At 39.1% G+C, this 576,716-nt stretch overlaps 4 protein-coding genes, 2 long non-coding RNA genes and 2 pseudogenes across 11 annotated transcripts in view; 4 read left to right on the forward strand and 4 right to left on the reverse strand.

Annotated features, from left to right (window-relative positions):
• Window positions 1-16,257: 16,257 nt before the first annotated feature.
• LOC121499052 lies at window positions 16,258-29,835 on the reverse strand. The gene is made up of 3 exons (XR_005989991.1): window positions 29,402-29,835; window positions 21,921-22,046; window positions 16,258-16,739 (listed from the first exon to the last, which is right to left on the reverse strand). It is a non-coding gene; the product is annotated as an uncharacterized LOC121499052 (long non-coding RNA).
• Window positions 29,836-36,535: 6,700 nt separating this feature from the next.
• TOX (thymocyte selection associated high mobility group box) lies at window positions 36,536-335,191 on the forward strand. Of its 3 annotated transcripts, XM_041769529.1 has the most exons (10): window positions 36,536-36,657; window positions 36,894-37,029; window positions 186,730-186,795; window positions 205,545-205,787; window positions 288,682-288,963; window positions 302,009-302,239; window positions 313,482-313,562; window positions 325,739-326,125; window positions 333,484-333,635; window positions 334,044-335,191. In XM_041769529.1, the coding sequence occupies exons 2-10, from the start codon at window positions 36,928-36,930 to the stop codon at window positions 334,078-334,080; spliced, it is 1,581 nt and encodes a 526-aa protein (XP_041625463.1). In that variant the 5' UTR covers window positions 36,536-36,657; window positions 36,894-36,927; the 3' UTR covers window positions 334,081-335,191. The 3 variants fall into 3 exon arrangements, with proteins under 3 accessions (XP_041625463.1, XP_041625464.1, XP_041625462.1); XM_041769528.1 differs by having other exon boundaries at window positions 36,553-37,029; XM_041769530.1 differs by lacking the exon at window positions 186,730-186,795 and having other exon boundaries at window positions 36,550-37,029.
• LOC121498974 lies at window positions 277,024-277,584 on the forward strand (annotated as a pseudogene).
• A 104,813-nt stretch (window positions 335,192-440,004) lies between the features above and the next one.
• Window positions 440,005-443,671, reverse strand: LOC121498750. The gene is made up of 3 exons (XR_005989878.1): window positions 443,415-443,671; window positions 441,943-442,284; window positions 440,005-441,810 (listed from the first exon to the last, which is right to left on the reverse strand). It is a non-coding gene; the product is annotated as an uncharacterized LOC121498750 (long non-coding RNA).
• Window positions 442,120-499,694, forward strand: NSMAF (neutral sphingomyelinase activation associated factor). Of its 3 annotated transcripts, none has more exons than XM_041768857.1 (31): window positions 442,120-442,217; window positions 459,940-460,029; window positions 462,977-463,055; window positions 463,153-463,220; window positions 463,301-463,337; window positions 467,171-467,221; window positions 469,758-469,829; window positions 470,142-470,189; window positions 470,282-470,334; window positions 477,616-477,745; window positions 479,403-479,474; window positions 479,699-479,807; window positions 481,750-481,926; window positions 483,417-483,496; window positions 484,064-484,154; window positions 484,238-484,301; window positions 485,257-485,308; window positions 485,412-485,532; window positions 485,920-486,051; window positions 487,028-487,070; window positions 487,412-487,575; window positions 488,930-489,029; window positions 490,384-490,442; window positions 492,878-492,945; window positions 493,741-493,808; window positions 494,254-494,377; window positions 495,861-495,944; window positions 497,099-497,249; window positions 497,651-497,753; window positions 497,901-498,010; window positions 499,004-499,694. In XM_041768857.1, exons 1-31 carry the CDS (start codon window positions 442,213-442,215, stop codon window positions 499,096-499,098), a joined length of 2,700 nt encoding a protein of 899 aa, XP_041624791.1. In that variant the 5' UTR covers window positions 442,120-442,212; the 3' UTR covers window positions 499,099-499,694. The 3 variants fall into 3 exon arrangements, with proteins under 3 accessions (XP_041624791.1, XP_041624790.1, XP_041624792.1); XM_041768856.1 differs by lacking the exon at window positions 442,120-442,217 and adding an exon at window positions 442,657-442,850; XM_041768858.1 differs by lacking the exons at window positions 442,120-442,217; window positions 497,099-497,249; window positions 497,651-497,753; window positions 497,901-498,010; window positions 499,004-499,694 and adding exons at window positions 442,657-442,850; window positions 496,572-496,801.
• A 655-nt stretch (window positions 499,695-500,349) lies between these two features.
• LOC121498749 (syndecan binding protein) lies at window positions 500,350-537,582 on the reverse strand. Of its 2 annotated transcripts, none has more exons than XM_041768860.1 (9): window positions 537,444-537,582; window positions 518,893-518,958; window positions 513,638-513,716; window positions 512,398-512,507; window positions 507,086-507,244; window positions 504,329-504,504; window positions 503,428-503,599; window positions 502,566-502,657; window positions 500,350-501,544 (listed from the first exon to the last, which is right to left on the reverse strand). In XM_041768860.1, the coding sequence occupies exons 2-9, from the start codon at window positions 518,941-518,943 to the stop codon at window positions 501,490-501,492; spliced, it is 894 nt and encodes a 297-aa protein (XP_041624794.1). In that variant the 5' UTR covers window positions 518,944-518,958; window positions 537,444-537,582; the 3' UTR covers window positions 500,350-501,489. The 2 variants fall into 2 exon arrangements, with proteins under 2 accessions (XP_041624794.1, XP_041624793.1); XM_041768859.1 differs by having other exon boundaries at window positions 507,086-507,247.
• Window positions 537,583-563,066: 25,484 nt separating this feature from the next.
• LOC121498552 lies at window positions 563,067-563,378 on the reverse strand (annotated as a pseudogene).
• A 10,204-nt stretch (window positions 563,379-573,582) lies between these two features.
• Window positions 573,583-576,716, forward strand: part of LOC121498511 (cytochrome P450 7A1) — a 10,268-nt gene continuing 7,134 nt past the window's right edge. Inside the window, exons 1-2 of the mRNA XM_041768488.1 lie at window positions 573,583-573,736; window positions 575,906-576,146. Coding sequence (XP_041624422.1) covers window positions 573,657-573,736; window positions 575,906-576,146 — 321 coding nt within the window. The 5' untranslated portion in view covers window positions 573,583-573,656. The remainder of the gene's footprint in view (window positions 573,737-575,905; window positions 576,147-576,716) is intronic.

The raw sequence follows: 576,716 nt of genomic DNA on the forward strand, positions 1-576,716 counted from the left end.
ACAACTCAGGAAACAGATGTTGGCAAGGATGCATAGGAAGGGGAACCCTCTTGCACTGTTAGCGGGAGTGCAAACTGGTGCAGCTACTCTGGAAGACAGTAAGGAGATTCCTCAAAAAGTTAAAAATAGAACTTCCCTATGACCCAGCAATTGCACTATTAGGCATTTACCCAAAGGATATATAGTGATTTGAAGGGGCAGCAGCGCTCCCATGTTTATAGCAGCAATGTCCACAATAGCCAAACTACGGAAAGAGCCCAGATGTTCATCAACAGATGAGTGGATAAACAAGATGTGATGTGGTGTATACACATAGTGGAATACTACTCAGCCATAAAAAAGAATGAAATCTTGCCATTTGCAACAATGTGGATAGAGCTAGAGGGTATTATGCTAAGCGAAATAAGTCATCAGAGATAGACAAATATCATATGATTTCACTCATATGTGGAATTTAAGAAACAAAGCAGACGAACATAGGGGAAGGGAAGGAAAAATAAAATAAGATGAAAATAGGGACGGAGGCAAACCATAAGAGATGCTGAACTCTAGGAAAAAAGCTGTGGGTTGCTGGAGGGGAGGGGAGGGGATGGGGTTTCTAAGTGATGGACATCAAGGAGGGCACTTGATGTCATGAGCACAGGGTGCTATATGCAAATGATGAATCACTAAATTCTACCGCTGCAAATAATAATACACTATATGTTAACTAACTTGAATTTAAATTTAGAAAAAAAAACTATTGAATTGTGGGATGCCTAGGTGGCTCAGAGGTTAAGCATCTCCATTAGGTTCAGGTTGTGATCCCAGGGTCCTGGGATCGAGTCCTACATTTGGCTCCCCCTGTAGGGAGCCTGCTACTCCCTCTGCCTTTAAAGGGTTGTTGCAACAAAGGTGGTAGTAATTTGGGCATGGATTTTTAGCTGTGGAAGTAGAGAGAATTGGATAGATTCAAATATATTTTGACAGGTGATACAACTTTTTACCTCAAAAATTAAAAATTTAGACTCAAGAATTCTAAGTCTTTGCTTCTCTCTGTGTGTCTCTCATGAATAAATAAATAAAATCTTTTTTTAAGAAAACTTTGAATTGTACACTTTAAGTGAATGAATTTAATGGCATATGAATTATATCTTAATAAAGCTGGTACCAAAAAAAGCAGGAATGGCAATGCTAATATCTAATAAAGTCAGTTTCAGAAGGAAGAGAATTCACTCTACTTTCAGCTACTGATAGACTTCTTAGATAGAAAATTAGTGAGGATATAGAATATCGGAACTATGCAATCAGCCAACAGCATCTAATTGAAATATATAGACCCCTTCACCAAACAATAGCAGAATACATATTTTTTCAAGCCCATGGAACATCTGCCAAAATAAAACATATCCTGGACCGTAAAAGGAACCCTAAGTTTAAATAAATCAAAATCACACAAGGTCTGTTCTCTATCACAGTAGAATAAATATGGAAATCAATAACTAGAAAGACAACAGGAAAATTCCTCAATAAGGAAATTAAAGACACACTGCCCAATATTCCATATTGGAAGATGTCTCAAAATAAATGTAAAACACATTAAATGGGATTAAAATGATAACAAAATTATCAAATTGTATGGGGTACAATTTGAGCAGGACTGAGGCACAAATGTATAGCAATAGGTGTTATATGAAAAAAAGGAAAGGTATCATCTATAACCTAAGTTCCTACTAACAAAGTAGAAAAAGGAGAGAAAAATAAGCCCAAAGAAAGTAGGAGGAAAAAATACAGATAAGAGCAGAAGCCAATGACATTGAAAATGGGAATATAATAGAGAAAATCAATGCAACAGAAAGCTGGTTCTTCCAAAAAATCAATAAAAAACAAAGTCTCTAGCAAGACTGCAAGACTAAACATAGAGAAGACACAAATCCCCAGTATTAGGGATTAAATAGGCACTCTTACTACAGACCTTGCAGCCTTTAAAAGGTGAATAAGGGAAGGCTATGACCCTGTGCTTATGGAGTTCATTCTGTAATATGTGTGTTACACAGTAAACAAGCAAACAGGTTTAAGAAGCAAGAAATAAATCAGTTAGCAACACAACTATGATAAAAATATCTCAAGGTGATACAAAAAAAGTGACCAAATAGTGACTTTAGGTGGAGAAGCCAGGAGAAGCCTCTGCAGTGTTTATGTTTAAGCTAAGAGATAAATGGAGTAAAAGAAACCATCCTGAACATCTCTGGGTGGAAGGACAGCCTTACAGGCAGTGGTGACAGCTCGTGCAAAGGCCCTGGGGCATGGAAGAGTTTGGTTATGTTTTAGGATTAGAAGAAGGTAACTGTGACTGGCATGTGTTGAGCAGAAATAAAAAAGGTCACCAGAGGTCAGATCAGATGAGATTTTCTAGGCCAGGAACAAGGATTTGGGTTTGTTATCTGTTGTGAAGGGGACATTTGGGGGAGTTTTAAGCAAGAAAGTGACTTGGTCCAAACCACGTTTTTAAAAAAATCGGTATGGTTGTTTCTGGAGAATGGAAGGAGAAGAGACAAAAGTGGAGGGAGAGATAGGTTAAAAGGTTGTTGCCACAGAGGTGGTGGTAATTTGGGCATGGCTTTTTAGCTGTGGAAGTGGAGAGAATTGGATAGATTCAAATATATTTTGACAGATGATATAACTTTTTATCTCAAAAATTAAAAATTCAGACTAAGGAATTCTACTAGTATTTTTTTTTCTCAGTGCAGACTTGTTAACAATCTAGTAAATTTTTCCTGTTTTCCTGTCTACAATTATGTATTTTCTTCACTTCATCATGATTCATACTGATACAGTGTCAAAAGAGAAGTAATGTAATAGGTACCACATTTATTATTCCAAAAGAAAAAGTTCTAAAATGCTTGAAAGAACATTTCGATACCAATCTCAGCACTCAATTTAAGCTGAAAAATGCTTGTTTTTACTAAATTTATAAGTTTTTCCAAACATCTGCTTCCTCGCAATTGGATTCTTTGGTTTCCATCTCAATTCTCAGATAGCATGTTACCTAGTGAGACTGGCATGACAATCAATAGAGTGTTTTTTATATCAAAAACCGTTTTTGGTTCTACCATTACCGTTGTCAACTAAGACTCATTTCAGGTTCATCTGTGTGGCATGACCACCTGCATAAATAAAAAGAATAAATGGGACTTAATGGAAAGTATCAAAACTACATGTTTTTTTCTAAGCAGACTCGCAGTTAATTTTAGTTATGCCAAAAAGAACACTCTAAACCTTTTCAAGACAGTCATCAGCAGAATATTTTTGTTTTGACAGCATATGATTTTGTAAGGGATCTGGCTAAAGGCAGAAGTGCTAAAATTCTACAAGCATCACCTTGTCGCACAATAATGTAAGTGTTTCTTAATGGTTCAGTCATGTAACTCTTAGGTCAAGAGTGGAGATTATCTTTACTTCTTTCGGTGTCACATTCAGGCAGGAGAGAGCTGAGAAGATAACAGAGGGCTGAGTATTTATAGCTACATTATCATCTCCTATCTCCTCAAAGTACTAGATACTGTATTGGATGAAGCAACTGGTCTTCCCCAAAGCATGACACAGACTTTTTTATGCTCATAAATCCTGTCAGTTTCTGCCTTTTCATCCATGAAGACAGAGAATGACTTCCCTGGGCTGCGTATCAGAGCCAAAAGCTTAATAAACTACCAAGTGACATTCTTATTATGTTGTAAGTGCTTCCCTTACGTTTCCTAATTCAATCATTCTAAACAGGGAAAAATTACTTCCTTAGATGGAAGTTTTAATTATTAGTCAGACCAAAACAAAACTTAGATTTTTTTTTTTACAGTTTCACAAAGGAAAGTCTTGAAATTGGTAGAATTCTGGTTTGCAGATTTTCACTATCACTAAAGAAATTATTCTTGAGAAGTATCTCAGCAATGAGGCTTCATGTTCCACTGACACTGACAAGACATGTCAGGATGGAAAGAAACATTTGTCTGTGTTGTATATACATATTGGCAATCTGGAACCACGTCGCTAAATTAAAGAAAAATCTCTATTTTATTTTATTTTATTTTATTTTATTTTATTTTATTTTATTTATTTTATTTTATTTTATTTTATTTTATTTTATTATTTTATTTTATGATTTTTTTAATCTCCATTTTAAAAAGTGATGTTAACTCTTATATTCCCAGTTCATTAGGAATAAGAAAAATCGGAGACCCTCGGTATTATCATTCTTTTATTTCTTAATTTGATGCATCTATATTTGTCAAAATATTCGTGTGTCAGGCACAGGTCTGGGTACTGGGCATACAGCCACTGCCAAGTTCTAGGAATTCTAGCCCTGGCTGCCTCAATGACCTGCTCTCCTGGCATTTTGCCTCTAGAGCCAGCTCCAGCACACTTCCCCAGCTCTCTCCAAACCATGGCTTTGCTTTGACTACTTTCTCTCAGATCCCCCCACAGCTGGCTCCTTTTTGTTACCCAAATCTCAAATCAAATATCACATCTTCACAGAGAGCTTCCTTGATCACATTATTAAAATGTGTGAAATGGATGAAGGGGAGTGGAGGTACAGGCTTCCAGTTTTGGAATGAATAAGTCACGGGGATAAAAGGTACAGCATGGGGAATAGAGTCAGTGGTACTGTAATGGTGTTGTGTGGTGACAGATGGTAGCTACACTTGTGGTGAGCGTAGCATAAAATATAGAGTTGTCCAGTCACTATGTTGTGCGCCTGAAACTAACGTTGTGTGTCAACTTATACTTCAATTAAAAGTAAATTTTTGGGGAGCCTAGGTGGCTCAGTGGTTGAGCATCTGCCTTCAGCTCAGGGCGTGAACCCCGGGATCCTGGGATGGAGTCCCGTATTAGGCTCCCCACAGGGAGTCTGCTTCTCCCTCTGCTTATGTCTCTGCCTCTCTCCAGTGTGACTCTCATGAATAAATAAATAAAAAATCTTAAAAAATAAATTTATTTTAAAAAATAAATAAAAATAAGAAGGAATTCCCCAAACTAAAGATGGGTAAAATGTGCCCCCTTTCACATCACATTTTCAAGTTATTTATTTATTAATTGAAATTGCTGTGTGTCATTATTACTTGATTACCATATATGACTTCCAGACTAAATGCAAGCTCTGTAACAGAAGGGACCTTGTCTGTCTTGTTCACTATAGCATCCCCAGCACCTGGAATAGTGACTGAGATAATAGGCACTCTGTACATAGTTATTAAATGAGTGAAATGAATATTATTGCTACTGTACATTTCTTTTGCCCAGGCTGGCCCCTTGGAGTGCTCTTTCTCAATATACGTGTGATTCTTACATCATTCCAGAAAAACAAAATTGGAAAGAATCACACGTATTGAAGAGGAAAGACTTGCATTGCTTGGATCCGGTCACCATAAGACGAAGATCTTCTTCAATTCTCCTTCTAAACTTTGTATACATTACCAAACATTTGTCCTGAAAATTTTAATTCAAATATTATGCTACATGGAAGTTTTCATTTTCCTAGGCAGAATTATACATTTCCTGTTAGATACCCTATAGCATGCCATATCTACCCGCAGAGCAAAGCCTATGTGATGGTGACAATGAAGTGAGAAAATGGTAAATTTCTAATTTACTACTTTGAAGGAGATGTGCTTACTAGAAGGAGTCATTAAACTATACAGCAGGAAGACTGTTTTCAGATCTGTCACCGAAAGTAAGTGACTGTTTCCATCAAAGAGAATCAGAAGTTCCATCACTTTTAACATAAAGTGCAGATCGCTTAGCCCAAAGAGGAAATACTGTAAGAATATTTAAGTTAAAAAGATAGAGTCATGGCATCATTTCTAGAGTTTAAAAGCGACACTGGCTAGATATGATGCCAAAAAGCATGAGAACCAAAAAAAAAAAAAAAAAGGATAAATTTGGCTTCATCAAAATTTAAAACTTTGTTAGTCAAAGGAAGTTGCCAAGAAAGTTTAAAATCAACTTACGGAATGGGAGAAGGAATTTATGAATCATATCTGATAAGGGTCTAGTATCCAGAATATATAAAGAACTCTTGCAACTCAACAACAAAAAGACAGACAACCTAAATCATAAAATGGGCAAATGACCAGAATGGAAGTTTCTCCAAAGAAGCTATACAAATGGCCAATAAGCATACAAAAAGATGCTCAACATCATTAGTCACTAGGAAAATGCAAATCAAAACCACAATGAGGAGCCACTTCACACCTACTAGGGTGTCTTATAAATTTTTTAATGGAAAATAAATGTTGGCAAGGATGTAGAAAAACTGGAACCCTTATGCATTGCCGGTAGAAATATAAAATATTGCAGTCATGGTGGAAAACAGTTTTACAATTCTTCAAAAGTTAAACTTGGAATTAACAATTGTTCTCCTAACCATAAATGTATATATGTATATACCTTCAAAAGAATCAAAAGCAGGGACTCAAACTAATACTTATATACTCATGTTCATAGCAGCACTATTCATAATAGCTAAAAGATGGAAATAGCCTAAATGTCCATCAATGGATGAGTGAATAAACAGATTATGATACAAACATGTAATTGAATATTATCCATCCATAAAAGAATGAAGTTCTATACATGCTAAAATAACCCTTGAACCTCCAAGACATCATGCTAAGGAAAAGAAGTCAGACACAAATGATCACACACTGTATGATTTATTTATATGAAATCTCAAAAAAAAATCTACAGATCAAAATGTGGCTTGGTAGTTGCAAGCAGCATGGAGAAATAAAGAACAGAGAAACCAGCTAATCAGGAAGGGTCTTACTTTGGGTCGGTGGACATGCTTTAGAACCAGATTGAGGTGGTGACTGCTACAAGATGAATGTACTAAATGCCTCTGAAATGTTCACTTTAAAATGGTTAATTTTAAATTATGTGAATTTTGCCTCATCTTTTAAGAAAGACACAGGCAACCAGCATTTAGAATATATGAGTGAGACTAAGTAGAAATCAGTTGGTTCAAACTCATTACTTAAGACCTGTACATCAAGATTTTAATGTTAAAATGGCTCTTCTCTCGGTGGCATAGAGACCAATGTCCAAACCAAACCTAAATTGGGCGAAAAAAATATTGACCTTACAGTAATCCCAAACCCCAAATTGGGCAAAGAAATTACTGGTCTTACATTCCTTACCAACACCACCCTTCCCAGCTTTCTGATTTGTTAAAAGACCGCAGGGAAGAGGAAACATTTCAGAAATATTAAGGCAGGAGGAACCCAGATTGAAAGTATGTCACTCTTCTAGAGGGAGCACTTCCACAGGTGAAGAGCTATAGTCTGAGGTCAGTAAAGAAAGAGCCCTGGTGATGAGCATCTCATACTTCATGGGCTCAGAAAGGCAGAAAGCCAAATAGAAACAGGCTGAGAAGTTTCTTTTATAATCCATAAATATTATATAGAATATAAAAATATTATATTTATATATAATATGAATTATATAATATAAATATATAAAATTATGTAGTGTATCTATATGTAAAGTATGTAGTATATATACTACACATATATATATACTATGCATAAGTTTTTTATGCATAAGGTTTTTATGTCCTATATATATATATATTTGACTAAGTTCATAAGTATCATGATGTCATTATGAGGGAGGAGCACTTAGTCTTCAGGACATCTGATGTGCTGCGATGTCCATTATTGCTTCTATCTTAGAGCACTGTGGTTAAGTTCCTGTCTCCTATTTACATGACAACTTTAGGTCTGGTGGCGTTCTCCTGCCATTGTTCCGAGCCTAAAGATCCAGGAATTGATCTTCTGTATTTGGCACAGTAATAAGACAAAGGAAACCCTATGGAGCCATCTGTGGCCCACCTGCATGAACACTTCACTTAGCCATTTTTTCCCTGGGATCTTGCCAAGTTTACAAGATGCTAATTAAGAATACACACTCCCCTACTTCCCTTCTTTTCCTTTTTCCTTACCTCTTTTTTATTTCCCATCCTGTAGATATAATTGCATTACAAAAATTCAAATAACAAAATAGGAAACTACATTAGATATAGAAGCTATAATCAGAGATGTAATTGAAGAAAATGCACCAGATAAAAATGCAGTGGCAAATCTTCAAGGAACTTTTATCTCAAGTCCTCATCCCTTGGCCTCATCTGGGTTACTTATTTTTAATTCCAAAGATTAAAAAAAAAAAAAAAAAGATGGTCTAGTAATCATGGGAAAAAAGGTAAAAAGAAAGGGAATAAAATAATTCTTATTTTTCTTATATTTCTCAGTGCAAGACTAAGTGCCAGATCATAAAAGGTTCGTAGAATTTTCAGAAAACAGGCTGAGAACTAAGAATTTTAAATAACCAATTTATTTTTTTATTTTTTATTTAATCTATTTAAGCTAAAAGAAAAAGACCCCAATTCACCCATTTTTCCCACCCTCTACCCTTCATGTCTGGCAACCACCTATCTTTTCTCTGTATCTATGAGCTTGGTTTATTGTTGTTGTTGATTTTTGACATATAAGAGAGATCATACAATATTCGTCTTTCTCTGACTTAGAGCGTTCAGCATAATGCCCTCAAGGTCCACTATGTTGTTGCAAATGGCAAGATTTCATTCTTACGTAAGGCTGAATAACATTCTCCTATATACATATAATATATATATGCATGTGTGTATACATATATGTATATGTGTGTGTGTACATATATAATGGCTTTATTCATCCATCAGTGGTCACTTAGGTTGTTCTTATGTTTTGGCCATTTTAAAAAGGCTGCTATGAACACAGGGGTGAATATATATCTTTTTGAGTTAATGTTGTTGTTTTTTTAGTTAATGTTTTCTATAAGAAAACACTTATTTTCTTCATATAAATGCCCATAAGTAGTATTGCTGGATCATAGGGTAGTTCTACTTTTCATTCTTTGAGGACCCACCATACTGTTTTCCATAGTGACTGCAACAATTTACATTCTCACCAACAGTGCATGGGGCTTCCTTTTCTCCACATCCTTATCAATACTGATTTCGTGTCTTTTTAATAACAGCAATTGTAACAGGTGTAAGGTGATATCTTATTGTGGTTTTGATTTGCTTTTCACTGATAATTGACAATGTGGAGAATCTTTTCATGTATCCGGTGGCCATCTCTATGTCTTCTTTGGAAAAAGGTCTACTCAGAACTTCTGCAGGTTTTTTTAAATTGGATTGTTTGCCTTTTTTTGTTTTTGCTATCGAATTAAATGAGTTCTTTATATATTTTGGATATTAGTCCTTCATCAGATATATGACTTACAATTATTTTCTCCCACTCAGTTAATTGCCTTTTTATTTTGTTGATGGTTTTGTTTGCAGTGCAGAATTCTTTTAGTTTGATGTAATCTCACTTATTATTTCTAATTTCGCTGCTTTTGCTTGGCCTCAAATTTAAAAATTCATTACCAGGTCCTATGTCAAGGATCTCATCTTTTGTATTTTCTTCTAGTTTTATGGTTTCAGGTCTTATATGTAAGTCTCTAACCTATTTTGAGTTAATTTTTGTGTATGGTGTAAGATAACTGGTTCATTCTTTGGTATCTGGTTGTCCAATTTTCCCAACACCATTTATTGAAGAGACTGTCTTTTTCCCCATCCTTTGCTCTTTTGACTTGGATTAGTTTAATATATATATATATATATATACATACATACACATATATATTTTTTATTGCTTCTAGGCTCTCCATTCCATTCTATTGATCTGTGTGTCTGCTTTTATGCCAATACTACACAGTCTTGATTATTATAACTTTGTAATATAGTTTGATATCAAGGCATATGATGCCTCCAGCTTTGTTCTTTCTCAAGATTGCTTTGGCTATTGCAGTCTTTTGTGGTTTATCCAAATTTCATTATTCAATCTATTTCTTTGAAAAATACCATTGAAACTTTGATAGGAATTACATAGAATCTGTATATTGCCTTGACTAGTATGGACATTTTAACAATCTTAATTATTAGTTAATATTAATCTTTAATTCAGAAGTACAGAATATCTCTCCAATTATTTGTGTCTTTATCAATTTCTTTCATTAATGCCTTATAGTTTTCAATATGCAGGTTTTTCACCTCCTTGCTTGACTTTATACCTAGGGTTTTTTTATTCTTTTTGCTGCAATTATAAACGGAATTGTTTTTGTAATTTCCATTTCTGATCATTTGTTATTAGTGTATAAAAACACAAGAGATTTTTTTTTCACAATAGATTTTGAGTATTGATTTGTATGCTGCAACTTTACTGATTTATTAGTCTTAATAGTTTTTTTTGGTGGAGTTTTTAAGGTTTCCTATTATATAGATATGTATATTATATATATAACTATAATTATATAACATGTCATCTGCAAACACTTTTTTTTTACTTCTTCCTTTTTGATTCTGCCAGTTTTACTTCTTTCTTTTCAATTTGGATGGTTTTTATTTCTCTTTCTTTTTTTTTTCCCCTAATTGCTTTGACTAGGACTTCCAATACTGTATTCAACAAAAGTAGTAAGAGTGCACATCATTCTGTTGGTATTTATTTTAAAGGGAGAGCTTTCAGCTATTCACTGTTGAGTGTGATGTTTATCTTGGACTTGTTATATATGGCCTTTATTATATTGGGATACATTTCCTCTACAGTAGTTTTATTGAAAAATGGGGATGCCTGGGTGGCTCATCGGTTGAGCATCTGCCTTTGGCTCAGGGCGTGATCCCAGAGTCCCAGGATCCAGTACCACATCAGGCTTCCTGCATGGAGCCTGCTTCTCCCTCTGCCTGTGTCTCTGCCTCTCTCTCTCATTCTCTCTCTGTGTCTCTCACGAATAAATAAATAAAATCTTTTAAAAAGTTTTTTTTTATCATAAATGGGTGTTAAATTTTATCAAATGCTTTTTCTGCATTGATTGAAACGATTGTATAATTGTTACTTGTCTTTTCGTTAATGTGGTGTTGTCACATTGATTGACAGATGTTGAATAATCCTTGCATCCCTGGAAAAATCCTACTTTACGGTATATGATCTTTTTAATGTATAGTTGAATTTGGTTTGCTGAAATTTTGTTGAGGATTTTCACATCTATGTCATCAGATTATGCTAACCTCATAAAATGTGTTTGGAAGAGGCCCCTCCTCTTGTATTTTTGGAAGAGTTTGAGAAGGAGTGGTATTAATTCTTTTTTGAATGTTTAGGAAAATTCACCAATAAAGCCATCTGGTCCTGACCTGCTATTTGTTGGAAGATTTCAATTACTGATTAAATCTTCTTGCTAATAGTTGGTCTGTTTAGATGTTCTATCATTTTGATTCAGTTTTAGAAGATTATATATTTCTAGGAATTTATTCATTTCTTCTAGGTTGTCCAGTTTGTTGGCATATAGTTTATAGTAGTCTCTTATTTATGGTCCTTCATATTTCTTTTTATTAAGATTTTATTTATTTGAGACAGAGAGAGAGAGAGCAGGAGGAGAGGAGAGAGAAGCAGAGTCCCCACTGAACAGGAACAGAGATGCTGAGGATTCCATGACCCTGGGATTGTAACCTGAGCTAAAGGCAGATACTTAACTGACTGAGCCACCCAGGCACCGCAGCCCTTTATATTTCAGTGGTATTAGTTGTAACATCTCCTTTTTCATTTTTTTATTTATTTGAGTCCTCTCTATTTTTTCTTGGTAATTCTAGCTAAATGTTTGTCAATTTTGTTTATCTTTTCAAAGAACCAGATCCTTGTTTCCTTGATCTTCACAATTATCTGTTTAATCTCAGTTTTATTTCTGATCTAATCTTTGTTATTTCCTTTTAAATTTGGGCTGTGTTCTTCTTATTCTAGTTCCTTGAAGTGTAGAGTTAGATTTTCTTTCTTTGAGATTACTCTGATTTTTTTGCAGTAGGCACTTATCACTACATACTTCCCTCTAAGAACTGTTTTGTTGTATCTCATAAATTTTAGTATGTTACATTTTCATTTTCATTTGATTCAAGGTGTTTTTTGATTAAAAAAAACCATTTTCATTTTTCATTTGATTCAAGAAGTCTTTTGACTTCTTCTTTAACCCATTGGTTGTTCAATAACATCTTATTTAATTTTTACATATTTGTGAATTTTCCAGTTTTCTTCCCTCTAGCCTTATACCCTTGTCATTGGAAATGATTCTTGGTATGATTTCAATCTTCTTATATTTATTGAGACTTGTTTTGTGAACTAATGTGATCTGTCCTGGAGAATGTTCCACATGTATTTGAAAAGAATGTATATTTTACTCTTTTTGGAGAAAATGTTCTGTATGTATCTTTGAATTCCATTTAGTTTAATGTGTCATAAATCCAGTTTTTTCATATTGATTTTTTATCTGGATGATCTCTCTAGTGATGTAAAAGGGGTATTGAAGTCACCTACTACTATTATATTGCTGTTAATTTCTCCCTTTAGATCTATTAGTATTGCTTTATTTAATTAGATGCTTTTATGTTGGGTACATAAATATTTATAGATCTCATATCCTCTTATTGAATTGACTCCTTATCATTATTTAAGATGCTTCTTTGTTCCCTATTACAGTCTTTGTTTTAAAATCTGTTTTGTCTGATATAGGAATAGCTACTCCAGCTTCCTTTTGGTTTCCATTTGCATGAACATCTTTTTCCATCCTTTCATTTCTAAAAGTTAAAGTGACTACTTTATGTGCAACCTACCATCTAAAGTGTGTCTTTTATACGCAGCATTTGGATGAATCTTGTTTTTTTTTTTTTTTTTTGAATCTTGTTTTTTACATTCAGCCACTCTATGTCTTTTGAGTCAAGAAAGAAGCCAGTTCTCTGTTTAATCAACTTTTCTTCGTAAGTTATCTGGCTTTTCCCTCTGATTGTTTTTAAGATCGCATTGCTTTTGGTGTTTTGTTTTGTCATTATGATGTACTTACTTGAGCATCTCTTCGAAAGGCGGTATCGTATAGTGGCTAAGAGCATGAACTCAGGACCCAAATTGCTCTTATAAATTCCCCATTATGAAAACTTGGGCATTTTATTTAAGGTTTCTGTGCCTCAATTAGCTCGTATGTTGTGAGGATAAAGAATTATATATATATATATATATATATATATATATATATATATATATATATACACACACACACACACACACACACACACACATATTGTTTAGAATTCTGTCTGGCTTGTGTTGAACACTTTTTGTTTGTTTTAATCCTTTTTTTCTTGCTTATGACTTATTAAATTCCCTGGATCAGAGATTCACTTAGGAAATGTGTCTTTCCACATTTATACATTCAAATATTTCTGCTTCCTCGTTCTTTCTGTTATATCCTGCAACATTGACTAGACATTCTATCATACAAGTCTCTTCATGTCTTATTTTTTTCAGATAGTTTTTCCAGGTTGCTAATTTTTTTCTACTACTATTTCTAATTCACTGATTAGCTCTTTCAGTTTCTTACTTTCTTTCTTTTCTCTCTCTTTTTTTTTTAGAAAACGATTTTACCCACTTATTCATGAGAGACATAGAGAGAGAGAGAAGCACAGACACAGGCAGAGGGAGAAGCAGGCTCCATGCAGGGAGCCCAATGTGGGACTCAATCCCAGGTCTCCAGGATCACACCCTGGACTGAAAGCAGCGCTAAACCGCTGAGCCACCCGGGCTGCCCGCTCTTTCAGTTTCTAATTTCATTTCTAGGGTCTCTGTTACTTTACCTACCTAATCCCTAGGATTCTGGTAATTTCTCTTTTTAGTCATACTTTTATACTATCTTTTTTAAAAGACATGTTAAACATATTACTTTATTTTTTTCAGCTAATTCTAACATCTGGCGATTAAATATCTGATCCTATGGATTTTTCTTTAATATGACTTTCACTCAGATAGCTTGGATTCTCCTATGTCTAGAGATACTTCCTAGAATGTCATCTATGGGAATTCCCTGTGATTGGTTAACTGCATTTCTCCAGAGAGGATTTACTTTTGCTTCCTTTGGGTTTGGTTAAGGCCTGAGATTAAGATTCATTATTAAGTGCTGCCTTGACATCTGAAACCTGGAGGGCCTCAAATGGCCTAAGCACAACTCTCCTTCCCTACTCTACTCCTTTGGGTAAGGCCTTCCCGCCAAACAACCTTACTTATCATGGAGACCGCGCACAGTGCCTGTTTATCTCTGAATAGCAAGTTTTAGTTTCTTGCCAGGTTACATAATTATGCAAACAGGCCAATCACATCCTCCCTCAGGAATCAGAAGTCACTCTAGCCTCTTAATACTACAGAGATTGACACTCACAGCCCTTGTTTTCCACTCTGTTTGCAAGTGCAACAGTGTGACCTGGTATGACACAGTATCCACCTTCCCCTAGGCTGGGAGTGTATATGATTAATAAATTGCCATCCCTCTTCTCTGTCCAGCGTTGAGTGGCCATATTCAGCCATACTCATGTCCCTAGAGCAGGAAACTCTCCCTCACCAATAGGATGAAGAGAAGGCATGAAAACATAGAGCTCTGAGGTCATTACCAACATATTACACTTCAACTCAGTTTCTATCTTGATAGTTTGGATACCCAATTATAATGTAAATTCAGGCCTTAACCCCAAGTAAGTGCAAAGCACAGTTTATACCCTTCTCTAAGTAGTTTTTTTTTTCTCATTCATTCTTTTTCTTCTTTACCCAGAGTCGAAGACAAGAAACATACCCACCATCTCTCTAGAGAGTGTTTTTGCTTTCTATGGGGCTGTGGGGCTGGAGAGTCCTTTAGCAATTCTCTGTAGGTGAACTTCTCCAATTTGACTTTTAGCCCTGTTCAGTCCTGTGGTTTATTTCCTACCCCTACACATAAATCCACTCAAGCCACCCTCAAATGAAACACTAATGCTTCTGCTCATTTACTATGTAGTTTCTCCCTCTCTTATCCTTTCTACAGAATTTAATTTTTCTGTAATTTTATTATTTTTAAATTTTGATTGCACTATAGCAAAATTTAATTCTTGCTCCATCATTTATTAAAAATCTGCTTATGGAGTACCTGGGTGGCTCAGTCAGTTAAACATCAGACTCCTGGTTTCAGCTCAGGTCATGATCTCACAGGGTCCTGAGACTGCACTCGGCATTAGGCTCTGCAATCAACAGAGAGTCTGATGGAATTCTCTCTTTCCCTCTCTCTCTGCCCTTTCTCCCACTCACTCACACACACACACACACTCTCTCTCTCTCTCATAAATAAGTAAACATAGCTTTAGAAAATTAACTTTAAAAAATATTTTTGCTCATATATATATTATACAGATGCACTCTTTTTTTGATTATACAAGAGGTTTTCTAAACATTACTCTCTCTCTCTCCCTCTTCCCTATTTCCTTTCTCCCTCCCCTACTTCTCTCTCTTTCTCAATCTTTTTCTCTCTCACACACATGCATGCACACACACACACACACACACACACAATATAAAACTTGAACTTCTCTGCATGCCATTATGTGTTCCTCAAGCATGTGATTATATTGGCTTCACAGCATTTAATCATAGAAATGTAGATAATTTAGCTAATTTCTATTTTCAGACATTAAGATTTCACAAATCTTACTGTTTTTACAGTTCTAAACAATGCCACAACTAATATCCTTGTATAAGAAAATCTTTGTATCTTTGATTATTTCCTTAGAATAGATTCTTGGATGTGTTATTATCCTGACAAAGGGTATGAACTCTTTTAGGGCTCTTGATGGATTTTGCCAAATTGCTTTCTAGAAAGGTTGTAGCAATTTGCAATTCACTGCAGTATGTGATAGGTGAAAAGTGCTGTCTGTTCGGTGATTTAATGTGCGCTTCCTGATTACTCATGAGGTTAGACACTAACTGGATGTACTATATGTTTAACCAATTCCCTTGTAAGCATATCAGGTGATTTTAATTATCCTGTTTGAAGCTTTGTTCTTTACTCAAAATATTGGTGAATCTTCCTCTAAGCATAACACTGTGTTAGAACTAAGGATTAGCTCAACAGCCCAACATACTTCAATACCCATGGAATAACTGGCATACAAGGGAACAATTATGTAATGATGCAAGGAAATGTAGCGGCAAATGAAGGCTTCTGCTCAGCAAACCCACTGCTGTATAAAAGCAAAGATCCTTATTTCACTGTTTTGAATAATCAAAATGAGGCTTAATATAATTTCATGCTTTCTATTGAGAAGGAAAATACCATATTGAAATCTGACTTTAAATGATTTTTAATTTGGCTATTTTACAGCTAATATTGTTCTTCCACCCCAGGGGTATTTTGAAACCATTCAACATGTCTATTTTCTGTACCAACATCTTGCTCAAACCCACTGCTTGTTTCCATTATCTCTGGGAAGAGATCTGCTAATTGTCACCTAAAGGAATTCTGAGATATTATTTAACAAACTATTACAATTTAATATAATGATACTAAAACCATTGGCTTTTCTCTTAGTTTTATAAATCACATTCTTATGAAATTAACTCTTTCCTTCTAAAAATATTATTTTCACGTGAAACATCCCTTGGAACAGTCATTTGTCTTGTTCTTATATTATTATCCATAACAATTTCTCATCTTAATAAGGGCCACTCATGTGGATATCTCAATGAAATTCTGTGAAACCTCCACGAAGATGTTTTTTTTTAAATCCCAGATAAAAAAGCTTTACATCTCTTCATTCCCTTGATATCCAGAGACAGAGGGTCAGTTGACCATGGATGCTGCGGGCGAGAATAAAAACATGTGTATGCATCTCATTTGCACCAGGGGACAAAAGGGAAATATATATTTTTTCCATTTGAAATAATACAACTAGGTAAAATCTAATGCAGGGGAAAAGTAGACTGTGTATCAAGCAGCTCTTTTATTGAGAGAATAATTTTTATTATGAAAATTTTTACACTATTTTCTAGGTGCATGGGCTTCATGAAGGGTCTCTTAGCATTGTAGGTTGCCAGAACTAAGAAGTGTTTTGTACAATCTACGTTGCTGCAGGCCTAATCCTGGTAGATGAGATGGGCTATTGAGGACATCATTTTGGAAATTTTAAAGAAAGATGTATCTTTATTGAAAAGGGGAGAGAGGGGTGCCTGGGTGGCTCAATTGAATAAGTGTCTGACTCTTAATTTTGGCTCAGGTCATGATCTCAGAGTCGTGAGATTGAGCCCCATGTTGGGCTCTGTGCTAGGTGTGGAACCTGCCAAAGATTCTCTCTCTCCCTCTCCCTCTGGCCCTCCCCCTCTCAAATAAATAAATCTTTTTTACAAAAAAGAAAAAAAAAGAGAAGAAAGAGAGGGAGGGAAAGAAAGAAAGAAGGGAGAAATCACAGAGTGGCGAGGCAATGAACTGTTTTCAACTAGGTTTTTCTGTCCATCTGTAGTCAGCTTTGCTGATCTTGACTGGTCTCCTCCAGCATGCTAGCTTGAGCTTGCTCTCATGGTAAGAGCACAGCTCAAGAGGAAGAAGGAGGAGGAGGAGGAGGAGGAGGAGGAGGAGGAGGAGGATAGGTATATGCAAACCTCTCAAGTCCTAAGCTTGAAACTAGCATGCTGGAGTCTCTGCCGTTTTCTAGTGTCCAAGCAAATTCCATTATTCATCCAGACTTAAGAAATAGGGAGAGGGACTCCACCTCCTGATGGGAAAACTTGCAAAGTTGTGTTTCAAAGGGGATGGATAACAGAAAAATAAAGAATTAGGGCCATTTTTGAAATTCATCTACCAAAATGATAACAATTGTCTACTATAAAGTTGCATACATTATACCTACCAATTTTACCTTAAGTTTATCATCTCCTACAATGTAATTTTAATAATAATAAATTATGCTATATTTACCTCCAAGTCTATTACATAAATAACTTTATTGATAAGGATCTTCTGGGTCATATATACAGCTAGATCATTCCCTTAATTTCTATATAAGGTTTAATAAATCAATGCATCATTACTTCAGCATTTCCCTATTGATGAAAATGGCCAAGGCTTGGAGTGTCTTATTTCCTTCCACTGATACTCCTTTGGCCAAAACTCTGTCATATAGCCTCGATCAAAGTACAAGGGAAGCTGGGAAATGTAGTTTTCTTATGTGCTCGGGACTAGGAACAATGCTGATGAACATTTACTTAGCTTGTGTTTCTGATGATATATTTTTCTGTATGTGATTTTTCTATTATTATTTGAAAATGCTGTAAGATTCAAAAGGGAACAAATCTTGCATAATGCCAGATCTTTTAAAATTGTAAAAATAAGCAAATGCTCCCTTCCTATCCCATCCCAACCTTAGAGGTAAACAGTGTTAACAATTTAGAGCTTATCCTAGTTTGTTTGTGAAACACACATCTATTTGTCAAGTATCTATCTGTTTATCTATGTCAGTTACACATATACATGTTAGGGGCAGTGTTGTGTTCCTCCCCCCCTCCAAATTCATATGTTGAAATCCTAAAGCAGTCTCAAAATGTGGCTGTTTTTGGAGATAGAGTCCTATGTCTATCTCCAATTAAAGTGAAATGAGGTCATTCGAGTAGGCCCTAATGCAATATGATTGGCGCCCTTATGAGGAGGAGAATTTGGCCAAAGACATGCACAGAAGGAATGCCACGTGCAGACACAGGGAGAAGGAGGCATTTATAAGCCAAGGAGAGAGGCCGCAGAAGAAGCCAATCCTGCTGACACCTTGATTTCAGATTCTTAGTCTCCAGAACTGGGAGAAAATAAACTTCTGCTGTTTAAGCCCTCCAGGCTGTGGTACTTTGTTATGGCAGCCCTAGGAGACAAATACACTCTACATAATTGCACATAAATTATATGCTTTCAAACTCCTTCACATTCCCCATTGTACATAAACCTCCCCCCATTCCACTTTTTTTTTTTTTGGCTGCAAATAAATCTTTTTAAGTTTTTGCCTATATTTTTTTTAAAAGCAGTGATTTTTCATTTACATTTTCTCAGTTTCAAGTGAAGAATATAGAATTTTTTTTCACATGTTACTATTTGCTTATTTGCATTTTTCCTTCTGTAAGTTCACTATTTGTGCCATTTATCTATCTTTAAAATCATCTTGTTCCCTTTATTTCTAATGTGAAGGAATCTGCGTGTTATGGATAACGACACTCTGTTGTGTAAGTTGCAAAGATTTTTCTCCCGAGCTATCATTTGTATTTTGACTTGGTTTATGGGAACACTTTGATTTATAGATGCTTTAAATTTTTCTCTTTCTTTGTGAGCTTCCATTCACTATGCTGATTGTTGCAGGATAGAGCATGATAAGCAAGTCAGAATCTCTTGTCCTCAGGAAGATTATAGTCTCTTGGTTAGTTGAGGCAGGTACATAAACATGCAGAATACAAGCAGCATATGAAGACATCATGAAAGAACAAAGACTCAAGCTGGGACAAGAAGGAGAAGAAAGAGTTTACAAAGAGAGCATTCATGGAGCATCTTGAAACATGAGGTGAACCAAAAAAGCATGTCTACCTAGTCCATGAGACCTGTTTATGAAAGCCTCCCGCCCACAGTTTCTGAAATAGCAATCTTACAAGTATTCCTTTCTTTGTTTGACTGTTGATGTTTAAGAGTAGCAGGTGGGGGTGAGGTGTGGAAATAGTAGGCAAGAGAGAGATGGAAAGAAAATTAATCTTTCCTTAAGGCTCCGAGGAAAAGCTCAGAGCAGAGCAGGTTCAGCAAGGTGGCAGGGCCCCTGACATCTGGGCTGGCATCTGGGCTCCATCTCCTCCCCAGGCAAGTGATGAACTGTCAGCTGTTGCCAATTCTTTTTTTTTAATTAATTAATTAATTAATTTATTTATTTATTTATTTATTCATGAGAGACACACACAGAGAGAAGCAGAAACATTGGCAGAGGGAGAAGCAGGCTCCGTGCAGGGAGCCCGATGTGGAACTTGATCCCAGGAACCCAGGATCACGCCCTGGGCTGAAGGCAGACACCCAACCACTGAGCCTCCTGGGTGTCCCTCACCAATTCAGAATGACACCCTGGGCCTTGTGGCACAGCTCAGGACCAGCCAGGGTATTAAGTGTTCACATGTCCATGTGCTCTGAAGACACCGAGAGTCATATTTGGCCATGCCTATGAGAAAGCAGCTTCCCATATTGAGGAGGGTGCGTGTGCAGAGGCGCCCTACCTGTGCAGGAATCCTGGCTAGCACTTTCCTACGCTGGGGCTTCCCTACTTGGTGACTTTACCTCTCTTCTCTGATGAATTGAGATTAATAATACAGCCTACCTCGTGGGGTAAGAAGTTAAGTGGGATAATATATATAAGGAGTTTCAATCAGTGCCTATGCTAAGGGCTCAATATACACCAGAACTATTATCTTACAAACTTTGTCAATCTCCCCACCAAAAAGTGTATTTGTATTTTTATTAGCATCCTTGTTGTACAGATAGGGAAATAGAGTGTCAAAAGACGGACCTGCCCCCCCCGCCCCGAAGCTTGGCCGATAGCACAACTTGTGTGTAGATCAAGGATGGCAGATCCCAGAACAAGGGTTCATAATCCCCACACTGTGGTCTCCCCCACCAGAAAGCACATACCAGCCAAGATGTCTAGAAGCATTTTTTTCTACTCCCTTGGCAGAAATTGTTGCTTGCATTGGGGTAGTTTCAAGGTAAGGAGAGCAAAGCCAAACAGCGTCATCTAAAGAAGAAGGGGCAAAAGAACTTTTCTCTAGTATATTCCTCCAGGCTCATTTAATTATCCAGATAAACGAAACCTTAGACCTACCTTTATTTGGGGCCCATAGACCAAATCTAAGGGCAAACTTCCTTGCTGAAGTTGTCTCGATGTGATCTTTCTTGGCCTGCAGCAGGAGACCAACATTCCTCCAAATGGCCACGGAGCAAGCACTGATGCCCGTTGGAACTGGACCCCTCAGAAGGCAGCCAACAAAGAAGCAGCCAACAAGGTCGACAGTTTTCCTCTCTGTACAATTCTTTTCCTGTCTGATCACTTGGCAATGGGAATCATTTAATCTGATTTGTAGTCTCTACATCCTGCCAGGACCTCACATTCTCAAAATATTTTAGAAAGGAAATTTAAAACACTGCCTATAAAGTAGAATACCTACTTAAGATATTCTTAAAAAAGAAAAAAAGGTTGTATTTATTTATTTGACAGAGAGCAAAAGAGAGAACAAGCAGGAGGAGGGGCAGAGGGAGAGGGAGAAGCAGACTCCTCACTGAGGAGGGAGTGCAACATGGGGGTTGATCCAAGGACCCTGGGATCGTGACCTGGACCCTGGGATCATGACCTGGACCCTGGGATCATGACCTGAGACAAAGGCAGACGCTTAACTGACTGAGCCACCCAGGCACCCCTACTTAAGATATTCTTAACAGAAGAGCTGCTGTACTAAAAGGGAGTTCTCAGCCAAGATGGTGGAGAGCTGCACATGGCCTTGAAACTCCCATGGCAAGAGTCAACTCAACTTCAAAGAAGGAAGAATCGTAGGCAGCTCAGGAGACTTTGACACAGCCATCAAGAGACATTGCAGAAAGAGACTATCTGCCATTCCCATTCTCCTTCCAAAAAAAAAAAAAAAAAGCCCAGCTATGAAGGAAAAAGATTTCAAATGTATCCCCAAATGCAGAAGGACATTCAATGCCGCGCCATCGCTTCAGCCAACTCTTCCTCACATTCTAAAATTGAATACAACAGGGCTTTCAATTAGAACAAGTGGTTACTTTATGTGGGGACATTTTAAGTTAGTGTTATTTTTTAGACTCCCTTGTTGGATTTTCAAGTCCCAACACTGAGATGAAAAAGATATTTTGCAGTTCCTTTACTTCTTCCAACTTCTTGAAGCCCAAAGATCCTGAATAAACCACTGAGCATGAAGCCAGGTCTATTACAAATGCCACATCCTTGGCTTTAAACACACCTTTGCCACCTTGGAGCCGTTGTTCAGTGCTCAGGAGTCTAGGTCTTCAAATCAGGGCTGCTCTGTCCAACAGTGTACAGTAAATGTCATTACATCTATGTGTCTCCACATCTGCATCTATAGATCCTGAAAAAAAAATTCAGATGGACAACAGATGATGAAATCATAATATATTTATTAAAGGAATGCTCTTAATAGGCATGTTTCCACTCTTTCAAACTAATGTCATAGAAAGAATAAAATCTGTCCCCTCGCCCCCAAACACACACACACACTGTTAAGGAGAAATTTTCAGTCTTACTAGGACAATTTTTAGGTTTTAGTAATTAGAGCTGAACTATACAACTGGACCAATAGCCTTGCAGTGCATACTCTGTTTACTGGAGAGGCAACAAAAGACTGAGACGTAAAGTGCAGGAAACTGCCCTGTTCAAATCCTGGCTCTGCCGCTTCCTGTGATTATGAACTTGTTAGAATTATTTTGTCAACACACAGTGAAGAGAAAGCTGTTTAGATTTATTTGAACTCAATTCAACTAAACAAATAATTACCGAGTGCTTGTTATGTTTCAGAAATTGTGCTTGGCATGGCAAAGCCTCAGAGATGAACAGGCCATGGTAGTACTGCCCCAACAGCTTATTGAGAAGGGAGGATAAGAGGATAATGTATATATAATTGTAGCACGAGGTAAAATGTGAGAAGTCCCATGAAAGAATCACCAATAATTGTTTGGGGAAGGAGAGCGGAGAAAGCCCAGATCGGGCAGGAAGGAGCAGGAGCAGTTTCAGGAAGAAAGAGGGTAGTGATGGTGGCAGGAGGAAGTAGAAGGCAGAGCAGGGCGTTGCCTAGGAACAAACACATAGACGCTAGAAAAAGGGCGTGCTCAAAGAATATGAAGTCATCTGCTCTGGTAGATACACAAACATTGAGAGAAATAAGACTAGAAATCAAAGCAGGATCTGGAATGCTGGGTGTGGAGTCCTTACTTAACTCCAAAAGCAATAAAAGCAGCAACATTCGCTGATATGCACCAAGTGCCTCTGGAAGCTTCCAGAAAGAGATGAAATACTGGCTTAAACTCTAGATGCAAAGATACTAAATCAATAGGAAGCAACATTATGAGTTTTCTTGTGTGAAAATAGCAGATTAAACTTTGAATGGAAATTTATAAATTAATTTACAATTTTTAAGAATGTGTTGGAACTTTATCACATTTTACCAAGAGGCAGCCTCTCTGAAAGGCCTTTTTTGCAGGAATTGAAATAATTAAATTGAAGATTCAGTGTACCTTTTCAATCATTTTATTAAAAAACTCATTTTGGTTTTCTCTCAGGGAGAGATAAACCACTGCTTAAGGAAGTGGCTAAATCTTTTTTTAAAAAACTACTGTATTCACCATAAAATATATGACACTCTTCCCGAATACCATCTAATAGAAGCTGGTCACATCAAAATCAGAAAAAATTTGCCCTTTCAAAACGAGCTTTTTGTACTCGTCTTTAAACCAGATGTTACAAGTACAAAGGTGATTGAGATATAATCTAGAATAGGAGAAGAAGAGCTTATAAACAAATCATTACAGCACAGTAATGAAGGAATACACAGTGTGCCTGTGGTGGGGAAGGAGGGCTTAGCACAGCTTTACTGAATATTTGATTTGAGTCTTGAACGTAACAGGAGCTACATGTGCTTATGGGGTAGTGAGCATGTTCTTTCTAGACTGAGGGAACAGTAGGTGCAAACGCTTGAAATTAAGACAAGCACAAGTAGCTAATTGCTGGAGAGCAAATGGTTTGATGTGTCTGGGTATCAGAAAAGCTGCGGGTGGTGTTCAAGCAGGGGCAATGGTGTGCTCCTAGTCTGCTAGGTTGACAGCATGGTGGGTGTGTAGATGCTGAATTGTAGGTAAGGAGGATGCGTAAGAGATCCGGTAAGAGCAATAGTCCAGATGAGAAATGACAAAGGATGAGAACTACTGTTAACCATGGGATTGAGTATAACTGAGATATGTATTCCAGGAGAAAGCTATTTATATGTGCATGCATTTATCAAGATTTATGTGTATATTCTTTTAAAGATTTTATTTATTTGTCTGAGAGAGAAAAATAGCAAGAGGGAGCATGAGCTGAGGGTGGGAGAGGGATAAGGGAGAAGGAGAGGGAGAGGGAGAAGCAGACTGAGGGAGAGGAAGAAGCAGACTCCGCACTGAGCATGGAGCCTGATGCAGGGCTCGGTCCCAAGACACTGGGGTCATGACCTGAGCTGAAGGCAGACACTGAACTGAGTGAGCCACCCAGGTGCCCTGAGACTTATGTATTATGAGTTTGGGTGACTGATACATCCAGATAGAGCTGGTAGAGAGTTGGAAATGGACACCTGGGAGTGAGAAAATAGGAAAGGGACCTGTATTTGACAGAAATTAGAAGAAAAGTTGTATTAGGAGCTATGGAAGGAGATAATCATCCAGAAGAGGGTGTAGCAAATCATTTATGGGCTTGGAATCCAGCACTGTGTCTGGCAGATAGTGAGCACTCAAGTAGTATTTGTTGCATGGATGATGGATTGAATGAGAAATGAATATCTACCATTCCCTTCTGGAACATTCATTCCCTGGAATGTAGGACTCCTCCATGTTCCCTTGGTTTCTCTTATGTCTCTGTTTCTTATCATGCTGCTTTGTCTACCTGTTTGTTCTCTTCATACGGATGTTCCCCCCTTAGTCTATCCACAAAGACAAAAGGCAGGATCCCTTCACTTAAAGACTTCACAATCTACCAAGGAGCCAATTTTTCAAGCCTCAAGAAAGTCAAGAAATGTGAGAAATAAAGTGTCCAGTGAAATGGACAAATGCACATTCAATGGGAGTCTTGGAATTGTTTCAGTAAAAAATATTTCAGAAACATAAATCCAGGTTGCTGTGGGTTGAAGAATAAATGAAAAGGTGAAGAAGAAGAGATAGGGAATCATTTTAAGTTTAGTAACAATAGGGTGGAAAGAGATAAAGCTGTATCTGGAAGTGGGGGCAATGTCAAAAGTTGTTTTGTTTAGAGAAAAGGGGTTCAGGACATGGAAAAAGTTGACCAAGAACCCAACAAAACCTAACAAATATTGTCTTTGACCTCAAGGAGCTAATTATTTATTATAGAAAACAGACACGTAAATTTACTGGGAAGGTAGAGTGTAATAGATATTATGACCAGCCTGGAATGTGCCAGCTGGAGAGTCTGCAATGCCATCCTGAAGAGAATATGACCCAATGCCTGATCTGAATCTAAAAGAGATATAGAAGCTCTGCCTGCAGATACCAAGGAGACGGGGATGCTGGGTAGAGAGAATAGTGGGAACAAAGCAGACGAATATTAAAAACATAAGGATCACAAGTCATTTGTCATTTTCTCTCAGCCTGTGGAATGCATTTTCATTTCATTAGCAATTTCTTCTGAAATGCAAGATTTTAATTTTTCTAAAATTCAATCTATCAAATTGCATCTTGTGTCCTAAAAGAAGCTTTGTGTAATTCAAGTCATGATTATATCCTATATTTTCTTGTATTATTTTTATAGTTTTAGTGGTTAAAATTCAGGTCTATGCTCTGTTTAGAGTTAACTTCTGTATATGATGTGAAATAAGAGTCTTTTTCTGCATTAGGGTATCTAATGGTTCCAGCAGAATTTGTTGAAAAATAATCATTTTCCCATTGAATTACCTTGTCACTTTTGTTGAAAACCAATTAACTATGTATTTATGGATCTATTTCCAGACTTCTGTTTTGTTCAATTGATTTATATGCCTATTCTTATGCCAATATCATGTGGTCTTCACTATTGTAGCTTTACCGTCTTAAAATTAAGTGGTATGATTTTTTCCAACTGTATTCTTACCCAAAATTGTTTTGGTCCTGTGAATTTCCATAAAAATGTTAAAGTAAGCCTCTTACTTTCAACAACAACAAAAAAGCCTAAAAATTTTATTGGGATTTCACTGAATCTATAGATTATTTCAAGCAAAATGATACCTTAATAATATTAAGGCCTTTGTACCCTGAACATGGTATAGCTTTCTATTTCTTTAGGGCTGCTTTAATGTCACTCAGCACTGTTTTTGCAATTTTTAGTGCACAGGTTTTATATATTTTGTGGGATTTATGCCTAAGAATTTCATATTTTTGATGTTATTATAAATAACTTTTTAAATGTCCCACTGTTGGGGTACCTGGGTGGCTCAGTTGGCTAAGCGTCTGACTTCAGTCAGGTCGTGATCTCAGGATCCTGGGATGGAGCCCTATATTGGCTCTCCACTCACCAGGGACTCTGCTTGTCCCTCTCTCTCTGCCTGCCCCCATGCTCTGTCTCTTTCTCAAATAAATAAATAAAACCTTTCTTAAAAATGTCCAATTGTTTGCTGGTTGCATAGAGAAATAGAATTTCTTTCATCTGACCTGGTATCCTACAACCTTTCTAAACTTACTTACTACTTTTTTTATAGACTCTGATAAAGGACTTATATCCAGACTAGATAAAGAACGTATAAACTCAGTAGTAAGTGGACAAACAACCTGATCTTACAAAGGCAAAAGCTTTCAGCAGACTCTTATCAAAGAAGATATACTAGTGGCAAATGTATGAAAAGATCATTAGTCATTAGCAAAATATAAATTTAAAAAATTTATATATAATTACGAACTACTGGAATGAGTAACCTTAAAAAGAGTGACAATGCAGGATTCCTGGGTGGCTCAGCAGTTGAGCGTCTGCCTTTGACTCAGGGTGTGATCTCCCGGGGTTCCAAGATCGAGTCCCATACGGGGTTCCTTGCAGGAAGCCTGCTTCTCCCTCTGCCTATGTCTCTGCTTCTCTCTGTGTGTCTCTCACGAATAAATAAATAAAATCTTTAGAAAAAAAAAAAAAAAAGATTGACAACGCCAAGTGTTGACAGGGATTTGGGGCACTCAAACCTTTTATACCTTATTAGTAGGAATGAAATAGGGTACAATCACTTCTGAAATCAGTTTGGCAATTTCTTATAAATCGAAATATGCATTTGGTATGCAAACTAACTTTCACATTCCTAGATATCTACCCAAAGAAAATAAAAACATACATTTATACGAGTATCTGTACTTGGAGTTTTGTAGCAGCTCTATTCATTGTAGTTAAAACTAGAAGGAAGCCACATGTCCATCGTGTGGGTAAACAAAACTGTCACATTCACAATGGAATTATTCACTTAGTAATAAAAAGAAGCAAGATACTAATAGACTTAACAATGTGGATGAATTTAATACACATTATGCTCAGAGAAAGACATCAGACATAAAAGACCCCATAGTCAAAGATTCCATTTGTATATTTTGGAAAAATAAAACTACTGTGACAAAAATCAGGTCAAGGGTCTCTGGGGCCTGGGGGTTGGGGGAAAGAACTGACTACAAAGGGCCACAAGAGAACTTTCTGAACTGATGGAGATGTTCTGTATGTGATTGTGGTAGTGGTTCTCATCAAAGTCATCAAATTATGAATTTCAGTTGGGTGGATTTTATCATAGATAAATTGTTCCTTGATGGATTGTTTCAAAAGAAATCTGGTGAGTTAAGTTACTAAGAGTGCTTCATTATCTGAGACCCTATGGGCAAAAATGTGTGTGTGTGTGTGTGTGTGTGTGTGTGTGTGTGTTAAATGTGTTTAGAATTATACAATCTTTGAAAGTTTATATAGTGTATAACCTATCTATTTATCTGCTTATCTGTATTACCTATGTGTATATGCACTTATATTGTATTGGGTAGCACCCCATAATCAAACATAGTTCTATTTCTGCAGCAAAATATGTGCATTTTCAGTGAGTAAATCAATACATTCTATAAAGAGCCTCTTGTCAGTTTGGATTAGATGTTGCCTCTAGATTTTGCTGCTAGATGTATAATGAAACAACTTCGACTTTTCAGAGCCTTTGGAATTTTGGAGTTGAGACTGAGGGGCTGTGGTCTTGCCCAAGCAGTTTGGTATTTGCTGTAATTTAAGATGGAGAGGTTAGGTCTGAAAGGTTAGATATTCTCAGGTTGAGAAAACATGAGGCTGGAGAGAGAGAGAGAGAGAGAGACAGAGAGAGAGACAGAGAGTGAGAGGTAGATCATAGAGGATCTCATTGTGCAGTTTAATATTTTCCTGGGTATATTTCTATATTATAGCCACTAAGAGGGCAGATTAATAACTCAGACAAAGGAGGATCTGGTCTCTCCTTTAGTAACAAACTCTTATGGTTACTTATGAAAACCTTACTGTATTGGAAATAGTACCTGAAAATCTCATTGTAGGGGCATCTGGGTGGCTCAGTGGTTGAGCATCTACCTTCAGCTCAGGTTGTGATCTCGAGGGTCCTGAGATTGAGTCCCACATTACGCTCCCTGCAAAAAGCCTGCTTCTCCTTCTGCCTATGTCTCTGCCCCTCTCTTTGTGTCTCTCACGAATAAATAAATAAAATCTTAAAAAAAAAAGGAAAATCTCATTGTCCATAAAATATTATAACACAAAGGTATCAAAGTCAAGTCCTATATCAAAGCCTTTCAAGACTCTTCCACCTACCTCTTCAAGATAAAGTTGCAGCTCTCAGATAGTTTTGGTGATCTAAACTTGATCTCTATGTCTCCTCACTGTCCCTCCATCCTTCCCCTACCCTCACCTTGGCTTCTCAAAAACTAACACCAAATACCCAATTGCTTGTCCTGGTTGTTCTCAAACTTTTCTTTGTCTTTAAAAGCCTCTTTGACTTTGTTAATACTCTTCCCTCTGATTAAATGCTATTCTCTCCATTCATTCCCTGATAAATTCTTGTTCTGGAAGTTATAAATGCATATAGAGGCCACACGGAAAACATAAATGAGTAAAGCAGCCAAGGGAGTAGGGGCGGAGGAGCAACAACAACCAGCATATATTGTTATGTAAGACACCGAATATAGAGAGGGCCTTTAATAATGGTGTCCTTAATTAAAAATGATATTTGACCATAATAATACAGCTGAGGCACATAGAGAATGCAATACTACTGTAACTCTTCCCAACCTGTCACAGTGAAGTGCAAGTGTTTACATACTATGATATCTTGAATTTTTACCAGTAGCTTCCTAAATTAACTCCTTCTGAGACCATGAAAAAATATGCCAAGTTAATTTGTCTTCTTGCAAAGAGGACTGTTTAAGGAATTGATGCTATTTGGGGCCATCAGTCCTCTTCAGAGAGATGCCATCTCTTCCCTCTAGGAGCTTCTAATCAGCATCAAATACATTAATACAGACAGGCATATTGGAGCCCCATTAGGAACAAAATGGAAACATTAAAGTAATCCATGGATAGTCAGGTAATTGCATTATGTAAAGGTCAAGCCTAAGTGGATTTGTAGTGGAAGAAGCAGTGAGTCCCTAATCAGGACAGAGATCAGGAACTGTGTGTGGAAACTGGGCAGGGCGAGGTTCAAAAATCACTTACCTAATCAGCCCTGGAAGATTTCATGGGATGAGTGGGAACTCAGTAGCAACCATCAGCCTGAGTGGGAGCTCAAGAGTCTCTTGCTGTCTTCAAAATGTTTGATTTTTGAATTAGTGAATTGAAGGCTACATATTAAAAACATACTATTATAAAGCAGGGAGGATTCCTTCTCTTTCATCTTCGGCTCTGAGATCATCCTATGAGGCCATCTTTATCAAGTGAGAGTACCTTTTCACAAAAGTAACATTCTAAGAATGTGTTAAATATTTTAACTCCAAGTTAGCTCTGAGTTTCAATGTTTAGTATTTAATTTTAAAACATAATTTTAAAATTAGTTTTAACAACATCTTAAATTTTGCTGGCAAAATCAGACATTTGCTGTTTTTCTTTGGAACCAAAGTTCTTGAAAATATTCAGGAACATGTCTAATGTAAAATAAAGCTTTTTTTTTTTTTTTTTTTTTTTTTGACTTTTTAAAGAACTGCACGAGATGCCTTGGTTCCCTATCTGGATGAACATTTTATGCCATGCTAAGTGTACGAACACAGAAATCCTTTAGATAATTAGAGCTAAGTTCAAAACCTCTGCCCACCTGACAGTACAGAAGGAAGGCATATTTCAAGAAGAGGGGTGTCACTGGGTGCTCTGGTGACCTGATAAACTTTCACTGGGTGTAGAGATTTTACAGTCAGTCCTATGGAGGGCCCGCTCTCTCCTTTGGTGATACATTCAAGATCCCTGGGGAAAATTCTTTCCCTGTGTGACTAAGTCCTCAATGCTCTAGAATTACATCCAATTTCTTATGTCGTATCCTCAGTGAAGGTGTTCTCTCTCCTTGTTTGTAAAAGAACTCTTGAGATACATAATTTGAAGATAGTACATCACCCCCTCTCTGTATGCCCCCTTCGGTTCAGGTCCTTTAATCTTTCTTAAAGGTCTTATTTTCCCAATCCTTTAATCATCTCTGTGGTGAAAAACTAAGTTCTCATCCCTTTCTATCTTACTCTGGATGAGGTACTGACTGGCCTAAGTCCTGTGGGTTCTATTTATGTTTCTACCCAAGTGATACCTTCCCTCTTTAAATTGAAGTGTTCCTGTTGACTCATCGTGTCTTTTTGAAAACCAACAATAACAAAACGCAGCTATGAACACAGTTCAAAATAAGGCACAGGGTGTACAAGAAAACCAGTATTATCTTTCCTTTGTATTACTCTGGGCCCCTTTCAGGGCCCCACTTCATGGGAAAGTGTGAGCCTGGATTGTCCATTTTCACCAAAATAGCATTTACTAAGGCAGGAATATTAACTCAGGTAAAGTGACAGGACTGTTCCTTTCATCTCATCAATTCCACACCTACTTACCTTCCAAGTGACTTTTTATAGAATATTAGTTTGCATTTAAAAAATCCATTTAATTGCATTGGAGAAACACTTCACCGCCACGCTCCAGGCCGATCCCATGTTGCAGCTGCTCCTACTTAAGGGATAATTGTGGCCTCACTCTTTTCCAAGGAACTAATTCTGATTTTGAAAGGATTTGTCCTCACAGTTTATCCTGATGAGAGAGGACTGGATTATTGCTGTGTAAAATAGCTGAAGAGTCCTATTATAGCTATTATGCCGCAAATGTTGTATATTGTTAAAGATCACAGTACTGTCCCATACTCAACGATAAGATGTACAAGCATGGCACACTTCCCATATTATGTAAAAAATACTGCATTTTATGAGTCATTTAGTACCATGTGAGGTATCTGTGGACCCTATATCATTTCCTTCAAACTTTCCTCATCATTCTGAAATCCTTTATTTTCTGGTTGAAAGACTTACAATCTAGTCATTTCTCACTAGTCTCCCCAGGAAATAAACTTCAGAACTCTGTGTTCTCCCACTGCATTATATTATGGATTGCATATCATTCTATTTTACATTTAAATTACTTTAGAAAACTATTTAAAGAAAAAAAAATAAAACCTCTGGACAACAGTAAATTCTAACCGGTAAATTGAGAAAATGTAAATGTTTCCTATCAAAACCATTGATGATATTTACAGAACCTTTTAAGACATGTAGGACTCAACGTTGGTTAAGTTGTAAGGAAGTAGAGCAGCTGGTAATCTCGTCAGGAAGGTAAACCTGTAAACACATGCATAACAAGATGGTTTATAATACACAGTGGCTCATACCAGGTGTTCAAATGAGTGGTATTTTAAAAGAATGAGGTTTTCTTCTACAAGAGAGACTGAGGTGTCAGCTATTGCTGGAAAGCTCACCCTTAAACATTAAGAGGAGGATTTAATTTTGTTATAAAATATAGCATGCTTTGATTTTAGTTGCAATATTTGGCATTTCAAAATAAATCCCTCTATAAGATCTTTCATCCTCATTGTCAATATATAGATGGCTATTATCCTTAAAAAAAAAAAAAAAAAAAAAAACCTAACTCCAAAGGCTAACGAAAAATACCCCTCAAGAAGTGCCATTTTGTTGTTGGCATTGTTGAATGATTTTTATGAGATGCTCATAAATCACGGATAGGACTGACTGTCTAGAGGATATTTTCCCTAATGCAAAACAGTCTGTGTGCAGTTTGGAGACATTGCTACAAGATTTAGGACTTATGTCCACAGTGCAAAGAATCAGTAAACATAAAACGTGGTCAATGGAAACAAGCGCAAATTTGAAAACATAACAATTATGAAACTGTAATTAAAATGAAGATGCGTGGTGTTGAGGGAACAAAATGAGATGCTAAGTGTGCTTTGTAATTAGTGGTTAGGGTTTCCAATGTAACTTGTAATACTAAATAAGAAAGTGAAATGAAATTATGTAAAGAAATCATGACTAGGTCCAGGATGTAATAGGCATTCCAGAAAGTGTGGCTATCGACTTTATTACATCAATACTAGTAAGGAAATGTTTTGTTCATGGACACACATTTTTTTTTTTTTTTTTTTTTTGGTAATGAGAATTCCTAGTTCAGACGACTAAATTGTAATTTGGGTCTCTAAGGGCAATTCGTTCCTGCTTAGCTAGAATAACTGAGTCAATCACCACACTCAGTCTCCGTAAGGGCAACGTGGATGACGGGGACCTAGAGCGGTGATCCTCTATGTCCCCCTTCTGAGAGCCAACACAAAATAACAACCTAGCCCAGAAATTCACTCATGAAAATTTTTGTGCTTTTAACATTCCTTTGTGGCATGTTATCTTTCCTCCTGGACCAGTGTTCTCAATCTTTCCTGAAATTGAAAGCCATTGGATGGACGGCTTTTAAAAACTCCTATGCCCAGGCCCTACTCTAAATGGATTGAATCAAATTCTATGGGGAGGAGTCCAGGCATGAGTATTTTTCAAAGCTTCTAGGGTGACTCCACTGACTAGGCAAAGTCAGAAATACTGCTTTAGAAGACTACAACACATCTAAAACAGAAACGATTTTGAGTAATTTGTTCTTACATGTCAACCTATACACAATACATAGCACAGAGCTTTACTCTGCTTATATGTCTTTGTTGAATAATATACAAGTGAATGGATGGACAAATAAATTAGTAAACTTAGCCATGATATACAGCTGAATGTCCTAGAAATTGAAAAATAATATAACGCCTCTCTACCATTTTTATCTCCCAAATTAATAAGATTTCCTCATTGCTTTAGCTATTCAACTTCCTCCAAGTTTTTCTTGGGAAGACTGTTCCCATTCCATATGTGATAGGCCTTGGATGGAGCACTATAAAGAGAATTTTTTTTTTTTTTCAGATCACAAACACTGAGATGATCTGCATGGTCTATTCTTAAAGTATGAGTGATTGGGGTTAAGAGTTTTTTTTTTTTTTTGAACCAACAGTTCACATTCCTATCTGAGGTAGGAAAAACTCAAGCAATTCTATCACACCAGGTGGGTGTCCTACAATCTAACCCAATTCCAACAGTATCTACCTGGAGATGGCATCAGATCCTGCAGGCTAAGGCACTGCCCCAACCACCTGAGATGCCAACTGCAAGTTCAGGGTGTTAACTGTGCTTTTGACTGGTCAGTTATCAATCAGAAGTTCCCATGATCCCCTCCTTGGGTTTGATGAATTTAGTAGAAGGGCTCACAAGACTCAGGAAAATAGTTTACTTACTGTTTACCTATTTATTATAAAAGGATATGATGAAAGATACAGATGAAGATCCAGATGGAAGGGAAACATAGGGTAAGGTATGTGGGAAAAGGCGTAGAGCTTCCATGCTCTCTCCAGTCACTCTCTGTGGACCTCCACATGGTCACCAGCCCAGAAGCTGTCTGAATCCTGAACTTTGGGGATCTCTATAGAGACTTCATTCTGTAGGCATGATTGATCATTAACTCCATTTTCATTACCACCCCCAGCCCCCATGAAGTTGACTTTCATGGTCTACTCTCCATGTATGAGTAATTGGAGTCAAGAGCTTTATTTTATTATTTTATTTTATTTTATTTTTAGATTTTACTTATTTATTCATGAGAGACACACAGAGAGAGGCAGTGACATAGACAGAGGGAAAAGCAGGCTCCCTCTGGGGAGCCCAGTGCAGGACTAGATCCCCGGACCCCAGGATCATGACCTGAGCCAAAGGCAGATGCTCAACCACTGAGCCACCCAGGTTCCCCAAGAGCTTTTTAAATCAAAACCTCACATTCCCACCCCTGATACCAGGTCATGCTCAAACATATCACTTTGACTCTACTGATTGCACATGGAAGAAACCAGGCCCAAATTAAATGGAAGGTCACACACTTGCCATGCTTTTGGGTTTTTCCTCGAGACAGAGAAAACAGTATAGTAGGTCTATGGAACACAGTATGGACATCACTGTCTTCCCTAGGTGTCAAGATGTTGATAATGAATGATATTGTTCCTGTCCTGATACTTTTCATCTTCTTGATGTTCCCGGAGCCATCAAACAGGACTTCAATTACAGATTCTTTTTTTTTTTTTTAAGTTTTATTTATTTATTCATGAGAGACACAGAGAGAGGCAGAGACATAGGCAGAGGGAGGAGAAGCAGGCTCCATACGGGACTTGATGGGAACTCTGGGATCACGTCCTGAGCTGAAGGCAGATGCTCAACTGCTGAGCCACCCAGGCGCCCCTCAATTACAGATTCTAAGGAAGTTTTTAGAACTGAATTTTGAACTGATGTAATATGTTAGTAATAAGTGCTGAATGGATGATAGAAATTTAAGCTTGGAAATATTTAAGTTAAATTCAAAAGGTATTTCTTTTTTTTTTTAATTGTGGAGTACATACCACTACATTTAGCATCTGCCATTGAATTTTGAACAATGACACTACAAAACACAATGCATTTAAATTTTACTATAGAGACCTTTATTAAGAGGGAAAAAAATTTTCTGTTTCTTATTTTATTTTATGCCTTGAAGGACCTATAAATATGGAGGTTCTTCTGAATCCAGGGGAGAGGAATTCTTATTTTCTCACTGCTCTCTCTCCCTACACAATTTCCACCATGTCAATCTTGAGATGGGGGGAAAGGGCTAGATTTTTGCTACTCGTAAAAATGATGAAGGGAAGAAAGAAAACAATGGCTCAGAGGAAAAGGATGCAAAGAGTACAAAGCAATGCTTGCTAAAGGGTTCCTAAAAAGCCATGGAAAGACATCCAATGATATTATCATTTCTTTTACTTTCTTCATAGATTTTCTTCCAGACCCCTCTGATTGTACCTGACAGGTGCTCTGGTTGCAGAAGAAACAACATCACTGTGAGAAAGTTGTACAGCGCGGTTGGCAATCAGCACGCACTGTAAAGTTGCGGAGGGTGCCAAAATGTCATTAGCACCCTCCTTCACACCACAAACAAGTGGAATGGATGAAGTTACTTCCAGGCTCCTTTGCAGGGTCTTGGGCCCTCCTGTGTGGGGCTGCTTCCTCCTGGGAAGGTAACTATCACCCACTCCTGCCTGGACTTCCCACCAAGGACAGAGCCTCAGGGATAAATCTCTTGGACTACAGCCAAGATATGCGGATTTTTTTTCTTCCCCCAGCCATCCGGAAAAAAAAAAAAAAAAAAGTTGCAAGTGCCTTGGGTTTCAGAGGTAAGGCGGGAAAACAGGATCGGCGCGATCTCCTCCTCCCAGGGACTCGGGGAGGCGGATTCCGGGTCTCCCGAGCCTCTCCAAGGGCGTCCAATTACAACAAGACAAGGATCCCCTCGGGGGCAGCTGCGGAGGGCTGCTTCCCTATTTACACCTTGACTTCCCCCCGTGGTCTTTGTGGAGTCTCCCGGGCTGCCTTAGCTTGGCAAACCCTCCAGTGGGTCACAGATCCCTGCGAGGTGCGGGCTGCAGGCGAGAGCGCGCCACAGAACGGGGGAGCCTCGGGGGCTCCTCCGCGCCCCGCAGCCCTTTCGGGCCCTGGGCCAGGGAGCCCGGGCAGCCCGCTACGGCGCACGGATGATCCGCGCTCCCTGCGGGCCCCCGGCCCCCGGGACCGGCGCCGCGTGGCGCAGTCACCTCCACGGGGGCTGGGAGGAAGGGCGGGGACGCGGCGGCGCGAGAGGGCAGAGGCACGATCCGGGAGGGGGCGGCGGGCGCGGGTGGGGCCGGGGCGGGCCCGGGGCGGGGCCGCGGGGCTGCGGGGCGGGGTGCGCCACAGCGCCCCCTGGCTGCGCGCTCCCCGCCGTGCCCCGGGGCGGCGGGCGGCCGGGGCTCCGCGGCCCCTTTGTGTGCGACGCGCCGGCCCGGAGGAGCGCGGCTCGGACACGGCGGAGGCTCCGCGGGCTCCCGCCGCCCCGGCCCGGCCCGGCCCGGCCGCGCTCTCCTCCTCCTCCTCCCCCTCCGCTCCTCCCTCCTCCGGCCCCGGCCCCCAGACCCGAGCTGCAGCCATTGGGCCGCGAGCAGCCCCGCGTCCCGCCGCGCACCCTACCCCGCCCGGCCCGGGGCGTCCACCCCCCACCCCCGCCCTGTCCCCCTCTCCATCCCTCATTCCTCCCCCCATCCCAGGCCTCCAAGGTGGAGAAAATAAACTAAAAGCAGAGCAACTCAGAGACTCCCATAAAACGCCCAGGACCTGGAGCCCGAGCGCGAGCGCGTGTGCCGGGCGGCGCGGGGCGCGGGAGGCGGGGATGGGGGGGCGGGCGGGGGGACAATGAGCGCATGAAGTTACCTGCCCGGCGGCGGCGGCGGCGGCGGCGGCGGCGGCGGCGGCGGCGGCGGCGGGGCCGGGAGGCGGCGGCGGAGCAGGCTGCGCGCTCGGCGCCGACGGGTGCGCGCCGCGGCTTGGGGGAGAGTTGAGCGCTTTTCCCCCCTCTTTTTTTTTTTTTTTCTTTCTTTCTTTTTTTTTTTTTTTTTCTCCTCTTCTTCTTAAACAAACCACAAACGGATGTGAGGGAAGGAAGGTGTTTCTTTTACTCCTGAGTCCAGACACCTCTCTCTGTTCCGTCTGAGCTTGTTTTGCTGAACACTTTTTTTTTTTTTTTTTTTTGGAAAAAAAAAAAAAAGGAAAAGAAAAGGAGTTGCTTGATGTGAGAGTGCAATGGACGTAAGATTCTATCCGCCTCCAGCCCAGCCCGCCGCCGCGCCCGACGCTCCCTGTCTGGGACCTTCTCCCTGCCTGGACCCCTACTATTGCAACAAGGTGAACCTCTGCTTTTGTTTCCACCGTGTTCTGGCTGCTGGATCCCGGGAGGGGGGCGGCGGCGGCGGGCTGGGCTGCCGGGGCCGCTCGGCGGAGGCCGGTCCCGGGCGCGCTCGGCTCGCAGCCTGCAGCCCTGCGCGCGCTTGGGCCGTGGACACGGTGCAGCAGCCCCGGGGGTCTGCCGGGCGCCGCGATCGTGCGGAAAGTGACACGATCTGCCCGGACCCTTCCCTCCCTGCTGTTCGCCACCGAGGCTCCCTGCCCGGGTGTGCTCCCTGCCCGGGGGGCGTTAAAAAAGGGAAGAATTAAGAGAGACCCACGGAGCGCCTCGGGGGTGTGTCTGGGGTCCGGGAACCCGAAGTCAGCTTCAGCGTGTTCTCCAGGCTCCCCTCGGCCTCCCGCCCGCTCCCGGGCTGCGGGGACCCGCGGCGCCGCTTCCCCGCGCGGGGTCAGTTGCCAGGGGAGCCGCCGGGAGTCGGGGTGCAGGGGCCGGGCTCGCCCCCCGCGGGAAGGCTGCTGCTCGCGTCTTTTGTTTCCCATCCCCGCGGGCCGGGGTGCAGCGCGGAGCCGGCCGGGGACAGCCCCCGCTCGGGGTGCGCGCCGGCAACGCAAGTTTGCTAGAAGCCGGACGGGCGCGTCGAGGTCACGTCCGGGGCTCCAGCCTCCCGCGGGGCCGGTGCGCACCCCCGGCCGGGTGACCCCAGGGGCCAGGCCCGCGGGGCACCGGGGCGCGGGGCGGGGGGCCCCGGGGGGGCGGGGGCGGGGGCGGGGACCCGACCGGGGCGGCTGCGGGGCTCCGCTGGCCCCGTGGACCAGGGTCCGGGACTGCGAAGGGAGGGGCTGGCCCCCGCGCCCCTCCAGCTGCGGGCCCCGGGGGCCGCGCTCGCCGGGGCTTGTTGGACGTGCGCGGCTGCGGGGCGAGGGGTCGGGACGCCCAGCTCGCGCTCAACCTGCCTGAGCCTCCAGCCCCTGCGAGCGGTTCGGGGCCAGCCCCGCCGCGAACTCCGCTGGATAAGTCGCTGGGACTCCTCACATTTGCCTGGCGGCGAGGCATCCTCAAACAGCTTTTTTACGCGGTACAGAGGTGCTGAGCGCGCTGCATCCCAGCCCCCGGGCTCCGCACCACGCCGCCGCCTCGCAGCCCCGGCCTCGGCCAGTCGGGACACACACACACACACACACACACACACACACACACACTGTGAGTTAAGTGAGCCACAGCTCCAACTCCGTGCAGAAGCTCCTTGATGTGGTGCACAGTGCAGAGCTCTGTAAAAGGGATGTGCTGGATGCCTGTGACCGACAGGCAGGTCTGAGACGGAGGACACGCAGGCTTCTGCAAGGCAGAAAGGCTTTTTATCATGCAGGGAGCTCTTGAGCCAGAAACAGGTTGGAAAGCTCCGGCAACTTTGGCAAGAGAAGTTTGTGCGATGAAGTTTCATTATTTGCTAGTAGCATTAGTTCTTTCATTCCAAGATCTGTTTTGCTTTTCTGAGCGAGTTATTTTGTGCCTGTGACGTTCTATTTGGCTCATGTAACACCGTTACCAATACCAATACGAATGATAAAGCAGCAGACCTATCGTGCATAGTAAACACATCCTCCATCGTACTGACCGGTACCAAAAAGTCAGAACCATTTTGGCAGCGAAACTGGACAAATCTTATTAAATTTATCGGTGATTTTAGGCTCCAAAAAGAAGGTAATGACTTGGATACACAGTTCACTTGTCATTCTTGTGATAGTAGGGTCAGATTTAATTTAAGAGTTAAATGCTTTGGAAAATCAAGAATTACTTCAATATATTAAATCATTTTCCAATTAAGTGCCTTAAATAATTTTCGTGGGTTGTGCTGTGAATTGAATAAATTAATTTAGAAAGTCTTCAGAATTTCTTGACTAGCTCATTGAAGTTCCTTTTAAGTCCCCCCGTGTATGAGGAGCAAACTGTTCTTTTTAAATGCAAATTAGCCACCCTTTCTATAGACTAGTTGCAAGTCTTCTATTTAACTTATCCAGGGAATAATGGATTTTTAAAGATGCAAAGTCATGATATACTTCTAATAGTAGGAAGAGACTTCATGGAAGTGCTTCAGGAAGATCGCCTTCCCCTGCCTTTCTCTGTATAGCAGTCTATCAAATATATTTGTCACTGATCCCAGATTATATTAAATACACTGAGTGGGTTTGGTAGGCCCCAGGAAACCCAGACACTAGTTTTTTCTAATCCATCATGACCAGCACTGGCACACAATTTCTGTCCAGCTTGACTATTTTAGTTGCTTAGAATGTAGTCAACTAGCCTTCATTTTTGCAGTGACCCAAGTGGATTTACAGGGATAGGGAAGATGAGCAGAAGTTTGGAAGATGTGAAATGAGAAACCTCTGGCTACATTTAGTAAAAATAAGTTGGATCGGACTTCCCTAAAGGAGCCAAGACAGCAAAGTAAACCTTGCGTCTTTGAGAGGTGTCATGAATATGTGGTTTATTACAAGAAACAGTCACTTTGTCAGGTTATTTGTTTTTAATAGGGTGATAAGATCATACGTTAATAATTAGCTTTACTTTAAATCTGTCAACACTTTTATACTTAAAGTTGGTCTGCCAAATCCCAGTGGAACCGATATCTTTATGTGCTTCAGGATCATGCAGTTGTGACTGTAGTTTTCCCACTGATGTTTTTTTTTTTTTTTTTCCAATGTTGGAAGAGACCCTAATCCACAAAATGAGTAGCCTCTTCCCCGAAGCTTTCCTGAACTAAAAGGAGGTTGTGTCACCCTGCTGACACTCTCTGGCTCTAAACGCTACTTGCATTTTTCAGTCAATAAACTCAGGAGGAGGAATTTTTTTTTTTTTTTTGGAAACCGTTTAATCCACTGTTGCTCTATTGTAAGGGCGCATTATGTTTTGAACACATCACTATGCAAACTGGCCTCCATTTTCGCATAGCCCATTGCGGGAGAAAAGTGAGAACAATGCGGATGATGTTGGTTATGGCAACGGTGCGAGGCATCTCTTGTACAAACAGCCAGAACGGATGGCAGGCTGCTGGATATAGGTCAGCCTTTGAAACAGCAGCGCAGCTCTGAGACTGGACAGATGCATGCAGGCTGAAAGTAGCAGCCTTCACCTCCTGGAACTTAAAGCATGGTCACATTCCAGACACTGAGGGCCCTACCGTAGTCAGTTTCATCTAATTGAGACTATTTTAAGTAACGTTGTATCCCTTAAGTGAAATTACATTTAAGGAGCCCATAACTGGAGTGCAGTAGGAGACTCGAGTCCTATTTTTTTGTTCTAGTGGAAGATGTCAGAGCATCAGTTTTTAAATCTATACCTACGGAGTAATAACAGTTCCTTTCAGTTTCTTAGTGCAGTGTCATTTGTAAAGATTGTTTTCACTGATTTTATGCTAAATTGGGACAAAGAAGTGGCACTTTTTCATTTTTACAATGATGTGATGTGTTCAGTTATTGCTCAGTATCTGCCCACATGAGGAGCAGTAATACAATGATGTTATGACATGGCTAATCACAGGGATGCTGACCTCTGCCAGCAGTGGGAGAGGAAATAATGGTCTGCACTGTTCTCAGTGGTTGCTTTTGTCGAATCAGGTCCCGAATCTTTCTTTGGTTGGTTTAGACATAGGGAAGTCCAAGACACAAACCCATGCTTAATACATAGTTATATACAGAGTAAAGAATAATGGCCGTTTGGGATGTTGGGCTTTTGTCATTGAAATGAAGAAGGACAGTGTATAATCTTTTCCTATAAACATCGGAAGAAGGACCTATTTGTGATGAACTCAGCATTGAAATGTCAGGGCTAAACACTCAATAACTTTTGAGAAAAACGAGATCCATTGTTATCTCTGCTAAATCTCCTTTGAGCTTATTTTCCTATTTAGTTAGAGCATTATGTCTCATAGCTAAATGTGCCAAAACTTATCACATCTAAAATACAGGATGTGCAAGTACATTAAGGTGGAGTCATTATTCCTACTTTAATTAATAAGTGTAAGAAAAAAAGAGGAGGGGATAGGGAAAAGAGGAGGAGGAGGAAGGGGAGGGTTATAAGCAATCTAGAGCATCATGCTTGATTAGTTCTCTATCCACCTCCATAACTTCTAGGACTTCAGTAAATTCATATTTGATACTTGGAACATCATTAGTATGATTAAAACTCCACTGGGAGCTTCACTGGCTGGATCTTCCTTAAGTTTTGAGGTCCTCAAAATGTGGCTTAACTAGAATTTTTATAGGCAAGAAAGAGCATGAAACAAGCAATCATATGGTTTTGACCGCTAAATCAGATATTCTACAAAAACCTCAAATGTAGCTATCTTGACTTTGTGGGATATTTCGCTGTCACAAATTCCAATTTTAAGTGTCTATGCAAAAATTATAGTTAGGGGTTTTAGAGAGATCAAATGCTACTTATAACATGGGTTATGGGGTTTAGTATTCTCACAGTTTATCATATATCTTTACAGTTCCTGAATGATGATAGTAAGCAGCGTTTTAATGTTTTGCTTACTTAGAAAAACCAAACTGACAATGAAATATTATCTTAATATACTGCTTATTGTAGATCTTTTTAAAAAGACACGATCACAAGGGATGTAAGAACAGGAAAGAAGTAAGGCACTTGAACCTGGAAGACGACACAGGATAGTTCCAAGTTTAACAGTGGCTTCCTTGGGATTGAACCTATTGGTTTCAGCGTATGGAACTATTTTTGTGGTCATACTTTTTTTGTGATGGGTTCAGTTCAAGAGAGGGTAACATAGAGAATTGGAGGAAAGTTTTATTTAGCTACAAAGGATGATTTATTCTAGCATTTTCCAACATTTTGCCAGGATACTAGAAAGTTGAAGATACCCTGGAGGTATTTCTCTACTGCTGGTGATCCTTCCTGTCCTGATTCAAAGCCCGCCCTCAGCAGCTGGTCTGTCTTGTGTGCCTCCGCCTCACCCCTCGTTCCCCCACCCCCCTTCGCAAGCACCTCCAATCCAGCCTGTCGCCCTGGCTTCTCCCCGCCCAGATCTTAAATTGAACCTGGGAGGTCTGTCCCTTCTAATGGGAACTCTCCACTTTCTCCTCAGGAATGTGACTCAGCATTGTGATTATCTTGGAGAGCATGCTCCCTTTCCTGGTTGTCATCACTGTTACCATCATCATGTTGACATATCCATTCTTCCTCCAGTACCTGACCTTATTTTCTGGTTAAGGAAATTGGAATCTGCAAGTCTTTGGGCTCATGCCCACTTTTTTAAAATCCCAAATTAGGCTGTTCTTCTTTTCCCTACTTCCCCTTCTGAATGAATGACATAAGATCAAGAAAAAAATAGATAGGATGCTGTGCGGGGAAGTAACCATGGTGGTCATTTCTAAGCTCTCATAGTTTCCTCCTTCCCCCCACATTTTAAGCACAGTGTATTTAGAGCTTGGAAACAACCCCTGGAACATCCCTTTGAGTAGGAAATCTTTATTTAGATTGTAAACTAGTAGGAAAGTGGGACTGTGGTCTCCCGATCCTTAGTTGGCCTACGGTAAGTTAGGTGACTTATGCTTACAGAAAGTAAAAGGGTTAACAGACTAAAGTGTCCTCATCAGAATATGCATGGAGAACGGAATGACATGGGTAGAGTTGGACGCACAGAACTTACTTAACTAATCAATGTAGATAACTTATCCTACACTTTAGCTATCTGAGCATGAATCTCAAGGTTCCTGGGAAGTCGTGACATAGAATATTCATCTCGTACCTCAATAAAAAGGAAATGTAATGATCATGACTTGATTTCATGGTGTTAACAATTACGTTTTAAAAATATTATCCGTTGTTTAAGATGAAACTTACATTGTATACAACCAAATCCAAGAATCTAAAATTGATAACCATAGGGGAAAACAAGATTGTGGTAAACCGTAGTTAATAAGTGCTGTGGCCCCAACTGTAATTCTTGCCTGCAAGAGGCTTCCCTACGAAGCATCTAAATGCTTCAGTGCCACCTTGTTTGCTTAAATTGAATTTAAGCAAAATTCAAACACAGGAATATTTTACTTTTACCAATTTTTAAGATACTTTCTTGCCTTTTCTTTTACTTCCACATTGGTGTTATTGATATATTCTTCAATTACTGTTTTCCTTCAAAGGTGCGCTTCTCAGAGTCAGAGAGCCTGTGGTCTCCATTGGTTGACAGGACCCGCAGTCGATAGTGAACCGTGTTAAATGGACTGTCCGTTAGGAAGCTGGAGTGCCAAGGCGATACAGCTTGCATCTGCCCTAATGAATTTGAAAATTTTTTGTTTTAAACCATGCATGCCAGGATTCATCCCGAAGAGCAATTTCTCATTAAAAACAGTTGAGTTATAAACTGCTTAGAAATGTAGTTTATAATGGAAGTGCCAACAGACTGTTAATTATAGCTGTTCTTCCATAATACTTTGAGACATGGAATTCACATTAACCTGAATGAGCTTTTCCTGGTTATAACATGTTTCTCCCTATAGCGTTCATTTTGAAAATGGGAACATTATATTGCTCTGTGCTTGGATGTTGATGGTGCAGCAGAAAAGACCAGAAGGAAGATAATGCCAGAAAGAAACCCCCTGCTCTTTCATGACAGGAGGTACCAATATTTTTCCAGACCTCTGTAGTTTGGTCTTTGGCGAGTTTGCATTATTCGATGAGTAATTTTAAAGCCAACTTTTAAAAAGCTATCTTCAGATTTCCATTTTACTCATGAAAAATCATCATTTATACATATTTATAATACCAAAGTTCATGAAACCAATGTTACTAGTAATGCTTTTCTGTTTGTCCATCTTGAGCTTTGGAGTTTTAGATGGCTTCCGCTTTAACCAAGTATTTATTGGTTTTCATTCCTGAGTTATGCGCTTTTATGAAACTATCCTGAAAGGACTCCTAATTAAACTAAGGCTAAGGTTGGTTGATAAGAAGCTTTGCCAGTGGCCAAGAAAATATAAAGTATTTTGAGTTACTCGGTAGACCTACAAGTTACATGTATCTGATCCACACCAGTGACAATGACAGCTTCTACATAGAAATCCATTGAAATCTTGAAGCAACTTTCTGGGGGTTAGCTAGTCAGAGAAATTGGTGTTGGGGGGGGGATGGGTGGGTGGGTGAGTGTGTGTTTTCATGTATTCCTCATGTCCTGGATACATTTCTGGCCATGAATGCATGAGAATTTATCATAAATGGCAGAGTCTATCAATGTGTACCACAACAACAAGGGAAATCACGCTAGCTAGTAGGAATGCCTCATTACCATTCCATTTTAAGAAACTTAGCCATATGTCACAGGAGAAGATGCTTTCCAATGTGAGGGCTTTCATTGGGCATATCATAACTTGGTAAGATTAAAGAACTAGAGCTTTTTGAGGAAAACCATAGGCCTCTCTGAAGAAAAGACTCCCTTTTGTTCAAGAGTTGAGATGAAGACTGAGGGCCCTTAAACCTGTGTTGACTTACTCCCTAGGTAAAATAAATATAACCACGCAAAGGACACAATCCCTCCCGCTCAGTTTTCCATCCTCTTTAGAAGCCTGACTTCGTTGTGTCTGGTAGAAGTTCTGACGCTAAACCTTTAATCCACCTGTGTGCCACCAGTCTGCCAGGTAGCCACTAGAGAAAATAATTTATATGTGTCACCGGGAAGTCTTACAAGAATTAAGGAGTCAACAGAGGCAGATTATTTTGAAATCCTGTGGTGAAAGACATTCAAAAATTCAAACCACGGTTGACCTTAGAAAAATACCATATTGCCGGCCCACTCCTTGTATTTCCACTCCTCTAGGGGCATAAACGTATCTTCCGAAGTTGGACACCAGTGATTCTTTCAGCCTGGGAGTGACAAGGGTAACCTTTTGTAGAGGGTCACAGGTGAACTGGGGAAAGCGCGGCCTGTGCGGGTAAGTCTGTAGTCCCCTCCCCTTTCATAGGTCCATAAGCTCCTCCCCCCAAGGGCCTCTTGCTCTGTCTCCATGTGGAGAACCAAGGCTGCCCCTCCTGAGAGAGGCTTCTGGTGGGAGTTGTTGCCTGTTGTGCAATGTAGGAAGGTGAGCTAAAAGCTGAGTGTAGCTGCTGCAGGGGGGATGCCTTCTTAGAGTTCCTGACTTCAGGGAAGCAAGCCTGCCCCCTCTGTACCTCCCCATCTGATGGATGGGGCAGAGATGCAAAATACAGCGTGCAAGATTAATTACCGAATGTGTCGACTGGGTCTAAAGATAGTCCAATTACACTGAAAGCGTGTCTGTGCACCACCTGATTTTCTTAAGTCTTTTAACTCAATTAAATGGTTAATTTAAAAAAATGATGGGTAAAGTGTAAGATTCACTGGCGTCTCCATACATTGTAAGAACCGGTTCTTCCTTTCTAAGCCAATAGGCCTCGGCCCAAAATGCCAGCAACAATTGTATAAAGAGAAATGTTAATAATAAAGAATCAGGATAACCTTTCAACAAAAAGTATATTTTATCATTTGGCAGATGCAGCCATGAACATTAATCATAGAAACCTGCAGATAGTAGAAGCTTAATATCAAAGCTAATGATTTATTTTATGTTAATGACTTTCTGCCAGGGCATAAAAGACTGTTCATAATGGACTCTCCGCGCTATGTTCAGTTACTAAGGCTAATGGGATAATCTTTTCTCTCCCAAAATTAAGCTTTTTGAAATAAATTATGCTGTTACTTTTCAAGGTAACTCTCAAAAATTTACTGCAAAACTAATCTTTTAAGAACTGCTTAAAGAAATAAAGAGGAAGAAAAATCCCAAAGCAGCTTTTCTAGTTCATGAGCAGTCTTACTTAATTAGAGAAAGTTTGCATGTATGCTAATATCCCTGAACTTGTAATGCCAAATGGTTGTAAAGTCAGCCTTCAGTGTCCCACCATATCTGCCTTGTGAGAGTCAGCCCCTGCGGGTACGCCCCACAATGGAACACATTTTTGTCGACTACCAGCCAATAATGAGGGGAATGGTAGTAAAACATGGGTTGTTCACTGGGAAGTTTTAAAAATCATGTTTACAATTAGTTATAACCAACATTATATTTCAATAAGAGATAATTTGCCTACTAAAGTTCACATAATGTGCTAATCATGTCTAGTGGTTAATAAAGGCCTCCTACCTCACTCCCCTGATGGCTATAAAAGGCTATTATATTCATGGCAGGAGTTCAGGTACAGCTGCTGTGTGTTAATAATGCATCATTGTCCCACTAATCAACACACCAAAGGTCAGCACCCCTAAGCACCTAAACCACCTATTCTCTTTCCAAAATATTTATTAACACCTTAAAAGCGTATCTGTTCATTTTCCTCAGCCCGGAGTCCGTTAATTCCACTCCAGGCTACTTGTGTGATAAAGGTTTTGTAACCTGAGCTAGGTCACAGAGGAGATGAATATACATTCACACTAATTTTCTCCCATAAACATGTTTCCCACTTCCACAGTCAATGACTGAATTAGTGTAGGGCTGTTACAGCCATGAGCCCCTTTATAATTAAGTAGGTGTGCTTCCAACATGAGAATGTTTTCAGATTGTGTATGTTATTTAAGGAGACGTTTGGGGAGAAAAACAACTTTTCAGTAACCAGAAAATCACGCGAAGTCAACGGAGCCAGTCGGCAAATGGGAAGGGATATTTATAATCTAAACAGACAGGAGTCGGTGTTAGTTTTATAAACCCGAGACAGTGGTGAAGTATTATTTGCTTAATTGTTCTCCTGGCATAGGAGAGCAATACTAGTAAAAGCTTCTTAAACCATATTTTCTGCACACAAAGAACACATCCACGTGGGATTTCCATTTTGCTAGAAAATCGTGCAAATCAATAGGCTAGCGCTTATCTGCATTAAAATTAGGTAGACAACAATTTATAGGCACCGTGATAGTGTCGTTCTCTTGATACCCTCGGTTAGTGTTTAAGATAATCCTTGCTTTTGTGTCCTCAGAGAGAAGCCAAAATGTTAAGTGAACAAGATCTCGTTTTTCCATCTTGTATTATTGTCTCTGGTTTCTCTTACTCATTTTGATAACCCTGCGTGTGTGTGTGTGTGTGTGCGCGCGTGTGCGTGCTTGCGTGTGTGCGTCTTCTGCCTTTATGATTTGAGAACCTTAACTGTTTTAAGAGTGGGGGGGGGTGAAAGAAATGAAACTGAACTATGTTTCCATCATCAAGAGAAATGCAAAAGGCAAACCAGGGGGAGGAGCTTGCATTTGTGCAGCACATAACGTACAATGGTACATTTGTCATGCTTTAAATATATAATGCCTACAATAAAATATGTACAGGCGCAGTTGTGATCTATGAAGTCCCTGGCTCCAGTGCCATTGTTTGTAGTCTCTACGGTTGTCATACATTGTTCTTTGCACATCATACCCTTACAGCAGAATTTGACACAATTTCTAGCTTTCAGCCTGCACCATTTTCATTGCACAATATACATGAGTTTGACAGGGTGTGTTGAGGAAAACTCTGGCAAGCAATTGATATTTTGAAGTGGCAAGCGTTTCAGCAGCTGCCTGCTTGTGAAAAAGGAATGATAAGATATACTGTATTGTTAGTTTCAGGGAAAGCATTAAGGTTTAAGCTCTGTAAAAATGTACACATTATTCGTCAGTGGCGAAGCAAGTCTTTTATGTTTTTTAGAGCTTAGCTCGCTGGCTGATGTGAACTAGAATGACATTGGTCAGTAAATGAATAGGAGTACTTTGAATTTGAACTGCTGCCAATTTTGCACCAACAAAGGAACTGACAAAAGAAAGATTTTATGTGAAATGCAAAGCACACCCAATGTTTTGGGGGTGGGGAAAGGGAAGGGGAGAGAGAGAGAGAGAGAGAGAAAGAGAGAGAGAGAGAGAGAGAGAGAGAGAGAGAGAGAGAAACCCACAGAGGAGAATAGTCTTTCACATGTACTTGCGAGGATACCAAATAGTTAAAACACATCCATTTTTCATGGCTCATCAGCTCCAACCTGAGCTGTTTTATCTAATGTTCTTTAAAAACCTGTTGTAGACACATAGGCTTTTAGAATTTGTTCACATGGAATTTAGAGCGTTGTTCTAAATATCACACTGTGCCCTGGAGGCCTGTTGGCAGACTCTCAGAGTTGCCCACTGCTGGAGTCACCAACTCTCTCTCTGGTAGTGGGAAATTATAGTTTAATCAGTTATGGCACTTTCAGCGTGTGACGTTCATTAGCGAGGCAATTTGTCATGACTGCTAATGGTCAGAATGCATCTGCTCTCTCAGTTACAGAGCGCGATAAGGAAGAAGACAAATATTTCAATATCTGATACTATTAACTTGTTTCAAATTTGTAATCCAAGGTTAGTTGCTCCAAACAGACACAGCAGCAGATTAACAAGCATTCTCTATTCAATTTCACTGGGCCCTGTTTTTAGGGATTTATGACTGTAAAGCACACTAATGTGCTCTTATGAAGGGCACAGCCGATGATTAGATGTTCAACAGAAAGTAAGTTACGAGCCGAGTACCTTCTGGGTTCATCTGGAAAGAATTTATGTGTATAATATTTTCTATAGAGCTCCGTAAATTGAAAGGTTTGATGCATGCAGTATTTCTGACATGCTAAAGATTCCTCTGATGATTTTTTAAAAAGTCACTTTCCCATTGGTTTATAAACCGGCCAGTCACTTTTCCAGTGAGATTAGCGTCCCGATCTATTAGAAAAGTTGTAAAATTCTAGTGGAAAACTTCAGAGTGAATTAGTAACGTCACGTTCCCCCCCACCCCAACCCCGGCTGCCCCCCACCCCAGCACACTGCTTTTTAAGATCATTGTTCATTGTTCTACATGGGAAAAGTTAAAAAAGATTCCGCCAGCTGAAAAGGCTGGAATTTTTTTTTTAATGTATATCTCATATTTTCTGGATATTACATCACATAGCTTGCCAGACAAAATCTTTTTGACACATTTTCATTTTTAATGAAAGGCCCTGAAATTCGGAGCATAATGATTTCTTAGAAACTGAACCCAATCTTGGTTAAAAAAAAATTCGTTCTTGCTAGTAACAAAAGCTGTTACTGTTTAAGTTCCTGTTGAGCGGTTAGTTGGTACGCTTCGCTGAATGTTGTCAAAAAGGCTTTCCTCATGATTGACAACCCGGCAGGAATGTGAATGGAGATTTTAATTGCGTATCATGTGTGCATATCAGAGCGAGCGAATTCATGACTCTGCTTAGCTCCATATCTCTGCAGGTCAGCCGTGCCAAAAAATGCTCTTTTATGTGCAGTTTTTCCAAAAAAAGAGAAAGGTGTGTGTGTGTGTGTGTGTGTACTGAAGTCATCCGTTATTCATTTCTAAAGTGAAACACTTGTGTTCCCCTAGCCTCAGAGTTTGAAAGTGGAACAAAAATCCATTTTGAGATTTCTTTCTTTTACTCTTTGCACTCACACTTGGATGATGTAAATTCTTTTGAGTTACAAGTTGGGAAAAGTCTGCCAGAACATATTTTTCTTATGGCACTTGTTATATGAAGTGTGTTTATCTTTCTTTTTTTTTTCCTTTTTTCCCTAAAGAGTGCTTTGAAAAGAAAGAAAAAAATGTAAGCCAGCGGAAAAAAGTTACTGAGGTCAATTGCCTTTCTATCACTTGCAATCTTTAGAAAAGGTGGGTGGAGAGGCAGAGAGATATTTCTGAGAGGTGGTAGGTGCATAGAGTTGCATCCTAATTTTGGCTAAATATAGCAAGAATGCAGCGCTGATGGTAAAATGACATTAATAAGTGCATGAATGTTCATTTCTTAGAAAAATAACTCCTCTGCCGAAAACGTAAACGTCAAAGTTTCATTTCTGCCGTCACTTCTTTGCCCAGATGCAGTGGTGGTGATGTACCGTTTATCCTATTGAGATGTGTCACCCCAACACACGTGAGATCTTCAAAGTGGGGTAAAGCTTACTTTGTACAGAGACTCTGGCGACACCGACCCCCGACCGCTCAAGACCTTATTAATGTGAAAACAAAACAAAACAAAATGTGTGATGAATATGCTTATATGATTTTTCATTGGTGTGATGTGAGAACTTGGCATGTGGGTTGTAAATTTACTGCAGAGCTACTTTTCTGTGTCATTTTGAATAGGTGAGAAAAAGATTAGTGCCAGGGTCATTTTAAGTAGAACCAGAAGAATAAGTAGGGGAATGTTGAAAAGATGGTGACTTTATAGCCTTAGGATATCCCATGGGACTTAACTTTGTTCTGGGCTCTAATATGTTATCTCAACACATTTTAGGACATATCGAATTGCAGGCTGGCCATTCAGCCCTTCCTACAGCATGCGGTGCAGGGGGATTGCTGTATGAAGGCGCTGCTGTACCTTTAAAACGCCGAAGAAGAAAAATCGATTTTATTTTAAAAATCTAGCTTTATGTATGGGTGACATTTTTCTAATGTTATGGAAGACTATTTTGTACTTTATACGGAGAGCTCAGGCAAGGAAAAATCTATTTACAAAATGAAAAAAAGTGCTCAGCTGAATGCATTTCACTTTTAAAGATGATATTCTGGTAATGAACTTTATCAAGCAGAGAACATTTCAGTAAAAGTATGAAAGTAGTTCCTATTTCGGTTGCCTCACTTAAAGGCTGTGTCACGGTTTCCATTATAACTTCTTATTTTCAGGTAGCTCTAATGCAGTCCCCATACAAATATTTGCACAGGGATGAGATGAGAATATTTGAGCCTGAGAAGTAGACTTTTTTATTTAGAATGCACTTCTAAAGAAGCGTGGGGCTTTGTTAATGAGGCACATTTAATTCCTTCTTAGAGGTTGCAGAGCATTCACTGGACACCACCTGCGTGCAGAGCTTTATGCTGAGTTTCAGGCGTGAGATGAGGAGGCCGTGGTCCTTGCCTTGGTACCGTCAGTTGAGGGAGGAATGCAAAGAACCAGGGCAGAGCTGTGCATAAAATGATGTGATACAAAGTCGGTGCTGACAGTGCTGGAGGTACGGGAGGCGAAGTGATGGATTCAAGTTGGGGGAATCCAAGCTGCTTCCTGGAGGAGGTGGCAATTCAGTTGGCCTTAAGAATTGGGCCTCGAGGGGGAGGAGAATCACTCCTGCTTTTGTGTTATTTCTTATATTTCTACCTCTTTTCAAAATGACTTGAAGCAACTGAAAATTAAGAAGCAATGCGGACAAAAAGACTATTAATAGCAACCGCAGAACCTTGTAGCCCGGGAAACGGAGACACAAGCAAACTTCTTAGCTTAGGTATTATCACTATAACTAAACATTAAATTTGGCCCTTGCTCTCTCATAGAGTAAAAACAGAAACATACTGAGTGACAGAATTTGGATTACCTGAGAGACATGTGAACACCACTTCGTTGTGGGTACAAAGTTCTTCTCTAATAAAAGGCTGCAAAGGATGGAAAACGAAACACGTGGAGGTGACACATCATGGCTAATGTAAGGGTGATCTGTTGTGGCACCTTGGTTGAGACTGAGGGATCTGTCTCGAGACATAGGGCATGATGGACAAGGAGGGGCTCCCCGGAATGAGAGCGCAGAAAGAACCATGGACAACTTTGGATGGAGGAGGATGGAGACAGGCCTGTGTTTTGGGAAGCTAAATGTTGTCAATATAGAGAATGGGTGGAGAATGTCCAGTGGAATTCAAATGGCTGTTGTTAGTGGGCTCAAGCCCTAAAAATGTCCCAGAGGAGATTGATGACCTGGGAGGAAATTACCCGATAAGCTGAAGAATCAAGTATTGATTTGTTTTCAATGACTTTTGGAATCAGAGATGAATGATAAGCTTTTAGAAGTTTTACACTTCAGTTCAAAAGTTGAAGTCTCTTAAAATCTAACTTTTTTAAAGATTTTATTTATTTATTTGAGAGAGAGAGAGAATGTGTGTGAGAGAACATGAGGGAGAGGGAGAAGTGCACCCCAAGTTGAGCAGGGAGCCCGAGGTGGGGCTCAATCCCAGGACCCTGAGATCATGACCTGAGCCGAAGTCAGACGCTTAACCCACTGAACCACCCAGGCACTCCTCACTTCTAACTTCATCAAGAGCACAGAACATTGTCTTCCACCTGCAAATTCTTTTGTTAATCAGCCAAATTGTTAACAGTGAATATTAATGCTGTGTATATAGTCTTAGAAATATACCTGCTGACCTTCCTTCCAGAGTTACTAGTGATTGCTTTCCTGAAATTCCATGTTCAGTGATAAATATGCATACAGTTATCTGTAAATTTTGGAAAGAAAAGTGTCCAAGCATAGTCAGAATCATCTGTCAGCAGTTTTGAAGGTACCCATGCCCTTCACGTATCCATAGAGCAAAGTCCTCAAAGTTTTTGTGGAAGTGTCCTGATGAGTTTACACCCCGAGGGGCTGGAGGACAAATCCAGAAAAGCCTCTAGTGTCTACATAGGTCTGAGAAGACTGATGTTCCGTCTTGAAGAAATACATGGGTTTTGTATTATATCCCATAACACACCCATGTCTATTTAAATATCAATATGATACTGTAAATCACTTACCTTTGTGCCTACTCTATGTTCCAGGAAGACAGTCTATGCTATTCTATAGTTCTACTTGGCATATTACTCTGCTCCCAGGGGAATGAGTTTGAGAAGCATGAAAATAATGTAATGGTCTTTTGTCCTTAGTATTAAGAAATAGTTTGGAGGCTTTGTAGAAGTCTACCTTGTTTGGTCATCTCTCCCACAGAAAATGGAACTTTTGGCCCATGCTTACTCTTTCCTTGACTCTCACTAATGTTCTATTTTTTTTAATGTTCTATTTTTTTTATTAAAAAAAACTTAACAAAGTACTTGATGTCAGTCTAAAATGGAAGAATATTTAGCTAGGACTCAATCATTGCTGGTGCAGAGGACATAGTGATGTTCCGAACGAAGGGAAGAATGGAAGGAGGTCAGATATCCAGTGTGTGGATGGAAGAGAGAAATCCTGTAGTTATAGCCAAACCAGATGGTGCTCAGTGATGGAAGGAGGCAGTCAAGAGTGGGATTATATTTTTCGGCATTACTGTATAACCTAACCTGAAAATAATTTGAAAACTCCAAGAAAAGGAAAAGTTGAATGATTGTGGTGACGGTCGGAGGTGGGGGTGGGTAGAGGCAGGTGTATAGGGGTCAGAGCAAGACTTCTAACAAGTGGATGAGCCTTGGATCCCTCCCTTCCTCTCTAAGTCCTTCACTCTCACCCTTTCGCCCTCCTTCGCTCCTTCCCTCCCTTCCCTTCCCCACAGGCAGACATAATTTGTAAGACGATTGACATTATTTTCAAGATTCCTTTAAGCCTATTTCTTAGATGACATTTTACTAGTGCCTTCCTACCTACATCCTCAACTGCCTGCAATGGGCTTCTATTTTGGGGCAGCCCTTTCTTTTACCTTCTCCATCATCAGTGGAGTTCAGTCCAGTGGGCTGAACTGTCTTGAAAAAAAATAGTTCTAATTATGCAGGACAGAATGGATAGATTTTTTTTTTTTTTGATGTGCGTATGCAAGATTTCCTAAACAAATGCCAATCTACTAGATACCCATAGCACCTGACAAATCAGAGTTGGCTGGTTTGGTTTTTTCCCCTTACTTCATTTAAGCCTTAACCTGTTTTTGAAATGAGTTCTGTAGCAACAGCCAGGCATGTGTAAATAATGGATATTCCCTTTGGGGACAAAAATTTGCCTTTTCTTCTAGAAACTCCATTTAGGCAGATGAAGCCTCTTAGATTCTTCCTTTACTCAAATCAAGGAGCTTTTCCCATACTGAACATCTTTTGAGGTTTCATCTGAAATGGCAGGCTGGGGGAATGAATGCTGTGTATGTCTGTAGCTTATATACATTCATTTACAAGATCCCATAAAAATGGAACAAAAAATTAATGAAAAAGAGAAGTAGATTCCTTATATTTGATTCTTAGCCTATTTCTTTATGGGTTCTGGAGCGCATGCTCCAGGGTCGCTATAGATCTAGCTCCCAGCAGCATGACATTTGCTAATATTGGTTAATTTATTCATTAAGTATTTTCTGAGTGGTTGCTGTGCATCAGGAACTGTGCTAAGTGGTAGAGATAGAAAAAGCAAAAAAAAAAAAAATGTGTGCACTTACAGAGATAGTAACCTTAGATGTGCTATAAATACTTGCATTTATGGAATATGGATGAATGAGAATCTAGTGGACAACTTTAATATTTGATCTAAAACTCTAAAAACTACTGATATTAAGGTCTGAATACCCCTATGTTCATTTATGCATTCACCTCTTCTCGCTCTCTTGCTTGCTTGCTTTTCTTTCTTTGTTTTTCTTCCTCTTTTCTCCTTTCTTTTTTTTTCTCTTTCTCTCTTTCTTTCTTCCACAGTCTAGATGATCTGGCTGAGAGTAGAACCAGCATTCCTTGCCCCATTTCTTGCTAGGAGAGCAACTGATAACCTATGGGATACGGTAACTTGGTAACTTAAGCCAGTAGTGATTGTTTTATGAAGTAGCCAAAGGAATGAATTTTTTAAAATTGAAATTCTAATCATGCAAATATTTAAATCTTTGGAAATTTGAACTCTGGATATCATTCAGAGATAAAGAATGGGGTTTGTGCTCAATACTTGTTAAAAATGCTTTCATGGACTAAAGTCAGTTGCTTAGCATTATTTAATACCACTTTTACATTTGAAGTTATTTCCAAGTTCAGGATACTTTTAAAATGTTAAAATAACAAGTGTTTATTTTGTTCAGGTTTATCACAGTGGAGTTCCAAAGGTAAACACCACCGTGCGTTTTAAAATTATTTTTCTGACAAATACTGCATATTCTGGGAGACCGTCACTGCAGAAATTGCTTACAAAATAATTCTGTGAATCTCATATTTTCTTACGATCCCATTCCTTCCCCTAATATGGTATGGAACCAGACTGCAATTACACTTTCACAATTACTTTATTATATGGCTTGAAATATACTCCTGAAGCTCTTATTACCTTTTCCATACACCATTTGCACAGACCTGCTGATGGCTGTCAGCAGTGCTTCTGCGGGACAATCAGCCATTCTTAGCGGGTTGTGTTTAAATTCAGAGCACCACAAATAGAAAGCACCTCTCTCTCTTTGCTGATGAATTTTTAATGTTTAAGTATTTGTAATAATTCCAAGGACTTTATTATAACAGCCTTCAGAATTAGGCATGTGTGTTTTAGGATGTTGGATATTTATTTGTGATCTTTGTCAAAGAGGAGAAAAATGAAAACAACACAATATTAATAGTGTGTGTCTGTAGCGACCTGAGCATTATGTCACCCAGGGTTAGAACTCCTTTTCCCTCAGAGAGGTTGTTTAAGATTTTCTACTTCAAATAATTCACTCAAAAGCTCTTTTCTCCATAATTGCATTTTATCTGGGGGAAAAAAAAGACTCCACTCCACTCCATGGCTTTAAGTGGAAACTGGAATGCCATATATTCAAATATGGAATATATTTACATTTAATAACAAAATCAAGAACCTTTCGTTTACATTACAAAGAGAAATAGTCTTCTTTCTTAAAAATCCTGTTCTTAGGGTCTTTGAGAGTCTTCTAAATAGAGATTTGGTTGACTTTGAGAGCCATACTATAAAGTCTATGATCCTCTTTAATGAATTTGTCTTTACCACTTTATTTTATTCCCAAATTGTACTTACTTTAGAACAGCTATGTATTAGACCATCCCTTATAAAGTTATGACATTTAAAAATATCTATTATAAAAAATAGTTGAAATATAATGACCTATGTGTATCTTGCTGTCAAGTGCCACTATAGAGTGATTGTTTTCCCCTTTGAAAAATTAGACAGACTTGAGCCCAACACTAATACCTTATGAGTATGTACTGTATTCATGTAAGTCTATGTCAAATGTTCAGAAATATTCAGATAATTGATTGCATACCTCGATTGCATTCGGTGCTTGAATTTATCAACATACTTTTTGAAATAATTGTCATTTGGTATCTGTCTTCCAGGTAACCTCTTTCCTATTTCTAATGATTGGCAATGATAATAAAATCAATCCATCAAATGATCCTATTTGTAAAACTTAGCATGATAGAAAGAGGAGGAGATGAAGGACTCCAGTGCTAAATTATAGAATTAACCACATGATGTGGGATGAGTTACTTCTCATCTTTTCTCTAAGACAAGAGGCTCAATCATCTCTAAGATTCTTTCTTGCCCAAAGAGTCAGGAATATCCATTGATTTGTTAAATAGTCAATTCCATAATATCAAGGGCTTGAGAATAAAAGCAATCAGAGAGCCATTTCTATTACGGATACCAAAGTTAAAAACCTAAGGGTGTTGTCATTTATTACGTATCATAGGACTCATCATAACTCCATCAGTTTTGTGACTAAAAGGCACACCAAAGTAGGTTTTCAAGGAACAAAACTTTGAGCAGACATTTAACAAGGCTCTAACCAGTTCCACTTTACCATCTAATAGAAAACAGTCACTTCTTTAAAATTGAGGTAGACCTGAGCCATTTTGATTACTTGGCAACCAGTGTTTATGAAAGTGGTGAACGATAAAATGTTTCTCCAATGTTTCATTGTACTAGTAGGGCAATTAATGTACCATAAGTTAGGAAAGGAGTTTGAGAATCAGAAATTAAGGAGGATGCTCTAAGTGGATGGGCATTGGAGGTTCCAATGGGTGGTGCAGAACATGGGGATTTAGCTCAGCCTGAAGGAGCCGGCCAAACATCCATATCCAGGTGTCCTGATGAACTGAAACAGCTTCCTGCCCTCACTCAGAAGTTCATTATTGGGGAATCCCTGGATGGCTCAGCAGTTTAGCGCCTGCCTTTGGCCTAGGGTGTGATCCTGGAGTCCTGGGATCAGGTCCCACATCGGGCTCCCTGCGTGGGGCTTGCTTCTCCCTCTGCTTGTGTCTGTCTGTCTGTCTGTATTTCTCTCTCTATGTCTGTCATGAATAAATAAATGAAATCTTAAAAAAAAAAAAGAAGTTCATTATCATCATTATTAGAATTCTTACATTGCTGTGACAAATCTTAGCACTGTTATTTCAGGCAACTCGAAAGGCCTTATTTTAAGTCAAGAGTGTCCAGGCTTTTAAAATGGGCCTGCCCAGGGGCGCCTGGGTGGCTCAGTGATTGAGAGTCTGCCTTTGGCTCAGAGCATGATCTGGGATCCTGGGATCGCGTCCCACGTCAGGCTCCCTGCAGTGAGCTTGCTTCTCCCTCTGCCTATGTCTCTGCCTCTCTCTGTGTGTCTCTCATGAATAAATAAATAAAATCTTTAAAAATTTTTTAAAAAATAAAATGGGCCTGCCTACTATCAACTTGCTACATCTCTCACAAATATTAATATTAGTAGGGTGCAAAAGGAGGCCGAGCTCCTGACTTAAAGTTGTTTTTGGTTTAGAAAAAAAGGAGTTTGTACTTGAAACTGAAAAAAAAAATTAGAATAGTGTGAGAGAGGAAATATATTCTTAGTGCTAGATTTTCAGTGAGTTTTTCTTAGCCATTTTGTTCACATGCACAAGCGAATATTCTAGAATTTCTGACACTGCACTTGGAGGAATTAATGGGCCAATGCCTTCCAAACTAAGCTTCAGAAAGTTGAAAAAGGAATTTCCCATAGCTGTCCTACCATTTCCTAGCTCCTCCAGTGCGATTGAACCTGGCCGGGGAACAGTCTCTCAGGGATACATGAGGTCATGTTTTGGGACGGCCAGTAGCTGCCCCCTCATTTTTTGACATTGCTCTTACCCCTCTGCATTAGCTGCCAGAAGATCCACTGCACCTGTGCTGGCTGCCTCATGTGATGTGTTCCCATTAGTGTTCCCCCGGTCCAGATAGAGCCGTAGTAATTTATCTCAGCAAAGGCAGCGATAAATTTTACTCTTTGATCAAAATTTAGAGGCCCATTGTGAAGGAATTGAGAAACAACAATGTGCATTGACAGACTTGTCTGGGGACCACCAGTTGAAGCAGCATGGAATATAACGTTTATGTTTATGAGACACATGGAAGCGAACTGTTAAAATCAGTTGTTCATAAAATATCATGTTTGCATATATATTCTAAAACTTTGTCATTCGTTTATTTTCAATTCCTCAAGAAAGCGCTGGAGCCTTTGCAGCCCAACCAGTCCCACTAATCTACTCGGGCCACCACAGAGATTGGGTGCTAACTATCGAGTTATTTGAATTACATGGGTGGATTTTTGAGCCACTCTGGTGTAAAATGTACCCAGAAAAGTCCTCGCAGGGGAGCTTTGTGGAGCACCAGAGAACACTATGGGCAAGTTTTACTTCTCTGCACCTCCGTTTCCTCATCTGCAAAAAGGAAAGAATGAAACTCTTTCCTGTATGGGGTTTATGGTGAGGATTAAATGGTAGAAATTGCGTAAAGCTCCACCGAGCTGCCTGCACAGAACAGGTCAGTGACCACTAGCCGTGTTAGTGCTGAGGAGCTCACTCGGGCTGCATGAATGCGGCCAGAGGACTGCATGCTGTGTGTGAGCTCCAAAACTTCTGAAGCTCATTCAGGAGCCCCCCCTCCCCCTCCGTGGAGTCCTCCAAGCTGGTGGCATTGCTGTGATCACACCAGCACACTTGCGAACCTGTTAAGATTGTCATCTTGCTTCAGTGGTCAGAACCTTCCCAGAGATGATGTAACTTTAGGGACCCTTGACCAGCAGGCCTCTTGAGCCTCCAGTGATCCCCCACATATGGCTCTGGGTATCTGCGGTCATAGTCCTAGAACCGAATTGGACACACCAGCTGCAGTTGGCCACAGTAAAATGTATGTCTCACCTGGGATTGTCTTCTAAATTTGCTCCCATGATTCTCTTGCTTAGATTAATTGATCACCTTAATAAACTGACACTTTGGTTTCCAAGAGATGTTGGATAAAGAAGTGTCAATCCAAGATGCCTCTAGACTTGTGTACAGGACACATCACTTGGGCACAGAAGGGAGGGTGGGGCGGTTATCAGGGAATAGATAATGCCAAGGAAATGAGCAAATGCACTTTACCTGGTTATTTTTTTTTAATAAGAATTTATTTATTCATGAGAGGCACAGAGGAAGAGAGGGAGAGACACAACTCAGGCAGAGGGAGAAGCAGGCTCCGTGCAGGGAGCCAGACGTGGGACTCAATCCCAGGTCTCTAGGATCAGGCCCTGGGCTGAAGGCAGCGCTAAACCACTGAGCCACCCCGGCTGTCCACTTTACCTGGTTCTTAAGCTGTGTTTTCCTTGCACTTGCCCCGGCAGTGGTCACAAATCCACCACGAGAGTCAACAGAAGGTCTCTTTCTATGAAGCTCAGTGCCTCTAGCATTATTTTTATTTTCTCTAAAATTATTGGAAATTATAGGGGCATCTGGCTGGCTCAGTCTGTAGAGCATGAAGCTCTTGATCTTTGGATTGTGAGTCCAAGCTCTGATTACTATTTTTTTTTTTTTAGATTTTATTCATTTCTTCATGAGAGACACACAGAGAGGGGCAGAGATATAGGAAAAAGGAAAAGCAGCCTCCATATGGGAAACCTAATGTGGGACCTGATCCCAGGGCCCTGGGATCACACCTTGAGCCAAAGGCAGATGCTCAACCCCTGAGCCACCCAGATGCCTGAAGTTCTGATTACTTTTTAAAAAATTAAAATTACTGGGGTAATTGCCTGGGTGGTTCAGTCAGTTAAGGGGCTGCCTTGGGCTTAGGTCATGGTATTGGGGTCCTGCAATGGAGCCCTGCCTCGGGCTCCCTGCTTATCAGGGAGTCTGCTTCTCCCTCTGCCCCTACCCCTGCTTGTGCTTGCACTCTCCCTCTCTCTATCTCTTTTAAATAAATAAAATCTTTTTAAAAATACTAAAACTACTGGAAATTATATTATGACCATTGCTTATGAAGCAGGAGCCAAATTATCTTTGTTATAAATCTGGGTAGAGTTTTAATCTTTCAACTAAAATGTGGATTCATATTTGTGAGGGGTGTGTGTGTGTGTGTGTGTGTGTGTGTGTGTGTCACAGAGTTTGAAGACCTCTCACTACAGGGCAATCCAGATGTCACTGAACACAGTTTGAGTATTATGTACTCCATGAAAGGTGAGACGTACTCTCTGTTAAGAGCTTTTACATGAGTTTGAAGCTAGTAAAAAGAATCGACAAAGCGCAGAGAAGTTTAGATGGTTTAGTAATTCCCTGCATATTAGTGAGTGAATGAAAGTCCTTCCAACTGCTAATTTAGGGGTGCTAATGGGTGTTAGAAAATGAAACTAATTAAAGTCATTTTTAAAACCATGTTAGTCCATTTTACCAGGTGATAATAAGAGTGTGAAAGAGACATTACCATTCATTTATACTTTTATAGTAATTTGATAACAAGCAATTATCTTTTAATTGGTATTGCCTCTTATCATTTTTTGAGGCGTTTATACAGACATTTGAAATGTATTAACAACACTTTGGGGTAGGGGGAGTGGGATATTTGGATCTCCATTTTACAGTAAAGGAAACTGAGGTTCAGAACATTTAAGTGAATTATTTAAGATCATGTGGCTAGTAAATGACAGAATGAGGATGTGCTAAATGAGTGACCTGATATAAATACATCTCCACATATCTACTCCACAATCTGTCAGTTCTGCTGAATTCTTGAAGCAAGGAGATCCCCAGCATGCATGCCTAAATATTCAAATGATTGGCTCACTGAGAATACCCAAGGAAAGCTAATTTCTTTTACATTGTAGAAGTCTTATTTTTAAAGAACGTGCCAGACTCTACTTCTCTTTTGTTATTTTTAATTTGGCTTTTCTTGCAGGGTTCTCTTGAGAGAACTAACTAAACGCACATAAAGTCAACATTGACAATGCAGGAACACTCTTTGAAGTGAATATTACAAATCTTAAGTGTAATTTTTTTTTTAATGTGGGCAGAACATATCTCTGAAGTTTCTATGGAGAGCCAGAAAGAGAGAGAGAGACAAAGACTTTTAAAGCAAATATTTTCTTGTTTGTATCAAAATGTGTCCTAAAATGAGTGACTTCAATTCCTTAATTCAATTGAAATTAACAAAGCCATGGAAAATACAAAATAATTAGATATAATTCCTCCCCTCAGGTGCTTAAAACATTATGGGCTATATGAGACATTTGTGTCCTGACGATAGAAGTAAGTTTTGATGGGGTTGTGAAAGAAATGCAAATGTTAGTAAATTTTGAATGGTAGTATCCAAATATTAGGACGAGAAATTATTATCTAGTCTTCTTTGTACCATTGCATTGGGATACAGTGTAGCAATGGGCTTTTTTTGTGCTACTACCAGATATAATGACATCAGTAAGACAGAAAGGCTCTTTGAATGTCCTTTCTTTAGAAACCAGAAGGAAAGGTTTTTAAAATATGTGTTTCCTTTATAGAGTTGTCCCTGAAAATGTATCCCTCCTTGGGGACTTAGATAACTTTGAGGAATACTGCTCATTCTTCAGGAATGTCAAATCTGTTAAAAGTGCAGCCTGTGTATTTACTTCCAGATCCTTCACTGCTTCAGAAATCCTTCTACACTGTGACTCAGGCCCATTATTGATTTGTCTTTTAAAAAAAATTTTTAATTACAGAGTTCCTCAAACCTAATTATCATTTTCACTTATAATAATTAAAAATCCTATTATTATAAATCCTTCAAACCCAATAATTATGTAATAAGTACAATAGCTATCATTGCATTTATTATATTTTAAGTTGTACAGACATAAACAAAATTCAAGTCAAAACATTCCCACTTGCCCTCCAATTCCCCTTTGAGAAATAACCTTTGCTGCTGAAATAGTGTATCTTCTCATCGTTTTTATTATTTTTATTTAACTGTAAATAGTTAAATTATTAGAGATCTATTTAGTATCTATGGAGTATTACAGATCTGTAAAACATAGAATTTTTGCCCAAATTGGAATCGTGTTCTGTTGTATTATATTTTATAGTAATTTTCAGTAAATAATAATTTATCATTGCTCTTTTGATATTTGATATTTAACATGACAGGCCGATAAGTAAATGCAACTTTCTAGAGAAGACTTTGTTTTTGGCACTTGACAACAGACTATTAAAGGTTGATTGAGTCTATACATTTGACCTTGGAAACCATGCGGGAGTTAGGAGCACTGACCCCTGTGCAGCTGAAAACAATGTATAACTTTTTTTTTTTCATGTATAACTTTTGACTCAAAACTTAACTTCATATAGCCTACTGTTGACCAAAAGCCAGTTCGCTGACATATACTTTGTATGTTATATGTAATATACACTGTACCCTCACAATTAAGTCAGTCAGAGAAAAGAAAATGTTATTATGAAAATCATCAGGCAGAGAAAGTGTATTTATAGTACTGTGCTGTATTTTTAAAAAATCATCCCATTTAAGTATACCCATGCAGCTTAAACCCATGTTGTTCAAGGGTCAACTGTAATTGATTGCTGGTGAGTTACTTTAAAAATGTTGAATCATTAGAGAAAAAAAATAAGATTTGTAGCTAGGGCACTAAGATTACCAAATAAGTCTGCTCTTTAATTAAGACCACGTATATCAGTAGTGAGAATATATCTTCAAGCCAATAGGTCCCAGCAGCAAGTGAAAGTCAGCAGAGAAGTTTATACCTTAACAACAGAAAGAAAAGACTTCGTGTACATTTTCTAGACAGGTATTCCCGCATTACGAAGGTGTGGAGAGATAGCTGTAAATATTTAATTATTTTACCAGGCTTAAAGGAGACATTTATTGAAGTAGCAACACACATAAGAGTTGGTTCAAAAGCATTTCAAGCAACTGAAATATTTCAAATAGAAGTAATGTACTAAGCACTTAGGTTATGTCTAGATATAACAAAGTATGTAATAGTCATTTCAGTGGATCTTAACCTAGCACTTTCTGTCTTTGCTTGGTTCTACTGGGAATTAAAATAAAAATAAGAAAGAGATTATTCAAGGACTCTACAGTTCTATAAATGCTTTCACCTACATTATTTCTTAGCAACTCTGATGGAGAGTGGGCACTGGAAGAGATGAAGCTCAAGTATAATAAATAGCTCCCAGCCAACAAGTGATAAAACCAGAAATCAGTAAAAGGCTGTCACCCCAGAGCCTGCATAGGAAGGACAGAAAGGTCTCAGTGGTTGCAGGTCTACCATGACTCTTTCCTGTGGCCATGAAGAAAGTCCTAAAAGATTTTCATACCCTTCTTGCTCTGCCTAGATCTAGCCTCAGAGTCTGCTTCTAGGTGCAGTGCTCACTTGTTGGTTTTGGTATCCAACTGATCACCCGTTGCCAGTCCTGTCCAGTGTTCTCTCCACTACACCTTATTGCTTTCCAAGAACACACAGTTTCCATCAAAGCAACAAACATTTCTAGTATACTTATCCTGTTCTCGGCATGGGGAGTCAAAGGTAATTTGGCTATCATTACTGTCCTCCAAAGCTCACAATCTAATAGGGCAGAGAGACTCATAAATGGGTGATTACAACATATTGTGGCATGGGCCTCAAGTAGAACAATGCATACAGAGACCAAAGGGAGGCCTTGCTCCGGCTAGACTTCATAGAAGACTTTTGTGAGGAGATGATGGGAATCGAAGAATCAGCAAGAATTAGCCAGCTGACATAGAAAGAGACCAACATGGGTCAAGGTGTGGGCTTGAATCATCCCGAGCCTTTGGGGGGCTCCCTACAGGTTGTTTTTTTAAGACAAGGGATAAAGACTCTGACCTCATGGTTGATGTTAAAGAACTTGGCACTTATTTGCTGGTATTTAGAAGAAGCCATTTAAAGATTTTATTGAGGAGGTGACCTATCAGTTGCAGGTTTTAAAGAGATGACTCTGACTTCAGTGTAATGAATGGATTTGTAAAGACAGAGAGGAAGATGGGAATGCCAGTTAGGGATCTATCAAATTGCTAGGTTCCCTACTGTTTTTATAATAGCAAAAATGTTCTTTAAAAAAGTCTTACACTGAAATTTAACAAATATAGGATGTAGAAAAAGAAGAAATCCTAGGGCCTCTTGGAACAGTTTTGAAAAACATTGATCTAGATAAAGATGAAGGGAGAAGGAAGTAGCAGCACTGATCTATCGTGGCTGGGATCAATGGAAAGATTTGTGAATGTATACAGGAGGGAAAATCAGATGTGGATGATTGCTTGGATGCCAGTCACTGAGAAAGAAAATCCTTTCTGACTTGATAACAGCATTTATTGGTACCATTTACATGTCATATGTGAAGCCCTGTGCTGAGGACTCTACATGATTTCTGTCATTCTTATAACAACCCCATAAAAGAGGTATGATTATTGACCCCCTCTTACAGATGAGGAAATGGGCTTAGGGAATTAAGCTCCAAAATAACTTAGGATTGGAACCCAAATCTGTTTCCGTTATCCCAGAAGTGTGGATTCACCATGAAGAGTAAAACACCGAGAATAGACTCATAGGGTACCTAAGTTTTAAGTGGTGAATAGAGGAAGAGATTTTCAAAAAGAAAGACGGAGAACTATCAGGGACTCTAGGGAGTGTGTCCTCAATAGTAAATACTATAATGAGCGAAAGATGGAAAAATAGATCCATAGAAGAGACATAATTGACAACTTGATGAAAGTAGTTTTCGTGGAGCGTGGAGGCTTGTTGAAGTCAGAGATAGACTAGGGATTGAAACTGGAAGCCAGGAGCATGGATTGCTCTTCAATACATTCACCTGAGAAGGGAGAGACAGAGAAAGGGAGCAGTATCTGGAGGAGGCAGAGCCAGAGTGGCTGTTTTTGGATAGGAGAGACCTGGGGAGATTCATATGGAAGAGGACAGTTCTGTTGGAGGAGAGAGTGGGGAACCCCAGTGGAACCACAACTGTTACAGACAAGCTCAGGACCCACTGAGGCTGGCACTGGGCTGTCTTCGGTGGAAGAGAGGACACTTATGCTTAGCAACTGCAAGGAAGCAGGTAAGGACAAATGCAGAAGGTCAGAGATTTGTATTATGGATCTCAAATTCGAGGAAGCTCCCACTAATGTTTTTGATTGCTCAGTGCAGTAGAAGATGGACTCAAATGATCTGAGTGATGAGATGGGGTTGGTTAGCAGCCATGAAGAGATGAGCGAAGTTTGGGAACAGATGCTGGGAGGTGAGGGAGGAGCCAACCAAGAAAGAACAAGGATTTGTGAGCAATGCTGAGGACCCAGCTAAGAGCAGCGATTTGGGGATACCTGAATTTCTTCTCTGGGAAGCTCATGACCTGGGGAAGGTTGTATTAAACTCTCCCCAGCATCCTGGATCCTTCTTTTCTTTGGAGATGCTTCTGTTAACATCCAGTGCTGCTGGCATTCTCTGATTTGCCTTTTCCTTCTAAATTTCATGAGAAAGACACCAAGGATACAAAGTCCATCTCTTGACGTTAGATGATGGCCAGTCATACCTGCATTGGAAGCATGTGGTGGGTACTACCAAAGAGCTCTTAGTTCTAGGTAAAACTTAAAAAATTACAGAACCATTCGTATGCCGATAATTTTATCACAGTTACCTATAGCAGGACTTTCCAGACTACTTGCTGGCAATATGAGTGTCTTGTGAAATTTTTAATAAGTGCTTATGAGAACAAAGATTTCCTAAGTCAAAAAATTAAAATATCATCACATACATCTCCTTCTTAGAGACTTATTACATGTTAGCTTACAAAAGGCTCTTAAAGAAAAAAACATAGGCTCTTAGAAGTCTTCCTGGATTGTCATTTGTTTAACTTTGTGTAACTCAGTAAACACTGCTGGGGAAAAACTGATTTTTGTATTTGTCATAGTGCATTGAAAGCATCTGACCACACTGATGGCCAGCAAGTTTAGTCTGTTGGGGACTTCAGTCTGATGGGCCGGCACTGGAGAATGCTGGTCACAAAGCCTCACATCCCCCGAGTGGATGGTGGTAATAGCCCACGGAATTTATGGTTAGTGCTTTGAATTAAGTAAGGCTGGTCTTGCTTCCCCGAGGCTTACATGCCAGCAAGGAGCGAATGGAATCCCATGGTAGCCCCTGAAACGGAGGAGTCCCTTTCAACAGGCACTGCTTTTAAATAAAATAGGAGCTCCTTGAGGGATGAGCAGGAGCTCCCATTCATGTACCCACAGATCACTGAAGAGCCAAAAGAGGTCACTATGGTGGTCCCACAACCAGCTGAGCTCAGGACATGATCCGAAAGTGAGAAAACACACAGCGAGAAGTGATTGAAAGATAATGACTGTATCGTGCAATCCTGATTGGGCGTGTGCAGTCCTGAGCACACACACTCTGTCTGCTGTCACCCTCAGACCCTCGGAAAGGCTTTTTGCAAAGTGAGTCCAAAGAGGTGAAGCTGAATTTCCAATTTATCACGGAATACCATTATAGTTCTTTTTAGATCTATACTTATTTTATCTTAAACTTGGCGCTGACGCATTTTGTAGTCCCATTTCTGTTAAAGTAGTCTGGTTCACTAACAATACTACTGAAATCAGCATTATTTTTAGCTAATAGGAGGCTATTAGCGCCATCCATAACTTGTGGCTAATAAGTACCTGCTAAAACCTGTAGTCCTGTCACTGTGCAAGGGTACCCAGATGTCATCAGTTTGTTTTGATTTGCAAGCCGTGATGCACTGTCTGTGAATGCTCCAGCTTTTCCTACACCGCAGCTACCTCATTTGCCAAATATGGGAATGATCCTTTGTTCATGTTAATTGAAAATGACATCCTTATTCATCATATGCAATTTTTTTAGTCATTAAAATTCTGTCCAAAGCCTATCCAACTGAGGGGAACGGCTGAGTAATACCCTGGGCTTGTTAATCTATTGTTATCAGCCTTCTGTTTTATCCTCCTGACATGAACAGAAACGGGAACTCTGATGTCCAAACTTTGCCTTTGATTCTGCACCCCAAATGTAATCCTGGAGCAATTACGCTTGTGATCGGGAAACATATTTCTGGCCTGACTTATGCAGACAATGTCCAGAGTCTTTCATTTCACTTGAAGGTTCAAAGACTTAGGCCTGATTATATTCCCAGTGGAAATATACATTCTTACGATAAATTTTCCCTTACATTGTTACCTACGCCTGCGTGAGCACACAGTTGAACAGCTATCTAGCACAATCGATTAAGATAGTGAACTGAAATGAAACTTGAAAGGAAAAAAAAAAAAAACACCTCCAACGATAACTCTGGATCTAAATTATACTGCTAATCATCACCCGAATTAAGATATAGCCATAGGCTGTATCTGTTTAATGTCTTATTCTTTCTTTGTGACCTTCTGAAAAGTAGTAAAAAACACATTAAAATAATTTATATGAGATGTCAAAAATGTGTTTTATTTTTTTTGTAATAAAGGTTTCCATCCCTTTGATTAAATTTATGTTTATATTTGACACGTTCTTGAGGTCCGTAAATTCTCATGACAGCAAAAGTCCACACGCTCACAGTACCCAGGGCCAGGTTGAGTTGAATTTGGACACATGACATAAATAAAAGTGGTTTTATGTTTCACCTTCATCTGGTAGGTGAGCACTCCACCTTTTCTTGTGAAACATAATCGGTTGTGACATGGCAAAATTAGATCCTGGCTATTTATTATCTTCTGAAATCAAACCCCATAACTGGGAAAGCATGTGGTAGGTCTGCTGGGGCAGCTTGCATGCAGAGAGGAAGGTGGGGGGGCTTTCCAGTTTTATAAGCTCAAGGTGATTTTCTCCAACATCTCGAGCATTTTAATTAATTACCCTGAAAGATTGAGTAAATTATTATTTGAATACTTTATGGCATTACATGTTAACATTTCAAGGACAAAGTGCTGTACTTTGCTTTTCAACAATGCCTCATCTGTCAGAATATATCTTTGAAATTTATGTAGTTTGCTGCAGAGTAAAGGGGGGACAGACCCGGAGTCCTGTGAATTATTATGAGACACCAGAGTCAAATGTGATCTATCCCACAACAAAAGGAGTATTTATCGATACCTGATTTCAGGTTAGAAATTAACAAAATGGACGGTGAAATCGATTAGCTGCATTTTCTCAGAACATGTTAAATGAAATTGGCTTTCTTGGATGAAGTTCTTCTGATTTTTTTTTTTTTTTTGAACCCTTGGCAAAGCTGAAAGGCTAAGCAAATGCTTTCAAATCAGACCAAAACAAATTTTGCAAAAATGGTTTTGGGCATGTCAGTTGCACCCTGGGTGCCACGCTTCACAAAGTATGCCGTGGGAGCTGTGTTCTTCTGTTTATGCTGAGAGATAAAAGATGTTTCCGCTAGGATATCAAAATCTGTAAAGATATATATGAAAAAGCATTCTTTAGCCTGCAGAAAGTCTTTGATGCTGAATTTGACAAAGTCTGTTTAAATGTAGAGGCTGCATAATATGTCATAGGCTGTTCAGTTGATCTCTGTGACCAATAACAAGCTTCCCTTTGCAGATATAATCTTTCTTTCTCCATAAGGGCACTCAACCTTTTACTAACTTCATCCTACCATCAGTAGATTAGATTAAATCCCCATTTACTGCATCATATTAATATTTTCAATGGCACACTAATCCAAGAAATAAATGTGTCAGTTTCTATGGCTACATTGTAATGGGCATAGCCATCAGAGAGTGCCTTAAGGCCACATAAAAGACTTAATGTACAGATTGAATAGAAGCACATTATTTATTACGAAGCTATCAAGCCGAGAAATTTAGCAATCTCATTTTTTAGATTTGCTCATTTGACCTGGGCCAATTTGCCCGACTGATAATATTGAATATTTAGTATCACAATGTTTTTGCAGTTTTAAGGATAAAGTGTTCAGACTAATTTGATTCAGAGCAGTTTATTGAATTGAATGATTTTATGTCCCTGAACTGTTTATTGATACTTCTTTTTTAGTTTAAGTGACTTAATATTTTAAGTGGGACTAAGGCCTAGGCCCCTTTATAATGCTGATGAGGGGAGTGCGTTTAGCAAAAACAGTAAGAGAGAGACTATTTGGCTTGATTCTGTCCTCTGGACAGGAACAGGTGAGGAAAGATGAGAACAGGGATGGAGATGAGCAGTGAGAGAATGTGCTCCCCACAATCCCCCCATTCCAAGAGTCAAACAAGGTTTTTAGTCTCTGTGAGCTTTGGTGAGACAGTTTGATCCAACTAGAAAATTTGTAAAGGGGAATTCGGAGGAAGGAAGGGTTGTAAAGAAAAACCTCTCTCATTCTCTCCCAAACCTCATACTCTCTTTGCTTTCCGCAATTAGAGAAATGCTAGGACCAGTTGGTAACATGGAAGAGACCCTCTCCCAACACAAAGCCTGCTGGCTCCCTTCCGCATATCGACATTTGAGCCAAAAGCAAAATTGCGAGCGACAATTCCAAATTGGTTATTTGGCATCATATAATTTTAAAAAGTCAAACATGTTTAATGGATTCCATTTTTCTTAAACGTGAATGTGGACAAACTAATTTAGAAGTTGAATGCAGCCTTTGGTTGCTGGTTGCTAAAAATTATAGAATTGTAATAGAACTAGTTATTGTCAGTTGATTCATTCATTCATTGAACTGTGCACAGAAAAATCTGGGGGATGGCTTTTCTTACAGTTTGCCTGTAGAATATGTTTCTGATCAGAGGCTGTTTTGGTCAGTGCTGTAGTGTAGTATCTGGAGGATTCTGAAAATTTGGGGGCAGATGTGTAGGGCCATTGCTGACTGTCCACTTCATGCATTTCTTTGCTTGGTTTGCTCCTTTATTATTTCCCATGATTTATCACTTAAACAGACAAGAATATGGAATTACTACTACAGAGTATTCATCGGCCTATCTGATTACATTTGTAGTAGGCGTTGCATTTAGAGAACTGTATGTTAGTTTGGGATTTGGATAGAGGATGTTTGAAATTTGTGGATATTTTACTGTGTTCTAAAAATCTGTTCAAATAATTTTTTTCAAATATTCATATACACTTTCTTTTTTTTTAAGATTTTATTTATTTATTCATAGAGACACAGAGAGAGAGAGAGGCAGAGACACAGGCAGAGGGAGAAGCGGGCTCCACGCAGGGACCCCAACGTGGGACTCGATCCCAGGTCTCTGGGATCACACCCCAGGCTGCAGGCGGCACTAAACCACTGCACCACGGGGGCTGCCCTCCTGTACACTTTCTAAGCGAGCTACTATGAACAGTGTACCATTACTAACAGTTATTTTACCTTTGACAAAGCTGACATTTCTAGAATTTCACATGTCAGTCAAATAGTACAAGGAGCCAGTGGGAAGACAGGAGAGACTTAGCAGAGCATATTAGTGGCTTGAACGGAGCCCTCCCAATCTATTGGAGTTCTCAACTTTATGTTCTGGAAAAGTCCATTTTCAGTAAGTCAGAATAACCCCCCTGACAACATTTCATCAGCATCAAATGCTAAAGAGAAGTAGCTGATAATAATATAGACCACGTAAAATTGAGAACAGACAGGATGTTGTCATCTACAAATCGGTTTGAAATAGAACATCCGTGTGAATTGATGTATTTTAATCTTATTAGAGAATGTTACCTGTCCCTCCTTAAAAAGGTGGCTCCTACAGCCTTTTTGTGGCTATTTTCCAGCACAGTATTAACACACTCATCCTCTCATTTTTCTCAGACGTGATTAAAGGGTTCTTTGTTCTTAAAGAAGCATGTATTTCTTCTTCATCTCTATAACATTTGGTTTGTATTTTGACCATAAAAGCATAATATTTGAAGACTTCTTTCAGAATTCAAGCACAAAATATGTGAAAATCTCAATTTAAAATGAATGTACACTTTTATAAACCTAGGGAATGGAATAAGTATTTTAGTAAGGACATTCTGCGGGCTAGTCCTACGGAAAGTTATGTAAGCCTGTGAGTAAAAAAGATGTTTCCTACCATAAAATTCTTTATGGCCTAAACTTTAAAAGGATTAAATGTATTGTATACTGAAAACACTGAGTATATATTGTATTGCTGTCATAAAATCCTTCTTAGAGCAACAAGTGTCTTCTATAGTAACAGTACTTTTCAGCTGAAGTTAAAAACGTGAGGGTCTTTCTTTTTCTTTTTTTCCCCCTGCTCTTCCACTGGGGTTTGTTTGGGAATTTAGAAAGGATCAATGCAAATATTCTTGCAGCAGAAAACGTGAAAGGAAATTTCTATAGCGTTTTGCCTCCCTGGTTCCTAAAAGAGTGAGTTATCGTTTCTTTCTCCCAGAGTCATTAATAATGACAGATGTACACGGTGCAGAGTTCACCTACATTATTGTCAGTAACAGGGCTGGCAAGAGAATATTTATTACAAGAAGAGGAGGGACAGAGAGACATGATGTTGAAACACAAGACAAGACCAGAGTTCAATTGTTTTCTCTATTGAAATAAAATATAATCATTCCCTAAGCTTTCTTAATAGCAGTTCTTTCAAAGCACTCTTATTGCGAATATATTTCATCTCCATAAATGTTCCTTATAGTGTTGACTTAAAAACCGAAAACCATCAGGCACTCATTTTTATTTTATTTTTCCAGTAAACCTGTCTAATAACCAAATATATTAGAATGACTCTCAAAATATTATTTGAATTATTGATAGGAGGACCGTTTGATTGCTAAGGTCTCCTTCTCCCCTGTGATACCCACAACTGCAGAAGATTTACAATAAGGACAGCTAGCATTTAAATACTGATTTGAAATTTTACCTAAATACATATAATAACAATAAAGACAGTTCAGAGATGAAGACTTGACGGAAGATGTTTCTGTACCCTTCTTGCTCCTCTTTCTCTTCCTTTCCTTTTCTTCTTTCCTCTGTCCTAACCCCTGCCCCCCTTCTAATTTTAGCCTATTAAGACAACTATACTTGGAATTCCTTTCCTGAGTCAGTGTGTTGATTGTCCATTGAGGTACAAAGGAACGCCTGTCCTGGGAGTCAGGTTTTCTCTGCCTAACCCCGCCGGCCCACCCCCATCTACAGCAGTACAAGTCCAAGTCCAGAAATAGCCTTTCGGTGGAAATCTCTGACTTACTGTGAACTCTTTAAAAAAGAGGGGGCGGGGTAGGGAGGAATGAAATTGAATCAAGCGACGTCCTTTTAACCTCCCCAATTTCGAAATAAAGGAAGGAAAGGGATGGGGAACCTAGCGCCGTCACACAAATTCACAAAAGTGGAGATACACAGATATATTAAAAGAAATCTTACAAGCCACTTTATCACTTAGCTGGCATAAGTCCTATAACTGCTCAGCATTATTCTGGAGAACGATTATAGTTGTGACAAAGGTGCCGTGTAGGGTATGGCACATGGTAAGTGTCTCCTAAATTTTAACTTTCCTTTCCTTTTTTAAAAAAGATTTTATTTATACATGAGAGTCTCAGAGAGCGAGGCTGAGACATAGGCAGAGGGAGAAGCAGGCTCCCTGCAAGGAACCCAATGTGGGACTCGATCCCAGGACCCCAGGATTATGACCTGAGCCAAAGGCAGATCCTCAACCACTGAGCCACTCAGGTGCCCCACTTTCCTTTCCTTTAAGGGCACAATCTATTACCTTGTTCATTTTTCTATCCTGTTAACAATGAGCATTGTGCACACACCCAGAAGTCATTAAATAAATATGTATTTAATGTATGTAGGACAGTGTACAGATATTTGGCATTAATCAATTCAATAAAATGCATATCCATAAATGTATTTTTTTAAAGGGAGAGAGAGACCATGAGTGGGCAGGGGAAGAGGGGCAGAGGGAGATGAGAGGGAGAATCTCAAGCTGACTCCCTGCTGAGCACAGAGCTTGATGCAGGGTCCATCTCACCACTCTGAGATTATGACCTGAGCTGAAATCAAGAGTCGGATGTTCAAACACCTGAGCCACCCAGGCGCCCCTCCATAAAGATATTCTAAGATGGTTATAGCTGTGCAGGCTACTGTTTGTTAGCAAGCCTCCAGTAGTGGCCCCAAGTGGGTTTCACAAATCTGCTTGACAAGAGGAGACTTCCCATCTCATGGCCTCCAAGCCTCATGGGGTAGACCAAGCAGACCCATTGGAAAGAGAGGCTTTCAATTTCCCAATTCTCTGTTTAAGATTTTTCTTAAAAGCAGACTTTTAAGTCATTAGTGGTTCTCTTCTAATTTGAAAAAAAAAAAAAAAAAGAATGTAAGCCTTTTCAAAGTTAAAACCAAGACCCACCAGTACAAAGTTTTATGAAATAAACTTATACTATGGTAAAATCACGGGTTATGGACTATCAGATGGTATTAACGAGAGTAGGGCAAAATCAGAACTGAACTAAAATGTTGTTTCAAAAAGCTACCCTCAGATAGAATGAATTGAATCCCTGCTTATTTGACTGGAAACGTTCAGATCAGAAACCCAAATTAAGACAGATCTTTTTGATGATAAGGCTCAAGGTAAAAGATTTTTATCGTTTCCCCCCTTTATAAATATTTAACCATACCATTTGAATTATGGGGAAGTGGAAAGAAATACATTTTTTTTAATAAAGGTCTAGTATAACAGTAGCCATGGAACAGAAGCCAACAGTAGTCATAGAGGATTGGCTTGTTTTAAAGAACTCTTACTGTCAGTTATCTATGGCTTTTTAAAACAAGATGGGGTTACCAGGTTATTCCTTTGCCTCAATTTTATCCACGTCTTCCCCGTTGCTTGGAACATGATGCCAAGAGAACCTCGTGCTTTATCCTCCCCGACAAGTTCCAGTTATTAGACCATTTCCAAGTTACATGATCAGTACCTTCAGAGGTGTTTTATTCTATTCTGCTTTACTTAGATGTCACGTAAAGACATTTTTTTTTCCAGCTCAGCTTTCCAGGGATACTGAATGGTGCTCTGAACACGCAATCAAAGTGAAATGAATGCCACCATCCACCGATGGAGTGGGTCTTCTGTTGCAGGATAACAAATATATATATATTTAAACTTAAGCAAATGAGTATGCATTGCTTAGGGAGTTGCAAGCATCTTCTGTAGAAGCCAGACCTAAATTTTTGCTCTCAATTCATTTGTGCTGGGATCCTGAATTTACCTGAATCCACCCCTTGATACACCAGAATCAGATTCCTCCCCTTTTAAAACCCTTTTGCATTCACTGTCAGATAGAGTATGTAAAGATTTATAATTTCCACCGACTTGCAGGTGAACTCTGACCGGTGGGTAGGCGCTGCCGTCCCAGGCTCTGTGGGGGACACTGGTGATTGGCAGAGGTTCCTAAAGGACCGCAGAGATCGTGGCCCATCAAGCCACTCACTTGCCATCTCTGCTCCATCACAAGATTCATAGACTGGTCCACAAAACTCTGCTGTCCCTGAGCCGGGGATATAACACCACTAGCTAGGCTTTATGATCCTCGGTGACGGTACTAATATTTTTCACGACGTTGTTGTTGGCATGGATAATACTTTTGGCTCCATGTCCTTTTGTTTTTTATTTTCTTTTTCCCCCTAAGTCGATTCATTTTCTTCCTGCCACAGTGCATGCATTCCTAAGTGCGACCAAGGCTGCACTAGAAGCAACGAGTTGCCACTTACTATGTTTAGCATTTGTCTTACCGTGAGTCGAGGGGCCAAAATGATCGTTCCATATATAGGGTTGCCAGGCTTTCAATTGCTTCTATTCTTTATAGTCCAATAAATAAATTTTCCTTTTTTAATAGCACATTTTCTACATCATAGCCCTTAGCAAACAAGCAAGAATCAATAAGTATTGAACTTCATTCAGCATCAACTGTGTAAATAAAATGTCAATTGTTCAGGCTCTTAGTCTGGAAGAGTCTTAGTCTTTCATCAAGGCTATCTGGAACCTTCCGACTCTCACCAGGAGGGAATCGGTGCAGGAACAATTCTCTGGGTCAGGGTAATAGCAAGTGTTTGCTATTACATAGATCCCGTGTGCTTTAGGGAGCTCAGTAAGAGGAACATCAGAGAGCCAGGGGTCAATGCAATGAGACACACATTCCTGGGGACCAGGCATCGTGCCTCTTCTGGTCCTGTGCCATCGTAGAAGTGTAGAGCCTCCCACGGGGGCTTTCTGATTCAGAACTGAAGAAGACACTTTAAACTTAGTGTATTCCTGAGAATAGGTAAAATGCTTCTGTACAAGCTCACAAGGGAAGGAGGGAGCCAGAGTCACAGCATAGACCTTTGGCAACTGCAAGCATGCTGGGGGCTCCTGGGTGGCTCAGTGTTTGAGCATCTGCCTTAGGTTCAGGTATTGATCCTGGGGTCCTGGGATTGAGTCCCACCTCGGGCTCCCCGTGAGGAGTCTGCTTTGCCCTCTGCCTATGTCTCTGCCTCTCTCTGTCTCTCATGAAAAAATAAATATAATCTTTAAAAAAAAAAAGAAAAGAAAGAAAAAATAGTGTGCTCGCCAGAAGAAGAGAGAAGACTTACTCTCGTGGCTATGGTTTAAATTACAGAGGGGAACAGTCATGATTTCAGGAAAAGTTGTCATCTGCGATTGCAGTGGAGTTCCTCAGGAGTTCATCCCAGGCCACAGCTGCCTGGTGGGCAGTGGGGTTCTGACACCACGGGACAGAAACACAGGTCCTACAGGAGCTGTGTGACCTGACCCAGCCTTGCTCTCTCTGCCTTTGATTTGCTAGGTAAAATGCGAAAATCCTACTGGTTTTTGGCGTTCTTGTGAGGATGAAATTATGAGGTAATATATATGAAATTGTTTTTTTAAAGATTTAATTATTTATTCATGAGAGATACAGAGGGAGGGAGAGACAGAGACATAGGCAGAGGGAGAAGCAGGCTCCCTTCAGCGAGCCCCATGTGAGACTCGATCCCAGAACCCTGGGACTGTGACCTGAGATGAAGGCAGATGCCCAACTGGCTGAGCCACCCACACACCCCTGAAATTGCATTATAAAGTTCAATTCAAATGATATTCTAGTACAGCTACTGGTAGTGTCATAGTTTTTTTTTTTTAATTGGACTGTGTCTTCCCTGAATTTAAGGACTTAGAGAGACCATATATGATGCAAGTAGAGAACTTGTATAAAAAAGAATAAAAAAAAAAAAAAAAAGAATATAATAGGGCAGCCCTGGTGGTGCAGCGGTTTGGCGCAGCCTGCAGCCTGGGGTGTGATCCTGGAGACCCGGGATCGAGTCCCACATCGGGCTCCCTGCATGGAGCCTGCTTCTCCCTCTGTCTGTGTCTCTGCCTCTCTCTCTGTGTCTATGAATAAATAAATAAAATCTTAAAAAAAAATATATATATATATATAAAAGAGTATAATAAAATGGGCTGGCATTTTGGATGCTAAAGAGATCTAACATAAGATATCTCCCAGTATCTTTTTGACTAGAGAAACTGTTTTCACTTAAAATATACATGAGGGACAGTTTCTATATAACAGCAATTAACTAATCGTAAAAAATCACCAGCATGAAAAATAAGCATTATATTAAACACATTGTATATTTTTACCTCTCTAGGAAATAGATATTTCCAAGTAAGAGGAGGCAAAAAGCATATATGTTTAGTTTATTTTTTTTTTTTTTTATGTTTAGTTTAAATGACATTAAAGCTATCTATTTGACATTAATGAGAATTCTTTTTAAAAAAATAAGTGGTTTTGTTTGGTTTGTCTCTAATTTTAGCAGCATGAAAATTCATATTCAGCACTAGGCAACGCTAGAATTAAGCATCATTTAAAGACCTTCCCTATTCTCTTTCTTGTCTCTCTCATATTTCTTTTTCTTTTTTTTAAAGATTTTATTTATTTATTCATGAGAGACACACAGAGAGAGAGAGAGAGAGAGGCAGAGACACAGGCAGAGGGAGAAGCAGGCTCCATGCAGGGAGCCTGATGCGGGACTCGATCCAGGGTCTCCAGGATCAGGCCGTGGGCTGAAGGCAGCGCTAAACCGCTGAGCCACCCAGGCTGCCCTCTCATATTTCTATATTCAATTGTCTCTCCCTCCATTTACAATGGGATTCCAATAAACCCATCAAAGGTTGAAAACGGAAGTCAAAACTACATGTAATATACTTTACCTATGGGACATCACGGCTCAGCCTGGCCTACCTGAAATATGCCTGGAAGACTTACATTAGCCTACAGTTAGGCAAAATCATCCAACACAAAGTTTATTTCATAATAAAATGTTGACTCTCATGTAATATAATGAATACTGTACTACAATTGAGAAACAGAAAGGTTATAAGTGTATCAGTGGTTGAGCCTTGTGATCAAAGGGTTGATTGGGAGCTGTAGCCAGCTGTCCCTGCCCAGCATCAGGAGAGGGTATTGTACCCCATACCACTAGCCTGGGAATAGATTAAATTCAAAATTCGAAGTACAGTTTCTACTGTGTGCATTATGCTTTTACACCATTGTCAAGTCAAGAAATCTTAAATCAAACTATGTTAAGTCGGGGATCGTCTGCAGTTAAGAGGCTCCTTATATCACTGGATGTAGTTTATCTGTTTGCTTTGTTGAATGGCTGTGATTGTCACTTCCTGAATAGCCTTTCCTTGGCAACCCCTTGCAGTATGACTTTTACTTCCACTCCCTCGCTAGCATGCTTTCTCAGAGACAAACATCGAATTCTTCTAGCCAAGTCATTTGTACCATTGCTGGCTTCTCTTAGATGTGTATTGTACATGGCGGTCCCTCTCCTTGAGAGACTCTTCTCACTTGTTATATGGCACCTTACTCTTTCTTGGCCCTTCTGAGCCTTCTCTCTCTCGTCGCATGGACCCTTCATGACTCCTCCATGGCGGGCAAGCTGTTTCACCTGACTCTGGGTAAAGAAAAAAATTATCTTGACATTTGTTAAAATGGTAAGGAAGTCTTTGAGACTATTGCGACAGGTGGTGTCAAGACTATCACAATAAAGAAGAGAGAATAGGATCAATTCTAAATATGGTGAGAATAAGGGGGGGGGGGGTTAGTCAAGAAGCTAGTCTGAGGTAAATACAGGTTGGTGGATAGAAAATTAATAAGGGTGATTACAAAGAGTAGGAAAAATTCTTGCTAAAGGTCCCAAGAGGATTCTTGCTGCAGGCAGACCAGGGTGATCAGATTTTAAGCCCGGGATGATAAAGGATGGGGAGACTGATGGGGGCAGGGCAAGGGGGGAAGGTTCTCTCAAAACTGGCTTAGCAGGATTCTTGCTAAAAGTGGACACTGTAAGGACAGACATTGAAGCCCATGGTTGAGGCACAGTTGAGAAGGGAGATCCGAGGAACATGATTAACATTTGGTCAAGGAGAGAGCTTGTGTTTTTTTTTTTTTAAGATTTTATTTATTTATTCATGAGAGACACAGAAAGAGAGAGAGAGAGAGAGGCAGAGACACAGGCAGAGGGAGAAGCAGGCTCCATGCAGGGAGCGCAACATGGGACTCGATCCCGGGACCCCAGGATCATGCCCTGGGCTGAAGGCAGCATTAAACCGCTGAGCCACCCGGGCTGCCCAAGAAGAGAGCTTTATCTAATTTCCACTGCTGCCTTTCCATCTTTGCCCTGGCTTCTTGAGTGGGCACATCGATTGGCCTGGTTTTAGCTAGGATTCTGTGATGCTGCCCAAGAAACTCACCTAGCTAGACTTCTACTGCATTTTAGTACTTAATATTACACTGTGTTTTGTACTATATTTCATTGTCACTTCATCATTTTTCGTGAATCATGTCTCTACAAGTAGGTTCAGCTTCAGGGGCCAGACATTTTTCATCTAGATCCATCTGGATATCTTACAGTAGGACACGTGGTAGATAAACGTTAATTCAGTACTTACTGCTTGATCTATTGATGATCAGTTTTCTTACCAGGAACATGTTTAATTCCTCACCTGCTGCTTTCTCTCTGTTCTACAAATAATCAACATTTTGTTAAGAAATGCAAATGTCGGAAGCTCATTTCCTGGTTAGTTATCGATATATTTCTTAGGCACTCTGCCTGTGAACACTTGGGTAGCAATATCAGCAGAGCACACAGTCATTTGCCTCTCTTCAACTGAAGTTTGATAGATAGTTGTTCAGAGAACTGAAATACACCAGGTTTGCAGGCAGACTTATTGCTGGAAAAATCAAGAATGGTGAAGTGACTTGTCCAAGGACTGAGGTGGAGAATTAAAATTATCTGTACAATACAAGCTTTAAAAAAAAATCAAAATATATAAATATCAATGACAGTGGGAAAAATAGGAGAACATTGTATGAACTTTGAAAATTAATGCTTTATCTTTGCATAATAATATGTGCAAGCCACACCTGACCCATGTGATTTAGGTGAGGGTCTTGGAGGGTTTGCCCGGTCACAACTCAGGGGGGTTTTGTGGGCTTCTTTGAAGGACAGAAGGGTGAATGGAGCATAGTATGTTATGTCATTTCTAGATGGAAACACTTAATATTGTTTAAGTCAGGTCTTCCAAATCTGTCCAAGAGAAGACTCTCAATTTCTATTAAGTAGATTTATGGAGGCCATGAACATTGTTCTGTAGCTCAGGGATTTGTGTTTAATTTTCTGGGATACCGTCCAATGATAATGTCTTGAAGAATTGAATTTCTGTGATAGAAAAACTGAGATTAAAAAATATTCTACCATCCATGCTGGCCACAAAATAAATTGGACTCTGATTATGAGAGCCAAGATCCCTACACCCCCACCAACCCTAATAACTGTTTGGTTTCAAACAACGTACTTTAGTGTGGTTGTGCTCAATACAGTTTTGGATATTTGTCATTGCTGTTGTTGCTTTTATTCATTTTTTGAGGTTTTCCTGATGGTTTTTAGAGCAGAGCAAAGAGTATTTAACAAAGTGCAGTGATTATAATGACTGTGGAGTCTAACAAAGTTCATCCAACGCTGAAATGTTTCTAACATCTTCTGAGATGATACGTAGAGGTATAGACACAGCTCTGCATGTTTCCAGGTGGCGATTTGTTATATGGACTTCTTGTTGGCATTTGAAGCCTTAGTTGAGAAATTAAACTCACTGTATCATTGCGTAGGTTTAAGAGATCCGTAAAAAAATGTGCATGGGTGGCGCCTTAACTTTTTATTTCACCTTACACTTTTTAACCATTCTGAAGAGAGCCAAAATGTGGGGAAATCATTTATTTGTAAAATTATTTGTAAGCAGCTGCCCTGTCATGTATTTAACTGTATTAGTAATTCAGTTAATTACTTTTAGCCAGGATGATAAATACAAGTATTTGAGTCCCACTGCAATTTTAAATAATGCCATGCAGAATGAAAAAAAAATATTTTCCACATTTTAATGAAAATATGAAGCGAGAATGAAACTAGCACCACTCCTATGTTGTAAATAATAGATTCTGCTCTATTTAGATATATTATTAAACCTGGGTCACTTGAAATAGCTGTAACTCATAATGGAAGAATTCAAAATACTCTCCCCAGTAAGTGACATGCATGCTTAGTCAAGTTTCTCAGTGGAAGACCTTAGAACTGAAAAACATAATGTCATGGTCTACAAAAGCCTTTGCAGTTTCAAATTCTGTGATTTGCTGCCATGTGGCTGTATTCAGAGCAAGATACCAAACAACTAATCCTTTAATTCATTACTATGTAACTTGCCAAATATTAGCATGTTTTATTTTCTTAAAAAATAGCAATTAAAAAAATGTCCTCTGTATAAAGCAGTTTTCTCAGGTCTTCTTGAATAGCAATCCTTCCGGTATCACTGAGATATGATGATGTTACTGATCCACTGCAGTCCAGCAGTGGCAAAATACCAGCAATAAGAAAAGAAAATGGAATTCAGCTATTTCTACCTATAGATCAATATACTTAGGGACGTTATTACAAAAATATCTTTTTTTCTTTTCTTTTTTTTTTAATGTCTACGTCACAACGCCTTGATGATCAAGGAAGGATATAGTTGAAACTGGTATTCATATATTGATTAGAAAAGCATACGTCTTCCTTTTTGATTAGCAAGCTGATCTATTTGTTTACATAGTCACAAATTAAAAAAAAAATTGAACTACAGTGGGTTTCAACTCATTCAACATTTATTCCAACACCTGTTCTGTGTAATCTGCTGTTCTTTAGGGAGGTAGAGGGAAAGGCAGGGAGAATAAACAAAATCAGAGGAAGTACAGAACTTTTAAGATTTTTAAAGGTGATCTCCTTGCTATAACTTTAACTTGACATTTATTCCTTTATATTCATTTTTGGAGCAAGTGATAAAATTGTAAGAATATTCTATAACACTCTGTCCAAAGGGAAAATATGAGGATTTTTTAAAAAAGCATAACAGAAAACTTAGAACAATTTGAAATTTCTTTTAAATTACTGATTTCTCTAGGTTTGACCTCTTGGGCCACAGCTCTAAGTAGCTGGAACTCAGCACCACAAAGCCAATATTTTGGGCTATTCAGTGAGTAGATATGGATTAACATCCAATTGAATGTCCATGCTGTAAATCCTCATAGCCACCCTCAGTCAAAACCTACTTAAAATTTGTGCAGACAATTATTCAGGTTTCCTTTCAGACTCAATCATAACAACACTTCGGGGCATTGTAACCAAAATAAGGTGTATGCAAGTGTGGCTGTCTCATAATTCTAAAATTAGTGCATTTTAATCTTTCTTCAATTCTTTTTTTTTTCCTTTCTTCAATTCTTTTCCCAGAAATTCATTGTTATCTTTTCCTTTTAAATATGCTACTCTTGGGATCCCTGGGTGGTGCAGTGGTTTAGCACCTGCCTTTGGCCACGGGCGTGATCCTGGAGACCCAGGATCGAATCCCACGTCGGGCTCCCTGCATGGAGCCTGCTTCTCCCTCTGCCTGTGTCTCTGCCTCTCTGTCTCTCTCTCTCTCTCTCTCTGTGTGTGTGTGTGTGTGTGTGTGTGACTATCATGAATAAATACATAAAATCTTAAAAAAAAATAAAATAAATGTGCTACTCTTTAAAATTAATGCATAGCTATGGCAAGCTGTGGCTAGAATTTGATGATTGAGCAGTTTATTAAGGAAAGAGTGTTTTCTTTTCTGGAGGTTAAAATCAGTCTCTGAGTGGAGAGCATTCCATATGAAGCTTAGCTTTGTAAACCTGTCCAGTTCCTAAGACCTAATCAGGTAGCTGGTGCTTTGCAGCATGTACAAAGAATGGCCAATGTATCAACACAAGTGTGAATCAAGTGTTGATGTTCTGAGACACTACTTCTGCTCCAAAGCCACCCCAACTCTCCAACCCCTGGGCTTCCTCATTTCCCCCTTCCTTTTCAGTGGACTCTGGGCTAATCAGATACTAAACCTAGCTTACCCTTGATCCCTCCCCATGTCCAGGGACTTTTCATGATTATTGCAGAAGCATGGATACAAGTGAAAAAAGATTTCCACCAAATTGTAATGTATTATATAGCTAGTGATCACTGTCTTCTGTAGGTGCGATCCCTAATTGAAAAATTGGAAACACCATTTTCTCTTTTTTTTTAATTTAATTTAATTTTTTTTGAAACACCATTTTCTTATTTTAAAAGATATTTCTAATTTTATCTGTGATTAATATTCTCCATCTTACAGGGTTTTCTTTTTTTTAAGTACTTTTTGTTTAGGAGGCAATCATGCGGTAGCATCAGTCAGTTGCTTCTCCAATCCCTGCCAAAGATAATTGCAGACTTTTACCTCTTTTTCTTGCTATCCCACTGATCTCATCATTTTCACAGGATGACCTTGAAACATCCTTTGAAAGAAAAGAGAGGTTACTGTGCGCACAAATATTTCCTTGTAGCTATAAAGGAAAAACCTTTAGAGTTTTTTAGTGCACCCACTATTCACATTTTCCTGATGTTCTTTCTCCATCCATCTCTCTCTCCCTTGTCTTTGATCTTGATGCTCCCTGTGTTCTGAACATGCTCAGGCCTCTTCCATCTTGAAATGCAAATGCTTAAACCCAAGTTGCTCATAAGCTTTTGATCCTGACTTCTTCTATTCACAACCAAGATGTTTGAAAGGTCAGTCTACTCATGTTTCATACTGTCTTCACCTGTTCTGACCCTATACCTTCACAGGCCCTTATCAGTTTTAAAGGTCAACAGAGATCTCCATGTTGCCAAATCCACCGGCCACTGTCCTTTGTGAAATTTGTCCTTACAGCATCTGACTTGTTGTAAAATATATCCTATTTTTTTCTTGTGCCTTTCTGTCTCTTTCTCCCTGTGTTCCTTTTCTTCCGTGGACCTCTTAGGTTGATGCGCCAATGCTTTCTAATTCACTGAAAATTGTGTTGTTTTGGAGATGTCTGGTTGCACTGTGATGAACTTGTGTACATAACTGCTAGCATTCCCCAGGGCTCATTTTGAACCCCATTCTAAAAACATGGTTTTCCAGGGTGATCGATCCCGAACAAATGGCTTCAACCACTACCCATAAATCGAGGCCTCTGAAATGATATCTTCAATGGATTTATAGTCTTATTTCTAAACCTCTACATTCAATTGCTGTTTTGGCATCTGTAATTAAATATCTTGCATTTCTGGGGTGCCAGGGTGGCTCAATTGGTTAAGTGTCCCACTCTTGATTTTAGCTCAGGTTATGATCGCAGAGTGGTGAGACCGAGCCCCATGTTGGGCTCCACTCTGGGCATGGAATCTGCTGAAGATTCTCTATCCCTCTCCCTTGCACCTTCTCTTTCCTTCTCTCTCTCTCTCTCTCTCACTCTCAAAAAAAAAAAAAAAGATAAATATCTTTCATTCCAAATTAGAAGATTCCAATCTAACACTGTTCCTCCCCATCTTGCTGGTTTCTTTGCTATAAGTGAGGGAGGAATTCTAGATTATTTCCTCCTTTCCAGATTATTTCCTTCTACATCCAATGGGTTGCTAATGCCTCTCTGTTCTTGAACTAAGTATCTTTGCTATTCACCACCATCCTTTGCAATTTCCTCTCCCTGTGGTTAGCCCTCATCACTCCTCATCAGATCATTTGAAGATCCATCCTTCTTACTGTCAACTTCTTTGTGTGGCACATAGACCCTCCTAGCTGGACCCCTGGCTTCCTCCCAGGTATCTGCTCTCAGCATTTCTTTATGTCCACTATGTCCCTGATTCTGCCAGCACCTTGCTGCTTCAAGCCACCATGAAATCGCATAGCCTGCTCTCCCTAGCTCAAACACCCCCTTTCCTCCTTCACCTGGCTGACTCCTGTAAACTCTCCATATCATTCCTTCCAGGAGACCCAGCTCCAGTTCTGTGTGCTTCCCCTGAGCCCATAGTTGTCTCTGTATACCTTATCTCAATCTGAGGATAGTAGGTAAGGGTATAACTTCAGTGGAGTGGGTATGGATATAGGCCTCACAATCGGGTTGGGTGGGAGTGTGGCTAGACTCTAGCACTCACATCATGGTGCTACAGCAACTTACCCACCTGTCTGTGCCTCAGTGTCCTGATCTCTAAACTGGAGATCATGTTATCAAGTGCACTGTGTAGTAAAGATTAAGTGAAAAAAATATGTAAAACACTTAGAATGCCTGGTACCCAAGAGTAAGTCTTAATAAAAGTTTCTTTTTTCTTTTTCCTTTTATTCTTTTTCTTTTTTTCCCTTCCTTCTCCTCGTTCTTCTCTACATCATCTTCCTTTTCTTCCATTTTCTCTCCTCCTCTTTCCTTTCTTTGTTTTCTTCTTCATTCTCCACCTCCTCCTCCTTTATTATTCCTTCCCCCCACTAGACCCCTGTAGAGGCTCTGTGGCTACTGGGACTATATATTACTGTATTCAGTTCCACAACCCATAACGTGCAACAGAGAATGCTATTTCTATTTTTGAGATTTATATATTTATTTTAGAGAGAGAGTGCATGTGTGCACATGAGCAGGGGAAGGGGCAGAGGGAGAGAGAATGAGAATCTCAAGCCAGCTTTGCACTGAGCATGGAGCTAGGCAGGGGCTCCATCTCACCGTTCTGAGATAACAACCTGAGCCAAAATCAAGAGTTGGATACTTAATGACTCCACCACCTAGGCACCCCCAGAGAATGTTATTTCTTACTGGACATTGGGAAAAAAAATTTTTATCTATTTTACCTACCTTTAAAAAAATCATTATTTTCACAACTCATAGTTAGTGAATATGTTTCATTGAATTAATGATCAAATACATAAGCCTTCAGGAAACCTGTGTGAATGCTAAATATGAAAGGATGAGGGCTTATACAAATGTAAGGTAAGTGTAATAATAATGTCATACACATATATATCACTTTTTATGTGTCAGACATGATTAAATAAAACATTGCTTTTATAAAGTCAGGCCATCATTGTCCTCATTTATAAGGTGTGATATTCACGAGGTTTCTTTCCAATTCACAGTTAGATTACTAATTTTATCCATAATAATTGTATACAATAATCATTATACCTTTTCAAGCTAGGAATGAAATGACATATAATTTTATATTTTGGAAAAGTCAAGGAAAGAAATGTCATTTTCCATCAGAGAAAGATGGAGGAAAACTCTTTAGTGTATAAGACATATAAATTAGTAGGGAAAATAAAGTCTTTATTTTTAAGATTTGTGTCCACAATTCTGATCAAGAATGGAGATTTCTGTAGGAGTTAATCCCTGCTTTTTTGGAGTGGAAGGACCCTGATCTTTGGGGTAAATTTCTATCTCCTCCATTTACAAAGAGTAGCTTTGGGCCAGCCAACCTTAAGCTTCAGTTTCTCACGGTACATTTGGAAGGGAGGAATTTGTTTAGAAATAGTGTGTTATGTTTGTTATTATTATGGTTTTAAATTGGAACATGAGCTAAGCTATATCCTTAAGATAGCTTTTTTTTTTTCTTTTCCACAAATGAAGAAGGATCCTTGGAAATTTGGTTTCCTGTGCTTAAATAAGTTCAGAAAATGATAGCAAATCAACCCTTCTTCTTTAGGGTTTTCGGTGACACTAAGAGATACTCAGAGAGTCTGTAGGAAAAGTATTTTATTCAAGTTGATTTAAATACGTATTTCTTGAGACCCTCTCCTCCTTCACCCCAATATTTGTTAATATCTCTGGGCACAATAGTGATCTGTGCAGTGCAGTTTGTGTGTTTGCCGATTTGGGTTCAACCCTGTGAAAGTAATACATTATTTTTATTAACATTAAGTTTTGTTGCATTTTAGTCATAATGAGTGTTTGGTCAAAATGAGTTTGACCTGGAAGCTTGTAAGTTGAGAATAACTGATAGAGAACAAGGAAATTAATTTGCAAATTAGACTCTCAGGGATAATTTTTGTTGTTGTTTTTTTCCTAATAGAAGTAGTTGGGGCCTCTGAGTGGTGCTATGATCCAATTCAGCATGACCAGAGCAGAAAAAATAATAAATGTTGCTGAAAGAATTTGGAGGAAGTTTTGCAACACAAAGAATCTGTGGGATTATTGATCTGAGTTGTGAGACAAATAATTTGAGGGGGGATGGCAGACAGTCCATAATTAGTAAAGAAGAGGAGCTCTTTTTCCTAAGTCATTGTGACAAATATTTACTATTATGAGATTCAACTTGTATTTGTTATTCGATTTTTGCACTTAAGTTAGTGAAGGTTATAAGCATTTGATGGGTTCTTGCTCTGTTCTCAAAAGACAACTCATTTGTATTTTGGTTTGACCCAATTACAGAGAAGGATGCTAATGAAAGCTCATTGGTGTTACTTTTGTACAAATGTTAACAAACTTCCTACTTGCCTAGGCTTTCATTGCGATGTATTTGCTCATAAATTATCCAGCAGCACATGTATGAAACTATTGTAAGTCCTTTTCTGACTGGTTGAAATTTCTTTGGGCACTGCAGCACCATATATACTGCTTCTTACTCTTCACAAGACCAGCATTCAGCAGTATCCAAGAAGGAAAAGGGTGGTTCTGTGTCTCCCATGGTTTTGGTATATTTTCTCTCTTCGTTAAAATGTTCCCTCTTTTCCCCTGTGTGACTTCTATAACTGAGGTTGATGACTTGACCCATTTGGCCATCTTTTGCCTATTTGGAAGAATTCAGCAATCAAAATTGTTTCATGGAGAAGTTTGCTCTTCCTTAAGCTGTCATTGGTAAGTCATGGAAACATATTATCCACTCGTTGGTTTTGCCAATATGTGCGACTTCACCTGATTATTTGACAATTTTCGTTCCCTGCGGAACATGAACTTTGGTTCTCATCTGAACTTTTCTAAGACCTGAGCCAGTAGTGAACGAGACTGAGCCTTCCCTTGGAATGGAATTTTGTTTCTCCCTTAGTCCACATAGATGGTGTGTCATTTTTTCCCCTTCCTCTCCTCTAGGAAGGTATGAATGCTTGGCTCTGGGACAAATCTGTTGAGTGGAAAGCCTCTGAGTTCCAGACTTGGTCTTTTTAACTAGTTGAATGGTTAGGAAGGAGTCATTTAACTTTTCTGGACTCAGTTTCCTTATTTGGGAAAAGAAGAGGTCAGATTATAGTATCTTTAGTGTGATCTAGACTACTGCTCTAGGAGTCCAATGTGCAAGTAATAAAAATATAGTGAGATCTGAAACTTGTGCTAAATTCCTTCCTCTAAAAAAAAAATCATTAATAACAAAACTTGCTAGCTTCTTTGTATTAACTTTACAGGACAACAGAGGATAATAATGCCTTCTGAATCTCCGAAAACTAGCGAACTAATACACAGTTGTAATCCAAATTAGTCTCATTTATTCTAACTATCGTTTTACTCCTTTGCCCATTTGAAGTTCCTGTGATTATTTTTTGCTAGCTCTTTGGGAGAAATGGGTTATTTTTTTTTAATTATGAAAATGTTATTTCAGTAAATGTAATTTAATTAAAATCAGAATCTCTGCCAACTGTTTTTAAATAAATACAGTATTCTTTTGCTCGTATGAAAGGAGTTACTATTTGCTGTCTCATTTCCTCACTAATATGCTGGCGTGTTTCGTTCGAACCTGAGCTTGTGGAAGTTTATTCTTAACCAAAGCAGTTCCTTTTTCATGTAAGTAGGTTAAATGTGAATTGGGCAGCCTCAGGGTGCTTTTTTGTTCACTTTTAAAAAGCCCCCTTAAGAGGGGCCCTTTTAGAAAACCTAGAATCATATGTTTGGAAGATTGATCCAAATTAACATCAGAATGGTCCTTTTATTTTAAAAAAATTATACAGACTATCTAAAATATGCTAAACTGACATAGATTGAAATAAAACTGAATAAGAGAAGTAAGATTTCTTGTTTGATTCTACCTTTGCGGTGAAAGAACTGAAATCAGAGAAAAAAAATGTCGAGTCTGTTAAGGTACAATTTCTACTCCTAAAATACAGGAGGAAATGTATTTGTTCAAAAGGTCCAAATTAATGTCATTCATTTTCCTGTGACTTTATGTGCCCTAGAATGGTGCACACAGATCGGGAGTTTATATATGTTTTGACTTTTGAGAAGCTTGTTTATTTATTTTTAAAGAAATATTACATTAATAAATTCCTAGAATTGCATTTTTAAATCATCTCGTTGATAGAAGCACTGGCACTCAGTAAAGTATATTCACATGTCTTCTCTTTTTGTCACTTGAACAGCAATTCTTTTCCAGACAATGCAAACATTTTAATTTGCTGGAAAAGACTGAAATGTTAAATATCAGTAAAATTGCTTAAACTGATTTTTTTTAAAAAAAACGTGGAAAACCAGAGGACTACAAATTATGCGTTGGCTATAATTCAGGACTATACAATAACCCAGGTCCCTAAAGGTCTGAAAAGAATGACAGAGAAGCCATGATTTTCAGACATGTGCATTATATATGCTAATAGCTTTGCAGTGAGAAAGGTTTATATCCTCGTTCGTAATAGAGGAAACATTCATTTTTAGCATTTTAGACCGTGGGGAACATAGTAATTACAACAGGGCACTAATATCTGTCTCCTTTCCATCCTTGCTTTCCCCCCACCCTCCCCTTCCATGCACTTGAATAATCTCAGTGGAATTAGTCAAAGGACTTTAAACCTATGTCATTTCTAAGGTCTTTTATTCTCTCTGTAGTACGTTTAGTTCAAGATTGGCCTTCAAGGAACGTATTGCATAGCTCAGGTATATAGATCATCCTAGCAAAAGAAATTAAGCATGTTTTTCTTTACTTAAATATGTCTATAGACATTTCCATTTATGTGATTTACAGTGATGATTTTCAGAAGCACAAAACTGGAATACTCTTTCATAGTTGAGATTAAGTCCAAAAGCTGGGCTCTCAGTAAAAAAATCAATGTCTTTGCCAACCAATCCCACCGTTACCTAGAACCATCTGGCTAATGTTCAACCTTTTGGAGCAAAATACATTTGTAAATTCTTTTTTGCCAGTTGAAGAATGTGAAAACAAGAAGCTATTGGCACTAACCTGTAGTGTTTGAGCTTTGCCTCATTGACCTGCAAGAGCCGGTTAGCAAGCAAATCCCCCCATCGGAGCCCAACATCAGGTGCAGTGTTAGTAGTTGCCGTGTTTGATGAAGATTCATAATTCTTAATTATTGAATAGTTCTATTGAGGGATAGATAGGCTTTCAGTAGCTAGCACCTCATGTTTTATTTTTTTTATTTTTTATTTTTTTTCCGTACTTTATATCAACTACAAAAAAATGCCTTTTCTGAAGAATTTTTGCAAACTGACTTTTACTCATAACAGGCAAAAATAATAATACAGAAGAAACTGGTGGACTTTTTCCCCCATCTACTATGAAGGGGTCATAGGGCTTTATTTCCTTGTGATAAGTATTAAATTAAATCATTTAGAGAAGTTACCTGTTGTATCAGGAATAAAGCTAATATCACAACAGACTTAAAGCTTGATGATAGATCTGATTTCCTTTTGTTCTGTCATTTTAACTGTCTCTCTCTCTCTATCTTTCTCACAGACACATGCAGCACACAAACACACACACACTGAACTGTTAAATAGTTCACCCTATTTAAATAGTTAAATAGTTCATAGGGTGTCAAGAGACACCCTATGTCTCTTGCAAATAGCCATCATAGACTATATTGTTGGAGGAATTACGGCCTACTTGGACTTGAAGTCACCAGTAAAGAGTAAAGGCTTGAGGAATTCTACGGTTGTTTCAGCCCCTGTCCCTGGGCAGCAAGCATAAAACAACTCTTGTTCTTGAGTTCCTTTTTTCACATGGAGAAGACAACCCATTTGCAATATCCCTTTACGCTGTCTTCTCAGAACAGGTAGTCATGCCCATCCAAAAGTGCCATTCTGGTAAAGCACACTGGTATAAAAGCTTTAAGTAGACACTGTCTCCTCCCTTACTCCCATGCTGCCTCCAAACTCAATGTATATTTCATTGTCTAGTCAGATTTTCCATATTTGTAAAATTATTGAGCTTTCTTGAGTAATCACCCTCCTCCCCCTCGAGCTGTTCTTTGCTCTAAAAGCAAATAATTATTTGGACCTGTTCTTTACCTGGCAGGACTGTACTCACTCTTTCAGTCCTCTTTAAGGGTTGACTCCCAGGAAGGCCCCCCCCAATCTCTGGGGGAGTGAGGACCTCCTTCCTTTCCACTGCTACCACCTTCTCCCCGCACGAGCACTACAGTACTCATCACCGTGCTTTGTAGCTGTTTGTCAATTTGTAAGTCTTATTTACTTGCCTTGAATTCTTAAAGCTGGACAAACTTGTCCTATTCATCCATGGTTCCTCAGCTCTGGGAAGGTGCTTGGTGAGTGGTAAGTACTCAAATATTTATGGAAGCCTGAAGAAAGGATGTGTGCTGGTTTGAGTTGAGAGAGAGAGAGAGAGACAGAGAAAGAGAAAGTGAGAAAAGAGGGAGGGAAGGCAAATGAACACTCCAGGAGGCATTGCTATGAAGGTGGTGGGTATTATTTCTGTATTTTTTTTAGCTCCTACTAGCTTTCGACTTCACTTTTAGGTTTGGGTTTTGTTTGTTTGTTTGTTTGTTGTTGTTAAAGATTTTATTTATTTATTCATGAGAGAGGCAGAGACATAGGCAGAGGGAAGCAGTGGGCTCCCTGGAGGGGACCAGATGTGTAGGACCCTGGGATCATGACCTGAGCCAAAGGCAGAAGCTCATCCAGTGAGACCCAGGCGTCCCTTAGATTTGGGTTTTAACAAAAAACCCTGTGGTTATGTTAAAGAAGGATCATATGGGGAGCTTTGGCGGCTTTTTTCTGGGGTTGGGGACACAGTAGAGGTCCCAAAATGCTGTCCTAGGGCTTCTTTTAGTTGTGTTTAGTTGGGGAAAAGAGAATATTCCTGAAACCAAGATTTTGAGCTCGTAAAATTTGGATGAAAATAAATTAACGACATTCTTAGAAGAAAAAAAAACCTCTGAACAAGAGAAGAGTTCTGAACAAGAGCTGAGAAGGCTGCTGGGCCAGTGATAACTGATCTGCTCTGCCACTGCCCGTCTGGACCCCCTGGCTCAGCAGAAGGCTCATTCCTGCTTTCCTCCAGCCCTGCTTTCTTCCTGCACCATGATGTCCAAGAGGACTGAAATTCATACCTTTTGGGCCTCCTGTTAACTAGATCTCTTTATGTAAGAAAGTGTTTCCTGGTGCAGTGACCAAGAGTAGAGGAATGGGTTTTACTCCAGGACTTGCTGGTCCTCTTACCAGGTCACTAACTATGAAACTGGTTAAGCATGTTGAAGACCAAGTGGAAGTTTTGCTCATAGTGAAGGACTATGGGGAAGGGGAAAAGAGGGGATTTTTGCCAGATAAACATTAAAAAATATATATTTAAAAATTGTGGTAGAGGAAATTACAGAAACAGAGACCATCAAAGAGAGGAAATGCCAGGTAATTACTAAACCTTCACTGAATGTTATCTTTTAGAGATACGAGGCTGTATCTCTATTCTCAGGGGGTGAGATGGTTCACAGCATTTACTTTGCATCACATTTTTTTTTTAAATCATTGAATAATGATATTGTCTTGCCTTTTCTTGGATGGTACCCATTACTCTGGTTGCATTTGTTGTTGATTATTTAGAAGCTGAAGCCCTGCCATTCATCCTACCCTGATCCAGTCATTTATGACTTAGTTTGATCACATGCAAACTCAAACGCAGACTTGGTTTGCAATTTTGAAAGAAAATCTCTTTTCATCTTCTATTTTGAATTGTCTTACAGTCTATCATGTTTACTGTACAATCTCTTCATAATCTCCTGTAATCCTTGCTGACTCATTTCTCAGTAAATCGAAGAAGATGGAGCTTTACCGGTAGATTTTGTGTCGGGAGTGACAAAAGGAAAGAACATGTAGCATGAAAAATTTCATTGTGCTTTTCGATTAAGGTTTTTTTTTTTTTTTTTTGCCTCATGGTAGAGCTGTTCTGCAGCTAGGTTCAGTTGGTGAGGAATGGCTTGATCTCTCATCGTAAACACAAAACATGAAGGGAACCAGACCACGAGGTGCAGTTGGTCTTCATAACGGACTGGTTAGCACTGTGCGTCAGAAATAGATGTCCTGTACCCAGCCATTAAGAGCCTTGCAAGGATGGCAAGTCATAGTCAGCGCCTCTGTAGTCCTGGCTTCCTCATTTATAACGTGAACAACACTAGTATCTAATTTAGGATGCTACTGAGAGAGGTGAATAGCCTAGCACGCAAAGATGGCATCAAAAAAAGGTACTGGACCTCAACAAATATTTGTTGTTATTATTATTATTATTATTATTATTATTGTCAAAAATGATAAGACCAAGACAAAGGGACGAAGGAAGATAAGAAAAATCTGTTGGGATGGATTTGGCTAATCCACAGGCAAAGACCTAGAGATACACGAGGATGCAAAATTTTGCCTTGACAACATTCAACACTACTATCAATTATCCTAAAAGGAGTGGTGCTGCCTCTTGAAGCAAAGCCAAATGAGAAGATAACAGCCGTCCGATAAAATGGGAAATAGTTACACAATATTAGAATTTTATCACAGAATGCTTATTTTTGTTTATCTCTAATTATGAAAAGAATAACTGTGGTTGGTCAAGGGAAAAAGGCAAACAGAGGCTAAGCCAGTACCTATTTACTACCGAGATCTTTTTTTTTTTTTTTTTTGACTACCTAACATAAAGGGTGGAAACAAGACTTCAATCACTTCCCAACACTGTAACGTGAATGTTTTCTAGATGTTCCCTACTCATTTCTGGCTACAATAATGAGAGTTCTTTTGAAACAATGCCACAGAGCAGCACTAAACATGTGCTCTCCCACACACTGCGCATAAGGGAAATCAAGAAGGGAAAAAATTCACTAAGTATTTGCCAAGGTCAACTTTTCTGTTTTTCAAAGAGTAATGTGTTTTCCTTGACAAATAATGTAATCCGTTCTGCATTGAAATATGGGCCTCCTGATAGGGAATTCCATCTTGAATGATAATATAAATCCCTGCTTTCTGATTTGACAGTAGACCACTGGATGGACATTGAAGAAACAATATTAGTACTAATTTGTTTGAAGGAAATACCTTTATTGCTGGTTCTTGTGCATTTCTCCTTTTCTACTCTTGTATCTTTGCTAACTAGGTAATAGTCCTTCATAAAATAATTTATAAAACAGCAAAAGACTCCTTCTTTTTACTTTCCAGTTAAATTGCTTCGCTTCATACTCGGGATGGACTCCTGGGGGGAGTCACCTGTTCTTCTTCAGGTGACCCTCAAAGATTGTTTCACTTTCTCAGGCTTTTAGAAAGGAAACCTGTATGTGAAAGCACTTGATTTTATTTTATTTTCGGTGACATAGGGGAAGGGGAGTAATAAGGTATCATGCTTTTGCAGTTCTCTCCTTCTCATACTCTAGAAAACAATTGCTAACAGCAAACTCTCTCTAATTTCCCTGCTTACCCATACTTATCTGTTTAAAATACTACTACCTCCTCCGCTCTACAAATAGGCGAACTGCCAGTGCACCAGTGCTGAGACGCATTCAAATCCTCTTTGGCCAGATTCCTCTTGCTACTCTTAAGAGTGCTTTACCTTCTTGCCTCATATGTTCTAGAAAAGCCCAGCCTTCTCCTCACCATGTTCAGAAGTTGGCCATCAGGGTGTGCTTGTTGAGCTGGACTGAAGACCTGAGCTTGGTGTCAGGGTGTCCCTCTAGATACCCTGAGCTCTCTGCTAAATTTCTGTCCTGGGAAACTCTAATCTTTTTAACTGACATTTTAAAAACAACCCGTTTAATTACAAACAGACAAACAGCTCTGGGGGTAGGAAGCTCTTGCTAGATAGTGGTATTAGGAAAAGAGTTACAGGTGCGAAGTGGCACCAGGGAGCCTGCTGACTCCTCTTCGGAGACTGGGGAGTGGGCTTTCTGACTCTGAAAACTTGAGATTGAAGGATTCATGGCAATGCTTTTGCATCCAGGAACCCCTAGACCTTGCACATCAGTAGCTGAGGCTATCACTTGATTTTGAGAGGGAGGCTGGCTTTCTTCCTAAACTCAGTTATCTCGGAGAAGAAAAAGGGAGAAAGGAAACTGTCCAGGTGCCTCCTTCCAGTGGCTGGGCATGTGGGTCCAGCTCGTCTTGCTGCATGGCCAGGTCTGACCTCGGCTCCCTTGTGCAGATCATGCCCCCTCCCCGGGGCCCAGCTTGCTCGCTCTGGGCCACTCAGTGTGACCCGAGCACACCATTTTCATTCCCACTTCTATGTCATCTTAAGAACATACTCCTGAAAATTCTACTTAGTTCTTCCTCTGTAAAGCCAAGCTCTTTGCCAAACCATCATCGATTTAGGGGTGGCGGGCAGCTTGCCTTCCAGTTACAAGTTCACTCTTTGTCGCTCCTGGAAACTGGTCCTTCTTGGCAAATTATGTAGGTAGTCCTCAGTTAAAATGAGATGATATGCATGCTTAGGTGCTTAATTTGTTTCTTTTCAAGTCTCCAAATAATATGTTAACCAGTGCCTAAAGAAAAGACTTTTAAGACGGGATACTCACCTCCCATCTCTGGAGTATGACTCACCGCACCCCAGAGCAGGGACTGACCTGTCTGTGGTTCACATTCTAGGGTGCCCTCTGGATGTTTCTGAATAATATTAAATGTGATTATTCTGCTGCCCAACCTTCAGGAATCAGGAGCATTTGGAGTAGTGGGACATGAACTTTCTGTACCTACTAGGGTGCCTGTTAGCACTTAAAAAAAATAACTTGCTATAATAATCACTATTACTAGAAAAGAATCTTTACAGATCTTGATGGCAAATAATAGGAGGCACTCCAAACTTCTTAATGTTTTCTTGATTTAAGTTTTTCAAAGATCTTTTTAAAGTAGCTGATTACTAAGGGAATGCGTGTGACTTGTAGAAAAACGGAAAAGACAGCCCTAAAAATATGGAATTCCACCCCCTTGGCATGCATTTTCTTCCAGCATTTATATGTGTTATATATAAATACATGTCTTTCAAATACAAATTGTATGAAGCCTGCATGGCGAAAGAGAGAGAGAGAGAGAAAGAGAGAGAGAGAGAGAGAGGAAGAGAGAGAGATATATATATGAGAGGGAGTGAGAGGGAGAGGAAGAGAGGAGAGAATATAGCACTTATTTATATTCAGGGCAAGTACAGTTATAAGCATAGGGCTCAGGACCAAGAGTGTGTCACTTTAGGCTGGTTGTGTAATATTTCTAGGGCTTGGATGTTTGTTGAGAGAATTAAGTGAAATACTATGAAGTAATATTTATTGAACGTATCTGAAGTCCCAGACACTGTTCTAAACATTTTCCAATAATGACTCTTTTTTAATTTTCACGACAAACCAATGAAGTTTGTACCGTGACACTTGGCCTTTTGCTGTGTGTAAATCATACTTGTGAAGGGCTTAGTGTAGCGTCACAGGTATATTAAATGCTGTTCTTTGTACATGATTTTTTTTACAGAACTATAAGTAGATAGCTAGCAAAAGTATGTTTTACAACATACTTTTCATTTTATGTTTAAACACTTGCCCTGAATGATATTTTTATTTAAATATAAATTTACTGGCACATGTCTTCAAATATAAATCAAAGGACATTATTCATACTCTTCCTTCCAGGGAAAGCATTCAAATTCGTACCTTGGCAAAGACCAGGACTAGCTTTCTGTATATTAGCTGTTGTTCAAAATCAGTGTACAGTTTTTGTAGACGTATATCACTACCTTATCAATTCTTCCCAAGAGGTTGGTTAAAATGGAGAGATTCAACTTGTTGCAAAAACTCACTGCTTTTGCCTTTTCCTGGTTGCACCTCACGTGAGACTAGGACATGCACAGTTGGTTACTTTATCAGAAACTTCCTAAACAGGTGGAATGCAGCTTTGCAGTTAATCTAACATGCAGTGGCAATTTCTGCATCGATGTCCATTTCTTTCTTTTAATGAATGACACATGACTGCAAGCAATTTTTCTTGGGCCTCCATAAGATAAAATTTAGTTCTTTAATCAGAAAAGAATACCAGTGTTCACACATTGTTTTTTGTTTTTTTTCACATCAGAAATTGGAGTTGAGGATAATTATAACTGGAGCCCTAGGGACATTATAAAGGACACTTAACAATTTTAGTTGCAACCATTTTCCTAAGGGGCCATCTTACAAGTTTCATTGTAGTGATAGCTGTACGATTCTTGGAGCTTGTGGTTTGGAAATATTTCCAGCCAAAACTTTGAAAACTATTTTTTTATGGGATGCTTAGCACAATGTTTAGATCTCTTTGGCAAAAGAAATATTTATGAATAGTGTTCTTATATCATTGTGTCCCCTGGCAGTTACTTAATGTAAAATTACTTTAGGACTTCTAAAGAGTAACTTAAACTTTTATAATTTATTGCCAATGTCTTTCCAGATGGTGTCCAGAGAGATGTCTTCCCCTGCAGTCTGCTTAAAGTTGCAGGTTGGGACAGACAAAACTTGGAGATTGGATAGTCCTGGTAAAGTAAGCAAGTGGTAGGAATGTAGATCTAGTTGTGAGTTGGGGAAATTCAGACTTTTAGAGGTTTTTTTTTTTTTTTTTTTTATCAGACCTCAAAAGGCCTGCTTCACTTTGAAATTGAAGTAGTTTCTCCTTTTTTTCTTCCTTTAATATATTGGACCTCAGGACATCTGGGTGGCTCAGGGGTTGAATGTTTGCCTTCAGCTCAGGGCGTGATCCCCAGGTCCTGGGATCAAATCCCATGCAAGGTTCTCTGCTCCATGGGAGCCTGCTTCTCCCTCTGCCTGTATCTCTGCCTCTCTCTGTGTGCCTCTCATGAATAAATAAATAAAATCTTTAAAAAATAATAAAATAAGATATTGGATCCTCTAATGATTTGGTTTTGACTAAAGTATGAGGAAGTGATCTAACGTTTTTCCCAAACGGCCTCTTTATCGTGTATTCTATTTGCCAGATGTAAGTGGCATTGGCTTCTGACCTTTTTCTTTGGTTCAATTCCTGTAGAATCAAATTCATTTAGCCTGTGGTGGTTACCCTGGAATCCTCATTTCCTAGCCCTGGTGCCCTGGCTATGGCCTTTCTTGTTCCCAGGAACTCTGTAGGAGACCAATGCGAACAGGTTAAGCAGAGGGGCAGGACATATTTGGGTCCTTGTTCTTCCTTCACAAAATGGCATGCTTGAGGGAAATAGGTAGAGAAAGGCCTCCCTGGATCTGCCTCTAGCTGAGTAATAAGCTCATCTGGTCCCTGCATGCTACCGTTGATCCAAGGGTAAGGCCCCTATTGGTTTACAACGGAGCTTGTCCTCTGGGGCCTGTTTGCAGCTGATTTGAGCACAGCTCCCCCTTTGAGATCACAGCAAGCCTAGTGTTGAAACAACTCTGGTAGTATACAAAGCAAATCAGCAAACTGGTCATCACATCAGCTCAGTGGGCATGTCTGCAGTCTGAGAAATGTCCCGGGAAAACTGTGAGCTCTTACAAAGAAACCAAATAGTTTTTCTTTTTTTTCCCTCCTCCCTGTCTATGAGTTTGTGGTGACTGGTAGTACATGAGAGGGAACATCTGTAATTTATGAGACAGTGTACATTTAGAGGAATGCATTTGGTTTGTGGTGAGGAAACTTCCTTTTTCAAGTTATACCGGGCTAGTCTTTAATATAATTCTCAGAACTATGTTGGGTTTTTTTTTTTTTGTTTATTGTTATTGTTCCTGGAAAAGTTGCTAAACGTATTTCTAAAACAATGTATTTGTCTCTGTCAAACTTTTAGTACCAAACCCCAAACCTTTCTTCCCTTTTAATTATTGACAATTTTAAATTATATGATCATATCATAGAAGCCCTTTCCAGTGAACACAACTGTAAGCATAGATTGGCAGCATAAAGGTAAATAGTTTCTGATCTCTGATGTTTGGTCTGATCTCTTGACATTGCATAAGGTCTTAAAATTGTCACATAGTTAAAAACGTTCTCTTGTTTTCTTTCTGCCAGAGGAAAGAGAGAGTACACAAAGATCAGAACAATTCCTGGATTATAATGACTTCTGCATTCATGCCTATTCATGAGCTGTTTATAATAGAGTTAATCATAGCTTAAATTATTTATGGGTATTATGATGTAAGCATTTGATTAATAATTAAAATAAGTTGCTATTATGCTTACGTAGCTTGAAAGTGCTGGAGAGTTTTGTTAGATCATTTTGGCCAATCATTTTCACACATTGAGCCATGAACACTAAATAGGAGATTAACTTTTGAGTTAGTTCAAGTGGTTGAACTAACTGTTCCTTCACCATTCTCTGTCTGATATTATTTCGGATATGAGTAAAATTAGTCCTAGACTCCAGATGCAAAGTTGGAAAATGTTCAATAAAAGTACTTAAGATTTTTTGGAATCTACATACCCACATACATACATATGTATGTATATACACATTTCTTTAAAACTGAGGGAAAATTTTTCACTTTCTGTAAAAAAGGCACAGATATTGCATCCTCTTGAATGACTATCATTCTAAGAAAAGTGATATTAAAATATTGTTAGAGAATTTTCTTTTAATTTTCTTTTTAAGTGGAAATAGATTTTGGTATTTGAATATCTCCAGGCCAATGGTAAGGCCTAAATCCACAAACACTGTCCATGTGTTCTCAATAGCACTTGCACATTGATCCAAATTCCCTGGATTCCATAAGGGAAGCAGTGACTTTTGAGCAATAACTCTTCCCCTAAAGCTGTTTGAAATATATGACACTTAAAGAAAAATGGTATAAAAATGTCAGTACAGAACAGAACATGTTATAAAGACTGCGTTTCTGGACATAAGACAACTGAATTATTAGTCTTATAAAAGAAATGAAACAACAGTCAAGATTATGTTTTATGTTTTTTCTAGTTGAGGCAGACCAATATATTTCCCAGACAAACCCGCTGAGGTGCTAGAGGTGGGGCAGCAGGAGAGGGATTGCTCGAGAATGTGGGCAAACACAAGCCATGTGTGCTGTTGATCTTTCCATGAGGGTTCTGACATCCATTTTGGTTTATGAAGAATAACATTTTTTCGTTGTAACGTTTTAAGAGATAGAACGAAGGCATTTCTGCAATTTGGGAGGTCAATATAGTGGGCATGACGATGTTTGTGTTTGGATCCTGAGTGGCTTGGTCAGTGAGAGTGTGTGTTTGGACACTAAGCAAAACACTTGAACAAAATTGTTATCATGAAACCAAACAATGATTGGGTTGGTAGTATAGATGATATTTCTTCATCCAAGAAATGTCAAAGGCATCCTCTGAAAGTCAGTCAGTGTCAGGTTTATTGTGTTTTGAGTTCAAAGACATTTTAGACCTATTAGTCTTGAATGATTTCTAACTGTATTCTTCACTCTTTAGGCTTAGATTTTATCCTATGTAATTGATAAGAAAGTAGCGCCCACTTAAAAAATGTTATTTTAGGGGCATCTGGGTGGCTCAGTCAGTTAAGCATCTGCCTTTGGCTCAAGTCATGATCCTAGAGTCCAGTCGGGGATTGGGGCTCTAGCCCCTTGTTGGGCTCTGTGCTCAGCAGAGAGTTTCTGAGTCTGCCTCCCACCCCCAACTTGTGTGCATGCTCTCTCTCTGTCTCTCTCACTGCCTCAAACAAATAAATAAAATTCTTTAAATTTTTTTTAAGAATTTATTTTAGAGCCTCTACATGTCAGGCCTTTTTCTAAGAACTAGGCAAATCTTAACTCATTTAAGCCAATTAGCACCTTTGTGAGATGTATTACGAATATTCTGAGGGATGCCATACCATGTCAACCCTGTGAAACATGTTCTCATATTATCAGAAGAAACTTGGGAACAGAGATATCAAGTAACTTGCACAGTGTCTCTCAGCTGGTGAGCAGCAGTTTCAAATCTAGAAGGACTATGCTCCCTCTAGTAGAAGTATAACAGCATGTATGAATATTCAACCCAAAAGAGACCATTGTTACAGGCTTCTGGTAAGTGGGAAATTGAGATTTTTGTTTTAAGAATAGTCAGTGAAAATCCATGTTTGAATTCACTCTGAAAATTAAATTTCTAAATTACTGTTACTGTACCATGTCAGAGGTTGGCTACCACTTTAAAATTCAGTAGAGAAGGTAAAGGTTTATTTTTTCTTTAAAATAAATAAACAGGAATAATGTGTTGTATCTCTACATTACATGCGACATTTGATTTTATTAAAATGATCTATTCCATAGTCTAGGATCTCACCGTATGCTTTGCGAATGCACTAAATATTCATCAGAAAATGACTCAGTAAATTGCAAGTTAATATTTGAGGATGCGCTGTTGTCATGGTTATAAGTTTAATTGTAAGAAAGCATTTATACATATAAAATAATGTTGTAATGATACTTTTGAGTATTTCCACTACATATTTAAAATATAGCATCCTCTCATCTATATTAAAGTATGTAGTATAAAAGCATCATGAGATGGTTCATCTTAAACTCAGATTTTCACTCCAAATAGTTTTCTTTACAGGTTTAAGATTATATTAGATTAATATCCCTTAGTTTTATTTTTTCTTCACCTCTAAATTCTTAGTGAGGCTAATATTCTAAAGGAAAGACAAAATAGCAAAACAAATTTTGGCAAACATGCCTGCTAGTAATAAAAAGGATATGAGATTGTTCAGATATGCTCCTGATACTGACTCATTAAATAGAGCTGACCACCTTCTCTGTTTAATTTTGCAATCCAGGCAAACCTGAAGTCAATGTATATAATGCTGGTGTTTAAATATAAATACAACTTCTTCCATCACCTGTATCATTTTATGACTTCAATGAGAGATCTCAACACTCAATGCCCAACAGATGTTTTTTTTTTTTTTTCCAACAGATGGTTTTTGAAGCTACTACTGGAGGCCCACATTACTTACAGAAGTTTTTAAAATTCAAAATAGATTTTCTTGATTTGTTTGATAAGACTGAGGTTGAATAGAGACACTTGTGATTTCATAAGAAAAAGTGGTATGATTAGTGGTAACTAAAAAGCAAATTGTGTTTGTTTTAAAGATATATGTTCTATTTGTAACCTGAATATACTACAACCTCTATAACTATTTGAGATATCCGATGTAATCCCCAGTGTTTTTGTGGATTGTTTTCATCATACTGACTATTTTCTTAAACCCATCTACTCTTTTCTTACACATCAATTGAAGGAAACTGCATCCTAATTAGACAGGGGGAAATCTGTTTCTTTGCAAAAGGGACCAACTCTGTCTCATTGTCTTCAGTTCAATACTCCTACATGAAGAATTATTCTGTAGATTATAAATGCCATGTTGATGTTGAATGTTTAAGATGTCATCAACAACCCTTCTTTCATTCTTGAAGTCACCTAAAATTATCCTGACTCTGCTGACAATTTTATGCCATAAGCCAATAACCGATGAATGCGTGTATATATATTTACACACATATGCGTGTATATATATATATATTTTTAATAATCCAATAGCATTAACTTTTATTCATTCATGTTAAGTAACCTGAAATGATATCTGTTGCATTTAAATGCTCATTAATGTAAATGGCTGAACAAATCCATTTCAATGGATATTCAATATCCCACATAGGTAAGTCACTTCAACACAGCCTCATGACAACTCCCACACCAAAACAGTACTTTATTTTGTAAATTTTGACCCATTATTACTCCCATGTTATGGTTTTCTCAGCTGTCAAGTGTACAAGGTGAAGAAAGAATTTAATAAGATGGGGGTTGCACCTGGTAAATAAATTTATATACACGCATTCATCCTAATCTTTGTATAACCAGTTTCTAGTATGGTGCCTCTCATATAATAGACTTCCAAAAATACTTGATGATGAGTGATTCATCTTTAAAGCAAGGAATGATTTAGTACCTTTATCAGGAATAATGTGAAGATTTCCACATAGGTGAAATATTGTGAAATACAACCTGCAGAATTCCACTGAACCTTTTCCATTTTGTTCCCACAGATATTTCACAGCAAAAACAAAAACAATTCAAACTGTCAAAGTGGAGGTCTTAAAGATAAAAAATACTTTTCGTGCTCCAAATGCTAGGCGATGCAAATATAAAATCCAGAAGGTCAACTTGAGCTTCTTGCCAGATACACAGAGGTTTAGAACATACTCAGTTTTTTATATTAATACAAGGTATTAGGGTGAAGTGAGAGCATAGGCTTTTCCTCTTTATATGACTGCTTTAAAATCTACAGGAGTGTTAAACTGGCATTAACGTTATGGTCGGCAGACACCTCAAGTAAAGATGACGTAATTCTGACTTAATTCATTAATCTGATGGTTCCTTAAGTCCTGAATCAAGGAAATAATCTATTGAGAGGATGACGAATGTAGGTGTTTCACTTTCTGACGTATACTTTCTAGTATTTGGGTAGTCTTGTGTTGTTCATGAGACACTTTCACAAACATGGCTGGTAGGGAGACTAACACCTAACCTGATGTTCTGAGTCCAGGTCTAAAGCCCCTGTCAACACTGAGCTGTAGTTTTATTACATCTGCTTCTCTGATGCATCAACTCTGACTGTAGATCAACTTTAAAACTGGATAAAAGTTACAAGAAATTGTCACAAAACACAAAATTCCAAGCCCTCCTGTATTTAGCACAAGGCTTAGTGGAGTGCAGTGGTAGGAAATGCACAAGGGGATGGGTTCCTGCAAAGCAACCTCACTTGAAAAGAATCTGGGGATCAATACCAGGCTTATGAAACTGTTCATGTCAAGCATCCCCTGGATGTGTTTTATTGCTTTTATTAGTGTGACTATTTAATACAAGAACATATACTTCTTGGCTTTTAATTTTCAAAGCCTTCTTAGTATAGAAACCCCCACCACTCCACTCTGCTCTCTTCTTTGACTACATTCCACAAGAGAGGCGAACTTTCTAAATACTCATATTTCAAACAGATTCACTTTCTTTTGGGAAACTATAAAGCGCTCTGTGATCCATAGAAGTGGTTTAACTCAGGAGTTCATAAAGGTATCAGTAGCCAGCAGAAATGTTCTTCTACCTGAGTGTTTGAAAACCATTGTTTGAAATCCTATTGAAATCTTTTTACAAGGGATTTAAAATAATTTATAGATTAGTTTCACCACACTGGTGTTTTCATTCGGCTGAATAATTGCTTAGCTGTTGGTCTGCTTTGGTTATCTTACTCAGTGAAGGATTTTTGCCCCTGAAATCTAGCTTCTAATGCTTAATACGTTGTTATATTGTAGATATGATCATTAACACTTGGATTTAATCTCTATTAAAAAGTTGAAAAAGATATTGAAGTTCTAGGTCTTTTCAGCCTAATAGGCTGATAAAAATGTATATTTTCTCTAGTTTATTTAGAAGAACAAGAGATAAAACTTGGGAGTCTTTGTTAGCCATTGAAAAGGAGAGCTCATTGATCAGCTCCTTAATTGCCTTTGATTCTCTGAGTGACCACATAATTGCCAAGTGAAGCCTGAGTAACACTTGTTAGCAGTTGAGTGATTAATTAACTGTTCTCTGGTTCCTAAGTTGAAAGAGCAAACTGACTTATAATATGGATTTAAATACAGTTAAGATAGGTAAAGCATGTATGTCCTTGTATCACCGGGTGCTTTTCTTTTCTCATTTTATTACCTGATCAAGTAATAATTAATAAATAAGTTAATTTGCTTATATTACCATTTCTATCATATAGAAAATGAGTGGATGGAATAGATTCCAAATTAGCTTAAAAGAGCTTATGACTAATTTTACGTCCTTGAACAAATGAAAACATTTTTCAAAATGTTTTTCTTTGAAATTACTATACTCCCTACATTAATGTCTCTATTATGCTTATATGTACTTATGGTAGCATCAATAGTAGTATGTTATGTGATAAAAATACAAATTATTTTTAATAGAAGATGTTACTTAAATGTTTAAATAATGTCTCTAGGGGCAAGTCTGCAATAAGTTCCATTTTTTTTCTTCTTTGGCCCAATTTATTCATGCTAGCATAAAAAATGAGGACCGTTCCAAGAAAGTTCCTTTCTTTGCCTTCCCTTTGAGCAAAGATACATTAACTTGAAGTCAGAAGACCAAAACTTTTGCTCTCCTGTTTATAAGTTCTTTGGGGGGGGGGGTGATGATTTCCCCCACTTCCTCAGTAAACCAGGAATATATCTACAGTGTTCAAATGATGAGCTTGCCTGGAACTGACTGGGGGTATAGGCTCGGGAGGGTGACTGAAGATACAGAGGGGGCAGGGGTGATGGCTAAAGGGAGCCCAACAGGTGGGTTAGTTCATCTGCTTCCGGGCTATTGCTGCTGCTGATGGCCAAGAACAGAGTTTGCTAGTTACCCTTCAAACTATGATCTGCCAGCCTCTAAAGGGACTTACATTGGGCTGAAGGAGAAGACTCTAGAATGCAGGCTGATTTTGAGAACTCTTTGTTAATTGTGATGAGTATCTGCGGTGGTGGTGAGTATCTGTGATTGCAGCCTCTGGGACATTGTTCACTTGACCTTTGCAGACAGGAGGGAATAGAATTCATTTACTCTGAGGAAAATAGTGATTATTTTCTGTAAAGACTTACTTCAGATTTTACCCTGAAGTTCCATTACTATAATAACAATTAATGGCAGTTCATAATTACACACTATTGAATCCATTTGTCTTCAGAGTATCATTCCAAATTGGTCTGGGTTTGTAAAATCTGTGAGACGTTGTATTGCGAAAACTCCATTAGACGTAATATTCTCTTTTTATTCATAATACAAAGATGGGAATTCTGAAGAAAACATTGTCATTAAATTACTATACTTACTTTTCTGGTAATTGAATTAACAGTTTATTATTGTATCCTGTGATGTGTTGAAATTAGTTTATAGATGGTATTTTTTAGGCCCTTTCTTTCTTTAAAATTCTCTGAACTGTCTCTAGAGGTTTTGCTTGCAATGCAATTCTCGGTTTTGTCCTAGGTTAATCGTGGAGTTATTCAATCTAAACTAACCTGTTGTTAAAAGACTGCGTTTAATTAATTTGCACAGGGAGTGCATGGTTGTTTTGTTGTTGGCAGTGAGCAGAAATAGGCAAAAGCTGGAACCTCTTTCCTTCCTCTCTGTTTTTTCCCCCATGCATACATTTCTCCTCTGGCCTGGCCTCTGCCATGAGCTAGGGAATTCTTACCAGTGAGTAGCCACAAAATATGTCCTGTGCCATGTACAATTTTAAAAACATGACATTGAGGTATGGAACGATGACCCAGTTTGCTTCCACTCAGGCTTACACTATTATTTTCCAACAGGAAGATGCTGTTTGTTCCTTCAGAGCCTCAATTGCTCCCTGTTTGTAAATTATGAACCTTTGCCAATCCTGAGCTTCATTAACACCTAGGTGATTATTTAGTTTCTGAAATCGCAGGATTGGAAGTGTTGATGCAAGCGTGGGCACCAGGAGAATTTGGTTGTCTTGAAATACATAATGAATGGCGGGGGTTTTACAAATCTTCGTCTAATATTTAATTTATAAAAAGCTTCTACACTGCCATTGATTCTTAGTTGAATAGCTAACCCTTTTTCTATCGTATGTATTGAATGTGAAATGGCCTGGCATATGGCTGGCTCCCCATACATACGAGATTGATGTTATTATTGTTTGCGTTGTTATTCTCAGCTGGATGATTGAGTGAACTCATGCAGCATGGAGGATAAAAATCAACACAGTAGCAAGTTTTTGTAACTATTCTATTTTCCTAAAACTCGGTATTCACAGACCATATGCAGAAGCCTTTCAGCCCAGATAATGACAATCGCTTTTGGGTACAAACATGGGCATGAGCTGGAATTTCCAAGCAAGGGCAGGATGCACCAACTCCACCCAGAATACACTATGACTTTGTTGGTAGTACAGCGATAGCCCTGTTTTACTTCCCACTTTTTGGTAAGATCTCTCTGGAGTCAAGGGCAAAAGAAGCCCTTTAAATATTTTGGCCTCATTCCATGGTAGCCACAGGTACTTTGCCAGCACATATTTTTTTGAGTCCTATAAAAGTCCGCTTCTACTAAATCATGACTTAATCCTTTCCTAAGTTAGAAGAGTTCAGTGGTGCTTTGTTTTGTTTTGTTTTTCCTTAGGCTGGAGAGAAGTAGAATAGAGCACAAGATCCCAGGGTTTTGCTTATCTGATTTGGATGTTTTTTGAGCACTCATTGTGTCTCGCCTCACATGGGAAAACCGATCGGGACTCATTTTAACTTGAGCGACTGTTGGAAAAACCAAGAGCTCTCTACAATTCATAGTGACCTTGCTGTATTCTGCAGACTTAACTACTATGCATCTAGACTGTGTCATTATTCAAATAGCAACCATGAGTAGGAAATAGAATCCTGGCTATTAAACATCAAACATGATTCCTTTGCATCGGAGCAGCAGAATTATTTTTTGCACCAGTTATAAGCCTTGCCTATGAATTATTTAAAAAATAAAATCTTGAGCTCTGAGGCATTTTTGAAAAATCTTTTATTACCACCATCACATAAACATAGAAAGGAACAGATGTGTACTATCAAAGGTGAAACTCTTTTTCATATTTTAAAAGAAACACAGTGCATTTGCTTCTAAATATAGCTCATTTAAATAATAACAGGAAAAAATGATGTGTCTGCAGGTGATTAAGGAAGTAAAAATTAAGAAGGAGCCTCTGGTGAAAGTAGCAAAGAAAAATGTAAATAATTGAAAAGAGTATGAAACTGTGTATGAAAAGAAATTAGCCTGATTTTCACACACGAAAAAGGCTGAAAAATAGTAAAAATCCCATTACTTTATCATTTTAAGAAAATTCTGTGCAAAGGGGAATCCATTGTGTACATGGAATCCATTTTTGCTTAGAGGAGTGTTTTATGTGTGGGGTTAAAGGGACTGATGACCCAACTTTTTAAGCCATTCTGCAACTATTATTTAAAGTTAAAATGTATTTTTTTTTATTTTGTTTTAAAGATTTTATTTATTTATTCATGAGAGACACAGAGAGAGAGGCAGAGACACAGGCAGAGGGAGGAGCAGGCTCCATGCAGGGAGCCCGACGTGGGACTCATCCTGGGTCTCCTGGATCAGGCCCTGGGCTGAAGGCGGCGCTAAACCGCTGAGCCTAAACCCGGGCTGCCCTAAAATGCATTTTTGAAAGCAACACATGTCACTACCCAAATTATTCATATATAGTATTAAGGTGTTAGTTTTACATCTTATGCTTTTTTGTGTGTTTGATAAGGAGTCAGGGTAAAAAAATTTTTTTTTTCTCCCCTGCAGAGGGAAGTGAGTGACAACACTCATTCCTAAAATACATACTCCAACTTCTATCCAGTCGTTATGCACGTGTGAGGAGGAAGCATGTTGTGTTTTGAAAGAGTCCTCATGTGGAATTTTAAAGCAGTTTATTATGATGCAATAGAAAGAGAAATATCGATATTTTTCCTCATCTCTTCTAGGTGAAAGGATATATATACCTGGAAAAATAAGCTAACTTATTTTAAATCATAAAAAATTCTCTTAAAGAAAATTCTCTGAAACCCTAAGTATGACATGTTATAAATATCCTGTTATGATCACCAGGGTTTTAGATGCGCTGTTGCAGCCTGTGGAAGGGGAGTGGGCTCTGCAGTCAGGCATGGGCCTGTGGGAAATCGTGCCTTTGGAGGACTACACTTGTAGTGGCAAGTTACCACAGTCAACTTTCACCTCTGCCAAATGTGTGATTGGCTTAAGCTACTTATATTTTCGAATCTGTTAATTATTCACAGTTTTGGCAGAGCCGTTGCTTCACACAGTGCTGGTGGCTGTCGTCCACCTTTTTTTTTTTTCTTTTTCTGATGAGTTCCATGAAAGGGAAATTGGAATCATTTTTTTCCCCTTCTGAGGCTTTTAATGATCCCCCTGTAGTTTTTCTGAATTTGAAACAATTTTACAGTTTAGTTATGGAATGGGTGCTAACCTCCCAGCATAATTCTGTGGTTTTAAAATGTTACACCAAAACTGGCTCAGGGAAATGGCTATGTATGGAGGAGTTGATGGGTTCCAAAAGAGAAAAAGGAACAGAAAAAAGGAAGAGTAGATCTTGTGGTTGCGAGACATAGGGTGTAGGGGATCCCATGGGGTTCAGTGCTGCTGAAAGGGAGGAAGTATCCATTCATAAGTCTTGGTCCCTTTCTACTGTATTTGGTATCATAATTTAAATGAATTCAGGGCTGAATGCCAGCATCAATCAGTTCCACATGTTTGATCAAATTTCCATTCTTGCCTACATAGAAGCATACTTTAGTAGAGGGATGATAGAACTACTTCAGGGATACACATCAATCCACCAGTCCTGGCTAGTGGAGGGAAGTCATAAAATTGACTCCGTGCTCTATAATGAATAAAATTCCAAAAATGTGCAGATCCAAGTAAGTGATACCCCTTTAACACTACACAGTTAATCCAGAAGTACTGTCATTGTTTGAAACGCATTGGGAATGCCCCTTGTATACCTTTGTATGGAAAAAGAATTTATGAGCTGTGTTATACATATCATAGGTGTGAAAATTAGCTTAATTATTTAGTTTACATTAGTTTACAGGGTCATTCTGTTTCCCAACAGACTACCCATTTTAGTCATGAAGGTTAGCTCTGATTTTTTTTCCTCTACAGTTCATTGTGAAAATCCAAACATACAGCGAAGTTGAAAGATTTTAACACAAAGCTAGATTGTACCCTGATGCTTTGCTACGTTCACTCCAACACACAGCTGAATGACTTTTGGTAGTTCTTCCAAATTTATTTCACCCTAAAATAAAGTTTACCCATTAACAAACACACACATGGACACACATGGACACACACACATATACACACAACACACACACACACACACACAGAGGAAGGCAGCTAATTCCAAAACAGGAGTTTCCAGATAAAGATGGATCCAGTTAGATTATCATCAAGATAACATCAGTACTTTAAAAAGCAGTCATTAATATCTTAGGTTAAGTTCTGGCATATTTACTTAAAAATTAGTCATATTATTTAGAGTCACACCTCATTTATGGCTTCAGCCATATGATAACTTTACTGTAAGATTAGGTCTGGACATCTATAAAGCACATGAAGTACTAAAGCTACATAATAAAAACTAGGTATATGGACTTGGCAATCGATAAAGATGAATTTATTTGTAAGTGTTATGTGATACTTTTGATTCCTCGTACTTCCTATTGTAATAAAGAAATGTAGAGTTCCTATAGGGAAGTATATTGTCTTGTTCTTCCCTTGTTGCATTATGGATTAATATTTAAAGGTGGTGTCTGACATAAACAGAGAATATTTATCTTAAAACTGGCTTGAACATTCTTTGATTCCATAAGCTCTGAAATGTCTTTATGACGCTACTACCAAATATTCATATTTGAAGGACATTAATGTAGGTGTGAACGATAAGAAATGATATTTGGCTGACCAACTTCTAAACGTTGGCAGGTAATATTTTGGGCTTCCTAACATGTGAAAAATGCTCATAAACGTCAAATTCCTATAATCCTGGATTTCTTGGGCTCCTAACCCCTTGCCATTCACTATCAGAATCCTTTAACACTTGGACATGATTTGGATATTATTGGAAATCCCTTTGACATGTGTTCCCATCTGAAGGACTCATACTATGGAGGAATGAAAAGTAGGGGGAGTTTTTCTTTCAGTAGCATTTGATCTGACAATGTGTTAAAGAATCCTATGGGCACATTGATGCAAGCAACATTTACATTAAGTGCTCGGAAGGGTTATAAATAAACAGACTAAGAAAATTTGAGAATTGTAAACATAGAAGAGACCTCAGAGAGACTATTCAGTTCAATCCCTCATTTTACACATAAGGTGATGATGGATTGCTCAGTAGGTTCAACAGTTAGTGTTGATTTCATTGACTTGCCTAGATTCACTCATGTAATAAAAAGCAGAACCAAGACAAGAACACAAGACTCTTACCTTCCACTCTTGTTTTCTGACAACACGTCAAGTATTCCTAAAATAGGGTTTTATTTTTTTAAAGATTTTATTTTTTTATTCATGAGAGACACACAGAGAGAGAGGCAGAGACACAGGCAGAGAGAGAAGCAGGCTCCCTGTGGGGAGCCTAATGCAGGACTCGATCCCAGGACACCAGGATCACGCCCTGAGCTGAAGGCAGACGCTTGACCACTGAGCCAACCAGGTGTCCCTAAAATTGGGTTTTAAACCATGTTTTACAGCTAAAGATACTGGGCCATTGAAATTGAGTAACTTGTTTGAGTCTACATAGTGAGTAGGTGGCTGAGCTGGGATTTGATTCAGACTGGCTCGTTGTCACATTCACGCTTCTAATCACAAAGTAGAATTGCATCCAGTGAGGAAGTGAATCTGTGAAGGAATGAAGGAATGAGTATGGTAGGCAAAGGGGAGCTGTGACTTATTGGAGTTTGGGAAACACATGAGGGTGATATTAAATAAAGAGTATATACTTTCAAGGAGAGAAAGGGTAAAGGGTGTTATAGGTACAAAATACACACTCCTGGAAGTGCCTGGTCAGTTTGGGAACTAAAATGGGGGTGCATGTTGGGGAGTAGAAAGAAGCAGAATTTGGCTCAGATGATGAGGGCTGAGTGCGCTGTATTATGAAATTTGAAATCAATCCGGGATGCCTGGGTGACTCAGCAGATGAGCATCTGCCTTTAGCTCAGGTCATTATCCCGGGGTCCTGGGATCGAGGCTCACATCGGGCTCTCAGGGAGCCTGCTTCTCCCTCTGCCTGTGTCTCTGCCTCTCTCTGTGTGTCTCTCATGGAAAAATAAATAAAATCTTTTTTTTTAAGGAAATCAACCAGCAATCATATACAGAAAGGGAGAAAAAATAATGTGCACCTAATACCTACTGGCTGCCAAATGAAAACATTTGCTTTACACAAACACACACACACACACACACACACACACACACACACATGCTCTGTGTCCCTCTTATGAGTCACTCCCTGCCGATGGCCAAAGGCCTCATTGCCAGCAAGTGGTTAGACCTCAGGATTGTGATTCCTCTGATGCTATAGTTTGACTCCCATTTGATTGCAAGGGGCCAATGGAAGTTTCAAAGCAAGAGTGTGGCCTAATCACATGCCTTTGGTTTTCTGGCAGTAAGAGAAGAGCCAGGGAGGATGGACCAGTGAGGGGAGAGGTCGGGATCAGGGAGCCCTGAGAGAGCAATCCCAGACCCGGATGTACCAAAAGCTTTTCCTAAGGCAGTGGCCTTGGGGCTACAAAGACAGTTCTTACATAAAACTTCAAACTGCCTTTATACTTCATAGAGAATTCTATGTCCATGCTTTGCTAACATGGCCCTTGTGGCTTAGCAGGGGTGGATGACTGAGTCTAGAGCACTTCAGTAGTTGGCTAGGGCCTGATGTTCATCCTTACAGGAGCAAATTTTGGTCATGTTGACAGTGGTACACTCAAATGGTTTGTTTTCACAACTAACGATTAGTGCCTCTCCCACGGAATATTAGCCCTCCAGTTAGGGTTTGTTGAGCTTGATGAGATGCCCATCACTGGCAGGTAGGGGTTACAGGTGTTCCTAATCTGACAGACCTCAAACTTCAGTTGCTGCTGATGGTTCAAGATGGCAGAGGACCTCCGATTCTCTAAAATAGAAGGAAACTGATGCTTAGAGGCCAGTTGTGACTAAATTATTTTTCCCCATGTAAATTTCTGCTACCTCAAAGAGCATCCAATTATAATAATTTTAGGAGTTTTTTTACTGTTTCATTTTTTTTCTCAGTGGTTATAAAGCTGTGTGAGTAAATCAGAGTAAAGTGTTAATTTAATAAATAATATCTTGTTTCTTCTTTGAGAATACATTTTTTTTTTGCATTTGAATTGTATCTGTTAGTTTTTGCATTAGTTTTGTATTGAAACGTATTTAAATTAGTTCTCCTCTGTCCAAAACCAGAAGGTCAATACATGAAGGCTTTATGAGTTATTGCTGAGTATTTTTCTGAAGGGAAAAAAAACCACTTTTCAGCAATTTACAGAAATGTTTTAGATTCTTTCATTTTTAGCCTAAAGGGAAAATTAGTGGGATGCCAGAATGAGGTAGTTAGGGTAATGATAAGAGAGAAATGAGGAAAAATGGACAAGGGAAAGACATTATCCTGTTAGAAGGATAATGAGAGGGAAGAAGTAATAAAGAAAGGAGAGGAGCATCCATGAAAATGAGCAAGGAAATGCATTGTACATAGGGAAATAATGAGGATATAAACAAAAATCCTATAACCTTTTCTCGATCAGCTGTATGTTTATTCTTCACTGTATAGGGAAATATGGAGCACTCCCGAATGGTAAGCCACTCAAAGCAACCGTGGTAAGAAAACAAAAGAAAGGAAAAAAGTATAACAATAGTTCTTTCGACTATATCAACAGTCTTTTAGATTCATTAGAAGACAACTTGGAAAATATTTGATAATTGTTGCTTTCAGCCATAACAGGGATGTGAACAATACACTTTCTATTCATATCAAATCCGTTTGATTAAGGTTGGTTGAGTTTGACATTCTTTGCTTAATCAAGCTTGCTCCTACTTTTTTAGATATGTCCCACTAATGAATGATTGATGTGAATTGATATAATGTAGGATTACCAGGGCACAGTTCTTGAGTGACTTCAGTGGATTTAGGGAATATTGTTTTAATTCTAAAGCAGGGAAGGGAGGTCAGAGGTCATTTAGCCCAACTGTCATTTCATAAATGAAGAAAATAAAATCCTAGAGAAGCTAAGTGGCTTTGCCTTAGGCCCGAAGCTGGTTAGAAACAGCCAAAGAATTATTCACATACCCCCAGTCCAGTGAGATTTCATCACACCACGCTGCTCTGGATCTCAGGGCAATAGTGGAAAAATACATGCAGATTCAGAAAAAAACAAAACAAAACAAAAACTTTTTCCCTTTTTGTTACCATTTTATCAGGCAGCTTGCTATTGGCTTGAAAATGGAGCAAACCCAAGAGAAAACAAGTAAACATTTTTAAAAAGAACAAATCAAATATGCCCATGAAGAGAGAGGTGTGCAGTGAGGGAGAATGAGCACCAGTGTAAGAGCCAAGAGTCCAGTCTCAAGGGTCCCTGCTAATTACTAAGTTTGGCCAGATAGCAAATAGCTTCACTTTGGGGGTGAGGGGGGAGCAGGTTCCGCAGGTTCTAAGAGGCAGAGGCTGAATCTGATGAAACCAGAGGTTTCTTCCGGCTTTAAAATTCTAATGTAATATTATGGGTGCCAATGATAACCTTAACTTCTAAGGACACTGGTGGTTTATGCCTTATCAAAATGAGGGAAAATAAGTAGTGTTATCTCTCTGAAAAAGCTACTGTTGTTGTTGAGAAATGATACTATTGGCTAAAAATCTCAGATGGAATGTGAGAAAAATGTTGATAACTCAGCCTCACCAAAGGGAGGAGATAGCACCTTCAAAGAACAAATTTTTGATTGTAAAACACACACAAAAAAACTGACCTTGTTTTCATTCTTGAACTATCATCTACCTTCTTGGTCTTGTACAGACATCTATCTGGCTCACAGGGAAGTTTAAAAAATCCCACCCCAACACAGCACCAGAGATTTGTGAAGAGAACTTAAATAGTTGCCTTTCCTTAGAGCAAAATATGTTATCCATTATGCCAGAATGAAACTTAATATTTGAAAAGTTTTTGTTAAAATAAATTACCTGAATTCACCATTAGAGCTTTGGTATATGTGTAAAACAGGCACACCTAAAAAACACCAGGCAATTAATATAGGATATTAATTATTGGATATTATCCAATATTAATATTGGATATTAAATCCTAATTCAGGATTTAATTGGAATCATGGTGGTCTAAGCAAATTTTCCAGTGGAGAAGTCTTTACATTGCAAAATCATAGGCCAGTACGTGCTCTCTAAACCTGTCCTGGAGCCCCCAGGTTTTATAATTGTCCTGAGTCGTGTTATTATGTTATGATCCTTTTTCAACATTAAGACAGAATAGTTGAAAAAAAAAAAAAAGACAGAATAGTTGAATATACAAATTTGACGTGTCTTTGGGATCTGAAGGAAGAAGAAGTAGCATATTACGATAATAAAGAAGAAAATAATTTAGGGGCACCTGGGTGGCTCAGCGGTTGAACATCTGCCTTTAGCTTAGGTCATGATCCCAGGGTCCTGGGATCGAGTCCTACACTGGGCTCCTTGCAGGAAGCCTGCTTCTCCCTCTTCCTCTGTCTCTCTCTGTGTCTGTCATGAATAAATAAATAAAATCTAAAAAAAAGTAATTTAATGGGAACTTTTTAACAGAGAGCATAAAGAAACATTTAGAGCCAAAGAAGGGGGAGAAGCAACTTTATTTTCACTGTTTTAAGCACAGAATTATGAGTCCAGTAACACAGCTGTAACAATTTGTAGGAAGGAAGCGCAAGTCAGTAGACAGTCCATTTGAGTCTACACTGCATTTAACCGAGAACTTGAAAAAGGATAGAAGCTTGAAAGGAAGCACTTTGTTGAAACAAAATTAAAAATAAAGTGAGAAATACTATACGTTCATGAAAAAGAGGAAAAGGAATACATGAATATCCAATAATATGTGAAAACACATGTGCTGATAGAATCAAACAGAGAGGGCTGAGTTGTAGGCATACTGTTGATGTGAAAATGTTGGAGCTTCTGGTGGTAGCGCCTTAACTATTAGCACGAAGATTATATATGATAGGTAATCTGAGTCACACTGGAGGATGGTTCTGGTAGGAGGGAAATGACTCAAAAAGCCTGCCCAGCCTAACCACGGATACCTCTTGATATAGATCCTTGGCTATGTAAGAGATTGCCAGATATTATTTTAGCAGGATCCTTGTTTTTGAGGAAAAGGAGAGACACACGAAGACTCAGAAAGGACATACAAAGGGTCTGTGTGTTTTAAAGGATAGAAAGATGGTCCAGGCAAAAAAATAAAGCAGTCACTTTAACTTCAACCTTGTCAGAATAAATAACATCAAACATCTGCAAAGTAATGTGCACACCTACACACCCACCAAATTTATGAAGAAAAATTTATACCAATTTTAATAGCACTAGTGAATAAAGCAATTTCATCCCATAAATGGGATAAATATTGTAAATACTGATAACCAGCATAGAAAAGAAGGGTCAGTTACCTGATACAGCTGAATGTAACTTCATTTCACAGATCGATGTATATGGTAAGTAGTTTCATTCATAATTTAGAAAAGAGCCTCACTACTGCACATAGATGAACCGCTGGGGTAGAGGGCCTGGATAGAAGATGTTTTAAGGATGTCCAAAATTTGTACTTTCCACGGAGACCAATGTGGTCCTGAAATTATTAAAAATTCAAATGGCAATTTTCTGTAAGAGGCAGGATGAGGCTGAGTAAAAACAACAAAGTATCCCAGTGTGGACAGGATAAGAGCCTGTGCACAGTGAGACACCTAACTCTGAGCTTCTCTCTCTGTTCCTCGAAGTGCCATCTCAGTCCTCATGTGGCAAATGATGTAGTTTCCAAGAGGGATCAGCTGTTTCTGGACTCAATCCCTTTAGATACTGTGTTCCCTTCCCACGCCACATCCCCCTCATCTGTTTGCCTTATCCACACTTAAACACTCAACTCAAAGACCACCTCCTTCTGGCAGCTTTCCTAAGGACACTTCTCCTACCACCACATCCGACTTGCATTCTTTTTGCTGTTTCTGGAATATTCTGACCAGACTTCTGTGGGCACAATATCACGTGATGTTTTGGGGCAAAGACTAGCACTAATGGCTGGGCTGGGAGGCCAGTTGGACCAAGGGGAGTTGTGTTACTGGGTGTTTAGCTCTCTGGGCCATTTCTTCTGTAAAATGTGGATAAAAGCAATAGGCTTCTGGGGTTGTTACCATGCTAAAGTGAGTACATTTACACATTTGTAAAGCCATGGGAACAGTAAAGGCTGGTGCACAGCAAAGCCTGTCAGTGTGGCCTCTCATCAGCATCCTTGCTCACATCAATATTTTTCATCATCATCATTATGATGATGACTTGTTGCTCACACCCTGCTATATGTGGTTGATCTCAGAAAAGAGGTCTCCTGTCATACCATTTTAGGCTTTGTATCCTCAGGATTGGGTACACTTGGTACACAATATTTTTCACTAAAGGTTTCGTGGAATAAGTGAATAAATGATGGAAGAGAGTGGGCATTTATTGACTCTTGAGAGATTATATGTCAGCACTGGAATTTGTTTTTCTTAAGCAAACATAATGCAAGAATAGTAGTTAGACGTAATCTGGGGATGACTGGTTTACTGGAGTCATCATAACTGTTACGAAGTTATTGGTTCTAGTTTTCGACTATGTACACATTCATGTTGCTCGGCAATAGGATCCATTAAATTAAATTATTAAATTAAATATATGGGCTTATCTATTTATGGACAGAACTAACTTGTTAGTACTACAGAGGACAGAACAAGACATGGGTTCAGGTAGTAGCAGGTAGAGAATGTGTAATAACTGTTCATAACTGTGAGCCAGAGGACACACCCAAAAATGTCTACGGTGGTCACCTGTCTAGGAGGCCCAGGGTAGGAGGAATGTGGTCTTTGACTGGGTTACCTTTAACTATCATCTGACGGGTGCAACATACTCATCTATTACTTTTTCAATTAAAATCCAGTTAGGCAGGTGAGTATTCAGTACTAGAATAGGCTGGCAGTACGGGAGGGTGCATGAAAATGGTACTGAGGACAGCTTGGGTGGTGGGAGGGTACTGCCGCTAGTGAGGACATGCCACTATCTCCCTCAGTGGGAAATTCTTACGCGTTGTTCCTTCTCCTGCTCCCTGCTCACCACCCTCCCTCCCCTCTTCTCTACTACTTACTAATTGTGAGACTCTGAGCTGGCTCATCCCCCCTTTGTGTCTAAGTGCGCCCATCTATAACACTGTTCCTACTTCCTAGCGTTGGGCAGGTAAGTGAGTTCGTATTCGGAAGCCCTTTGGGTGGTGAGTGGCACATAATCAGTGCCACATAGGGATTTGTTATTACAACTCTTACCAGCTTTTTTCCCTCTAGTTTGCTGTTTTCTTCTCCTGCTCTATAAAAATCCAAATGCAAGATGCGATGGCGGTGGATTGATGGAGTGGGAGTGGGCCGCTGGTTAAAAATAAATCTTTAGATTTACTCAGATCAAGGGTGCAGGGGGCCTCTTCAGTTGGGCTTCCCCATGTTTTCTGCACTAAACACGGGGCCCATCATCCCCTTAGAGGACAAGTGTCACACCAACCAACAGAACCAAGCCATTCTGTTCTTAGTTTTAAGGGGACCGGACGCTGTGTAAAGCATCAGTTTTGTGTTTAATACACGTCAAGCGTTATTTGTGGCTGGCGGTGGGGGGCGGGGTGGGTGAGTGTTGGGGCTGGGAAGGGCACCCAGGTGAGGCCGTGCACACCTGTCGAGCTGCGCGTGGATGCGCAACCACATCGCCTCGCCCCCACATCAGAGTCTGCGTCTTGGCAGCACTTTGTGTAGTAATTATAGGAGAGATTACTTTAAAATAGGACTGGCATAGATTTCAATCTTATCTGGTAACAGTTAACTTATTAATGATCGTTTTGGCCTGTTGGCAGCCGTTCTGTCTTTAAACTGGGAGACAGATAGGATCTCTCGAGCTGCGAGGGATAAGTAATTGGATGGGAGTCCCTGAAGAACTCCTGGGCCTTGCGGGACGTACTTGCAAGAATTCGGCCTCGGCAGGTCAGACTGGAGCAGCAGTGCTGGCAGCCGGAGGTAAGGTCCCTCTGGGGACGGTACACGTGCAAGTCAAAATCTTGGGTACTCAAGAGTTTTATTTGGGTACATTTTCTTTCAATTTGAATCCCTGATTCCAGGGATTTTTGCAGCCACTAGGAAATTACTGTGGAAACAATTTGAGGTGGCCTAACCAACGGCCATCATAAGAGCCGTTCCCCCTTGTTCTCCTTCTTTCTGGAAAATACATTCCCTGGGACAAATATTTCAAGGGGCTAGGCAATCTTCTTTGAGTGCGGTCTTTCCGTACATCCCAGCGCTGGCTCTGCCTTGAGTGATTTTCTCCCACTGACGTGGTGGTGCGGTTGCACCTGTAATTATGACTTGCCCCAATGCTGTAATACCATCCTTCCTCTACAGTAGATTCTCCTTCTAACGCAAGCTCGGCAGACTTGTCCGTTCACATCTGGGATAAATTCCAGTAGACCCCTTCTCTCTTGCAGTAGTGGCGACTGAGCAGAGTTTAGTTTTTAAATTGTGGTAAAAATACACATAAGATGAAATTTACCATTTGGACTATTTTTCAGTGTATAGTTCAGTGGCATTAAGTGCATTCATATTCTTGTGCAACCTAATGGTTACCACCATCCTTTTCCAGAACATTCTCATCATCCCAAACTGAATCTCTGACCCCATTAAATAATGATTTGTCCCTACTCCCAGCCACTTGTAACCCCTGTGGAGAGTTCGTTTTTAGCAAGTGTTTTTGTTTTTGTTTTTGTTTGCTAGATGTGATCTCTGCACTCAAGGACCTCATAGGAGGAGAGTCCAACAATCTGAGGGCCATGTTTCATATCCCCTACAGACTCACAATGGGACATGCCCAGCACACAGAGAGAAAGGGCCTCACTGTCCTTTATGATCAGGACATGCTTCTTGGAACAGACATCCAAAATTGATTCTTAACTTCTCTTAGCCTTGGTTTCTTATATAAAATTGGAAAACCATTTACCGTGTGGGGTTTTGGGGGAGATTTTAAAAGAAATAATGTCATTTAAGCACCCAGTAGAGTGCCTGGCACTGACTAAGCAATCATTAAGTGTTAGCTTTTGTTATTACTGAGGAAAAGTGTAGAAATTAACTAAGGGGAGAGACATCGAGAAGAGAGATGCATGCAGAGCTGATGGCACATGCAAAGGTTCAGAGGCATCACACTGCAAATGCTGAAAAGAATATCCGTAGAGTTACTAATAATAGTGATTTATGTATTATTTTGATGATTTCGTTTTACTGTGTTACAGCTCCACTTACAAAATTAAAGAAACCGTACCCTCCCCCCCAAATTAAACTAAAGCGACGGTAAAAGAACTCTAGATTTTTCCCTAATATCTCGGAAAGAGATGCTGAATGGCTTACGGCAACACCGTCAAAGTCATCTCTGATCCCACACTTTCTCTCCTTCCCCCAAATCTGCATCTCTTCCTCGGCCCCTCTGAAAACCTCACTCGGGCCATCACGTCCATGAGAACAGCCCACCTGGATTGCTGCAGAAGCTTCCTAACTGGCCCCCTTGCTTTCCCATGGACTCCTCTCCATCCCTTGTCCACCTAGAACATGAGAAAGAAATCACAAATCAGAGTCTGTCACTGTTTTGCATACAACCTTCCAGATCCTTCCTATTACACTCAGCAGGGAAAATACAATTTCATCTCATGAAATGCAAGGCCATGCATTTTCCTGCCCTCGCTCATCTCTCCAACCTCATTTTGTATTTTTCTCTGGTGTCTTTATTTATTTTTAATGTTCCTCGTACCAGCCAAGCATATTCCGACCTCACAGCTTCCCCCATCCTGCTCTCTCAGGCTGGCATGATCTTCCTTAAAGCTGGCTCCTTGTCATTCAGTTCTTACACTAAGTGTCACCTCCTCAGAGTGGCCCATCTTGACCATCCAGTTGAAAAGGTCCCCGCACTTGAGCCTCTATCCTTAACCCCTAGCTTGGCATTCTTCATAGATACGTACGCTTGGAAATTTTCGAGTTGGTTTGTTTATCTTTGGAAATGTCTCTCTCTGCCCACTAGATCTTGAACTCCTTGAGAACAGGGACATGCCTTATCTTTTTGTTCACTAATTTATACTCAGTGATTAAACAGTGCACGGAACATTGTATGTGCTCAGCAGGCAGTTGCCAAATAATCACACGAATCTTATTCAAATCAATAAACAGTTGACTGGTTCCCAGTGTGCGTAAAGCATGGAGCTGCAGTGGGCGCCAGGGTGAGAAGTTTCTAGATCTTGTCCTAGAAGTCGAACCCAACAGAGTAACAAAAAGTAAGCTATTTCCATGTGCTGTTCATTTAATCTGGTGAAATATCAGAACTTGAGCTCTTTTCCATAATGCCTCAATCTAATCGCCTTTTTCCTGTCTAGTTAATCTCTCTCTCTCTCTCTCTCTCTCTCTCTCTTTTTTTAATACAACCATGGATGGCCTGTCTTGCTCTTCGTCTCATGTCTGACTGGAGTGCGTTTCCCACTCTTGGTTGGCCCCGTAAGACATATAGGAATTGCCTGTACTTCTTTGTACCCCCCAATAATGTCTTCTTTGCCTATATGGTAAACACATCTTAGGCACTGAGGTGATACTTTTATTGATTGAAACAATACGAATGTGATATTTCACATCAGATGCTCCGTTTTGTCTTTACAAATGAAAACTCTGCCCTTTATTGCCTCTGCCGTAGTGATCCAGGGCGTGGGGTTGCTTCTAAAGAAAATGAGGGGAGCTTCTGCTTCCTTTTAAAACCTGCGCAGGTAAATGCCTCCTTTTTTCAAAAGGTAACAGAGGAAATCCTTGTGGCCGCAGTGTAAACATTGTAAATAAGCAATCTGTCATCAATCATGTTTTATTACCACTGGAACATGTTGAGTGCTTTGATAATGACCTCGGGAGCCAATAGCCTCTTGGTCACCTAGATGTAACCAAGGAACTCTAGAACAGCTCAAAGCCTAAAATGTTGACCTTCAACCTGCCTGGAAGCAGATGGAACACTGCGCACACCTGGCCGTGTGTAAATGTTAAGCTGTTTACTCTGTGACGTTCGAAGCAGCAAACCAACAGCGTCTGCTGATGTTTTTCCATTTCGCGGGGCTTCGGTGGCTTTTGTTAGGAAAAGTTCTTCAAATATGAAGCAAAAGGCTGTGAAGTAGGAGGTTCATTAGAAATGTAAAAACTTCCTACCGTGGCTCTAACGGCAACTGCGCAGCGCGCTGGGAAAAAGTAACATTGACAAACATTACTTATTTCTGTGGTTGTCAACATTTAATTAAACAGGGCCCCCACGTCTTCAGATGTCACTGTATTGTGCACGTGCAATAAAAGGTTCAAATTAAAATACTGTACAATTAGTTTGCATAGAAAAATGACTTTTGCAGACCTCTACAATAGACAGTTTAGAGAAATAAGCATTTTGTGTTTAAATTGTGCTCCTTAGTATTTTAAACAGATGGCAATGGCTTTCCTCTTGATTATAACTTTGAGGCATGCTTTACTAAATGGAATCAGCGGGGTTCATTAAGGTCCCATTTGATGTATCAGTATTATAAAAATACCATGTTAATTATCCTCAAACGTTGCAAGTTACCTCCATTTTCCTGCAATCAGAAGATGAGAGAAACCCTGTGAAGCAAATTAGTCCTAATTGAAAGAGGACTGATTAATATTTAAATAAGGCATTGTGTGAGGGATTCTGCCGTGAGAAAAATAGGCTGAACATCTGAATTAATTGCATAGCAGGTTAAATTAAATTTCATATAATGGGTTGGAAGATGAGTTGGCACAGTGCTTTAGCAGGGAGTACAATGGCTGAAATACCAGGCTTTTCTTTCACTCTTGGCTGAATTCCATCGAGGTCCTTGTAGCCATTACCTCTTTGTTGTCTCTCTTTCAATGCAAACAAAGGTACTAACAGAAAATTGCTACCACATTTTAAAAAATGTTAATCCTTTTTGGGAGACAGCACCTGTCTACATTTTCTCCATTTCTCTTCCACCTTGGCTGTAAAATTGGGAAACATTAGTATCTTTTTCCTTGCCAGGTTTAATGAGGATTGATGTCATAAAATGCTAATGGCTGGAATATAGTTAGAATTGTGCTATTAGTGGGTTATCACTGTCTGACATTTTGCCTGCACTGGAGCATGCATGTGGAGCCTGTTTAAAGTGATTGGGTTACTTAAGGGTCCCTGTTAGGGATATTTAATCCAACATAAATTACTTATGCACTTTGTTAGTGTTCAAAGGAAGAGTGTCACGTTGTACATGCTGGCAGTTTTCCAGTCAAGAGCTGTTAATTACTGTACAGCGAGTGAATACATTTTGCGGCGGTGCAAGTCGTGGGGGTGGCGGGGTGGGGACTATCTGGATATTCCATCGAACTACCAGTGAAAGAGACGAGAGTGTATAGGAAAAGAAATAGACTGAAGTCATTTTTGCCCTTAGGAAACATAGTGCCATTTGTTTTCGTTTGGAAAATAAAAACAAATGACAGTATGATTCCCTTGGGGACAGAGTACTTGAGTTCTAAAGCGTTCCTGCCCCCAAACAAGCAATTATCTATTTGGATGCTGTGAGCAAGCAAATAAATTTTCCAGAGCCCCAGTTCAGAGTTGTACGCCGTGAACCCCAAAGTTTGGGAAGATGTCGTTTGCTGATCGAGCCAAGAACTGCAGCAACGGTAGAAACAATTCAGAGACGTGTTTCGGTTAGCCTCATGTTTCCAAAGTTGTCTTTTTTTTTTTTTTTTAAGCAACTTTGGTAGATCGGACTCTGAAGGGTCACGCGGACTCTGTTTATATCAAAAGCAGTTTTGAAATCTGCTATTGTTAAAAAACCCCAAGCATGGAAAAAGAAAAGTTCTTTCAAAAGATCTAACTTTTCGCCTTGACTGCCATTACTGACCAGTTAAGGAGCCGACCCGATCCACATTTCTGGGTTTGTACCCCTGGTATTAATTAGAAAAGTATTCGTATATAACCTATATACATGTATATACTAGATGTCCCCACTACCATCCATTTGCTGAAACAGCCAGAAGCATATATCATGAATTTTTTCTGCAAACAATCCATTTTCTGTGTCTAAGAAGATAGAAAAATATATAGTTTCTAAGCCTTTGTAAAATAAGCCATCTTTCTGAATTATGGCTCTGAACAAAGAACATTTCATTTTTGTAGTTCTTATTATAGTCATCAGTTTTAAATTAAGAGCTGGAAATACGTGCCTAGCATATTTATAAATTTCCTTTTAAAAAGGGGGGAAACCCTCGTTTTCTTACTGACAAATGGTAAGTTAAGCACAAATGGGCCAGACATGTGCTCCTGTTTTAATTATGGAAATAAAAATATTTTGATTAGCAGTATTAAAGAGACTTTCTTATGAAGGAGTGCCCATTGCTATTTCATACAAATTCATGGTAATAGATACAAATCCATACAGTTAATTCTAATGCTTAGTATATCATCTATTAATGAAGTCATGCTTCGAAGGATTTCAAAGCTGTTTCTGCTTTGAACACTGTTGTAAGACCTGATGATGGGGAGTCGAAGCCTAATCATTCACATGGGATAGCTGTGAAATATGAAGCCCTCCTATATTTAACTGGCTAACAAGCACGTGACAAAGAGCAGTAGGTCAAAGTTATGCAAGGAGGGATCTATTACCCTGTTCAAATATATAGAAGTCTGTATCCATCTCTTGATGAGGATCATATGTATATGGGTAACTCCTCCTAAGGCTAATGGGAGTTCACCAGAAATATCCTTTCTGCGCTTCTGGGCAATGGACCAATCTCCTGAGTGTATTGTGAGTGATGAGACTATTTCAATGAAGTCCATAAAAAATCAGATTGAGCAAAGGTAATAATTCCTTCATAATTGGCTTAATGATGAGAGGGAACATGAAAAGATATAAATCTGCGCAGCAAATCAAGAATGTTTTAGAAAGGTACTTAGACTCAAACCAGTTGGTACTGTCAAGCAGGGTGGTTTTAAAAAGAAACCATTTCCCATTTTGAATTATCTTTAAATCATTGAAAAATTAAAACAAACGTGTTGTATATAAAGACACATTTCATGTGATTAACACCAACACAAAGATAATAAACTGCAAAACCGTCTGCAAATCTCCAAGATCCCATTTTTTGATTCCAAGTCCAATTGAAAGATTGTTTCATGGTCTGTAATTCTAACATCTCTTAGATACAGAGATACATCTGTGTCCTGGAAATGTTTTATACATATGTGAAATATATATCACATATTATAGAGAAATAATCTATGCTTTACATATATACCTACCTGAGAGATAGCTTTATATATTATATATGAAATTTTGACCTCAGTTACCTAGTGTTTTACTTACTGGTTATGTCCCAGAGCCTAGGACGGCACAGCCTGGACACAACTTTAACACTGAACCGAAACCCAGAAGTGTTTCCTTTGTGGATCATAACCAGTCTGTTCCTTTAATAGGTTGTTGCTTTCATGGTGAGACCACAAATGGAGGGGTGCAAACGTCCAAACAGGGAACTAGCCAGCGGGATCATGGTAATCACAAGGCCTTCAGCAGATCCCCCCTACCTCCCAACCCCTTCTCCATGCTTCCCCTATGACTTCTGACCTAATCACAGGGACACTGTTTTTTGTTTGTGTGTATTGTACTGTGTTTTTATAGCAATTCTGTAGCTGTATTGAATTGCTTCTTGTTTTCATGTCAATGTTGCACCCAAATATTGGGTGGTCTTAGAGCAAGAGAGGCAGAAGACTAGCATTTGATACATATTGGAACTTAAGTGAAACATTTCTTTCTGGCAACTTGAAACTTGAAGAAGGGAAACGATAGAATCACTCTATCCAGTACATGGTACCTGAATGTCACTCAAATGGCAAGTGCTGTTAATCGCATTTCTCAGTGTCCAAGGGTTACAGGCTTATAGGACTGACAATAATAGTGGGTTCCAGATCTTGTAAGCTTTCTTATCCAAACCCGTATTGCTAAAGGAAAATAGCTCATTTATCAGAGTGAAAGAGGACCTTGAAGAATCTATAGCCTGATGCTGCGCAGTGCATACACCTTGTAGGCTGGAAAAGGGACCAGTTGAACTTCCACCCCCGCATCGTTATTTTGTTGCTGTTGAAAAATAATCAGGTAGTCTCATTCATGACTTTCTCTTCTGTTGCTTTCCTTACACATACCTCAGTCTTTCCTGTTGGCTCAATGACTGCTGGTCACTAAAATCATGCCCTTCAGATACCAAGAGCACTGTGAAGTAAACTGTTACAATGACATAGAACTGTGGACTATGGTAAAAAAAAAAATAGGTTGAAAGTATAGGCAGATATTTTTCAGTATTGACTTGTGGTTGAATGAATGAGTGAATAAATAAAATTAAGTGAAACGAATCTAAAACTCATAGATGGCTTTGCATGAGTGAAGATCTTGTGCATAAATCTTTTGTCTCGTATTGGGTTCACTCTTGAAACTTACACCTTGATAGAGCTATAGCCTTGAACGTCTGTACCACTCATTCAGCACATCTGTCATTATCAGTTCAATTTTATTCAGTCAGCGTTTTTGAGCACCTACTCATTCACAGAACTACACTAGTCTTAGAGGTAAAATTGGAGCAAGGGAAGGACTCTGTCCTTGAAGAGTCTTCTTACTGGAGGGAGGTAGTTGTATGAACACAGATGCCACTACAGACAAGTCAATAAGAATGGTGGGTACGAGGTGGGAGGGTCACACGTAAAGTCCTGCCTGGGCAAAGAGCTGGTGTGCTGCTGAGAAGATGATGTCTTGAGTGGGACCTTGAGGAAGGAGGCCACCAGGCAGACTGAGAGATGCAGACAAGACACAGGGGACTGCATGAGCAGAGGCGTGGGGAAACGTAGTAGATATTCTCTGGCAGGAGTGATTGAGTTGGTATGTTTGGAATGCAACACTTAGAGAGTTAGAATGGCTATAGAGGAGGCTACAAAGGTAGGCTAAAATTGCATCATGAAGGCTTTGTGTGCCTGGCTAAGACATAAACTTTGCTGCCTTATTTGTATATGAGTATTACCTCCCTGGCTGAGCAATGGTGAGCCTCTGGGGAGCAGGGATTGGGCTTCAGTTTCATACAGGTATACAATCAGTGCTTAATGAATAGCCAGTGAATTAAATTAAATAAATAACTAGTGAATTGACAGGATAGTCTCATCATTTCTTTTTCTTTTCCTTTTTCTTTATCTTTTTTTCTTTTGTATTTACCGCCGCCTCCACACGCACATGTGCACGCGCACACACATACATACTGTAATGAAGTCTACAGATTCCAGAGAATCAGGGAGATTCATCCTGGGAGGGAATTTTAAGGTCAGCTGGCCAAAATGCAAATTTTACAAATCTATACTGAGTTACTGCCCCAAACTGCAATAGTAAGGCCCATCAGGGCAGGGTCCTGAGTCTTCTGAGTCCAAGTCAAGAATATTTTCTTCTCCATCATGTACTTATTCATTTCTTTCTGAAATATCAACTAAGAACCATACTGCTTAAACTTTTTTCCACCAGGAGTATATTTTTCTATCAAAGGAGATGAAGGTAAAATGCAATCCCTGTTTCTGTGGAATTTCAGAATGAGGTGCTAGGCTGCTGACAGAACTTTTTTAAAACTATAAAGGAATTTCAATGGTACTATCATTTTCTGTTAATAGTTGATATGAAAAAAACACTTTAATATTACCTTTAATAGTTTCATTAATTGGCAGATTTGTGAAATTTCACTCTTTTGGGAATTTTATGCACTTTAATATATTTACTTTTAGAAAAAATGGATCTTTGGACAACGTCACTCTAAATTGCATGGCATTGTCATACCCTCATTTTTCTAGAGCTTAGACTTTTTTTTTTTCTTTTGGAGGGAGAAATAAAGCCAAACACACAGAGCTTAAAAAGTAGCAGCCAAAAGAGATAGAATCCACATTATCTGAAACTCATGTTCTCTGTATGCACAATCTAGCTGAGTTCGTGATAAGGTTTCCTAGAGCACTGTGTTTAGAAGCAACTGATTATGATGAGGGTTGGTTGTTGGTTACTAGTGTCAGACCTATAGCTGACCACAAAAACATGACAGCCTGATAGGTATGTAGGATCCTGAAAAACTATTTTAAGCATAATCACTTCTAAGAACTTTCAAAGCATAAAGGCCTATAGCCATTTATACAACACCAAGAAAATACTTAGTAGCCCCTGAGAATATCATTCTTTTATGGCAGATTATAGTAATTTATGTTCCAATAAAACATTCTGGTTTATCAAGAAGAAAAAAACTGTGCTAAGTAGGGTTTTTAAGAAAGTGATGATTGTGTAGTACCATTTTAGAAATACTTATGGTTAAAATGCTTCTAAAGGTAGATTGTTTCTGAGCTACAGGTAAAGGACAGCTATCCAGACAACTTCTCTCGCCATACTTACTAAATGCTTCTTATATGTCAGACATTATTAAATAGCAGGAAATTACAAAGATTAGGTAAGGGATGAAACTTGCCTTCAAAAAGTTTACAGTCTATTGGAAGAGACCTAATGTGTAAGGTAGTAAGCTCAAAGACAGGAAGAAAGACCAATATCTAGTGATCCAGAGGACTTTCCCCAGAAAGTTTCAAACAGTTCTTGTCTTGTCTTGTCTTCTCTTTTTCCTTTCCTTTTTTCTTTTCCCTTTTCATTAGTATGCCTTATTCTTTTCAATAACTCTACTGATTAAATATAGTTTTGGTTAGAGCAAAAACTACAAACTCTTCTCTGTCATACACACAATTTGAAATTCTCTCCAGTTTTCCTTGTAACTTAGATGAAAGTAAGAAGTTTAATGAGTTCAAACATGCTTCATTCATTGTTTGTTTCAAACCCAAGCTCTTGTGACCAACAGAATGGTTATTGTCACTTTGGGATGTGACACTTTATTGGAAGGCAAGCAACACATGTATTTAGTGCAACAACAACAAAAATTCCATCTTTGATTCAATGTTATTATTCCCATTTTATAAATGAGGAAAGCATGATTCAGAGAAGCGAATAGGTTGGGTTGGTATTTAGCAATAGTCTCTAAGCCCAGAAAATAAATCTTAGTGACCTCACATGACATTATGATAGTCAAAACTTCTTGGCTACGGGGAAATAATAGGGCCTTTTATTTGGAATATAGTGGAAAGAGCCATTCACTGGATTGGTTTTTTACTAAGTGGTAGTGAGACTTTGAACAAATCCCTTAACCTCCCTGGGTGGGTTTCTCCAACTGTAAAATTAAAGGATTGACTAGATGAAACACAGAAGAATTTTTTTTATCCATTACGTGATTCTCAAATATTGAAAACCAGAGTCATAGAGCACCTTTTCAATGGTTTTTAATAAAAGCAGCCTATGTAGGTAGTTTCTCACTTTGTGAGAGCCTGAAGGATCCATGCAACGCTGTTATTAAGATTGTGGGTTATCACAGTAATAGGTATAGGTAGGACATTAACTGTGTACTAAACCGGATTTATAAATTATTCTTAAAAAGATATAAATGCATTAAATACATGTACGCTAAGCTCTATGGGCTCGAGGGTTTTCTCAAAGGCCTTCCATTTCTCAGCAAGATGGGATCTCAAAGCAGGTTTGCTGAACATCATTAGTATAGAACTTCAAAAATCGCAGAGTGGAAGTCATACACCACTGAGATTTTCATAATTTAAACATAGCTGTCAGTGAAAGGAGTTTGAGTTCATAATGATGGCTGGTTTTCAGCCACTTGGGAATGGTGGGGGTGCTTTTTCATAGATGCTTTTCGCCTTTCCCCTCTGTCTAGAGTAGTCCAGGTCTCAATTCTGAACCGGCTGGGCTTTGCCGCCATTCCTCAAGCTAGTGTCCCTCTCAGCACACTGAACCACCAGCCGAGGCCACTGCATGCAGTATTTGGATCTGCTAACCTTTTACACCTAACCCTGGTATCTCACCTGTTTAGTTTTACTTGGTGAAGCATCTGTCATCATCTTTAAATCCCATGCTGGTGGGCTGCTTCCACCTAGACATCTCATGTGACAACTTCACTTGCCACAAGTTTACCAGTTGCTGTGCTTCAAGAGGCAGAGATAGATTAAGAAAAAGCATCTCAATTGCCATGCACCCTAAAAGATAAAATACAAATTGGAAACAGGTGCAATGCTATAGTACACAGCCTTTGTTGAGGTAAACAGAAGAGGAAAGGATTGTAGAGATGGACGCATGTGGGCTTGAATGAATCCTGAGTTTGCTGTTGTGTGATATTACGGAGGATACAGAACCTCCCTCACTTTTTTTATTTGTAAATGGGGTCTAGAAAGCCAACCTCGTAGGGTTGTTGTGTGGAGTAAATGACTGTGTGTTAAGCCCTAGTGTTGGACATGGCTTCAAGACTTCGGTTGGATTCTCTACATGAATCCTTCCCCTCCGTTAGTGAGATCATAGTGGACATGAGTTAATGACTGAGAACATACCAATGAAATTAGCAAATCTAAACTGATAAAATTATTTTTCATAAACACCTTCTCCATTTCATCGGGGGCACAACTTAAGTTTCTTAATTTAAAATGGTAAAAATTCAAAGGTGGCAAGTGAAAAATAACTTCTGTCATAATCTCTTCTTAGAAAATATGTTATTTGGTAACAGAAGATAACATGATACATATAAGACTTAAAATCCCTTCCATGTGGACCGACTAGATGATGATTTTGGTGATTTTTTTCTTTCTCTTCTATTATGGATCCACAGGGAATATTGTCACATTTATCACCTGATAAAATTTAATGGAAATTTTAGGAAAAGTTAAGAAAAATATAGTCTTAACCCAGGTATAATGATTGGAATTTTAGCCATAATTTTGGCTCTCTGTATATTTGAAAGAAATTAAAATAATATAGATCAGTATATGGTAATTAGTAAGAGCTGCCTGCGAGAGTCACCTTGTTTTAGAGAATCATTTCACTATTTGAGAAAACCAATCTATTTTTGTACTTTGGACATCTTCCAAATTACAGTTCCCATAGAGACTTTTCTCCCTGTAGGACCTGGCTCAGCTAAGAAACAGTCTCATATTTTTTTTTTTTTTCTGTGATTGTAGAAAACCTATTGCCTGGCAAAATTTCAGAAGTGACCTTTCTTTTCTGACAACAGATGGCAGTGTTTCCAGGGACAATAGCCCTGTATTTATTAGCTACCAAGGAATCTTACTACATTTCTCTCTCAAACCACCACCCCCTCCATCGGGAGCTGGTACATACAGGAGCACTTTGATTTCAAATAATGCTTTTTTAAACAGGGGGGAAATAAGGTTGCAATGAACTGTTCCTTTGTTAGAAAGTTTTAGATACATTTTCTGCTGTTATATTTATTTAGAGAAATTAAATTTTATAACTCTACCCTTTTAATAAAAGGGAAAACTTCCTCTGTATATAGGAATAGTTAATATTACCTAAACTATATCCTACAGGTACCTCTTTATATAAAGTTTAATACTTTAAGTTGATAATTATCAAAAGTTTATAGCTTGTCATAAACTACTATGCTTATTTTATGAAGATCTGATAACACTTTCATATGAAACTTAAAAAGAAATCCTAAGATGTCTGATGATATAACCAGCTAATGCTTTTTCATGGAAGTGCTTGGCATTTTAGGGCTGTGACAGAAACTGTATCTTAAATACTCTATTGTATTCATTTAACACATATTTATGCATTGTAGCTGTGAACTTGGTGCAGACATTATGTGGAAATATTGACTGGAAACTGAACCTAAAAACTGCACGTCAGCTTAGACAGGTAGAGAGGATAAAGAAATGCATTCTCTGCAGGAAGGAACAACACATCCCCATCAGGATGGGACAGATAGTTTGGTGGGTCCCAAGTGAAAGATAAGGAAAAAAGATTGGAAAATGAGATGGCACTCAATGGTCGAGGCCCTTGAATGACTCTGAGGGCCAGTGGTTTTCACATTAAAAATGAAAACTGTGTGCCTTATCCTGTAAATGAGATTTTGAGTGGAAGCCCAGTACAGTTTATGAAACAAAGCAGTAGCTTTTGAAGGCTATTCCTTGAAGCACATCCACGAAACTCTTAGTGCTATCTTCTCAATGAAAAACACCATTGTAGAAATGACTTATAGGCAAGATTGCATGCACTCATTTATTCATGAAGTCATTTTACAAACCGAGCACCTATTATGTGTTATGCAGTTATTTTATAAGGGCATTTTGTCTAATACTTGCAGAAAAACTGTGATTCATTACAGAGATAGATAGAGAGAGAGAGAGAGAGAGAGAGAGAGTGAGCGCCAAAGTTGACTGGGAGTTTTTGCATAGCAAATCAATTTATATGTACTATATAGCCATATTATAGGACATTGAATACACTGACCGCTGACTAAAATAATCTCTAATGATTCCAAAGCGAGAAAAACAGACATTATGAGTACCCACATTCCATGTTATGGGGTCAGATAGAAATATCATATATGCATATATACACACACGTATATGTACACGAGTATGTGTCGGCTGATCTAAGCAATTACGTATCTATGTGAAAAGAGTAACCAAATTATAATTTCTTTTTATTTTACATAAATACGTTTTCTTAATATTTTGTCAATTGAGACACCAATTAGAAATTTTATTTTCGGTTCAGCAATCATTTTTTGTATTCTCTTCAACTTTCGACAGTAGTTTGTGTCTGCTGTGTAAAAAGTAGAACAACTGTCCTACTTCTGTCTGTTTTCATTATGCTACTCTTTCTCTGCTGCATTTCTTTTTCTCTCTGTGCCTGGTAGGACATTAAAAGTTTTATAATTATTTCGATAAGATCAGGGTTGTAGATATTTTTGGTTTCACTTAGCTGTTTGCTAATAATTTGGCTTCAGTGCTGAAGCCCAACATGTATCTTATTTAACAATGCATGTTTAAAACCATATGCCCTGAAGAATACTGCAATTATTCAACTATTTTATATCTTCTTTCTAGATTATATAGTTATCTCTCAATTTTAGGCAACATGCTATAATGTTTAGACTTAAATATTTAAGAAAGCAAATGAATTCTGAATATTAAGGAAGGCATGTAATGTTACCCTGGTGAGAAAATTTATCAGGATTTACCTAAAAACAGTATTATAAGTCAAGGATTATTGGTCAGTATAAAGCCCCATCTTAAGAAGTTAAAACAAGATAACAGTAGTGATTACCTGGACCACAAGGTTTAACAATATAACCAGAGGTCTCAGAAGTCTATAGAACTGTCTTGGTGAGTTAAATCATCTAGAATCAACATGAGACAGGCCAACCAGAATAATCTGTGTTGTCCTTTTTTTTTTTTTTTTTTTAATCTGTTCTCAGTCCTGAGTAATCATAGTTGTATTGATGGTTGCAAGCCCAACAATTGGTTTGTTTTGTCTCATTTTATTTCAGCAAGAAGGGCATCAACTGTAAGCATGTTATTAAAATCAAGGGGAAAGAGCCAGAACATTCTGGTCTACAGTTACTCACTCACCCTGGGGAGTCCAGTGACCCTCAATTTCCTCTAGCTTCTGGAGCCCCTCAGCAGGAGTGAAGCAATCCAGGGACATCTTAGAGAGAAAATACGTGAGAAAAGCACGTGAAATATATGGACTTAGAGTCTTCTTGCATGATTCAAAACCCTTGGGAAATCTTGGCATAAAGAAGCTCATTGACCTCTGCTTAACCTGGTATGTCCCAACTCACTTAGCCCAGTTAAGTATAACCTACCCTCGTATTGTGGAACCCACTTTGGGAACTGCTGTTCTAGAATCTTCCTGATCCTAAAATTAAATACCAGGGCTCTTCCGAGTCGTTAAACTCAAACACCAGGGCCATTGGTGGAGGGGAAAGATGGAGGAGTTACTCCCCAGAACCTTCCTAGTTTCCCTGTTCCTGTTGCATACCTACTTCGAGGCCACAAGATGAGCCCTTGTCCACAGAAACATCAACTCTTCCTCTTGGAGGAGCTACTGTGAAACTACCATAAGATGACATCCGATATAAAATAACCCAGTCAATTTCCTTAAGACTTGGTCATTTTAATGGTTGAAAATACATTTTTGAGTAGTGTGACATTACAGATCCACTTAGTCTGCTGGAAACACATGAGCCTAAATTAAAATAAAATTACATTTTTCATAATTTTGGAAAAATAGAGACTTGATACCAACAGGGAGCACAAAACAATGCTTTGGTATTTATTGTCTGCCATTGTGGTGGTTGGTATAATGGAGAACATACACTCTCTCTTTCTCTTTTTGACTTGAACACATCAAGGTAAGCAGTTGAGGGACACAGAAACCAACTGTTTTTTCCATTCACCTTATTATTGAGCTGTGGTTACAGAACTTCCGTTTTGTTATCAAAAGATCTTAACTAAAGTTTCGGTTAAGCAGAAAGAAAGAGTTAACATTTAAAAGGGTAGGAAAATAGCTCTAGACACCTGTTCTCAGTTTGTATTATATTATTTAGAATAATATTACCTGGTAAATTACAGTTTAAAGCTGGTGTGAGAAACATGTCTTATTATAGTGTCCCTCACGTATCTGATGTCATTGCTCTTGTTTATTCGTTTTACTTGGTTTTAAAGAACGTGTGTCCCTCTTCTCAGAGATCCACAGCCTAACAGGTGTCTAATAATGGAACATCTCTGAAAACTATCTCGAAGGTGTCCTCAGCAAAGGACAAACAAGTCATTAACTACTAGTTTAAAGCAGACCTCCAAGCTGTACAATTAACCAACAAGGCACACTTGTTATGCTGTCACCTTTCAGGGGATGATATGTTGCCCTGGGTAGCATTTTGAAAGATACCAGAGAAGGCTAAAATAAAGAAGTTCATGAAAATCCCTCTGGTGCATAAGGCTGTTTCAAGAAAGACTAGAGGGAGGAAAAAAAGGAAAAGAAAAAAAGAAAAAAAGGCAGAATTTACATAGGCATGGCCTCTCCATATTTCATTTAAACATGGAATTCCTAAGCAATATGACAATGCCAAGCAGCATATGTTTATTACAGCCGACGGAGGGTTTGCTTGCAGAATGGAATAATACCAGGCTCGTAATTGCTTGGTGAACGCCAGGCGCTCTGTGGGTAGCAGCCTGGTGGAGGCATCATGCCTCCCAGAGGTGAAATGTGGACGCTTCAAGGAGGAAAAACGCCTTCCGAGCCTGTGGAAGTGTCCATGGCTCTGAACTGTAGAGAAGTGATATAGACATCTTCAGCCAGGAGTTATTAACCTTCATGCTAGAGGAGGTGATAGATAATATTTGGATTGGGAGAATGAACCAAAGCTCTGCCAGACTCACTCTCTACAAAGCTATAAAAGTCATAGGTAGAAATATTTTATTGAAAACTCAGAATCTTAGACAGGTAAAGCAAATGGAAAGGAATCGTACAGTAAAAAATAATTTATTCATACATACATAGCTTATTTTGTCACATAAGCTTAAATAGCCTTTTCCTCTGCAGCTAGTTTGGATCCAATTGAATACAATAAATGTCTTGTGACAGTGCTTGCGTTTGCTTTATGATTGTGAGCAAATGCAGAAAGCTAGCCGATGCATTCCTGGTGTAGAAATATGATCTCTGGTGATTGAGTTGACATGATAAATAGCAGTCTTACATGTTAATATTTATTTAAAGATACTATTGCATCTATTATGAGCGTAAGTGCTTATAGCCATTTATTGACATTCATTTCTTCCTGGAGCCATCGTTATCATCAGTGGTCTCTCTGTAAATAGACATTTGACACTTGACTTATATTTAATACAATGTATACTAATTGTGTTTGCCCGTATTTATGAGTCGCAATTTTAAATGGGAAAAAAATAAATTGATATCTTTAAAAAATGGACCATCGTAGTTTTGGGGGAAGAGTGAGCTATGTAAATAAAGTTACTGCATAAAATGAATGGTTTATTTTGCCCTATTACCAAAAAAACTGACTGTATTATTTCTAACTAGCAATAATTGAACTCAGCGTTGCTGTCTTTGAATTCTTATGTATATGCTGGTGTCCAATACAGTTCGTGGCACACAGTAGGCACTTACATATTGATTAGAAGAAGCAATATATTTCAAGAAGAGGAGATCGGTGTAGTGACTGAATTCCTCTAAACATTGAAGACTTATAAATATGGATTTCTTTAAACTAATTTGTTATTTGGGTCATCAATATTAAACAGTCTGAGAATGGCCTGATAGAGATTATCTTTTAAGAGCATAAAACTGAAAGCTGAAAAAAAAAAAAAAAGATTAGTAGTACCCAAGTATTTTCTGTATTATCTTTAATGCTAACATTTAAAGAATGGCAGCAATAGAAAAATCTCAAATGACTAAACCATAAAGCTTAGCCTCACCATGACAAAATTTGCATGTCCTGATACTTCCCTGAGCCACATAATCACTGTATGTGTTACGTTAAAAGAGTTGAGTTTTTATTGTCTTCCTAGCTTTCATTTCACATTTTTGCAATCATTTTTATACTGTTTGTTTTTATTTCAGGGTTAGTCAGCTATTTATTTCATTAGTATCGAGCAAAGCAAACCAAGAGATAAAGAACTGTCTTTTTTTTATCTCTGTCTTTTATCACCATTTCTTTTTTAAGTAATAAATTTACATTTTATAATCATAATCATGAAATTGCAAATGAAATCAGTTCTAGAAAGATTAATTCAGTCGTGCTCACAGCTGTGAAGATTGTGGAAATAAATATCATTTTGCAATAATGTATTCTTGACAAAGGGCATAACAAAAGAATGATTTCTATTCAGAGATAGTGGGTATATTTATTTTGCATGTTGGGGGAGGGGCACTCAGCTCTAGCTTTTCGACCCTGACCTAGTTTCCTAGCTGCTTATTATTCAGCTATATGTTTGAGAAATCTCTGTAATTTAATTTGGCATCCTCTTCTGCATGTCTGCACCTAGCAGTAGGGACTCATGATATTATCAGTGTCCCATGCTGAATCATATTTATTTTAAAATATCCTAACGCACTCATAACTCAGAAAGAAAGTGTTAATTGTTACCAGGGAACTGCCTGATTACAGACTTGCTGTCCCGTCCAGGGCCTTGCCATAATTAGTAACCACTGTTGACATTTAGATTTAAATTGAATTTTCTTCTAATTAAACCCAGAGGGGGTTGATCCTCTCAGATGTACAGGTTAATAAAATTAGTCAGAAACTGTTAAACAGTAAGCTGAATTCTCCAGGAGAGCTGTCCCAATGTATTGTTAAGAATTCTGTAATTAATATTAAAGGCATTCATTAAATTTGAATTGTCTTTTTCTGGTTTGAGTTGCATATGGTTTTGTAGCAGTTATTTCTTTAATTAGGCCTGTTTCCTTTGATAACTATAGTATTACTAATTTCTCTCGTGTTTGTAAATTTGGAATTATAAATACCATTCCCCCATTCCGTTCTGCTATGCATAATTCACACCACCATTATTCTAGGAGTATCCAATGAATAATAATAAATGCTAAAAATAAATACAGTAGTGGAATGAAATTTGGGTACTCCAGATGACTCTCAACTGCTCTCTATTTGTCACTGTCCTTGCAACAAAGATATTTAAGCTTTGAGCAGATCATCAGCACTTCTTTTCCCCCAGTATATTTTTCTTATCTGCTCCTCACAAGTTTTGACGTAACAGTGGCTTGATTTGGGATTGCTTTGTCTGGTGATAGGAAGTGTTTCCAGTTTCAGCTACTGTGTATATTCTACATATCAACACGGGCTTTGATTCCTCCTCCCTTCCAGAGACTAGGGGAAAATTAAAAAGCTCAACACTCAGTATGAAAATAGATGACAGGAAAATTTCAAATGATCAGTGACAAGAGATGAAGCGGATTTGGTAATTTTAGGGGGAACGGTCCAATATTAACCTTTTGAGAGCGTCTGCATTTACAGGGAACTTTGACAAAGCCAAGCTTTAGCTACTCCTATCGTTTTATTTCAGGGCGCATTTATTAATTCCTTATGTACTCCACAGAATAATAACACATTGTCAACTTCCCCATTATCCCCAAAGTCTTGTTTTCTATATACCGATAAGAGTTTTATAGGTTAACACTTAACAAATAGCACTCTGTAAATACGCTAGATGATTACGGTTTCTTTTTAACATCATTCATTTCTAAAACAATTCCTGTTTCCTTCCTTTCCCTCCTACCCCCCTACTATAAGATCATGTAGTCCATGGTACCAGTCACTTTGGGGTAATGGATTTTAGAAAAAGATTCCTATGGGATCTGGCAACATGTTTTCGTGTCGTATTTATTCCTCAAAAGGGAGACATGGCTATTTTATAAAATGCTTCCTAATTTTCTAATCAAAATAAACAGAGGGAAACATCATGACTTCATTTTTCCTGCTCAACCTACTTAACTAAACTGAGTTAAGTAAAAATGTTTCTAGTCCCAGTTAAGCTCAGATGGGGAAGATTGGAGGCAGAGTAGGTTCAGCACATGAACTCATACCTCATACAACACTGAGAGTCAGAAGTTAAAAGCTACAGAGTTTGAAATTATGGAATGATTTCTTTAACATAATCTGAAACCTCATACTTACGACCACATGGCTAGGAGGGAGCCTTGTGTGACCAAATCCAAAATAGGATGTCGTCTAAGAGTCTATTAGACTCCGAAACCCGGGCCTGCTGTAAGGTCCTGGGAGCAAAGGGTGTAATATCCAGATAAACAATAGCAAGTCTATTATATGGAATAATCACACCCGTTGGCCTGCCGGAAATCCTAGAATTAAGAACATACTGCTCTACCCACAGTAACACAAGGGATATGTAAACATGGCCTGATAGTTGTAGGCTACAAGCACCAACAGGAATAGAATTGCCAGCATATCACAAAAGACTATATATCAGGGTATTAACCACAAGTTTAATTTATTCGTGACTAGTGTTTCCTGAATCAGTTTGTTTCAGGGTATTTTTTAAAACTGTGGGAACAGACGTGCGTGCAGCATGGGTCCGCTGCCTGGGAATGAGAGGTTGCTGCTGGTTTCTACCAGCTGAGCACCCTTGGACCAGTCATTTCACGATCTGTGACTCCGTTTCCCTCTGGGTAAAGTTGAGACAGTAAGCTCCCTTACCTCCCTGTGTGTCTATATATATTTTTTAAGATTTTATTTATTTATTCGAGAGAAAGAGAGAGAGAGAGAGGCAGAGACACAGGCAGAGGGAGAACAGGCTTCATGCAGGGAGCCCGACGTGGGACTTGATCTCGGGTCTCCAGGATCACGACCCGGGCTGAAGGCAGCGCTAAACCGCTGTGCCACCCGGGCTGCCCAGAGTCTATATATTTTGAAGCCAAAGAAAAAGTCAGGTGTTTGCAAAAAGGTGATCCTTTTAAAAATTGGCTATGATCATGATTGCTATTCTACTAATGAAAGATAAAGTTATAAGGAATAATATGAATTAATTTCCTAGTTATTATTCATTAGTTAGTTACTCCAGAAACCTTTCCTAGAGTGAAAATGATACCTGGATTCTTTTAGATTTAATATTAATCCCCCCCGCCCCTCAGTGTGATTTTACGTGAGGACTATGGTTGAGGCTTGAAGCCTCTGCCAGGGTAGGTCTGATTCTCTGTGGACACACATCCATTCCCATGTGGGTCAGGGTAGGGGTCGGGGGTAGGGGGTCAGTTGGTAGCAAAGTTTCTTGAGTCGTGATCCCCAAATATCCCACTACCTCAGGCCTCCTTTGCCCAGTTGCTCGTCCCTAACACCCTCTCCCAATATTCCTGATGTGCCTTGGACTTATGGTGGAAACATACATTCCTGACTTACTCCATCCCCCACCAAATATGGGATTGGACTCTTGTTCTGTATAACCAAAGTTCCTACCATAGCCATTAACCCAAATGTCAGATTGGCTATTGGTCAACTTCACCATTAAATTCCTAGTTTTTAGAATAAGACATATTTATTCTGTGGCCATATAGGGAAACAAAAGGTTGACTGCATTTTGCTGAGAAGAGGTGAGGGTGACCGGAAGGAGGAGGAGGGAGCAACAGGCATCAGGGTGGTCTCTGTCAACCCAGGAATGATGTAAACATAAAATATCAGATCAGACCACTTCGGAATCAAGTTCCTTCCCTCTTAGATAAGTGTGTTGAGCCTCACCTTGACCCTTAATGGATTCCTCCCTGTGGCACGTCTGTCCTCACCATGTGCAGAGGATGGGTTCCTTTAAGGAGCAGCTCTGTTACAGAGTGATACCAGGGTCACATGTCCAACCATGGTTTGCAGGTAATGCGAGCAGGTATCGTAGGCCAAAGAACAGAGGTGAGAGAAGAGAACATGTTTGAGTTATTACTGTGTACGAGAAATAGAATTGGAACTTGTGTACATATCATCTTACCTGATATCCATGCAAACCCACCCAAAAGAGAGGTGGTGTTAATAATATTACTATTATTATTCTCCTCTTGTCAATTCAGAAACTGAGAGGAAGAGGGGAAAAGTTAAATATCTTGATCAAAGTTTTAGACAATTCATGACTGGACTACTTCCCCTGCAGTCCAGGTTAACCTAGTTGGTAAAGAAAGACATGATGAACAAATACAGATCTTAGTGATGGGATTTCAGGATACGAGAAGGGATTTGTGGAGTTTTACTAACCCATGCTGCCAGGTCCAGAGAGGTAGGCTGTCGTAGAAATGAACACACAAACAAAAATCCTTTCCTCCTCAGGTGGTAGCTACACTTATGGTCTAGACCTGTTGAGTCACTGTGTTGGACACCTGAAGCTAATGTGACATTGAGTGTCAACTATACTTCAGTTGAAACAAAACGATCCTTGCTTTCTCCCTTCCCAGAGCTTTTCAGGTGGAGAGAGAGCCCGGGTGGTTGGTAATTTCTGCTGGTGAATCAGGGGTGTTTTCAGCAGATTTTCTTGGGTGGGGCTGCTTCTGCAGGGTGTGGGGGGGGGTAGGGATTCTTCTACACGGTAAAGCTGCTCATTGTGCTTAGAAGATAGAATAGAAATAAATAGGATTTTCCTCCAAGAGAAAGAGTTTTTGATGGATTGAAATCACATTGGTGGCAGGCTAATCCTTGGTCTCTTTGTTACCTTGGCTTTTGTTAAATAATGTCCAGTCACTACCTGTATCTTTATGTTCTTTAGATAAATTATGTGTAATTGTCAACCCTGACATGTTCCGGGAGTCAAGTGAAAAGGGATCTAAAATACAATATATCTGAAATTAGCTTCATGGTTTTTCCATGAGTTCTTCCTTTATCCAGGCAAACTTCTTCCCCCAGAGGACTGGCTTTTTTTTTTGTTTTTTTCCATTTCAGTAAGCAACACCCTTTATGTGCTATCATGACAGTGATGATTGCAATTCAGCTCTGCAATATGCAAATGGGCACACATACTGGCCACCTGGACTTTATCAGGAAGGCCACTGGAGGGGACGTACACAATGATCTTTTGTCAAAAACCCTGCCAGGCTTTTCATTGCACTCTGATTTGTTTTTAACAGGAGTTGTGACTATAGGGGAAATAGACTTGTGTTCCCTTAGTCAGTGAATGGGGATAATAGCACTTGGCTCATTATAAAGCAGTCAGATACATTATTATAGGTGATCTTCACAATAACGCTATGTGGTAGGTGTTATTATCCTAGTGTTGAAGAGGGTTGTGAGGACCAAGACGCAGAAAGGTTAAATGGCTTTCATAATCTCGTGCGGCTATCGGGTGATACAGCTGGGATCACAATCCCATCAAAACCCATTGCACTGTGATGGAATCCAGCATGATTATGACAGGCAAAGACATAAATAAACCCATTGCGGATTTTACATTTCAATTTTGGTTGGCCTCTTCATTCTTAAAATTATAATGTGATGTTTTAATATTATCTTTTCAGCGGCTCCCACCTAAAATACTTCAGTACCTTTTGCGGCTTTTTAAATTCTGCCCTGGTGGTCTTTCTGAAACATAGGAATGATAGATAATGGTGATAGGAATTGCTCACATATTTGTGACCTGCTTTCTGAGTGTAAAGCAACCCACTAAGCACTTTATTTGCACAGTTTCTTTTAGTTTTTGCAGTCATCTTTTCCTTAAGTAGTCTTTGTATCCTTATTATATTAGTGAGAAAACTCAGGCTTCCAGATTTTAAGTAACCAGCCCAAAGTTTCATGGCTACTTCAGTGAAAGAACTAGAAAGTGAACCTAGATTTTTGTTTCTTAAACATGACCTTGGAAGGTCATCTTCGAAGTCAAGAGTGTTAATTCCGATAGAAACTCTCTAGGGGATCCCTGGGTGGCGCAGCGGTTTGGCGCCTGCCTTTGGCCCAGGGCGCAATCCTGGAGTCCCGGGATCGAATCCCACATCAGGCTCCCGGTGCATGGAGCCTGCTTCTCCCTCCGCCTGTGTCTCTGCCTCTCTCTCTCTCTCTGTGACTATCATAAATAAATAAAAAAAAATTAAAAAAAAATTTTAAAAAAAAGAAACTCTCTAGATCCTCAATCTTCCAATTCACACAGACCCTCTGGATTTAAAGAAGTCATCCCATTCTCCTTCCATGTTGATTCCACGTCTGCATTACAAATTACTTACAGCTGGTCAGATTTTTAAGTACATTTCTTATTTGCATATTTCTTGCTTGTTTCATACCTCCCTTTGCTGGAGCAGTGTGGTAGGTGAGATAAGTGGCAGCAGAAGGTGCAAAACTGGGAATCGCTCACTTTTGCTTGATTCCTCTGAAGTAGTGCCCTAAGCTTGTAGTGGAAAAGGAAGGGATCTAATGGAGAATCCTCTACTTCAAGGGGAGTAAAGAGAAGGAAAAAGGTAGAATGTGGAAGGAAGAAAGGGGGTGGAAAGGAAAAGAAAGATGGAGGAGCCCTCGGAGTACAAGATGGGAGATGAGAATGGCATGAACTCATTAAAACAGAAAAAAGGAGGAAAAGAAGGAAGGGAAGAATGCATTAAGAAAAGATGGAGGGGGATCCCTGGGTGGCGCAGCGGTTTGGTGCCTGCCTTTGGCCCAGGGCACGATCCTGGAGACCCGGGATTGAGTCCCACGTCGGGCTCCCGGTGCATGGAGCCTGCTTCTCCCTCTGCCTGTGTCTCTGCCTCTCTCTCTCTCTCTCTGTGACTATCATAAATAAATAAAAAAAAAATTAAAAAAAAAAAGAAAAGATGGAGGGAAGGGAAAAAGAGAGGAAAGATGGAAGGAAAGGAGGCGAGGGAGTGATGGATGGAAGGAAGGAAAGAAGAAAGGATGGAAGAACGGGAGAGAGGGAGGGAGGAAAAACTAAATAAAATTTCAGCCAAAAGAGAGACCTGTAGTGTAAGATCTGCTGAAGTCTTCCAGGCCCCATTCCTCCCTTCATGCTCCCTAAGAAGAAGCAATATTTATAGCCTGAAACCAAGCTAACTAGATTTTTGTAATGTGCCAAATTCTGTTAAGAAATTAACTTTCTGATGGCCATATTTGAGGCCATCTTGATAGCCTGACAGTGTGATTTGCCAATGCATTTTTCAAGGGAAAATGTCACAAGAGAGCCACCATGAGAAATTGTGCTGCCACTGAGGGAGCCACCACATTGAGAGACTTCTTGGAATGTGTCATTCCCATTGAACTCTGCAGGACTTATGACTGGCCATTAAGTTTCATGTAATTCTAGAGCAATAACACTTAGGGAGAAATGAGTTTCAGTATGGAAGGATCCACCTTCAGGCAAAGAAGGAGCAATCGAGAGGTAGCCTGCCCCATGGACCGCCTGTCCGTTCAAGGCCAAGGGGAGGCCTGGCAGATAAGAACAAGCGGCTCTGCAGCTTCTCTGATAGGACATGATTTCAGTGAGCACAGATTTTTTTCCCCTTATTAAAAGATAGATACACTCATTGGGACTCCCGCTGTTTCTTATTTATCCATTTATCCATTAATAATCTTGTCACACATGCAGCAATTTAAAGCTGTACAATTTCTTTCAGATATTTCCCTCTACCACTACACTAGCCTCGAAATGTGGATAATTAAGATACCATGTAAATCTGGATATAACATGGTTCTCACCTTCAAACAAATGCACAGGTAATTTAACCAGTCTTTTACCAATTGACCTGAGGAAAATGGAAATCACTCCAATTAAAGCTGTTTTCATTTGACAAAAGAAACTGATAAGAGTAAAAAGAAATAATTTTAATCTTTAAAAAGAAAAAAGAGAAACCTACATAGAGAGAGGGATGCCTTGGTGGCTCAGTGGGTTGAGTGTCGGACTCTTGATCTCTGCTCAGGTCTTGATCTCACCATTGTGAGTTTGAGTCCCACTTTGGGCTCCACACTGGGCTTGGAGCCTAGTTTAAAAAAACAAAGAGCTATATAGAAAACTTTCTCTATTTTGAAAGTTCAAACAACTGTGAGTTCAATTTTAAATTTACTGGAAATGAAATAGAGGCATGGAAGTACATACTAAATTTAAAAGTGACTGGGGTCTCCTTAAGAAAAAAAAATATATTTTCCTTATTAGGTTATCAGTGCCACATCAGAGAACCTTCCAGCGTCTTAGGCAAACTTCCCCCAAATGTATTATCCTATACGTCAGCATTGCTGTCATCCATGTTCTTTAATATCTTTAGAAAATATTTAAATAACGTCAGCCTGTGATATAACTTCATGGACAGAATGATTAAGCAAGTTTGCCAAAAAATACCAACACAACTTTTATTTATTTATGTGTTTGTTTTTTGATATTACCCCACAGTATTTCAGAAAGAATTGGAGGAGGTTCTATTATTGAACAATAAATTTCCTTCCTTCTGAAATTGTGGTTTGGTAGTAAGCAAGATAACATTAATCAGATATCTTCACTCGGATTTAGTTCATTGATCTCTCTCCCCAACCGAACATTTCAGATTCCTTCAGATTTTCTCTGAACATAGGTCATTGGTTTACACTTCTAGATGTACTGTTCTTACATTTTAGTAACTACTTGACAGGCCCCATGTACTTCGTAAAGTTACCCCTATTGTCTTCTTATGAAAAGTTTGCACCCTACTGTTTTTAAGCGCTATTTCTCTGTTTTTCCTACCAATTTGAGACACATTCCCAGTAGGTTAAATTAATTTTTCAAGAAAAAAGAATTTCATAAAAATTCTTTCATAGAAACTGTGTCAAATGACAGAGAATAATAATAATAACAATAATGAAGTTTACATAATTGAAAACAAATTACAACTCCATACTTTCCAGCAGAGCAAGGGTGATTACTGACAGCCCTGAGAACACCTGAGAAGTAGTGGTTTGTTTTGTGGACCTGGAGAGAAAGCAAGAGACCAGCAAATGCACTATTGTCAGGCCCAGGGTGGGAGGCTAAGGGACTTCTTTCTAGCTTCTCTGAAACTCTGTGTGTTAGGATTTTGCTGCCCAATTTCAACATGATTCAATCCATCATCAAGCGTGGAGTAAGCCATGCCTGTAGTCACCATTATTCCTAAGGGAAGTTAAGAAAAGAGAATTTATGCATTCTAGAGTTCAAAAGGAGTCTTCTTGGAAGAACTAGAACTTAAGCATTAGAAGACCATAACTCAAATACCCGCATTTAAATGAGTTTTCTTTTATCCACGAGTTATTGTTTGCTTATTTTATGCACAAAAAGATCCCACTTGTCATAAATTTTGGTTACCTTATTACAGCCAGCTCTACAGAGTTAGTACAAGTGACCCTTGAGCAACACAAGGTTGAACTGTGCAGGTCCACTTATACACAGATTTTTTTCAATAAATACAGTACAGTACTGGGAGTGTGCTTTCTGTTCCTTATGATTTACTTAATATTTTCTTTTCTCTAGCTTACTTTATGATAAGAATACAGTATATCATACATATTATATACAAAATATGTGTTAATCCACTATTTGTTATCAGTGAGGCTTCCAAATGGGGCACCTAGGTGGCTCAGTTGGTTAAGCATCTACCTTTGGCTCAGGTCATGATCCCAGTGTCCTGGGATGGAGTCCTGGGCAAGTTGTGCTCCCTGCTCAGTCTGCTGGACTGAGTCTGCTGGAGGGAATCTGTTTCACCCTCGACCTCTGCCCCTCCCCCTGCTCGTGCTCTCTCAAGTAAATAAATAGGTCTTTTTTTTTTTAAGTAAGGCTTCCAGTCAACAGTAGGCTGTTAGTAGTTAAATTTTGGAGGAGTCAAATGTATTTATGGGGTTTTGACTGTATGGGGAATGGGCGCCCCAATCTCCTCCTTGTTCAAGCATCAACTGTATCTTGAGAATTCAAGGCCAGTAGTGTACCTAGGGCCAAAGTAAAATACTGTGCTTAAAGGAAGGTTGTTGGCTTTAAGTCAATATGGTATGAAGTCAGTATTCAATGGATGTTACCAGAAGGTGAAATACACATTAGGTGCTTTGGAAGAAATATGAAATATAAAAAAGAGTTGATGCCTGTCCTTGATAAGCTTGTGATCTAGCAGCCCTTGACAATGACAATAGAATTATAGGACTCAGATGAGAAAGATGTAAGCACATATCTAATTAGAACTTGTTTTCTTCCCTACACCCCCTTCCTTCTCTCAGTAAAAACATCCATCACAATAGAGGGCACTTCCTTTTCTATAGAGGGACATAAAGGCAGCAGGACATAGGATTCCTTTAAAAGCCAGTGGTAGGATGGAGTGAACTAGTGAAACAGCACTTCAGTTTTTCTAAAATGATTCCCTTTGTCCTTACTCAAGAATCTCACATATGTGGGCAAGGACCTGAAGCTTAGGAGTTCTACATAAAATGTTTTCTTTCACTAAATAAAAGCAGCACAGCACGGACCCAGTGAATCTAAACTGTGCATGTTCAGAGAACATTTGTTTTCTGACAAAAAGTGAATTGCATTACTGTGCTTATTTGAACATTAGAAGATCCGGAATCCATGCAAAACATCTCTGTAAGCAAGAGCATATGACAGGGAGCACTTTAGACAGTAAGTGTACACGCATTTGGCAAACTGAGGCATGGAGAGCAGCCAAAGGCTGTGCCTCTAATGGTCTGACAAGTAAAGACCCTGGGGTGTGCTGCTTTACTAATAAAAAGATTTCAGAGAGAAAATGCATCAGAACTGCTAATCTAATAGCTTTAAATCCACCAAGGACAGCTATTCTCTTTCAACATCAGCCAAGGGGCTGGTGGATACCAGGAGATTGGGCTTTGAGCTTCACTGCAGCACCGTGGAGAAAAATAAAAGACACTGTGTTTCAATTCCAAAAAGACTGTCAATGAACAAGTCTGTCATTCTAGAAACCAACTCGATTAGCAGGTCCTGCCTCATTGTTTCGCTCTCATTAAAAAAAAAAAAAAAAAAAAAAAAGAGGATAGAAATGTGGTGATTAATGGCTGTTTATATAGCAAATCCTACTGGAAAACTAGTTATATTTTATTGTGATAATTCTTACTTTTTCAAGTTGTTAATATGGTATTATTTAACAAATGCAAAAATGTGATAAAGTCCTTATTAACATGTATAGGATCCCATTTGCCAGCGATTGTTATTGGTTTATAGAAAATAGCACCTTTCTTTTAGCTTTGTGCCATATGTTGAAAGAAAAGATACCTACTTTGTAAAACTTGGTGCGATCGTTTCGATTGTGGAATTTTTAACAACCACTTACAATAGTGATATTTTAAGATTACACGAAATAAATTTCTAAAAATATTTAAATATTAGCATTGTTTGCAAAATGAAATAAAAATACAACCACACATGTTCCAGGTTATGAGCTACCATGTTCAATTTCTTTTGAGGTTGGAATAAGTGGACCAGCATTGCTATTTACAACGGCCACAAAAAAAATGTTCTATTTTATTGTACCATAATATTAATAAAAAATAACCCAACATCAAATAACAATAATAGTCACTATTTACTATGTCCTCTAGAGTATATGTCAAGCACTGTATTAAAGTACTGACGTTATCTCATTTAATCTTTAAAATTGCCCCGAAAGATAGGAATTTTTTCCTACCCAATTTTTCAGATGAGTTCCCATAGAGGTGAAATGATTTGCTTGAATTTTCATAGTTAAAAAAGTGGCAGGACTGGGAATCTCACACAGAGGCCATACTCTTGCAAGTCATATTTTAAGTCTTATAAAAGCTGCTTTTTCCAGTGGAATGCAGGTCTTTAATTATTACAAGGCATCCAAGTGTTAATGTCTACTTATACTGTAAGTTTCCTGTGTGGATTAGTGCCATGTATTAGCCCTTAGAATGATGGTTAAAAGCGGGGCATACTTAAGCAACCACAAAAATTGAGATAGTGTGCTGTGGATATTACTGAAAGTCACCTCCATGGGGGAAAAGATAAAGCTATTGAAAATTGCAGTTGGCTGGAATCAAACTACACTAGTTGCTCACAATTGATTGTGTGTTATTCAACCACAAAGATAAATTAGAACATGGACTTCTGCAATAGAAAAGTGGTTTAGATGTCACAGAGACAGTGTGACTATTTTTATCTCTCCGTTGTAAACCATAGCTTACAGTGGCTGAAATGACATTGAACTGTTTTTCTCTTTGATGATTTACAGCCTGTATAGTGCATTTGTAAGAGCAGATGTCACATTTTATGTATTTGAAAGTGTCAACTCCGCTGACTTATGTCTGAAGATTCTGTTCTTGAATCAATAGAATGTAGTGATTTCCATTTCTTAAAAGTGATTTCCTCAACATCATAAAAAACATATAGCAACTATTGGTCATTATAATGCTGCAGTTAAACTCTTATTCTTGGTCTTGTATTTTACATACATCATACTGTTGATCATTATTTGGAGAATTCTGACTTGAATGAACAAGGAAGCTTCTAGTGAGCTGACCGTGTTTGTGCTTAAACAAATTAAAAAATGTTTGCATTTCATCTCAGACATAGCTGTCCAAAGTCTAAGATGGATTGAGCAAAGGAAAATGCATCAGGGTTTTCATAATAAAAAATTATTCCCAGAAAGTCCACATATACTTTATTCATCCCATATTTCAAATTGATTTTCATTTTACCATTTAGGGTGCAGTTACTGGTAGTCCCATCTTTTAAAAAGTCAAATTTGCATTTAAATAGAAACTGTTTCAATCATTTAACATCCGAAAACCCGAACATTTTATTCATTCATTTTTTTCTATCTCTTTTCTGCCTTTCACTGTTGAAAAAAGCTTGTGTTGTACTGTTCCATAATCATCATGAATTCTGAACTTAACCAAAGACTGTGTGTAAACTTCCTCTTCCTTATGTTACTCATTAAAATCCCATTGCTAATCGGTCTTGGGAATAGGCCAAGTGCAGGTGAAGCTAAAGTAGAGTAGAAGGAATATTCTAGCTAACAAGTCATGGTAGCACAATATATTCGATTAGATCTGGAATAGAAAACATTTCGATGAATATAACTTATCAATAAATATAATAATAAAATAGGAAGAAAGGCATTGAAAATAATTCTCATGCAAGTTGTTATTTTTTTAAAAAATTGGAATGATAATTTCTGCTACCTCCTAACTAAATAACTATTTTTATGAAAAAGTGTAAAAATATTTTGAAGGTTGGTCTGATTTTTGTTTATTTAAAATGAATCAAGCCATTTATTTATTCTTGGAAGCAGATAAAACCAAAGGTCAGTTTTATAAAAAATTTAGTAATTAGCTCCAAGCTTTCAAGTTAAAAATTTGAAAACACAACGAAACACTGGCTTATTAACTGTGAGGAAATGGAATTTTCTGGTTGGCATTTGTAGACATCTGTGTATCCCCTTCCATTCATTTAGGACATCATTTTCAACAACTCCAGAACATCAAGAAATGGCTTTCGTTGACTTGAATTAGTAGTGTATTTATCCTGCCACAAAACTGCTAAATATTAATGACTGATTTATTCCTAGTAAGACAGACTATTTAAGATATTTATGTTTTTTGCCTGTTTATTCTCTTTGTACTCCTAAAACAAACAACAAAAAAAGGCCTTATAAATCTCATTCAACTGGTAATATCATACAGATATTAAAAGGTTAGAAGACATTTTAAAATATTAGTTTCCTTTGATTATGTGCCTGTGTTTTTAAATAAGATATATGAGTTTTGTAAATTGTACTGTTGTCAAGGTGCTCCTTGATAATGGACAGGTAGTTTCATCGATGAAAGGAAAGTTGCTGTAGGCCACTAATTCATAAGACATGATAACTCTGCTATGAGTACTATATCACTTATTTTTCCTGATTTCTTTTGATTAGGGGGCATATGTGTACATGTGTGCATGTGTGTGTGTGTGTGTGTGTTTGCAACTAACAGTGCTACACGCATCACTTTGTTGTCTGATTGACCTTATAGCTCTTCCTTACTTTTGGAATAATGATAAAAATTTCAAAATAAGTAGGCCTAAGTTGCTCAAAAAATAGTACTTTTTAAATCCTTGTTTGTGTTTTATTGTATGAATGGATCCCTATCTCTAGAGGTCCTTATTTTTATCTTTAAACTCAAGGCTATCATTAAAACTCAAACTGCAACTTATTTGCATCCTTATATGTTCACATAACTAAGTAAGGCACAAAATGTCATGTTTTCAATTTTGCTCAGTCCTTTAATTCAAGTGTCATAAAAAATGATGATTGATTGCAGTGAATTGGCTGGAGTCACTTTTCTATCATGACTGCCAGTTTTTAGGGTGGGGCTGGATGTATGTGTTAGGTACCAGTGAGAGAGATTGAAACACAAATATTTAGCATTAATTGAATCAAGAAAACTTTTTGTATAGAAATAGAAGAAAGAAACACCTGCCAGGTGGCTCTTGCTGTTTCTTTGATATATGAGTATCATAGTCTACATTTGAAAGGCTATAACCTTGAAAGTCAGTCTAAACACAAGGAACCCAGGAAAGTCCTTTATGTCACAGTGGAAGTGAATAAATTGAGGCAGATCAAGAGTGGTCTTAGTTCATGCAGCAGTTTAGCCAACTCACTTCTGCTTGGAGACTGTTCTAGAGATTGCTATTATGGCAGAGAGTATAATAACTAGCAATTGCACTAAGTTTGCTATCATAATTCTACTACCAGTCCATATTCTCTCTATTTTAGAGAATCTAGATTGATTAGTGGGAAGATAGACACATCCAAATGAAGAAAGCACTTTTAAATTTCATAATTGAATCACATGGTTTGAATTTAATTTCTTGAATTATTTCAGTATTTTTTCAGTGTCCTGAGTTTTTTACAGTGAGAGTCATGATATGCGACAAAAAGAAAATTTCCTTTGTAGTAGAGTTTTGATCTGTTTAATGAGTGTGTCTGTATTTCTGATTACTGATGTAATATTGCTACACATATGTCAAGCATTACAGACTTTTTAAACTCTCAACTGCTGTAAGTAGCTATATAAAGAGCCCAGACAGTCCTGATCTAGAGCAAGTTACCTATTAAGTAACAATGCTGAATAATTTGAATCGAAGATACAGACCAGTAGTGGAATTGAAAGATTTCCAGTGAACTAAGTATGTCTAAACAAAAAAGTTCTGCTGCTCTTGGGTTGATCTAAAAGATATTTATAATGAAAAACTTTATAAATCAGTGATAAATCCAAAGGATAGTACAATACCTAATTGCATTTTCCTATAGCATCCAGCTCATTTTTTTTCCCAATGAACTTTAAATAATATTCATGTAGCCTCTAGCACCTCCTTTGTACATAGTGGGTATTCCCATAGTGTCTTCCCTATAATTACTTTATTATTTCTAGAGTGTATCACCATAGACATATTCCTTTCTTATCACTTTCTCTTTAATATCACTTCTCCCTTGCTGCCAATCAATTTGATTTAGCTTTATTTTATAACCCCCTCAGCTATTATCTGTAAGAACTGAATATACACATCCATTCTTTTCATTTCCTCCAAAGGATTTCCTGCTCTTTTACTCTGTATATGGCAGATCTTTTCAGATCAAATTCTTCCTCCTGTAAAGACATATTTTAAAAGGGCTGTGTGTGTGTGAAACCTATATGTATATACACACAATTGACATATATATATAAATATCCAGATTCCTAATTTCCCTTGGTCATCCAATTTGATTTCTGAGATTGCAGAATTCCAAAGGAAAAAAAATGCATTTACGTTATTCTAAGTTTTAAATTTGAATTTTAAAGCCAAATCCCGGCCCTCTTGTGACTCCTGTGTAAGTTCTCATGTTGACCACACAAAATGGCTCTGCTAGTCATGACATGATAGAAACTCATTCAAGTTAATAAATCTAATTTTCTCTAGAAATCCCCAAGAGTCACACTGTGAACCTGACTCGATAGTTCCCCACACCTCTTTCTAAAACAGTGTATCACCATGCCATTGAGTCTGTGGTGCCATCCCCTAGCCATTTGCTGTGCCTGTCTTTGTTACAGGTAGACAGGAATAGTCCTGCTATAGACTCTCATGAATCTACCTCGTTCAGATGTGTCCTCTCTATCAGCATTCTTACCTCAAAGTGATCAAATCCCAATACGTTTATTTAATAGTTTATATCAGAGCGTGTCCTAGGTGGTCACCAACCCCAAATTCCACGCCTTCTTTCCTTTCCCTTCAGAGCCTACAGAATTCCCACAATAGTCTTGTCAACCATTTCTATTACTGTTTTTTAGTTTTCAGAAATTTTGTTGACTTTACCTCTTAGTTTTTTTTCTTTCTTCTCTTTGTCTTGCTTTACACCATTCAGGGCTTTCATTTCCTTTCTCTGGTCTTACTGCTTTAACTTCTTATCTCTTCCTGAAATTATTTACTGATGTTTCAAAGATCAAGTAATTCATCTTTCTTTTGTGTTTGGACTTCACTAAGTTTATTTTTTAAAACTTTTCTTCTTCTTCTTCTTCTTCTTCTTATTATTATTATTATTATTATTATTTTGAGGAAGTGGGGAGATGGGCAGAGGGGCAGGGAGAGAGAGAGAATCTTAAGGATGCTCCATGCTCAGTGTGGAGCCAGACGTGAGGCTCAATCTCCTGACCCTGAGACCGTGACCTGAGCCAAAATCAAGAGTAGGTTGCTTAACCGACTGAGCCACCCAGGCGCCCATCAAGTTCATTTTTAATAAACTGATCACTTACGTTGTCTTTAAGTTAATTATGTCCAATCAGGTCTCTAACATCAAAAGCAAAATTATTATGTTTCCCTTTATGCTGGTCTGGTCACCAGTGAGAGTTGTAGAAATTAGAAATTCTCTGTTAACAGTTTGTACTTACTTTTGTTTCATCTATTAGGAGGGTTCAGCTGCTCTAGGAAATTCATGTCACCAAAACAAATGTTTTAATTTTAAAGCAAACATTTTGATTATAAACATGATGCCAAAGGAAACATTTGGTAGCTCTAGGAAGCAACAGATTGAACTGAATTAATAAAATAAATTAGTAACTGGCAGTTTTGGAGTGTGCTCTGATGGAAAGATTCAGAGGATTTAGGACACTCACCTACATTTTGCACTCAAACTACCCTACTGTTTGAGATCAAATTCAGCTTTTGGACAACCATGCAAAATGGCAAACCTCTGTGAATTAATTGTTCAGTTAACAGAATCTCTGTAGGCAGAGAATTTTGATTATATGTTCCTAATTGTTGTTGGGGGACCAGATCTATCTGTTAGGAGGCTGATTAATAACTAAAAGATTTTTCAAATCTTACCACATATTTTAATGGAGTCAGGGCTAATCCTCTTCCTTATATGTAATTAATGATTTTGTACCTACTAATTTGTACTCATCACTGATTAATATGACCAAAATATTATATCTGATACTGTAGTCTGAGCACTTTTATAATACTAATGGCCTAGGACTAAGCAATCTCCCAATTTATAATACTATTAGAAATACTATTATGTATATCTTAACTGTGTACTCTATGCAAGTCAGAAGTTAAATTACCAGTAAAATATGACTTTGATGATCTGTTGCCTGTGACTTTGAACCTTTATTCTGAAGACACCACATGCTCTGTGAGATTTTGCCCAATACTGATCTGCAGACACAATACTGAAGTGAAACAGAAGAATGACCAGCTCCTTGACCCTGACGTCCTTCAGCACTTGGCAGGCTGATGAATATAGTTGTTCCAGTTGGATGGCACAGGAATCTGTGACTCTGAGTCCGTGGGGCCTAGCAAAGATCTTCAGAAGGAAAAGACTCCTCAAAGTGCTAGTCTGCAGGCACAAATACACTTAAGTTGGGTTCAGAGATTGGTTCTACAGAGCTGTTGGTTCGGTTCATGTCTAAATCCACTGGTCTTCTCCTGGGTGTCGTCTTGCTTGCTTCTACCTTGTCTTTAAGATGTTCTCATTTCAACAATAACTTTCAAAGCAGCTCTCCAAATTCTCTCCTGTTTAGAGTTTTCAGCACATCTGCTTGTGAGAACTTACCTCTTTTCATGGGGTCCTGCAGCTTTCAGATTTCAGGCTGCGAACGTTTCGGGGCAAGGCCACGTCTCCCTTCGCCTTGTTTTGCGTTGGAGATGGCCTTACCTTTGTATTTTTATAGGGCTTTTTTCAGAGTGTACTGACAGAGAGGGATCAGTCAGTCTGGTTCCGGTTACTCATCTGAAGATGTATGCTTCATATAGTGGTGCATTTCTAAAAATACTTAGGTAGAAAGTCAACTACCACAGCTGTGTGAATCTGAAAGATACTTCCAGAGGCTGGTCTTCATGCCCAAGGGTGAAATGGGGGCACTGATCAAAGATAGCCATAGTGATTGCGTGATGGGCTAACCCTTCAGCTAAATCCAGCAAATCCAAACCGAAACTCAACTATCATGGCCTTTTCAAAAGAAATTGGTATGACTATTTCATCATCATTGTTGTTTTAGTAAACAAAGGATAGTTTTCTACTGAGGATAAGTGGAACTGTGATTTTCCTATAGCAGTAAATATTTTTCTACATCATGTTTTTCTCAAGTATAGCTCACTCCTATAATTTGGTACAAAAAGAATCAAAAATATCAAGATCGAGGAGGAGGACACTGTCCTGTGTGAAAGGATACAAAGCAGTCAGCTAAAGTTATAGGAAAGGGACATTGACCTAATTTATTTTTCCTTCATTATTAACTTATTTGGCTTCTTATTTGCATCTTTGTTATACCCCCACCTCTTTGGAGAAAGGGCTTAAAACAGAGGCATAATCTCATCCGGGTATAGGACCGCAACTTTGATGATCCTGAGCTAAGGGCCTGATGCTCCTCAGAAATGAGATGCTTTGGCCTAGAAGGAAGACCCTTTGCCATTGGACTTGGTCCCAGACATGCCCCAGTCACTCCACGCTCTCCATCTCTGCCTTCCTACCAAGGGAGAACATTGCGAGGCCTCTGTTGTAAAGACTAATTAAACAATACATGTAGAAAATTTAGACACGGAAACATGTTTTACACATGCAGAGCATTTTCAGGGAAGAGTGCATTTCTTCACATTCTCCAGGACTGAAGGGAGAGAGGAAATATGCTTGTCAGAAAGAGTAAAACTGCTATAAAAATTACAATGTTCAAACTGGACGAGGAATAGATTTCCATATTTATTGAGTAAGGGGAGAACAGCCCTAGTAACGGAGGGAATACCAACTAGATGAAATGTGGCATCTGGGACAAGTAAATTAAAATGATTCCCAGCCCCAGGAAAAACCCACTAAAAACAACTGCTTTTTACTCTGTCTCATTACTGAGTAAGTCACCTCGGTTTTGAAATGGCACCAAGTAATCGAAATGATATTTTACCTGTTGGTAAGGATTCATTCGAGCAAGTACATCACTGAGGCACAAAATGCTAAAGTATATTTTTCATGATGGAAAAGATGACCAGCGTATGAAGAGATGGGTCTAATCTCTTTCCTCCAATTCACCATATTTTTACAACATAAAAAGAACACATTTATTTTTCCATTTTGGCGGTAGTCCCTTTTGAATGTATTTCTGGCTTTATTGTTCAAATCACACCTTCTCCAGTCATATGTGTTATCCACAGGAGTAGAGAGATTTTGATAAACAGTACCTGTGTATGCTGTGTAGTATCAGCTCCACTTGATATAAATAATAAGTAATATTCATTATGACATTAAAATGAAACAAGGTGATTTTTTTTGCAATCTTTATTTTGCTTTTTAGCGCACTGTAGTTGGAGCATTGGCAGTTCACTCCCTTTAACGGGAGAGTCAGAAGAAATTTGGGACTCGTAAGCAGAAATTCAGAAAACTCATTTTGTCTTTGGGAAATTGAAATTGAAATAGAAATTTTCTCTTTGGAGACTAAATCCCTAGCCTCTCTATTATGAAGGAGCTACTTGTTGGTATTTAGTTGATGAAATACAAAGAAAATCATATGAGGGGATAAACTGGGATTTGCGATAAATGCTGTACTCTTAAAGATGTATCTCCATTATCATAGCAATTATTCCTCAAATGAATTGAAATAAAAGTTAGTGGCAGATGATATTGATGGTGATGGTACTGGTGATGAAAGATTTAAAAATTTAAATAAGCTTTGTTTATTAAATTGAAAATACATAGATAAAGGTGTATTCTCTGCCACTGAGGAGCTCATTCATAATCTAGGAGGACAGACAGTTGTATAAATAATTTGTTGATGTGATGTACACAAAGATGTCAGCTCAGACAGCATGTGGAAGGGACAGTGACATCAAAGAGGGAGGAATTATGAGAAGACTTGCCTGAAGTGACCAGAAAGTGTTAAGGAGCTGTCCGTCTTGTAGGCTTCAGGGCATTGGGCTGCACCCCACCCCTGGACAGGTTGGCTGCCCCTCCAGTGGTTTTGTTACCTGGCTGGAAATGAAAACCAGATCAATAGGGGAAAGAATCCAATGACTAGATTTCAGGTCATGTCTGAAAGATTAGGAAGCATTTAGCACTTTTGTTTGGTTGAGTATATATTTGAAGTTGGCTGGCCTTGCTTTTATGGATATGCACCCTCTTACCTCTATAACACAGTCCTACCACAGAACTACTTCTGTGGGGTGTAGTTAGAGGGGTAGGGAATTAGCAGTCATGCCAGAAAAACAATTCAGCATTCCAGACAATAGGACTATTCTACTAGACAGACTTAGAGTTCCTAAGATAACTGGGGATTTCATTTTTTTCTAACACCACCACCACCACAACTTTTTGGGTTTTTTTTTGAAAGCTATAGTCTAACATAGATCTATGACTTTACTGATGTTTTTTTCCTTCATGGAAATGTGTGGGGTGTGTGTGTTCTAGTCATTCATTCATTATGCAAATTTGAACAGATTCATCTGAACACATGCTCATCACAACACTAAGCGATTATTTCTCTGAGTCTTTCTCCTCTCGGGCACTGCCACACACCTCAATTGAGCACCTACCAAAAACACAGATTTCTCTATACTAAAGTCTCTATATTACTGAAAAAGTTCACATGGATCTCCACGGAAGGACTGAAAAAGAAGGAAGGTCATTTCCTGCTATCTATTGTCTTGCTTTCTGGCTGTTCTACACTTGGCTCAAGTGTCTAGAAATCTCTGATAAATAATAACAAGAAAATATTGTGGATCTAGGCTATAATAGGCTGTGTTCTGTTTGGAGAAACCTTTTCCATAGGTAGAACCCTTCATAAAGTCTATACCTTGACCACATATTACTATACTACCGTGGCACGTGATCACACAGCCCAAGTAGGGAATGCTGATCTCTATTCCAATATGTGGTAAGATGCCTATCGCCTTAGGTCATCACAGAAGATTCTAGAATTTCTCAGAGGGACTATCGCGAGTACACTGAGGATGCAAATTATATGAAAGGACAAAATTAATGCCTCAAGAGTAAAGGTCTGTGATTTTAGATTTAGAGGAGTATCTTCAGGCTAGCCTTCCCGTCTTGCCCTTAACTCTCTAGAGGCATGAGCATTGAATGGTGTGACTGAAACGAAATGCTCGGTCAGCCCAGAAGCTCATCTTGGTCTGATCCTTGGCTGTTATCACTATAGTATTTTCATTTCCTCTTGGAAGAAACTCCGTCCTCCACTTGGCTTATATGCATTTGTTATCTCTCCATGGAAAGTTTTGATGTTTCTGCACCTACAAATAAGCGAGATATTTTCCCATCTGTCCCAGTGATTCCCAGCCTGGGTTTTGGGATATCCCATGATTACTTGACAGGTTCCTCCTTCTGTCATTCCTAGTGGAACTTCCTTAGTATTCATCAAAGTCAGTGGAGTTCTTGAAGATGCTGTAAACCATAAATATCCCAAGGCCAAGTACCCCTCCTTCCATGAATGAAATCTCAACCCAATTAAAACTGTATATTTGCCATGAAGCTTTAAGGCAAGGACCCTAGATCTTTCATATATAGGAATTCTGGAGTCTTCCTTTTAGGAAGTCCTTCACGTTCCTTCAACCCCTAGAGCAAGAGAGGTGACTCTCCCTCGTCCAGGTTCCAGACTGTTGGAATTCAGCCAGCAGAGATGCCAGGCTGAGCCTGGTGACTGACAGGACCTTTGCTGACAAGGGTTGCACATTCTCCTGCTCTCCCTTGTTCCCTCACTTCTCCCCTGATTGCCATTGTCAGAATCTTTCCAGATGAAAATATCCTACGTATGCAACAATAAAGTTAGCAAATAGACACAGTCCCAGATACAGAAAGACAACTTCTTTATATTTCTCTTGCTTTCATCTTCAAACTTTAATTTGTAAGTAAAGTAGAGAATCGAGGTGAAAAGTGCTGAGCCAGTTTCACGGTATATTTACTTGCATATTTATTTGGCTTAACAAAAAAAAAAAGTGGAGGAATGCCTAATTCTAAAAATGCTTTTGCTTGGCAAAGAGTCCTGTGTCACATCAATAAGCATGATCCTTTGGGGTGTGGATGTTTTCTTTCTTTCTTTCCTCCACTCTTCTTTCTAGAAGGTTCATGTTAAAGATTCTTCTGTTAAGTTCAGGAGATGACAGAGTATAAATCTGGCCATGAATCCATGCAGGAGAAAGGACTTTACTACCTAAAGCAAAAAATAAGGTCGGGCACCGAAGATTTGCAACATTCACTCTGGATGATCTGGATATGAATAGTGCGTATCCTGCCGAAGCAGACAGACATCCTGTGCCAATATAAGGAAGAGAAAAAAAAATCTGTACCATATTCTGGTATTTCCTTTTTTTTTTTTTTTTTTTTGGATTTCCATTTTTGAAAACACCGATACAGTCTAGAGAACCTTCGTGTCCATTGACCCAACCAAGGCAAAAAGGAAACACTGGTGCGGCCTCCTCTGGGCTGTCAGTCAACCCATCGGGATTCTTTTAGGGCTTCTTGGGCATCTGTTTTAACTTCTTTCTCAGCTGCATCCTAGGCTTGCCACCCCTTCGCCTTGCTTGCATGCCAGTTCAGAAAACAATTATTTTTTACATAAACTACAAAGTCCAGCCGCAGAGCCAGCTCGCCGGCGGCTGCCCAGGGACGTCTCGTTTGATCTGGGAGCAGACCCAGCTCTGCCCGCCGGTGCAGGGGGCCTAACAGGCGGGATTCCGGGACTCGGGGCCCCGCTGATCGCAGCCTGAAAGAGCACTAGGCCTCCGTAGGCCCCGAGATACACTTTATCCGCAAGCGTGTGTCTGTCACATCCGTGTGCTCCCGGGGCTTTGGACACATTAATATACTGCGAGAGGGACAAGTCCCAACGCAGGGCAGTGCCGAAGCGTCTGATCGCTGTCTGGCAGGTCGCTCTGGGACAGTATTGAAAGTCACAAGTCCCGTTGGTGTCTCCTCCTCTCAGCGCGGAGAGCAAGAGCCTGCTGGAGAGGACACACTCCAAGGAGAAGAGATGCCTTTTTATTGTTCTTGTCTTCATTTTGGACAGCCACGACCTAGGGGTGACCCCCCCTGATGAGGGCGGAAGGAAGTGACATGAAAGCACGTGGCTTTCCTGATATTTGGCTCTTCCAACAGCACCAGGCCCACACGGGACCTCTTGCCTCTGACCCCAAGATGCACTTTTTAACTAGACATGGGTGGTCCAGAAAGAGTACTGAGGGTGGAAATGACCAGGTCCCCAGAAGCCATCAGGATAACACCCTGAGTATCAATCCGTCCCACCCCCGTTGAGCTTACTGTGCTTCTTAAATTTAATTCATCTACTATATACATTTTGGGTTTGCATAGGCATTGTGGGGTTTTCCTGGATAGTGCCGTCACTTTGGAAAATTGGACTTCCTCTAAGTCTTCAAGAACAATGTGATGCGATGTCTTTTCTAGCTTAAAGACCAATACTTAATTTTCTTGTTGATCATCTCCTAAATGAACAGTTCTCTTCAGCTTCATTACGTAGGGTAATTTGGATGGCGCAGTTATAAGCCATTTTTGGCAGACTCAAAATTTCTGTTTGTCGGCCCGTTTTCGTGGTGGTCTTTGCCCATCATGGTATGGGACAGCAGGGTAATGTCTTCTTACCCAACCAGCAGTGTGTTGATGTCAGCTCTGGGACTCGACACCTGAGCCAGAGCCTAGCTGCTCACTGACTTTCTGCCTCAGTGTCCCTGTGCCCGGGCAGGTGAGCACCAGCCTCCGTCTGCTCAGTCACAGCACACCTGCTGAACGGTACAGCGATGCTGTCAACAAGGGAGCTGTGAAAAGGCGTAGCTTCAATGGCTGGCAGCCAGGGCTTGCATGCCCCCTGTCCCAGCCCCCTGCCCCATCACTGCTCTCTTCCTCTCTTCCACATTCCTTCTGCTTTGCAGAATTGTGGCATTGACCCTGAAAACTAACAGTGACTTTGCGATCCTCCAAAAGAAGTTTGTAGAGGAAACCTCGGGGAAATAAAAGCAGAGCGCTTCCTCCTCTACTTAGGCTGATTTTGCTTTCAAGTGGCAGAAACTGATTCTGAGTAGCTTAAGCAAAAGTGAAGGTTTAGTAAGGTCCTGGACTACTTCATGGAATCTAGGAATTGAAAAACCAAGTCGCAGGGTGGTGAAAAGCATGGTCTTGGACCCAAACCCTGTCTGAGTTGACAGCTCTTCAGTTTGTTAGCTCTGTGATTATAGACCAGTTCTTTTTCCTGCTCTGGACCTCAGTTTCTCCATCTGAAAAATGAAGATAGTAATTAAAAGAGGTAGTATCTGAAAAGGCTTGGACCGTGGACACAGTAAGAACGGCACGAGGGCTGGTTAAGTCAGGGCCTTGGGCCCTTGTGGATGCTGTCCCCTCCCCCAGGGGAGCTCTGCTTTTGCTGGGACTCAGCTCTGAGCACAGGGTGGGTCGGCAGCAAATCTGATCGGCCCAGCCTGTGTCTGAGCACAATTTTGGAGCAAGTCGGTGTGATTGTCGGTGTGATTGCCTGATCCAAGCAAGAAGTTTGGATCAGGCTCCCATGCGTCAACCTGTCTCCTTGGGCTAGAGTCAAAGGGGATGGTGTCTGGAGTCCGGGCGTTGGTTAGGAGCCCACTGGCCTGGATATGCTTTGCACCCTCCTGAGTTCAAAAGAATGAGTGGGCAGGGAACATTCCATTTGAAAAGAGTTTGCATTACAGTAGTCCCGGCTTATCCACAGTTTTGCTTTCAATGGTTCCTCCTTCTGTCCAATTGTCAGAAGGTGAACCTCAGCCTAACACTACGCCACGATGCCTACGTCACTCACGTCACTTCCTCTCGTGGCCTGGACTTTCTGTCATGTCCCATCATCACAGCAAGGAGAAGGGTGAGTACAGGACAGTAAGCTATGTGGAGAGAGAGAAGGAGACCACATTCACATCATTTAAATTACAGCATATCGGTGTAGTTGTTCTATTTTATTATTACTTGTTGCTGTTAATCTCCTACTGTGCCTCATTTATAAATTAAACTTCCATCATAGTGTGTCTGTATAGGAAAAATGAAGTAATATAGAGGGCTGGGCACTATCCGTGGTTTCAGGCATCCACTGGGGGGCTTGGAATGAAATCCTCCGGGGATGGGGCAGTGGGAGAATTGTAAGGATTAACACATTGCCAAGTACGGCTAATGAGAATACGCTTCATTTTTTTTCTGCAGAAATACCAAGTCTCCTACAACTCTAATATTTGAAGAGCTTAATGAGATGCAAGTGAAATAGCATATGTTCTTTTGTTAACACCAAAGGAGAAACAATTACTCAAGCAGACATTTAGCTCATAGTTAATGGGAACAAAACACTGGAGGCAAAATGTGTAAAGTTGCCAATACGCACGCACACGCGCACATGCACACACACACACACACACACACAGATACTGGGCACCTCCTCGCACAGAGGGCTGCTCCCTTCCCTCCCGGATACTCAGCATCTCAGTATCCACTTGGTCTCTTAGGAGGCACTGGTTTATGCGGAGAAGGGCACTTTATATCACCATCCATTAGACTTAGCTAAAAAGAATTTGTATTTTCTAAGGCTTTGGAATATTGAGTTGATCTCTCCTAGGCTCTCGGAGGAGAATAATTTATTTCTGTCTGAAGAATCTGGTGAGCCAGTGAGGAAATAACTGACTTCCTCCTGGTCTTGGTGGCATGTGACGATCAGCTCCCACTACTCCCTGGCCCCTAGATGCCTGCAAGTGCCCCACTTGCCCTGGTCCTCAGATGATAACGGGCATCGGGAACACTGGCGGGGGGCTGAGTTGCTTGCTGCTTGAACACTCCATGTCATAAACTTGAGGGCAACATTGTGGATTTTCTTTTTTTTTTTTTTTTAAATCATAGTTTTATTTTTTTTTATTTTTTTAAATATATATTTTTAATTTTTATTTATTTATGACAGTCACACAGAGAGAGAGAGAGAGGCAGAGACATAGGCAGAGGGAGAAGCAGGCTCCATGCACTGGGAGCCCGATGTGGGATTCGATCCCGGGTCTCCAGGATCGCGCCCTGGGCCAAAGGCAGGCGCCAAACCGCTGCGCCACCCAGGGATCCCAACATTGTGGATTTTCTAAGGTCATTTATACCCTGTTTCTGCCTTAGGCACTCTCTTGAGAACCTAAGCCCCACAAGACACAAAATTCTTCTGGACTCTCAGCCCGTCTACGGTTTCTCCAAAACTTGCGCAGATCTACTGATGCCAAGCTGTAGGCTGCTTGCAAAAGCAATGGAATTTGAAGTGGAGGCTCCTCACGTGGGCCTCATTCACTTTTCCATGTTAACACCCAGGCCTTTATTTCATAGCAGGATGAGTTAGGAATGAAGCCCAAAGGCTGGAGGGGAGGTTAGGCAGCGTGCTTGACTGCTTCTCTCTTATTTATTCAGCCCTTTTTCTGCCTTCAGATGTCTTTTCTTTCTGTACTCAAGGCAGCTAGTGAGTGTATCATTTATCGGCTAATAAGTCGTCTGACAAGATAGTCACTTTGTACCTAATTGTTCAGTTTATTTATGTATTATTGATGAGCTCGGACTTGAACTCTGCCTCCCTTGGAGGCTGCTTGATAAATCTCTTGGCTCGTCCTAAAACACTGAATTACCTGCTAGAGAATAGTACATGACATTGCTTATACTTTGTGTTCCTATAAAGCTCTGGATATACATTTCAATATCTGTGTTGAACAGTAAGAAATAAAATAGAATACATAATTCAGATTGTTCTTTGAGCTTTAAAAAAAACAATAAAATCTGTTCATTAAATCACTTTCTGATTCTTGAGGCTTATATGATTTTCATTGCTTAAAATTATCTTGAACTGCATGAATGAAATGCCAAACTATAATCTCCCTTGCGTTTCCGTGGTTTGCGTTGCAACCAATGGTACTGCGTTGCAGTAACTGCGATCGAGCACTGGGAATCTGTATTCTAGTTCTAAATCCTGTTAGTTTTTGCTTGATACCACCGTTGAGAGCCCGGCCCCGAAACCACAAAGAATTTCCTGCTCTTTTACAATGCATCCTCTGATTAGCAGAACTCTGAGTACTTCCGTTAAGTGTCCTCTCTGTCCTGTGTTTCTCCATCAGTAAATTTAAGTGACGAGACTTAAGTACTATGTTTAAGAGGAGGAATGAGTATTTTTCAATGAGCTTATTGAAGTGCATAAAAACTAGACCATGCCATTGATTATTATAGAGATTAGTATTTGAACCATAATCAGAGCACTTAAATTATAGATCAACAGTGGGAATTTTTTTTGTCCCTTGTAAGATTTATAACTATTGCTGAATCATTAGATGATCTTTATGTTCTCAGATTCCTCCACACTCACAATTTGAAGAAATGAAAGCTTTTCTTTCTTTATTTAAGATTGATTGATTGATTTATCTGAAGCATGAGCAAGGGGGAGGGGTGGAGGGAGAGGGAGAGAGGGACTCTCAAGCAAGCTCTGTGATGTGCATGGAGCCCAATGGGGCTCATTCCTCATGGCCCTGAGATCATGATCTGAATTGAAATTGAGAGTCGGAACTTGAACGGACTGAGCCTTGCAGGTGCCCCAAGAAATGGAAGTTTTACAAATGAGAGACTCCTTGCAAACTTCAAATAGGTCTGTTCTGATAAAACATGAAGGGTGGAGAATCATTTCACAAGGCACTAGGATACCCTGTACCAATTCATGACAAACAACAAGAAAAGATTGTATGGTCTGTTGCTCTCCTAACTACAGAACCAGACAACTTCACACAAATTTATACTAGTCCTGTCTTTATGAAGCATTGCAATACTTTGTTCATTGTGGATTTTTTTTTCAGTTGTGGTAGGACACACATAACAGGAAATTTACCATCCTAATTACTTTCAGATGTGCAGTTTCATCATCTTAAGTACATTGACTTTGTTGCCCAGCTAATCTCCAAAACTTTTCATCTTCCTAAACTGAAACCCTGTACCTCTTAAACACCTCCTACTCCTTCCCATGTTCCCCACCTCCCAGGCCCTGGCAACCACCATTCTACTTTATGTTTCTATGAGTTTGATTACTTTGGATGGTACCACATGTAAGTGGAATCATGCAGTAGTTGTTTCTTTGTGATGGGCATATTTCACTTAGCATAATGTCTCCAGGCTTCATCCATGTTGTCGCATGTCTCAGAATTTCTTTCATTTTTAAGGTTAATGAATATTCTACTGTATGCATCTACCACATTTTGTTTACGCATTCATCCGCTGATGAGATTTGGGCTGCTTCCACCTTTTGGCCGTTGTGAATATTGCTGTTATTAACATGAGTATACAGATATCTATCTGAGTCCCGCTTTCAGTTATTTGGGTGTGTACAGAAGTGGAATTGCTAGATCATATGTTCATTTTATGTTCCACTTTTTGAGTTGCCTCTATACCATTTTCCAGGGTAGCTGTACCATTTTACATTCTCACCAACAATGCACAAGAGCTATAATATTTCCACGTTCTTGCCAACACTTGTTCCTTCCTTTTCTTTTCTCTAGTTTAGTAGCCATCCAAATGTGTGTGAAGTGGCATCTCCTTGTAGTTTTGATTTCCATTTCTCTCGTGATTAGTGATGGTAAGTATCTTTTCTTGTGCTTATTGGTCATTTTTCTGACTTCTTTGAGTAAAAATGTCTACTCAAGTCCTTTGCCTATTTTGAACAAGGTTGTTTCTTTTATTCTTTTTTTTTTTAGAGTTGTTGGAGTTCTGTTCTAGATATTAAGCTCTTATCAGATATATGATTTACAAATATTTTCTTTCATTCTGTGGGTTGGCTCTCATTCCGGTGATTATGTCCTTGAATTCAGGGAAGTTTCTAATTTTGATATGGTCCAACTTATATATATATATATTTTTGTTGTCCATTCTTTTGGTGTCATTCCCAAGAAATCACTGCCAAATCCAATGTCATAAAGCTGTTCCTGACCACCATGGGTGTTTTGCATTACTGTTTATGGTACAAAAATACATTGTGTTCAAATACCATTTGTCTTGACTACTCAGTTCATTAGCACTCCCTCAAGTTTTTGTCCTGAGGCAAAGTGACCTCCCCATAATACCAGCCCTGAATCTCAGGTACACATAGGGAATGAGCCAAGTCATTCATTTTCAGTGAAGAGAATTTTTCAACCAATGGGCCAAATTGCTTCCATGTGCACCTGGCATGCAGACCCAAGGGGAGACTTTCTGAAATATATTTACTGCATTTGATGTCGAATGTAGCATTGGGTTTTTTCATCACGTTTTACAGCTGAATCTCTACAGGAGAAAAGGAAAGTGATTATCTAACTGGAGAATAAGCTCAAAAGCCTACACTAAAGTAAAAAGAAAGGTGGCACTGAGAAAAATATTACCAGAATAGATTTGGCTTTCTGAGGTGGCTTGCTTAACTCTTTTTATCCATTTGACATTTATTTGTATATGGTGCTCTACAAATTTTGGTGATTGGTTTTTGACTGCCTTCCTTCATGTATGCAGGCTAGTAGTATCACAATTTCACTTTTACACAAGGGACTGGAGGCTCAGAGCGATTGTCTATTTACTCAAAGTTTTGTGGCATTTGAGAGGCAGAAAATAGATTTGAGCCTAGAAGCCTTCGCTCTGTCTGGGCAAATGGTTCTTAGGTTGTGGTTCCTGGACCAGCAGTAGCAGCATCACCTGAGAATCTGTCAGACATGCAAACTCCTCTTTCCGTGACTTGATGACTCAAAACCTTGGCAGGTTGGGGGGGGGGCGGTGCGGGGCAGGGGCGGGGCAATAGTCTGTGTTTTAACAAGTTCTATAGGGAGTTCTTTTCGTGACATATTTGGGAACCCCCCACTCTATGTTATGGTGTGTGTAGAGTCAGCGAACTAGACTCAAATCCACAGCCTCTGCTCCCCAAGAGCTTGCAAGCTAGTAGATAAAAGAGGACACATGCACATATGTTTCAGTGGGACTGAGGTTGATGTAAAAGAAATACTAATGGAGAGCCTGCTGATTCAGAAGAGGGATAAGTATTACTCTGGCTTAAGGATCAGGGAAGGCTATAAAAGAAGGGTGGTCAAATCTGGCTATTTGATGAGGAAGGAAGACATTCCGAACAGAGGAAACATGTGAATAAATGCAGCTCGGAGGGGAACGGTGAGCTCAGAGGTCCCATGGAGCAGCTTGGTTTGGCAGTGGTTCCAGCTTCGCTGAGCTGAGAGCAGATGGTAGAAGGCTTTGGATATCAGAATAAGAAGACTTCATTTTATTCAATTGGCAGTGAGAAGCCAGGGCATATTTTGAGCAGGGGAGTGAACCATGTTTAAAGCTGCAATTTAAGAAATTATTCTCAGAATTATATTGGATGGGTTGCAGTAAGAGAAGCCTGGGTAATAGAAGGCCAGTTAGAAGATTGTGGCAACAGTCTGGACAAGAGGTGACAGAGCAGGGATGAGGATTGAAGTGGTGGGAATGCATATTTCAGATCTGTAATCTGTGGGATTTGTTGGTATGAAAGGGAGAGAGAAGTATCCGCAAGATATGTAAATTGAGGTTCAGTGACTAAGGAGCATGAGCTGTGACATTAATAAAAATAGAGGCACAGCTTTAGAAGGCAGAAGAGTTGAGCCTTGAAGACAGTCAATGCGGGCTTCTGATGGGTTTCTTGGATGAAGATGGCCAGCAGGAGTACAAATGAAAAGGTGGACATAGGCAGAGGGGTCATTCCGGAAAAGTTCTGAGACTCGGTAGATCCTGTGTCAAAGAGAGCTCGTTCCTGAGAAAAGGATTCAGAGAGCCATTCTCCTTGGTGGCACTTGGGAGTAATGAAAATGGATGGGGCCAGGGAAGGGGCTTTGGGGGAGATTAGCGTAAAAAATCAAAGACCGAGATACCCAAGAGGGATGAACTGGTTGTCAGTTCTGAATGAGAGAAAGAATATGAGAAACAGTGTCAGGAGTGAAGACGCCAGCACAAGAATTCCAGGGGTCAGGAGACAAGTGAGTAAGTGGTTAGAAAAGGCATGCAGCAAGCATACCAGGTTATTTTGAGACATTTTGTTGATAATGGAAAGGAGAGAGATAAATTAGTTACTTGAGGGAGTAGCTGAGAGTAGAGAAGAATCCTTGGTTGGTTGTTTGGGTTTTGTTTAGTGTGCGTGTGTGAGAAAAGAAGAATCTGGCCCATTTCTAGGCAGAGGGCTGATAAAAGATAAGAAATTACTGTCTAGACAAATTGCAAGAGGAGGATCTCATTGAAAGTCCAAGGGGAGGGTTCTCTCTGAGAAGAAAGAAAAATATACCTCTGAAACCCAAAAGGGAAAAAGGAAGAATTTGGTTTCAAACAAAAGAGTGGAGATGGAGAGGAGGAGAAGTAGGCAGCTTCGTCAGGTAGATTTTTCTGTACAGTAAGAGGCAAGGTCATCATCAGGGAGAGGTCATCAGGGGTTGAGTATCTGAGGATCAGGTAAAAGCTTAGATCAGGCAAGGTGGGGAATGGGATGGGAACTCAGAGTTTCCGCCTGCCTTCGCCTTTTCATTTTTACTCCCTGCTGGCTGTCTTCATCAAAGAAACCTCATGCCCCTTCATCACTCAATCTCTTAACTTAATTATCTTGTGGCTACTTCTCTCTCCTTTGCATACCAAGTCCTGCAGATTATAGATCTGAAATGCCCATTCAGTTCTAATCTTTGCCCTATCAGATCTTTTCCAGACTTTTGTCATAGTCTTCCCCCCCCCCCTTTGGAGATTTATTTCTTTATTTTAGAGGAAAGGGAGGGGCAAAAGAAGAAGGAGAGAGAAACTCAAACAGGCTTCATGCTCAGCCCAACATGGGGCTCGATCTCATGACCCTGAGATCAGACCTGAGCCAAAACCAAGAGTCGGGTGCTTAACAGACTGTGCCTCTCAGGCATGGCCCATGTTGCCATCGTCTTCTAACCAGTCTTTTGTCACCGGGGAGTCTCCTAATGCAACTCATCCAGTATAAAGCTGAGAGTAATTTCTTTTTTTTTTTTTTCTGAGAGTAATTTCTTAAATCACAGCTTTGAACATGGTTCTCCACAGCCCCAAAGCGGCTGAGCTAGTAAGCACCTTGGTAAAGGTTGGAAAACTCAACTGCTCAGTGGCATACATCAGTTCAACATCATGACAATCTCTAGGAACATCATGTGGCTTTGAAGTGGGCAGTAAGAAAGCAACATGGTGGGATTTCCCCAGGATTTTAAGAAGTGTAAGACAGGTATGGGGAGAAAAGACAAACATATCAAAAGAAATAGCATAATCGAAAGAGCTTCCTTGACGTGACCAGCCCTGAAGTGCAACCTACATCTTCTTGGAGTCAGTGGCCCAAAGACTGGGGAGAAGTGGGTAATTAAAGGTCATTAAAGAGCAGATAGAAGACCTTACAAGTTAAGAAATGGAAGAAGTGGAAGGGAAGGAAGTTCCAGTCAGAGCAAGGCATTAACAATAGCCACAGAGGTCCACTGTGTACAATGACAAGTGCACATTACTCCTGGCGCCTAATGGGAAGTTGAAATGTAGTCAGTTACAACTGCAGTGACAACAACAGAAAGTTGAAGGTAGTTTTGAAAAGATCAGCAACAGGGATATTGAAACCAGGAAGGGCAATAACTAGGAAGAGAAGGAAAGCAGGATCCTAGAAACGAAATGACAACAGTTAAGACAGAAAAATATGGGATGAGCAGCCAATGTGGACTCCAGAAGAGAAGTTGCCAAAGACAGTGGAGGGATGATCTAGAAGGAACCAGGTCTAAGCTCTACCTCTTGACCCGTGAGATGAGAGAGTAGGAAGCCCATTGGAAAGGGGGAAGGAGCCTCAAAAGATTTTTTTTTTTTTAGATTTTATTTATGTATTCATGATCATGAGAGGCACAGAGATAAAGGCAGAGAAATAAGCAGAGGGAAAAGCCAGCTCCCTGTCTGATGCGGGGCTTGATCCCAGGACCCCGGGATCACAACCTCAGCCAAAGGCAGACACACAACCGCTGAACCACCCTAGTGCCCCCCTTTTTAATTAAGGAACAGTCAGTAGACTTAAAAAGGGACTTATTCAGACAGACAGAGCCACATTAGGAGCTACGAAATGCTTGAGGGCAGGGAACATATTATCTTGGCCTTCCCTCCCCACCTCTACTTTCTGGAAATGTGCCTGGAGCATAGGGGCGGTAGTATAATAAATGTTGAATTAATGAGTGAATCAATAAAAAAAATGCAAATCATCAATGAGGTAAGAGAAAGTCATACCTAGAGTATTGTTAAAGTGTACTCAATTTTAAGACACAGAGTTGCAGGAAACAGAAGGTTTAAGTGTAAGCTCGAGACACACTACAAATAGAAAAGTAATTTTTAGGCTTTTTCAAAATTCCCCTCCCATTGCTGGGCAGATGATTAATAGTGACTTGTGGGTGCTCAGAGGACAGGAGAAAAAACAGCTCAAAGGAGACAGCAAATGAGATGCTCTCCTCCTGTACTGAGAAGCCATTCATCCAATAGGACAGAAGAGAGGGGACAGGCTCTAGGACCATCGAGCCCTCTCCTTCCTTCCCTCATGCTTCTCAGGTCTTACTCTCAGACTTTACGGTCAGGAGCCTAATGCTGTAGAATTAATAAGGCTATATACACTTCTTTTTTTTAAAAAAAAAAGCAGCTTTATTGTGGTATCATTACTTACCATGAAATTTCCCTGTGCTAAATGGACAATTAAACGATTTTTATTACATTTACAGAGTTGTGCAAAATCCTGTTTTAGGACATTGTTATCCTCTCTAAAAGATCCTTCATGGGTTTGACCGATCTTAGTGATGAATTCAGTAAAAGGATAATAGTTATATTATTTAGTGCTTACTATGATCTGAGCTCTGTTTTAAGCAGTTTATAGGTACCAGCTCATTTAATCTTCACAGCGACCCAAGAGTTAGGCACTACTGTTTCCCCATTTTATAGATAGAAAAACTGAGGCAGTGGCTTATATATACTAAAAGGCAGAGCCAGCGTTGAACTCAAGCATGTTAGCTTCAAAGCTGTTGATCTTAGCCACCATGTCATATTGCTTTTTAATGTATACTGGCCATTTGAGAAGCCAGACAAAAATAGCAATAACTATCTATGTTCTTTCTTTGTTTCATTTTACATCATCAGTATGGAGTGAGAAATAGAGCCTTAATGCAAAAATATCCATACATTTACATACATTTCCCTTAAGTAGCTGATACTGGAACTATGAAAAATTATGAATAATTTTATATGGAACAGAATGATGTTGGAGTCTTGGCAGTTATCTGGTTAACAAATTAGATCATTGAGACAAAAAAAAATTCTGTTTGGTGGTTTAAAATATCTGGTGTAGCTGTCCACATTCATCAAATTAATAGGATAATTGCCAATTCTCTACTCTATTTTGTTCTGTATCAACATAGCCTGAAACACAAAGGGAAGTTTTTGCCCAAATGATATAAATTTAGTCACTTGCAAACATTCCTGGTCACTAACCTAGAAAGGCTGTTGGGGATACTTGGAAATGTTCCCAGAAATTCAGTTTGAGGATGGAACAGCACAAGAAATATAATTGTGGTATTGCCTCTTTATGAAATCAACTACTGACATTTTAATCCATGTAAAAGCCTGTATCTACTTACAGATATTTCTGGAAAGATATCATGTCAAATGAGCAGAGCATTAAACAGGCATGTCATTTTCCATTAACCCTTCCCAAATGTTAATTTAAGAAAAATCCAATTAATACTCAGTGTGGTAAGGACTGCAAGTAGGAGCTTAGACTAGAGGCTTTATTTTTAGCAACAGCACTTTTTTGGAAGTAGAGGCAGTCCTGGCTGAAAAAGAATCCTCTTAACTCTGTGTAGACCAAAAAAAAAAAAAATTAAACGCCCCCAATATAGTTCTTTTCCTATGATACTGTAATGGTGGTTATCTGGCACTAGGCATTTGCCAAAACCTGTGGAATGTACACTACCAGGAGTGAGCCCTAATGTAAACTCTGGACTTTGAGCAGTAGCCTTGGTCTTTGTAGGTTCATCGATTATAATAAATGTAATGCTGTGGTGTGGGATGTCAATCGCTAGGGGAGATCCTGTACTCCTGGGGATGGGAAGTATATGAGGACTCTGTGGTTTGCACTCAATTTTTCCATGAACTTAAAACTAATTTAAAAAATAAAGTTTATAAACTTAAAAAATATGCTATTAAAAAAAACCCAAGTCTATTAGTACATACTTTTCTAATTAGGAACGAGTAGTGTTTAAATGCTTAAAAACATCAGGTAGTTTATTTCCTTTAAGATTATTAGAGGATTTTTGCGACCAGATTTCTTGCCTTATTCATTAAAATTACTTAACCAGTTTGAGAGGTGGGCCCCAGCAGCACAGAGTGTTGTTTACCATTTTCAAGGTGTGGAAGAGAACCCAGGCTAACTTTTCTCAGAGTTCTGCCTTATGTAGATTCTGTTTTCACTGAACACTTCTAATTTTCTGTGTCTTCTGATTTCACTAAAATTGAAGTTCCCCCGGGCTCCACTTGGCCACTTCCAGGTATCCACTGAGAAGGGCATCTATTTTGTGAATTGCCTGAGGTCATATAAAATCCTATAGTCTTCCCTTAGCAAACCCATACGTTCTTGAGACACTCCCCTTCATGTCCAACTACCACATTCTAAGTGAATGAAAGTCATAATGTTATTAAACCAAGGCACTATTGGGGTGATAAACATACTGCCTAAAAAATAGGGGATACATTCCAAATTCAGAGGACTTTTATTAATTAATTTCAGATTAGTTGCTCTTGCTATTATAGAAGATAATTTGGTCACAGACTCCCCTTCCTTAGAAAAATTGAAGACATGACTTTATATTTGTTTCATATTTAATTTATATTTGTCTTAAAATATAAAAATTTGGTGGGGGAGATAGGGTTTTGTAAGTAGTGCATAGCCCAATATTATATATACGTATTACATATTTATCTTTCAGAGAATAATATATATATGCCTTCTTGATATCCAGAAAGATATTTCGAAAAAAATAGTGGGCACTGTGAATTAGATATATCTACTTTTTGTGTCTATGAAGAATTGTTCTTTTTAGACAGATTGGTATCATGTGGAAATACTCATTGTGTTATGAACTGCACAAAAAAACAGTGATGAAATTCCAATTTCACTTATAAAATTAATACTGCCATCTACTCAGAATACTAATCGTTTTAATGAAGACACAGCATCTTGCAAACAAATAATTAGTTTTGTGCATGAAAAGATAAATAGAATCCCAATTAACAAATTGCTGATTTTTCGTAGAGCTCTCGGGTTTCAACCATGACAAGTAGCAGTTTTTATGTGTAGTTTGAAGAATTAATTTGGCTTTCTTGTGGTTGCCCAGAGTAATTGTAACTCCAAAGGATGTAAACATACAGTGTGTGTTTATTTCAAATTAATGGAGTTGTAAGCTTGGGATGATGTTCTTTAATTCTTGTTTTGAACACCATACCCAAAGCACCTGGAATAGTGCTTTCAGACCTATAACAGTTTGGTGATTTCATTGCATTGAACAAACTACTTAGGCCATTTAAAGTATTTGATTTAACTGAGCTACCTTTATTACTTGAGGGAGTCATTTCATAGTTGATATCATCCCTCATCTCACAGTTTCTCATGAAGATGACCCAAATTTCAAACTAAACACATTTCATACACCAGGGTTTCTCTGCAGCAACCCTGTTCACATCAGGGCTGGATAATTCTTTTTAAGGGGGCTCTCCTGTGCTATGTAGGGTGTACAGAAGTGTCCTGTCTCTACCCACTAGATGCCAGTAGCACCCCTTCAGTCATAACCATCAAAGTGGGGGTGGAATCACCCCCAGCTGAGAACCACTTCCTTTTTTAAAAGATTTTATTTATTTATTTATTTATTTATTCATGAGAGACACAGGCAGAGGGAGCCTGATTTGGGACTCGATCCCGGGAGTCCAGGATCATGCCCTGAGACGAAGGCAGGCGCCAAACCACGGAGCCACCCAGGCACCTCTGAGAACCACTTCCATAGAAGACGTGGGTTGCATTGTATATCTATCATGATATCTTTTTTTTAGGATTTTATTTATTTATTTATTCATTCATGAGAGACACAAAGAGAGGCAGAGACATAGGCAGAGGGCACAGGCTCCTGGGGGGAGCCCGATGTGGGACCCCGGGATCACGCCCTGATGGCAGATGCTCAACCACTGAGCCACCCAGGCGCCCCTATCATGATATTATTAAATAGAATAAGCAAAGCTTAGGGCCAAGCAATCGAAAAACAATAACAAAACAGAACTGGAATCCAAAAAGATCCAAGGAAGTGCTAATGACTGTCTAAATAATGGAATTGCTTCAACTCTATGGTCAATGTGGTTGACATTACAGAATCCCTTCGTTGAATCAGCTTCACAACTTAACGTTGTACTGAAAATAGTCTTCAGTGACTGCTAATGGATGAAACAGAAAGAAGAGTTATGGGGAAAATAGCAGATATTTGAGCCTCATAAGCTTTCCTAAAACTACATATCCACAAGCCCTTTCCTTTTCAACAATCAGACAGTGTAAAAATGCACTGTTTTAGAACGTACAGCCTACGGTCTGCATAAAGGTAGGAATGCACATGTGTTGAGAAACTACATTAGCTTTTGGAACCACTAATACAAATGTGTTATTACAAATGCAGTTTCATTGCTTCAAAGTGGGCTGCAGTGGGGGGTCTGAAACTCTAGGATTTTATATAGCAGATGCAGGATATTTTCCTGTCCTGTGTCCAAAGAGCTTTGTTGCCTGTATTATATGCACTGGGCACATAGGCACTACTATACAGCTTCCCAAGGAAGGTCCTATTAGCTCTGAAGAAAAGGCAACACCGTTCTGCTTTTAAAATAAGAATCCCTTGAGGATAATTTGATCTTGCTCTAATGTTTGGTTTCCATTCTATTCTGACTTCAGTACGTGCTTAAATTATTTGTTTCAAGTTGAATATCTTAAGCAACATTGAAGGATTTCTTAGTGACAAGACTCATTAGATGTATTTAAAATATGTACATTTTGCTCAGCACTATTCAGAAGGCGTTTCAAACAGAAAAATCCTGAAACCATTTAATCTAACATTAATATTAATTTACTTAATGGCTATAAAAAATGTATTATTCCAGAATTTTTCATAGCAAATAGGAAGTGTGCGAAAGGTATTTATAATGTAGGGTTTCTTACAGAAAGTGAAATAATAGATTACAGAGCAGTAGAGATTACATAATTTCTTTGATGTGAGCATTATACATTGATTTTTGAAACAGCCTAAGTATCTAGCGGAGTTATGCAATTGGTGAACCAGAACAGAAATTGTTATATAGCTCCAGAAAATACAATGAGTGATCATTATCTTATGGATAATTTAATGCTTAGAGCTAATAAGCAATGAAAAATCAAATGCTATAGGAGACCTATATCATTCTGTATCTTACTACTATATCTTTAAGTATAACATTGCATTTTTTTAATGCCAAAACTGTCTGAAATCTTCATTGTGTGACAATAAATTCACCTGAAGCAAGCTAAGTGAATGTGATATATTGTAGTTCACTAGGACTGGGCGATAGTTGCTCTGTAAATTAAGGGAAGCATTCAGGTGTGCTTTGCACTTTCAGGCAACTTCTCCTGCAATTTTATGTGGCAGTTTTTATTGCTCCTCTATACGATCTCAAATAATGTAATGAAAGCCAATTAAAGAACATTTCCGGAGAAAAATATTTTGCACACACACAGTAAATAAATATGCACATATTTAAAGAACATGTGCGTGTACACATGTTTATGTGCACATAGATACACACATGATGCTCTATAAAGTTTTCACTTATTTGGTGCTTACTCTACCATTTTCTTTTGTCCACTCATTGCTTTTCTCTTATCTAATTTTTAAGGTAGGACTGTGCACTTACAAGTATAGCGATTAAAAAAATCATGTCTACGTATCACTTTCTCTATTAGAGACCTCTTCACAGGCGAATTCAGGGCATATTGAGCCCGATTTTGCACTACTTTCTGCCTATCGATCTTTCCAACAAATGACGGAAACAGTCCAATAAACTTACCATAAGGCGGAAGTACCATAGTTTCCAGAATGTTGCACAGTGTTTATATGTTTAGTGCTCTGTAGCTACAAATGCTTTGGTATATCTTGTTTGAATCTGAAATAATTGCATGAAGAACATATAATTCTTACTCTCATTCCCAAGATCAGTCTGCTAAGAAGTGTCTAAATCGGGACTCCTATCAGGATCTTCTTAGTTCCACCCCACTCCATGATGGAATCTCCCCCAAATTCTGTCCTATTCCGCTGTGCCTACCAGGGAAAGAGAGGCCCCGAATTACTCACGAACCACATGGGGAAAGGGAAGAATGACTTGCATTCTGTGTGCCAATCCAGTCGGTTTTTCATTAGCATGCTGGTATAGATTTGGAGATGATTCAGAGAGCAAAATGTTCACCAGCAGCTTGACGTCAGTGTGAAAAAATAAACTAGCTTGATCTGGAGCTGCATGGGCACAATCTGCTTACTGGAACTGGTCTTGCCTACTTGGTACCATGAAGATGTTAGCTATTATCTAAGATCTCATAAAACGAACTTCTTTTCAAATTATTCAAACTCGAGCAAGTGAAGACAATCTGGTCCCTGGAGGACAGGAAGGAAGGGAAAGCTAGAGTGTGATCTGGTTTGCAGAAGACTGCAATGCCTCCGGGGAGCAGTTATTTTCATGGGTAGAAATTGATTTGGAAGTGAAAACACATGGAATAAATACTACTGTGGAATCATAGAATGGCGAACTATCTGGAACAATGTTAGTTCTCGCGATATTGCACTGAATTTATTTGATCGTTCATCAATGTCTTTTTGGAAATACCATGTGCTTGGCATATGCTCAGTGCTGGGGATAGAAAAATAAATAGGAAGGTCCCCGCCCTCAAAGAGTTCATAGTCCAATGTCAGAGAGGAGTCAAGAAACAGTGGCCGTACAATGACATGGAGGCTACAGGAAAGCACTAGATGCCATGGAGAACTACAACTTAGGCTGGCGCAGAGAAGAGACCCTACATCATCAGCGATTTTAAGGAGGCCTTACCTTCTGCTGGCAAGATACTCCTTGGCTAGGAGAGTCCAAGCTTATGACTTTTGTTCAGTCATAATTGTTCAATCTCTCCTTTCACACCCAGAATTGTTCCAGGTTGGTTGCTCAACTCCCTGATCATCTTACTCCTGCCAGGAAAACAGGGAGTGAAATAACAGGAAGTGGGATGGGGAAAGGTATTCCAAGCAGAGGAGGGGAGGGAAAGAAGTAGCGGCAGGGATTTCTGGGCCATATGTAAATTAGAAGAAGTGATGAACTAGAGAAGTCACATAAGATGCAGACAGGAGTGAGGTCAACAATATTTGACACTTGGCATGGCACATGCCCTGGCCTTAATGTGGCCATAACAAGTGGTGTAGTTGTTTTCATCATGCAGGGCCTGGTGTTTGAAACTAAGGAAGTTGAAATTTGCCTGAAAGCTTGAGAGAGTAGTGAAGAGTTTTAGGCAGTGTTGGAGAAGGAAGACAGCGTAATGCACTGGCCTGGCGTAGGCTAGGCTATCGTGCAGTAGAGAGAGAGGTAAGGGACTCACTTTGAGTATCTGTTAGACTTGAGCATTGTGCTGGGTGCTTCCAGATGTGGGTCTGGCCTTTATGACAGTCCCATGACGGGGCCACTGACGCTCATCCCAAATTCACAGTCACTGAGTGGCAGAGAGGACTCCATCCTGGGTTATTTGACTCTGTGGTTTCTTTCTTTTTTTTTTTTTTAATATATAAAGAACTATTTTTTTAAGATTTTATTTTTTATTTATTCATGATAGACATAGAGAGAGAGAGAGGCAGAGACACAAGCAGAGGGAGAAGCAGACTTCATGCAGGGAGCCTGACACGGGACTTAATCCCGGGACTCCAGGATTGCGCTCTGGGCCAAAGGCAGGCGCTAAACCGCTGAGCCACCCAGGGATCCCCCTGACTCTGTGGTTTCTTTAACACACATTCTGCCTCTGCTCACTGCTCTGGTTCATGTACTTATAGGAAATACCCATTGTCAGTCAGTGGGTACTGTCACAAAACAATAAAGTCTGCTGGCCTGATAGTCATTGAGCTGGTTATGGTATTCATTAATCCTACATTTCTGTTGGGATACCTAAAACTTGCATGTTCATTAAGCCTTTTCTTTTGCAAGGGGTTTGTTTCCCTTGAGCTGACTTCTCCTGTTAGATACTTTTCTGCCATCAGACAGACTAGAATTGAGGCTCTGCTCTATGTCCTCTAACTTACTCAATTCCTGAAGGCTCATTGTCTTTATTGATAAGGAACATGAATACTGCCTGCCTCGCGGGGTTATTGTAAGGATTAAATGAGTAAATACACGTGTGCACCTGGCACACAAGAAGCAGAAAATTATTGTCAGCAGCTATCTCCAAGACAGGGGCCTTGGCACCTAGTAGATGCAACATGATCATTTGTTGAATTAATGAATGAATATCACATTTTTTTTCTGGGAGCATGTCAATACCATGGAATTTTAATGGACTGGTGAGATCAGGCTGGATGGTTTACCCCTGATAGTCCCATGTGGTGATAGTTTCTTCTCTCAATTTTTGAACAAAAGAGCATCATATGGTGCCATTCCAGAGAATAAAACAAAGGAGACCAATCACTTCTCACTGTGCAGTATAAATAAGGCTTTGAGTAGAGGTGCACATGCTGTTTCAAGCAACAACACTTCTAGTTTCAGCTCTGACATGTTTCTGGCAACATATCATGTTATAAAAAAAAAAAAAAAAGGACGTGGTTAAAAGGGGAGATAAAGTACTGGAGAGAATGCTACCAAAAAAAAAAAAAAAGTCAAATGAGAGTGCAGGGTGATCTAAGGGGAGTAGTTTAAACTACTATAAACATGAAGACAATAAGAGAAACTTTGGAACTGAAACTCTGTAAACACGTATAATGCATATGCCCTGCGAGGGGGACATCTGCATGAAGCCTTAAGCTAACGCAGGGGAAATTATGCCATAAGCTTCAGAAAAATGTGGATAAGTCGGTAGGGAAAGTCACATGAGATCACGGATTAAATATCAAAGGAGGTTATGCAAAAATAGCTATAACTAAATAGTATTTGAAGATGTTAAGGAAAATTTAAAAATTACACTCCTTTTGATATAACGAATGGATTGAGTGACTTCCCAATTTCCTTAAAACGGCAGATATACGCCACATTAGAGCTTTGCTTCCCTTCACAGTGGACAGATTCATACTCAATAACCTGAAGGATTTAATCCAGTTTCTTAAAATGTCATTATGTATCTATTTGGAAAACAGAAACTCTCAGGAACTTGAAGAAAACAAATGCCAAATACGATCTCAAAAAAGACAAGTGGAGTGGATATGAACTGAACTTCTTGTATTTCTAATTGGTCAAGTCTGCTCTGAACCTACCAAACTATATTTCAACACCTGTCCTACCATTAGGAGATTTTAATTACCATAAATCTATTCCTGTAACATCATAGTTATATTTAGCCACAATGTTATTTTCTGAGTAATAATAATAGGGAAGTGAGAATCTCCATCTTAATAACTCTGTACCTTCCTATTTATATTTTTATTTGGTACTACCACTTTTAATTTCAAAATTATTCAATAATTGTTTGTCCTTGCATCTTTTTAAAAAGTTTACAGCCTACTCAGTTGTCCCCAAACCAGCCTATAAGTTCTCCGCTAATCTGTTTTATAAATCTGTCATACAAGTCTCATAACACTATCAATGCTCTGAACTTCCCTTAGTCTCTTACCTTCTTCTTGTTTCGAGGTTCCCCGAACAGAGCGTGCCCTTCCAGACCAGACAGGTGTAGAAAGATACTCTCACTTTTTTTCTGTGCCTGTCAGATTGTGAAAAATGCTCACCGTGCTTGAGAAGGAATACCAGCAATAAAAGAGCCAGCCCCCCAAAAGTCATGACTTTCATACTTTTCATTCCACATCTATGCAGGATTAGGGATTGTGGTAAATGAGGTGAGAGCTGAGATCATGTGGAAATAGTGAGCTTAGGTGAGGATGGCCAGCAAGTTTGAATGTACTTCTCAAATTGTTCCCTTACTGCATGGAATCAGAGAAATTTGTCTAAAACATGACAAGTTAAAAGGAATGTTCTGAACCAATCACTTGAAACTACCCTCGTTTCAAGCATACGGTATAGTTTTACAGCTTTATGCTTTAGAGACTCAGAAATTACTTGGGAATTTATTTCAAAAACAATGTTCCTACCTGGAATCAGAAATCATTGCTCCTGATTTTCTAATATCACCACACTTTCCGGAGGGAAGCCTTTTGGCAAAAACCATGCATGTTTTCAATTGGTTAAACTGATTGCCATTAGACTCACCAGAATGGAGGTGGATTGATAGTTAAGCTTTTATCCCACACATTCTTTGCTGTCTTAAATAATGCATAATGGAAATGTATTGCCTGTGTTGGAAGTTTGGGGTTAATGAACGTTTCTAGAAACCTGCATTTTTTTTTTCCTTTCAAATGGAGCAATGTTTTTGTGATACAGGAAAATCTTTGTTCTTCTATTTATTACTATTTCATAAGTTTGTTTCTGTCTTGGCACAGGAATTGAAAATAGAATTAATGACTCTTAAATAAAATATAATGGAAGTGGAACAAAGATGGGATCAGATTAGAGCAGCATGGCCCCTACAAGCACGGTCACTGAACAGTGTACTACTGGGCCCTGTCCTAGTGTCCAGAAAGCTCATGCGTTAGTGCTGGGAGGGAATGTGCAGGGAAACTAGAGAGAGGAAGCAAGACAGGGAGACAAGGAGACAGGGAGACACATATTCCAAGTGTCATAGCTTTGTAACAAATCAAACCAGCTTTGCTGGTTGCCGGGCTTGAGGGGCTTCTCTAAAGGGTCCACAGGGGATGCTGCGGGTCAGTCCTCTCCACTGGATCCCATCTCTGCCACACTCTCAGCATGTTACTTGGCCCTTTTGCACAGACTTGGGGGAAAAGCAGAACTCACCAGGCTCCAGTGCAGGTGCAGAGCCTCTTGATATAAGTTAGTGCCAGGCTTGGGGCACCTTCGTCTGTAGCTGTGGTGGCAGCAGAAGTGGTATGTTGGGGGGCTTTGTGACTATGGGCACAGTGTCAGCCAGTCCCGGAAGCAAAGTCCAGTGGCCAAGGCCTAAGGTCAGGCAGGCTGAGAAGACCTGGGCTGGGACCCATGTGATGGAATCCATCACAGCCAAGTGGCTTAACTTGTTTGTGCCTCAGTTTTGTCATCTGTAAAATGGGAGTGATAATAGTCACCATATTGCAAGGTAATCAGAACAATTAAAGGACTCAATACACCTAATGTGATTGGAAAGTGCCTGCAAAGGTCAAAAAATTGGCTTGAGCCGTGATGGCATCATATGGAGCCTATACCTAACAGAAGATACAGGTGTTCGTTTGAGTTGTAAGTTTATGGGGAGCGTCGTCATTATTGAAAATTTCAGTTGTTGAAACTAACAAAGGCATCGCAATATTACACGTCTCCCCACCAACCCCTGTCCCATCAAATCTATCACTAGGACAAAAACGAGATATAAAATCAGTTCCCCCAAAAAAAGAAAAAAAAAAAAAAAAACAAGGCCAGATTCTAAGTTCTGGGCACGGTATTTTAGTTGTGGGTCTGGGCTTCTCTCTCGCCTCCAGGGGCCCAGCCTGCTGCCCAGATCCCATTTCCAGCCCACAGAGTATTGACCGCTCAGGTTCAAGGGGCCACGTGCCGGCCGGGTCCCGTCCCAGCTCGGGGTGCGCCCAGCTGTGAGGCGCTTCCATTCAAAGCACCAGCCCAGTGACTGTTTCATTCCACGGGGCATTGATGGGCTGTGCTCTGCTCCCCTTTCCTTGCAGTGGGAGCAGCTTTTCGGGCCCTCGTGTCCAGTACCAGTCGCCTTCAGCCTGGCCCCTCGCAAGGCCTGTTACTTTAGACTACCTTGCATCAACCCAGTGGGCCTTGAAGCTGGCAGATCAACACAGGTTCCCTCTCCTGAGTCTCCTGAACTTAACCCTTGAGAGTGGGAGGATAGGGAGCACGTGTCGGAGTTTGCCTGGCTCTGTTTTTGTTGGCTACGTGGTTCCCATGCTTGGCAGCAGCAGAGACCTAGGTGCTCCCGGACCCGTGATCCCCCTTTGCGTTGGCTCTCAAAATGCTTTGCTTCATTCAGTGAAACAACAAAAGGCTTTGGCTTCACTACCCCAAACTTAGGTTATTTCTTCCATTATTTAAAAAAAAAAAAAGGAAGGGGTGGGGAGGGATGACTTATAATCTTGTATTGAGCCAAGCAACACAAAAATAGATATTTTATTTTGAGGCTATTACCCTCTCTTCTGATTTATTATAATGCATCTTCTCAGTAATGTCAAATTAACTCTCTGCCATAAATATTTCTACTTTTAGCTCTTTAAAAAAATTTCAAAGTATCAACTATTCCTTCAGAAAACACCCAGAAATGTAAGATTTTCCCTTTTCTAGGCCATACAATGTGGCACTGTTTCATGGATTCCATGAGGTTCTCCGCCACCCCTACCCAAGAGCAGTTTTCTCGGTTTCCTCTAATGGTTTCCCTAAAAAGATTCCATTTCCTGTACCAATGCCAGTGATTGATTTATAGTTCACATTCTACCTTTGATTTTTCTGGTTTTAGTGGTTTGGGTTGCCTAATATTGCCCATTTTTGCTCATCATTCACTGTGTTCAGACAGTGTTAGATGTCTGCTTTCAGTTTTTAAATAGAAGATATAATAACTACCTAGTTTGAAAAGCTCTTTGGGATTATGGGTTTGGTTAATATCCTCTAAAAACAATTTCAAAAAACTGTAGTAGAAGATTATAAATGACTTTTTATGTGATTGCATCCCCTGGTGCTTTGAAATAAAAACACAATAAAGAATATAAAAGCACTTGGTCAGAAAGGCTAATCCTGAGTTGATGCCATTTACATTTAGATTTAAATAAGCCAGCCTATTTATTCTTTCAAACTTTGCTTCAGGTTTTAAATTGAGAGTACATGGAAATTAAAAGTCCTAGTATGTTTGGATATGTTTTGAAAAGTTATAATGCCTGAATTCAGTTGACTTCTAAGAATAATAACTATGATAAACATAAGGGGTAGGGAAATGTAATTAGTTATTTTTAATAAAACAATTTTATTGCAACAGTTATTAATAATGTTCCTCTAATATGTGGTCCAGATAAAGCAAAGCAGGATCATTAATGTAATACTGCAAATACTGTGCCTTCAAGACTGTGGGGTATGCACATAAGCCATATACAAATACGAGTAGTCATAGAGGCTGTTCCCCCATTTTTGTGAATGATGGAGTAGAAAGCAGAGGCATGTTCTAGTGGCCAAGTCTTCCGCTAAGAATTCAGACCTTGATTTTAGTCCCAGATGGACCATGTGACCAATAAAAAAGTCTGTTTTTCCAATCGTAGCATGAGAGGTTCAGATATGAAGCCTTTGGGGATCTTTCTAAGACCAGAGTTCTAGAGCTCTATGCACTATAATTCCACATGTCCAAGTGGACATGTGCCCACTACACATGGTGCACTCTAAGAACGGTGCGTCTGCACAAGGCCTGCTGAGATCCCTGGAACCAGCTCCTGGAAAGGGTATGGTTGAGTGGAGCTGTGAACAGTATACCGATGGCTTTCACCTGATGGGGTATGTGTGGAGAGGGGATAGGGTCAGGGGTCTGGGATCCTGGGCTCATGTGTTGATCAAGCCACAAGGACTGACTACACCTGTTGTGACATCCAGCTGGATTTTTGTTTGGCATCTCAAAATTCTTCTGAAAGAGGCCTACACTCATTTACAGGCAGGTCTCTTGATTCTGGGCCCATCTCTCTGTTTTTCAATTATATAAAAATCTTAGGAAGAACTACATCTAGCATTTGAGTAATGGTGTTAGCTCTTTCTGTACATTTTTTAAAGGGCTTCTGCTCCAATTTTACTCCACCGTAAAACATTAAGCCGACCCCTTTCCAAAGCCTTCAAACCATTCTCTAAAAATTGAATCTTATTTATCTTCTCAAGTGATCACCCTCTCTAGGAAAATAATCTATTTAGTCGATCATGTATTATAGACATTTCCTGAGGACCAACCTTGTGCTGGTCCTAAGCTATTGAGGTGCTAGAGATAACTAAGATGCACAGTGTATCCTCCATAGCTCCCTCAGTGAAGATCGTCCCTAATAAAAAAAAACCCCACTGGAACCAGGGGGCTCCTTGAGGGAGCCCAGAACTGGAGAGAGCCCTAAGAAAAGGGTGTAAGCCCTAGGGGTGTAAGAAAATACCAAGGGGCATGAGAAACATTTCAGCAAATAGAAGGGAAGAAAGGCATTCTGGACAAAGAGGTGTGAAGGTGTGTGGGAGGTACGGGACTAAGTGAGGCCAGAGACTATCCTAGCAATATCAACATGGCTTCCATTGCCCTAGGAAGCAAGCATAGCATGGAACAGTTGTCATCCCTTCCTGGGTTTCTACATAGAAGGTCCTCCAGAAATAAGATTCCAGAGCATTTTAGTTAGGGTTCACCACAGAAAAAGATCCATCAGGGTGTGTGATCAATTGTACAAAATTGTCTCATTTGATTGTGGAGGCTGAGAAATCCAAAACTATAGTTGAGAAGCTGGAAAGGAGAGCCAGTAGTATAGTTTCAGTCCAAAAGCTGGCCGGCTTAAGACCCAAGAAGAGCTGATGTTTCAAGTCTGATGGCAGGAAAAGACTGTTGTTCCAATTCACTGGATCAGGTAGGGGGAGTTCCCTCTTACTCTCAGGGGGAGTCAGCCTTTTTGTGCCATGTAAGCTTTCAACTGATTAGATGAGCCCCCCCCCCCCCCCCACGGTAGGCAGGGTGATCTTCTTTACTTATTTTACCAATTCTTACATTAATTTCATCCAAAAATAACCTCACGTGACATACACAGAATAGAATTTGGCCAAATATCTTGGCACCCTGGGGCCCAGTCAGGTTGACATAAAACAAACCATCATCCTACCTCCTCTCAAAACATTAAGGCTTAATTATAAATATATGGAGACATTCTGCCCACCTGATTACTAAATTGGCAGCTCACTATGAATCTTAGTCTTTTGAAAGTCTCACAATGCCACAGAGGTTCGGGACAGTATCTCAGGGTTGAGGTAGTGCCAACACTCTGCCTTGATCATTTATTGACACTGTTTTCAGAATTGGTAGCTAACTCACCATGATCATTCAGAATCTACTTATATGTTCTGGTGGGTGAGTGCACGTGCTGGAAAGACAGGCTGCCTGTCTTAAGAGCTCTGTGACCTTGAGCATCTAACTTCTCTGTGCCTTTGCATCTTCCTTTATCAAATGCATGTAATAATAGTACCTAACTCGCGGTTGTTGTGAAGATTGAATCAGTTAATACATGCCAGTTAGTACATATAAAGCTAGCTACAGGCGGGTGATGGGGACATGGAATGTACTCCAAAAAATAGTTATTCCCATAGTCACATACCTTTTATTGTAAAATGCTGTTTCAGCCTTGGCTCTCTGGTAGTTAAGCATTGGTTCTTTTTGAGCAGAGTCCTCATCAAGAGCAGTAACATTGAATATACTCAATTAGCATACACTTTGGATAGACTAAAACCAAAACTTCAAAGCCTTAGTTGGCTTGAGAACGACACCAGATTTAGAAAACGAGTTAGAGAAGATGAAATAGAAAGTAACACATTTATAGAATATGCATAGGCCGTGGAGTATTTGATCCACTTCACTACTTCTGTTCAGTTTAGTTTGCTATAGTCAGAGAAACTGTCCATATTTTAAATGATTCTTTGGCATCTTAACATTAGAAACATTTGCAAACAAACCAACAGGGGGTGGGGGTGGAGAAATGCTGAATGATGCTTTTTGTCAGGTTTTGAGCTGTTAGCCGTAGCAGGTGGATTGACTGGGGCTAGCCTATCTTTGGGTGGAAGGCGTTCACCTGACTGATGGAAAAGCAACTTTGGGTAAGTCACTTGGACTCAGGGCTCCTGAGCCAGATGACAAAGCAACCAAATGTCTAGCTAGTCTTTTCTAAGTGTGCTATTTATGACTTGTCCTAACAACCACATCATTCAATAAGTGATTTCATATCTGTTTAGATAAGTAAGTTTGTTCATATCAAGTGAAATACATTTGCAGGGTGATGTGTGTGGAAACCCTTTGGATCCTTGAACTTAACCTTGTGAGTGCTTCAGTGTCCTTACGAGGGTCTTCCCGTGTCTGTGTGAATCTCCAGGGCACACACCCGCTGTACGTTCCAGTTCAGAGACCTTGGGGGTATCCCAGGGTTTGTACGACCCTCTCATGTGAGCAGCTCATAGTTGGTGGAATGTGATGTCTGTAACACGGTTTTCTCTTTTTTGATGGTATATAGAATATGTCCGTATTGTTGTGCACTTGCGCCTCCATCAATAACACTGTTCTGTCTTGAAAAGCAATTTTTCAGATTTTCGAGTTCCCACATCTGAAATTAGTCTGGCAGTGAAAGTATAGGGATGCTTTGCCCATTGATCAAATGACTAAAGATAGCCGGGGATTAAGTCTGAATGGAGTGATTACTGCTTTTGAAAACCCAAATAATGAAAAGTATGTTGTTGTTATGTCCCTGTTGCTTGGACTATCCGACGGTTCTGCACTTGTACCACCCCACGAATCTCCTCCTCCCTTCTTGTCCCTACCTTGTACATTTGTGTATGAATCTCTGTGCATCTGTAATACCAACATTCATTCTAGACCTTTGAGAAACTTTGGACAGGAGTGTTTAATCGTGGAGCTTGTAGATTCTTCCCGGTATTCATTGGCATTATCGTTCTTAGCCACAGTTGTAATGCCACATGCTCTTTTCAAGGATTATTATAAAGTTAAAACTGTTCATCATAAGGCTATTGCAATGAAGCCAGTGTTAGTCTATTATAACAACTCTGCACTTCTTCACCTTTGAGAGCTAAACTCAGAGTGCACTGAGCTGTGCCTTGGTGTATTTGTATAGCATACAGTGCCATTCATTTAATACTTCATTACAACTGAACTGCAGTATGTATACATGGTATGCAAAATGAGCCATTTTTGTTTTAAAACAGATTGCAGATGAAAGGAAACCATTCATTTCTTGCTTGCTTGCTGTAATTACTAGAGCACTAATTACTCCAAATCACTGACATCCAGGGTCAGGAAAGATGACAACAGAAACATCAGAGAAAAGATGTGGCTCACTTGCTATGACAGATTTTCTGTACTCCCAACCACAGTATTTTTTTTTTTTTATGGCTACTGTTTTCCAGTTTGATGGTGAAAACAGCAACAACAAACATGCACACAGTCAAGATTGCTGAATGTTTACTATTATTTCATTCGCAGTTTGACGGTGAGAACATGTATATGAGCATGACAGAGCCGAGCCAGGACTATGTGCCAGCCAGCCAGGTGGGTTAATTAATCTTCTCTGCCTTGTTTCAAATTGTAATTAAACAAATTCAAAGAGTTGCATTGCAAATGAGTAGCACTATCAGTAACTGCCGCAATCAGGAATAATCATAATTTATAAACAAAGCATTTAAGCCTTGTTTCCAGTTAATGAGATAGAGCTGATAAAACACCGGAGTTGGCATTTGTTGAAAGATACTACCTTGTTTCCTCTCCAGAATGGCAAGCAGCTGTTTTGCCAGCATGATCTTTCCTAAACAGTTGTTTTACCTTTAGGAAATAAAGTCTTTACAGGTGCAGGTTATTTGTGCTTCTGACGATAGACGAGTTAATCATTATAAGCTACACATGTCACAAGTAGCTTTAATTATCAACTATTGGGGCAGTTTGCAATACAACGTTGCATTTATAACCGAAAGCACGTGGCCGGTGGGCGCTGTATGGCTGCTTTCAGGATCTGCCTGGTGGGTAGCTTTGGAGCCCAAGTGCATGCTGTGATTGAGACTTTCAAGAGCATGTTTGTAGCCCTTTCACTGGGAATGGTTGACGAGGTAGTTCATCATGAGAAGTGACAACAAAAATCCAATGAAAATGTAAATGGTTACATTTATAAAAGTAAATTCTGGGCTATTTATTTTTAGGTACTTAAGACCAGGCCCTTTAATCTGGTGAGGGCATTTAAAGCAAAATTATAACCGCCCCACGGTGCCAGCATAAAGTAATCTGTAAGGACACTGTGAGCAAAAATAAATAAATGGATAAGTACAAGCGAGGGAGAGTTCATAGGAGCATTTTGTAGATTTGATTTTTTTTTTTTTTCTGGAATAGCCAAACCATGGCTGTTTGAAGTTTCATGTATCGGTAACTATGGCATAAACTCTAACATAGGAGTTTTTTAATGCCTCCAGAGCCGCCCAAAGAGATTTGATAGCTGGGATGGGTGAGGGCCTAGAGAACAAAAATAAAACTTCTATTTTTTTTTTCATGGTGGTTGTCAGTGAATTAATCTAATGTATATGTTAAGGGCGCACTTTGTGAAGCTTTGAAATTTCTCTAAGAACAAAATGTCTTGTGCTTAACTCAAAACAGAGGCGAGCCTGCCTCTCCATGAACTTTGCATTTCGAAGTCATTACGATCACTGCCTTCTCTGGCAGACATTCTGGAAGCTACACTATATTGTCCAGACGAGAAGGTCATCATTCAGTTCAAAGATCTGGACTCCTTTTCCTTCCATTCAACCGAGTTGATCACTTTCAGAATACCTTTGCAAGGCTGAGCTTGGATTTACAATTCTTACTTCACTGAATTCATTCGGCTAAGTAGCCTCAGAGATCCATAGGTAGTTGTGAATAGGACTGTTTGATTAAAAAATGAAAAATGTTACTATTAATTTTCTTCTAACCATCAATCCCCAAACTGTACTGACAAGTTTAGTATTACTATTAGATTAAAGCAACCCAGTATCATCTCTTTGGTGCCTTTAGGGTTTTGAAGTGTAAGGGCTAATTGAATTTGTTTGAAACAGTAGAAACACAAACTCAATAAATGATTGCTGTTATAAAGCAGCTGCTCCCTTTCAGAGAATCATTATGTCCGTCTTAAAGACTTTTGGATAAAGGATTGGAAATTCAAAGCATATACATCATAACAACTTGGCTCCTTAGATTTTTAAATTCAAATACAATGGCTACTATTAAGCCCTGACTAAAATCAAACAACTAACATTATTTCTTTTAATATTTCAATCAGGAGTTACTAAGAATGTTTTAAATATCAGTGATAATTAATGAAAGAGTAAAGAGCCCCAAATACTTTTGGGGCCTTGTAAAGACAGGGCAGGTTTGTGTGCCAGAAGCAAACTATTTTTTAATAATGTAGCACATATGAAAATTTTTTTGAATGTGCTACTTTAAAAATTAGACTAATGCAAGATAATACATACTCTGGGGGGAATAAACTTTGCAAATTACATAAGTTGAATGGCCTTAGCTAAATTTTACACTTAACATTCCTTTTGTTTACTGTAATATGGTGTGTTCAAAAATTCATTACCTGGTATTCTTTTAGGGAATTTTAATCAATTTACCCCTTTCGGCAACATAAGTAGGATTTTAGTCATCTTACAGGAAAAAAAAAATAGTTTTATTCCTTTTCCTACATAACATCAAACATCTGCATAGTTTAGTAATCCAAGACAACTTGCCTCATAGCATCACTCAACAATTATAATTCCTGTTCAATTTTCAAATCAGTACATGCTTTGGGACTTACAGACTAAGTTGCTAAGTAGCAACATATGGTACAGTACTGTGCCTGTGATGTTGCTGCGAGCAAATAGCATAATTCTAAACTTGAAATGATTTTTATAGAAAGCCAATGCTGGAATGGTTCCAGAAATGGAAGTACACTGTAAAAATTAATGATATTCTTTTAGACGGTCCCAAAGGCCTCTTTGGCACTATCTACTGCAGGCATTCTATACCTCTTAAGCTAGTGTATACAAATCCTTAAATTTTTTTGCATACAGTTTTGTAATTGATAGGCAGCTTTTAAATTGAGTATACTACCTTATAATAAGCCTGACAAATATGCAATAAAAACCCATGACATTTCCACTTCTCCCTGGCCCCATTCTTGGAATATTGACTCTTTTCTTCTCTAATAACTAGTTATAAGTGTGCTGGCCACTCAGTACTTGATTTTATTTTTGAGAGAGTGTGCAGCTGGGGCTGAGGGAGGGGCAGAAGGAGAGGAAGAGTGAGAATCTCCAGCAGGTTCTACGCCCAGCACGGAGCCTGATCTCACAACTCTGAGATCATGACCTGAGCCAAAATCAAGAGTTGGAAGCTTAACTGAGTGAGCTATCCAGGTGCCCCATTCAGTACTTTAATATAAACACCATTTAATTTTTTTTTTTACTCTGCATAGAATTAGAAGCATGTGATACAAGATTTTTTAGTGTGTTCCCAGACCCTGGCTAAGGGGGCCCATGTTGCTTAATTCCTCATGAGATTGCAGATTCCCCCCACACACACCCAAGTAGTTTGTGGGAATATGTGAGCATGCTAAAGAAAGGAAAGCCAGACATGAAGAGTGGCCAACAGTCCTTCATAAACTCCCATCTTTCTCATTCTTAACCTGTCACGTCTGATTGACCAAAATGGCAGAGCACACAACAGCAAGGCAGGAAGGGATTGGGCTTCCCAACTTAGCTCTGAATCTTCTCTAGAATCTTCTGAGCCCACTCAGACTCACGCTGTCAGGCCTTTCTCTTTCCCTGAAAAGACTCAAGCCCCTTTCTCTAGCCCCTAGAATTATTGTACCTTTGGTAGCTCCTCATATGTGATTCTACTCAAGATGTAAGTGTTCATTTGAATTAACTACATCAAAGGAAACAGAAGAGGAGTCTGATTCTCTTGGTTGAAACTTTTTATGGCACGAAGGTTATTTATTTATGTTTAGTTTTGAGTATGTGCCATTACTTTTTCTCATTCTCTCTTCTATGAAAGTGTCCAGAATATCATCTTCCATAGCTACCTGTTCATTCTGAGCTTTCCACCCAAACTGGCAACATGTTCCCCCGCTCACCTTCTCTGGATGCAGAAACATTCTCATCCATTCCTCAGTTGGGGTAATGTGTGAAAAAGGTAGCAAAGGACTGACGTTTTTTATACAAGAAATAATCACTTGATGGGGGAATCAGAAGATTTTTCTAGTGTCAGGTCTTAGAGAAGCTAAATTCTTAAGAAGACTACCTAATTGAACCATATTTTCAATCAATCACTTCTTCCTTGACCTTGGCTTCACGCTGCTAAACCAGTTCCTTCTCTTTGGTTTCCATCACTATCCCCTGGCTTCCTAACCCTTTCCTCCCATCCTCCTTTCTTCTTACTCTCCTCCTCTCCTTCCTCCTTATCTCCAAGAATAGTTATCCTTTAAGCTTGAACTAATTTTTATTGTTAATTCTGAGCATCATCCTAAACCCTAAATATTAAGTGTCCTGATGTGAGATCTGATTTTAGATTATTTCAGGTGGTGATCAGATTTCACTCTGCTTCTTTTCTCTTCACTCCACTGAAGTCCTCTCTCTTACCTGGCCCTCAGATCTCGAGATTTTCATCTCATTTTATCATGACAATGATAAAATAGAAGCAGTTTTCCCCTAGAATCTTAAAACTAAGCATTTAACTTACATTTCATATCACATATTTTGAATAGAAAAGTTGAAGGGCATCCATATATTTAGGGCAGTCCTCTCATGTGAGTTTCAGGTGTGATTTCTAACACCACTGGGCATCTGTTTCTGACTGCAGCTCAAACTCTTCTTCTTCTTCTTCTTTTTCTATTGCCTGTAGTCCTAAGGCTTAACACCATCTACTCAGTCATCAAGACAGAGATTTTAAGAGTCTCCCTTATCACTAGTTAGTGTTGATTCTACTTTTTGGCATAACTTTTGAATCTGTCTCCTCTTCCCTTCTACATAATTATTGCTTAGGCCCCAGGCTCACAGTTTCTCCTTAACTTCTCTCATCTTTCCTCACTTTCACCTTTCCATTTCCCTGCTCTCTGTTGCCAAATGATCCATGTCTCTTTCCTCCTCACACACCTCCTTGCCTCTCCAGTGTATAGTCGGAGGTACCGAAGTACATATTTGCCCCTCCATGGCATGTAGTGTACTAGAATTGGCACCCATTTCCTTGCCTTTCCCATGTGATTATGAGCTCTTGAGGACAGGACTGGCCCCTGCTTCTCCCTGGATCTCCTGGGCCTAGTGTGTCTGACATCAGAAATATGCGCTATTATTTGTTGGAAGATGAATAAGCAATTAAAATATTTTATGTACCTTAAAAATCACATTAACTTTTTAGGTCTTCTAACTCTTTGTGATGATTTTCAGTCCTGCACAGCAGCCATTTAGTAAATCTGGACCTGCCCGTTGCATTCCAGTAGCTTCTCTCCACCTGGGTCACTGATACCTCGCCATGTTAACAAAAGGCACCACCCCTCCCATCTCCTAAGGCAATCATTTCAAGTACAAGACTCAAAGAATTAATGTGATAATAAACCAGATGGTAATAGGCAGTTATTCCTACAATAATTATTGTACTGCTATTTGTCATAAGCAATACAATGGCAGTGGAACCAATAAGGACTCTCCAAGCTCCTCTGTACGTTAATTTCTTTAATCTACTGTTAGAATCACAGTGTCTTGAGATCTACAAACGTATTGAAAGCTATATATTTTTAATTACATGTTTTTCTAGTAAGAAAAAAACTCCAGGTTCAAGTGTAAATGAGGTATGAAAAAAGGGCCTAGAAGGTATACTATTTTAAAGAGCATTTTTTGAAAAAAAAAAAAAATCTCTTGACTATGGGTCATAAAATGTCCATGATTGTGACATAAATTTGAACTATAAATTAGACCAATTATTTTTAGATTGGTTCCTTTTGGCAGAAATTTCAGGAGTAAAGTCAACTTGACTTTTTGACCATTGACCCAATAAAATGGCAAAGCCGCCATGCTTTGAGTCATCTAGTTAGTCCAACAAAGTCTGGCATCTTAACAAGCCCAAACTAGTTACTCAAACCAGTCTTCAGCATAACACTCAAATGATTACTCTGCGCAGTCCCGGAGGTATTCATTACAGACAAAATTGCTCTTGTTGCCTTGCATACAAGCTGAGTTTTCAATGGGAAATGAAAGGATGCCTGGAAAAATAGGCCACCTAATTAAGTTAAACTACTCTAGCATTTGGCTTGACATCTTCATTACTCAAAATTAAAAAGATGCTTCACTTGAGCACACAAGTTACTATTGTTTATGTTGTTTTCTTCCTAAATTGGCTTCTTACATGGAAGTCTGTTTTTCAGAATTATATCTTGAAATAGCTCACATATTTCTTACAGTTTATAAAAATGTCTTAATAGCTGTATGGATTCTGAACACGGGCGCCATACAAATATATATCTTAGGGCTCTTGGTAGTCAAACACACATCAGTCTCCCTGAGTATTTTCTTGATCATTTACATATTGGTACGACTGAAATTTAGATGACTTTTTATCTAGCCAGTTTTTATCATTATTATCATCATTATTATCATTAGAGGGGTATTGACTCCATTAGCTATAAATGATCAGTTACAGAAGAAACATGGATTCCTCAAAAAAAGTTTAAGTAGACCATAAGATTTAAACTGAAATTCATTTGTCCAGTTGAAGTGTTTTATATCAACCTCTCAGGCAGAGCTATTTTGGGAACATTTTAAAACATAAACACATGTAGAGCACACCATCTACTGATTGCCAGTTCCCACTCATTGATACTAATGAGGCAGCTGACAGGTTAAATGTTGTGTATCATATACATTTCCAAGCTGTGGGATTTGTGAATATAAGACTCATTTTTTATTTCACAAAATGAATGTTTGTTGCTGAGTATGCTTGAGAATTTTATGATAATTGTCTAATAGTATATTTTTTCAAGCATTAGGAAAATGCATTTCAGTGATAAAAACGATGAAAATGTCTGAGTGTTATAGCATTGGTGGTATAAATCAGATTCTCAAAAAACAGCGAGCTTCATCTGGAGGACGGTTTGTTTGGTGGGCAACTGTCAAGTGACACCAAGACATTTTGGCACTGGGAAGGGGTGCTGTGACTCCAGGACACCACCTCACCAGTTCTGCAGTGGCACTGACTACATTTTGAGAGCAGCCCATTGGCTTGTAAGAAATTGTACTTTGTAGATTTTTTTTCTTTAGCATATGAACAATTATGAAAAGCTAAATGATCCTTCCTGTGAAGTTTTGCAATATATAACATGCTAGATTTTTTTGTCTGGCACTTATTATAGCAAACCTGTCACTAAAGAATGTCTAAAAAATAGGTATGGTATTTCAAGTTAAGAATAGAGATATGTTGAATGATGTCATCTGTCTATGCCAACTCCATTTCCAAGACACAGATTGTTCTAAACAAACACTAAAATTTTATTATGCCAATATGTCAAGTAGAAACGATTTTGCCCATTTTTAGCATAAGAACACTGAGGCTTGGAAAAGCTGAGGTTTCTTCCACCCACCCGTATCTCTCCTGAGACCTCCTTCTTCATATCCTCAGCTGCCACCTAAACACCTTTAAAAAAAAGTGTCAAGTTTCCCTTTGCAGTTTCAGTTCCTCGGTTTGGGAGCAGACTTAGCTAGACTTCCCAGAAACACACGGTTTCAGTTTAATCTTTATGTCTATCCGTGTTTTTTTTCTTTCTCCTGTGTTTTTTCTGATCTGTGTTATTTCACAGTTTCGATATAAAAATTTATAACTATAACCCTGATGGTTTGAAATTAATTGATGACTGTCTTGGAAAATTGTCTCCATACATTCCTCGCTACTTATTTGTACACTGTGATCATTGTTGCTGTTGCAAGCAGAGTCAAACAAATGACTCCTCAGTCCTGTCATTAAATTATTCAAATGGAATGGGCTGATCTGAAACCCATTGATGGTCACTATTTGAGACCAGGAATGAAGGCTTCCCTGTATGCAACTGGATCTCCTTGCATTTCAGAAGGCTCTCCTTCAGGAAGAGCTAAAAACCTACCGTGAGTTGCTATTTTCTGAATGCCCAAAGCAGAGTGGCCTTGAAGGAATGGGTTCAGGGCCTGGTCCTGGGACTGCAGGGGTGGGGCAGGGCTGGCAGCCCCAGATGGAAGTTGCCTTCAGGGAAGCCTGGATTCCTCTGTTCTGTGACCCCTGAGCTTTTTTTCTTATGCTGACTCCATTTAAAGTTCTTACTTGTCAAGACAATGGTAAGTATTAGTCGGAAGCTTCTGCTTGGCTAGAAGTTTAGGTTAGCATTCCTCTATCCCCAAGGTAATGAATGAATTAGATTCCATAATAGTAATAAAAGCTGTCAGTTGGCAGCTCCCAGTGTCTGGCAAGGAACTAAGCAAAAGCTTTGCATACATTATCTCATTTAATCCTTAACAACAGTTCGGTGAGGATGACAGAGGTAAAATGATTGGCCAAACGGCACAAAGCTAGTAAATATCAGAGCTAAGATGTTGGCCTAGCAAGGCCTAATGCCCAAATCAAATTCCATCCTTGCTCAGCGAGGCTTCATTTTATTTTAGAACTTTAAGGTCAAGATGTTGACGGGCTAACCTCAACCACCTTGGTTGATATAACTGCTCAGCACTGTTATGTGTGTGGGAATATTCTGGAAGATATTAGGTGGAACTAAATTAAATTGCATAAGTTTGACTATCGGTGACCAATCAAAGCAGCAATTTCATATTCCAGTTTTGGTCTCACATTTCATACTTGTTTGAACACACATACAAGCTGCACAAAGGTGAGGTGTTTTCCGCAGTGCCTGGTTCTTTTATTTATGAAGTGATTATTCCTTCCTCCCAGTCTTTTCCAGCCTTCCCCACCCATTTGCCACCACTGAATTCTCACTACTCTTATGTAGGTCCAGTACGCTTTTCCCATCCTTCACACTTTTTCCTTTTCTCCTCCAAGAGGTAAACAAAGTATAAGAGGTCTCCCCATAGAAGACCCCTCCCACCGCTCTTCCCCAAGATCCCACTTCTGGGTAACTGAAGACCAGAGTTTAATCTTCATTAAACTGAAGGAATTATCTCCAACTGTTCAACTTCTGTTTTTTTTTTTTTTTTTTTCCCTCTTCCATTCCCCTATCTTCAGCTCCACTTCAGTTTAAGCTTTCTTTCTAGCAAAGACTTTAGGAAGTGCGAAAAGCCTCAAATATCCAGGGGTCCACTTGGAATTGCTTCCCAGTTTAAGGTCCAAAAAGTAGGAATTGCCTATGACTAGGAACAGGAGCCTCTCTTTCCTTTTCCTGGCCCCTTTGATTGAGGGAGGAATAAACTAAAAACTTAGACCATCTGTTTAGTTCTCTCTGCTGATCTTTAGGAAGAATGTGAGTCTACATACCCAACATTTTACTGATTTCTACGCAACGGGCAAAAATGAAAAGAATGGCCATAAACACATACAATATGTTTTTTATATATACATATATATAAAATAAAATATGTATATATAATAATAGGCCAGCACTGAAGGCTCAACTCCATCCTGGATGTCTGCACATAATTTAGCAAATAGAAGTTGACCATAAGCAAAAATCACCTTAACACAGATTTTTTTTTTAAAGAAAATGTATTAAAGCTTAAAGGCTATAAATGTTTTAAGATGGTATATTAAAACCCAATGCATTTTATTTAGTTATTATATGAATAAAAAAATAAATCCGTAATTATACTCTGGGTCTCCTCTCTGCCCAACTGGTTTTCTAAATACAAGCAAATCTTTGAACTTCTTTGGACCTCATTTTACGTATCTGCAGAGTGGAGGCATAGTCTTCAAGGTCTTCTCCTGAGTGAGCATTCTGTGTGATTCCATTTGAGCATAAACATAGAACTCCAGAACATTATTCCAAGAAAAAATGCATAAGGCTATTCATCGGAATGTGGTTCATAACAGAAAAATCAGAAACACCCTAAATGTGTGGTAATTGGGAACTAATAGAATAAATTCTAGAACATGCACACCACAATATAATGTACAGCCATTTAAACAATAATGTAAAAGATATTAATGGGCATGGGAAATTCTTCATGATTCATTTTCAGTGATCAGATTAAATTATATGGTGGGATAATGACAATAATAAAAAATGATAATGTAGCTAACATGTATTGATTGCTCTCATGAGCCAGTAATATTACTCAGATTATTTATATTACCTCATTTAATCCTGATTACCTTTAAAAAATTGAATACAATTGTCATCCCCATTTTACAGATGTGGAAACCAAGGCTTAGAGGAAGTAGGGACTTATACCTACTAAGCAATCAGCTGAGATTTGGATATAGCATTTCTAGCTTCATAATCAGAGCTCTGTGATCTGACTTTTAAAATAAAAACCTGAAACAAACTAACAAATATGAAATATAAAGAATCTTGCAAGATGCACATGTTTTAATAGTGGGGTATTATTCTGAGTGGGTGGACTAAGAGTGACTTCTTTTCATTAACAAATAATTTATAAAATAAAGCAAAAATGTGTAAGCTGAATCTCAGAATATATGAACTCAGTAAGAGTTGAAAACCTCTGAAAACTAAAAAAATCATAGCTGCCTTTGTACATAAAATTGTATGTAAACAATAAAATTTAAGTGTTTTAAACACCCAATATGGAATGATACCTGTTATCGGAAGAACATCCTTGGGCCCCCACTAGGGTTTCAGAAGTATCCTGTGCACCTTGATCTGTTCTTCCTAATCATTCGTGTGTGGATTGTGGCTTATGGGGGGAGTACTTTATTTATTTCCCAGAAATTTGCTTTTTGTGTTTGTGTTTTGTTTGTTTGTTTACCCAAAGGGAAGGCCCATATGACAACAGCACACAACACTTGGTTTTAAAGTGTCCTCTAAAAGTGCAGCTTGGAGAGGCACCTGGGTGGCTAAGTGGGTTAAGCCTCCGATTCCTGATTTCAGCTCAGGTCATGATCTCAGGAGGGATAGAACCCCAGGTCTGGCTCAGTGGGGAGTCTGCTTGACATTCTCTCCTTCTCCCTCTGCCCCTCTTTCCTCTTGCCCTCTCTCTCTCTCTTTCTCAATCTCTCTCTCTCTCTCTCAAATCTTTTTTTTTTTTTTTAATGCAGCTTGGAGACCCATATAGGCCTCCAAACAATACTGAGAGGAAATAAATCTTCCCCACTTCAGTATCATAATGAAGTATGGCAGGAGAAACACCCATATGTAAATGCTAAGGACTTTTCTGGAAGTCTTTGGAGAGGTGGCCCTAGCATCAGCCCTGATGCACCGAAGTATTAGACTACCTTGCCCCACCAACCCCTGATCTTAGGGTGCCTGGCTCACTGCCCCAGGACCCTGAATCCTCAAAGCTTCAGTCTCTATTAATGGAGCCGAAGCTCAACCAATCCTGGTCCTAAGAAGAGCTAATGTCAGACATTCACTGGGGCGGCCTCAAGTCAACACAGTTTTCTGGTTTCATTCAGCCTTTACACATTGGGTTTTCAATTATAAAAAACAAAACAAAACAAAACAAAACAAAAAACCCCACAATCCAGTAAAAACCAGTCTCAATAGAGGACTGAATTGGGCTCCACACACCAAAGTCTGTTTTGGTCAGTGGGACCAGTCTTGCTCTTGAAGTGTTTTTAGAAGACCTGACCTTGCTGTTGAAACTTCTTGGCACACTGTCCAAACTTGCTCATTTGTTGGTTTTGTGATCCTCCTTGATCACATATTGCATTTCGGCAGAAGTGTCTAATATTCAGGCCTGGTTATCAGGGTAAATCTGCTTGTAACAATCCCTTCATCATCCCAGCTTCAAGTGATTCCATTGTTGTTTATACTTGACACTTTCAACACGCTTTTTATTGGGAACCTCAGTTTTTATGTATCTTCTAATTCACTTGCTTTATAATAAACTGCATCTTATAGTTCTTTGTATCTCAAGTCATGCTTTGCAGGGTGCCTTACACATAGTAGGTACACAGAAAATGCTTCGATGGCTGATGAGGTGCCCATTGTCTTTTATTTAACACAGGGTACAAAAAAATTAATGAGCACAAGTGAAATAAATATTGTACTTTCTACCAAAAAAATTGCATTTTGATAACTGTTGCTTGAAAAATTAGTACATTGTGTGTTTTTAAATGAAGATGATTTATTGCTATTGTCTAACATGTGAAGAAAGACAAAAAAATTGTTTGCAGGATCATTGGCTTGAGCACATCAATGGCACTGTTGGACAATTCTTGCTGAGTGTTAAGATGATTTATGTAACAGACCGAAGCTTTGCACAGTAATACATTATAGTCTCAAGCTATCAACCCTTGTTCATGCAGAGACAAAAGAATCTGAAAAATACCTACTTCTGAAGGTCTTCTCAAAAGAAATTGGAGATAATGTTGATGCTGTTTAAACTCTTTTGAGAGAAATCACCATTACATGCAATGTCTTAACTTCTGAAAACAGATAGAGGAAGCTTATCATTTTTCTTTTTTTAATCACTTTTCTAATCATTAATCATTTAATCACTCTGCGGTTGACTCTGCTTTCCATTTAGTTATTTGAATCAGGCAATGTGAATTTTCAGTAAAAGATGAAACACATTTAAACAGTGGTATTTTTGTATCTTGAAATTTCAGGAATTATGTTACAGATTAAAAATTAAGGAATTCCATATACACGTGATGGCAGTGCTATTTATTTATCTTTCAAATAAAGATCTATATGAGAAACATATTTTACAACGTTATAACCATAGCCATATTTTCAGTGTATGCATGATTGCATGAAGCCATCACATAATTTAAAGATATGTACAAGATGATATCTTTTGAATTCTTCTGAGTTATGGGACTTCTTGTCACCAAAGATCGAGTGCTCTGTATAATGATTGCAATATGTGGACGGAGACCCACAAAGACAAGGCCCCTCTGGTAGAGAAACCAGATTTTAAAAAGAGAAGAAAAGGCGAAGTCCAGAAGAGAGTTCCCATTATTCGTTCCTGGTCAGCATATATTAACACTCTATCTAGACGGTATGAGGACATGAATTCTCTGTAGTCAAAAGTAAGCTCATCCTAATTAACATCCCACTTCCAGATGCAATAATGTCGAATAAGAATAAAAAATAAGAACAGGCTGTAGCAAAAGGAAATGTGAACTGCAGAAAGAGAAAATAATGTAAACAGGATACCCAGGTCATGGAATATGTTAAGCAATATGATTAAGAAGGAATGTGAGTATGTAATTAAACAGATGGGGGGTGGGGGGATGACATCTTCCAGAAACCAGGTGAGGCATTTCCTTTCCTTTGTCACTAAAATAGGGATCCTGGACAGGTTTTAACTGGAGCTTCAGTCAAAGGGCTGGAAAAGCCTCCAAGGAGATCAAACCAAAAGAGACTGGAAGGATCCTCTATTCCTTTCCTATAACCCAGTCTCTTGATTCAAACTCAAATACAATCCATCTGATTGGCAATTTTGCCTTCTTGCCAAAACTTCCAGGGAAGGCGGCCTTTCTACAGCGTAAGGCAGTGTGTTAGGAAGTATATAGCTCTTGTTGCAGATTTAGCCACTGAAATTTTGATTCATGAGTTCATCAGCCTTTTCCTAAGGCCAGTAGGAGTGGATCTGCCAGAAGGCCCCCAGTCAAGGTTGCCAGTCCCTCTGCACGGCTCCCTGACAAAGCAGAGCTATGGCCCTTGGCTCATTTAGTCATCGTCTTCCAAGCTCTTCAGCAACCCTTGTCTGTTTACTGTTGCCCACTCTCTCATTTCTTCTTTCATTTCGAAAGTGCAATTTAATTCCATTAAAATAAAGGCAAAACTTGATCTTAGCTATTTATGGGGGGCAATTAAATAAACACATTATGTCTGAGTGGGGCTACGCTCCGTTTCAATATGTGTTCTCATCAATGGTAAGTACACTGAAATGCCTTCATAACGATGTAGTATCTGTAGTTGTTTGTTTTCTTGGCCATGACCCAATCCATGGGATGTATAAATGTATTTAATATTAACCAGAGCTATGCTAAAGCTATTATTTATCAAGAAATTTCAATGTCGCAGAGGTAGGTTATTAGGCTTTTTACCAATCTTTTTTTTTTTTTTTTTTTTTTTTGCTTTGAATGCTCAAAAGCATCCCTTGAAGCATGTTTTGAAACTGAGTAAGAAGATTGCCTCAGAACCCACACCTAGATGCAGAGCACCTAGATGCAGTTCCTGTCTACTGGAGTCCAAAGTCTCCATTCCTTCCAATATGCTCTTGGCCATTCTTATTAGTCCCTGGAAAAATCAAATGAGTATTCTCAACCAATCCAAAAATCCATCCCTTCCTCATCACAGAAAGATGTAGCACTTTATAAGCTAAACGTGCAAATGCTGATGATGAGGTTTTAAGACAATGACTTGAAACAGCCATTGAATTTACTATTTAGAACCATGAAAATACTCTCTTGAGGATGATAATATTTTGAAGTTACTACTTTATGCTTCTAACAGTCCCGTTGTGGCCTTGAAAAGTTCATCTGTATTACAGAGTTAGCCAAGCCTTGTGATAGTACAGCCCACCCAACCCACATGTTCCATGACTCTTGGCTTCTGTTCCCTGGTCACACAAGGATGCACAGCACCTCCTGCACTAAAGTAGAGCTGCCCTATGGTGTATCCCAGCACCAACGATAGTAGCAGTACTACTCTCCTGCATCTAGGACCAGTGAGTAGCTGAAGACCAGGGAGAGTCTGGTTAAGTAGCAATAATTTTGAGTTCTTTGAATCACTTAGATCATGCAGCCTGGCTACTGTTGAGAGAAAATCACCTTGCATGCTTCTTTGTTTCCAATTTACCTTTCATTAACCTAGAGAAGATCCAAGATAAAACTAAAAGTACGGGCTAGAACTTCATGCTACTATCCCTAAACACTTTTTCTCTATTTGTGTAGATCGTCACCATTGACTTTTATCCTTCCTTGGGGAGAAGGCAAGCTGTATGACTCAGGCTGCTGATAAGATTCTCATCTCTGTGTTGGGAGGGGTAAAAGGCACTCTAAAGGGTGGTAAGGAATATGATACCACCTTGCAAGTCCATACCTGTTCTCCAGAATTCTACTCTGGAACCTCACCCCTAAAGGTCCTCAGAGGACCTGCAATTGACTCACTGGTCTCTAATTGAGGCTTAGGGGAAAAAAGAAAGAAAGGAAGGAAGGAAAAAAAAAAAGCGTAGTCTTGTATCTCATGGGATAGGCAAGGTCTTAAAAAGGATCATTGGTCCTGAGACAGCTGTGGAGTGAAAAAATACTTGAAACTCCTAGCCTTCCTGAGACTCACAGGAAGAAAATAAGCCCAAGCCAGAAAAGGCCCCTCAGTCAGTAGACAAGTGTATTAGGTCCACTGTGTCACCCCGGGATGGCCTTAGCCTTGACTTGGTAGTCGTCCTTCTTCCTGTGCTCAGAATACCTTCCCATCCCCTCTATTCTCCCTTGGATTATTAGGTCCTTGCTGCTGGCCAGGCTTGGGGCATCGCACCTGCTATTCCCAGGGGATCCTGATGTGAAGCTGAGGCTTCTATGAGGTCCTTAACTGATGTTCTACCTGCAGTGGGGACTAGGTTCCGACAACTTCTGAGAACCCAGGGACCCCAAAGTCACCTTTACAAATCCTCTGGGACCTCTGTGTCCCTATAGAATGGCAATTCAAGCCATTTCAAAGGGACAGATCAGCAGCCAGAGAGGGACACCAAACTACCCTGCCCCAGCCTTCCTCAGGCTGCTTAAGCCTTTATATCTCTAACAGGATGTGTCTGGCTTCCTGACACGCTGAGAGATTAGCATTATATGCCATGTTGTCAGCTGGCCAGTGCAAAGTCTTGGGAATACAGCATATGTATTCAAACCCTTGGAATAACAGCGCTATATTCACAAATTTCATGCCTTTGAAAAGTCATCTTAGCACTCATTGATTCATCTGTGCATTCTTTCAGGGATTCATTTGTTAATTCATTCAACATCGAATACTGGTTCTACCCAGGCAGCTTCATGGGGAATGAGGAAAACACTAGATCATATCCTACTGTAATAGGTTTCTCCCCAAACTCTGATTTTCCCTAAGATATAAATTACTATTGTTAAGTCAAACTTATTCCTATTAAGTTTTTCAAAATTAAAATAAAGATGTCATGCCGTAGAAATCAACACTGAGGAATTAGCTAATTCACTTCCACATTAAAAAATTAATTTGTAATTGGTCTGGCATTGAAGTTTTTGTAAGTTTTGTGACATTTTGACATTTATACAATTATTATGATACTTTTTTTATGGCATCAATTACACTGTAATAGGCTCATGGCAAACAACCAGATCATGATTTCTAATGTGAGAGGACAGAAACTACTAAGTAACCTGATGTTAAAATTCCTGATCCACATAACTACCGGTTACCAGTTAACCTGTGGAATCTGTGGTTTAGGTAAATAAATGCGTAGATTAAATAGCATTAACATGTGATTACATGAAAATAAACCATGTAGCTTTGTTAAATTGCAGTACAATTGTTATCACTGAATGTAAAGTGATACCAATTAAACCTTCCTTTAAAACACCACAAATTAAGATTTAACTACTAAAGAGATGCTGGCATGTAAAGTTATGGTATACCATGGATAGAATAACCCTGAGTGTTTTCAGAGGCTTAATAGCATTTATAAAATTAAAAACATCTTTCTCCTTTATCCCTGGCATTAACTGTACCTTATTTAAAGAAGGTTTCAAACAGACATCATTAACTTCTTAAAAGAGATGTATCAACAAGTTCAGCCTTTGAAATGTTAACACAAAGACAAACTATGCATCCTTGTGCTCATATTTAGAGTAAATATTTTAGTGGCATAGGCATTGGGATGGAATCTGGAATAAGAAAAGACTTGATTAGCTAATAAGCTACTGTTAACTTTTAAATTATGAAATTTTGTTGATATTGACAACTTTGGATCATTCAACCTAATAAAACAGTAGCAATTAAACTGTTTATATGTCACAGCATGTATCCACCCTCATATATACCGAGCTGATCGTTTACCAGTTGAGTCAAAGTTACTTAAATTCTGATTTTCAATTTTCTCTCCAGGAAAATGGGATAATGATAGCCCCACACAGGATTATTGTTGACGATTAAGTGAAGACAACATAGTCGAAGGACCTGATATAGCGCTTTTTACAAAACCAGCGTCAGTAAACGTGCTTCCTCTCCCTCCTACCTGCCCACTGAGAATCTTTTATGCTTCTCAAATTAGGGCTTGTACCAGGAACTGACGGTTTACATCTATAGACTCAAGGTCTAAAATATACCAAGCAAATGAGAATTTAATCAAACTTATCATTTGGATAGCGACCACAAATATATTTTTCAGACAAGAGATCTAAACTATAAACAGGAAAATTTGTTACCTGATGACTGAACTTTTAGAGCTGGTGATTTTTTTTTTAGCAAAACTTCAGATAGTTAAGAACAATTATCTGCTAAGATGAATCTGGTGTTTTCCTTCACCTACCCCCCATCTCTAACCCACAAGGGCCTCTACGTGAGCAAGTCCCAATTCCAGATGTTCCCAGTAGCGTTTCATTTCATCATGTCTTCTGACAGCCCCTAAACAAATATATCAAAACTTGTACAACATTTAGCAAGTGCAACTTGAAGATTTTCTTTCTGTTAGACAAATAGACGCCATCTGGAAAAAATAACCCCAGGCACTTGGATGCAGGAGCATGAAGCTTATTGGCTGAACACCCAATGAATACCTTATACTACTTTCTTTGGCTCCTACCCTCTGCCTGTTCATTTCAAATCTTGCACACTTCAGCAGGCTCTGTGCTGTTAGACAAGCAAGTCCTGTTACCCATGCACTCAAACTTTATAAAGACAACGTTTAATTTGAAAGATAGGCTTGCAAGAATGTTCTGGACACAAATTGTTTCCTTTTTATTTTAACGCCTGCTCTATACAGGGCTGCTAAATATCGCTATGCCTTGCTATTAATTGGGACCACTGTTGTATTAGCCAGTCCCTCCCCATATTTCCAATGTTTACTACATTGCTGGGTTTTTTTTTTAAGATTTTATTTATTTATTCACGAGAGAGACAGAGAGGGAGAGAGAGAGAGGCAGAGACACAGGCAGAGGGAGAAGCAGGCTCCATGCAGGGAGCCTGATGTGGGACTCGATCCCGGGTCTCCAGGATCACGCCCTGGGCGGAAGGCAGGCTCTAAATCGCTGAGCCACCCAGGGATCCCCTACATTCTGTTTTAAACAGGAGTGTCCTTGTCTAATCTTTACTTCCTTTTTTTTTTGTCTCCTCCCCACCTCTTTTATCTAAAGCCACTATCCAAAAAGAAAAGCCCCACATATGTTGTTCTTTATTTTACTCATTGACTTTTATTCCCAAATTAGTAGTATAACATTGTCAATGTAATTTTGCCTTTCAAATTAGCTAACTGAATCTAAATGACTGCAATATTATGTATTAGCTTTTAGAGGAAAATCAAATAGACGTGAATAGTCGGAAACCAAGAAAACAATCTTCATTTTATTTTGATGGTGTAATCTTCACAATAAAAATATCTTTTAATGTTTTTTTTCCATATATCAAACTTTCTGTGCAGCCACACTTAATGCAACATGCTTAAGTCACTTCTTTACTAATTATATTTCTTTTGTCAGTTGTGAGCATGCAGCTTTTCAAAACTCAAAAGCAATTGCCCCCAGAACTCCTGGAATTCGTTTCATTACGTCTCATGATCTGAGCAGTAGGGAGTCCTATGAAACATGTTTGATTAAACATTAATTTTATAAATTGCCTTCCTTCCTCACAATTCCCATGAAAAAAGGTATTCAGCAAGATTAAAACTCTGGAAAATTTTAATGGGACCTTTGAAATCTGTTTGAGTTCAGTTTCTTGGAAAAATACAACTGCCTCATGGAAGTACTCTTTATACAAGAAGTAGATATGCCTTTGAGGCAATTTTCCTCCATGCATAATATAGTGAAATGACAGCAGGACAATTTACGTGTTTGAAATGCCTTTGCCAGATCTATAATGCTGCTTGTAATAATAATCTGAAGGGGTCATGTGTATTTGTTCATGGGGATGGGGAAGAAGGGAGAATGATCATTTGCAATATTACTTGTCTTTTCAGTCTTACCCTGGTCCAAGCCTGGAAAGTGAAGACTTCAACATTCCACCAATCACTCCTCCTTCCCTCCCCGACCACTCACTGGTGCACGTGAATGAAGTCGAACCTGGTTACCACTCTCTGTGTCACCCAATGAACCACAATGGCCTGCTACCATTTCATCCACAAAACATGGACCTACCTGAAATCACCGTCTCCAATTTGCTGGGACAGGATGGAGCACTGCTTACTAACTCCATTTCTGTGGTAAGAATCTGTTTACTAGTTTGTGGTGGGGAGCGAGGGACATAACAAGGGTAAGGTCAGCTTTGATGGGAGAAGCTTTAAATTGTAGCAATGCTGGATTCTGAAATGAGGCATAAGGTTTTAGCTATAGAAAATGTTCTCCGTAAGTTCCTGAAGTACTTTTCTATGATATATTTAATTCAGGGCAAAATCTATTAATTACATGTTTGATCACTCATACGTATAACCCAGAGTTCTAAACACTGTTTGACGCTGAATGCCCTGTCATAAAGTTGAACTGTCTTACTAGCTTTCCCATAAAAAGTTATCTTAAAAGCTGCCACCTCTCATTGAGTGCTAGATTTCTCACTACGAGTGAGAGCCTCACATCTTCAACTGGATTTCTCCCTTATTTCCCACAGATTCACAGGATAGGCAAGCTTGAAAACAATTTTCACTTTTATTTTGGAGGCACAATTCTAGTGATCAAACTGTATCTCCATTAAAGTGTCTCAGTCTATTGGATCCATTGTCCCCATGAATCTTTGAGTGTTCGGTACTTTCCAAAGTTGGTGGGAATGTGTTCGTCCGGAAAACCAGCAAAAATTTAATTTCCAGCCTCTACCCAGAAGTCCAGGGGTCTGTATTTTTAACAAGCATTCCGTGTTTGAGAAACACTGACTTCTCCTAAAATCTTTTCTTCTGATTTGTGTGTCATCTAAAACCTTAATAATTTCCCTGTCTATGTCTCAAGTAGTGAAATGCATTTTCAGGAGCATATGGGTGAGGACAAAACTCTTTACCATGTCATAAAGCTCGTCTTGAGGTTAACAGTGACTTTTAATTAGCACTCCTTAGTTTCTGTTGTTCAGTCACTTGACAGTACATGGAACATAGTTGTCATTTTGGGAAGTCACTGAACACTGCTCACAGTGAAAAATGGATTAACTTGCTTATATTATATGGCTTCTGATAGGCGGCATTCACATTATGCCTAATTGAAATCATTTGACGGTGTATGTCTAATTTGAGTGACTTCAGGAGAAGGTGTTCCTGTTAATCGTGAATATAAAGGGTGAGGGTTGGGGAGGGAGAGTCAAAAGAAACCCTGAAGTCACTTTTCGAGAATGCAGCCCAGAGCCTAATGCTATGGTAATGTCCAGAGTCTCCGGAGAATCGGCAGCTAGCCTGGTGGCCAGAAGAGGAGAACTTGTTCACAGCACTCACAGTGGCAGAAAACTGCTGCCTTGAGTTTTTATCCTACCTTAGATTTGTCCAGGGCTATGAACTATGGCTTAATAAAGTAGAAAGTGGGTTTTTACATGAGTATGCCAAATTTGTAAATCTGAATGATGTTGTCCTTCAAAGTAGTCACTTGAAAAGTCAAGTGTCTATTCCTCTTTGGGGCTAGGCGGTTGTGAGACAATGAGGCATCCAGGTGATGCCTTTATAGGTACCACCTGTTCACTAAGGAGAGGAAGTACACATACAGTGTACACAATACCAACTCGGTCCTCTAAGCTTTCTCATAGTGTGAATGGAGCAGGGCCATAGAAGAGATGATGAGATACTCAGTTATGTAACTTAAGTCTCAAAACTCTTTTTCCTTTACATAATTTGCCTTATTAGCATTTCTGGAACTGTCTCTATATACCATTCACTTATTAAGAGTTGCTTCTTCAGTGTATATGTGTACACATACATTGTGTGCAACTTCAATATATATGCATCAGAGATTTCCCCAGAGTTACCAAAATGGCAGTCACTCCATTCTTAAATGGCATTCTCAGAACTGGACCTAGTCACAGCATGAATTGTACCACCTTCTAGGCCTTTCCTCCACTGTGCTTTCCTCTTGTTCTATCAAGAGCTTCTCCTCATCTGAAGTTCTTTATGTTTTCCCCACACAACACAATGTAAAAAACTGGACTTTAGGTATTTTCCCTTCAATGTGCTATTTCCTTTGGAACTTTTAACATTGTGCAAGGCAGAGGGGCCCCATCTGGCCTAAACTAAGGAGGTGTAGCTCTGATTTGCCATGCTCCTTCTTGGCAAGTGTGTCCAGCAGGATTTTTTTTTTCATAGGATGGTGAGCCTTCCCCCATCTCCCAGACCCCATTCTGAGGTGGACATCCACTTTGTCCACTCCCAGTACTGGCTGTACCATTTTATGCTGTTATGTAAAAAGCTACTCCAACAAATAATCCAAGTCTTAGTGAGGCTTTGGATGGGCTTTAGCACAGTCCAATAGAACTTTCTGTGATAATGGATTTTCTGTTAGCCATGCTATCCAATAGCAATATTCATTGTTACTTAGCACTTTAATGTGGCTGGAGTGACTGAAGAACTAATTTTTATTTTTATTATATTTGAATTATTTGACATTTAAAATAGCTACATGTTCCTAGTGGCCTTTATATTGGATAGCATAGGTCTAGCTAATGCTGATTCTAACCTTAAATCTATATTAAACCCATTTTTTAAGCCACTGTGGTCTTGGAGAAAGTAGATTTGGAGATTAAATTTATTGTAAGAATCCTCTTTCAAGGCTTGAATTTCTGGCTGGAGTCCAAGAAGCAGAGTTTGATTTGCTGTAAAGTTGCAATAGAAATCTAATAAAGTTGGAAGTGCTAACTTTATAGGAGTCTACTAATTCCTTTGAGAAACAAGGAGCCTCCTCAATTCTTATTTTGAAATATCATATGTCTAGAATGCCATTCATCAGTGTGTATGTTTTCAATGCTTACTGTGATCTAAATGTTTGAAAGTGCTCAAATGATTGGTAAGACATGGTCACTGTCCTTCAGAAGCTTATTAATTACAGAGAAAACAAAATAAATAAATAAGTTTGAAACAGAGTAAGATAGGAAGCAGTTAGAGACCAGGAGAAATACTAAACTCAATTTTACTGGCCATGAATCCGGTAGGAATTCCTAGTTGATATTAAACCATATTAGATTAATATGGTTTGGCTAGCCTGTAAAACTTAATGGAAATGTAGGGCTTCAGTTGGGGCCTGAAAGATGGTTTTGATATGAACAAATAGAAGGGAAAGAAAAGGCATATTGGAAAGCATTTGAAAGGTAGGTTGGATATTTTAAGTTAGAAGATTTGACCCAAGGCTTCCGAAACCAATGAAAGGACTATGGTTTGATATGATAGATTCAAAGAAACCATTGGCTGTTTTCACTCAAGGAAAAAGCATTCTGAAAGCAGTATTAGACGAAAATCCTTCTGCCATCTTCCTGGATGGATAGCAGGGGTAAGAAACTGGAGTCATGGAAAGTCTGTGCAGCCAGTTGTCGTAACTCAGGCAAGAGGTGTTGAGGAGATACACAGGGCAGTGACAGTGAGAACAGAAAGATGGGCTACTCAGCTGTTTTCACATCATTCCCAGATACAAATGGATCTAAGGACAAACAACCCTTCAGACAGACATCTTTTATGTTTAAAAAGCACTAAGGGGTTTCTTCTCTTTCAAAGGAACTTTAAGGCTATAGGATATTTCCTTCATATACATTTTTTAAAGATTTTATTTACTTATTCATGAGAGACACAGAGAGAGAGGCAGAGACATAGGCAGAGGGAGAGGCAGGCTCCCTGCAGGGAGCCCAATATGGGACTCAATCCCAGAACCCCAGGATCATGACCTGAGCCGAAGGCAGACATTCAACCACTGAGCCACACAGGTGCCCCTCCTTCATATTTCTTTTTGTAAAAATAGACTAAAACTGTTCCTTAAAAGCTTAACTCATGCCTAATGTGATCTCAAAGTTTAATAACCAAACTCTTGGTCAGTTTGCCAGTTGTTGAAATACATTTATGAAGAGTGCACAATTCAGGTCATCAGTGCTCATATAGACAAGGAAGGAACGACTACAAAATCCAGATGTAAAAGCTGCTCTCCTAGAAATTAGCAGTGCTCTTTCCAAGTCCTTCTTTCAAGGTCACCTACAATAATAAAAGCTAACACTTATAGATTTGAAATAATAAACCTGCTGTAAATTTTACAATCCTATGAGTATAAACCACCCTGGGCAGATTTATGTATAGGATCAATTCTCTCCAGTTATATTTTCCAAAAGCTTTTCACTGTTATTAAAGCTGAACCTTTGCTGTTAATGTGGTGCTCACATCTTAGTGTTACTATCTTCATGTGTTGGAATTTTAGAATTTGAATGAATCAACAAGATGGAAATATTTTAGTTCTCATAAGTATTATATGTATTTCAGAGGTTGTTGTCATGCTTAATAATATATGTATTACTATATGTCACATGTGTTACTTTTTATAGAAGTTATTTTATAAAATATAATCAGTTTTGATATTTCATTTTAAAGATAAGTTTTCTTGTATCTGCTTGTTCTTATCCCTAAGGGCAACATAAGTGATAACAATTTTACTGATTATAAGCATTTCCTACAAATGTCTAATATACTAAGCATAAAAAAGTTAGTTATCATTAGAAATCAGTGTCTGAACGAGTATTATTATCCCAATTTCACAATAGGAAAATGGAGGTTCAGAGTGGTTAAGTGACTTTCTCAGTGGCTCAGCCTGTAAATACCCCAGCTTTCTTATCTGAAAAACAAGGATAAAAATAGTCCTTACCCCATGGGGTTAAATGAATATTAAAGAATTGTTTACGGATCCTTGGGTGGCTCAGCGGTTTAGCGCCTGCCTTTGGCCCAGGGCCTGATCCTGGAGTCCTGGGATCGAGTCCAACGTCGGGCTCCCTGCATGGAGCCTGCTTCTCCCTCTGCCTGTGTCTCTACCTCTCTCCCTCTCTCTCTCTCTCTGTGTGTGTATCTCATGAATAAATAAATAAAATCTTAAAAAAAAAAAAAAAGAATTGCTTAGACCAGTCATTGACACATAGGAAGCATTATGCAAGTTTGTTAAATGAATGGGAAAAGTGGGGCTCCTGGGTGGCCCAGTCAGTTAAGCATCCAGTTCTTGGTTTCTGCTCAGGTCATGGGCTCATGGGTGGGGAGATTGAGTGATTGAGCCCAAGTCAGCTCTGGGCTCAGTGGGGAGCCTGCTTGAGAGTCTTCTTCGCCCTCTCCCTCTGCTCCTCCCCACTCCCTCGTGCTCTTTCTCCCTCTCTCATTCTTTCTCTCTCTCAAATTAATTAATTTTTTAATTTTAATTTTGTTTTGTTTTGTTTTGTTTTTAAATGTTTTATTACAAAGCTTCTTTTAAAAAATGCTCAGCACGTTAACTCAAACTGGAATGACAAATGTTAGATGGCAGTTTGGGGCAAAGGCTGTGCCTTGTTATTTAAAAAAAATGGGTACATCAATGCTCATTTTAACAACTGGCATAAAATCCCACTAATCGGCTAATAAAAACAGATACAAATACAGAACATTTAAAGTAATAACAATTCAAGTGCTGGGCTTTTTACAACAAGGGGGTGAAAAAGGAAAGAAATGAAAATTCACTGCAAACCGGCCTGCTGAAAGTATGGGTTAAGGTTTACCATTTAATTAATTAATAAGGGCACCTGAGTGGCTCTGTCAAGCATCCAAACTCTTGATTTTGGGCTAGTTCATGATCTCAGGGTCCTGGGATCAAGCCCCACATCAGGCTTTGTGCTCAGTGTAGAGTTGGCTTGTCCCTTCTGCTCCTCTGCCTATTCTCTCCCCCATCAAAATAAATAAACCCCGCTCTCTCTAAATTAAATTAATATAATCTTTTAAACTAAAATAAATAAATCTTTTTAAAAATGGGAAAAGCAATCCTTTTCTTGACTTTTTTTGGAGGATTTAAAATGCATGAGAGAGAAGATTTCCCCAGAGTTATTTATACTTTGATCCTTAATCTTCTTCACATATGTAGAAGAAAAAAAAAAGACAACAGTAACAGTAAGCCTGGTATTCACCAAAAAGGGCTTTACTTTTTACTGAATGTCATTAATATACCATTATCATTTAGACCAACATCTTGGGGCCAGGCTACCTCAGTTCTGATCCTAGCACTGCCACTTCCCAGCTGTGTGACACAGAGCAACTTATATAATTCCACTGGCCTCAGTTTTCCTATCTCTAAAATGGGTACAATAAGATTTTTACTCCTTTAATGTCAACAGAAGTTACTTTTGGTGAAGTATTGCCTGTCACACAGTCGGTGGGAATCCCTTTCTGATAAAAAGGTCGCCAGGGTAGAATGTCTAGATTGCTTTCTGAAATTCATCATAAACTTATATAGAGAGTGAAGCGTGTGTAGGATGTAATTTCTTCTTCCCCAAGTTCCTCAGCACTTCTTCTTTGTATATTCTTGCAGTGCCACCTTCTCTCTCAGTAGTCGGTTGGGACTCCCAAAAGAGGTTCGATTCCTGGCACTTCAAAAAAAGGTCCCATTTTCTAAGCCCAGCCTATAAATCAGGGTAGAATTTCTAGTAGTATATACTGTAAAACGAGTGCCAATTACTTCTGATACTCTAGGTCCAAGTGAAACAGCTCTCCGTGACCCAATATGCAAGAGTTCCATTTTTCTCGTAATTCCCTGGAGTTATTTTGATAGCGCGTGATTGATTAGCCTGAGCTTTCCGGAGAGTGGAATCTGGTTAGAAGAGCACTGGAACAAGAGTCTGAAGGCCAGGGCCTGCCTTGGATAAGCATGGGCAATTCACCGCACCCCATCTGTAACCAGTGGGATTGGGCTAGGTGGGGAAGGGGAGGGGTGACCAAATTAAGTTCTTTGGAGCCAGAGGAAGGCAGGAATCAGCCAGAATGGTGTTGCTGCTGTTGTCTCACTTGTTCACATTTCCTCTCAAAGTTCCCCTGCACAGGTGATTCCCCCTGCACCCTCCCCCCCCCCCCACCACCACCAAGAAGATGGAAAGCCACAGAATTATTTGATCGCCGAGACCCTGTCCAGGGCTAGCATTTTCCTATGATTCATTCTCTGTTGACCACACAACTGTGATCCAGACTCACGACTCCCCCAACTTTTCACTTCGGTCATTTAGTAATTTTTCCTACCATCACTTTGGCTTTCTCAGTGTTTTACCTGTCCCTCCCCCCCTCCACCCCCCCACCCACTGGGCCTAACCGGTTATTAAGACATTTGAATCTATTGAACAGAACGTTTCTTTGAGTGGAAAGTGGTTTTCTGCCATTAAGAAGAAAGTGAGGTTGCTTTGTGAGACTGGACAGTGTTTCACGTTGTTAAAAAGAAATTACAGAACTATTTTGGGAGCAAGGTAGAGTAGGAAAATATCTGTATTAGGTATTCACGCTTTGAGAAAAATCCTTGGTTCCCACAAACTGAAATCAAGAGCCTCTTCTTTTTCTCTCTGCTCTGGCACGTTCACTGCTGGGCCTAATCATGGATTGGCAGAGGGGAGAATGCAACCTTGTATAAAGTCATCCCAGTCTCACTGCCTGGCCTACGTGTGGCCATTGCCCGTTCTTTGTGGCAGCCAACAGAAGCTCTTTCATACAAAGGAAAACCGTGCAAAGTTTTAGAATGGCCTTGCAGAAAGGAGTCATTTAGACCTGAGCTTTTTGTGGAGTGTGGTTCCTAATGACACATTTTAGAAAATTTACAATGAAAAAAAAAAAAAAGCAACAAAGGAGATTTCAATTTCTTTGAATGCTTCAAATTTCCAGTTCTGGAGTTTAAAATGGAAAAAGATGTTAAAAGGCAATGAAATAGGGGGGGTGGGGCGGGGGGGTGGTTATTTCCCAAATGCCTTATTTTTCCAGGCAACAAAAGCAAACATCATGTATATACTCAGATTTATTGTCACTTTCAGCATTCAGCCCGGCCACACTTTGCATTCCGAGGCCACTGTACAACTGTTTTGACAACCATCACTTCAGAAGGTTCTGTGCAGGACACACGAACTAAAGCCAGGGTGTTCCTCTGGGTCTATAGGGAGTGCTGTACATCAAGGAAGTCAGATGTATTAGAGCAGCATGAATTTCTAATATGTTGCCATTACGGAAAGGACCACTGGCATATTGAATAATGTAGCTTTCAAAGCCAAGCAGAAAATGTGATTACAGACAATTTGATTGCTGTTTTTAAAATAAATATTTTTGAAATCTTGAGATATTTTATTTCATGTAATGCATCAAGTATGTAACAGTGGACCAGAGCTAAATATCTTTCAGGACACGAAGGAGCTGATGATGTCAGCCCCATTTAGATATGAAATAATAGAAGCATTAGTTTAAAATGGAATGGATGTCACAGTGGTTTGTTTCTTTAAAAAACAGGGGGGGGGGAAGCGATAAAAAGAAATGATTTTGCCCATTTTGACAGAAGAAAAAGGTATGAAGAATAGTTATTTAGCATTTTGCCACAGTTCACAAAATGTTTTGCAATTACAGCCTGGTTTTGGTTAGCCCCCCCACACACACACACACAAATTATCCTTTTTTGAATATTGCAGCACATGAGAACAACGTATTAAACCACTTTAATGCTGTGAAGAAATGGGCTGGTTTTGTTCTTATTTTTTACCATATATAATAAAAGTGTGTGGTTTCGGGTTTTTTTATGTCAAATTCCTAATAAGGCCAAAAATAAGTTGTTTGTGGTTAGTTGTTAAGCTCTACTTCAGCCCTTTCTTCGCTCAGAACAGACTACTTTGAATGTGGTATTGATAAATAGTTCAATGGACTCAGTATGTTAATGATTTGGGACTATCTTTTAGTGCTACAATAAAACATTATTCCAAACTGGAGTTCTCCTTAATAGTGTTCAGGAAAGGAGCCAATTTAAAAATAACACTTTTCCTTTCTTCTGCCAAGTAAGAAAACTCAGGATTGACTTTGTACATAGGGCTTGTTGTACTTTTTTTTCAGCCCCTTGAGTTCATATGGATGTGTGCCTCACCCATGCACGGAAGAAGTTAAAAAGCTATAAAACCAGTTATATAATATACAAACTCTGAGAGTCATTCAATCCAGCCTCTTAATTCCAGGCAGGGGTAAACCTACACCATTTCAGATATGCGGTTTTCTATCTGAGAGCCAAGATTCCACAATTTTCCTTGGTAGCCTGTTTGTGTTTAATTAACCTTGTAACATTAAGTTAAATTGCAGTGAGAGATTTAGATTCCTTCCAGGAAGTTCCTTATTAAAGTTAAACGAAAATCTCTTACTACAATTTTAGTCTACTTTGTCCACTTCAGACGTCTGAATGCTTGGAGAACAGTTGATTTTAAGCAGTTGACATTTACTGAGTCAGGTTAGTAGTTGTGTTATACCTGGCCCAAACAACCCCAATTCCTGTAACCTTTCCTCAAAGGTCATATTTTTCAACTTTAAAATCGAATTAACTTCCTTTTTTTTTTTTTTTCTTTTTTTTAACATTTGTGATCTTAAGGAATGCTGACCACAATGGGAGGCATAGCTCCAGACAGGGCCTGAGATTATAGATTAATTTCTGAATTTTTCAAATAATTCTCTGCCCCCACGTGGACATTTTATGATAGGCTCTTGAATAGCATCGCTGATTGCTGACATATTTAATTTTTGGCCCATCCATCACTCCCATGGTGCGTTCCTTCCAATGTTGGGGTCTAGCCAGCAATTCCCCATCTTGTTTCTGTGTAACTCATTTCACATCCTCAAGGCAAACATCTGGAAAGGCCATGATGGTGCTGCTCATCAAGTCATCTTTTTTTTTTTTTTTTTTTTTTTTTTTCTGGCTGGGTATCCATTATTTAAGGAGTCCTTAGCAAACAAAAAGAGGGAAGAAAAATACAGTTATGCACTCATCAGTGTCCTCAGATCAACAGATTCTAAGTAGGACCATGAATAAGACTCCCCGGGCCCCGGCATGAGGTTTTGGCCACCAGCTACAACCTCCAAGGTGTTAATAAAATGTTCGCTACAGTGTTGAGGGGGGAGTTTGGAGAAAGGAGCGGAGAACCTGGATGACTGAGAGGTGGGAGCAGGGAGGATGAACAGCGAGTGGGGCCTGTCTGCAGGGATCATGTAGCTGAGGGCCACAACCCAGCGTGTAATTCCTGTTTGCATCCCTCCTCCTGCCCTTTCCTATCATTGGCGCCTCCTCATTTCTGGTCCGGCAAATGTTCCATTTCCATCCTCAGCCATGTACCCTACATAGTAATGATAACACGTCATGTCTCAAGTCCTCACTATAAATCAGGCCCTAAGCTGAGCACTTCACATATGTCCTTCTTGCTCTCTTTCCTGCCCTTGCCATTCTCCAACAATGCTCAGGACATGCCCTCCCCCATGGACAGGAAGATTTCTCATTCCCTCCTGCGCCACCTGGCAAGCTCTCTCCAGATAAGAAGACCTAGATACCCTGAGAGCTTACTTGGTTTCATTCCCTCACATGGACATTATTGATAACAATATTGTAAGTTGTGCACTGCACTTAGACCTTGGTAACTCTTTCTGATCAAATGAATGAACTCATTTGTCCCCACTGGAGCCCTTAATATTTTCCCCAGACAGGTGCAGGATCATTATTGCTTTCTCATGCTGACACTTCTAAGCCACTGTTTCATCTTCAAAAATGATACAAATATTCCAGTTTCTTGAAAAAGTATAATGATACGTGTCATGGGGTTTAAATGTGTCTTGCCTACTATAATACTTTCAATATAGCTCAATGAATTTGAGCCCTAAATTTGCATCCAATCTTGTAGTCTTAATACTTGAATCAATTTATTTCCAATTGTTCCTAACCTGTACCACTATTAAATTGATATATTTGACAATCAATTACACTGTGTTACTTGATCTCCCTTTTTAGGTGAATACTTTTATTTTCTGAGTAGAGCTATTTTATGGAGAAAAATTATCAGTAAACTTATGAGACTTCTAAAGAAATATATTTCTGCCTCCTCCCCAAAATCTAGGAGGCAGAAGAAGCAATGTGAACAATTAATGTCTATTAAAGATTGGCCCATATGACCAGTGGTTTTTATTATCATTACAAAATGATTCACTCTTTGACTTGCCATTTGATTTGTGCAAGTAGATTATTAACATTAAAGTGTTGCATTATGAACACATTTAGTCGTGGAGTCATAGGAGAATGAGTCTAAAATGCTTTTCAGGAGAACAATGAACCAGCTTCATTTCAAGACACCACTTCCTTCATTATTCATTAACCATTCTTATCTAGAGCATAAGGGAACATTTTAAGAGCAGGTTTTGGGTTTTTTTTTTTTCCATTTCAGTTTTTTTTTTTTTTCCAGTTTGAACGTTCCGAGTTCTCTGATGCGGACAAGCATTACCTATAGGAACATAATATTTGTCTTTTTATGTTAGCCATTTGTATACTTTGCCAGAAGCAACACACACTCCATTGGAGAAAAGGTACAAGGTGCTACAGGATCTTCGACCATTTGGTACAGTCATTAAAATCTGAGATTCGACTTTCCTTCTTTGGACCATGTAAAATATCACAAATGCCATAATCACCCAGAGAACAGATCTTTTTTTTCCTTCACCTAACGAATATTATTTAGCATTCTGATTAGTGTATAATAACAAAATTGATAGTTAAACATCTTTGAATTTAATGGCATGTACAAATTCCCCAGGGAAATCTAAGTACCATTTAACAGAGGGAGGATTTAACTCCTTTTTGTAATTCAAGATAGCAATTCTATTTTTGACAGGCATGAAACTTTCTCAAAATTGTTACATTTGGAAAGTATTATTCTTTAGCATTTAAGTTTTGTTTTCTTAGATCAAGATCTTGATTGTCTTTAATAAGAAATCACTCAACCCCCAAAACACATTATACTATTAAAACTTTTCATATTTTTGCATGCATTGCATATTTAATCACACTCTCTACCAGCCTGCAGACATAAATAATGGCTTACCAAATGGAGACAGGACCATACTTCATACATTGTCAAACTGGAAAATGTGTTGAATGACAAATAAGTCCCTCTTTGCTTCTTTAGACAGTAGATTCATAAAGATTATTGCTAAAAACATTTTATGATGAAGACTACCAAAAGACGAACAAAACCCTTAACATTTGAAAACATTTTCTTCTGTATGACTCTGAGGTTATACATTATATACATTATACATTATATATCTCATAGTGCTTGGACGATTAACAGGAGACAGAGAAGAATCGGGCCCAGCCATGTAACCAGTATCCACACACATGGGAAAAGTGTACTATTTGCATTTGTATTTATGTATGTCTCTGGATCCCTGCATAAATCTATACAGTTACACACATTCATGTGTTGATTGTGTTTGAGCATCTGGGACCGATCCCCACTGTGAGGGGATCAGTGGCCTGCAAAGGCTATTCCCCCACTGGGCTGATACAAATTGGGACCTCCCATTAACAATACTGTTACCTGGGATATTTTCTTATTCTTGGGTTGTTACGGCTTTCCCCAAAGCAGCCTCATTTCTAACGGTAGCAGCATGTGAGGCGAGCCCATGTTTCCCAGCAAATAACAGACACCGCATTTTCTGAAGCTGTGCTTTGCTGTTGCATTGCATCCCACTCATCACACTTGTTTGGGGGGTTCTTCATTATGTCTCGGACCTGTAGGTGCTATGTATGATGACTGTTAGGATCTAGGGGCTGACAGTTCACTTGGGAGGATGAGGGCTACCTGTTATGACACACGTGGAAAATTGGAGACCATGTAAATTGTCCAGGGAGTGTGGTGTGGCCTCCTGCAGAAACCAACCAATGGCTTTGGAAATGTGTGAATACTTGGTACACTGGCTGGTTCTGGGGTGAGACAACCTGGACTTGCCCCTGCCTGGCCCCTCGCTGGTTGCATGTGACTGGGGAAGTGACTTCACCTGTCTTCTTCACGCTCATCTGGTGCTGATGATTGAATGGGTCAATGCATCTGAAGGCCTCCAGCTGTAGCAGGCAGACAGCGAGCCTCCTCTCAGCCAAGTTTCCTTATCCTCCTCCTCTGAAGTCCCATAGCTGCTTGTCTGGGTTTTCCTTACACTATCTCTGTTTCCACTTCTAGTTACTGGCATCCATGTTCTATGTGACATTCTAAGAACTACTGTGCCAACATTTACTGAGCCCCAATTAATGCCAGGTCCCAGGCAAGGTGTTTTACACAGCTTCCTCCTTAATCCCCACAGTCACACCAGGAAGTGGTGGTGGGATCCTTATTTGACCTAGGAAGGCCTGAGGACACAGAAGCAGGTCACACGGTGTGGACAGATGGTAGGTAGTGAGGCAGACAGGTTAAGGGATTGTCACCTCTGCATTTTCGGGTGAGTCAGGGGCTCAGTAACTTTGCACTGAAAGCCTTAATTGAGTCTTTTGTCTTCTCAGTCCCCCTATGGATTGTGTTCTCATAAACCCTGACAAGCCATTACTGTTCACACTAGCCTTGCCGATTCAGAGAACATTCTCAATTCTCCTCTCTCTTTTTTTTTAAACAAAATAAAGTCACTTTATTTCTACATTACTGAAATAATCATAATAGAGAGGGTGAGTAGAGGAAAAGAGAGATCATATAGTCCAGTGGAAAGAGGAGAGCCTTGGCATTCTGGCTGGGTGATTTTGATAAATCACTTGACCTCTCAGACTCTCCATTTTCTTAACTGTAAAGAGAAAAAAAAAGGGACGACAACAATAATATTTACATTACCATATAGTTGTGGGGACTAAGTAAGATACAAGGTGAACATTGCTCATGCCTAACAGTCTAAGTACATTCTCTGGTCATCACGTTGAATAGAATTCCAGCTAATGAAAAATGTTAGCTATTTGACAAAACCCCAGTAACTTAAAGTTTAAACTCTTCTGCAAGGAAAACAGTGTAGCCTCCTCAGGTAGTAGAAGGCTCTGCTAATAGGCCAGGATTCATGTAGTGCCGCCTCATGACCATGAGTTGGGTTATCTGCCATTTGCTACAAATGTGTTATCAACCAGCCTCAAGATATTCCTTCCCCTCCACCATTAATGTACAAAATTTACTTTTAAAAGTACAAAGATATTTAAATTATTTTATAAATAAAAGGAGGAAAAAGTCTGGGCAGCTTGCCAAAGATAGCAGATCTGAAATTAGCTAGAAATGTTTCCTTCTCTTTATTAAATTCCTACTCTATTTTTCTGACGTGTTCATATCAACTTGTCTCTTCATAAAAATTTGAATATTCTGTATGACAGAGGATTGATAAAAGCCAAAGAAATATAAGGAATCATGAATAAACTTCAACCAAGTTTTCTTCATTCCTGTCTGATAAGGATAAATTACTGCAGCCAGAGTTACAAAAGCATTTTGACAGGCTAAGTCCCAAATGAGCAGTGTGCTCAGATTCCCCCCATGAGCTCAGGCCCTCCCCGGTGTACCCAGGTTGCAAGTTGACAGTGCTGGCCCAAGAAGGAAAATGGAGCCAGAGTGTAAATTCCAAAGCTCTCCCCGTCAATGGCCTCCTTCTCTTAACCCAGCCTATGGAATGTTCCTGAGAGCAGTGCTATGAAGAGCCTCTCATGGGGTCAGAATCCAGCTACATGCATGTTACTTACTCTGTGCTTAGTTATCTTGGAGGAGGAGGTGTAGTGTTTGAATGTGTCAGCACTTAGTGAAATGTTCATAGTAATTAATAATCTGAGTTAATTCAACTGCCTGCTTAGGGTCTCTCAAACAGAGTTGAATCTAAGATGCATCCAACTACTAGGGTAGTTAAACGGACCAAGGTGCTTTTATGCACAGGACAACCAACCTTTGGAGCAATGGGGAAGGAATGCACTATCATTGCCAATTTAAAAGAGTCCATGCACAGTAAAATGGCACATCAGTGTTAGGCAGTTAGGGTCTATATCGTGTTTATAACCTTAAAAGTGGTACAACAAAATGCTGCCTCTCAGAGCACAAGGTAATTTCAAAGATAAAGTTAAAAATACCAGTGCATCTTATTGGCACAATGAAAAGAATATGAAATCAGGGCTGCGTAAGGGCAAAAACAACCTCATTGGATTCAAAGTTCCCATTATCCTGCAATGGGGTTACCAAGATGGGCACATCTGAGCTGCAGGACCTGGTACAGGGTACTGGAGCTCTTTCTTCCTTCATGAAATGGTGGTGCTGGTTGGTATGTTGTGTTTCTTCTTGTAGGGCTAAATAAGATAGTACAAGTAAGGCAATCATAGGTTCTTATGTAAAATAAATTATAAACAGATTATAAGTGCCTGTTTCTCTTGGATGCACCTTATTATTGAACTTCCCTCACTCTCCTGTGAGGGTTTATAAAACAATAAAATTTTTATACTGTATGTATCTGATATAACCTGCAGGTAACACTTTTTTATCAGTGGTCATTGAAATCTTTGGCCTTTTTATTTTGTTTCAAAGATTCTATTTATTGATTCATGAGAAGCACACAGAGAGAGACTGAGACCTAGGCAGAGGGAGAAACCCAATGTAGGACTCGATCTCACGACCCTGGGATCATGATCTGAGTCAAAGGTAGACGCTCAACCACTGAGCCACCCAGTTGCCCCTTCACCTCCTTAAATTAAAAAACGTATTAATAAATTCTAATTCTCTGAGGCTTAAAAGCGTGATTTCTAAATGTAGAGCTTGGGTGAATCCTAAGTTCTGGTCTAAGTTGCCATTGAGAGCTTTGGCATGAAGGGTGGAAGGGATCCAACTGGGCTGAGGGACATGGTGGTGACTGTGAATGAGGGAAGGCCACATGTGAAGTCTGGAGGATGCTTCTTGCCAGTAATGGGCTCTGTGGCAAAGAAGAGAGGGCTGCTACCATGCCTCACATGTCTTCACATTATTCTGTAATCCTATGATACAAAATAGAAAAAGGTAACAATATTCAAAAAAAGCCACAAGCGAAGTACACAGAAAGGAAATGACTACAATAGACAGCTTCTTGCGGAGGTGAGGAAAAGAAGACATAAGGAATAAAATCCCAAAAAAAAAAAAAAAAAAAGAAAAAAAAAAGAATAATATCTCCCTGGGCAGTCTATCCAAATGTTGAGAAAAATAGGTTACTGATGAGAAAATATTAAATATCAATTGGAAGGCAAGTACATGTTACTCTGAATTGTGGATCACCAAAGGGTTTCCTCAGGCTCCTCGATGACAACTTTATGATGCATAAAATAGTGGATTCTCCTTGTTGTAGTTTATTGGATGAATGCCTCCATGAATATAGGGCTACACCCCACCTGGGAAGGATGAATCTTGCCCAACGGGCTCTTGGTCCAAGTTGTGAAGAAATGCCACGTAGGCATAACATATATGAGATGAGAGAGTGATGAGGGATATGTCCACATGAGGGCAAACAAATGTCTTGACGAGGAATAAACCTGGTTGTGGGTCCTTCACCTTGAGAATGTTGAAAGGGTGTTGAAGACAGCAATCCTGTTGATGGTTATCAGGGAGTTTCATTTCAAACCCTCCCTACTTCTGCATCATATAGAAGTACAGAGGTGAGAACAACTCTCACACATACTGTATAATTTGGAAATCCCTCCTTCTTACATCTTTTGCGACTTCATGTGTCAGTGGAAATATCACAGAATAACAATACCAAAAATACATATTTTCCTAAAACAGCAAGATGTTTGAGACACAAAAGTCTTCAAATACCCGCAACTTGTCGTTCTGCATTCCATTTTCCTATTTGTAGACAAATCTCGAATTTCTGCAGTCCTAAGTGTCATTGCTTTTTTGGTTGTATTCTTTATCAGATGATTCTTATCTTGGAGCTTCATGGAATCAGAATCAGACTCCAAGTTTTCCTCTTTGTGTTACATTCCTATCTACAGGCCTTGAGTCTTAGAACAATTAGACAGTATCAGGCATCTACTCTCTGTAGGATTATCATATAATCTATCATTCAAACCAACCAGTTTTGAAAGTGAAGCTGTTAACTAACTATCATTAGGCCTAAAACAAGGACAGTCCTGAGGAAACTGAAATTTAGATTCCCAGATCTCTATGTGAGACACGTGCATGATAATGGTGAGGATGCAACAATTATACGGGAATAGTTCCTGCCCTCAAGTGTCTAGTAAAACAAATGAGGTACAGACTCACAGAGTCATGCAACACTTTAAAGCCTGGCACTAACTATAATGGACATGTTTATTTTATTTTTTTTATTTGTGAGAGACACAGAATGAGAGGCAGAGACACGGGCAAAGGGAGAAGCAGGCTTTCAACAGGGATCCTTGATGCAGGACTCGATCCCAGGACCCTGAGATCATGCCCTGAGTGGAAGGCAGATACTCAAGCACTGAGCCACCCAGGTGTCCCTATAATGGACTTATAAAATGACATGAAGAACCAAGTAAATTACCCAACAGAGGTAGTGTTAAACAAGATCTCAGGAAATGATTCATTATTGGGAGGGAGGGGTGGGGAGGATGTTTTTGGAGTGAAGGAGTTTCATGGAGTGTGTATTAATTTGAACTGAATCACTACCATCCACTCTGGATGCTCAACCCCAAAACCTGGGATTCATCTTGGTTCATCTTTCCCCCTCACTCCAAACATCCATTATGAACAAGTCTTAACTGAATTGCCTCGAAAAGATATTCCTATCCCTCTCACATAGTTTCTTTCTTCGGTGCTCTGCACCATGGTCCACAGTGCTGTCTTCTATTTGGATTAGAGTCATGGTATCAGAGTTAGTGTCTTCTCCTGATTCTCATCCCTCCATAATACACTCAACACACAATGTAGAGTCAATATGGTCTTTCTGGCATGCATTAGGTCAGCCACATCTCAGGGACTCCCCACTGCACCCAGGGTAAAAAAGAAAATGAGTTCCATATTTCTTAACATGGTATTCAGGGCTCTTGTGTGACTGCTGACCTGGCTTCATGCTATTCTGACCCTAACTGGGCTAAGTCACATTGGTTTTCTGTTACCCATCTCTCACCCAGTAACCTTCGCACCACTGGGGACACCCTTCCCACAGGTCCTCACATTCAGTTCTCAGCTCAAATGTCACTTCTTCCCTGAAACGCTGGTCTAAAGTGGCACTGCCCCCGCCACTTGCTCCTCATCACATTGCCAGTTTTTATCAAATGAGTTAACGCTGTAAAATGTACATGGTAAGAGATGAATAAAACAGTAGCATCATTACTGTCTGAAATTTTTAGGTTACTTAACTCGTTGATTATTTGCCTCCCATGGCCTTTCACTCCATGAGAGGTAGAGATTTTGGCCTGTGTAATAGCTGCCATATCCCACACATCTAGAAGCGATGTCACAGGAGGTGCTCACTTGGTAGTTGTTGAGTGAATACATATGTTTTCAGTTAAAGAAGTTCTCAAGAAATTGAAGACTCTTATCTTAGTATAACAGGGATTCCACAGAAGCAGGTAGAAGAGTTTTGTATGTGTACACGTACATGTCTAGAGACACGCACCCACATGCTTATTAATAAACACCCTAACTGTATAAATATGCTAATCATTATTAGCATCATGTTAAATATATTTTATATTTTATCTTGGCCTTTCTCTCTTGCCCCTTCCTCCCTACCTTCAGTCCTGGGAACCTCAAATTAGTAAAGCACTGAGTCAGGACCATCCCAAGAGAGCATGTAGAAATGCTTGAGACACCAGGGAGACTGATGTATAAGCCATATTAAGTATTCTATTATTAATTTGCATTTATGTAGCTCCTTCACTTAAGAGGAGCATAAACTAAGAACATGTTTTGTTCCTAGCTCAGATGCCTTAGATGGTGTCAGGCCATAGCATGCACTAATCCAGCAGACAGGAAAAATTAGGAACCAAGGGAGTGACATAGAATTATTGTTCTGGGGAACCTGGGTAGCTTAGTTGGTTAAATGTCCAACTCCTGATTTTAGCTCAATTCATGATCTTGGGGCTGTGAGATCGAGCACTGTTTCAGACATCACATTGGGCATGGAGTCTGCTTAAGATTCCCTCTCTTAAAAAAAAAAAAAAAAAGATTCCCTCTCTTTCCCTCTCTCTCTCCCTGCCTCTACTCCCCTGCTCACACTCTAAATAAATAAATAAATAAATAAATAAATAAATAAATAAATAATAAATATTCCTCCCACCCCAAGGTATCTGATTATATTACCCAAAATGATAAAATCTGGGAATGTATAGATAATATAATATCATTAAAATGAAAGCTATGTGTTTGATTGGACTTACAACATACTTTTGAAGTTATAAACATAAAAATAAAAGTTTATCTAGTAAAATGGCTTTGAAAACCAAAAGTGTAACTCCTTTCAGATATTTAAATAGTCCAAGAGGTGTTTAGGAAATACTTTAAATGACCTAATTTTGAAAAAATGACTATAAAAACTTCAGGTTAAAAAGTTTTGATGCAATGGGATGCCTGGCTAATTGGCTCAGCCAATTAGGTATCTGACTCTTGGTCATGAGTTCAAGTTCCGCTACAAAATGAATAGAAAAGGTCAAAAAGACTTTGGAAACTTTTCTTTTTCTTTCCCATTTCTGCCTCCAGAAATCCAGTTAGGAAAGAATGCTTGTTGTGGAGTGAAATTAGCCCTCATTCTGGGGTAATTAGAAATACCTAAGGTATAACTGAAAGAGTCTGGCAAATCACTGAGCTTATCTGGGCTTGACACCAAATGTATTCTTATGTTCTTTTTGGTTATAACATCCTGCAACCATAGTAACAATTTGGAAAATTATCGTATGGATTTATATCTTACAGAATTGTTTATAAAATTTGGATCCCATCTATTCCTATCTAAGGATAGGAATATCCTATTTGAGGTTGTTTATGGACTTTCTGTTAACTTGGTTCTTATTTCATTCTTAATGTCCATGGATTAGTAATTAAATATCCAAAATAACTACTTAATATCATTTCATTCAATTTAGAAGTTGAACATAGCTTGCATATCTTAAAGAGATGCTGGGAAATCAGCTCCCAGGCTGAATTTCTTTTAACATTCTGCATGATATGACCTTAATGAGTGGCACTCCATGATTCTTGTTCCCATTTTTGACTCTTTGTCTCCACACAAAGCTGGATATGTCCTAATAAATGACTGGACACTTAATGTAACAAAGCAGCTCATGTGTCACGCATCATGAGTCATAGATACATTTTTGGAGGGATATTCACAATCTTATCTCAAAGGGATGGTTAAGGAGTTGGGAATATCAAATACTTTATATATATAATATACTATATAAAGTATATTAAAACATATATTTATATTTAGTTCTAATGAGCAAATATTGAGGTTTTGTTCCTTGCCCAGAACTATTATAAATGCTAAGGAATTAACTTCTCATAGATGAGTTATTACCTAGCTAACTAGATCTAGATCAGATCTTCTTGACTTTAGTGCTTTGGACATTTCGAGCTGAATGAATCTTTGTTGGGGAAGAGGGTACTGTCCTTTGCATTGTAGAATGTTATTATCAGCCCTGACCTTGACTCACTAGATGCCAGTAGAACCCTAACCCTTCTAGTCATAGCAACTAAAAAAATCTCCAAGACATTGCCAAATGTCTCCTGAAGGGAAAACACTTCTGAGAACCATACTGTAAGTACGTAACTTCTGTAAATGTGGAATGGTCAGGGAATAGGGATTGCATAGGCTCTCTCTTAATAGGATACTGGAGAAGCAAACGGGGATTCTAATTTATTTGTAGCATTGTTCCTTATGGAACAATCATAGAAGTGAAGATTTGAGCTGGAAATTCTGTGTATCACTAGACAAAATCCTTCATTTTGCAACTCAATGGTCATTCTCAGAGATTTTTCAGGATTGCGTATGTTTATAGAGCTACCAAAGGCAGGACTAGACCAACCTCTCTTGTCTCTTTGGGTTCTTCCCATCAGATTTCATTGCTTCTGGATAAAGGAGGCATTGATATTGACAGCACAGTGTTAAGAACTATGACCTTCACCGTTTTCCTTGGGTAACCATTTTGACAAACACCACTTATGCCAGTTTCCATGATATAGTCAACTGCAGAATGAGGCCAGGTGGACTGCCTGTCATGTATAATTCTCTCTACCCCACTGAGCACACTTTCAGCTCACTCTTCTCTATTTCTTGTCATTCCAATAACCAGGGCATGATTTATATTTTTCTCAACAAATGGCTGAGTGAAAGCCAACTTTGAGCAACATTCAATGATACTTAAATAAATCCAAATTATCCCTCTTTGGCAAGCCTCTAAAAACCCAACAATAAATATGTTCACACTTTTGAATGTATCTTTGTCAAACATCTTCATAATTTTAAATACTGGTAATAGTAGCAGTAGCAGTGAACATTTTTATTAAGCATCTACTAGCTTCAAGGCAGAATGCTACCCTTCTATAAAAAAAAGTGTGGGAATCAATGAGACACATACTAAAGAGACAATACATACATAAATCAAACTAAGGCAATAGTGAGAAGGTGACCTTACCATGATACTGTCAGTAGAGCACTAAGAATGTGGAAAAGAGAAGAAGAAATGAAAAGCAAGCATTAATCAAGAGAGCACTATACACAAGGCATCATGCTAGGTCTGATACGAACACTGTAGTGTAGTCCTGTAATCTGAAATGGGCATTTATAAGAAATTGTAGAGGGAACTATGCAAGCAAAGGCACATATGAAGGGAAGCAAAAATAAACAAATGAAACTATTCAATGTCATCACATCATAAAATGAGTTAAGGGGGGGAAGTGCCACCTAAGGTGGAGGTACCTCGGACAATTCCTGGCAAAGACTCAAATCTCGCTAAACATCACTTGAGTGGATATAGATGAAAGATGGAATGTTAGGCTGAGGCCAGTTCATAGAGACCCTTGAATATGAAGCAAGGCATTTGAGCTTGATTTGTTCATCTGTGAGAATAGATGGGGGATTTGTAACCAGAGGAGATGTGGATGTGTAACCAAAGGAGTCACACAGTTTGCCATTATTCTCCTGAGTCACTCTGTGGATTTCAGATGTGGATGGGGAGTTATGCCATAAAATTAAAGCATGAATGAGGTACACTGGGAAGGCCCAAGGTGGGCACAAGCATCACCCTCACGCAGAGAAAGGAGAGGGTATGTTTACTTGGTACAAAGAGTATCATGGTGGGAAAGAAGAAGAGAGGGTATGTGTTCCCATGTTGTATGCTCCACTGGGTCTAGAAAGAGAGGTTCATTCTTGAGCCATGGTCTGTCTCAGAGTGAAGCTCACAGATGGACAGCATCAGCATCACCTGAGAATTTGTTAAAAAGGTAGAGTCTTGGGCCCCACTCCGTACTTTCTGAAACTCTATTCTGCTAGACCCAAGTATTTATCTGTCTTTTAATAGGACCTCCAGATGATTCTGTTGCATACTCAAGGTTGAGAACCACTGTTCTAGAGTAACTTAATTTGAAAGAAAGAAAGACTCTTCCTTCTCCCTATATGGACAAAAAGAAAATTTAGGCCTCCCACCCTTAGAAAAAGAGGGTTTGGGGGAATCATTGCCTTAAAAACATATACAAGGAATTATCAGAGAATTCAAACTAGTAGTTTAAGATACAAACTGATGATAGCTAGTAAAACGAATTAATTCCACTCTTCCCTAGGCCTGTGAGAAGACAAAATAGTCTATTTGGAAACCTTATTTAAATCCATAAAAAAGAATAAATTAAAATTGATTTCAAAATATGAATTCATTAAACTTGAGAAAATTTATGATAGGGTCTGTGGAGACAAACAGTTAGGATAAAGTTTTATAACCAGAAGGAATTATAGCAAAACCAAAGTCCAGTTCAAAGATACCGTCTGGAACACCAAAATCCCATTATCATTGTAGCTCAAGCCTGTGACTTCAGCTGGAGTGGTAGCAGGGGAGTTAAATTGAAAAGTAATTGAACGTGGATATTATATATTCTCCTTTTTTTTCTGCTCGAAGATGACTTGATCATCTTCCATTGTAGTTTAGAATGATCAGCTTCGGCTCAGCCGTGTCAGCATTTAATCAGTGCTGAACAATACATAACTTCCAATGAAGGCTCATCTGTAGCATAATACTTTATGTAATTGTGCATTTTATGAATTCGGTCCTTAAATTATTAAACTAGAGTAAAAAAAAATAAACTAGAGTAAATTTAATGAGAAAAAACCCACATATTCTCAATGTGTGAGAATTCTCAATTCTCAATATTTACAGGTATATATATGTGTGTGTGTGCGCACATATATATCTACAGTAGGAAAAATAGTATAAAATTAAAGTATAATTTACAGTAGAACTAGATATTTCTGATTTTATTTATATATTCCCATTCTGCTGCAAGTATTGCCATTGAAGTATCTGGATATTTCTAATGATCCCTCCAGCTACATGTCCAAGATATTAAAGTAAATAACTACCCTTGTCCCAAACTGAGAGTGACCCATTTAAAACAGTCACTGTTCAACACTTTCAAAGGAACTGCTTAAAATGGGCCATCCTGTATTAAACCATGAAATAAACTTCCAAGGGAATTTGGAAGACATCCAAGAGGTTGTGTAATTTGACAGTGAAAAGGAAAAAAGACTACAAAATACATTATAGGGAATAATGCTTCTCTGAAGAAAAAAATGAAAACTGGGAAATATTTTACAAAGCAATTAAATATAGAAATATTTTTCGGAAAAGAAGTGTCTCATTGTCCAAGATGCATGCTCTGTTGGTCCTCAGATCTCTGTCATCATTTGATCGTGATTGTGTTTATTTTCAATGATTCTTTGGATCTCCTTGATAAACACCAACAATAGCTTCGAACTGGAGCTAGGACCCATGGTAGAGGACACATACTGCAAAAGCAGAGGAATACAAATAAGTCTCTACAAGGCCTATTTCTTTGTGCCTTGGAAAGAAATTCACAGGACTATGCTACTAAGGAAACAGGCCCTTTAAAAGGCATTTGTAAACTCAGTTTTGATAAATCAAGTCATGTTTTTCAATTAACTTACTTTATAATATCAAAATTGTCTACCAGGATTAAGAAATAAGTTTCCCAAGTAATCTAATTCATATTGTCACATCTTCCAGTGAAATGTGGGCCATCTCTTAGACGTGGGAAAGTATCCACTGGGTAAAGTGTCAGTTGGATGTTGAAATCTCTTACCATATCTGTCCACACAGCGTCCAGTACATTTCCCTCTCTTTGACAGGTTGCCCTTAAAATGTTAACCCTCATAGTTCCCAAACATTTTACATTTTAATTTCCAAAATTCACCAAGTTCCTCCAACCTTATAATAGTTTCATTTATGAATAAAATAATGAATAAAAATAATAATAATGAAATAAAAATAATAATGAAATAAAAATAATAATGAAAAAAATGAATAAAAAATGAATAATAGATTCATTTATGAATAAAATACATAAGATCCAAAGGATTTGGTAATGCTGCTTACATTAATGTGTGTTTTCTGAATCTGAACAGCATCTGCTTGGACTTGGAAAACATTTGTCAAATGCATCTATAGATTTATATGTTTTGCATATGGACTTCTAGACTGTTATAGAAACTCCAGAAGGCCCTAATTCCAATGTGGGTTTTACTGCCTCTGTGTGTGGGACAGTGAGGGCTATTTAACATGATGCCAAAACAGTCTCGGAGGCTGGGGTCACATTCTTCCACCTCCCCTACCATATTACCTCCCTGATGGACATTGTGGAGACTTGAAATCCAGAAGAGATTAAGAGACATAGCCAGTGCTTCTCAAACCTTATTGTGTGTGCAAATCATCGAGAGCTTGTTCAGATGTAGATTCTGATTCAGCACATCTGGAGTGGAGTTGGAGAGGCGAGGCCTCTGCTCCTCGTTTAGAGTGCACAATTTGAAGAGCAAGAAGACCTATATTGTCAAGCCAAAGTGCTGCTCAGCGAGCAAAAATGCATTGGGCGGGGGCCCAAGATGAGCATGTTTCAAACCCCCCCCCCCAGGTGATTTTAGTGTGCAGCCACGGTTGAAAACCACAAAGCTACAGTTTTTGTGTGTTCCCTGAAAGGTGACAATCGCCAAACCTGCAAGTTCTTAAGAGAAGACACCCAAATATCATCCCATGAGTGAGAAACTCTAGAGGACAACATAATGAAAAAGGAGAAAACTCTATAGACAGTTTTCAACTTTATATATTAAAAAAGTGCTTTGTGTAAAGTAGAACTGTCTATGCCTCAAAGAGGCTGGTTTAGGTTAAAGTGATTTTTTTGTCCCCAAGAAACAGTTTGAGGCAAGAGGACTGTTCACCAGAAAAGGATAAACAAGATGCTTGGATTAATTCATTCAGCAAACGTGTATTTGGTGTTTCCGGCACTATATTAGGCATGGGCCCTGCAATGATATCTTGGCCCTTGCCTCTTGTATCAGATAGAGGCGTACAATTATGACCATTGCCTTGAAGGAAGATGAATCGCATAAAGAACATAGGATGGGTTGCTTATGCGCCTGCTGGCAGTATTCAGGAATGATTTTCAAGACACTTTCAAAGCTGAGGTTTGCAGTATTTGAGGGAATGAAACCCAGATGAATAAGCAGGGTAGGCTTTTGAGGCAGGGGGAACAGCATGATCAAAGAAAGGTACAGAGGTCGGAGTGGCATGTTTAGGAAACAGGTGAAGAGTGTAAAAATTTAAAGTGCCCAAGGGAAGATAAGGCCAGCCATATGGGTGGGAATCCCATCCTAAATACCTGTGTGCCATGTTCAGACCATATATGTGCATTATGTGTAAAAAATGGGAAGCGATCACCTCCAGATTCCCCACCAATGCAATCACTATCCAGTACCACCATGAGGGTTTTTTTTTAAGGTCATGTAATCATCTCATGTTGACAAATTATGCTTCCCCTTCCCAATTTATAAGTTCGTATCTTTCTGTGGATGTGGAGATACTGGGCCTAGCTGAGACCCAGTGAACTGGATTCATATTACCTCTACAAGCTTCCCATGTGAAAAACTGAGAATCTAGCTTGTGCCCTCCAGAAATTGTGTCTGTTTTATTCTAAGGTGTTATTGATTACACTAACCTGAAGTAGTCCAATGGTCTATTCAAGAATATCATTGAAGCTGGGGAAGGGGTTAGAGCATGAGGAGGGTCCAATTTGGTCTCTTGTCCTCAACTTTCTTCTGTGAAACCTTTGCGCCTAAAAACCACATTCGCGACATTCTTTTAATGAATTCACTGCCTCATTTATGACATTTTAGTTGAAGCCCATAATTACGAATTCTATAATGGGGCGAATATTAAGCATTATCACCCACGAACACCTCAGGATAAATATATAGACCAAATTAGCAAGTCTTTAAACTGAGAAGGCCCTAGAAGACCACGAGGTCAAACATGTATGATTTGATATATATTCAGTATTTAGGACATTTCCGCAGGGACCATGGCAAAGTGGAAGACCTCAGCAAGAATGAAGCCATTGAGTTTCTGGGAAGTAGATGGGCAGAGGAAATACCAGGGAATTTCCTGGGGTTGGGTATCTGAGATGCAAAGAGGTCTGTGGAGAAATCAGAGGAAAGACATCTCGGTTGACCAGTCTCTCCCCTCTTGGGTTCCAGCAGCTTATTCCTAATTGCCTCCGTAAAGGATCTATAGGCCTTGAACATCGGAATATGATTATAGAAAGAGACTTTGGTTTTCATTGCTGCAGACTGAAAGAATTTCATGATATCTAAGACAATCACAAACAGTGTCTCCAGAACAGCCAAAAACTGTGGGGGTTTTTTCCATAATCTCATGCCAGGAGAGAAAGGGACATAAGCAAATATTTTTATATTTTGAAAGGGATGTTTTATTTTATACCATCTTGAAGGAAAGAAAGCAAACAAGCCTGGCTAATGCCTTTTAAAAAGAGAGAATATGTTTTTCCTTGCTAACGACAAAGATCTCACTGAGATGGAGAGAGGAAAAAAATGTAGCGTTTATAAAAATGTTGATGTAGATATAATTAGATCCATTTTAGGACCAAAAGTTTTATGCAGAAACTGACAGAAGGATACACAATAATTATAGTTTCCTGACAAGCTGAATAGAGTTTTCTTTTTTTATCTTATGGTTTTAGAAAACCAAACTGTAAATAAATATGTAGTTTGACAGATTGTAATTGCTATCAGCAAGGCGTCTTTTCATTTAATCAGATGGTGTTATTAAAATGGGGTTACAATTAAACATTTTATAATGTGACGTAGAACTCCATTAAAATTCTTCGGCAAACAGCAATTTACATCTGATGCTTAAGCATCCCTTCTATTTGCAGAAATGTTATTGGCTGTGACCTTCCACGGGATGGGTCTCTGTTGCTATTCTCTGTGTTTTCTTCTTACTTTGATAAATGATATTGAGCAGCCGCTTGCTTTTCCTCCTTGCACAACGAAGGTATTGGCTTTGCATCTTCTTCTTGGATTGCCGTGACCCCTTCCAGTTCACGTGGTGGACCAAACAGAAGGTTTGAAAAAGCATGTTTACTTGTCAGGAAATTTCATTTTCTCTGTTTATATAAAAGTCATCCCCATCAACTTCAAATTAACATTGAACTTACAGTTAAATTTGTTTCGGGGAGAGATTAATAGGAAGCTTTTGCAAAGGGTAAATATCAGTTAATATTTTCGATTCCCCAGAAAAGTACATCCTTAAACAAAGAAAGAAAAGGTGTGAAATTGAATTTGACAGTAATTAAAAGGAAAATGGCCTCAAAATGCTGGCAGGGCAAAATTGTGAGGGATGCTTTACTGTTCCTGCTCAGAGGCTTTGGCATGATTGTGACAAAACATCGCCCAACCTTCATAAAGAACATTCAGAAATGTGACTAAACATTGCCATAGGATCAAAATCGGATGATTGGATAATGGAACATAATGGAAAGGGGAATCCAAATTGTAACTCCACATTTCTGACAGTACGAAGGGATAATGCAAGCTGTGGTACATGTCGTGAACTTGTACCGAGCAGTCACTGAACATCTGTCCCCACATAAAGCAGGGACGATTCGTGGGTTGATTTAGAGAACTAGTAGCAAACTCAGCGAAGCCTGTAGGAGACCTTCTTGGCCAAATAAATGTTGACTGGAAAACAACCCCACCTGGACATCTTACCCAGCCAAGAAGACAGAGTTTACTGATAATGACCATTGTCACTGTGTGCAGCACAGTGTTGGAGGTATTTTGCATTTCCAAAAAGAACAAGAAAAAAAAATCAAACTATCTCTAGTAAACTGCAGGTGACTGAGTCGGTTGGGTCTGTCCTCAGCTCAGGTCATGATCGCAGGGTCCTGGGATCAAGCCCTTCATGAGGCTCCTTGCTCAGTGGAGAGTCTACTTCTCCCTCTCCTGCTACCTGCTCCTCCCCTTGTTTGTTCTCTCTCTCTCTCTCTCCCTCTCTCTCTCTCTCTCTATCTCTCTCCTCTCCATCAAATAAATAAAATTTTTTTAAAAAAACTTTTTTTTTTTCCCAAAGGAGGACATCTTTCAAATTTACAAAAGTTTCAAATGGGAAACCTTGCCTATGTAAGTGAGATCTTAAAAGTAGAAAACTTTTCAGAAAAGTAGTCATTTGACTAATAAATATAATTGTTCCCCTGGGGGAGTGAAATAAAATAATTTCAAATTACTCAATGACTGATGATCTTTGAGGGTAATATAGACATTTGATCTCTCTTCTGCTGCCTGACTTCTAGCCACTTGATTGGCTTACTGTTTATCACTAGGCACCAGTTTAACAGGGGGAGAAGGATCTGAAAGTCTCACCTGTCAATTCTCTTTGAGCTGTGAAGGGGCTCTCCAGTCAACTCCTCCCTCATTGTGCAGATGGGGAAGCCCCAGTTCTGGCGGGGGTTACATGGTTGTACAATTAATACATGGAAAACCAAGAATAAGGACCAGAGGCTGACTCTGAGCCTTGCTCACTTCCCTAGTGTTCCCCAGTGTTCTCTCTGTTCATTCAGATTTGGTCATTTTCTTTTTCTTCACTCATCAATAAATATTTCTTGAGCTTCAAAATGGCGGCAGGTGTGTTGAAATCATAATGAACTTGTGGAAATTCTCAGTATAAGTCATGATCTCCCAATGCAGTGTGGGGACAGAAAAAGTAACTGGTAGTGTCATTACCATGGTTAGGCTACTGCTGCCACTGCCTAGCCTAAGAGTTTAAGAAAAAAGGAAGGGATCCTTGGTTGGAGTGTAGCTATGATCTATGAGCCTGCCAGGAATCCCTGTGGTAGAGCGGATCCTTCCATTTCACTAGAATGCCAGCAAATGTTTTCCAGGGATTGCCAGAGCTCAACCACGGGTGGAAATGGTCCTCCCATCCCTGATCGGCTGTGGAAATCGAGTGAAATAATAAACGTAAAAGTGCTGGAAAACCTCTAAATAATCTTACATCAAATATTTATCATGCCCCCTACTTAGAACCAGGCTCTGAGCTTTAGCGGCACATACTTCAATAAACAAAATATGTGTACATATATATGTATATATATAGTCTCTACAATCATGAGGTTTACAATCTAACAGGACAGTTATGAAGTACACATACCAAAAAATTCATACATTTGACAAGGTAAAAGCAGTTTGTAAGTTGTTGTGTAGAATTTTATGCATCCAGGATTTGAGCATCTTTCTTAGCATCATTCAAATTGGTGTTTGGGGGTATTTTTCTCGCTGGGACACACCATACATCCCTTTATAAAACATGCCCTGAGCCGTGTTTCCTAAATATATAAGCTTCCTTAAATTACTAAAATAAAGTTTTGGTATTACTTGTCTGGTACCTTTTTATACTGGTTGCTTACCCCACCTCTCTAAGCAAAACTAAGAAAATCCCATTTTTATTAGAAATATATATAGCGGCATCTGGGTGGCTCAGTGGTTAAGCGTCTACCTTTGGCTCAGGTCGTGATCCTCCGGGTCCTGGGATCGAGTCCCATCGGGCTCCCCACAGGGAGCCTGCTTCTCCCTCTGCCTATGTCTCTGCCTATCTCTCTGTGTCTCTCGTGAATAAATAAATAAATTCTTAAAATATATATATATATATACATATATACATATATATGTATACATATATATACATACATATATATATATACATACATATATACATACATCCTGTTCATCCTGAACCTGCCAACCTTCAGTGTTCGAATCATTGACAAAAATGGCATCCATGACCTGGACAACATTTCCTTCCCTAAACAGGGCTCCTAACCATATGCTGTCCCTCCCACTTGCCAGGGAACTTTTTTTTTTGATTGGCTTCTTCATCTTTTTCTACTCTTTTGACATGTATCCTTGATAGATGGTTAATTCAGAATAAAGCTGAATCTGGATAAATTAAAAAAAAAAAAAAAAAAAACATACATATATACATACATATATATATATGTATACATACATACATATATATATACATACATATATATACATACATATATATATATACATATATATATTCTTTTTTTTTAAAGGATTAACTTAAATGTATTAAAGCCAAGGGGAAGGAAGAGAACAGTTCCTGACCCTCCAGCTGTATCCACAGTTCGGCCAGGAACAGGCTCTGCCAGAGGCGAGGGCCAGCGCTACATAGTCTGTGGTTAATGGAGGGGTTTAGGGAGGGGTGAGGACATCAGCTGCTCTAGTCTCCTTTCCTTCCCCAGAAATGAGGAAGTGGTCATGTAGTATTTTAGGAGTTCCCCCTGCCCACCCAATCCTCTCAAATTTGGAAGCAATCAGGTACGAATTTTCTTTTTCCTTTTCACCTCCTGGAGTCCTGGGTGTCCCCACATCTCCCCCTGCCCCTCCCACTTTTCCATAGTCCAAGGGCCAGAGTAATTGAAAATACAGCAGCCACCCATATATATATATACATATATAATATATATATTCGTACAAATATATATACATATATATATATATATAAATGTATATATATATAAAACATAGCAACATAGTGAACAAGAGCCCTTGGTAATCGGGCCAGAGTCCAGAGTTACGAGTGGAGATGGATCTGATATCATATATTTGTGTGACTTTGGACCACCCATTAATCAAATATCTAAAGTCCACACAGTAGGCCCTGCATCTATTGTAGCTCATTAGCAATTCAATTTTCTCCCATGAAGGAAGGATGCAAGACTGGGTGATCCCTGAGGTAGCATCCTGCTCAGAAATTCTGCAGTTACCCCATACCCCAATTTAGTGAGACTTTTAGAAATGTAAATATTAGCCAATATTCAAAAAGATCCCTTATTAAACTTGGAAAGCAAAGATGAATATTCCTGGAATTGATGGAAAACCCATCTGAGTCCAATTCTAAATACCATTGGGGGCTAAGATGCAGCAGCTGTTTAGCAGTGCGTAGAAAAGCTATATCTGAATTTTGGATTAGAAGTGAAAAATACCTTATCCAGTTGAAACTACACAGGGAATTTAGATAGGATGTAATTACGCAGTTGGAATTTGTCCAGGAGCTTTTGACTAACTTGCTTCCTTCTACAGAAGTACATGTACCATGGGATCTTTAATGATGGCATATGATCAAGACCCTCCATTTTAACACCCTATCTAAAACGAGAGTCCACTACACATTTGTAATATAGAAAGTTCCCCTAGCACCCATCTTGGCACATTGGCTTAATCCTACGATGCAACAGTACCAGTTCCTACAAAATCATGTCTTCCCTTGGGGTCTCTAGCCTCACCTAACTCTGTAGTCCTTTATTTCTGTGATCAGTGCCTGGATAGACCATAGAGTTCTCTCTGCGCAGGCCGTGCTTTCCAAGAGAGGTTAAGCTTCATTTCAGAGACATATTTTTTTCAAAAGGTAAACAGAATTTTTTTTTTTAATTGAGGACAGCTACTTCCATCTCCGAGCTTCAGGCTGGGCCTTCCACCAGCACTTAGTGAGAGCAGAGGGTGGTACAAAGTCGTTTTAAAGCTTTGTCACAGGGGTGACACTCAACAAAAACTAGGAGACCTGGCAGTTTTCTAAGCAAGGGCACTCTGAGTAGAGTTCTTGAAAAGATGGTTGGGGTTTCAAACACTAACAAAGGATATTCCGCATTATTTGGGGGACATCAAGATGGAATGAGGAAGAAACAAAGAGCCACATTTCACCATGAGGTGGTAGATGTAATTCACGCAGCTATTGAGAGAAAAAGGATTTAAGTAATCCAGATGATCAAAGGACAGAAAGATTTATAACCCCTTTTTGACAAAATAGCCTGTTCAACTAGCATATCTTTCCAGACAAGTTCCCTAATGCAAAAGGAAACCTAAAGTGATACCCAGCCTCTAGATGTGGGGAAGCCTCCAGACTAGACGTTGTCTTCTCGGTCCCAAACTCGGTGCTTCTCCCACCAAACACGCATTTTGCAGAGACTCTGATTTACTAAGTCTGGGTGAGCAAACCGATTCTCTTGCAGAAAACCCTTACCAAAACCTCTTACTAGGTAAGAACCACTGGTTTGGATCAACATGTAGATGATAGATTAAATTATTCTTTTTTCATTCATGCATGAAGACAGAGGAATGGTTGTTCTTTTTCAGTCCAGATATTGATGGTGACCAGTAAGTAAGAGCAATAAGGAAGAGCTAGAAGTGGAATCTGTCAGAAAAAGGCTGTTATTTTTACATGGAAAGGAATATATCCCCCATGTGAAGGAAAAAAGAGGGGGAAAAAAGCACACTGATTCTGTTGATTATTGCCCTGACTTTAGACTCAAGATCTGTTTTTTTAAATGCAATAAGATGAATCTATTATAAAAATATGGAGATGAGTTACCAGTACTGAAAACAATAATATCATGATTAGAAAATAGTGTTCTGTACAATAAATATAACTACATTAATATATAACACCTTTTCCATTTGACAGTGCAAAAAATGTCCATGGTATACTCTCAATCCTGTTCAATCACCCTTGGTCACATGAATAATGCTAGCATATGTATACCTGTTTATCAGGTTGGCCTGGATTGTTTTAAAGCTTGCAGTGTATTCTATCTATTATATTTTTACATTTCAACTTGTTTGTACCACATATTTATAAACCACTCTGATCAAGCTCGAACCAGCTTGATTACTTTTGATTTGTGCTGTAAGATTTCCTCATTCTTACTGGAAATTTCAAGACATTTTACTCTAAACCTATTCTTTCTTTCTTTAGATTTATTTACTACCTTTAGAAGTAGAAAAGTCCAATTTCAATCATGTTTGAAATAACTCATTTTAGACAAGTACGTGCTGCTCTGCTTACAAAACATATATGAGTGGAATATGCAATTACTACAACTCAGTTTCCTGCCACAGAAACATTTTAGCATTATAGCATTACAGAAATAGAATGACATGCATAATGAAAGATTTCAAGATTCACCCAAGGCATTTATTCTCTTCACCTTAATGTTCTCAGCAGTAGCAGAGTATCCATTAAAAGGTACTATGAATTATGGTTGCCTAGCAACTGGAAGGAGCTTGTAACAGCACCAAAGAATGAAATGGCTGGTTGATAAAATGAATTTTCTCTGAGCATTAGCCTGTTGAAACTGCCTTTTCTTGTGGAACATAAAGTGCATTTATTTGTCTCATGCATTTTTTATTAGAAAATTATTTGAGTTCCAGGGACTTGAATCGTTTTGCTACAGGAGATATTTGATTTTAATGTGTTGTACTAAAATAAGTAATAAAAGACACTTTCTTCAAAGCAAAGTCACCAAACAATCCTATGTGGATTTTTGAAGGAAGAAATAAAATATTTGATAAGCTGTTCCATTACTGGTTTCTAATTAAGAATGGCCGTAGATAGAACTCAAAATTCTACTGATGCTGTGAAAGATATAAGGTTAAAATAGTGGATTCTTCAGTATACGAACTGTAGATTTTTCTGTTGACAGTGAAATGCAAGAGAAGAATGGATATTTTAAATCTTACTCTTGGCTATTTCTTTATAAAAATGGATTTCAGTAAAGGCCTAAATATTTACCCAAAACTCTACCAAGTACACATTATCTTTGATTTAAATTAATTTTACTGTTTTGAACATCTTCATCCGAGTGTACTGTCCTTTTGGAGAAATACATATATTTCACTGTCATTGCTGGCTTTCCTCATTTATAACGATTAAATTATGGTCTATGTAGTCTTGCCTTGTAGATCTCTTGCCCCAAGAAATACACTCAGATGACATGAATAGATGCTGTCAGTAGCGACTAAAGGTATATATTTAAAATTGTTACATTGTGTGAACATTTTTTCAATGTAAAGTAAGTCAAATCTTCTGTATAGGTTCGTTGAAACTGTAAACAACCAAAAATTGAGAAATCAGTTATAGACAGCTTAATGCAAAAATTAGTAAAATGAGAGTTCATCTACTCAATTTTTATTTTCTTCTGGCTACTCATTTTTTACATTTCTATATGATCATTGTGTATAGATCTAGAATAATTCATATACCATATTTGTCTTACTGAGCAAAATACAGTATCAAGTCTTCATCTACTCATGTATGTATGGAAATTATATCACTAAATGCCAAGCATTACATTTTTAATAGCCATTTTGTATGATATATTGCTTCTGACTGTTCAGTACATTATTCATTTTTATGATAACGTAATCTCTGGTTGAAAAAAGAGTCATGTTGGGCCAATGTTTATTCCACTGGGTGAATAGTAGAATACTTCTTTGTCCTTAAGTATCTATTCAATTCAAGCCTGGCCCAGAGCAAGATAGTTCCAAGAGGGAGGGTCAAATGGAAATGTTATTGATCACTGTAAATGGAAAGAATTTTATACAGAATAATTACCCATATAGTTAGCAACAAAAGGACCATCTCTAAAAATGACCGTCTTGGCACCATCTTTACAGTCCAGCTAAAAAAGATCATTGGAAATATATTTGTTGAAACCTATCAGTGTAAGCAAAGGAGTTTGTAATTTTGGTCAATAGTACTCACTGACTCTTTTCTCCCGAGCCTGAGTTTTCCAAGTGAGACCTTGAGATCTTGACTTCAGAATGAGTGTTTAGCGTGTCTTTTATTATACTTTTAGCTAAAATTAGGATAGTAGTATTTTCTCTTTGTGAATTCTGTAAGTGACCCAGTTTTCCCATTTTCAAGATGGAGGAGTTGGCATTGGGCACTCTTATCACAATTGTGGGTGGGACTCAGGTACCGTGCCGCCTGAACAAGTCTCAAAACACTTATCAAGAGATTGAATTTTTATCTTTTTAAAAGACGGGTGTCTAAAACCCAGATTCTGGCCAAAAAAAAAAAAAAAAAAGAAAGAAAGAAAGAAAAGAAAGAGTGTCTACCTACATTGATCATTTAGTGGTTTTCCTAAAATGATTGTGTGGAAGGACTGGTTTTCCCTGGTTGAGAACGAGAAGCTTGTACTCTTGTTAACCAATTGGTGGGAGGTAGGAAAATGGAGGTGAGAAATGATGGTGTTAGCCTGTCCCTTACAACTCTTTACCACTCACAAAGAACGTTCCTTCCCATGATCTCGTTAGATTCTCACACAGCCCCTGTGATACCAGCAGGACAGGAGCTACATTAGAAAAGGCAGAGTCTACTGCAAACCAGACCTGGAGTGACAAGACCAGTGTTTAGGTCAGGGCTGCCCCCTGACAATGTCTCATGAGCCACACGACACTGGGTCTTTCAGAGCCTTGCTTTGCTTGAAAGAGAGTGATGCTGCCTTCCTCAGAGTTAAATGTGTGAAAGCACCTAGCGTGTAATAAATACTAAATAAATGAGAATAGAACCTGAATCTCAATAAGCAACTTGCAACACACAAGATGCAACTGACTTCCCAAGGTTAACCAGCTACAGAGACAGGGATTGGGGTTGAACATCTCTGAGCTTTGCTGGCTGGGCTAGCGGGTTCCACCCCTATGGCTTCCACTGTAAGAGAATCACATGAAAAAGCTGGCTTGGGAGGGTAAAGGACGACCTGGACCCAAGCAAAAGTGTGAGCACCCATGATTCTGTCATCACTGGCATGAGCCCAAAAAACACCTTTATTCCCCTGTACCAGAAGCCTTTCTCTTGGGCCACCACTTGCACCTCCTGAAAATTGTTGGCATGATGCTCAGCTACTAGATGGAAAGAATTCACACTTAGAAATGATGTATGAGCTGCTTTCCAAAATCAGAAGTTTGGAAAGCAATAAATTTTGCTCTGAATTTTAATAAATTAATAGCTGTACTACCAGAGTTAATTATAACTTATTAGGACTAAAATACATGTTTTTCAGTAAAGCTAAGGATAAAAGAATACAGCATTAGGAGGTGAGAGCCTCACTTGAAGGGTGTACATGAAGAATCAAACATATGAATAAATCAGATATTAATCACTGCTAATATTTTGCAAAGGTGTAAATTAAAATTCCGGAGAAAGCTTGGCTGATTTGACTAACAATGAGTTCAATACAGCAGAATCCCACTTGAACATAAAACTATTACACTCATAATAATCCTATGTAGTTATTGAGAGAGCCAAATTGAAACTCTTTCTGGTATTTACATAGAATTATGAGGTACAGTCTGTATGTGTTTACCATGTGCTTACTAGCTACAGGACTTCTAGTGGAGAAAGGTACCTGAAAATATTTTTACGTCTGCATCAGATCCATCCTCAAAATGCTGTGATACTGCTGTAGGTTAGGACCCTATATTAGGTTATCTTGCGAGTATGAGAAATAAATATTAAATTCAAAATAAATGTTTGAACACAAAATCTTTAATTCAAAAATGTCTCCTCCGTCGAAGCAATCGGGAGCTAGCCAATCTTTTGACGGATTGCCAAGCCACTGGTAGAATTAAAAAAAAAAAAACTGTAGAAATATCCAGGGTAAGAGGGCAAACAGGACTTATCATTCATGAAAATTGCATTCATGGTTCAACCACGATTGTTACTGACTCATGTATGTAGGATGTGTTAAAAAAAAAAAAAAAGACTTCTATTTAAATGAAATCCCACTTCTACAGCCATCTATGAAAAAGTGGCAGCATCTAACATTTTAGTCTTGGAATGACTATAGCCTCATGAATATTCCATCACTGACAGTTGCCAGGATCTTCAAATAAGCAACAACAGAAGGTCAAAAAGAAGCAGAGCACATATTACTGAGTTTTAGTTGACGTTACAGTCTGATTTCAAGTGATGGATTTTTCCATACAATGGGTTCTTCTCATGCCTGTGGCTGACGTGCATTCCTGCTATACAGCTTACGCCCTTTGGAGTGTTTCCTAAAGCCACTGTCCACACAGAGTATCGTTTCCCTGACATGCTAATTAATTCTATGGTGTCCAGGAATTCTACTCCCTGATTCCTGAACTCTGCCACCCAGATAGAAACGTCACAGCAAGGATAAGTTCGAATGTCCATTCAAAATAAACACGTCTACAAGAGTGTGATATAAGTGATGATTAGTGAAAATGGTGATTACAATCTAGGAGAAGCAGGACGACTTCATGTAGTTGAATCTCGCTTCTAGAACGTTCTGTCTCCAGAAAGATGTTTTATAACCTCGGATATAAATGCCCTGACTTTGCAATCCCTCAGTGATACTAGAAGACTGCTAACAATTATTAGGAATATGTTTTATAAATATCTCCAGGGTATAAGAATCACAAAATTGCAATTATAGTGTAGGGAGGGAAATGTAACAATCTGATAAATAAAAGGCCAAATATCTTATTTCCCTTTTTGCTACTTGAGACAATACAAGTCCCATTCGTAATTCAGCAGTGTGAATTGCAGTAATAAATCCCAGCGTTTCTTTGTGTGTGATGCAGAAGAGTGAGTAAGCAAATAATGGGTTTCTTGCCTATTCTTACACAAGTTGTCAAGCCAATAGTCTGGGCTTAATATTACTAAGCCCAGACTATTATGTAGACAGAAGTACAGAAATGGCAGGAGTAAAGGTTAAAAAGGATTTTTTTTTTAATGTTGGGATAAGAGGATATAATGAAGGCCAGCTCAAAGAACGTGATGCCCATTACCAGAGGCTCAGCTACAGAGCCACCAACCCCATGGTTGCCATGTTGTGTCCCACTAGCCCCTGAGCCTACTTATGAGCAGGCCATGGCCTGACTGGTCCTCCTGTATCGTGCCAGAAAGGTTCTTCCCAACATTTGACATAACCAAATACAGGAAGCAAAGACATTTAGTGAATCAAACTTAGATAAATTTCAGAATTCTTAGAATCTCACTAATAATGTCCCCTCTCAAAAAAAAAAAGGAATAAAAAAGAAGGAATAGAAAAATCTAACACTTATTGAATGCTCCTTCCAATCCCTTTTGAGGATAATCTAGATATACAACAAATCACTCTTTACCAGTCACCTCCTATGGGCCGAGTTCTGCACTGGAAGCTTTTATAGATGCATTATGGTACTTCATCTTTACGGCATCCGTTTTGAGGTAGATACTGTAATGCTTATTTCTGAAGACAGAGAAACTAGGCTCAAAGGACTTAAGTAAAGCAAGGATTTAAAACCGATCTGCCTCTCCGGTGGTCTTTCCAGAACAATCCCAACCATAACAACTTGCTGTGTTATGAAGAAAAAGTGAAATTGTGACCTCTTCCTATCCCCAATGATTGCCTGTGACTGGCCCACGGAGTGAAGTGGATTCCCATCATTTTCAAGTTGGGTATAATTCAGTCAAATCAGGTTTTGGTTTCAAGTAGACACACAAAGAACCCAAGGCTTTAACTGCTAGGCTGCATAGCCAGGCTTGATAGGAGCCGAACGCTAAGGACTACTTACTGAATCTCTAGTGGACTGTGGGACTTCAACCTCTCCCAGGTTCTTTCCTAGTCTTCTGTAACTTTCTGCATGCTTGATTTTGGTATTCTTTTTAATATTTATACAAAAATATACAGCATAATGTTTCATATACTTACACATCTATTTATGCAAAAATAAGCATATGCATAAAGAACTATATGATCTTTTTGTTTATGGAGATAAACTCTCTGACTCTTTTTTTAAGTTTCCAACGATCAATCATATTTTTAAAATAGAAGGAAGATTCATCAACTAGAATTGAATAAGATTGCAAGTAATTGGAGCCTGGAAATAATGAAAATTGTTAACAATAAACTTATTAGGAAAGATAAATGATTAGTAAATCAGCCAATATTACTTATTCTTTTAAGAATGCATCACTATATAAAAACTGTTGTTCCTTTAGGTCATTCTTTTACTCTTTGAATTAATATCAATAAAAAGGGATACACCCCAGATGTGAAGCAGAACACCTATGTTTAAAGTTCGGCTCAACTTCTTTCTCCCCTTAGATGATACTTACCTTCACACAACTTTTATTTACTAATCTGCAAAGTGGGAATAATAGAACCTCCTCACTGAGCTGTTTTGAGAACTAAATTCCACAATGTGTCTAAAGTACTTGCACAGATGACTATGGTACTATGTAGCATCGTGAAGGTTCCCTGAATCCATATGTGACTGATTGGCTTGTCGTATAGTAAAGTTCTCGGCTATCAAAGAAATTTTGAATTATGATCATCGTACTACTCTTTCAAAGCACGTAAATGCAATTTTGTAAGGTTTTTAACACAACTAAAAACAAAGGAGGCATTCTGGCAAATTGAGTTTTCAATAAAGCTAAAAGAGCAATCCATTTTACTCTAGCAAAGATGATTTTTCTAGCTAAAAAGTGATCTTTATTCTTATCTTACATAAAAATAGTGCATCTAGTTTGTAAAAGGAAAGTGAATGTTTTCCCATCTGCTAACTAGGATAGCCCTCATTTTTACCTGTTGACTAAGAAGCAGGACATATTTTGAATTTGCTGCTTCATGCATTCATACTAAAAAAAAAAATTTAAGTATAAATTCCTATAACTTTTACATTTTCACTTTAAACAATTTTAAGATAGAGTCCAATGTTCAGTTGTCTCTTGAAGTGTTTGAAAGCTTTTGTTACTTTCTGCCAAGTAAAACAGACTTAGTCTTATGAAGATAATAATTGCATTGGATGTGTGGCAAATTAAAGAAGGAATTTATATAAACATGCACTAAAAATATTATGTGGTGGATTTTAAAATTATATTTTCTGTTTTGAAAAGATCTTGAAAAGGCTATTTCTAGGAAGGATGATGCATTTCTTAAGCACCACTGCAATAGTGAATGGGCAATATTGACAATGGGCTCTAATTTCAGGAGATAGATCAAGATAGATAATATGAGGGGTGTCTGGGTGGCTCAGGTCATGATCCTAGAATCCTGGTTTTGAGCTGTGTCAGGATCTACCCTCTCCCACTGCTCTACCCCACTCGCACTCTTTTTTCTCTCAAATAAGTAAATAAATTAAAAAAAAAAAAGAAAGGTAATGCCTTTGGAGGGAAAAAAGAAACATTTTCTTCTAGCCAGCCTAGATGAGAATGAAATTGTTGAGAACTCAGTTTTTCCCAGCTGTGTGTGTCTGTGTGTGTGTGTCTGTGTACACGCGCGCGCGTGTAATTTGAGCCAATTTGAAGGATAAGTCATGATTCCTACGTAAAATTATAACTTTACAAAATTACCATAGACACAAAGCAGTTAGATTTCTGGGTTAAGTAGCAATCGGAACAAAATAAAGCAATATAGTAGAGTAATATAATGACAATTTATTTGCACTTATAATTTTATTTGACCTGAAACATATGGTGTTGGACCAACAAATTCATCTGCTTCTAGTTATCTCTAAGACTAGGTAATCACATAGTTTTGTAACATTTCATATTATTGTTGATTACATCTTTGCTATTGTGACCTTTAGTCCCACTGTCCTGAGCAACAGGGAGCCTCATTTTATAGCTAAGTCAATCGGGACTGGGAGATGAGGTGACTTGCCCAAGGTCATACAGAATTAATGCAGAAATGAGGCTAAAAACTACAAGAAGCTGATTCCCAGTACAGTACTTCTCCCAAGAGAGAAGGAGCAAAACAGTCCATACATTTAGCCAGAAACTGACATGTGCAGCCTGCATCCGAATCAAATTCAATTGGCATATTTTGCATATCTCCCCATTAGCTCAGTACTTTAAATCCTGCAAAGCACAGTTCTTGTGGCCATGTGATGCCTTTACGGGAGCCCAAAGCCAAATGCATTCCTTTTTCATCTGTTTTAGATACAGTATAGGTAACATCCTTCATGCAACTCTAATCCAAATGGATTTCAATCTACTATTAGGGCAGTTGAAGTTTATGTTTGTTCATTTTAACCATTCAATGCCCACTAGAAAAATCCAGCAGACTAAGAGCCACCAGGAAAAGCAGTTTCATTTTAAGAGCAAAGGAATGTCTCATGTTAATCTCTCTCTCTCTCTCTCTCTCTCTCTCTCTCTCTCTCTCTCTCTCTCTCTCCCATCTCCTTACATCTGCATCATCCAGAACTTTACACATCCTGGGACTGAATCCATCATTGTGTAGATGCCTTTGTGCTAAGGCATTTCCTAAAATGTAGACACTGAACTCCAGAATGTTAGACCGCATGATGGCTTTCAGCAAGGTGCACCTCTGATATGTAGAAAGTGGAACAAAGCAATTATAACAACAGTAAATTGTGGAAATCTCTGAAAAGCTTGTTCAGTAGGCTCTTTAGAAACATTACCCACCCAGGAATGGTGCTGCTTTTCTCCCTCGCTGCACCTTACCTGTCCCATTGTCTGATTCTTTCTATGGCCCGCTGTGAATATGAATGCTTTGGAATTGGTCCTGGGTGGCAGGAACTGGGCGATCGCATGAAAGGATCACATGAGTGGATACAGATGATAGATAGCTGCAGCTCTCTGTGGAACACTCTTTGCCAAAAGCACAGAGCCTAGACCCTTCGTGTGGCCAAGTCTGCTGGAGCAGGAGAGCACAAGGGAAATCTCACAGGCAGAAAGTCAAGCTGCTCCTGTAGTTAAAATTCAGGCCCTCAAGACTGTAAGGTCCCAGCTTCTCACTTCAGTTCAACAGTGGAGCTTCACTTCATGAAGTCATCATCACTAAGAAAAACTCTTCCAACTTCCCTCTTTCCTGTTGTTCCTGTCATCTGGTGGACTCTGTTTTTACTATTCCCTTTCCTATGTGGGCAGTAGGGTGGAGTGATCAGGACTGAGGGTAGCAGACTACTTGGGCGGGAACCCCCTCACCTGCCGCCACTGTGCAAGGCGGGCAAGTTTCCACAGCTCCCCTTGCCTCGGTTTTCTCAAAATTACTACTACTCAGGAGGCATCTGGGTGGCTCAGTGGTGGAGCATCTGCCTTTGGCTCAGAGTGTGATCCCGGGATTCTGGGATCGAGTCCCCCATTGGGCTCTCAGCATGGAGCCTGCTTCTCCCTCTGCGTGTCTCTGCCTCTGTGTGTGTGTTTCTCATGAATAAATAAATAAAATCCAAAAAAAAAAAAATTACTAATACTCAGGACTGAATGTAAAGAGTATGCAGCCTGACATCTTATTCCTCTTATCCTTCCATTTGGCTTCTGAGGAAGAAGCCTCTCTCTCTTGACTTACTTCCTTTTTTTAAGATTAATTTCTAAATGTCAGTTTCATTTCTATATGTCAGTTACATCTCAGGAAAGCCAGTGGGAAAAACAGAGTGTCTAACTGTATGCTCATCCCTCCAGTAATCCTCTTTGTTTTTAAGTATTGAATCTCTCACTTGGAGGGCTGACCTTCTTCTACCTACAAACGCATCTCCCATTTTCTTGAAAGTCGATTAATGACTTTTCCGAAAGATTGCTGTTTACTCAAGTATTTGCCCCATCGCTCCCCTCATTCTTCACCATCCTATTGTCTCAAAGGTGCTCCGTACTTCTCCTTCTGTGAACCACTAGAGACCTTTGATCTCATTTGTCTCCAGTCCTGACCTCGGTTTCCTTGCCAGGAAAATGCAAGGAAGGGAAAAGTGGAAGGGTTCCTTCAAGAGAACAAACACATTGATCTCTTAGGTCTTGTCGAGTTTGGCTGTGATTCTGTGACTCGCTGAGTTGCCAGTCCCGTCTCCCTTGCTAGTTAGTCTTAAGTGTGAACGCCCCCCAAGGTCTGTCTGCATTCCTGTGATCTCAACCAGCCCCACAGTTTCCACACAATCTTATTTAGGGGACTGACACATCTGTGTCTCCCACGCGACTCTCATTTTCAACCTCTAATTCCATGACTTCAGATGCCTTGTGAATGCCCCTCTAGGGTTTTCTGCTAGCACCTCAAGTTTACCAATTTTCTCACTACACCTAGCTCCTCCTCCTAACTTCGTTCTTCTCTTGGTTACTGAGATTGGAAACCTTGCTATCATCATTTTCCTCCTCACAGGTGTGCAAAGCCCATTTCTATCTCTGCAGTTTCTCTCACATTATTACCTCCTGCAAATTCCAAGTACCAGCACCCCCAATGTAGGGCACTTAGAACTATTCCAGGCAAGAGAAAGTGAGAGTCTCTTGTTTGAGGTAATTCTTTTAAAAAAAATATTTATTTCTTCATGAGAGACACAGAGAAAGGCAGAGACATAGGCAGAGGGAGAAGCAGTCTCCCTGTGGGGATCCCGATTCGGGACTTGATCCCGGGACTGCAGGATCACATTTTGAGACAAAGGCAGACACTCAGCCACTGAGCCATGCAGGTGCCCTGTTTGGAGTAATTTTTAAAGTAATTCTTAAGGTCTTCAAGGTAGATCTTCTCCTTCCATTCCTTATGATCAAATTAACAGAATAATTCTTTTAAGACATAGTTTTATTGTTTCATTTCAATGCTCAGAAATCTTTGATGGATTCCCCATTAAATAAAAGACACACTCCTTGGGCAGAGCTGCCATTACATGGTATGTACTTTTTATAGCATGGTGGCCCTATACTCCCTACAGTTATGTGAATGGTGGCCCTGTCTTCCCTGTGGTCCTATATCAACCCACTCCCTATTATTTCTCAGCTTGTTCCCTATGTATCCAAAAAATCCAACACTGCTCCTTTATGAATATTTTCCTTACTTTTCTGCCCACCTGAAATTAATTTTACTTGGGATGTTCAACTTTCTTGAACTCTGCTTGCTAAAATTCTATTCATACTTCAAAATTCAGTTCAAAATGCTCTCACATGAACGTTGTCTATTTCCTACTTCTATATTCTCGTAACATAGTGGACCCCTAAGATGGCTTTCTACTTAATTGTTAATGTGCGTCTTAGAATCTCTACTATTATGTACAAGCTCTGTGAATATGACTAGATTCCTCTTTGAATTTTTCCCAGTGTAGGGTGTCAACCATATTTTGTACTCCATACAGGAAAACTTTGCAAACCACATCTTTGTACGTGATAGTTCTCTTATATATTGAACAAACTGGTGTATTATCAAATATATCTTATTTTAAATAAAGTCCCCCAAAATTATTATCAAAATTATGGACATAAAATGTTTTATAAAATGTACAAGATAATTATACCTCACTTCTCTGATTTTCTACTAACATAATTTTTTAAAAATATTTTTCTATTTTCACACCCAACCTTTGGTGAATAATACATATCCATCTGGGAAAGTGTGAGTCATATGTCATAACATATATAGCCTCCAAGCTTTTTAAATTGGAAGACTTGTTTTTTTTTTTTTTAATGTTGTTAAGAGATCATTTTAGTCATAGTTTGAATTTTGAACTCTTGGCAACTAATAAGTACCTTTAGTTGATTTGGAAAAACACGCTTAACAATATTAATTAAAGTGAACATAAGACATCCAAGCATTGACATTTTCCTGTGACAGTTCTTTTGAATACAGCAATTCACTTCTTATCCATGACTGCCATTAGATAAGCTCCCTCTTAAAGAGTAAAATCTTATTTCAAAATATCTACAAGACATCTTCTGTCACTGAAAGATTTTTTTTCATAGTATAAATTGTCTCTCTTTTTTTATTGCTGTTAACTTTCTTTTAAATGTAATTCTTTGAATTAGTAATACAGTCACATGATTTAATACGGGGAAGTATCCCCTTCTTATCCTTCGGCTTCCCATTTCTGCCCTACCACCAAAACAGGTAATTACTGACTTTGTTTTTCTGTTCTCCTCCTTCAGAGCTTATAGATTCTTATTCTCTCTACTTCTTTTTTCTCATTACAAAAGAGGACTCTGCTCTCTTATCACTTGGAGATCTTCCATATGAGTACTTCATTCTTTTGTATCTTGGCATAATGTTCCATTGTGTAGATGCTTCATAATTCAATTAACAAATCTGTGGAAAGGTATTTTGTTTCCTTTTTTTGCAACTGCAAGCAATGTTGCAGGAAAGAGCCTTGCATGAGTACTTTGTATGAATGTAAGTGTACTGGAATTTCTGGATTTAAAAAAATGGATGTGTATGTGTCATTTTCATAAATATGCCAAATTGTGTTTTATATGTGTTGTACCAATTTACATCCATTTTCTAGATATGGAAGTATGTACATCCCTTTGTTTTATCAAGGTTTTGTATTTCAGTCAATCTGATTAAATGAAAAAAAAAGTATATTTTTTCACATAATTAAATGCCATTCATATTTCCTTTTTTGTGTTAGGATTTATCCTGATGTGGGCTAGGAGGAGGTGTGGATACAATTTAGTTTTCTTAAATTGGCTCACCAGTTATTTCAACATCATATATTGATTGAACAACTCATCTTTAATTCAGTGGCTTGAGATGCCCCTCCTATTACCCAGTATATGTGTGGAGTTGAGTCAATTTCCAGAGTTTCTATTAAAGTCTTTCTCATCTTGCACTAATAGTCTATTGTGATTTTTCAAGTGTTTTAATATAATTTAGTATCTATTACTGTTCATCTTTGTCATTGTTCTTCCTTGCTATTTCTGTTAATTTTTCTAATTCGTACTATAGGGTAAGTTGTTCTATCCCATAAAACAAAAAATTCCTAATAGTCTTTTATTAATCACTATATTTAGAAACTAACTTATAGAAACGAGAGTCCTTTTCTTTGAGAACATTGCATGTATTTCCATTTCTTCAAGTCTTCTTTTGTGACCTGTACTAGTGTTTTAAAGTTTTACTCTTATATATCTTGCACATTTCTTACTAAACTTACTACTATTACCAGGTATATTTCATGCTGCTACTGTGAGTAGGAGGTTTCTTCTACTGTCTATCTGATTGGATACTTTTCTAAAACAAAATATCAGAACCTATGAAATACAGCTAATGCTGTGTTCATAGGAAAATTCTTAGCCATAAATACTTAAATAGTAAGTACATAAAATGTGTTAAAATGAAATAAATAAGTTAGATTTAACATATAGGTAGATTAGAAAAGGAAAAACAAAATGAATCTTTAGAAAGCAAAAGAAAGGTGTTTATAAAGAGAAAAAATAGCAAGTTAGGAAACAAAAAGAATAGAACTGGGAAATAAAATAAAAATCTCAGCTTTTGAAAAGATAATAAAACAGACTAGTTCAAGAAAAGAGTAGAGCACAAAATATGTAATAAACACAGAATCCTATAGAGGATTGAGAGAATCATTAAGACATTGCTTTGTTCATTTCTTTGTAAATAAGTCAGAAAAATCGGGAAAAATATAATTTATGAAAAACTGATCACAGGAAAAGATAGAAAATCAAAATAGATTGATATCAAAAGAAGAAAATGAGAAAGTTGCCCTCTTCCCCAATAAAAATAGCAATAGGACTAAGTGATTTTAGAGGAGAATTCTAACCAATATTTAAAGCTATTAAAATCTATTCCAAAGCATCAAGGGAGACAAGGGACAATTGCAACTCTTTTTGTATGAAGTGATTACAATATTGATAACAAAACCTGACAAAAATTGCACATACACACATGCACAAAACAAAACAGAATTAGAGACCAATCTCACTAATAAATATCAAGACAAAAGTATAACTAAAATATTAAACAGAAATCAGGACTATGAATGTATCTGACCAAGTGAGGTTTATTCCAGGAATGGAAGAGTGACACAATATTAGCAAATGCATTAATTTCACATAAGTTACATGATAAGTCCATAGCAGTATTTTACAAAATTCAACACCCAGTCTTGATTTTTACTACTTGATAAAATAGGACTTGATGGATACTTTCCTATTGAGATGGGAGGCATTTATCTCAGGATAAAAATCATGCTCATGTTAATAGGGGAGACACCAGAATCAGTTCCATTACAGTAAAAAAATGAGATAAGGTCATCCCCATAACAACTACTTTTAACACATTGAAAAGTACTAACCAATATGACTGAACAAAAGGCATATTAAAGACATAAACTGAGGCACCTGGGTGGCTCAGTGGTTGAGCGTCTGCCTTTAGCTCAGATCATGATCCCAGGATCCTGGGATAGAGTCCCGCACCAGGTTCCCTACTTCTCCCTCTGCCTATATCTCTGTCTCTCTTTCTGTGTCTCTCATGAATAAATGAATAAAATCTTAAAAAAAAAAAAAAGACATAAACTTTGGAGAAAAACAAGATAAAACTGCCCTCGCTTGCAGATGATTTCATTGTATACTTGGGAAACCCAAGAAAATCTCTTTTAAACCTACAACAAACAGTAGGGGGATTCAAATACAAATGTAATGTAAATAAATTCTTTTCCTTATGTCAATAATTGTCACTCTTAACATTTATCTGAAAAATGTTTTTATTGTCCTGTCAGTAGAGTATCAAAACTAATTACTTTTAACTGCCAAATTTGGGGATCTTTATTTGACCACAGGGGGATTTCTGGATCTCTTTGTCATTAATCTTGACTTCCTACTTTTCATCTAGGAAGAAGGCCACTTCAGACACATATATGCACAGTCCACATGTAGTCCTGATTGCATTTTCCCTATGTGGCTGTGGTGTCAATACTTTCAATTACTGTCATTTACGGCAGAATATAGATTTAGGAAACAGTTTGATAAAATAACTAGAATTAGTTGTGTTTTTAAATTAAACTAATGGCACTCATGTCTGCCATAGCTTTCCTTAATACCTGGTACTTTTGTGAATGAGAGTGTTAAGGACATGAGCTGTGTGTGGGTGACAGGCTAGGGATTCCAGCATCACATTCATTGAAGGCTTTGGAGTCCATTTGAGAATATCCAGATGAAAGCATACCCGGGCAAGAAGGTTGCTCTCTCCTGGACTCTCATAGGGTCCATCTCTATTTCAGCCTTGGCAATAGCAAATAATCTGTAGGATGAAGTTTGGGACAGTCATCACAGATAAATGGTGATGCATATACCAGTGTGTGAAAACACTGAAACCTGATAACACAGTTATATTTAAGGTCTCCATCTCAAGAGTATGTTGTAGATAAAGTCATGATTTAATATCCCGAAAAAAAAAAATACAGATTTTTACGAATGTTCTATTCTAGATCATCACTTTCATTGAAGTTTTAGGATATATGTGCATTAATGTAGTAGCAGCCAAACCGTACCAGGTCTATATTAGAAGGTCTCATTGAACCATAGACCTTGGGGATTAAATGCTGGAATTAACTTCTGAAAATCCACACAGCAAATGCACCAGATTATCCTGTAGTACTTCAGGGCAGGATGGCTCTCAGTAACCATGGACTTGAGCTGTCTTTGTCATAAAGTTACAATAAGTCCTGGAAACAGCCAAGGACAGGTGATAAATGAATCTGAATTGAAAATCATTTGGGGGTGATATTTGTCATTTTTTTCACTAACACAATAAAACTCTTTAGGTAGCCAAATAAATTGTTATTCCCATATGAACAGCCTCATTTGGTGAGAACAAGTTCAATAGCCACAGTGACTAGAGACAGCTGATACAGCAAGAGGTGGAATTTCACAGTTTGTTTGCAAATAAACACACTTGTATCAGTTGTTCAGCAGAAGGAGCAACAGGTAGGTTCCAATACGACTACTGTAATCAAAGAAAATGATTTAAGTGACTTGTTTAAAGTGGGTAGTCATAGCCATGCAATTACTCTCTTCGCTGTTTCTCAATAAACGTAGGAGCAATAGAGGATATACTAACTTATTTCATTAAGTCTACACATAAGCTGAACAAATAGGCATCATCCAGAACCCATTTCTCATGTTGAAGTACCTTTACTATCAGAAAGCCCATCCTAATTTTCTGAAGAAAGATTAATAGTGTTTTAACTTGAGTTTATTCCTCATCTTTATCTGGAGAACAGATAGTATGTGCAATTACGGCCAACTCTTTTGACATCGTTATAGGAATATTAAAGACACGTTGTTACACATGGTTGGAAATAAACATTTCAGCCCGTGCTCAACTTTGAACCACTTCCTTACATGTTAGTTTATAATGTTAAATGTTTGAGAATGTGTTTACTGTGCATGTTAGTATGCATGCCAATAATCTTAAGGGAGTAATTGCAACTGGAAGTGCGCTAAGCATTATTTGGCCAAGCTAAAAGAAACTTAATTAGCAAGGGTCACGATGGAACTTTGTCAAATAAATGAAGAAAAAAAATGTTTTAAGCTTTGTAAGACAGTAATAATTCAAGGCAGGACTAAGGCTCTACTGAATTAAAAGTTGGTTTTTAAACAAACATGAAACAGCCATAGTTAGAGTGGGTTTTATGGTGTTGTGTTGGTGTCTAATTACTCTAAGCCATCATGATTTCACTGGAAGCACCAGCAAGCCTTCTAGTGCCTAGGAAGTTCTTTGACAGTCCATTGTAATGCATTTCAACCAACTTATAAATCATTTTGCAGAGACTAATGATTTATTACTGCTGTAATGAACTTCACAGGCATCAATACATTAGTATCCACTTTGAAAAGAAACTTGTCAGGTCCCATTGGAATGATGATCAGTTTACTATTGTTATTAATGACCTTGATCAGCTCTTTGGATCTATGAATAACCTTTATAGATGACAGAGGTCTTCCATTTGGGGAGAAAATCGATGCATATGTAAAATAAAAGTATATGCTGTTCTTTTTCCAATCCCTTTATCAATGCCAGGGATTGTTAGGTTTAAGCTTCAAAATTATTTTAAAATCTACCTAATTCAATCCCATTAAAATGCTGGTGAATACATCCTTAAAGGACATTGTCATTCCAATTGCTTGTCTCTATGTTGCTAAATTACAGTGTTTTCTTTCTTTCTGCTTGAAGCCTCAGCTGGACCCCAGTGGTTTGACTAAAATAGAAATTACCATGTTAGAGCCTTTTTTTTTTTTTAATGTTCAGTGATGTCAGACATTTGACCTGTGAGGCTTTTAAAACTGACCTATTGCTTCTTTCCATTCATTAAACTATAACCTTTGCTCCCTTGTCATAAAAGATAAATGAAGATTCACACAATCTTTGTTTAAGAGAAGATTTATTGTTTACATTAATGTAGATTAAGTGGAAAGATACCAATTATTTTTCAAGTCAATCAGATGTCTTCTTTGAGGTTTCAATTTATGGCCTGTTTCTCATTATTATAATTTCCATATACTCGTTGGAAGTTTTTTGAAAAGTAACATACAAACAAGCAATTTTCATGGAATCCCACAGTCCGTACTTTGTCTTAAGCAGATAAGCAAGTTTTCAGATGTTTTCTGATAAGTGATTAAAATTGGGTTTTAAAATGGTAATTTTCATCCTATGAGGTTGTCACAATGATTAATTTCCATATAGGATTAAAGCTTTGGAGAAAATTTTGAAAGCAGGGTGATTATTTGTCCATTGAGTAGAGAATGGTTTTAAGAAGAGAAGCAATATGAAGTTTCAGTACAGTAAAACTTCTAACTATTTTAATCATTGGCCACACAAAAGATACAATAATGAAGTAAGTTGCTTTTGGTGTAAAAATTTTTAAGGTTTAATGGGCCACACAAAGAGAATAGAGAGGCATAAGATAGAATTTTTGTAATGGTTTGATCTAAAAGGAAACACGAAGTCCTTTATTTTATTGGTGAGAAAACTGAGGCCAGAGGATGACTTCCTGTCAGAAGATTGCAGTCCCCTGGTGACAAGGAGCCTGTCAACCAGCCTATGGGGACTTCAGATGGCAACCTTAAACTCTCAGATTGTTGTAACCCTGGAGCCTAGCACTTTGCCTGGCTCAGCATAGGCTTGCTTTGAAAACCTAATTAAAAAAATAAAGAACAGACCAGGTGGGTTCCCACATATGACCTTAAAGCCTCTTCTGCTTCTTTGTCTCATTTAAATGTCTTACCTTTATCCTTGGATTTACCTATATGATGACTTTATTCAGAAATGGATTTTTGTGCACCTTAAATAAAGCTTGCATGGGACACTGAAAAATCTTAGGGTTGGTGGGGACATCGTCCAGTTAGCCCTCTCCCTCTTGCAACAATAAATCCTGTATCTCCTTCCTGTGTTTATCCAGTTTGTATCTTAAAGCTTTCAGTGACAGAAGCTGATCTCTTTGTGTGGCAGCCCATTCCAATACCACATGGTCTGTTTGTTAAAAGGTCTTTTTTTGTGTTGAGCGTGAACTAGCCCTTCAAATTTTTTTCAAAAAACAGTGACGTTGGCTGAGTGTTCCTAGAGGAAATGGGTCAGTTTCTAGTGAAATCGGTCTGATTGCATAAACATAGGTGTCCTCAAAGACCTAGAGCGTTGCAGAGCAAAGCTGGAGCCTGCCTCAATTGAACTTGTTTGGTCAAGGTACACAGATCCACCTGTCATTTTTCCTGAACTAGTCTGTGAACTCTTAACTTACAAGTTGGTGGTTCTCCAGTGTCTGTGCAAAGATGGGTGCTAGTGAGCCTTCAGGTTCTTACTGCTCCTCACAAAATATGGAAAATATATGAAATGTGTGTCATGAAGCAAAATTTATTCTCTTCAGAGGAAAACCCTTTATTCAGAGATGTCCTTCCAATTTTATTAATGTTAAAATGTCCTTTCTTTTACGAAGGATCGATAGCAAGATAGTAATTGTATTTGCAATGTATTCATTAAACAAGCATTAAAAGCTAGTAAATCTCGGTGATTTCCATCACTTTGAAGACACTTTGTTGGTGGTGACATCATATGGTTTGGGGATCTGTGTTCTCCATCTTTATGGCTCAGCTCCCCTGCCCCCGAGGCTCTAGCCCAATGCCTTCTGTGTAGGAGGCCACAATAATTATTCGTTGAATAGATCGATTGGCAATGCCTTTCTTTTAGAGAATAGCTGGTGTAGTCACATTTTAGGGTAGTTGCTCACGGATACCTTCAATATGTGCAACTGAATTGAGGAAAAGTAACTCTCAATACACCCAGTAGATCCGGTTGCTTCTTGGCAAGGAAGGCCGCATCAAAGCATAAATAACTTAGATGAATAGCATGGAAATTCTATTTGTAATAAGATTCAAGGCCAATCTTAGGTACACACAAGGACACTTTCAACTCGTGGTTTGCTATGTGCTTTCTCACCATCCCAGGCACATTCACAGCCTTATTTCTCTCATTTTGCTTTGGCATGTCTTGCTTTTAGAGTCTTATTCTAGCAGAGAAAAAGAATGCCGGCATTTTCTGTTATTTAATAACCCATCCAGAAAAAATAATCATCATAACCCACCCCAGATCCACTAAGAGGATATTCCTTAGAGGTCGCCCTTTTGGTCTGTTCTCATGAGTATTCCCTCCAGGTACAAAAATAAAGTCTTGAGTGCATTAAAACTCTCTCCAGCTAATAGCTGGGACAAAAGTCTCCTCCCTTGGTTGACACACTGTTGAATTCTCACAGCTCTGTGAGGTTGGGGGTTCTTAGGCACCATTTTACATTTGAGTCACTCGAGCTTGGAGATGTGAAATAACCTGCCTGTATCTTTTCCTCTCTGTCCTTTCTTCCTCTGCAATGCCATCAGTGATCTTGCTCCCTCCGACACTGACTTGACTTCTGTGCAGATGGAAGCAACTGGCACACTTCTGTCTTTCCTGCTCTCTTCAGGGCAGTATCCACCTGCCTTTACACGCCTGCAGGCCCCGAGAATAATATCTTATTCTAGACCAGTTGCTGTGTAAGCTGCTCTAGTCCTCTTCAGAAGTGAATTTCCTGAAAGACCAGTCTTTCTTTTTCAATGTTTCAAGATAGATATGAACAGTTTTAAAGGACACTGGAGATAATAAAATATAAATTTATTCAGTGCTGTTTCTTAAAAGAAAAAGAACTTAAAAAGAGAGAGAGAGGTGTGTCAGAAATAGGTTGCCCCAGTGCCTAGATGACATACATTGTGTAGGTGTACTAGAGAAAAAAAAGTTTTTTTAATTCTGAGCAATCAAAAACCTAAAATATGTCACCTGAGATTTGTCATAAAAAGTTGATCCAATAAAGCCTAATTTGTTTTGTAATTTGGTCAGCTACAAGCCTATGGTTTTGTGTGGTCTTGTTTTATTTTGTTTTTAAGAAACACTTTGTTTGGTATAAGCCAGTCCCTTGATTTTGCCGGGAACATAATGTGGCATTTCCTGAAGTACTAATCAACCACAATAAAGAATTTATTAGACAGCTAGATTACATGGTTGATCACTCTTGGGGCATATAATTTTTTTTTCATTTATACTAAAGTATATTTGTTTCATGTAAAAACTATGACTAAAACTATGTTGTTTCACATAATCTCCCGTTCATAAAATTAGGTAATTCCTTTTTGTCTTTAAGTGAAAATTAGAAAGATTTCCTTGAAATGTGGTAATGCTCGTTTGGAGAAAATTAATTTTTATTCTGTTGGGAGAACATCTGACTTTTACTTAAAATTCTGGAAGACTGGAGTGCAATTTCTAAATTATATGCACTAATTGACATTTCATTTTAGCCATGATGGCAAAACTATCTAAAATAAATTACCATAGAAACACAGAAATTCTTAGTTATCGTGCCAATATTCTAGTATGATTTCTGTACCAAATATCAAAGCATCATAGATTCTATAGAATTCTAATTGGAGGCCTTTGCACATGAATGTAGCTCTTAATGGAAATGAGATTTTATTCATTTTCCTTCTGTTGCATTTACCCAAACACAATTCTTATGTGAGGATCTGTCTACTGGCAAAGAATATAATATTCTCAACAAATGCCTTTACAAAGGCTTATTTCCTTTTCAGCCTTGAAAGCTGGAAGCTATAGAAGGGCACCAGGAATGTTACAAGACTCAAAAAATGGACAGGAAAATAGAATTTTTATCAAAGACAAACCAAGCTGTGTCAGGCCAAAAACACACATCTGGTGTCACTGCTGTGAAATAGAATTTAATTGATGATTTCTCTATTTTAAAATGACACAGTTTATCCCAACATTCATCTAAGGATTACGTAACTCTTTCAGAGCAAATTTTAAGAGAAATATGGGTACACCCACCGATCGCAAGCATGATTGTGAAGAAAGATGATAGAGATCTAAAATGCTAAGAATTTCTTTGACTTGAAAAAGATTGTATTTGGGATTTTAAGAAAGAATGTTATAGAGTATCTTCTCTGAAGAACATTGATTGGCCTTGGCCATCTGTGGTTCTCCCCATTCTTCTGACACTAGTATGAACCTAGGGAGGTCAAAGGAAATCCTATTGTTCTCTTTTCCTCTAAGAACATTTCACATTTCTCACGACCTCTTCACATTTCCTCTAAGAACACCTCACTTTAAGACACTGCCTGTTTCCACCTTCCTATAAAGAGGGGGAAAGAACTGTTGATCTAGATGGTAGAAAACTAAAAGTTGATTGCACTGCTGGTGGTGAATTGCAGATCTGAATTCTTCTCAAATCTGTCTGCACTGTGGTTGCTGGCAACCTTTGGATGGACATCTGACACGTCCGCGTTGTATATTCTCAAACACCCCCCGCTCACCTCAGATATAATCAGGATAGCCCATGGTAGGACCTTTGCTCTCCTCATTACCCTGAGCAATCAAAACAAAATATCTAGAGCAAGCAAAATCAAGTGGAGAGTTTTCCAGCTTTTTTTTTTTTACACATGTAGGCTTTCCCCCCAGAATATCCATCTACTTCTGCAATGAAGCAGGCTGTTAACGAGGATTAAGAAGTGTTTGATAGGCCTGCACATTTTAGTACACTGCACGACTTCATATTTGCTTTGGATGACAGACATATGTTTTCTTTCTGCCTGAAGAGACTGTTTGTTTTGTGAAGTACAAGTTAAGAGAGACTGAATCTAACCTAGAGGATGTTCCCTCAGATCCTTGATTACATACATCTTTGGTGGTGTAAGCTTTATTGGATTATGTGCAGTGCTGTGATCCCACTAACCGTGTGTGCAAACAGCAGGCAGAGTTGAAGTTATTAAAAAGACTCGTTGGCGCTCTGTTTCCCAAGATTGGGAAAGGGAATATATTTGCTATAATCAGGGGGTACCAGTGCAGAATTAATAAAGTTTAGAGATAGGTAGCTGTGGCTACACATTCTCTCCAGCGCGGCTGTAACTAGCTACACCGGTGCTTTTCTTCTCTTGTCTGATGCATTTTGTCATGTTAAACTCCATTGCTGTTTTTAATGTATAAAGACCACATGAAGATCTCCTCTATGTTTACAGAGGAACTATTTGAAAATAATAAATAATGCTGCTGGAGACCATCTACACTCATTGTTGTAATAATTAATAAAAGGAAAGGACACATGGAAAACGTTTTTCGAAATGACAAACACGGTTGTGAAATTTGGTTTCAGCTTTGACTTCTTTTGTAAACTGAGACCTCAGAAACTAGGGCATAAATCATTCTCTAAATGCAATCCTTTAGTCAAAATACAGTCTCCATAAATATTTCAGCAGCATTTGTGATGCTTTTAATTCTACATCATTTCACTTTAGTTCACTTCAAAGCTAAATTATTAATGTGCCTCTTCCTAAAAGTTCAAAATATAATATACTGAAGAGACTTTACCAATTGGAATTCAGAACATTCTCTGCATGTCTGAAAGTATATTGTTCATGTTTATTTGCATTTCCAGGAGAAAAATAGGACTGTCTGGGCAAAGTTCTAACTATTTCCTTCTACCCAGCAGTATTGGGCACGAATTGTTCTGGAATGAAAATTGTCAAACATGAGTTTTTATTCCAGCCTTTCAAGTGTCCTTCTTTTCTACCCCTTAAACACTAGACCCCTCATGCTGCCAGCTAGCCACACATAGCTGGGCATCTGTGTCTTTTTTTGTCCCACAGAAAAGGATCCCTGTCATCTAGAAGATGCATCTAGAAATTGCATTTGCTCAGTGAAACCGATCCCATAAACTCTGAGAGGAAAGTAATCAGATTAAAGAAATTCAAACAGAGATACAGATGATCATGGCTAGCTTCATGTATTTACAGTTGCCGCATTTCCATCCCCCTGCTCCATTTGAAAAAAGAAAAATACTGATGCAAACTAGTTATTGCTTAAAGATGCATTTACCAAAGGTACCTTGAGTCTGAGGAGCCTATACGGGCCACCTCAAATCACAATGTATTCTGTTCTGCTGGTCAATATCCAATATTGGCCTGTTTAATAACCTTATTCTCATGAATTTCAGACTGATATATGTGTGTACACACACACACACACACACACACAATTTCTATCATATATTGTTAAATAAATATCTATATTTTCATTTGGGAATACTTAGCTTCCCCTTAATACATCAGCAGCAGAATCTTTTCTTTAAAAAAACAAACAAACAAACACATAGGGATGCCTGGGTGGCTGAGCGGTTGAGCTCAGGTCGTGATCCCAGAGTCTGGGATTGAGTCCTGCATCAGACTCCTTGCATAGAGCCTGCTTCTCCCTCTGCTTCTGTTGCTGCCTCTCTCTCTGTGTCTCTCATGAATAAATAAATAAAATATTTAATAAATAAATAAATAATTTTTAAAAACACATAAAAACAAACTGTACATTACCATGTGTATTTTGTGGAGATGTTTCAGTGTGTGAAATACCTATCTTTTTAACTAGTTTATTAATCAGATGCTATGACCTGACAGAAAAATGAGGTGTTCTTGGCAAATTTATTAGATATTTTAGATTTAGCATACAAAGAAAATTATAACCTAGCAGAATATGAGAGCTAGGTCTGTCTGTCTTAAGCACAAATGACAACCTTGATGAAGCTAACTTAAAGCTGTTCGTTCATTCTTTTGTAATTCACGCAACATATATATATGGTGAACTACAGTACCCAGAAAGGAAACCTCAGGAATCATCTAGAGAACAAAAACTGAAGCTTAGAGACAGTTTGTGTTTGCCAACTGTGGCTAACCCAGAGCAGAATCCAGAACTTCTGACCCTTCCAGAATTCTCACCAGAGCATGAGCCACTCTCTCTGCTCTTGCCTTTTTCTCTCCTTGGAAACAAAACCAATTGCCAAAGAATGTCAACAAAAATATTTAAGAGATTTAACCAGAAGAATTTGGATTTAAAATATTCTTTAGAAAAAAAAGATTTTATTTATTTATTCATGAGAGACAGAGAAAGAGAGAGAGAGAGAGAGAGAGAGGCAGACACAGACAGAGGGAGAAGCAGGCTCCATGCAGGGAGCCCGATGTGGGACCCAATCCCAGGACTCCAGGATCACACCCTGGGCCAAAGGCAGGCGCTAAACCACTGAGTCACCCAGGGATCCCAGATTTAAAATATTTTAATGCACATCCATGAGGTTATAAATTTTGGACTTTTAAAAAATTGTTTAAGAGAGCGAGAGCATGCACGTGCATATGGGGAAGAGAAAGCAGGGACAGAGGGAAAGAGAATCTCAAGCAGACTCCCCGCTGAGCATGGAGCCCAACATGGGGCTCGATCTCACAACCCCGGGATCATGGCCTGAGCCAAAATCAAGAGTTGGGCACTTAACCAACTGAGCCACCCAGGCACCCCAGATTGTGGACTTTTAAATTTATTAGTGCTTACTCTTTTGTTTGACTTACTATTCTATATTATTTTTTTAATTTTTTTTTTTAATTTTTATTTATTTATGAGACACAGGCAGAGGGAGAAGCAGGCTCCATGCACCTGGGAGCCCGATGTGGGACTCGATCCCAAGTCTCCAGGATCGCGCCCTGGGCCAAAGGCAGGCGCTAAACCGCTGCGCCATCCAGGGATCCCCTTGACTTACTATTCTAAAAGAAAACCACTTTTCTGAATCTACACTATCATGGAGACTGCCCTGGGGGGGAAAAAATCACTGAACCCGGAACATCATCTTTGAGAAACTTAATGGCAGAGAGAGTGTGCAACATATTGAGTTACTCTGTGCTAATACATTCCTCTCTTAGTAGACAACCCACATAATATCTTCATCCCCAAGGTCTTCAAGTGACTTAAGAAGAGTTTCTAAGGAAGATACATTTTTGACTCCGCAGACTCTATAACGTGCATGCTTGTTCACAGTGTTAGGAAACACTATCTCTATTTAAAATAAATAAATAAATAAGTAAAAAATAAAAGAATGCCTCCCTAGTAGGCTTTCCATGCACGATGCAGAAGCAGTGACAGAAGTCACCACCAGAAAGGTCTTGTACTTAGTCCCAAATACTAACAGGTACTTTTGAAAGGGACTATAAACGGTGATCTACAAAGTTTTTAGTGATAGCAGAGATTCCAGCCTTCCACTGTTGGGCACCCTGCATATTTTTGTATCCTTTGCAACTTTTTCTGCTCCTAAACATTTTTAATGGCATAATATCTGTGTTGTAAATACAAGTAAATAAAAATTAATTTTGCCTTCAACATTTTGCAATATCTTTTGCAATTTTTAGACCTCTTTCTTTGGGAATGGAGTCTAATACAAATAGACTTTTTTCTCTCAATAAATAGTACACGATTCTCATTCTTGGCTCTGGCTTTCTCATCTTGGCTCAGAAATGCCTCAAGTAGGTGATTCCAGAAGCTAGCACTACCTTAGCGCTCACAAAGTCTTAGGAAGCCAAAATGTTCCTGGGAACACATATATTCCCTCCGCCGTCTACCCACACACACTCAAAACATCCTTCACACTTTCCTTCTCCAAAACAAAATAAAAATTCCATCATTCTGAAAAGGCACTCCTGTATTCCTGTGGAAACTAAAAAATTTCCCTGAAGAAAATTTTAATAGCAAAGTTTTAAAAATCAACCAGGGAAAACAAAAACATGGATGGACTCATTAATACACTTCCAGCACTTAGAAAACCCATAGAACCCATCTATGCCAGGCATAGATGGATGAAGTCCCTCACAGCAGACTCACTAGTCAGGTAAAAAGAGCACTCTTGAAGTTATGTTTACCTTCAGTGTGATTAATGATAGGGCCCACATCCTGTAACACTTGGCCAACAATAGGTCTTCATCTATCATGGTGAGAAAAGCTTCCTGGCATTCATGTTATGTATTCTTTTCAGAAGTGACAAGTCACTCAGGAAATTTCTGGTTTCTGCCCTTAAACAGATTGTGGAGGAGAAATATCCAGTATTCATGGAATCTCTGGGAAGCTAGACAGCTCAATAGAGTCTCTCTCAAAAGCAAAAAACAAAACAAAACAAAAACCAGCAGTGCTTGAGTGGCTCAGTCAGTTAAGCATCTGCTCAGGTCATGATCCAGCCAGGGTCCTGGGATTCAGCCTCATATCAGGCAACCTGCTGAGCTGGGAGTCTGTTTCTCTCTCCCTCTGCCCCCTCCCCCGCTCGTGGTCTCCCTTGCTATCTATGTCTCTGAAATAAATAAATAAAATCTTTTTTAAAAAGCAAAGAACAAATGTAGTCAGATACTCTACTGGTATAAACACGGTCCCCAATTTACAATGGTGTAAAAATTAAGATTTTTCTACTAGATGATGGTACAAAAGCAATATACATTCAGTAGAAATTGTACTTGCCATTTTGAGTTTGAATTATTTCCCAGGCTAGTGATATGCAGTACAATCCTCTCTCATGATGCTGGGCAGGGGCAGTAGCCACAGCCACATGATCATGAGGGTCAACCACTGAAGGACTTACAACCATTCTGTACGCATACAACCATTCTGTTTTTCACTATCAGTATAGAATTCAGTAAGTTACATAAGATATTCATACTCTTTATTATGAAATAGGCCTTGTGTTAGATGCTTTTGCCCAATGGTGGGGTAATGTGTTTGGAGCACTTTTAAGGTAGGTTCTGCTAAGCTATGATGTTTGGTAGGTTGGGAGATTACATGCATTTTTGACTTATGGTTTATTGGGATATAACCCATGGTAAGTCAAAGAGCATCTGTACTAGGATGCAGTATATTATTTATATTTTCCATGGATGTTTAGTAGAAGTTTAACACCTTATTTTTGAACACTTCCATCAAATGCCAGTACAGTGAGCAATTGGTGGGTGAGGAGGTTGACAAAACTCCAGTGCTAACATTTTCAGCCTCACTGTGATTCATGCATGTGAGATTGTAATCTTCAGAGAACTTCTTTCTACATCCAAGATATTTTAGAAGGTAGTTGAAAGATCATGACACAATAGTTACTAGGTCAAAAGAGCAGGTGAGCAAATAAATATCTAGGCCTTTTTGAGGGAGAACCGGTGTTCTCAGCATTTGGGCCTCTGATCGCCGCCTTGTGTGCAATTTGTAGTTAACAACAGCCATAAAACTCTGTCTACGAATATTTTCTCTTTAAATTTCTTTAAAACCGTGCAAGAAGTTAAAGATTCTTATGAGACAACATGAAGGAAGATTCTTTATACAGTCTTGCAATATTTTTTGTAATCTTTAACAGTATCATCATGTCATAATTAGGCATTAAGTTTTTAAATAGCATATCTTTATTCAGTCTTTCCAGAGCATTAAATTTGATTTATACAGCAACAATTCGCTTTGCATGCATGCAGATTTAATCAGTTTGTATGTTATTTGAATAAATGTTGCAATTGCATTAATAAGTATGATGACATAAACAGGTTTGGGAACTAATATACCTGATTCTTGGTTAGCTTTTAGCTCAGCTACTAGGAGTAAAACTGGGCCAGTTTAAAATCTGTTTTTTTTTTTATTCTAGAGAAGTCTTAAATTACTAAGTTATTGTGAAGATAGCCTACATGCCCCAGACCTACTTTCCCCTATTATTTACATCTTCTGTGAATATGATACATTTATCACATATAATGAAATGATATTGATACATGATTCTTATCTGAAGTCCATTCTTTAATTAGATATCCTCAGCTTTTCCCTAATATCTCCTTTCTGTCTCAGGGTAGCACATTACTTTTCATTGTCATATCTCCTCCTTAGGCTCTCTTGGGCTGTGGCAGTGTCTCAGATTTTCCTTTTTCTTGATAAATTTGACAGTTTTAAGAAGTACTATCAGGTATTTTGTAAAATGTCCCTTGATCAGAATTCATCTGATTTTTTTTTCATGATTACATTGGAATAAAGTGGTTTCAGAAGGAAAACCTTAAGGTACCATTCTCATCAGATCATACAAAGGGTTCATATTATCAAGATGACATCACAGTTGACGGTAACCTTGATCACGGGTCTGAAGTAGTGTTTGTCAGGTCTCTGCACTGTACAGTTACTGGTGTTGTTGTTTTTTTTTTTTTAATTCTCCCTTACTGTATTGCATTTTTGGCAAGAAAGTCATTATACGTAGCCCACATTTGAGGAGTGGGGAGTTATGATGCTCAGTCTGGAAGGTGAGTATCTACATAAACTATTGGAAATTCTTCTACATTGGAGACTTGTCTATTCTCTCCCATTTATTTATGCCTTTGTTTATCTGTTCATTTGCTTTTTTCATTATGGACTCATGGGTATTTATTTTTATACTTTGGATTATAATCTAATACTATTTTATATATCTGTTTATCTATCTATCTATCTATCTATCTATCTATCTATCTATCATCTATCTTATCACAAATTGTTCCAGCTTAACTATTGGCTATTGGGAGCTCATTTCAGTTGGCTTCTGTAGCCCTATAACAAAACATCCATGACTGTGTCTGTATGTTTGTGTCTGTATGTTTTGTTGTTTGTTTTTGTGTTTTGATCACTTTTTTATTTTCTGTCAGTTCAAAATACTCCAGGTTCATCTTATATATTTTCTGTTCCTGTACTAGAACCAGCCCTTCCTCCAAGGAGCCCTTGTTCCTTTTATTAGATAACGGTGTCAGAAACTCAGGTCTGGACATCAGTAGGCTCACTTCTACTGGGGTTTCATTGTTTCCAGGACCTCTCAGCTGCCAGAGCAGGGGGCTGTAAGCATGAATATTAGCCTGTATTTATACACACATCTATAAAGATTTGTTTATGTAGCCATCTGTGTCTATATTACACTAAATAGTACTTCATAGTGGGGTCTTCAGCTCCAATCCATTGCCATGAAGTCTTCTGGTCTTGCTTATCGGTAATATCCTGCAACAACAGTGAGAAACCTAGCTCCGCTGTCAACTCTCCATTTACTTTATTGTCTCATCCCAGGAACCATGTACAGCAGTAGTAGAATTGGTAACCCATAGTTCAATGGGAAACAACTTTATCAACCAGGATACAGTGTTTATGCACAGTTCCTTTTGCCCTTTGGTAGACTACTCATGTCCAAAGTTACTTAGGTCAACAACTTCTTACCTATCTCCTTTAAGGAGATTGTTTCATATATTTGCAATACATGAAGTTTTTTTTTTTTTTTGTCATATTCTTCATTCCATTCCAGGATTCCCCAACCTCCTAAATATTTTTTTTAATTTGCATACGTTAAGATTTACTTTGTATGCTATAAAGTTCTATAGGTATTGACAAAGCTTACTGTCTTATATCCACCATTACAGTATCATACAGGATAGTTTCATTACCCTAAGAAATTCCCTTTGTTTTACCTACTTAACCACCATTTCTTCCTGAATACCCAACCATCAGTGTTTATCATCTATCTAGATTTGCCTTTTCCAGAATGTTATGTAATTGAATTACACAGTTTATAACTTTACACAAAGTATACAGCTTTATCTAACTGGCTTCTTTCACTTAGCAATATACATTTAAGATTCATTCATGTTTTTTCATGGCTTGATAGCTCATTTATTTTTATCATTGAATAATATTCCATTTTATGGATATACTGCAATTTATTTGTCCATTCACCTATTGAAGGATGTTTTGATGATTATGAATAAATCTACTACAAACATTTGTGTGCATGTTCTTGGGGGGACATAAGTTTTAATATCAATCAGGTAATTACCTAGGAATGTGATCTCTAAATTGTTTGGTAAAACTATGCTAATTTTGTAAGAAATTGTCAAAATGTCTTCGAAAGTAGCTGTACCATTTTCCATTCCCTCTAGTACTGAATTAAACATCTTCTACATTTTTTTCTTTTGCATATGAATGTCTAAAAAGTTCCAGCATCATTTGTTGAAAAGACTTTATTCCTCCATTGAATTGCCTTTGCTCTTTTGCCAAAGATCAGTGACTATATTTATATGGATCTATTTCTGGACTATCTGTCCTATTCCATTGATCCATGTGTCTACTCTTTTGCCAATACCATTCTATCTCCATTACTGTAGCTCGATAGTAAGTTTTGGAATCAGGCAGCAAGAGTCCTCCAACTTTGTTCTTCTTCAGTATTCTGTTGGCTACTCTATGTCCTTTGTTTTCTATGTAAACTTCAGAACCACTGTTCCTATGTCTATGAAATGACTTGCTGAGATTTGACTGGGATTCTGTTGGATCTTGGATGAGGTTGAGAATGGGACGCTTGGGTGGTTCAGTGGTTGAACATCTGCCTTCAGAGCTCAAGGTGTGATCCTGGGGTCCTGGGATCAAGTCTTGCATCAGGCCCCACACAGGAGGAGCCTGCTTCTCCCTCTGCCTATGTCTCTGCCTCTCTGTGTGTCTCTCGTGAATAAACAGATAAAATCTTTTTTTTTTAATTGAGAACTGACACCCTAAAAATGTTGAGTCTTTCAAACATTGAACATAGAATCTCCATTTATTTATTATTATTTATTATTATTATTTATCCTCATTGATTTTTTTCTTCAATGTTCATAGTTTTCTGTATGTAGATCCTGTATAGGTTTTGATACATTTATGCCTAAATATCTTATTTTTGTAATGCCATTTTAAGTAACTGTTTTTAAGTTTCAAATTCCAATTTTTCACTGCTAGTATATAGAAAAGCATCAAATCCTTCATCCTTACTTTACCTGCTTATTACTTCTAAGAGGATTATTGTTGTTGTTGAATCTTTGGGATTTTCTTCACAGTTGTGTTACCTGAAAATTGAGATGGCTTTCTTTCTTTCTTTCCAAGCTATATCTTCCTTTTTTCCCTTTTATTGTCTTATTGCACTATCTAGGGCTTTCAGTATAACATTAAATGAGAGTGCTGGAAAGGGACATCCTTGCCTCGTTTCCAATTTTAAGTGGAAAATATCCAGTTTTTCACCATTAAGTATGATGTAAGCTGAAAGATCTTCATAGATTTTTAAAATGAAATTAAGTTTCTTCCTATCCCTAGTTTGCTAAAGGTTTTTATCATTAATGGGTTTAGATTTGGTCACATGCTTTTTCTGCATCTGTTGATATGTTCATCTGATTTTTCTTTTTTAGCCTGTTTTTTTAATTGAATATGTTTGACATATAGCATAGTGTAAATTTAAGGTATGCAATGTGTTATTTTAATACATTATATATTACAATACGATTGCCACTGTAGTGATATTTATCACATCACATAATTATAGTACAGTATTGCCTATTTTCATTATACTGTGCATTCGATCACTGTGGCTTATTTACATTTGATACAGGTTTCTACCTTTAAATCAAATTATCCTCCCACCTCTCCTTCTTTAGCCTGGTGATGCGTTGTTGGATTACACTGATAGATTTTCTGATGTTGAGCTAGCTTTGAATACTTGGAGTACATTCTACTTGTTTGTGGTATGTGATTTTTGTTATACATCATTAGATTCAGCTTGTAAATATTTTACTTTTCAGCAAAATATTTTTGCATTTATCTTCATGAGAGTTATTGGTCTGTAGGTTTCTTGTAGTGTTCTTAATCTATAGTGATATTAGGAAATGTTGGGTCTTTTAACATGGGTTAGGGAATGTTTCCTCTGTTTCTGGAGATATTATGGAGATTTCTTCCAAAAATGCTTATTAAAAGCTATGTGGACCTGGTGTGTCTTTTTGGAAGGTTGTTAAATTATTGGTTAATCTATTTAATAGATACAGGATTCTTTGGGTTATCTATTTTTCCTTGTATGAGTTTTGGTAGTTTTTGAAACTCAGTTGTTCCATTTCATTTAAATTGTTAAATTTGTGAGCCTAGAGTTTTCATATCATTCTTTTATCTTTTTAATGTGCTTTGGCATCAGGAGGGATGACTCCTTTTCCATATCTGATATTGGTAATTAGTGTCCTTTCATTTTTTTTGTTAGTTAGCCTGTCTAGTGGTTTATCAGTTTTACTGATTTCTCAAAGAACCAGCTTTTGGCTTTGTTGATTTTTTTTTATTGTTTTTCTGTTGTCAATTTTATTGATTTCTAGTTTTTCTAAAACTAAAGCCTTCTCTTCTAGGTTTACGCTCAAACTGCTCTTCCTTCTCTGGTTTCTTAAGATAAAACGCTTAGGTTATTAATTTTAGAATTTTCTTCTTTTCTAATATATGCATTTAGCAATTTAAGTTTCTGTCTACACACTGCTTTTGCTGCATTTCACAAATTTTATTGCTGTCCTTTTATTTTTATTTAGTTCTTTCTTAAGTTTTTGGTATGTTGAGAAATTATAAATATTAATCTTAATAATTATCTTAGAAGGATTTTACCCTAGAATTTCAAAATCTTTGAAGACCTTGCATCATAGTTTTATTCTCACTTTACCCAAAGAGTTCTGTCATGTTTGATGGATGGAGCTCCCCCCATTCTTGCTCCCCTATTAATTAATAATCACCTGGAATTTATAAGAAATAACTTGCTCATCAATCTACCCACAGAAAGTCTGGTCAACATGGCCCATTGTCAGTTGGTAATTCTGTACCATAATTTCCTGACATGGAAAGTAGCAAGAGAATCCACAAACCATAGCCAAAACTCTCTGGGAGAGCTTGGAGCTTTACCAAGTGGTTCAGTGTTCAGCTGCTACTGCATCATTCTCCTCTCAGAGCCTGATTCTTCGGTGTACCTGAGTTTGACCCTGAGAACAGAGCAGTAAAAAAACACAGGCAAGAGACCCTGCCCTCAGAATTTGGATTCTGATCAGAGGAATTAAATAATCCTGAAACATTGCGTATGGCACACTGGCACCACCTGAGGGCTGTTAGAAATGCTGAATCCCAAACCCTTCCCAAGATTCCCTGAATCAGAGTCACATGTTATGTGATTCCAGGGGAGTCGAGTGCAGGTAAATGTTTGCAGAACCCCATCCTAGATAATAATAAATGGTGGACATGCTGTGAAAAAGATGCCTGGATTGGGAAGGATGGATATACTCTTGTAGGCTTGCCAGGGCAAATCTCTCTGAGGAGTTTGCCCTTGAGACACTGAGGGTAGAGTCTTGTTAAACGAGACCCCTTCCATTTTAGTTCCTCTAGCATCCCCCCACACAACCTCCTCTTTTGTTCCTCCTGCCCTCCACACCCTCCCCCCAAATCCAGGCTGGCACCTGCATTTGTGTCACACGTAGTGAGCACCCAATGAAAGTTCTGATGGGGGAAGGCAAGAACCATAAGCCCCCAAAAGCTATCTCCCTGTTTCCTTTAAAAAGGCAAACATTAAAATATAAATATTTATAGTTTTCAACTAATATATGCCTGGCCTATGAAAGGGGAAATAACATATAATACATTTTTTTAAAGGTTCTGACTTCTGTCTTTTCCAAGAGCACTTTTTTCTTTAGAAAATCAATTGTAACTAAAAAATTCTATTAGCTTCCATAAATGTAGATGCAGAAAAATGATCAGATGGTTTTAAATTTAAAAACTGCAGGGTAGATATTCTTTCGTGTTTCCTTGTAATAGGCTCTAAACTTTAATGATGTGAGTTTTTCTCTTTTCCTTCAGTTGATCAATGTAATTGAGATTTTTCCCATTTATTGGAGCTGTCATCATGTGGTCATATAATTATGCTAGAGATATTAAATATTTTTAGACACAAAATTGTAAATACAATATAGAAGAACCATGAACTTATTTCCATATCATTAAACTACATTTTACCCATGAGCAAAGTGCATTTTTCACAACTTACAAGAAATATCCTGCCTTGCAGTGACACGTATATTTAACATTCTTAACAGCCACTTGCTTTGACATTATTATTTGGGTTATTTTGTTATCAGGGAATAAAGACAGCAGAGTTGCAAGTATCAATATATATAACTGAGCAACTCGTAAGATTCTAATTATATTCAAAACTGCCATTCTGCCAATTAATACTTTTTCAAGATGCAGGGTATCATTTTGGAAAAAAAATGCACCTAAGTTAAGCTTCTCCCATGGCACTGCATAAGAAAAGAATAGAAAGAATAAAAGTTTACATGTACAAGATTAAATTGTAATACAACTGTTCTTATCAATTACTTTGTTGCAATAAGTTCTCACACTAAATAATTTTTATTCTGGTGGTATTGAAATGTTTTGGGTTCATCAGCTTAGTGATTAAGCAAATCCTACAGAAATTCATTTTTTCCATGCCCAGAATGTTGCTCCTATTGGGCTTTCCTTTTGAACCAATGCTTGATGAGTATGTCAGTTAGTGTGGCATCTCATCCAACAATGTCTATATAACTATATACATGTAAAAACTTTTACAGTGTAGGATTTCATTGTTTAAATAGTTCTGTTAACATATGGATTTAGCCTCACAATAGACTTTTAGGCTTTATCTGAGATGTTGGTAGTTCTTTTTTCTTGTTAAAATATGTCAATGCTATTACTAAAACAGGAAATAATAAAATAACAAATTGAGTATACTCCTAATTTTAAAATATATCCCCCTGGCAGTTTAAAGTATTTATTAATAAGAGTTCAACTGAGTAAACTTCTCAGCTCTTACTTTATTTTATTTTACTTTTCTTTTTGCACAGAGCACTTTAAAGATCAGAAATGCATTCACTTAGGGGTGCTTGAGTGGTATAGTCCATTAAGCCTTTGACTCTTGATTTCTGCTCAGGTCATGATCTCAAGGTGGTGAGATCGAGCCCCACCTCGGGCTCCATGATCAGTGGGGAGTCTGCTTAAGATTGTCTCTCCCTCTCCCTCTGCCCCTCCTGGTCATGATCTCACTCTCAAATAAATAAATCTTTACCCCACAAAAAAGAGAGATAAAGAAAGAAGAAGGGAAGAAAAAGAAAGAAAGGCAGAAAAAAGAGAAAGAGAAAGAAAGAAAGAAAGAAAGAAAGAAAGAAAGAAAGAAAGAAAGAAAAGAATCATCACCTAGAAAAGGCATGTCCACAGATCAGCAAACAATAAGTCCATATTCCGCAGCTACAAAATGATTATTAAGTTTTTTTTTAAGATTTTATTTATTTATTCATGGGGGGGGGGGGGCGGGCAGAGACACAGGCAGAGGGAGAAGCAGGCTCCATGCCAGAAGCCCAATGTAGTACTTGATCCTGGGACTCCAGGATCACGCCCTGGGCCAAAGGCAGGTGCTGAACCACTGAGCCACCCCTGGGATCCCAACAAAATGATTATTGAGAGAAAAATTCACACTCTTCAAATCCTTCAAAATCATGATAAAAAGAATATTTATTCCATCTTACTTAGTATCGAGTGTTTAACTGGGGCAGGAAAGGGCGGGGGGAAGCATTCTAGATGTTTTCAGCAGGAATTAAAAGAAAAACTACCAAGACACTAAGTTAAATTTAAATTTAAAAGGACATTGCTTTCCTGGGACTTTTTAGACATTTTACTGAAATTATGTTACCCAGATTATGGGCATGAATATTAAGAGCTACTGCTAACTTAATCGAATTCTTATTCAAGCCTCCCTTGTCAGGGCAGAACCCACATTAGAATTGTTATAATCTAACGTGGATTCATCACCCTCATGTGGACAAACCCTTTGTAGATCATGCCTGAGAGGTCGCCCCTGCTGTGCTGGAAGGCCAATGGCTCCCCAGAGTACCAACCATCCACCTCTTCAGGTTTTCCTCTTCAGGGAAAACAAGTGGGAGAGACATCACTTAAGAGTGAAGCAGGTGGAAAAAGTGGTCTTCATCAAAAATTGAATGTAATATGCAGAAAGATCTTCTTTTCTGTTTAAAGTCCCTAATACCAGCCCTCATAAACCCATCAAGCATCCATTTAGTCTTTTATGATTTAGGGGGAAAAGAAACTTTTTTTAAAGATTTTATTTATTTATTCATGAGAGACACAGAGAGAGAGAGAGAGAGGCAGAGACACAGGCAGAGGGAGAAGCAGGCTCCATGCCGGGAGCCGGATGTGGGACTCGATCCTGGGTCTCCAGGATCACGCCCTGGGCTGAAGCTGGCGCCAAACCGCTGAGCTCCCTGGGCTGCCCAAGAAACGCATTTTTAAGCAAATGATGTCCACTCAGTACTCCTTCCCCACAGTGAATCTGTTTTCTATTTTTTGTACTTTTCCTGTTTGTCTCAGAGAGCTGTGAAGCACCCACATAAATTAATCCAGGAGCTCAGCCTGGACCAAAGAAAGACTTGTGCCTTCTCGCCTTCCTTGCAGAATGGGTTTTTTTTTTTCCTTCTAGATAACATACATCACTAACAAGTGAATGGCACTGATTGACAAGTGGGGCAAATATAAAGAGAAGTTTTGATCAAAGTGTTTGAGTCATTGTTCTACGTGAGCATAATTTATGTGGTAACATTCGTAGCTAACGAAAGGAGCATAGCAGAGATGCTCATCAAAATGACTGTCAGTGTGCCCATAAATGTTTTCTCAGGACCCGGTGTAGAAACCCAAGTTATTTTTGAAACCTTAGGCCAATAGTTAGGGTCTGACAAAATGGCCTCTCTGCTAAGGTAGTATCACATGTCAGTGTGTTTTATGAGCTTCTTTCAGTTAGAACAACTTGATACTTCAGAACATTTTGACAGATGGTCCTGAAACTACAGAGTCTCTAGCAAACCTAAAACTTAGAAGATAAAACATTGGACAACCAAATTGCTAATTCCCAAGCAGAAATCAAACTATCAGATTATTCTCAGTTACAGTTCTTTAAAAATATGATTTCATTGTGTACTTAATTGTTAAGGTTTGCTTGAGGGGAAAAGCCACACCATTAGTTTATTTTTCTTCAGTCTTTTCCACAGTATCTTAGACAAATCATCACTTTTATGAAACTGTAGCGAGCATAGTGGACCGTCCAATGATCAAATGATGTATCTTAGTGTCCATGATATTGCTTTTGGAGTTAAATTCCCACTTATTTCCACTTTGCAGATGTCTTCTTATTTAAAAAGCATTTTTTAATTGAAGACGATGTCATGTTGACAGACAATGTCATGTTAGCTTCAGGTGTATGACATAATGATTGGACAAGTCTATCCATTATGCTGTGCTCACCATGAGTGTAGCTGACGTCGGTCACCATGCAACACCAAAACAGTACTACTGAGTGTATTCCCTGTGCTGGGCTTTTCACCTCCCCTACCGAGTTATTCATTGCATAACTGGAAGCCTGTATCTGCACCCTCCTTTCACCGTTCACCGTTTTGCTCATCTGCTCCACCTCTGGCAACCGTCCACTTGTTCTCTGTTTTTATCAGTCTGTTTCTGCTTTTGTTTGCATGTTTTATTCAAAAGGCATCCTTAGTTCTCAGTGATGCTCACGACAGTTTCAGTCATTGTAGACAGACCTGTTGTTGCGACATCATTGCACATTTCACTCCCCTCAGAAATCACACTTCTTCCCCTGCAAGTCGATAGTGTGTTTTTGGTTACGGCAATTAATCCCCCCTTGCATGACAGTATGTCTCCCCACACCATGGGCTCTTCAATCACAAGGACAGTCTCATCTGCCTTTATTTCCCCTATGACTTATCATAGTACCAGGCACAGAGCAAGTGTTCAGTAAAATATTTCCCACTGAATCACCTACTGGAAACATCAGCGCTTTAAAGTTGGTCTCATTCTAGGTTCTAGCTGCATCTTCCCCAGCAAGCCCTTCCAACTATCCTTTGTTAAAAAAGAACATCTAAAAACTATCAGTTCACATACTGGATCAGTAGCAGACGTGCCATAGTTATGAACCAGGCTTTGAGGTCAGGCAGCTTGTGACAAATTCCAGCTGGTTCACTTACTGAATAGCTGAAGGATCCCCTTTCTGAGTCTTTGGTCCTTCGTGGTTGTGATGGTCTCACCTGGTTATCATGAGGGTTAAACAAGGCTGTGGGCTTAGTGTATGAAGCAGGACCAGTAAGTAGTAGATAGTATTAATAAAAGAACTTAAGACCATGATTACCAGAAACAGGAGTGTAGCATGAATAGGGAAGCAAAAGAAAGCAAGTAAGTACTTGACCATGAAGCAAATGCTTAGTCCCTTAGATCAGAAGCTTAAAGAGAAGGATAGAGTGAAATCCAAAAAGAAAGACCCTAGTGCACTCAAGCAAAAAGAAGTCTCCCAACATCCTCCCTGCTTATTTTTCCCATATCACACACAGCTGGGCCCACCTGACCTCATCCTAGTTGATACAAATTTTATCAACTTTTCCATTAAAGTCAAACTTGACTTAGTACAGTCAATGATGGGCCATCTGTATGCCAGGTGTATCCCTTCTATAACTGACTATAATGGCTGAATATGAGAAATTGGGGCAAAAGTATTGAGTGGCTTTAAGGATTGCCAAAGGTCCAAGATTTGAACGATTACCATGCACACACAAAGGAACCTATGCAGATGACTGCTTAATGTAGGGAGTAAGTGTTGCATTGTGGCCACCGTTGACTGGAACCAGAAGATCCCCAGAGTTCCCATCTCATACATTTCTAACTATAGGTACAACATGGGGTGGATGCCAGATGATTCTGCAGCCCCTGATTCTAATTCTTAAAAGATAGAGTTTCTCTATCTTCCCTTACCAACTTTTTTGTTGCCAGTTTATGAGCAATGTGCTATGGCATGCATCATTCTATTTACCCATTCACTCTGCTGTGAGCTGAGTGTGATTAAGTCCACTCACTTTTTTTGTAAAGATTGTATTTATTTATTTATTTATTTATTTATTTATTTATTTATTTAAGAGAGAGTGCATGCACGAGAAAAAGAGCGTACAAGCAGGAGGAGCAAGAATGGTAGAGGGAGAAGCAGGTTCCCCACTGAGCAGGGAGCTCAATGTGGGGCTTGATCCCAGGACCCTAGGATGGTGACCCGAGCCGAAGGCAGATGCTTAGCCAACTGAGCCACCCAGGTGCCCCAGTACACTCACTTTTTTAAAAGATTTTATTTATTCATTCATGAGAGACACACAGAGAGAGGCAGAGACATAGGCAGAGGGAGAAGCAGACTCTCTGCAAGGAGCCCAATCCAGGACTCAATCTTGGGACTTCGGGATCAAGAGCCAAAGGCAGATGTTCAACCACTGAGCCACCCAGGTGTCCCTACACTCACTTTTTGATGTTGTTTTGGAACTGATATTTTGTATCATTTTAAATATCATTGCATTTTTTAATAAATCCGATGACTGCTCACGTAAAAAAAAAAAAATTACAACCCACGATTACCAAAGGCTACCACTGACCAGTTGAGACTGATATGTGTTGTGGACAGTTACCTGCTTGTCAGGCATAGACCAGTTCAAATCAGTTGTACTAAGTATAGTTTCCTGGAGAAAAATATTTATAATGTGGAAGGTATATTTGCTATATTTTATAATTTATACCTAAATTTATACCATCATCACACAGGGTTATAATTATGCAGAATTATGATCCATTTTAACTCTTTATACCATAGTTATCTAATTTCAACATATATTTTGTAGATGTTAAACCTGTAAATGAGAGATAATTCAAACTGTTAACATTAGTGCTTTAAAATTAGTCACTATTAAAACCTAATTATTAGTTGAGTGGGTCTGTGTTAGTGGACATGGAAAGATAAAAAAATGAAGATATTTGTTCAAATTAAAATTAGAACATGTAGCTCATATGTTCTAAATGAACATGTTTGCTTCACCAATAATAATTTCATTATCACCAAGTTACAGGATAGAGTTTTAATTGTGACCTTTATATCAGCAGAAGCCATGTATTTGGGATTAAAAACCTACTGCTTTAACTAGTCTAGTTAAAGACTGTAGCTTGATACATTCTGGGCTCCAACTTTTATAAAAACCAGAGAACACTTCTAATAACACTTTTCTAATTTCATGGTTCAATGCACAGTCAGTAAAGATTTAAATAATTCAGAAAGAAAGCCTATTCTCTTTCTTTATTAGAAGTTTGAGTCAGGCAAATTCTTTGACATTTAATAGGTTTTTAACCCTTTTAATAACTTTTTATAATGAAATTTATTGGCAGTTGTTTTAGAGAAAGGGTTATTATATTAGCATGAATAGCAGTCACTAGTTTTTATGATTAGTTTTGAGACCTTGACCTTATATAACTCAAAGTGTATAAAAGCATAAATGAGTAATGTTAATATTAACTAAATTAAGTATACTCAGAAATATATAGAGACTATATATAACAATATTCATCTCATTATCTAACATGCTATAAAATTTTGGCAGGCAAATATTTGAATTTTTTAATTGTTTTAAAGGAGCTTAAGGTCACTTACAGAGTCAGACACTTTAAAGGAACGGAAAGACATTGTAATTTTCCTAGACTGATTTTACCAAATTATTAATATTATGCTCAATAGGAAAGGATTTCCAGCCTTTTCCTATCTTGGTTTCATGCTATTTTAATGTTTTATAATACATTATTAAAGGGATTATTGAAAGATTTCCATAATAAAATACTAATTTAAAATTGTACTTTTCTTGAAGTCTCCAGTAACTTGAGAACATATAAATATTCTGCATAGGAAAGCTATTGGGCCCAAGCAGAATATAAGGTTTTAATTTTGCTTCTTGAGATGTACTTTTAAGTGAATGTCATGTGTATCTAATGATTTAAGAGCCTCTAAATGAACTCAAATGTCACTTTCTGAACTAATGTTAAGAAGTCAATATTCCACTTGACATCTCCATTTTTACTAGCATCCCATTAACATTGCAGTGGGAAGTATGAAATTCAGCTAAATTTTCAGGTTTAAATATAGTATAAGGGACCATTTCAGCTGGCTCGTGATGCTATAAATATACAGAGCTAGTTCTCATAGATAAACCACAACTCCCATAGGGCATGTCTCATAGCATTTCCCAATTTTCTTATCACCTATCTTTCCAATCCATTCTTTTTGTCTCAATGCACACTCCTTTGAAAGTATTCTGATAACAAGGCCATTATTCACCCGTTCTTTGGGCACATCAAAGCAGAGATGTGAGCAGACATTAGCATGTTTGAGTATACTCAAATATAAGATTATAGTCTGATGAACAAAGCACTGCCTACACTTTGTAGTGCAGATGCAAAAGGCACGATCTGTACAAATCAAGGGTTTCACTGACTCTAATCCTAAGTAGACCCAAAGCGGACTCATAGACTCCTATTACCAGAGGTGTACAGTTTTGAAAGAACTCTAATTCAGGTATTTGGGGAACCAGGGGGTTGACCTGATGGTCTCCTACACCCTTTCAGATAAGACAGTCTGCCTTCATATTCTGCCTTTAATTGGAATTATGAGAGATGCTCTCTGCCAATCAAGAGTCAAGCTTGTCTGTTGTAGATTTGTGTGTGTGTGTGTGTGTGTGTGTGTGTGTGTGTGTGTGTTTTGTTGGAGCTGGGCAGAGGAGTCCTATCAATGGCACACTGGAGCACAAGTTCAGCTGGGTAATCCTGATGTTGACAGTTGAACAATAACAGTAGGAGACAAATCGTGTTGGCACAGAGCAATCAGAAATAGATGCCTCAATTTGAGTGGAAAACATCTTTCCAACTGTGTATCATTCACTAGACACCATAACCTTCTGGCCATTGTTGGGATCCAAAGGAGGGGTTATGTGAGCAGAGTTTACAGGAGAGGATAGTGTACTGTGAACCAGAATACCTTTTTATGTATTTAAATTTTTTTGAACTTTGTATCTACCAGTTAGCCTATTAGCTGTGATCAGGGAGCCATTAACATCCGGGTTATAAGTTCAGCCTTTATGTGCGCTACTGACTTGCTCACAGCGAAACCCTGTGCTCTATGACACAAGCTGCCCGGCTTCTTCCAGAGAAGGTCTCTACAGAAGCAAGCTTTTGGCTTCCCAGAATGCTTGGTCACAACAATGTTAGTGGCTCACCAAGAACTAGAACTAGTCAAGGAAAGTGACTCCAGATGGTAACAAAAGATAAACATCCACATCTCCCACAAAATGTGACCCAGGTGACCAAAAACCACAAAAATAACTTTACATTTGCCAGAATATGTTCACAGTCTTTATCTTCATCCATCCATGCTGAAGCAAGCATTTAAGGTCAGTACACCTGTCTCATTTTTGTCTCCTTAAAATGTATCACTATCAAACAAACTACATCTAATATTTATCCTCTTGTCTTATCCCCTTCACCCCCCTCGAAAGTGAGCTGTGTAAGGACAGAGATCTCATCCAGTGTGATGAGATCACATCCAGTTCCTGTGGGAATTAGCATTTGTTTTGTGAGATGGTTTTAATCTTTCCCAAGGATGGTGGTTTTAGAGAGTGTGATGTCTTTCCATTTGGCAAATACCTAATGAGTTGTGCCCCAGAGTTCTTGCTTTCCTGTGATAATTAGTTTTATAATTACTATTTATCCTAACTAAACTACAAATAACCTATTTTAATGTATTGTGAAGAAATCCAAGCCCTATTTATTCGCATTGCCTTTGGAAAGCAATCAAGTTATTCTTACCCAATATTGAAGATAAAAATACATTTTCATAAAAGTGCCCAATCTTTCTTTTGAACCTCACTTTTTCCTAATCTTTGAAAATACTACATGTGCTTTGCATATATATTTTTTCCAGATTTCCCCTCTTTTGATATTAATTATCTATCTTCAGTGTCGGAAGTCTAACAGCAAAAATGTTAAAGTTTATTTAAAATGCACACATTTAAATAATGAATAGAACACAAGAGGAGACCACCTAGAAACGATTTATTTAATTTGTTTGGACAACAAATAATTTAGCTCTCTCTTGGAAATGCACTTAGGAAAATAATAAATGAAATTTGATTATTAACTTTACCCACGCATTCGTTCTGGTGTATACATTTACATATTAATTGAATCCCTGGCAAAAATACGCAATCAAATGGGGGACTTAAATAATATCAACATTTACATTCTTCTCATAGACTCTTAGAGTGCATATTCCTAAGAAAAATGAGAACTGCCTCGTCTTCTTCCTGGCCTGATTAATCACATAAGGGCTGGATGGGCTACTGAGAACAGGCTCAGAAGTTTCTCTTTAGATGCTAAAGGACGGTACATGTTTGGTAGTGTGTATAAAGGGGACGGAGAGTCAACACTTGTCACAGCCTGAGCCAGCAGGGTCCCCTCACAGCCCTGGGGAAAGAGCTCCACAGCCAAGGGTGTCAAATGCCAACAGACAGGGGTAAATGGAAGAGCTTCATAGATTCCTCACGTCCTCTTGTTCCTGCTGCAACTGGCAGGCATCCAGGCCTTGCCAGCAAAGACCACAGAAGACAGCAGCTGGTAAAGCCACATTAGCAAATAAGGCCTCGGGGTTTCCCATGTTTCAGGCTCTGTTCACCAACTGCTATTCACTCAAACAGCTGGATCAGAGCAGAGAGAGCCAAGACGTCGTTAGGGTTTTATGTGTACAACTGTTTTGATATGGATTGTCTGCTAGAGGCAGAGATAATGATAGCTTTCCAGGCTCACGCGTTGGACGGGGAAGTGATGCTGACATCTGAAAGGAGAAAACAGACTCTGGAAGGATCGTGAAACACACAGCTTTAAGCACTGGAACGCGGGCCTTCATTTGTTCTGGGGCCGCTCGAGTGTGCGATTCGAGTGCCATTTCATCACTAAGGCAACTAATGTTGTGCCGAGTGTTCTGTTCTGGGGTTTTGGTAGTTGGGTTCTACCAAAATGTTACTATTTTTTTAAAAAGAATCCACGATGAGCTACCTGAGTTTTTGGTTTGGGTTGTTATTTTTTTTCTTTTTTCCTTTTTAAAGAAAAGCCAAGAAGCAGCAAGTGCAAACACACGCTGGAATGGGTAACAAGTAGTATACCTGAGGGTTCCCACTCGGGCCCTGTCCTTACCCCGGGGCTCTTAATGCCATAGGCAGTTGGGCAAGGAGAGGAACGACTGTGCTACGAGCGTCAAGCCGTGGATTACAAGCAAGGTCATGAGGGAGAATACATGATATCTGTTTTGGTTTCCTAATTGATTTTAACTGAGTTCTTGCCTCCCATTGATGGAAAAAGATTTTGAAGGAATGTGATGGAAATCTTCTCTTCATCATGGCAATCTTCCTCCGTTTCTTTCATTGACATTTTTCAGCTCCTGTCACCATAAAACAGTATCAGTCCTCAGTAGCAAATAGTAAAATTTAAGGAAACTGCTCTGATTTTCAAAACAGCAAAATCAAGCACCCGTTTTCAATGGAGTCCGTTTCCCCAATGGGAAGATACATATTAAGAGCCATTCAAGGGCAGCCTGGCTGGCTCAGCAGTTTAGCGCCACCTTAGGCCCAGGGCCTGATCCTGGAGACCTGGGATCGAGTCCCACATCGGGCTCCCCGCATGGAGCCTGCTTCTCCCTCTGCCTGTGTCTCTGCCTCTCTCTCTCTGTCTCTCTAAAATAAATAAATAAATAAATAAATAAGTAAATAAATAAGCCTTTCAAAACTAAAATGCCAACAACACCAAGGACTTTTAGCCAAGAAAAAATGAAGTTCACTGGGTTTGAAATAAACAAAATGAGAAATAAACACATTAGAAAGTCCCTTTGAGACACTTGAATCCTGAGAATTTGGCAAATGTAGCTCCCAAAAGATCAAGGATTTATAATCCTGTTTATGTGAAGCCAGCATCCTGAATCCTCATTGTACCTGGCCTAAACATCTCTTCAGTGTAACCCAAGAAAGACATGTTGATGTGCGGGTGATGTGCCATGATCTGTGCTAGATACTAGGGCTAACTGGTAAACAAAAGAGATTCTGTCCCTGTCTTTTTGAGTTTATAATCTATTAGGGTTAAGACTGGGTTTAACTGTGCTAAAAGAAAGCTAAAAATGAGAGTGACTCTAAAAAAAGATAGTTATTTCCTTTCACGTTAAAGACTCCCACGGTAAGTAGATTGCCCAGGGTCTGGTAGCTTTGTAATAACCACTCCAGCACCTTTTTCTTAGATCTCCAATGTCCTAACTGGAGTGTCTCCAATGCGTCTGGTTCAAGACATTTTCCCAAGCTCTCGTGATCACACCCACACTTTCTCCAACAGGAAAGAACAATGGGCAGTAAGCCTTTCCCTTTAAGGGGATTTCTTGGAAGTACCACACACTTTGTTACATTTCAGCAGCCAAAACACGGTCACGTGGCCTGACAGAGCTGCAAAGGAAGGTGGGTAGTGCTCTTTGTTGGCTAGAGTCTTGGCTAGACAGCTTAATACTGGAGGCCTGTCCCTTAGGACAAAAGTAGTGTGTCGGAGGGTACAGCCTGAGGTTTCCACCACAAGAGAGACAGACATTATTCAAATTTCCTTTTCCTCTTATGACCACTATTAGATGAAGTTCACTGGAAAAAAGAAAACTCCTCAAACTGGTTAGTTGGTTTACACTGGTAGTATTCATTTCTTCACTTATATACTGACTCTGCAAATATGTTTTGAATACTTGAAATGCCTAATTTAATTAAAAAGAGAACTGAGGAGGGATTGCAAAATGCGTTAGTCATACTAATGAAGATTACTGTCTGGAAGGTATAGACAGACTAAGAAATTTACAAGTGGTGACCAATAAAGAAAGTACAGACAAATGCTTTAGCAGTTCAGAATAAGAAGATTCTGCAAGCTTTGTAGATTAGATGATTTTTGAACTTGACTTTAAAATGTATTTAGGTTTGGGACCCCTGGGTAGCTCAGCAGTTGAGCGCCTGTCTTTGGCTCAGGGCATGATCCTGGGGTTCTGGGATCGAGTCCCACATCGGGCTCCCGACAGGAAGCCTGCTTCTCCCTCTGCCTATGTCTCTTGTCTCTGTCTCTCATGAATAAATAAATAAAATCTTTAAAAATAAATAAATAAAATGTATTTGGTGTTTAGATACATGAATATGGTAATAGCATTATGGAATTGTGAAAAGGGCACAAATGTGTAGAGCACATATCATTTCGGCTTTGATCTTTGTTGGTGGAGAGATCTGAGATCACTTAAGCTCCCCATCCTCAATAAACATGTACAAAACAGACATCTCTATAGGGCTGCCTCAAAGGGGAATAATAAGGCTCACTAGATAAAATTACCGAACAAATCACAAATCACTGTGCAAAGTTTGTTTTTTTTTAACTCTCCTTGAAATCTGTCTGACAGCAAATGCTTAAAGAGCAACATAGCCAAAGACACTTATTCAAGGGAAAGAGACAGAGGCAAGGAATAGCAATTAATCGTGTTTGGCTGAGGAATAATGGTGTGAAGGACAAATCTGGGGAATAAGGCTTATTTGGAACCTTTCGTGGCATGCTGAAGAGTTTGGATTTCATTTGGTAGGCAGATATCACTGGAAAGGTTTTGAACCTGTGGCTTAGAAGATCAATCCTGCAGGACTCTTCAGGGTGAATGTGAAGAGATTCTTTTATTTAAGTAGTCATTGCAAGCCAAGAGGCAATGAAGGCTTGAAATATGTGAACGAGTGTGGAAATGAAAAGAAGGGCTGGTGGAAGAGTTATTTTAGGGTAGACTCAGCGGAACTCACAAGAGTTTGGTAGGAAAGAATAAAAAATTACTAGAACATTTTGAGTAGAAGTGACAGGGCGGATGAAGGTGTCATCAACAGAAACGGGCCACACAGTACATAACAAGTTTGAAAAAGGAAACTTCGAGATGCAAGAAATGTGACGTAAGGAGAAATGTTAGGAAATAATTTAGGGGTGGAAAGTTGTAGGAAGAAGAGAAGCCACTGAAAAGTCCAGAAGAATCAAAGAGAAGAACAGTTGTTGTTAAGAATGCCCTAGGCGAATTATTCACAATAAGTTAAAAATATTGGAAGTTAACAGCAAATAATATTTCACAAGTTGAAGTTTTGTATTTGGCATTAAGACTTTTGTCCATCAGTATCTTTCTAGAAGGAAATCGGTAGTCAAAACATTTGCTTACCTTCATGAGCTAACCAATTAATCTTATTTTTCAGTAATCAGACTTCATAGAGTTTAATTTCCCCCATATTATGCATTAGGCAGTGATTAATACCGAACTGACGTCTATGAAAGCAAGGTAAAATGGAAATACTCCTAATTTGGAAATGGATGTTAATATCTGACAGTCCTGCGTGCATCCAAGTGCTGAAGAGATGCTTGTCACCCTCCACACAGGAAAATTATTCTTTGATTCAGAGTTAAAGCTGCTGTCTGCTTTGCCAAATATCATGGTGTCATGATATTTTCGAACTAATGACGAGTATGTTGAGAAAGAGGTAGCCTGTTGAGTATTTCATTGTCCTTACCCAGATACTTTACCCCACTTTGGTGATGCCCATCTTCTTCTACCAATAAAACAAAGGTTAGAATACAAGTTTTAGTAGTCAGAGTGCTAATTAACGTGACTTCAGGATATTAGAAATTAGGCTTGAAAAGTCACTCACTTAATGCCTCTTCTGCGTACTTTCAAAAGTTGGTCCTGATTTTTATGATATCCTCTGTCAATGGCACAATTTTATGGGGAGCTGCTAAATCTAGTATTACTTCATAAGGATGATCAGATTGTAGAAGTTACGTGAACACCTGAGAAGGGAAAAAAACTATTTTAGTATATGTGAGCGGAAACCACATGAATGGGCTACGTAAAAATCAGTTTGGGTAGACAACGTTTGATAAGGTGGTTTTGATTAGCTTTAAGTATAAATCTCTCCCTGGGACATGTAAAATGTCAAATTGGCTGCCAATACGTAGGAAGCTTCAAAGTGTGGAGTTGAGAGATGCAGATTTTAACTCCCACTCTGTGGTTTAGGGAAGTCGTTTAACCTCTCTGGGCTTTATTCATTCACTTACTTATTTATAATCATTTCTGTATTTATTCAACAGACAGGCAACAGGCTTGTAGTGTGGCTTGCCCCTAAGGTTCCTCTTCTATACACTGAGAAGGGATCACTAAATGGCCTCGCAGCTCTAATGTGTATCAATGAATACACATTAGTATCAGAACTACTTTTGGAGCGTTGGAGGAATACAGTTTGAATTATGGGAAAAGGTGTTGATTTGCACACGGAAAGCAGCAGATACAGAACCACAGGCTGGCCTAAGCCTTCACGGAGAAGAGTTAGAGTCTAGGATGATGCATGGAACGAAGTCAGAGGGTGAAGGGCAAGAGCCGGAAAGGTCGAAAGGATGATGCTGACTAATAGGAAAGACCTCATGGTAGAGACAGTAAACCTAACCCAGGAAACACAGGCAGACATCTCTTCCGTCCCACCTCCAGTTTCACACAGATCGAAGTAGGTTGGTAAAATGACTAGGCAGCAATGGTAGAAAATGATTTTATTACCAAAAGAAAAAAAAGAGCCTATGACTAAGTAACTTGATTGACCTTTACAGTATTTCTATGTCGTGGGAACATTTGCAGACAGGCAATTATGGGGCATTCTGACACCATGTGGGATGTTTTTTCTTTGAAATAGAGAAAGATAACACTATTAATTTTTTTGACTAACCATACACCTCTTCACTGCCCTTATTTTTTCCATGTTTTTCTTTTGTCTCCTGTTTTATAAGCCTCTACCTGCATGAACTCCCCAACTCTCCTCAGAGTGAAAGAACTGAACCACTTCTACGAGCACCGCGAAATACTCATTAGTTTAAGTTTGCAAATGCCAGAGAAACATTAAGTGAAATCCACTATACTCCTCTTATACAACACATTTGACCTCTAGATACGTTAAGAGCTTCATCCTCCAATGCTTTTAATTCTAATCCTTGCAGAGACAAAATTCATTGCTTGAATTACAAGAATGAGTCTCATTAAGGCTAAAAAGCAGTGACCCAGATAGCATAATGGATTAATATGGTGACCTTGCAACTTTGCAGCTTTACTTTCAAATCTGACTGTGCAGTCAAATCATTTCAATAGTCAATTAATCAATTGGTTAATACCAGCTGGTAGTGCTCTGAGTCTGGAAGTTAGTAGATCATTTTAGCCAATACTAGCCTACACGGAATTAAACTAAGAATCATAGCACATTTAATTCACAAAACCTTTCTTAAGTGATCAGAATAAAAGAAACAGGGTTTCATGAATTGCCATAATGCTGTAATGACTAACAATTACATAATTTTGACACTCTAATAAGCATCAGTGTTTTGAAACCTTTGCCATCGGGCACACCGGGTGGCTCAGGGGTTTAGCACCACCTTCGGCCCAGGGTGTGATCCTGGAGACCTGGGATCGAGTCCCATGTCAGGCTCCCTGCATGGAGCTTGCTTCTTCCTCTGCCTGTGTCTCTGTCTCTGTCTCTCTCTCTCTCTCTCTCTGTGTGTGTATCTCATGAATAAATAAATAAATAATCTTAAAAAAAGGAATTTGAAACCTATGCCATCAATATCTAATACTATATATGTTTGCATTCCATTCATAAAGAAAGACTGTAAATATAATTAGTCAGGTCTTGACTAATGAAATGTGATGTCGAATGAATTCTCAATTTCTATTCTTTTAGTACCTCTAGAGTGATTAATATACCATTGGGGTTATTCTATTTTAGGGAGAGGTTTGGGGTTGAGGTGGATACAGGTAAAGTTTACCAGGACACGCTACAGAATTTTCAAAGTCTAAGGAATTAAAAAAAATTTTTTTCCAGAAATATTTTTGTGAAAACTATTCCTGTCTTTGTTTTTGGTAGATGCAAGATATACGGAATCCGGAAGGAACTCAGTATGGCTCCCATCCCCAGATGGCAGCCATGAGACCAAGGGGTCAGCCTGCAGACATCAGGCAGCAGCCAGGAATGATGCAGCATGGCCAGCTGACCACCATCAACCAGTCCCAGCTCAGTGCTCAGCTTGGCTTGAATATGGGAGGAAACAGTGTCCCTCACAACTCGCCATCTCCACCCGGAAGCAAGTCCGCAACTCCTTCCCCATCTAGTTCAGTGCATGAAGACGAAGGTGATGATACCGCTAAGGTATGATTGGATTATTTTCAGGGCCTATAGGAAATGCTTGTTGCCCAAAAGGAGTATTCTTTAGCACATTCCTTGAGCCGTTTCTATCATCCAACTGAGAAACATTGGTGGGGGGCATACTTTTTTTTAATGAGGTTACAGAATGAATAGATTAAATCACTTGCTTTTCCGGTTACATTTTCAAGTCCCTAGTAAATCATTTAAATATAGATGTATTAAGCATGAAAGTAGATGTCACCCACAAAATATAGGGTCTGCATAGTGAGTATGGAGAGTAAGTCTTGTAGGACTCAACATCCAAAATTAAGCTTAATTCATCATTCATTCCAAAAATAATCTATTTCAGCTTCACAATTTTATTTTAAAAATGAAACATCTCAGGGATATAGTGGTGGCTGTGTGTGTCTCTGTGTATCTGTGTGTGTGTGTGTGTGAGAGAGAGAGAGAGAGAGAGAGAGAGAGAGAGAGAGAGAGAGATGGTCAGATGAAACCTTTGAGATTATCTGACCCAACCATTTCATACGGAGAATGCGGAAGGTAAGGACCAGGGATATTCTATGACTCCCTTCCATAAGCAAAAGCCTGATGTTTCCTTGCTTACTTTTTGTTAACTCCTTGCCAACATGACTGGCTGGCTCTGTGGCACATTAAGTTATCTACATAGGAAGATGGGCCTTGAGTATCCTTAGATTGGGAAATTAGCAACTGTAGTTCTTTGAAGGCTTTAGTTCTTTAAGATATTTTAGCTTTTTTAAATGCACCAAAATCAAGTACATTTCTGCTCAAAAACACCAAAATAATCTTTCCATTGCCTTAATTGTCAGTCAAGTGTCTTCCAAATTTGTCCCAGTGAGAAAGGACACATGTGCCCATTTACCAGGAAAACCACTCACAGCTACAGTACTTCCTATTCCTTCCCTTTGTTCCTTTAATCTAACGATTTGTCCCTTGTGGCAGCCCTTGGTTTTCTTTTGGCTTTTGCAAGAATATTGTTTTGGGGAAATTAATCTGCCAACATGCCACTGAAAGCCACCCAAGTGGGAATCTGACCTATATGGTTAACTTTCCAGTAGCTACACTATTTTTTCAAAGTTACAAATAAATAGTGACTCGGGTTTCTTGAGCCTGATGACAAAGACAAGTCTGCATTGACTATATTTTATTCTTCTCAGTATTAACACTCTGGCGCTTGGGGCCTTGATCCTTAAAAAGAAAAGAAAAGAAAAGAAAAAAAACCCTACTCCTCCCAAGGCTAGTTAATTCCAAGAGATAGAGTATGACTCCCCTGCGAGCACACTTTTGATAAATAAACCAACCAGTCCAGAGCCCACTGCCTCTAAGTCCCCGCAGGACCAGGTACCGGACAACTAGGAACCACCTCCGTAGCCCAAGGCCCACTGAAATTGTTCAAACTATATCCGATCCTTAACTTATTCAGCATACCTGGTCCACCTCATGCATTCGTTCCCACAGAAACCCCAGTAAAGGCTCTGGGCCATGCCGTCATGCTTTGCCCCCCCCCCCCGTCTTCCTCCTAAGCCTTCCTGAATGGTATGCTGTGCCTTCCATTTCTAGGTATCTGTGAATATGAACTGTTCCTTCATGACAGTCATTTCTATGTCTGCTATCTTACCACCTCTGATTAGAACAAATCCTAAGCCCATTTTAGAGCAACTGCATAACTAAATGTCATCCTTTCCACCTTAAAAAGCTTTTCCTTGTTGGTCAATGAACCAGTCTCTCATGAAATAAGGTAAGAAGGCAGGAGACTAATTGATATTACATAAGTAATTTATTGGGCTAGTGATGATCTGACCTTTAGCTGACCATTAGAGGGCAAAATGGGTATTATTCTAATGGAACCTAAGAGTTGATGAGTACCTGGACCTAAATGTGGATACCAAGAATTTGTTGGTGGCTGGCAATTCTGATATTGAGTTATGCCTGGGTAATTCAGGTTAATTTCCTAAATATAAATGATAACTACTGTATTACAAGGGAAAAAAATTCATGGTCTGCCTATAGTAAATATCAATTTGTGCATCTGGATTATTTTTTTTATCAGTATTCATTGCTGACATTTCGGGAAATTAATGCAAAATTAGCATCTTCTGACAGCAAATTCTATGCAGGATTATCTTACTTACAATAACATTTTGCACTCTTCAACTTACATGAGTAGAAGACTGAGTAGAAACCAGAAATTCATAGAATTAACATTTGCAGATTCTGCTATTTCCCATTTTCCCATGAGATCCATATAGTGTAATTTTGCTGGGGGATAAATTTGTATATGAGGAGGTTCCAGGCTGGTGTGAAACTTTACTGGTGCTTATCCTTCCAATCGTTCAACATCCACATCGTGAAATAATTTATGGCTCATCATTAATGATGGTACAAGTGCTGTATAGTAGAACTTATATGCTGTAGTGTTATATTTTTAAAGTAGCCACATGTAAAGGCTTAGGGTTAGATTTCTCAAGAATGTCCTCGTTAAGATGGCTTTTTGTCTCCACAGATATTTTCAAGTCCATCTTTAGTTTAAGTGTATTTTCCATCTCAAGAAAATCTACCTTCCCGTTCCTGCTCTACACATATTCTTCACCTTCTCTCTAATCCAAAATCTTCCTACCCATTTTTTTCAACTTATGTTTATTAAATGGGGAAAAAAAAAACCCTGCTCAGAGTTTTTCGAAAATGCTCAGCATTCTTCATCACAGTAAAAGATTAAACTGGAATTTTTTTCCTTTATATGTGAGCAGGATTTATGTGGAATGTTGTACTGCTGCAGCTCGAGCTAAACGTGAAAGAGCATAAAGTCAAAAAGATCACTTAAATCATTTCTAACAAGAGAACTAAAAAAGGAATATTTAGTCTCATACCAGAAAAAAAAAAAAGCTTACAAATCTTCCCTCTTCACACTTTGAGTTCTTGTAAGCAATTACATATTGAATCCAGTTTATCTAATTGAACAATTAAAAGAAATAAGTTTGTTTTGACAGAGAGAAATATTGTAAATACATCAGTAAAGTAAATTATCACCTTATAAACACTACCCATGGTTCTGATTGCTATGGAGCTGTGTTGACAGCCTAAAGTCATAAACTAGACATACAGTAAAACATCAAAGAAATATAAACTTGGGTAGCTTGTGGTTCTAAGCCTATAATCCAGGACTTGTAATACAACAGACGCTATAAGACACTTAAAGTATCTGGCATTAGAAGTGTATTTTTAGCACAGTTTTCCCTTTTCGGGAAATTATGGGCTGAGAATCACAGTATATCTTTTTCCATCCTTTTACTTTCAACCTTTCTGCTGGAAATATCCTTAAGTTTTATATAGGTTCCTTGTAAATGGCATATAGTTAGACAGTTCTTACTTTTAAATGAAACCGGCTCTATTTATATTCATATAATTACTAAAATATTTGGGTTTATTTCTCCACTTAAATATGTTGCTTTCTCTTTGCCCCACATGTTCTATGATTCTTTTTCTCCTTCTTACATTCCTTAAGATTATTCTTGTTTTTCTCATTCCATAATTTTCCATGGTAAGATTGGAAATTGTGTCCTTTCTCTTCATTTAGTATCTACCGCTGATGCACAAATGTGTAAAATTCTAACATTGATTGATATCTTTACTCTTCTTATAATATTTAACTCCCAACATCCCTCAACACCATGGAGTAGTTATTGCTGTTGTTTTAATCATAATTTAATTAAATCATGTCATTTAATAATCTCCATGACACATGATTTTGGTTATTTTTACAGCCTTTTTTTTCTTTAGATTTTTTTTTACATATTTAGTATTTTCTTTCATCTGACATCATTATCCCATAATGCCTTTAAATTTCTCTTTCATGAGCATTTACTGGGAACATGATTGCCTTAAAAAGTACTTCCACTCTGTGTGGAATCTTAGACTAATACTGATTCTCTTCTATCCCATCGAAGACATTCTATTACTCTATGACATTTTGATTTTCACTATCGCTTTTGAGAATTCTACTGCTTCATTGTCTTTTCTTTGAAAGTGATCTGTCCTTTCTCTGACTAGTTTTAAGATCTTCTTTTGCCTTTTGAACCCTGCAGCTTCACCGTGGGTCTTTAAATTTACTGTGAACCTAACACTTCCGCTCTACATCAGTTCCCGGAAATTTTCAGCCATTCATGTTTTTGGAATATTGACTTTCCCCCATCCTCCCTTGCAATTCTGTAATTCTGATAAGATATACACTAGACTTTCATATTTTCTGTTTTTCTGCCCCTTTGTATTACAATTCTGCTTAATTTATTGGTGTTAATTTCCCACTTCATAATTCTCTTTTCAGCTGGATGTGATCTGAAATTAAAGCTGATCTCTTGAGGTTTTCATTACAATTATTATATTTCTAGTTTTATTTGGTTTTTCTCACATCTGTCTGGGCTGCCTTTTGAGTTGCTTGTTCTTTCTCCATATATCTCATTCTTTTGTTCTTTTGACAGTTCCTGCTAATTCCAACACATTAAGTCTTTCGAGGTCTGTTTCTATTGTCTGTAGTTGATGCTGGCTCTTGGTTTTGATGCCATGTTCCATTTTGCTTTTTGGCTTTTAGCTTAAGAGCTGGTGCTCATTAAAACTTTATGAGGATTCTATCAGACCTGGTCCAAGGGAAGATTCCTCTAAGGATGATTTGTGTTTGCTTCTCCAAGCATCTCAGGCCATTAGGATCTAGAACCACTCCTGGCTTTTTTCAGGTCACCCAAAGTAGTATGTATTTAGGGTATCCATCCTTAACAAATGCTGTTTCTGTTGGTAAATTGCCACAAAAGGTATTTTCCATTCTCCATTCAGTATTTTCTTTGCAGGTTCTGAGAGGGTGCATTCAGGGGAAGTTGTTTTATCCCAGAATGGCATTGAGAGTCTAATTCTTCTCTGTCCTGACTTTGATAGCAACCCTCCTGTTAAGCACCCCACTCTTGGTCAGCTCTGGGCTTTGTCTTCTATCTACTGTGCATTTGACTCAATTTTACCAGGCTCAGCAACTATCTTCAAGATGAAAGCTGCCTTCAGTACTCTGCTTACTCCTTTGAGTTCCTGCTTTCGCTTACTTTTTGCTTTTAAGAGTTTCTTACTAAGCTGCAAGTTCATCAATGCATGTGCTTTGCCACGCTGGACAGAAAAAGAGATTTTTTTTTCTCAAAGCAAATAGGATAAGTCACTAGAGCAACAATTAAATAAGCTCTTTAAAAAGTGCTTTTTATTTACCACCGTTCTGAAGGCAAGAAGATTCGTGAATAAAGAAAAAATGATAAGCAGACAGGTTTCTGCAAACACTAAGTGAAATCAAGCAATGTTAGAACCAAGTGTCAAGTCACATTATCTAGCAATAGGACAGCAAATTGGCACTGCAAAGTCTATTATTTTCCACATTGTGCTGTATTTATAATGCAATTGTTCAACACTTCTTATGATGTAAGATCTATGATTCTTCTAAAGAATTCCTTAGACCCTAGCACATGAAAAAAAATATATTCCTCATTTATCAAAAATAAAGTATCCCATTGGTTAAGGCTGAGTTTAGCAAACTAGTTCTGGGGAAAAATAATAAAATTCAGTCAGACAGTTAGTACCTGATTCGAAATAGCTATTCGAAAAATCCATTTAAGTAATTAAATTTTACTAGGATAAATTATTTTCAAGGTATATATGTTCTTAGATGATTCATGCCCTCGGTAATCGAACACACTTCACTAATTCATGGAATAAAAATAAAGTGAAGTTAAACATAGGCACCTGGCATTTTATTCCACAGGACCCTATGCCAGCATTCTTGTGCTTTCTATGTATGGCAGAAAGAATATTTTAGATTCTTTCGATCCAAAAGAATAAGAAATAAATGTATTGCCCTAGACAGGCAAATTTGGAAAAGACCAAGTGAATTCAACAAAATCGATGAATATAACTACTAGGTATATATAATTATAATCAACTCTTTTCCTCACCTGAAAGTAATTTTTCTGGACAGTAGCCTGAATTTCTTATCCTTACATAAGGCCACTAAATTATCTTTGCTAAGCTCATCCTAAAACAATAGTTAGCTATGTTTTGCAGATCGGGGATCCTTAAAAATGAATTTGCTTTATAAGCTATGATACAGATTCGTGCTTCTGAATCATTTCAAAAGTAAGGCATTTCATAAACTTTTTTTTATAATTGATGTTTTGAGTCATTGAATGTACTGTTATTATTAATGATAATAATAAACCTGATTGCAAAATGAAAGAAGTATTACAGCCTTGCTGATTTCACAGTAACTAGATGACTTACTTTCCATGCTTATATGAATTTATTCTCATAAGGGGATTTTAGATGGCATAGTTTAGAAAGGAAAGAGAGAATGAATTTAAGTAGCAAAATTTTTCACTTACAGCAACAGTACCATCACAAAAAAGTGCTGTGATATGCCCTGTTTCTATGGCGAAGATTTTATAATATTTACTTTATATGATAAGAGTTATAAGTGGAGTTCTGTGTTGTTTGTTCAGCCTATTATGCAGATGGTGCTTGATTAAAATCTATTTTAAACTACAGCGATTACTGCAAGATAGTGTGCATTAAACAGCTCTCCCAGCTCCATTAAAGGCTTTGGGACCGCGGCAGTTTATTTTAAATATGCTTATAGACGTTTCTAACTTCTCCAGGGACATTTCAATATCAATGATTCTCTTTCCTTGAGAGTCTTAATTCCTGTACTTTGTATTCTTAAGAAGTATTATCTAAGCAACACCGTTAACACACACTTTTTTTTTTAAGTGAAAAATGTTGTTTTCTTGTGATAAATAAGTTAAATACATCACTATAATTAAGCAACAAGACATGGCAGGAGTGGACTATCAGAAGCCTAAGGACACCTCTAGGGATTTTAGAAATAAATCTGTGTCTACAAGTAAGTGACATGAAGCACACGCATCTGTGTAAAGCTTATGTGAGAGTAATATTTATCTATGCACTTTTGTATGCATTTATTTATTCACTAGTGCTTTAATTGTTGTGAAATAAACCTGTAGTTGATCAGAATTACACGTAGGGCCTCAACCCAGCCATGATATTATTTGTTATGATTTTCATACAACTTTTGTAGGTGTTTCAAAGGTCTTTGTCTTGTCACTCTGAGCCTTTGCTCACTGCTGTAGGTAACAGAGTGGACATGTGTGGTGATCCCCTGCGTGCAGGACCCCACGCTGAGGCTGAGGGGAAAGCAAGATAAACAGCACCTGGTCCTTACTTTCAATGCTCTTGTCATCATGGAGAGTTTCTATTTTTGCGTTAGATGGTTTCTTCTCTATTCTAAAGACTATGATGTTGGGAATCACTTTAACTCTCCAGTCTCAGAACCCTAGTGATTCCAGAAATATTTACTCTAAAACAATGCTCAGGGGCGTCTCAGTGGCCAAGGCCGTGATCCCAGGACCCTGAGATCGAGTCCCACATGAGGCTACCCCACAGGGAGCCTGCTTCTCCCTCTGCCTGCGTCTCTGCTTCTCTCTCTGTGTGTCTTTCATGAATAAATAAATAAAATCTTTTTTAAAAAAATAAAATAAAATAAAACAATGCCCACTACACAGTGCTGCACTGTTCACACACTCATCATGTGTGACTGTGTACATTTAAATTTAACTAACTAAAAATTAAGAAAATAAAAAAATACACTCTGTCAGTTGTGGCTCTATAACCACATGTGGCTAGTGGCACCCCTTTAGACCCCTTTTAGACAGCACAGAGAATATTCCCATCATTCCAGAAACGTCTAGGAGATAATGCTGCTCTGGACTTTAGAAGTCAGGGCCTCTTAGAAAATTAGGATGTAGAATTATAAGCTTTCATCCACCTAAGTAGGAATTCAGGATCTAGACAATCCTCAAAATTAAGGTTTAGAGACCTATTACAAATCCATTTAGCTATGTTTCTACCACAGTTATTCATCATCGTGTTCATCCCAAATAGTTGGTGGTCAAAAGAGCCAGGTATTTTTCAAAATGCAGTCTGTTACTGGCATGTAAGTGAATCCAAATTATAACCACATATTTTTTCTTCAAGGAGGCTTTGCATAGTGTTTTTTGAATATGTGATGAAACTACCTCCAGAAAGCAGGCCTTAAAAATCCCCATTTGATTACACAGAATCCAAGATAACTGCCCATTTCTTCACCCTCAGAAACACAAGAAAAATGCAAAATGAAAAGTAAGACCCCCACACACCAGGAAGTTCAAGTGGTGGACACCCTTAAACTTCACATAGCACTGCCCAACTACTCAGATGCATGAGGTAACAAACCACAACATGGAATTTTCATTCCACTGTATCTCATCCTAAAAGCAAAGATGATGTGCATACTCAGTAGGTCTTTATACAAAGAACACTGAACAATATAATAAATGATTCCCTTCAAAGCACATTTTATTATTTTTTTAAATGGAGATCTTTCATACATAGTTTTTGCTTTTGCTGTTTCCTCTCCTGTCAACTGTGGTGAAAGTCAAGGCACTAGTTTAAATCGCAGTTGAGTTCCGTGGGGGCAATTCTATAAATGTTCATAATATTATGACCCAAGAATATAGCTTTAGTGGTCTCCTTTAATATACTGAAGGAAAGGCAGGGAATCTTGATACATTACTATTTTGTGTGTATCCTTTAGCTTGGTCCTCTCAGGTGCCAGTTTTCTTAAGCAGCAGATAACTGAGGTTAACATGAGTATTTAAAAGGAAGGCATACCAATATGATCTTCCTTGGAGACAGATTGAAGACAAAGCAGATGCAATGCTATGAGGCTGGCTGGTAGACTGGCCTTGAGGGGAGACCACACCCCACCTTCCCAGTGTAGTGCCTGTCAGCTACTCAATCAGATAAACAGTTGTAGCCACTGACTTACACTCCATAATGCATAAATGACGTCTCCCGTGTTTGAAAATGGGAAGAAGAACTCATGAAATGCTTGCTTCTGCTAAACAAAACACTGAGATTGAGCAAGATTACATCTGGCTAACCCTACAGGACAAGCCAGGAAAGAGGGAAAGCTTCCAGACAACAAACAAAATGGACTAGTTGCAGAGAATTGTTTAGAGTTTCCAATAGGCTTGTTAATACATTACTTTGACATGATAGTTTGTGGTTTTGATACCCTTCGCAGAACTTCCTACTGGCATTTACAGGTTATCCTGCTTCCTTGGGTCATCCCTAGACAGTAGAGCCATGTAGAGCCAGATACAAGAGCATAACTCTCCTTTCCATTACAGCACAGCATCACACATTAGGCAGATCTAAAACCTGTATCCTATCATCCAGATAACAATTTAAAAAGGAAAGCAGCATGAAGATCAGTGATTCAAAAACAATGTTGGATGGTGGAGGAGGGAAATTATTTAAATAGTTTGGGAAAATCTTTTAATAAGTACATTTACATTGCATCATGGGATATTTACTATTGTGAGCGACATATGATTATTTTCCAAAAAGATTGATAATCAAAGAGGTTTTGATATGTTAGCTTGCTAATTTTTTAATTGAAATTTGAAAGGAGTCCAGGTAATATTCCATATGGGAAAGTGTTCATTTTCCTACACTTTGTTACCTATTTTTAAATATTTCCAATCCGTGATGCAATATGATCTCTAATATCATGTTCCTTCTACTTTTACTATTATTCTTGGTAGACTTTGTTGACTCCTTTCTACTTTTCTTTTAATAAATATTTGATATTATGAATATGGAAACAGTCATGTTTATAAAACGTGGATCTTATAAAAAATACAGAGAAGAAAACCATAAAGACACTGTCTATAACCCAGAGACATTACTGTTAACATGTCAAATACTTTTAAAAAATTTTAGAAAACTTGTGTTTTCTGTCTTACCACATATTTGATTATTGTCCTAAAGTTCTCAAGGAAATCAGCGTGGTTTAATTTCCTGTAACAGAAACCATTTATGCTTTGACTCATTCATTCTTGAAATTATATTATTATTTTATATTGTAATTTTTATTACTATTATAACAAATGCTAATCACTTACTATAAGTCAGGAACCATGATAAGTGCTAGTGAGCAAAATCACATATGGACCTGCCCTAACGGTGCTTATACTCTGGGTGAGAGAGGATCTAACATATAAATTATTATATAATTACAAATTTGATACAAGAATTTGTATATCAAATTTATTACAAAATTGTGCTATCAAGGAAATACCCAGAACTATACATGTGAATAACACAAACTGGACTGAGTTTGAGATACTTTAATAAGACTTGCAAATAGAGATGTCCAATAGTGGCTGTTTCAATGCATTCAAAATTCAGGAGAAACATGAGTTTGACCGTCAGCCACCCACAAAAGATAATGGAAACCTTGTGTCTCTGTGAGATTACTTAAGTACAAACTCACAAGAGAAGACAGCAAAAGACATCAGGAAGGCTACAACTGAATGGCTGGGTGGAAGAGGATGAGCCAAAAAATGATTCTGGAAACAGGCCAGCGAGGTAGGAGTAAAACCCAGGGACTGTGATGTCATGGAACCCTTAGAAGAGAGGGCATTCACAGAGAGAAATCAAGTAAGGGGAAGACAAAACAGTCCACTGATGCTAGAGAAGTGTCCCTTGGGGACGTTTTAAAGAGCTAAATGATGAGGAATACATTACAGATGAGCTGTAGCATACAGGTGTAAAGAGAAAGTTTACTTTTTTGTTTGCTTTGTTTTTCAAGTATTTAAATACCAGTTAGAACCCTAGAGTTGAGGGTGAGTCTGAGGCTACTGTCTCCTATTCATAAGCATTCTGGTTAATTAGTGTGAAGTCTGGATATCCAGGTATTATTTCGAAGTTTCCAGGTGATTCTAACGGGCTGCCATATTTGAAAGCCACTGTTCTAGGTCAGTCTTGCCCACATGCTTAATTTAGAGCTAACACTAGTTTGCCACTCTCAACTCTGTCCAAACATGCTGGACCTCTCCCAGATTTCATGGGGACCAACAATTTCACAGGATCGCCTCTCAGATCCCTCCTAGGGAAGTTCTCTTCTAATATTAATCAGCCTTAGTTGGCCAGGTTCAGAGCATCCTGTTCCCAAGGAGATGTGTGATCTCCTTCAGTAGACAATTTCAAAATGATAATGTTTTAGCTCTTTCTCACTAAAAACAAAGCCCAAGGATTCATGTAGCTTTTTTTCTGTCTCTCTTTGATATTTGGAACATATCTTTTAAACTATGACCATATGGCATCACAAATTAATATTAAGGTCATGTCTTTCCATTCATTCAGTGGATGTTTTTAAGTTTCTACCATGTCATAATTAACACTGTGATATCATTTTCAAGTTTTAAATGAATATAAATATGTACCTTCTCAGTAATCAAAAATGGTACTGCAACTGGTTTGCAGTAGAGAAGATTGAGGCCCAGAGAAATGATATGATTTGCCCCAAGATTACACAGCTAAAAGAAAGCAAAAGAAGGTATGAGTCTAGGCCCTCTGATGGCATACCCACTGGATATCATGCTGGCTCTCCATTGCTGGCAGTCATTTTACACAAACTACCCTCCCCTGTCTAGCAGTTTGTTGGAATGACATACATAGTGTTTGTACATATGTTTGCAGAGAGCACAAAAGCAACAACAGAAGGTGAAGATATAGTACCTCATGTGATAATGGCAGCGTCATCAGGAGATTGGGCCCATGCACATTTGCACATTTCTGTCGGGAGCAGCATGAGGAGAAGATTTCCAACAGAGTCAGTACTATTTGCTACTCATGTAGATTCACAGAATTTTAGAACTAGAGAGAAATCCAAGCCAAAATCTCTGATTCTATACAGGTGCAGTGACATCACATGTAATTAGTTAATATCAAAGGTCATATTCAAATGCAGATGTCTTCAAAACATTCAGTGGCACTGAATGTTTTCTTTTCCCATTTGCATCTGAATAACAATGAAAAGTACCCAGATATTCATACTTGAGGACAATGGTGAAAATAGAATCAATTTTTAAACTTGAGTATAAAGCTGTTCTAGAAATGTCTAGAATCTGGAACCTAGTTTCCAGACATGCACTTTCCAATATGAGGGCCACTAGCCACATCTATTTAAATTTCAAGCAATTAAAATGATATAAAACTTTACATTTTACTCCTTATTTATCCTAGCCACATTCCAAGTGCTCATTAGTTACATGTGGCAACTGGCTACCATTTTGAATAGTGCAGATGATAGAAATTTACCCTCATGGCAGAAGGTTCCATTGGGCAGCACTGATCTGCCTAAATTATGCCAGTCACTGAGCCATGAGCATTGCTAGTTTTTCCTAGTAGCATCCTATAGACTTTAAATGCAACATCAAAAGCCATTCAACTTATGGAACATGTTGCCCACTGTGGGTTTTTTTTTTTTAAGATTTTATTTATTTATTCATGAGAGATGCACAGAGAAAGGCAGAGACATATAGGCAGAGGAAGATGAAGGTTCCCTGCGGGGAACCTGATACAGGATCCCAAGACCCTGGGATCATAACCTGAGCAAAAGGCAGACACTCAACCACTGAGCCACCCAGTCATCCCACCCACCATGGTTTTAAAGTCATACTTAGGAAGAAAAGGATAAACTCCCCAGAAAAAAACAAGATAGGTTGTTCATACAATAGGGGGAATCCACTGCTGTCACAATCATAATGCCACTTGTCATTCAGCAACCCAAATGAGAAAAATGAAGAGTTGACAGGTAAGGGATAATATTTAGTGGTATAATAATATCATAAAAAAAACCGATAATACTATTTTAAAGCTATGTAAATTAGATTTAAAGAAGGATAAATATGAAAACTACAGGAAATATGAAGTTGGTTTGGCCTGAAAAACAACACCAACAAAACCAAGGGCCCCCCAGGAATGCCTGTGTTTGTGTGATGAGTGTGGGAGAGTATATCTGTGTAAGCTTCAAAGGAGAGCAAGATGTCCCATTGCCAAATGTTCTTAGCTCCTCTGTAATTCTAATTTTTGATGTTTATTTCAGATCAATGGTGGAGAGAAGCGACCTGCCTCTGACATGGGGAAAAAGCCCAAAACCCCCAAAAAGAAGAAGAAGAAGGACCCCAATGAACCCCAGAAGCCTGTGTCTGCCTATGCGCTGTTCTTTCGTGATACTCAGGCTGCCATCAAGGGCCAAAATCCAAATGCTACCTTTGGTGAAGTCTCTAAAATTGTGGCTTCAATGTGGGATGGTTTAGGAGAAGAGCAAAAACAGGTAAGAAAAAAATGCAAAGTGGAGTTGGAATCAACATGTTTTAAGAAAGTGTATATTCACTCTAAAAAAAATGGCTTCAGAGGACTGTGGGTGAATTTTTCAGATGCCAGAACAAAGGCTGAGAATACGCCCCATCAGAACCAGACTTCAGGAGACTTTCACATATTTTTATACTCCTTTATTGGTCTTCATAAATAGCATGTTAGTTTCCTTTGTTTCAAGGTTTATATACTGTAGTTACTCTTGGAAGGACTTTTATATGTCCCAGCCAGGATTACATCATGCCTTAATGTTGCCAATGTGATCATAAAGACTTAAAAAAAAAATACAGAAAGTATTTTGAAAACTGTCCACACTTCTCTTTAGCACTTACTATTTACCCTTTGGTCATCAAAACCCTCTTTGCTCTTTGCTAAATGAACCTCAGATTTAAGGGTTTCTACCCTTAGCCATTCCCTAAAGACCACCAGAGCATGTTATTCAATCCCACATATACCATATTTCTAGGCTGTGTTAAATGGGACCAGATGCCTGGTTATTTTCTTCTGGTGTAGATTGCCATGATGGGAGGACCATGCTTGGGGGTGGGGGTGGGGGGGCACATGGAACACTCTGCATCTCAGCCACAGCATAAGCAGCCCAGAAGATCTTGAGGAGGATGGGAATCATGGAGAGAGAGCCAACAGTTCAGTACACAGATGTAGCCCCCTTCAACAAAGAAACAATATTGATCCCATATTTCTAAACCAGATTGCCATTGTCACCATCTAGAATTTCATTGTCAAAAAGAAAAAAAAAATAGACAAGCGTCATCGTCAGGTTACAGTCATTGAAACGACCACATAAATGCAGCTGTAGCTGTTGCAGAATACTGAACGGCGGTAATGATGTACTAATCTCCTAGTTGATTCTTGATACAGGCCTTTATGTTTCCTTATCAGATCCAGGGAAGAATGTAAGAAACAGAAAGTCTCAAAGCTATATACATCTATAGAAGTACCTGTATGTTGTGAATATCGATCAACAGCTAAATGTATAGTTTCTCACTCTTTTAAGAACACTTTCACATTTGATTCCTTTCATTTATTCTGCTGAATACTCATAGATGCTGAATATTCATGGATACTTTTATCTAAATTTTGTAGATTATGAAATAGAGCCAGGTAGTTAACTTTATCCATGTATTCATTCAATGAGTGTGTGTTGAGCATTTACTATGTGCCCCAGGGAGTGTTCTAGACACTGGAGATCTAGCAGACAAAACAAGTCCCTCATTCTGTTGAACGGTTTGTCTAAGATGATTTGGCTGGTACATGGAATTACTGTGACTAGACCTTATCACTCTATGAAATCAGTAACAGTGGAAATGATAGAACCGGTTGCTAAGGAACAAAGAACCGGCCCCACCCCGCCCCCAGGTCTCCCCAGGCCTTCTTTTCTGTAAGCCAAAGCTACCTTTTACAGTCTGAAATCTCTACACATTTTCTTATGTCTCTGTCAAGATTGCCGTCTCAGGGATGGGTTCATAGAAAAGCACAGGCCTACCATGTGGAGCGTTATGATGCAAGAGTCATCTTCCAGGACAGAAAACCCACCACTGAAACATTCTCTGTGCCCTCAATTAAAATATCCATCTCTCTAGGAAGAGAGTAGTGGACATTGTGTTTTGTGATTCTATTGAAAACCTAATACAGTTGTTTCGGGATTCGAGAGCTGATTTTTCTCTCCTAACATGGATCAATTTGCATTCACATTCCTGAAGCTGTGATGTGGTTCCCAGCTGATGCTGGACATTCATGGTGGGATTCTACAGTGACTTCACTCTTCCACTCAGTAGAGCATTGCTGAACGAGTAACCAAGTGAACAGAGGCCAGGAATCCCAACCCTATCCCTGCTCCAGATTTTGGAATCCTAATGCCTCCCTGTTCCACCCCCTGACGCCACACACCAGGACATACGCCTCTCGCGACTTTGATCACTCCTGTGCATATTCTTAGATAGGCACCAGGCTTTGATACTAGAAATTCTTTTGCTTAGTGAGATAAAATTTCCTGGAGGAGACATTCTGAAAGTGATCGCTCTCCCTCGGGATTATGTGCAGCAAGTCTCACCCATCAGAGGACATACAGGATTCCCCTCTGAAGACTCAGCCCTCCTCTTTACCTGGGACTCAGCATCTAAGCTGGACGTGTCGCTCGAAGGCTCACACGTGCTCCTTTGGCTTCCACTTTACCGACTCTTATTCCACAAGACATTAGTAGCCTGTGCTATCACTCATCTGACTCCTCTTATCCGTCTCCTGGACCCCAGATACCTTTCCCTAATTATTTCCTCCATTTGCTAGAGGAACTCGTGTGGTTTTAAGACCAATAGTTTGAAAGGGGGAGGCATATGACTGGTCCTTCACGTTATCGATGTTAAACGTCAGTGCCTACACCCATGTCCCCGATGGAAAAGAATAGCATTCATGGGATGAAAATCAGGTAGTTCCTCAGGGCAGCAAATACAAAGCTGCAGGTTGTTCCCACTAATTCTATTATAATAAGGCCATTTGTTTTTATTATAGCAAGAGGGGAAACATTAAGATAATATTCCACATTCTTTTTGTGTGACCATGTAAAGTATTTACAGACCCATAGAATATGAGATTCACTATTCTCGACTGTCATGTTAAAAGGGAAAATCGCTCCCATTGTCCCATACCGCCTTTCAGATTGGGGCCAAGGCTTTCTAATGCAGATAGGATCATAGTGATGATGTAACATTTAAGGATTTCTAATTGTATGCGTGTGATGACAAACGTTTTTCTCTTTCTCTTGTGCACCTTATTTCCAATTTAGTAAGTAACCCGTAATGGGTCTACCTTTAGGTTCTCTCTCCACAGAAATAGTTGGGGTTAGGGCAAAGAATTTGTTTAACAAATAAAGGATGAAGTTCTGTAACGGCCAGTATAGCTCATCGGTTATTATAAAGCAATTTCATAATCAGAATCCAAGTGTTAAAAAGTTATGCCAAGGGATCCCTGGGTGGCGCAGCGGTTTGGCGCCTGCCTTTGGCCCAGGGCGCAATCCTGGAGACCCAGGATCGAATCCCACATCGGGCTCCCGGTGCATGGAGCCTGCTTCTCCCTCTGCCTGTGTCTCTGCCTCTCTCTCTCTCTCTCTGTGACTATCATAAATAAATAAAAATTTAAAAAAAAAAGTTATGCCAAGATGTTTAGGAAAATAACTTAATAAAAATAACTTTCTTTTTCTCTTATTAAAAAAAAAGTTGATATTTTTAAAATGGAGCACCATTATGAACACGAAGTATTGGGAGCAGTGTGGGTCACTCTATGATGGCTGTCCCCATCCTTTATGCTCCTTTGACTTAGCAGGAGTTCAGCATAGCTTATCCTTCCCTCTTACAAGGTGATCTTGCTTACCGAAGAGAGTAAGGCCGAAGAGTACACACAAAAATGAGATCTGTTATATGCAGAGGATGCAGGCCCATCCCGGGGACAAGCAGCGAGAGGGTCAAATGAATGACATCGGGCACTGAGCTTACAAAAGGGAGCACACTGCATCAGATGGGCCATTGCTCCGCTGCTCTGTGGCAGCGCTTCTCCCACACTTTGCAAGAGTTGGCAGCAAAGCGAACAGGCCTGCCTCGAGTGCACATTTGGGCATCAAGAGAATTTTAGCAAAATATCCCAAAGTGTTATTATGGTGTATTACCACCTGTTCTTTCCCTTTATGTTGACTCATTGTGCCAACATGATATAGTATCTCTGTTTCGAACTTAAATTAATTGTATTTTACTCTCATTTAATATTCAGATTGGGGAGGGCACATACTGCTATGTATTTTTAAAGGAATGTTGCTGGAGCAGATTAGAGGCAGGCCATTAAACTTCAAAATGTAGGCGTGTTACAAGAGCCCCACGTGATGTCATTGGCATTGTGTAGGCAGCTGGTTCGGTAGAAGCTAGCGTTGCATGTGCCACAATTGTTCAAAAATCCTGTTGTCATAATAGCCCACAATTATGAACAGCTACAAATATAAACACAAACTGGGGAAAATGGACAAAATTATTGATGATTTATTAGGGGCTCAGAAAATTACAATATTTAAGGAAAAACAGCTATTAGCGAGATTACAATTGAATGTTTTCTTGACAGCCAGAGGGAACATGACTAATAGAGCTGCTGTATGTTTATAGCACATGCTTCCTCCTTGTGGAGGATGGGCGGGAAAGAGAAGCCACTGCAGAAGGGCAGATCTTTATTTTCAGAATCCATGGTGAGTGAGCAACTGTATGCACTTTGGTTTCTGTGAAGAATCTCTCAAAGAAGAAAAATCAAAAGGAAGCTGAAAGAAGCGATAAAAAATCCTCCAGGAGCACAAAACCTCCCTTATGAATCATTCCCACCAAAGCCACTGAACAAACTTCACATATCAGAGATCTCCCCATTTTAATACTTTGGAACATGGTGCTGAATCTGGAATGGAAGCAGAATTGTGTTTGGGATTCCAACCGGAGGTTTTAAATGCTAATGAATCGTAAGACAATGGAAAGCCCATTTCAGAAGCAGACTGAGTCGTTCAGAAGGCACCAGATGGAGAAAGGGAAATAAAACATAAGTATTGCTGTGATGTTGGTCTTTGCTACTTATCTTTCACTGACTGGAACCTACAGAGAGTGAAAAATAATAACTTAACAGTATCACGCCCTTTGTATTAGGCTCCTTGGCGTTTCAGCCACCCTCAGCATCTTTTTTATGAGGTTTCAGCTAAATTTCTTGTCTATCCCCGTTATTTCTGAATTCTCTGATTCCGGTCACCGGAGTAAAAGATCTAGGTCCACGGTGGCAATAGAGCACAAATCAAGCCCTAGTAAATTAGAGAGTCCGTCCGGCTTTGAAGCAGGAGGGATTGGTCCAAGGAACTATAAAAGGGTTCTCGGGTCCTTTTGAGCCACGGAAAGGCAGCTCTTAAGTGGAAAGGGAAAGTCACCTTAAATCAGAACCAGATGTAAATTACTAAATGAACCTTAAGTTCCTAATTGGAGACACAGTCGGGCTGTAATACATTTAGCAAATTACAAACAAAATGTTCTTGTTTACATTCCATTAAATGGCTTTAAAGCTTCAGCCAAAGAGCTAAATAAACATGCTGTTCTGCTAAAAATGGAGTGGAAGGCCTGTTCAGATAGTTTGGTATATTCAGGAGAAACCAGAGCCCTCGGTGCCCAGGGAGTGTATTTTTGTAAACGCCAGTCCTGCCACGCGTGGAAGACGAGCGTAGATTTACCTCCAGATCCAGAGCCTAATGAGCAGATCTCACTTGCAGGGAAACTGTTTGAATACTGCAACATATGCCTTCTTTCAGGATGCATAATTCATATCCAAGGATATTAGCCATAGCAGTTCAGCTCAATAGCAACACCTCATTATTTTATCCCTCAGTATTTATTCCTATGTTTGACGCCTCATGAAATTACTGTTAATGTGTTTATATAAGGGCAGGTCTGACACAAGTGGCAAGAATGTAATTTCCTACTCATTCTTTCCTGCTGCTGTGTCCTCTTCCCCTGGTAGAAGTGGCAAGTGTAAATAGTTAATTTGCTTCAATTATGAGCCTGTCCTGCTAAATTAGAAGCAGCAGGGAGATGAAGAGCCAGAATTATACTTATGAGGCAGCTGACAAATCCTCTGAGCCCGTGGAATCAAATCATTTACTCCTCATTGGTGCTCAAACACCCACTACATAAATGCTGCCGGGGTTTTTCCCCCCCTTATCTTCTGATAAAATTTGGATTTTACGTCAACAGTACTTAAGGTCAACTAAAATCCCGGTTGCACTGTAACACTCACACATGTGTTGATCTTAGCCATTTCCTTGTAAACAGTATGCGTGTTTCCTTTTATTTTTTTTTTCTTTCAACCAGGAGTAAAAAAATGTGAAACCATTGTTCAGATATAAACTGTAGAATAGGAGAAAAGTGTGATTCATAAAAATGTTGAAACTGAGGAGTTCCTTTTAATAATTTTATTACATGAAATGGTTAGCGTATTTTACTTCCCAAATGCAGGTGTGTACGTATCCATATCATTGTTGGCATATCATGGGATTATTGCCTGCAGGCGTAAACCTACGTAGTACACATGTAGAAATAGCCTATGCTCATCTACAGTGGAAGCAGACACCTCGCTTGAAAGCTTCCATGACACTGATGGAGAGAGAATTTGAAGAAAATACTCCAGTGGGTGGGTTGGATGTCTGTATATCAAATCCTCTATTTCCATTGGTGTGCATTTTAGTGTGGAAGACGCAATTCAGAACTTTATCGTGCTCACTCATGCTTATACTCACAAAAGGAGAAATCTGGCACTGGAGATTCTATACTCGATCATGCAGATCTCCTGAGCCCCTACTATGTCCCAAGCATGGCTCGCTCTGTTTACGGGGGCGTCATCTGTAGACAGTGCAGTTGAGTGTCAGAGAGACTCTTCAAGGGGAGTTCTTCTGCAGCTAGGAGGGGCCTTCGAGTAAATGAAGGTGGATCTGTGAAACTGGATCAAGTTTGTTCACCACATGGTTTTGCTATATTTATTGTAGGAGGGTGAATAAAATGACTATCCGTTCTACTCTGTTTTCTCATCTGTAAAATGAGAGTAATAATACCATTGCAACCTTCTTGTTGAAAGAATTAAAAGACTAGAGATAGAGTCTGACACACAAAATGCACACAATTAGAGGCATGTTTTTAATGCCTTTTTTTTTTTTTTTGATTCTGCAACTTCAGTTCCTCACATCACAGCAGGCACATAGTAGGCACTCAATGTATAGTTCAGTGTGATTGAGCGACATCATACTGGCCCCAGTCACCCTCATTTAATAAATCGACGCATACATTTTGTAGACATTTTTTTCAAAGAGCTTGCCTACTATTCCATAAGGAGATCACACCATTATTGTGTAGACCATTTGGAGGGACCAGAAGGTCAGCAAAAGAATTGATAGCAAGATTTTTGTCACATTGTATAATATTTTCAATCCTCTGAATACCACTTTATAAATGTCTTTCAGTTCTGGAATGCTTAAGAAAACGCTGAGCAAGTTACACATGATGGAAATGTAACCACATTTAAGTACTAAGTTCTATATAAAATACAGATGCACTTGCTCTAGCTGTCCTAAATAATAACAGCATTGAAAGAAGCTGTAAACGTTAATTTCTAAAGGATACAGCAGGGAATTGTGATTAAATTATTATTGCTTATACATAACTGTACTTCTAAGCATTTTCTATAAATATGAACTTGTAGTGGGGACAAAAAAAAAAACCTACATTTGAAGTCAACCAAAAGGAAAAATGCCTTTTAGGTTTTTTTTTTTTTTTATAGTGTTTGAATAGAATACAGAATTGGAAGAATTACACATTTTTTTTCTTATTATTACTGTAAAGGCTTGGTTGAAATAAACTATGACTATAGAGATTAACTGAGGGCCAGAGCAGAAAAGAAGGAAGGAAGAAGGAATTAAATGGTATTTATAAGATTTTCCTTTTTTGTATGAGTTAGATGGATGGTTTGTTTGGGGAAGGAGCAGAACGTAAAAAAAGAGAAAATGACAGGTTATGTTAGACTTCTTTTTCTATTTGAGTTTATCATATTCACTGATATTGAACTGCTGATTTTAATTAGGGATTAACAGCCTATAAAAACATGTGTCCATGCTGGTATTTAGTGCATTTCAGAAATGATTCAGTGAATCACCAGATTAGATGAACAGGATTTGGATCCTCTAGAATTGCTATTTGATGTCGATCTTCGTATGTTTTAGATTAGCCGTTATATATGTTTTAGTTTAACCACTAAGATGCAGTCCTTAGATAGGATATGGTAGCTTTCTTAGAATAACAAACCACAGCATATAACTAAGTCAGGACAGGATGAATTCAAAAGTGTTTGGATGAGCTGGAGAAAATGATAAATGATGTATTATGATTTTTAAATCCTCATCTGGCCAACTTTGCACTTTATTTCAAACAGCTGTAGACCATTTGGAAGCCATTTTGTAGCTCGACTGAGCACTAATATTTACTGTACGAACCACATATCTTTAAAATATTTGTCTTTCCCTGAGAGAGAGAGACCGTTTCTTTCCCAAACTTAACTTTGACATAAGTCAGACCCATCCTCCTAGATTAGAAGGTTTGATCATGGCAGAGCTTGTTCATAGCCAAACACCTCAGCGTCATCTTCGGCTTCTGCAAGTAGGAGACTTTCTCCATCCGTGAATAGAGGCTTGGAAATATTTTTGAGGAACTCCTTCCTGATGACTTGTAAACAACTGTTCTAAAGTAAGGGTTTCCTACTTCACCTGTATGTGGACTCCTCACAGGCTTTATCATTCTCTCATACATTTGAGCCCCTCCTCAGACATGGCCATCAGCCAGCGTCCATGTGCAATTTTAGAAGGTAGCATGAGAAAGACATGCACAGTATATAATATTGGAGCCATTAGGTAGTTCTCAAAGGTGAAGGTCTAAATTACCATCAGAGAAACCCCCTCAGATTTTAATTTCACTCTGGACTACTCCCCTTTAACCGCAATTACAGAAATATACCTCTTGAAATGACCACCCTTTGAATCTTCCCTCTGAACATCTGCAGCTATGCAGGAAAGAGCGGACCCATCAATCCACGTAATATGGCATGATGAGTTTACTCTTTTCTAAAGTGGTATGTAGGCACTTCTGTGATGATCCCACATAGCCGATCATCAATAGGCAATAGGGAGCCATTTCTAGAAAACAGGGCACTCTGAATGCTAGTCAGGTATCCTGTAACAACATCGATCCCAGACTGAAATCAGGGGGCACATATCCAGCCCGAAACATATTGAGTTAGCCACCTTTCTCCAGTGGTTGTTAATCAACAAATTTCAGGAAAGTTAACACTTTGTGTGATGTTAACTCCTGGGAGCCCAGCAAAGGGATAGCACTGGAGTAACACTTGCTGTTTCGGTTGGAAACCAAATGCTAGAATGATGGCAGATGCTCTAATCAGGCCATCTGACACCACCGTCTTATCTACTGCTACTTAGAAAATGTTGCTTTGGTCAACACTCTAGCCCAAACTCTGTTATATCTGCCTTTGGAAGTTAAATGAACCCTTTTTAGCTGTCTGGGGGTCACCTGGAGTAGCCTTTTAATAAAAAAAAACATGTTAGAAATGTTTCCAGTGTACAAATGCGTATTACCATCGAAGATATATTTACTAAATATTTGCTTCAAAGTCCTAAATAGCATCTCTCTGTGTGGGGAGAAAACCCTCTCAAAAACAGTTTTAAGGTATTAAAAGTATATGTAAACATTGTCAGCTTAAGATCATTAATTATAAATTATGTCTTGGAGAAGAGGTTGAAAGGAAAACTATAAACAGAAATCTGTCTCTCAAGAAAAAAAATAAATCAATAAGAAGCAGGAGAGCTCTGTGTTTCTGACTGTGGCTGAACCAAGGCATGTAATATATACACAGATCATTATTATTCAAAGGCATTTGTTGTATTTGTTTCCACATGTCAATTTCAAAAAAAAAAAAAAAAAAAATCTGAATTTGACTCCCAATAATTAGCTCAGCGAATTCAGAATACTTGAAACAAGGAATTTATTGGCTCTTTACTAACAAACTTCTTTTAAGTTTCTTTGTTTTTATATTTAGTAAAGCTGGCACAATGGTTTTTGATAATATTGTATGAATTCTTAATTGTCTTATTATGATTGCCTTTTATTTTATCAAAATATAGAATCTAGGCTGAAGACCTCCCAAAATTGGGAAACCAATGAACACATTCATTTCATAGTGTCTTATATAATTTTATTGACAAGGTTAGTCATTTGCTTACCTTAAGTAAAATGTTCTGCTAATTAATATATTCATGAGTCAATAATCTCCCACATCTTGAATTTCCCAGTTGTGGACCAGGCTCAGCAAACCACCTTTGGCATTAGAAACCGTAAATTGACCTCTGCTGCCGACTTGGGCAGATATTTGGTCTTTAGACATAATTTATATTTAACTACACTAATTCTAAAGCCACTTTTCAATACTGATCTGTGTCTATTTTTGAGCTCAGCATTACAAAATATTAGCCAAGCCTCATTCCCTGCTGTCAAATTCAAGATGTGGGGAATTTAAAATAGTTGTATTGATGAAAATACATTTCCATTTACACAGTAAATTGTGAAAAATATTTTATTCTTGAGGGCTGATTTCAAAAGATTGCCAAAAACAGACTCTAAAGCCTTGAAAGAATCAACTTAATGGTAGCCGACAGCCATGTGTGTTCACTTTGCTAATCTTTCATTTTCGACTCTAATGACTCCTTTCTGTTTAACTTAGCGATGTGACCTTTAGCATACCAGCAAGTCATTTTTCAGTACTTTTGCTCAATTTAGGATGATTTTACTTTTATTTTCAAGATGATTCTCTCTGAAAAATGAAAAGCTTCTGTAAAACGAAATTCATTTCAGAACATTTGTACCTTTTCACAATGAGGTGTCCACAGATCCATGTCATCCAATGCCTTCGTTGGAAAGGGCATGACCAGAGCAGGCTACACGGCATGGCATGAGTGCAGTCCTCGGCCACTCAGGGTCCCCATTCCACTCCCAAATGTGTCTTTGACTGTCATAGCTGATTCCTGAGTTTTTGAAAATAGAACTTCAAGGCTCAAAATGTTAAAATAGTGATGAACCTGCAAACTTTGTCACTGTTCCTTTGATTTACTTTTCGAACGTAATTGGTCATCTTTGAATCCTGTCCTTGTTTTTATGCCTAGCATGGAACATATATACCAAGATTTTAATGCACTGTAGAATTATCTGCCCATTATATAAATATGAATGACTTCTTTATCCGCTTGTGGTTTCCCTGGGAACCTTCATCAATAGTATCTTTCTAAGCCAACTACCTCCACTCTCAAAGTAACCCAGATAAATCCTTTCATATGCTTAATGTAAATGGAAAATTTTACTATTGTTAATCTTCTTCTTATCTAGTCTATTGCCATACCTCTTAGAAATCTGTTTCAGTAAGAAAACATAATCTTTGGGGAGATATATATTATTATACGATATAATTGCATGTGCGCGCATGCACGTGTGCGCGCACAATTATCATTCCACAGTGTACTTCTCTGGAAACAAAAGCAGATGCACTTTCTAATTTAAGACTCTTTGTTGTTGTTATAGGTCTATAAAAAGAAAACCGAGGCTGCAAAGAAGGAGTACCTGAAGCAACTAGCAGCATACAGAGCCAGCCTTGTATCCAAGGTAACGTGCAATTGTGCAATACTGGGATGGAGTGTGGCCATCGTATTGAAGCCTACAATGGTCATTTAAAAGCATAAAAGATCACTTTAGCATCTCTGCACTATCTTCTTTGTTGAAAAAGAAAGTAAATCCTAAACTAAGGTATACATTTTGGAAATATTTGTTCATACCTTAAGTCCAGAATGACATCCTCTGGGCCTTCTGTGAAATATCATCCACCTGTGGATTATTGGTTTTGTGGGTTAGTCACAGTACATTCTTAATCCTGAGCCAACCTTCTATTTCTCCATATCCTCCCCTTAAATTTCCCCTTGCCCCCTGCCCCACACCCCATCCCATCAGCCTTTAGCTGAGAAGAAGCCAACTGCCTCATGACAGCAGCATTAGGTTGTAAGCCTGCCCCCACCCACTCCAAAAAAAAATCACAGCATTTCATTTGAAATGAAAACACCACTTAAAAATATTTTATGCTTTAGAATATATATCTTAAACACTAGTCCTTTCTGTGATAAATACTCAAGGGTTGTCTCTCTTTGGTCTCAGATTATGAAAGATAGAGTTCTCTTTACAGATTGCTTAGGGAGGTAACCTCAGAGAGACAGAGCTGATTCTGTAAGCACTTGACAGGATATCCAACCAAGTCCAAATTTGACTATTACTTGGCTCAGAGTAGCTTGTGGCTCTGGACTTCATTCCATTCACCCACAAAAACTGTTTCCTCTTTCATCCAGAAATATCCATTCCTCTTCCAACAACTCTCAAGTAATTCTATAAATGAGTTTTCTATCAGGGAAAATATACACTGAATATATTGATGCAGAAAACAAAAGAGAACACAAAATACAAATGTATGAGAAATTTCTTTTCACTATTGGTCTAATGCAGCTTTATGTTCCATTTTTAAGGTATGACATGGTGGGGAAACTTACTATTTATTATTTAACCTTAAAATTTCCAGCTCTCCTATACTATCTCACTATGGATCTCATACTTCCTAGTTTATCTAACTCCTTTTGAAAATATTTTTATTTTCAGCTGATACTATCTCTCATTTCTGTATATTTAAGAATTCACAGAATGCATGTGAAATTTTAGCAAAAAAATGAAGTAAAAGATATTAGATCCAATAACAAAAAAAAAGAGTTACAAATTATTACATCTATTCAGCCTTTCGGTTAAATAGCCATGTTGATATTATTTAGATTAATGTGCCCCAAAGGTAAGAGGGATTTTTAAAAAAATATGAGTTCTCCTTATTTCTCTAAGATAAGTTTCTTTTTTGAGCATTTTTTTTGAGCATTTTAAATAGAAGTGTAGTCAGAACATTTTATATATGAGAAAATCAATACATAAAGTCTCAATCCCAATACAAAGCACTCTGGTTCATGTTATGCAGATTGCCAGAATGTTATAATACTGACTAAGCCTTTACTTTCAAAACAAGTGTCCTCAGATTTGCTCTTCGCTGCAACTTTTCTTACTGTTCATTCTCAGAGTTGCAACCCTCAGTATACGGCAATTTATATAAATGCTGTGAATTGCCATTTCTACATTTAAAAAACCAAGCACTTTTTTTACAGCTTACTCTGACTTTTTTTTTTTCCTCTTTGGCAGTAGGAATTTTGCTGGAACTGTTGAATGTCTATTTATGTACAACTATCTATTATGTGTATACAAATTGAAGGAAAATTGCAAATACCCTCTCCAGGTTAGGAAAATGGCCCTCTGATGTTGTACGCGAGTGGATATTCACAATATAACCTTGCAGGCACATACAGAAAATTTACCAACCTACCTTTCCATTGTACACAGACACTTATGTAAAAAATCCATTTCTTTTCCATTTTAAATAGTGACAAGGAAAATAATAGGCATTTATATTCACACATACACTTTTTCAATGTTACAGTTTTTTTGTGTATTATAAATTATTTCCCTATTCGAAAAGATGTAAAGGTACAATCATAAAAGGCTACATGATAATAATAGCTACAATTCCAGGTAACCACAGTGTACCAGCCATGCTCTGCTTTTTTTCTCCATCCACTCATTCATGTATTCATTTGACAAATTTCCCCAAGCATGTGGTCTGTGCTGAACACTGTGCCAGGCTCAGAGGACACAGTGGAGAATAGGCACATATGTCCCATGGAGAATAGACAGATATGCCCTTGAAATTTAAGAAGCTTCCGTTTTGTCAGGAAGAACAAGAATGAACACATAAACTAATATATGACCAAGATCTTTGAGAATGTAAGCATTTAGAAGGTAAAAAAAAGAAAGAAAGAAAGAAAGAAAGAAAGAAAGAAAGAAAGAAAGAAAGAAAACGAAAGAAAGAAAGAAAAGGTTCTAATAGGGTGGTCTGCAAAGTGCTCTTTGAGGAGGTGACCTCAGAGCTGAGAGCCAAAGGAAGGCAAGGAGCTTGCAAGACACAGAGGGAACCTAGAGGAGAGCTGATCACACCATAGTATAGCAAGTGCAAAGCCTCCAGAGACAGAAATGTCTCCCTGAAGTCAGAAGTCACCGTGGCTGGAGCTGAGTAAAGAAAGGGAGCATGGTTTGAGGTGAAGCTGGGAAGATGCTCGAGAGCCAAATCACCAGCAAGACCTTGCAGGACATTGAAAGTAGCTGGATTCCTCTTATACAGAGGAAGCCATTGGGTGGGTTTCAGTAGAGGATGGGTAATCGGATTTATATTCATATTTTTATTTTATTAGATTTTACTTTATTTACTTGAGAGAGAGAAAGTGGAGCAGAGGGGGAGGGAGAGGTTCAAGCAGACCCCACACTGAGCACGGAGCCCATGAGACCCTGAGACCATGACCTGAACCAAAACCAAGAGTCAGATGTTCAACCTACTGAGCCATCCAGGTGCTCCGGATTTATATTTTTAAAAGATCACTTTATGTGCATAGGTTCCCTCAATTCCCACACCTTATCCTGCAAAGCAAGCTTGATTATAAACATTTCACTAAAGAGGGAAAATAACACACAGGTAACAAGTGCCCGAGCCCGGAGTTGACCTACACCATCCTCAACCCCTGTGCTGGGCCTTGCTGCTCGTGGGGGCCAAGCAGTGTACTTGACCTGCTTCCTTAAAACACCTCCTGCTGCACAAGTTATGGCAGAGCATTGACATTCTCACTTCTAAGGTCACTGATGTCTATTAAATACTGTATTAACCAAAGTGCCATGTCTATTTTCCTAAGTTCCTGTGGGCAAATATTATTTATGCCTCCAGAGCTACATATTTTGGTAGTCTCTATGCAATGCAGTCACTTCGCCAAATAGGGCTCTGCTCCCCTAGACCAATAGATCCTCCCCTTGCTAATTTCCAGCCGTGTCAAGTCTGCAAGTTCCTGCTGCTTCCACTCCAGGCCATGCTCGGCATCCCACCCGGGGCTGCACAACACCTGCTCCGTGTCAGGCACAAGCGTAGGTGCTGAGAGCACAAAGAGGAGTACAGATCAAAGTAAAATGTGTCACAGTCCTTGCAAAGCTTGAAAAGACTATCTGCTAAAATTAGCTGCTTCTTGGGGAACATAATCAAAAATAGAAACAGCCAGTGAACATTAGCTCCACCTATGAAACTGAGTCATAGGATTAGCGATGCGCCTCTCAATTAGTGACATTCCCCCTTAGATGTACTATGTACCATGGAATCCAGCATATTAATTAACGTGACTCCAGGTCTGAATAAAACTGACATCTACCAAAAATAAACACACTCAGTGATAGCAAATAAATATTCTAACCTTCATACTTTAAAATGACAACACTGACACATTCTCGGCAAGATACGGAACTGTTTCCAATAATAATAACAAATACAAATAGTATTTTGCTACAGAGTAGCTTGTGTGTCACACACTGTGCATGGCATTTTCCATGCATCCCTACTCATCATTATCATAACAACCCTACAAAATAAGACTTAGCCCATTCTCTAGATGGTCTCCAGGCAGAGAGATCAAGTATTCGCCCACAGAACGGAGAGGCTGGCAGTGGCAGACAGGACTCAAACTCTTTGCCATCTTGCTCGAAAGCTTATAGGCTTTTTTCTATCCTCAGTGACTGTCAAATATTTATATCTGTAGAACTACAATAAAATTGTAGTTATCCCCCAATAAATTGTATGCCAAAAAAAATTTTTTTAAATAAATAAATAAATAAATTGTATGCCAACTGTTACGTATTAGCTAAGACTAAAGCTGCCCTGACTTAATGGTGGGGAATGAAGTAGGAGTAGAAGGCGTAGAGCTTTCCAAACCTCGCACACACACACACCCCCACTGTGACTCCCTATTCCCCATCACCAAGGGCTGGCCAGAGACACTCAGAGGAATCTGGGGCCTGCAGAGTGTTTGGGACACACTGCGTTTGCAACCGTGCAGTTGCATCACCTGGTCCCATGGAGCCAGTGACAGACCCCAGCAGCAGAGGAGACTGCTCTGAGACTATGCTCTGTGGGCACATTGGAATCTAAGAATTCATGAATAGGAACACAGAGTAGGCAAATACGACACTGGTCATACCCTGGAATAATTTATGCCATCTTTGGCTCTATAATTTAAAGGGAGAAATTGAAGAAATTTCAGAAGAAAAAGCCACGAAAGTGACAGAAACAAAGGGCAGAAGGTAGTAGCTGAGAAGAGAGAATTTGACATTCCTAAGCCTGAAAAACAGACTCAGGCACGTTTAAGCCCATGACAGGCTTTGGCCCTAGGACTGTGGTTACCTGTGCTCCATTTTCACTGACTCTAAAGCAAGAAAAAGACACCATCTCAAACTGGAGGAATTTGATCTGAACAGGACATTATTAAACTCTTGGATTCACTGGGTATGCAACTTCTTTCCATAGAGAAATTTAAAAGCAGGAAGCAAAGGCTTATAAATAAGGATTGGCAAAGATCTCTAAGGCATAGGGCATCAAGGAAAGTCTATTAAAAGGCCTTTAAAATGCCACCAACAACTGTCTATGGCCCATCCACGAGGACATGCCCAACCTTACCTAATATGCCACCAACATCACACCGAGAGTTCTCAGAGTGGGATGAAGTCCACAAGCCCTGGGGCCAGGTGGATCTGGGTTCAAATTCAGGTTTCCCTCTTCCTAACTTCCATTTCTTCATACAAATTATTCAGCTGCTTGAGGTCTCTAACTTACTCATTTGTTAAACAGAGAAGACAATAGGACCTACATCACAGAGTTTCCGTGAGGATAAAATAAGAAACACTGTCCAAATTCCATGAGTCAGGATCTTGAACACAGGAAGTGTTTAATAAATACCAGCTATTTATTATCATTATTATTATTACCACTAGTATTATTGTCAACTTTATTTTTTATGTTGTTGGTACGTGTAAACAGTTTGTGTATGATAGAAAATTTAGCTGGCTCATATCTTCAACTTGTCTCCAAGTCTGCTTTGATATAAAAGAATTTTTTAAAAAGATTTTGTTTATTTATTCATGAGAGACACAGAGAGAAAGTCAGAGACATAGGCAGAGGGAGAAGCAGGCTCCCTGCAGGGAACCTGATGTGGGACTCAATCCTAGGACCCTGGGATCACAACCTGATCCAAAGACAGATGCTCAACCACTGAGTGCTTTGATATAAAGGAATTTTAAAAGTGACGTTAAAATAAGAAAAACTTGCTTCATAGATACACCCTTTTATAAAGATAAGAAATGATCAGGATATTTGAAAAACCTCATCCAAACAGCTTTCCTCATTGAAATAAATGGTCTCTATGAGCTGTTAGAGAGTAAGAATAGTCCAAGGATGAAGAGTATGTACTATTATGAAGGCTAGAGCCCCCTGGCTTGAACATATCATTTAGGATAATTGGGGTTGGGCTATTAAACAAAGCTGAAGGATATATAGTTTTCCATAGAGTCAAGAATTCCTAGACTTGGGTCTAAATTATTATGCTGAAAAAGAATGTCTAACTTTAAAGCAATTGGAACTAGTTTCACTTTACCACAAAGACGAGAATTTATATTCCCCAAATGAGTGTTGCATTCAAAGTAGTCACTTTGGGAGGCTACAAACTTATTTTATTATTGCTCCCAGAATTCAAAAGATTTTTGAAACTCCTCTTTTAGAACTGCAGTCAGGAAAAGTTTATGAGCCACATTAGAAAATCAATCTTGTTACATTGTTTTCACACCTCATTCTTTTTCCCAAACATCACCCACATCTAACCCGCAAACCTGGCTTCAAGGGACGATTAGCTGTTTCCAAAAATCAAATTCACCATCAAAAGACAAAGAGTTGTCTGAGGATATGTTAAACAGGGTCTCACAGGCTCTAAAGAGAATTCCAGTAGGGAAATTCCCAAATATCCCAAGTAAAAGCAGCATTATTGAAACATGCATACAGCTTCTTAGAAATGCCAACCTCGGAGGCGCCTGGGAGGCTCAGTCGGTTAAGCGTCCGAGTCTTGATTTTGGTTCAGGTCATGATCTTGGGTCGTGAGATCAAGCAGGTTGGGCTCCGCGCTCAGTGGGGAATCTGCTTGAGATTCCTTCTCTGGCCTTCCTCTCTCTCTCTCTGAAAATAAATCAATAAATTTTTAAAAAAGAAAAAAAAAAAAGAAGTGCCAACCTGGAAGGAGACAACAGTTGAATGAATATGTTCTAGTTAGTTAAGAGTAATCAGAGTCGTGACTCTAAGGTCACACATCAGATAAGAGACTATTTGTACCTTAAGCTGTGGTGCCAAAAGTTACAGGGGACAATAGAAGCTTTTTTAGAAAATGTACAGTGGAGGATAAGATTGAGTCAAATTGGGAAAGTTCCCTGTTGCCATGGCCAATACCAAAGAATCACAACATTAAGTTCAACTGAAGGATAATAAATTCAAGAGAAATGATTTCCTTTGTTTGAAATAACTTACAGAACTCATGCCACGGTGAGCTATTGAGACAAATACTGGGTCTGAATTTGAAAATGGGATGGATTATTTTATGACTGTTAACATAAAATTTGCAGCTCTGTAAGCCCAGATCGTGATTTAAAGATAATAAAATCTCATGCTTCAGGGTGTAAGTTAATCACCTGCAAGGCCCAGGAAGAATTTTCCTTTCGGAAGTAACAATGCACGATTGAGTAGGTGCATAAATTTTGTTTAATTTCCAGTGCATCAAGTATTGGTCAGTGCTGAAAACAAGAATCAAATTAGATGGACTATTAATCTGATTTGGTTCAACAACTCCTATATTGTTGCTTCCACTGAGTTTTATGTCTTGTGTTTATACTTTGCTATTTTAAATAACAATTGCTTTGTCAGTGTCTCATTTTTATAGCACTTATCGTCCCAGAATGGGGGCATTTATACACTATGCAGTATTGTCTGCTTTATACAAAATAAATGGGATTGAAACTATCTCAGATAATCAACAACATGGTTAATAAGAAGTATCTTAAGGTTTATAGAGTTGTATCTCTTGTGGAAGATTCTATTGAGAAGACCCAAAAGGTCTCTATTCACACACACACATACACACACACACACGCACGCTCATTTTGCTGATAGAAAACATCTTTCATAATTGGTGGCCTAAAAGCAACTAGGAAATAGAACTTACTCAGAAACTAATAGAAAAACACATTCCTCCCATAAAAATGCCAGATTCAGGGGTAGACTTTCAGTTGTGTATACAGTGGTAAAATCACATTTGCCAGGTAACCTACCCAAAGGACACACCTCCAGAGAAAGGTGGTTAGTGTGTTTGAAAATAGAAACTAGTCTAAATTACTTCGTTTATATGAGAAAGCACTTTTAATTTATGAATGGTAGGTATAGAGATCTTCATAAACAATCTAATTGATTTGCAAAATTGTAGCCTTACTTTCATAGTTTAATTAGAAGAAAGTGACAGAGTAGATTAAATTTGTGATTTCTTCATATTCCGGTTTAATTAGATTATGAATTCATGGCACTTTGCTGTGGCAAATGAACTTATTCTACCTATCTTTCGAAGCAATAAAGCAGCTCTGTAATTAATAGACGGTTTGTTGTATTAGTCTGATTAAGAATTAACCAGAAGTGAAGCCAGAAGCAGGTTTTTTGCCACATAAAGATACAAAATCTCAAAATATAGCTTCCTTGTGGCCCACCATCCACCCCAGATCCAGTGGAGAGTAAAGGGCAGGGTATCTAACCAAAGGACAGAGTGTTATAATTTCTCATCACTACTGGAAATGTATGGTTCATGCTGACAGCAAAAAGAGTGGAAAAGACCACTCTGATATTCTGTGAGCTTTCAAGGGTTTCAGATCTTTCCTCATCCCTTTGGGGTGAGGAAAGAAAAATGGGAAGAGGAATGGCATGTCTTGTAGGGAGTTTCAGCAAGGGCAACAGTGACAGCATGGAGTCTTGTTCAAGAACAGTCATGCAGACATTCAACAAACACGTTTGCCTTCTCTATGTCCTGCCACTATGCCAGATGCATGTGACACAGAGATACAACTTTCTACCATAACAGAAATCCCTTCCTTGATGATGCAGGACTATTGTCATAAAGATAGAATACAGGGAGAGAGCCTCTACTGGCGTTTCTATCGTGGATAGGTACATGGCTAGGCACTGGACACGTTATCCATCTTGTCATATTCAACAATTTAGAAAATATAGGGAAAACATGTAACTTCCCAAAAGTCTTCCTCCCTCCATATTAAAAATTATGTTTCGAGTGCTGTTTAACTTACCATTTGGGGGAGTCTTATTTATTTGCTGGTAGTCTGTCTAGGGATTAAAAGTACTAGTTCGAAATAGGTTTGGCATTACTGATCTTTCCATGCCTTAGTGTGGAAAAGATAAATGACAAATAGCCAGACAGACATGTATTGTGTAATTACCGTGAGAAAATAGTCTTCACAAGGTTGGCAAAAAGTATCTCAGATTAGGTTGGAATCTATCTTTATGTACCTATGGCTCTATATCTCCATCTCTGAAAGAATCTGTCATCTCTCTATTTGGTGGACTACATGCTGTTATTCCAAACGTGGAATTCAGGAGAGTTTGGTTCATTATTTATTTTGATTTTGCCATTGAAGAAAACCATTAATATGTACATGCCTTAGCTCTTCTAGGCTGTAATTGGGAAGCTCCCAGCTTCCTAATTCCTTCAAGAAATTGTGTCACTGTCCTTAGCCTAGAATATGAAATACACTATGCAGATGGTTTTCCAGGCATCATGAAACTATAAATTAGTGTAATATTACACCTGGATTGTGTAATTTAAGTATGCATTTTGAGGCAACAGAAATTAGCTTATTTCAGGCAAGAGAGGACTATTTAAATTGAAATGTAGTTCTATTTGCCATTTCAAATGTGTATTTGTAATTTATTAGTTCTTCTGAACTAGTGTTTTCCCTTGAAGACGATTCTCATGAAATGACCCATTGAGAAAAGGTTCCTGTAATTCTCAGCTGGAGATTCACAACACACATTAGCATACTGAAGGCTCTCGCTTTTCCCCCTACACGTTTTATCCTGTACCTTGTTTTGTCTAAGACATTTATTTTTCCACAAATCCCACCTCCCAATACAATGTAGAAACTGTGTGTGTCAAGGTGTGACGTGGGTGTTGTACCTGGAACTTCTTGCCAGGACTGGCCGCAGGCCCACGAAACTGACCCCTCTGCTGGCCAAGCGTCTGGACTCACCAGGATTAGTCATTTCTATTCTATATGCAGCCTAAGTCTATTTCTTGAAGGTTGTTCAATTTAACAAATATATTTATTTAATCACACTGCTGTAATCCCCGGGATGTTGGTATGATTATGTCTGAACAACATGTCATACGCACCTCAGGGCATTTTGTTTATATACACACACATGCATATACAAGTTCAGGTGACCTCTCTAAACTCTATATGGACAGTATTGCCTGATAACGAGGTGATTATTGGCTAGAGAAATAAAAATGAAGACATTTTACAATCCACGTATTTCAGAGCTTTGATAGTATGGGCCATGTGAGTGATTTTTCTTCTATTTAAATTAAAAACATCTATAAAGCAAGAAATAAAGATGCACTCACATGTATTAAATTTTATAGATATCTATCATGTGTAATAGTTCTTTTCCTGTAGGGACTTGATGCAGTATGTGACTAAGTAGGAAATTAGCCCTTGTGCAGCAGGCTAAGGAGGAGGCAGTAAACACAATGAAACCACTTTCCCGGATGACTTAACCACACAGACACACAATCAACACATAATCTTCTTGGCATATATGGGATGATTTTTGAGGCATATCACTGCAATACATGTTCTTCTAATGTAGAACTAGTCACTGTTTACACAGCCGGAATTAACCTATTTGACCTTTCCCTTGAATTGTTCACTACTCTGCACATCAGCAATAAGAATTTTTAAGTGGAAGCAAAAAAAAAAAACTACTTTTTTTTTAAATTGAAAGCAACGTTTAAATCCTGCATTTCACAAAGCTTCTTTCTTCCAAAACCATCCCTTAAAAATATGTGTGAACAATTTCTGACATTTTTAATGTTAATACAGAAGACAGGGAGTCTGAATGTCTGTTCCTGTTTCATAAGGCAGCATCAAAATGGACACAGGGATAAATATTATAAGGAGAGGTTTCTTCAGGGGGGTTCCCAGGACCCCAGATTCCATAGCTTTGTATATTTTCATGGAGGTCAGTTGTGTCCTTCCTCTGGAGAGAGACTGTAAGGGGCTGATCATTGGTTTACCCCAGCCTGCCTTTCTGAGTCCGCACATAGACACACCATGGTTCTCATTGTGGTTTTCATTTCATTCTCCTACACTAATGGGGAACAATGAGTTGCATTGCTAGCAGTGTTCTAGGCTGACTTTTGAAATGAAGTTCCCACGTTGTGTTTCGGGTCATCTTGCATGATGACCAGTGTCCCTAACAGGCAGGTCCATTGATGGATGGTGCTGCGTGTTGCAAGAGGGTTTCAGAAAACCCTGCCACAGACCATACCAAGAACTCATTTGACTCATAAATGGAATAAGCATGATATCAAGTTTGCAGAATAAGGATATTTGCATCCTCAAGACATTGTTTTGACAAAGCAACTTTTTTTTTTTCCAGAAGGACATGGTAGTATGTTCCTTCCCCAGCTGTTTTCACTTATCCCTGTTTATTTTATTAACCTCTTCCTCTCAGCATAAGTAGGAGGTAGGTTTTTGCCCCGGAAGAAATACTTCAGGGTTAATTCTTGATTCTTTTCAGCTCCCACTGATAGGTCTAGTTTTTAAGTCAATGAAAAGATTATTAGGAAATGGCCTCATGAAGGTATAAAAAAAAATAGGGCAAAATTATATTAATTTTGATGGAGTCAAAAATTTCTAAGAGAGATTATTTTTATCCTGTTCATTATGGGGGACAATTCATCACCAACTTCTTTAAAAAATCAAGATGAATTCTATGGTTACTTAGAAGCTATATTAATGTGGTTTTATATGACTTCAGAAAGGTATTTCAGAACTCCTTTTCCCATATTCATTTCCATCAACCAGCTTTGTTTTCTTTGTGCAAATATCTAGGCCAAGGCTCCTTAAGAATATAAAAAGGAAACATAAAAAATGAAACATACAATCAATAAAAGAACCCCTGAACTGAATTACTTTCCAAGTGAGCTATACTTGTATTTCAGATCAAGGCACTGATGACATCCCCCACCCCCACCCCACGACCATCATCTTGTTCATTGTCTGCATGCTGAGAGAAGCCACCAAGTTAGAGCTTGCATTTAGATAAAGAAAAAAAAATGTCATTAGAAATTGTTGTTGTTGTTTTTTAAAAGATTTTACTTATTAATGAGAGACACACAGAGAGAGGCAGAGGGAAAAGCAAGCTCCCTTCAGGGAGCCTGATGTGGGACTCGATCCCAGGACCCCGGGGATCACCACCTGAGCTGAAGGCAGATGCTCAACCACTGAGCCACCCAGGTGCCCTGGAGATCGTTTTAGATTTCACAAAGAGGCAAATTAAGCTCAGGTTTGTATAAGTTGCATTACAAATAATGGTGGAGGACTTCTTAGATAAGAGGCAAGAAGAGTAACAGGTGCTGATTCCCGTGGGAGGTCCCGCGTACACTCACTGAGCACCTTGCTGCTAGAAGTCAACAGCCCGTGTGTCCGACTCTGACCTCTGCTCTTGTTTGTTTCCTCAACAGAGCTACAGTGAACCTGTTGATGTTAAGACATCTCAACCTCCCCAGCTGATCAACTCAAAGCCGTCAGTGTTCCATGGGCCCAGCCAGGCCCACTCAGCTCTGTACCTAAGTTCCCACTACCACCAACAACCAGGAATGAATCCTCACCTAACTGCTATGCATCCCAGTCTCCCCAGGAGCATAGCCCCCAAGCCGAATAACCAAATGCCAGTGACTGTCTCTATAGCGAACATGGCCGTGTCCCCCCCTCCTCCCCTCCAGATCAGCCCACCTCTTCACCAGCATCTCAACATGCAGCAGCACCAGCCACTCGCCATGCAGCAGCCCCTTGGGAACCAGCTCCCCATGCAGGTCCAGTCTGCCTTACACTCACCGACCATGCAGCAGGTATGTGCTCGCACTCTGGACTCTTCTGGCAAAAGAGGGGGAATATGTGTGTTCTGTTCTGTTTAATGGAGAGTAAATGGAAGATAATCAACAAATAGCTTCTTTTCTGAAAAATAATAATTTACAGGTGGTGAGTTTAGGTATTACACGATCACAACAATGGATTGCTTCCTCTTTTCCTAATCTCTTGCTGGCTTCTCACCACATTTCTAGAAATCACATTTCTTTCTTTTTTTTTAAAGATTTTATTTATTTATTCATGACAGACACAGAAAGAGAGAGAGAGAGAGAGAGAGAGAGAGAAAGAGAGGCAGAGACACAGGCAGAGGGAGAAGCAGGCTCCATGCAGGGAGCCTGATGTGGGACTCGATCCCGGTTCCCCAGGATCACACCCTGGACTGAAGGCGGCGCCAAACCGCCAGGCCACCGGGGCTGCCCAGAAATCACATTTCTAATCACCCTCCTTGTTTTCTGCTCCTTGAGTAAAGTACATTTGAAATTTTGAGGCACCAATTCCTACTAAAGACCTCTTTGGGCCTGAGGATTCTACATTAAAAAAAAAAAAATGTTTGGAAAGTCTTGCTTGGTTTGCCTGTTGAATCCAATAAATGCTGCAAAATGAAATAAGACCCATTGTTTTTGGATGTTCAGAAATGTCAGATTGATACAACCTTTAAAGTACTAAGAAATAAAAATGTTAACTGGAGTTTCATTTAAAAATGGATATATGGCTTCTGCACAAATCAGAAAGCACAGGAAGTTTGGAAGCCTCTCTGTCTATACTCCCCAATCACTGAAACCATTTGTGTGCGATCTTAGCTTAACTGTCCTTTGAAGTCCAATTTTCTTTTAGGATTTGGTGTTATTTTAAAATTTTAAAATGAGCAAATGGTTCAAACAAAACTCAACATGAAGTAGTCAAGAATCCTGAAAACTTGTTTTAAATCTGTAAATCAAGGTAAAATCTACGAATCATGTCAAATTCATCTATCACTTTTATAATCCAATTTCTCTGTTGTTCCCAAAGCTATAAATAAATATGCAAACACAAGCTTCCTATTGAGAACTGATATCTAACCCTCTGTGGAATTTGAGTCTATAGTTGGACCAGGGTGAGGTGGAGAAGAGGAAGAAAAAGAACCAAATATACTACCCCAAAATTTATTTTTTTAAAGATTTTATTTATTTATTTTCAGATAGAAAGTGTGAATTGGGGGAGAGGCAGAGGAAGAGAGAGAAATCTCAAGCAGACTCCCCAGTGAGTGTGGAGCCCCACGGAGGACTCAATCTCTCAAGCCATGAGATCATGACCTTAGCCAAAATCAAGAGTCAGTCACTTAACCAACTACCCAAGTGCTTCCCCCAAAATTTATTTTTATTATAATTGTAAGCAAGATTTATGAGAGCTGACTATAGCAAATCTTAATATGTTACTTTACCTTGTGTTTAATTTCAGAAAAATTATAGTGCAGGAACTAGCATTATCTTTATTTTACAAGCAAGGAAACTCATGCTTGGCGGAGTTAAGTCATATGCCCATAAGAGTGCTGGAATTTAAAACCCAGGTCTGTTCAGAAATCAGAGCCTGGATTCTTCTCTCTGCTAGGCCTGCTGCCTCTCACAGTCATTCTTATAGACTATGACCAGTTTTGTCTTAGAAAACGTGTCTCCCAAGATTTTGGACAGCCTTTAAATCCTCATTAGTTCTAAGATTAAAATGATAGAGCGCAAATGGCCCAAAGTCTCTTCACCAAAGTCTTACCTGGTCCCTAAGCCAAAGATATTGATAAAGCTCTGATGTCTTACTTATCCATATTCAACAGACTAGCTCTCGATTCACTAGGGAAGAAGACTGGGGAAAAGTCAACTTCCGGCATCATGCCTTGTCCAAGTGGTGTCTGACATTCTTAGGGCCAAATTTCCACTCTTTCTAGCAGAGGTCACTTACAATAAAAGGGACACTCTTGGGTGTCCTTGCATGTGAATGAGCCAGTAGTGTTTGTGTAAAGAATGAATAGTTTGAGGAACTCAACCCTGCATTGTTGGATTGACTCCTGCCTGTGGTGCTGCCTGGCTGAGGGCAGGTGTTCTGCTCACCACACTCTAGCATGAGTCTGTTTCTTCCCAGAGAAAAGAATAAGGAAAGCACAGTCCCCACCACCAAGTTGAGGGCTAGAGCTCTCTCCAGAAAGGACACTTTCTTCTAATATATCTGCTCCGAGATGGTTCCTTTCTCAACCTATACAAACGCCTTGGATGAGCGAGCTGTGATCCTGAGTAGTTTTCAGACATTTCAGAATTACATAAGGCCACATGTAAAAACTCAAGAGATTTGTCTTTCTATAGAGAATCAGAACTGAATAGGAAAAAATAGAACATATTACATTGGACACGTTATTCATCAATCTTTAAGTCAGTTCTATTAGTGTATCTCAAAAAGTATTCTTACCGAGATGGTAGGACCTGATTTCAATCTACATTAATAATAGAAGACAAAATGGCATGATCCCCAAATGCAGAGTAAATAGCTAAAAGACTACAGTGACTAACATCACTTTTAACAATGCCTTGATCACAGTGGGTGAAGTGAAATCACTGTTGAATGGACAAATGAACAAGTAAGCAATTAAAAAATGAGTAACAGAAATGTTTAAATACCAGAAGATGTCATAGGTTAGTTTGTAGAATCTCCGTTCTTTGGAAGCATTTTTTTAATTGCATTTATTCAGAAAAGATTAATTGAACCCCTAGCATATGCCAGGCACTGTCTAAGCTCTGGAAATTAAATGGTAAATGAGAACAGGTAATGAGGCCTCTGTCCCCATGCAGCTGACATCAGAGTTGGAGAGTGGTGGTGGTGTAGTGGTGGTAATAAGATAAACAGATAAATTAGTAAGATCTTGTGGGGGGGAAAAAAAACTGAACAGGAATTCAAACTGCAGATTGTGCAGAGAAATAGCGCCTTTAGCCAAAATGGATAAAGAAGGCCCCTGTGGAGGGCTGGCAGAGACAAGGGAAGGCAGAGAAGAGAAAGCAGCCTATCTGAATCAGAAGGTTGGGATGGGGGTGGGAGCTGGGTAGCCCAGTAGGTTAGGCATCTGCCTCTGGCCCAGGTCATGATCCCAGAGTCCTGGGGTCGGGCTTCCTGCTCAGCCACAAGTCTGCTTGTCTGCTTCTCCTTCTCTCCGCTCCTGCTTTCTCTCTCATTCCATCATAGATCGATAGATGATAGATAGATAGATAGATAGATAGATAGATAGATAGACAGACTGACAGATATAGGATGAATGGACAGATGGATGTAGGAAGAGTAGGTAGGGAAAACCAGCAGAGGCCAGAAGTAGAGAGGAGTTTAAGGCTGGAAGGACCCCTTTGGTAATGAGCAGGGCTGGCCCAGGACCTGGGAAGGAGGCCAGTGAGGAGTACAGTGAATTAGGGGAGAGCCATGGGGAATGAGGTCAGGGTCATGGGCAGGTCATTGGAGTAGGATCCTCAGGTCAAGAGACTGACATCTGCAACAAGCTGATAATCTAAAATCAGGATTAAAAAGTTGTCAGCCATGATGTAACTCAATTTATTAAAACCTTCACAGTCTGCAGGCCAATGTTCAAGTTCTCAAAGTTGGTTTTTATCCTGAAGATGTTTGCTTCCGGGTGCAGGGGCCATGTTCACATGAAAAAAAAAAAGAAAAAAAGAAAAAGAAAGAAAGAGAGAGAGAGAGAAAGCAAGTAAATGGCTACCGTATTTTTAAAATAATCTCATATTTCAGTATTACTTTAGCTATTTTATTATCCTTCTGAAAAATGAATATATCCTACAAAAACGATTGTATAGTTCACCAGGAATAATAGTTTCATTTTTTCTAGAATAATATTTTATACACCAAACCCATGGAGCTGCTTTTTTTTTTTTTTTGGTCCAGTTTCCTTGCTTTTTCTTTTTCTGTTCACTATATTGTCGAATGAGGTCACGAGAAAAAAAAATCATTAATATCTGTCAACTTCCTTTATAACCTTAAGAAAAAATCTTTGTATGATATCACACAGACAGATTTTCAATTTCCTCATGTAATAAACAGCTGCTTTAGGATTTGGGTGTAATTTAAAGGTTTAAAAAAATCACATTGAGATTGATGAATAAATCAGTTGCGAAGACAAAAACATTGATGCCTGTTGAAAATACCTCTCCAGACAGGCAGGAAATGAAATTAGTTCCCAGTAAAGTGTGGATATGAGGATCACTGTTTGGTTGTGCTACAGGCTTTTTAGGACTTGCAATGGTGGCACAACAAAACTGCTAGGGCTACAGAAATCTAATTAAAGAGCAAATGTCCCTTCTGACATCAAATCAATCTTTATCACGTTTTCTATTTTTATTTCAATCTGGCACCAGAAAATGAAATTTAAAATTCCAGGCATGCTACGAAACAGTTGGTGATTTTTCTCTTGAGCATTAAAATGCAAAATATTCAGCCTTGTTTAATTAGACCGCTAAGCAAACATTTTCCAAAAATGTATATCATCACTGTTGTTTCATATTTACATCAATAATAAAAACGTTCTTAGCTCTAGGTTCAACCTAGAGCTCTTTATTAGTAAAAAAAAAAAAAAAAAAAAAAAAAAAAAAAAAGTTTGCATTTTCCAAATCAAGAGCATGTAAAATAATGTTACTTCAGGCTTTACTCATATTTTTCTTGATCCTTGGTTTGATGTTACTGATATTAAATTTAGACATTGAGGTTAGTTGAATTTTCAATCTTTGAACTTTGTAGATGACAGATAAATTTGATCTTATAAACTGGAGTTACCCATTTAACCTTAAACTAATAGCTCGAAGGTTAGTATTCTCCTGATAGTCTCTTACCCAACCTTGAGGAACCATTTTCATTTGATGGGAAAAAAGCAATGGTGCTTTCTGTTGTTGATTGTGATTTGTGTAGGGTTGGGTAGAAGGGAGTTGGTTTGTTTTTGTTATTTGCTCTCTCAACTAACTAAGGATATTTCCAACTACTCTTTTTTTTTTTGGCACTTGTTTACTTTTAGGTTATGTTTTGTCCATTGTGCAAAAACCCAATATGGAAAACTTTGCATTAGACCACAGGAAAGGGGCAGCCTGGGTGGCTCAGCGGTTTAGCGCTGCCTTCAGTCCAGGTTGTGATCCTGGAGACCCGGGATCGAGTCCCATATCAGGCTTCCTGCATGAAGCCTGCTTCTCCCTCTCTCTGCCTGTGTCTCTGCCTCTCTCTCTCTGTGTGTGTCTCTCATGAATAAATAAATAAAATCTTTAAAAAAAAAAAAAACCATAGGAAAGGCCCTGGAATTTACACATTTATACACTCCGTGCCTTCCCAACAGTACTCTGTGTTAAACTTTATTCACTGAAAAATATGATTTATTCAGCCACTACTATAGGCTAGACCCGAAAATAGCCAGTAACCAATGCACACACTCTCTGATCGCAAGTCCCCATGGCCAGAGGCTTTAAGACAAGGGCTAAAATGGAAGTCAACAGAAGGCTCCTCTCCTTAATAGTTTTGTCCTGCTGTTTCCCCAGTAACACACTAGACCCTAAGGAAAAAAATCAAGTGAGCTTGATGATAAGCCCACAAAGACTATATTATAGGGTGGCTCAGTCAGTTGATCATCCAACTCTTGGTCTCAGCTAGGGTCTTGATCTCAGGGTCATAAGTTCGAGACCTGCGTTGGGCTTTGCACTGGGTATGGAGCTGACTTAAGAAAGAAAAAAAGATAAAATTCTAGGACCATAATGGAATGAATACATTTTATCGAAGCCAGTGGGACTCGTTGTGTGACAGAGATATAACCTGGTCTGGACAAAGAAAGAAAATCAGCCAAGAAAGGACTGGAGAATCAAACATCTTGTTATGCTTCTTACTTTTCACTTTCCTCTTTTGGAAAACGTTTATGGCTTGAGCCGCAGGTTTGTCTACACAAACATACTTATTTTCCACAAACCAGTTGTTAAATGAGGAACATTCTCTTCCTTTTAGTCTGTGTGAAGTCAAATAGCCAGGCTAGCTGAATTCTCTACCTTTCAGTGATGTGTTTCTAATCATTCAAAGGTTTGTCTTTCATCCACAGTTTTGGTGGGAGTTAGTGTGGACATTGGCTTGCAGTCTTTATCACTGGAATGGAAAATAAATTAATACCTTAAAGCCAAAATGGAGAATGGAAGACATTTGATAATAGGTACCTTTGTTTCCCCAAGGGACACTGAAACAGGAATCAGAGTCTAAGGAAATATCCTTAAAAATCAATCCTCTGATCATACTGCTGAGTTAAAACAAAAACAAAAGCAAAAACAGTAAAAACTCAATATTATGCCTTCCAAAGCAAGTAAATGGGAAATGGCTCCTTTTTAAATCTCTTGATTTTTCTGTGGTTAAAAACCATGTATAAAATCCACAGCAGAAAGAGACAACCACGAGATTAATTAAGTTGCTTTTTTTTTTTTTTTTTGGTCATTTCCAGCAAAGCTTGCCTATGCTGCTCTTAAATTCACCAGATAAGCTAAAAATAAATCTTAGTGTATAATGCTTTTTGTTTACCAGATATAGCTATATACTTCAGAGATTCTGTCCTTGAATTTTTAATAGCTTTGCAAGGATTAAAAGTCAACACTTCACCATACCAGTGTATTAGAGGAATCTTCCTGAAGTCTGATTATTATTTGCCAGTTAATAGACTTTTCAATTAAAAAATATTTGCTCTGTCTTAGACTTTTCCTTCTCTGTGTTTTCCAGTGGCAAGTTGCTTTGAATCTCTTTCCTTATATTAGTCCAACAACTGTTAAAAAGCTTTGGTTGAAATTTTTTAGCTGAGAAAGAAGTACAAATAAAAGAAGAAGCAGATGGTCCCTTTGTGATTGAATGAAGAAAACGGGTTTCGAGAACAATATGTGAATAGGTGTAGTCTAATAAAACACTCAGCCACCTGCTGCCTGAATCCTTCAAAAAAGATTCTGTTGCATATTCTGGGGATTAACTATTAATGTATCCTTAGGTTTGATGGAAAACATAAACTGAGGGGTTAGGTCTCTTTCCCTTTGTTCTGATTGAGTTTGGCCTCTCCATATCTTAAATTGTTTCTCAATTCAGTTTATCAGCTCGAGAGTATATAATTAAAGGTTTTCTCACACATGGTTCACTGAAGGAAAGATGAGAATGGGCCTGTGGGCACTTCTTTTCTACCTTTGTTTTAAGTTTTCTGGGCCCTCTGGATACGTTTGCCCTTGCAAAAGGCACTAGTTGTGTTTGCAAACAATGGATAAATATTTAGGGGCTTCTCTTCCTAAAAAGGCACTCTGATCCTTATTTGTGGATGTGCTTTCCCTTTCAGGGATTTACTCTTCAACCCGACTATCAGACTATAATCAATCCTACATCCACAGCTGCACAAGTGGTAACCCAAGCAATGGAGTATGTGCGTTCTGGGTGCAGAAACCCTCCCGCCCAGCCGGTGGACTGGAATAACGACTACTGCAGTAGTGGGTAAGCGGCGGGCCACCGCCACCTGGTGGACCGCGGGCCTCACAGCAGGCTCCGCGCGCCCTGCTCCCTCGCAGAGGGACCCTCGGCCTTCCTCCCTGCTTCCTAAGAGCTGATCTGGCCCGGCTCCCTGTTCCTGAAAGCAGGAGACACCAGTCCAGAGGTCTTTAAGCAGCTCTAGCCATTCCAGGAATAAAGAAATGCCTGTAGATCCCTGCCCGCTTTGCCTGGGCCCATCCCCGGTGCCCCTCTCCATCCCTCAAGCTGGAACAGATCCACAGCCACGCACACACCCCCACCCCACACCCCACCCCCCCCACCCCCCCACCCCTCCAACCCCCCCAGCCCCGCGGTCACCTGTAGCTCTAGTCTTGTAACAGGGCATTGCCTGTCTGTTTTCTCTTCATACAGGGGCATGCAGAGGGACAAAGCACTGTACCTTACCTGAAAGTCTGAACACCTCTTCTTTCCACTGAGGAATTCAGGGAAGTCTTTTCACCGTGGATTGCTTTGTACAGCCAAGGCAGTTCTCCATTTTATTAGAAAATACAAGTTGCTAAGCACTTAGGACCATTTGAGCTTGTGGGTCACCCACTCTGGAAGAAATAGTCATGCTTCTTTATTATTTTTTTAATCCCTTATGGACATTGTTTTTCTTCTTCCCTGAAGGAGATTTGGACCATTCAGATTTTATGTTGGTTTTTTGCTGTGAAGTGCTGCGCTATAGTAACTGCCTTAGCAACTGTAGATGTCTCGGATAAAAGTCCTGGATTTTCCATTGGTTTTCATAATGGGTGTTTATATGAAACTACTAAAGACTTTTTAAATGGCTTGATGTAGCAATCATAGCAAGTTTGTAAATAGCATCTATGTCACACTCTCCTAGAGTATAAAATGTGAATGTTTTTGTAGCTAAATTGTAATTTGAAACTGGCTCATTCCAGTTTATTGATTTCACAATAGGGGTTAAATTGGCAAACATTCATATTTTTACTTCATTTTTAAAACAACTGACTAATAGTTCTATATTTTCAAAATATTTGAAAAAAAGAAAACGTATTCCCAAATGATTTTAATTTAAAAACAAAATTGGCTTTGTCTCATTGACCAGACAAAAAAGAAACTAGTGTTAAGGGAAGCGCAAACACATTTATTTTGTACTGCAGAAAAATTGCTTTTTTGTATCACTTTTTGTGTAATGGTTAGTAAATGTCATTTAAGTCCTTTTATGTATAAAACTGCCAAATGCTTACCTGGTATTTTATTAGATGCAGAAACAGATTGGAAACAGCTAAATTATAACCTTTACATATGGCTCTGTATTATTGTTTCTTCATACTGTGTCTGTATTTAATCTTTTTTTATGGAACCTGTTGCGCCTATTTATGAAATAATAAATATAGGTGTTTGTAAGTAAATTTGTTAGTATTCGAAAGAGGTTTCTTTGATGTTTTAACTTTTGCTGGCAAAAAAAAAAAAATTCACGCTTGGTGTGAATACTTTATTATTTAGTTTTTACAGTGACATGAATAAAGCCAAACCTACTTTTCATTTAGCAGCAAATTAAAGTAACCAATCCTTATTTCTACCTTTCTTTGGTTGACGCAAACAAAAACCTGATATCTAAGAACTTTCTTTCTTCGTACAATATGACAGAGAATTGCCCTAAGAGTCACACAAGCTCCAAGACTAAACAGATGGGTACTTGATCTGAAAAGGGTTGCTTCTTGGTTCTCAGCTGGTTTGGGTCAATTCTGTAAACTCTCCTCCAAGAAAAAGAAAAAAAAAAAAAAACCACTGAAATCTCATCACCTAAAATTCCTCAAGCTGCATGCTTTTCACAAAATCCAGAAAACATTTAGGAATTAAAGCAGGGGTGGGAGGCAGGAACAGGAAAGCGTACTCTGGAGAATTTGCCTACAAATGAAAGGTGAGTAACCAGACAGCAAAAAAGAAAAGGAAAGCATTCCAAATTTGAAAGCTATTGACAGAAATTGAGATTCTTGCTGTCTTTTGTGCCTCTACAAGCTACTTCTCTTTCCAGAATTCTGAAGTCTTCCAAGAGAATTCAGAGAGTACTAGAGATTTGCTAGGGAACCAAAAGGTTTGAGAATCTGGCTGAAGGTTTGCGTAGCTTTTATATCAGGAAGAGCCAGCAAATTACTCCCTTACAGGGGATCGCATAAAGAAAGCTGGTCTGGTTGGAAATCAAGAGGATGGCTGATGTCTCTTTCATGGAATGTGTGAAATAAACTTAGCAATTTAACTAAATACAAATATATGCATTGTGTAATCCAGTCAGAGTTAAAAAGACAAAAGGTATGCTTGCTTTGGAATGATTTTAGGCATTGTACAACCTTGAATCACTTGAGCATGTAATAACTAATAAATAATGCAGATCCAATGTGATTATTAAAATGACTGTAGCTGAGAGCTCTAATTTTCCTGTCTTGAAACTGTATAAGAACTCATGTGATTAAGTTCACAGTTTATTGTTTGTCTGTTTGGTATTTTAGAAATATACCAGCACTACTAATTACTTAATGTCTTTTATTTATTATATTATGATAAAGTAAAATTTTCACTTGCATTAAGTCTAAACTGAGGAGGTAATTACCGGGATGAGAACAACCAGCTTTGACTCTGACAGGCAGTTTGTACAGGGAAGTACGATGTTGTTTACAGCTTTTCTAGACCAGGTGTGCAACCAGGGTAGAGAGAGTGTTAAAACTCGATACCAAAAAAGGGTAACAAAAATGTAAATAAAAGAAAGTACGTCATAAATAAAAATTATTACCATGCGTGACCGTATTCTATTTGAATATCCATCAGTCTCTAAAGGACAGACCCAGTCAGGTGACAAATCCCAAGTACATTTCATGGCAGGAGTGATGAAGCAGAGTAGGAATTAATGCCTATCACAGCCACAGATGCTTTTTCCAGAAGCACTAAGAATGCCCTCTCATAAACCTAGAGCTCCATCAGTTTGGACTCTAGGACTGTGAGATGTTGCTTGAGAAACCTCCACCTCCGAGGAAGCCAGCATCCAGCCTGGGCACAGTAGCTTATAGCTTGTAACTCCAAGGAACAGACGTGGCGTACACTGAGGTCCCCCACTATGGCACTCAGCAGGATTCCCGGACCTCAGAAAAAGTCATTCTGGGAAATTCAGCAATAAAACTGGACATAGAGTATCCTTACCAACATATCAAAGTCAAAATTATAAGTAATCAGAAAAAAAAAAAAGTGTCCCAGGGGTTATAAGAGGGTTGAGTTGTATCTGTAACATACACAAGAAGAATAATTCAAAATCCTAATTCCCATTTAAACATGAATGAGTGGACAATGGAGAATTGGTCAAGTAATGACTTACAGTTTATAGTGAACATAGCTAAGAACAAAAGGTCTCTGTGATTGTTTTCATTTGTTGCCTTAAAGAAACAGAACCCGTCAGAAATGGGCTATGAGTGGCCCTCAGACAGCCAGGGCTACACGGCACAGTATGTCCTGGCTTGGATTCATCACTAAGACATATTTTTTATTCATAAATTCAAAATCAGAAAAATAAACAGTTACCTTTTTCTATGGATCTCTTGAATTTTGCAAAAGGGTTGCCCTACTCATTTGAACGGCAAATTGATCGTCATATGAAATTGCCAATATTTTACCCTTTTACCTACCAAAGATGGCAATTTCATTTGATTCCACCCAATGTGCTTTGGAACTAAAGATGATGGGGTTTGCGCTGTAACTTTAGGTAGGATTTCACATGGAGTCAGAAGTTCTTTACGAAGTCCTAGGGGGAAATATTCAAAGAAGTAATCAGTTTTGTTTGTTTGCAAGATACCTACCTCCCTTCAAATCAGTCATAGACAGCTACACTAAATTAGGAATTTTTTTAAATTGCCAGATTCCAGTACATCCCAAATAAACATCCTAAAGTTTTTGTTACACACAGATGTTCTCTTAATGTTTATTTGTTGAAAGGGGATTTGAGCTTCACTTTCCTGTTTCTTTCATAACTCTCATTTTAAGGTAACAGAAAAACAGAATTTCATCTCTTTTGCTGATGACTGAACATTGAAATACTGGCAAGGCACAATACAGAATTCGCATCGTGAGTTTAACTTCCAAACTTAACTTGCACTGAGTCACTTGATGGGTGAATTCATGAGTCAGTCACCCCACCGTACAAATTCCCCCTTGTTTTCCTAAAACAGAATGTATCTTAGCTTCCAGAGCAACTTGGAATGCCATAGCACATAGTAGGTGCACAACAAATGCAATGATATATAGAAAGATCAGTGAAACATCACAGATTATCCTCAACAGGAATTGTGTGATGTTTACTTGACGATTTAAAAGCTCTTTAAATTATAGAAGGGCATTAAATACTGCAGACAAGCATCAGGAGTGATGAAGAATGGAACCTTTCCACTAAGAAATCTAAGCTTACAAAAAGATAACAAAGAATTTCAAAATGAGTTGTGCCACTTTTTTTCCTTTTTTAGTCTGTGTAATTGAACAGGAGTTCCTAGTTGCAAAAGTAAAAGAATACACACTAGTCACATCAAGAAAACAAGAAGCAAAGGAGAAAAAAGGTGCTAGACAAGTAGGAGTGTTGAGTGCAGGAGAGAAATTTCAGGAGACAAGTGTATAGAATGCTAAACTGAAGCATCGATAAACCACGTGCTGATTTTTTTTTTTTCTGATTGCCAAGACCTAGTGTGACTTGATGAAATAAATAAAAGATCATAGTTCCTGGACTCTGGCTAAATCATGGCAGGCTAAGAAGAAATTGTCCTAGCTTTTAAGACTCCCAAAAGGAGCTTCAGAACCAGGTGCCATCAGGGATAGGCCTTGACCTAACAGAAAAGTTTCCAAATCCTTACACAAGCCTATTGCTGGGAGAAAAGGCATGGGGGTGGGGGGTGGGGTTGGAGGAGGCACGGAAGGGCTTCCTGATGTCACCAGTCACAAAGGAGGAAGGCTAGGAGGGAGGGACACCCCTAAACCAACAACACACACATACTTTGCAATACATGTGCATACAGAGGCATAAGACTTTGCCTTCTCATTTCCCACTTGTGTGTACCCGGAGCCAGATTACACTGCAGAGGTAAGGAGCAAAGATGAAGTTCTCGTCCTGGGACCCGGAGACAACAGAGGACAATGTCATGTTATATTTCTGCACTGGACACAATTGCGCCTCATTAAAGGAGCCCACCAGCACGAATCCTGTTGACTGTCGTGATTTCACATTTTATTACCAGCTTGCTAGCAAAGACGTTTGAAAATGAAATTTCATTCACACTGACCTGAGGCCAGAGAAAGAAAAAAAAAAAAGCAATAGTGACTGAAAAATAAAATGGGAAGCCTTCTCGTGCTACAGAAGAAACAACAAACCCTGCTGAAGAAAGACTACAAACCAAGAGGCAGTATTTTAAAGGCTGCAGCGTCCCTGTTTGACAATTGTGTGTTTACAATAAGCCTAAGCATAATTGCTCTGATGGGCTGTCAGGGAAAAGATTAATTTGGCAAAGATTAGTATTGACTTGCTGTTTATTAAGGCTTTTAAACAGCTGTATCTGGCAGCATTCCTGTAAGTGCCTGTCATATCTGAAAATCAGCCTCACACCCTGGTGCTCGCCAGCTGTTACTAAACAATCTTCCACCACTTTGAATGTCTTTCTCCAGGCCAAACAGCAAGAGCAAACTATTGCCAAATTAGCCCTTTTCTCCTCCTGTCACTTTTTTTTTTTTTTCCCCTTTTTGGAGGTGGGGGCAGGGAGCTTCTGAATGCTGAAATGTCAGCTCTTGGCCGATGGCTTGGCTGATAAGCGGTGCAGGAAGTCAGGAGGTGGCTTGGTGCGGGTGATCCATCCCCCTCGGGGCGCGCAGCGCTGTGAGTCACCTCGCACAGACAGGGAAACCACAGCCTGCGACTGTTACAAGGCGACAGGTTTGAAAGACAGTTAGAAAGTGGCGATCAAAGGTCTGAAGCCACCAGATTCCCAAAACTTTGTGTCCCTGGGACCAGCCCTTGCCCGCGGGGCCCTAGCGCTGGGAAGGACGCCCAGCGGCCACGGGTCTCTAACTTAGGGACCGCGCTTGCTCCCAGCGCTCCCTGGCGTGCAGCTGGCATTCTGACTCGGTGGCAGCCTGCGGGATCAGATAGGTTTGGATGTCCTAAGGCTGTGCAAGCAAGGGGAGATGGAGGTTGGTAGTGGAGTAAGGCCCGGCAGTTTCAAGTCCAAGTCCAGACATAAAGGCAATGGAAAGAATAGCATCCCAGGGTAGGTAAAGGTCAGGCCAAGTGGGCCCCGTGTCACGGGGAAAGGCACCTTAGTCTTTCCAACAGGACTGCTTTTTCGAGCATTAATCGCAACCTGGTGAAGTTTGGCAGAGCAGATGCAAAAGGATGTCATCTCTTCATCCTTGCTTGGCACCTTCCGGGGACTCTGTGCGCTGTAGTGGGGAGGGGAGGGAACTGGGGCCAAGCTGATGCTAGATGTTAGGATTGGAATCACATCCCGCAGGATTCTGAGATATTGACAAATGAACCCTACTGCTCAGCCCTAAGAGGAGCCCATTGCTCGACAGGCGACTGAGAACTCTGTTCCTGATTCTTTTTTTTTTTTTTTTTAAGATTTTATTTGTTCATGAGATACAGAGAGAGAGAGAGTCAGAGACACAGGCAGAGGGAGAAGCAGGCTCCCTGCAGGGAACCCAATGTGGGACTCATCCCAGGACCCCGGGATCACAACCTGAGCCAAAGGCAGAGGCTCAACCACTGAGCCACCCAGACGCTCCCGTTCCTGATTCTTTCCACACACCATGACAGTGGGTGACAGGTAGATGAAACATAATACTAATTCAGCACTCCCAATCAGAAGTGACTCACTATTGAAAATAAAAGGCAAGGGATCCCTGGGTGGCGCAGCAGTTTGGCGCCTGCCTTTGGCCCAGGGCACGATCCTGGAGACCCGGGATCGAATCCCACGTCGGGCTCCCGGTGCATGGAGCCTGCTTCTCCCTCTGCCTGTGTCTCTGCCCCTCCTCTCTCTCTCTGTGTCTGTGACTATCATTAATAAAAAAAAGAAAGAAGAAAGAAAGAAAGAAAGAAAGAAAGAAAGAAAGAAAGAAAGAAAGAAAGAAAGAAAGAAAGAAAATAAAAGGCAAGATATGCCTCTCACTGAGTTCCCCTGAACCCCACCAGGACTTCCATTCCTGGTCCTGCTGAGGCCCAGGCTACAAACAAAAGAAAATCCAGAGTGCAGAACTTACTTAAAAATTAATCTGTGACTGTAAGTCACAGAGTATTCTAAATCCTAAAATATCCCTGCTCCTGTGGCCATTTTCTAGGGCAAGAGCTACCGCTGGATGAGGTAGCCTACTCTGAGAAATTAGGCCCAACTTCAGATGGTGCAGAAACGCACCCTCTCGACTTGATTGGGTGGTAGACCTTACGTAAAAAGGAGCTGCTCCATCACTTGAGTCAAAGCACGTCTGTTACTCACAGTTAAATTCAGAGAATACAGTATCAACCATTTACTCCAAACAAATTAATATTGTTTTTAATAGAATTCGAGAAAGACCATGGTGGAGTGGGGGGCAGAGGGGCACTTCACTGTATCCTTACCATGTTTTGGAGGGAACATTTTTTTTTAAGATTTTATTTATTTATCATGAGAGACACACAGAGAGAGAGAGAGAGAGAGAGAGAGAGAGGCAGACACAGGCAGAGAGAGGAGCAGGTGCCTGCTGCAGGACTCGATCCCAGAAACCCGGGATCACGACCTGAGCCAAAGACAGTCGCTCAACCACTGAGCCACCCAGGCACCCCTTTGCAGGGAACACTTAGCAAACTTTTTCTTCACAGCTTTATAGGTCTGGTTGTCCCCCACTGACCTATAATTCTTTGATTATTCATGTGAGTAAACTGAGTATAGGAAGTGAAGGAATAAATTGTTTGGGGGACTCACTGTGATTACACAAGGACCAAAGAAAGCAATGAATGAAAGGAAGCTGTCCCCACGGCATGTGGTCTGTGGATAAAAGTCCTTCCAGAAACCTTGAGTTATTGGTGGGAGGTTCAAACAGAAACTGTACCATATGAAAGTAGCTTGTCCCGATAGTCATTGTTAGGTCTATCTTGGATCCAGTTCTCTCCAGTTCCCCCAGCATGAGAAAATGGGTCAGAATTCATGTGTCCAGAAACTGTAACCAATTCTGTGGAGTATTTTGTATCTTATTTTGTTTGTGTTTGTTTTGTTTGTTTTTTTTTTTTTTTTTTTTTATCAAGGTAGACCCACAGAAACCTAAATCTGGTCTTGGTTAGAGTTTCATACAAGAAAAAAACAATGGCGTATCTACATGAAACTGCAGTTTCCGGGTTGTATTACAAAATACACAATATCTACAAAACCATTCTAGCCGTTGGGTTGGGTCACTTTTAACACCTGGTTTCAAGATGTGGTTTCAGCAGACCAACATAACAGAAGTGACAGTCCTTTACAACACTAAGGTCCCCTGGAGTAGCTCTAGATTGGGTTTTCTTCTCTTTCTGTCTCTCTCTCTCTCTCTCTCCCCCTCTCTCCCTCTCCCTCTCTTCTGTCTCTTTTTACAGAGAAAGAATCTGATACTTTATATAACCTCTCAGTCTCTTAAAACGATTCTGGCCTTGTGTTCCCAGAACATTCGCCTTCAGCTGAAGGAGCCAGACTGCCTGCAACCAGCACAAGCTTCATTGTCACTTGGCTGATCACTTTGTTAATTCTCAGATAAATGGAGAACGGCTCCACTTGCTCTCCTCCTCCTCTTCGTTCCAATGTAGAGCAATCCAGAGTCTCTGAGGACTTTTCTATATGACTTCCCATTTCACACCACAGATGGTTTAGATAAAAACTATTAGTTTCATTTATTCAAACAGCTTCATTGCACCAAAATGAGCGTATTTTTAGCATTTTGCCTAAAGGTTTATTTCCCTGACTTTTTCTTTTCTTTCTTTCTTTCTTTCTTTCTTTCTTTCTTTCTTTCTTTCTTTTTCTTCTTCTTCTTCTTCTTCTTCTTCTTCTTCTTCTTCTTCTTCTTCTTCTTCTTCTTCTTTCTTTTTCTTCTTTTTATACGTAAAGGAGTTTGGCTGATGTCTCAGGTTTCAATCATCAATTTTCCTGCGCCCATGCCCCCACCCCCACCTGCCACAGCTTTTGGATTGGAATGGAGTTGAGGAGTCCTCTAAGAGACAATTTACTTTTTTAAAAGCAGTGTTATAATACATTTACAAGTTTGATCTTGCCTTGATTCAAAGGCAAACCTTTGAATGTTTGCCTTCTTCCAGGAGGTTAGTTGTGATCATTTCCACGGGCGCACAAGTCCTGTATATGCCTGCTTATCTTGGTGCTATTGCGATGGCAAATATTTTCATTTGGACAGCACACCATACCAAAAAAAACCCTCTTCAGAATACATATTCAAAGAGAGGACCTACAAATACACAAGTTCAAAACTTTACCCTCCTTGGTTTTGCGCAGAAAGCTGTAATGTAAACTGCTTGGTAGATGTTATCTATGTTTAGCTCCTGAGCTAAGACAAGAATTTTTAAAAATTGTCTCTTGTTACTTTAGGATTAAAATGGCAGGTGGAGGGGGACCTGGGTAGCTCAGTCCGTTAAGCATGTGACTCTTGATTTTGGCTCAGGTCATGATCTCAGGCTCCATGCCCAGTGGGGAATCTACTTGACTCCTTTTCCCTCTGCCCCTCCCCACCACACTTGCACCCTGTCTCTCAAATAAATAAATCACTCTTTAATGTAACATAAAATGGAGGGTGGAAATATATAAAATGTAATATGTAATATATGATATGTGATAAACATTTTATATACATATAAATATATATCCAAATGCCATTATAATCCTTAAATAATAGCTGATAATTTTTTTAAATTCTTGTCTTAAAGGTATTATAGATTTATACATATAATAATCGACTCTGGTATATACAGATTATAGAAATATAATCTACTCTCTATAGACTATGTATATAAAATAATCTACTCAGTGTATATAAATTATATATATAATTATCTTCTGTAGTATATATATAGATTGTTTATATAATAATCTACTCTAATATATATAAGTTATATATGGAATAATCTACCCTAGTATAAATGGGTTATTACATGTAATCTACTGTGATATGCATAGTTTTTAGATAGATAATAATCCATGCTAGTACATAGATTATATATAACAATCTACTCTTGTGACTCATAACTAGAAATTATACAGTGGTGTAAAAACTAGACTAATTTCTCAAAGCATAGCTGGTATAAACTAACCAACTTGGTTTCCAGCTCCCTCCCCTCCTTGGTTTTTCGCTTCCCTCCCCCCAACTCTCTTACCTCTTTGGGGATATTTCTGTTTTTCCCAGAGTGCTCATGTGTGCCTATGAGCTCAATGCCCATGGATATGAAAATCTTCCCTCCCCTTATTAGTACCTCTCCTGTTATTCAGAAACGCTCAAGCTTTCCCATTCCCTCAGAGACTTTAAAGGCACCAAATATTGATGTTTTATAGGATCAAACTGAGCATGTCAGCATCCAAACCTGGTTTTCTTGACCATTAGATTTTCAAGTAGCTCTTTAATTGTTCCTTTAACCCATTTAATTAAGAGCATAATCATCCACCCTCAATATAACAGACACAAAGCCACTTTCACTGGCAGCCTATACTTGTAGACTGCATGTCTACATGCATGAATCTAAAGGTGGCCTAGAGGAATCATAAATTAATGCTGTCTTTCTCAAACCTTAGTATATTGAAGTAGGTTCCCAGGCTCCATTCCCAAATAACCTGATTTGGCTAGTCTAGAGTGGTGCCCTTGTATCTGTATTTTTATGGTGATCTCAAGAGTTGATGTAGATGTCTACAAACCAATCATTTATGAAGAGGTCAAGTCAATCTTGCCATCAACTTTGAAGACTCTGAAATTCTCTGCTTCCAATGCCTAGGGTTAACACTGACTTAAAGAATGAGCTTCTGATAATAAAAACACAATCAAATAGTATATATATATCTAAATTATCTGATTGCATCTCTTAAACAGACTTGCTTAACAATAAATCTAGGCACCCCAGACCTGGGCTATACAGTGCTCACAAGGCCATCTCGCTCACATTCCTGCATGCAGGCATTGGTCCTCATCCTTATTGCCTCATTCAGCACTTTACGAAGGAAGAAGAAGGAAGAGCAAAGAGGAAAGAGGAAAAGGAGCCATGTCTTCAAAGACAAAATCTCACAAGCACATGATAATTCCCTAGAGAAAGAGATAGAACCAATCACCATCCCATGGTAGTCTTTTCCCAAAAGCAATGAAAAAGTCAAATTCTTTTATAATCATGATCACCTTCCAAGGAGTTTGGGTCCTCTTAAAAGAGGGGTTTGTTTGGTTGAGTTTTTCCAGCAGAATGCTATAACAGAACAGCAAAAATAAACCAGGAACAGAGTTTAGGTGCAGAGGCTAAATAAAGAGCTGAATTGCTCAACCAAAACCAGAATGCAAGTAATTTTGAGTGACTGGGAATATTTTCACAAAAAGGAATGAGGATGAAGAATTAAAAAGGAAGAACTGTTGGAGAAAGTAACATGAGCCTAAGGGCCCTGGGAGAGATGAACTGGCCAGTGGTGGCTTTTAAGGTATGTCCCCTAAGGAAATGTTCACACAGCGTTGTGTGTGATAGCTACGACTAGAAACAAGCTAAATGTTTACTAGTAACAAAATGGATAAATTGTGGACTCTTCATACAATATACTACTATAAAGCTACTAAAGAATGAGCAGGAACTACATGCATTGATGTATAAAAGAAAAGCAAGTTAAAGAATTTCATATACAGTTTGATATCAATTATGTCCAGTTAAAAAAACATGCCATACAGTAACCTATACTGATTGTGGCCACATATATAAGTAAAAGAAGTATAAAACCAGGCATGAGAATAACACTCAGTTCATGAGACCAGCTGCTAACCAGCAGAGGGAAAGGAACAAGATTATATTCTTATTTGATAATTATTATTACTTAATAACACTACTATTAGCTACTTCTGCCTTTTATTTTAAATATTGCAAAACTTGTATTTTCTCCATTTTAGTCCCAAGTACTCAGTAATTTAAAGGACATTTAGGCCCAGGAACGTTAAGTCTAAAATAATCTGCATTTCAAGATTAAACACTTTGCTCGCCGCCAATTACCTACCTGCACGAATGTCTCCCCACAATTTCACAAAAATCTTCTACATACACAGAAATTTATAAGCATGATTTTTGTGGATATCATAAAAAGGAGTCGAATCCCACGTCTGGGTCAGCACAATGGGAAAGAGTCATGTGACAACTTGGGTCATGTGACAAGATAAAATGACACCAATAACAACTCCCCAAATGCAGCAGATGTAGAAGCTGAAAGTCTGAGGCACCCATGAGGCATGAGCCTCACATTTCCTCCTACTGCCCAAGAATCCTCAGAAAGAGCTTTGGGTTTCCACAGGAAACGGGAAGGGAGTGTTGAGCAGATCTGACCAGGTCTTCAGAACAAGTCAGCCTCAGACAGTACACATATGTGCTGTTGACAGTAATGCAATTAACAATAAAGAGAGTCCCCAAATCTTTGGGTAAACGTCTAAATTTGGCTTTAACAATCAGAGCTTCCTTTTTTCTTTCTGTTTATTTCATTACAATACTACATTTTTCCCTCTTATCTATTGTGGCTGGATGGAAGAAGAAAATGATAGGAAATTTTCCAGATCATTATTTTTCTATCTCCAAAAAAAGTTGTGCTCTGACTCCAGCATTTTAGGAAAGATAATTTGAAGCAGTCATATCAAAACAAGAGCATAAAGACAAACCTTTGATACCAACCAAAGTGCCTTCTAGACATTCTCCATTCTGAGTCTTTCTTGAAGCCAAGGATAGGCCAGAGGACAGGATTGGTACAGAATGAAGTGACATACACGAGTACGGTGATAGGGTCCACCTGACACATTATCTAGAAATCTGTTAAGAACTAGAGGTTTTGCAGTCTGGAAGCCTGGAAGTAAGGGGAGGAAGAAGAGGGAGAGAGGAGAGAAAAATCCTAAACAAATCACAGAAGACAGACTATGGCAACATCTGGACGGTGTGGTGATGAAATATTTCACAGGTCACAGACTTGAGTAATTCCAATAAGAAATCTCCCAAAGACACTTTTCTGTGTCTACATCAAGCTTAACCTGAGACTTCACTCTCTTCTAGAACTGCCCAGTGAGTAACTCAGAGGATGAATAGCAACAGTTAATTGATTCTTTTTTCTTTCTTTCTTTTTTTTTTAAGATTGTATTTATTAATCCATGAGAGAAACACAGAGAGAGGCAGACACATAGGCAGAGGGACAAGCAGGCTCCTGATGTAGGACTTGATCCCAGGACCCCGGGATCACGACCTGAGCCAAAGGCAGATACTCAACCACTGAGCCACCCAGATGCCCAGATTCTTTTTTTTTTTCTTCTTTCTTTCTTTTCTTTCTTTCTTTCTTTCTTTCTTTCTTTCTTTCTTTCTTTCTTTCTTTCTTTCTTTCTTTCTTTCTTCTTTCTTTCTTTCCCTTTCCAATGCTTTTAATTCTTAAGTGAGTCATTTATTTGACTATTCTAGCTTCTGTAGCTTTATAGGAAAATGCTATTTGGAAATCCAAACAATATCAATTGTTTTTATGAAGGAATGACATTTTCTGTTCATTTCTGAACCTCAGCCAAGAGAGTTCCTGGCTTGCATTTGGGGAGGGTTTTCCTGCTTGTGGTTTTTACTTTTGGTGTGTTGGTTCATTTTTAAATGCAGAGCTTCCTAATTCTCTAATTTAGTTGTGTAGTTTAATAAAAAGTGAAAGCTCAAAAGAGACTTTGTTATTTTCACGCACATAAAAGAGACGCCGATTTCTCTCTCTGCTTTTCTTACTCCAGTAGGTAAAAATCACTTAGAAAAATAAGTCTTTTTCCTCCATCAACCATGTAATGAAGAAACCATTGAAAAGCACGACTTTAAGGGTTTCTTTTTTGAAATTAATGTCACTTTAAGATGGCTCAAATTATTCCAGACTAAATTCTAACGAGAAAGTGTCTTGTTTATACCATTAATGGAAGATGGGGAAATGCCATCTTTAATAAAAACAGAAATCGCGGCTTACTGCTAAAATAAGCCTAATCTCCTTTAGGTGATGGCTAAGGGAAGGTGCCAAAATTCCTACTATGAATAGATTTCTCGATGTTGAGCCAATCAGTTAGTTGTTTTGAAGTATGAGTCATATTAAACTAATATTGCAGAATATATTTTTCTGAAGGCATTCTCCATTATTGCTCTTATAACTATCAAACCAAAGAGATTTGATAATACTTGGGGCTATGTGAGGGTGGGGAATTTCTGAGATGATTATCTCTGGCCTGTAGTGTTATGATCTATCTCTTCCCTGGGGCAGCCCAGTGTAGGCTGCATCTGATGCTAATGCATTTCTCACAATTCAGACACTCTCCAAATGCCAGCCTTGCACCTAAGCCACCATCAGGAGAGTGACAACAGCTTTGTACTGGAAGAGGGGTTCTTCTCATTGGGAGCTGTAATCATGGTGCCATTTCCTGGGAAAACACCAAGTATCTCTTTGGGCACAGGGTTGAAGATAACTTTCAGAACCTAAACTACTAATCCACTCACCAGACAGTCCGGCTTGGTTATAAAAATTAGCACAGATCCAAGTGTCCAGAATTTTAAAAAGGAATGCAAGAGGACATCATCAACCTCGTAAAAAGTTACATCTCTCCATCTTGCATCACTATTTCTTTGGGGTCAGATTTTTGAGAAAAGTTCTTATTGAAAAATGGAGTAGCGGCTGGTTGCTCCTGCTCTGTGTGGCAAAGGAAGATAGAAGACCATGGGCCAAGCCAAGGACACTGCCCAGTGAAGAAGGGACTGCTCCAGATTGTACAGGCCACGTGAATTTGACCAGCTATTTCTTTCTAAGACCACATGCAAGGCATTAGAGGAAGTCAGTGAGATGTGGTGTCCAATGAGCTGGACTCAAAAGCCAGATGACATCTGCATCAAGAGACTTGCATAAATGAGAGGGAGGTACTACTAACAGTTATGCCAGAACAACCGAGTAACCGGGCCATGTTGAATACACTGGCATGCATGAACACCCTGCCTCTAAGCCACACAGACCTTGGGCTAGTCGGTGTAACCCAAAGAGCCTCTATTTCCTCAACCGTAAGATCAGACTGAAAGAATACCAACATCTCAGGGGTTGATAGCAAGCACTACACAGACGCAAGGCGCTGCTTGTGTGCATTCTATTTGGAAATGTGTCACTCAATAGCAGGATCTAGCCAACGCTGGAGCAGTTTGCAGATCTCCACTTTTTACTGCCCAGGACAACACCACAGCCCTCTAGAACTTGGCACTCCTCCGTGGCCAATGCCTCAGAGCCAAGACTCCTCAGTGAGGAGTGTGTTTCTCTGGCCTAAGAACGCATTTCCCTGTCCAAGCTCCTTGGACACAAACTACTCTTAGATGGAAAATGCTTTTTTTGTCATCATATGGCTACAAACACTCAATCAGCCAGAGACTGAGGACTCTGTGGTCCTTAAGACCACACCCAGACCTGGCAGCAGAGTTTAAGCCAGACACATTTGGGGGCACCTAGGTGGCTCGGTTGGTTAAGTGTCTGCCTTCGGCTCAGGTCATGATCCTGTGTCCTGGGATCCAGCCCCATGTGGGGCTCCCTGCTCAGCTGGGAAGTCTGCTTCTCCTTCTCCCTCTTCCTCTGCCCCTCCCCCTCACTCAAGGTCACTCGCTCCCTTGCTCTCTCACTTGTGCTCTCTCTCTTTCAAACAAATAAAAAAACTTCAAACTAGACACAGTTTTTAAAAGCTCATTTTAGAAGCACCTCCCCTCTCCAGCCTTTATCTGCCTCTGTACATCCAGACTCATAAAATCCTGAGCATACCAGCGTGGCACACGAAGCCAGATGTATATATAGATAGTGTAAATATAGCAATAAACATAGATACGGGCTGAATATATGTATGTGTATATAATATACTTATAAAATGTATATGGTATATACATATTTTTAAAATATAAAAATATAAAAAATATAAAACACATATTTTTAAAATACGTGTATACTATATATACTGTATATGAAATATATAATATATACTATATAGCATATTGTGTGTGTGCATGTGTGTATATATGTGTGTATATATATATATATGTACACATTTATATAGTCACCACATAGAGGAACCCTAAGCCCAAAACTAAGCAGATTGTCAATAGGAAACAGTCCCATGGGAAAGATGCACCATTCAGATGCCACAGTGTGCCACCAGATCTCTCCCTTCCCCACGGAGGCACTCATTCTCTAGCTGTGCAGAGCATTAGCTACCGACTGTCAGCTGAGTTCCTCTTTGGAAGTTGCTCTCAGCCCAAGAAAGCTGCCTTGCCCAAGTTCACACCCCCTCTCCAGAGGCCACCTGCATCCAGCGGCCGGCACACATGGTCGCCTCAAACCAGGGTGACACTGAAGGACCACTGCAGGCCCAGAGCTCCTGGCAGTCAGGACCACCGGCAGCCTTTATTTGGTGACCGTGCATCAGTCCTCTCTCTGCCCATCCTCCTTCCTCCACCCTCTGCAGGTGTTGACTCCCCTCCGCCAGCACTCCCCAACCACCTTCTTGCCCACAGAGCTCCATTCCTGGGGGCTGTTTCCTAGGGAACCCAACCTAAGACAATGCACTGTTCCTCTTTTTGGTTTCTTGGAGGAAAGAAGAAGAATAGATAAAAAAAGAAGCTGTGCTAAAGGTATTCCCTGAGACATGGTCTCAGGAGTGAGCTGATGAGAGGGAAACCATGGTTGCAGCCAACCTCGAGCAAGACCCAGAGTAGACACAGGAAGGCCAGGCCACAAGGTAAGGGCCTGTACCTGAATGGCTTTATTTTACCAGCAAGCACTGAGTCATGTAGCTGTTCTTTGAATGAAGATATCTTTAAAATCTTCATACAAAAACAAAACAAAACAAAACAAAAAAACAAACCTTCATACATATAAGTGTGTATATATATTCTTTCTTTTTTTCTTAAGGATTTTATTTATTTATTCATGACAGACACACACACAGAGGCAGAGACACAGGCAGAGGGAGAAGCAGGCTCCATGCTGGGAGCCCGACACGGGACTCGATCCCGGGTCTCCAGGATCACGCCCTGGGCGGAAGGTGGCACCAAACCACTGGGCCACCGGGGCTGCCCTGTATACATATTCTTTAAAAATTGCCTATCAATCCGATTATCTGACCTGGCGTTAATCATGCCTGATAACCTTTCCAGTTATCACCCACTTGCTCAGTTGGAGAAACCTACCTGACCTGCAGATAGTCCCAAGAAGGAAAGGTCCCTCTATGGAGGTCTGATAGGCAAATAGGCAAATTCCATTGCATTTTGGATCATGCAAAGATCAGAGAAACAATTCTGTATTCCTGGAATCTAATTCCCGATGTGCCTCTCCACTGAAGAGTTTCCTGCTGGCTCATTTCTTTGGCTGAGTACTGTTGGGAAGGAAGATACCTCTCATATTTGACCTTTTGTCTTTTTACACAGATCCATGTAAGGAATCTGGCTGGAGGGCTTTCCCTCAGGCTTCTGTTGGGACAAAAGTTTTACAGTTTGACAATAGGAATTCTCTATAGCTGATCAGTCAGAAAGGTGGGCCCCTGGACAAGTTAAAAAGTAAAAAGCGCCCTTCAAGACGTAGCTTTTTTATTATTATTATTATTATCTGCAAAGCCTTGTGAGCTCAAGGGCAGAAAGACACTATGGTATAATAGATCCTGAGTCCACTTTTGAAATTGCTCTATGCACATAAATCCTTCCTTTTAAATTATGAACCATAATACATTAGTAGTGAAATTGAAACTAGGTGAATGGAATTCAAGGAACCAGAAATTATTATGTACGATTTGTTACACATGATTCTGGTCTACCTTGAATACCTAAAGGGACTGTGAATAAGATCTAAACAAGTGGGGCATTAGCATTGACCCTACAATCGTGATGTGGGCAGATGTCAAACCTCCCTCATACTCACAGACCGTGGAACTCAGCAAAGAGCTACCGAACCATATGCATGCAAGAGAGGGCTGCCTTGCCCTCTCTCAAGCTCTTCAGGGTGGCTCAGGATTTCTAGTTACCCTCCCAGAGTAGTTTAGGAATTGAAATAATTTGCTCCTGCGATATTTAATCTTTTCTCCGATTAAAGGCATAAATACAAACGAATCTCTAAAAGAAGCAAAATGGAGGCCTCTCAACTGCATGGTATAACATCTTCCCCAAATCCATTGCTGTTATGTACCTGATAGAATTGATAATTTAGAGAAGTGTTCAGGAATGGCTCTTAGAAAGGAGGTACCAAAGAAATCCGAAATTGTCAGAGTGGGAAAATCAAAGTGGCCACTCACTGTGAGCCTCTACTTTGTGTTTGTCCTCCTTGCTCCATGTACATATACTGCTTCCTAAATTTTCCCACACCATAGATGGGGATCTTGAGCACCAAACTATCAGAAAGTCGAAGGAACAGAAACTTTTTGAGAAACAGATTCAACAAAACAGCGTGGAAGCTCCTGAGCAGTGTAACTGACTAGTACTAGTGCTGCTGGAATTTGCTTCCTCCCCACCCTGAGTCAAGGGGACACATCCTCAAATAGAAATCAGGTGGGTTCTAGGGAGGCCCATCAGGAATAGAAAACTATGATCGGGTTCCACCTGGCCCAGCAAGCCAGTAGAAACTGGGAGGATGTTCTATGCAGAGAGGTCAATGCAGCAGGGATCAGGTGTACCACTCCAGTCTGGAATGGGACAAGTCCTAGAATACCAACCAGTGGAAAATGGGTTTCCATTCTTATCTGCCGTTGTTCGTAGTAAAATTTTCTATTTCCATAACAATTTGAACTTTTTCAGAGCTTTCCCATGCGTGATTTCATTTCACAATAAGATAAACAGCACCAAAAGGGCAACATGACAATGAGCATAAGTCAAAATGTCCTTACATGCATACAGCTGAGAAAGCATCACTGGTGACTTTGGGATGCTAATAGTCACCAAACAGCCAGACCACAGGTCCTGGCCATGGTGTCACCCAGCAGATCAACACTACCCCATCTCCCAGCAGTGTCTAGGTACAGGCAGCTCATTTTCAGATGTCTTTTTAGTGTTATAGGCCAGATTTTGCTCCTACTTTTGAAGGATTGTCAGGGATCTGGCTGAAAGTCTCTGGAATTTTGTTGGACATTCCTTTCATCTTGCTGCTCACCTTTCATTTGAACCCTAGTCTCAAAGATAAACAAAAAATGGGGAAGTTAGAGAGAATTATGGAACAAAAATTTTAAAAGAATCACCTGAATTTCTCCTCGTTACTCTCCTGATACTGTGGACTTGGGAAGCAACCCATTGCAAACAGAACTTTTTTTTTTCAGTCACTTGATAGGTAGACACCATTTTACAAAGCCCTGAAAGGAAATGCCTAAAGATTTGTTCACATTGACTTTGCATTCAAGTCAGAGTTTCTCAATCCGTTGTGCTACCAGGTCCAAATAGAATAGCTCATAAGAGATGGGCTGTGGCTTCATAATACAACCAGTGCTAATCTCTTTGAAAAGGTGACTGCCTGGGTGGCTCAGTGGTTGAGCGTCTGCCTTTGGCTCAGGGCGTGATCCTGGGGATCAAGTCCCACATCGGGCTCCCCTCAGGGAACCTGCTTCTCCTGCCTGTGTCTCTGCCTCTCTCTGTGTGTCTCTTGTGAATAAATAAATAAATATTTAAATAAAAAAAGAAATCGTGACATAAAAGACTTTGTGCATCAAGGAAAACAAAATTGATGGAAGAGGGATTTGAAAGGCACGGAAGCTCTATTTTGGAGGGTGGTCTTTGTACGATGCTATCACCTTCAGCAGCCAAACTTTCAACCATGCTGACTTATCACATTAGAAGGACTCCATCCCATATTTTGCAAAGGGCTTTTTTTGCAACCTCTGATCAACATAAATTATACAGTTTACCAGTAACTTCTAATTTATCTATGATTTAGAGTCAAGGTGATATTTTGCTCCCAATTCACTCACAATTTTAGCTTTACAAATAGAAAGAAAGAGAGGAAAAAAGAAATGAGAACAAGAGAAGACAGTTTCTTTATGAGTAGTAAATTTACTATGCCAGACAGGAGCTATGCACCTCAGGATTCATATTCACATCACAGAAGCTGTGGTAGGTAATGGCGGGATGTGGGAAGAAGCCCCATACTAAGCCATAACCTGTCATCACGGAGGAAGTTGGAGAGGAAAATATGAGAGTTCATACTCCTTAGGGAACCTGAGCATGTCATTTCAGGACCAGGGAAAACCCAAAGCTTCTCTGCTTTTCTATGTCCTTTATAAACCAGGGGAAATGATAGGTTTTTGAAGCAGATTGGGATCCGTCTACACAGCTGTCAATAGGTTGAGTGCAACAGGACTCTCTTTGCTCTACAGATCACCACTGTCTCAGAGCTGCCTGAAATGTATGGCTGGAAATTAGAGATGAGATAAGGAAGATCCCAGCAGGAGATAGTTTTGTGTCCTCATGATGACAGCTCCAGTGTCGTTCAGGTGTATTGAATCACACAAAATACATAGCTCCTAAAATGTGCTGGGGCCATGGAAGACCAACATTTCCCTTGACTGGCAAGCAATAGGACCCCAGGGGAAAACATGGTAATGTGCAAAGATTACCACCAGCAGGGATTCTGTTGTGCTTCAACCATTTTTCATGCATAAAAAAAAAAGGTGGGGATTGACTAGTGGTAAAAGTAAAAGTAATAGTCCGTGATGTGCCTGACTCAAATGAAAAGCACTAGAAAAGAGTCAGGGAGAAAGAGAAGAGTTGTGCCAGCATCTTCCCTCCAAGGCTTTCAACAGGTGTTCATGAGCTGGTTTGTTTTGAAATGAAGACTACCAGGGCAGGAGGCTAAGCCACCAAAAGAAAGACTAGAAGATGCCAGATGGGATTTCTGTGGGGGCAGGTAGGTCACATGCAACCGTTTACAACAAGGGGCTGCCAAGGTGATGGCCTACTGTGCCTGGAGAAAGCAGATCTAGTAGCATTCTGAGCGAGAGCAGCTGCCTGAGGGAAACATCTGTTCACGCTCACTCATGGGCTTAACTGTGAGGCTCTTCTCACCCAGAAGTGTTTGTCTATGTACCACATGCCCTGCCTTATGTCCAACATCAAAGAAATACCTGAACTGATACAAAGGCGACCCAGAAGTGCTGATTAGTCATTTGACTCATGGCCTGGCGCTTCTGACCAATTTGATTAGCTCCTTTGATAAGGAGGACAAACACAGAAAGATGGACTTTGGTATTTGAAAGAATTGCCTGGAATTGTTTTGTTTTGTTTTGTTTTGTTTTTGAAATGGCAGTTTGAATCAGGTAGGAGTTTGAGAAAAGAAAATTAAGCCTATTTCCTTGTTCCTGTTTCCTACTGGGAGTTCCTCCCCAAATGAATGTACAAGGGCCCAGTAGAGCATGAGCACTCGATAGGTACGTCTACTCGGTCGTCCCAATACTATGAGAATACTCTACCAAAACGCCCGCAAAATAAAGCTGTAAACCATTTGTCCCTGATAAATGACAGATTTTCCACTTTTTAACGTCTGGGGGCCCTGCTCCAGGGCTCCCAGGGAAGCTACACTTTAACATTTAACCAAGGTCAAAATGACTCGGCAAAACCCCAAAGCCAGAGCTCTGTTTCTACCCAGAGTACACATTACATGTTTGCTTCGTTAAAATAATAATAATCATAGAACAAAAGCTGCATTCCAAACACGAAGACAGGAAAAACAACACAAAACAGAAACCTCTCTGGTTCCCATAAGATTAAAGTCACACAAACTTGTACACATGAAAAGCATTAAGATAAAGTCTATAAGTTTCTGGAATGTCCTTTGCCATGATGAGTTATGACTCTGTGTAAAAAACGTGTGCAACCCTGCCCTGAATGTCCCTTCCCCAGACCTCTCTCTTCTTTGTGAAGGTTGTGCATGTTGTAAAGATTGTGAAGGTTGTGTTAGCTATCCTAACTTGGGCTGGAATAAAATTCTTTTTTTTTTTCTCTTAAAAAAAACCTTTTTTAATGTGTTCATTTTGTGTCAACACCGCTTCCAGAGACTCCTCCCTTAGCATTCTGCTTTCATTTCTTTGCTAAACTGACCACTGGGGATTCACACTGAATTCCAGCCCTCACTAGGCTTACACTCCAACTGGAGATACACAAAGGTAACAGTGCAGACTCGGTAGGAATCCCTTGCCCATTGGATGTACCGTGCATCCCTAATGACAGAGGAGAGACAAAGGCTCCTAAATCCTGTTTCCTGTTGTCTTTTACTATTTGACCCCAGATGACCTCTGTCCCACCATCGAACTCGAGGCCCTACCATCTATACACTGTGCATCTCACTTCAAATACCTACCTGGAAACTCTTTGGTTAATCCAAAATAATACAAATACTCCCTACATTCATTTATTTTCTTGTGAAAAGAATCAAGTAGCCACATCTGAATGGGATAATATCTGCTGGGACTAATGGAGGCAAAATAATCCTAGAGAAACCCTAAAGAAATTTCCATCCAAAAAGTCTATGGACTCCACTACAGCAGATGAGGTTTTATATGTCTACCTCCTCTAGGGTTTCGGTTATGTAAATATAACTCGGTTGATATGGGTACTTCTGGGGTTTTTGGCCTGAGTTTCAAATTGTTCTGCATTCATGCTCTCCCTCAGATAACACCCTGCTATGGAGGATAAGTGGTAGTTTTGTAAGGATACAAAAATCTTTCATTAGAACATCTGCTCCTCGTAGAGGGTTGTTTTTTTTTTCAATCCCAGAATCTTGTAGAGGTTTTTGTTTGTTTGTTTGTTTGTTGTTTCATTCCAGGAACGATTACAAGTATGACTGAGTCCGGAGAATTTAGTTATTTCTATATTAAAATGAAGGCCAAATTCTGAGCATGTATCAATTCAAAGACAAAGTCATTCACAAGTGACCTGGCGTGGGCTGTCAGACCATGAATCTATCAACCCTTCCCTTATTAAACAACAACAAAATTATTCACTGTGTTTCTTAATAGTAGCACCGGCCTAAAATAAGGGCCAGATGCTCATTCCTTTAAATCTCTGAATTCCATTTATGTGATCTTATTTCCTTACACTAACTCTTGAAAGATTATACCATAGTGACTCCACTTTTTTTTTTTTTTTTGAATTGTATAACATTTTTGGCAAGTATTTCTGGTAAGATTGAGCCGACTTCCTAACTGAGTTTTAACCCTTTCTCTTTCTCAGTTCAAGATTTGCTGAATGCGGGAAGCCCAGGTGGCTCAGCAGTTTAGCACCGCCTTTGGACCAGGGCGTGATCCTGGAGACCCGGGATCGAGTCCCACATCGAGCTCCCTGCATGGAGCCTGTTTCTCCCTTTGCCTGTGTCTCTGCTTCTCTCTCTCTCTCTATGTCTCTCATGAATAAATAAATAAAATCTTAAAAAAAAAAAAAGATTTGCTGGATGCATGCAATGAGGAAGAGAGTAAGTGCCAGAAATATACAATAAACTAGAAAAAGATCACCCTTTCCCTCCTGGGGTGCCCTGTGCATTCTTGTTTTCTTCTCTCAGTGCTTCTCTGCTTTTCTCAGATTCTTTCCATCTCTCCATCTTTGTCTTTCTCTCTCATCACTGGTGGATTTCCCAATCAATACATCCAGTGGTAATATTTCCATTAATATACAACACTGAATGCATTATGTCCATCCTTCCCAAACCTATGGTTTTCCCATAGCCCACAACTCAATTAATGACCCGTTGCCATCATCCTCACTCCCTTCTCATTGATCCCAAACCAAAACATGGAAGTCATCCACATTTGCCCCTTATCTCTTTCATCTGCTATAATGAAATGGTCACTAAAATTAGTTGTAGCTTTTTTCTTTTTCTTATTTTTAAAGATTTTATTTATTCATGGTGACTCATAGAGAGGCAGAGACACAGGCAGAGGGAGAAGCAGGCTCCCTGTAGGGAGCCTGATGCAGGACTCAATCCCAGGATCCTGGAATCATGCTCTGAGCCAACGGCAGACGCTCAACCACTGAGCCACCCAGGGGCCCCCAACTGTAGTTTTCTAAAGACTTTCATGATCTATCTTTTCTCTCCATCCGCACTGTCACTGCCTAGTTTTAGCTGTTATTTTTTGTCATTCAGACGCTTGCAGTAGGCAGAGGATCCTCATGCTAGCTATCCCTTTGTTCTGATCCATCCTTTTGTATCACACTTAAGAGATCTTTCCTAACCATTCAAATTCCTTTTCAAAAATCTTTCAATGGCACCCTACTACCCCACAGATAAGACTCACACTGTTCCATGTAGCATCCAAGCACGATCCCTTGCAGTGTGTGTTCTGCTGGCTTTTTCAAGCCACGTTCTTGAGCCATACTTAATTCGGATCTTCCTCAAGCACTACGATTTCATATTGCCTCTCCTTTGCCCGTGTTCGTCATCAGTCTATACCACCTGCACCTCCCTTTCCACATGCAACCTCCTCATCCACCTTAGCTCAGTATCATCTTCTCCAAGAAACCAGTCATGATTCCAGCTCTCCTGCTCTCTTCTCTCTTCTACCGCAGCACATGACTTTAACATGCTACTTATCTCATTGCATTTGAGGTACTTTCCCGTGTCTCTCACACACCGCATTGTAAGTTATGTGAAGTTGACTTATTTTGTGTATGTCCTTTGTATGCATTCCTAGCATCTAGCTCCATGCCCCACAAGTAACAGGCTCTCACAGAGCAATGGCTGAGTAAATGCCGATTTTCAACTTCCTCTCAGTTCCACAGCACTCACCACAGTCAACTGAAAGTCCTAAAGTTTTCTAAGCATCTGTTTTACAAAACACAATTCTCGTCTTATCTCCCTCCACCTCTCTGGACCATGCTTTATCCAGATCCTCTGAGGACGCCTATTCTTTCCCTTATTCCTATATCTGACATTTTAGTGATTCCTACTTCCTTCTTTCCTTTTCTTCCTGCATCCTTTCCTTGGATAGTATATTGAGACCTTGGCCTGTACACATAGTCTCAGATGTAACCAACATTACCATCGGTCTGAGGCAACCATCCCTGAAACACTCCTTTTCTGATGTTTCCCTCTATTCTCAGAGGCTTTTCTCCAGCCATGAGGTATGTTTTTAGTCTTTCACGGTCCAACGAATACCTCTATTTTTATACATATTCTAGATTGAATGAAATGATTATCTTTTTGTCATTTATGAGGAACCAATAAATCAAAGGCTTAAAGGGATTTCGAGACCATAATAACCATGAAAATAAATAAAGCCTGTGTACATCAGAATGGAAAATACAAGTGTAGACCTAAAAGAACTCAGATAGACACTAAATACAGGTCACCTCTATTTCCTGTTTTTATTTAGGGGGCCATGGATGGCAATTCACTGTGATTGCACAACTCTTAGAATGATAACTCATTCTACAATGTAAATCCCACTACTGTGGCTTCAACTAATAAGGTATGAGAGATTTTATTGGAAACTTGAGTCCAAATGTAAGAAAAATGCTTAATTCTGGTGGAGGGAAAGCCAGCATTGTGCTCCCCTTTGGAGACATGGTACTGGGGAGGCAGAAACAAGTGGGAATTCCTGGAAGGATAGGCTTGACTATCTCAGTGGCTGATTTTTTTTTTTTCTGTGTAGCTTATCTTTCACCAGCTACTGTATTTGTCTTCTTGGGATTAGAGCAGGCAAGAATCACATTCACCCATCACTCAATTCATAGCTTTATCATTGGCAGTTTTTTTAGTTTTGGCATTGTGTTCAGGTCTTGGCCTTTAAGGCAAAACTTTAGGATCTGAAATGAGAGGGGTTATCTCACAATTTAGTTAATTCCCCTGATGGAGAGAACACAATTTACCAAAGTTCTAATATTTTATTGTGTGTGTACCTGTATGTATGTGCGTGCATGTGCGTTTGAAAGCAACTGCTTCCCCTTAACACCACAGCTTGAGGATTAAAGAAAATCACTGATCCTTCCTTTGACTCACCATAAATTGTGCCTGCCCCTGGCCATATAGCTCTCAGCGGGTCTGATTTAGTGCAGTGATGAGGTCCCTGCATGTTCACTTCAAATGAGCGATCTTCTCTTCCTGGATGCTCCATGTCCTCAACTTTGCCCCAGAGTATTATACTTGAATTCTGATATCATAACTCATGCTCTACAGAGCTGTGAAAAAAAATAATTTCTTATAAGACCTCCCTACCACTCACATTCCTAACTCTGTTTCTCTTAAGCTGTCCAATCCAAGGTGTAGCAGTCATCGTTGGCCACCTACATATAACATTCATCCCCACACACACCCCCAGCTCCCTCCTTTCCAGCAGAACCCCAGTCTGGGAGAAATCCACTGCTCCTTCATGTGGCCATGCATCTCCCCTCTCACTACTGGTGACTGGGTTAGAAACATGCTATAATCCTGGCCAAGAAAAATCTGCTGGGGGCAGCAGTGTTTTCTCAGAAGGGTTTCTTTACTAACAAAAAGACACATACATAAATACCCACTTATTCTCTGGGTGCTTCATGTGACATAACATTTATTTTGCTATGTATTAAGACAACAGACATTAATGTTATATGTATAAATCTTTGGCAACAATAATTTGAAGAGGCAAGTATTTATGTGAAATACACACATTTATTTAATATTTTTATTAATGTTTTTGATTAGGACCAACCATGATGAAGTTTAGAAATTAATACAGATGGAAGATTCTATTGAAATGTATAGAATAATAATGGGTCTAATTGTGTTCTCAGAAATAAGGGAAGTAACACTAACAGGGAGCATGAAAAATCCTCCAATCTTAATATCCTAGAAATTTATGGTGTTGGGGTATAGGGAGAAACAAGGCCTAGTTTCTTAACCTCAGAACAGATCCACTTCTCTAGTTATATCCTGTGGGTAGAAATCACCCCACGGGATGGACAGAGCATTGGCATGGAATGAGGAAGGAGGTCAAGACTCCCGGCCAGCTCTGTGGTGAGCCACTAGGATCATGGAGCTTACTTTCTCTCCCTCTTAGGCAGAGAGTTGAACTTACTGATCCAGAAGTCCAGTTATAGAACCCTTCAACTCAGTGATGTTGACTGGTGGCCCACATCCCAGGGAGAAGTATCCAGGCCCAAGACATTCAGAAGTGCAGAAAGCATGAAGAAGGGACTTCTCAATTGCTTGAACAATTTCCAGGGCATCCCTCTCTTTTTCTTCTGAAGGCATCAAACACTTAATGAAATGTGCTCCCTCCTACACCCTGCTCTTCTCTCCAATTCTATCCTCTTTCTGCTTCTTGGATGGCTTAATTCTCTCTACTCTCCAAACGGACCTGTGTCCAAGCTCAGGACAGGAAGCAGCCTAGGTGTTCCTTCTGCCCAAATCTGCCTCAAAGCCACTAACTCTCTCCCACAGCAGGTGCTACATTCCTATGGAGATGAACCCTAAAAGCATCAGCTTCTTTCCAATTTAGTTCAGTAACAGTTTTGCTTAAAGGAATTTTACATGTCTTGTGGCAGTTAATTTCAAGTGTCAATTTGGCTAGGCCATGGTACCCATTGTTTGGTCAAACATCAGTCTGAACATTGCTGTGAGGGCATATGTTCGATGTGATTAACATTTAAATCAGCAGACATGGAGTGTAGCAGATTATCCTTCTTAATGTGGACTGGCCTCATCCAATCGGTTGAAGGCTTTAAGAGGAAAAGACTGAGGACCTCTGAGGAAGAAGAAATTCGGCTCCTAGACTGCCTTCAGACTCAATCTGCAACATCAACTTTTCCCTGTGTCTCAAGCCTGCTGGCCAGCCCTGTAGATTTTTAACTTGCCAGTATCCACCACCAGATGAGCCAATTCCTTAAAATAAATCTAGATAGATGATAGATGATAGATAGATAGATAGATAGATAGATAGATAGATAGAGCTTAGAGATAGCTAGACAAGATAGAGGTATCTATAGATAGATGATGACAGGTAGTAGATAGACTAATAGAGATCCATTTATATATTATATATAAAAATATATTTATTTTTTAAAGGCTTTATTTATTTATTCATGAGAGACACAGAGAGGGGCAGAGACATAGGCATAGAGAGAAGCAGGCTCCATGCAGGGAGCCCGACGTGGGACTTGATCCCGGGTCTCCAGGATCACGCCCTGAGCTGAAGGCAGACGCACAACCACTGAGCCACCCAGGGATCCCTAAAAATATATTTATGATAGATATATACACACATACAGACACCACATACATCCTATTGATTCCATTTCTTTGGAGAACTATGAGTGATATACTGCTAAAAGCACAAACCCAAGGCCTCTTGAAACCAAAGAAGATAATCCATGGAACCAATATATTTTTTGGCTCATTGGTCCCTCACCTGGTTTTTATGCTCCAGTAATTACATTGAACACTTTGTGAGTGATTATCCAGAGGAATTTTAAGATCTCCCTGGAGAAACCACAAGATTACAATGAGACTGAAGTAGGAAATGGGATTTTATGTCTACATTAATTTTTCAGATATGTTGGTTTACTAAGTAAGTCCTTTCCCCCTTTCTGGATTTTTTTTTTTTTGGTACTATTGTTTAAAACCTGCATTTTGTTTCACTGTTCTGTTTTAAGGAACACTTTTTCTTTGTTTTCTATAAATTTCCTTAGTTGGTCTTAGTACTTTGCCTGTGTCTGGCACTCTCTTTATTTTTAAACTTGGTATAATATCTGGTGCATAGTAGGTTCTCAATATATATCTTAAGACTGGAGAATCTTCAAGATAAATGTATAAATCTTCTTGCAGCTGCAACATCTAGGATTTTATAGGAGAAAGATGCCTGGGATTTTTTTCTTTCCATTTTAAAATTTATTCTAATGCTCAAGCAAATTATTGAAAGGGGGAAAAGTCATCTGTATTTGCTCCATCTTAATATATTGTTTTAATTCTTCTATGATGTCGGGGGACTTTTAGAAACTGAGAGACCAACTAAAAGTCAATATTAGGAAATGATTTCATTTCATGCTCATGCTTAATAAGGTTTTGAATATTTTCACTACTGCAGTCTCCGACTCATTCGCCAAATCATGGGCCAGATAATATGGCAGCGAAGCCTGCCCTTCCCCAAGAGACGTTTGGATAAGTGTCTCCTGTCTGTTCACATTGGGGCACCCTCCTCCTGTCATTGACATTTTCCTCTCTTCCTTCTGGGGCACAGCATTAATTCTGCAACTTTGGCCCTGCTTAAGCTCCTTTACAAAACTACATTTGGATATTTCAGTGAGAGACAACTTCTGTAGTAGCTTATCTCCTCAGAGATTGGTTAAAAGTTACCTGTTAGTGGATTCTTATTTTATATTTCTGTTGTACATTCTCAGAGCGCCTGGCCCAGGGTGCATAGCCATTCTCTGAAGCAAAACACAATTAAAAAGATCATAAAAGAAAACCACACTTCACCAGCTGTGGTCACCCATCTAGGATGAAGCCTATGGCCACAGCCTCTGGAGCTTTCAGGAGTGTTGGCAGTTCATTTTGAAAGTGTGGTGTTTAGGACCTTTAAACATTTCTACTTTGCTTAAAAGTTTCTGAGTTACATAGACATTGTCCTCCCTCCAATTACCTCAAATGTCTTTGGAGTTTCAAACTTGCCTACCCTCATATGGGTATTCCAACTACATCCCAAGACCCACTTTGGGAAGTCATGTACCCTTCCATTGGACATATATCAATGTTTCTCAAGTTTTGTATATTGGCATTCTGGGTTTAATTAAAAACCCCTATCTGTTTACCAGATCCATACCCCTCAAGATATTGAAGACTATCATGTTTATCCTGAGTCACTAGGAGACTCCAAAGGAAGGAAACAAAGCCTCTGCTTCAGTGGAGCTTATTTCTGGTAGACGAAGACAGATAATAAACAGTCAAATAAATACATCGTATGGTGGAGACAGAGCTGAGCAGAATAATAGTCAGGAAAGGCGAGCGGCACAGGCTTACAAACCTGTGCAAGCTACTATACAAGGGCCCATGCTCAGAAGTTCCTCACACTTAGGATTCTAATGCCCTGGGGTCACTGGCTTGAAGTTTTTAATAATCATACTTTTGACTTTCAGTTTAACAAGTGAAGTCTGATGGGACAATGAAACGTGCACAGAGGGTTTGAAGCTTCAGCCGGATCCTGCCTCTTGCCTTCCCCAAGACAAGTTCTCAGTTGCCTCTCTCCACCTCTAACACTCCAGGCCCCACCTGGCCTTCCCATCTATGCCCCCATGCCATGACCACTGCCACCCCGTCACCCCAGTAGGGACCTGGACATGGACATGGAAAAGGCCAGGATTGGGCATGAGTGCCCTGTGGCATCTCAAGGCAAGGCATGGCAAGGGTTGTCTCCATCATTGGATTTGTGGTGCCACGGTCATTGGGTGGGTGACTCATTGGGGGCAAGCCTCTCCCCTACCTATTGCATCATTGTACTGAACTTGTAATACCCACTCCAATGTCTGTGTGCAGATCACAGGCTGCCAGATTCCCCCTCCCACTGGCTGCCAGACTGCCATGCTGTGCTCAGATGGAGCCAGGGAGTCTAGCCAGACATGTCCCCTTGCTACAGGCCCACCACACTATGGACACACAACCCCTCCTGCTTGTGAGGGCGTGCCCTCAATCTGCAAGTACCCCATGACTTAGGAAGCCTAACATTACATAGCAAACAAGTAACATGACAGGTTGGTTGACAGAGAAGTCATGAAAGAAAGGGAAAAGCTTCCTATTTTAGTATCTTTAACATTACATTTTTCCCCAGCTTTTCTGAATGAGGAATCCCACATTATCATCTTGTGATAGGCTCCACAAAGTATGTAATTAGTCCATAGGTCAGGAGAAAGAAAGCAATGGATGAAGGAGCTCTGGTTTATTTAGTATGTCTATGAGGGCTTCTCTGATAAGATGACATTGGAGCAGAATCCAAAGAAGCGAGACTGAGCCATGCAGGTACCCAGGGTAAAAAGTTTCTAGACAGTGAAAAGAGCAAATGCAAAGGTCCTGTGGCAGAAACATGCTAGGCTGATGTCAGGAGCGGCTTGGGAGACCACTGAGACTTGGGCCAAGTAGATGTGGGTGGAGCGGTAGAGGAGGTCATGGTGGTGGAAGGAAAGGGAGCCAATTGTATAGGAAATGGTAGGGATTGCTAGGACTTTGGATTTTACCCTGAGTGAAATGGGAAGTCACTGGGAGTAATTTTAATAATTTAAACCACTGAGGGTCATACCAAGAAATAACTTGGTATGATTTATATCTTAAGAGAATTATCTATGAATCCTTACTAACCATTTATATAAAATACTGCTTTCCCTCTTTCCAACATCATTCTCCACCCCTTTAACCCTACTTTCTCCTTCATAGTACTTATCATCACCTAGTCTATTGGATACCTATTTTCATTTGCTTATCTCCCCAGATTAGCATATAAATGACATGACAGCAAAGACTTGTTCACTGGGTCCGTGGAGCCTATGTCAGTGTTTGATCCATAGTGGGTTCTCAATGATTTTGTGCTGGTTGAAGGATTGAATGGATCTCTCAAGACAGAGTATAGAACATCTTGAGAGACTAGATCATCTAATCCTCTCTTTCTTCTCAATTGACTTGACAGATCATCATCAAGCCAACCCAATCCATTCCACTCATGAAAATGTATCACTGTTAGCTGAGTCTTCCAGATACTGGCCTAAATCTAACTGCCATCGTCCTCACTCTGCCTCTTTGCCCTTCTGCTCATTGGTTTCCTTTTAACAAGATGTTTTCCTTAGACATACATACCACGCTTTTGTTTACTACAGAGCATTTGGAAAGAATGGTGGTGGGGGGCAATAAAGTGTAATGGCCAAGATTGTAGACTCTAACATCTCACAGAGCTGGGTTCAAACCTTAGCCCTTTCCTTTACTAGCTGTGTGAACCATGTTGCTCTTCCCTTGGCTATATATAAATACCCTGGGCAAAGAGTCATTTTAAGCAATAGGGTTGATATTTTAAATAAAAAGAGAAATAAGAAAAGTAAATGTGTGAAATAATCTTACCATCTAAACACAACCATTTTATGACAACTTTCCTTATAGGTGAAGACAGTTCATATTCTCCCCCAAGCCTTCATATCTCTCTATGTTCAATCTCCCCAGGCCCTGAGCCAATACCATATAGAACAGTAAACAATTGAGTTGAAATAGGTACCAAGCCATTCTGGTCATCCTTCTGGATTCTTTCCAGTTTATCGGTGGCCATTCTCCTTAAGTATGGTACCCAGAACTGGACCCAACATGGTCTGATTAGCCCCAAGGGTCTGGGATTGTCACCTTGCCATGAACTCGAGACTCTGAGGGAAACAGCCTCAGTTGCAGTGACTTATTTTACCAGTATTCTTTCCAAACCCTCATCCTTTTCTTACATAACTTCTTGATCTTCATTAAGGTACACTACATTTATTCTGCTGGGTGATCTTTCTTTGGTTAGCCTATAAATCTAGCCCCTTGAGATCAATTTTGAATCTTGATTTTATCTTCTAATATATGAGCTGCATATTCAATTGGCATATATTCTCTGTTTATAACCATGCTCTTGATACAGATGTTAACCTCCAGAACCTAGAACATGCCTCCAGTGGTCTCTCTCTTGAGTTTGCCAATTATCCAATAATCTGTATATTTTTAGTTCAAAAAAAAATGCATCTACCTAGATTTACCATTTTCTAGGATATGTTTTCAGTTGGCCTGTAGTGATATAAAATATTTTTGTCAGATATTTTGTTAAAATCTATTTCACCATTGCTATGGACTGAATTATGAGCTTCCAAATTCATATGTTGAAGCCCTAATGCCCAATGTGACTGTATTTGGAAGTAGGGATTTTAAGGGGTAATTAAGATTAAATGAGGTCATAAGGATGGTTTCTTAATCCAGTAGTATTAGTGGCCTTGTAAGAAAAGGCAGAGAGAGAGATGTCTCACTCCACACATGCATAAACCAAAGAGAGGCCATGTGAAGATACAGTGAGGAGGCAGGCATCTGCAAGACAGGAAGAGTTCTCACCAGGAACTGAATTGACTCACACCTTGGTCTTGTACCTCTAACCTCTCCAGAACTGTGAAAAAATAAATTTCTGTTGTTTAAGCCGCCCTGTCTATGATATTTTGTTATGGCAGCCAAAGACAACTAAAACAGCCATCTTTGTAACATTCTCCATAGCTCGCAGAGTAATAACCCTGTTCATAAGGGGAATAAATTAAATTCAGCAAGATTTTTTTTCATGAACTGAATCTGACTCCCAGAAATGAACCGCTCTTATCTAAGTCGTTATAAAACTTCAGTTAAGGGGATCCCTGGGTGGCTTAGCAGTTTAGCACCTGCCTTTAGCCCAGGGAGTGATCCTGGGGTCCCGGGATTGAGTCCCACATCGGGGTCCCTGCATAGAGCCTGCTTCTCCCTCTGTCTGTGTCTCTGACTCTCTCTCTCTCTCTCTCTCATGAATGAATAAATAAAATCTTTTTTAAAAAACTTCAGTTAAATAATGATTTCTAGAGTTTTCTGTGGTATCAATATTAAACATGAAATATACTGATTTGCAGTTTTGAGAAGCCACTTTATTTTCCTTTCAAAAATCCAAACTTTGGTCCATGTCTTATTTTCTGGCAATATTCCAGATCAAGATTATTCTTGGTAGTTCCATAATTACCTCCACCATTTCTTTAAGTAGCTCATGACTCAGCAAGTGTATGATTATGTAAGTAAAATCTTTCTAGGTTTTCGAGTCTTCATATCTCCTCTTCACATCGCCTGGGCCCAGCACAGCGCCTAGCTTGTGGTAGGCACTCAACAACTGTTTGCTCAAGTGAAACTGATCTTACTGAAAAAGGAATGATGCTATCTAGTTTGCCAACAACTCACAGAGTTGTTGAAAGATCAAGAGATGATGAATGCAGACATACCCAGTAAACTATCCAGCAACATACAAAGAGTCTCAAATTGTAGGACCTAAGGGAGCTTAGCAGAACACATAAATGGGTGGCACATGAGGATTTTAAGAGTTAACGTGGAGTAGATCATGCTGCACTAGAGATTTTGTGATCCTTATTACAGAGCACATTAATTAGGATCAACTAACTGTCTCACCAAATGAACCTCAACATACCCATTGGATCAAACATAACAGAGATTGGTTTTTGCTCACATAATTTGGTTCCAGGTTTGTGCAGGGTTGTGGGGAGAGGGAATGGTGGGTAAAGAGGCTCTGCTCCACACTGTCACTCAGGGAAAGAGACTACCAGATTGCTATTACCTTGAACAGCTTTGCCCAGGGTATTTATATATAGCCAAGGGAAGAGCAAAGAGCTGGGGGGTTACTCACTCATGGTTGCTTTTTACGAGCCAGACCTAAAGGAGGTACCCGTAACTTTCATTCATATCTCATTGACTACAACTTAATGACATGGACATACATTACTGCAATGAAGCCTGGGAAATGAATCGAGTTAGGTGCCCAGGAGGAAGAAGAAGTCATTTGGTGAAAAGCCAGCCTGTCTGTGATTTTAAATCTGGGTAACCACTAAAAATTTTTACAAACACTATGTGGCCAATGCTGCATGAGCCAAACAAATCATATCTGGGGGTTGAATGTGGCTCGGGGGCCTCCGGTTGCAACTCTGCACTATATCTAAATGTTAAGCACCATTATTATCAGCTAAGATGCCATTCTTTGGGATAATGAGAACTGAACTCATTTAAAGTGGCATATGATTGCTTTAGAATGCAGTGAGGGTTTTTTTTTTTTTTTAACTCTTCATTCTTTTCAAATGGAAACTTTCTAATTCTTGTACTGTGTTCTACATCACCTTCTAGACCACTATCATTTGAAGGGCGGCGCATAATAAAGTATGTTGCCTGCACCACGTCTCTCCCATGTGAACCCCCAAACCTTTCAGTGGTAACTGCCAGCCAGTTTCTCTCACTTGTGCTCTGGGTGATTTTCTTCCTGGAACCACCCCTCACCCCTGCCAAAGTCTTTCATGCCACGTTGACTAGGCAGAGGGCCTCTCTGTTTGCTGTGGGAGAATGGGGTGTGAAGGGAGGAGGTCTGGTGAGATACCAGGCTGGAAATCACCTCTGTGCCTGCTGGCAAAATCTCAGAATCCTCTCCTCGTCCCACTTCTATCCTCTGTAGCTGTCGGTGCAGTGTTTGCTGCTCTAAATCTATCATACTCTGGAAATGCCAACAGGAAATACCAAGAAAAAAAAAGTTACAGTTGAAAGGAAAGGAAATTGTAAATGTAAATTTTTCATTTCTAGCTACTTGAAACCATCTCTCCCTCCAACATACTCTTTAACAAATAAATGGATGACTTTGTTTAAGGCCTGGATCTGCTCTAAAGAAGCAAGCATTGCTAAGGAAAGAGGAGTGTCTGCTCTAGATTCCAATAGAATGAACCACTGACTAATGGACACTACCAAAATGAATGAAGGTTGTTTCCTTCAAGAAGCCCATAGTATACACGAAATAAAAACACATACATTTTTTTATAGGCTGTGTTACTAGGGATATGTTGATAGGTTGAAAAGATAGATGAAAGAATAAATCCTGAGAAAGATGTAAGGTCCTCATCAAAGTCTAGTATTGGCAAAGATGTGTCAACAGGGACAGTGCCCATTGGTAAGAGTAAGGGTAGGCGCAACCAGCCAAGAGGGCAATCTATCAGTATGCATAAAATCTGTAAGCATATTTCTTTTTTCCAACCAATTTTACTTCAAATCATTTATCTTAAAGGAATAATAAGATAGGGGGTAAATGTGTATATATAATTTCCATTTGATTATAGTGTGATGTATAATGGGGAAAATTGAAAACACTTGAATATTCATTTATAAGGAACTGATTAAATAAATTATGGCACACATATGTAAAGAAATGCTATGTAATCATTTTAAAAGATGAGGCAAATCTATATGGGTTGAATTTAAAGACATCTATTTACAGTAAATGATAAAAGGAGATTAATTAAACATAGTATAATCTTAATTAGAGCAAATGATATTTATAAAGACATTAGAATGTCCAAAAGGATACTTACTAAATTATGTACCGCAGTAAGTAGAGAGGGTTCTAGGAATTGTCAGAGTTATAATTTTATCACCATCATTATGCTTATCATCATCATCATTATCAACATCATCATTTGGGGGACACATACTATGTATCAGACATTAAGCTAGACAATTTGCAAATATTACCTCATTAACTTGCTATGACAACTCTGTTAGGCATTATTATTTAGAATTTAAATATGAAAAAGTATGGTACACAAAGGTAACCTGCCCGAGGCCTAACAGTTAATGAGATACAGAGCTGGACTCAAACATCTCTGACTGATTTAAAAGTTCACACTCTTTCCCAAACACCACAAATATATAAGGTCTATTACCCAGCTCCAAAAAAATAAAAAGTTTGTAATCTAATGGAAAGGCAGAGGAGGAGGAAAAAATACACGCAGCTAAGAATGATGGTGGTGGTAACAATGATAATAATTACTATTACTAAAGCTTATTTAAGTTCTACGGTTTATCAAACTCTATTCTGTTTTATATCTCATAACTTGTTTGAACTTTATGGCAGCTATGTGATGGCACAACTATCATCCCCACTATACAGGAAAGAAAACTGAAGCTCAAAGAAGATGAGAAACTTTCTCAAAGTCACAGTTTCAGAATCTTAGTGTTTAGCTACTTCACTTAACACTAACTCTAAATGTAACAAGAAAAGGATCAATGGATTTTCTTGAGATGTCAAGGGACAAGATTACTTCCAAAAACTTGCAAGCTCTCTGAGGATGGGGCTCTTGTCTACCCCTTCCCCCATGTCCCCAAGGCCACAATTGGCTCTGCCATAAGTGGTTGTTGGACAAGCATCCTGGAAAAGCATTTCATGAGGACCTTATGCAACTGTTAGATTTGGGCCAGGGTCGAGGATTAAGAGCAGCAAGGCAGAGCAGTGAGGACATATATCTCAGAAGAAATTCTGTGAATTACTCACTGAGGCTGTGAAGGGTGGGTCCCAGAAAGGAAGGAAAGTAGGGGTACTTGGCTGAACATTAAAGCACACACAAGAGGCTACAGAAGATAAGCTGTAGCAAGTTATGTTTAAGTTAGGTGATAAAGGGCTTTGAATGGCAGGCAAAGACGTTTAGATTTTAATAAATAAAGAGGACTTTGTTACTTTTTTTTTTTTTTTTGGTTACTTTTTTTTTAAGTGAGAGCTTGACAGACACAGAGCCCGGCATTGGTTAACAATCAGCAAGATAAAAATGAAGGAGAGAGAAACTAGGAACAAGAGGTCAATTAAGAGTATTAACTAATAATACAGATGAGAGATTGTGAGAATCCAAGCTAACAAAATCACATTAAGATGGGGAGGAGCAGAAGGATGCAGAAGATACTGAGAGTGTAGAATTGGCAAAAATCTCTTTGGATCTGCTCTACAAGTAAGGCATTGTGATTTTTTTTTTCATGACTGCAGATTCTTTGGCACTCCTCTCACTAGAGATGGGGTCTATGTCCCTTTGTCTTGGACCTGAGCAGAGTGAGTCAAAAGACATACTGTGTGATTCCAAGGCTAGGTCATCAAAGTGCATGCAGCTACCATGGCCAGCCATGACTCCCCTGAGACCATCATCTGGAGACACTGCATGAAGGTACTCCAGTCAACAGCCCAGAAGACCCAGATTGTCCAGCTATTCCCATCACAGCCCCAGAGTCTGTTAGGAGAGCTGTCTTGAGCACCCTAGACTAGCCTACCTGGGAGCTGAGTACCACTTAGTGGTTGCACTCAAGGTCAGTAGAAGTAGAATTGCCCAGTAGAGGCCTACATGAATTCCTTACCCACAATATCATGCAGTGCATTAAAATTACAATTCTTTTAAGTCACCGAGGTCTGGGGGTGATTTGTTACAGTGATTGATAACTGGAACATACAGCAATAATGTAATTTATTACTCAAACCAGGATATTCTGGGGAATGCAAGTAGGTGTTAATAATTAAGGCAAAGCAAAGACTTAACATGGATATGGTTATTCTACCTATAAGCTTCTTGATTGTTCATTATTGTATCACCAGCACCTAGTGTTGCACATAAGCAGAACTTTATTGATTCAATCAGTGTTTCTTTTTTGTTAATGTATAACTTCACTGAAGTTTACAAATCACAAGTGTACATCTCAAGAATAATTTAAATATAAATAGACCCATGCAAACACTACTCAGATCAAGACAGAACATTTTCACCTCTCTGTAGGTCTATCTCACACCCTACTGCAGCCTACAACCCACCCTAAGGCAGCATGATTTTAATCTCTAACTCTATAAATGAGTTTTGTCTGTTGATGAACTTCATAAAAATGAAATCATAGAGTAGGTACTCACTTAAATTGTGTCTGTGAAAGTCAGTCATGTTGTTACATGTAGTCATGTAACATGACTTGTTCTTTTTCATTGATATGTACAATTCCATCATAATGACTATATCGTAATTTACTTAAGCATTCTACTATGGATGAAGATTTGGGTTAATTACTCTTTGAGCTATATAATAAATTATGCTGCTATAAACATTTTTGTACATTACTTTTGATCCATCAGAGGACGACTCAGTAAGCTTCTCTTTTTTTATTTTACCAAAGTTTTGGAAATTGGATTCATTCACTTTATCAGTATCTGGGAAGAACCTTGAAAACTTTACCAAGCAATTATTAATTTACCTGCTACTCTTTTACTAAAAGGCGCTTTGTTTTAACCCAGCATATGCAGAAGGAGGAAGAGAAACTACAATAATGTTATCTTCAAAACATCTTTTTCGATATTACATTGTCCCAAATTAATTGTTTGTAGAGCCTCCTTTCACTCTCAGGAATGCCCCTGTTTGGATGATAAGTTTTATGGTCACCTGAATTTTTCTAGTTCAGGCAACAACCATGGTAAGGTCCATACTGAGTGAGAAATGTGTCTTTCTTTTGTAAAGTGGAAGAAACATGACAATGACAGTGAAGGTGGTTCATATGTGTGTTCTCGGGAAAATTAATTTTGGGAAAGAGTTTATGTGGAAGCTGAAGATCTGAAAATTGATTCCCATAAAGTGTTTTTGTCTTTGGACAACCTGGAAAATCTTTTCCCTCCCCAGAAGTTCTTGGATTCTAGTGTGAAGACGACCATCTCAGCTCATCTAAAGTGGAACTGCCACAGAGATCAGACAACTGAATTTACTAATTAAAAGTAACCATGAAAATTAAAAAAAAAAAAAAATTTAAACCAACCAATTGTTCAAAAAAGTTAAACTTATTATGGGAAAAGAAGTCCTAACACAAGAGCTTTTGTTAAATTGTTGTACCTTTCAAAAAGCCACTCAATCATTAACGAAGACTTCTTGAGCATCAAGTATGGACCAGGCATGGAATCAGACCCTCAGAAGACAGCAGTGAATAAGGCCAACATGCCCCCACATGCTGGGAGTTTACAGTCAATGGAAAATACCAGAGACATGAATAAAGAGGATTTACGGAGTCAAAGAATCCTACAGAAGGAACTTTGAGAAGAGGCTTTTAAATAAATTTCAAAGGACATTTTCATTGTTTTGGTTTACAAATTAAAGACATGTCTTATTCAAGTGTATATAAATATATGTTTAAATGAAATTTTCTGCTTAAAGCCATCCTTCCTGTAATAGAACATAACTGACCAATGTGGCCTTGAGATCCTGCAGTGTTGTTCAGAGTCCTATTTGCATCTCTGCTGAGGTCTCTTATTATGTATTGCCTGCCAATAAACTTGATAGATACCTTCAAATTTTACACATTTTACTTTTAAAGTTAAGAAGAAAGTAATATTTCACATATTAACACTTAAAACCAAAGCCATGGTGTTTTATTTAAATTTGCACATTATGATCCTTCATAGAGCTATAAACAGAACTCTGGTTCATTAAATTGGTAATGACTCTTCCCTGCTGAGAATATTTATTTCTATTTAGTTGTAAGCCACAGTTCATTCCTACTTGTAAGCAAAGGGACATCCAATGAGTTGTTATCTGAGGGTTGCTAAAAGGTTTGTCCTAAAATAACTACCCCCTTTAGCCTGTTGAGAACTCTGAAGTAACCAACATTGAACTTAGTGTGTTTCCGAGAGAGTGATTCTGAAATCATCTAACACCATGTCTGGCGTTAAAAAAAGACATGGAGAAAAAAAAGATTCTTTAATATTGCAAATTTATTCAACCAAAGACCAATATATTAAGCTCTTATCAATCGAAGTGGGGTTGTGTTATCATTTTAACTGTTCAGTTACTTAATAAGGACTCAAGAGAAGGGGGAAGAATAATAGCTCTTGTTCTAAAATCTCCCTCAATGCCACAAATCCTGGGTGCCTGGGTGGCTCAGGTGATTAAGTGTCTGCCTTCGGCTCAGGTCATGATCCCAGCGTCCTGGTCCCATCAACCTTCCCGCTCAGTGGGGAGTCTGTTTCTTCCTCTCCCTCTACTTACCATTCCCTCTGCTTGTGCTCACTCTCTCTCTCTAATAATAAGTAAATAAAATATTTCCTTAAAAAAAAATACCACAAATCCTGATTAGAAAATCTGAGCGAAAACTGGGACTGTTCAGGAAGTTGAAAAAAATCCCTGATTATAAATGCTCCAAAGATCAGACCTGTACCTTGAACTCCCTTCCTCCAGCCCCTTAAATGCTAGAGGACTACACAACTCCTGTTCCCACTAAAAGTTTTAGTCCAGTCATCTGGTAGTGGCTGCCTGAGTTCCCTGATGAAATGGATTCCCGACCACATCTGGGCTCTGTGGGTTCTGGGATCTCTCTGTACTGTCTGCCACAGGCATGGCAAGGAGGACAGGCAGGACATATGGGACACATCTGCCATTTCTGTGTGCCACCGTGATGTTTCTGGCAATGAGACTTGTGTTGGGTAAATTTCAAAGTCCAGGAAATTAGAACCATTATCTCCCTAGTAAATGAGATTAGATTTTCAGATGGTTTATTTGAGGTCCCACCATTCTATCCTTTGGGTGAGTCATCCAACGAACTATTCATTCACTGTGACTTGCCTGGATATTTTCTTCCTTAAGTAAGGCTGCAAAATATATTTTTAATAGAAGAAAATAGAAGAAACTTGATTGGAAGTGTCTTGTCATTTTCTAATGTCTGTCAGTCCTAAGCAATACAATTCTGTGATTCAGAACATTTAATTAAACCATCAGTTCATACAACATAAACCATCAATTCAACAGTTAATTGATGACCCGGCTGTGTACATTCACATGGAGTAGAAAGGGTCGTTATGAGCTCTCATTTGGGAGCAAGCCACTCGGAGTCCCTCCTGTTTCTTTTACTTCCTCCACACAGAACTGCAGACAAGTTGTCTAAATCCCCTGTGCTGTGTATTTCCTTATTGTAAAATGGGTATTCTAATAATTCCTTCTTTGCAGGTTGTTTTGAGGAATACTGAGATAACCCTAGTAAAGCACACATGGCAAGTGCATACATTCAATAAATATTAACTATCATCATCACAGCTTAGAAAAACCTGGGAGTTTCTTTACCTTGTTCAATAGCCAGATGGAAATATAATTAATTTGGTGTTACAGATTATTTCATATTCCCATTTCTCTTCTTCCTTCCATGATCACAAATGATTGACTACTGCCCATCTTGAAGATTTTAAATATATTTGTGTTTAAGAATGTTCTACATGTGAAAAGCCTTATGATATCCAAATACAATTAAAGCCAAAGTAAGGTAGGAATTAAATTGTAACATAATTTCCTTAATTCTCTCTTGAGTGTAAACATGGTCTCAAAACACGGAGCACAAAACACATTAACAGAGGGGCACCTGGTGACTCAGTGGTTGAGCATCTGCCTTTGGCTCAGGTCATGACCCCGGGATCCTGGGATCGAGTCCCACATCGGGCTCCCCACAGGGAGCCTGCTTCTCCCTCTGCCTGTGTCTCTGCCTCTCTCTGCATCTCTCATGAATAAATAAAAACTGTAAAAGAAAACACATTAACAGGGGCTGTGATGTTTGGAAAGTTTCCTCAGATGTGCAGAATTTTTCAGAGAAACTCAAAGATTCCAGAAGCCCTCATGGGGGCATGCAGAAGAATCAGAGCTACAACTATAATTACTCAAAAGATAATGACTATATTTAAAAGATAACTCTTCAGTTACCTGGAAGCTCCCATGTTGGCCTGTTAGCACGTTTTATCTTACTTTCCGTGTAACTATGGGCTGTCCTGATGCTGGATTAACCTATTTATTGTCTTAGGATATTTATACATAATTTTTCTTCACGTAGGCCCTTTTAGATCGCTGTCTACACTCACAGTATGGAAGGATGCTCCTGGGGGAAACATCCAAACCTACAAATCATACCTGCTTCATATAAAATAAGCTTGCCCGCATTACAGCAAATGTTTCTATTCATTTTGTGGCATGATTTTTAATGTGTTTGGTTCTTGTGTACGTGCATGTGTTTCTTAATCCAAAAAAAGGCCTTAGTTTACCTATTTCAGAACTCTGACTTGTTTTATTCTTCATATGTGATGGCCTTCCTCAGTTCACTAAGTAACTTAAAAATTAGTTCATTCTTTTTGAGAAATTTAAGAATCTGGTTACATTCGTTTTGATGGTGTCTTGATCTGTGGCACAATTTCGGTTTTCCAGAATCAGATGCTGAGATGGAGTCTGCGTGCCAAATCTTTATTGGGAATTCACAACTGTAAAGGGAAGAGAGTGGAAGTAGTTTCGGGCAGAGAAGGTAGAGCCTCAGTGCAGCCCTGACAAAGCCTCAGCCACCCCCGCGGGGACGTCCAGAAGGAGGGCTGACCCCCGGAGTGTCCCACATCAGGCTGGAAGGGCCAGGCTTTCATCCCCTGTCACGCTCAGTCACTGATGCGGGCTGCCCCAGGAAGGATGGCACCTCAGCCAGGTGGCTTCCTGCAGCTGTAGGGGTCCCAGAGCAGCTGGCAGCTGGACCTTTTGCTGACCACCCTCCCCACTAGCTGAGCAGTACGTCCTTCCGTGAAGGGAGAGCTGGGGGTGTGGATATCTGTGTCCATCACGTTTCTGCCTGTTGACATACATTAAAACTAATGGTCTCCAGAATGAGCTGAGTAAAAGTGAACCACTGAAGGCAGGAAAATAATAGGAAAAATTTGCATTTGTCTTTTAACTCATTTTTTTTTAAATCATGGTAAAAGGCACATCACATTCACCATCTTAACCATTTGTAATGGTACAGTCTAGTAGTGTTGCATATATTCACGTCGTTGTGCAGCCACTCTCCTGAACTTCTTTGGCTTAGAGAACTGAAACGCTCTACCTATCAAACAACTCACCGTTCTCCTCTTCTCTTATCTCCTGGCAACCATCCTTTTGCTTTCTGTTTCTACGAATTTGTCTCTTCTGGGTAATTCATAGAGGTGAGAATCATACGGTATTCATCCGTTGGTGACTGACTTGTTTCACTTGACATATTGTCCTACAGGTTCATCCTGGTTGTGGCCTGTGTTAGAATTTCCTTCCTTTTAAAAGCTGAAAAATATTCCCTCATACTTACCTATCACACTCTGTTTGTGCATTAATTTGCTAATGGACACTTGGATGGTGTTTACTCTTGACTATCATGAATAATGCTGCTATGACTATGGGTGTACAAATCTCTGAGTCTCTGCTTTCAGTTCATTTGAATATATGCCCAGAAGCAAGATTTGCTGGATTATAGGATAATGCTATTTAAAAATGTTGAGGAACCTTTACACTGTTCTCCATGGCAGCTACATGATTTTACCCACCAACAGTGCACAAAGGTTCCAATGTATCCACATCCTTGCCGATCGCTTTATTTTCTGGTTTTTTTTGGGGGGGGAGGGGGGAGAGTGGGTTGGTGTTTTTTTGTTTTTGTTTTTTTAGTAGCCATCCTAATGGTTATGAGGTGGTATCTCATGGTGGTCACTTCATCTTTTTAACTTTTGTCTCTGATTTTTAAAAAAAGATTTATTTATTTATATTAGAGAGATAGAGAGAGAGAGAAAACATGGGCTGGGGGAAGGGCAAAGGGAGAGGGAGACAATCTTCAGCAGGCTCCCCTCTGAGCACAGAGCCTGACTTGGGGCTCCATCTAATGAGCCTGAGATCATGACCTGAGCTGAAATCAAAAGTTGGATTGTTGACCAGCTGAGCCACCCAGATGCCCCTTGTCTATGATTTATAACACAAAAGCTCTAATACTAGAGTGGCAGGCATATAAATTCACTCACTCAACAAGGAGGTCAGAGTAGAAGCAGGAGCCAAAACACTCAGCAGCAATGCATATTTTGAGAAGGGCATTCCAGCCTCTCTCAGCCAACTTGAAAGCTGTTGGATCCTAAGTGTGTAAACATATATTGGAGTGGTGATTAAATATTTTACCAATAAAGATTTAAGATCAAAATCTTCCAAACAACTGTTTTAAGGATAGTCCTTTGAGGTTCCAGAAAGTAGAGTCTAGAATCCTTCAACAGTATCTGCCTCCTACTTCTCAGCCAAACACCACACACAAAATCACCATCATTTGGCTTGTATAAAGTGTACACACACACACACACACACATAAAGACCTAAATTAAAACATGCAGAACTCATTTTTTTTTTTTTTGGCAAAGGAGTAAACATCGCATAAATAGTAGCAAAACTAAATAAAACATATAGGCATTTAAATTACTTACTAAAAGAGAGGCACCTCTCCCTAACTTTCTAGTTGTTCTCAAAGCCAAAAACCCAAATTACTGTGCAGAAAATGTCAGTGTTTAGGTGTTCAAGGCAAACTTGAAATGACCTGCACAGGAATGGCCAGGGTTTTTTTGGAGACTGGTGACTCAAATAAGCACATGCCAAAAACAGCCCTGCACAATGATAACAAAAATAAATAGAATCAGACAGTCCTATTAGACACGGATCTCTTCCGTGTAAGTCCACCTACTGAGTGAGTGTCAAAAGATACAAGCGCACAAATGAACTGCCCAGAGGCTCTCTGATGGCTTTTGTACTAAAAGCCAAGTCATCTTTTTCCATCCAATTCCTTCTAAACAATAGCGTGGCTCTGCAAGATTGAAAGCAGATAGGAGATTTCTAAGAAACACTTAGAAAACATAAAAGTTAAATATATTATGAGCTACTTATAATTATCCAAAGGCTCATTTGGATTAATCAATTTATACATTAAGCTCTACAAAAGGGTTACATTTACCCCCCTACCCCCCAAAAAAACAAGAAGATGACGTGAGACCAACAGAAAGGGCACCAGTGACGTGTTCTGAGATTTCATGGCAGCCAACCAGCTCCCAAGATGTGACTTGCCTCTTAAAAGAGTAGCAACAGTGAAATAAAGTACAAATTTGGTTCCTAAGACTTTGCTTGCATTTATTTCCCATATGTTTTTAGAAACCCAACTAGCTCAAATGATCTCTAACTTCTAAACGTCATATGAATAAAATGCCATCAGTGAGGTTCGAACCATTTATGAAGATCCAGGTGCCTGCAAAGTGCCTAGAGTTATTGAAACCATTGTAATAATAAAGTAATCTGGATGTCTCCTAGGGTGCAGAGCTGGATGTGTTATTCTCCACACTACCAGATGCAAAGCCAAATGTTCCATGTTCATAAAAAATGCATCTAGAGCTGCCCCATATTCATAAGCAATATCTGCATGCATGAATTTTCCATTTCTTGTAATATTAGAGCTATGATAAAGTAGCAAAACCATGCTCCTAGATCATGGTTAAAAGAAAATAAACCTTTACAATTAACATGTGAGACAAGGACGGTTTTGTGAGGTTTTTCATGATTAAATTGACACAGAATGGGAAGAGCAAACGTTAAGCCCCAAATTCAAGGTCAGTTCAGTTCCCCAAGGGCAATCATATCATGCATAGGCTATTTAGCACTGATGATTTTATGATAACCAAATTGTTTCAATCTGTTCTACAATCATGGATAAAGTCATTTAAAAAGAGAAAAGTAAAGTCAAAATAAAAAATTTTAAAACTAGCCTAAGAGCATCATATGTGAATACCAAGAAGAAGGCCCCAGACCTGTCATATAAAATTCAGCTAACTCCTGTGCTTTGGGCCCCGGCCAAGGGATGTTAGCAGAATCACAATGGACACAAGCCTCGATTCTGAACCACAAAGTCCCCAAGCCTGGATCATAATAGCAAGGGAGACACAGTGTATAGTTACTTAAAGTTTAGAGATTGGATCTCATTACTAAAAGGATCAAGAGATATCCATTTTTTAATGGTCACAACACAATATTGTTAATGACAACTTTGTTTATCACAAATGTTTTCACTATGTGCTAAGCAATAACACAATGTGCTAAGCATCTTTACATATGAATTTTTACATTTAATTCTTTAAAAAATATGAGATCAATACTATTATTGTTTCCATTTTGCAGATGAAGAAACTGATACTTAAGATGAGTAATTAGGGGATAATATTTTATCATTTGCCTGATGCTTTTAAATTTCTATCTTGTAACTAGAAAAGAGACACCAGGATCTAAACTCTGGAAGATTGACCTTCAGAGCTCCCAGGGTCAAAATGCCTCATAGGGAATGGAAGTGCATGTACATCAAAATATATTTATAATAAATAAATAATTGGGATCCCTGGGTGGCGCAGCGGTTTAGCGCCTGCCTTTGGCCCAGGGCGCGATCCTGGAGACCCGGGATCGAATCCCACGTCGGGCTCCCGGTGCATGGAGCCTGCTTCTCCCTCTGCCTGTGTCTCTGCCTCTCTCTCTCTCTCTCTCTGTGTGACTATCATAAATAAATTTAAAAAAATTAAAAATAAATAAATAAATAAATAAATAAATAAATAATTCCTCTGCTGAAATGTCTTTTTTTTTTCATTTTTTTAGTTTGTTTATATTTTTATTCCAATACAGTTAACATATAGTGTTATATTAGTTTCAGTGATTTAACACTTCCACATGTTTCTCAGTGCTCCTCATGACAAGTGCCCTCCTTAATCCCCCCACCTCCTGTTTCGTTGACCTCCCCTACCCACCTGCCCCTCTGGTAACCATCAGTTTGTTCTCTAGTTAAGAGTGTGTTTCTTGGTTTCTCCCTCTCTCTCATTCTCTCTCTCTTTTCTCTTTGCTCATTTGTTTTGTTTCTTAAATTCCACATATGAGTGAAGTCATACGGTATTTGTCTTTCTCTGACTGACTTACGTCACTAAGTATTATATTTTCTAGCTCCATCCACATCATTGTCAGTGGTAAAATTTCATTTCTTTTTATGGCCTAGTATTATTCCAATATATATATATATATATATACCACAAGTTCTTTATTCACTTCTCTACTGATGGATACTTGGATTGATTGCTTCTGTAATTTGCTTATTATAAATAATGCTGCTATAACCATAAGGGTGAATATTCCCCTCTGAATAAGCATTTTTGTATTTTTGTAGTGCAATTACTGGACTGCACAGTGATTCTATTTTTAACTTTTTGAGGAACCTCCACATTGTTTTCCACAGTGGCTGCACCAGTTCACACTCCTGCCAACAGTGCACAAGGGATCCTTTTTTCCCATGCTTTCCCCAACACTCATTGTTTCTTGTGTTTTTTATTTTAACCATTCTGGAAGGTATGAGGTGATATCTCATTGTAGCTATGATTTGCCTTTCTCTGATGATGAATGATGTTGAACATCTTTTCATATGTCTGTTGGCCATCTGGATGCCTTCTTCAGAGAAATGCCTATTCATTTCTTCTGCCCATTTTTTAAATTGGATTATTGGCTTGAGGGACAGAAATGTCTTGTTATAAGTTCCCTTTAGAAAGAACTACTAGAACATCTCAAGTTAATCTGGAGGATCCTTCCATTTTGAAGTGCTAGTCTAATCCCAATTTATACTTTTCTTTTGTCATCAATCTCTAATTTCTCATTGTCCAAGATGTCCTAAGTTCTTTCTCCAAGATATCAAAATACATTTGGCCTATATGAAACACAACAAAATTTCTAAGAGCTCTGACATCACAGAGTCCTGTGACTGGCAAGGGACCTTTTGTAGCCACGTGGGGGGTCACTGACACAAGGCATATAGGAACTATATACGTAAAGGTTCTATGTCAATACATATAAAAACTATCTATTTTTTAGAGGTATTCATTCAGTTTGTCCTGTTTTTCTGCAGGCCCCTTCTTGAAATGAGATTTACTTAGATCCAATGAGAAGGTCCAACACATGAGGAAGCCGAGCTCTTGCTGAAGGAAACGACCTTGGCCTTCTATGTGAAACTTGAAAAGGCAGTTAAATATTCTGGTATGATAACAAGAATACAAGAGGGTATTGAAAATTACAGCCAGTCTGCTGGATATTTCATCCACACATCACCACAGACTTCCCTTACTGCCCTCAACTCAAATTTACACTCCAGAAGGGGGACCTGGAGGGAATCTGAGCCCAAGGGTCTCCATGCTGACCTGGAGGGCAGCTATCTTGTCATCGTGAGTCACAGCAAAATGGTTCAGCGACTTTGCCAAATGTGGTTCTTAAAAGCATGGGGGCAATGAGGCAGAAAGCCTGGATTCGACTCTGTCTCTCTCCTTATCACACGTGTAATTTGGAGAAAATAACTGTTCCAGACCTCACTTTTCTCATCTATACAATAGGAATACAAATCTTTTTCTCCCCAAATTTTTGTGAATATTAAAGTGGACAGTGCATGAGAAATTAATAGAAACCCTAGCATGTGGGAACCACTTTATACATGTTCCCACACACACACTTTTTTTTTTTTTAATGCTGTAACACTAGTTTTAGCCTATTTTCCCCTCAGTGAATCAAACTGATTTATTGGATGCTCTGGCGTCATCACACACAGACTTTATCTTCCTTTCACACAGCTAAGTGTCTCTTGTTTATGTTTAAAATAAAGGAGAGGTCAAGGTTTGTAATTTTTAAAATAAGTATAGTGCCAGTGATAGTAGTTATTTTGGTTCTGACTATTGAATGGTTTTGTACAGATCAAGAAAGATTTAAAAAATTGAGCATCTATGGGCAGCAATTATGTTTTTGAAAACCCAAATATCTAAAACTTTTGATAGTCCTACCAGTTTTTGAAAATTCTGCAGAAATGATTTTCTTTTCTAAAATTGATAAGACCCTTAAAATTGATAAGGTTACTTTTAGCTTCTCAGAAATAGTACTGCATGAATAAAAGATGTTAGTCTGAAACATTTTTGTCCTCAAGGGCACAAAGGGAAACTACATCTTAGCTCTCTCTGCACCCTCCTCCAGGACCCAATGCCTGGTACTGAGCTCTGGTCTGGAGAGGGTGCTGAGCTGTGTTCCCCCACACATAGGACTCCCTGCCATTCCACTAAGCACACCCTCTGCACTTCTATCTCCCCAGACCCTATCCACTTTCCAAGACACTCTCCAATAAACCTTTCCCTACTACTGAACTCACCCTTTCAACCTCTACAGCTTTTACAGCCTGCAGCATACATTCAAAGCTCTCTTATCTGCTATTGATCTCAGCAATTTACTGTTATTGTCATCAAGCAGATTATAAATTCCCCAGCGGTAAAGACTATACCTTTCTCCCACCCACCATCAATGGGACGTAGCAAATTGTTAAGTACTTGTACTCTGAAATGGTACCACTCCTACTTGGTAATGGTGACCTTAAACAAATACTTAGCCCCCCTGGTAACTTAGGAATGATAAAAGCACCTGCTCCATTGGGTTGTGATTTAATAACATAAAATCTTAGGAAAGGGCCCAGCATATTTTAAGTGCTATGTAATTTTTAGCATTTATTATCATTCTGGGGCACATATGTAAGTCTGTTAAGTCCCTACCTCGGTGAACATCAGAATTGGTAGATGAGGCAAAATGAAGATCAATAGGTTGTTCAGAAAACACTTTGAGAAAATACAGCAGAAAATACTCCCTCTAGGAGCTTACAGTCAACCATGGAGTAAAGATAGAGCACCTCACTGGCAAGGGTTACATGAGTCTTACCTTTATTTTCTGGGGCATGGTATAGTCCATGGCACATGGTAGGTATTCACCAAATGTCTGTTGAATTAAACAAATCATTAGACTGCAGAAGGAAGTCTACTTGGGAAATAATTATGAAGATACATTGCTGCTACATGACAGTCCAAAAACAATTGTGAGATAAACTTCATTGGACTGAAAAAAAAATGGTGGTGTTTAAAGATGGATCATCAAATCCATAATCTCACCAGCTTTTGCTTGGCTACATTTGTGTCCTTGGACTCATTTCTGTTGAGGCTTACTGGTATGAACTTAGGCAAAATAGAGCATCAGGCTGCTCCCCACAATGGCAGCTGCAAAGATGCCAGAGGTGGTACTATAGGAACATGGTATTACCCCTCTCTCATTTCCTGCTCCACCCACCCCCCAACACTCCATCCTGGCCTATCAGCCATCCCCATCCATGAGAGCTTCTATCAGGGGACAGCTTAGAGATGCTCCTCCTGGTTAAATCAGTGAGAGTTTAGATCCAGTCAATAATGTTCCTGAATTGAGTTATAGTTGTCACTCACTTACCCCTTGCCTGTTTGCAATGGTGGCTTTAATGCTTGATTTCCAAAGTCAGTTTCCCATATCCACCTCTCTACCTCATTGTGTCACATCTTTCTCTAATCTCCTTCTCTGCGCAATTTCATCCTTGTTCCTGAATCCCACACATCCTGGACCCCTGCTACCGACTGACAGACCTCTCTAGTTGTACCTCTTCACAGATTCACAGAACACCTGACTGGGTTACCCATAATTGTCTATCCTCTGCCCATTTGAGAAGACACAGCTATTTCCTTTCATGCTGGCTGTTGAAAGAAACTCACTTCATGCTGAATTATTGAGATACCACACTACGCCTATCTGAATCTCCACTTTTACCCAAGCCACTCCCAAGCACTAATGGCAGCCCAGGGAGTGAATCACATGACAGACACCATAGTCCCTTCCCTATATTCCTGCCTCAACACAGAATCCCTAACTATAACAACTAGAGCAATGTCCACTTTGATGGTTTCTTTCCTAAGGTCCCAGGTATGGAGAACTTCTGAAAGACCAGAGCCAAATCTTTAGCCATAGACTGCTCACCATCAGTGTCATTTTCCAAATACTTAATGTCCAAGAGAGTTTGGCCTTTTTTATTTATTCATTCATTCATTCATTCATTCATTCATTTAATTTTGGCCATGCCATTTACTAAGAAGGAAACGTTGCCAAGCCTGACATAGAAAATCTTTTGTTTTTCTCAAGTTTATGGATACACAAAATGCATTTATATGTTAATCACTTATGGATTGTTTTTGTTCCTTCCAAAATTTTGTTATTTGAAACTACTCTGCAATGAGCAGCCTTTTAAACACAAGTTTGTGTGGGTGTCTATTTATTTCCCTAGGAAATGTTTATAAAATTGGAATGGCAGTGTCAAAATATCATTTTTAGGGTTTTTGATATATTTGATAGATATAGTCCTTCAAAAAGGTAGCAGTTCAGAATTCCAACAGGGGGTATATAAGTCATAGAATTCTGAGGCTAATATAAGAATCACTTGCTTAACCTTTTACTTCAAAGGTAAGGATATAAAGACCAGGGGTGTTAAGCCATGTACCCAAAGATAGAAGCCAAAGTGCAATTTTTGACCTATGTTTTTTATGACACTTTTTCTTGTCTTCTAGCAGACCACTAGCATCACAGATTAAACAACCTGAATTATGCATTTAAGGATTTAATGTGGGCAACCAATCTGTGTTCTCACCATCACTCCTATTTCTAGATTTTAATATCTGACATCACATTATAGACTCATGAAACAGTTTCAATATTCAGAGAATATCTCAAGCTTCAAATTACCAAGAAGGAAATTCTATTTGGAAAAATGCCTGTAGCTTAATCCCCCGTCCCGCCTTCTGGTCTCTCTTTCAAAACCATCTGTTTTATTGATGGACAGGGCTGGGCTCAGAAACCAGATGTGTTTTCCAAAGAAGTTGCTGTTATTCTAGAGGACAGAATGTCAGACACATGACAAAAGGCAGGAATTTTTTTGTTTATATTAATTGTTAAATACAGAAAAAAATCAACATGTCTCTTCTTAAAGATACTTTGGCAAGCTAGCTTTTGCCTATTTACAAATTTTTGCTAACATAATTACAGGATTGCTTTCCTTAAAAATCTTACTCTGGAGTTCACTAGCCTGTAGCTCCACAGCAGAGCCCCGAATCCTGTGTGCTCTTGTGAAAATTTTTGCAAATACAGCACTAAGAGTGAACAAATGTGTCTTCTCATTTTTTTGCTCTCAAATAATAGGGCTCAAGGACAGAAGGAATGACTGGATGTAGTGAGTTTCTGATGGTCACATTACATTTTGAAATGTTAAGGCAACAGAGGGAAGGTCGGTAGGTTGATCATTCCATACATTCATTCAACAAACATTTATTGAGTCCTAACTATAAATCAAGTACTGTGCCACATAATAGGGCTATAATACAAAGATGAGTAAAACAGATGTGAACGTCACCTACAGAGATGAGTTTTCTTCTTTGGGGGTTTTCATTTGCTTTGCTTACGTCTGATTTATAAAGAACTTTGTCAATTTAGCTTTGGTTTCCTTGTAATGCCAAATATAACATTATAAACGTTTCATCAACCTTTAGTGAGGTCTGTGGTGGGTGTCTTTCTCTCTTGCAGCCTAAAAAGCCTGAAAGCATTGTGTATGCTTGACTCTAGTGGGTAGAAAGTACACAGGCTTTTTGAAAATTTTCCTCCAGGATAAGACTATTTAACAATTACTCGGACAAGATCGCATTTGTTAACATAGGCTTTGATTTGTATAGAATGGAGAATCCACTCTAAGCAAAAAATAAAAAAATAAAAGGATCTTGGTATAAAAATTTGGCTTACTATACACTCTCAGGAATTTATCATTGCTGTAGATCTTAGCTGATTCGTACTTCTCTAAGTCCTAAAATTTCTCAGAAGGGGTCTCACTGTGATAAGCTGTTTTGTTTCACATTGTGTCCCTGTAAAGTTTGTTTGCACAGACCAATCAGCGAAAAGTCCTACAGGCTCAAGCTAAAGCATAATTAGCCCAAATCATTCCTGACTTAAATCCAGACAACTTCATTTTGGTACATTCTTTAAAAAAAAAAAAAAAAAACTAATGACTCAACTTTCTTTCACCCCACCCCCAAATCCATACAAGGCCAACTTGTGAACAAATAAAGTTCTAGGGCTGAAGAGCTCCAGAGGCACCCAGTCCTCTTACCTCCCTTTCAACCAATCACAATGCCTAGAAATCCACTATTAAAGAATCAATCTTCTGTGTTTTATTTCTTTTAATGTCTTCCAGTGAGTTTCATATGTCTGTAGGAAGAATTATTTCCCATTCATTCATTTGTCCATTTACTCTCATAGGTTTATGCATTTTTGCAACAAATACTGGGGGTGGGAGGGTGTCAAGGGGACATTTTTATACACCTGGCACTGTACTTCCTTCGTAGTGTTTTGAGTGATTTCAGAATTGAAGTGCTCACAGAGTTCATCTTGCTACATGACAGCACACAGGATCAGATGATCAGTGAAGGTGCATATTGATCAGAGATCTTACCCTAGTATCAAACTTTACTAATAATTTCAAGGATTCAGGTCATCATGAGGCACAGGCAAAGCAGGAAGAGGCCTACCAACCTCATGAGGCTTTTTGGGGTTTTCCCTGCCTTAGTGGGCATGCTCTGGCTACTTTAACATGAAAGATCTCTAAGCTATGCATGTGTTCACATCAATAACACAGGAAGGCATGAAATTTTTCCCTCTAATGCTCAGTGTTACATAGCTTCCTCGTGGGAATACAGGGACCATGGCCCAAATAGCCATAGATTCCAGGTTCGTTTATGACTAGCAATCTCTCTTTTTTTTTAAGATTTTATTTATTTATTCATGAGAGACCTAGAGAGAGGTAGAGACATAGGCAGAGGGAGAAGCAGGCTCCCTGTGGAGGACTTGATCCCAGGATCCTGGGGTCTAGCCCTGAACTGAAGGCAGGTGCTCAACCGCTGAGCCACCCAGGCTTCCCACGACTAGCAATCTTAAACATATAATACATCCTCAAAACCATTTAGCTTGTTTTCCAGGTCTGCCATTAGCATGTTTACACAAAGATGACATAGAGGTCCCATTGGAAGAGAATGGATTGCAAACTTACTGTTTTATCAATTGACTCTCCATTACTCAATGTGAGACAGACTCTGAAAGAAAGGCAGGAGCTACAGGGTGGACTTGATGATTTTTGTCTAACATAGGCCTTGACAGATGAGACTGAATCATAGTGTGCTTGCAGGCAGGTCAGAACAGAAGAAACGCTACTGTTACATCCCATGGGTATTTTGCTAAACATTTTCCATAGCCAAACCCCCAAAATGTCAGGCATTCCCTTCCAGAGTTTGGAATTGACATTACTACCATTGACGTTGCTACTGAGCACTGACTGTGGCAGGCACTGTGCTGAACATTTACGTGTAAAATCCCACTTAATTCTCACAGCCCTGTGAGATGGATATTATTGATCATCTACCACTTCTGAGGAACTGAGGCTTAGAGAAGTTATATACACATTACATGTCCATACTGCCAGACTGGATCAGAGTCTGGAATCTCACTCAGCACCCTCTCCCAGGCAGGGTGGAGGACTGTAGAATGAGGTGGCTCAGAAGCCTCGGGAGCTCTTTGTTCTCCTGAGGACCCAGGAGCTGCCAAAGAGAAACCTCTCCCCAAAGAGTGAGTTCCTTTTCTAGATAATTCTCTGGGTGGGGTGGCACCCTCACATACCAGTCCACTTTTCTAGCGAGAATTCACATTAATGAGTTCTATAAAGTAGAGTGCCTGTGTAGGCCTAGATAAAAAATGGCAGATAAAGCCCTTAGAGAAACATATTCTGGCCTGTGACAGTCAAGAACCTTTATTCGCCTCCAAGAGGTCCCCAGAATTTTTTTATAACTTCCTCTATTCAAGTGTCTTCTAAACCATAAATTCATCCAAACACATCAGTGTTTGAGGGAACAGACATCCCGGGGTGGTACCTAACAGTACTGAGTCATCTTCTGATAGATCTTTGGGGTACACTTTGTGTCCCCTAGAGTATGTCCTCCCTATACAAAAAAGCAATAACAGAAGCCCCTCTGTATCTAGCCCAGGGGTAATGGTGTTTTAGATCATTTCCTTGAATTCAGAACCCGAGATACTCAATAAACTCATATTCTCCTGCAAAAGTCCCTTCTGGCATTATTCTTAAGTTTTAAAGAACAGCATAACTAAGGATTTTTTGAGGCAAAGGATAATACTTTTTCAGAACTAATAAGACAAAAAATATTTTAATCATATAAATTTTGTAATTGAATTTGGGTATTTTTTCCTCCTGCTGGAAGAGTGACAATTTTTAGAAAGAAATTGGATGTATGCAACCAAGACAAAGAACATTTTGAGGCAACACACATCTGTGGCTACTGAGTGCCTGTTTTGAATTACATTTAAATTGCCTGAAGAGCATTTGGCAAATGGAAAATTTTAAGTTGGTTTAAGCTTTTCCATGGACAATTTAGGTTTTGTACTGTTATTGTTATATCTGTGCTTTTGCATTCAAATCTTTTCAACCAGCATGGAAAAGAGAAAAACATTGTGTTAAAGGCTTTTTAATGACATAGTAACTCCTCTTGACAAACAGTGGATCTGTTCCATTATCTTATCTGCCAAAAAAGAAATATCTTCCAGGAGAATAATATGTGCTTAATCATGAAAGGCTTCAGCTTTGAAAGCTTCAAATGATAGAATCAGCAACAGAAATAAGTACTCTACATCCCCAAATTAGATGTGTTCTTTTGATTATCTTGCAGTAACATCTGTGGTAACAATACTTTCTGGAAACCACTGCTGATATACTCGAATAGCTTTTCTAAGTTGGCCTGGCTTGTCCTGTAAAAAAATCAGTGACTAAACCAAGCGTGGGATTGCCCCACCCCTCACCATTTGCCCTTTGGCTTTGGCTGCCCTAAGAGAAGCTTCTGAAGGCTGCTACTTGAGCTCTGACTTCAGTACACAGCAGTGCTCTGCTTCCTGCACTCCTTCACAGAGTGACTATCTTCCTGTGGGCACTAAAGCCAATCAACTCCAGGGAAGTCATCCTTACTTTTATTGCCTTGAGGATCGCATAACTACAAAATCAAAAGACAATTTATACATTTAGAAGATGCGCCCACTCAAAATACATGTATTGTCCTGCTTTGAGACAGCTCTCAGTAGAGCAGTTTCTACCCCCAAGGCCAGGCTACTCTGCAGGTAAGAACTGAGGGTCGGAGGGCTAAAGTCCATCCTGCCTGTGTTGGCCCAGATCAGAGGTAGTGCAGACACGTGATGCTCTGACAATCTCTGATTATGAACAGGAAATTCTATGATTTGACCTCATTAAGAAATAGATCACATTCTTTATCTGCATATTTGGGGCTTGGGGCTACAGGTTTGTGCATTTTTTAAAAGATTTTATTTATTCATTTGAGAGAGAGAGAAAGACAGAATGAGCGGGAGGGGCAGAGGGAGAGGGAGAGAAAGAATCTCAAGCAGACTCCACACTGAGCACAGAGACCAACATGGGACTCGATCCCAAGACCCTAACTAAGATCATGACCCCAGCCAAAACCAAGAGTCGGACACTTAATGGACTGTGCCACTCAGGCACCCCCAGGGTTTGTGCATTTATTAAAACTACATTAATATGATGATAGAAAATATGAAATCCATCTAGATTAGCATCAGGGTTGGTGCATTCATGGAAGATGGTTTGCTTATTTGAGGAGGGGGTGAGAGGACAATCTGATGACAGCAATATTAAAATATCAAGGGTTTGGATGCAAATGCGTTCTTGGTTGTCAAAATGCTGACAGATGCTAAATTCCTGAGAGATGTTGAGCTTGTGGGATATTCAAGAAGAGAATGCTGAGGATTTTCCATGTCACTGCTTTAAAACTTTTCATTCTTTACCCTATTTCACCTCTCCACCAGGGAGAGAACCTATGTTGTACAGCAGAACTAGAAAGAAGCACTTATCCTTCCAGAACCACTAAGTAGTTTATTATTCATGGTTCACATCGTCCCCAAGAGACAGAAAAAGCTGTCCTATATCTTAGATGAAATATTATCGGGGCTGGAATAGAATCAGGAAATGTGGTTCTCACAATGTTATACTTCATATGAAAAGTATAGAAATAGAAATAGAAAAATAAACCCCTGAACAAATGTTATAATCTAAAAATAAAATTTCATATACCCTCCCACCTCCTCTTCCTCCAAAAACATAGATAACACAATTAAAGTATAACCAAACAATATCACACATAAGAAGGATTGCAGTGTTCTTGTGCATGCCTCATTGGTAAGATTAGCTATAGATAATTTTGCAGAAAAGAAGAATGTTAATATAAAATCATTCTGATAGTAGTAGGTTTTTCAAAAGCATATAAGATCTTGGTTTTAAGTGTGCTTGCATGTGTGAGGAATAAGTTCAATTCACTTAGGAATTTTTTACTCTCTTTAATGCATGGTAAGAAGTGTGACAACCGTGATGGTGGTAGCAATATTTTTGAGCAGCTGTGGCACTGCATTCACACACTGATTTTATTTTATTTATTTTTTTCTTTTTTACACCCTGATTTTATTTGGTCTATGTTACGATCCAGATGCAGAAAGATTCCACCCAAATTCGAGGGAAAAATGGATAGCCATTCAAAATGAACCAAAGCACAATTTTTTTGGAAAGGATACTAATAATACCCATGACTTTTATATCTGAATTTGTAAAAGCAGAATAAAAATGAAACTCATTGGAGAATGTTCGTGGGAAATTTAGATGTTAAAAACCTGACTTAATTGACTGAAAAAGAGAAACTGCTAAAGAAAATATGTCTCAAGTAAGGGTTTATTTTAATTAAGAAAGAGATCACAGTCCTAATGGTTTTGAAGGAAACTATGTAATGCTCTGCACTTGAGCCGGGCTAATGTGGACAATCACCAACATTTGTGTCTTTCTGCAAATAGGCATTTTTAACAGCACTTCGCCACACTGCTTATAAAGCTCAACCGAATATATCACAGTTCTGTTGTATTTTCCTTCGTTGCCATAGAAGCTGATCACAGAGTCCTCAAATCACCAGTTAAAGGTCAATTTGATATGAATGCTAAAATTATCTGGGCTGACCATATTGTGGCCCAATTATTTTGGTAATTGGAATTGGTGAATTATATGTTGACATAAACAACCGTGCCACAATTACCCTGAGAATGGTAGATCTCCAAAGCTATGGAGATGTGCGCATTCCCTTCTTGCAAAACACAGGAGCGAATCAGCTTTCCTGAGTTGTGGCTTATCAACTCCAAGGTTCTGACTAATACTAGTTGCCCTTTGGTGGAGCTTGCCAAATTTCGGTAGGAAAATCGATTAAACCTATTTCCTAGAAAAGTCTTCAGATTCAAGATAGTTCTTCTCAATGGAACTAGTTCCCTGCTTATAAAATTGACTCAGAAAAAATGCATTAGGGTCAAATGTAACACCGTTTCCTGTTTTCCTGTTATTTCCCATCAGGAAAAGATTGGATTATTTCAAAGATATGTCAAAATGCCCCACATATATCTACCTCCACCACTGGGTGTGTGGCAGAGGAATGAGAGGACTCCCCCCCAACCCCCCCAAAAAAAATGTTTACTGGAAAGTCATCACCATCTGGAAAAGGCCAAGCATAAACAAGAAAGAAAAGGTAACATACCAGCTACTCTTCTTTCCCTGGCCCAGAAGGTGTTCTAAGCAAGAGCTCAATGAAGTCTTCTCCCACTGCCATAATTTTGCTGTCCATGATAAACTAAGGGCACAGGGTGAGACTCTTCCATGCTCTTTGTTATATTATACCCACACAGAGAAGCCATCACAGTTGGAAGTGACATTCTCCCATTGCTCCCAGAAGTCATAGTAAAAAGTGAACCTTGGAATTTGTGATAAAGAAGGAGCATATCTTTAAAGGAGTGAAATCTAATAGCATCTTCCTTCCGCAGAACAGGCCGTCAATCAAACAGTATCTAAACCCAGTACGGAAAGAAGGTACGGAGGCACACTCTAAACTCGGTGTGATTGAATTCCATTCCCTGTCCTACTCTGTTAGATGGGCCCTTGAGGGAAAAAATGAGTTAAGCCTCAGGACTGGTGCTCCAAAGTATTCTTTTTGTCGTTGTTGTACTTTCCTTACGCACACACACACACACACACACACACACACACACACACCTCCATCTTCTGTTTTATCTTACCATGGCAAATGTGTAGTTTAGATAAAATTAAACGTATAAATTGGATAAGTCAGCTAGCTTTTATTCTCCCTTAATTATGCAATGCTTAATCAATATGAAAGAGGATCAGGAAATTTCTCTTCAGTGTTGAATAACTATAAAATTAAACAGAGTGAGAGGTGGCTGTCTAATCTGGTATAATAACCCTCCTAAGAATTGCCTTATTACAGAGTGGCTCCGTTATTGTTCTCAGGGAAATGTCTGAAACGGTGAACAATTTAGGAGGGGATAGGAGCACAATAACAAGAGAAGGCTTGCTCCTGAGATTGTTGAGTTGCTGTGTAAGAGGAGGACGGTGACAAATATTTATTATGTCTGAGATATGAAAAGCCAATCTGAGTACTGACATCAACTCAACAATTAGCCAAAAACTGAATGTGCTCTGATGTCCTGATTTCAAATTCTTGCTACTTGCCATCCAGAGGAAGAAAGAATTGGAAAGGATGAAGGGACACAAAAAGTGCCAGAAATGGGTTTTCTCCCATTCCTGAGTGGAAAGATTTAGTGAACAGTACTGGATCTGAACCTATGCCTTGCCCTGGCCATGTGCCGCGGAAGTCCTGGCTGCTTGGCCCAAGGTGTATCTAGCATGGAGAGAAAGAATATTTGAAATCAGAATCTACCCCTGGGAGGGAGACTCGGTTCTAAAAAAGAAACTCATCTGGAAGGAGGAATGTGATATTTATCTCCCAGTGGGTCAAACATCTAGTGCGACATCTTTGTCTCGGCTCCTATCTGACAAGGTCAGAGGGTTGAAGACACAAACAAGACAACTGTGCCAAAAGAGAGTGTTTTCCATGCTCAAAAGGAGACTGCTCCAAGATGAAAGTGTATTTGCAGAAGCTGGCTGCTTATGGAAATGCAGGCTAATTATCCCAAATAAGTGTTTGGAAACTAAACCAACCAATATCTTCTTGGGCTACCAAGCAAAATCTCACCACGGACAAGTCGCCTCTACTATGGCATGCTTCTTCCTGCATTGCATGCTTCACAGAGAAAGTAACTGCTGTGGACTCTATCACTGGTACTCCCTTGCCCTCCAATGGATTCCACCAATAGGTGGCATCAACAGGAGATCAGAGGACAAGAGAAAAGAGAGTCTGGTATCTTTCTCTCCCTTTTCTCTCTCTGTTTTGGCACTCCAGTGCTGGCAGGGTCATTACCTTTATAACCATATCTCTTGCCAGACCAGCCCAGCCCCCCTCCACTGCTATAGCCTTATAGCTCTGGTAAAACTATTTCCTCCCCCCGCTTCTTGGAGCCTAGGAGTCCGTTCAGCTCGGCTTCCCTAACCATGCTTACACCTTTGTCAATGATTATAAACTATATTCAGTTCAGCCCATTTGCTTCTTGCTGTGACCCTGATACAAAAGGCCTCATTTGCCACCTACTTGCTGACTTTCAAAAGTTCACATTCAGCTTAGACCATGTTCTTATGTTCAGGGCCATATATGTATTCAACAAATAGTCATTGAGCATCTATAGTTTGTTAGACGTGGTATTTACAACAGTTAACAAGACAGTCTGCCCTCAAAGAGCAGTCTCATTCAGAATAGACTTAAGTAGAGAGGTCATCAGGAACGGTGAGTGAGGGGATCCCTGGGTGGCTCAGCGGTTTAGCCCTGCCTTCGGCCCAGGGTGTGATCCTGGAGTCCCGGGATCGAGTCCCACATTGGGCTCCCTGCATGGAGCCTGCTTCTCCCTCTGCCTCTCTCTCTCTCTGTCTCATGAATAAATAAATAAAATCTTAAAAAAAAGAAAGAAAGAAACGGTGAGTGAATGATATCCTAGGAATATCTAACTGTGGGCCAGGTATTACATCCTGGATATCCATCTGGATCTTCCTAAGCAACATTTTAAAATCTGAACTCACCAGCCCCCAAGCCTTCTCCTCATCTTATTTTGCTTTCTTTGTTGATGGAATCAACACACCATTGAACCACTTGTCAGAGTTATTACCCTTGAAGTCATTTCAAGTTCCTCCCACTCTCTTTTACTCATCAATTAAACACCCAGTCCTGGAAATTACAGCCTAAACAGCACTCAAGAAAGTCATATGCTCCCCATCCCGACTGCTCCTCCTTAGTTCAAATATCCCCAGCATTCCTCTCTCTGTCTTTAATCTTCTCCTTCCCCTGCATTTTCTACCATCAGTCCCTGACAACGTGCAAACATGACCATGATTCTATTCTAGTCACAGTTTTTAGTTTGATTCCTTCACAGATGAGATGAAAATGTATACTTCTTACCCTTGTGCACTGCTGGTGGAACATGAAATGGTGCAACCACTGGGAAAAACAGCATGGCAGTTCCTCAAAAAATTATGAAGAGAATTACCATATGATCCAGCAATTCTACATATGGGTATTTGCCCAACAGGATTTAAAGAAGAATCTTGAAGAGATATTTGTACACCCACATTCATAGCAGCATTATTCACAAATGGGATGAAAGCAGCCAAACTGTTGATTAAAGGATGAATGGCTGAGCAAAATGTTTTATATACAAATAATGGAATATTACTAAGCCTTAAAAAGGAAAGAAATTCTTATACATGTCATAACATGGATGAAACTTGAGGACATTATGCTAAGTGAAATAAGCCAGTCACAAAAAGAACGAATACTATATGATTCCACTTATATGAAGTGTTGAAAGTAGTCTAAATCATTAGAGACAAAAAGTAGAATGGTGGTCAGCGATTGAAGGAGAGGGAAATGGGGAGTTAGTGTTTAATGGGTATTAGGTTTCAGTTTTGCAAGATGAAAAGAGTTCTGGAGATGGATGGAGGTAATGGTTGCACATTATAAATACTCTTAATACCACTGAACTATGCACTTAAAATGATTAAGATGGTAAATCTTATGTGTATGTTACCATAATAAAATATTATTTTTTAAAAAGGATACTCCTTTGTATCCCTTGTAAAGCCTTCTATGATCTGGCCCTTAAATATCTATCCAACCTCATTTCACCGCAGACCCTTGCCCAACTACTGCTGGACTCCCCACAATACTAAAGTAATTGTGGTTCCCCAAATATAAGCCATGCTTTCTCTTATCATGTCCACTGATGTTCTTTCTTTCAAATCTTCTCAGATGTTGCCATCTCTGTGAGGTCCTTCCAGTCTTCTACAAGCACCTGTAATCTCCCATTATGCATAACACACATCACGCATAGCAATGCTCTCTTGTAACTGTTAAGTCACATACTCACTTCCTAAGACTAACTAATTCCTTACCTGCAGAAGGTATGTCTTTCTTTCTGTGAATCTATGACACAGGCATTCAGGAAATAATATTTGAGAAACTAATACATGAATGCATGCTTTACAATATTCAAATCACATTGGCACCCCTTGTGTCATTAACTCCTCCCCAGGAATAGCAGTTATTATTGATTAATAAGGAATTCATTGAGGCCAATTTGTTTTGAATTTTTCTTTCCCAAGTTTCTTGAGGAATAATTCACAAATATAATTGTATATATTTAAAGTTGTACAATCTGATGACTTTATATACGTATACATTGTGAAATAATTACTAAGACCAAGATAATTAACACATCCATCACCTCATATAGTTTTCTTTGTTTGTTTTTGTGGTGCGGACACTTAAGATCTGCTCTCAGCAACTTTTCAATATACAATGTTGTATTATTAATGATAATCACCATGCTGTACATTAGATTCTCAGAATTTATTTTTCTTATAACTGGAAGTTTATACCCTTTGGCCTACATCTCCCCATATCCCGCCTCCTCCCAACCTCCTAGAAATCACCATTCTATTCTCTATTTTTATGAAATTGGCTTAAAAAAATCTACACATAAGTGATAGCATATAGTATTTGTCTTTCTTTGTTTCACTTATTTTGGTTCAGTATAATGCCCTCAAGTTCCACGCATGTTGTTGCAAATGGGAGGATTTTCTTCTTTTTTAAAGCTAAATAATATTCCAGTGTGTGTGTGTGTGTGTGTGTGTGTGTGTATTTTTTTTTTACATTTTCTTTATTCATTCATCAAAGAGCACTTAGGTTATTTTTATATCCTGGCTATTGTGAATAATGCTACAGTGAACATAAAAGTGCAGATATCTCAAGATACTGACTTCATTTCCTTTAGATATATACCCAGGAGTGGGACTGTTGGATCATATGATAATTACATTTTTAATTTTTTAAGAAACTGCCATACTGTTTTCCATAATAGCTGCACCAATTTACATTCCTACCAACAATTGTTCCCCACCAACAATTTCTCCACATCCTTGCCACCACTTGTTATCTCTTGTCAATAGCCATCCTAACAGGTGTAAGGTGATATTTTACTGTGACGTGACTTGATTTGTATTTCTCTGATGATTAATGGTGTTCGGCACCCTTTCATGTACCTTTGGTCATTTGTATGTTTTCTTTGGCAAAAAGGTTCTTCAGGTCCTTTAACTCATTTTTGAAATGAATTATTTTTGCATTTTTTGTTATTGAGATTTGTAGGAGTTCTTTATATCTTTTGGATATTAACTCCTTATCAGATACATGGTTTGCAAATATTGTTCCCCATTCAGTAAGCTGTCTTTTTAATTTGTTTCCTTTGCTCTGTAGAAGCTCTAAGTTTTGGTTGCTCCATTTGTTTATTTTAGCTTTTGTTGTCATGTTTTTTGGTATCTTATCCAAGAAATAATTGTCAAGACCAATGTTAAAGAGCTTTTCCCCTATGTTTTCTTTTAGGAGTTTTATGGTTTCAGATCTTACATTGCCTTTAAACCACTTCAAGTTATTTAAGCTTTGTAAGTGGTATAAGATAAGGATGCAGCTTTATTCTTCATGTGACTATCCACTTTTCCGAATACCACTTATTGAAGTGACTATCCTTTGCCCATGATGTGTTCTTGGAGTCCTCCTTAAAAATTAGTTGATACATGGGATTATTTCTGGGCTCTCTAATGTGTTCCACTGGTCTATGTGCCTGATTTTCATATGGTACCATATTGTTTGATTACTATAGCTTTTTAATATACTTTGAAATCAGAAAGTGTGATGCCTCCAGCTTTGTTCTTTTTCTGAAGGTTGCTATGGTTACTTGGGGTCTTTTGTAGTTCCACACAAACTTTAGAATTGTTTATTCTATTTCTGTGAAAAATGCCATTGGAATTTTGATAAGGAATTGCACTGAATCTGTAGATCACTTAGGCTAATATGAGCATTTTCACAATGTTAACTTTTCCAATCGTGAACATGGGATAGCTCTCCATTTTGAGTCTTCAGTTTCTTTCCTTGGCATTTTATTGTGTACAGATCTTTCACTTCCTTGGCTAAATTTTTTCCAAAGTATTTTATTGCTTTTGACACTATTATAAGTGGGATTGCTTTCTCTATTTCACTTTCAGATAGTTTTTATTAGTATGTAGAAACATAGCTGATTTTTGTGTGTTGATTTTGTATCCTGCAACCTTACTGAATTTATTTGGAGCCAATTTGCTAGTAAGCCTAGCATAATAAGTAGTTTTGTGACAAATATCATGAGTATAGAGACTCCACAACTCTGGAACCTGCTATTTAATTTTATGATCTCAGTCAAGAGATTATAAGTCAAAAATCCATGGATTCTTCATATGTAAAATAATAATGACAATGATAGTAACTATCACAGAAGCTATTGAGAAAACGTATACTTAATACACCATCTGAACTATGAAGGGTCTCAATATATGCTAGCTGCTGCTTCACAACCCACCACGCCTAAAAAGGTTGCTCCTAGCGATGGTCAGAAGACATAGAGATATGTAGTTAATTTATGCACATAAAAAGATATTGTCCTGACTTGTCATATTTTCATATATATGTGACTATTGAGTGTCGGCAGTATTCCTAACCTGCCCCGAGCAAGAGTCGTGCTTCATTCATCATGCATGAATCTCAATACGTGGAGAGGAGGGGGAAAGGAAGAAGAAATGGTAGGAAGTGGTAGGAAGTAGAGAAGCTGTTATAGCAGGGAAGGGGCAAGTCAATTGCCAGTCTTCCCAAGCTGCCCTTTGATAGAAAAGGCTCAGTCACATAGATAGTGTTTACTTTCCAGCAAAAAGACTTCTCTCTGAAATTCTTATTGTCAGAACAGGTAAATGTGGTTAGTTGGCAGAGCACCAGATTGACGTGCTCAATTCAGATTGCACAGGCCTGTGTATTCTCTTTTTATGTAGCTCACATCTTTTTCCTACTGTCAACATTTATTATAGCTATCTTTAGCACCTCTGGCAATTGTAGGAAAAACATTTAATACCTCTTTGTTGAAGAAGCAAAACACGATATGAAAAATTGAGCCTTTTTTTTCTGGAAAATTTGCATTAGGATAGTGTGCAATGAGAAACTTCATTACCTTAGCTTTTGTATATCCTCATCAAACATACATTAAGAATTTGGTTGAACTTTTAGAGCAACTTTTCATTTTTCTTTGTCAATATAAATGTTTCCATTACACTTACAGAGCCATATAATGATCTCTAAGAAGGTAGTAGAGGAAGTGATAGTAATGCTTGGCATACTTCTCATTTAGCTGATGGGTTTCCATTAAACATGCTATTAAAGTGAGATGAGATGGTTCAAAGGACAAGTAATGGGCCACAGAGCTTTTCACCTTTGTGTCACAGGGGCCGATATTTCCATTAGGAAAGTAGGACCATATGACAATTTTTCAGTAATGCAAAAGCATAGTTCCAGTAGGGTTCCCGGTAGAACAGTCCATTCTCCAAATGACCACTTAGAGGAAAAAGCACTAGATCAGGAGTTATAAGACCTGAATTCTAGTCTCAACATCACTAACTTTTATTTCTGTCCCAATAAGTTCCCAGGTGCCTCAATTTCTTCATCTGTCAAAAGAACACACAGAAAAGCCCTATAAATGACACAGAAGCCCTTTTAAAATGCTGTAGAAAGTATTAATTGCAATACAGACTATAATCCTGTAATCCCAGGGCAAAATGATTCTGATCTGCTCCACCAGTCCCTTTGAGCTCCAAAACTGTATCGCACATGTCCTGTCAGTCAGGGTTCCTAAATGCAGACGTGGAACCCACTTTAGCTAGCTTATACCATGTCCCTTGGTGTTCCTAGGATTTTCTATAAACCCTTCAGTCTGCCTGGGGTGGCCTTCTCTCACTCTCCTGCCTCCAGCTAACTCTCGGGGATGAATATCTTTGGTACTTAAAGACATTACTCAAGCTTCACTTCTTTATATCAGTTAGGATACTTTTGACTCCATGTCATGGAATAGCTGAAAGTGGCTTAAATAATAAAAACTTATTATCTCATATATCAAAAGGAAAAAATGACAGATATAGAAGACTCCAGGTTTGTACTTTAGCAACACTATGTTATGAACAAAGACCCAACTTTCCTATCTCTGTTGTTCTATCAGCCTATTAGAGCACACTCCCAGGCTGTCCTTTCATCATCATAACATGGATGTTGCCCCTCAGGTATTATGTTGTCACACAATTGTGATCAAAATCAGGAAAGAAGTTTCTCCTGGCATATCTCCTTCTATCAAGAGAAAAGCTGATTTAGAGTCGCATCTGTAGAATTATCTTTACATCTCCTTTTCCAGGGTTGTGCCACATGCCCTCATCTAAATCAATATTGAAAGTAAGCATAGGAGTGCCTAGGGGCCTCAGTCCACTAAGCATCTGACGTGGGCTCAGGTCATGATCTCAGGGCCCTTGGATTGAGTGCCGCATGGGGCTCCATACTCAGTGGGGAGTCTGCTTGTCCCTCTCCCTCTCCCCCTGCCCTTCACCCCACTTGTGCTCTCTCTGTCTCTTTCTCTAATAAATAAATAAAATACTAAAAAGGAAGAAAAAGAGAAAGAAAGAAAGAAAGAAAGAAAGAAAGAAAGAAAGAAAGAAAGAGAGAAAGAGAAAAAAAAGAAGAAAAAGAAAGCATAGAAGTATGATGATTTACAATGATTGGCTTAGACTTGTGAACACTCACATCCTGGGTCCAGCAGGGAGAGGGAGAATAAATACTGTATTAAATCAGGACTCTTCCGGGATGGAAGAAGGAGAAAAAAGCAGGTAACCCATTGCATCATCTATTTATACCTTCTCAACCACAACCAACCTACATCTTCCTGAGCTGTGTGAGTTGCTCCACATCAGAGCACTCATAGCAACTCACAATTAGTGTAATTGTAGCACTTATCACATTGTCAACTCACTTATCAGTTCTGCCTCCCTGTGAGCTCTTCTAGGGCAGAGGCTATTTATTATTCATCTGTATCTCTAGAGTTAGTTCAATATCTGGCACATAGAATGCATCCAGTAAATGTTGGTTGAACTCAAAGAAGTTGAATTATGTAGATCATAAAATTCTATCCACGTAAATGGATATTAGCCATTCAGAAGAGTTATTATTTTATTATCTAACTAGATCACATTTAGACAGATATTCTAAAATGTTTTTGCACAATTAAATCTAGTTACTTCAAAATGTCAGTGAAGCAACTGGTAAAATGGACATAAATAAGCAAACTGAGAACCATTTTGCTCATCTTGATCCTGTTAAGTAGCTAATCTTTATAGTTAATTATTTCATTTTTAGTTCTTTTGTTTATATCATATCTACATGAACAAAAACGTAAGTTTTATAGCCTAAGTTAAAACAACGTTGGATTAAGTTCAGAAACATGTGAACAGTTGCACTGAATTTCTGTGCTAATACACAGAGCAACATGAAAGTAGAACAAACATTTTATGATCATTTATTCACACATTTTGGACGCACATTTAAAGCCAAAATAAGGAGCAGGGACAAGACTTCTCCTCCAGCTGAAACAGTCAATAAACAAATATACATGAAACAATGGCTCATAAGACACTAGTATCCTTAAGGGAAAAAAATGAAGTCAGCCTTATAATTGCCCCAGTATACTGCTGTGAGAGAGTTTCCAGGGTGTAGTGCTGCATGGGGGGATCTGATGGAACTCAGATCACATGCTGGATTGAAGAGGTGAAACTGAAGGTCTGGCATTCACAGTGGGCTAGGAGTAGTGCCTGTTCCCACCAGCCAGACAGGAAAATTATAATTCTTGGGACTTTGAGTAGAGTACCCAGAAGAGTCTTGCCTTGGTAATGGGGAAAAATTATCACTAGACTGAGCACAGCTCTAATCCTACCTGACAGACATTAAAATCAAGACCTGAAAGAATCAAACTGTTTCCAAGTAACTTAACTGTGTCCCAGAAAAAACAACCAACCAAACACTTCAAGAATATTTACAAGAATTTAAGAAAATCAGCAAAGAAAGTAAAATTTGCAAAGCCATCCATCTAATCAAAAATTACTTACAGATTCAGTGAGACCCCTATCAAAATTCCAGTGGCATTTTTTTTTTCACTGAAGTAGAACAAACAATCCTAAAATTTGTATGGAGCCAGAAAAGACCCCAAATAGCCAAAGAAATCTTGAGAAAAAGAACAAAGCTGGAAGCATCACACTCTGATTTCAAGCTATATTACAAAGCTACAGTGATTAAAATAGTTGGTACTGGCATAAAACAAACACAAAGATCAATGGAGCAGAATAAAGAGACTAGAAATAAACCCATACATATGTGGTCAATTAATTTACAATGAAAGAGCCAATATACAATGGAGAAAGGAGAGCCTTTTTAAATAGGTATTTTTTATTTTTTTTTTTATGATAGTCACAGAGAGAGAGAGAGGCAGAGACATAGGCAGAGGGAGAAGCAGGCTCCATGCACCGGGAGCCCGACGTGGGATTCGATCCCGGGTCTCCAAGATCGCGCCCTGGGCCAAAGGCAGGCGCCAAACCGCTGCGCCACCCAGGGATCCCGGAGAGCCTTTTTAATATGCAGTGTTAGAAAAACTGAACAACTACATGCAAAAGAATGACACGGAACCCCTATCTAATACTATACACAAAAATCAACTCAAATTAGAATAAAGACTTGAACATAAGATCTGAAACCATAGAACTCCTAGAAGAAAATATAGAGAATAAGCTTGTATCAATGGTTGTGGCAATGATTGATTTTTTTTTTTTTTGGACTTAACATTAAAAGCAAAGCCGACAAAAGTAAAAATAAACAAATGGGACTACATCAAACTAAAAAGCTTCTGGACAGCAAAGAAAACCAGAAACAAAAATGAAAAGATTTCCTACAGGATAGGAGAAAATATTTGCAAGTCATATATATGATAAAATGTTAACATCCAAAATGGATAAAGAACTCGTACAACTCAATTTTTAAAAAAACTAAAAGAATCCAATGGAAAAATAAGCCGAAGACTTGAACATTTTCCAAAAAAAAAAGGACATATGAATGGCCAACAAGTACATAAAGAGGTGCTCCACATCAGTAGAGAAATGCAAATCAAAACCACAGTGAGATATATCACTACCACCTAGTACAGTGGTTATTATCAAAAAGACAAGAAATACCAAGTGTGGGAGAGAATGGAGAAAAGTGGACCCTTATTCACTGCTAGCTACAGTGTAAATTGTGCAACAAGTATGGAAAACAATACAGAGTTTCTGTAAAAATAAATTTTCTTTATTTAAAAAACTTTTTTATTTAAAAATAAAGCTACCATATGATCCAGTAATTCCATCTACAGGTATTTATCTGAAGAAAATGAAAAAACCATCTCAGAAACATATCTGTGCCCCTGTGTTCATTGCAGTATCATTTACAATAGCCAAGACATGGAAACAACCTGAGTGTCCCACAGTTGAATGGATTAAGAAATATTATTCAGCCATGAAAAAGGAGGAAATCTGCCATTTACAACAACATGGATGGACCTCAAAGGCATTGTTAAGTGAAAAAGTTAGACAAGGTAAGACAAGTAACTGTATGATCTCATGCGTATGCAGCATTATAAAAAAAAAAAAACTCATATTTGCCAGAGGTGGAGGAGTAGGGTATGAGTGAAGTGGGTCAAAAGATACAAATTTCTAGTTGTAAGGTAAATAGCTTCTATGGATATAATGTAGAGAATGGCGACTATAATTAACAATACCGTAGTGCATATTTGAAAGATACTCACAGTGGATTTTAAAAGTTCTCACCAAAAGAAATAAAAATTGTAACTTTGTGAAGTAATTGGTGTTAACTAAACTGACTGTGGTAATTATTTTGCAATTTCTACATATATGAAATCATTATATTTTATAGTTTACACTAATACAATGTTATATGTCATTTTTATCTCAAGAGAATTGGATAAAAAAGAAATGATGTAAGCAAGAATTCTATAGAGCAAATGTTTTAAAATATTAAAAGAAAAAACTATAATTATTTTATGGTATTTCTTTCAATTTCACTTTCTCTCAAAAATGAAATAAAAATAAAGGCATTCCAGATATGCAAAAGCTGAAATAATCATCACCAGCAGACTCACACTATATAAAATATTAAAGGAAATCCTTTAGGCAGAACAAAAAGATTACCAGATGGAAATCTGGATCTACACAATGAATTGATGAGCATAGAAAATATATAAGATTTTTCCATTATTTAAATCTCCTTTAAGAATAATTGACTATTTTAACACAAATATTAGCAATATAGTATGAGGTTTATAACACATGGAAAAGTAAGATAGATAGTAGAAGTAAAAAAAAAGAAAAAGAAAAAGAAAATAGCACAAAAGTGGGGAGGGAAGAAAGGAATGTAGACTATCATAAAGTTCTTATACTATATGTAGGGTGACCAACTGTCTCGGGGTTTCGTATGACACCATGCTTTCAGTGCTAAACTAAGACAGTTACAGGAAAACTGAGATCATTAGTCATCCTAACACATCATCACATGGTTAATAGCACTTAATAGCCAAGCTGACTTTGGCTCGTCAGCCTCAGTTTGCTCATCCCTAGAATCAAGAATAATAAAGCCTTCTTATTACTGATACTGTAAGAATTTCACCATTTGATGCAGCTAAAAGGATTGGTACATACTAAGGATTAATAAATGTTAGCTGTTATGATCTAATTTCAATTTTTATAATAAAAAAAATCAGGGTTATAGTGTTAAGAATGAGTAAGAGAAGACATGACTCTAACCAGAGAGACAATTTAGTAGGCTCTGTGTGAGAACCAGAGGTGATGAGGACCACAACTAGGGTGATAAGATGATGAGGACCAGAGGTGATGAGGTGATGAGGACCAGAACTAAGAAAATTATATCGGAATGGAGGACTCAAGAGAAAGAAAGTAGAATCCACAGTGTCCGGTGGTCTCTTTTTTCAATAAATGTTCATTGAGCATCTACTATGCCCCAGGCACTATACTAAGGCACTGGGGACTCACATCCAAATCTGATGACTTTTGTCTGACTCCAGTTTTTAGAGTTTATTCCATGTTTCAGTTTTCATCCAGAAATTCGAGTATTTGTTATAGACTCAGCCAGTGAGTACCTTTCCTCCTCTGTGTATTTTTAAAAAAAAGTAGAGTGAAAGAAACAATATTTAGATTCAAAACTTGAACACATATTTTGACCCAGTCAGAAAAGACCCATGCGAACCATCAAATCTTAGCAATTCCTCTCTTTTCTTATATAATAAAATTACTTAAGATTTTAGATATTCATAAAAGCATATGATTGCAATATTTGATATTGCCTATGAAGACTTTGTTTTCTATATTAGGAGAGGCTGTCATCAAAGATGGGAGATTTTCGATTCATAGCTTCTAAATTGTATTTTGTTCGATTTCAGGAAATACACACTGTGATGTATTCTTATTGTTCTAATATTTCAGAAAGTTTGTGTGGGTTACATGAAATACAAATTGGGCTTACATCGCTCTTCCTGGTTGAATTAAGGTTAAAACTAATATCCCTCCTATATATAATATTGCTTTTGGCATTTTGACAAATGGCTGATGATTCAAGAAACATAAAGATGAGTCCTACGTTATAAAAAACGATTAGGTATTATATGTGGTTTTTTGGCCTATGTGGATTTTTTTCATTTTTTCCTGTTTTCAAAGTCCAAAATATGTGTCTACTTATTCATAATACATTTAGTTTTTGTTTCTTATGGGTAACATTTTAAAACTTAATAGACAACTCAAATTGTTTCATATTGTCAAATAACGCTGAAGGAGTGTGCACTTCACTTTTTCAATTCTTGAGGGAAGTAAGTATGATCTGAATTATGGACAAAACTGTGCTCCTTTGCAGCAAGAGGAAGGAAGTGGTAAGGAAAGCACAGTGTGGTGCTTTATTTTTAAAAGCACAGACTTAAAACCATGCACAAAATGCATTTCATTTTCTAGCCAATTTTCTACCTTTAAGACGTGGTGACTTTAATTTAGATATGGACATACTAGACAACCAAATCCTCACAGAAAGGAGGAAAATTTTAGAAGATCAGGCCTTAGATTGAAGAGAATGACAGATCATCACACTCATGTTTATTGAATATCCATCTCTCTAAGTCATTGGGTTTTCTGTTGTAAGAAGCAGAGATGAAAATAAAGTAGAGCCCCTGCTCTCAGGAAGCTTTCTGTCTCCCCATGGAAACAGAGCTTCCTGCCTATTGAGCCAATGATGGGCAGGCAGCACCCTGAAATCCTCATATAGAAAGGGAAACCCTTGCAGGATTTATTTTAAGAATTTAGATGAAATATCTTACTTGACAGCAAATCAGGAAAAGACTTGGTCATGGTCAATCTAAGAAGAGAGATGCTCATAGCTTTCTTTTATGACCGTTACTGGTGCTCAGTGTAGCACTAACAGGTTTGTCTATGGTTTTATAATTCCAGATCCAGATACAAGTAAAGCAAAATTATTTCCCTCAAAGCATGCATAGGATGATTTCTTTCTTCATAACCATATGTAATGTGGAGCTAGAAGTTAAGACTACCTAGTTTACTCCATTTTCAGTAAATACACCCAAAAGGAATGGTAGCCTCTCCCATTTCTTCTGAAATTCTCTTCACTGGCCAACAATCATTTCCCAATGCTTACAGATGAGGAATCAGAGCAAAGAAAGCCTTATTCTGCTTTAAGATCTAAGTAAAGATCCTCCCCCAAGAAAGAAAGCAGCATTCCCCCCTTACACTACAGAACACAAGTCTATTTGACTGCATCCTCACTGCCAGAAGGCTTTGTCCCTTCCGCAGTGCATGATACATGGCATTATGGACTGACTGTCTCCCCAAACAAATTCATATATTGAAATCCTAATCCCCGATGTGGTAAGAGGATGGTCCTTTGGGTGGTTAATAGGTCATGAGGGTGGAGCCTTCATGAGTGGGATTAGTGCCCTCATAAGAAAAGCCAGGAGAGCCTGTTTCCTCTCTGCCATGTGAGGATCCAGGAAAGGGACATCCACCTGTAAATCAAGAAGCACATTCAAACCAGACACTGGATCTGCCAGCGTCTTGATCTCAGACTGCCAGCCTCCAAGACTGTCATGTTTAAGCAACCCAGCCTAGGTCATCAGCCTGAGCTAAGACACACAGGCAAAATATTCTCCATTTCATTCTCCCCACAGAAGAATTCCGTTAAAAAAAAGAAATATATATATATTTTTTTCTTGATCTTCTAAAAATCTTAGAGCCAAAGTTATCTATTTTCCTAGGGTTCATAATTTGGAAGAAGAAGCAAGAGGCAAAAGGACGTGAAAAGTTCTATTTGTCCTAGAGCGTTTTAATACATCTTTCTTTAATTCTTAAAACCATCTTTAATTCTTTTGGAATGTTTAATCCTTTTTTTTCCTACAGAATATTTCCAAAACTCTGAGCCAGAAAAGACCTTTAGAATTCACAGGGTCTAAGATTATGAAAACACATTAATGCATCAAACATCTGCGGAGGATTAGCCTTCTTTAGATGTTAGTTTAGTGCCATCAAGTGGACTAGTCGAAGAAGTGTCATTTCTGAAGGTTTTTTTTTTTTTTTATTACAATCTGACTTGTAGACGCTTCAGCCCCCTCTTATGCCTGAAGGCATTTACTGAAAATGGAGTAAATTAAGGAAAATCTTGACTTTTAGTTTCACATTACATATGGTTACAATAAAAGAAATTGGCCCACATTTTCTGCAAAATTTGATAAAACAGATTGTCATTGTCAACAAATTGTGTTAAGAATCTTTCTGTCTGCAACACTTATGATAAAAAATATATGACTCTATCAAAGTTCAGAAAAGCCTAAATATTCATGATTGTAGAGTTAAGTATTTAAGTTCACTGCATTGTTTATTAAATATTTTTGTGACACTAGGAAATTGTGATTTGCCCAAAAAGGCCTGAATGACTATCAATTCTTCCTTTTTTGCATAAATGTATAATTTAAGAATTATAAAATAGGTATGTACCCAATACCTAAGTTATAAAATAAAGCATATAAAAAAACATAAAAAAATAAAATAAAATAAAGCATACTCAGGACCCCAGAGGAGCCCTGGTTGCCTCTTCCTTCTTGTTTATAATTCAGCTTCAAAGTAAGTGTCTCTAAATAAAATATTTTGGTTTTGCCTAAATAGAATCACAGAGTATGTGGGGTATGCATGTGTGTGTTTAGGTGACTAGCTTTTTCCACTTAACTGTAGATTTTTAAGTTTCATCTACTTTGAAGGGAGTTTAATGAGTTAATTTTTGTTGCTATATTATATTCCACTGCAGGAATTATTAATCCATCCTGCTATAGGTGAATATCTTGGTGCTTCCTCAAGGATCTTATGAATAATGCCGCTATGAAGTTGTTCATCTATGTGTTTTGATGTCACATATACAATTCTGAAAGTTGTATCTGAAGGATATAAACATAGGAGTAGAATCACTCGGTGTTGAAGGGTGCATATCTTCAATTTTGCTAGGAAGTGTATTTATGCCAGGACATTTCTAAAGTAGTTGTATAAATTTACTCTTCCACCACCAATATGAAAGCTCCTGGTGGTCCAGATCCTGACCAAAGTTGTTAGATCTCTCTTTCAGTTATGTTAAATAGTCTGCTGGGTAGTAATGGTATTTCATTTTGGTTTTAGCTGACATTTTAGTTGTGATTAACAATGTGGTTAAGAATATTTTTACATGCTCCATGACCATTGTGATTTCTCATTTTTAGAGAGCCTGCTCAAGTCTTTTACCTATTTTTCAAGATTGTCTTTTTCGTATTGATTTCTGGAGTGCTTTATAGGACCAGGATATGATCTTTGTCATTTATGGATGATATAAATATCGTCCACTTTGTGTCTTGCCTCTTCACTTTTTCTAAGGTGTCTTGATGAATACATGTTCTTAATTCATTACAATCATTTTATTAATGACTTATGTTTCATATTCTGTTTCTGTAATTCCAAAGTAATGACTCATTATTAGTTATATTTGCCTTGAACACTTGGTTAGATGGATGTGTTTGTTCATTGCAGTTACTCTCTTTCTCACTGAAATGGGTAAATGCGTTTGGGGAAGATACCTTGAGGTGAGTCAAATCCTGCTTCTTTTTTTTTTTAATTTTTTTTTAATTTTTATTTATTTATTTATGATAGTCACAGAGAGAGAGAGAGAGAGAGGCAGAGACACAGACAGAGGGAGAAGCAGGCTCCATGCACCGGGAGCCCAACGTGGGATTCGATCCCGGGTCTCCAGGGTCGCGCCCTGGGCCAAAGGCAGGCGCCAAACCGCTGCGCCACCCAGGGATCCCTCAAATCCTGCTTCTATTCAAACTTTGGTCCCCCAAATTTTTGCTCACTGGGGTAGGATGGAAAAACCCTTCTTCATACCTCAGTTCTTCACAAGTGAAATGCAATAATATTAGTATCTTCCTCAAGGATTGTAACATAGGACATTTATCTTTCGGGGCATGACCAATTTCTAGTCCTTTGCCATTTGAAGGAATCCTATTGTTTGTATACCTGTGTTTATCCCAGTGAATTATTTCTGCTAGACTCTCATTTCTTCTTCTTCTTTTTAAAGATTTTATTTATTCATAAGATACACAGAAAGAGACAGAGACACAGGCAGAGGGAGAAGCAGACTTTCCGCAGAGAGCTTGATGTGGGACTTGATCCCAGGACCCCAGGATCACGCCCTGAACTGAAGGCAGACACTCAACCTCTGAGCCACCCACGTGTCCCTCATTTTCTTTTCTTGCACCACTTTACCACTTTACCACTTACACACTGTGGTGTAATTTATTTAGATATCCATCTTCCCTGTTATGTACCTGTCTTCATTGAGACAAAGATTAGCTCTATGTCCCCAACACTTAGAACAATCCCTTCCTTTTAATTTATTATGCCTCTATATATGTTGAATAAGTGAGTGAATGGAATGAAGCAAAACTCATAGATTCACTTCAGTGTTGTCTCAATGTCATGAACAAATTTTGAGTTGAAAACCAACCTAGCACATTGACTACCAGTTTTTAGAGATGGATGCACCTGGTTTAAGCCTCACTTACTGAATGTGAGGTAATGCTAAACAAGATGTGTAAACTGGGCTTTTGATTCTCACTTCATTAGCTTCCTGTGTTGATTAAAAGAGATAGCGAATGCAAGTACGTAGGATTGCCTGGTATATACTAGATGCTTAATAAATGCTAATTATAATGTCATCACTGAATTACTTCCTGATTCTTGCTCCCTCTAGGCTCGTTTGCATTTCTACCCATTTGAAAAGTTCATACTTAATATGCTTGCAGAGAAATGTGTAAAATAACTTAAAATCCATGAAAATATACTACTTCAAACTGTGACATTAAATAATGCCCTTATTATATCTTTAATATAAATTATCATAGGAACTGGGAAACTTGGGTGGCTCAGTCAGTTAAGTGTCTGACTCTTGATTTTGACTCAGGTCATGATCTCAGGCTCATGAGATAACCCTGCACTGGCCCCACACTGGAGCATGGAACCTGCTTAAGATTCTCTCCCCCACCCAATCCTTCCCCACTTATACTCTCTCTTGCTCTCATTCCTCTCTCTAAAATAAATAATTCAAAAAAAATTATTGTAGGAACTGAGGCACTTGGAATAAAAAGAAGCACTATTACACTCCCTAAACTCCCCTCTGCCTCTTTACCCACCAGCAGTGCTAGACAACCTCTAATATACTTGCTGTCTTTACAAGTTCCCCTGTTTTGGACATTTCACCCAAGAACTATAGAAAATTTCAAGGGCTTTAATATACACATAATGGAACACTAGAAGGAGATGACAGAGAGAAAGGAGCAGAAAAAAAACTTAAAGTAAAAATAACTGAGCATTTCTAAAATTACTGACCTACACCAAACCACAAATCCAAAAAGCCCAAGTAACACAAAGCAGAATAAATACTAAAACAAAGAGCAAAGACAAAAACACCATAGTTTGGATGTCATATTCAAACTACAGAAAGTAAAAAAATAGAGAAAATCTTGAAAGAAGCCAGGGGCCAGGCAGCTTGCGTATAGGGGAAGAAGGATAAGAATTATATTAGTTTCTTTCTCAGACACCATGCAAACAAAAAGAAAGCAGCATAAAATATTCAGGATATTGAAAGAAAAAAAATCCACCAACCTAGAATTCTGTATTTAGAGAAATTATCCTTCAAAAGTGAGGGAGAAATACTTTCTCAGAAAAACAAAAACTGAAAGAATTCATTGCTAGTTTGTTTACCTTAATAAACAGACAAACTTGAATACAAATAAAGAAAGGTATGGATCCCTGGGTGGCTCAGTGGTTTAGCGCCTGCTTTCAGCCCAGGGCATGATCCCGGGAGGGACCAAATCCCAGGATTGAGTCCTGGGATGGAGTCCCACATCAGGCTCTCTGCATGGAGCTTGCTTCTCCCTCTGCCTGTGTCTCTGCTTCTCTCTGTGTGTCTCTCATGAATGAATAAATAAAATTAAAAATTAAAAATAAATAAATAAATGAAGGAAGGAAGAGTACTAGATAAGGAATAAATAAGGCAAAATAAAGTATTTTATTTTTGTTCTTCTTAATTGATCTAAGATATAACTGTTCAAAGTAATGCTAATAACAATGATTGGGTAATTCTGCCTTATAGATAAGTGAAATGAATGATATCAAAGTCAGAAAGGATGGAAGGTGAATTGGGAATACTCTGTCATAAGATACCTGTACCACACCTGAAGCAGAGTAGTGTTATTCGAAATTGGCCTCATATTAACTTAAAATCTATACTTTAAACTGTAGGATAACCATTAAGAATATTTTAAAAAGAAAGGTGCCTGGATGGCACAGTTGGTTGAGCACCTGACTCTTGGTTTCAGCTCAGGTCATGATCTCGTGGTCATGGGATCAAGCCCCATGTTAGACTCTGTGCACTCAGCAAAACGTCTGCTTGATTTTTCTTTCTCCCTCTCCATCTGTCCCTCACTCCTGCTCTCTCTCTCTCTCTCAAATGAATAAATAAAACTTTTTTTTAAAAAAGAATATCTTAAAAAGAAGAGTAACACTGAAGGAGAAAATAAAATGGGATCATATTAAATATTTAATACTTGAGAAAACAGAAAAAGCGAGAGAAAGGAAACAAAGAACAAAACAAAACTTCAAAACAAAGAAAATTGCCATGAATACAAACTGGAATTACATAATGTTACAGAAGTTATATAATTATCCAAGAAGACATAATAATCCTAAAAATGTATACACCTAACAACAAAGTATTGAAATATAGAAGTCAAAAACTAATTTTAAAAAGGAAGAAGAAATAGACAAATCCACTGTTATAGTTCAAAACTTCAACACCCCCTGTTAGCAATTAATAAATCAAGCAAGCAGAAATCAGTTATGATATAGATGATCCGAATATACCATCAATCAAATTATTATAATTGACATTTAATTAATATCCAACAACTACAAAATACACATTCCTCTCAAGTTCACAAGGGATATACAGCAAGATAGACTACATTTTGGCCATAAAACACCTCAACAAAGTTAAAATATAAAAATCATACCAAATATAGTCTTAGACCACAATAGAATTAAGCTAGCTAGCAATAACAGAAAGGTAGCTAGAAAAATCCCTAAATAAACAGCACACTTCAAATTACTGATGACTCAAATAAGTTTCAAGAGAAATTTCAAAATATTTCAAACTAAATAAAATGAAAATATGACATATCAAAATTGGGAGGATGCAATGAAAGCAGTACCTAGAGGGAAATTTACAGTATTAAATATAACATGTCACAATGTATTTAACTAAGCCCTTTTGTTTGGATATTTAGACTATTTTTATTTTAAAATTATTTCAAAGTTACTAACAATGCTATATTAAAGAAATTGAATCTTAATTAAGATTATTAAGAAAAATAAATAAAAGCATAATTGTTGATTAAACATATTTCTAGATTTTCAATACATATTACCAAATTCCCCTGGAGAAATCATATATTCATTTGTACTCCTACCAGATATTCATTCAATCGAGATCAAGTGTTAATTCTCTTCATCTTTGCAAATTAAAAATATAAAGCATGGTATCTCATTTTTCTTTAAATTTTCATTTTTTAGGTTACATGTACACTCACTGAAGCAATGCCTTCCAGAAAATAGAAGCACAAATGACATCGGGACAATACAGAGTCATCATAGCACAGTCCCTCTAACAATGTAGTCCCAGCATCATGTATTGGCAATTGTTCTTTTTGTTGCTTAAAATCACATTATCATGGATGCCTGGGTGGCTCAGTGGTTGAGTGTCTGCCTTTGGCTCAGGTCGTGATCCCAGGGTCCTGTGATCAAGTCCCATGTCGGGCTCCCTACAGGGAGCCTGCTTCTCCCTCTGCCTATGTCTCTGCCTCTCTCTCTGTATTTCTCATGAATGAATAAATAAAATCTTCTTTTAAAAAATTACATTATCATGACAAGTTTTCTACAAGTCTAGCTTTCTTTATTACAATTGGACAATAATATAGACTGCCATGATATTTATGAGGCCCCTTACAATATTAATGAATTTCCACCAATCCCTAGCTGCACACTAATCTACTCTTTCTGTATTAGTTACCTATTGCTGCTTGATAAATTTAGTGGTTTGGGGGCACCTGGCTGGATCAGTTGGTAGAGCATGTGACTCTTGATCTTCAAGCTCCACATTGGGCATGGAGCCTACTTTAAAAACAATAGTGGGGTGCAGACTGGATTTCTGCTCAGGTCATGATCTCAGTGTTGCGGGGTCAAGGCCCCCTCCTCCACAGATTCCACGCTCACCGTGGAGTCTACTTGAGATTCCTTCCCCTTCCCTATTCCTCTCCCTCTTCTCTTCCCCCCACACTCTCTATCTCTCACAAATCAATAAAAAAATAAATAAAATCTTTTTTAAAAATTAATGGTTTAAAACAACATTTATTATCTCATGGTTTTTGAGGGTGAAAAATGTTAAAACAATCTTACTGGGTAATTTTGAGTCAGGGTCTCTCACAAAGTTTCAGTCAAGCTGTCTGCTTGAGATGCAGTAGTCTGAAGCCTTATCTGTGGCTGGAAGATCCATTTCAAAGAAGGCGCACTCACCTTTATTAGCTGGAGTCCTCGGTTCCTCCCCGGCCGTTGGCTGGAAGTCTTATTCCCTCACCACATGGGCCTCACCAAGGGCCATCTGATTGTCTTTGAGACATGGCAGTTGGACTCCTCCAAAATGATAAGTAATGAGGCAAAGAGAGAATACATGAAATGAAAGCTTCAGTCTTTTATAACCTTATCTAAGAAGCATCATACCAGCATTTCTGCTGTAGGCTATTGGTCACATAGACCAACCCCAGTTCATTATGAGAGAGAATCATACAAGATTAGGAGAAATGCTAGGAAATAGGGATAATTGGGGCATTGCATCAGGCATAATCATGTAACCCTATGATATTGTGATTTATAATAAGGATAGATATATCTGGTCTTGTCTCCATTTCTCCATTCCTGGCACAGAGCTCCTAAAGCCCCTAAAATTTCATAAGTAATGACTCATAAGAGTGTCTATGTTGTGTTAATGAAGTGACTTTTGGAAAGCCCTAGATAACCTAAAGATGGGGACTAGTCACCAGAGAAACCAACTATGTGATTAGAGGGTTGGAATATTCAATCCCACTAACCCACACACACATATTTGAGGAGACGACAGAGACTGGAGATTAAGGTCAATCGCCAATGGCCAATGATTTCATCAATCATGCCTATGTAATGAAATTTCTGTAAAATCCCGAAAGGACAGTTTGGAGAACTTCCAGTTTGAAGGTCTGCTGAGTAGCCCACTCAAACAGCATGGAGGCTCTGTGTCCCTTTCCCCATACCTTGCCCTATGCATCTCTTCCATCTGGCTCTTCATGAATTAGTCTTTTTATAACAACCCAGTAATTTAGTACTTAAAATGCTTCTCTGAGTTCTGTAAGCTGCTCAGATTAACTGAACCTAAGGAGGTGGTTGTTAGAACCTCTATTCCAGAGCCAGCTGGTCAGAAGCACAGGGAAAAAACTGGACTCACAATTAACATCTGAAGTGGGAGTTGTGGACAGTTTATAGGCCTGAATCTGTAACCTATGGGATATGACCCTATCTCCAGGTAGACAGGGTCAAAATTGAGTTGAATTATAGAACACCTAGTTGGTGTTCAAGAATTGCTTAATGGCATGGAACACACACACACACACACACACACACACACACACTGTAATTAGTGTCAGAATCTTACACTTAAAAAGAAAGACTTTATTTATTCATGAGAGAGAGAGAGGCAGAGACACAGGCGGAGGGAGAAGCAGGCTCTTTGTGGGGGGCCTAATGTGAGACTCGATCCTGGACCCCAGGATCATGACCTCAGCCAAAGGCAGACGCTCAACTGCTGAGCCACCCATGTGCCCCAGAATCTTATACCTTTATCCCTCTTCCCTCTCCTCACCTCCATGCCATAAGTTATCAAGTCCTAATTCCTGGAATCTGTGATTATTACTTTATATAACAAAGTCCTTGCAGATGTGAATAGGGATCTTGAGATGGAGAAATAATTCTGCATATTCCACGTGAATGACATTACTAAATGCCATCACAAGTATCCTTATAAGAGTGGTGGAGGGATTTTTCAAGACTCACAGAGAAGGCAATGTAAACAGGAGCAAAGAGCTTTGGAGGTGTGGCCACAAGCTAAAGAATGCTGAAAACTACCAGAAACTGGAAGAGGCAAGGATGGATTCTCTCCTAGTACCTCCAAAGGAAGTGTGGCCCTGCAAACACCTTGATTTTGGCTCAGTGATATATTTCAGATTTCTGCCCTCCAGTATGGAGGACAAATATGTTTCTGTTGTTTAAAAGTTTGTAGTACTTGTTTTTAATAACAGTATAGTATATGAATACATCCATCTTAAAAGTTGACTATTACATATTCTATATCATCAAATATTTCCTAAAAGACACTTTAAGCAACTGTTGTGCAATTCAGAGTGATGCTCAACCTGGATTTTTGCATAGTTCAATAGTTATTCAGCCATTATAGGTAAAAATTATTTTCAAGTACAAAACAAATAAGGGCGCAATAAATATCACGTTTAGCAGAATATATTTAATTTGGCATAGTGCTCATTGGTTTAGAGTTCAGTATAGTATGCCAAAGTTCATGTCTGAGTATATGATCCCTTCTGTTTGCAGCTTTTATTAGCTGAAAGTGAACCAAAGACATTGGCTGTTTTATAAATACAAATAGCTAGTGAGGAGTAATTCTAAGGTAGCATTTAATCAATTCCATTCCAGGTGTTATTATTGGGGTCACAGGTATACTAAACCAGGTAAACTTTTTAAGCCTATTGTTGGAATTTGTATTTTTTGGTAGTGAGTTGTAGGTCTTATCTCTGGTCCAGTTTTCTATTATGATATTTGCCTTTTTCATTTTTCAAAAATTGAGCTCATGTGTCTTAAATGTATTATCCAGATATTTTCCCTACCTTTCACTCTTAAGTTTGTTTAAGACAGATTTTTTTCTGTAAGGAATTTTTACATTTATTTATTTATTTATTTATTTATTTATTTATTTTATTTTTTTTAGAGAGGCAGAGAATAAGGAAGGGGCAGAGGGAGAGGAGAGAGAGAATCGTAAGCAGGCTCCATGCTCAGCTCAGAGCCTGACATAAGGCTTGATCTCACAACCCTGAGATCACGACCTAAGCTGAAATCAAGAGCCAGATGCTAAACCTACTGAACCACCAGATGCCCCCAACTTTCCCCTTTTCAGGTGGTTATGTTGATCACTTTTCTCCAATTATGGGTTTGCCTTTAGCACAATCCTTAGAAAAGCCTTGAAACTGGTGCAGCCACTCTGGAAAACAGTATGGTGTTTCCTCAAAATGTTAAAAATAGAACTATTCTATGATCTGGCAATTGTACTACTGGATATTTACTCAAAGAAAATAAAAATACTGGGCAGCCCGGGTTGCTCAGTGGTTTAGTGCTGCCTTCCACCCAGGGCGTGATCCTGGAGACCGGGGATCAAGTTCCACATCAGGCTCCCTGCATGGAGCCTGCTTCTCCCTCTGCCTGTGTCTCTGCCTCTCACTCTCTGTGTCTCTCATGAATGAATAAATAAATAAATAAATAAATAAATAAATAAATAAATAAAATCTAAAAAAAAGAAAAAGAAAACAAAAATACTAATTCAGAGGGATACACACACTCCAATGTTTATAGAAGCATTATCTACAATAGCCAAATTATGGAAACAGCCCAAGTGCCCATCAGTTGATAAATGGATAAAGAAGATGTAAGATATATATAGATATATATATCTATATATATATCACCCATAGGAAAGAATGAAATCTTGTCATTTGCAGTGACATGGATGGAGCTAGAGAGTACAATGTCAAGTGAAATAAGTCAGAGAAAGACAAATACCATATGATTTCACTCATAAGTGGAATTTAAGAAACATAACAAATAAACAAAGGGAAAAACAGAGAAAAGCAAATCAAGAAACAGACTCTTAACTATAGAGAACAAACTGAGGGCAGGTGGGTGGGGAGACAAGTTAAATAGGTGATGAGAATTAAGCTGTGCTCTTATTTTATTGAGCATTGGGTGTTGTATAGAAGTGTTGAATCATTATACTGTACATCCCAAACTAATATTACACTGTATGTTAGCTAGCTGGAATTTATTTTTTTTTAATTTTTATTTATTTATGATAGTCACAGAGAGAGAGAGAGAGGCAGAGACATAGGCAGAGGGAGAAGCAGGCTCCATGCACCGGGAGCCTGATGTGGGATTCGATCCCGGGTCTCCAGGATCGCGCCCTGGGCCAAAGGCAGGCGCCAAACCGCTGCGCCACCCAGGGATCCCAGCTAGCTGGAATTTAAATTAAAACTTAGAAAAAAGAAAAGCCTTTCCATTACTAGTACATCATACATATATGCATGCATGTGTGTGCACACACATTCACATACAGCCCAAATTATTTTTAAGAAATACCTGAAGTCAGCTTCAGGAATTTCCTCAGTACTCTGCTATGTAGAAATATAATGGCCTCCCTTCTATAAAGCATCCATCCTTTTTAGACTCCTCATTTTCATGGGGAAGTGTTAGCTGAAATAGGAAGCCCAGTATATACCTGGTAATATAGAGTCTCTGTACTATGGCTACTTTCTTGGTTAGCTCGGGCTGCCATAACAATATACCATAGGCTGGACAGCTTAAACAGAAATGTATTGCTCACTATTCTGGAGGCAGGAAGCCCAAGATCAAGTTGTGGTCAGATTTAATTTCTTCTGAGGCCTCTTTTCTTGGCTGGTAGCCAATTTCTCATGCTATACTCACATAGTCTTTTCCCTGTGCCTATGCATTCTTGGTATCTCTTCCTCTAAGGACACCAGTAATTTAACCTTAATTATTGTTTCCTTAAGGCTATATCCCCAAATACAGTAGCATTGAGGACTAGAGTTTTAACCTATGAATTTGGGAGGACACAACTGAGTCCCTAATGGAGCATAATCTGAAACTGACTGCCACTAAACACTTATGAGAAGAAAATCCCTTCTATTCCTCTTGGAACCCAATGAAATAAAATTAGAGAAATATATAAAAAGAAAATTCTATAATATCAACAGGCATGAGAAGTAGCAACAGCATATGAAAAGTTTCAATGAATTGGTGGACCATGTAGAGTGGTTAGAGTTGTATTGTCAGATGAAACATGGCCAAGGGAACAAGCATCAGGAATATACCCCCAGGGTGCTGCAAGAGAAATAAGAACCAATCTGCCTTGGGGACATAGATGATTCTCTGGTCTCTGCATCAGACCCAAGAGAGGTCAGGAATAAGAAGTGGGACCAAAAAAATAGGGAATGTATTAAAGGTCTGTGTATACAATGGATATACCCTCTGTTCCCAGCTTGTCCAACAACTCAAAATATTCAGGAAATTTAGCATTTAACTCTGGGGGAAAAAATCCAGAGAACTATTTACTAAAGATATGAATGCTCTTGGAGACTTTTAAAGTTTCTAGTGTGGGGGTGGCTGTCTACAGTAAATACCTGATCTCATTTTCGGATTTGCAGATCTATAAGCCTTCTCTTAAATATAAATGTCAATCATGGATCACTAGGAATTGGAGAAAACCCAGTAACATAAAAGTCAACTTGAAGAAAGAGAAAACATTTAAAAAAAGATTTTTTAGTATATTCAAGAAGAACTGAGATATTACAATCACAAAAAAAAAAAAAAGAACAATATGCCATGAAAGAGAATAATCACAAAGCAAAGAAAGAGCTCTTGGGAAAGAGAATCTTGAATGTTAATAGTAAAAGCAGAGTTTGTAGAACACAGCAAATGAGTAAAGAAATCTTCTCAAAAGTATAGAATGAGAGAAAAGAGACACAAAGGAAAAATCTAACGGAGAAGGTTGGAAGACAAAGTTGGGTGAATATTCCAGGAAGTGGAGCAAGGAAGATGAGGAAATACAAGAAAAATAAAGGATCATTTCTTTCCATTCAACATTTGAAGAATAAGTCCAGAAGAAGGACAGGGTCTGAACAAGAGTAACTGAACAGGACCATGGAATGAGTGGGGAAAACATCTCTTCACATTGTTGTGAAATTTAGATCATCAGAGATAAGGAGAAATCCCTAAAAGCTGCCAAAGACAATAAACAGTTCCCTACAAAAACTCAAGAATCAGACTGATGCCAGACTTCTTATCTAGAACACCGGATGTAGGAGAGCCATAGAGTAAGGCTTTCAAAATTTGACATAAAATAAGACTTAACCTAAAATTCTGTACCTTACCCAATTACCAATTACACATGGGGGCAGGATAAAGACATATTAGACATGCAAGAACTTAAATGATCTCCTTTATATTCTTTCATAGGAAGTTACTTAAAGATTGAAGAAAATACGAGAAAGACAAAAACAGGGTTTGGTTTACTATTGAGAGGTTGAGCAGTGAAGATATATCCCAAGGTGACATAGTTCAGTAGCTCGAGAGAACACATGGGCTACATGGGAGTAGAAGACAAAAGGCATGGGGAGGACTTACCATGGAGGAAGGGGATCCCACCCCCAGCAAAAGGACCCCAGACAACGAGTAGCATAACTGTAAGAACATGAAAATATAAGAATATTCAACACTACTATTTGGTGAACAAAAATAAAGTTTATTAGAAACTCTAGGCAAAACCAAAAGCTGTGGGAGAAAATCATGGCCTGTTTTGGCAAATTCAAATGTGTGATTTTAAGTGCTTTGAAGAGTGAATTCCAGGGGACTGTGATGTTAAGGACATTTTCCTTCAAGTGGCACATGGATGTGTCCCACCAGGAAGGAAATATAATACTAGCATGCCACTTGGTCTAAAAGTGAATAATAATTTAATAACCATAATAAAGTTAATTGTTTATTGATTTTTAATTAAGTCAGCATATGAAAAAAAAGCGAGGTTACAGAACATAATACAATGGTAGCAACCTTTAGAAAAATTTACAACGTGAATGTAAAAGAGTGATTTACAAAAGAAGGAGGTAGAAAGGGAGGAGGTTTAGGGAGGACGGTATTTCCATCTTATATAGAGGGGACCTGCATAATGATAGACTATGAAATAGTGTACACTTCTAGAAGAGCTGAAAGTAGCTATCGGTGATCTTAAAAATAAAACTGCCTGTTATTCTACTGGTAAAAACGGGTTTGGTTGGAAATAGCAGAGATTTAGAATTCAATACAAGCAAGCTGCTGCAAAAACTAGAGGCAGGTCCACTGAACAAAAGAGAGGAACTTTCTTATATGGAGGAAAGAGAGATTTGGTAGGCGCTGTTAGAAACAAAAAGTCCATTGGAGTAAACAGGGAGTTAGAAGTATAGCAGCTTCTCATTGGCTGAGTTGTGAGGTCTCTCACTAGCTGGGCTGTTAGGGAAGAAGGGAGGAAAGGAGGTAAGCTTTTCTTCCCCGTGCCAGAATAGTAAAGTAGTACCCACCTGCAGGTTCCCTCACTTTCTGTTGAATTTGCGATTGACCGTGAGTTGTAGAGCATGAGAGTCCCCCTGTTGAACCTCCTGATTCCATTTTCTTGGTGGTTTCCCTTTATCCATTTTCATGTCATCAATCAGCAAAGAATAGTGGAGCTTAGTTAAATCTAAAATTAAAATTTAGGGGTACCTGGGTGGCTCTGTGGTTGAGTGTCTTTTGGCTCAGGTCATGATTCCCATGATTCCCATCCTGGGACCCACATCAGGCTGCCTACAGGGAGCCTGCTTCTCCCTCTGCCTAGGTCGCTGCCTCTCTTTCTGTGTCTCTCATGAATAAATAAACAAAATCTTTCAAAAAAAAAAGTTGTGAACTTAGCAATGAGTATTTTTAAAATTGGTTTTTACAAATGACACCTTTTTCTGATGATCAACACTTACTTGCTTGTTGCTTCAAGAAGGAAATAAAATCGTGTTGCCATTTAACTATTAACAATTAGAGAGGAATTCTCATTCAGTCTCTAGTCCCGTCCAACAGTTTTTGAATGTTATGAGATTTATAGGTTTCTGATGGGGTATCTGGGTTTTTTTAAATAAAAAATACCACAGGCTATACATCAAAGAATGTGCCCTGAAGGTTTGTGGGAAACATGCAAGGCCTTAGGATTTGGCGTCCTGGGTTCAGGTTTATCCCACAGTGAGCAGCAGCAACAACTTGAACCAAACTCTACTTCTTCAGGTCCCCATTTTCTCATCTGTATATAGACAATGAATTAATAATTAATTATGATAATCAATTATAATAGTAATATCTCTTTCACCTACTTTTCCGGTTTGTTATGGTCAGATGAGAAAATGTAAGTTAAAATAACTTTAACCCCTAAGTAGCTGGCTCACATGTTTTTCTTAATTCCAAAAATACTGCTATTTCCATAGATATTCTTAAATTCCTGCTTTTGCAATTGTGTGTGGAAGACTCATTTTCAAGTTATGCATGAAAAGGCATCTCATTAATTAATAGTTGAGTCTTATTTTTTACCTAAGCATAAGTTACTGAGCATGATTATCTATTTTATTAACCATTTCTCCTCTGTCAGTGTCCAAAAGTCAAACCTACTTCTGAAAACATTATTTTTCAGCAGTGAGAATATAACTAAAATTATAACATATGCTCCAAAATAAAAACCAAAATTTTATTTCACTTTATTTTATTTTTAAGATGGGTGTAGGGGCAGAAGAAACGAGAAAATCTTGAACAGGCTCCATGCTCAGAGCAGAACCAGACCTGGGGCTCGGTCTCAACCCTGAGTCCATGACCTGAGCTGAAATCAAGAATCCAATGCTTAACTGACTGAGCCACCCGGGAGCCCCCCCAAAACCCATAATTTTTGGTAAAATTTTTCTAATAAGTATTTAGCTTCCCAATATTTTGACTTTGGAAAGGAAAACACTTTATATTGATATACACCTATGCTTGTTTTTTGCTTTTTAAAATTTTTTCAGTTTTTCACATGGTTTTCTGGCTAAATCATAATACAGGCTAATTTGTCGTTATAATCCTTATGTTTTATTTCATTTAAATATTACTATGTAAATTTTACATAATAACTTGTATGAAATGACAAAGGGCATGATAGAACAGGTAGGAAAATTCAGAAAGGCACAGAAACTGCACACTTTAAAGTGATTAAGATGGTAAATTTTAGGGGCAGCCCTGGTGGTGCAGCGGTTTAGCGCCGCCTGCACCCTGGAGTCCCAGGATCGAGTCCCATGTCGGGCTCCTGGCATGGAGCCTGCTTCTCTCTCTGCTTCTCTTTCTGCCTGTGTCTCTGCCTCTCTCAATAAATAAATAAATAGTCTGTTAAGATGGTAAATTTTAGGACACCTGAGTGGCTCAGCAGTCGAGAGTCTGCCTTTGGCTCAGGTCATGATTCTGGGATCCTGGGATCAAGTTCTGCATCAGGCTCCCTGTGAGAAGCTTGCTTCTCCCTCTGCCTATGTCTGTCTCTGCCTCTCCCTCTGTGTCTCTCATGTCTAAATAAATAAAATCGTTTCTAAAAAATTATAAACTTTATATTATTATGTGTTCTTGCCACAATAAAAGACAAAAAATAAATAAAAAGAAAGGCACAGACATTTAGATCAGAAGGCAAATGAGTAATTGTGAATTCAAGTTACTGAGCTCTTTCTACTAACATTTCATGAAGTAATCAAATCTTAAAAGAAGCTAATAATTAATAATATTGCCCTATTCTATTTTTTATTGCCCTATTCTAATATGCCTGTTCTCAAAATGGCATGAATATGAGCAAAAGCATAACACGAAACTAGAGCCCTTTCTCCACCTTCACACCGTACCAAAAATGTAATCTAATTCAGCAAACAATAGGAATATGAAATGCGTCTTTTCGAATGTTATAGTCATAGGAGAAAGAATGACCATTTGCTAGAATGCTTGTAACCTGCCCCCCAGAAATTCTCCTGTCCTTTTTTCTAATGGTCACAACTTGAATATTCCTGATTTGTAAGGCTGAACATCATTCTGTTCCATTCTCTTGCAAATATAACTGCTGTGATTTTGTTTTGATGATTAGGTCTTAGCAATCACGGTGAGATTGAATGGATGCAGATGCTACAGATGGATGTGTCATAATAGCACTAAACCACCAGAAGGAGCTCTAAAACAGACTACTGGGAAGAATTAGACCTGCTGGCAAAGAGGGGGAAATAATATATTGTCTACAGATGGAGAGTTTAAACCACATTAAAACTTAATAAAGGATTACAAAGTGGCTGAGGGAATTATAACACTAAAAAGTCTTCAGAAGACAGAATGCAAGTGCCTGAAGGCATTAGGTTGGTACTGTATTTTTGTGGGGTTTTTTTTTTTTTTTTTTGAGAGAGAGAGAGAGAAAAAAAATACTCAAGAAATATTGATTCAATTAGTGAAGCCAAACAAGCCATGAGATTGTAAATGAGAGTAAATTTACACAGGGTTTCTCAACCCCTCCATCTGCCAGAATATTCTTTTCAGTGGAGTCGGCCTTATGCACTAGCTTTGGAGGATGTTTCAAAAGATGCCAAAAGTTTCCCTTCACCAGACATCTCTCTTCTGAGTAATCCCTAGGGCCTAAATTCTGAAGATTCACATCTTACCCTAAGACCTTTAAGCTTTGTTACGTTTTATCAAATATCACATGTTTAACTGCGCTAAGGCTTCACCTCAACTTGGATGACTAATACTGATTATTGGCAGGAGTTGGCTTAAACACCATAATCTTTTACTCCACATCATCCAATGGTAGGAAGGTACAGCTTTGAGGGTTAACTTGATGATGCTTTTTAATTATGGGGAGAAGATCAGGTGTGCAAAGCACTGTCTGTAGCCAGCAGAATATTGTGTCCGGAAATCTGCCAAGACCAACCGTGGGCACCTGTGGGGGAAAAAAATCGAAGACGCATAAAGATAGTAACAAATTCCCTATGTTGGCTTCCTAAGGCTGTCATAACAAAGCATCAGGGACTAGGAGGCTTACCCAACAGAAATTTCTACTCTCACAATTCTGGAGACTGCGAGTTCAAGGTCAAGGTGTGAGCAGAGTTGGTTTCTTCCAAGTCCTCTCTCGGATGCTTGCTGCTGGCCATCTTCTCCCTGTGTCTGCTCACGTATACACCTGTAACCAAATGTCCTCTTCTTACAAAGACGCCAGTCCTGTTGGATTAGGGCTCACCCTGATGACCTCATTGTAACTAAATTATCTCTGGACAGACCCTATCTCCAAATATGGTCATATTCTGCAGTAATGAGAGTTAAACTCTCAACATGTGAATTTAAGGGAGGGACACAACTTAGTCCATAGCACTCTCCTTTGCCGTGTTGCCCATCCTTCTTAAAACTCCACAGCACAGGGGCACTGCAGGGCTCAGTTCGTTAAGTGTCCAACTCTTGATTTCAGCTCAGGGTCATGGGTTCAAGCCTGGCATTGGGCTACTAAAAACCTACTTGAAAACAAAAATACTCCACAGTGTTGTGGGCTGACTATGAAGCAGTCGAGAGGGCCCGAGTTTTAGAGTTAGGCCTGTATTAAAATGCCAGCTTCACCGCTTCCTAGCAGTGTGACCTGGGGAAATTATTTGGCCTCTTAGCCTTAGTTTATCCATTTGTAAAATAAAACTAGAAATACCTTCCTCACCAGGCAGTGACAAAAGCAGGAATAGATAATTAGTGCGAAAATATGGACACAGCCTCTCTCACATATGGCAGAAGCCCTTGTCAGTCTTTCACTGCCCTAGAGTGATGACCCCCAAATTCTCTGCAGAGCTGACGAGGTCCCGTGTGAGCTGATTCCCTTTTTTTGTCAGTAGAGTCTTTCTGAGGTAAGAAGGACCTGAGCCACATAAAAATTTTCCATGCCCCTGACAGAAAAGAACCACCCCTTCCAAATGATAAAAACAAGGAATCAAAAACCACGGTGTGTTTTTCAATATTTATTTAATAGACCAATTTAAACATTCACAAACAGTATGATTGTCTACACAACCTCAACTGGAGATGAGACCAAGAATCTAAAGTTGAGGCTGTTAGGAACTTTTACCACATGTCCAGGCATCTCATAGAGTCTGCGCTCCTGCAGCTCTGGCTTCTTTCACTTCATTTTGCCAGGCTCCTGTCTGCTCCAGGCACTTTCCTCACCACCCTGGACAACTGAGCTCTCAGATAGTGACTAACAGCATTTCTCGAAGAAAGGCTTCCTCTATGCCTCCAGCCATTTCCTCGGTATGTCAGTGTGTCACACACCCAATTTCAGTCAGGCCACCTGATCTCACAGGGCCTCTGTACTTAATCTTTTTAGCAGTGACCACAATTGTAATGAAATGATTCACTCCATAATTGGTTGTTTAATCTCTGTCTCTCCTGCTAGGATGTAGGCGGCCTGAAAATTGGAACTTCATCTGTCTTGTTCAACTGTCTATCCCCAGAGTCCAAGGAAGGGCCTTGCCTACACATAATCCCACTTACTATACCTGAGTCAATCAATAGGTGAATTTAAGGTGAATGTAGCTTTCAGGACCCGATCCTCTCTTTACAGACCATTTTGACATTCTCAATTACAAATGCCAAGCCAAATCTACCTCCATGTATTCAATAACCATTCCTGTAAAACTCCAAGGTTTGAAATATCCTCATTGTGTATATTTATCCCCATATATCATTTCCTGTAAGAACAGGCAGTTGTGATGAATGGAGAGAGGGATAAAATATCGCTGATAATACAGATGGTGTGACTTGGTAGTCATTAATGATAAAGCCTTCTGGAAATTATACCATTCAAAGAATGTCATCTTTTAGCATCTGTTGGATGATGAAATCTGTTGATGAAAACATGAAAACATGCTCCTGGTACTGTATGCTTTTGATGGCTTCATTTGCACAGTGATAAACTTGAGCATCAGGAAGATATATATCTATATGTCCATTTTTTATGGAAAAAATGTATTTATCAATAAAGAAATAAACACCAAGGTGCTATAAACACAATCGCCAAAGAACAGTGTTTTACTCTGGTTCTCAGAGTAGGCAGGACATGTCCTCCACATTCTTCTTTAAACCCAGCTAGCTCACACCGATGAATGGGGAGCCCCATAGGGCCCAAATAAGTGGCCACCCCCATTCTGCACCAGTTGCTGTGTGAATGAGTATCAATTAAAGACCATAACGGAAGCAGATAATTCCACAATTTTCAACTGTTTTCAAATTTAATTCTACTAAAATTTGAAGTCTAGAAACTGGGGTATAGCAACATAAGAAAAAAGAGATAATCTGTCCCCTTTGGCAGAATTATCTCCAGCTAGCCTAAAGAAAGGAGGACAGAAGGAAGGACTCAAGATGTGGCCAACTCATCCATTCAACAAATGTTGACTCTGAGGCCACTACATGGTGGGCACTATCGTAGGCATGGCAGTGAAAACCTGTCCCTACTGCTGCAGACCACATGCCACAGCGGAAGGGTCCAGAGAGTCCCTGGAGCCATCACAGAGCTGTTTCCTAGCTGCCACTCAGGAGAATCAGGTCACCCCAACTCGCTCCTTTCCTCTCCCTACATCATGGGTAGCTCAGAAGTTTGCTATGGTAGCAATCTTTTCCTGTACTCAGCAGAATCCTAATCTCCTTCCCCCGAACTTGCACACTATCCTGTTTCTTATCTTATTTGGCGGTATCACCACCCACTCCAGTACATTCTGTAGTGATTTTGTCTCTTTGCTAGCTAGTCTGCATTGCCCCTGAGTTGCCTTCGTAAAATATAGGATTGGTCATTCTCTTGACTCTCTTTTCCAATCCAAAGTTATGTCCTGGCTCTCTGCAGCCAACTGCTCAAAACCTAAACTCATCATCACCCCCGCATTGACGTCCACAAGCTCCTCCTGCCTCCTTGTAAAGGCCTTTACACCTCCCGTATTCTTGTTATCCACTCTGAACTTCCTGCTGTTGCCCAAACCAGCCACAATCTTTCATGGTCTTTCTTTTTAATCTCCCTCTGTGTTGCCTTTGACTGAGATGCCTTCCTCTCCTTCCTGAGCTCCAGAAACCCCTTCTGAAACTAGTTGGCAGCAGGAAATTGCTGCTGTTTCTGGGGCCCTGCTTCTGGTTTGCCCATACTTTCTAATGCTGGTTCTGTTTAATTGTGTGCATGTCTATTTGCTCTGCTAGGTTATAAGTTCTTTGAAAATGAGCCACCGTTTTATTCTTGTCTCTGCATTACCAATACCTGGCTTTAGGGTTTAGAACACTGTGTGATGCAAAGTAAACTATAGTGATTCCTGAATTAAGTCCTTTGTGCTTACGGATACGCGAGATGTTGGAATTGACAGAGGCCTATGGTATTTATGCCAACACTCTCTTGCACACGGCTAAGGCTAGTGCTTTGCGGGCAGCATTAAATTACAAATGCATGTTTAAATTACAGGTTTCGTGTCATAATATGTGCTTGGACGCTTTTTCACATTGAGGTTCTTTGGTTGCAAGCCAGAAACTGGATGTTTGGGCTCTGGTTACCTTAAATAAAAAAGAAAGTTTTCTGGAAAGCAATTAGGAATACTGAGAATCAATGGGCAGGCTGAAGCAGCAGGGTTTTCATGGGCAGGAACCCAGGTAGTTCCAGGGACTAGTGAACAAGAGCAGCAGGAACGAAGCGGCAACAAGACCAGTTTTTCCTAGTTAGCTCCACTAGAATAAATCATTCGGTCATCCTTAGTCTGTATTCTACTTGGGATTTAAATTTCACGGAAGGTGCATGAAGTTTGGGTTCTGTGCCCAGCCATTAGCTGGGTGAGGAAAGAACATTTGACTAACAAAAAATTCCACCAGACTAAATTTAACAGGAGATAAAATAATCCTCAAAAGGAAATTAAACATGGTCTATGAGAAAGAGGCAGGGGATGCAGGTTGCCAAAAAGCCATCACCCGTGTTCTACACTCGGGTCCTAAAATTAACTTCAGTGCAAACACTGTAATAATTGTGGCAATACGATCATTATAAAACCATATTATTTTTCATCTATAGCCTTTCACTAAGAAAAAATAGACCCTTAATCCAATTCTAAAACAGCTTTTGTATCTCCTCTAAACTACTAACTTATGAGACACTGGATGTGCTGTGATAGGATGTAAGTGAGTGAGTAGTAAAAAAAAATGGTCGGTGGTATGGCAACATCAGTAAGTTCTAGTCATCATCATCCATCTGGATCGCCATCAAACCGTTATCGTTGTGGCAGAACCATGTGTCGCCACGGAATACTTCAACAGCCCTCCCGGGCCAGTGCTATGTTACAGCCCATTTAGCTCCTGTGTGGAACTAGTGGAGTCTCTTTGTTGAGGGAGTCATCGGCTCAATTAACTGGCATTAAAGTACTGTACCTCTAGAATCATAATCAGGAGAACATGATCATTGACTCCCAAAAATATCTGAAATGTTTTCCCTGCTGGGTAGAGAGGGAAAATTAAATTACATGAAATAAACTCCCAGTTCTCCATATGTGAACTCTCCATGTTACAGATTGCCAGTTCAAGAGCTGCGATTTGTCACCATGGCCGTGACCATGACCCAGCTGGGCTCTGACATGCAGCTGAGAAATTATATGGATCAGAAATATGTTTTCTCTGGTTATCTGCAATGACAGTATACTTTATAAAAACTAAAGGAATAAAGGATGTTTCTTAAACTTGAGGTTTTATTTAAACTGCCAGATTACTCTTCTTGTTTCAAATATCCCTTCAACCCTGTTAGAAATTCCAGTCTTGCTATAATCTATAATCCGGTTTATCACCAAGTTTCTCAGTGGCTATTTTCTCGTTAAGTGATTCCCAAAGTCTTAACCTTCTTATGTCAATTTCCATTCATTTTCCCCCCCTGTTCTTTTTAATAAAGTACCATTTTCTCTGATAGCGAAGGACCAAAATGTCTTTCATACTTTGCATTTTTTATTACAAGTATTACATACTTGCATTTTTATTACTTTGCATTTTTTATTACTTATAAGGTAAGAAAATCTCTTTTATATTAATGTAAATCATTTATAATTCAGTTTATCACACCAACCAGAAATCTTAGCAGTCATGTGGGTGACTGAAACCTTAGAGCTGTGATGTTTTTAACCTTTCCTGAAATGACAAGTGTGTCAAACAAGTAAGACATCTCTAGCTAACAATGTTTGCAATCTCTCTGTCAGAAGCTGCTAGATTCTAGAACTTTCTGATGGTTTTGTTTATTTAGTAGTTTTCAAAGTTTTTGGTCTACCAAACCCATTATGCTTTTATTTTTTTGATTTTTTTATTTTTAGATTTTTAAAATTCATTTATTCGTAGAGACACACAGAGAGAGAGAGGGAGAGACAGAGGCAGAGGGAGAAGCAGGCTCCATACAGGGAGCTGGACGTGGGACTCTATCCCGGGTCTCCAGGATCACACCCTGGACTGAAGGTGGCGCTAAACCGCTGAGCCACCCGGGCTGCCCCCATTATACTTTTAAAAACTATTGAAAACTTTTGTTTATGTGGATTATAGCTATTGATACTTACCATATTAGAAATAGTGAGAAGTTTTAAAAATATCTTAAAATGAAAATGATAAACCCATTATCTGTAAACATAAATAATGCATTCACCAAAAAAACATGTTTTTAAAATAGAATAAATTATAAGACTCGGTTTTGTTTTGCATTTTGGCTATTCCTTTAATATCTGGCTTTCATAGAACAAAATTGGATTTCCACAATCTGCTTGTGCATTTAGTTCATATGATAATGTTGTTTGGTTGAAGTATATGAAGAAAATCTCATCTCACAGGGATATGTGGTTAGAAAAGGGAAGACAATTTAATAGGTTTCTTGTATAATTGAATATTCTTTGTTGGTACTATGCTGGAACCCATCAAGTGGCAGCCTTTTAAAGAATGGTTGGGGCAGCCCCAGTGGCCCGGTGGTTTAGCGCCTGCCTTCGGCCCAGGGCTTGATCCTGGAGTCCCAGGATCTAGTCTCGCATGGGGCTCCCTGGATGGAGCCTGCTTCTCCCTCTGCCTGTGTCTCTGCTTCTCTCTCTCTCTGGATCTCCCATGAATAAAATATTTTAAAAATAAAAATAAAAGAATGGTTGGATGTGGAAACCAAAACCATAAGTGAACCAAAGTGAGTTTCTCTTCCTCTGTTACATGAAAATCCATTAGTCTATCTCCCATTCTGAATGGTTCTTTTAAACGTGTGTTTGTGTAACTTCCAAATGCCGACAGATTTCATTATTGCAATGTCAAAAAAAAGTCACACTTGCTAATATCCTCACTGATTTCATCAAGAACATTCTTTCAAATATTAGGAAACTATCAAGCTCATGGCTTTATACATGTTTTTATACAAAAATTCTAATTTTTGCTTCAAAGATGTGTGTGTGTCTGCTTGTGTTGCACAGTACTTAGAGAATTTCTTGGGCAGCCCCAGTGGCTCAGCAGCTTAGCACTGCCTTCAGTCCAGGGCCTGATCCAGGAGACCCGGGATCGAGTCCCACGTCTGGCTTGTGGATGGAGCCTGCTTCTCCCTCTGCCTGTCTCTGCCTCTCTCTGTGTGTCTCTTATGAATAAATAAATAACATCTTTCAAAAAAAAGAAAAAGAAAGAGAATTTCTTACTGACTGGAAAACTTACTCATGGGTCATAATTTCTGTCATGAATGACCTTTGAACTAGATCTTTCTTTTTTTAAAGATTTATTTATTTATTTATGATAGAGAGAGAGAGAGAGAGAGAGAGAGAGAGAGAGAGAGAGGCAGAGACACAGGAGGAACAAGAAGCAAGCTCCATGCAGGGAGCCCAACGCAGGACTCGATCCCGGGACTCCAGGACCGCGCCCTGGGCCAAAGGCAGGCGCTAAACCGCTAAGCCACCCAGGGATCCCTGAACTAGATCTTTCTATAGACAAATCATTTCTTCTTCTGTCAACCTCCACTTTTTGGCAAATATTTTGTAATATACAAAATGGTGTACATTTATTATAGAAAAATTTTAAATTAAGCAAGGGGCACCTGGGTGGCTCAGTTGGTTAGGCATCTGACTTTTGATGTCAGCTCAGGTCTTGATCTCAAGGTCATGAGTTCACACCGCATGTTGGGCTCCACACCTAACAGGGGCCCCTGGGTGGCTCAATCAGTTAAGCATCCAGCTCTTGATTTTAGCTCAGGTCATGATCTCAGGGTCCTGGGATCAAGCCCCGTGTTAAGCTCCTCACTGAGTGGAGAGCCTGCTTGTCTCCCTCTCCCTTTGCCCCTCCCCCTGTTCACTCTGTCTCTCATAAATAAATAAATCTTTTTTAAAAAATTAAATAGGAAAATAGAAAAATAGATAAAGTATAATTCCACTAATAAAGATAATGCTGTAAATATTTAATGTACATGATATATCTGTTCCTCTCCAATTTGTCTTAGTCATTAGACCTATCTAGGAAAAGAATAATCAAAGATAATTCATGCCCTAAAGTTATTTTCCCCATTTCCATCTAAATTAGATACAATGCTTTGCCAGGTTTTTTTGGGGTTTTTTTTGTTTTTCTTTCTGGTAAACAGTTCCATTACTTTTTCAAAAAAAAGTCACATGTAATTTTCTTATGGCTGCTATGTAAAATTACCATAACTTAGTGACTTAAGTCACCACAATTTATTATCTTACTGTTGTGTAGGGTCTCACTGAGCTAAAATCGAGGTGTCAGGAAAGCGACTTTCCTTTCTGGAGGCTCTAGGGGAAAATCTGTCCCTTTGTCTTTTCTGATTTATAGGGGCCACCTACATTCCTTGGCTCATGGCGTCCTTATTGTCCTCAAAGCCAACAAGGATGGCTTGAGTCCTTCTCACACTGCTGTCTGATTCTTTCTTCCATAGGCATGTCTCTCCCTAAACACAACTAGGAAAGGACTCATGTGATTAGACTGGGGACACAGCCAGATTATCTAGGATAATATTGCCATTTTCAGGCTCCTTAATTTATTCCATCGTCAAAATCTCTTTTTCCATGGAAGGTATATATTCACAGGTTTTAAGAATTAAGATCTTCAGGGAGCTATTATTCTGCCTTCCATAATTATTGGCGGCATCTGAGGAGGCTTCATTATTTTTAAAAGCAATTTATAGCATTTAAAAAGTAATATGTTCTACTTGCATAGACTTCACTGGCTATCTTATTCATAAATCTGTGCTGAAGTAGACTTGCAGGTTTTGTTTTGTTCTAACTATGACTATTTTAGGGCTTAAGTTCTAATTTCCAGACTCTTTTTGTATCTAGAGACAGATAATACACCCTTCAACTTCATCTTCCACCTGCCATTTGCCAATTCCCTTTAAATAAATGATTACATTAAATCTGGCAAGCAACACAATCCTCAGTGATAAAAAAAAAAAGTGGTCTGTTTCATAAACAAAATCTCTTGAATGTCAAGGCCATGTGTAGAGTGATATTTTGCATCTCTTTCACAAGGACAACAGGGACCTCTTTTACTGTAAGCTTTCCAAGTTGGCCTTTTTTTTTTTTTTTAAGATTTTATTTATTTATTCGTAAGAGACACACAGAGAGAGGCAGAGACATAGGCAGAGGGAGAAGCAGGCTCCCCATGGGGAGCCCAATGTGGGACTAGATCCCAGGACCCCGGGGTCACATCCTGAGCCAAAGGCTCAGGTTCAACCATTGAGCCACCCAGGTGTCCCTCTAAGTCAATCTTAAGCCCTAGTGAAAAAAATAAAAAATAAAGATAGAGTGAAGCAGTTACTACTTTTTGAACAACAGCACAAAGGGAGACTCTACCTCATTGTTTGGAGAAGGGAATTGAAGGGATTGGAACAGTGGAAAAAGAGAAACTCCATTGAAAGGACAAAGTGTGGACTCTTGAATTTGAATTTGCCAGGATACAGACTAGAAAGACACATGGCACACACATCTAAACCATGTGAGTGAGGTAAGATAGATTTGTTAGCTAAGTTCAAAACACTACTATAAGGGGCACTCTGAAAATTGAACAAGAGAGTACAGTAAGTAAGAGGAAATACCACATCACAAAGTAGGTAATAGACTAATGGAGCTGAATCTTTCCTTTTTCATCAACTTTCATTGATGAGATATGCACTGGACAGATAACTCTGCTAATCACAAGGGATCAGAAATGAGTGACATGAGCTCTGGCCCTTGAAGAGATGTTACTAGAGGAAGGTAAATAGGCATGGGAACAAATAGTTACATTATAGTATGATCTAAAATTAAACTGTGGGGGCATCTGGGTGGCTCAGTGGTTGAGTGTCTACCTTTGGCTTAGGTTGGGATCCCCAGGATCGAGTCCCACCTTGGGCTCCCTGCAGGGAGCCAGCTTCTGCCTCGGCCTGTGTCTCTGCCTCTCTGTCTCATGAATAAATAAATAAATCTTAGAAAAGAAAAGAAAAGAAAAAAGAAGGAAAGGAAAGGAAAAGAAAATTAGACTAGAAACAAGAAACACTGAAAATGCTTGGCATTCAGTATCTACTGTGTCTTAGGGTCTGGCTAGGTAAAATGGCAACTGGGGATGGCTCAAGGAGGAAGTGAAATTTGGCTTGAGTCATGAATGAGAAGTGGGAGGACAAGGAAGTTAGTGAGTTCAAAGCAACTTTGCAAACACTTGGGTGTGTAAGTACGCATCCTTCCCGGGCTTCTGAAGCTTGGGGAGATGCAGAAGTGAACATGGGCCAGAAGTCAAAGAGCCATGTAGTCAGGACAAAAGGCTATATTTTTCCCACCCCTCCTCCCACTTCTCATCTCTTCACTTCTGTTATAATGAGAAGCCAAATTTCTCAGGCCATTGACTGACACCGGACACACATTCCAAATCTGATCCCATCTCTCATCTCCTTTATCTCCCCAAACTCTTAAACTTTCCTGCTGTGTTAAAGTTCTTATACCCCAAGTACCTTTGGATCAAGAAATAAGTGTCTTTGTGCCGCTGAGTAGTTCCTTAGGAAAAAATTCCTAGATGTGAATTCAATGAGTCTTGCCACCTATTTATTTATTTATTATTTCTATTTTTCTAAATTTTATTTATTTATTTATGACAGTCACAGAGAGAGAGAGAGAGAGGCAGAGACACAGGCAGAGGGAGAAGCAGGCTCCATGCACCAGGAGCCTGACATGGGATTCGATCCCGGGTCTCCAGGATCGTGCCCTGGGCCAAAGGCAGGCGCCAAACCGCTGCACCACCCAGGGATCCCTCTTGCCACCTATTTAAATTGCCCTCCAGAAGAGCTAGCTCACTTTCCTATCCCTTCTCACCTCTGTTTTCAGTGACATCATGTTGGTAGCTTGAAATTGGCCATGACTGGAGTATTTATACCACAGCTATTGGCCAGGACTCCAAATCAGTCTGTTTTCTCCCAGCTTGCTAGTTGCTAAACCTGTACCAGCAGACACCTGAAACAGGTACTGAATTTTACTATTTGTTGTGTTAAAGCAGTACCCAATACTCTTCTCACATGTGCCCACTGCTACCATTAACAGCACTGATTATTTGGTAATTTTATATATGAAAATGGCATCTCATTGTGTTTTACTTTTTATTTATTTTTTAAAAGATTTTATTTACTTATTTATTTAGAGAGAACATGCAAGAAGGCGGAGGGGCAATGGGAGAGAGAGAGAGATAATCTCAAGCAGATCATGGCCTGAGCCAAAATTCCAAGTCAAGACTTAGCCAACTGAGCCAAACAGGCACCCCTACTTTTTATTTATTTACCAATGAAGTTGACATTTCTGCATTCTGAAGGATATAAAATATATCTTAAAGTCACTGCTTCATTTCTCATTTGCTGCTTAACTTCTAATCTTTTTTTAAAATATTTTATTTATTTATTTATTTATTAATGAGAGACACAGAGAGAGAGGCAGAGACACAGGCAGAGAGAGAGAAGCGGGCTCCACGCAGGGAACCCGATGTGGGACTCGATCCCCAGACCGAGGATCAAGCCCTGAGCCGAAGGTAGATGCTCAACCACTGAGCCAGGCACCCCTTACCTTCTAATCTAATCAATTCTAATCTCTAATGGACAACGAGGATGGAAAAGTTCCTGGGTTTATAAAGTCCTCACTCCTGCAGGCAAGATACTCTGCAGATAACAGATTATGAGTGACTTCGGACAAATGCATGTTACCTGAGGAGAAAAAACTTGATGCAATTGTGGGTGTATATACTTCCTGAGGCACATTAGGATTTTGCAACTGGCCATAGAAATCTGAATTTCAGAAACAATACTAACTTTAAAAGTTTTCAAAATCTAGCTTATAAGAATTGCCTGGCAAAACCGTGAGGTCTACTGACCTCAACACTAACTCAAAAGCCTGAATAGGCACAAAAGGGAAAAGAACAGGTACACGCCCACATTGCCAACGTGGAAAAATGCAAAGGGTTATGCGTAGTGTCTACTGGGAGTGGCAGAGTTAACATCTCATTGCTGCCCCACAATCTGGTCCTTCTCACATAGTTTTCACTTGTTTTCTTCCCCTTCTTCACTGAGCCATGTGCTTTGGGAAAAACTCATTCCTACTTTAATTTTAGAGATGGCTGTGGTCTACGGCCCATAGAACATTCTTTTTTTCTAAAGTCTTTGATTCAGAGTAGTCGTGTGACCTAGGAGGTCTGAACGAGGTGAATCTCTGGATCCTTGCTAAGATACTGGGCTAGATGTGGTCTCTCACCCTGAAGGAGAAAATCTAAACTGCCTGTGAGCCCTGTAGGGAGGGGGACCAAACTTACAATCAGCTAATGATGCTGAGGGCCTAACAGTAGAGTAGCTGTGTCTTTGATGAAAATATTGAGACTGGCTCAATAAACCCTGAGGCCCACTCTACCTCGGATTTCCAGGTACCTGAGCCAAAAATTCTCCTTGTTACTTAAGCAAGAAGTGAAAGGGAAATGCCCAATAACTGTTCCCATCTGACTTTCAAAGCTGTCTGTGTAGGTTCTGGGCTTCTGTCAGGCTAGTTACAACATAGGAACATTTAAACATTTAAATCAGATCCAGTGAGGGCACCTGGGTGGCTCAGTGGCTGACCGTCTTCAGCTCAGGTGGTGATTCCGGAGTCTTGGGATCGAGTCCTGCATCGGGCTCATGGTGGGGAGCCTGCTTCTCCTTCTGTCTATGTCTCTGCCTCTCTCTCTCTCTGTGCGTCTCTCATGAATAAATAAATAAAATCTTTAAAAAACAATCAGATCAGACCACTCCCCTGCTCTTTAATCCCCCAGTGGCTTCTGTCATACATTGTTAACAATGACAATAACAATACTGATGAATAGTCCAGTGCCCTCCCTGGCTCCATGGCCCTGGCCACAGATACCTTAGCACCCCTCCTGGAGCACGCTTAGCTACTTCACCTCATGTCTCAGTGCCGCTATGCTTATTGTCCCTTTCTGTCTGGAATGCCATTTCTGGGTTCTTCACAATTATGTCTAAATTCAATCATTCACTAGCTCAAGTATCAATCATCAGAGGGGGCTTCCAGGACCCCCTTACTGAAAGCAGTACCTACCCCCTTCACACTCTATCCCTTGTTCTGCTCTAATTTGTCTTCATAGCACTTATTCCTCCCTGAATTCAGATTATTGCCTTTAATTCTGTCCATCTCAGCAAAATGTAAGTCCCATAAGGGCAAGGACTTTGTTTTATTTACAACTGTGTCTCCAGCACCTGGAGCATTTCCTGGCATGCAGCAAACAGTTGGTACATATTTATTGTAGGAAAAAAATAAAGAAGACAATAGTAGTCTCAAAGAGTGATGGTCCTTAAGAACTACCAAAGTATAGTCCTTGACCATTTTTTATTTTAGTAATAGGGTACATACTGCTGATAGGGTGATTTGAGAACCCTCCTGCCTGGCTCTTTCCACTATCCTGCCTTCAAGATTCAAATACTTGTTTTCTTAGCTTCTATTGCTGCCACAAACTTGTTATAACAGTTCTGGCCAATGGGATGGAAGTGGAAATCTGGAGTGTGTCTCTGGAAGTGCTTTGGGTTGCCTCGTAAAAGAGACAAGCAAGTCTGACTCTCTTTCCTCCTTATTTCTGTTCAGAAGCCAGGTATGATCATGGCGATCCAGCAGTGATCCGTGGACCACATGGCTGGCTATAAGTCTAAGAGAAAAGTCATGTCATATCACTGAACTATTCAAACAAAACTAGTAATGAGAAAAAGAACTTCAACTGTTGACTGAGTTTTCCATTACCTATAGTGCAACAAATCATAACAGACACAGTGGTGACAAAAATATTTACTGAACAATCACTAAGTGCAAGACACTGTGGTGAATGGTAATGTGGATACAAAGACCAACAAGTCACCGTTCCCATTTCCAAGGAGCTTCTAACCTAAATAGAGAGAAAGGCCTCAATAATATAACATAGACTGGGATCACTGTTAAAATCCCCATCTGACGGTGAGCTTTGTGAAGTCACTATCCAGTGCCCACGACTATGTCTGATGTATGCTGGTATGAAATAAATATGGACTGAGTGAATGGGCGGTAGATGAATTCCACCTGGGTGCATTGGAGAAGGCCTCAAAGTCTTGAGTGGAAACTTAGGATTTCAACAGGGAGAAATGTTGGGTGAAAGGCAAAATGGCATATCAAGCAGAGAACAGGAAGCTTCAAGACATAATGGTAGCAAGACGTAACATATATAAGAGAATGATGATTAGCCATTTTGTCTAGGTAAAAAAAAAAAGTATGCTACCACTTCTAACTTAAGAAAGGGTGGTAATTACATATGTATGCCTTCATAAGATTTTTAAAAATAAGTAGACATTCTTCAGAACTATGCATTACTGAAAGATATTTATCTTACAGATAAAGACAATGTTCTTGTTTACTCTGCTGATGAATTTCTTGCAAATGGGAGGTACATAAATGTACTTGTCATCTGCAATAAACACAATTTTTTAAAAATTGAGGAGTACAACCTTTTTGAGGTTTTCAGAGTCTGTAAAATAAAAATAAATATACTACTGAGAGTTCAAAAAAAATTTTTTTTTGGTGATCGCAAAATAGCTTTGAATGGAAACTGTTTTAAAAGAATAAAGCTCTGAGTTTTATGAGGATGATGACGGGGGAAGGGGTAAAGAGATAAGGTCCCTCCCAGAGCTTCACCGTATTTCCCGGATGCGCAGTCACCTTCACTTGAGGTAGACAATATTACCACAAGCCATATTTGTAAACAACTAAAGATCAGATGGGCTTAGGGCTTTAAGTGGTCTTATGGGAGTTCAGTGTTCTGTCCAAAATTCCCATTTCTTGAGGGACTGTACATTTCAAAGTCATCTGTCTCTCATCCTCCACTGCGGTCTTTTACTTTGCTCCATGTCCTGAAATTTTCCCTTCCGTCTTCCCTGGTAGGTACCCACATAGTAGAGCCTTGGAAATTTGCTACTTAATTTCATTCTCACACACCTGAACCTAACACATTATCCTGGTTCCTCCTTGGTCTCCCCCACCCAGTCACAGCACAGGTTACAATGACCTGGACAGTGAGTGCAGAGAATCAACCTGGGGAAGTTAGGCAGGAGAGAAACCAACCAAGGATACTGAGAAAGAGGAAAGACCCAGGGAAGAAAAAAAAAAAAAAAAAAAAAAAAAAGCAAAGAAACTGTGGGACCTTGGAAGCCATGGAGGAAGGCGCTTCCACAAGGAACTATGAGAAATGCAATGTCCACCTATACCGAGTTCTGCTGAGAGTTCAGGGAAGTTGAAAGGAGAAAAGTGACTGGTAAATGTGGTGACTTGGCAACATTTCAGACGAGTGATGGAAACAGAAGCCTGGTTAGAATATATTGAAGAGAGAGAAAATGCAGACAACCTATTCTGACAGGTGTCTCAAAAAGTTTTGCTAAGCATGGGGAGCCAGAGGGAATTAAAGCAACATTTAAAAAAAAAAAACTATATATTTGGATGGAAATGATTCAAAAGTGAGGGAGAAATTGACAAAGCAAGAGAGAGAAAGGGAAAAGAGACAAGAACATAATTATAAAGGCTACATTGTTGAGAAAGAAGTTGGCCTTTTGTAGGAGCAAATATATCTCAAAATAGCAGTAATGAAGGCAAGGGAGCAGATGCTAGTAGGCTGGATGATTTGGAGGCGGAGGGTGGTGACTGAGGAAATTCCATCTTGTTTTGTTTTTTTTTTTTAATTATTTTTTAAATTTAAATTCAATTTGCCAACATTTGGTATGACACCCAGGGCTCATCCCATCAAGTCAATTCTGGCTTAATTCTCCACAAACACAAACTCTGTGACAGCAGAAGCCTTGATCTTCTGAGCTATAGTTCAAGAGGGTCCTTTTGAGCAAGTTTCTTCCCCTCCTCTTGTCGAAGACAAAGCCGGGGAAGTTAAAAATTACAAAGTGTAATTAATCGGTGTGAATGCTGTATCCTATCTGCAGCTGGCAATTATCTTGGGGCCTGGGAGACAGAAGCCGATCCTTCCTGATGATTACATTTCAAGGGAATGGCTTTCAAGTCCTGGAGAAAGGCCCTCCTGAGCTGTAGGAGGTACACATATGCCTACCTCAAAGGTCCAGAGAAAGAATTCACCATTGTAAACCCCTCTTAGTAAATGCTTAAGAAACAGCAGTCAGGGGCTTATGTTAGGTGTTGGCTACAACAAACAGTAGATTCTTTGGGCAACCTTGAGTTTTCTCAGACAGGGACTTTAAAGGAGGCTAGGGTCATCCCGAGCATGAGGCCTTGAGCTGTTAGAAACGATGCCAGTGTTGATTTAAGTCTTTTAATGCGGGGGAGAGTGTGGACAAAATCATTTGTGCTGGGAGTCTGTAGTTTTTACAGGCCACGGTTGAGGCCTAGCTGAGAAGAAGGTTCAAAGAGGCCCGGCTAAAGTTTGGTCAAGGAGAAACTGTCAGTCTCCACCCAAAAAGAATCCCATTACCCTTTAACGTTTAAAAGGAGAAAACTCGAGTGCTGTTTTCTTGCCTTATTCCAGCCGAAGTGATACCTCTCCTCTGAATTCATAACATGTGTTGTATTATTTCTCATATAGAAAGCGATCGTGTAAAAAAAAATTAAAAAAAATTAAAAAAAAAAAAAAAAGCGATCGTGTTGCACCTCTTGCGACTTTCCTTATCCTGTCTCACCATATATCTGTTGGTGCACTTGTCCTGGCACTCCGATGAAGCACAGTCTCCTATCGGTGAAAACACTGAGCTAACGTCTCTGATGTGTTTTCACAGTGACAGGTTCTGTGCAGCACAGGAGAATCACGTGGAAGGGACTTAAGACAAGTTACAGGGTATTTATGCAGCTTTGCTCGTTCAAAAACAGTTCTGACAGGTGCCCACTTTCTGGGTATCATTTTTCCAATGCTGCTAGGATCAAACTCAGTAAGATCCATCTTGGCTGTTTCCATCTTCCCTTCAAGGGTCCTGCGGCATCTTAGTGAGCTGAAATGCACATTTCCATAGACGCTTTTAAAAATCTTATTCTGCAAAAGCTGACCTGTAAGGCAAAATTAGACGAACGTCACCATGTATGTTAATTTAGAAGTTTATTACTGAAGAACCCCTTTGCAACCACAGGCTCAGATTCAGGATATATTAAGGGGTCATAAGGCAGCGGGATACCACTCACCCCACTAGGAGATCCAGCATGGAAAGTCAGACAACAAGTGTTGGCGGGAGCCTCACACACAGCTGCTGGGAACGCGAATTGGTGCAGCCGCTCTGGGGGACAGTTTGGCAGTTTCTCAACATTTACACACCGAGCTCCCACGTGACCCAGCAGCTCCACTCCTAGGTACGTGGTCGGTGGGAATGGAAACCTCGGAGCGTGCAAAGGCTTGTGCAACAGTGTTCCCGGCGGCCTAGTCCATGTGAGCCCCGCGGCGAACGGATCCCCAAAATGCGGTATATCCACACGCTGGAGTAGTCTCCGGCGATAAAAAAAGGGTGGAATAGCGATGCACGAATGGGCCTGAAGGTCATTTACGCCTCATGAAAGAAGCCAAACATAAAGGGCTGCGCCGCGTGTGGCCGCATCTGGGTGGAATGTCAGGGAGGGGCGCGTCCTGGGGCGGGAGGTCAACGGCGCTGGCCGCGGGGCGGGGCGGGGCGGGGGTGACCCCCAGGGGCAGCGCGAGCGGGCCCGGACCCCCCCCCGGTGCACCCTAGGTGGGGGCTGCTTGCTGTGCGGGTTCTGCCTCAAGGAAGCCCCTGGAGAGAGAAAGGAGCCCTGCGCCCCGGGCTCGCGCTCCGCAGGGCTGCAGGGCCCAGGCCCGCCTGAGTCACGGCGCCGCCCGAGGCCCCGCGCCCGCCCGCTCGGCTGAGCGCGCGCCGACGCCGGGCCCGGGGCGCAGCGTGGGGCGGTCGGGCCGCCGCGGCCGCGCCCCCCTCGCGGCGCGGACCTCGCCGCCGGCTCCCGGGCCCGCCCCCGGCCGCGTCCCCAGTCCCGCCGGCCCGGCGCCCGCGCAGCCCTCGCTCCATGGCGTTCATCCGGAAGACGCGGCGCGAGCAGCAGCTGCAGCTGTACTCGCGGGAGAGGTGGGCGCCGGCGGGCCGCGGGGGGCGGGGGCGGGGGCGCGGGGGGCGCGGGGGGCGCGGGGGCCGCGGGGGCCGCGGGGGGCGGGGGCGGGGGCGCGGGGGGCGCGGGGGGCGCGGGGGGCGGGAGGCGCGGGGGGCGCGTTCCGGTCCCGGGGCGAGCCGGGCGCGGGCGGACGCGGCGTTGTGCGGGGGTGCGGGCGGGGTGCGCGGGCCGGCGGCCTCCCCCCGCCTGCCCCGGCCCCGGCCTCGCTCCCCGGCGCCCTTTGCGCCGACCTGTGCAGAGCAAGGCCGCGGGCGCGCGGCTCCCCGCGGGGCCGGGTCGGGCCGGGCCGGGCCGCGCCGCCGCCGAGGCCTTGCTCTGCCGGAAGCCGGGTCCGGCCCGCCCGCCCGCGGGGAGGCCCCGCCGCCCGCCCCCCGCCCGCAGCCCCCCGCAGCCCCCCGGGTTTGGGGTCCCGCGAAGCCGCCGCCCGACGGGCCGCCCCGCCCCGCCTCGCCCCGCCGCCACTTCCTGACTCAGCCCGCCCCGCAGCCGCTGCTCCGCCGAGCACATTCCCCGGAACCGACCGCCTCGCCGGGCGCCAAGAGGGGCTGCGAACGCGTCGTTTACGGTGATGCCGATCCCGAGAGAGCAGGTTACCCGGGAGGCCGCCAGCGGGTCACCTTGTTGCTGCGGGGAAGGAGGAGAAACAGGTTCCTCCCCCCAAGGCCTGACCGCGGGCCTCAGTGCACATGGGACGGACCAACAGGAGGAGAAAACCCAAGTTCTGTTGCCCGAGTGCAGAGGCCCCGCATCGAAGTAGAGACCTGCAGAAATGACCGAGGCAGGCAGTTCTTATTTTGGGACATTTCTGGGACCAGGAGACAGTATGTTTGTGAGGAATCGGCAGGATAAAGAAAACAGGTGTTTGGGAGCCTTCATTAGTAGGGGAATTTAGGCTGAGGGAGTGGATTAGAGACCAACAAGGTTTGTTTATCCTTCTTGGCTCTAAAGTCCTTATCTCACGGGGTAAAGATGTCTTTTTATTTATTTATTTATTTTTTAGCACAGGGAGGGTATTTCTCACATGGGACATTTGTTGCCTGCTTTTAGGAGGACAGAGGAGGGTCTGAGTGACCTTGCACTGGCTATTAAGTAACTTTTATTTGAAATCATATGCCAAAGGGGCACATTTTGGGGCAGCCTGCCCTTGGCCCCTACAGTGGACACCAGCAAAGCAGATTATACAGGGAAGTACAGGCTGGAGACTTTAAGGCTTGTGTGTGGTCTTGCAGCATCCACACTTGTTTTGTAGGTGTGACTTGACTGCTTTCATCCAGACATTCATGTCCTTTTCTGATCTCTAATGTTGGCCTGGTCAGGCTACCCATGGTTTATAATTTTTTTTTAAATTTCCCTTATTTATTTATGATAGGCACACAGAGAGAGAGAGAGAGGCAGAGACACAGGCAGAGGGAGAAGCAGGCTCCATGCACCGGGAGCCCGACGTGGGACTCGATCCCGGGTCTCCAGGATCGCGCCCCGGGCCAAAGGCAGGCGCCAAACCGCTGCGCCACCCAGGGATCCCCTATCCATGGTTTAAAATTTCATTCCCCACCATAGAGAAGATGACAAGATGTATCCAGAAAAAAAAAAAAAAAGCACATCTTGGATATGGCTTCCAAAAACATTTTTGGTTTTGTGATTATGTTTTATCCCCAGAAAGGCTTATCTTTCTTTTTTTTTTCTTAAGATTTTATTTATTCATGAAAGACGCAGACAGAGAGGCAGAGACAGAGACATAGGCAGAGGGAGAAGCAGGCTCCCTGCAAGGAGCCAGATGTGACATTAGATCTCAGAACTTCGAGATCACTCCCTGAGCCGAAGGCAGCAGCTCAACTGCTGAGCTGCCCAGGGATCCCGAAACGTTTATCTTTTAATAATAAATAATAACTGGACCCTAAATAAAGTAACTCACTTGTAGAGGCTCTTCCTACTTCATTTATAGGGCTTGTTTCATATGAAGGAGCTTGAGTTTCTTTGTTCTGTACCAGCATCATTAAGAATTGGGGGTATTCTGTACTAAATAGATGGATGTGCAAGTTTGCATTGTGAGAACTTAGAAACACTTGAATTGCCATCATGTTCTGTGCTCAAAGAATCATTTGTAACAATTCTGTGGCCTCTTTGATATAGAGGAAAACCTGTTTTCTTTAGACCTGCCAGTTAATTTGATAGCTGTAATTTTTGTTTCATTTGGTTAGTTTATGCAGCTCTGCAGTGTCACACAGATCTTGAAGTCTGCACTGAGGTTTCAGCATATAATCTGCTTTGTTGGTATCTATTGATCAGTGTGACAGGCTGGCAGTGCACGGAGATAACTGTAGCTCTCACAACCAAAACATTTATTCATCTGTCAGGAGGCAGCAACTGTTCTGAGCATCAGTAATCAGAAGAAGTTGGTGCCGCATATCTTGGATATATTTGAATCTTACTTGCTCACTGCCCCAATTTTTTAATGCTCTGCTCCCTGGCTTTGCAATCTTGGACCGATAAGCCGACTTTAACCCAAAAGGTGTCTAAAGAGTACCAGTTGGATGAAAGGAATCTGTCTCACAATCAGGTGTGGGCTAGAACCAACCAGTCTCTGTAAATCTTAGAATGAATGCACTCTGAAAGACTAGAATATTTTAAACCAGCTTTATTTCTGCACAGATTTTTCCTGGCTCATCCCTTTGTGGCAATAAACACCTATTTAGCACAATGATTGATGTAGATCATTGGCTCAGGCATACCTAAGAGAACTGTTACTTTCTTTGGGACTGCCTCGGAGGTGACCCAACAAAAGGCCTCACCTCCTCAGAATCGTGAGTTCATTGGTTTCATGCTGTTTTCAAGATTTTAGATTTCTGCCACTACCAGATAATGGCCCCAGGAAAGGAGAAACCTGAAGTTAGCTTTTATTTCTTTTAGTATTAAACTGATACTACTGCATTTAGTGTAAATGATATTTCTATAAAGGTAGAAGAAGCAGAGAGTCTGATTGGGAGTTTTTGGGTTGGTGGCTTAGACCAAGATGGGGGCAGAAGAAATGAAGAAAGGTGGATGGGTTTTAGATGTTTTTAGGAAGTAGAATGGACAGGTCTTGGTGTGGTGGATTTCATATAGAAGATATCATAGAGAGAATCCCAGCTAGACTTGTCAGAGAAAATATAGGATGCCTAGTTAAATTTGATTTTCAGATGAATAGTGAAAAACTTTTAGTATAAGTATGTCCCATGCAGTATTTGGTACATACTTACACTAAGTTTTTTTAATACTAAATTTTTCGTAACTTATCTGAAATTCAGATTTAAGTAGGTGTTCTGTATTTTTTACTTGCGCAAAATGGCAGCCCTCTCAGGTTTCTGGCTTGAACAACTGTATGGTGGTACCACTTATTAGTAATATTTCAGTTTATAAAGAAATGCTTTGGTAATTTTCAGTATTCGAAAACAAAGGGATGCTTGGTCATTAAAGTTAAGTATAGTTGTATCTTGGTTAAGATTTAGATTCCAGAAACTATATTGATTTTACTGGCTTTTAAAAATCTACTGTGTAAAAAAAGAAAAAAAAATGTACTGTGTAGGTATTAATGAAAATAAATGGGAAGAAGTTTAAAAGACAACTCACATATCTTAGGAATGATGTTGGAAATAACAAATGTGTACAGTGCGTTTGCAGATAAGGATATTTTACAAACTGCTGCTATTTAAGATATTTCTATTTTCATGGCATCTGGGTGGCTCAGTTGGTTAAGTGTGTGCCTCCAGCTTGGCTCATGATCCCAGGCTCCTGGGGTGGAGCCCCACATCACTGCAGGAGGGAGGGGGTGTCCCTGCTAAGTGGGAAGCCTGCTTCTCCCTCTCCTGCTCCCCCTGTTTGTGCTCTCTCTGTCAAATAAATAAATAAAATCTTTTAAAAAAGACCTTTCTATTTCAAGAGTAGGCTAATTGTTAAATAATTTTCGTCTTCACATCTAGGAGTGGTGTGATGGACGAATAGCTATTTTTTTCTTAAGTGATTGGAAATTTAGGTACTTGAGGCATGCTCCTCCAGGAGAGAGTCCAGTTTTCCTCTCTGTAATGTTGTACAACAAATTACTTAGGTGTAGCTTTTAAGCTATCATCCCAGAATAGAACAGTAGTAATCATGAATTCTATGTTGAGCACACATATTTCATTAATGATTTACAGGCACTTCTTAGAATTCAACTTTGCTTTCAGACATTCCATGTGTATATGATTCTCTTGGTTATGCTGATACTAAATTTTTTGGCTGATACTAAATATCTTTTATTTAATATTTTATCGATCGATTCTGTATTTATCATACTAAAAGTACTGGTTGAGAGGGCAAAGTGCTTTGCTATACTCCTGTTTATTCTTTTATTTCTAAGACTGACCATCCTATTCTTATAATGTCTCATTGGTATATGCCAGGTGTTGAAAATGAATATAAACTGCAGAACCACAGGAATGCTGAAGAGTTGAAGGAAATCTACCTGTGACTCAGAAATAGGGTTTATTTTTCTCACATAAAAACAAAAAAACAAAACACGAAAGAGTGGGAGAAGAAATAAGTGTTGCAGATATTTTGATTAACTTAGAATTTATATTGGCTTTACCCAAACTGCATTATTTAGGCCTTTACCTTATGCCCTGTTGCTGTCTGAAATTAGCTTCTTCCAAAATTGCTACGATTTAAGAAGACACAAGAAAATAACCACAAACTTTGAGTGGGTTTGCTCTATGGTTTTTATTTAAAATTTTTTTAACGTGATGTAAAGTGGGTCTGGCCATTTAATGAAAACATTGCTTGTTTTTCTAAATACCATTGCAATTTCATCTTTTACTCATCAGACATGTAGAATTGTGACTGCACATTTATGACTCAGTGATTTTGAAAATTATCTCTTTGTTTTTTGTTTTATTAAGTGGACTCCACTTAATAAACCCAGCATAGGGCTTGAACTCAGGAACGTGAGATCAAGATCTGAGCTGAGATCAAGAGTCAGATGCTTAACTGACTGAGCCATCCAAGTGCCCCTGTTTTTTATTTTTAAATTTGTGTTTAGTCAAATTCTATTTAATACTAATTATTTGAAATTATTGTGACGTAGATGGTAGTCATTTTTTACACATTGATGTGAGGTTGAAAACATGTATATTAATATTGGTATAATATCTATATATCTGTTACTTTAAGCTTGCCAGTTGGGTTTAGATCTTTCATTTTTCTTAATGCATTTTTTTCTGAGTGACTTATCAGTTACTGGGAGATGCTTCGTGATATAAACTTTGACTTCTATTTCTCTCTCTTTTTTTTTAAGATTTTATTTATTCATGAGAAACAGAGAGGCAGAGACATAGGCAGAGGGAGGAGAAACAGGCTCCATGCAGGGAGCCTGATGTGGGACTCGATACTGGGACTTGGGGACCACGCCCTGGGCCAAAGGCAGATGCTGAACCACGAGCCACCCAGGTGTCCCTGAATTATATTTCTGTCAATTTTTGCTATCATATTTTCAGGGTTGTTATTGAGTCTATGTAAGTTTAAATTGCTATCTTCTTAGGAAATTGAATCTTTTATCAAGGATTCTAGTAATGATTTTTTCTTTTTTTTTCTGATATTAATATATTAAATTTCTTTGAAGTATTTGCATTATATGAAACTTTTCATTTTTTTTACATTTTGACTTTGTCCTTAGGTTACCTAAGGCATATTTTTCATTAATAGCTTAATAGTTGGATATTTTAATAAATAATTTTCCAATAATTTTTGTCTTGATAGATTTAGTCCATTTACATTTATTATTTTACAAATATATTTGGACTTTATTTTCTTATTTCCTTAGTTTTATCTTATTTTTTTTCCTTCATTTGGATTAATTAAGACCCTCTTGTTCTCTTTCATTTTTCCTGAAGAGTATGGTACTTATATACTGTTTCTGGTTTTCTAGAGCTTACCTTGAAAGTTTAGCATTTATATTTAGCTTAAGATCTGAAACTAATCGTTCTCTTAACCTTGGTCCCTAACAATACAAGGACCTTGGAGGCCTTCCATTGACCCACCCTAACTTATAGTCTCTATTGTCTAGTATTTTCAATCTAGATTTTAAACCTACAAATCAGACATTACAATTGTCTAGTTAATGTTTATGCTTATATAGTTTTACATGCATATTTACCATTGTCTTAGTCCAGCATTCCTTCTCACCTATCATACCTTCTCTATGGCATAATTTTCTCTTTCCTGAAGAATATCCTTAGAAGTTCCCCTAATGGTAGTAAGCTGCTTTTGTCTGAGCATGTGCTTGTGTTTTGTATTGGAGATCAGTTTGGCTAGATGTATAATTTTTGGCCCATGAACAACAGGGGGTTAGAGACACCAACCCCTGCACAGTTAAAAATCTGTGTATAACTTTGACTCCTACCAAAACTTGAACTACTAGTAGCCTGCTGTTTACCAGAAGCCTTCCAATAACAGCCAATTAAAACCTATTTTGTATGCTATATACATTATGTACTTAAAGTAAGCCAGAGAAAAGAAAAGTATTATTAAAGTATTCTTAAAGTAAGCTAGAGAAAAGAAAATGTTATTTAGAGGAACGTCTGGGTGGCTCAGTGGTTGAGCGTCTGCCTTCGGCTCATGTTGTGATCCCAGGGTCCTGGGATCAAGTCCCACATTGGGCTCTGCAGGGAGCCTGCTTCTTCCTCTGCCTGTGTCTGTGCCTCGTTGTCTGTGTCTCTCATGAATAAATAAATAAAATCTTAAAAAAAAAAGAGAGAAAAAATGTTACTTAGAAAGTCTCCTTAAGGAAGACAAAATACATTTTCAGTACTGTAGTGTATTGGGAAAAAAAAAAATCCACCTATAAGTGGATCAGCACAGTTCAAACCCACGTTGTTCAGGAGTCAGCTGTAATTTTCTCAGCATTTTGAAGATTGTGCAGATAAAGACAGATAGCCAGGGAATATGCACCCAAGCTGCTAGAGCAGTTTTTGGTGGAAGGAAACTCAGCTCTCAAACTTAGAGAAGAGGTCAATAACAGGTGTGCTGTGCCTTCCATGACACAGCTCTTAGCTACCTGGCCAGGTCAAGCTTCAGACTCCAGGAGAAACTTGGATCCTTGGAGTGAGCAGGAGCCAGGATGCAGTAGAGCTATGCTGTGATGCAACCTTAGCTCACCATGGCCTGACTGGGGCTATTAAGCCTTGCACTTGAGTCTTGTGTGATGTGGCAGGATGGGAGCAGGATTTGTTGTATCTGTGTTCGTGGTTAGGGAACCACCAGAATCTTTCTGGCATAATGAAGACACTGGGGTCCAAGCCTTGCATTCAGCAAGGACCATTTGACTTTGGCCCCAGGGCACAGTAAGTTTCTGGGGAGCTTCGCAGGAGGCCACTTTATTCTGGGGGAGACCAGCCTGCAACAAACCCCTAGCATTTAAGTCCAGCTGTTCTTTTAAGGACTCTGTCTTTTCTCTGGCTGCTTTTAAGATCTCCTCTTTTTAGTGTTTCACTGTTTATCTAGAAATTTCTTTTTATTCACCTGGACTAATTGGGATTCCTAAAGCTGAAACACTCTTAGGAAATTTGGAGCCAAGCCTTCAGCTCTTAGAATATTGTTTTTATGTCTCCTAAAGGCTCTTTCCTATTAATCTGCATTTTTCTCTGCTGCATTGTGGGTATTTAAATCCATCTTAGAATTTACAAATTTTTTTCTCTAGTTGCTTGTCACTTCTTCTTTGGAAACTTATCTTTGGGAGTTCTTGCAGGCCTGGGTTTCAGGTGGATTTTTCCAGAAAGTGTTTGCATTCATTTCTGCCTGGGGTGCTGGGAGAGACCACACTAGCTTGTCTTGAGTTTTATTGGGCTAAATAAGTAGTGAGTTCTAGTCCCAAATGTATGTCAGGGCAGGCTGGTGGTTTTATCTTCTCAAGGGAGACTGACTTTGCTCCTAGTCCAGCACCCGGGTCCTACCATCTCCCTCTAGGAAAGGGGGATAGGTGGTTTTTATTTCCATCCTCCAAGGGTTAACTTTAGGGATCCTAGCTCTTTCTGCCCCTACCTGTCCTCTTTGTCCTCTTTGCCCTCTGCTGTCTTCTCAGGGCACCGGGCCCTATGAAAGCAGGCTCGCTACTGCTCAGATTTGGGCAAAGCCCCCAGAGGAAAAGACTGCTCCAACGCCTGCTAAGTTTTCTCTACTGAGGCTTTCCTCACCTTTGTATCACCTCAGCCAAGCATTTGAAAAAAGGATTGTATTAATTTATCCAGCAATTTTAGATGCTGTATAGTGAGATTGTTTTTCTGGACACATAATCTGCCATAATGTCTGAATTGGAATTCCTGCTGGTTTGTTTAAGCCTGGGTTTATTTCATAAATCTATAAACCCACTGGTTAACAAGAGACTTTTGAGGTAATCTAATTTGTCTCCCTCCCCTCAATTTTATAGTTGAGTCCTAAATAAAGTGATTGGACTAAAAGTCTAATGGCCAAGTCATGGCTGACCTAAGCTGGAACAGATGTTATCTGATCCAAGGCCATCACCTTTGCCACCATAACATGCTGCTTCTGTTTTAAATATGAGGCCGATGCTTATTTTTATGGTACCTCAGAAATTTAGAATGTTTAGGAATAATGGAAACCTTGTTATTCTCAGTGTAATACAATGGCTGGCAGCCTCTGCATTGCCTCAGAGCTTGATAGAAAATGCACAATCTTAAGCTGCACCCCAGATGTGCCACATCAGAATCTGCATTTTAATGTGACCCCTACATGATCGTACACTCATACACATGTTTATGTTTGAGAAGCACTTTCTAGATAACAGTAATTAAGCATTCCTCTTTTTTTTTTTTTAATTTTGTGCCATTGAACTATGCTTCCACATTGATCTTCTCCATAGTTTGGAGAAGGCTCATGGAATATCCTCCTTCAGGCTATGACCCCAATGAGGAAATTGAAAGATTTTGAAAGCATGGATGATATTTTTGCCATTTGTTCTCAAGATAGTTGAGACTTGAAAGTAGAAATGACTGGTCTTATGAATGGTGTCAATGAAAGGGATTTTGATATCTGAACCATCTAGTCCAGGAAGTAACTGCAAAGTAGAGTCAGAGGAGAATGTAATTTCCTACAGTCTGGCCAAGTAGTAGAGTTTTAAACTTATCCCCAAGGGAAAGGATCACAAAGCCAGATGAAATGGTGACATTGATTACACTGGACGAGAGCAGGTAGGAGATGGAATGTAAGGGAAGAGGGGGCAGTAATTTGCTTGAAAAAACAATCTGTTTAGGACCTAGAAATAACATTTAGTCACTCAGGTGTCTTTATGTAAATGTGTAGAATATGAATACTAAAATAAATTTTATTACAAAAGAGAATTAATGTGTCTTAGGTGTTATTGAAGCTTATTAGGATGAGGACTCAAGAATGGAATCTAGGGGCACCTGGATGGCTTAGTTGGTTAAGCATCTGCCTTCAGCTCAGGTCGTGATCCCGGGATCTTGGGATCAAGTCCTGTTTCAGGCTCCCTGCTAAGGGGGTGTCTGCTTCTCCCTCTCCCTCTCCCCACTGCTTGTGTGCACGCTCCCTCTTTCTCTCTCTCTCTCATGAATGAATGAATGAATGAATGAATAAAATAAATAAATAAAATCTTTAAAAAAAGATTAGACTCTAGTGCTGAAAGGCTACAGATCTGTTCAGAAGGGAAGACTTGTCAGGAGGTGAGGCAGTGGGCCCTGAATGTCAAGAAGCACAAGTGCAGAGGAATCCATTAACAGAGGGGAAGAACCTGGGATCTTACTAAAAAGAGGAACAGAGATAATTGCATTCCTTTGTTACAGGCCACCTAAGTGAGTAGAAAGAATGGTGGATATGTACCTGATGTAGATGAAAAACGGGAAATAGCAACACAGATAATGACAGGAGACCTGACTTAGTCAATGTTTAGTGAGATAGAATTAGTTTAAGTTCATTTGTTGAAATTTCAATCTATTTGAAAGCAGAGAACTTGAGAACTTTGTAAAATTCTTAGTATTAAATAGAAATTAATTAAGTAGCAGTGCTGGAAACCTTCAGAAAAAGCAGTCCCTGTCAAGTTATTTATTGCTGAAGCCCAGAGGAAATCAAGATGGACTCATAACATAGAAGTAGATTTTTTAGAAGGCAGATATTAAAAGTTTCAAGAGGGCGGGGGGGGGGGGGGGTAGATAGCTATTATTACCAGACAGTTCTGGAATGGCTGTTGATCCAGAAAGTTTTGAAACTGTCAAAAATAAAATTCAGAACATTCAAGCCAAATGGTCTTTGGTGAAGAGTTACAGAAAATCAGACAAGCAGTTAAACATAGGATAGTTGCACCGGTGGTGTTCCTCTGAGCTTATAATTTTTTTTAAAAATGTAAAACAAGAAGGACAACAACCAGGGACAGATTAAGAAGATGTCACAGACCTGCACAATTAGCATCAGGAAAGTTAAAGCCCCAACTGAGTGGTGGCTTTAAACAATGCTGCAGATTAAAAACATTTTCACAGTTTCCTAAAGTTGAATTTGAAAGCAGGCTGCTGCCGCGCAAGGCCTTGGCTGATAGTGGGAAATTGATTGATAAGAGAGAAAGTGGCTCTTATTTGTGTTAATAAACTGACCTTCAGATGGGAAGTGACAGGATAAGCCTTCCAAGGATGGACGGGGATGTGTGCTACATCTCCTGCTGGAGCTGCTGGGAGAGTTTCGAGCTTGGAACCCCAGAACCGTTTCAGTGATCTAGGAACTTTGAAAGGTGCCGAAGGAACATATGTGCCTAAGTAAGTTTAGTGCTAATTCTGGATCATTCAGATTATTTATAAAACGCTCGAAGAGAAAGTTGTTGCCACCAGTCTCCAGAATGAATCCACTATAAAGTCACATCAATGCTCAACTCTTTCGACAGAGTTTGACTGGTGGGTCAGGGACATGCAGTAGCTTAGCTCATGGGAACTTTGACAGAGGATAAGGGTTTTGAGTTTTGTTTTGGTTTTGATGTCTTAATAGCGGAATCGAGAAAGGAGAAACTAATGTCAGTATAGATTGGCGGAATGATGTGTCTCTGAATGACTGTTCAGAGGCTACTGTCCGATGTATTCCAGGAGGAACGTTTTCATGGTGAGTCACAGGACTGTTCTCGCCCTTGTCTGTTCAGCATTTTTCCTCATGGCCTCATTTCAGAGCCACTCTAAAAAGCTCACAAAAATGCCCCACGTAGTTGCACCGACTCTCTGAGTGGTGGGGGCCCTCGTGTCCAGTTTGAGCCAAGGACAGCGTTAGGGTACCCAGAGTAGAGAGGGCAAGTACGGGCCTCTCGTGCCCTCTCCCGTGCGTGTGCACACATCTCTCAGGCGTTAGGCCGCTTTCTCTCACGGAGCACGGAGCAGTTCTCAACACAGCAAAACCCGCCCTGCAGCTGCAATCTAGAGAAATGATGCCCTTGCATTATAACTACTGCTCCTCCGCAGACGGTCGAGTGGTTGGGTGGGCACAAACACAAGGGGCTGCCTAAAGTGAACTTATTCAATGAATAGGATGCTTTAAAATTTAGGTGATGTGAATGGGACAGCCTCTCTTTTAGGAAATTAAGTAGCTAAATGAGTACATTTATCAAAGAGAATCCAAAGAGCCGCCCACACCTTTGTAAAGGTGAATTAAACTAAGGAATCCCCAGGGGCAGGGCCAAGGGTCTCCTAAAGAAAACATTTAAAATGATAAAAGTGACCTCACAGAACCTTTTCCTCCCAAGGATGTGGTTTGAAAATCACCATTCAAAATGCCACGAAACTTTACTGGAATAATTTTTACATACAAAAATCTTAAAGCAGGTAAAACTGAACACATCAGCGGAAGGAAAATGCAGACTCAGAAAAATTCCTTAATCCTTTCACTTTAAATAACATGATTCGATTCTATCCCTTTGCCATGTGTTTTGCATTTCTTACAAAATATGCATATTGGTGAATTAAGGAGGATGTAAGTTACTGGTCAAGATAATGACTCTAGTTCTATAATAGTTGATATTAATTTTTTTTAATTGTGGTAAAAAGCACGTAACATGAGTTGACTGTCTTAGCCACTTTTACATGTATAGTACAGTGGTGTTTAGTATGTTCACACTGTTGTGCAACAGATCTCTGGAACCTTTTCATCTTGCAAAACTGGAGCTCTCTACGCCCTGAAAAGCAACTCCCTAAAAGGAGCTCCACTCTTCCCCCTACTACCAGCTCCTAGCAACCACCATTCTATTTTCTCTTGGTAAGAGTTTGACTAATTTAGATACTTGACGTGAGTGGAATTATGTAGTATTTGCCTGTGCCGCTAGCTTGTTTCACTAGCATAATGGTTCATCCATGAGGTAGCATAAGACAAGACTTCCTTCTTTGTTAAAGCTGAATAATATTCCATTGTATATATATACCACATTATCTTTATCCATTCATTGTTTTTTTTTTGTTTTTTTTCATTTTTTAAATTATTTTTTTTAATTAATTTTTATTGGTGTTCAATTTACCAACATACAGAAAAACACCCAGTGCTCATCCCGTCAAGTGTCCACCTCAGTGCCCGTCACCCATTCCCCTCCAACACCCGCCCTCCTCCCCTTCCACCACCCCAGTTCGTTTCCCCGAGTTAGGAGTCTTTATGTTCTGTCTCCCTTCCTGATATTTCCCAACATTTCTTTTCCCTTCCTTTATATTCCCTTGCACTATTATTCATATTCCCCAAATGAATGAGAACATACACTGTTTGTCCTTCTCCGATTGACTTACTTCACTCAGCATAATACCCTCCAGTTCCATCCACGTTGAAGCAAATGGTGGGTATTTGTCGTTTCTAATGGCTGAGGAATATTCCATTGTATACATAGACCACATCTTCTTTATCCATCATCTTTCGATGGACACCGAGGCTCCTTCCACAGTTTGGCTCTTGTGGCCATTGCTGATAGAAACATCGGGGTGCAGGTGTCCCCGCATTTCACTGCATCTGTGTCTTTGGGGTAAATCCCCAACAGTGCAATTGCTGGGTCGTAGGGCAGGTCTATTTTTAACTCTTTGAGGATCCTCCACACAGTTTTCCAGAGTGGCTGCAGCAGTTCACATTCCCACCAACAGTGTAAGAGGGTTCCCTTTTCTCCGCATCCTCTCCAACATTTGTGGTTTCCTGCCTTATCCATTCATTGTTGATGCACATTTCGGTTGCTTCCACCTCCTGGCTCTTGTAAATAATGCTGCAGTGAGCATGGTTATGCAAATATCTCTTTGAGATCCTGTTTTCAGTTCTTTTGGATAAATACCCAGAAGTGGAACTGTGGATTGTGTGGTAGTTGTATTTTTAATTTTTGAAAGAACCTCCATGCTCTTTTCCATAGCAGTTGTCCCATTTTACAGTCCTACCAACAGTGGGCAAGGGTCCCAATTTCTCCACATCCTCACCAACATTTGTTATTTTCAGGTGTTGTTTTAGTAGTGTGTGACGTAATTGCTCATTTGTAGTTTTGGTTTACATTTTCCTGATGATTAGTGATACTGAGTATCTTTTCATATACTTTTTGGCCACTTGTATATCTTCTTTAACTCTTTTGCCCATTTATTAATTGGGTTGCATTTTATTGTTGTTGATCAGTGGGAGTTCTTTATGTATTCTGGGTACTAATTCCTTACCAGATATATGGTTTACAAATCTTGTTTCCAGTTGTTTGGGTTGCCTTCTCATTTTGTTGATTGTTTTCTTTGCTGCACAGTTTTTAGGTTTGATGTGGTCACATTTATTTTTGCTTTTGTTGCCTGTGCTTTTGGTGTCATATCCAAGAAATCATTGCCAAATCCAACATCATGAAGCTTTCTGCCAAGTCTTTGTTTAGGAGTTTCATACTTTTAAGTCTTGCATGTAGGTCTTTAATCCATTTTGAATTAATTTTTGTATTAGATGTTGAAGTAATGGCCCAACTTCATTCTTTTGCATGTGGAAATCCAGTCTTCCCAACACCATTCATTGAAGAGATTGTCCTTTTCTCATTGTATGGCCTTGGAACCCATATTTGAGCACATAAGTGAGGGTTTATTTCTGAACTCTCTATTCTATTCCATTGGTGTATATGTCTGTCTTTCTGCTGATTTTGAGTTTGTTTTGATTACCATAGCTTTGTAATATGTTTTTGAAATCAGGAACTGTGAGGCTACCAGCTTTGTTTTTCTTTCTTGATTATTTTGGCTATTAAATTCCATATGAATTTTAGGATTTTTTTTTCTATTTCTGTAATAGATGCCACTGAGACTTTGATAGGGATTCTGTTGAATGTACAAATCATTTGGGTAGTATGGACATTTTAATGATATTAAGGTTAGGATTACATATGTTTTTTATTTTTCTTTAAAAAAGTTTTATTTTGAATTCAAGTATAATTAACATACAGTGTTAATTTCAGTGTATAATATAATGATTCAGCGATCCTATATATTGCTCAGTGCCCATCACAAGTATGCTCTTAAAACCCTTCACCTATTTTAGCCATCCCTCCACCCACCTTCCCTTGCAACCACCAGTTTTCTGTATATGAGTCTGTTTTTTTCTTTGTCTCCTTTTTTATTCATTTGTTTTGTTTCTTAAATTCCATATATGAGTGAATCACGTGGTATTTATCTTTCTCTGATTTATCTCACTTAGCTTAATATCCTCTAGATCCATTCATGCTGTTGCAAGGAATAGGACTATATTTTAACAATCATGTGGAAGAACTGGTTGTCTATGAAGGCTACTTGTGCTTTGTACGTCATTGTCTTATTAAAGAAACTTACTTTACCTTCTCTCTAAGAGGAGGAGTGGGGAGATTAAGAATGGGAAGGAAGGGTTATATAGCTCCAGCCCAAGCAAAGGGTTTCAGGTCATTAGAACAAGCTAAATTAAGAGGCAAGGTAACTAGTAAGTATCTCTCTGATTTAAACGTTTGTGGAAATTATCTGATGCATCAAAGGACTGTTCTAGCAATCCTAACTCTTGTGATTGCATTGAAATTCAGAGTAAGTATTAATAGTGAGCATTTTACTTTGAGCCCTGGCATTGTAGCTCATGATTAATTGTTATTCACGGGTTTAAAGACATTAATAGGCTAATAAAAAAGTTACCTAGTAGAATGATAAAGCTGGTTCCTGCTGTCATTATTCTTAATTTATGAGTTATTTTCCTTTTGGCTCAGATTTTCTTTGTAATGGGCAATGTCTTCTTGTCCCATGAATATAATTTCTTCTTTGTAAATATATTTAGTATAGGCTTCTGACCTCCTGTTTTCTGTATTGTGCCTAGAACTTCAAGTTGTGTTCTTCCACTTGCTTTGGTGTAGTTCTTTCATATTAGAAGTTGGTGGTCTTAGGCTATCCATTCATATCTAAGTGTGAATCGTGTTGTTCTGTGTCACTGTGGGTGGGCCTTTTCTGTTGGGCTTCAGTATGGGATGATATTGTAAAGACCTGGCTCTTTCAGATACTCCTATCCATACCATAGGTCTTTTCTCCATAGCTGTTTAGTTTTTGTTGTTGTTGTTGTTGTTGTTTAGTTTTTTCTAAAAATAATCTACCAAACTCTTTCTGAAATGGTTATGTCTTCCTACTTTTTACACCACAGCCCTGCTTTCTACTATGTTTGATGTCTAGTTTGGAGCCTCGTGTTCAGTTTTTGTCTAGAAAAAGCTGTGCCAGAGTGAGGTAGGGTATGCATCAGGGGAGGGGTGTGGACTACTGACTCATTCAGACCCACCGACCCCCCCAGGCTTTCTCCCTACTTTCTTCGTACCTGACACCTGCGATTTTGGGACTTTTTGGAAGTCGTATGACTTGAGTTGGTTTTCTCCTGATTGGTGACTTCTCCTGGAGGTGTCTGCCATTCTGGCTTTTGATCACTGCCGATTCCTCCCATCCACTTGCTGTTTCTCACGGATTTGTTGCTCTCATCTTTGTTTGAGACTCTTCAGTTTTCTTTGGTCTGCGGTCTTGCCACTTAAAAAATATTTTAATTTTTTAAAGATTTTATTTATTTATTCATGAGAGACATAGAAAGGCAGAAACATAGGCAGAGGAAGAAGCAGGCTCCCTGTGGGGAGCCTGATGTGGGGCTTGATCCCAGGACCCCAGAATCACGACCTGAGCTGAAGGCAGATGCTCAAACACTGAGCCACCCAGGTGCCCCTTAAAAAAATATTTTAAGTCACCAGAATTTTAGTGGTGTTTCCAGAGGGAGCAGAAATAGACATACATGCTTGATCTGCTATATTTATTGGAGATAGCATCCTCCAGCACACCAGAACTCCAGTATCCCATCCCCACAAGAGTTTTTCCTGTTAAATCTAGATGCCACTGATATTTCCTGAACAAAAAACACTTGTTTTCAGTTATTTGCCATGTATTTGTTTCTGTGGCCGGACAACTAAATTAATACTTCTTCTTATTTCCTTATTTTGTTTTTAAAGGTTTAAAACACGTAAAACTTTAAAAAGAACTATATTTTAATCCTATTCGGTTTGGTTTACGTATTTCTTCAATACCAAAGCATTAGACTGATTATTGTAGGGAAATATCTAGAGACGGGCCTCTCACAGGCATATGATCTTGTGGAAGTAGGATGAATGCCACTAACCGAGAGGCAGGACTTGAGAGCAGAGGGGCTGTGCAGCCTGGAAGGGGCGGTGGGGAAGCCTGGTGGTCAGTCAGCAGGAGCAAAGGATGAAAACTCTGTAGGTGAGAGAGCCCCAGGTTTTGTTCAGACAAGAATACGTTTTATTTCAGAAATTTGGGGTTTCTCCTAAAGGAATTGAAAAAATCCATCTGTAATTATTTTTTATTTATTTTATCTTTGCTTTGGCTGGGCAGGACTATCTGTTGCTTTTTCCTGCTGAGTAGAGAAGAGCATCTGGTACATAATATACACTTCATAGGTACCTGTTAAATTAACGAATGGACAAACACTTTGGGAACAAATGCTTTAAATACTCTTTCGTGATACTTAAAAAATAAATGTTTTTGTTTGTTCTGGTTTTTCCAAATTCAGATTTTCCTTGCTCCTGCTTAACTTGGAGGAATACTACTTTGAACAACATACTGCTAATCATATTCAGAACAAGGGTGGTCAGAATGAAAGGTAAGGAAGATTTTTGGATCTCTGTGAGACCTTTCGTTTGTCTGATACTTTAAAAATTAAATGTATGGTCATGTAGATTCCCTCCCTCTTTTGTACTGGGAATTAATGAGAAAGGAGGACTTCAAAGTTACTGTCATAACTTCAGATGTTTTCTAAAGCTGGGAAGCAGTTTGTATGAATTCCTCTAACGTGGGTGTCTCAACTGGACAGGATTGATTCATTCTAGCTCTTTTTTCTTGTATCACTTTTGTACTTAATGTCTCAATTATTTGGGTTATGGTATTATAAAGTAATAATCATAAAATACCAGAGTGGCAGGAAAACCAATACTTTCAAAAGGAATAATTGGATTTGAACTGGAAGCAAAATCAGTTTTCTCTATGTTGTAATAATTACTGCTTATTGCTATAAAAACAGATTCAGTTTCTTTGACCATACATTTTGAAAGCTGTGTACAAAAATGTATAGTGAAGTTTTTTTGGTTTAAAAGTGCCAACTTGGGGAGTTAACTAAGATCAGAGTTGTTCCTGCAAAATTGTATCTGCTACTTATTTTCTTTGGGGATGTCCCTCAACAACTACAGGCCACAGCTTGAACATGTTTTGATATCAGATAAACTTTTTAATTGTTAGTGCTCTTCAGGTTTTATCTTGAAAGGACCGTTAGAGCCATGTGGTATTTGTTCAAAAAACAACCTAAAGTGAAAATCACTTAGCTTTTTGTTTGGGAGCTTCTGACGTGTCTGTTCCATAGCATTCAGATTAGACAGTTAAGTTCATTGAAACCAGCACCTTGCTTTCTTCTGCAATTTTGCCCATATTCTTCTCCCTAATTCTGTAACTTTGTTTTTCCTCCCAGTGCTCCTCTTCCCTATATCATAACAATGTCTTGCTTAAAATTCAGTATATTTATTATTAAGACGTAAATATAAGCTTGCAAACTGAGACCTGCTTTTGTAATTTTTAAGTTATTATTAGAGTTCAGTGGGACAACCCGTGGAAATGAATTCAGTGGTATCTCGCAACATTAACCTATTGCTCTAGGAAGGCTATTTCAAGAAGGTACCCGGGGAAATACACAAAGGGACATATGTAAAAGGTTATTTATCATAACGCTACTTGTAATAGCAAAGTGCTAGAAACAATCTAGTAGGAGACTGATTGAATAAACAGGGCATGTCCTCACAACGGAGTACTCTGCAGCTGTTACAACAGAGTGGAGAAGTTCTGTATAGTGCTGTGGAGTGAGCCCTAACGTATATTTAGTGCAAACAGTAAGGGGAAGAATACTGTATATTGTATGCTGTCTTTCATATCATTATGAAAGGAGAAGAATAATTTTTGGTATTTTTAAAAATATTTTTTAAATTAAAATAATTTTTATTATACATTTTAATTTTTAAAATTTTATTTTTTCATGAGAGAGACACACACACACACACAGAGAGAGAGAGAGAGAGGCAGAGACACAGGCAGAGGGAGAAGCAGGCTCCGTGCAGGAACTCCAACGTGGAACTTGATCCTGGGTCTCCAGGATCACGCCCTGGGTCGAAGATGGTGCTAAACCACTGAGCCACCCAGTCTGCCCATTATACATTTTATTTTTTTTTCCATTATACATTTTAAAAAGCATAAACTAAAAGCTAACGAGAACAATCATCTACACAGAAGAAGGAGCAATGGGGGTGTGATATAAAATGGCAATTAGACTACTCTGAATATCCCTTATTTTATAGCTTTGTTTTTGGAACTGTAGAAATATTTTACATATACTTTAATACAGAATTAAATTTCAGAAGAAACACTGAACCTTAAAACTCAAAAAGAAAATGAAACAAATTAACTTAACTGTATATGTAAGTTAGAGGGTTAACCACAGAGAAGAATTGTTTTAATCAGCTTCACAGCATAGTAATTTTTGTCTCTGATGTGGTATAGCCACAGTAGAAAAAGAATCACAAAAAATGATGTAAATGTTTTAGTAGTAATATTGCTGTAATTTTTGATATTATTAGTTTGAAACTGTGGTTTAGTCACACGTGCACATAGATTTATATAGTTAGAGGGAGCAAATGAGTATGTGTTGAGGCCAAGACCAAGACTTGCAGGATGAAAGATACAAATCTAACAGTAAAGGAGTTAAATTCAAAGCCTAATCTTACATTAGAATTGGGAATGTTTACACGGATGTATATACTTTCCTTTTAGAAGAAAGTATTTTCTAGCACTCCCCTCTGAAAAGGCCTAGAAACAACCCTATAGCAATGATCCCCCAGATTATGCTGTCTAAATACTTTGTCCCACTAACAGGAATGAAGGCTTTGTGAGAAGTGGCTGAGTCTAAGTCTGGGGCAGGAAGGGTACGAGATGAACCTGGGAGATCTTGTCCTGCTGGCAGTAAGGGAGGTACCAGAAATCTGTACATTCAATTAAAAGGACATAAGGGTCAACTTGAAGAATTGGGCAACAAATGGGACAAACTACACATCAAAAGAGAATAATGCCTGCAGTGGTGGGAGATGTATCATAATCGTTAAAACCCACAAGTTCACAAGATACCTATGTTACCTGGCAGGGATCCTAGGACACCAACTCACTTTTCTGAAACTTGATCAATAAAAGTAAAGAATCTAGCATTTTTTCTGCTTTCCTTGTACAGATTGTACTCAGGGTAACCAAATCATAGATAAGTACTGGAAAGTTGTTCTTTGTGGATTAATTCTAGGTAATAAACCCAGGAGTCATAAAAATTTCAGCCCCTAATGAATAATGGGATCAGGTTGGCAAACTCTTTCCCTGAGGTTAAAATCTGGCCTGTCACTAATCCTTAATTACACTGCTGTTCTTTTAGTTAATGCTTTAGCATCTACTTTCTAGTTAAAAGTTGTATTATGATTTTTTGTGACTTTATGTTCATAGATAATAATCCTTTATATTTTGATTCCTAGGAAAATCAGAGGCTCCTTAAAAATATGTTCAAAATCAGTTATTTTTGAACCAGATGCCATATCTCAGCCCATCATTAAGGTAAGTGCATCCTAAATGTGAACAGAGACATTCCTACTGTTTGTGTATATGTTACCCTTGGATATTTTTGTAATATTTCCCTCTCGATTTTATCCAGATTCCTTTGAGAGATTGTATAAAAATAGGAAAACATGGAGAAAATGGATCCAACAGACACTTTGCAAAGTATGTCATTGTCACTAAGTGTTTAATTTTACCTCTACCAAAAAATTATAATTTTTTAATGACTTTTGTCTGCATTATAGGACAAAATCCGGGGAGATCTCACTCATTTTCAGTCAGGTAAGCAGCACACAGTAATTATTTTTTACTAACCTGAATGAACATATATATACACACTTTTTCTTTTTTTAGCACAGTAAAATTATTTGTAGAAATCTCAGATGAAGACTGTTGGAATAGATGTGTACATGTTTTTAAAATTGAACCATTAAGAACTATATTTCTTAAAAGCTGTGGTCCCTCATGAGATCCTTAATGTTTATAAAGTTGTGTGATACCACAGGCCTGTGGTTTCATCCTTGGGAATCCTGACAATCCCCCAGTCATGTGGGGGTTCAGCCAAAAGCCCTGCAGTCCCTCCTCCAGCCTCCTGGCCAATTAGAAGGTGGGAGACAGGCCGCACAGCATTGAGGTGGATCTCAGGGTGACTCATGGTGCAGCCAAGGCACCAACTCAGGACATGCCGTCTCGTACAGTTATGAGGCTTGGGGTCCTGACCTTTTTCATCCTAAATTTATTCGGCACACATTTATGTACCTAGTACTGTGCTTGATATTGGCAACACAGAGAAAAATTAAAACACAGCTTTTCTCCAATCATACATTTAGTTCATCTATAGATTTTTTTTTTTAAACTTATAAATAAGAAGGGAGTACAGGGCCTCTCCCACTTGCTTTTTGCTCTGGTTTTTACCTTTTTTCATTGCTAAAATGAGAGGGTTCAAGATCATGTTGTCCCAGATATATGCAGAGTTCTAGTTTCATGACACATTCAAAGGAACATCCTTCCTTCGTCAAGTAAATGTAGGAAAAGCTGTGAGGAGCAAAGACACAGCTTTCTTTCCTTCAGGACTCGACCCAAAACCTTAGCACACGGAAATGCCTCAAAGGTCTCAAGAGGCGATGGTTGGGAGCAGAGGGTGTTCCCAGTGATATTTGGATCACTTGCCTCTTCTGTTCATGGAACACTTTTCAATTACATGGAAGAGTATTTTATGAAAGCTAGGAGATATCAGCTTAGGTACTTTTCTGTGTCTGCCTTCCATGAGTTGATGAATCTTAAGGAAGAAAACATTTCACAGCCTATATTTTGACCTTATGTTGTTTTAATTGGCATATGTGCAAAGGGTTGTAGCCATCTTACTCTGGATGGTAGGGGACACCATTATTAATTCTGGCCTGCACCTGTGCTCTCATTATCTCTGAAGTATCATTCTGCATCATGGCCTTATGCTAGAAAGTCCATATCTTGAAAGGAAGAGGTACTTTTTCAGTCAGAAGGGTGGTTTCCATTATAAAAACAATCCATTTTAGTATATTTACTTATTAGAACTTATTAGAAGAGGCCTCATGTCAGGTAAACTCAAAATCAGCTTAACATCCTGGGGTGACTAGCCAGCAGTTAGTTACTCTTTCTTTCTAGAATTATTTTGAGCTTCCTGGATTAAGTATACAATCAAAAAAACTCAACTTTTGTGGGTTTTGATTTCCTGAAGTGGTCACACTGTTTCAGAAATATGTTAGGGTCCTTTAGGCTTTAGAGAGTTTTGCTTCCAGATTTTCTTTTGTAGAATAAAAAGAGGTGTATGTGTGTAAATTATAGTTTGTATTCATGCATTTATATATTCAGTAAGTATATTCAAGGCTATGAAGATACAGGGAAGAACAAAATATCCCAAGTCCCTCTCCCCATGGACTTTACCTTGAGATTAGGGCAACAGACAGTAAGCAGACGTCTTCTATAATGAAGGAAATGCATACAGGATGTAAGGGTAGAGAATGATGAGGAGGGCATGTGCAGCTGTAGGCAGAACGGCCGGGGGCACGTCCCCAAGTAGGTATGTATGAAGGCACACCACTCTGAAGCCCTGAGGGAATTAGCCAGGCAGGATCCTGAGCAGTGGAGGCCCTGAGAGGCAATAGCCTGGCTGGTGGCAGGCCCGGTGAGGGTGAATGTGCCTGAGGCAAGGGACAAAGGGCAGCTGGGAAGGTTGGTTGACACAGTGTCAGGGTCTGGGTCATGGAGGGTTCTCGGGCCACAGTAGGGAGTCCCAATAAAGCACAAAAGAGAACCCCCACCCCCAGAGAGCTGAAAAGAGGAGGGGTACGATCTGATTTGTATGTATTTGTGAATCTCTTGGAGGCAGATAGAGAATATGCTGTAGAGGGCATGAGCAGCAGCAAGGAGAGCCTTTAGGGGTACTGAGAACCTAGAGGTTTCAGACCAGGGTGGTAGCAATGGGAGGGTGAGAGGTGGTCAGTGTTTGGATATATCCTGAATAAAAACCTGATGGATGTGCTGATGGGCTAGCTGCAGGGTTCAAAGGGAAACAGGAATGACTCCAACAGGGTGAGCAGCAGTGGCTTTATTGCTGTAAAGAAGCCTGGGGAAGAGCAGGCTTTGTTTAGAATGTGGCCTCCTGGAGGCTGATGGGCATTTGGGAGCATTGCTCTGGGCTTCAGGGAGGAGGTCAAGGCGAGAAAGATAAACTGGGTGAAGCCTTGGGGCTGAGTGTACACAGAGAGGTCTGAGGACTCTACTAGGGGGAGGTTGGGAAGAGAGAGGGTCCAAAGGAAGGCAGAAGGAGTAGCGGGTGAGGCTGCAAAGGGCCAGGAGCTGATGGCTGGAAGCCAACTGGAAAGCTGCTTCGAGAAGAACCATCAGCTCTGTCATGTACTCTGAGAAACAGAATGGAGGACGTCCTTAGAATAGACTCTTGGGTTTGGTGACATGGAGGTTCCTCTGAACCTTTTATGACCTTCTCAGGAGGGGATTCCACAACACATTGCAGAATCCAAGAGAAAGTACAGTCAGCTCTTGCAAAGAGTTTTGCCACACAAAGGAATAGAAATGACAAAAGGAGGATATAAGACCAAGGGAGGGTTTTTATCTATGGTTTGTCTCAAATGGGAGAAAATGCAGGAAGCATGTTCGATAAGCTTTCGAATATCCTAGTCAAGTGACTGGCTCTGATGGCCCAGGCAGGTCCTTCAAAACAGGAGGGAAAGCAGGGCGAAGGGTTCTTGCTCCATGTTGACAGCTCTAGGGGGCACAGGGGGCAGTGGCGTTGCTTGTTGGACATGGTTACTAATACATAGTGTCAGCAGGTGGCCATGAAACACCATGTGCCCAGATCACCTCCAGAGAAGAGGAATTTCTTTATGTTAAAAAATGTAGGGGCGCCTGGGTAGCTCAATGGTTGAGCATCTGCCCCGTGATCCTGGGGTCGGGGGATTGAATCCCGCATTGTGATTCCTGTCAGGAGCCTGCTTCTCCCTCTGCCTATATCTCTGCCTCTCTTTGTCTCTCATGAATAAATAAATAAAATCTTTTTTAAAAAGTATTTCATACGACAGTGAGTTTGTTTTACCCATTTCTTACAAAATTTGCACTTAAATTAGCTAGCTTCCTTCACTGGTGTACTTGGTTACCTGGTACAAGTACTGGCATTCATAAAACATCCTAAGTATTTTATTTACCCAGTAATGGTTGCTACCTTGTTGCCTTGATGAATCTCTCTTTTTTTAAGATTTTATTTATTTATTCATGAGAGACACAGAGAGAGAAAGGCAGAGACACAGGTAGAGGGAGAAGCAGGTTCCATGCAGGGACCCCGACATGGGACTCAATCCCGGGTCCCCAGGATCAGGCCCCGGGCCGAAGGCAAGCGCTAAACCACTGAGCCACTGGGCTGCCCCTTGATGAATCTCTTTTTAATGTAGTGTTTGTTATTCTAACATCGGAACTTTAAAGTCATACTAATATTAACGCAAGTGCTTTTGGAAATAGAGATTATGTAACAGTGATCTAAATTTGATTCACAATATCCTCATTTATAGCAACTCATTACTATGAAAATTTTTATTTTACAAGTATCGATTTGTCTTTCTCAGGTGTATTTCATTAAAGAACACAACATTGTTGCACCATATAAAATAGAAAGGGTAAGTACCACTTTTCATTTATTCCTAGCAATTCATATCGTTTTTTAAGCAATAAGATTCTGTGACTTTATTCATAGCATCTTTAATCAAACATACTAATAATGAGTATAGTATTTTAAAGCTTGTTACCAGCAGTTATAACAAAATTACCCAAGGGAACCAGACTTTAGTCCAAGACATTTCAATTAACTTTTTGGCCTAAAAACAAATGTGTCTAATGGTGGGGGGGGGGGGGGGGGACTTAAATCATTAGATGAGAAATTGAAATCAGAATATGTATCATTTGTAAGATTATTTGCTGGATATTACTGAGAATATAGTTTTTAAAATGTTGAGAAATATTTATAGGTTATAAAATACTCTTGAGAGCTCAGTTATAATTTGTAAATTGTCTTAATTGGGAGAAGCTGTGAGTAGGTTTGACTACCATGTTTGGTTTTCCAGGACCTGTCACATAAGCATAAGTGTTACATTTAACCATACTATGCTTTATTGAATTCTTTTGCTTCAGCTTAATATATATCAAAGGGATAACTTTTACCAAAAAAGAGTCTTTATAGGACCTACATCAGGCTATAGGACCTACATCAGTGCCCTGTATAGGGACACCTCTATAAATGAGGAAGAGCCTCACAGGCTGAATCTCTGTCTCCGCAGCTTCTCAGCCAGCACTTAGGGAACACGTGGGTTAGTTACATGCTGTGGCCTTGGGGGTTTATGCACAAGAAACACTTATATGTGCTAGTCAGAAACTGTAAATATGAGATTTAATTACTCCCAGGTGGTGCTGTTGGCATTTGGGGAAGGATAGTTCTTAATTTTGTGGGGCCATCCCTTACAGTGCAGCCTGCTCCTAGCCACTAAACACCCCCTCTTCGCCATTACCCCTACTGTTGGATAGTATCTCCTACATTGACAGAAGCCTCATGGGGGTGGTGGGTTACCCGCCCCCCCAAGTTGAGAACCACTGCCAGGGGGGATTGGGGCTCTCCCTCCTAAGGCCCTCCTCATATCCACTGGAAGTGCCAAGCTCTTCTTGGCTCTTTGAAAATTTCTGTAAAAGGAGATTAGGGAGGTTGTCTGAGGCAAAGAAAAGCTCTTTTGTTCCAGTAGGAATTAGAACACCCAAAGATTTTCAGATTTCAGAAAGAGGGCGATGGTGACACCGATGGTGACCATGAGAGATGGCAGACTAGGAAGCCCTTGCTCCTCTCATGAAGACACTGATTCAATCGACAGTACATGGATGATGCCTTTTGCAACAAACCTGGAAACCAACTGAGAGGCCCTGCTCCCCAGGTTAGCATGAACTCAGCCTCATTGAAGCTGATAGGGGCATTTGCAATAGCCTTTCACTGTAGGCCCTCCCGTGACACAGTACCACGTGATGGGAGAGAACTCCCAGCTCCCAACTTCTGCCTGGAGGGAAAGACAAGACTGGGCCGTGTGTCCAGTGTTCTGTTGGGGTGGTTGCCCAAGGGACTGGCTTCTGTCTTGCCTGTCTTGGAGTGGGGACAGGACCTGGCATATGCCCTAGATGCCTGGGGCCACTGAAAATAAGAGCTGGACATCAGGCTGCTGCTCCAGGGGACCAGTGGTCTAGCAGACGGAGGACAGTGCAGGACTCTCCTGGCAGACTCTCCCTCAGGACAAAGAGAAGAGGAGAGCATGTGACACATGCCATTAACCTTCACAATATGTAGTCACCCATCTTCCCAGCACCAAAATATTTGAAGCGTACATTGACAGAATTGGAAGGAGAAACTGACAGCAACCTAATAATAATAGGAGACCTCAATTCCCCACTTTAATTAATGGATAGAACATCTGTACAGAAGGTCATTTAGGAAACAGAGGATCTAAACAACACTGTAGACCAGATGGACCTAAGGAACACATAGAGAACACTCTACCTAACAGCACAGAATCCACAGTCTTCTCAAGTGTGCACAGAACATTCTCTAGGACATCAAATGTTAGGTCAAAAAATGAATCAAAACAAATTCAAGAAGATTGAAATCCTACCAAACATCCCTTCTGACCACCATGGAATAAAACTAGAAATACATGGCGGAATGAATATTCACAGCTGTGTGGAAGTTGGACAACGCCCTTGAACAACCAGTGGGTCGAAGAAGAAATAAAAAGGGAAATTGAAGAATATCTTGAAACAAAATCGAAACCAGAACACACCTAAACTGAGAGATGCCACAAATGTACATACTAAGGGGGAAGTTTGTAGTGATATGTGCCTACATTAAGGAAAAGAAACTTCTCAGATTTAGAAACCCAACTATACACCTCAAGAAACTAGAGCAAGAACTGCAAACTGAGCCCAAGTTAGCAGAAGGGAAGAAATAATAAATGTAGCAGTAAATCTGACAGTGTCTGCTCACCTGGAGCTCACCTTCCAGGGTGGGGTGCAGGCAGACATGCACAGGTCAGCGGGGCGGGGGGCGGGTTGCAGGTGTTCTTAAAGGAATACGGCTTGACATGCCACTTCTCTTTGATTTGATTTGTTTCCCTTTTTTGTCAGGGCAAAATGGAGTATGTCTTTGAATTGGACGTTTCAGGGAAAGTGGAAGATGTGGTGGAGACGTTGCTTCAGGTAAGCCAGCACCGTGCTCAGGCATTCATCGGGCAGAGAATTCAAAGCAAACTTCAGCAGAACATTTAAAAAAAAAATCATATTTACACATCTCACTGAAACTATAATTTCTTTTATAAATATGAAGCAGTTTACTTGAATATGTTGAATTTGAAAACTGTATATTGGGAAGAAGTCATAGATTTATGAGAAGTGATCTTAACCGTTACCAAGTAACAGAATGATTGCTGTGTTTCATTTCTAGTTCTAAGGAAATACCTATATGTTGTTTTAGAGAAAAAAATAAATTCTTGTATATTTGCAATATTTTAGCTTCACAGAGCATCCTGCCTCGACAAACTAGGAGACCAGACTGCTATGGTAAGAGTTTCTAAAGATCTGTGTCTTTCTTGTGAATTAAATCGTACTGATGGTTTTCTCATAAATACTTTTACATGGTTCTATTTTCATAGATAACAGCTATTTTGCAGTCACGTTTGGCTAGGACATCATTTGACAAAAACAGGTAAGTTAATGATTTCATTCTCTGAATCTTTTTTTTTTCTAAAGATATATTTATGTATTTGAAAGAGAAAGAGAGTGCATGTGAGTATGGCGGGGCGGGGGTGGGAGTGGGGAGAGAGTCTTAAGCAGACTCACCACTGAGCCTGAGATCATGACCTGAACCCAAATCAAGAGTCAGATGCTTAACCAACTGAGCTCCTGAGGCACCCCTCACTCCCTGATTCTAAAAGGAGTGGATGTCTTCCACCTGGAGGCCTCCTTCTGCTTGTCCTGAACCAGCTGCGTTACCATCTGTGTCACCCTGACCTGCGCGTTGTGGCTTCTCTATCCTGAGTATGGCCATTGTGCCAGGCCCATTGACCAGTATTCTCTAGGATCTTTCTAGTCTGTCACCATCCTTTCCCACTGTCATTGAGGCCACCATCACCTTCACTTGGAACACTGTGACAGCTGTTAGCTTGCCCACCGGACCCCTGTCTTCCCTTCTCCTGTCCTGTTTTCCCTACTGTCCTGAGTGTACTTTGAAAATGCAAGTTTTCTAAAGTACTTGCTTAATTATGTCACTTGTCTGTTTAAAGCTCTTCAAGATCTCCCATTCCCTTCAGGATAGTCTTAACCTTCCATGGCTTAGGTTCCAGCCCTTGTGCACAACCCTGGTCGCTGGTGACGTGACTTAATTCTGTGTGCTTGCTATCCACATTTATGTGGATCCCGCACATGTCCCAAGGTCTCTTCCCTGCGACCTTTGTATGCTTGCCTCTGCTTAGAGTGCTCAGCCTCCTTCCTCTTTTGCACCAGGCTGACTCTTATTTGATTTCAGCTTAGCTGTCGGTTGTTATGGAAAGTCTTTCCTGACCCTTGCTAAGGTACCTTGCTAAGGTGTCCTGCAGGGGCCAGGAGACACATTCCACTGGTCCAGTGTTTTTTTTTTCATTGATTTTCTTGGATTTTCTAAGTATATGATATCTCATGCAAATGATTATGCTTTTATATGAATCTGTTCTCTTATTTCTTTCTTGCCTTCTACGAAGTAGATTTGCATCTCATCTGTATCCCCACTGTAGCAGTCACATAGCTTTATATGAAGTAGCTTGTGGTATCTGCAAGTTCAGGGCCTCCCATCTTATTTTCCTTTTTAATTTATGTCATCATCGTTCTTGGCCTTATGCCACACTTTATATAAATTTAGAAACTGCTTGTTGAGTTCCAGAAAATAAAGCTCCCCAAGATTTTGATTGTGATTGCAATGAATCACCCATTTATGTAGGCCTTCTGTAATGTCTTCCTTAAGGTTTTTTTTCCATAAAGGTCTTTCCTCTCTTGTGTTAGATTTATCCCAAGTACTTCATATTTTTTGATGGTGTTGTAAATGGTGTCCTAAAAAACTCACTTTCTATTTATTATTGATATATACAACACAGTGGGTTTTTGTGTATTCATTTTGTTGTCAGCAACCCTGCTAAACTTTCTGATCAGTTCCATTGACTTTATGTATAAACTCTGTAACGTGGACAAAATCTTATGGACAAATTATTGCAGGGCCTATTCACTATAAATATATATATTTTTTTAGATTCTTATTTTAGATTTCTGCATTTGTAATCACTACAGCTTAAGGACAACGTAGAAAGTATTGGTTGAGTAGATTCATTTATGGATTATGATGTGCTAGGCTTTTGCTAGAAGATTATGTTTATATATGAGATTAGTTTGTAATATTCTGTTTTATTGTGATCGTTGTGAAATTTGTGACCCTTCACTTCATTTGAAAGTGTTGAAGAACTTGCCAGTAAAGCCATCTGGCCAGCAATGTTTCTGTGTTTATATTTGATTGCTGCTTTTTCTGTTTCACCTACATAGCATTAATTTTCTTTCTATTTTAATACTTGCAGGATATGCTAAGTAAATGGATTGCTGAGGGGAAGAATAGCTTCCAGTTCAGCAAGGGAAAGGAATAAGAATAATTAGTTTCTTTTGACCTACTTAGAATGCATAATTCTTCTGAGTAGTGATTTTTTCAATCCTGGATTTCAGTGTGACATTAATTTAAAAAATGGCTCACTCTGGAAGTCTTAATTTAATCCAGTCTCTAAAATGTTAGGCTGAAGAATCTGGGGAAGAAACTTGCAGTAGAAGATAAGATACTCTGGTGTTGTATACATCCTCTCAAAGAAAAAAAGGAAACTTTTGCCAAAGTGAGCTTTCATCATAGTTCTGAGAAGATACTTTCTTATTGAAGAAATGAGGTGATAACTATATTTATTTTTCCCTATTGTTCATTTAGAAAATTTTCACATCCTCACAAGTTGGAGGAATAACATGAACACAGATACCCAACAAGTCACCAGGTGTTCGTTTGTGAACATTTTGTCAGATTTGCTTTAGTTCTCACGTGGTCTGTGAGCGCACGTGTGTGCGCATGTATATGTAATGTGTGTATGTCTGATATATATGTGTTATATGTGTCTATACATATAGGTCATGTGTACATGTATGTACATTTGCATTGTGTATAAAATACATACTTTTTGCAGAATCACTTGAAATTACATTGCAAGACATCATGAAATTTCACCCATAACTACTTCAACATGTGTCTCTTCAAAGGGTATCCTCTGGCACTCATCCATACTATGACAATACCCAAATAACGATAATTCTCTAACACCATGTAATTTATAGTTTCATATTCAAGTTTCCCCCATTTGTACCCCAAAATATCCCCCTTTACTTGAGGCTAATTTTAGATCTAAAGAAAAGGTGTAAAGATGGTAAAGATAAGTAAAGGCATAAAGATACACAGAGGTCTTTTACACCTTACCCTCTTTCCCCCAGTGTTATATGTTCAGTCTGTCCATGTGGCCATATTTGGTCGAATGGATTCCTAGATTGGTGATTTTTAAAAAAATTATTTTATCTATTTATTTGAGAGAGAGGGTGAGATAGACTAGAGGGAGAGGGAGAAACAGACTCCCTGCTGATCAGAAAGCCTGGTATGGGGCTCGATCCCAGGACCCTGAGATCAGGACCTGAGCTGAAGGCAGATGCCCAACCAACTGAACCACCCAGGTATCCCGATTGGTGACTTTTGATGCTATTCAAGTTTTGTTTTCCAGTTATTTGTTACTGGTATATACAGTGTTGTTGTTTAGTTTTGTTTTTATATTCACCTTGTATTCTGTGACATTTCCAGATTTACCCATTAGTCCTGGTAGTTTGTTTATAGATTGCATAGCGTTTTCTGTATACATAATTGTTTAATCTGTGAATAATGACAGTTTCACAGAAATCCTTATGGCTTTTATTTCTATGCCTTGCCTCGTTGTACTGTTTAATTAATAGATGTGGCAGGAGCACATTCTTGCCTTGTTCTTGATCTTACAGGAACAGGGTTTGTTTCACAACTAAAGAATGAGGTTAGCTGTAGGTGTTTCTTGGATGCCCTTTATCAGAATGAAGAAGCTCCATTTTATTCTGGTTTGCTGAGAGTATTTTCAATAATAGGTTTAGAGTTTTGTTAAATATTTTTTTCTGTACTTACTGAAATGATCATATCTTTTCTACTTTATTCTGTTAATATTGTGAATTACATTGATTGATTTTTGTCAGTCTTAAGCCAGCCTTTTTCATGGGCTAAATCCAACTTGCTCATGATGTATTCTTTTTGTATAATTTGTTATTACTGAATTTGCTTTGCCTGTGTTCTGTAAAGGATTTTTACATCTGTGTTCATGAGGGATATTGCTCTATAAATCTTTAATGTATTTGTCAGAATTTGCTATCAGAGTTATGTCTGCATCATCAAATCAGTGTAGCAGTGTTCCTTTGTTCTCTGTTTTCTGAAAGAGTGTGTGCTGGATTGTATTTCTTCATAAAAATTTTAATCAAAAAAAAAAATTTTAATCAAGTTTATGGGTAAAATCCTATAGGCCTGAGTGTTCTTATTTATTTTACTTACTATGAGACTGTGTTGGTTTTGTTTCTTGTGCCTGTTTTGGTAAGTTGTGGTTTTCAAAATATGTGTCCACTTCATACCAGGCTTATTGGTATGAAGCTGTTAAAGTCCTTTTAATGTCAGTAGGATCTATAGTGATGGTCCCTCTTTCATTCCTTATACCACGGCTTTGTATTTTCTCTTTTTTTTCTTTATCAGTTTTGCCAGGGATTTGCCAATTTTATTATTTTCAAAGAACCAACTTTTGGCTTTATTGATTTTTCTCTACTTTTCCATTTTATATAAAAATGATTTGCCCTCTTGTGATTCCTTCCTTTGGCTTAGTTTGGGTTTAATTGTTCTTTTTCTAACATGTTACAAAGATCAGATCATTAACTTTAGACCTTCTTGTAACATAATTGGTACTTAATGTAACTTGACCTCTAAGCACTGCTTCAGCTGCATCCCACACATTTTGATATGTCTTCGCTGTCATTACTGTAAAAATATTTTGTGATTTCCTGTGTTATTTCTTCTTTGACTCGTGGATTATTTAGAAGTGTGTTAACTTCTGCATATTTGGGGATTTTACTATTACTTTGTCATTATGGATTTTTAATTAAATACCATCTTGGTTCAGAAAATATATTCTATATGATTTCAGTATTTTGCTACTGTTGAGATTGGTTCTGGGCTCAGCATATGGTCTGTCATGGTGAATGCATCCTCTTTCGCTGGAAGGAATGTGTACCTGAAGTTACTGAATATTGTCATTCAGGTCCACCTGGTTGAGGTTGTTCAGATCATCTATACTTTGTTGGAGTTTTTTGTCAATTTGTTCTATCAGTTACTGAGAGACGGATGTTAAAATTGCCAGTAATGATTGTGAAATTATTCCCATTTTTGTCAAATTTATGCCTTGTGTATTGTGAAGCTGTATTGTTAGGTTCACAAACATTAACATGTGTGATGTCTGCTTGATGGGTTGAACACTTCATCATTATGAAATATCCCTCCTTTTCCATTTGTCTTGAAGTCAGCTTTGTCCTCTTTTAATCTAGTTATACCAGTTTTTCATGTGGTATGATTGCATGGTATATCTTTTTCTATCCCTCTACTTTTAACCTGTGTCCTTATTTCTGAAAAACACACACTTTATATAGTTGAGTCTTGCTTTTTATAGTCTGACAACCTCCCTTTTTAATGAGGATGTTTAATTCATTTTTTAAAATTTACTTTTTAGAGAGAAAGCTCCTTCTCTTCACACAGGTTGCTCCTCTTCTGGATCTTTAGCATATTTCTTATCTTGAAGTCTCCCTCCAGTGGGTCCCACCTCGAGTCATCTTCTGTTGAATCTTTTCTCTCCTGAGCATGGGTCATATTTCCTTGTTGCTTTGTGAGGTTCTTGTAATTTTCTGTTGCATGCTGGGTACCATGTGTTCAAAGGAACCTTAGAGACCTAACCGAGTGCTGCTTTATGTTACCTCCAGAAGTGGTTGCTTGCGCCCACCCCTCTGTCTGTTCCCGATCTTGTCCTGGGGGCTCTGGCAGCACCATCTATGATCTAGTGGGGTTAGGGCTTTGTGGCAGCCATGGTTATGTCCCTGTCTCTGCCACCCACTGTTCTTTGGGAGGAGGGGTCAGGACTTTCTTCCAGTGGAGCTTGGGATCTGAGCACTCTAAGGACCCTGGAAATATCTTTGCACCTTCCAGCTGAGCCACTAGCTTTCTGAACCCTGGAAGATTTCCCCCTGCTCTCCACCCAGCTGGCAGCATTTTTGCCCCTCTGCTCTCCAGTCCCGACTCTGCTTTCTGCTTTCCTCTAAACCCCTCTCCATCCTGCAGTCCTCCTTATCTGTGACAGGTGGCTCTACTTCCTGCCACCCAACACCCAATCGTGGCTCTCTTCATTTAGGTTTCTTTGCATCTTGAGCTTTCTGATGGCTTTTAAAAAGGCTTGTGTAGCTCTTCTAGCTGGTGTGTGTGGTTAGGGTGACAGCTCTAAGGTCCCCTTCACTTCCTAAGAAAGTAGAAGTCTATCCCGTGGGCTTTTGTCCCGTTGTTACTTATAACAATGGGGAGATTTATTTTTAACCCAGTTATGTAACTAAAGAATTGCCTTCAAATACTGATAACTTGGTTGTTTCCCCTCTATTTTTTTTACTAATTAGTAAGCAAAAATAAAAAGGACTTTTTCAACTAGGTTTTTTTAAATTTTTATTTATTTATGATAGTCACACACACACAGAGAGAGAGAGAGAGAGAGAGAGGCAGAGACACAGGCAGAGGGAGAAGCATTTTCCATGCACCGGGAGCCCGACGTGGGATTCGATCCCGGGTCTCCAGGATTGCGCCCTGGGCCAAAGGCAGGCACCAAACCGCTGCGCCACCCAGGGATCCCTCAACTAGTTAAGTAATTTAGGAGGGGGTGGTAGAAAAATCACATTTGACTGGTTATACTGTAGTAAAGCCACAAAAGAACATACCTTGGAACTGACATTCAAGTAATTGTAATTATGGACTCATAGCCTTACAAGTGCTGTGTGAAACAAATGGCACCTGTGACTATAAAAATGGGGCTTAGAGATGCAACAATAGAAAAATATGTTAATATAGGAATAGTTTCGGGATCCCTGGGTGGCGCAGCGGTTTGGCGCCTGCCTTTGGCCCAGGGTGCGATCCTGGAGACCCGGGATCGAATCCCACGTCGGGCTCCCGGTGCATGGAGCCTGCTTCTCCCTCTGCCTATGTCTCTGCCTCTCTCTCTCTCTCTGTGACTATCATAAATAAATAAATAAAATTTAAAAAAAAATATAGGAATAGTTTCGAGACCAGTTTATTTTGGAAGAAGGGTTCAGCTATAAAGGGTTTTTTGGTATTACTTATTTGCCTGTCTTCTCTTCTGTGGCACATAAACCCATTTTTCGTTGTTGTTTGAGTTCTCACTACACCATTTAAAAGAATGTCAGGTTTTTGTATCTTAAAGAACATCAGTTTTGGGGCAACTGGGTGGCTCAGTGATTGAGCATCTGACTTTGGCTCAGGTTATGATCCTGGGGTCCTGGGATCGAGTCTCACATCAGACTCCCTGCGGGGAGCCTGCTTCTCCCTCTGCCTCTCTCTGTGTGTCTCTCATGAATAAATAAAATCTTTTTTAAGAAATTAAATAAGTGAAGAACATCAGTTTTACTTAATCAATGGATTTATATTACCATTTTTCTTGTATTAAGTATAGTGTTTAGACAGATGTCATGTGTAGTCACATTGTAGCTCCCTTAGGGAAAGCTAAACCTAGAAAGTACATTGATTTGTGATTTTTCTCATTGTTGCTGAAAACCGTATTGTCAGATTCCAAAGTGTTTCTGAAAAGCTGCACATGGAATGCAAAGCAGAAATGGTGACACCGCTGGTGACGAATCCAGGGCATGTGTGCATCACTGACACAAACCTGTATTTTCAGCCTCTCAATGGGTACCCGGTAAGTAGAGACACAGAGTCAGACGAGAGCCACTTTAGCTCTGGGGTCTTCATCTTTCCTGTGAACTTGACTTCACAGTTACAGTGTTCTCCTATTTTGTCAAGGATCGAAAATCGCCCTCTTCCCTCCAGCAGCTCTGTGTTTAACAGGCCTCCCTGTGTCATCCTGATGCCTGCTGATCGGATTCCAGCAATTCTGAACTCTTTTCAGTAATTCCTGGGTCACTTGCTTCTGCTGTGAAAAGTAACCCTGCCCTGATCCCCCCCAGTTTTAGTAAAGGGTTGTTAGAGGTTTCTACCATTCTACTTGGAAGCACTTCTGGAAGAGACCAATGAAATATACTAAAATTAAAGAGAAAGGGGTATTTTCTGTATATCTGCTTATGTGTACAAATAAGTGGGTATTTCCTGTTTTTCTTTAGGAGCAAAATCAGTAGATGTGAAGCTGTCACAAGCAATATCTTCTGCCAGGTGGTACACAGGCACATGTGGAGATGCTCTAACTGAGCAGCTGTAGTGTTTCTGCCGTGATGGTGGAAACAGTGTCCTCTTTCACAATGACTTTAGATTTGCTGGGCCAGATTGTAAAGGTAAACTCGGATTTCCACAGTAAAATTTGTAGAGATTTGTCACTTTATTTAGATGTGAATACTCTTTGGACTGGTTCATCAGAAGAATAGAAACGCTAATACACTCTGATAGTGCGTTGGACCATTTGGCAGGGCAGCTTAAAGAACGTATTTTCCGTCATAGGAAGCTCCGTCCTGGAAGTTCTCCAGGCTGGCCAGTCATTAGGTCCCTGAAGCATCTAATACTTTTCTACGTGAACAATGGTGCTGTGACAATCCTGTCCAGAAGGTGGCGCGGCACCCTCACCCAGCCCTCCCATAGATGCTCACAGTGCTGAAGGGCATTGTCCCCTGGTGTGATGGTCGCTTGGCCACTGCTGTTACTGTGGCTTGTGGGATACTATCTGAGTATGTGCTGTAGCTCCACGATCGATGGGGTGAGCATGTATCCCCTCCCACTTCTCTGGGCTAGGATCCTTGACCAGTCTTCAGGCAGTTTCCACATGTGGGCTCTTCCTCCCTCTCACTTAGGAGAAAGGTGGATATGCCACCGTTTAGCCAATCTCAGTGGCTTTTCATTCTCCTATGACTAGTGTTTTAAGCCTCTAAAGAAGCAAGAAAAATTTCCTCCTCATAACAAAAGAAAAATTTAGTGGCCCTGCTTGCTACTATTGTTGTTTATGAGCCTTAATACAATATAGTTTTTACGGAGATAAAGAACGAGATTCTAAAAAAAGATGTACTGTGTCAGTTCTAAAAAAAAAAAAAAACCCATTGATCTATAAAAAGATAGCAAAATTCCTGAGAGGTTATCTGTAGCAGCACTTGAACATCCCTTATCACTCAGCAGCCTTGCAGAACCCTGAATGATCCATCAGTGCATTATCATTTGGCAGGCCCTGAGTGGGGGTAGGGCAGACCAGGACGTAAAACCAGAAATGCCTGTTCTAAAAGCTCCCTTTCCAACTGTTCACATGTAACACATTGGGAAGGCAAGATTTGGCCACTTTTTCACGTTTCTGGTACCAAAGGACAGCTTCTAATTGTGTCTGAATGTTGATTTTTGAGATGGTCTTTCTACTTTTAAAGAAACCTGTGGTCCAGATAACACTCCAAGATGTTCGCCGCATTTACAAAAGGAGGCACGGCCTCATGCCTTTGGTGAGTTCATGTGCAACGTCACTTCTGGGTGGATGATTGTCATACCTTCAGTTCGGCCAATGGTGTATTGACTTGTAAACACTCATGGCATGTTTGAAAAGTGCAAGTATGTTGTATTAAGCACGTTGACTCCAAGTCTTTCTTTTGTGCTTCCGTAGCTTGTTTTGAGATTGCAAGGTAAATCCAGTGCTATTTATTTTACTGTTTTCTTTCTGGATTTATAGGGCTTGGAAGTGTTTTGCACAGAAGATGATCTCTGTTCTGACATCTACTTAAAGTTCTATGAACCTCAAGATAGAGATGACCTCTATTTTTATATTGCCACGTATCTAGGTATGGTGCTCAGCCTTCACTGTATCTGTTCATATGAAGGTAGTTCAACTTTTAAGCACTGAGTTAGGAAATAAGAGAAGTGCTATCTAGAATCACCTCTCTGGGTCGTCCTCTCATCAGGGACAAGGTTGGCAAAATGGAATTCTAAAAACTAAGGGAAATATAAATGATACTTGGTAATAGTTCGTTCCAGTTGTGTGTTTGAAAAACTCTTGATATTTTTAAATGTTTTTTGTATTTTAACAACCCCCAGGTTGAATGGAGTATAAAGAATCGACCTCATTATTTTTCTGTTCAGTTATATCTATGTTCGTTTATGGAAACGGAGACTTGGTTTCTTAATGTGAAGCAGTGAGTTATCTGGTCATGTGCTTGTGATCGTTAGCTGTGGTCTTAATCACAAAGCTGGAAAACAACATAAAAGGAGCACATGAGCCTTCTGTACTCAGTATAGTACCATGAGACTTGATTTGCTTTTCATAGTTTCTAAGTCTCCTGGAAAAAATGTGAATTTTCCCACCTTTATTGGAAAGAGCACCTGTTTTTTCTTTTTAGGCATAAACATATGAAATTGTATGGTTGAAGTAGATCATTTTTGTTTACAAGTTGTTAGAAAACTAAAATAGGTTGATTTTCAAAAATAGATGTTAGGATTTTATTAATGCCATCTTATCTTCTTTGCTGTTCTTACTCCCTTAGTAATAGAATTTTCCCTCAGAAGAATAGTTTATTTTCAATAAGGAATATGTTTTATTTTATAGTTGATTTAGAGTTTATATTTTTTTCTTCTCACATTAGGCTATTATGTTTATTTTAATGCCGGAGTATAGCTCTGGTACAAGTTGACTGTTACTTCCTGCCTCCTGATTAAATTTTTTTTTCATTTTATTCCTCTAATTGTATAACAAGATTACAACAAAAAACTCAGCTTTCATGGTGAGTCCTAAAAATCTCAAGTCAAAACACTTGCCATGACCTAAAAACCTGTCTTCTATAAAGCTTCCTTACTCTCTCTGATCTGATTCCTCGGGTTGGCCAGACTTTTTCTGAGGTGTGAGTGTGGGAAATGAGAATAAGCATTTTGATTTTTTAGACCCTTTCTTCATAGATGGTTAAAGAAGAAACTTGGTAAAAATCAGAGGAATAAATATTGAATCGACAGATGAGTTCGATAATTTGCTTGGTCCAGCCAACAAAACACTTCAGGCAGAATCTTCTGAACAAAATAAAACAGTAGAGTCACTTGGCTCCCTGAGAGGAAAGCTGTCCTTACCCCCCTACGGCTGCTGACTGACCCTATGTTTCCTGAGGTAGTCTCAGGGCGGGAGGGGGAGCTGTCGGGCTCTGGTCTTTGAGAAATGCTTTCCCGCCAGAGAGAGACCTTTTCTCCTTCAGGGGGTTCCTTTCTCACTCCTCACCGCATACAGAATACACAGGCATTGGCAAACCTGTGGTTGTACGCCTCCTCCTGATCTAAAAGAAAACTTAAAAGACTGTTTTTGTTTTAATTTCATAAATATTGGGGGCAATAAACTTTTATGAATGGTCACAGCTTCTTAAAGGCATTGAAACTCAAGCATTTTGTATATATGGCGGCCTGTATATAATCTAGTGAACATCATCCGTCACCACGTAATACGTACGTATTTGCTCCATACCTTCATATTTGTTTTACAACAAATATTTAATATATATGATGTATTTTATATCATATATATGTAACACTATTCCCTCCTGGCGAATATCTTTGGGAGATCCGCCAGCTCAGTGCAACAGGTGTTTGGTGAAAACCAACCACGGCCTACTCCGCTTTCTTAAAATGCATTTTCCAAAAAATGCATCGAAGAATCTATATGTAAAGCCTCTAGTTTCTTACGCTCAGTATAATGTAGCCAGGGTTGGCCAAGTTCAGCGGTGACCCTGCGGGCCCTGTTCCCCTCAGAGCACCACGTGGCCGAGCGCACGGCCGAGAGCTACACGCTGCAGTGGCAGCGCGGCCACCTGTCCAACTACCAGTACCTGCTCCACCTCAACAACCTGGCGGACCGCAGCTGCAACGACCTGTCGCAGTACCCCGTGTTCCCCTGGATCATCAGCGACTACTGCAGTGCCGAGCTTGGTAAATGCCACAGGGCGGGGTTTCTGGAGGAAAGGGGGTGTTCCGATTGCCAGCCGCGCTGTGTGTGTAAACAGATTAGAACCCATCTGGATTCTTGTGCCAAAGGTTGCCAGCTTCCATTCTGATGTACTGGATCAGCGTTACCTAAATTCTGGGGGTTCTTTATGTGTTTTCTCCACTCTCCCTTAAAGTCTTATAATCCTGAAAAGAGGACTCGCAGACTTCTGGAAAGACCCGCCCAGAAAGTATGCCTATAATTTTAAGCCGATGTTGGCGTTATTACCTGTAACGACCACACTTGAGATACTTTTAAGTTTTTCACTTTGAAAATTTGTCTCAGATTGTCCTGTTGTTTTAAAATTCACACTCAAGGGGCGCGTGGGTGGCTAAGTGGTTGAGCGTCTGCCTTTGGCTCAGGTCATGATCCCAGGTCCTGCGGTCGAGTCCCACGTCAGGCTCTCCAGCCTGCTTCTCCCTCTGCCTATGTCTCTGCCTCTCTCTGTGTGTCTCTCATGAGTAAATAACATCTTTAAAAAGTAAAATAAGATAAAATTCACACTCAAGCATGTGGTTGCCAAAAGTAGTAATCATGCATTACAGAACATTTAGGAAGTACTGGAATATTTAAAGGAGGAAACAAAAATCAATAATTACATAAATGAGAGAGAACCATGTTAACCCTGGGGTATATGTATTTCTCTCAAATTATTGTAACAAAAATGTGACTGTATTATAATTTGATTTTGTAATAGTCTAAATTATATATTGTGAGCAGTGAATTCCTTCTGATAGTTCACTAATCAAACCCTTTCACTTGAAAGAAATAAGAGACTTTCTGGGAATATGATAATTTATTCCTCTGATAAATATTCCATCCCCAATTCTCGTATTATGTTATTATCAGAGAATAATAATATTCACTCTAATCGACCATAAATCTTGGTAGAAGAATACTGACTTTTAAAATGTGATTATTTTTTGTTTTTTTTCCTTGGAACATAGTTCTTTTTGAAACCAGTAAAAAAAAAAAAAAAAAAAAATCAGTAATCAGGGCGTTTTCAATTAAGAGCTGCTACTCTTGAGTGACTTGCGAACTCAGAACTCAAGCCCTAACCTTTACAGCTATGTAAGTGACTATCAGAAATACTATAATTCTGATGGGTCTGTCTCAATCTTTAAGGGCAGCCCGGGTGGCTCAGTGGTTTGGCACTGCCTTCAGCCCAGGGTGTGATCCTGGAGACCCAGGATCGAGTCCCACGTTGGGCTCCCTGCATGGAGCCTGCTTCTCCCTCTGCCTGTGTCTGCCTCTCTCTCTCTCTCTCTCTCTCTCTCTCTCTCATGAATAAATCTTAAAAAAAAAAAAAAAAGAATTATTTGTGGAAAGAAATGTGTGTGCCTATGTATCCATTGTGGGGAGGAGATAATGTTATTAAGGATAAGCTTCCCTGCTTTATTTTAATTCATTTTTTAAAATGTATTTATTTCTATAGATTTGTCAAATCCAGGAACCTTCCGGGATCTTAGCAGGCCAGTAGGGGCCCTAAACAAGGAACGGCTGGAGAGACTCCTGGTACGTGGTTTTGGGGATGCCTGGCTTCTAAGCGGCTCCATGAGCCATGGCCTCTGTTTTTGTGGTAAGGGAAACTCCTTTCTCCAAGACTTAGGGGAGGTCTATGATGAGTGACTAGAGGATCTACATCCTATTTTTTCTTACTTTCCTCTCTGCCCTCTGCCTTCCCCGGTAAGTTTATTAGCTGCTCACCCACCCACCGTTTGCTTCTTCTGTCTACAATTCAGGACATAGGAGACTGTGCCTTGATCACAAATCAGTTTACTGATTTATTTGCATGAAGGTGCTCTCTGGTAAATCACATAAGAGACACATAAAATCCTTTCTGTTCAATCCAGCCCAATGTTGTTCCCACTGAGCCAAGAAAAGCAAAATACTTGTCACAGGAATACTGTGTGTGTTCACAGTTCCCCCCCCCCCCCCCCCCGCTCTTCTTTTCTCCTTTTCCCCTTTAAGAGAGAAACTAAGGGATCTGTATCCATGCCCCAATTTTAGGCTTTGACCAGTTGAGTCAGTCACTATCTTCATGGCCAACATCTAAGCAGGATCTCTCTCCATCTGTTGTAGGCACGCTACCAGGAAATGCCAGAGCCAAAGTTCATGTACGGCAGTCACTACTCTTCCCCGGGTTATGTGCTATTTTATCTTGTTAGGATCGGTAAGATTCTTTATCAACCCTCCCAATTCATGTGGATTCTTCAGGGATTCTGTTCTCTCACTTAACTCTGATTTCCCCTCTAGCACCCGAGTACATGCTGTGCCTGCAGAATGGAAGATTTGATAATGCAGACCGAATGTTCAACAGGTTTGACCCAATGCTTCACCTACCAGTTTTTAAACGTTCTAATTATAAACATACAATATGTTTGCTCAAAAAACCTGGATACAAAAATGTCAAGAAGTGTAAAGAATCACTAATGGGTACATCTATTCCTTTCAGGCTTTTCCTAGTCATAAGTGTGTGTGTGTGTGTGTGTGTGTATGTGTGTGTGTAAGAACTTCTTTTAAATACAGCTTTTGTCCTGCCTGTCCTAGCCTTGTATTAGATGTTGAAGTTTTCCCCATGTTATCAAATGTTCTTCAGTGACTTTTAAATTATTGTGTCACATCCTAATATATGCCATAATTTAAGTATTTTCACTGTCTCTGCATTGTTGGACATTTAGACCGTTTCCAGTATCTCATTATTCTAAATAATTCTGCTGTGAATTGAATATAATTTCCTATAAGTATTTAAATGACTTTTTTTTAATTATAAAAGGAATATTTCCTTGCCAAAAAGTTAGAAAATACAAAGAAGAAAATTAAGTTCACTTGACCTCCCAACCACACTTAGATAATATTCATTGTTAATCTTTTGGTCTATGTCTCTCCAGTCTTTTTCTAAACTGTATGCATATTTATTTTGAATTCTTTTTGAAATGAGCTATTGAAACAGCCGTGCTAGATTATCCGTGTTTATGTACCACCCTGTGTTTGCCTGTCAATGAGGCAGTGTGCATGCACGGAGGCTCATGGTGTAGGCTTGGAGATGCCCTGTCTGCATCTATGTCCACTCCCCGCATGAGCTCAGAGGAGCCGTCTCATCTCGTCTGTCAAAGGGGGATCCTGACACAGTTGTTGAGAATAATGAGTTAGAGAAACAGGTTAATACAGGTGAAGTGTAGGACAACACTTAGGTGTACAGACAGTGCTGTGGTTGCTATTTCCAGACCCAAGACTTCAGATCAGTTAATTTTTTTTTACTTTTTTTTATCTAGTATTGGAGAAACTTGGAAAAACTGTTTGGATGGTGCAACAGATTTTAAAGAGGTAAGCAGTTAATAAAGCTAATAATTCACTGGACTTGTGGTTTCTAACTGCTTTAAAAAAATGTTCATTGCTGTTCTCTCCCCCACCCCCGCGAAACTTTCAGTTGATTCCAGAATTCTATGGTGATGATGTCAGCTTTTTAGTCAATAATCTGAAGTTGGATCTGGGAAAGAGACAAGGAGGACAGATGGTTGATGATGTGGAACTTCCCCCCTGGGCACGGAGTGAGTACCACCTTGGAAGTACTGACTTAGAGCAATGTTTCACCTGGGGGGACCATTTCAGTATTATGATTTAGTTGCCTGGATTTTTAAAAACTAGTAGTATAATTCTCTATGTAAATGAGGCGCTGTCAGTCCTGTTCCAAATCAGAAATAGTCTGTGAGTCTACAATGAAAAACGTGGAAGACCTAAATGTTGTAAAGATGATTTTCACCACTCCCCTTTCCCTGCCAAAATTTATATTTTGTATGATGGAGGCAGAGAAAACCCTCATTAAGAAATATGTACCTCTACCCTCTCCTAGAAGCTTTAGCTGCATATGGATAGACAGAAGAAATGGGAGACAGTAAACCAAGACACTGATGTTTTGATCGAGTCTAATCTAATAGGTCCCGAGGATTTTCTCCAGAAGAGCAAAGACGCGTTGGAAAGCAATTATGTGTCCGAGCACCTCCACGAGTGGATCGATCTGATATTTGGCTACAAGCAAAAAGGGAGCGATGCCGTTGGGGCCCATAATGGTGCGTGAGAGTCTCGGAAATTTCATAGCACATTAGACGAAAACAAAAGCAAAAAAGTAAAAATCAAGGCCAGACCAGTCAGGCTCATGTGTTGAGCAGAAGCATCTTCTATCGGCAAACAGAGGCTCCCAGCTCAGTGGCCCTGGATCAGATACTGAGTAACAGAGGAGGAAGCACTTTTGCCTAAAGAACCCCAACCCCACTGTGATTCTGAGAGGGGTTTTTCCAGTCTTCCAATTTGAGCATGTACTCTTCGTCCCACTCACTAATTCCAATTAAAACTCAATCTTGGCGCGCCTGGGTGGCTCAGCTGGTGGATTTTAAGCGTCTGTCGGCCTTCAGCTCATGTCATTAAGTCCTGGATGGAGCCCCACATCGGGCTCCCTGCTCAGCGGGGAATCCGCTTATCCTTCTCCCTCTGCTCCCCCCACCCCTGCCCCCGTCCTCCCTCTCTCCCTCTCTCTCTCTCTCAAATAAATAAAATCTTAAACTAAATCAGAATATGATAGAAGGGCACCCCTAGTTCCTCTGAAGGGCCCCAGGGCTTCTTACTAATTGATCAGAAAGAAGCCAGCGTGATACACGTCCTGCTCAGGTTCCTTCTTACCTGCCGCCAGGTTGCTGGGTGGTGCTAGCAGGTCAGAGGAGCTGGAAGTTCCGGCCTGACCTCGCTCGCTGGGCAGTGCAGGGTGATTTGTGCTTCCCCTGGGGACAGAAGTGCTAATTGGCAAATATCTGGAGATAAGAGACTGTCTCACCTGCCCGATGACTTTCTGCTCAGCAAAAGATAATAACTCAAGTTGATATTTGTTGCTGTTGGATGTTACCAGTCTGTTTGTGCAAAGTGACCATCAGTTTCTTTGAATAGAAGTTTCAAGTTGTTGAGTTTTTAAGATTCTGTACAAGAGCGCGCCTATTATAAACCAAACAGCACCTCTTTCAAGAGTGTTTTTCATCTCTCTTTTTTTTTCTCCAGTATTTCATCCCCTGACCTATGAAGGAGGCGTAGACCTTAACAGGTACCTGTATGTCTAGGAGTTTCTACTTGAGTCGCGAAATATCTTTTTGTCTAAACGATTAATGCAGCTCTTTGATCATATTAAGGTGTGGAAATTTTACAGTGAATCATATTTTGCTTCCCCCGTAAAGGAAGGAAGATATCCTTCCCCCCTCGGTAAGGTACCGAGCCTCTGAAAATTCTCTAAAGATGTGTGATGAGGCTTAGACAGTCCTGGCATGTAGTCTCTATTACTCTTTGAGGGTTAAATCTGTCTCCTGTTAATTTGCGTTATTTGACATTTATGCTTTCAAAGAACTTGAACCTCGTGGTTCACTGCATTATTTGTGTTCTGTCCTAAAGCATCGAGGACCCTGATGAGAAAGTAGCCATGCTGACCCAAATCTTGGAGTTTGGCCAGACGCCGAAACAACTCTTCGTGACGCCACATCCACGACGGATCACCCCAAAGTTTAAAAATTTCTCCCAAACCTATAGTCATAATGCTCCGATGGCAGATTCTCCAGGTGAGTTCTGTAAAGAGAATAAATGTGAGCACCCTTTGTTTCTCTTTTCTGATTGAGATGTTCCTGAAGATTCCGAAGGCCAGGGGAAACCTGAACTGTCGTGTGGCAGACAGAGGTTGCCTGCGGGCGTCCTGCTGCAGTTCTCCCGAAAAACAGCTCCGACAAGCCTGTTTTTGTTGTTGTTTCATTTGTGTTTAACTGCTGATTTGAAAGAAAATCGAGTTCCTTTTACTTCCCGGTGGTATTACTCATTTTACATGAGACTTGGCAGTGCTTTGTTGTCGTTGTGGCTCGGGTTCTCCTTCATTTGTCTGGTTCTCCGAGGCAGCGTTGGCTGCTTAGCCCGTCACTTTGGCACCCGGCTGCTGGCCCTGCTGTGTCGCCTGGGCTCTCCCAGAAAGGACTTCCTCCCTCTGTCCCTAATTCTCCTCCTCCTTCCCCGCAGATCTCGAATTCAGGGTGCTTTGTCGTCTTTGATTCTTTTTTCCTACTCAGTCTTGGAACAGACACACAGTCCCCCCCATTGTGTGCTGGGTGCTAAAATGAACATGACCCTCGTGTCACATCTATATGTGGAGGAGGAGGAAAGGCCACTCACCTCCACCCAGCTTCCCTGTCGGACATTTGACAGAGCACAGCCTCCAGGCCGCAGGCTCCCGGGGTCCCGCCCTCTGTGTAAGCGGGGCGCGGGGTCACCTGAGTGCTCAGCCCCTGCAGGCGCGTCTGCTCTGAGGCCGGGGGCGCCAGGCGTGGAGGGTGCTGGCGGCGGGGACCCAGGGCTAGCCAGCAGGCCTCTGGGAGATGCCCCCGGGCGTAAGTCCGAGAGCCCATGGGATGGTCTCGTGACGCCTCTCAAGCCCGGGCCCGCGCAGTCACCAGGCTCATCCCACTGCCCTGTGATTGCACCGGCGGGGGATTGTTCCAGGCCCTCGTGGCACGGGCGGGGCGGCGTCACCTGTGCAGGCCCGGGCGCCAGGCCGCTTTCTCCCCCGTCAGCACCAGGGTGAACCCGCAGCGTTTTTGGGGAACAAACCGGCTTCTGCAGCGATTCCTGACGGGGAAATGGTTACTCAGCCTCGTACTTCCTGAAGCCCCTACGTCCGCGGCCGAGCGACACGTTGGCAAACACTGCTCAGGGCGTACAGAGACCGCTGTACCGCGAAGGAAACTCTGTCACCTTTCTCCAAAGGATTTTTTTTTTCCTTTCTTAGATTACACATTTTTTCACTTCCCTTGACAAACAGGGAGCTGCGTAGCAGGCACGTTCAGCGTAGTCGGGTCCCGGGGCGGGGCTGCTCGGCGCGGTGCTCAGTGAGGTGCCTCCGTCAGCCGCAGCTCCCTGTGGTCTCTCCAGGTGAGGAGTCCTTCGAAGACCTGACGGAAGAAAGCAAAACCCTGGCCTGGAATAACATCGCCAAGCTGCAGTTACACGACCAGCATAAGATCCACAAAGAGTAAGAATAAGAAGGTCCCCCCCCCCCCCCGTGCAGCCCGTGCAGAACCCGGGCCTCGGCCTGCAGAGACGCTGTTGTCTGGGGAGTCGGGGGGTGGGAGTCCCTCTCCGCGTTACTTTGATTGGTCTTGAGGGTTCTTATCCCCCTGAAACATCTGTAGTGATCAGGCACCTGAGCTCAATGTGGCAAGGGGAGGTTTGGCACAAAATGGATTTCTGGGGACGCCGGGGGGGCCCAGTCGGTGAAGCGTCTGCCCCCGGCTCAGGTCATGATCCCAGGGTGCCGGGATCGAGCCCCACGTTGGCTCCCTGCATGGAGCCTGCTTGTCCCTCTCTCTCTCTCTCTCTGCCGCTCTTTCTGCTTGTTCTCTCTTTCTCTCTGTCAAAGAAGTAAATAAAGTCTTTAAAAAGAAATAGATTTATGTCAGCCTTCCATGCTGTCATTTCTACCCCCTGGTCTTTCTAGGGTTTTCTAGATCAAAGGGCTAAGTTCCCAGGAGTTTTAAAAATAATACCTATACTTCAAAAAAAGGACTTCCTGTCAGACCCGGAGGGGTTGTGAGGGTTCAGACTTCTACCATTACAGATGTTTACACATCTTGACAGAAAGGCTTGAGATACACTGGCCTCCCCTCAGCCACATCCTGTTACAGATGAGAAAACCCAGGCTCAGAGACGAGCCCATTGGCCTGCACCTTGGCCGTAGACATCGTGTCTGACATGTTGGTATCACAGACACCATTTGTTGTGGATGGGACTGAAGGTCCCCGTCGGCTTCAGATCGATGGCTCCAGATCAGAGCACAGCCTCCTGCAAAGATACACATAGTTCCACCTTATTGATGATAACAGTGGCTTTCCTTTCCTCAACTTCTCTAAGTGACACATAGAAAGAGGCCGTATTGTCCAAGGCAGTGAAGACATGATGAACCTGTAAGAGGAAATGGTTGAACCAGACAGCGGTATCATTACCGTACAGATGCTCTGGTAAATTCGATTCAGAAGTCAAGCAAGTGAAGTGCTTGTAGAGAAGACTTTCAGTAATTTCAGGGATAGTCACATAAGGTGGAACCAAAAAAGAAGCAGATTTCCCGGCATCAGGAACGTATTCAACTTTGAATCAGGCAGCCAGGAAAGCTGAGACCAGGAGTGGTTTCTAGCCACGGGTGTTGCCAAAACTAAATTCAGATTGGTAGTGGGGGTGTAATGTGGGGGTGGGGTGGGGGGGCAGATCCAGCAGACGAGCTCTGACCAAAGAAAATACAGAAACTTGGTAAAATGAAATCGAGGACTTGAAAGAGACTAGCGTCCCAGCACCCGGTGGCTGGTGACTTCTAACACTCTGTCTTTCAACAGGGCAGTTACTGGGATAGCGGTGTCTTGCAACGGGTCCTCTGTCTTTACCACCTCACAAGGTATGTTCCTGCCTGAAAACGGCTTACTGGAACCGTGCAGTATCCAGGTTTCTTAGCTCTCGGTCAAGGATTTGCGCTGGAATGTGCTGCCTCCACGTAAAGTGAATTTTGAGCAGTTCGTGGCATTTAACATAACATGTCTTTGCAGTTTGCCAAGACAATCGTGAAAATGCCTTTCTGTTTCTGGAAATTTAAGGGACAGGGCAGAAGGAGCTTATTTCCCATCTTCTTGCTCAGCGGGGGCTTTTGCCGTTGCCGCAGGACCCTTGCACATTCGCCACGGCTCCGCCTGAGCCAGGAACAGGCCTGACAGTGGAGGGTCGGTCCAGCGCAGGATGCCCCAGGGCATGGTGTGCTGGAGCGCCTGCCAGTGTGCGTTCGTTCGCTGTTAAGGTTTTCCCTTTTTGTCAGTTGGTGCGTACTTCAGGGTGTGTGTTATAGAATTGCCCTGGAAATCTTACTCATCTGTTGTTAATGTCCTTACACATCATCACATTCTTGGCCATCCTGCTTCTGTTTTTTAAGAAGCTTGTTCTGGCAGAGTTAGTAGCTGGCTGCCTGCAGGGCACTTGTTCCTTAGCCTTTCTTTATCATACGAAATTATGTTTTTCATTGATTAAGCTTGGCAGTGGCGCTCTGCAGCTGAACGCTTCCAGAGCAATCAGTCACCACACTCAGGTTCTGTAATGGCTTATGACCTGTAGCACGTCATCCCTCTCTCTCTCAAGTGCAATCCCAGGATGCGTAAAGCAGAATGTTCCCCAAAGCGTAGGTGATGATTCTGCTGTGGGCCAGAGGAAGCGACCGTGCAGGACACGACTGGGCCCCGTTGGGGTCACACAGCGATGCCGTCTGCGTTTCCCCAGGATCCTGCCCGCACAGGGTGCCAGCCTCGTAACACGAGACCGCAGGCCTCTGGAAAGCAGGTCTCCGTCAAGCTTCATCTTTAAGCAGAGCCTGCGTTCTTAGCTGGATTTGCCTGCTGTGCTCCATCCAGTCCTTCAGTCTGTTGTACTTGGATGACCTTGTAAACCACGAGTCTGGGGAGCGTCCAGGCCGGAAAGCCCTGAGGCTCATTAAGCCTGATTATCACTTCTTTGTACATTTACCAAATAAAGGGGAAAGCGGGTCCTTTTTTTTTTTTTTTTTAAGTCAAGAGTTTTTTTTTCTTCTGTTAATGACTCGTATTATTGATTTATACATATCCTGATGGTCACCCCGAAGGGACCCGTGTTGCTCACACCCGGGGTGTACACCTCGCTGCCTGGGCACCTGCGTGCCCCTCAGCTGGGAGCCTGGCTCTTCGGCAGCCTTTGTCGGGGTCACCTCTGGCACGGGGAGGGAGTCTGTTTGGGAGAACAGCATCGTTACCCGTGGGGCTACACGCAGCCCGGCGGGCTTCGGTTCCCTGAGGCTGCCCCAGGGTAATAAGCTGCTGCTGACCTTGAGGCGAATGCTCCGAACTGCGGGATCAAAGGCAGGTGGGTCGGGAGAGTCTCAGGAAGGCCCCACAGGGCCAAGTTCAGGGAATGCTGTGTTCACCCTTTGGACTTTGCTTCCAAGCTGACGCTGGAAATGTTTTCCACTTAATGAAGTCTCAGGACTTGGTATGTCGGTGTTGAGAAAATTAGGTCAAAGCGTTAGATTTGGGGATCCCCGGGTGGCTCAGCAGTTGAGCGCCTGCCTTCAGCCCCGGGGCCTGATCCTGGAGTCCCGGGATCAAGTCCCACATCAGGCTCCCACATGGAGCCTGCTTCTCCCTCTGCCTGTGTCTCTGCCTCTCTCTCTCTTTCTCTCTGCGTCTCTCAGGTATAAATAAATAAAATATTAAAAAAAAAAAAAAAAGAACGTTATTTACTATACAGAAGAAATTGTTTAAGGCTCACTCTGACCTTTTAGCTGTCATGTTGTGTGTTTACAAGTTAGGCAATGTGTTACTTGCTTCAAATAGGGGATGTTTGGAGCTCAGTGTCATTTTTGCAAGTCTCGATTTCCAAGAGATTATTCTGCTACACTTTTTAAAGCTTCTGTTAGGAGAGGAAACTTTAATCCCTACTTTATTATTCTTTAGGAAATCTGGTTCCTCCAGAAATGCTAATTCTCTACAGGGGCATCACACCATAATTAGGCCATCTGTTAAAAAACAAAACAAAACATATATTGCTATAATTTTTGTGGTCTTTATAAAATTGCTACCTCTCGAACTCTTAGCTTCTGTCCGTGATGAGGCCCGCTCCACGTTCAGTCCTGCTGAAATGTGAGCAGGGTGCTGGTCCTGCCCTGGGGATGCAACAGCGTCCTTGTCATGGGCCGACAGGTCCCCAGAGGGGGCCCCACCTGCCACCCCCACTGCCTGCTGGTCTCTGGCTGGCGTTTGACCTCTGGAAGGGTCAGGAAATCTTTCTCATACGTTTCCTTTCTCATTGTTAAATCAGATTCCACCTTGAAGATGTTCTCTAAGGAATCCAAAATGCTACAAAGAAGCATATCATTTTCAAATATGGTGAGTTCACTTTAATTTTAAACCAGTGGTATGATGGAAGTTCATGCGGCAGTTTGTGTTATACGCACCTATACTGGCGTTTCGTTTCTCCCCAAGCAATTGGGTTTATTCCCATGGGGTGTCTACAGAATGCCTCAGTGAGATTACTTCTCAATTCAATTAAAAATTTTTCAGGGTGCCTTTTTCTCATGATACCGTGATTTGGTTTGTAGTCTGGAAAACTAGAAGTGCCATAGTAAATCCTTCCTTTTCTGGAACTGGTAAACTAAACATGTCTATGTCTTTTAAATAATGTATGCATTTCTGAGTTGGCAGGACACCAAATACTTGAAAACCAATTCTTCTGAAAAAAAAAAAAAAGAAAAATGCATCTTATGGTTAATGTAAACCACCCAAAAGGTTTTGAAGTTCCCTACAGATTTTTGGAAGTTCTCCCTACCTGTGCAAGTCTGTAGTCCAGAGACTTCTTAAGGATAATACGCAGCCCACCCTCCCCTCACGATTTACCCAGGCTAGGAGCTCCTCCAGCCCAGCGCCCTGAGGGCCACGAGGGCCCCTAAAAATCCTCAGGCTAGATCCACATGCACTGGACACGCTTTGACTTTCTTTCTTACGTTTGGGAGGAAACTAAGCATCTGGAATTAGCCAATGGAAAAAAAAAGTCCCAAACGTGAGGAGGACAGAAGTAAATAGAATTTGAGCATGAATTTTGGGGGCAGCTTACCAGTTAGTTTTACCGTGTTAGGGATTTACTAATTATTGTAAATAATTAATGCTGAACCATTTACATTTCAGGCTTTATCATCTTGTTTACTTTTGCCAGGAGATGCCACTGTCATAAGTTCTTCATGGGATAATAACGTGTATGTATCTGGGCTCCCGGTGTAATTCCTCACTCGGCCTAGCGATCTCTGGGGACGAAAAGCAGGAAGGACAGGTCTTCTGCTGGTAGCACATGTCTTCTACTGTGTTGTTTCCAAAAAGGAACAAATATTAGCTAAAAATAGTACTGGTGGCTTTCACTATGATTATTGAACCTAATAATTTCTCCAGCAGGACTCTCTCGCTCTGTGGTTTAAACTGAGGTAAAAACACAAATGAGCCAGACCTGGAGACTTCTAGTTTTAAGTTCAGATATTGAGTATTTTGGTTTAGTAAGATGAGAACAAGTAATTTGTAATTCTAGGGAGTCTCAGTAAGATTAGAATTAAACAACATAATATGTGTTTAAGAGTCTCAGAATGAAGCTGGAATGCTTTTTTTTTTTTTGGAATGCTTTTTAATAGTTCTCATTATCTTTTATGTCAGCTATTTTTATTCTATAGCATTTGCAAGACGCCAGGACACGTTAATGGGACACGATGATGCCGTTAGTAAGATCTGTTGGCATGACAACCGACTGTACTCTGCATCGTGGGACTCCACAGTGAAGGTCTGTATATATTTTCTAACTGAAAATGTTTGGGTAAGGGACGCCTGGGTGGCCCATTGGTTGAGCGTCTGCCTTTGGCTCAGGTCGTGATCCCAGGGTACCGGGATCGAATCCCACATCAGGTTCCCTGTGAGGAGCCTGCCTCTCCCTCCGCCTATGTCTCTGCCTCTCTCTGTGTGTCTCTCGTGAATAAATAAATAGAATATTTTTTCAAATGTTTGGTTAATACAAGTATTATAAACCATTCTACTACCCGTTGTTAATGTGCTCAGTCACTTCACTATTTTTCACAAAGTGTGTAAGTGACATAGAAAGATGCTGAATGTTATTACCTGTGTTTTTTTAACCTGCGTACTTTTCAACGGGAAGTCTTCATGATTTTTTTGTGCCATGTGCGCTCAACCGGGGGGTTGGAACGATGTGGAATTCACAAGACAGAGTTAACAGAGAAATACAGTTGACTGTTGAACACCACAGGTTTGAACTACAGAGGTCCCCTTATAAGTGGATAAGTGGATTTTTGTCGATGAATCTGTACAGTACTGTAAATTCACTTTATGATTTGCCTAACATTTGCTCTAGCTTTATTGTAAGACTACAGTCAGTGATACGTGCCGCACGAACTGTGTTAGCTGTTTATGTTACTGGTAAGACTTCCAGTCAGCAGTAGGCTATTAGCAGTTAAGCTTTGTGGGAGTCAGAGTTAGAAGTAGATTTCGCCTGCATGCGGTGGGGTGTTGCCCCCCACCCCCAACCACCCCAGCATTGTTCAAGGGCCAGCTGTAGACAGTAGCAGCCCATCTGATCTCACACAGTTAGGACTAACAGTTAACCAGTTAATTAGAAAATGTCAGGTTAAAGTGGGGAATCCTGGAAAGAGGACACATTTTATTTCAAGTTAGCACAGGCGGACACACATTCATTCACCATTCTGTTGATGCGGGGCCATCCTCAGCCCCTTCTTTGGAACCCTCCACAACTATCTGGCAAACACCCCACCAGTATTCATCATATTCAGTTTCCAGTTTGCATTTATGTAAAAAGAAAGCAAGAACCGAAAACTGTTAGAATTCCTTCAAGGGTTTTTCAGGATTTCCCCCCATTCTTATAATTCCCTTGCCTACACCAAATTCTGTTAATTTTTTTGGGGGTGACTTGCCTTTTTGGGTCTTCTCAAAACACGAACAGACACACTACAACGTGCTTGCACTCAGGTTTCCTTAGTCCGCATAAAAATCACAGCCACAAGTGCAAAGGGTAGAAACAGACACAGGCACGAGCAGTCGGGAGTGCCTGTGGCCGGAATAAAAGCCTGAGCACTGCAGGAGAGGAACCAGAAACATTTCTCATGTAAAGAGAAAAACAGCATTATTTTCTTGGCAAGTACATTAACTGGAAGTTGGTCAGTCAAGCATTTTTCTCGAATGTGTTAGAAATGCTTTTCGTGCTCAACAAATACCTTCTGCAATATATTCCACCTTAGGTGTGGTCTGGTGTTCCTGCAGAAATGACATGCACCAGGAGACAGCGGTTTGACATGCTGGCCGAGCTGGAACACGACGTCAGTGTGAGTGCCAGCAACAGGGCTGCTCCCCGCTGAGCCTGAGGCCAGAGGATGGGGCAGGGGTTGGTTTTAGCTGTGTGTCCATTTTTCTCTCTCATTTTATTATGCTTATTGGAAGAGAGCATGGACTCTTTGGGTTTGCAAGTCTGCTTTGTCTTTTTTTTCCTCCAATTTGCTGGTTCCCAACAACTAGCTATGGTCCCATCAGATTTCCAAGACATTGAATATTTGGACACCCTCAAACTATTTGGGGCAACACAGTGTGCCTCCTCGGCTTTCGTGTTTTCTGACACAGAAGGTGGAAGGGGCCGTCTGTTCTAGCATGACGCCCTCCGACAGGCGAAGACACAGACCTGATGTTGGGGTGGCCCAGGGAAGTGCACCCGAGCCGGGGCAGGACTGAAGCTAGCGCTTTGTCACTTGTCCCGTCCCCTCCAGTCCCCCTGGGTCCCACTGCTGCATCTCCCACTAGAGCTGACAATACTGCCTTTGCTCTGAGGTGGTGAATTGATGCCTGATTTTCATGGTCGACAGTTGACCTGAGGTTGAGAAATATTTACATAGTATGTAACTCCGGGTGGACCTGGAAACATAACCCTGAGAGACCCCGGCTTCTCCCAAATCCCTCAGGTAACCATGGGCCAGCTGTGCTTCAGACCGTTTGGCACCGTGTACGATGTGTAACTCATGGAGGTATCATTCTGAAACTGTCAATTTTAGGGTATTTTGAGACAGCAAATCGGGCACCCGGGTGGCTCAGTCGGCTAACCATCTGACTCTTGGTGTCGGGCTCAGGTCGTGATCTTGTGAATCACGGGATCGAGCCCAGAGTTGGGCTCCACACTCAGTGGGGAGTCTGCTTGAAAATTGTCTCCCTCTGCCACTCCTCCCACTCACTCTCGCATGTGCTCTCTCTCAAAATAAATCATAAATCTTAAAAAAAAAAAAAAAAAGCATTCCATTTACCCTACCAGTATTTCATTTTATTCACTAGCATATGAAGAATTTAATCTTTAAATAATTCACTAAGCAATGGTGAAGGCCATCTGCATGAGCCACGTCAGCACACCGTACGGCGGAGCAGAACCTTGCTCGGCCAGCCAGGGGAACAGCTCATGACCGTAACTCTAAGCGGACTACTCTGTTTTCTTCCTTAGGTAGATACAATTAGTTTAAACGCTGCGAGTACACTGTTGGTTTCAGGCACCAAAGAAGGCACAGTGAATATTTGGGACCTCACCACGGCCACCATGTTGCACCAGATCCCGTGTCACTCGGGGACCGTGTGTGATACTGCGTTTAGCCCAGGTAGTATTATCCTTTGTAATACAGATGATAACTGGGGGAATCGGAATGATTTTAAATAAGAAGAACGTAAAGAGAAAAGCAGTGCTGATCAAAGTGTTGCCTGGATGTGAGGCTGCGTCCCGGCCCCATAGCGTATACTCGGGCCATCGGCACCTACAGGAAAGCTGTAGCGGAAGTGGTTCTTAGTTCGTCAGCTCCCCAGAGAAACTAATGTATAAAATGCAAATGCACTCACACCCAAGGGTCAGCAGCCCGGTGTCTTAGAAGCATTTCAAGGAGAGGAGAATCATCCGGCAATCATACAGGTAGCTCAAGGAGAAGCAAAGTGAACATTATGCCAGAGGTAACATGTCAGAATCCTTTACAACACACTTCTGAAGCCGTGTCTCCTCGTGTTGCAGACAGTCGCCACGTCCTCAGCACAGGGGAAGACGGCTGTCTGAACGTCATAGATGTGCAGACAGGAATGCTCATCTCCTCTATGACTTCAGACGAGCCCCAGAGGTAATATATTTTGTGAGTTACTAGTGTGTGAAAACATTTACAGACAAGTTCGTGATCATGTCATTTGGGTTTGCTCTGGCCAGGGTAAGAGAGAGCCCCTCCGTCATGACGAATGATCAGACGATGATCTCTGCACCTTTCTTGCAGATGCTTTATCTGGGATGGAAATTCTGTTTTATCTGGAAGTCAGTCTGGTGAACTGCTTGTTTGGGACCTCCTCGGAGGAAAAATCAGTGAGAGAATCCAGGGCCACACAGGTGAGCAGTTACGCAGTTGACTTGACCTTTCTTCCTAAAATGCTGAACTCAGACCTACTTTTCCCATCAGGAAACATACTCTTCCCAGGCAGAGAACACACCGTTCCTCCCCGTGCCGTAGCTGTTCCCCTCCAGCACCTTGGTTGGCCAGGCCAGCTGCATCTCTTGGGTCCTTGGGGACTGAGATTTAGGTTAACAGACATTTGACTCCAAAAAGGAAGTTTGTACATTAAGTTCCACGTGGAGAACTCAAAACCATAGTATAAGCTGTAATCCTGGTTTTAAAAATATATGCACATGGTTTTTAAAGAAACCCGAAACAACACAAAAATAATAATGTGAACAATCTTCCTCCTGCCACTGACTCCCGCACCCCCACCCCCAGTCTCCTCCTCGAAGGTCGGGTTCCAGTTTGTATCCTGGGAGGTGTGCCCTCATTATTGAGAGGGCACATTGTAGGCATATTGATTATTCTGTTCTTTTGGTTTTTTTCCACTCTATTTGCTTACACTTGCATGGTTACCTCTTGACCTTCTGGAAGATTTATGGTTTTTTATTCTTCTACTATCTCTGGTTATAAGCCTCTATTTACCTTTCACTGTGACCAGTAACCGCCACCTTCATTCCTTTCCCTCTATCATCCAGTTATGTGGTTATTTCTTAACATTTATATTAAGTGATCTGTTTAGGTCATTCTCAACGTACTGGCTTTAAACATTGGACTCCTTCCAGTAGAAATGGAATGAGCAAATTTACACCGGTTCCCTACCTTCTCCTCTCACCCATGCTGACTACGGCTAGGAATATCTATTTGCAACCCATTATTTTAGCTTTACATTTAAGTGTCTCCTTATTCCCCATAAGTTCCTGTGCCAAGCAGTTATTTTTAATTTATACACCAATTACAAGATGAGAAGACAACATAGTACTTAGAGTATATCTTGGGGGGCCCCGGTCAACTTACTACCTAACCACAAGGTCTCTTTCTTTTAGGTGCTGTGACATGCATATGGATGAACGAACAGTGTAGCAGCATCATCACGGGAGGGGAAGACAGACAAATTATGTTCTGGAAATTGCAGTATTAAGTGCCTTTTCCTCTCTTGAATGTTAAGTCGAACTCTATTTATTTTTAAACCAAACTTTCAAATGAACTGGTGAATGTGCAATGATAGTAATTAGAAGTTTTACCACATGAGACATTTGTGGTTTTAAACTTCCTAAATCATGGCGACTTCACTGAAGGCCACTAGTTGCCAGCCTCCCAAGGCAAGGATATGGCAGTGTTAGGGAGAAAACATTACATGTGTGAGGCCAATAACCATCCCAGGATGCTGATGGGCAGAAGGCAGGTTTGGGTGGCTAAGTAGCCGGGAGATACTAAATAAACTGAGATGAGAAAACTTTCAGAAAACACAATTTTGAATTTTCCAAGAAAACTTGCAGTATTCTCTCCTACTTCTGAGTCGCTCTGTCTTCCTGACCCATAGAATTGCTGCCCATTGGGGTTTTGGATACCTGTGTTTTTCATGAAAGGTTACTTTGTATAACCTACTGACCTCAGATTCTAAGAACCTGGGGAAAGATCAGCAATTCTTGTAACAGTATATTTACTGTGTATAGAACGGTTTATTTCATTATAGCTATTAAATGCTCACCTTTTCTACATTAAAAATATTTTTCTGTAATGAAAGCTGTTTTCATTTTCTTATTTAAATATTTCATTGCCAAGACTAGTACCTTTAGAGAACTGCAAGTATAGATCCTTGAAAACTGTACTGAGTGATGTGTCACTCACTTCTACATTTCTGGAACTATACACAGACCCAAATCCAGTTAACAAGGTAAACCAGGCAGCATTGTTCAGCTCGCTTTTCTAAATTTCAACAAGGGTAAGCTCTAAAACAACTCTACTGACTTCCCTTTCTACTATGACAATGTTTTTAAAGACAATAGAGGTTTTATTTTGTAGGCTGTATGACATGGGGGAAAACTTGAGTCAGGGTACCAGTTTTCAAAGTTGGTTTTAAGTATCATTAAACATGACTTGGTGTCAGTTGTTGCAGGGAGCAGCACCAGCGGCCTCCGTGAGTTCTACTGCACAGCCTGAAGTGTGCAGGCCGCAGTGTACCGGTCGCAGGTAGAAACACTCTTCATGACACCCCCGCCCTCTCAGCACAGAGGGCTTTCCTCAGGGATTCTGGGTGTCAGCTGCTCTGGGAGACCACTCCCACGGGCCCAAGGTGGGAACCTCACATGCCTGTTTTCTAAGTCCTGTGCAAGTTTGGTGAAAGGCACGGAAAGTTTCCAAGTGACACAATAACAGACTAAAAGTCAACTTTATTTATATGTATTTAATTAAAATGGAATAGACATAAACCAAAAAGAAAAAAAATCAGGATAAAGTGTCATTGCCATTTTGTTTGTAGGGAGGGGTCAGGAAATGGAACAGATTACCTGGGAAACATCGTAAGACGATCTCAAAGAGGGGAGGTTACAGAATTTAAGAGTAAATGACAAAATTAGGTATTATCCCACTTAACCTACAAGTGAATAAAGGAAGTCAAAATAGTTATCCTATTTGGTACAAGAATTTTTACATTTAATACATAGTGATTCATTTCTCAGAAACTAATACCGATAACTTTTAGAAGAAAGAAATTTCCATTACACAATGACTAGAAAAATCTCAAATGCAACTAAGCAGTTATGCTATATATATAGCTCAGTATGTATCATTACATTGTTCTGGGCTAGTGTACATTTCAGTTTAACATAGAACTGCATTTTGGGTTTTAGAAAGGCAGCAATAGTTCTATTTTGGCTTTTATTCTAGATGTTTAACACAGTTAAGGCGACAGTTCAAGCATATTAAGTGAAGGTAGTTACAATTTAATGATGACCAACACAATCTCTTACAACCTACATACACTGTATAATGCTTACATGTATAATGCTTACATGGAATGAAACCAATGTCCTCGGTGTTTTACACGCGCGCGCACACGCACACCCACAGAACTAAAAAAGCATCAAAAGCAGTCATTCTACATGTACTATGGCAACACATTAAAAACGCAATTATACCATAGAACTAAAGTAATATGAACAGCACTACTTGATATGTAAGATAAAGGTGATTGGTTCTAACACAGAGCCAAGACTGTATCAGTCACTCTAATCATAATGGCTTATAAAAGCATCAGGTTTCCAGTAGAGAAACTACTCTAGGAAAATCAGTAAATCTGTCCAAAGTTTCACATCTGTAAAACCAGGATAAGGCTACAACAATCTTGAAGTGTGAACAAGATATCCAATCAAAACAGTGAGATTCCCAGCCATAATGTAAGATAGAAAGGTCGTCGTCATGCCGCATATGCGCTCTGGCTCCTGGAAAGCTTCATGTGCATAATATAAAGTTAAGTTGCCCAAGAAGTAAACTGGAGAAGTTCGGTGAAGTTTCCATTGTGCCATGACTTTTAAACCTCAGGAATGGTGTGATCCATCAGGCTCTTCATAATGCTTGGTGCCATCCTACAAGAGAGTCACTTTATGAAAGTGAGGTTTGGGTTTCTTTTTTCAGAAAGGCTATGCTAATCCAGGAAAACTCCCATTCAAACTTAGCACTCATGAGCATCAAGTGGGATTGTGAATAGAGGGAAAGTCTCTTTAATGAGTTCAGATCTAGAAGTCTCGGGGAATCTAGTTGTTTGCCATCTAGTGTGAATGACTCCTGAACCTTGGCTAGAAAAGTTAGATAAGACACAAATAAGTCTTTGTATATTCAAGCTCATGACGAAAAACAAGGAAAATGACAACACTGTTATGAACTGGGAGGGGGGAACCTAGCACTGTTTAAGAGAACTTGAAAACAATGAGTCCTGACTATAACAACACTTCCCTTTTTTTTTCTACCAAGGAACTGAAAAATTTATTAAGGTATTATGTTTTATTTCCACAGGCAAGACAGATTCTGAAAGAAGGACCTAGGTTGGCTTGGCAAAAGCAGCTCTGATAGAAGCCAGGATTTTAAAAGTTCTAGGGGAGGTAGCAACGCTTGCTGCCTCTCCCTCCTTTCCCCTTACTCAGCTGCCTAATCCTCATTTCTGAGGACCACACTCCACACTCCTACACGCCTCTACCTGTCTCCTCAAATGCTCTCAGAACAAAAACCATTACTCCTAACATCCCATAGGCAGGAATTCTCCATCATGAGCCACCACAGTAGATTTCTATTGAGCAGAGAAGCTGTAGGCAGAGTGCAACCACAGTCCATTTTACCGAAAGCTGAGATGAAAGCCTGCCCACTTGTGCTCATCTTACCTGTTTTCTACTAGAAAATGTCAAAACTTCCGAAGTGTGTGGTGAACTTTATGCAGTACTTGGGAAGTTGTGAGGGATCATCCTTACCTACCAATTTCTATGATTTTTCTAGATATAAATACCATGTCATGCCTAAAGTAAAAGAACCAAAGACTTGGCACTTAATATAAGCACTGTACTTTCTTGTAACTCACAGGACCAGAAGCATCAAATTGAAGTACCGTCTACTTACCGTTTAATAATATGTTCAAAGATAAAAGCAGGCATGATTGTAATAGTAACTACAGTCTCAGATGTTGACAGTATGTCTGCAATTTGAGAGTCCTGTTGAAAATACATAATGAAAATTAATACTAAGGCTTTATTTCATAAATATGAAACTATGTTATTCTTGGTAAAAATATGTATGTCCTCTTTTATGTTTTGCTAAGATCTCTAAAATCTGACTCTTATTTATAATTTTTTCCAGTTTCCCTTACCAAGTTTAATTCTATAGTATCACAATTGTATAGATGGTAACAAAATTACTAAGTAAGCTGAGTAAATATTTTAGCTAAAAAATCATCTTTTCATTACTTAAGAGGAAATAATTTTCCTTACATACACTATCCTATCCCCCCAGTTAATAGTGCATCCTTAACCAAGTTTATGAAATGAATAGATCTTAATGAAAACATTTACACCTTAAAATAGCCACACATAGGAATCCGTAGAGGGAAACAAAGGTACTAATATAAACAGAAACTATTACTCATTTCCTACTATTCCTGGGTTGAAAAAGCTCAGCAATCATCCTTTCAGAAGGTCATCAAAATCTCCAATGCCCACATCTCCACAGAATTCTAGTTCAAGGGACTGCTGAGATCAAAGAGTCAAGCCCTCTGCTCTAGGAATGTTAATTCCAAATTACCCAGGCAATTTCCTTTGGCCTGAGAGCACAGCCCAAGCCCCCACGTGCCACATCACCCATCTCCCCCCATGGAGTTTCTATTTATTTTGGAGGTCAACATGAAAACACAACCTCAACAGACAAATGGAAAAAGACATCTGCTAAAATAAAACTGCAGGGGTAAGACAAAAATTCTGTTCCTTACCTTCAGCCCAATGACATTCTGCCCATTGACTTCACAGATGTTATGTTCTGTGAGAAGACCATTTCTGGCTGCAGAACTATCTTTCACTATGGATGTTATCTTTCCATTTTTAAAGATAAAGCCAACATGTCCAGTACTATCCTTATGCATGGTAACTGTCCGTTCAAAGGGCCTATATACATAATGAGTAAAATTAAAAATTTCATTCTGCCTATTGGTCCAACTTATTCTTTGAAATCTTGCTTACTAAATACCTACCATGTGTGAGAAACTGTAAACAAGGTTAGATAAAACCTAAGTTTAAATGAGAAGAATAAAAATCCAAAAGCTAACTGTTAACAATGTGAGATAGGTCCACCCTAAACACGTGTTAGTAAGAGGCAAGAAAATAAACAGAGGCCCTTACTTCATGGGCTGTTTAGGTTATTAACTGACTGCTAAATAAAATATTCTATCTTGAGAACTAGAACATCATAACCACCTCAAAAGGCCAGATTTGGTTTCATGAACTCCTCCTATACCACTTGAGAGTTCTGCAGGGCCCCTGGCACTTATCCATCCTATGCTGGATATCTAAGCAAACTAGAAAGCATGGCCAGAGATGCCATACTGCTTACCTTTCCAACATTCATTTTCTATGATCTATAGAAACAGGAAAGTAACTTCTTAGAAGATGATTTTCATAAACTTTGAAATAAGATGCACACAAAACCAGAATGCTTTATTAAAAAGAAAACTATGTAAGAAGAATCTGCAATACAACTGCCAATTGCCAGAGTATAAGGCTAATCAATAACATGAAATCTTCTGAAACACAATATAATACCCACAGAATCTTCAGAAGCCCAAGAAAATGGAAAACTAGTCTTGAATTTCCATCTGAACTGTCTAGTCAACTTACCTGTCACGAACAGTCATAGTAATCTTCTCTCCAAAAGCCTGTTTGAGCACCTTGTGAGCTTTATCAGAGCTCCAGCCTGCACAGTTTTCCCCATTGATCTGGAGTACTTGGTCCCCAAATCTCAGACCCACCAATGAAGCTGGAGAATTTGCCTGGACCAGCTGAACAAATATACCCTAGAAAATAATAAAATAACAGTCATTTACCACTGTTAGAATATGGTTTAAAAACACTGGAAAATTAGGAATCAACTGTTCATATTAGAAATCTGCCCTAGTTAAAAAAAAAAAAAAAAAAACTACATAAATAAAACTGAAAATTTATTAAGACCCCAAGAAATAAGGCAAAAATGTGAGATCTCACTAGTAATTTCTACCTCGAATCATGACCCACCACCACCCACCTGACCAACTTCAATCATCCTTTGTCTTGGAATAAAAAGTCTAAAGAAAATAAAGTAGGGGGGACACCTGGGTGGCTCAGTGGTTGAGTGTCTGCCTTTGGCCAAGGGCATGAATTCTAGAGTCCCAGGATCTAGTCCCACATTAGGCTCCCTGCATGGAGCCTGCTTCTCCCTCTGCCTGTGTCTCTGCCTCTCTCTGTGTCTGTCATGAATGAATAAAGTCTTTTAAAAAAAAAAAGAAAAGAAAAAGTAAGGTTTCCATAATATATCTAAGCTTCTATGAGTTTGGTAGAATACAAAATAGGACTGGCAACAGGGTCTTTGTTTAGGGAAAAGGAAGTCAACTGTTAGAAATTTTATGATTTCATTTACAGTTTAAAAAAATGATAGTTTAGTGTAAGGTCATAGCTCTCCTTACAGCTGAAGGACTCCTTAACCCATTTGCTAAATTAAAAATAAATAATATTAGAGTTTAAATAATAGCCAGAAAGGTGAGTATATTCAATACTACTCCCAATTCTTTTTATTTTTTAAGATTTATTTTTATTTATTTATGATAGACACAGAGAGAGAGAGAGAGAGAGAGAGGCAGTGACACAGGCAGAGGGAGAAGCAGGCTCCATGCCAGGAGCCCGATGCGGGACTCGATCCCGGACTCCAGGATCACGCCCTAGGCCAAAAGGCAGGCGCGAAACCGCTGAGCCACCCAGGGATCCACTCCAATTCTTTCGTACAAGGAATCCCCTACGAAATACAGAAAACTCAAGTTTAGTCGACAAAGAACTAAACCTACATGGTATTTATACTTCTATAAACTCCCAATCTTAGATATTGAAAAAAATATAAGTAAGTATAGAAGAGTAAAGTTGGTAAAAAATGAAAGCATCTACAAAGTTGGACCCTTTCTATCCTCCTAGGCTGGGTCAGATACAACCTCTGTGTCTTACAGTTTGCTTTAGAGCAGTACTGAAAATTAGGCAGGACCCTGTAAAATGCTCAGAGCAATGAGTACTGGCCAAATGGAGAAATCTACTGCAGGGATAACTGCAATGGAGATAGGGGCCTATGAAGAGTGTCCTGTCTTTTAGGACAGAGGAAGAAGCAGAGAAGAAATCCTGACAGAAGGGGCAGCATATGGGACGCCTGGGTGGCTCAGTGGTTGAGCATCTGCCTTCGGCTCAGGTTGTGACCCCAGTTCTGGGATCGAGTACCGATCCCTGCAAGGGATTGGGCTCCCTGCAAGGAGCCTGCTTATCCCTCTGTCTATGTCTGCCCCTCTCTCTGTGTCTCTCAGGAATAAACTCTTAAAAAGGGGGGGGGGGGGCAACATATACTATTTACTGAAAACGAAGGGAGAGCAGTGACATTAGGGCTTCCTGAAGAAGCATGCTGATGTGTCCTAAGTTATGCATGTGCAGAGCCATAGATGACCTCAGCTCTCTAGGCAGGCAGGCAAGTTCGGGCCTGCCTGCCAAGATCAGCCTCAGTCATTTACCACAGTGTGTGACACTCATTATCACTTCCTGTGTGAAAAGGTTGGACACACTGAGCTAATAAGACTTAAGACTAATAAGGAATCTAAGACATAATGCCTGAAACCACAAATCGGGGTAAAGACTCAGCATATCCTTAACAATCCTAAATGCCTCCTCAGAGAGTAACCCTGGGAAATTACAAAGGTAAAGGAATGGCTGCCCTAATTAGAAAATCACTTTTGCTCAAAAAATGACCTATTAAATTCAAAATGAAGGATGGAAATAACAAACGTGCAAACCCACTTCACAAGTTAAATAATCATTATTTAATTTAAAAATACATACTATAAAGGCTACCAATTCTCACTGGTCAGTCTTTTTAATTTTATTTATTCATGAGAGACACAGAGAGAGAGGCAGAGACATAGGTAGAGGGAGAAGCAGGCTCTCTGTGGGGAGCCCAATGCAGGACTTGATGCCAGGACTCCAGGATCATGCCCTGAGCCAAAGGCAGATAGATGCTCAACAACTGAGCCACCCAGGCGCCCCCCTCGTTCTCATTTTCTTAAACATCACATATAATGCCCTTTTTGAATGCCATTTTATTTATACAACCAAGTTATAATATATGAAGACCAGTGATCTTTATTACAGAAAGAAGATCAAAAACAAAATTCATTTAAAGTAATAAATTACCAACTCTGACTCTTCAAAATAAGGCATCTCCAAGTGGAAAAAATTAACAATTTTAAAATGATCTTCATTATAAATCAAATATTACAATTAATTAAAACATTTCCACTGTAAATTCTTCTAATACTGATCACTTAGTATCTCATAAGCTATTGGACAAACTGAAATAGAATTAAAAATACTTACATTATCTATTGATTTAAGCCTGAGTCCAATTTTTCCATCTTGATCCTTACACAAAATGACTTCACGAATCCCTTGCTTAATTTCTGCTCTACGAATTCCAACATCGTTACCAGTTACAGGAGCTACCATATAGTTCATACTGGAAGGTCTTGCTACCAACTGCTGATAAAAACACAATATGTCAATACGTAGAAACATTCTCCATGAAAAAAAAAAAACCTAAAATGATAATTGACTTGAATATACTCAGTTGTGGTTTCCCAAAAAGTGATATGCATTCTGTTTCCTTCAAATAAAGTTTGTTTTATGCAAAAATCACCCTAGTTTTTATTTACTAATTTTTTTTAAGATTTTATTTGAGAGAGACTGAATAGACTAAAAAGATAGTGAGGGAAGAGCTAATCAAAGTCTTCTTAGTTGGAATCTGTCAAAAAAAACCCTCTGACCTACTTAATAACTGTAATGCTTGGAGCAGTAATAATAGGGAAAGAGGAACCTCAACTACATAATCCCCATGGATGGCAAATTTTTTGTTCAGAATTCATGGTAATTATGATAGCATATTCTAAAGCTGACAGTCTAACAAGAGTAATGTACACAAATAATTAGGCTAGAAATCAGAACACGTAATGCCAGAAAATATTAGTTGCGAGATTACAAAGATTTAAAAGAAATGACTACAGCTACAAAAAACAAAGGAAAATCAGGAAATGGGATACAAACACGAAAACTTAAGCAAATGAATTATTTAGTTTAGCTGGCATATAGAAAAAGGGTTGAGAGAGCTTTGGAATGGGTTTTACTTTTGGAAAAATCTTTATTTTTTCCAGCAAGTATTTTAAAGTACTTGACTTACTAGGTGTTCTTACTTATTATGACCATGTTATCTCTGTCCCTTTACCCTGATGTAAGCAAGCAACCATTTCTGGCAAGGACTGTAATAACTTAGATCATCTTCCTGATTCTCCACAGAGTAAGCATAGAAATCTAGAATAGAGAGAAAGAGAAAGAGAAAGAAGAAAAAGAAAAAGAAAAAGAAAAAGAAAAAAAGAAAAAAGAAAAAAGAAAAGAAACCAAATGATGACACCACTCCCACAACTATGATCCCAATCCCTTACCATGGTTTACAAGACCACAGAGCACCTGGTCCTCCCTACCCCTCCAATGCCATCTGCTGCCATGTCCTGCCTTGCCTCCACTGCTCACCACACAACTCTTGTCTCTCAAGTCCACCTGGTTCATTTCTGCCTGAAAGCCTTCAGGTTCTGTCTATACTGTATAGAATGTTCTCCCACCTGATACTCACATGCCTTACTCCCTCATTTCAGTTCTCTGCTCATGGGTCAACCCCTCAGAGAGAACATATATGCTCACTATATGGAAATGGAGCCCTAACACTATTCACTTAACTCTCCTTCCATTTGTTTCATGTTATACGCACCAGTTTATCAGTCTACAATGTGACTTCCAGTACTGTGTGTGGAAGGGAGGGGGGCACTGCTGTGGTTTACTACTGCATCTACCACACCCGGCAGAGTGCCTGGAACATGTGGGTTCTTAAGCTACTGGCTCCTATCTCCACCCATTTAAGGTGCCAGTGGGAGACAACACACTGAAAGGGGTTCTACCTTATAGGATACAACATATACTTTGAATGAGCAACCAAATGCATGATGCAGTTTCTTCCAAGGCCCAAATAAAAGTCTGTAAACCAAGGTGTGGCCTGGGAATGGTTCCTCTCATTTTTATACCTAACCATATACAAAACTTTTGCGTCCTGTCCCCACATCTTGAGCTCTACAGTGTGAAGGTCTTATTTATGAGGGAGGAATGCCTCCACTGGGGAATACAATATTTCCCCCTGAATAAGAAGGGTCATCACCTAACTGTTGTTTGGGATTTATATGCCACTCACACAAAGGCAAGAAGAGATTACTGAACTGGCTAGTGTGATTAGTTCTAGTTACCAAGAAGAAATTGGGTTGCTGCTAGATAATGGATTCTAGACTATGTGTGGAATCCAGGAGGTTCTTTGAGATGCCTTTTAGGTCTGCCATGTACAACAGTAAAATTAATAGAAAAACAGACTTCTGCTTGCAGTCATATGGAGCCAGGCTTACTCTCCTGCTATAAATAACTAAAAATTTTGGAAAAATAGGAAGCAACAATTTTTAAACACTGGGCAGTAAGCAGTATAGGGCAGTAAACCCCGACAGAAAGGAAACACATGAAGTGAGCCCTTTCATCGCCTGGCTTTCTACCCAGACCACTATCTGGACTGGAACGCAGAAGTACAAATCTCAAGCAGAGCAATGTGTTCCTGTAAGTTGAGGAGACAAAAATCAGGAAGACTGAAGCAGCTAGTAAAACAGCCAGAACTTTCAGGGCTGATTCCCAAAGAGGAAGGAGCTACACAGAGAAAAAAATCTCCAGAGATCTATCGCTTTGAACCCTCTGCTAAATGTTAATCTCCGTATCTGTGAGGTAAAGCTCCAGATGTCATGCAGGGAGCTGAAAGCTGAGCCTTCCTGCATTATCATACAGGGTTGGGAGACATCCAAGATCCTACCAGCAAAAGTGGTGTGCTCACTGAATACCCAAGGCCTTCAGCAAAGAACCAGAGGGGACACACAGCTGCAGTTATGAGGCTACAATAACCCTACAATAAAGGCTGCTTCATAACTACCCTAACAACATGTAAGATCAAGCCTCAGAAGGACCAAACTGATGCACATGTAGTTACATTGCTTGCCAGAACAAGTGCTGACACTCTTTAAAGAAGTACAACATAATTCAGCACCTAAAAATGTAAAAAAATTCACAATGTCCTGTTCTGATAAAAAAAAAAAAAAAAAAAAAAAAAAAACAGGTGCCATGTGAACAAGCAGGAAAATGTAATCTATAATCAGGAGAGAAATCAGTTAATAGAAACTCGGAAATAACATCGAAATTAGCAGACTGGATTTTAAAATAGCTACTATAAACTTGTTCAGTACACTCAAGGACTTAAAACCACATGGAACATCTAGCGAAGAAAAATACACACATGAAAAATTCACTAGATGGAAACAGTTAATAGAAACTGCCAGCAATAAAATAAAACAAAAATGAAAAGAAAAAACAAGGGATCCCTGGGTGGTGCAGCGGTTTGGCGCCTGCCTTTGGCCCAGGGCGTGAACCTGGAGACCCAGGATCGAATCCCATGTCGGGCTCCTGGTGCATGGAGCCTGCTTCTCCCTCTGCCTGTGTCTCTGCCTCTCTCTCTCTCTCTCTCTCTCTCTCTCTCTCTCTCTGTGACTATCATAAAAAAATAAAAATTAAAAAAAAAAAAAGAAAAAACAAGATACTTAAAGGGGGTTGACACTTCAAAAATGCTTTAGGTCACCCCAGTATATACTAAGAAAAGACCAGCTCAAGGGCAATGGTGTAAAGAATGTGTAGCAGACAAAGGAAGTAAAATACTAACTACAGCCTCGTGATCAGATCACCAATATTTTGGATCCCAGTAGCTATGACTACCTTCTTTGATTATACCCATAAATTTTACATATATATATATATATATATAATATATATATGACACATACATATATATGACAACTTTTTGTTTCCCCCCTACCTCCTTTACCTTAATACACGACTTCTTTATAACAGTGAACTTTATACTTCTGTCTTTAGGTCAAAAATACTCAGCTGGAAATGTGACTACTAAGGGCTAATTAATACTGCACAGTAACTGATATCACAGGCCACTGCCCAGAGATGGTTATGATAACTGGCATTGTCCCATTTGGGGGTTAAGGGTAGGAGGTACTTCGTTATATCAGAGATAGTAACTGGCTTGGTTTTGTACCCCCTGCATTAAAAATTACTTTTGTACTTCTAAAAGGTTGTAAGCAAACAAACAAGAATACCAGAGAAACCATGCATGGGTAGCAAAGCTAAAAATGCTTACCACCGGGTCCCCCATAACAGAAGAAAGTAGGCTGAACCTCAATTTTACCAAGAATTGCATCTTTTAAAGGGCAACCCTGCAGTTACTGCTGTCATTTGAAGTTAAAAAGTATGTGGATATATGTAGTCAAAGGAGTAGGTAGTGCTGGGTATTAAGCTACTATTTGTCAGCTCCAAACCCATGCTTCTAGACTCTACTTGGTGAGGGTAGAGCTTGAACTGTGCAAAATACATATTCCTGATTTCTGGTAAGCATCCACCGCAGGAGGCTGGAAGAAGACAAGTGCCTTGTTTCTTTCTGTTTCCAGCTTCTATCCAACTGCATGAGCTGTGCCCTTAACCCCTAGTGGCAGCAGTTGATTCCATTCTCCAGCTTCTACTGCCACTTTCAGCACCTGTCTCACTTGCAACCCCTCAGAGGTATCAGTATTGACAGCAGTGGTCCCCTCCCACAAGCTTCTACATTCTGAAAACTCCAAACTCAAAACCCTTCCCTGTGTCACCCCAGTCCTAGAAGGAGCAGCAACTTTCTGCTATTACATCTTTCTTCAATGTCTGGTTTTTCAATTCTTTAACCTTTCTAATTTCTTAAATCATTTCTGTTGACATACCTATTGTCTATCAAATGGGCCTTGAATAATACAAACAAGTTTTCAATAAACAGTTAATTAATAAATGCCAGGTACTATGTTAAGCACTGGGGTTATGGCAACGAGACAGATATGGACCTTGTCTTAATGACTTAACTACAATTATAGTAAGTACTATAAAGTGCTATGGCCTTACAGCAAGGACCTTAGTAAGAAGCTACAAAAAAACATTATATTTAAAAGCCTGGAATTGGGAGGTCTTATAGAAAGCTTTAAACTTCAGAATGTTAAAATATTATGACCAAAAAAAGATATGACAGACTTGTACTTCAGAAAGATGAATCTAGCAGCAGGTTAGCACTGTTTGATATAAGAAGTTACCAGAGAAAATTTAAGAGATGACTGCAATAATCTACGTTAGAAGTACAGAAACCCTGAAACAGTTATTATAGGGCTGGAATGGAAAAAGTGAATACAAGAAACATGAGGAGGACAGAACCACTAAGTCTTAATAAATGACTAAATGCAGAAGACTAAGGAGAATAGACTACTCAAAAGCATCTGGATCTGTAACTCCTAATAAATTAGAAAAGTGGTAAAAGGTTAGGAGAGAGTAAATCATTTAAGAAGTGATACCGAGAAGGCAATCTAAAATTGAAGAGAGGTCAATGCTAAAGTTATAAATTTTTGAGTTGCCCATGAAGAGGAGAGCTTTTATCTCTGTCTCAAATATTATATACAATTCAAAATTAAGTACAGTATACATACCCCCTGAACTGATGCTCCAGGGGCCAAGGCCATATTTGCACGGATTTCTTCATCGTTTAAACTCAGGCCCATGTACTGGGACAGCTCCGGATATAGTTTAGGATAGAGATCTAAAATGAATAAATGAATAAAGAAAAAAAAATCAGAATATTTAAAATGAAAACTGTTGTTATTATGCGCTTCTATTTGTGTTAAGAAATTACATGTATTTTATAAAATCTAGAATGAATCTATATCAGTAACTTGGAAAATCATCTCCTTATGTCTATAATGACAATTAGAAATGAGAAATATAGAAAAGGTTTAAATAGTCAAGATAAAAATAATTTTCCCAAATAAATAATCTTCCTACTTTCTTAAAATGAATCTATTTGGTTAGGAATTTCATAAGCATACCACTGATTCTCCACCGCTGAACTGACTATAATGTTTATTGTCAACCAGCTACTTTACAACTCAATTAACAAACACTGATTGCTACTAAATGATTCTTCTGAACAATAAAAAAAAGCAAAGCTTATAAGTGTATTTAGTGTCTTATTTAAAAAAACATTAAACACATTCTAATGAAATCTTAGAAACAATATATTCAAATATTAACAGTAATTAACTTAGTAGCAAAATTAGTATTTCCAAAAGTTTTTTTATATAATCTGTGACTTAAAATGAACTGTCTAAAAGAATGTTATAAATAGTTATGACTGGCTACAAAAACCTATTTAATACTCTTATTTTAAATCATATTATTTAGGGGCTCTGTCCTAAGTCTCTATAAACTTAGAAGGAAAAGGAACCAAAGAAAAGTATATGGAGACCTAGCAGAAATCCCAGAATTTGGGAAGCTCCCCCAAAAGGAGGTGGCTGGAAATTTCAAAACCCACCCTCATTCCACACAGACGGAGGACAGTTTAGCAAGTTCAAGAGCAGCGGTATGGGCACAGTGCACATATAGGTTTTCTTCATAAATGAATCAGTCATAAGTTAGGGACTTATGAGAGTTGAGATTTAACTTAATTCACTTAATTCTGACTAAGCTATAAAATCTATCCTTCATGTTCATAGTTCACTTTCTTGGTTAAAGATTATTTTTTGAAGTAAACATTTTTTTACTATTACAAGAACTTTAGCCACATATTTTATGCTGTAGATTAAAAAAAGAAATCTTGGATTCCCTATTTCAGTAAGAGAAGGCTTAAACATATTTCAGTTCAAGAAGAATAAACCCAAAGTATAAACCTACTTCCATCTTGAGAGATGGGAGCAGAAGCTTCAGACAAAATTGCTGGGTTGGCAGGGTTTGCAGAAAAGGCAGTTTGAGCCTGAAAAAGAAAAGAAAATTCTAACAATGCTATATATACACTTGCTTAAAAGTCTTATATAATTTATAAGTTAAATTCAGTATTTCCAAAAAGAAACTAAAACTTAAAGTCTTATTTAATAAAGTTTAATTTGGGGGCACCTGGGTGGCTCAGTCAGTTGAGTATCCGACTTCTGATTTCAATTCAGGTCATGATCTCAAGGTTGTGAGATCAAGGCCCATGTGTGCTCCATGCTCAGGGTGGAGTCTACTGGAGGTTTTTTCTCTCCCTCTCCCTCTGCTCCTCCCTACCCCCACTGCTCATGCTCACTCTTTCTCTAAAATAGTTTAATTTTAAACACTTCAACAAGTTTTTCAAAAGAAATCTGCAGGGACACCTGGGTGGCTCAGCAGTTGAGCACCTGCCTTCAGCTCAGGGTGTGATCCTGGAGTCCAGGGATAGAGTCTCAGATAGGGCTCCCTGTGAGGAGCCTGCTTCTCCCTCTGCCTGTGTTGTGTGTCGGCCTCTCTGTGTCTCTCATGAATAAATAAGCAAAATCTTTAAAAAAAAAAAAAAAAAAAAGGAAATCTGCAAATCTAAAATACATTTCATATTCCAAATATTTTAACACTGTGATATAAAATTTGACTAAGTACCATATAACCAATATTTCATAGTGCTGCAAATTACAAAGTAGCATTTTCAAAATGCATTACAAAATGTATGGCTGCATATCTTAAATTTTCATTATTTTTTTACTAACTACTCTAATAATATTTGCCTAAGGAAAAAGCTCAACCATATTCATACAAGTCACATATCAGAAAAACACCTAAAAATTTAAATACTAAGTTGTTAGTATTTTGCCATTTTGACATATCCCACTGATATAATCTTCATCTTCATTTTAGCAACTATAAGAAAGGAATACACTATACTAAATACAAAAAAATTACAAAGTATGCAAATGCATACTTTATCATTGACATTAAAGAACACTAAAATAATTAATTTGTAACTTAAACAACTTGTTAAAATCATTTTGCAGCGTATATATTTATCAAAATGCTACTCACGCTCAAGTATGCCAGGAACTCCTCTCAGGCTGCCCTTCACAGCCCATGTCACATTAAGTATTCCAAGATGAAATCGTCTTTCCTATATAGATAGATCTGACTTTCTAAAATAGCCATGTATCATTTAGAGACAAGATTGCTAAAGCTGTATGGCCAATCTTTAATATCACTTCTTACTTAATTGGAAAAAAATGTGAATTATACTATTATGTTTATAGCCCTGAAATTAATGCCAAGAGTAGTCCCAAAATGCCTGGAGTGATTGATGCTTAATTTAAATAAGTATAGCCTATAAAAGCATTAGATGCTAGCTACTTCACTCCTTTGGGTTGTAAATGTTCTGACACTGTTACTACGTCATACTTTAGTATTTATTGTTTTACAATCTGTCACATTCTAAACTGAAATAAAATGCAATAAAAATCTCTATAATTTTAAATAATAGTCCACAGACTCAAAGTATATTGAATTTTCAAAGTTCTATCACCAGCTATCAGCTAAAAGTGAGCTAGGAGCCAGTGGATTACTTCTTGGATAATCTTTAAGGAAAAAAGAAACACTGTTCACTCAAAGAAAATGAACTATCAAACCATGAAAAGGCATAGAGAAAATTTAAATGCACCTTTTTTTTAAAAAGATTTTATTTATTTATTCATGAGAAACACAGAGAGACAGAGAGAGGCAGAGACACAGGCAGAGGGAGAAGCAGGCTCCATGCAGGGAGCCTGATGTGGGACTCGATCCTGGGTCTCCAGGATCACACCCTAGGCCAAAGGCAGGTGTAAACTGCTGAGCCACCCAGGGATCCCCTAAATGCACATTATTTAAGTGAAAGAAACCAATCTGAAAAGCCTGAACACCGTATAATTCCAACTCTATGACATTTTGGAAAAGGCAAACTACAGAGACAGTAAAAAGATCAGCAGTTGCCAGAGATGAGTGGGGAGGGAGGGAAGAATAGACAAGAATTTTTAGAGCAGTAGTCTACAGTATGGACCTCTATACGATACTAGACTCTATACAATACTACAATGGTAGCGATAGAACATTACACATTTGTCAAAACACCGCCAAATATATAACAGCAAGCCTGAACCCTAATGTAAACTATGGACTTTGAGTGGTAAAAATGTGTCAATGTTATCACATTGTTAATCAATTGTAAAAAATGAACCACTCAAGTGAGAATATTAATAGTAGGGAAAGATATGCTAAGTGTGTGTGTTGGGGGGAGGGGCAACTAAGATGGAAAGTCTTTGAATCTTCCATTCAATTTTGCTGTGAACCTAAAACTGCTTTAAAAAATAGAATGTACTGAGGCACCCAGACGGTGCAGTTGGTTAAGCGTGTGTTTCATCTCGGGTCATGTGACATCAGGATGGTGAGATCAAGCCCCAAGCACTCAATGTGGAGTCTGTTTAAGATTCTCTCTCCTTCCATGTCTCCCTCTCCCTCTGCCTCTCCCCTGCTCAGTCTCCTAAAATAAAAAATAGTAATCAAATGTATTCATTTTAAAAAATTGTTCCTTTTTCCATTGGTTATTATTTTCTATTCTTTTACTCGTTGCTTACTCGTTGCTTTTGTTCTTATCCAAGGAATACTGAAGTGAGAATATATATAGAAAGCTTACAGTTATATATGTATTATGTAATCTATAGTAAAAACAAAACCAGAAGAAAGATGGTACAACAAGGGCATAAGGACTTTATGCCATTAAATGTGGTAAATTATTTCAGACTTATGTGAAATCTCAAACAATTTTTAAAGAAAAGGAATGGGGTCTCCCAAGGAGCATGCAGTTACCACCAAGGGCTGCGTGTGGAGTTAATAGTGTTGACTTCTGCTCACTGTCTTAGAAGACTGAGTCTCTGTTACAACACTGTTTCTAAAAGCTTATTTTATATAGGTGTAACCACCACAGGTTTAGGTGAAGGATTCACAATAGAGAGAGATTCAGGGATTTTATGATGCTAAAAGCAACAGCTTTTGTAAAGTAGTTTATAAAATATAGGAACTGCCAATTCACTGCTACAATTTAGCTTTGCTGTGGTGTACAAGGTCAGAAGATTAGAAAATAAATGCTACCTGTGCAGGACACCTCAAGAACAAAAATAAACCTAAAATGAAACAACAACAAGAAAAACCAGCCCAAGACTATAGTGGTTGAGGAAGAATATTTTCAAACACCGAAAGAATAAAAACTGATGTTTCCCCCTCCTTACTCATGGTTATATCTCCAAGCAGCTAAGTCTTCCTGCTCAGAACATCTATATAACTTGCTTCTCCTTAAAGAGGTCAGTATGCTGTGTTTGTAGCTCTCTTTATTTTCCAAACATATGTCAAAATCAACTTTCCTGGGGCACTGAGTGGCTCAGTGGTTGAGCGTCTGCCTTTGGTTGTGGTCAAATCCCGGGGTCCTGGGATTGAGTCCCGTATCAAACAGGGAGCCGGCTTCTCCCTCTGCCTATGTCTTCGCCTCTCTCTGCATCTCTCATGAATGAATAAAAATCTTTAAAAAAAAAAAATCAGCTTTCTTTTTTAAGTTTTAAAAACCAAAAATTTCTGTCAAAGTCAACTATGATTAGAATTCAATTTTATAAAAACCAAAAAAGAACAAAAACAGATTAGTCATTCTTTTAGATTTGTCTGCAGATCCTTATCACTCAATGCTCTGATGTCATATTAATGTCTTGTTATTCTTGAAGGCTATGTATTTCAGATAAAAGCTTTTTAAAAACAAAGTATGCTTGTTAGGATGAACTTTGCAGAATTAGAAATGCCATGAGAAAAATACTGACAAAATACTGAAGAAAGAATAGAGCATTTAAGATGACAAATCTCTAAAAATAGAAGCTTCAAAGCCTTTAGCAGCTGAACAGATTTCAGGTTTTACAAACCACATTTTAATGTTCTCAGTGGATTTATGATGGAAAATATGTGTTGATGAACATGTTTACCCAATCACTGCTATAAGGTAACAATTCCAACCATAGAACTGCCCCTATTATTGCTGGGGGTTTATACCTTAGAAAGGCCAATTTTGCCATAAAGACACTTTTATACTTGATGTTGCTTAAGTCTAGATTTCTCACAAGTTTAGGGGCGCCTGCGTGTCTCAGTCCATTAATTGACTGCCTTCGGCTCAGGTCCTGATCCCAGGATCCTGGGATTGCATATCAGCCTCCCTGCTCAGCGGGGAGCCTACTTCTCCCTCTCCTCCCTCCTTGAGCTCTCTACCACTATCTCGTTCTCTATCTCTCTAATAAATAAAATCCTTAAAAAAAAAAAAAGACTTCTCACAAGTTTATAATTGATTTTTATGCCCATTAAATAATTATGAGGAAGTAAATCTTATTTAGAGTAAACTGGCCAAGGCCTCAAGTAAAAGGATCCTCAGAATAAGAAGCTTTGAAGTACTACAACAAATTATCCCCAGCTAAAAAGAATAAAAACTTACAAAACAGCAAGACTTGACCCCTATTTCAAACTTTCTTAAGCAGAAGCATCTATCTTGAAAGCTAATACTTACTTGAAGAACTACAAAGAGTTTTTGACTTCATAAAATTAGAAATACTATAATCTCTAACACTCAGACATTTAGAGGATATTCACATGAAATGTCTGCCACTTAAAGGAAATCACTTTCATTGTGCTTTACATTACTTCTAATAGCATTCACCATTTTTATAATTTTTAACTTCTCAGTAAAGGCAAAGAATTATTTTTAAAGATAGGTCCTATCTGAAGATCCAAAGAACTACATACTAATTTTAAATAAAATTATGAGCATCTAAAAAGTTGAAGTGTATTTTACCAACATAAATATATGGTATTTAATTTAAACTTGAGTCTTAAAATCAAGCTATCTTGAGTTTAAGTCCAGTTTTAAAGTAATAATATCCCATATCTATTAATTCATAGTGAAATGAAAAAGAATTGGTAGCTTTTCTGTAACTTTTCAGTCTGCAATTAATAACTTTTTAGTCTGCAATTAATAAACTGAAAAGTTTAATGTAAAAATGAATACATCCACTATTTAGTTTTTTGCTTCACTTCACCTATAAGTAGAATGTGTGACAATGTATATATTAAAGAAAAGCACATAAACAACTTAGACATACCTGAAGAACTTTGTCTACCTTCAGGTCTTCAAGAGATGGGTAGAGAGACATTTTTGCAGGATTTTTCTAAAGAAAAAAACAAATTTCTGTAACTTTCAAATTTCATTGAAATTTAAATAGTATACATAAACCAGCAATACATATAAACATATGCAAATTTTTAACACAATAAGAAACATTTAAATTGTAGAACACATGGAAAAATATGAACATCCAGCCTACACTAAAAACTGATTACTGGTTACTAAACTACTTCATCCTCCGTTACTACTATCAAACTATATCCACTGCAGATTTTAAATTTCCCTTCAAGTAAAAGTCCCTTCATTTCAAAAGTTTAAAAAATCAAAGAGAATGGTTATCTGACTTACCCTAGCTTACACAAGTGCTTGGCAAATGAAAAAAGACTATATCCAAACAAAAACCTAGAAGAGCTCCTATACAATTATCTATGAAATCTCTATCACTGGGGGGGGGGGGGGGGGAATATATGTATATATGTATGCACACATCTATTATTATATATGTACTTAGAAAAAACAACTGTTTTAACAGCAATCGTTAGCAATAGTTTTAATTTTATGAGACAAATGATACAGATATTAAGGGACTGAGAAATAAGAGAAATTTTTACATTTTAAACATTTCTATACTGCTCAATGTTTTTTAGCAACCATAAATTGCTTTTTGTAATAATTTACAACAAAGTTCTCAAAGTATTACAAGGCTATGTACTTGAAAATTTTGTTTAGTCATAACTATGAGATCTGGTACTTCCTTTAAACCCAACAAAATAGAATTTATCTCTAATTGGCATAGGGTGTGTCAGAGGTTCTTGAGCTGGCTATCAATGTATTACCTCCCACCTCCCAAATCCACACATTACTGGGGGCTCTGCAAATGGAGCCAGTCCCCTTAAATATTGCTTTGTGGCCAGCTAGCCTGAGGATGCGCTTCGTCAGTGCAAGGAGCTGGAGATACACTGGAGGAGAAAAGGTTTTTCCTTAAAGGTTCTGGGATACCACTCCAGGTAGGCTGCTGCAGTACCTGCTTCTCTAGCATCTTGCCCCTGGCAGGAAACAGCTTTTTAAGCACTCAACTCCTGCAGTGCACAGAACCAACACTGACCCCCACATCTGTTGAGCAGCTTACTAGCATGGTGCCACCTGCAAGGCATCTCCCCATAAGTAGCTTTCCCTAACACTCCTCTCATGTGCACCAAGTTCCAAGGTGCAGCACCCTTCCTGTAGCTGACCTCCACCAGCACTCCAAAGGGAGACTTTCCAGTAAAATGGTTTTGAAAGCCAACTTCATCATCCACTGACCAACAGCTGCACTTTCCAACAAGGCCTGGCTTTCAGGCACAGAAGAGGGCAGTCTCTTCCTGGGGCACTCTAACTCAGCCCAGGAGTTAGTAGATACTTATTAAATCTGTCCTGTATTCATTAAAGTTCTCTTTACTTTTTACTAACCAATTCCGGTTCATGTTACAGTTAATAATTCTGTACACTGAACTTTCACTGTTCAAGTTACTATAGTTTCTGTCTTTTAGCTGGATGCTGAATAACACCACTTTTTAAGAAATCTACGTACTTTGGGGGCACCTGGGTGGCACAGTCAGTTAAGCAGCCAACTCTTGGTATTGGCCCAGGTCATGACTCAGGGTCTTGAGATCGAGCCCTACATCCAGTTCCACATTCAGTGCAGAGCCTGCTTGAGATTCTCTTTCCTTCTCCCTCTGCTCCTCCCACTCATGCACTCCAAAATAAATAAATCTTTTTTAAAAAATGTATATACTTCACATACCATAAAATTCACAGTTTTAGAGTATACAATTCTTCAGTTTTAATATATCTACAGTTGGGCACTCATCCCTACCATCTGGTATTAGAATATTTCCATCACTGCCCCCCTCCAAAAAAAAAAAAAAAAACTCTATGCCTATCCATTCTCCCCTCCCTCCAGGTCCAGGCAACTAAAAATTTTTCTGCTTCTTGATTTGCCTATTCTGAACATTTAATCTGGAATTACAGTATATGTGGACTTTTGTGTCTCTTTTTCACCTAGTATAATGCTTTCAAAATTCATCCATGCCATAGTGCATACCAATACTTCACCCCTTTTTATGACGGAATAACATCCGACTATAGGGACTTGCTAAATTTTGGGTACCCACTGATCAGTCAGTAACATTTTGGATTTTTACAGCCTTTGACTATCATGAATAATTCTTCTAATGACGCTAATGAACATTTACAACCAGTGTTTGTGTAGACATATATATATTTAATTCTCTTGGTTTATAACTAAGAGTAGAGTTGCTGGGTCACATGGTAACTATTTTACTTTTTGAAAAAATGCCAACTGGTTTCCAAAGTGACTGTACCATTTTACATTCCCATCAGCAACATATAAGGGAGAGTTCCAATTTCTCTGTATCTTTGCCATACTTGCTATTGTCTTTTTTATTACCGCCATCCTAGTAGATATGAAATAGCATCCCACTGTAGTTTTGATTTGTACTTCTCTAATAATCAATGATGTTCAGCATTATTTCATTTGCTTATTGTCCATTTGTATATCTTTGGAAAAATATCAATTCAAATCCTTTGTCTGCTCTTCCCTCCTTCCCTTCTTTCTTTCTTGCCTAATTTTCCTGGGCTAGAACTTCCAATAAAATGCTAAATAAACAATGACCTGATACAGGGGCACCTGGACAGCTCAGTCAGTTAAGCAGTTAAATGTCTGCCTTCCACTCAGGTCATAATCTTGCTCAGGTCATGATCCTGGGATCCTGGGATCAAGCCCTGCATCAGGCTTCCCTGCTCAGTGAGGAGTCTGCTCCCCCCTCTCCCTTCTCCGTGCTCGTGCTCTCCCCTCTTTCTCAAATAAATAAAATCTTTTTTAAAAAAATGGCCTGATGGACACCTGCACCCCGATGTTTCTAGCAGCAATGGCCACAATAGCCAAACTGTGGAAGGAGCCTCGGTGTCCATCGAAAGATGAATGGATAAAGAAGATGTGGTCTATGTATACAATGGAATATTCCTCAGCCATTAGAAACGACAAATACCCACCATTTGCTTCAACGTGGATGGAACTGGAGGGTATTATGCTGAGTGAAGTAAGTCAATCGGAGAAGGACAAACAGTGTATGTTCTCATTCATTTGGGGAATATAAATAATAGTGAAAGGGAATATAAAGGAAGGGAAAAGAAATGTTGGGAAATATCAGGAAGGGAGACAGAACATAAAGACTCCTAACTCGGGGAAACGAACTAAGGGTGGTGGAAGGGGAGGAGGGCGGGTGTTGGAGGGGAATGGGTGACGGGCACTGAGGTGGAACTTGATGGGACGAGCACTGGGTGTTTTTCTTTATGTTGGTAAATTGAACACCAATAAAAATTAATTAAAAAAATAAATAAATAAAAATAAACTTAAAAAAAATGGCCTGATACAGTTTTTAAGGGGAAAACAGGGCTTACATATGTGAATAAAATGCAAATTCGTGAGAAAACACAGTAAGAAATGGTTTAATTCTATTAATTCAGGGAAACAAATTGCAGTAACCTTTCTGTGTCCCAAAAAATCATTAAGCTTCCCCCTGTAAACATGTTTTATTTACATTTCCAACCATTTTATCAGTATCATAAAATTATTTTAAATTCACTGGAACAAATGTCGGCTTTTAATGTAGTACTATTTCTATTTTAGATTTCTACTTTTACTTCTGCCACTGGTCACATACAAGATCCCCTTTTCCTCATGAAAAGTGAATTGGATGAGTGGTAAATTTCAAAATTCAGTGAGTTTTCTCAAACACTTCCCTCATAAAGCTTTTCCTTAAACAAATATTAACTGAAGTTGTCTGAACAACCCTGAGGTCACTCATTTCCTAAAAATCACTTCATGCTCATACAAATATTCAAACTCAATCCCAGAAAAGAAACGGGCTTTTCAGACATTTTTTAAATAAAAAGTATCATCACAACTTACACTTTTTTAAAATTTTAGTTTCAGGATTGTTCGAAGTATGTGACCTTAATCAACTCTCATCATTTTTCTAAAGTACGAAGGATTCCTCAACTATTTTACTTCACAAACTATTTTTGTGGCTTCATTTCACATAATTTCTTTCTAAACATTACAACATTCTAACTGCAACAGCCTTCTATTTCTTTTTTTTCTAAATTAATTTAAATTCAATTTGCCAACATATAACACCCAGTGCTCATCCCATCAAGTGCCCTCCTTAGTGACCCTCACCCAGTTACCACCCCCCCGCCCCGCCCACCTCCCCTCCCACAACCCTTTGTTTCCCAGCTACTTCCCATCCTGGTCAAGTGCTTCTGTGCCCCCTATCTTTGCAAAAGCTGCTTCCTCTTCCCAAAATCCCTTTTGAGGACTTCTCTTTCAAAACCCCAGTCAAGAGCTACTTCTGTGAGGACACCATTGATGACCTCAACCTAACAGGTTTCTCTAACTTCAGCAGTTTCACTCTCCCTGTTATGCAGCTAAGTTTATGTTTCTCTGGTTCTTGAAATCAAGGCCTTTAATTTATTTCCCTAGCATAATTCCTTATCCTAAAACACGTCAAATATTTACTAAATTTTGATCAATATTGCCAAAACAGCAGTAAACAAGATATCTTTCAAACATTCATTGAAAAGTTCAAATTTTCTTATCTTTCCAGTCTACATCTTTGAATACAAACTGTTAAAAGCTTTCTGGGAGAATAATAAATTCTTGTATTATTTTTCTTAAGGGTTCCATTAAGTAGGAGTGAGTTCATCTTTGATCTAATGTCAAAAACAATTAGCCCTTTTTTAAGAATTGCCAAACTACCTTTGAAAAATCCTTTCAAGTACGGTTGGAATTTCAGAATGACCAATAATGAGATTCAAAGAGATTGTGAAAATAATTCTATTATATCAGTATGTGAACTCGCATTTTACTTCCACTTAAAACTCCTCTCACACACCATTATTGTACTGACTACAGAATTTTGCTCCTAGGCCTCCCCCCCTTCAGCTGACTGAGAATCAATAATAAGGTATAGATCCCAGTGACCCTGAAATTAGTAGGCAAACATCTTGCCATCTACTCTACCAGAGTTTGAGCACATTCCTGACTGTAAAGCTTTGTTTCACTGGTCTAATTCCTGGAAAGAACTGGTCTCCACTTACCCCTAGACTAGGTTTGGCCCATTCTAAACTCTCTCCATGCGTAATGAAAAACCTCTGCACCCAGTGCACCATGAGGCCTTAGGAAATAACCCCTAAATTAGTTTCTACTAAAAGGTTTCTCAGAGCTTGGAACACTTTCAGGGTTTGTTTAGAACATCTAAAAATAAAAAAATACCTGACTATTCTGAGTATCAACTTTCCCATTTGGCTCTCCCATATCCTCAGGGCAATGTCAGGGTAGCTTCCTTAGAGTCTTTACAGATGTGCAGACTAAAAGCCTCCATAACTCAAATACCATATGTGGTATTTTGGAACATCTAGTTAATTTGCTTCTTAGATGCTATACTCTGGTAAATGAGGTAAGAAACATACTAGTAAAGCTTTCCAGATAATATCACCTGGAATGGCAATGCATATCATTTTCTGAGTTGCTGACCGCATTCCCTCAATCAAACCAACTACGAAAACTGGTCTTCATTTTCTAAAATGACATGTGATTGTTTAAGTTAAAATAGTATTTGTTTAATCCCAGCTGTTAAAAAAAATCATAGAATAAAAATTCGGGACTGCAGAATCAGTAATCTTAAAGTGCAATACAACACATCTGGTACTCTAGCTTTTGTAGCTGCTGCCCAAAGATAACTCCTTGACTGCCTGGCTCTGGTGGCCAGTAAGGCTTAAATTCATCAATCCCATAAGACTATAAGAAACAGAAACAGTTGTTAACAGGCTATCTTCCCCAAGGCACAACACAGAGACAGCAGACTGAAATAAATGCACCTCCAGTTTTTCTATGAAAGAAGTCTATTAGCTTATCCTCATAGCTGTAGCCTGACGAATAGGCTTCTAATTAAACACACATCTAAGAGCTGACTACAATACTCTCCAAAGACTGAGAAGGCCAGTGGGTGCCTCTCCTTTGCCCCCTACCAAGTCTTTGGTGTCTCCAAGACAGAAGCTAGTGTACAGGCCTGGCACACAGACTGTTTCCCATAGGGCACATCCCTGGATAAACAGGCTTTGGTAGTGAGGAAGCCTGTATTCACAGGTTCCACAGTATAACTATAACAAAACACTATAACAAAACAAAACAAAACCAAGTGAACTATCACCCTAGGGCACAACACAGAATGGACCCACAGAAGTCTTTCCCTCAAAGAGGTATTTTGCATACATTAAAAGCTGCTGCCTGAGGTCCCTGAATCTATGTGTTGACTAAGATCCTCCCCTTTGGAACACTGACAGATCTTGGCACACCTTCAACTACTGGGAGCAACTAAGAATAAATAGGCTGTTTGGACAATTAAAAAAGTATGAGACAACCAAGAACTCAGTTAGATGATGAAGTTCATCTCTTAAGTGAGGTGTGTCACTCAAGACAGATAGATGACTTAATCTAATCACTGAAATCAATAGAAAGTCAAGTAAAATAAAGAAACAAAGGAATATTTCAAGTAAGAACAAAATAAAACCTGAGTAAAAGACCTTAGTGATATGGAGATAAACAATTCACCTGACAGTTCCAAATAGCAGTCAATATATATGCTCACTTGGCTCAGAGAACAAATGATGAAAAAAGTGAAAATTTCAAAAGAAAATACATGAAAATACCAAGCAAATATCACAGAACTGAAAAATACAATAATTTAACTGAGAAATATAATAGAAGGATTCAAGAACAGACTAAATGAAGTAGAACAAAAAAAGAAAAAAAAAGAAAAAGAAAAAGAAAAGGAAAAGAAAGGAAAAGAAAGGAGAGAAAAAGCAAAGGTAGCATAAGAGACTAACAGGACATCAAGCAAACAAACATCCCCATTATAAAGGTCCCAAAGGGAGAAGAGGAAAAGGGGCAGAAATTTTAAATTTGACAAAATAATGGCTAAAAAAATTATCTAAATTGGAGAAGGAAACAGATATCCAAGTCCAGGAAATCCATAAAGTTCCGAATAAAATGAACCCAAAGAGACCCACATCAAAACACATTATAGTTAAATGTCAAAAGTTAAAAGAGAGAAAGAATCTTAAAAGCAGGAAAAGCTTGTTAGGTACAACTTGTTATGTACAAAGGAACCTCCATAAGACTCTACGCACACTTTTTAGCAGAAACCTTGCAGCCCAGAAGAAGTCGCATAATACAAAGAAAAAAACTGCCACTAAGCATACTCTACTCAGTAAAATTGTCCTTTAGAATTGAAGGAGAGATAAGTTTTCCAGACAAGCAAAAGCTAGATGAGACTGACAAGAAACCAAAGGAAGCTAATTACAGGAAAGCATAAGAAAATATAAATCTTATTGGTAAAAATAAATATATTGTAAAATTCAGAATAATCTAGTTCCATAAAGAGGCAATCACTTACAAAGCTAGTATGAATGCTAAAAAACAAAAATAAAAATAACTTTAAGTACAAGAGGGGTGCCTGGGTGGCTCAGTCAGTTATTTGTCTGCCTTCAGCTTCGGTCATGATCCGGGGTCCTGGGATCAAGTCCTGCGTCGGACTTCCCTGCTGTGTGAGGAACCCCTGCTTCTCCCTCTCCCTCTGTCCACTGTCATGCTCTGTCAGATGGATGAATAAAATCTTAAAAAAAAAAAAAAAAACTTATTTTTTAAGATTTTATTTATTTATTCATGAAAGACATGGGGCCGGGGGGGTGGGAGCAAAGACACAGGCAGAGAGAGAAGCAGGCTCCATGCAGGGAGCCTGATGTGGGACTTGATCCCAGGACTTCAGGATCATACCCTAGGCTAAAGGCAAGCTCTAAACTGCTGAGCCACCCAGTGATCCCCAACACAAAACTTTAAGTGTAATAATTTGCTGAGGAATACAGAAGATAAAAATTATGTAAATTATGACATTAAAAATATAAAAGGAGAAAAGAATAAAAATGTAGAGATAAGGATGCTCACTCTTGCCATTTTTACTAAATACAGGATTGGAAGTTCTACCCAGAGCAATTAGGCTTTTTCCTGCACATATATACATATGATAAAGTTTAAGTTACAGTTAGATAGAGTAAGAAATTAATAACAATAGCTAACAATAAAACAAATACTGCGAAACTTGTATGAATGTGTTCTCTAAATATCTTACTATACTGTACCTGCTCTTCTTATGATGATATTAGAGATACAATGATGAGATGAAGTGAAGTAAATGACATAGGCATTGTGACCTAGTGTTAGGCTACTACTGACCTTCTGATGATACATCAGAAAGGGGATCATCAGCTTCCAGACCACAGCTGACCATGCAGATAAGGGGGAACTATTATACTAACATATAATAGCAAATTAAAAATCACATTAAGGTCCTAAAATAGGATTTCTTCAAGTTTAAAGTCCGTTAAGTATAAACTAGAAATGTTAATAAAGATTCTGGAGTCCTAGCCCAGAAACTAAAACAATCAAGTCTAGACCAAGGTTCAGAAATCTGTCCTCAACCCTTTGTATACTATCAGGGTCCAATGGACCCATTTTAATTTTTGAGTTCCTTTTTTTTAGCATTCTATTTAGTGACTTTTATTCTTTCTTATAGATCTTTCCAAAGAAAAAAGAGAAAGAAAAAACCTTTAAATGTAGTAAAATCACTCGATCATATAAGGGTTCAACTGGACTTTTTCATAAACCTAACATCTGTTATAGGATTTTAGTGAACTTATTTTCCTCCACCTTGAAATATCTTTCTATTTCATCAATTCAGAATTATATCAGAATTCATCAGTAGGGATCCCTGGGTGGCTCGGCGGTTTAGCCCGGGGCGTAGTCCTGTATTTCCGGGATAGAGTCCCACACATCGGGCTCCCTGTATGGAGCCTGCTTCTCCCTCTGGCTGTTTATCTGTCTCTCTCTCTCTTTCATGAATAAATAAATAAAATCTTAAAAAAAAAAAAAGAATTCATCAGTTATTTGCAACTATGCTAAGAAACTAAAATAACAAAAAAAATAAGATCACCCAGAATGATGCAACAGTGAAATACTGCATTCTTTCATCCTTCAGTTTGTACTACCCAAAGTACTGCATCTTCTTTCAAGAACATATAAACTCTGAAGACACTATATCTGTAGCTTGTTTCCCAAAGTGTTCCTTAAACACTTGGAATTTTTCCATTTTTCACCCATGATGGCAGAGAATAGGAAACTGAAGGAGGAAGACATTTATGAGACAAATCAGAATACAAGTAACTGTATGCTAGATTCTTAAGATAATGAGGAAACTGATCATATACGCAAATCACAGACTATGAATTTTCAGACCATGATGATCTCCTAATTAAAATTTTTCAAGTTTAATAAGTAAACATACCTGTAATTAATAAAAGAAATAAAATTTTTCACTCATTCAAAAGAACATTATCATGCAACATTTTGAAACAAGTCCCTTGATCCTTTTTACTAAATAAAATATTACCATCTTTTATTCTCTTATATTTGTAGACCAAAATTTACTTGATAATGGATTTTAAGTGGCCAAATGAAGGTTGGTGTTTAAACAAAGATGACTGGAAAAAAACAGTATTGTAACGAAAATTTTTTAAAGTCATCACACTGGTTATTCTAATTGGTGTTTATAATATATAGATGAGAATTCTCTGCAAACATAGAAGAAAAAGGGTCAACCTTGCCATAAAATCATAAGCCATTAAAATTTGTAAAAGTACTACATTTTGGAAATACAAGTCCAAAGTACCAGATGGTAACAATAGAATCTATTAGAGATGTATATGAAATCTAGTATCAGTATTGTAGTTTGACAACCAAGTTCATGAAGGAGAACCATATGTAATGATAAACTATAACATATCAGAGATGTATTTGACCTGGGAACAATAAAAGAGGGACATGTGCTAATTTCACACGTGACAACTGATGAGCAATTAGTTGTACTCAAAAAGATGTTGCCCATTTCAGCTATATATACTTTCACATCCAGGAAATTTAGAATAAAAATGTGGGTTTCTTGAGGTACTAGGATGGCTAAGTCTGTTAAGCAGGCAACTCTTGATTTCAGCTCAGGTCATTATCTCAGGGTCATTAGAGTGAGCCCTGCATTAGGCTCTGCACTCAGCGCAGAGTCTGCTTGAGATGCTTTTTCTCCTCCTTCTGTTCCTGCCCACCCAGCTCATGGTATAAATAAATTTAAAAATCTTTAAAAATAGAAAAACAACAAAAACCTATGGGTTTCTTGTGTTCCAGTTGTTACTTAAATTGTATTTCTGGCAAAACTGTGCTTCAACCGTCCCTTTACCATCACTTTGGCAAATTTTTCTGAAGATGAACTAAAATATATAAAAAAAAGAAGTGTCCATTGGGCTCAGATGGTAAATGGTGATGACTATGTTTTATGGTACACTAAGCATTCTAGATGATTCATAAATGATGTCGATGAACTCACTGTGATAAAGTCAACAGCTCTCTATAGCAATGGTTCTCAAATTTGGCTAATCATCAGATCAGAATTACCTGGGCACAAGTTAAAAATAGCTTCCCAGGCTGACACAGATTTCATGGAAGGACTTAGGAACTCTTTAATAATTAGCCAGGGAAATTCTCATGATAAGCCATTGTGAAATGTGGCCATATGAAATATACTATTAAGCAGAATACTCTCCTCTTACCCATAAGGTTCCATTTCTGACCTATTGGACTGGCAAAACTCCAAAGTTTGACAACAGACTTCAATAGTAAGGTTTTATAAAACACTCATATATTACTCATGGAAGTACAATTCCCATACAAAGTAAGTTTGCAGTATCTATCAAAATTATGAATACAGATACCCTCCAACCCTGCAGCCTCCAGTCCACAAATATATTTGCACATAAAAAGTGACATATATAAAAGCTTATTCTTGAAGCACCAACTGCAATAGCAAAATACTTCAAAGAAGGAAGTTCTATATACATTAACATAAAAAGGTCTAAAATAACATTAAAAAACAAAGCATGTTTTTAGAGAGCAGTATATAAACATGCTAATATTTGTCTTACAAGCAAGAGGGAACTTAAAGATCTAGAAAAAGTACAAACTAAACCTAAATAGCAGAAGTAAGGAAATCATAGAGACTAAAGATAAATGAACTAGAAGATAAATGAACTAGAAAATAGAAGAAAACAACAACAATGAAACCAAAACATGATCTGAGAAAAAAAGAAACAAAATCGACAAACCTTTTGTTAGCCAAAGACAGAAAGAGAAAAGTCAAAATACTAAAATGAGAAATGGGAATATGCACATTGATTCTACAGAAATTATGACAGTACTATGAATGACTGTACACCAAAGTATTGTATAACCTAGATTAAATGGACAAATTCCAAGAAATATAAAGCCTACCAAAATGAAATCACAAATAAATTAAAAATCTCAATATACCTATAACTACTGACAAGACTGAATCAGTAATCAAATATCTCCCAACAAATAAAAGCCATAAACCTTAAGCTTCCTTGGTGAATTCTTCTAAACATTTAAAAAAGATTACCAATCCTTCTTAAAATTTGGCAAAAGCTGAAGGGAATATTTCCTAACCTATTCTATGAAGACAGCATTAACCTGATATCCAAGTCAGTCACTCCCAGAAATAAAACTACAGACCAATATATCCCTTATGAACACTGCAAAAAATCTTCAAAATACTAGCCTGTTATATTGATCAGTTATTTGTGTGTTGAATCATCCTTGTATTCCAGAAATAAATCCCACTGGTTTATTGAAGCAAATGGAATTCAATAGCACATTAAAGGATTATACATCTTTTAACCAGTGGGATTTATTTCTGGAATACAAGGATGATTCAACACACAAATAACTGATCAATATAACAGGCTGCATCAACAAAATAAAGGGAAATAAAAACACATGATCATCTCCATTGATGCAGAAAAAAAACATTTTATAAAATTCAACAACCTTTTATGAAAAAACACTCAACAAATTAGAAATAGAAGATAATTACATCTACATAATAAAAGCCACATATGAAAAACCCACACCAAAAACTCAATGATGAAGACTGACTGTTTTTCCTCTAAGATCAGAAACAAGGCAAAGAAACCCACTTTTACCATTTCTATTCAACATATTACTGGAAGTACTAGCCAGAGTAGTTAGACAAAAATAAGAAATAAAAAGCATCCAAATTGAAAAATAAGTAAAATGATCTGTGCAGATTATTTGATTTACATGTTTAAGGTTTAGAAAACTATAAAGATGTCACAAAGAAAAAGCTGTTAGAACTAATAAATTCAGCAATGTAGCAGGGTATAGTCAATGCACAAAATCAGTTTATTTCTAGACATGAAAAATAATCTGAAAATTGTTACTATTTTACAATAGCTTCAAAAAGAATACTTACAAATTAACAAGTTTGTTAATTTAATCAAGGAGGTGAATGAAAGGCTTGTACAATGAAAACTATAGGGGTAACTGGGTGGCTCAGTTAGTTAAGTATACAATCTTGATTTTGGTTCAGGTCCTAATCTCAAGGTTATGAGATTGGATCAGGTCAGATTCTGCACTCAGCAGGGAGTCTGCTTAAGATTCTCTTCCTCTCCCTTCGCCCCCACCCTACCCCACCCCACTGCCTGTGCTCATGCCCATGCTCTCTCTCTAAAATAAATCATTTAAAAAAAATTACAAAACACTGCTGAAAGAAATCAAAGAGGATATAAATAAGATGAAGCACATCCCATGTTCATGGATTGATAGACTTAATACTGTTAAAATGTATCAGCCAAAGTGACCTCAAGATTCAATGCAATCCTTATCAAAATCACAGTGATTTTTTTTTATCAGGGAATAGAAAAACTCATCCTAAAATTTATATGAAGTCTCAAGGGACTCAAACATCCGAAATAATCTTGAAAAAGAATAAAATCAGAAGGCTCATACTTCCTGATTTCAAAACTTATTATAAAGCTACAGTAATCAAAACTAATCTTTTAGTATAATGGTATACAAATCAATGGGAAAAAAAATAGCCTAGAAATAAACTCTCACTTATATGGTCAAATGGTTTTTGACAAGAGGGCCAAGACCATTCAATGAATAAAAAAGTCTTTCAACAACTGGTGCTGAAAAATTGGATATCCATGTCCAAAAGCATGAAGATGACCCTTACATAATACTATTTCCAATTCAACTCAAAATAAAGGAACTAAATTTAAGACCTAAAACAATAAAAACTCTTAGAAGAAAACATAGGAAAGAAGATTCATAGCCTTGGACTTAACAGTGATTTTTCTGGACATGATACCAAAGACACAGATAACAAAAGAAAATCTAGATACATTGGACTGCATGAAAAATTTAAAATTTTGTAGATCAAAAGACAGCATCAACAGAGCAAAAAAGCAACCCACAGAATGGGAGAAAACATCTCCAAATCACTTATCCAATAAAGGATTAATACTTAGAATATTTAGAGAACTACTAAAACTCAACAAGAAAAAAAAAAAAAACTGGTAAAGGACTTGAATAGACATTTCTCCAAAAAAGATACAAGAATGGCCATAAATACATGAAAAAAAAATCTTCAACACCATTAAGCATTACAAAAATGCAAATCAAAACTGGGAGATACCTCACCCCCATTAGGATGGCTACTATCAAAAAAAAAAAAAAAAACATATTGAGAGAAAACTTGTCAAATACAAGCAGAAGAATGAAACTGGACCAATTTCTCACACCATACACAAAAACTCAAATTGGATTAAAGACCTAAAAAGGGGGATCCTTGGGTGGCGCAGCGGTTTAGCACCTGCCTTTGGCCCAGGGTGCGATCCTGGAGATCCAGGATCGAATCCCACGTCAGGCTCCCGGTGCATGGAGCCTGCTTCTCCCTCTGCCTGTGTCTCTGCCTCTCTCTCTCTCTCTCTCTCTCTCTCTGTATGACTATCATAAATAAATAAAAATTAAAAAAAAAAAAAGACCTAAAAAGGGAATCCTGAAACCATAAAATCCAAAAAAAGAGGACAGGCAGTAACGGCTCTCGCATGGGCTGTAGCACCATTTTTCTAGATAAGTTTCCTAAGGCAAGAGAACCAAAAGCAAAAATAAACTACTGGACTACCTCAAAATAAAAGGTTTCTGCACAGCAAAAGGAACAATCAACAAAAATAAACAGCAACCTACAGAATGGGAGAAGATATTTGCAAATAACATACTGGGTTAGTATTCAAATATATAAAGAACGTATATAACTCAAAGACCAAAGAACAAATAATTCATTTTAAAAGTGGGTAGAAGACACAAACATTTCTCTAAAAAAGACATCCAGGTGGCCAATAGACACGTGAAAAGGTGTTTAACATGACTCATCACCAGGGAAATGCAAATCAAAACTACAATGAGATGCCACTTCACACTTATCAGAATGGTTAAAATCAAAAACACAATAAAAAAAATAAGTGTTGGCCAGGATGTAAGAAAAAGGAACCCTCTTGCATTGTTGGTGGGTATGCAAACTGGTACAGCCACTTTGGAAAACACTATGAAAGTTCCTCAAAAAGTTAAAAATAGAACTACCGTATTATCCAGTAATTGCTCTTCTGGGTATTTACCTAAGAAAAATACAAAAATGAGTTTAAAGGGATACTGGCACCCCGGTGTTTGCTGCAGTATTATTTACAATAGCCAAATTATGAAAGCAACCCAAGTGTCCATCAACAGACAAATGAAGATGAAGGATGTACACACACACACACACACACACACACACAGTGATTAATCAGCCATAAAAAATAACACCCTGTCATTTGTAATGACATGGATAAAGCTAGACAATACGCTAAGCAAAATAAGAAAAAAGGCAAATACCATGATTCCACTCATATGTGGAATTTAAGAAACAAATGAACAAAGGGGGAAAAAGGCAAACCAAAAAAACAAGACTCTTAACTATAGAGAACAACTGACAGTTATCAGAAAGGCAATGGGTGGGAGATGGGTAAAACTGGTGATGGGAATTAAGGAATGCATTTGCACTGTGTGATATATGGTATCATTGAATCACTATACTGTATATCCAGAACTAGTACAACACTGTTGACTATATTGGTTTTTTTTTAAAGTATCAATTAGGGATGTGGAGAAGCTGGAACCCAGTGCACTGTTGATGGGAATGTAAAATGGTATACCCACTATAAAAAAGTGTGGTAGTTCCACAAAAAAAAATATATATATATATATTTTTTTTAATTACCATATGATCCAGCATTCCACTTCTGGGTATACATCCAAAAGAATTAAAATCTGTATATAAAGAGATATTTGTACACCCATGTTCATAACAGCAATATCCACAAAAGTTCAAACATGGAAGTAATGCAAGTATCTATCTATGGATAAATGGACAAGCAAAATGTGGTATGCACATACAACGGAACATTATTCAACTTTAAAATGGAAGGAATTTCTGCAACATGCTGGATGAATCTTGAAGACTTTGTTAGGTGAAATGAACCAATCACAAAATGACAAATACTGTATGATCCCATTTATATGAGGTACTTACTCAAAATTGTAAAGATATAAGGATGGTGACCAAGGGCTGGGGGAAGGAGAGAATGTGGAGTTATTGCTAAATGGTTACAGAGTACCCACCGTACAAGTTGAGTTATTTAAGGACAGACGGTGGTGATGATTGTACAACATAGTCAATGTTTTTAATACCTCTTAACTACATGCTTAAAAATGGTTAAGATGATAAATTTTGTTATGTGTATTTTATTACAATAAAAAAGAGGAAGGAGAATATAGTTGAATATAGTTCTATGTTTGTACAGTTATAAGATATCCCTGGATGGATACCTAAGAAACACAAAGCAGTTGGCTCTTATAGAAAGGAAATGTGGTTGGCTGGAGGACTTTTTTTTTTTTTTTAATTTTATTTATTTAAGAGAGAGAGAGCACGGACATGAGCAGAGGCAGGACCAGAGCGGGAAGCTCCTGGCTGAGTGGGGGGCCCAATTCAGGGCTAGATCCCAGGACCTGGGGATCATGACCTGAGCCAAAGGCCGACACTTAACCAAATGAGACACCGCAGTGCCTAAAATTTTTAAAGATTTTATTTATTCATGAGAGACAGAGAGAGAGAGAGAGAGAGAGAGAAAAGCAGAGACACAAAGGGAGAAGCAGGCTCCATGCAGGAAGTCCATTGCGGGACTCAATCCAGGCATTCCGGAATCACCCCCTGAGCCAAAGGCAGACGCCCAACCGCTGAGCGACCCAGGCATCTCCAACTGGAGGACCTTTAGAAGGAAGGAAACTACATTTTGAGCCATGTTACTACTGACCTCCTCAAAACCTAAATGTATAAATAATATTGGCAGCACTGGAAAAGAAGTTAATAATGCTAATGTAACTATTACTAGATAAAGGACATATTTTAAAGTTGTTCTGAAAAACTTTTTTTATATAAAATCTTGGCATTCACTACCTAAAAAAAGTACCAAAATCTGACAAAAACAGGAAAAAAAAAAGTTGAGTCATGTTTAATTTAGGTAATGGTTTTATTAAAGAGTACATTCACCTGCCAACTGTTTGTAAATTCATCCTCTTCTGGTCATGTCCTTATAACACTCAAAAATTAGTGTTGTCAGAGTTAAATCTGGATTATAATGGACTATTTCCTGAACATTTTAAAAGACATTCCACTTCCTTATTTTCATCTTGTGGCACAAACCACTTGATCTGTAATATTCCACACCATTTATCTTTTTAATTTATTTTTTAAGATTTTTTAAAATTTATTTATTCAAGAGAGAGAACACAAGCAGGGGGGGCAACAGAGGGAGAGGGAGAAGCAGGCTCCCCACTGAGCAGGAAGCCAGACAAGGGGCTGCATCCCAGAACCACGGGATCATGACCTAAGCAGAAGGAAGATACTTGACTGAGCCACCCAGGCGCTCCTAGTACCACCTAAGGAACAAAAAATGACAGAACTAAACTGGTAACAGAAAACATGAAAAAACTTTGTTTCTTTTTTTTTTTTTTTTTTTTTTTTACTGTTTGCCCTTAACCTCAAATAGAAAAGCTAAAGATCGGAAAATCTAGATTTGGACCCCTGGGTGGCTCTGGGGTTCAGCATGTGCCTCGGGTTCGGGCCGTGATCCTAGAGACCCGGGATCGAGTCCCACGTCGGGCTCCCTGCACGGAGCCTGCTTCTCCCTCTGCCTGTGTCTCTGCGTCTCTCTGTGTCTCTCATGAATAAAAAAACTTTTAAAAAAAACTAAAACGTGAATTTTAATCACCTACATACATTGAAGATAAAGCCAACAGCCTGCAGCTGTTTTCAATGTAATTTTCCTTTTTAATCGTTTTTTTTTTTTTCAGACACGTAGATGTTAAGTCTGACAAACCAAAAGTACTTTTTTTTTTTTTAGGATTTTATTTATTTATTCACGAGAAAGACGGAGAGACGCAGAGACACAGGCAGAGGGAGAAGCAGGCTCCCCGCGGGGAGCCCGATGCGGACTCGATCCCGGGACCCCGGGGTCACGCCCCGAGCCAAAGGCGGACGCTCAACCGCTGAGCCACGCAGGCGTCCCCCAAGGTCCTTTCCAAGGAACGTACTTGCATAGAGAAGAAAGGGGAAAAAAAGACAGTAAATGAGCAGACGGATAACATCCACACTAGACAACCCAGAAACCGCCTGCGAGCCCGGTACGCTGGGGACCGGGATCAAATAGTTCCACTTCGGTAAAGAGGGAAACTTTCCACATCCCTGTGCCCTCACTTTCCCGTTATTACAAGGAGATCCTGCAACGAGACGGGGTCACCGCAGGTCCGGGGAGCGCCCCCGCGCGCCGGCTTCTCCCGGGCGCCGCGAACTCCCCTCCCAGCCGGCCGGGCAGTCGGCTCGGCGCCCCGCACGCACCCCGGCCCCGCGGGCCCCGCCGCCCAGGACCGGACCCAGCGCCGTCCGAGCAAGGCCGGCCCCGCCGCTCCCGGGGGCCCGCGGCCCGAGGGCAACAGAAACCGGCGGAGCGGCCCGGAACCCGGCGCCCTGAGCTGCGGCGGGGAGCGGGGGCGGGGGCGGGGGCGGGGGGGGGAGCGGGGGCGGGGGGGGCGCCGCGGGCCGGGCCTCTCCGCCGCCCGCCGCCCCCCGGCCCGGGCGGGACCGCGACCCCCGCAGCGCTGCCGGGCAGGCACAGCGAGCGGCTCGCGCCGACTTTCGCCCCGGGCCGCTCCGGGCGCAGGCAGGGGCGGGGACCCCCGAGCACAGGGCGTCGCCGCCGCCCCCGATCGCCGCCGCGGCCGAGACGCCCTCCGCCAGCGCCCCGTGGCGCCCCCGCCCCCGCCTCCGACGCGGCCTCAGCGCCCCTTCGCCCCCCTTCGCCCCCCTTCGCCCGCCCACGGCTGCTCACCTCGGCCGCAGGACCCGCCGCCGCCGCCGCCGCCTCCGGTCACTGGCCCGGACTCCGAAGCCCGAGGCGGGGAGAGCCGCGCGCGCCCGAGGACCGCCCGCCCAGCGCGTCACGGCGCCGCCCCCTCCTTCCGCCCGCGCAGGCGCGCGGCCGCGGTCAGGTGACCCGGTCCCCATGGTAACGGGCAGCGGGGGGCGGGGCGGGGGCGGCGGGCGCGGGCTGGGGAGCCGAGAGCCGCCCGCCCGCTCCCCTCCCGGGCGCGGCTCCGCACTTTCCCGCCGGCCTCGGGGCCACGCCCTTTGGCTCCCTTCGCTTCCAGCCCGCGGGGAGCCCGGGACGCTCGCCCCCGGGGGCCTCCTCCCACCGCCCGTCCCAGCCTCGGCGTCTCCCTCGACGTCCGCGCTCGCGGCCCTCAGACCCGGCCTGCACGGACCCGCCTCAACCCGGCCCCTTGGTACGACTGTTTCCTTGGCTCCTCGTCCATCTGAGCGAAAGTTCTCTGGCTGTCCGAGGTGATGCGTGGGCCGCGCACAAGTATGACCCGTGTCCTCAGGCAGGCGCTAAACTGCTTCTTCGGGGTCTGCCCCAGGGACTGTCCTGACCCCGGTGTCCGCGGCCTTTAGTCCTGGCATCAGCCTAGAGTCGACGAACATCCCCGTTCGCGCACAGACAGGCGCTAGGTCACCCGTTCACGTAGCTGCCGAAGAGCGACAAACGGTACTTGACGGAATAGCATTGACTTAGGAGCATCTTATTTCTAGTTATTTACTGCCGCCACCGTTTAACGTGGTAGAACTAATAAAAATCTGAGCGTAAAAGAGATGACAAGATGGAAACTTAGAGAGTTTATGGTCTAGCTGATAAAAGACATTTAAAGTTAATTAGACAATAGATTGGTAACGAAGAAATATACCTGTTTTTATTTTTATTTTTTGATTTTTATTTATTTATGATAGTCACAGAGAGAGAGAGAGGCAGAGACACAGGCAGAGGGAGAAGCAGGCTCCATGCACCGGGAGCCCGACGTGGGATTCGATCCCGGGTCTCCAGGATCGCGCCCTGGGCCAAAGGCAGGCAACTAAGCCGCTGCACCACCCAGGGATCCCTGTTTTTAAATAGTAGACATGTGACATGATTATGAAGAAAATCCAAAAAAGTTAACCAAACCCCCCTCCCCGAAACTAATAAGCAATTATAGCAGAGTTGTAGGATACAACTTTGTTAACAAGTTAACATATGCAAAAGCCAATTACTTACATATTCCAGCAATTAGAATTTGAAATGAAAGACATAATGTCACTTACATGAGCATAAAAAAAATGGAATACTTAGGTCTAGATCTAACACAATGTGTACAAAATCCATAGGACGAGAATTATAAAATTGGGATGAAAGACCTCAAAGAAGATCCAAGTAAGCGGAGAAATAGCCCATGTTTATGAGTAGGAAAATCGAATATTGTCAAGATGTCAGTTCTTCCCTACTTGATAGATTTGACACAATCTCAATTAGAATCCTAGAGAGTTATTGTTTGGACATCAACAAAGTAAGCAAAGTAATCCTAAAGTTTTTATGGGAAAGGCAGAAGTCCCAGAAGAGCCAATCAACACTGAAGAAGAGGAACAAAGTCACAGGCCAAAGTACCAAGACTTACTAGAAAACCACAGTATTCAAGACTGTGGTATTGACAAAAGACTAGATAAATAGATCAGTGGGACAGAATACAGAGCCCAAAAATAGACTCATGCAAATACATTCAGTACATCTTTGGCAAAGGCACTAAGGGGATAGTATTTTCAACAAATGGTGCTGAAACAACTGAACGCCCCATGCAAAGAAAAAAAAAAAGTTTGCACCTTTTGCAAAACTTACTTTGAAATGGATCATTAACCTACTTTTATTTATTTTTTTTTAAATTCTTTTATTTATTTATTTTTTTTTTTATTTTAGATTTTATTTATTTATTCATGAGAGACTCAGAGAGAGAGACACAGGCAGAGGGAGAAGCAGGGAGCCCAATGTGGGACTCCATCCCAGGTCTCCAGGATCCCCCCGCCCCCACAGAAGGCGGCACTAAACCTCTGAGCCACCCAGGCTGCCCTACCTAATTGTAAAATGCAAAACTAAACTTCTCAAAGATAACATAGGAGAAAATCTAGGTAACCTTGGGTTTGGTCACAAGTTTTTAGATACAACAAAAACACAATCCATGAAAGAAAAATTTACAAGTTAGACTTCACTAAAATGTAAAACTTTGGCTCTGTGGAAGATGCTGTTTATAAAAGGAAAAGGCAAGCCACAAAGTAGGAGAAAATATTTGCAAAATACATATCTGATAAGGGGATTGTATTCAAAATATTCAAAGAGCACCTGAACCTCGACAACAGGAAAACAACCCTATTTAAAACTGGGCAAAAGATCTGAACAGACAGCTCACCAAATAAGATATACAAATGGCAAGTATGTGTATGGAGAGGACATTCGAGAAATGCAAATTTAAAAAAACAATGAAATACCACTGCATACCTATTAGAAAGGCTAAAATCCAAAATACTGACAATACCAAATGTCGAGTGAGGATATGGAGCAACAAGAATATTTATTCATTGCTGGTGGGAATGTAAAATGGTACACCCACTTTGGAAGGTAATTTGGAAGTTCTTTTTTTTTTTTTAATTTAGTTTTTAGATTATGCAAGTAATTTCAAAGGTCTTACACAGATCAACATAGTCTTGCCATATGAACCAGTTATCATGCTCATGGATATTTGCTCAAATGAGTGGAAAACTTATGTCCACAGAAAACTCTGCACATGGTGGTCCCTGGGTGGCAGGCAGGTTAAGCTTCTGCCTCTTGGTTTCTGCTCAGGTCATGATTTTGGAGTCTTGAGATCAAGCTCCATGGTGGGCTCCATGCTCCGCATGGAGTCTGCTTGGGATTCTTTCTCTCTCCCCCTCTCCCTCTGCCTCTCCTGCTCGTGCTCTCTCTCAAGTACATAGATAAATCTTTAAAAACAAATGGACATCCACTTGCACATGCATTTCTGGTAGCTCTGTAGTGTCGAAGAGTTGTTCCGGTTCATGAAGCTGCCTCCCCGCCTCGGAGGCGCCACTGGGAAGCAAAAACATGGTATCATTTAATAGGTGAATGGATAAACTGTGGTACATCCATACTATGGAATATTAATAAGCAACAAAAAGAAATGAGCTATCAAGTCATGCAGGGACGTGGAGGAACTTTAAATGCACATTGCTATGTGAAAGCAGACAGTGTAGAAAGGCTACATACTGCGTGATTCTGACTATATGACATTATGGAAAAAGTGAAATTACAGAGGCAGTAAAGAAATAATTGCCAGATGTTTGGGCAATAAGGAGAAAGATAAGTAGGTAAAACACAAGACTGTGAAGCTATTTTGTATGATATCATAATGGTAGACAATAACATTAGCATTTGTCAAAAGCCATACGACAGTATGTGGTGTGCATGTGTGTGTGTGTGTATATATATATATATATATAGTCTTTGTCTCCAGTTCCTGGATCAATGCTTCAGAAATGCTTTTGAGTTTCAGGAGTGATAGGTGTGTCCTAATGAGGTGGCTAATGGCTGTAGGGGGAAGGAGCCCTAGATAACTCCAGGATGGAGGCTGGTTGCCAGGAAGATGAACCATTTGAATAGAGTTGGAACTTTTAGCCCCAGCTCCCCACACTTAAGGAAGAGAGTGCACTGAGAGTGAGTTCATACACAGGTTTCCAGATAGAAGAAATAGGTCCTGTGCTCATGACTGAGAATCAGAATGGATTGGACTTCTCAACAGAAATGCCTGAAGCCAGGAGACAATGGAACAATGCCTTCAAAATCACAAGGTAAAGTGATTTCTGGAGCACCTGGGTGGCTCAGTGGTTGAGCGTCTGCCTTTGGCTCAGATCATGATCCGGGGGTCCTGGGATCGAGTCCTGCATCAGGTTCCCCACAGGAAGCCTGCTTCTCCCTCTGCCCATGTCTCTGCCTCTTTCTGTGTGTCTCTCTCATGAGTAAATAAAATCTTTAATAAAAAGGGGGCAGTGATTTCTAACCTAGAAGTCTACACTGCGGCAGATGAGATCATTTGAGAGTGATAAATGAAGACTTTTGTATAAATACTACAAAGTATCGTAAAGTCAGGGATGCCTGGATGGCTCAGCGGTTGAGCATCTGCCTTCGGCTCAGGGCATGACCCTGAGATCCAGGGATTGAGTCCCACATCAGGCTCCCTGTGAGGAGGCTACTTCTCCCTCTGTCTGCCTCTGCTTCTGTCTGTGTTTCTCATGAATAAATAAATAAAATCTTTTTTAAAAATCATAAAGTCTATGTCTTGTGTTCTCTTTATCAGAAGGTAACTGACAAAGTAAATGTGCATTTGTGGCATGAAAGAATACGATAAGGGCAAGGAAAAGGGGGTGAAGAGTTCCCCACAACACAGAGGCTTCAGCATCAGAAAGGCAAACATAGTTGAAGGATGTCGTCAAAGGGAGATCCTCAAATGACAGCTATGCAAAAGGCAAAAGGAGCAATCCCATTTGAAGCTGGATGACAGGGGGCTCTAGAAGGAATGTCTCCAGGAAAAGTAACATATTTGAACAAGAGATTCCTGCTTCTGGGAGAGGGGAGATGAATTAATAAATCAGAGTACAAAGCAGCAGGAAAAAAATGAGGCAAATTAACCAAGAAAAGACATAAAATCGTATCACTTTACATGACTCATCTTTGAAGAATATTTATGTAGATACAGTAAGATGAACATATTATTTATTAGTTTAGACCCAAACCATGATCGCAGGTTAGCTGCAGACATTAATGTAGTTACTTTCCAGAACATGTTATTTTCTTTGGACTTTGAGTGGTCTGATACAAAAACAGATCCACAAATATGAATATACTCTAACAATTACCATGGTAGGGTATGCCTAACCAAAGATATTACTACGTATTAAATCTCTTTGGGACGCCTCGGTGGCTCAGTTGTTGAACATCTGCCCTTGGCTCAGCTCATGATCTCAGGATCTGGAGATAGAGTCCTGCATCACGCTTCCTGTGAGGAGCCTGCTTCTCTCTCTGCCTGTGTCTCTGCCCTCTCTCTCTCTCTCTCTCTCTCTCTCTCTCTCTGTCTCTCATGAATAAATAAACTCCTAAAAAAAAATAAAATTTCTTTACATTCTTTGCTATAAAGTTCAGTATTCTTATTTTAAAAATAACCTCTTGGATCTCTTCCTGGCTTATAATGTTGTTTATGGGTAGGAGTAAAGATAAGAATGATTATGATACATTTTTATTCCATTTTCAGAACTGAGAACTTTGTCTTTTTAAGGTCCTTGAAATACTAATAATGAATAGTACTATCCTAATTAGCATTGTTGCTATTTCTAAAGATTTAATTTTACAGTAAAGAGCAAAAATAGTTGATCACTCACAGGTCACTTGCTCTATTGAATTATGCAACTTCCTCTTCTTTTTTTAAAATCCCAGCCACATGACAAACCAGACTCCCCTAAACTCTTTATGATGTTAGCTTTCATTCCGGAACACATTTCCTTCCTCAGGGTTTTACATCAACACGATTATGAACAATGTTTTATTGAACAGTTAAACCACCACTAGAAAGCTCCTCAGCTGACTTTCTTGAAACAAACTTATTTATGCACATTTTAGAGAATCACACTTAAAAGAGAATATCTTTCTGGAAAACAGATAAGTTATATTTTGTCAAGTCAGTCACTTTTTCAATGTACATGGGGTGCTCCCTATTTTAAAAGAACATTGAATTAAAGACACTTGTGAAAAGCAATTATTTCTTAGTAAATATTACTTTTTAAGTTTGGAGTTAGTATAACTGGTTATTTTATAATATAACATTCATGTGTAAATATGAATAGTCTTTGTTGTTAAATTACTATTTTCCCAGGTACTTAAAATTCTTACAAAGCTACTTTTTAAAAAGTTTTTATCTTAATTCCAGTTAATTAACATACTGTGTTATATTAGTTTCAGGGGAACAATATAGTGATTCAACACGTCCATACATCACCCTGTGTTCATCTCAACAAATACACTCCTTCATCCCCATCTCCTATATCACCCATCCCCCGCCATCCACCAGTTTGTTCTGTATAATTAAGAGTCTGTTTCTTGATTTCTCTCTCTCTCTCTTATTTTTTTCCTTTTGCTTATTTGCTTTGTTTTCTTTCTTAAATTCCCACATGAGTGAAATCACATGGTATTTGTCTTTCTCTGATTAACTTATTTCACTAAGCATTATACTCTAGTACCATCCGTGTCATTGCATGTGGCAAGATTTCATTCTTTCTTATGGCTGAATAATTTTCCATAGTATATATACATAGTATGTATATGCCACATCTTCTATATCCATTCATCAATCGATGGACACGGGCTGCTTCCATATCTTAGCTATTGTATATGAAGCTGCCATAAACATAAGGGTGCATGTATCCCTTTGAATTAGTGTTCTTGTATTCTTTTCAAAGCTATTTTTAAAATTCTTTCATCATAGATTATTTTGCCAGAGTGAAGTGGTCATCAGTACTAAAAATTCTGTCATAGTCATGAGGCACACCTTTCACAGGTAATAAAAATATTGTTGGATGACATACCAATATGTTAAACATAACTTGTAAAAATGATTAAATTAACTTGCAGTATGGTATTTGACTTTCCTTTCAAAGATGTGTGTTGAATTCTGCTTCCCTAAAATATTTAAATTTTACCATATTTAAAAAGTTCTCTCCTCCACAAAACAAATATTCTAGGGGGCTGCTGAAAAATTTTCAAGCAAAACTAAAGTGAAATGTGACTTAAAAAAGGAGTTGCAGTTGTCAACTGGGTCATTTGCTTTATTTCAAGGTTTTATTTTCGATATTCTTTCACTAACCATGATGAATAATTCTTACAAGGAGCGAAATTTAAATATATTTTAATACGCACTTGATCTATGGATTCTTACACAGAAAATATAAAGAAATAGAAATGGCCAATAATATACAAGAATTTGCTATAGCCCATTTGAAATAGCTATGTTGGTAAAAGGACATAGCTCTTTTTCTTCATCAGTGTCCAAAACAATCATTAAAGGAGCACTATAATACATTGAGTCCACTTATATTTGATTTAATTTTTAATAATACCTGGACTATTTAAGAGCACCTGGGTTCTATTAAGAAAGTAAAATCATTAAAGTCTCTAAATGCATCCATGGACCACAGGAGATGTGTCAAATTAACATTTGGGTTACCCTGGGCTCCATCAGTTATTAGCTGGGTGTTCCTCTACCACACAGGACAGTACTCTTTCAGTATAGTAAAAATTGTATTTGCTATTAACTGTGGAATTCTATCTGGGATTCCTCCCTAAACTGTGAAAGCACACACCCTAAAAAAGGATGCCAAATGCTTTGTTCCAAGTTCCACTTGGCCAAAAGTGTTCCAGATGTTCAGAATCAACCGTATTAGTTGCATTTACACAGCCAGGAAAATGCTTAATTTCTGAACTGTATTCATATGGAAAATTACTATAGTTTCAAACATTTAGTCTCTTGTGTGTGGATAATGAGGCAATTGTATTAATTTGACCCTTGGATGGCACCCTCATCCTTCAGCTCTTGCCATAGTCCTTACCATATAATTTTACATGTAATCAGAAGTGGTTTTGTCTTTGCTTTTCTTCCCTGTTGTTTCTTCTGTGTAATCATTACTTCATCTTATAGAAACTTCCTGAGGGCTGGGGCGACGCTTGAAATGGTCTTTGATGCTTGGCACAATGCCTGAGGAACAGAAATTTTTCTATAATGCTAGAATTACTGGATTTTTCTGTTCCTAGGATCCACATTATTTTTCACATTTTAACAACTAAGGACATAAGATTTCTGTAATAATCAATGTCAATGGACTATTTCAGCTGCCAGGCCAAAGAGAGTAAGTTGAGACTTTTTTTTGGCTTCCGCATGTAGCCATGCCCAGAAGTAACCCTTGAACGCTTTGTCACCTGGCTGCATTGTTTGCATTCTTACCACTCCAGCTGTTAAATTTTTAACATAAAGTCTGGATTCCTTGTTGTCACGGAAAGTGCCTTTAAAAGGTTACACAGGGAAGTAACTAAAAACCACAAGATAAGCAGCAGATTGCCTATGCAATTAAAGGCAACTTGAGGCGCCCAGGTGGCTCAGTTGGTTGAGTGTCCGACTTAATTTCAGCTCAGGTCATGATCTCAGGGTCATGGGATCAAGCCTTGTGGTCGGCTCCACACTGAGCATGAAGTCAGCTTAAGATTCTTTCTCTCCCCCTCTGCTCCTCCCCTTACCCCACATGTGCTTCTGGGCATGTGTGTGCTCTCACTCTCATAAATGAATGAATGAATGAATGAATAAAACAAAATAAGGCCAGAAAGAGAATTTCATTACCTCACCTACATGTATATTTTAAATTATTTTATTATTTTTTTCATCATGATAAGTGTACCCTTTCATCCCAATCACCTATTTCACCATCTCCCGACCCACCTCCCCTCTGATAACCATCAGTTTGTTCTCTATAGTTGAGAGTCTATTTTCTTGATTTCTCTTTCTCTTTTTTCCCTTTTGTTCTTTTATTTTTTATTTTTTTAAGATTTTATTTATTTTTTCATGAGACACAGAGAGAGAGAGAGAGAGAGTCAGAGACACAGGCAGAGGGAGAAACAGGCTCCATGTAGGGAGCCCAATGTGGGATTCGATCCCTGGTCCCCAGGATTAGGCCCTGGGCTGAAGGCGGCATTAAACCGCTGAGCCACCCAGGCTGCCCTGTTCTTTTATTTTGTTTCTTAAATTCCACATATGAGTGAAATCATATGGTATTTGTCTTTCTCTGTCTGACTTATTTTACTTAGCATTATACTCTCTAGCTTTATCCATGTCATTGCAAATGGCAAGATTTTATTTCTTTATAATATTTATAATATTCCATTGTGTGTATTATGTATATATATAATGTATATTATATATATATGATATATATACAACATCTTCATCCATTCATCAATAGATGGGCTTTTGGTCTACTTCTATAGTTTGGCTTTTGTAAATAATGCTGCAATAAACATGGGGGTGCATATATCCCTTTGAACTCATGTTTTTGTATTTTTTTGGTAAATGCCTAGTAGGGCAGTTACTGGATCATAGGTAGTTCTATTTTTAATTTTTTGAGGAAACTCCATAGTGTTTACCAGAGTGCTGCACCAGTTTGCATTCTCACCAACAGTGCATGAGAGTTCCTATTTCTCCACATCCTTGCCAACACTTGTTTCTTGTGTTTTTGATTTTAGTCATTTTGAGAGGTGTGAGGTGATATCTCATTGTGGTTTTGATTTGCATTTCCCTGATGATGAGTGATGTTAAACATCTTTTCACATGTCTGTTGGCCATCTGGATGTCTTCTTTGGAGAAATGTCTGTTTGTGTCTTCTGCCCATTTTTTAATTGAATTGTTTATTTTTTGGATTTGAGTTGTATAAGTTCTTTATATATTTTGGATACTAATTTTTTTATTGGATAGGTCATTTGCAAATATCTTCTTCCAGTCAGTTGCCTTTTGGTTTTGTTGATTGTTTCTTTTGCTGTGCAGAAACTTTTTATTTTGATGTGGTTTTTACTTTTGCTTTCATTTTTTCTTTTGCCTCAAGAGACATATCTAGAAAAATGTTGCTGCAGCCAATGTCAGAGCCATTGCTGCCTGGCTATCTTCTAGGATTTTTATGGTTTCAGGTCTCACATTTAAGTTCTTAATTCATTTTGAGTTTATTTTTGTGTATGGTGAAAGAAAGTGGTCCTGTTTCATTCTTTTGCATGTAGCTGTCCAGTTTTCCCAACACCATTTGTTGAAAAGACTTTTTCCCATTGTGTATTCATTCCTCCTTTGTCGAAGATTAATTGGCCATAAAATTATGGGTTTGTTTAAGGGTTTTCTATTCTATTCTATTGGTCTATGTGTCTATTTTTATGCCAGCGTCATACTATTTTAATTACTACCACTTTGTGTTATAACTTGAAGTCTGAAATTGTAATGCCTCCAGCTTTTCTTTTTCGTTTTCAAGATTGCTTTGTCTGCTTGCGGTCTTTTGCATCTCCATCGACGTTTTGGATTTTTCTAGTTCTGTGAAAAATGCTGGTGGTATTTTGATAGAGATTGCATTAAATGTGTAGATTGCTTTGGATAGTATAGATATTTTAACAATATTTGTTATTCCAATCCATGAGCAAGAAATGTCTTTCCATTTCCATTTCTTTGCATTGTTTTGAATTTCTTTCAGGACATGTTTTAGTTTTCAGAATACAAGCCTTTCACCTCTTTAAGTTTATGCCTAGATATTTTGATTGTTTTCGATATAATTGTAAATGGGATTATTTAATTACTTTCACTTTCTGCTGCTTTATTATTAGTGTATAGGAATGCAACAGATTTCTGTACAATGATAGACTTTACTGAATTTATTTATCAACTCTAGTAGTTTTTTGGTGGAGTCTTTTGTTTTATATACATAGCATCATGTCATCTGCAAATAGTGAGAATTTAATTCTTCCTTATCAATTTGAATGCCTTTCATTTCTTTATCTTGTGTAATGGCTGTGGCTAGGACTTCCAGTACTGTGTTGAATAAAGTGGTAAGAGTGGACATCCTCGTCTTGTTCCTGACCTTAGGGAGAAAGCTCTCAGTTTTACACCATTGTGTATGATGTTGGTTGTGGGTTTTTCATATCATATTGAGATATACTCCCTCTAGACCTACTTTGCAGAGGTTTTTTTTTTTTTTTATCATGAACAGACATTGTACTTTGTCAAATGCTTTTTTTGCATCTACTGAAATGATCATATGTTTTTTATCCTTTTTCTTGATGATGTGATGTATTGTGTCAATTGATTTGAGAATCTTTTTAAAAAGATTTTATTTACTTATTCATGAGAGACACAGAGAGAGACAGAGAGAGGCAGAGACACAGGTAAAGGGAGAAGCAGGCTCCGGGCAGGGAGCCCGATGTGGGACTCAATCCTGGGATGCTGGTATTGTACCCTGAGCCAAAGGCAGACGCTCAACACAGGCACGCTGATTTGAGAATATTGAATCACCTTGCACCACTTGATCATGGTGTATGATTTTGTGAATGTATTGTTGGATCCAGCTTGCTAATATTTTGTTCAGAATTTCTATATCTGTATTCATGAGAGATATTGGCCTGTAGTTCTCCCTTTTTTGTGGTATCTTTTCTTGTTTTTGGTATCAGGATGATACGAGTCTCATAGAATGAATTTGGAAGTTTTCCTTTCTCTTGTATTTAATGGAATAGTTTGAGAATAGGTATTAACTTGCAAGTATTTTAAAAGGTTGTCTTTCTATAAAGTCCCACCTTCTGCAAGGAAGGCCTACATTGCAATTAACGTAATATCTGACAAAGAGGTATATAAGGTAAGCAAGGAATCTTTTAGGAGCAAGATCTTGGCTGAGCCTAGGAAATTGGGAGAAATAGGTAGGTATACCGTTGCTATTTGAAGCCAAAGGTCTGGATAAGGATATTCAGAAAGAACAAGTAGATCATCAGAATTTTACACCTCTGGGAGAAGTGCAGAGATGGCTCTTCTTGACCAGGGTTTGGGGAGGTAAAGAAGCCCTCTAGGAGCTATGCCACAGGCACAGAAGTATGAAGTATTCCATGTGCCTAGGACAAGTAAATCTATTAAAACTGCAGGATTGTTACTGAAACTCTTGAAATGTAACAGGCTGACATCCATTTTTCTATTCTTTGGCCCTAATGGCCAGTGTAGGATGTGTGATCCACACTATATGGTGGGAGGTGCAAATACTGTCTTAATCTCTCATTTCTCAAATCAAGTTAGGACTGGCATGGGATGGCTGGGTGGCTCAGTGGTTGAGGATCTGCCTTCAGCTCAGGTCATGATCCTGGAGTCCTAGAAGCAGTCCCACAGCCTGCTTCTCCCTCTGCTTGTGTCTCTGACTCTCTCTCTGTGTCTCTCATGAATAAAGAAATAAAACTTAAAGAGAAAGTTAGGACTTGCTTTCTTGGTCTTACAGCTAATCCTTCCCAGTGTCCCCAGTAGAGCTACAAGATACCTTTATATGTTAATTTTTCTATGCTCAAGCATATCTCATCATTTGCACGTCCAAGGAACCCCATCTGTGCAATTTGTCTTCTGTCAGTTGAGGGAGGTTTCTTAGGGATCACTATCACCCTAGACCCTACCCCAGGCTCTACCCTGAGCCCCTGACTCCTGCATCCTGCCATTCATGCTTTCATTCTGCAAGAGTATATCCTCTAGTAGCCTCCTGAGAAAAAAAAACATGAAGCGTAAAATGGCATTTTTCAAGATTTTTTTTCTAGATGATAAAGGAGAATGAAATTATAGAAGCTAGCAGGTTGGAAAACCAATTGTGACTGAAGAACTAGTGCTAAGTTGTGAAAGAAGAATATTGTATTAGTTATAGTTTGCTGTAGAACTATTCTTCTTGCTTTCTTAGTATAGCTAGTCTGTTTAAAAAAATAAAATCATGTATGCATTCATTTAAAGCTTTGCATTCTACAAAAACATGTGCTAAAAACAAAAGGAATATATGGGATAAGTAGGGTTGAGGCAGACCATACTTTCCAACTTTACAATAGGAGTGCTAACAAAAAAAAAAAAAAAGATTTCTTTTCTTTTTTTAAATTTTTAAAAAAGATTTTATTTATTTATTTGACAGAGAGTATATGAGCAGAGGGAGCACCAGGCCAAGGGAGAGGGAGAAGCAGGCTTCCTGCTGAGTAAGGAGCTTAATGCAGGGCTCAATCTCAGGGTCCTGAAATCATGACCTGAGCCAAAGGTAGATGCTTAACCAACTGAGCCACTCAAGTGCCCCAAACATCTATGTTTTCAAAAGATTTTATTCATCTATTTAGAGAGAGAGAGTCCACATTTACATGGGGAGGGGAAGAGGGAGGGGGCAAAAAGAGCATCTCAAGCAGACTCTGTGCTGAGGCCTCCATCTCACAACCCTAAGGCCATCACCTGAGCCAAAACTAAGAGTCAGATGCTTAACCAAATGAGCTACCCAAGTGCCCCATTTGTTTTTAAATGGCTCAATTAGTCTCCACTAGCAACCTGGCCTGTGTAGTCTTTGAATTTCGGGGCTTATACTTTCTTCCTTAAAATACAGGGGCATTGGGCAGCCCTGGTGGCTCAGTGGTTTAGCGCCGCCTTCAGCCCAGGGCCTGATCCTGGAGACCTGGGATCGTGTCCCATGTCAGGCTCCCTGCAGGAAGCCTGCTTCTCCCTCTGCCTGTGTCTCTGCCTCTGTGTGTGTGTGTGTGTGTGTGTGTGTGTGTGTGTGTGTGTCTCATGAGTAAATAAATAAAACCTTTAAAAAAATACAGGGGCATTTGCTTCTAAGAGACCATATTTATCAAAATTAAAAATATGATTCAGGAAGCTACATCATTTTTTTAAATACAGAAGGAAATATTGTTGCAACCTCCTTATGTCTTCACAGGTTTAGCAAATAGCTTAATATAGGGAAACGGGTGGCATTTCTTGAACTACTCAGCCAGCTCTTGCTTTCACTAAAGGAAGCTATCTCTGTAGGATTTCTTTTTTAAGGCGTTCATATGTTGTTGCTAAGGCTTGCTCTTTAATTGTAGAGGAAGTTTGCTCTGGATTTCTTGGAAATCACATGCTGGGAAAAATTGTTTATGAACAAAGTGACTTCTGCATTATTACACTGATATCATTTCCCTACTTATCAGTTGTCTATGAGCTAATTTGTGTCACCAAAACACATTGATAGAAGAATAGATCGTACATTTTGTTCTTTGAAAGACTTTAGGAGGGCACCTGAGTGGTTCAGTCGGTTAAGCGTCTGCCTTCAGCTCAGGGCATGATCCTGGGGATGGGTCCTGGGATGAAGCCCCATATTGGGCTCACTGCTCAGCAGGGACCCTGCTTTCCCTCTCCTCCTTCATCCTTCTCTTCTCCCTCTCCCTCTTTTCTCTGCTCATGCTCTCTCTCTCTCCCAAATAAATAAATAAATAAAATATTTTTTAAAAAAGACTTTAGGGAATACACCAACTCTAGAATCTTAACACTGTTTTGTTTTGTTTACCCATTTCCTCAATCTTCTCTCCATGTTTCTTTTCTTCTGTTCTCTACAAGCAAGGAAAACTATCCCTGATTTTGTTAGGATTATGTTCATATACATACAGAAATCTAAAATAAAGTGGCTTAAACAATATGGATATAATTTTTCTTACATACAAACAATCCAGAGTAAAATGATGCAAAATTCCTGCTCCGTTCCACCCATCATATTTACATTCCAAACACAGGAAAGAGGAAGAGCCAATGTGCCAAAGGACACAGGTCCCTTCCTTTTGTAGCGCCTTCTTAGAAGCCTTAGAGAATACTTCTATTATATCTCACTGGCCACATCTAATTATAAAAGGGTCTAAGAAATATCATCTTATAGCCAAGCATATTTCCCAGGGTTCTTTTATTAAGGAAGAAGGGAGAATGGGTAATGTAAGGCAATCAGGATTCTTTGATGCAGTATTACTTCAAAATAATTCATATATATTGAGCATTTTCAATATGCCAAACACTGTGCCACTTGATATCTACCATTAAAGATACATGACAGTATGATGGGTGTAGTTAGTCATAAGAATTCATGGTAAGTCAGAGAACAAGAACCCAAGCCCAGTCATAGAAGCATGCCTTACCAAAGAGTACATAACCCAAACTCACATTTGTTTAACTTTTCTCTTTGTAATTGCTACTTGCTTCATGGTCCTCCCAGGACAGAAAAATCACCTTGAAGCAGATTTTTCTTATATGGGGGAAGGGCAAGAGGTAATTAAGGAATTCAGAGATTTTTTAGAGGAAAGAAAGCTATATTCCTTTTTTTTTTAAGATTTATTTATTTATTTTTGAGAGAGCATGAGAGCACAAGTGGGGGGAGGGGCAGAGGAAGAGGGAGAGAAATCCTCAAGAGCCCTAAGCAGAGCTGAATCCCAGGACCCCAAGATCATGACCTAAGCCAAAATCAAGAGTCGGATGCTTAACCAACTGAGCCACCCAAGAACCCCAAGGAAGCTCTATTCTAATTCTTGTTCTCTAAGATTTGAAGTTATGGACATCTTCCAGAATCAACCAAGCTAGGTACAGGGAATGGGGCCCCCGAAATAGAGTGACTATAAAGATGAGGGTGAACTAGCCCTGCCACTGAAGCAGAGAGAGAGAAGTGAAGGGATGGCACATCTGGGTCATGGCAAGTTGGGTCTGAGGATATATTCTAGTAAATGAAACAATGACTCTAAAAATGAGGGATATATATGTGGGATATGAGAAATAGTGGAAATACCAACAAAACATATAAAGTCTGATAATTGGTTTATAATGTGAAAACAGCTAAAGCTTTAAAACAACAAAGTGGAACTTAATGAAAACTATCTCCATGTAGGAGATTCTGGGACATTAGAAGGAAGGAAATCAAATCATTCAATTTTTCTTATGTTTGAGAACATAAAAAGACACCAAATATCTCTAGATGTTACTAGAAGAATACAAATTAAATACATGCATTAAAAATATGAGAACAAGCACTATTAACATTGAAATTATATATGTATATATATTAGGTGTTGGGAAGATATATAATATTAATAGATATAGAGGGGCGCCTGGGTGGCTCATGGGTTGAGTGTCTGCCTTTGGCTCAGGTTGTGATCCTGGGGTCCTGGGATCGAGTAGCGCATCAGGCTCTCCACAGGGAGTCTGCTTCTCCCTCTGCCTGTGTCTCTGCCTCTCTCTCTCTCTCTCTGTGTCTCATGAACAAACAAATAAAAATCTTAAAAAAAAATAGATATAGATATCTCTCTCTCTTTATATATATATATACATATATATATATATATATATATATACTACAAGAAAGAATGAAAATTAAGTATACAGAGAAAAGAAAAACCAATCCAACAATGGTCGGAAGGGGATAAGGAACAAGAAAGAGTGATAATTGGCAAATAAAAAGTAGGATAGGAAGATATGAGAAACAAAAATAAACATGAAATAGTTTCATCCTATTAAAAGACAGATGGTCTCCAGGGAGCCTGGCTGGCTCAGTCCTTAGAGCATGTGACCTTTGACCTCAGGGTTGTGAGTTTGAGACTCACAGGTTGGGGATGGTGTCTACTTAAAAAAAAAAGAAAAGCGGAAGCTCTTTTACTCTGGGGGATAAAAACAAACTCCAACTCTTTGATATTAAAAAATCATACATTAAAAAGTGACCAGAAAGAATGTGAAAGATATACAATGTAACACTAATATAACAAAGATAGTATAGCAATATAAAAATAAAAATAACTAGACTATATGAAAAAATCTTTATTAGTGAGAAAGTCATTCCTTAATCATGAACTTCTAATGTACCTATCAATATACCTTCAAATATATGGCAAGCAAAACTTGACAGAATGACAAGGAGAAAATGAGAAATACCCAACCAGAGTAGGAAAGTTGATTATAATTCAGAAATAAAAATATCAAACTGAGAATAGTAAAAATTCAAAAATTTAATGTAATTAAATAATTTAATGTAATTAATAGTTCTTACTAATAAAAGGATAGAGAGCCCTACACTTAACATGTAAAAATATACTCTTCATTGTGAAATCCACATGGAATATTTACAAAATTGATAATATTAGGCCACACTGAAAAATTTTAGAGACCCGAAATCTGAATTCACATAAGACCACTTTCTCAACCATAATAAAGAAAATGTGGAAATGCACAACAAGATAATAAAAAAATCAAAGCAAAATACATTTGTTCCATTTGGAAATTTATAATCACCCTTTTAGGTTATTCTTGGCCAGGGGTGCCTGGGTGGCTCAGTGAGTTAAGTATCTGACTCTTGATTTCAGCTTAGGTCATGATTTTACAGTCATAAGATTGAGCCCCACATCAGGCTCCACATTGAGTGTGAAGTCTGCTTGAGATTCTCTCTCTCCTCCTCCCTCTGCCTCTGCCACTGCTCATGCTATAAATTAATTAATTAATTAAATCTACAAATTATTCTTGGGCAAAGAAAAAATAGAAACAAGGGATCTAAATTAGCTATCTTAGGGTATAATTTTTCCTATATCAATTAAATGTTAAAAACAAAACACATACCAATATTGACAGTTACTAACCATTTTTAACAAAATTGATAGACATTATTTTAATTATTTATTATTTGGATTAGAATCAAACTTTACTTGTTTGCTTAGTCTTTATAAATTCTTATTTACATAAACTGGGGAAAAATTTGATAGCAATCTATTGAACAAACCAAAATAAGGATTCACAACTTTATTAATGTAACAAAAGATTTAGGTAAAAAAGGAATATTGACTTTGTCCAAATGAACTACCTAGGAACCAAGCCACAAAGTGGAGAGCTAATGGTCAAATAATGCTGATAAAAAGTTATGTAGTAGATACAATATAACTTAAGGTCCATCAGTCTTTGAAGTTGATCTTTTAATTTTATTCTTGTTTTCCAGTACATTTTCCCTAATCTTGTTGCTCTTTTATTTTAAAGGGTTTTTTTTAATTTATTCATTTGAGACACACACAGAGAGAGAGAAAGGGAACACAAGCAGGGGAGAGAGGTAGAGGGAGAGAGAAAAGCTGACTCCCTGCTGAGCCAGGAGCCCAATGTGGGACTCTATCCCAGGACCCCAAGGTCATGACCTGAGCCAAAGGCAGATGCTTAACCATCTAAGCCACCTAGGCATCCCAATCCTATTGCTCTTGATGATACTAGCTACTCTTCAGACCTGGAGTTCCTTGATCATATAGTATCCAGAATAAGTGACTTTTCCCTCTACTGCTAGGTGGCATGACTTACAACTATCTGATAAACCCTTTTAAAAGTGTTAAAAGTTTAAAAGACTGAATGTGTACCAGTGTCTTCTTGCAGAGTGGTCTCTATTCAGAGAATCAGACAAGGACTTCAATGATTACAAATGCCTAGTAGAGGCACCTGGGTGGCTCAGGGGTTGAGCATCTGCCTTTGGCTCAGGTCCTGATCCCAGAGTCCTGGGATCGAGTCCCACATCAGGCTCCCTGCAGAAAGCCTGCTTCTCCCTCTGCCTATGTCTCTGCCTCTCTCTGTGTCTCTCTCATGAATAAATAAATAAAATCTTTAAAAAATATAAAAAAATAAAAATGCCTAGTATATGTTTGGGAGGTATTTGTGGGAAGTGTTGAGCTATTTGGGAGCAAACCAAACTAGAGAAGTAATCAAGCTCTTTGAAGTAATTGATGAGAATAATCAATGTATTGAAACAAATAATATTGAGAATTGGTGTGTACATATTAGACTTTAAAACAATGCCTAGATGACTGCTGTGTGGATGGAGTGAGAAAGTATACCAGGATACACCCAACAGTATTCGAGTAAAGGTTAAATGTTTCTAACTACAAGGCAAAATATTCACTAGGTGGTCAGTCAGTGATACTACTTCAAGTGATAGAGGCTGTAAAGAAATTCTGCCTTTTTTAGCTTTATATTTGTGTGATGTAATAGGAGTACCATGTGGAGAGGTTTCAATGCCTCCAATAGTTAAAAGCTCTGTGGACTACAGAAACATGCAAACTGGAATAAGAAAACACAGAGAATGATAAACTCTGATCTGGCTGTAGGCCTGGATACAGGGCAGGAGAGGTGCTGGGATCCAGATAGAACAGAGGGAGGAGATGTGGGTGAACAGTGGGCTGGGGTGGGGACTGTGGGAATTTGAGGGCAGGATTGCAGCTCTGTACAGCTCACCATGCATGTGTTGGAGCCCTTGATATTTAGCTATCCTTAGGGGTTATGTGACATAACACTTGGACCCAACCAAAAGCTATCGTGGACCAGGTACAGACAACCAGTGACATGATGGAACATGTTCAGATCAACTGGGAAGTGACGTCTTATAATGAGTCATGATATGAGAAATACATATGTCATACAGGAAGCAGACTTGATAAAAGCAAGGTAATTAATAAGAGATAAAAAGTATGCCTCAGCAGCACCTGGGTGGCTCAGTGGTTGAACATCTATCTGCCTTTGGCTCAGGTTGTGATACCAGAGTCCTGGGATAGAGTCCCACATCGAGCTCCCCACAGGGAGCCTGCTTCTCCCTCTGCCTATGTTTCTGCCTCTCTCTCTATGTCTCACATGAATAAACAAATAAAATCTTAAAAAAAAAATAGTATGCCTCAGTTCTTGGATATATCAGAGTCCCATAGTATGCAAACATGTAAGTTCTGCCCAGAAGTTTCACATCCACAAAACTACCAGTTCTTTATTTTTCTTCTAGCCAGATGTCATCCTTCAACTTAGCCCAGTGGTTCATATCCTCCCTTTCTACAACGCCAATCCTACAGGAGATTTCACTGGCTCAGTCCTGGAACCCTGGTTTCTGTCTGCAGAAAAATAACTGCAGCTTCTGAAAAATATCTGTCTTTGTTCTTAGCCCAACGTACATGGGTGCCATACTGTACTGTTACTCTCTGGGACAATACTAGGCAATTCTTACATTGGTTCAAGGGACAATGTATGTGGGTTTAATGAAAGCAATTAATGTCATAATCAATACCACTTCGAAGGCCAGAGCCTGTGAGGCTATGGAAAGTATCTCCTCATCAGCTGAAGGAAAATAGAGTACCTCAAGAGGAGAATTTGATGTTTGGATTAAAATTTATGAGAGCCAGAAATAACATCCACTAGCTTAAAACTTAGATTATCTTTATCAATTTACAGCCAAAATAGAAGTATTATCTAACGCTGTACAATAAGAAAATGCAATATAAAGAGGCCACAAGGTATTCATTAAACACACCTAACAACAGAGTAGACACATTGTCAAATTAGGGGCCAGTTTAGAACTCATAATTGGTGAAGTCTAAGCAGCTGGGTGAAGCCCCCTGTGCGTGACAGCCCCGCCTTTGTATGCTATTATTTCCTGATTTGATCTTGCAGCTGAGTCAGACAGCAGCTATCTTCTTTACTTTGTCTTGGATAATATCCAGATACAAGAATTTATCATGTCCTAAATAGACACTCATTGATTTCCGATCAATAAGTGTGGAAAGTTGTGCCTTGAGGCAGTGCTCTACCCTGCACAAATCAAACAAATTCCATTTCCTCTTCACCATTCTGATTTTCCATTCTTACTTTGTTTTCTCCTGAACATTTCCTCTCTTTTCACTCTTTTTTTTTCTAAAGATTTTGTTTATTTATTTGAGAGAGAGAGCAAGTCCACAAGTGGGGGGAGGGTCAGAGGGAGAGGGAGAAGCAGACTCCCCACTGAGCAGGGAGCCCAACATTGGGCAGACCACACTGGGATCATAACCTGAGCCAAAGGGAGACGCTTAACTCCCTGAGATACTCAGGTGGGGCCACTCCTTTCACTCTTTTAACAAATATTTTCTACCTTTGTTGGGCCAGTGCTCTTCCAGACATTTGGAATATAGTAGTATTTAAGGCAGACAAAACTCGCTGCCCAAAATATTAAAACTTTCAGAAGAAAATATAAAGGAAATACCGACATAGACATACCTTTATGGCATTGGGATAGGATAGATTCATTTAACCAAGATGCAAATAGCACAGCATATTTTTTAAAAGATTGAAGAATTTGACATTAAAAGTCATAAATATATATATATATTCTATTACTTATGTTTTTCTAGAGAACCCTAATACAGATGTACCACAGTTGGTTTATTTATTCACTCAGTGAAAGACACCTTGGTTGTTCCCAATTTTTGGTAATCATGAATAAAGCTGCTATAAATATTTGTGTGCAGGTTTCCGTATGGACGTAAGTTTTCAACTCATTTGAGAAAACACCTGGAACATGATTATTGGATTGTATGGTAGTTTATATTTTGTGATCAATTGTCAAATGGTCTTCCAAAATGACTATACCATTCCCACCAGAGATGAATTAAGAGTTCCTGTTACTCCACATTGCTGTCAGCGTTTGGTGTTATCAGTAGGAGCCAATTTTTAATAGTGCCATAATGTGTGGCAACAATATTTTAAAACTAGAATCTACTGGTGAACAGATGGGATTTTGTACTTGTCTCTCTTTGCAGTGTTTGGGAACAAGACTGACCCCTTTGGATTAAGTGGGCCCTTTGGGTTCTTATGTCTTCTTGATGAGAAGAGTTTATAAGAGGTAATAGATGTCCTTCTAATTTACATGGGTGGGTACTTAAGCAATCAGTTGGAGACACAAAAGTGCTATTGGCATAACTGTACCTCAAGCTAGGGAAGGGAGTACTGTGTTATAAAGCACTGGCATGTACTTGGAAAATATTTCATCTACTTAAAATCTTCTTTAAGAACCTAACTAAAACCTGAAGGGTTAGTCATCTGATTGCCAAGTAAAACTATGATTATCTTTCTTTTGCCTTCTGGCTCTCTATCTTCCACCTTTATCTACCACTGTGAGAAAAAAAGAAGTATAAATGTTTTATATAACTCCAATTCTTAGCTGCTTATGACTATTTATAAATACAAATTCACCCAAGACCTTGGTGTTTTAGCTTAACGTTTTATAAGAATTTTAAACTGGGATTTAAAACTCCCTTTCCCATTTATTAAAAAAAAAAAAAGAGGAGAAAATTACCTTAGCAATGTTCAGTACTTTCAAATAACATTTCCAACAAATTGAGTAAATTAATGATGACATTTAAATTTCAAGCTAAGAATAGTCAAGTGTGGGTGGTGGGATAATGGGTATGCAGTGTTTCTTCATTGTTCTTGACATTTCTACATATAATCTGTGTTTCTACAAGTACACTCGCCTAGGGATTCAGTAAGTAAACAATAACAATAATAAAACAGTAAGTTTCTGGCTCACATTTCACCCTGTGAATTAAGGGTTCTCCCATTGCATTCTGCAACACCATGCACCTCAGCTCCACACACACATCTCAAATTCTTCCCAGCTTTATCATTTCTGTGTTCTAGGCACTAAGCTGGACTTTTGGAAGAAACATTGATTATGTATCTGGAAACGAGAGTAGAACACGTCCCAGGTGTAATGTTTTACAAGTCCCAAGGGAGGGGGCACTGCTTGTCATTTGCCCTTAGCTCTTGCCCTGCTCCCATCTGGCCTTATAAATATTTGGTTTCCAGGTTGCCCCATATGGAGAAGTATGAGCTAGTCTGGCTCTCTGTTTGGGCTGCTTTGTTCTTATCTTAAATATATAATATATGTCTGGGACTGAAAAGTCTGAAGATCTGTAGTCCAAAGGCCGGAGGAGGACAGCTGATGATTTAAGTTCCATTCCTGGTCCTAAGGCAAGGAAGGACTGAAGTCCCAGCTTGAAGAACCTCAGGCAAAGTGAGTGAATTCTCTCTGGCTCAGCCTTTTGTTCTATTCTGGCATTTAGTGGACTGGATGAGGACTGCCCACGTTGGGGAAGGCCATCTGCTTTACTCAGTCTGTTGATTCAAATGCTAATCTCACCCAGAAACACCCTCACTGACATACCCAGAATAATATTTAACCTAACATCTACCCCACCCTCTCCACCACCTCCCCTCCATGGCCCAGTCAAACTGACATGTAAAACTAACCATTACAACAACCATACACTGGAATATCATTCGGCAATATAAAGAGACATGAGCTATCAGGCCAAGCAAAGACACAGAGGAATCTTATACGTATATTGTAAGTGAAAGAAGCCAATCTCAAAAGGCTACATGCTGTATGATTCCAACTCTATGACATTCTGGAAAAGACAAACTGTAGAGGCAGTAAAAAGATCAGTGGTTGAGAGGGGTTTGTCAGGGAGGAAGTAATGAATAAATAGGTGGAGCCAGGAAATTATTCTATATGATGTTGTAATGGTGGCTATATGACATTATGCATTCATAAAAACTCATAAAACTGTACAGCACAAGGGATGAATCCCAATGTGAACCAAGGACTTAGTTAATAATGTAATTATTGGTTTATAAATTATAACAAATATACCATATCAATGCAAGATAATAATAATAATAGGGGAAACTGGGAGGGGGCATATATGAACTCTTTACTTTCTGCTCATTTCTTTGGTAAATCTAAACCTGTCTTAAAAATTGAAATCTATAGTTAAAAAGCAAGCAAACAAACAAACAAACATTGTTCCATAGAGTCAGATGTATCCCTGCTGTGCTGTTGCTACTTGTTTGAATCCCTGTGCAGGCTGGGGTATCTTAGATGATATTTTATTTTCTGGCTTTTTATGTGAATTTTTATATTCACATACTTAGTTATTTTTGTGAAAGCTTGGCTGCCTTAGGCGGAGGCCTGGTTTCAGATGTCCTTTCTGCCTCAGTCATATGTTCTAACAGACTCGGCTCTTGACCAGATACATCCAATCAGATCAGAGTTGCCAGTACAGAGTCTCCCTGCTCTCCTGGTGAGTTTTTATTTCCCACTAGCTAACATAGATGAATTTAAATCTCATCACAGATAGCTTCTACAAAAGTAAGAAAAGTCAATCCCTCTTCAAGGAATAAAGAATTCAACAGATCCAGACTAAGAGGAGATGAACAATCAGAGAGAATTGAAAAGAATTATGATTAAAATATTAAAAGATCTAATGAAAAAAATGGACAGTGGGCAATAACAGATGGGGTATTATATTTAAAAAAGATGAAAACTATCAAATAATCAAGTGGAAATGCTAGAAATTAAAAAAAAAACCCACCATGAGGTCAGAGATGAAGAATTTCTTCAATAAGCTTATGAACAGCCTATAAACTACAGAAGATTCAGTGCAATTGAAAATAAGTCCATTGGAATCATACAACTGAAACACAAGGAGAAAGAAGAAGGAGAAGTAGGAGGAGAGGAAGGGAACAACTATGTGATAATGAACTAACACACATGTAATTGGAGTCCCAGAAGAAGAGAGTGAGAGGGGAGAAAAGAATATTTGAAGAGACAAGGCCAAGAATTTTCCAAAGTCAACAAAGGAATACAAGCCAAAAATATATTAAAGAAAACAAAAATCTTAAAAACAGCATTGTCAAACTCTTAAGAACCAAAGTCAAAGAAATCTTGAAGGCAATCAGAGGAGGAAAAGCATTATATATAGACCTAATACCATAGCCTGGCAAAACAACCATTTGGTCAGTATGAGTCAAGCAGAAGTTGCAACTGGCTATCTGACCCACTGCTAGGTTTCTCTTCATTGTCCACGTGTTAGGAAAACTCAAATGGACTTATCCTAGGATCTCTGGGTTTGGAACTTCTCCAGGGTCCTGCTGTCACCAGCTTTACCCCAACACCTGACCTTTACTGCCCACTGGCTTATACTCACTGACCTTTGTCCTATGTTTTTTCTTAAGCTTTTCTTTCCAGCTTATCTCTTAACTCAGGCCAGCAGAAAGCAAAACCACTCCTCAGGTGGTAGCAACTTCCCTGACAAGACCTCCAGCCAGCCCAGACTGCACAGACCAGTTTGAGCTAAACCCCTTGTGCCTCCACAGAGGGGCCTTGGAATGACCTCTGGAATGATCAACAATTACCTTTACCTCATTATAATATTAGTACCTCCACCCAAGGAGGACCACTGGCCTCATTTACATAACATATAATGTATGTATGGGCATGTTCCTTTAAGGCACATGCATGACCTTATGCCCACCTCTACATATGATGACAAGACTTCCCTATCTAAATATTCATCATAGGGGCGCCTAGGTAGCTCAGTCCATTAGGCTTCTTCTTCTTCTTTTTTTTTTTTAGCAAGCATTTCTATTTATTTCAGAGTATAATGTACTCTTCAGAACCATGGAGGATATTAAATTTATAACTATTTCATATCCATAAGGTATTTTATTTTTGCAAAGATGGGTTCTAAAAACCATAAAACTGAATAGATTAATAATATAACACAGATCAAAATTAGATTTACTGTGGCTCTCAGTAGCTCTGTCCTGGTGCTAAAGATGTCATACTTACTTAGAATACCACCAAGTACTCTAACATTTATAAATGTGGGTGTTATCAAAAAGGTCTATCTCTGATTCTAGCAAAAAGAAACCACTGAAATTGTATTCTTTATATCACAGACATGATTTAACCATATCACTTTGGCACATGGTATTGCTAGTTTTCCTACTGTAGCAAATCCTAGTTTTCCCAAGACCTTTCCCCTGACTATTCCTGAAATAAAAGAAATTTATCATATATTTCAAATTTTCAAATTAGAATGTTATTCTTATAAATGTATTTCCCAGGTTGGTATATTCATATTCATCCTTTCCGATTTTAGGCTATGCAAAAGATATGCTCTGAGAGCTGTATCAATGTATTATAGCAAAAAGACAATCCATCTTATTATCAAGAGAAACTGTGATCCTTCCATGTAGTATCTGACAGAGAAAACACTGATTTTGATACATTATCTTATTTTATTCAAATACCAGTCTGATCACACATGGTCCAAGAACACCCATATAACAAGCCACATGAAAAGAGATGTTGATAGAAAGATTGGTCTTCAAACATTATACCCAATGATGCCATGCTTGCCTATGATCTTGCTGAAGTAAAAACACATCCACACCTTGGTGGACACCAAACATTCAGCAGAGCTTCCTTAACTGTGAGCTGTTTGAAGCTACCAGTTTGAGCACTCTTTGACTATTTTTTTCAATCTCTGAATAGCTGTAGGGATCTCAGCAGGGGCTGGAGGAATCAGCTCAACCCTGGCATAGTGCCAAAATGTGGCCAATGGAGGCTTTGAGTAAGTCACAGCAGCGTTCATCAGCGCCAGAGCTTTCTTGGCGAGGTTACAGATGAACTGGGCCATGGTTCCAGGATGGTAGTTCCATCTCCTCAGGCGGCCACTGAATGTCCCATTAGGATTCTGACTGGGTTTCAGCTCAGGTCATGAACTCAGGGTTGTGGGATCAAGTTCCACATTGGGCTCCTGCTGAGCATGGAGCCTGCTTAGAATTCTCTCTTCCTCTCCTTCTGCCCCCCACCACCCTCGGCTCTCATATGTGCACAGCTGTGTGTTCTCTCTCAAAAACATAAATAGATAAAATAAAAACAAATATTCATCCTAAACCTAAACAAAAGAAATCCATTTGCCATTGCTTGGAGAGTCACAGCTTTAGAAGTTATTCCCCATGATGTCTTTATTTTTTGCAAATAAATTTTCCTTTGTGTGACAACTCACCTGGTATAGTTTCTGTGACTCATCAAAGGACTGAACTCAACTTGTTTTGGTTACACTGCCCCTAGTGGTCTTACTGTTTTCTTTTGTAAATCCAAGGGCCTTGGCTTATAACAACAAAATGGAGGCTTCCCCAAGTCCAGGTTTTGCTGGCTCAAAAATGTGGGGTGGGAGACTGGCTGCATTTCTGTAGGTTGGATTTATACATTACTTTCTAAGCTCTAGTCCATGGTTCCATGGTTCCATGGTTCTTCTGGTTTCCTTCACTACAGAGAAAGTGTCAGTGTACGTGGCTGTCCACTAGAGAGCAATATGAGCATTAACTACTTTGAACATGGAACTGAGCCAGATTTCTATCAGGAATGTATTTTACGCTAGGAAAAAAAATGAACTCTAAAACAATATTTAAATTATTTTCATATTACTTTCTGGTTTGTGCTATGGTTGGAACATGTTTAATATTTCCTAAAAATGCACATTAATAGGAGAAAAATCAAGCAAATGTAAGAGGACATTATTGCTAGAGACATTCTAGAATGATAAAAGAATCAATTCGCCAAGAAATTATAACAATTATAAATATATACTCACCTAACAATAGAGTTCTAAAATATATGAAGTGAAACTGACAGAATTTAAGGGAGAAATAGCCAATTCAACAGTAATAGAGGCTTCAATACTTAATTTCCAATAACAAATAGATAAGAAGCCAAAAGGAAACTAGAAAACTTGAACAACATTATAAACAAACTAGAGTCAATAGACGTATTCAGAACATACACACAATAACAGCAGAAAACAAAGTCTTAAGTATAAGTGGAACATTGTTTTGACAGATATGCATTAGACCATAAAATAAGTCTTAATAAATTTAAAAGACTGAAATTATGTAACATATATTCTCTATTCATGATGGAATGAAATTAGTATTCAATAACTGAAAGAAATTTGCGGACTTCACAAATGTATAAAAATTAAATAATATGCTTCTAAATAACCAATAGATCAAAGAAGAAAACACAAAGGAAAGTAGAAAATACTTTGAGATGAGTGAAATTAAAACCACAATATGTTAAAAATTAATGCACTAAAAGCAGTGCTTAGAAACTTACATTTTTTTAAAAAGGTCTCAAATAAATAACTTAAACTCTCAGCTTAAGAACTTAGAAAAGTAAAAGCAGGATAAACACAAAGCAAGCAGCAGGAAGGAAATATTAAAAATCAGAGCAGAAATAAATAACATAGAGAATGGAAAAACAATAGACCATCAACAAAACCAAAAGTTAGTTCTTTGAAAAGATTAATGAAATTGATAAAACTTTATCTAGCTTTACAGAAAAAGAGAGAAGACTCAAATTCTAAAATGAAGAATACATGAGGGGACATTACTACCAACATTACAGAAATAAAAAGGAGAAAAGAAATAAGGGAATGCTAAGAGCAATTGTATACAAACAAATTAGATAACCCAAATTAAATGGATATTCCCAGAAAAACACAGATTATCAAAAGTAACCCAAGAAGAATAAAAAAGTCTAAATAGACCTATAACAAGAAAAAAGACTGACATTAAAATTTTTTTAAATTCCTACAAAGAAAATCCCAAAACCAGATAGCTTCACTGGTGCATTTTACCAAACATTTAAGCAAGAAATAACATGAACTCTTCACAAATTCTCCAACAATTAGAGAGGGATCACTTCCTTGTTCATTTTGTGAATCCAGTATTATCTGATCCCAACATCAGATAAAGATATTACAGGTAAAATGAACTACAGGCCAGTATTCTTTAAAAATATAGATGCAAAGTCCTTAACAAAATACTAACAAACTGAATATAGCAACATATAAAAAGCATAAACATTTTTGACAAATGTGATTTATCCTAGCAATGCAAGGATGGTTCAACATATGAAAATTAATCAATGAAATATACCATAAATGCAATAAGGACAAAAATGACGTGATTATTTCAATAGATGTAGAAAGAGTGTTTAACAAAAGTCTAACACCCTTTCATGATAAAATCATTTTTAAAAACCCCTAGAAATAGGATACTGCCTCAACACAATAAAAAGTATCTATGAAAAACCACAGCTAATATCATACTTAATGGTGAAAAGCTCAAAGCTTTTCCTCAAAGATATGGAACAAGACAAGGACATCTGCTCTTGCCACTTCTATTCAACACAGTATTAGAAATTACATCCAGGGCACTTGGGCAAATAAAAGACATACATATTTGAAAGAAAAACTACCTCCATTTTCAGAAGACATGATCTTTTATATTGAAAATCCTAAAGAATCCATAATTTTTTTTTAGAATAAACAAGTTCAGCAAAGTTATAGAATGCAAAATCAACATCTCCAAATTAGTTTATTTCCATACACTAGCAATGAACAATCTGTAAGTGAAATTAAGAAAACAACCGCCTGTACAACTGCACCAGTAAGAATAAAATAACAAGAATAAATTTAACATCAACAAACGTGTGCAAGATTTATATACTAACATTTACAAAACATCATCAAAGGAAATTAGGAACCTAAATAAGTGGGAAGACACTTTTATCCATTTCATGGATTGAAAGACTTTAATATTGTTAAGATGACAATACTCTCCAAATTGTTCTTACAGAATAAATGGAATCCCTATTAAAATCCCAACTACAAAAAAAATAAAAATAAAAATAAAATAAAAATAAAATCCCAACTACATTTTTTTGTAGAAATTTACAACCTTATTCTCAAATTCATATGGAAATGTAAGAGATCCAGAATATCCAAAACGATCTTGAAAAAGAGTGAAGTGGGATAATTCATTCTCCTCAATTTCAAAACTTACTATCTGCCTAAAATAATTAAGACTCTAAGGTTCTGGCACCAAGACAAACACAAAGATCAATGGAATATAGGGTTGAGAGTCCAGAAATAAACCCTTATATGTATGGTTAAAGAGTTTTCAACAAGAGTACCCAGAGATTTCCACGAAAATAAACATTCTTTCCCATAAATTGTGCTGGAACAATTGGATGTCCACATGCAAAAAGGAGCAAAGTTGGACTCTGTGCCTCACACCATATACAAAAATTAACACAAAATGAATCAAAGATACAAATATAAGAGATAGAATTATAAAACCCTTAGGAGAAAACTGGTGTTATGTCCTCATGAGCTTAAATTAGGCCATGTTTCTTAGATACAACACCAGCAGTATAAGTAACCAACACAAAAATAGATAAATTGGACTTCATCAAAAACAAAAACCTTGGGGGGAATCTGGGTGGCTCAGCAGTTGAGCATCTACCTTTGGCTTAGGTTGTGATCCTGGGGTCCTGGGATCGAGTCCCGCATCAGGCTTCTCCCCCTGCCTATGTCTCTGCCTCTCTCTCTATGTCTCTCATGAATAAATAGGTAAGATCTATAAAAAAAGAATTTAAAAACTTTGTGCACCCAAAGACCTTATCAAGAAACTGATAAGACAAGCTATACGATGGGAGGAAATATTTAAAAATAATATCTGATAAAGGTAGAGTATCCAAATTATGGCAGGAATTCTAATAGCTATCAATAAAAAGACAAATAACTGAGTTAAAAAATGAGCAAAGGATTTGAATGACATTCTCCAAGGAAGAATAATAAGAGCCAATAAGCACATAAAAAGATGCTCAAAAAAAAAAAAAATAGATGCTCAACATCATTAGTTACTAAGGAAATGCAAATCAAAACCATAATGAGATATTACTTCACACCCCTAGGATCCCTATACTCAAAAAAAGACAGACAATAATAAGTATTGACCAGGACAAGGAAAAATTGGTACATTGCTACTGGAAGTGTAAAATGATACAGCCATTTGGAAGCCAGTTTTGTAGTTCAAAAAGTTAGATATGGAGGTTCTACATGACCTAGGAAATCCAATCTTAGCTATCTACCCAGGAAATTTCCAACAAGTTCATACAAAAAACTTGACATGAATATTCATAATAGTACTAATCATAACAAGTAAAAAGTAGGGGGAAAGAAATGGGAAAAGCATCAGTTTCCTCCTTCTCTGGCTGCACTCTGCTTTCTCTCTCTTCCTGAGCTCTCTTACCTCCCTGGCTAGGTTGGTTGGGCCCAATGAGTCCAGTGACTCATTGCTTCTCTTCTTTCACTGTCCAGTTGCTCTTCCTGGATTAAGCTCCAGAAAGTTCTGATTAAGGTGAGACCCATGAAAAAAGCAAGGCAGCACTTAGCCTTTTTTGATTCTAGGTCCTTGGGCCTGCCTTTAACTTAAGAGAAAGGACTTCTCCCTATGATACAGTGCAGCAGAACAGGTATTGCACAGGGGCATGGAGCCGGAGCTTTGTAGCATAGAGTCATCTACAAAGGGAGACAACAGTGTCCATCTCCTATTTCTGGCAAGTGGATCAAATGAGGCAAGCCTGTGAACATCTCTCGGCACAGAACACTAATGCGTGGCCTGACCTTCTGTGGTAATAGAGATAATGCTTTCTTTATCAGAAATCAATCAGTGGCTTTGTTCTCCTGATGATTGGCAGCATCCCCCTGAGGCCAGAGACTTTGAGTGTCTTATCTACCTCTGTATCTTCAGCACCTAAGAAGTGCCTTGCACAAAGTAGGTGCTAAGTTAATATGAATGGATGCATGAAATAAGTATTTGCTAAATGATCAGTTCATCCTTCCCTCGTTGCTTACTTAATAGCACCTTCTACATACTGAGTGTTCAAAACATGTTTGATGAATCAACTTATTTCTGAATATGTAGGTGGCATGCTTACTTTTTCCTAAATGCGTAGTTAGGTGCCCTCTGGTTGCAATGAACTTCTTGAGAGGTTCTGAGCTGTAAAGGAGGAATGCTGAGCTTCAGAAAAATCTGGGGTAATCCTAAATTTGCCACTTAATAATTACAACAAACATTTGAGGGCACAGATTGTGCCAAGCCCTGGGCTAAACATTGTATGCACATTGCCATATTTCACTTTGACATCTATATTGAGTCATGTACTATAATCATCCCTATTTTACAGATAAGAAAGCAAGAGCTTTCTTGCTTGAAGAGGAGAGCACCTTGTTCAAAGACAAATGCTTAATCGGTGGCAGAGTCAGAATGCAAACTTGGATTTAATTCCAGCTACCACTCCAATATTTGAACTATTACAAGCTATGCAACATTAGCCACTAAACCTTCACACTTCTATTTCCTTATCTGTTCTTTTTAAAGATTTATTCACTAATTTTAGAGACAGAAAGCATGAGTACATATGAATGCACTTGCTCTGTGGGAGGGGCAGAGGGAGAGAGAGAATCTCAGGCAGATTCCCCACTGAGCAGGGACGCCAACTGGGCTCGATCTCACGACCCTAAGATCATGACCTAAGATCATGACCTACGCCAAAATCAAAAGTCAGACCTTTGACCTACTGTGCCACCCAGGAGCCTTTTCCTCTTATTTCTTTTATTTTTTAAAAGATTCATTCATTTATTTGAGAGAGAGGGAGAGAAAAAGAGAGAGAGAGCATGGGGGAATGAGGGAGAGGCAGAGGATGAAAGAAAGACTCTTAAACTGAGCGTGGAGTCCAATCTCCTGCCCCTGAGATCATGAATTGAGCCAAAATCAAGTTGGACACTTAACCAATTGAGCCACCCAGGCACCCCTTTTCTCATCATTAAAAGAGCTAAATGCCTGCTCTGCACAACTGAGCTGATTATTCAAGTAGGAAAATGTATGTTAGAAGTTTTTAAAAAGTGAAAACTTCAAAACTAATGTAAAAACGGTTATGATTGTCTGAAACAGGACTTATCAACACTTTCTTATTTTCTAGTCTGGTCAAATTATATTTGTTCAATGGGCATATACTAAGCATTTACAACCTCAACACCTTTTGTTTAAGATTCAAAACTGTATTTGGGAATCAGTTACTCTATATCTCTCCCATAACATAATTGGGATTTTTATTTTCTAAGAAAAATAGATTATATGAATCAAATGTGAATAGACTTATTTCCTAATTGTGATTGAAAAAGCCCTGAATTAATCATAACAAAATTTCACCAACTCATTTTACTTTGGTTTCCCACTGACTTGCCCTGAATTAGGAATCGGATGTGCATTCTTGATCCGTGGGAACTGAAATGCTCTTGAAAAAATGCAAAGCATTGCATTAATTCGGGCAATCTATGTTTCACCATAGACAGCTGGTCTGACTTGTAAATTATGGAAAACAAATTGTGTGATTCAATTGGCCACATTCACAGTTCATTTTATTTAAAGCAATCCTACTGATGCGCAAGTTCTATGTAAACTATGTTTACTGCATTTCTTAATAGAAACCACTTAAATGTGTCGTCTGTTTACCTAAGCTGATAGCGCTAGTTGTTCTTTTTTACTTTCTGTTCCTCTAGTTTGAATTTCCTTGTTTTGTATACATCTCTTTGTGGTGATGGGGTATTAGACTCAAGCCCTATATTCTCTGAGGCACAGAATAAGGGTTTCCTCTGCACCTCAGTAAGCGTGTACTTTATGCTACTCTACAAAGAAAGAGGAAATTGACAGGCAATGGAGGGATTCACGTTTTAGATAACCTCTAGTTTTAGATAGACCCAGTTTATCATGCTGGGCCTACTGGCAACTAGAACATCCTTCCTTGTGTATCAAGACACTTACTCTTTCCCCCACTGCAGTGGAAACCCCACAGGATCAGGGTTCATGGCTGCTTTGTTTGCCACTATATCCCCAGTTTTGCTGAGTGCCTGACACAAGTAGTAGATTCTCAGTGTAAGTGTGGTTGCGTATGAATGTGTGTGCATGAGTGAGTGTGAGTATATGAGTTTGGAGACAGAGAGAAGGGGAACGGGAGAAAACAAAACTTCACATTTTGAAACAGTGGAGAATAAAAAAGCAAAAAAAGGACTTTCCGACTCAGCTAGCATTTATTTAATGCCTGGTACTCTGAACACCATGCTGAACACACTGGGATTTTCCTAAAATCCATGCATGAAACTTTATACCCTTGTTTCATCAGGGAATCTTTTAGGTATTTCCATGAAGCCTACTGAGAGTTTTGACAACTGCAACAAGCATCTCCATTCCCACTCATCAGATTAGAAGCAGAATTTAGGGGTGTAATGATGCCATTTGTGGACATGTGACAACAAGAAGTGACATCCTCAGAAGGAACACATAAACCATATATAATAAAAATATGAGTACTGATATTCAAGTCATTGCTTTCCCTCGGCCAACTGAAAGAAATTGTATGGGTATATTTCCTGGGCTTGTATTGTATAGAAGAGGGATAGTAAGTGAAGGAGTTAAAAGAATAGATCAGGGTAAAGGAAACTGAGATAAATACTGACTAGGTTGTATTTGAAAGGAGTTTGTAGGGTTCTGAGAGGTAGTGGGGAAGACAAAAGTTTTCCCAGGGTTGTGAACATATTTCCCCTTCACTGTTTGGAAATCTTTAATTTTCACATAATTATAGATTCACAGGAAGTTGCAAGATGATACTTAGAGGTCCCATGCCCCGTTTCCTCTAGGTATTTTGTTTTCATTTGTTTGCTTGAGAGGTGACTCTAAGGCGTTAAATTGTTCAGATAGTAGGTTGGTGCTTCCTCTAACTGTGATATCCTGCCTATAAAGGTTTAGCTTTCAGAGTCATAGAGAAAACAGAATAATTCAAAAAAGCACATCACTCTAAATGCATTTAACATGCACAAAGCCCCCCAAAAAAGCCTAAGTCAATCAAGAAATCTATATACTGCTGTACAGTGGTTGATATTGATAATTATGATCATAAATTATACACACACACACACACACATACCCACACACACACAGATTTGTGGTCTCTGTTTAAGGAGGCAAAAAAAAAAGTGAGATAATTCTATGGGTTCTATGGCCAAAATCTGGAAAAAAACCAAATGTCCATCAGTAGGGAGTCAGTTAATTGATTTAGTCAATGGAAGACTATACACACATTAAAAGTAAAGAGACATATACAATATGTAAAAAAAATTTTTTTCTCTTCCTTTCTCCCTCTCCCTCTCACAGGAAATGTCCATAATGTGGTATTCATTTTTTAATGCCATAGAACAAAAAACGTATTCAATATAAGCCATCTCTGAGTATGACTCACCAACTATATCTATGTTGTCAAATCCATGGTTTCTTTGTCATCTTTCTTGACCTCAAAGAAGCATGTGATACAGTTAATCACTCATTTTCAAATGCATTCTCCTCTTGCTTTTTGTGACACCATATTCTCTTGGTTTTCTTTCTGGTTCTTCCTTACCTATCTTCTCTTTTCCTGCTCCCCTACTGACCTCAATAAATGGAGTGCTTTGTGGCTTGGTGTTGGACTCTATTCTATTTTCCTGAGCTTTGTTGTCTCCCTTGGTGATCTTTTCAGGTCTTTTGGCTTTAAAAACCAACCAAATGCTAAAGACTTAAGTCTATTTCCAACCTGGTTTTTTTTTCCTAGCTTCAGATTCTTTTACATTCAATTGTCAACTTGACAACACACAACAATCTACAGAGCTAAAGATTGTATTTTGACCTGTTGCCCCCCAAAATCTGTCTTTCCCTACTCTAGAGCATCACTGTATATGAACTAGCTCTTGTCTACCTCAAGCTCTTATATATTGTAACCAAGTTTCCCCTTACTGCCTCTGCTTTGATCTATCTTACTTTTTTTCTGGTTCTTAGACACTTCAAATTCATCCTTGACTCAGGACCTTTGCATTTGGTGTTTCCTCTTCCTAGAATTCTCTTCCTTCTGATTTTCACTTAATCACTTCTTGCCATTCAGATCTTAAATGTCACCTCCTCAAAGAGCTCTTCCCTGAATATCATATTTCTAAAGTTGCTCTCATCCCCAATACTCTCTACACCATGTTTTACTTTATTCATAGCACCTATATTTTAGTATCTATCTACTGAAATAGAATCTCCATTAGAGTAGGAAATTTGTCCGTTTTGTTAAAAAATACCTTTGAAGAATTCTTGGCACAGAATAGATGCTCAAGTAAGTATATGCGTACATTGAAATAAAATTTAGAAGGATACATACCATACAGTTAACAGTTGTCGACTCTGAGTGGCGAGTAGTAGGGGAAGTTAATTATAAATTGACTTTCACTTTCTACCGAGACATGTTTCAGTTAGTCTTCAATTTTTTGAAATGAAATTGTATTACTGTAACTATTCAAAAAATTAATAAACATATTTTCAATTAGCAAAAATGGATAAATGGATGCTTAAACTGTTTAATTGGAAGAGGAACTTATGTGATACTTTCTTGAGAATGTTAGGTAAGTAATGTGTTACTATATATAGTAAAATATCTATGATTTTGTAAAAGCACTGAAACATGAGGCAGCAGAAACATTTCACCTAGTTCTCTTTACTTTGAACTTGAACCACCATGTCTCTTGTTAATCATTTAAATTGATTTCTTCTTCAAAAGGTAACAAGATCCAACCATTAGCTTGATGATAAAGTATGCTTATTTTCTTTAAGTTATTATATTTTACATTGCTATTTGATATGTTCATCCTGAACACTTTTATATTTTGTCCTTTTTATAAGCATACTAAACTTGAGATATTAGCTGTTGTTACCAGTTCTGAATGCTAAGTCAGCATATGTTTAAGAGACCTTCAACTTATCAAGTATTGCAGGTCTCTGATTGTTTTGGAACCTCTTCTGATACCTGTGGACTTAGTTCAAGGCCAGTTATTTTTTTTTTTCTAATAGGATGAACAAATGGTTAATTGTTTGTTTTGGTCACTCAAATGTAGGATCGTACCTTATATAAAAGTCTAGCTGGAGTCTCTCTTCAGTGATATCTTTACCTCTCTATTCAGAGATTCTCTTCTCTAAAAGTTTTGCATTAGATTCGCAAAATGATGACCATATCTTTGATCTGGGGGATTGTTGTAGCAGTATGCTGTTGTTTATGGCTTATTTTTGGAATGAGGAGAAGGTAAGGAAAGTTTTACCTTTAAACTGCATTTTAATTCATTTAATGTTCTTTTACCTTCATTGTTATATATAATAAATTTGGTGTTCTGTAACACTCACTAGCATTTTTAACCTAAAAAGCTTTAAATTGAAAATGTAATTTAGAGATGTATTTTTAAAAATATTTTATTTATTTATTCATGAGAGACACACACAGAGAGGCAGAGACATTGGCAGAGGGAAAAGCAGGCTCCCCAAGCCTGATGTGGGACTCAATCCCAGGACCCCAGGATCATGACCTGAGTCAAAGGCAGATGCACAACTGCTGAGCTACCCAGGTGCCTCTAATTTAAAGATTTAAAGTGGTTTATGGGATGCCTGGGTGGCTCAGAAATTGAGCATCTGCCTTTGACTCAGGTCATGATCCCGGGGTCCTGAGATCGAGTTCTGAATCGGGCTCCCTGACAGAGCCTACTTCTCCCTCTGTCTATGTCTCTGCCTTTCTCTCTTTGTGTCTCATGAATAAATAAAATCTTAAAAAAAATAAAAGTGGTATTTTATTATATCTAAGAAAAGATAGAATGTTAGTGATTCCGTTTTAGTATTGACATACCCATGATCATGCGAAAATGTACAAACTTATACAGAAATTTTATAAGGTTTCTGTGTATGTTTCTGGGTGGATTTAAAGATGAAGTCTGGATGAGTAAGGATACAAGTGGTAAGTGGGATCTGCAGTGGAAAGGGTTTTTTCTGTAGCACAAGGATTAAATAGATGCTCTGACTGAATGAATGTTCTCTTCTCAGCTAGTTCTTATGTGCTGTATAGACTTAGTCTAGGTTTGGATAAGAGCCACAGACCTGCTTTGATCCTTCTATTACCTTCTTCTCATTAATGATAATCAACCATGGTAAATTGGGAAACTGCTAAATGTATATAGCATCACTTTTATTTATATGTCATTTATTTATAACTGGTTCAAGAATACAAGAAATACAGATAGAGTCACATACATAGCCAATACTTATTTACCTTCTGATGAGCTCAAAGAGCATTTGGGAGATGGGCTTGTAAGTATTCTGTTGTCAACCTCCAAAAGATAGACTTACCCACAGCATATCTTTAGTTACGAAGATTGCTATGTGTTGACTCTCTTTTACAAGTTTGTGTGTCCGTGTGTGTGTGTGTGTGTGTGCGTGCATGCGCACGCGCTCTAAGGTATTTTAATTCAGGCCTGGTAATTTCTAGTCTTAGTTAACCTTACTTATCATTGAACTAATAAAGTGAAACTAATTATTTTATGCTAAGTAGTTCTGTCCAGAGGGAAGGAGTTTATGTTGGAAAATTAACGCTTATGTTATTCAATAAAAACATTTAAAATGGCATGAAGGACTGTGTGTCAACTATACTTCAATAAAAAAGAGACAACAAGTAGCATGAATGCTGAATCACAGTTGATGATCCTATCAATACTTACTTTACTTAATTTCATTTTATAATAAGCTAATTTCTCAAATGAGATTCTTCTTATCTTCAACTATCATTATAGAATAATAATAGCATTAAACTGGGGCACCTGGGTGGTGGTTAGTTGCCTGCCTTCAGCTCAGGCTGTGATCCTGGGGTCATGGGATCCAGCCCCACAGCAGGCTCCTTGCTCAGTAGGGAGCCTACTACCCTCCCCAACCATGCTCTCTCTCACTCTCTCAACAGATAAATAAAATCTTTTTAAAAAATCTTTAAACTATGAAGATTTTGAAAACTTCACAATTTTGCCATCTTCCCTGCAATTCAGTATTCTAGATCTTTAAATAATCAAAACATTTTGAGATAGGCAAATGATGGCTGGGAAAAATATAAACACTAGAATGTACTGAGAGGAAGAATCTTGTTGGCTTTTTGACCTTTTTATCCTCATCATTGGGAAAAGGGACAGTCACACAGCCGACATTCAGTAAGTGTTTGTGGAATGCATGGATGGATGGATGGATTTAGCAATTATTTTGATCAACGTACTAGGTTAATATAATTCATTATTTTAGGAAAAGAGCAGGGCCCCATCAACAAAAAAAAACTATAACTGTAGGGTTTTGAAGTTTGAAGTCAGTAGTAAAAGTTTTAAAAAGTTTAAAAGGTATAAATAAAAAAATATATAATTTCCTACATCTATCATATGTTTATGTCTTACAGACAAATGGGTGAACCACCGCTGGAGAATGGGTTGATTCCATACCTGGGATGTGCTTTGAAATTTGGTGCCAATCCTCTTGAGTTCCTGAGGGCAAATCAAAGGAAATATGGTCATGTTTTTACCTGCAGATTGATGGGAAACTATGTCCACTTCATCACAAATCCCTTGTCATACCAGAAAGTGTTGTGCCATGGAAAATACTTGGATTGGAAAAAGTTTCACTTTACTACTTCTGCAAAGGTAACCAGTTTCTCATTTATACAGCATTCTTCTTGTTTTTTACTTTTTAGTATGTCAGTCTACTTAGCATTTTGCTGTACTTAGAGTTAAAAATAGAGATGTTGAATAGAGTTACCCTTCCATGGAGATCCTTAGAAACACGATAAATCCAATTAGACATAACCTCTTGGCACTAACTGTTTCAAAAGTCAAAATAGGTATAGATTTGTTATTTCTTAATCACCTAGAGTGCAATAAAAATGAAATATTTTACTGAGCCAGATGGCACCCCATCAGTAAAATAGGTACAAACTCCTTCATGTCAGTGACATCTACATAACTCCCAGAGCACATGTGGTGGAAACTTATCACTGAATAATTGTTTTACCACACCTAGGCCACAAAATTGTTTATTTTGGTAAGCAACTGTATATTTAGTGAGTCTCTGCAAGGAAATATTAGACATGGTCTCGGCTCTAAGTAGATGAAAGCTTGGTTAAAGTTCATCTACAAAAAATATGGAAGACATGGTGGTTAAGACAAATTTGGATTAGTATCAAATTAACATGCCAATAGATGCAGTAGCATAAG

The sequence above is a fragment of the Vulpes lagopus genome, chromosome 9, assembly GCF_018345385.1.
Source record: "Vulpes lagopus strain Blue_001 chromosome 9, ASM1834538v1, whole genome shotgun sequence".
In the NCBI taxonomy this organism is placed as follows: Eukaryota; Metazoa; Chordata; class Mammalia; order Carnivora; family Canidae; genus Vulpes; species Vulpes lagopus.

Bases quoted from the DNA above. Each gene is read 5' to 3' on its own strand.
- TOX (XM_041769529.1), top strand. From the start codon at position 36,928: ATGGACGTAAGATTCTATCCGCCTCCAGCCCAGCCCGCCGCCGCGCCC. The intron at 37,030-186,729 runs GTGAACCTCTGC...TTTCATTCGCAG, and splicing joins ACCCCTACTATTGCAACAAG to TTTGACGGTGAGAACATGTA. The intron at 186,796-205,544 runs GTGGGTTAATTA...TTGTCTTTTCAG, and splicing joins ACTATGTGCCAGCCAGCCAG to TCTTACCCTGGTCCAAGCCT.
- NSMAF (XM_041768856.1), top strand. From the start codon at position 442,792: ATGGCGTTCATCCGGAAGACGCGGCGCGAGCAGCAGCTGCAGCTGTAC. The intron at 460,030-462,976 runs GTAAGGAAGATT...TTTGATTCCTAG, and splicing joins AAGGGTGGTCAGAATGAAAG to GAAAATCAGAGGCTCCTTAA. The intron at 467,222-469,757 runs GTAAGTACCACT...CTTTTTTGTCAG, and splicing joins CACCATATAAAATAGAAAGG to GGCAAAATGGAGTATGTCTT.
- LOC121498749 (XM_041768859.1), bottom strand. From the start codon at position 518,943: ATGTCTCTCTACCCATCTCTTGAAGACCTGAAGGTAGACAAAGTTCTT. The intron at 504,505-507,085 runs GTAAGTATTTTT...ATTATTTTCTAG, and splicing joins GGCTTAAATCAATAGATAAT to GGTATATTTGTTCAGCTGGT. The intron at 503,600-504,328 runs GTAAGTTGACTA...TTATGTATATAG, and splicing joins ACTATGACTGTTCGTGACAG to GCCCTTTGAACGGACAGTTA.